Below are 533997 nucleotides of genomic sequence, written 5' to 3' on the forward strand. Positions count from 1 at the left end.
CTCTGTTTCTTGTTGGTGGATCTATGAGGTCTGTCATGTATCCTGGGACTATGCCATATATGATTTTGTGGACTAGAGTGCAGATTTTGAAGATGATCCGTTCTTTGATTAGGAGCCAGTGCAATTTTTCTCGAAGGGATTTGGCACTTTTGAAGCATATTTTGCTGAATATCAACCTGGCTGCTGTATTTTGGGTGGTTTGGAGTTTGTTTGTTTGTTAGTTGTTCTTTGCATCCCGCATAGATTCCATTACAGTAATCTGCATGACTTAGGACCATTGATTGTATTAGGTTTCAAAAGGTTTCCCTTGGGAAGAAAGGTTTTAGCCGTTTGAGCTTCCACATTGCATAGAACATTTTCTTTATTACAGAGTTTACTTGGCTCTCTAGAGTAAGGTTGCGATCGAGTGTGACGCCGAGTATTTTCAAACTGTCTGAGGTAGGGAGGGTGTGTCCTTGGGTAGTTATAGTTGTGGGTTTCTGTTTGTTATGTTGAGAAGTGAGGATGAGGCAGTGTGTTTTTTCAGCGTTCAGTTTCAGTTGGAAATTGGAATGAGTTTTCCCAGGAGTCCATAATGTTCAGGCCATTGTTGATTGGTTATTTCTTTCAGGTCATGTCTGAAGGAGATGTAGATAGTAACATCATCTGCGTAAATGAACGGGTTGAGGCCTCGATTGGATAGGGACTGTACCAGTGGAATCATCATCATGTTGAAGCGTATTGGTGATAGTGGTGATCCTTGAGGTACTCCACATACTGCTTTCCACGGTGGTGATATGTTTGAGTTTGATTTTACTTGATAAGTTCTGGTGGTTAGAAAACCTTTAATCCAATTAAGTACGTTTCCTTCAATCCCGAAGTGGCTGAGTAGTCTTAGTAGTATATTGTGGTTTACCATGTCGAATGCGCTCAACATGTCGAACTGGAGGAGGAGTATGCTTTTACCTATGGCTATCTCCTGCTTGAATTTGGCCAGGAGGGTGACTAGTACAGTTTCGGTACTATGGTGGGAGTGGAATCCTGATTGTGAATTATGTAGTATTGAGAACTTGTCCAGGTATTCCGTGAGCTGTTTAGTCACCAGACTCTCCATCATTTTTACTACTAGTGGGATAGACGCAACTGGGCGGTAGTTGGTGAGATCGTTTGTGCTTTTCTTGGTGTCTTTTGGTATTGGGGTGAGTAGGATGTTGCCATATTCCTCAGGGAAGAGACCTTTTTGTAACAGGAAATTTAGGTGGGATGTGAGGTCTAATATGAAGCGATCAGGGGCAGATTTTAGTAGATAACTGAGACATGTGTCCAGTTTTGCAATGGGTCTTGGCGAATCTGTGAGTCGCTTTTGTAACTGATTCAGTGTTGATGAGATTAAATGTTGTCCAGATACAGTCAGCTGGGTATCCGTCAGAGGTTAGGTCCAGTTCGTAGAAGAAGTTTTCGATGTCGGTGTTGTGATGAGAAAGTGTGCTGCGTACTTTCATTATTTTTTCGTTGAAATAGTTAGCAAGTTTGTCTGCGGGTGGGATGTGTGTGTTGGTTGTGGTGACAGGGGTGGTGTCCAGTAGCTTATTTACAAGTTGAAATAGTTTCTTCATATCTTTGTGATCCGGTCCTAGTTTGGTTTTGTAGTAGGACCTTTTGGTTTGTTTTATTGCATATTTGTATTTTCTATGTATGTGTTTCCATGCGTTGAGTGTATGTTCATCTTTTATTTTTCTCCATGCTCGTTCAAGTTTCCTGGATTGTGTTTTGAGTTTTTTTAGTTCGTCATTGAACCATGGTATTGTATTCTGTCTTTTAGATATTCTTGTTTTTAAGGGTGCTATTTCGTTTAATACGCTGCTACATCTGTCACCCCAGCAGTTAAGATAAAGTTTGGAGTCTGTTCTTATTGTCCATTCGTTGTCGTATATCTTTTGCCAGAATACTTGTGGATCTATTTGCCCTCTTGTAGTATAGGTTGTATGTACTGGTTTGCGGTTTGAACCCTTCTTCCGCCAGTTTAAAGTTAGGTTCAATTTGTAATGGTCGGTCCAAGGTGTTGCTGTCCATTTGATGTCTGTTATTAATAGGTTGTGGTCTGTGGACAATTTATGTGATAGGAGGTCCAATGTGTGACCCTTGATATGGGTCGGTTGCATGTGAGGCCATTTGAGATCCCAGGACTTTAGGAATTCTTTACATTCCCATACGTTGGTGGAGTTGCGGTCTTCTAAGTGAAGGTTAATGTCGCCTAGTATTAGTGTGTTGTTCTAATGAGTGCTTGTTGGGTGTTTCATTAGTATTATGCTAATATTGTATTATATGTCTATAATTTGAATTTCAGTGCTGTTAAATATATATATTTTTATATTGTTTCATGGTAGTTCTATTATTAGGTTTCAATTTGTTGTTTCAAGTTTGCCTCATTTATTATATTTGTTTATATTTGGTCATTTTTACCATTGTTATGCTGTTAACCAAATTGTAACTGTACCTGCTGTTCACCACCTTCATAAAGGCAGTTAATAAATCCCAATAAATAAATAACCGACCAGAAGAAGAAAGTGGTACCTGTCAAAAAACTGTTAATCTAATAAAAAAAAGATATAACCTTATTTTCCTTTCTTTTGCTTTATTTCTGTTTATTACACTTTACATAAACATTTGTGTTGCATATGGCAGTCTCTAAAATAAGTTCTGAACCAAAAGGGCCTATAATGTAGTGCAGGGCATGAAAAGCAGAAGAAATACAGTGCAAAATGATTGAGGATAATTATAAGGCAGTTTATCCAGATAGCATACCCAGAAGAGTCTGGGTTTTTTTTTGTGTGTCTGTGTGTGTATGGGGGGGGGGGGGGGGGGGGAGGTTGTATTCAGACACTTGAGTTTTCTAGAGAGTCTAAAATATTATAAAGGCAATACTGATGCCATGTTTTCCCTGTAGTATATGGAAAACAGTATTGCCCTCCCTGGCAGTTGTATCCTGCCAGAGAATGTACTCCATGGATGACCCCCTAGTATGACTCAGCAAATTTATCAGCCAGGTTTAGAGAAATTAATTACAAGGACAGATGACAAGCAGGAAATGATGATTCTAATTTATTTTATCAATGTAATAGTGCTCTACATCTAATAATTAACATGGAACATAATCAGCTTCTTGCTAACTTATAGTACTCCTACCCGTCTCTAGCATTCTCTCAAACTCCCCCATCTTTATCAGTCTCTTTTAGGGACCTTTTTACTAAAGTGTAGTAAAATTTGGGTTTAGCACATTTTAACACAGGACTTTCCTGCACGCTAAGCCCAGATTTAACACAGCACTTTTAGGGATATTTTTTAAATTTACAGGTCATATGCTAATGTTGTAATTAGCAAGTGAGAGCTGCAAAAAAAAAAACCTAACATGGCAGCACTTACTGCCTCTTATTTAAGAGGTGCTAAGAGCTCCTACATTAAGTCTGAGTTATCCGGTTAGATTGCACTAATCATAATGCGCTAGCTGGATAGCACAGGAACGCCCACTCTCCCAACATGACACATCTCCCTCCAAAAATATATTTTTTAAAACAGTTAAGATGAGGTTAATATACAACAACAGGGAAATTACCACAAAATGATTTAACACATTTCGCAGTATGCCTTTTCTTGCTCACTAGCCCTTTAGTGTAAGGACTCCTTTGCTGTCACCAGCAGGCAACAGCATCTCCAGCCTAATGAGAAACACAACTGTCTTTAAGACATGCAGTTTGTTGATGTTGCAGCTGATGCCTTCTCCTCTTCCCGCTGGACTTTCCAGGTTACTAACTCTGCATCCTTCTCTCAGTACTCCATATGGGGTGCTGACACCTGTTGCTTGCTCCTCTTCAGCTCATGTGGGCTACTGATGCTGCATCCTTCTCACCCATAATCAACATAATCAAGAGCTCAAGTCGCTCACTCCTACCTATCTCTAATATTCTCTCAAATTTCCCCATCTTTATCAATCTTTTATAGTTCACACTACCCTTTGCCTAGATCCATTACCCTAGACCGAGACCTAATATGATCCTCCTGTTCAGCCCTTTGCTGGAACAGTAAGCACTCCAATCCAGTAAAACTGTAGAGACTTCTTGAGGAACACCGTTGAGAGCCTAAGATGAGATCTGTCTACTGGTTCAAAGGACATTTATCCTCATGGAACCAAATCTATTGATCAGATCTGAATTTATAGCTGGGTAGGTGAGAGGCTGATAGTACACTTCCTTTGCCAATCATACTGGGGGGGGGGGGGGGGGGGGGGACTGTGCACTAGGGTTTCCAAGTGATGTGAGACACTGGCTTGCATCTGATTGGGCCGGAAATTCTGGTCCCAACTCAGCTGTTTCTGGGATCAGAAGGTCTCGGGCCTATTCTTCTATGTTTGTGCAGCGCTGCGTACACCTTGTAGCGCTATAGAAATGCTAAATAGTAGTAGTAGTAGTAGTAATCAGGTGAAAGCCAGGTCTGACATCACCTGTAGAGGGGCAGAAGTAAAAGTATAGAAAATACTTAAATAAAAAAAAAACCACTTTCTAAATTTGTACTTTGTTACTAAGTACAAAAGTGCAGCTTAATTGAAACTTGTTACAAGTAAAAAGTATGGTACAAAAAATGTAACTCGTTACAAGTAAAATACTGCCAATTGTACTTAAGTACTGTAACAAAGTACAAGTACTTTGTTACTACTCACCTCTGCCTCCTGGGTCATCCTCCTACTTGGTCACAAGAAGCTCTTGGAATGCTCTTCCTTTAAAGTTGAGAATTTATACACATTTAAGAAAGAGTTAAATACTTATTATTATTATTATTGACATTCCCTGATGACTTAGACTGTGCTGATATGGCTGGACAGTGGCTGCAACAGAAGCTAATTCATGTTTCTCTTTTTAACATTTTAATGTTTTCTTTCTTTTTGAAAATTAATGTTATGCATTGTTCACCACTTGAATTTGTTTGTGTACAAGAGGAGCAGTATATCAAATTCTGAAATAAACACAAAAATCATGTTTAGCTATAGTAACAGTCCCACTGCATATTTTCATATCATGAAACCACTCTGGATTGTTTATGGCATTTAACTTTTCTTCAAGTATCAAGATGGACCTAGAATTTGCAGTAAGAGCAAGCACAACTAACCACGGCTACATCTGCTTTAAATGGCAAGCATCAAACCATGCATCCTAAGTAATCGCTTGTTTTTACTTAAGTTAAACTCAACATCTGTACGGTTTGACATAGAGGTGCCAACTATTTCCCAACTGAGAATCATGTGGTTTTAATGTGGGATTTAATTTCAGGCTCTTGATCCTTGGCTTTGCCTTTTTTTTGCTGTTGTCTTTAATTTGGCTCCATATACACCCATAAATACCAACAAAAAATCTAAACAAGCATGAGTGCGCATTGATCCACCCAAATCTTTATGGCTCTAGAGGGTGACCAAAGTCAAAACCTCAAATAGAAACTGTTGTAAAAACTGATATGGTGAAAATTGTCTTAACTGCTAATTTCCTTTCCTTGAGTCCTGCTAGATCAGCAGATGGAGGCAGAGAAACTGACAAATCAGTGACATCATCACCAGTATAAGAAGTGATGTAGTCTTGGAACTTGCCAGTATTCTATTGACAAAGCAGACATGCCTGTCCCAATGCTATTCCTACACTAAACAAAATAGGATAGCTGATTGGTTAAAACATCATATACTGAAGTTGAGTACTGATAAATCTGTTCATCTTCTTTTCACACACAGACTCCACTACCCCCCTTGTTCCTATTTATATTGCAGGGTGCACAAGTCTGAAAGTCACACCTGTAAAAATTCTAGGAATCTATTAGATCAATCCTTAAATTTTCAACAACACATTTCCAGGATAGTTCACAGTTGTTTCTGCAAATTACAGATGGTGTATTTGGTGAGACACTTACACTAAAACTTATTCTTAGACTCTTAGATTACTGTAATTCTCTTCTAAATTGACTTAAGACTCAATGAGCTGTTAAAAACTGGCTTTCTTCCTGCCGATGTTGAAGGGATCTGGTCTAGATGTAACCTCGCCTTCAAACTACCATCGCAAGGACGTCCAAATCTGAAGGGGGCATATCGGAGGCATGGTGGAGGCGGGACTTGGGTGTTCCTAAGACTTGGACGTCTTTGAGCCATAATGGAAAAAAGTAAAGACGTCCATGACTAAAACTTGAACATTTTCACCTAGACCAGTTTTTATTATGAATAAGGCACAAAAAGGTGTCCGAAATGACCAGATGACCCCTGGAGGGAATTGGGAATGACCTCTCATTACTCCCCCAGTGGTCACTAACCCCCTCCCACCCTCAAAAAACATGACTAAAAATATTACTTGCCAGCCTCAGATGTCATACTCAGGTCCATGACAGCACATGCAGGTCCCTGGAGTAGTTTCATAGTAGGTGCAGTGTACTTCAGACAGGTGGACCCAGGCCCATACCCCCCTTACCTGTTACATTTGCGGAGGAAACAGCGAGTCCTCCAAAACCCACCTGAAACCCTCTGTACCCACATATAGGTGCCCCCCTTCACCCATAAGGGCTATGGTAGTGCTGTATAGTTGGGGGGTAGTGGGTTTTGGGGAGCTCAGCACACAAGGTAAGGGAGCTGTGTACCTGGGAGCATTTTATGACATCCACTGCAGTGCCCCCTAGAGTGCCCGATTGCCATCCTGGCATGTCAGGGGGACCAGTGTACTACAAATGCTGGCTCCTCCCACGTCCAAATGGCTTGCATTTGGACATTTTAGACTTGGACGTCTTTGGTTTCGAAAATCGCCAAAAATCAAAAACGTCCAAATCCAGGGACATCCAAATCTAAGAACATCCATGGTATTTTTCAAAACCAAAGATGGACGTCCATCTTTTTTCAAAAATGACCTTCTCCCCACCTCCGAATTTGGGCATTTTACAAAGATGTCCAAATTTCAACTTAGATGTTTCTTTCGAAAATGCCCCTCATAGGCACTCAAGGATATACCTCAGCACTGACCATTCCAGGCTGGCTGTCAGCAAATAGGGAAATCTCTGACCATGTAGGGAAGAACTGTTTTGAGGCTGGGGCCTTTCTCCTTATCAGATGGGAAGGAATGTGAGGCATCTTGCTTTTACTCGGACTTAGCTCAGAATGCGATTTAGGTTGTAACAAAAAGTAATGCAGTTTACTATTATACTAAGGTTAGCTAAAATTTATTTATTTATTTGTTACATTTGTATCCCACATTTTCCCACCTAATTACAGGCTCAATGTGGTTTACATGGTACCGTAAAGGCGATTGCCAATTCCGGTATGAACAAATACAAAGTGATGTAGTGGTAGAATAGAGTTAATGTGTGACAGACACATTAGGGATTCGTAGAGGGGAAGAGTTAATTTATGTCCAGTACTAGCTTTGGTTTCATTGTGTTGCAGTTGTTCAAGCATTTAAGTTGTGTTGGTGGGGTATGCCTTTTTGAACAGGTTGGTTTTTAGTAATTTCCAGAAGTTTAGGTGGTCATATGTTGTTTTCATGACCTTAGGTAATGCATTCCATAGTTGTGTGCTTATGTAGGAGAAGCTGGATACATAAGTTGATTTGTTTATTTTTTTGTTACATTTGTACCCCGCGCTTTCCCACTCATAGCAGGTTCAATGCGGCTTACATATTATATACAGGTACTTATTTGTACCTGGGGCAATGGAGGGTTAAGTGACTTGCCCAGAGTCACAAGGAGCTGCCTGTGCCTGCAGTGGGAATCGAACCCAGTTCCCCAGGACCAAAGTCCATCACGCTAACCACTAAGCCACTCACTCCTCCTATTTGAGTCCTTTGCAGCTTGGGTAGTGGTACTCCAGGCTTTACGTTTTGTGGTACTATTTCAGGTTCACAGCAATAGCAGGGGGGGGAAATATTTCATTGGCGCTCCTACGTTGGGAGCAACGGATGATCTTTATGTGGAATACAATTGCGCCAGCTGAATTGAATAGGGAAGTAGAGCGGCTGAATGTTTGAAGGGGTGTGGTTTAGTGAAGTTAAAATCAGCTGTGTATGACCAGCGATCCATACGCATGCGCCAGCGTTTTTTCGCTGGAGATTGAATGCTTGTGGACGGTAGAGTTCCTGCCTGTCTTGTATCCAATAATGGTGAACATTCATTGATTGTGAGTAAATGTGTGTTATTGAAAATTCAAGAGATATGTATATAACTATAGAATCTACATATGGTGCTGTTTTATCAATTTACTTTAGGAACCCGACTCCTGATAACGCTCAAGTAGCGAAACACAGACTGTGTAGGGTCTGGGGTGAATTGCGAGTGACAATGGGACTGACTGCACACCAACTTTGAATGTTTTCATAGATTTATATGCTATACTACTACGAAGCTTCTTGATTGAAGGAACTTTTGGGGTTTGCGTAACCTGAATTCAAGAGCAAACTATACGGATTAAACAGGTCGTATGAACAAGGACTTTGATGTATAAATAACCCACCTGGTGCTCTACCTGAATGGGTGGTTTTGGTTTCTGCATGGTGATGACTCATGGAGTAACTTCCATATGAGTATGAAGCGGGGACTGAGTTACGAGCTCCCATACGTGTTGTGAGTGGGAATTATCTCACGGACTGCTTGTTATAAGCATTATCAACAAGTTCTTCAGTGTAGTTAGCGATTCGATGTATTAGTGAGTGTTATTAGGTGTGAAGATATGTGAATGAGTGTGAATGAGCATACATGTGGGGTATTTGACATATGTGTAAAGATTTGGAGATATGATATACAAAATAAAGGGTATTCATAATAGCTGTTAGTGTGATATATACTAATAATATTCAGTGCAGTTAGTAACACTTTTGTTTTTACTCAGGAGTGAACAGTGTTAGTGTACTAATGCTAGAGACACCCATAGGAATATATGGGTGTCTCTAGTGTCAGCGTGTGCCTTAGTACTGCTAATTTTTAGCATGCGCTAAAAATGCTAGCGCGCCTTAGTAAACAGAGCCCTCAGTTTTGTCATTTGCATGTGCTAAGCATGCTGGTTTTAGGGGGGAGGGGGGTGTATCAGGGGCAGAGAATGGGCATGGAAGCAGTATTCAGCTAGCATGCTGGCATTATTGCCATGCTAACAAGTTAGCACATCCATAATGCAAGCGCCCTTAGCACCTTCTATATAGAAATTGGCAAGTGCTCCCATATTAATTTTTGTTAAATAGCCACGCACTAATGCTACCATTAGCGCACTGCCAGAAATCAACTAATACAAAAATGCCTATTTTATGGGCCACGATAGAAATGGGTTTACATAAGTACATAAGTATTGCCACACTGGGACAGACAAAGGTCCATCAAGCCCAGTGTCCTGTTTCCAACAGTGGCCAATCCAGGTCACAAATACCTGGCAAGATCCCATAAAAGTTCAATACATTTTATGCTGCATATCCCAGAAACAACGGTGGATTTTCCCCAAGTCAATTTAATAATGGTCTATGGACTTTTCCTTTGGAAAGCCGTCCAGACATCTTTTATACCACGCTAAGCTAGCTGCGTTTATCATATTCTCTGGTAACGAATTCCAGAGTTTAATTACACGTTGAGTGAAGAAAATTTTTCTCCAATTCGTATTAAATTTACTACTTTGTAACTTCATCGCATGCCCCCTAGTCCTAGTATTTTTGGAAAGAGTAAACAAATGATTCACATCTACATGTTCCACTCCACTCATTATTTTATAGATCTCTGTCATATCTTCCCTCAGCCATCTTTTCTCAAAGCTGAAGAGCCCTAGACGCTTCAGCCTTTCCTCATAGGGAAGTCGTCCCATCCCCTTTATCATTTTCATCACTCTTACCTTTTCTAAGCCCATTTATTTATTTATGGCATTTATATCCCACATTATCTCAAACAGAATTCACGTTCAATATGGCTCACATTATGACAAATTTACTAGCGCAGTTTAGTAAAAGGGCCCCATGATCTTTAAAGGCCATTGAAAGTGTGTGCTTTCAGTCTGCAGTTATTGTCAGCAGTGACAACACACGAGACTTTTATTGATAATGGATTGTAGCTTTCTGAATTTTTTATACACCAGTAATTTCCCCTTGCTAATTTAGAGAGCATTAACGCCATATGGCAAATAATGCACGTTAATAACTTTAGCATATGCTATTACTAAATGACCCTTTTAATAAAAACTTAGAATCAGTTTTCAAGTGTGCAGTTTTGTCCTTGCTTTGACTGTATTTAATTTATCTGATGATCAGCACGTGGAGCTCTGTTCTGGTAATGGCTGCCGAAGCTGATCATACATTTGACATGTTTCTTTGGACTGGATTCTAATCCTAGACTTTGTCTACCACTTTTAGAGATTGTATCCTTTTTTATTAATTATGATTTAACAACCACATTGAAAAAAATATATCACTCAAATCAGTGTATAACAAGCAAAGCTGGATGAGAGCTCATGATGGTATTTCTTTATTTAGTATTTGGATTTGTTTACCATCTTTTAAAAGAAATTCATTCAAGGCAGCAAGAAAAGTTGTACATAGGCAGGGGTCCACAACTGAGCTTGGTTTTCAGAATTTCCACAGTGAATATTGTAAGGTCTCCACAACTGGGAGACTCTTGGAAAGTCTCCTGCACCGGAAGACTCGAGTCCCTCGACCCTTTAGCTGCGCTGTGTGCTGTAATCCACTGCTAAAGAGCACACGGCAATCCACAAGGTCAGATCATTATACTTTATTGTAATCCCTTTCTGTCAACTGCTCCTCCAAAGGTAGTTCCCACCAAAGCATTTCTCAAGAAGCATAGCAGTTCAACAGCATAGTATTCAAAACAAAACAAAAAAACCCAAAAGGTTCTAAAATCTCAGCAGTTCATGTAAGCAGTTATGCAAACAATTCCCCAAACACAGCAGTTCAGAAAGGGTTCAAACTCCCAGCAGTTCATGTATAGCAGTTATGCCCAAAACTACCACTCCTCCTCTCTCCCTTTCAAAATAAATCAACCTAGGGAGAGTGGCAGGGGTCCCTCCCCAACCAGGCCAGCATTATACCCTGACCACCACCCACATGACCCTTCCGTAGTTAACCTGTTCTCTCAGCTCCCCTTGTGGGAAAGCCACCTTTTCCCTTCTTCTACCAGGCTCTCCTCCCGAGCAGCCCTCTCCTGTTTCACCTCCTTTCCTTCCAGTTTAGTCAGAGCAACAATGTCCATCAGCTCCTCTTGCCCTAGTTCCTCCCCCTTTCCTTCCCCTTGCCAGTCCATAGGTTCCCTCCTCTCACCTACCAACACCCATTCTGTTAGAATATCAATGAAATGCTTTGATGTCCCCATGCATACCCCCACCCTCCCACTCTGTCAGACTGTCAAAGTAATGCTTTGATGTTTCTCTCATATATACTATCTGCTACCACATTTGCTTATTTCCGATCTGAGGAAGAAGGGCAACCTTCGAAAGCTAATCAAGAAATGTATTAAGTTATGTCCAATAAAAAAGGTATCATCTTATTTTCTTTTCCATGTTTTATTTTGTTTGATTTCTATTGATAACCTTGGCAGAAAGTGTAGACATTCCTGCTTTACGAAATACACCCTATAAGTCTTCATGACCTCCAAGAGTTCTTTCTGCATAAATCCCTTGAAAGTGTTGGTAAAAAAAGGTCTGCAGTTTTATCTGTGCGGTGATGCAGGGTACCCGAAGGGTCTCGCTGCACCCTACGCCTGGAATAAACTTCCTGAGCCCCTACGTCTTGCCCCTAAGTCTTGCCCCATCCTTGGCCACCTTTAAATCTAGACTGAAAGCCCACCTCTTTAACATTGCTTTTGACTCGTAACCACTTGTAACCACTCACCTCCACCTACCCTCCTCTCTTCCTTCCCGTTCACATTAATTGATTTGATTTGCTTACTTTATTTATTTTTTTTGTCTATTAGATTGTAAGCTCTTTGAGCAGGGACTGTCTTTCTTCTATGTTTGTGCAGCGCTGCGTACGCCTTGTAGCGCTATAGAAATGCTAAATATTAGTAGTAGTTCCGCCCCACACCCATTGCTCAGCTGCTCTCCATTTGCTTGATTGAGCAGGTTCAGCACTCCTTCCCTCATCCTGGCACTCTGGGACAGGGTTTTCCAACTCCCTTCTCTTGCCCTTCTCCTGACCTCCTCTGGGGGCTGTTGGGGATTGAAGTCCCTGTTTCTACCATGGGACCTACTCAGGGGCTGCTGGGAATTGTAGTCTTTTCCTTTTCTCCAATCCCCCAGGGGAAAGGACTCCTTCCTTTCTCTACCCAGTCTCCCTCCCGAGTCTCCTCTATGTGCCTTCATTCTCCCTCCCACCCTCATATTCCTCACAATATGTATGAGATTTATTGGCATGCAATGGAATCAGTGAGAGCAAATAGATCTCATACATATTCATTGTAGAAATCCTGAAACCCAGGTTGGGTTGTGGACCTGGGTTTCAGGTCATATTGATGGCCATTGTTCAGCTCTAGGAGATGTCCTATTTTTGTAAAAGAGGGCTGTTGCTGTTACAAATACAGTAAGGGCACTCCCGTGCTTCTCATTGCCTCAAAACATTTCTATCTATAGCATGATGAATAATAAGGTAGAGTTCAGATGCACTTACATCCAATGATGCTCAACTCGGCCCTGAGAGGCAAGGGGCACTTGAAAAAGATTGTCCATAGATAGTCTGCTGGCTAAGCTGTTTGGGTTGCCAGCTAGCATCAGTCAAGCTATATACAACTGTCACACCCAGTGAAGCCTGGAGGAAAAACAACAGGCTTCCAAAGTTTTTACCTATTTTAGGAAGATGGTTTCAATAATTATGAGGGGGGGGGGGGGAATGATTTTCCTTAATAGAACAGGAAAATCAGGAGGGTTACTGCTATTTATAATTCTGGGAACATTTTCCTAGCCTGATTTACCTGTATTTTTGGTAGTTAAAGGCCTATGCTCTCTCCTTGACCTAAACAAGTTAATGACTAGATAGGGAGTGTATAATGTAAGTATACTGCTCTTCTAATGCAGAGTGTCAACGCCTATGAAGTGTGATGATAAATCTGCCAGGAATGACACTGTAATACCTTAGCAAGACTAAACTCATTATTGAGCTCTGTAAACCATATATGGAATCTGAGCCACTTGTAAGTGTGAAGATTAGCTTTATCTTTCAGTTTACTGCTAACATCCATTGACAGAAGGAGATGCTGACTAGTTGGGGGGAGGGGGGCCCCTGTGCCCAGATTCAGACCTGTGAGTCATTGCTTGAATACTACTGGGCTGCTGCTCTGCGAGGAGGTAGTAACTAGGTGGACAGAGGATGAGAGTCTGGTGACTTTTTTTCTCCCTCTCCCCCCCCCCCCCCCCACCTAGTCCCTCTTCCCAATGATGTACTTTATTTGGCCAATCCTGAGCTCTGCCTCTTTATTAGTTTTTAAGGATTGAAAACAACAGTAGAAGCTGTAAGGAGAGCTCTGGGGGAGGTGGGGGGGACCTCTGGCAGTCCCTACTGGGCTGCAGTTAGTCAGGGTCTAGCCGGGAGGAAGGGTTAAGAATCTAGCATGTGCCATGCATGACAAGGGCAGAAGATGCAGGGGCTGTGAAACATGATGGGATCTTTCTGCCCTGCCTGCAGTGGGACTGTAGCAGTGCAAATGGAGGATGAAAGATGGCGAATTGGGGACTTGAAACACTAGGGTTGAATGTCTCACAGCTGGTGCATTTTCCCACCAGTGGGAACTACAACCATATTGTCTGCCAGCTATATGTCTCCCGCACAGCGTTCCTTGACATTAGGCCAACTTGAGAGGTGGAAGAAGGGAAGGGATGGTGTCTGGGCAGGAGAGCCTTAAACCAGCTTTCCCCTATGGGTGAACCAGCAGTTTTTGTAGCAGCTGTTTCCAAAAAGCCTTGGCATCCCTTTGTGTGCCTGAGCAGTCAGGAAGGAAGCTGCCAGGGAAGAGGACTAGGACCCATAAATGCTGATACCTGCTTTGAGCTCAGATAGAGATGGGCTGGGGGAGGCAGATGATAGGGTATCCCCCCCCCCCCCCCCCCCCCCCCACCAGGCATCCTCTCCCCAGAGGATAGAGAGAAGAAAGAGAAGAATCCCTGGTTTATGTTTAGGCAGAAGGAGCTGTCCTTCTGTATTTGTCAGGTGGTTTCTTCCTTTTTATATTATAAGACTCAGGTGGAGGAGGTTTTGGATTGCAGTCCCATCTTAGAGGGCTTGAGGAAGTCCACCAGGTTCTTTCTCCTCCACAAGTTTATTTGCAGGATGGTCTTGGTAGAATTGAGGTTCCAGAGGTGGTGCTGAGGGGAACCAAGATCATGAGGAAGCTATACTCCCTTCCACAAATGAAGCTGGAGCAGTTGTTTTGCCTGCCCCAAGTGGACGTTCTCTTGACAGCAGTGACTAGGAAGACCACCATCCCAGGGTAGGATGGCATATCCTTGAAGGATTTGCAGGACTGGAAATTGGAGGTAATTCCAAAGCAGGTGTTTGCATCTTCAGTGCTGGGAGTTCAGGTGGCAATCTATGGACAAGTACATGGCCTAGGCTTCTTCAGTGGACACAGCAACTTCTGGAATCTTTAAAGACAGCACATCTGGAATCTGGGGCTGTACATGATACTATACATGATATTGTTCAGATAGGAACCAGGTCAGTGGCCTCTGGTGCTTGCGCCAAAGGAAGCTTTGGCTTCACCACTGGTCATTTAATTCAGCCTCCAAGCATGGTTCTGCAAGCTTAATTTTGGAGGAGATTTTTTTTTGCTTGAGGAAGATGTCAAAAAGGAGAGAAAGAAGTAGGTGTTCAAGGCATTGACATGATGTTATAATTATGGCCTCTAGAAAGCTCCCCTTAGGTTTTTCTGCCTTGGCTGCTTATCAGCAGGGTTCTGAACAGGATTTTCAGGCACTTTTATCTGGTGAATGCAAACAAGAGGCAAAATAACACACAAGTGATCACACAATAGCTCAGCCTGGAGAAACGGGAAAAGCACAACAGATGCCAAAAAAAACCCAGGAAAACACCAGTATGGCAACAGAAAACTTTATTGGAGAAACCAGAAGTGGCCATGTTTCAGCAGACGCCTGTATCAGGGTAACAACTGCTAAAACTAAAAACATAAATGATAAAACCAGTAAATCAAAATCAAGCCAAATTGGTGATAGAACAATACTCAAAGCATTTTTAAAAACTAAGTATTCAAGTACATTATATGGGACTTTATATTACATAAATAAGTACAAGATGGTAAAAACATTGTTTACAAAATGAGATAAAAGCGACTCTAAAATATCAATCAGTGTAAGAAAAACTAAGGAGCCCTTTTACAAAGCAGCGGTAAGCCCAACAGGCTTACTGCACGCTAAAATTGAACTTCCACTGGCGCAATGCGGCCACCAGTGGTAGTTCCGGGTTGAGCACTCACCATTGCCGGTGTTCCTCAGAAATTTTTTTTGTCTAGCGCGGCACTAAACTGGCAGTAATTGGGCATCGCCGCACACTGCCTAGTTATCACTGGGTTACCATGGAAACTCTTACTGCCACCTCAATGGGTGGCGGTAAGTGCTCCCCACCACATGGCCATGCGGTAAGAGTTATCTTACCGCATGGCCATTTTTTGGGAGTGGGGCTTTTTACCCTCTGAGGTAAAAAGGGCCCTGGCACATGGGGAAAACCGCCTCCGTCGCCACCGCAGGGCCCTTTTTCCCGCAGCTTAGTAAAAGGACCCCTTAATGTTAAAATGGAGATTTGCCAAGTAGCAAATCCAGGGAAGTAAAAGAATTAAAACCATCACTAGGGCTCCAATGCTCAGAAGAAAATGCGAGTGCTAGAGGCCATTAGCGCTGGACTAGTGCCCACATTTACACAGCAGGATGATCAGAAGCTGAAAACAAAGAGTGCGGGAAGGAACACTGCAAACAGCATGCAAATATAGGCAGAAACATGTACATTAGGTAATTTCCTATTCCTGTCCAATGATCAGAGAAGAGCGCACTTCACAAGAGTGCTCCTACCGCTGTAATTCCAATGCCAGCTCGGAACTGGCATTATAGTGTCTGGGACATAGAAATTCTACTGAAATTTGCACACAGGCCTGCCAATATTTTAAACTTGTGCTGTTTTTGGTTGATTGATTCTTCGCATGGAAATGTGGTTCTGGTTCCATGATTGCGAGCCTGCACAATGCCTCAGAGACCTCTATCTCACCTTGAAAATATATCATTTGACCGGTTGTCTAGGCCATTGAAAAATGCTGGGACCTCTTTGCTCCGATGCTGCTCGTATGACTCTCCTTTCGGCCATTGCAGACACTGATCAAGTTCAAACTAGTTCTGTGTAAGAAATTCATGGGGGGAAGTGGAGAGAGGGAGGCCAATATTCATGTACTGGGTACACACCCCCCTCCTTACTTCCCAATGCTCAACACTAACAATGTGCTAAATTTGCATGCCATTAGCACTGAGCATTGGGACATTCATTTACCGCAGTGTAACGGCAGTATTTTGAGCATCTGGCCCTTGGTGTTAGGACTATGCTTAGGGAATGAATGGATAAATTCTCAAAAAGTTGCTGAAATTTTGGTGCCGAGATGATATGCACTAAGCATAAATTCTATGTTTAAATCTGTTTATTAACAAAGAACTTCAACAGCATGTACATAAGATTCCGTCAAGATACATCACCCAACATGGGTCGCATCTATCCATCTTTTATCTAGTTTCCATAAATTTTAATACCATTTCCTCCCCAGCTAACCCAGCATCCCTCCCCTCTATCCCTCCGCACCCCTTCCCCCTTCCCTGTCCCTCCCCCTCCTAATCTATTTATCCTCTCATTCCTTCCCCTTCCCTAGTACACCCAGCGTCAGTCACAAATGTCCAACAGAGATAGTCTCTAAGTCATCATCTATTCAATAAACGACTCCGTGCAGCCGGTGTCATAGTGTTCAGAAATGGGCTCCAACAACGCTGCCATCCCTCATCTTTCGCTGACGAGAAGTTTTTAATGGCTACTCGCTCTGTGCGTATCAAGTCAATTATACGTAATCTCCATTGTTGAAGTGTAGGTTGCCTGTTAGTTGTCCATTCCACTAGGATGCATTGTTTTGCGATTATAACTGATTTCCTCAGAAAAACTTTCAACCCCTTTGGGCTAGGAGATGGAAGTTTAAAACATCCAAACAATAGCCTGGCATCCTCTTGCCATGTCACCTGCCATAGTCCAGATATTTGGGCTGCCAATGCCTTTTCAGAATGTCTTTATGCCGACGCAGAACCACATCATGTGGCCTAGCTTTGCTCCTTCCGCCCTGCATTTTGGGCACGACCCCCATGGAGAGGCCCCATGTGGAATGCCCTTCTCGGGGCTATGTACATCCGTAAGGCAAGTTTATTTTGTAGTTCCCAATGAGTCGAGTAGGCCGTGACCCTGCGGATGGACAACTCATCTGCTCTTTCAACTCATCTGCGGTCAACTCTAGTTGCAAGTCTTTTTTCCAAGTTAGGGCTAACTGCACATAGTTTATCTCCGGGAGAGTGTCTTTGATATGATGATGATGAAAGGTCAGAGAAATCCGCACTTGCGCCTCCAGAGAGTAAGCCGCTGACAATTCTTCTTGGACGTCTTCCATTAAATCTGTCCAGGGGAGCGTGTGAATATAATGTTACAACTGGGTATAGTGAAACACATCTTTCGAGGGAATTGAGTATTCTACTTGCAACTCTGAAAAGGATTTAAGTTTCCCCTCCAGTGTCAAGACATGTAAAAGATATACTATCCCTTGTCGCCTCCAGCTCATAAAAGCCGGGTAAAGGCAACCTGGTTGAAACCGTGGATTCTGCGCAATAGAAAGAAATGGTGTCACTTTTGTTGAAAATTGGTGAAGCCAGCAAATCCACTGCCAGGTGGCCTTTGCAGAACTCATTATTCCTGTGATTTTTAGAATGTTTGGTATCTCCCCTCCCGCCGTGTGTAAACAGTTACTAAAATGCACTTCTGGGAGAAGTTGTAATTCCAATTCAGTGTTGGAGAACTCTGATTGGGAGCGGAACCAGTCGTTGATATGTCTCATGCCACTAGCAACAGTAATGTTCTTCATACTGATTAGTCCCAACCCACCATATTCCACCGGTGTATACAAGGTTTGAAGGGGCAGGCGTGCTCTTTTCCCTTTCCAGAGAAATTGTCTTAACATGCTGTGTAGCATTCTCTCCTCCCTGCGTTTTAACACCAAAGGCAACATCTGAAATATATATAGCCACTTGGGGATTATAAACATATTATATACTGCTATTCTACCCAATAAGTTCAGTGGGAGAGATTCCCACCACAGAGCCTCTGTCGTGTGTCTTTCAGTAGTAACCGGATATTCTGCATGTACAGTTGCGTCAAATCTGCTGGTATCAATACTCCCAGATATTTCAACACCCTGTCCGCCCATTGGAAGGGGAACCCCCCCCCCCCCCCCCCGTGTCATGGACCCCTGGGTCCCCTCCTACAGCCATGGCCTGGGACTTGTCAAGGTTCAGTGAGAAGCCGGCCACACGCTTATAATCCTCCAAAATTGTCAATAATGGGCCCACCGATCGCTTTATGTCTGAGATGATTACCAGCAAATCATCTGCATATGCCAAGTTCTTGATATGGTGTCCCACTACCTGCACTCCCTTCACTGCCCCAGTGCTATGTATGTGCCTAAGCAAGGGTTCCAGAGACAGCACAAACAGTAAGGGGGACAGTGGGCATCCCTGTCTATGTCAAACCCAGGTGCCAAGATGCCATTAGCTAGTACCGCCGCAAGTGGACGTTCATATAATGTTTTAATAGCCTTCTGAAACCAACCACTAAACCCCATATGTGTTAACGTTTGAAAAAGGAAGTCCCAGCTGACTCTGTCAAAAGCCTTTTCGGCATCTAAACTTAACAACATAGCGGGACCTCCTTATGCCATCGCCACCAATAGTTTCCTGACGTTTCGGACTGAGTGTTGAGTTCTGACAAAGCCAGCCTGGTCTGGTCCAATCAATCTGGGCAGGATGGGCGCCAGCCGTTCTGCCAGAGTCTTTGCTATCAATTTCGTGTCAACATTCAGCAAAGATATCAGTCTATAAGACTCGGCCAGTTCTTTTAGCTTGTTCGGCTTGGGTATTAGGGTTATAGTTGCAGAATTGGCATAAAGGGGGAATGTACCAACATCTATTACATCTTCAAAATATGCGAGCAATGCCCCTATGGCCCTAGGCGGCAGCATTTTGTAATATTCCCCTGAGAACCCATCGGGCCCGGGAGCTGAGTGCAATTTTAACTTTTTGATCGTGGCTTGTACCTCCCTGAAGGTCAACGGGGCATTCAAGGCCTCCATCTCTAACTCAGTTAAGGTTGGTAAGTCAGCCTGTGCCAGGTATTGTGCAATTTCTTGTGGGCCTCCCACTGCCTCCCGGCTGTATAGGGAAGCAAAATGTGTGCTGAAAATATGTGCAATCTCTGCCGGGTTGTTTGTTGTCTTACCCGATTTATCTTTAAGTGCATCTATCATTCTAGGACCTCACCAGGTTTTTATGACCCGAGCTAACATCCATCCCGGCTTATTACCATATCTGTGCAGCTTATATTTCCTATATATTAAAGAGCGTGTTTCTTTTTTGTGCAACAAGGTATTGAGTGACACTTGGGTTGCCTTTAAGTTTTCTAATGTCTGCACACTAGGGCATTGGATATGTGCTTGCTTGGCTTTTTTCAATTGCTGTTCTAGGAGCAATATACTAGCGGCTGTACATTTTTTCTTTAAGCTAACATAGGCAATAACATCTCCTCTAAGTATGGCCTTAGAGGCAGACCAATACAATTCTAACCTATCTTCCTGTTGGGTATTATTGAGCATATAGTCGCTCCATTTCACCACTATATACTTTTGAAACTGCTGATCTGTATACAAGTATGGTGGAAATCTCCAGTGTGTCCCCCCTTCTTTATCTGTGTTAGCTTCAACCTCAATCCACACTGGGGCGTGATCCGAAATCTCTTCCAGGCCTATCACTGACTTGTGCACTCTATCAAACAAGTTGCGGGTGACAAGTATGTAATCCAGCCGAGCTTGCGTCCCATGGGCCCGGGAGCAATGTGTGTAATCTATGTTGGTCGGGTGAAGGGCTCTCCATGCATCAACCAAGTCTAGTGTTTGTACTATTGTGGATAGGGTATTTTGTCTATATCCCCGGTAATGCATGGAGGCGGGGTTCGAACAATCCGAGTCGGGGTCCATAATGAAGTTTAGATCTCCTACCAGGAACATTGGAGCCCCCCCATGCTGGTAACACAGTTTGAGGATAGATTGGTAGAATTCTGGGTCCGATTTGTTAGGGCCATATACCACCAACAAATGTAGTCCCAACCCCTGAAGCCAGAGCTTAAGAAGTATGTAATGTCCCTGTGTGTCTATAGCTATTAAAGAGGCTCTGTAGGATAGGCCCTTCCTAAATAAAATGGCCACTCCGCCTCTTCTCCCGGCCGAGGGGCTGCCGAAGACTTCACCCACCCAGGTTCTTCTCAATTTGCTATGTTCTATATCAGAAAGGCGGGTCTCTTGCAGACATGCGACATCAGTGCCATGCCTATTCAGAGCCTGCAATATCTTAGCCCGCTTTATGGGTGAGGTTACCCCTCCCACATTCCATGTAATTATGCGCACCGGCATTATCTCAACCGCACAAATTCTATAACAGCAGTTGTGTGTGCAACTGGCATTGTAGAATACTAGCTTAAGTCTGCATTTATGCACCTAACTTTAAGCACAAACACTTACAGCAGCTCACTAGCTGGCGTAAATGCTCTCACATAACTGTAGATAACTCCACAAGCTGAAGGACCAGTACTCAAACAGTAGAATATCTTAATCACAAATATGCATATAACCGAGCAATATATAAACTGTGTCGCTCAGCCTCAGGGGCGTAGCCAGACAACAGATTTTGGGTGGGCCCAGACAAGAAGTGGGTGGGCACCAAGTGTTCTCCCCTTCACCCACCACCAAAAAAAAAAATCTCAGCTGGCGGGAAAACGCTTCTTTCCACCTTAGCAGTCTGCAGTAGGCACGCGCTGAAAACTGAGCATGCACAAGTGCTGGTATCGTGGAGAATAGGGTTTTCATTACCATCAGGGGGAAGTCTTCAGCTGGCGGAGCTTGGGATCCCCACCTGCTACCACTAATACGTGTGCTACTGTTGGGTGGGCCTGATCCCTAATTAGGTGGGCACCGGCCCACCCAGGCCCACCTGTGGCTATGCCACTGGTGTTGCTTGATCATTTAACCACATATTTTTTTCAAAACTTTTTTAAGGGCTCCTCAGAATATATGGCATACTCAAAGCAAAAAGTGCTTCTTTTAATGCTGGGGTAGCCCTTCCTCACTGGTTCCAATTTTTATATAAACACATCTTCTTGTGCAAAACTTAAAGTCAAATATATTTTGCATTAGAATATTTTTCCAGTCACTTATCTTAGAATTGCTGTTCCCAAACTGCTACTGAAGCATTTGTCACTGAAATTGGGCCCGCTGCCAAAGTGGCCAGGTTTCAGTTTCTTCATCAGGGTAGCAGTCCAAGATATAGCAATTCTTTAGTTGCTTGTAAAAAGAATCACTATGATGTATCTCGAATTGCTATCCTGACGAGTAAACTGAAACTGCAAAATAGATATTTTGCAGTTTGATGTGCTGAGAATGCAGATTTGTCCTACCTTTGCAGGTCAGTTGATAAGGTGCTTTATGCTATGTTCAGCTTTTATGTTACCTTTCATGCACCAATGTATTCTGTTAATCATTTAGGGGCCCTTTTACAAAGCCATGGTAGAGCTACCTTGGCGTTGTCGCTCGTCAATCCAGCACTACCACTGTCCCACAGCAGAAGCCGGCGATAGTGCCACCCCCAGCGCATGCCATTTCCAGCATGACCAGAAATATTTTTATTTTTACCGCCAGGTTAGTGCAGGAGCCCTTACCACCTCCTAAATAGAAGGCGGTAAGGACTCCTCCAGGAAATGGCCACATGGCAGGCTTGCACTTACTGCGCAGCCATTTCCTTTAAAAAAAAAACACCACTGCAGTAAAAGGGGCCTCTGCATGCCACAAATCCACGCGCCAATGCTACCGCAGGGCATCTTTTACCACAGCTTTATAAAAGGAGCCTTAATGGCCTTCCTATGGCTACATTTATTTTTATAGCAATAGTTATTTTATTTTATTTTATATATGTTTATTTTGATCACTTTGTTATTTGTGTAATTTTCATTATTTTATAGATTTTTATGCATATTTATTTATTTAGATTTTGCTCACACTGTTGTCAGTAGTAATTCAAGGTGAGTTACATTCAGGTACATTGGGCATATGTGTAACCCCTGACACAGATACTAATACCAAAAAATCCTACAGTCTCTGGTATAAAAGGTAAAATTATGTATCATACCTGATAATTTTCTTTCCATTAATCATAGCTGATCAATCCATAGACTGGTGGGTTGTGTCTATCTACCAGCAGGTGGAGATAGAGAGCAATCCTTTTGCCTCCCTATATGTGGTCATGTGCTGCTGGAAACTCCTCAGTATGTCATTATCAAAGCTCCATCCGCAGGACTCAGCACTTAGAGAATTACACCCACAAGGGACACTCTGCCCAGCTCACCACCGCCGAAACGGGGGAGGGGAATTAACCCAGCTCATCCCCACACAAGTGGGGGAGGGGAATCCGTCCAGCTCATCCCCGCGGAGCGGGGGGGGGACACCACCCCGCCGATGCGGGGGATCTGGCTTATCCTGCAACCGCAACCGTGGGAGGAGCTGACTGACCCTAACACCGCCGAAGCGGGAGGGGTACAAAGCTGCCCTACAGCCGCATGAAGCGGGAGGGAGCGCCGGCAGAATTTAGGTCTCAATCCAGCCCCGTAAAACGGAGGGGAGAGGAATGCAGCAGCTCACTGTAACACAAAATCGTCTCAACTCCTGAAGAATCCAATTGAAAAAACTTGAACACGAAGTCCTCCTGAACAGGAACTGAAGACTAAACTTGAACCTGAAATGCAACCAGAATAAAAACAGTACAGATATCTGGGAGGGGCTATGGATTGATCAGCTATGATTAATGGAAAGAAAATTATCAGGTATGATACATAATTTTATCTCCGTAGAAATAAAAGGTCCAAAATTTCCACAAAAGTTGTGTTTCCACCTGTTTTCCTTTTGTGACATAATTTTATCTTCCATATCATCATGCTGATCAATCCATAGACTGGTGGGATGTACCGAAGCAGTACTCACCCAGGGCGGGGCATAGAAATCCCTGACCGCAACACGGAAGCTCCAAACCGGGCCTCCGCCCGAGCAGCCACAGTCAAGCGGTAATGCCTGGAGAAGGTATGAGCCGATGCCCAAGTTGCCGCCTTGCAAATCTCTTCCAAGGAGACGGACCCGGCCTCTGCCATCGAGGCCGCCTGAGCTCTAGTGGCGTGAGCCTTCAGCCGGATAGGCGGCACCTTCCCCGCGGCCACATAAGCCCCTGCAATGGCTTCCTTGACCCATCTTGCCACTGTAGGCTTAGCAGCCTGCAGACCCTTACGAGGACCTGCAAACAGGACAAACAGATGATCCGACTTCTGGAAATCATTGGTCACTTCCAAGTATCTGATGATGACCCGTCTCACATCTAGATATTTGAGAGCAGAGTACTCCTCTGGGTAGTCCTCCCTACGAAAGGATGGGAGACAGAGCTGCTGATTCACATGGAAGCGAGAAACAATCTTGGGCAGGAAGGAAGGCACTGTGCGAATAGACACTCCTGCCTCAGTGAACTGCAGAAAGGGTTCTCGACATGATAGCGCCTGGAGCTCGGAAACTCTTCTGGCTGAAGTGATAGCCACCAAAAAGACTGCTTTCAACGTCAGGTCTTTCAGAGATGCCCTCGACAAGAGTTCAAAAGGCGGCTTCTGCAAGACTCTTAGCACCAGATTGAGATTCCACGCAGGTACCACTGAGTGCAGAGGAGGGCGCAGGTGATTAACTCCCTTGAGAAAGCGCACCACATCTGGCTACGAAGCCAGGGAAGCACCCTTCAGGCGGCCCCTGAAGCAAGCCAGAGCCGCTACCTGGACTTTAAGGGAACTGATCAACAGGCCTTTCTCCAGACCTTCTTGCAGGAACGCCAACACTGAAGAAATTGGAGCAGTGAAGGGAGAAAGTGAGCCTGCCTCACACCACGATGCAAAGGTACGCCAAACCCTGGCATAAGCAGTAGAAGTAGAGCGCTTCCTCGCTCTCAGCATAGTGGCGATGACCTTGTCTGAGAAGCCCTTCTTCCTCAGACGCTGCCGCTCAATAGCCAGGCCATAAGACCAAAGGGGGAGGGATCCTCCATCACCAGGGGACCCTGATGCAACAGGCCCTGCTCCGCTGGCAGCCGCAGAGGGCCGTCCACTGAGAGCCTGATCAAGTCCGCATACCAGGGACGTCTGGGCCAGTCCGGACCCACCAGGATCACCCGGCCCGGATGCTTTGCCACCCGGTCTAGCACCCTGCCCAACATGGGCCAGGGCGGGAACACGTAGAGAAGCTCCTGTGTCAGCCACTGTTGGAGAAGAGCATTTACTCCCAGAGCTCGAGGGACCGGTCCTCTGCTGAAAAAACGCGGGACTTGGCAATTGGCCGATGACGCCATCAGATCTAGGCTCGGCTGGCCCCAGCGCTTCGTGATGTCCAAGAACACCTGAGCAGATAGCTGCCACTCTCCGGGATCCAAGGTATGGCGACTGAGAAAGTCCGCCTTGACATTCATGACTCCCGCAATGTGGGCCACCGATAGCTGTTCCAGGTTCGCTTCCGCCCACTGGCATAGATTCATGGCCTCCTGGGCTAGAGGGGCGCTCTTGGTACCTCCCTGGCAATTGACATAGGCCACAGCCGTGGCATTGTCCGACAGGACCCGTACTGGCTTCAACGCCAGTATCGGGAGAAACTCCAAAAGGGCCAATCGAATGGCTCTGAGTTCCAGGAGGTTGATAGACCACTTTGCCTCTGCAGGAGACCAGAGCCCCTGCGCTGTCCTTCCCAAGCAGTGGGCTCCCCAGCCCGTCAAATAGGCGTCCATCGTGATGACAACCCACTCCGGGGTCCAAAGAGGCATTCCTGCGGACAGCTTGTCTGTCCTCAGCCACCAGCTCAGCGCCTTGTGCACCGCTGGATCCAAGGGAAGGCGCACAGCGTAATCCTCCGACACTGGAGTCCATCGCTGCAGCAGAGAGTGCTGTAGAGGTCTCATATGGGCCCTGGCCCAGGGCACTACTTCCATCGTGGCCGTCATAGAGCCCAACAGCTGCACATAGTCCCAAGCCCGAAGAAGAGAGGCTACTAGGAACTGGTCCACCTGAGCCTGAAGCTTGACAATCCGATTGTCTGGCAGGAACACTCTGCCCACTTGGGTGTCGAAACGAACTCCCAAATACTCCAGGGACTGAGTCGGGCGCAGCTGGCTTTTCTCCCAGTTGATGATCCACCCCAGGGAGCTCAAAAGAGCAATCACCTGGTCTGTAGCTCTGCCGCACTCTGCATAAGAGGGGGCTCGGATCAACCAGTCGTCCAGATAAGGATGGACTTGTACTCCTTCCTTGCGTAGGAAGGCCGCGATGACCACCATTACTTTGGAGAAGGTCTGCGGAGCAGTAGCCAACCCGAATGGGAGGGCTCTGAACTGGAAGTGTCGGCCCAGGACTGCAAAACGCAGAAAGCGTTGATGAGGAGGCCAGATGGGAATATGCAAGTAAGCTTCCTTGATGTCCAAGGATGCCAGGAACTCCCCTGCCTTCACTGCCGCTATAACAGAGCGGAGAGTCTCCATTCGGAAGTGTCGAACTTTCAAGGCCCGATTGACCCCTTTGAGGTCGAGGATAGGCCGTACAGAACCTCCTTTCTTTGGTACCACAAAGTAAATGGAGTAACGTCCCTTGCCAAGCTGATCTTCTGGCACTGGAACGACCGCACCCAGGTGGATTAGATTGTCCAAAGTCTGCTGCACTGCCACAGCTTTGACCGGAGACTTGCAGGGAGAGAGTACAAACCCGTCTCTTAAGGGTCAGCAGAACTCTAGCTTGTAGCTGTCTCTGATGACTTCCAGCACCCACGCGTCTGAAGTTACCCTGGTCCACTCGCTCAGAAACAAAGATAGGCGTCCTCCAATCTGCTCTGAGCCATGGACCAGGGCCCCGTCATTGGGTACGAGACCCTGGGGGAGGACCGGAGGACGCATCTCCGGGATGGCGGTCTCTGCGAAAGGAATGCTGCTTGGGGGAGAAGTTCCTTTTGAAGGAAGAGGAGGCAGAGGAGCTCGACTTGCCCGTGCGATACCGACAGGCTTCCTGAAACCATCCTTTGGAGGGACCGGGGCGGGCACCACTGGCCCGAGCCCTGACCTCCGGTAACCTCTTGCCTTTAGACGTGCCGAGATCGGTCACAATCTTGTCCAGCTCGACCCCAAAGAGCAGCTTGCCTTTAAAAGGCAACTTAGCCAGGCGAGACTTAGAGGCGTGGTCAGCAGACCAATGCTTCAGCCAAAGCCAGCGCCGTGCAGAGACTGTCTGAGCCATACCTTTTGCCGAGGCTCTTAAGACATCATACAGCAAGTCTGCCAAGTAGGCCAAGCCCGATTCCAGGGCCGGCCAATCAGCCCTCAAGGAAGGATCCGAGGGAGAAGCCCGCTGCACAATCGTCAGGCACGCTCTGGCCACATAGGAGCCGCAAACTGAAGCCTGCAAACTTAAAGCAGCCGCCTCGAAGGATGACTTTAAAGCCACCTCCAATCTTCTGTCTTGGGCGTCCTTTAGGGCCGTGCCACCTTCCACCGGCAACGCCGTTTTCGTAGTCACCGCAGTGATTAAAGAATCCACGGTAGGCCAAAGAAAGGCCTCCCGCTCACCTTCAGGGAGAGGATAGAGGTGGGACATAGCCCTAGCCACTTTAAGGCTCGCTTCTGGGAAATCCCATTGAGCCGAAATCAAGGTGTGCATGGCTTCATGCTCGTGGAAGGTTCTAGGCGGGCGCTTCGTCCCCAGCATAATGGCAGAGCCAGCAGAGGATGAGGGAGAGACGTCCTCCGGAGAGGAAATCTTCAAAATGCTCATGGCCTGCACTAACAGGTTGGGCAAATCCTCTGAGCGAAAAATCCGCGCTGCAGAGGGGTCATCCGCTCCATCCGAGCGGGAATCCGTCTCCTCCAAGGAATCCCCAAAGGACCATTGGGAGAACTCAGATACGCTGCCCTCATCTACATCAGAGGAGACCGAGTCCTCTATCTGGAAATCCACCCGAGGGCGTTTGCTTCCGAAGGCCTCAACCCCTTTATCAGACAGGGGAGCAGGGGCAGCGTTTTGCATAAGAAAAGCCTGATGCAGCAGCAAAATGAACTCAGGGGAGAACCCCCCCGAACTGTGCACTTCTGCAGCTTGGGCCACGGCCCTAGACGCACCCTCAACCGGCGCTCGCAAGAGCGGGGGAGAAACGTGCTGTGCATCCAAAATGGCATCCGGCGCAAAACTCCGAGAAGGAGCCACGCGGGAAGAACGGCGCTTAACTTTGGCCGCTTTCTTACCGTCGCCCGAATCAAGGGCGACCATAGTATTAACGTCTCCCAGCTCGAGGGCGGCCCAAGAAGAAGCCGTCCGAGCAGAGTGGCCGGCCAACATGGAGTGGGCGAGCAGCGGGGGATGGGCGCTTATGGCGGGAAAAACCGCCGACCGGAGGAAGAACCGGGACACTGACCGGACTCCAAACTGATATCCAACAAAGGCGATTCAGGCTTTGAAACCCCCGCATCCCCGCTAGATACACACACGTGGTCCGGGGAGCGAATCTTCGCGCCCTCGCCCTCCGACGCCGTAAGCCACATGGAGACCGAATGGGGAACCCCCTGCCCGCTATAACAAGGTAAAATTACCTGCTTCTCGCTCCGAGCTGTAACGAACTGGTGTCCCAGTGAGCAGCTGCAATAAACGCTGATATAAACGTTGAAATAAACGTCCTTAAAGGACGTCCAAAAAAAATTTTTTTTTTAACGGAGGCAGCGGGAGGGGGGAGAAAAGGAGGGACCTGGCACCACCAGATTTGCACTTGCTCAAGAAGAGCCCTCAACCCCAGGTACTCAACAAAACCTAAGAATTAGGCTTGGAGACCTAGCCAGAGCTGCTGCTGTGTGTGACCACCACCTGCTGAGATAGAGAACATACTGAGGAGTTTCCTGCAGCACATGACCACATATAGGGAGGCAAAAGGATTCTATCTCCACCTGCTGGTAGATGAACACAACCCAACAGTCTATGGATTGATCAGCATGATGATATGGAATGTACAATACTAAATATCCAAACCAGGACACAAGTTGCCGAAACTCAAAAGTTGTTCAAACTCAAATGCACTGCAAAGGCTACCCACACCATATCAAACATATAAATTGCGAGTGACCGTACTCACCCGCAAATGCATAGTAGAGACTTCCCTCTCTGTCCCGCCCCCGCGTCAATACGTGATGACGGGGGCGGGAGAGGGAAACTGCGCGAAGGGGAGGGAGGGAACCGCCGAGGTCGCTACCGCTCCCCCCGAGGTCGCTACCGCTCCCCCCGAGGTCGCCGCTGCTGCTCCCCCCACCCAGAGTTGCTGCCGCTGCCCCCTCCACCCGGCCCGGGCCCTCTCTTTGCTATTGAACTTACAGCGCCGAAAACGCAGCAGGCAGATCAGCTGAGCTCCCGTCGTCCTTCCTTCCCTGCTTGTGTCCTGCCCTCGCCGACGTTACGGCACACGAGGGCGGGACACAGGCAGAGAAGGAAGGCCGACGGGAGCTCAGCTGATCTGCCTGCTGTGGTTTCGGCGCTGTAAGTTCAGTGGCGAACAGAGGGCCCAGCCCGGGTGGAGGGGCAGCAGCGGTGACTCCGGGGGGGGGGGGGGAAGGGGCGGCGGCGACCTTGGGGGGGAGGGGGAGGGAGGGAGGGGAGGGCAGGAGAAATGCTGGACATGGGAGGTATCAGAAGGAGGGGGGCCTTGGAGCTGGGAGGGAGGGGGGCCTTGGAGCTTGGAGGGAGGGACGGAGGGGGGCCTTGGAGCTGGGAGGGGGGAGGGACAGAGGGCCCTTGGAGCTGGGAGGGAGGGACAGAGGGCCTTGGAGCTGGCAGGGAAGGAGGGAGGATGCTGGACATGGGAGGTCAGAAGGAGGGGGGCCTTGGAGCTGGGAGGGAGGGACAGATGGGGACCTTCGAGCTGGCTGGGAGGGACGGAAAGGGGCCCTTGGAGCTGGGAGGGAATGGGGCCTTGGAACTGGGATGGCAGGCAGGGGGCCTTGGAGCTGGGAGAGGGGGCCCTTGGAGCTGGGAGGGAATGGGGCCCTTGGAGCTGGGAGGGAGGGCAGGGGGCCTTGGAGCTGGGGGGGAGGGAGGCCTTGGAGCTGGGGGGGGAGGGACTGGGGCCTTGGAGCTGGGAGAGAGGGACGGAGGGGGGCCTTGGAGCTGGCAGGGAAGGAGGGAGGGCAGGGGGCCTTGCAGCGGTGAGGGGAGGGGACCTTGGAAAACCCCCATACCAATACTCGTCCGTTTTAATGGGCTTAACGGCTAGTTAGTATATATTTCAAAAAATTTTTATGTGAATACCCTCAGAATTTCCACTCATTGCTGCAAGTGATGATATCACTGCCTGGTGGTTCAGCACTTCGTTCATCGGGTAATTCTTTTTGTATATTTTGTGATGCTGATCAGGTGATGTTAATCCTCCATTCACCTGCTATAAAATGTAATATACATATATATATAAACAGTAGCCAATGCTGCTAATATAATCAACGAATTCACATGCACTTATCTTGTAATCCATGAAAGCTCCGTCTTGTGTGAGTCAAAAAATATTCTTCAACAGCCTCCCCCTATAAAGACACCCGACACCACTGGTTTCAAAGATATGAGGTTGAGACAAGGACGGAAGGAAGTCAGTGGCAGCAGGATAATGCTGCCATTATTAGGAAAGGAATGGAAAACAAAAATGAGGACGTTATAATGCCTTTGTATCGTTCCATGGTGCGACCGCACCTCGAATATTGTGTTCAATTCTGGTCACCGCATCTCAAAAAAGATATAATGGAATTAGAAAAGGTGCAGAGAAGGGTGACGAAAATGATAAAGGGGATGGGATGACTTCCCTGTGAGGAAAGCTAAAGCGGCTAGGGCTCTTCAGCTTGGAGAAAAGGCGACTGAGGGGAGATATGATAGAGGTCTATAAAATAATGAGTGGAGTTGAATGGGTAGATGTGAAGTGTCTGTTTACGCTTTCCAAAAATACTAGGACAAGGGGGCATGCGATGAAGCTACAAAGTAGTAAATTTAATATAAATCGGAGAAAGTTTTTCTTCACTCAGCGTATAATTAAACTCTGAAATTCATTGCCAGAGAATGTGGTAAAGGTGGTTAGCTTAGCAGAGTTTAACAAAGGTTTGGATGGCTTCCTAAAGGAAAAGTCCATAGACCATTATTAAATTGGACTTGGGGAAAATCCACTATTTCTGGGATAAGCAGTATAAAATGTTTTGTACTTTTTTGGGATCTTGCTAGGTATTTGTGACCTGGATTGGCCACTGTTGGAAATAGGATGCTGGGCTTGATGGACCTTTGGTCTTTCCCATTATGGCAATACTTATGTACTTATGTAACATACACTTACTTATTCAATATCACAGTTCCTCATGTACAGCCAGAAAACAACATTTTAGGGTGGGCAGTGTCCACAATGAGCTCCTTTTAATGTTGACTAGATAAAAGAGATAAGAGTTTTCAGTTTCGGCACAGTATAAGTCATCACAAGAACAAAATATAAGAAAACCAATGGACTGCATTAGGGGCTTATAGCCCACTTAGTTATGTTTAAACAAAAGCTATCTGCATGAAACAAAGAATTTATTTTTATTGACTTCTAAAACCACTTGTCCCTGAAACATGCTTAAAAACAGAATAATCCATTTGTGTATCTAAAATGTAAACTTCTACATAATTGATGAGGTGAAGATGTGATTCCATGTGCCCCAATGAAAGGAGACTTGAATTTTACTTCCATTTGCTATTCCATCTTTATAACACAAGGGTTCCCAATGTAGATTACAGCAACATTTAAAATGAACCAATCAGGAAACAGGATATCTTTACTGAAATTTGGCTATCTGTATTTGTATAGTAGATGACGGCAAAAAAAGACCTGCACGGTCCATCCAGTCTGCCCAACAAGATAAACTCATATGTGCTACTTTTTGTGTATACCTTACCTTGATTTGTATCTGCCATTTTCAGGGCACAGACCGTAGAAGTCTGCCCAGCACTATCCCCGCCCCCCAACCACCCACCCCGCCTCTGGCACAGACTGTATAAGTCTGCCCAGCACTATCCCCACCTCCCAACCACCAGCCCTGCCTCCCACCACTGGCTAAGCTTCTGGGGATCCCTTCCTTCTGAGCAGGATTCCTTTAAGTTTATCCCACGCATGTTTGAATTCCGTTACCGTTTTCCTCTCCATCACCTCCCCCGGGAGGGCATTCCAAGCATCTACCACTCTCTCCGTCAAAAAATACTTCCTGATATTTTTCTTGAGTCTGCCCCCCTTCAATCTCATTTCATGTCCTCTAGTTCTACCGCCTTCCCATCTCCGGATGCGGATTAATACCTTTCAAATATTTGAACGTCTGTACCATATCACCCCTGTTTCTCCTTTCCTCCAGGGTATACATGTTCAGGTCAACAAGTCTCTCCTCATACGTCTTGCAACGCAAATCCCATACCATTCTCGTAGCTTTTCTTTGCACCGTTTCCATTTTTTTTAACATCCTTTGCAAGATACAGCCTCCATAATTGAACACAATACTCCAGGTGGGGCCTCACCAACGTCTTATACAGGGGTATTAAAACCTCTTTTTCTTCTGCTAGTCACACCTCTCTCTATACAGCCTAGCAATCTTCTAGCTACGGCCACCGCCTTGCCACACTGTTTCGTCGCCTTCAGGTCCTCAGATACTATCACTCCAAGATCCCTCTCCCCGTCCGTACCTATCAGACTCTCACCGCCTAACACATACGTCTCCCGTGGATTTCTACTCCCTAAGTGCATCACTTTGCATTTCTTCGCATTGAATTTTAATTGCCAAACGTTAGACCATTCTTCTAGTTTCCGCAGATCTTTTTTCATGCTTTCCACTCCCTCCGGGATGTCCACTCTGTTGCAAATCTTGGTGTCATCCGCAAAAAGGCAAACTTTACCTTGTAAGCCTTCGGCAATGTCACTCACAAATATATTGAATAGAATCGGCCCCAGCACCATCCCTGAGGCACTCCACTACTCACCTTTCTCTTCTCCGAGTGAACTCCATTTACCACCACTCTCTGGCGTCTGCCCGTCAACTAGTTCCTAATCCAGGTCACCACTTTGGGTCCTATCTTCAGCCCGTCTAGTTTATTCAAGAGCTTCCTGTGTATCAGGGGCGTAGCCAGACACCCAATTTTGGGTGGGCCTGGGCCCAAGATGGGTGGGCAGAAGAACCTCGCCCCATCCCACAGGTGATTTGGTCTCCTTCTCTCGCCTGCATGCCATATGGTCTCTCAAACATCCCCCTCTCCTGCATACCTTTTAAATTGCAGATTTTCACCAGCAGCGAGCAGCAACTAATACACACTGCTCTTGATGGCCCCACAGCCTTCCCTCTGATGCAATTTCCTGTTTCTGCCTAGGCAGAAATACATCAGAGGGAAGGCTGTGGGGCTGGTGCGAGCAGTATGTATGTCACTGCTCACTGCAGGCGAAGATCTCCTATTTACAAGGTATGCAGCAGGGACACTTGTTGGGAGTTTTCGGTTGGTGGGGCTTGGGGATCCTTGCCAGCCACATCATAGGTATGCTGCTACTGGGTGGGCCTGAACCCAAAGTGGGTGGGCCTGGGCCTACCCAAGCCCACCCTTGGCTACGCCACTGCTGTGTATAGAACAGTGTAGAAAAATAAGCACAAAATACAGTCTATAACTGATGTTTCTACCAGCTGCAATAATTGTTTAAGCTGTTTTAGTGATATTCAATTTTTATTTCACCATATTTATACGTTCTGTCGGTTCGTCTGTCCAATTTATATGTACTGTCTTTCGTCTGTCCAATTTAGAGTGTAAGCTCTGTTGAGCAGGGACTGTCTTTTCATGTTAGCGTTGGGTAAGTCTAGTAGCACTATAGAAATGTTTAATAGTAGTAAGAGAAGGAGGAGTGGCCTAGTGGTGAGAGTGGTGGACTTTGGTCTTGAGGAACTGAGTTCGATTCCCGGCACAGGCAGCTCCCTTGTGACTCTGGGCAAGTCACTTAACCCTCCATTGCCCCATGATGTAAGCTGCATTGAGCCTGCCATGAGTGGGAAAGTGCGGGGTACAAATGTAACAAAAAAAAAAAAAAAAAAAGTAGTAGATATGGGAAGCTTTCAAATAAATTAAAAAGCTGTCAAATAAAGAAAAAAATGTCTTCTGCATTTTAAGGCACTGTCTATCCAACTGGATTAGACTTTTTACAGATAGACTACGCATATGCAGTCCGTTATTTCTAATAATCTTTTTGCTATTGTTTTCAATAGCGTTGGCTATTGTTTTGAGTGAACTAAAACGGCTGCAAGCTCCGCCTACTGCCGGCAGGCCCCGCCCACTGGCTTCAGCCCTTACAATGGAATAGATAGGAACACCCCGTCTCCTGTTTTTTTTTCCCAACCTCCTCGATAGCAGCAATATCGCTCGCGAGTACGACTGCAGCTTCTTTCGGCCCTGCCGAAATAAACAAACAAACCAGGAAGTAGCGTCAGAGGGGGCGGGGCCGCAGCAAGGGGAAAGAAGCTGCGTCAGAGGGGGCGGGACACCTGAGAGAAGGCAAGCTGTGGAGCTTGCTGCAGGCAGCTAGCCTTTATGGAATTGTTGTTGCCGGTGTGACCTCAAAGACCTATTTGAAGGTAGGCGAAAGAGGGGGAGGGAGATTGAAAATGAGGGCGAAATGTCGGGGGGGGGAAGGTTGACCGCGGGCGGGGAGGGAAGGGGGAGATATGCTGCACCGGGGGTCCCGGTTCCTTGAATGTGCTTGGTGTGTGCAGGCAGTCAAATGCGTGGGACTTGGTAGTGCTGGTTGCGTTGCTTTCTCCTCTGCTGCCCTTGAGAGAGCCGTAATAATAACACTGTAATTTTTTTCTCAAATGTATTGGTTTAATAAGTGTCTGGGATGGTTTTATGTTAGGAAAGCGGGAGAATGTGACTAGAAGGCCGCTTTTCCTTCGCCTAGAAGATGTAGGTGCTCTTTTTCCAAGCACATAGACTTACAAAGTTGCATAGTCACCTATGTAACTTTGCAAGTCTGTGTGCTTTGAAAATGAGCCGCGTAGTGTTTCTTTTCTTGGATTTACAACCAGTGAAAGAGGTGGAAGGTGGAATCAGAAAGTGATGTATTGCGCAGCTGTGCCTCTTATTCATTATTATTACAGTCTCCGTCCGTATTTGTGGCCTGGTGGGAAGGTAAAGGTTTGTTGAATTTCTTCTCCATTGCAGAGCTTTCTGCGTTCTGTGTCTCAGCCCGAGAAAGTAGAAATACATCATTAGCATAGATCGTATACTGGCAGGGTAATCAGTGCATTTATGAATGTGCTGCAAAATATCATGGCAAATTACTTGCGCAAAATCATTATGCCGTGACTGGTATAAAACTAACTGGCAGAACTAATGTAATCTGAGCTTTATATCCCATCGTGAGATATGGCAACTCTTTCAGCGTAAAAAAAAAATCATTTTTTAACCATTGTGATCACTGTACATTGTTTTGAAAGGCAAACATTTTAAATTTCAGCATGTAATTCATTGGCTTCTAAAATGTGAAATCTCTGCATAAGTGGTCCATCATTTTGAAATATTTGTTACATGCTAATTTAACTCATGCTATATACAAATTGTAGTCGGCTTGTGGAATATTGCTCAGTCCTGCAGAATGGAGGCAGTAATGTTCATCCTACTGTACAGTACACTAGAGTTGACCACAGCAATATTGACAGTACCTGTTGTCTTTTAGGCTTTTACTATAGAGATGGAAGGTAACCATATATGCTATTACCGGATGGAACTGTAAATTATTTTTTAGATCATTGTTTGATATTTTCATTAAACTACCAGCTTATAGCACTGCATTTGCAAACCATAGTTAGCATTCCAGCATAGTTAAATTGCTAGTTGGACCTGTCTGCTGGCATTTGCATTAAATGTGTTCCGCTCCCCTCTTTCTTGTCCTAACATTTGATGTAAAACACTCATTGCTTGTGACGAACTCTGTAGTATTTCATTTTTGAGGAAGCAAAATAGAGTAGGCCCACTTCTATTTGTAATTAAATTTTTGTAGTGCACTTAAATTATACTCAAATTTTGGGTATTATTTTTTTTTCTAAGCCCGAGAGCACTTGCAAAGCGCCTTTACAAAGCAGCACTTCCCATTAGTGGAATACTACTGAGTGTACCTTTTACAAAGGTGCGCTAGCAGTTGTGGTGTGTACTAAAAATAGTCATTCGCTAAACGTTAGAGATGCCCATTATATTCCTATGGGCCTCTCTAGTATGCGCTAAAAACGCTACCGTGCTTTTGTAAAACATCCTCAATGTGAAAAAACCCATTCAATTCTCATGGGCTTTTTCATAATCAGCACATGCTAATTGATAGCGCTGCTTTGTAAAAGGAGCTGTGAGTTTTGTAGTGGGATGATGGAGAGTAGAGTCAATTACCCAAGGTCAGAAGAACGGGCCTGGGGCAAGGCCCCCTGCCACTCCCCCCTCCGTCCGCCACCAGGCCGGGCCCCCTGCATTGAAATCACAGTGCCTCTCACCTCCATGTGAAAGCGCTGCAGGCAGCGGGGCAGCAGATCGCCTCCCTTTGGCCCTCCTTCCCTCCTTGTGTCCTGCCTTCGTGGAAGTTACATCAGACGAGGGCGGGTCACAGGGAGGGAAGGAGGCCCGAAGGGAGGTGATTTGCTGCCCTGCTGCCTGCAGCGCTTTCACACGGAGGTGAGAGGCACTGTGATTTCAATGCAGGAGGCCCGGCCCGGTGGCAGACGGTCGACGACGGAGGGTGGGTGGGACTGCGGCGCTGGGCCCCCCTTGGAGGCCCGGGTAATTTTGTCCCCCCCCCCCCCCTCCCGCGGCCCTACTTAAATACTCTGGTTTTCTCTTTTACAGCTGTTATTTTGGCATGTAAAGCACCTTTGTTTAGGGCTCTATACAACAAACCACATACAAGTATGTGTTCTTGCACCAGAATAGTGTACCTGTGCCTGAGGTAATGGGAGATTGAGTGACTTTCATAGTATATGTAGAAGCAGGTTTTGAACCCAGGTCTTCTGAAGGACCAGTGTTATACAGAACAAAAATTTGGGAAGGAGTCCAAATTCTGTCAGCTGACTGTATTTTAGCCAACTATGATACGAGAGTCCAGGATATTTACTCTGGCCGTTCCCCCTAATGTTGGCCCTGGTCTTCAGGGTCATATTAGTCTGACCACTAGGGTAGTGATTCCCAAATCTGGTCCTGAAGACTCCCCAGCCAGTCAGGTTTTTGGGATATCCACAATGAATATTCATGAGATAGATTTGCATGCAGTGGAGGCAGTGCATGCAAATCTCTCCAGGACCTGGTTTGGGAATCACTGCACTAGGGCCTTAAATGGCTGACTGGTGGAGCTCTGAAATGGTGGTTGAAATTTTAATGCAACATGAGTCTGTATTCTGTGGAACGTGCTCCTGTGCATAGATTTCAGAATGCATACAACAGACCTGTTTATGTATATACTAGTAAAAAAGGCCCGTTTCCGAAACCAATGAAACGGGTGCTAGCATGTGGCTTTTTTTTGTGTGTGTGTATGTGTCACAGAGTTTTTGTGTGTGTGTGTGTGTGTGTGTGAGGGTGGGTTGTGTGTCTTTTTTTTTTTTTTTTTTTTTTTTGTTTTTTGGGTGGGGGGTTGGGGGATGTGCTGTGCTGGCAAAGTGGGATGGATTGGTGTGTGGCTTTGAGGGTGTGTTTCTGTTGTATTGTGTGTGTGTGGTTTTGTCTGTCAAGGAGGTTTGTGGAGGGGTGTCTTTCTGTTGGTGAAATGTAAATGTGGTTGTAGGGGGGTCAGCCTTTGCTGAGTGGTGGATTGTTTTTTCCTGTTTTTTTTTTTTGTGTTGTGCTGAGGCAGCAGTGTTGTTTTAGATGGGCGGAAGGTAGAGGAGCACGTTCTTGGTCTGTCGGTATTTTTTGGTCGTTTCAGGGCTGCTGTAGGGGAACGCTGGAAGTGAAATGTGCTGTGGGAAGCAGCGCCGCCTTTTTCCGTTGGGCTGAGGTTCTGGGCATCCTGGAGGTGGGAGATGGCTTGCCTGAGGACGCGGATGGTTGTTTTAAGTTGGCGGAAGGGAGAGGAGCACGGTCTTGGGCCGTCGGGGGGTGATCCGGTATGTTCTGTCCATTTCAGGCCTGCTGCAGGGGAATGCTGGAACATTTATGCGCTGCGGGAAGCAGCGCCGTCTTTTTCCAGGTGCTTGGGGAATCCCCGAGGTGGGAGATGGCTTGCCTGAGGCTGGGGATGGTTGGGCACGTCCTTGGCTGCTTTAGCAAAAGGGGAAGAGGAAGGGGGTAGGGAGTTACTTGCAGCCGTGTGAGAAACCGGGTATTTGTTTGTTTTGTATTATTAGTTTGCATTTCTGTTGTAGAAAGAGTGGATGCCTTTCGAATGATGGAGGTGGTGTGTCGGTGTGCGGTTGTTTCGTTAGTTTTGCAGCCAGTCTCCAGTGATTCCTAGGCAGGGAAGGAGTAGGGAAATTTGCTGCTGGATGGGTCGTGGGTAATCCTTCCAGCTGGGCTACAGCTTGTCCTGTTCGCCCACGTCCCAGATGGTGAGGGGCACACTGTTCTCCGGCTCCACCGACTCGACGTCTAGCGAACCCAAATATAGTCTGTGCTATAGGCCCTCCGGAACTCTTCATTACCGGCATTAGGCATTGAAAATTTCTTTCCCCCCCCCCCTTCCGGTCTATTTTTGCACATACCCACAACAGGAATATTCTTCTCTCGTTCAAGCGGTGGTTCTGTGCTCTCCGTGCTGCACAGATAATGAGCCATTCTGCTGGTGAATGCTCCTCCCTTATTGCCACGTAGTTTCCTCTGATAGGTCCGTCTTACGTTGCCTAGTGTTGCCTGGGAACGGTTTTGTGATGGTCCTTTGTGTTTCAGAACATTGAGTGTGTTTTTTCTGATTGGTCCATCATGCGAGGGCGGGGCTGAGAGACATGATTAGCGTTGTGGCTTCACCACCATGAATCCATGAACCCTTCAGGGAGTGACTGAGTGACTTCAGAACGTTGAGGGTGAGTTTTATTATAGTAGATATATATTTGACATTTATACCCCACATTTTCCCATACAGTTTCGAGTTCAATGTAACTAACGAGCTAAAAAGTCATTATAAAGTATGAAACAGAATACATAAACCCACAAGTTTCAATAAGGAAAGAATTGCAAATGTATAAAAAAATTCAGTAATAAAGCATAATGGGGAGAATATAGGGGGAGATTAGCACCAGGATCAATTTTTGAGCAGTTTGCAGTTTACTTAAGATACATTCTTTACACCCTGCATAGATGGAATTTACAATAATCAAATTGGGTCAAAACAAGAGATTGGACAAGTAATATGAAAATATCAATTGAAAAAAAAAAAAAGGCCTAATGTGCTTCAGCTTCCTAAGTAATTTAAAAGATTTAGTAACCACTGAGGTTATCTGAGATTCAAAGGTTAAGTTCTGATTAACAACAACCCCTAAAATATTTAGAGTGGACTCCAAAGGTTAAGAAAGACGGTCAATGCTAAAATTGCTGCAGGGATCATGGTCAAACAAATTGATTATTACCAAAAACGTAGTCTTTTCCTGATTTAATTTTAGCCTGAATTCAGAGATCCAGGATTCTGTTAAATCAAGGCCAGTTTTAATCCTATATAGAATTCCTTGGATGTCCCCTCGAAAAGGGATGTAAATAGTGACATCATCCATATAGATAATTGACTCAAGTATATGTGTGTATATGTATATATAATATATAAAATTGGTGCCTTCTTTTCTATCTGATATTGACATTCTTTTCCTGCTCAGTTTTTATTTAGAATTGTAAACTACCTAGATCTGTTAGTCAATATTGGTGGTATAACAATTTCAACAAACATGTCTGAAAGGAAGACTCTAATATCGCTTTAATCAACTTGAACGTCTTTATTGCAGCTTAAGAGAGAATTTTGTGGGCTGAATATTTTCGAATCAGTGTGTTTTAGGACTTTTGCAGAATTTGGCCCTAACAAAATGATGGAGAACCTTCAGTCATTGAAATATAGGTAGCATTTTTATTGAGATGAGGAGATTTTTAATTAACAGGGTGGGACAGGTGGTGAAGAACTGGTTGAAATATTTTGCAGGATAGTTGATAGTCCTCTTGAGCTATTCAGTTTTCCTAGCTACCTCTTCTTTGCTATTTTACTCTTTCTAGTTCTCTCCTGTACTTTAAACCCAAGTTTCTTCCTCATTCATTTGTTATATTGCTTTGTTTTTAAAATGGCACAAAGCACAATAAATAGGTGATTTTTCATCTTAATATGTAACACTTTTAAAATTCATTCACTTCTAATTCGGTAAATGGTGTTATGTTCCTATATTGAGTATCACAGTGCATATTTATTATCATAATTAAGATGTAATGCTGAAGAACATGCACTATTTCCTGCAGGATCTTTTTATGCAGTGGGTCTTGCAGTAAATACTAAGCTTTAACAGTTTTAGTGTGCACTGTTAGTGAATGACCTCTTTGGTAATCTGTAACCATGTATTGTAGAAGTGCCTTTAGGTTAAGGTGCTATTTGTGACTTCTTAGCCAAAGGGCAATGTTGCAACTTTTATTTTGCTTGCTACTCATCAGCCTTCCTGTCAAAACATGTCATGGATGTTTGTGCTTGCACAGTTTAGCCCTCTGCCCATTGTGATAACAGTTTGTTCCTCATGGTCAGCAGCAGATGAATCCAAAACTTATTAGAGATAGAGAGCAGTGAGCTGCACTGTCTTATAGGATGGAATGCGCCTTGATCGGTCAGTATTCTCTGCCTCCAACAGGGGATGGACTGTCTCTCACAAGCTCCTGGTCGCATCTGATGGTGACACCTGTTCTGGGTCTCTCAATTCAGTGGAGCTTTGGGGTGCAAGGCTGAGTGTTGTCGGCTTTAGGGGGTACAGCTGGTGATACTTCCCCCCATAGGCGGTCGGTGGCCCAACTGTTTGGGGAGGCTAAAGGGGGCGGGGTTAGGGGTGGGGCCAGAGGCGGGGCTTACATCCATAATTGTCTGACAACAGAAAAAAATAAGTAAAAATAAGTCACAATACCTTTTATTAAATTTAGATATTAAATAAGTATCATATGTCAAAGAATAAAGTGGTTGCTCAAAGCATGTACTAATCACAATTGCTCAACTGCAAAACACTATGCACAAATTTGTGCAAAAACACACTCATAAACCTTACTGTACCATAACACTGGGCAGACCCTAATAAACCAATATACCACCCATACGGAAAATGCAGACCGTCAACAATATGAAACAAGGGATCATAATATCACAATTCTCATGTAGAGCCACAAAACACCCTTTTAGGGTGGAAAGTGTTCACAATGAGCTCCTTTTATGAACGACTATATGTAGATCCTTCAAGAGGTAGTGTGTCATGATTTAGGCTCTAAAACCCTTTCTGATGATTTGGTGCCATCTCAGTAAGGCCAATACACAATCTCTCCACTGCAAAACACTATACACAAACTTGTGCAAAAGCACACTCATATTGCCTTACCAAACCATAACAGTACTAATTCCAAGGACAGGACGAGCTAAACCTTATGCGTGGAAAGGCAGCATTGTAATTACACGGGGCTCTAAAACTCCAGTGCACAACCTAGTGAAACAAAAAAAAAAAAAACCCCAAAAAGGGCTGAAAATACTACACGCTAGCAGAATACTGCACCTTGATCACACATGAAAAACACATGACACAACAGATATGAAGGCAAAATACTGAACTGGAAAGTTACCTCAAGAAGTCAGAATCAGAATGCAGCAATACTAGAAAAATTGAAATTTACATGCAAAACATCACAGATGCACATTTCCAAAAGCTGACATATTCCAGTTAATAAATTCTGAATAAAATACTTTTTTCTACCTTTGCTGTCTGATCATTTAGTTTTTCTATTCGCTTTGGTCCCAGTGCTTCTGTTTTATGCAGTCTTCTTTCCATTTGATATTTTTTCTCTCACCATGTCCACCATCCTCCTGTGTCCGACCTTATGCGTCCTGTCTACCATCTGTAGCCCTGTCCCTATCCTTCAGTATCCCGATCCAGCTCTTAAATTCAACAGTTTCCCCTCCATCCATATCCAGCATTTCTCCTCACTCCCCTCCATCCATGTGCATATACTTCCCTCCCCTCCATCCATGTCCAGCACATTCCCTCTTTCTCTCCTACCATGCCATCCAGTGTTATCCCTCTTTCTCTCTCCATCCTTCCACCCATTATCCTCTCCCAATCCTTCCGTCCATTGTCTTCCTCTATCTTCCCTTCCTTCTAGACAGTTCTCTCTTGACCCTTTTCCATTCAGCATGTCCTCTCTCACCCCATCCTTCCAGTGTCTTTCCTCTTTCCCTCCCTACCAGTTTCTTCCCTCCTTCCAGCATTTTTCCTCTTTCTCCCTCCTTTCATCCAGCCAGCATTTCTTAGTCTGACAGCTAGGGTGTCCCCCAGTTTCTCCCCAGCAGCTTCTCTCTCTCTCCTGCCCATGGCCCCTCTTTCTCTCCCCATCTCTTTCTGGCTCTCCCCTGCTCTTTTCCATGTCCCCTCTTTCTCTCCCTATTGCTCTCTGGCTCTCCACTGCGCTGGCCATGTCCCCTGGCTCTCCCCTGCTCTCCTTCTCTCTTCTCCTACCGTTTCCAGCCAGTGGCCACGTTATCTTCTCTCCCTCCGGCCCGGGCCTCTTTAGCTGACAGAAGAAGAAAAAGAAACGCTGCTGCAGCCCCGCGCTTCTTTTTCTTCTTATGCTGGCTCCGAGAGAAGTGGCGGCAGCGGATCAGCTGCGTAGATGTCGTTCCTGGCTGCTGCTGCGCTGCTCAATAGAAACGGCGGCAGCAGAAGATTTCTTCAGGAGTCTCGGCAGGGCTGCGGGGAAGGTCAGAGCTGGGCTGGGGAGGCTTAGCCTCCCCAAGCCTCTTATATGGGGTGCCTATGCTTCCCCCACACTTCTCCCCTCTCCAGCCCTTCATCCTTTCTCCTTCCTGAATGAAAAAAAAAATTGGGCATTAATGCTTTAAAGCCCAGAGTCTTGACTGCAAGAGAAATACTGGTTTGGACCAGTATAAAGGGCTTGGTACAGGAGAAGGGTGTGAGTGTACTTACAGCAGCACTGAGTTTGACAGGCAGGTCTCCTGAGGGCTGGCTCTCCTGGGGTGAGTGCATCTTTACATTTTATTTCAACTTTGGTTCAGTCGCAGTTTTATTTTTGTTTCTTTGGAACGGCTGCCGAAGTTGATAAAAGGTGCTCCCGCTGGGAGAAGCGGAGAGCATCATCAGGGCAGTGTCTGTGTGACTGTACAGGCTCTCCTCTGGCAAAGGGGACCAGGTTCAGGGAGGCCTCGTTAGTTTCCCATGTGGGAGAGACATGGGCTTATTCTCCTCATGGGATTGAAAGTGATCTGGCAAACATTTTACAGCTGCGCGATTTTCGGGCGCAGCGCTGCCGACTGCTTCGGAGGGTCTTACAGATGTCAGCTGCTCCAGGGGTTTCTCCAGAGGTGAGGGTGTTCTGACCTTTTTCCCCTCAAGTTCTTTCTACTGCTCCATAATGCCTATATATTGAAGTCCGATAGGGGAACTGATGGTTTCTTTTTAGCTCAGCTTTTGGAGATTTCTGGCTTGCTTCCTGCCTCGGTCTCCCCTGATGGACCCTTCCCCAAAGAGGAGACATTTGCACTCCAGAAGTAAGGTGTATTGCTCCCCTGTCTCCCTCTCAATGTGAGGGAGTCATGTCAGGGCAGTCCCTTTCTGCACAGATGCAGGAGGAATTGAGGAGGGGGAGCTGTTTACAGAGGAATCTGTTGATTCCACTCCGATGTGGGCGTTTCATAAGGAAGAGTTAACGTTCTTTTATACTTAAAGTTCTCCAGGTTCTTAATATTGCTTCTTCTGCTAATCCTAGGCGAGCAGTAGGAGATCGCCTAAGTCGTTTCCAGTGCATGAGGCTATGCAGCAAATTATCACTGCTCAGTGGGTCACCCCGGATGCTACCCTTTGGGTGGCGAAGGCTATGTTGTGTCTTTTCCCATTTCCACACCTGAGGTGGAAAAGCTACGTTTGCCTAAAGTGAATTCGTTGGTGGCAGCAGTCGCCAAAAAAGATTACGTTGCCTGTGGTGAGTTAAGATTTTACTTATATTTCCAGAGTGAGTTAAATGCTGTTCCTAGGCTGGGAGCCAGCGAACAGCATCAAGGCAGTGCACCATGTTTGTTAGGTCCTCTGAAATGGCCTATTTAGTGTTCTCATATTTTTATATACCTTTTTGTTTAGAGAGCTTTGAGTCCCCTCAGTTACTTGACAGAAGGCAGTTACTAAAAAAAAAAAAAAAAACGCCCTGAAAGTTTTCCTCACTTAATTTGTGGAACTTTTTTTGTTGACTCACCAGGGAAATGAGCTGACACAGGGCTATGCTTCTGTTCTGGGCCAGAGGGAGCAGGGAACCGGCGGAGCCGACAGCCGTGTGGCTGCTCCCAGCACCCCAGGAGGTAAGAACAGTGCACCTGGAGGGAGGTGTTTTGAGGTGCTGCACATGGGGGGAGGGGTGCACAGCGGCGATCCGCCTTGGGTGGCAGCCGACCAAGGAACACCACTGCTGTTTAGTGCGTTTATTTGTGACTTCTGAGGCAGGTGGCTGCAACTGCCAAAACACAGCCCCGTGTCTGGTCATTTACCTGGTGCTTCACTAAAGAATTCTGTACTACCTGATTCCCGCAATAATTAAAAAAAAAGTAAGTCTTAATTTAGAGCTTTGAGTCTGAAGTAGCTTTATCACACTTAAAACTAAACTGAGGAACCAGATTGATAACATCCAATTGCACAATAATAAGTACATAAATATTTTCATATTGGGACAGACCAAAGGTCCATCAAGCCCAGCATCTTGTTTCCAACAGTGGCCAATCCAGGTTACAAGTACCTGGCAAGATTCCAAAACAGTATAGTACATTTTATGCTGCTTATCCTAGAAATAAGCACTGGATTTTCCCCAAGTCCATTTTAATAATGGCTTATAGACTTTTCTTTTAGGAAGCTATCCAGAACTTTTTAAAAACCCGCTAAGCTAACTGCTTTTACTACATTCTCTGGCAATAAATTCGAGTTTAATTACATGTTGAGTGAAAAAATATTTTCTCAGATTAGTTTTAAATTTACTATTTTGTAGCTTCATTGCATACCCCCTAGTCCTACTATTTTTGGAAAGAGTAAACAAGCTATTCATGTCTACTCCACTCATTATTTTATAGACCTCTATCATATCTCCCCTCAGCCATCTCTTCTCCAAGCTGAAGAGCCCTAGCTGCTTTAGCCTTTCCTCATAGGGTAGTCGTACCATCCCCTTTATCATTTTTGTCGGCCTTCTCTGTACCTTTTCTGATTCCACTATATTTTTTTGATATGCGGTGACCAGAATTGCACACAATGTTCGAGATGCGGTCGCACCATGGAGCAATACAAAGGCATTATAATATCTTCATTTTTGTTTTCCATTCCTTTCCTAATAATACCTAACATTCTATTTGCTTTCTTAGCTGCCGCTGCACACTGAGTAGAGGTTTTCAACATGTCATCAACAATAACACTTAGATCCCTTTCCTGATTTGTGACTCCTTATGTGGAATCTTGCATTATGTCATCCTCTACTCCTTTCTCATACCTGCTGGATTTCCATAGAAGGAGTTTCCCGTTCCTGCTTTGCACCCACTTTCTTTTTGTTACCAGAACTCTATCTATATTGGCAGTACAGGCATTCCATTTTTCAGCATCTTTACAAAGCAGTTTAGTATAGTCAAGCTTAGTGGTATTGGCTCTATGTTTCTGTGAGAAGTTTTGTATCTTGATTTTTTTTTTTTACGAGGCTAGTGCCCATTTCTCTCCTGACCTCCATGGTAACTATGGAAGAGTGGGAGCATGTTGCCATGCTGGGATTTTCTCCAGGTGCAGTGTTTACAATGCTTTGAGGAGCAGAATAGTTTAGTTTATTCTGGAAGGTGGCTGACTTTCAACCTGAATGTCACAGGTTCAAGGCTGGTTTGTGCATAATATTAAAAGCTGTGGAACTCAACTCTGTTTCAGATGTGGCATATTTTACTTCACTCTCCCATAATGCTTGCCTAAACTACTACTTATCATTTCTAAAGCGCTACTAGACGTACGCAGCGCTGTACACTTGAACATGAAGAGAAAGTCCCTGCTTGACAGAGCTTACAATCTAATTAGGACAAATAGAAAGGACAAACGAGATAGGGGAATATTAAACGGAGGATGATAAAATAAGGGTTCTGAACAAGTGAGTAAGGGTTAAGAGTTAAAAGCAGCCTCAAAAAGGTGGGCTTTTAGCTTAGATTTGAAGATGGCCAGAGATGGAGCTTGACGTACCGGCTCAGGAAGTTTATTCCAGGCATATGGTGCAGCAAGATAAAAGGAACAGAGTCTGGAGTTAGCAGTGGAGGATTAGATTAGCAGTGGAGGGTGCAGATTAGAGAAATTTACCCAGTGAACTGGGGCAGCTAGCACTACGGTACAGTACTAAAGGTTAGCTGTATTGGTTTTCCACAGCAGCTCTGCTCTCTGGTATTGCACATTTGATACTGGCCAAAACTCTTGCATATCGGTTCCAGCCACCACTGTATCAGCAGCACCACTAGTTGTATGTTGTAGTGTCTCTAATTGCTTCTTTTGCACTTTTGCACCTTTTCATTGTATTGAACAGCTAGCAACATTACAGAACTACTTCAATGTAGAATAGCTTAATGCTTAAAGCAACCAGCTGAGAGTGAGCACAGAGATCCAGAGGTTGTTGGTTCAAGTCCCACTGCAGCTTGACATCAGTAGTGCACAATGGTACAAACAGCCATATTATGCTGCACCATCTAGCTCTGTCCCTCAGTCACACTGGTTAGCTCCAATGCGCAACCATGCCAGCCAGTTCTTGACAATCTCAGCAAGAATATAGCTCTGGCTTAGGCACTGGACAGCTGATGTTGCTTCTAAGTCACATTTAGCAAGCTACCTTTTAGAGGTGAAATTTTGTTTAGAGAAGGTCTAGAGAAGTTGGTAAAGACCTAGGAAACTCCAAGTCTCGGAGATTGCCAGAGGACAAGCCTAAAGATTCTTTTAAATCCTCTCAGCCTTGTCTTAGGTTTTGTGAGACCAAGTGCTACAGACCAGGCAAATCTAACTTTCAGGTTCCCACTTCAACAAAAATGAGCCGCATTTCATGCTGACGGAAAAACACTGCGTCAAACTCCAGGTCTATCAATGCCTCCCGCACATCCCAATGATGGGGTCTCGATTCATTCCTCGGGTTTCATAATAGCAGGACACCTCTCCAGGTTCCATGAGGAGTGGACCCAAATTGCCTCTGATCAATGTGTCTTGGAAATATTAAAGCAGGGTTATAAACTGGAGTTCTCCCATTCCATTGCAGATTGTTTCTTGGAATCTTCATGCAAGCTCCAGCCCAAATGTCGAGCAGTTCAATCCCACCTTGCAAGCACTTCTTCATTTAGGCACAGTAGAGACTGTCCCCAGTTGCGATTAGGGAATGGGAAGTTATTCCATTTACTTTGTAGTCCCAAAGAAAGGGGATAATTTCTACATGGCTTTGGACTTCAAGAGAGTCAACAGTGTTAAAGGTTCAACATTTCACAATGGGAACATTGCAGTCTGTAATAGTTTCCGTTCAGCAGGGAGAGTTTCTAACCTCCCTGGATCTCAAGGAAGCATATTTTCATGTTCCTATTTCCCCTCCCCACAGATTTCTGTGATTTGCAATCCTTGGAGAACATTATCAGTTTAACTATGCCATTCAGCCTTTCCACATCACCAAAGACATTTTTTCAAAGTCATGGTAGTAGTGGCTTACTTCCTCCGCAAGGATGGTTTGTAGGTTCATCCTTACCTCGCAACTTGCTGATTTACAACTGTTTTTATCAAGAGACTGCAAATTTCATCCAAGATAGCTACTCTTCAATCCTTAGGATTGGTATTCAATTTCACCAAGAGTCAGTTGTTTCCAACACAAATCTTGAAGTATCTGGGAATGATATTCAACATAGGCTTAGGGAAGGCATTTCTTCCTGTTTCTCATCAGCAAAAGATTTACACCCTACCAGGTCTTGGGGTTTGGGGATTTGTATAAGTTCTGGGTGCAATGTCCTCTATCTTGGACTTGGGCCAAATTCCACAGACTACTTCAGCGGTCCTTTCTCAGCTGTTTGTTTCCAAGCCAAACTCAGCCTCAACTGGTGGATTCAGCACAGCCTTCCTCTGACAGTTCAGAAGTGCTTTCTCTGTCTCTGCAGGCAGTTATCTGCAGCTCATATGCTGGGTGCAATAGATTTTGGATTCCTTCCTGGAGTCCAACAATTAGCCTCCTGCTGAATTTCCGCATGTGGAGATGAAGCTGGCATATTTGACAGATTCCTGGTATGACTTGATTTGGGTGTCAGCCAAACAGATGTCTTTGGTGGTCACAGCCTGTCGTTTGCTGTGATTGCGCCACTGGGCGGCAGATACAGCTTCAAACAGCGGCTGGATAAGCTCTATTTAGGGCAAGCTGCTGTTTGGTGAGATCTTAGTGAAGTTGAATCTGAGTGACTCAATTTTGGCCGGCCTCTGACTCCAGCTTCAAAATAAAAACTTACATTATGTTATCATTGTCCTGTTTTTTTTCCTCCAATTCCTAGTTTTATTGATAAATTGATGATTACTGTGCTGTGTATGAACAATGAATAGTGAGTGAGGGCAGCAGGTGCTTGATGTGTGGAAGTCAGTTTCAACTTTCACATACTGTAATATTTTCAAATGTGTGGTGCTTTTTTGACAGTAAGGGAGCCTCTATCTGCTTTCAGATATGTGCAGTGATAGTTACAGGGTAAAAACAGTCATCAGGTTTACTTAATGATGAGCTGTAACAAACAGTAATCAGTTTGGGTGTGTGTTTGTGTGAGGGGAGTAGAACAGAAAGTAAGGCAGGTTTGACTTCAACTCATTCAGGGAAATGAAGGGCAGATTATCATAAACATGAAATAATTTTCCTCTTGAGAGAATGTTGTGTTTGTTTGATTTTGAGCAGTTGCTCTCATGGAAGTGAGTAATTGAAATCCTGGCCAGAAAAGGGTGCAGTACAGGCAGTTGCTATTTAAACTTCTCCATAAAAATTCTTTAGATTAGTGAGAGACAGATATAGTAACTCCATGCTATGCCAAAATCCCCACAGCAAGTGAACTTCAATCCTGATTTAAAAAAAAAATCATACATATGAAAGTTTCCTTATGAGAATTTTTCCAGTGTGTGATACCTTTCCCTTGTAACACTGAAACTAAGGTTTTTTTTTTTTTTTTTAACAGGTCATTAGCACTAAAAAAACTGACATGTGACCTGTCACTGACTCACTTGTCCGTATTGAAATAGAGTTCTAATGTATGGAAATTTCAGATATGAATAACTGGGAAATGGTGACACAACCCGCCATTGAAGGGGTGATGCCAGATCTAGTGCTTATAAATGGAGAAAGCATGTCTGATGTGTGGGTGGGTGCTCCACTTGGGCAGTAGTGATCGTCACACAACATGGTTTGATATAACAGCTAAAATGGAGTGCAGACACACAAAACTAAAAGGACTGGATTTCAAACATGCTGATTTTTAATAAAATGGGGGGGAGTATCTGAATAAGGAGCTGGGTAAACATAGAAGTGGAAGGACTGAGGTCAATGCTGAAGGGAGCTATAAATATGGCAACAGATCTTTGTGTAAGGTATTTAAACAAAAGCAAGAGAAAAAGGAAACCGATAATGGTTCTCCAAACAAGTGGCTGAAAAATAAAGGCAAAAGAGGTGGTGGTCAAGAAATACAGAATGCAAAACGATGACCACAGAAAAGATTATAAGATGAAACTAAAAGAAGCAAGAGAGAAATATGGCTACCAAAAGTACAGTTGGAAGAAAAAATGGCTAGAGATATAAAGATTCAACAAGACTTTTTTTTTCCCAAGTATGTTGAGGAAAAGAAGGCTAAAAATGGAATTGTGTGACAAAGTTTGATGCTTTCTATGTGGATAGTGATGAAGAAAAAACGGGATGTGCTAAACAAAATTTCTGTTTTGTGTTCAAAGAAGAAAATCCTGGAGAAGGTCCACAATTGGCTGGCAAGGGTATATATGACAAGGGAGTAAATTATTGCACTGTTCACAGAAGAAATTATGAAGTACTTGAAAAACTGGAAATGGACCAAGCCATGGAGCCAGATGGGATGCATCCCAGGATATTGAGGGAGCTCAGAGATCCTGACAGGTGCTCTTCAAGATTTCTTTAATAGATTCTTGAAGATGGGAGAGGTTCCAGGGGGTTTGAGAAGAGCAGATATGATCTTTTTTTTTTTTTTTTTAACTAAAATGGGGGCAGAGACGTGGGAAACTACAGGCCAGTAAGCCTCATTTCAATGGTTGGAAAATAATAAGAGATGCTGCTAAAGGAAAGGATAGTGAGCTTCCTAGAATCCAACAGGGTGCAAAATCTGAGACTACCTGGTTTTACCAAAGAAAAATTGTGCCAACCAAATCTGATTCATTTCTTTGACTGGGTAACCAGGGAATTAAATTGAGGACACGTGCTGAATGTAGTCTGCTTGGATTTCAGCAGAGCCTTTGATACAGTTCCCCATAGGAGGCTTATGAATAAGCAGAGTGGGTTGAAACTAGAACCCAAAGGGTGAAATGAACTGAAAACAGGTTGTCTGACAGGCAGCAGAGGGTAGTGGTAAATGGAATTCTCTTGGAGGAAAGCAAGGTTCAAGGAGTGTTAGATGCATCCAGACTGAATTTGAGACCCATGTAGATGGACTTCACAGTAGGGAATGACACGGGGACAAAATTTGTCTCCGCCCCCCGTGGGCTCTGTCCTCATCTGCAGAAGCCTTGACCGCTTATGATTTTATATTTAAATCTTTTTATTAAAGTATAAAAAGGAACAATATGCTGTAATAACCCTCCTTCCCATCACCACCCTCTACCCTTCCAACCCCAGCAATAGGTGATTTCTACTACACCAAGGAATCCTAATTCACACTGTTAAAATGTCGAGGGATATAAAATACAACCCGTTCTATATGCCCTAGAGGGGAAAAATATGCCTTATAAAGCACTGTTATGTTTTTTTAATCTGTGGATAAATAAGAAGTCATCAACAATCTCAGGATTCAATGTAGCTCTCCTGTCTTCCACAGTCCGTCCTGGAATAGAAGTTGTCTTCTTAGAAGATGTGCTGATAGCAGGATGTATAGGATCCCATATGCAAATTTTGCTAGTTGTGGCCAGTATGTTTGCTTGTTTTTCCAAAAAATCAAAATATCTTTGTAGGCATCACTTAAACATAAATAACAGTCCAATTCATTAACAGGCTTCAAAGTAGAAAATGACATGGGGACAAAGTTTGTCCCGTCCCCATCCCTGTGGTTACTGCGGTTCCTCGTCCTCGTGTCATTCTCTACTTCACAGGTGTTGTAATCAACCCAGGAGAAACTTCCTGGAATTGAGAGGAATAATGGAATTCTCGAAAGGCTTTCAGTTGGCCAACAACATTGTGTTAACTTGGCAGGTGAATATTGCCTAGTAGTAGCCATGTACTGTATTAACATGTGGGAATGAACAGGTTCTTACCTTCCATGCTCGGAGACTGTCAGGATTTGGAACTGGACCATTTCTTATGGGATGACCTTCGGGGGCCAGATGTGGCAGACAAGGACAACTGCCTGGCAGACAAACTAAGTTGTATTTTATAACCTTACAAGTGGTACTTGGATGGAAGAGGTGGCTTACAAGATCTTTTGATTGAGTGGCACCCCCTGGATAGATCTTTTCACCATACCTTAACAGGAAAGTCCCTCAAGTTTGCTCCAAGATAGGGGGACATAGCTGCCTAGCATCAGATGCCATCCTCCTAGACTGGAGACGGGGACTTTTGTATGAATAGCCTCCCATTCCTCTTATAGCAAGAACTCTTCTGAAGTTTAGGTGAGGGTAGGGAACAATGCCCTCGTAGTTCCTTACTTGCTGAGTCAGATATGGAACATTTCCATAAAAGGAGGGAACCAGAAGTCAAGTGAGACGTGTCCAACATTGATGCCACATCCCACTATTGAGTCTGTAACCCTCAGAGTGTGGATGTTGAGAACATAACTTTGACTTCTTGAACCTGTCAGACAGTGTCTCAGAAGTCCTTTCCGCTACCAGGAGGGATTCCACAAAGGAGGTCATACAGTTTCAAATGGAAGAGGTTTGCTATCTGGTGTGAGGGAAAGATCCTTTCTCCTAACCCACATAAACTGCTTGAATACTTTCTGTATCTTAGGTTTAGTGCAACTGTCGCATATCATGTAGGAAGTAAATCCATTTCTGTGCTTCTTTAATTGTTTGCCCTCAGTGAAGCACAAACTCAGCTGATGAAAGATCCTTTGAGCCACCAATACCTGTTGTATATTCCTTCCTATACTTGGCCTGTAATATGGCTCTGTTGGCCCTCAGTATTCCTTGCTTTGCTGTCGTCAGCATATTTTTAGTTTCTTCCTGCAGCTGCATGTAAGCTACAGTGCTTTCTCAGTAAATGAAAAGTACATGTTACATGTCAAGGTGACACTTAGGAAGAACTACTACTACTACTACTACTTAACATTTCTAGGGCGCTACAAGGGTTACGCAGCGCTGTACAAATTAACGAATAAGGACGGTCCCTGCTCAGAAGCGCTTACAATCTAAAAGACGAAATGTCAAGTTGGGGTAGATGAGATTTCCTGAGAAGAGATGAAGTGATTAGGTGCCGAAGGCGACATTGAAGAGGTGGGCTTTGAGCAATGATTTGAAGATGGGTAGGGAGGGGGCCCGGCGTATGGGCTCAGGGAGTTTGTTCCAAGCATGGGGTGAGGCGAGGCAGAAAGGGCGAAGCCTAGAGTTGGCGGTGGTGGAGAAGGGTACTGAAAGGAGGGATTTGTCTTGAGAGCGGAGGTTACGGGTAGGGACGTAAGGGGAGATGAGGGTAGAGAGGTAAGGAGGGGCTGCAGATAGAGTGCATTTGTAGGTGAGTAGGAGAAGCTTGAACTGTATTCAGTATCTGATCGGAAGCCAGTGAAGTGACTTGAGGAGAGGGGTGATATGAGTATATCGGTTAAGGCGGAAGATAAGACGTGCGGCAGAGTTCTGAATGGACTGAAGGGGGGATAGATGGCTAAGTGGGAGGCCGGTGAGGAGTAGGTTGCAGTAGTCAAGGCGAGAGGTAATGAGAGAGTGGGTGAGAGTTCGGGTGGTGTGCTCGGAGAGGAAGGGGCGAATTTTGCTAATGTTATAGAGGAAGAAGCGACAGGTCTTGGCTATCTGCTGGATATGCGCAGAGAAGGAGAGGGAGGAGTCGAAGAGGACACTGAGGTTGCGGGCAGATGAGACGGGGACGATGAGGGTGTTATCAACTGAGATAGAGAGTGAAGGGAGAGGAGAAGTGGGTTTGGGTGGGAAAACAAGTTCAGTCTTGGCCATGTTCAGTTTCAGGTGGCAGTTGGACATCCAGGCAGCAATGTCGGATAAGCAGGCCGATACCTTGGCCTGGGTTTCCGCAGTGATTTCTGGTGTGGAGAGATAAAGCTGGGTGTCGTCAGCATAAAGATGATAGTGGAAACCATGAGAAGAGATCAGGGAGCCTAAGGAAGAGGTGTAGATTGAGAAAAGAAGGGGCCCAAGGACAGAGCCTTGAGGAACTCCAACAGAGAGCGGGATAGGGGAGGAGGACGAACCATGAGAGTGTACTCTGAAGGTACGATGGGAGAGATAGGAGGAGAACCAGGAGAGGACAGAGCCCTGGAACCCAAAGGAGGACAGTGTGTCAAGAAGTAGGTTGTGATTGACAGTGTCGAAAGCGGCGGATAGGTCGAGGAGGATGAGGATGGAGTAGTGACCTTTGGATTTGGCGAGGAACAGGTCATTGCAGACCTTAGATAGTGCCGTTTCTGTCGAGTGTAGGGGGCGAAAGCCGGATTGGAGCGGATCGAGGATGGCATGAGTGGAGAGAAAATCAATGCAGCGGCTGTGAATGGCGCGTTCAAGTATCTTGGAGAGGAAGGGTAGGAGGGAAATGGGGCGGTAGTTGGAGGGACAGGTAGGGTCAAGTGATGGTTTTTTGAGGAGTGGTGTGACCACAGCATGCTTGAAGGTGTCCGGGACAGTTGCAGTGGAGAGAGAGAGGTTGAGGATATGACAGATGGTGGGGGTGATAGTAGGAGTGATGGTGATAAGTAGGTTGGTGGGGATGGGGTCTGAGGAACAGGTGGTGGATTTCGAGATGGAGAGGAGATGGCCGGTTTCCTCTTCGGTGATAGCAGGAAAAGAGGAGAAGGAGGCCTGGGTAGGTTGGTTGAGAGAGTGGGTTATAGGCTGAAGAGGAGGAGAAGGTTTGGTGGTGAATTCGAGGTTGATCTTCTGGACCTTGTCACGGAAGTAGTCGGCCAGAGATTGAGGAGAGAGTGAGGGGGGGATGGGAGCGGAGGGCACTTTGAGGAGGGAATTGAGGGTGGCGAAGAGACGACGTGGGTTAGAGCTGAGGGAGTTAGTTAGTTGAACTGAGGCTATGCGGCCCATATATGGCAGATACACTTGGATATAACCTTGGTGGTGATGAGAGACTGAGGACCCTGCAGATGCCAAGATGCTCCAACGGAAATATGTGTTCAGAGAAGGACACCAGGTGTTTCATAATACGTACATGTTTTCAACATGGTTTTGGCACGCTGGGAGCACGTGTTACTGATAAGGAATTAGCCAATTGCCACAAAGGGTGTGCATGTGAACACGAGTAGAGGATGATACAATGGAGGAAATTGCCATTTTTGTATATTAGTGTATTGTGTAATGGAAGGAAACAGGAATATCCATATATGATCAAAAGTTAGTTTAGGAGAAATCACATGATTTTGGAGAAACAAAACGTACAACAGAATATATGTGATAGATTTTGCTGAGCAGTTTTCTTATTCAGTCTGTGCGTCTGGGTGACAACCTGCTCCAGAGAGAACAATTATTTTGTATTGGCTTAGTGAGATACCAATAAAGATTTTTATTGGTTACGCCTATATCTAAGTCTGATTGCCTCTCTTATTCCAGCCTCTAGGGGCAAGGGACAAGGATTACACACTCTCATCTGAAGTACCTGCCTTGGAAGGTCTTATTTCTGGTGGTGGCCACTTCAGCTTGCACAGTTAGTGAGCTCTAAGCTGTAGTAACTGAAGCCCTGTGTAGTCATCCTGAATTCCATCTTAAGCAGTCTGTCATCCTGCCAATATTTTCTTTTCCTCAGATCTCACCCCCACAAAGGTGAAAGCACATGGCACTCTCTGGATAGCAGGAGAACCATGGTTGTTTGTCTGGAGCAGAGTAAAGCTCTTAAAGTCCACTAGCTTTTTGTTTCTTTTGACCCTAATAAGGAAAAGGACTTGATATACCACCTTTCTGTGGGTTGCCGTCAGTGGTTTACATATATACAGAACTTATTTGGTACCTGGGGCAATGGAGGGTTAAGTGACTTGCTCAGAGTCTCAAGGAGCCACAGTGGGATTCAAACCCAGCCCTCTTAGGATGAGGGCTGTGTCAGCAAATTGTAGAAATTTGCTAAGCAGTTAGTGTGCATTTCCTCCACTTAAGCCTAGGCAGGTTTGACTATTTGGAGACCTGTCACAGCTCATAATGTCAGAGCTATGGTGGTGTTGGTAGCACACTCAAGGTTGGCCTCAAAGGAGGATATTTGCAGAGCTGTGTCATGGATATCTGTTTGTTTGTTTTAATGCAATGCAACAGTAGGTTTGGCCTTTCAGTCCTCCAGAATATTTGGTGCTTAGAATCCACTTATTTGAGATTTATTTACTTGCTTTTTATGTTTCAATCATTTTTATTCAACTGTTGTACAAGAACATGTACATCATAATTGCAAACATCACCTACAGCAGTGATGGCGAACCTTTCAGAGCCCGAGTGCCCAAACAGCGACCCAAAACCTAATTATTTATCGCAAAGTGCCAACAGGTGCCGGTACTCATTATGGGCGGGGTTACCACATATGACTCCACCCCTATGATAGCCACATCCCCTTACACCAGCCATGGCGCATATAAACAGACATCATTGAAACTATTATACTAGTATAGGAGAAAAAAATAACATGATTTTTTTTTCATTATAAATCATTTCTGTAAGCTGTTACAGCTCCAGTATACCCAGTGCAAAATAAGACAGCAGATGTAAATTCTCAAATTGGACATACTCCAAACACTAAAATGAAAATAAAATGATTTTTTCTACCTTTGTTGTCTGGTGATTTTGTTTTTCAGTCAGAATCCTTTTTTTCTTTTTAATTTCACAAATCTTTCGATGACGGTGTGCCCTGATAGATCAGTGTTCTGCTGTTACTGTATTTTTTGTTTTTGTTTTTTCTCTCAGTGGCACTTGCTGACAAGCAGCGTGAGCTGATCACTGAAGGCTGCCCTGGGTTCCTTCCACTCAGCAGGTAGACTCATGGGCATATCTGCTATTCTCTACTCAGCTCCTCCTTGAGGGCAGGACACCCAAGGAGCACAGGCCTAATTAAGAAAGGGCTGAGCATGGCTTCCATAAATTATAATCTCCTACCAATAGGAGAAATTAATTTAAACTAAGAGTACAAATTTCAGCAAGAAAATACTAAAGTACTCCACTTCAATAATTAACTCTTTAATGAAAGACAAATGCGCAATTATCATTCATATACAACACATGGCTCCACAGGAACTCTGCCTATCAAACTTCTCACACCATCATTCATACACATACATCCAAACACATTTTTAATGGCACTTTTACCATCTATTATTAAATAATTTGACTTTCTGTAGTAAATACATCGCAAAAAGACTTGCCCTACTATATGTACCCAATAGCCATCAATCATATACTTTATCAATGTACGCAGCCACCAATAAAGTCAATAGTTCAAAGAATTATATCAGTAACTGATGGTAAACAATCAGCCTTATCCCACTGGAGGCAGATCAATTATTTCAGTCTATGAATGAAACTCAGCTCTCCAGATGAATGAATGTAGTGCCAGGCTTGAAACCAGCTTCCGATGGAAACCACGTCACATAATCATTCCGATTATGCCAACTGCCCATAAATTATACCCCAAGCTCTGCCCATCTCCCAGGTTCCAAATAAAAACAGCTTTAGGAGCAGCGGCAAAAAAAGCAATTATTTTGTAAAAAGTTATTTTCTCGCTTTTTTCTTTCCTGACCCTTTTTTTCTGTAGGATATTTATTTCTCCAATGTTTCTTTTCTTTGCTGCTCTACACATCTTTTGGCAGAGAAAGATCTGTGATAGCAACTGCAATTTGTAACCAGTGAAGCGTCCCATTACTTTTCTGGGCCTCTGGTGGGAACTTTCTGTTTCTTAACGCTGACAACAACTGTTCCGGGTATTCCCCCAGAGCACGTGCATTTTTAGCCACAAGAAAAGCAAGTATTCTGTGGATGTGTTTAGATTGGGGAAGGAAATCAACACACACCTGCTCGGGGATAAAGTGTCGACAGCGGCAGTGAAAGGCGCTGGCTCGGCGCGCCTTCAGCCTTCCCTTCGTACTGTCTCTCAAGCGCTACTTCCGCTCTTGCGGAAACAGGAAATGAGGGTGGGACCAGCGCTTGACAGACAGAACGAAGGGAAGGCTGAAGGCGCACCGAGCCAGCACTTTTCACTGCCGCTGTCGACGCTTTATCCCCGAGCAGGTATGACCTTTAAATTTCAGAGGGGGGGCCCTGGTGCTCGAAGGGAGGGAGGGAGGCCGGCCTGATGCAAGTATGACTTATTCGGAGGGGGGCTGGAAGGGGCTGAGGAGACAGCGCGCGTGCCAACAGAGAGGGCTCTGCGTGCCCTCTCTGGCACTCGTGCCATAGGTTCGCCACCACTGACCTACAGTATTAAATTCCCATCCTCCTTGCTCCCCTCCCGCCCTATCCTCCATTGTAACATTCCCATGCACTCAGTAATCACCTCAAGGAGACATTAATACTCTCAAGAATACGCCTGCATGCCACTGGTTGCAAAGTATTCCAAAAGTTTTCCCAAGTTCGTTGAAACCTTTTCCCTTCCTTTGAGGAAATGTCCTTAATTCCACAGCGCTCTAACTTGAGCAGCTGTATCATGTTTGTGCGCCACATGTTGACAGTTGGTGCCCAAGTCTCTCGCCAACACAGTAGAATAACTTTTTTCCCTATTAAGATCACTTTCTTGAAAAAGCAGCTAAACTCGATGGGGCCTGAGAGGAATATTGATACCTGTTAAACAGAATCAGAGGATTAAGCATGACTCGACATCCCCAAAGATCGTGAACTACTTTCATTAGATGAGACCAAAAACGAGCAATATATGGACATGTCCAAAACATATGGCCCAATGATGCTTGTGTCGAATTACACTTTGGTCACACTCCTGAAGAGCTGATCGTTGCCCGGTAAGCACGGCTTGGAGATGTGTGTAGTCATAGTGCAAATTTATATTGTAATTCACAATATCGTGAGAAAAGTGAGTCTCGCTGTATGTTCAGCACATGTCTCTGGACCAGTTCTGCTGTTATCTTCACATTTAATTCATTGGCCCATTTTGTGCCAGCCTCTTGTAATCCAAATCTTCTGTGTAATCTAGCAAATACCGATGATGATATTTCAGAGGTACCCTGTTAGGGGATCCCAGGGTCAATGCTATGTTCAGAGTGTCCTGTACATCTTCGCTCAGATTACTCCATCCCAGCGAAGTAACATAATGATGTAACTGCATGTATGCGAAGTGGTCTGTGAGCTGAATCTGGAATTCTCGCTGCAGTTCCACCAAGGGTTTGAGCTTTCCCTCCTCAGTGAGAAGCTGACCTAAATAGCGAATTCCCAGTCTTCTCCATCGGGCGAACACTGGGGAACTAGTTCCTTCTGCGAAATCAGAGTTATGAAACAACACCAAAAAAGGTGTAGCAGCTGCTGAAAAATTGTGACGTATGCATAACCACCTCCAGGTTGCCCTCGCCGATAAAAGAAGAGGGTTATGATGTACAGTGGGGGAAATAAGTATTTGATCCCTTGCTGATTTTGTAAGTTTGCCCACTGACAAAGACATGAGCAGCCCATAATTGAAGGGTAGGTTATTGGTAACAGTGAGAGATAGCACATCACAAATTAAATCCGGAAAATCACATTGTGGAAAGTATATGAATTTATTTGCATTCTGCAGAGGGAAATAAGTATTTAATCCCTCTGGCAAACAAGACCTAATACTTGGTGGCAAAACCCTTGTTGGCAAGCACAGCGGTCAGACGTCTTCTGTAGTTGATGATGAGGTTTGCACACATGTCAGGAGGAATTTTGGTCCACTCCTCTTTGCAGATCATCTCTAAATCATTAAGAGTTCTGGGCTGTCGCTTGGCAACTCGCAGCTTCAGCTCCCTCCATAAGTTTTCAATGGGATTAAGGTCTGGTGACTGGCTAGGCCACTCCATGACCCTAATGTGCTTCTTCCTGAGCCACTCCTTTGTTGCCTTGGCTGTATGTTTTGGGTCATTGTCGTGCTGGAAGACCCAGCCACGACCCATTTTTAAGGCCCTGGCGGAGGGAAGGAGGTTGTCACTCAGAATTGTACGGTACATGGCCCCATCCATTCTCCCATTGATGCGGTGAAGTAGTCCTGTGCCCTTAGCAGAGAAACACCCCCAAAACATAACATTTCCACCTCCATGCTTGACAGTGGGGACGGTGTTCTTTGGGTCATAGGCAGCATTTCTCTTCCTCCAAACACGGCGAGTTGAGTTCATGCCAAAGAGCTCAATTTTTGTCTCATCTGACCACAGCACCTTCTCCCAATCACTCTCGGCATCATCCAGGTGTTCACTGGCAAACTTCAGACGGGCCGTCACATGTGCCTTCCGGAGCAGGGGGACCTTGCGGGCACTGCAGGATTGCAATCCGTTATGTCGTAATGTGTTACCAATGGTTTTCGTGGTGACAGTGGTCCCAGCTGCCTTGAGATCATTGACAAGTTCCCCCCTTGTAGTTGTAGGCTGATTTCTAACCTTCCTCATGATCAAGGATACCCCACGAGGTGAGATTTTGCGTGGAGCCCCAGATCTTTGTCGATTGACAGTCATTTTGTACTTCTTCCATTTTCTTACTATGGCACCAACAGTTGTCTCCTTCTCGCCCAGCGTCTTACTGATGGTTTTGTAGCCCATTCCAGCCTTGTGCAGGTGTATGATCTTGTCCCTGACATCCTTAGACAGCTCCTTGCTCTTGGCCATTTTGTAGAGGTTAGAGTCTGACTGATTCACTGAGTCTGTGGACAGGTGTCTTTCATACAGGTGACCATTGCCGACAGCTGTCTGTCATGCAGGTAACGAGTTGATTTGGAGCATCTACCTGGTCTGTAGGGGCCAGATCTCTTACTGGTTGGTGGGGGATCAAATACTTATTTCCCTCTGCAGAATGCAAATAAATTCATATACTTTCCACAATGTGATTTTCCGGATTTAATTTGTGATGTGCTTTCTCTCACTGTTACCAATAACCTACCCTTCAATTATGGGCTGCTCATGTCTTTGTCAGTGGGCAAACTTACAAAATCAGCAAGGGATCAAATACTTATTTCCCCCACTGTAGATGAAAACAGTAACGGAATTCAAACATGCGTGGGATAAGCATAAAGGAATCCTGTTCAGAAGAAAGGGATCCTCAGAAGCTTATCCGAGATTGGGTGGCAGTATAGCGCTGCGTGAGTCTGGTAGCGCTTTGGAAATGTTGAGTAGTAGTAGTAGAGCTGGTGGGGGGAGGCGGGGCTAGTGCTGGGCAGACTTATACGGTCTGTGCCCTGACAATGGCAGATACAAATCAAGGTAAGGTATACACAAAATGTAGCACATATGAGTTTATCTTATTGGGCAGACTGGATGGACCATGTAGGTCTTTTTCTGCCGTCATCTACTATGTTACTAATACCAAGTCAGTTCTCCCTGGGATGGTATGCAGAAGCCAACTGACATGCGCTGTAGGAGAGAGCGAGGCCTCCACATGGGTCGCTGAGAAGGACGTCCCATTCGTCAGCCAGTCTTGTATATGTCTCATGGAACTAGATATGGTCAGATACCTCATATTAAGAAGGCCCAAGCCTCCATGTGCTCTTGGCTTCTGCAAAATTGACACAAGGAGTCTGGGGCGCTTCCCCTGCCAAAGGAAAAATTGTATCTCCCTGTTCAGCAGCCGCTCCTCCCATCTCCTCAAGTACAGAGGGAGCATTTGAAACACATAAAGCCAACGGGGAGCCAACATCATGTTGAACAGCGAGATGCGCCCCAAAAGAGAGAGCGGATGTGCCCTCCAAAGCTGCAGCATCCGTCTAGTTTCGGCCAAGAGGGGGGATACATTCCTGTCATACAATTTGGTCAAATCGCTCGGGATGGTTACCCCTAAATATTTTATATGCTCGGAGGCCCATTGCAGAGGGAATTGCGCACTCCAATTGTTTTTAATGTCTACATTCAGTGGGAGTGCTATCGATTTTGTGAGGTTGTTTGAAACCTGAAAGCTTTCCATAGTCTGCAAGCACCCAGAGACATAAAAGAGAACGCTGTGGATCCTCCATAATTAATAATAAGTCATCTGCATATGCCAGTACCTTAAATGTGCGATCTCTGACTTGCACTCCATGGATTCCCCCGTGATTCCGGATCACCTCTAAGAGTGATTCCAGCGCAAGCAGAAATAACAGGGGGGATAGTGGGCACCCCTGTCTAGTTCCCTTCCCAATAGAGAAATCTTCCATCTTAATTCTGTTTACCAACAAAGCCGCCCGGGGGGGGGGGGGGGGGAGAATACAAGTTCCAATTGCCCTTAGGAACCAGCCTTTCGTCCCCACCCAGCGTAATGTGGAAAACAAAAAAGGCCACAAGACCCAATCAAAGGCCCATTCTGCATCTAAACTCACTATCATGTAGTCAGCTCCTGCCATCTTGCCTTGTAACATTGCCAGGAGGAACTTACACACGTTCACCACTGACTGTCGTCCCCGCACGAATCCTACCTGATCTTCGGCTGTCAGCTGCCGGAGAATAGGTGCCAAACGATCTGCAAATATCCGCGACAACAGTTTTTTATATCTACGTTAATCAGTGAGATGGGTCTATACGATTCTGGGTTTGTAGGCTCTTTTCCGGGCTTGGGAATTAAGCTTATTAGTGCGGTGTTAGCATGTGGAGGGAATGCCCCATCTTCCACTACGGTAGTGTAAAAATCTAACAAGGGGCCCATAATCTGATCTCGTAGCATCTTGTAAAACTCTCCTGTGAACGCGTCTATACCCGGCGCAGAATAAAGTTTCAGCACCTTTATGGCCAGCTGTAGTTCTCGCGCCCTCACAGGTTAATTAAGAGTCTCTATCGCCTCCGGGAGCCTAGTCATTCCCGACGCCTGGAGATATTTTGTAATAGCCTCTTGTGTGTTCTTATCTGACTTGCCCTCTGCGTATAATGCGGCAAAGTGCTGCCTAAAAATTCCTGCTCTTTTGGTTTAATGGTGACACTTCCCTTCCCATTACATATTGCAGATATGAAGTATGACTTTCTCTGGTTTTTAACTATACACGCCAATAGTCCCGCTGCTTTGTCCCCATATTTATAGAAGCGGTGTTTATGATAAAGAAGGGACTTCATCGTTGTTTCATGCAACAGACAATTCTGTGCCACCTTTGTGGCTGTGAGGATGTCGTATAATGGAGGTGTAGGATTCCTACTATAGCATCTATTAAGCACCCTCAATTTGTGCTCGAGATCCACTATCCCCTGTGTGATTTTTACAATTCCATCTGCTCACATAGGCAGTTGTACCGCCTTCGCAGTGGACCAAAAAAGTGTTGGGTCATCAGTGTGCTGGCTATTTGAGGTAGCAAACTCTTGCCACTTTACCTGCAAATATTTTACAAATTCTGGAGACGAGTATAAATAAGCTGGGAAGCACCATCCTGAAGTCTGTTGGAAATAAGGTGTTGGCTCAAGATCTACCCAGACAGGGGCATGATCGGATATTTCCTCCGGCCCTATGTTGGTTGACCAAATCTCCGGAACCAGGCCCTGGGACAGCAATGTAATCGAGACGAGATTGTGTCCGGTGTACTCTAGAAGTGTGCGTAAAATCCTTGACCCCTGGATTCAACAACCTCCATATATCTACCAGATCCAATGCCTGGCTAAAGGATTCTAACACCAAGGATCCTGTCGGACCTCGGGCCTGTGTGGGGCCGGATCTGTCTACACTAGGATCAAATGCCAAATTCATGTCTTCTGCCAGGATCACCTGCAGACTGGGATGTTGTTGACAGCGAGAGAGCAAATGAGAGAAGAAGGTCTTGTCATATGTAACTGGGGCATACACTGCTACTAACAAAAGGTTTCTCCCTTGTAGATTAAGTTGTAAGCCTACATATCGTCCTTCATTGTCTTTAAACGGTAGTTTAGTTTGGCATGCCAGAGACATGTGTAACAAAATGGCAACCCCCCCTCTGCGTCCCGTTGCCTCTGAGCTATAAATCTCTCCCACCTACTGGCGTTTAAATTTCATGTGGTGTTCTGTAGATAGCTTAGTTTCTTGAAGACAGGCTATATCAGCCTTATGTCTTCTCAAGGCTGTCAGGATTTTGGTCCTTTTGATTAGGCGAAGTAATCCCACACACATTCCAAGAGACTATACGAATCGGGCACCCTGTGGGCTTAGCCACGACTCCTAACCGAATGTGGATATAAAAATAACGGTATTCCTGTTTGACTGTCCCGGGCAGGCCAGCTTCCCCCCAGGGAAATCCCCTTTCCCAGCGCATACCAGCAAACCATTGTGAACTTGAAAACTATATATGCTATTACAAATGCAGTCAACTTTATACATACAGAATATCTCCTTGTAGCGAATTTTACAACATCTCTGTTTCCTGTCTTTTCTATTCCCATCACTCCCCCTGCCCCCTCTCCTTCCCCCCCCTTCTTCCTCCTCCCTTACATTCCCTTGCACAGCTCCATCCCATTCCTGACATGGAGATCTGAACCACGTTTATTGCTTGAGGCCACGTGCCCCTGATCAGCCCAGCTTCTGTACTAAATCAACAGGTTGAAATATTACTACAACACATCCCACTTTTTTACAACGTTTACAATGATTACATTAACACCGTCTACTTATCTCAGTCTCCCTGACGGCTTCTCCGCAGCTCCATGGCAAGTCCCGATATAAAGTCCTGAGCTTTTTCTACTGAGTTAAAAGCTTGCCAATAGCCGTTATGATGCACCTTGAGTACCACAGGGTAAAGAAAAAGAAATCTTATTTTTCCCATGTAGTTGTTTGCATAGTGAAGTAAATAATTTTCTTCGCTCTTGCAGAGACGGTGAGTAGTCTTGAAATGTTTTTATTTGGTGTCCTTCAAACTGTGTTGTGTCTCTTTTCAATCACTATCCCCTCAATATTTCCTCTTTATGCATGTAATTGTGTATCTTCACTATGACCACTTGGGGAGTCTGGCAGCCATCTTGCGCTCGTCCCATGCGGTGCGCTCTTTCTAAGCACAGGGGGCCCACCCGGTCTGAGAGCGCAAACTCTTCAGCCAGCCAATTCTCCAGCCTGAGCAGCAAGTTCCTGTCTCCCAATGACTCTGGTAGGCCCATTATCCACAAATTAGCCCTTCGTGAGTGGTTCTCCAGGTCATCTACTTTGGCGAATGATTCCTTCACCCTGGTGTTCATTTTATCCAGGGCCTCTGAAGTCGAGGGGGACGTGTCCTCTGACACTGAAACCCGTTGCTCTAATTCTCCTGTTCTTCTTGTCATGTCTTCTTGCAGGGTCTCAAATTGTGAGATTTGATCTATTAAACATGTAAATTTGGGTTCCAGTGCTTTCTTAATTGCCATTGTCAGCTGAGATACTTGTTCATTTGAGAAGCATGGCCCTCCTGGCGCCATCTTCTCTTTTGTCCTGCTCTCAGCTGTATGAACTTTTTCTTTCTCCTTCTCTTTCTTCCTTTGCCTACCATCATGCCAGGTTTGACTTCTATATATTTGTCCATCCGGCAGGCACTTTTTCCAGGGACGGTCTGTTGATTTAGTTCTTTTTTTTTTTTTGGATCGTCGGGGCCTCAGAGAGCATGAAATCTGTGTCTCACCCTCTCAGTGCCTCACGTGATCTCCTTACTGCCTTTTAAAGAAATTCACTCACAGCAATGTACAGCAAGAATAAGTTCAACATGGGCAACAGACAATTACAGTAGTAAAAATATTCAAATAACAATAGTACACTACTTAAATTATCAACATATCACACACAACGTTTGAATAGACAACATAGGATGTAAGCAAAATAGAACACACAGATAAGATAGAGTAAGAGTAGTTAGAAAAAGTCTAATTTTAAAGAAAGTTGCTTATGGAGTCAGAAAGGCGCATGAATACTATCTCAGGGTAGGAGTGGATAAGCAAGAGCTAAGCTTTTTCTCGATGTAGAACTAGTCTTGCGATGAGCGAAACGTTCAGGAAGTGCATTCCAGAGTGTGGGGGGCTACTCCAGAGTAGGCTCACTGGTGGCTGTCACATTGTGTGATTTTCCTTTGGAGATGATGTGTTTAGGGATACTTCTTGGGAGGACCTTAGTGACTTGGAGGTGTATAGAGTGAGACCCTGTTCTTAAAGTACTTTGGCCCATTTCCTTTAAGGGCTTTGAAGATCAGAGAGAGTTTTTTAAATTTAGCCCTATATTACACTGATAGTCAGTGAAGATTTTGCAGAAATGATGTGATGCGATGATGTCACAACCTTCTATCAGTCTTGCTGCTGCATTCTGAATCAGCTGGAGCTGGTGGAAACCCTTTGTAGTTCACACCATGAGACTTGCCTTCTCAGTGTCTGGAGAGAGGCAGCATAGTTGCCACAAATGATAAACAGCTCTTGAAGGTTGCTTGGATTTGGGTGATCAGTGTAAAGGTTAAGTCTAGCTGTTCCCCATAGTTCTTGACTTGTGATTTTAAGGGAGCATTCCCATTTCAAGAGATTTTGATGCCAGGTATGTGCCCACTAGTGTTAGTGACCCATAGGATCTGAGTTTTGCTTGGGCTCAATCAATTTGTTACTTGAATTGCTGTTAAACAGGTAGACAGTTTATTCAGGGCTGTAGGCAAGTCTGGTTCAATTGGTATAAGTAGTTACAAGCCCCTCCCCCATCTCTTTCTATTCCAGGCTGGCTTCTATGCAAAAAAAAAAAAAAAAAAAAGAATACTCAAAAGGCTTTTTGCCACTAAAAACAATGTTGGTGTTTGCTTGTTGCAGTGTTTATAGAGGGGAATACTGTAAAGTGGGCACTAACATTGAAGTTGAAGGAGGAGCCTAATGGTTAGTGCAATGGCCTGAGAAACAGGAGTTCAATTCCCAGTGCAGCTTCTTGTGACTGGGCAAGCCACTTCACCTTCTGTTGCTCTTGAATAGTGCATGTTTAATAAATGGGCATATACGTAGGCAGAGTCTTGGCAGGACTGCTGACTGTTTTCCTGCTGATCATTTTCTTCCTTTGCACCCAAACATAAATATATAGGTTTTTGCTGTTGACTTTTTTATGTGTTTGGCACTTTAAGATAATCAAATACGACAACCCCTGAATCCTGCTCTTCTTTGACTGCCTATACTGTACCTCAGGATCTTTCCAAAGTTTAGGCCACTGATTCCCAAATGGGGGAACCCTAGCTAGTCAGGTTTTCAGGTTATCCTCAATGAATATGCATGAGATCAGTTTGCATACACAACCTCTCAGATTTTCATACCAAAGAGCAGTGTATGCAAATTGATCTTGTGCATATTCATTGAGGATATCCTGAAAACCCGACTTGCCAGGGTTCCTCCAGGACAGGCTTGGGAATCGCGGCTTTAGGCTACTACTACTAATTTCTGTAGCGCTACTAGATCTATGCAGTGCTGTATACTACAGACCCTGGACAGTGCTTACAGTCTAATCAAGACAGACAAATATGACAGATAAGGGAATTACTTATGGTGGGAATGATAAAACAGACATGAGTACTGAACAAGCGAATAGGTGTTTAAAAAAAAAAAAACAGCCTCAAAAAGGTGAGCTTTTAGCCTGGGTTTGAATACAGTCAGAGCAGGTGCTTTATGTACTGACTCAGTCTATTCCAGGTGTACAGTGCACAAAGATAAAATGGATGGATTCTGGAGTTGGCAGTGGAGGAGAAAGGTACAGATAAGTGGTTTACCTGATGAACGGAGTTCCCGGAGAGGAGCGTAGGGAAAGAGAAGAGTCGAGAGGTACTGAGGCGCTGCAGAGTGAATGCACTTGTAAGTCAAGAGGAGTTTGATCTGAATGTGGAAACGGATAGGAAGTCAATGAAGTGACTTGAGGAGAGGGCTAATATGAGCGTAGCAACACTGGCGGAATATGTCGTGCAGCAGAATTTTGAATGGACGAGAGATGGCTTAGTGGGAGACCTGTGAGAAGCAGGTTGCAGAAGTCCTAAGTGCAAGGGGATAAGAGTGAGGATAAGGGTTTTGGTAGTGTGCTCTCAAAGGATGGGACGAATTTTGATGAAGGAGAAAGAAACAGCTTTTAGCAGTCTTGAATATGTGCAGAGAAAGAGAGAGGAGACAAAGATGACCCCAAGGTTACGAGCTGATGATACAGGGAGGATGAGAGTGCTATCCACAAAGAGCATAGGGGAAGAGGAGAGGTGGGTTTAGGGGGAATAATGATAAGCTTAGTTTTGGCCATGTTCAGTTTCAAATGGCAGTCAGACATACAGGCAGCAATGTCAGACAAGCAGGCTGAGACTTGGGCCTTGATTCCTGCTGAAATTTCTGGTGTGGAGAGGTAGATCTGGGAGTCATCAGCATAAAGGTGATACTGAAAACCATGGAAGGAGATTAGAGCATCAAGGGAATAAGTATAGAAAAAAATCTCTCTCGTGTTTGTCCTTAGAGAGATCGAAGTTACCTGTAGCAGGTGTACTCAGAGGACAGCAGACTGAGTTTTGTTACCCTCCCACCTACCCTAGGAGTTGTATTCCTTCAGCTATGTAATTCTGCTGAGCAACTTGTGCTTGCATATTGGATGGGAAGTCATCCACGCATGTGTGGTGGGCTTCTAGAATTTTCTAGTAGCTATATACACTAGGCAGCGTCCACACCAGGCTCCATTGAATGACATCACCCAGATTGGAGAACACCTGCTACAGGTGAGTAACTGATGTACTACTGTATCTCCCACTCAACCCATTTCTACCCCAGTGGGTTACCTAAGGGCCCGCACTAATGGTGCTTAGTTTATTTATAAATCGTGTGTAGAACAGTATCGGAGGCTTTGCTGAAATCCAAGTATGTCACATCTAGCTCTCTTTCCTGATCCAGATCTGTGGTTACCCAAACAAAGAAATTGTTCACATTTGCCTGGCAAAACCTCCCTCTTATAATACTGCTTTTCCACAGATCCTGTAACTTAGTGCAGTTCCTGAAATCCAACATCATCATCTAGTAAAGATTCCATTAATTTACTCATCATTTAGGTCAGACGAACTAGCTGGTGGTTCCTGACCTTTTCCTTCCATTTTGGTGAAGAGGAACCACATCTTCCTATCTCCTGTCCTCTGAAAACACTCCTGTTTTGTAAAAAAGTATTGAAAAGACAGTGAGCAGACAGAATTTCCACAAGTTCCTCCTTAGATATATCCTGTCTGATTTTGTTGCTTTTGTTTTTATTATAGCTAGCCTCTCAATTACAGTCTTCTGAAAAATGTTTTTATCTACCTCGCTTCCATTTGTGTTGCTGCTTTATTTTCTATGGTTCTGCTCCCAGCCCTTTGAGTGAATATCAAACAAATATTTATGCAATTCTATTTTTTTCCTCAGCCTCTACAGATACCTCCCCTTCACCTTGGAGTCTCTCAGTCACACTTGTACTTCTGTCACTAACCTTATCTTAAAAAAAAAAAAAAAAAATCTTGGTCTTCTATTATGCTGTATTAACTATATTGTTCAGTTTGTTTTTCTTTCCCTCAATACCTTACCAGCTTCTCCTAGCTTTTCCAGATGTTGCTTATCTTCCTTTCTGTGATATGTTGTATTTCACAGATCCTTATCTTTTTAGCTGCTACTTTAGAAAAGTGTAGCAGCCTCTTTTCTTCTTATTTACCATCTCAACATAGTAAGGGCTACCAACCTTTATCTTTTTTTTTCCTTTCCTATTTTGCCCACTGTTCTTCCCCTCTAAATGTTCCCATCCAGCTGATGACTTCTTGAACTTCTCTTCCATCTTAACAAAGTTAGAGGCCCTTTTATTAAGGTGTGGTAGGCTTAATGCGGTCCGACTACAAGATGCACTGTGGCGTCCTGCAGTAGTTTGGCCATTAGCATGCGCTACTCCCGCTATGGGAGGCATGTCTGGGGGCGAGAGTAGGCATAACTGCACTAATTGGGTAGTGTGGGATCCCTTACCACCTCCTAAATAGATGGCAGTTATATCTCCCAGCAGTAATATCCATGTTCTAATGGGGAAATTAGCATGTGGTCAAAAAAAAAACAACCCTCAACTGCGGCCATTTTTGAGCAGTACTAGGAAGTGGCTGGAGCACTCACAACATCAGAAACATGTTCTCCGTTCATAAATACTGTTGGGTACTGCCTCCTCTTGTGTTTGATTGTATTACTTTTTACTGGAACATTTCTCCCTGCAGATAATCCAGTACCTCCCTGCTTGCAGATGATACTGCTGCTGAATGCGTCTAACGGCATTTGGCAAATTAAAATCACCTAACGATATGTCCTCTTTCATAACAATTTTGTGAATGTCTTCCATCTAATCTGCCTGTTTCTTCTGCCTGAGAAGGTCTGTATATCACACCAATGTAAATGGATGTTCTGTTTTCTTTTTACAGATTAATCTATAGTGCTTCTTCCTTAGGGGACAATGTCTTGAAATGGATTATTTTTGTACGTACCATGACATTAATGAAGCTCACTCCTAAGCCAGGGTATGCGGAATATGAATGCCGGTCTCTCATTTACTGTTAAAGCTTGCTGTAGTACTTGCATTGTGCTAAAGAGAGCTTCTTTTTCTGGAATTCATAAGAGAATACATAAGTGTTGCTATACTGGGACAGACCGAAGGTCTGTCAAGCCCAGCATCCTATTTCCAACAGTGGCCGATCCATGTTACAAGTACCTGGCAAGATCCCAAAACAGTAGGATACATTTTATGTTGCTTATCCTAGAAATAAGCAGTGGATTTTCCCCAAATCCATTTTAGTAATGGCTTATGGACTTTTAGAAAGCTATCCAAACCTTTTTTAAAGCCCACTAAGCTAACTGCTTTTATCATATTCTCTGGCAACTAATTCCAGAATTTAATTACACATTGAGGGAAGTAATATTTTCTCAGATTTGTTTTAAATTTACTACTTTGTAGCTTCATTGCATGCCCCCGTTATTCCACTCATTATTTTATAGACCTCTATCATATCTACCTTTAGCCGTCTTTTTTCTAAGCTGAAGAGCCCTAGCTGCTTTAGGCTTTCTTCATAAGGAAGTCGTCCCATCCTGTTTATCATTTTTGTCAACCTTCTCTGTACTTTTTCTAATTCCACTATATCTTTTTTGAGATGCGTCGACCAGAATTGCACACAGTATTCGAAGTGAGGTCGCACCATGGAGCGATACAGAGGCATTATAACATCCTTATTTTTGTTTTCCATTCCTTTCTTAATACCTAACATTCTGTTTGCTTTCTTAGCCACTGCCGCACACTGATCAGAGGGTTTCGACGTATCATCAACAAGGATACCTAGATCCCTGTCTTGGTCGATGACTCCTAATGTGGAACCTTTAATCATGTGGCTATAGTTCAGGTTCCTCTTTCCCACATGCATCACTTTGCTCTTGCTCACATTAAACGCCATCTGCCATTTGGATTCCCAGTCTTGTAAGGTCCTCTTGTAATTTTTTACAATCCTCTTGCGATTTAGCAACTTTGAATATCTTTGTGTCGTCGGCAAATTTAATTACTTCACTAGTTACTTCCATCTCTGGATCATTTATAATTTTTTTACATATATAACCATTATTTCCTTTTTCTCCTCTGTCATTCCTGAATAGATTGCAGCACAATGTAACTATTATCCCAGTCATGGTTCTGTAGTTACCAGGTCCCCATGACCACCACTGATTCAGTCAGTTTCTTCTGTGATCTCTTCTAAATCCAGGGCTTTATTTGCCTTACTGTATATATAGCTTTGTGTAGTTTCCATTTTTATTCCCCATTTTTGTACAATGTTTTAGTTAACTGAGGGCTTTGTCTACCTATCCTTGATGATCCTAGTTAGTAGGTTAGCCATTCTGTTCCAAAGATGCTTTGCCTGCCTTTGATGTGGATGCCATCTCTGCTCAGCAGCCCTTGGAGTATTGTTTTCTTTGTGTGTTTAAAGATTGTGTGTTGGGTAATCCGCCTAGAAATTGGCAGAATATAAATGACTATTAAACTTATCCCATGGTCTAGGAAGCTCATTGACAGTCTATACAGCCATGTGTTTATCTCCAGAATGGTCATGGATTTGAGGGCTCTTATTTTTTTTTCTTACCAGTATGTGAGTATCTTTGCCAGTTGAGAAGCTTGCTGGAACATACATTGCACAGGTTGGATTTACAGAATGCTTTATTTGGTTTCTGTTTTACCAAAAATTGATGAAAAGCAATGTTTGTATGTACCCACTTGTGTGTATGTAAGGGGTGTCCTTTTTATTTAAGTTTTGGATGTTTGGGGAGGCTATTTGAGCTGTATGAGCCTTGAAATGTGTTTAAATATTTCTTCCTTGGCCCTTATATAAGTTTTCAAGTCTCTAAAAATGTGTACAGCACAAAAACAGAAATGATTTTGATATGCTGACCAATCTTAAACACCTGGACAATGACATGAGTATGCATGATTACAAATGAAGTGAGAGAGAGGTGAAAACTACAGTGTAAGCTGTTCTGTGCCACTGCAGTCAGGCTTGTGTGTGCACGTATAGGATAGTAGTTATATGGAAACTTCTAAAAGAATCTGCAGAAGTTAGTTTCAAGAATTTTTTCCCCCCATTTTTACTTTTTGTGCTCTTGAAAGTGAGATACTGTTATTGCTGGCCACAGTTGCCTGTGGTGGAAACAAAACGTTTTAAGCTTTACTGCTCTGCCAGTGCACTGTGAAGGAAGTTTTGCCTTATTTCTTAAATGTCAGACTGCTGCCCTACTAAAAGAGTTGTAAAATCATATTAAACTTTAATAGTAGTAAAACTGCACCAACTCCCAGTACAGCAAAATGGAACAGACTGTTACAACTTTACCATTCTTTGAAGATCTGAAAACCAATGCACAGATTAAATTGAAATCATAGGTGTTGCTTTCATTGTAATAGTTTAACATTAATCTTGATCTCCAAATCTTCTGAACAGACTACTATACCAATGTTATTTGCAGTGGCGTAGCAAGGGGGGCTGCCACCCGGGGCGGTTCGCCGTTGCACCCCCCCCCCCAGTGCAGCACGATGACATCCCCCCCCCCGGCGCATCAACACCTCCCCCCCCGACCCAGTGTCTACCCTCAACTCCGTCCAACCAGCTCCCGCACCCTACCTTTAAAGAAATCTCGGAAGGCAAGGCGCTGCGCCTGCATGTAAAAGAAGTGTGGATCGTCTCATCGGGCCTTCCCTCACTTTGTCTGTCCCGCCCTTGCAGAAATAGGAAGTTGCGTCAGCGGAGGGTGGGACAGACAGAGTGAGGGAAGGCCCGATGAGACGATCCACACTTCTTTTACATGCAGGCACGAGGCGCTGCGCCTCGCCACGGCTTCCGAGATTTCTTTAAAGGTAGGGTGCGGGAGCTGGTTGGACGGAGCTGAGGGTAGGCACTGAGTTTGGGGGTGTTGATGCGCTAAGGGGAGGGGGTGTCATCGTGTTGCACCCGGGGGGGGGGGGGGAGCTGGCAGGGAGCACCCCCCCTTGCTACGCCACTGGTTATTTGGCATGGATGGATATTTACTAAGGATTAGTGGGTCTTAAATTGGAACCCAGATCTTTTATGGCTGAAATATTAATGTCTCAGTGGAGGGAGATTTCCATTCTTTTTTTCAAGAAATTCCCTCTGTGCATTGTATGTCTGGATTGCTGCTTAGGTGGCTTATGCTGACCTCTAGTTGGTGCCTGCAAAAGGCCAGAGTATTTATTTAAAAATTTAACTTTAACAGACTAAATTACACACACCTACACAATCTGAAACTTTTACGGCTTCCACCCCAGGCTGGTGCCATGTTTCCTGGAAGTTTTGGCAAACAGTACTACACAGATACAACCAGCTCCAAATGACACTAGTGTTAGGAATAAGTTTGTTTTTCCTTGCCACAAGGCCAGTGTTTCCTAAATGATTACGCAGACTTCCCAAACTCTTGTCACCTTGAAAATAATCCAAATTTTTTTTTCCTTTACAGTTAACTACCTTGTCTGTGTGCAGAGGGTTCAGAATGTCCAGAATATTGCCAAAGTATAGTATATAACAAGCAGGGATGTATATTCGTTTGAAATGAGGGAAATGTTAACATCATTTCCCATTGTCATTTCATATTATATTTACTGCAAAACAATAGAAAAAACCCTGAAATATTATGGGTTTTTTTTCCTGTGTCATATCTAGTTTGCACTCAAGAAGAATGCACACTTGAAACATTGTACACACTTCACAATATGGCCCCTGAAACAACAACAAAAAAAATTCTTGTAAATGCCATGGGAAACTAAACAAAACAAACATTTTGGGTTGTGCACCCCTGTTAACAAGTGTTTATACTTGAACAATGGAGAAAAAAAGTGAAGCTGTTGCTGATAAATCTAATTGGAAACTCGCTATTATGAATTAAGTGTCTGAAGCTAAACAGTTAACTATTACAGTGGCTTGGTGGGTAGGCATATCCTTGACATTCGGAAGTTGTATTCCTTGGTAAAAAGTTTGAACATCTATTACTGCTGCTGATAATTCTCAGCATGTGTGCCCTTCTTCTCAAGAACTAGCTGATTATTTTGCTAACAAGGTTGCTCAAATTCGTTTCGATCTACTTAAGTCAAATTTAACAACTTTTAGCTGCTCTCTTGGTGAAAATTTCTGGCCATGTCTTGACCAGGGTATCGTGTGGGGTTCATTTCAACCTTTGTCATTGGATGATGTTAGATTACTGTTATTGAAGTGTTCACATTCTCACTGTTCTCTAGATAGTTGCCCTGAATCCCCTTTTTTGTCTATACCATCTGAGGTGGTTCAGTGGTTGATGCTTAGACTCAATGAGGAGTTAGGTTCTCTCCCATTAGATATGGGTAAAATTGTTCTTACACCTTTGTTGAAGGGATCAGGGTTAGTTAAATGAGCGGTTGCAAATTTATCACCAAGTAGCAAGCATACCTCTTTTCACCAAGATGTTGGAAACCTATGTTAATAGGCAATTTCTTGTTAATTGGAAAATTCTTCTATCTTGCATTGGTCACAATTTGGCTTTAGAACTTTATTGTAACTACATATGTTAAACAGCTTTTATGTAATGGTAATCAGGTAATACTACTCCAGTTCAATATATCAGCCGTGTTTGACGTGGTCGATCATATATTGTTGCTGGAACGGTTAAACCAGATAGGAATTCCCTGAACCATTCAAACAGTTCCTACAATTCCTATCTAATGGAAGTTAACTCTGTAAAACAAACTAAACAACTCTCTAAATATTGGTTTCCAGGATTCCAGGTCCCTCAGGGATTCCCGCTTTCTCCTATCTTCAACTTTTTAATGTCTTCCTTTGGTATCATACAATTGGGACTGGGTGAACTTATATTATTTTATCCTGATGACATTATGCTTTTGTTACCAGTACTACCTTTATATCAAGATTTTTGATTGGTTCTTTAACAGCTGGGATGAATGCAATTCAGAATTGGGCCTTGACAAATAGATTAAAGTTAAATGCTCAGAAAGTTTTTGTGGTTTAAGAATCAAGGTGTTGATGCCCCTTCTTCGAGAACATTGTTTAATGACAAGATTTTAGTGGTAGAATCTGAAGCTAGAGCGTTAGGTGTGTTCCTTGATTCTTCATTATCTTTTTCTTTCCATATTAGTCAGTTGTGGAAAAAAAAAGATTTGTTTAAAATGTTAATCCTGCCGCATTTAGATTATTGTAATGTTTTATTTTTTGGTATTATGAAAAAATACCAGGAGAAATTGCAACTAATACATTACACAGCAGTGAGACTGATATTGAATAGATATATTGGTGTTTTGTCATGCCTCATCAAATTGCACTGGCTTTCTATAGTTGAAAGAATCAAGTTTAAAGCTGCTTGTTCAAATTTTTTGATTCTACATCTGATTTGCTGATCAATATTACACCATTACTTATTGGATGATCTGATCAATTGCAAGAACAATTGGTTTTATCTCTGCCTTTTTATAAGAGTTCAGTTTCAGAAGATATTTCATTCTATATTTTCTGTTTTGGAATTTCCTTATGAAATTCACTATCTCTTGTTATTAGGTTGGATAATAATTAGGGCCCTGTTTACTAAGCAGTGTTATAGGTGCTTAACGTTTTTAATGTGCGTTAACCATTTAATGCTTACAATATCCCTTTCCTTGTCATCAAGCAGATGAAGCCATTGCGTATGGGTTGTGTCCATCAACCAGCAGGGGGAGATAGAGAGCACTCAAATTTCACAGTGCCACATGGTCAGCTAGCTCCACTGCCTCTTCAGTATTCTCTATCTCCCCAAGCAGGGTGGTTGCAGCTTGATCAAGCTCTTTAAAAAATCTGCCTGGGGTGGCTCCTGGCTTGCCAGTTGTTAGCCGGTGTGTTAGAGGCTATAGCAGCTTCACTTTAAAGGCACATAGGTTAGCCCTTTCCCTGCCTTACCCATCCCCCCAGTGGATGTGAGCACATTAGTTTCACTTTTCCCTGCTCTTTCCCACTCTATACTTGGTGGATGCAGGCACATTGGTTTGACTTTCCCTGCCTTTCCCACAGTTCTGTACCTCCGGAGTTGATTTGATTGCCTCTTTTGCTGTTTTCTCTACTTTCCTCACAGCGTTAAAAAAAAAAAAAAAAAAAAAAAAAAAAAAAGCAAGAGGTTTTCTTCAGTTTCTACAGCGTGACCTGAGCTTGTATACTCGGTCCAGTGAGGTAAGAGTGTTTTCTGACTCCTCCGGGGAGGGCCCGCGATCGGGACATTTTTGGCGCGAAACCACCATTTTGAATTTTACGCCGTTTTTTCGGCGATGGCTGCAGAGAGTGTTAAGCGCTGTTCCAAGTGTGGCAAGCGCAGATCAGCAGCGGGGCTCTGTAAAACGTGCTGTTCAGGCGTAAGAGCCGGCCCGAGCATGGCGAGCGATGATTCTTCCCGCTTGGTGGAGCTGGCAGCGGGCGCCATTTTGAAAGCACCACATGGCGCGACCCCCGCTGAGGTGGAGGGTCTGCTGACCGGAGGGGGCCCTCGAATTGAGGCTGGCCAAAGAGCTACTAGTCCCGGACTGGAACCGGGTGCCCAGGGCGAGTTTTTCTCCCCTGACTTTGTATTATTGCTTCATAATGCATATATGCTTAAAAGAGCTCAGCCATAGGGGTTTTCTACGGCCCCCCTTACTGCCCCTCCGGTGGATGCAGGCCTGGGATTGCCCTCTGAGGCGTTTTTCCCTGATAGCTGGCCGCAAGAGAAGCGCAGAAGGGTAAATTCCCCTTCAAAGAGTGGCGCACCCCCCTTCCCCCCCCTCCCCCCCCCCCCCCCCCCCCCCCCGTGGTCGGGATGTGGTGACTCTGAGGGGTCTGGCAGGCCCTCGTGGCCAGAGGAACCAGAGGAAGGTGCAGAAGGGCCACTGGATCCAGATGATCCGTCCGCGGTGAGGATTTTCCACCGCGAGGAGCTGCCTGTGTTTATTTCAGATTGTCTTACAGGTCCTCTCTATTGAAGATCCTGGTAGTGGCGTGGCCTCCTCTGGAAATCCGAGGATGGCAAGTACCAAAAAGCCTGCTCGAGCCTTTCCTTTGCATGACTCCATCCAAGAGCTTATTTCAGCTCAGTGGGCTGACCCCGAAGGACCTATGAAAGTTTCCAGGGCTATGGGGCAATTATACCCTCTGAGTGAGGAGCTTTTGGCTCGCTTTGCAATGCCTAAGGTGGTTGCCCTAGTCACAGCTGTGACAAAGAGAACTACCCTTCCTGTTGAAGGAGGTGTTGCCCTGAAGGACATGCAAGACCGTAGACTGGAATCAGCACTTAAACGGTCCTTTGAAATTGCTAGTCTTACTATTCGGGCGTCTGCATGCAGTTGTTATGCTGCTGGAGCCTGCCTGGTATGGTTGCAACAGGCAGTGGAACAGCCCGATGATGAAGCGGAGCTCTTGTCTGAAGTGGCTCCGCGAATGGCGTCGGCCTTGTCCTTTTTGGCTGACACCCTTTCTGATATTGTCAGAGCTTCGGCTAAACAGATGGCTGTAGCAGTGGTGGCTCGCCGTCTTCTGTGGCTACGGCATTGGGCGGCGGACATGGCCTCTAAGCAAAGGTTGGTGAAGTTGCCCTTTCAAGGCCTTCTCCTGTTGGGTGAGGAGTTGGAGAAAATTGTGAAAGGCCTGGGAGATGCTAAACCCCAGCACTTACCTGAGGATAGACCGCGGCCTCCCTCCAAGGGTCAGGCGGTTCACTCCTCTTATAGACCTCGCTTCCGTGAAGCTAGAAGGTACCGCCCTGGGCATTCTGCTGGGTTCACTTCTCATGGCCGGTTTTCAGCAGAGGAACTCCTTTCGCTCGGACAAACGTTCCGCAGCAGCAGGCTCAAGACCTGGAGTTCAAGGGCGACCTTCTCAATGAGGGTGTGCCGGCCCCCTCCTCGATTCCTGTTATAGGAGGACGTCTTTCCCTCTTTCTCGAGGAGTGGGCCAAGATTATCTCAGATCAGTGGGTCTTGGACCTGATCAGAGAAGGATACCGAATAGAATTTGATGCCCCGATAAGAGACGTGTTTGTGGAATCCCGATGCGGTTCTGCCGCCAAACGGGCGGCGGTAGAGGAGACCTTACAAGTCTTGATTCACATTGAGGCGGTTTCCCCCGGTGCCTCCCGCCGATTTCGGCTGCGGCCGCTACTCCATTTACTTTGTGGTGCCGCGAAAAGGTGGGTCTTTTTGCCCTATTCTGGACTTAAAAGAATTAAACTAGTCCCTAAGAGTGCGGCATTTTCACATGGAAACCCTGCGCTCCGTCAGTGCGGCGGTACAGCCAGGAGAGTTTCTCACGTCTCTGGATCTGAAAAGCTTACTTGCACATTCCAATTTGGCCCCCGCACCAGAAGTTTCTGCGGTTTGCGGTGATGGGAAAACGTTTCCAGTTTTGGGCCTTGCCTTTTGGCCTCGCCACAGCTCCCCGAACCTTTTCCAAGGTAATGGTGGTGGTAGCTGCTTTTCTCAGGTGAGAAGGTATCCGGGTTCACCCATACCTAGCCGACTGGCTCATCAGAGCGGACTCCGCAACAGAGAGCCATCAAGCTACAGCCAGAGTGGCCTCAGTACTGCAATCTCTGGGCTGGGTCGTCAATGTAGCCAAAAGTCACCTGACCCCCTCGCAATCTCTAGAATATTTGGGGGCACGGTTCGACACAGACTCGGGATATGTATTCCTACCCGAGCAAAGGCGGTGCAAGCTTCAGAATCAGGTCCGTCTGCTCCTGAGGATGCCCCGCCCGCGAGCTTGGGACATTGTATAGCTGTTGGGATAGATGACGGCCACCTTGGATTTGGTGCCCTGGGCGAGAGAGCACCTGAGACCTCTGCAGTATTCCCTGCTTCAACGATGGTCTCCAGTATCTCAGGATTATCAATGCAGGCTTTCTTGGCTCCCTGCGGCCCGAATCAACATGGAGTGGTGGCTCTCAGACAGCATGCTGCGGCGAGGAATACCGCTGGCGCTCCCCGATTGGTGCCTAGTGGTGACAGATGCCAGCCTGAAGGGCTGGGGCACACATTGCAAGGGGAAGCATGCCCAGGGTCTTTGGACACCCGATGAGTCAGTGGTCCATCAATCGCCTAGAATTGAAAGCGGTGTTTCAGGTGCTTCTGGCCTTTCAAGTGACCCTTGAAGGATTGGCTTTCAGAGTGATGTCGGACAACACGACAACAGTGGCCTACATAAACCGACAAGGTGGCACTCAGTGTCTGGCCGCGCAGGCCAAACAGATTTGCCACTGGGCCGAGCTGCATCTACAGTTTCTGTCGGCAGCTCACATTGCAGGTCAGAGCAACGTGCAAGCCGATTATCTAAGGAGGCATCAAATCGATCCAGCGGAATGGGAACTGGCAGACGACGTATTCCTGCAGATATGTGCCAAATGGGGCAAGCCCGTAATGAATCTTATGGCGACAAGCTCAACTGCCAAAGTCCCGTGCTTTTCAACAGACGGAGAGATCCTCACTCAGCCGGGTTGGATGCCTTGGCTCAACCCTGGCCTCTGGGCCTCTGGTATGTGTTCCTTCCGTGGCCCTTGATAGGGCATGTGCTCATGCGGATTCGGCTTCACCCAGGAGAAGTGGTTCTCCTTGCCCTGGATTGACCCAGGGGGCCTTGGTATGCGGACCTCCGACAGATGCTAGTGGAGGCTCCCCTTCCTTTACCTCTGGTACCGAACCTGTTGTCGCAGGGACCGGTGGCCATGGAGGATGCCTGCCGTTTTGGTCTTACGGCATGGCTATTGAGAGGGCGCAATTGAGAGGCAAAGGCTATTCCAGTAATGTTATTTCCACTCTCCTGCAGGCCCGCAAGTGGTCCACTTCCATGGCTTATGCCATGATCTGGCGCCAGTTTGAGGCTTGGTGTGTTTCAGAAGCGATCACACCCATGCGGGCTCCTGTCTCGCCGATTCTGGACTTTTTGCAGGATGGTGTACAAAAAGGCTTGGCCTATAATTCCCTGCGGGTGCAAGTGGCAGCATTGGCCTCCCTTCATGGTAAGGTTGCAGGAGTGTCTTTAGCTGCTCATCCAGATGTGGCACGGTTTCTTAGAGGGGTGCTTCGGCTCCGTCCTCCCATGCGGGCACCTTGCCAGCTTGGAACCTGGGGCTAGTTTTGAAGGCTCTGCAGGGTTCTCCTTTTGAGCCGCTACGGTGAGCTTCAGAGAAAGATTTGACACTAAAGGCCGTTTCTCTGGTGGCCATTACTTCGGCGAGACGGGTGTCAGAACTCCAGGCGCTGTCCTGTCGAGACCCATTTCTGCAATTTTCAGAGTCCGGGGTCACGGTTCGTACTGTGCCTTCCTTCATGCCTAAGGTGGTTTCAGCGTTTCACCTAATCCAGCCTATTTTTCTATCCTCTTTTGTTAAGGAGGAGTTTCCAGAATCCTTTGGGCAGTTGCACCTGTTGGATGTGCGCAGGACTTTGTTGCAGTATCTGCGAGTTACTAATTCTTTCAGGACCTCTGATTGTTTGTTTTACTATTAGGTTCTTGCAGAGGGTCTCCAGCGTCTAAAGCCACTATTGCCTGCTGGCTCAAAGAAGCTATCTTTTCAGCTTATCTGCTTGCCGGCAGGCCTCCGCCTATAGCCTATAAGGCACATTCTACAAGAGCGATTTCTTCCTCTTGGGCTGAAACTGGAGCACTCTCTCTTCATGAGATTTGCAGTGCAGCAACATGGGCTTCGAAGCTCTCATTTGCCCGACATTACAGGCTGGATGTGGCTGCTAGGAGGGATGCGCATTTTGGAGCACAAGTGCTAGCGCGTGGTGTGACTTGTTCCCACCCTATATAGGGATTGCTTTGATACATCCCATACGTAATGGCTTCATCTGCTTGATGACAAGGAAGGGAAAATTAGGTTCTTACCTTGGTAATTTTCTTTCCTTTAGTCATAACAGATGAAGCCATGAGCCCTCCCTGTATGATTGTCTGTATGATGTGAATCTGTTTCAGGTTCTGTTCTTTTTTCCTGATGTTCTAATCCTTCTTTGGGAGAAAGTTGGAAAACAGTCTTCAGGATTCTTGTTCACTTATAGGAGGATGAGTTCATTCCCTTCAGTTCATGTGTAGGAGGTTGAGTTAATTCCGTCCAGGAGGATGTGTGTATTTCCTCCATAAATACAAAGAGGAGGACGAGTTTATTCCCTCCAGGAGGATGTGTTCATTCCCTCCTTTTGAGTTCATGCCCTTGTTATGGGGCCATCATTCGCTGTGAGGAAAGTTCATGTTATTCCCATTGCGGTTTGTTATACTGAAGAGGCAGTGGAGCTAGCTGACCATGTGGCACTGTGAAATTTGAGTGCTCTCTATCTCCCCCTGCTGGTTGATGGATACAACCCATACGTAATGGCTTTATCTGCTATGACTAAAGGAAAGAAAATTACCAAGGTAAGAACCTAATTTTCCCTTATTCACTTTGCTTTGCAAGGCTGAGCATATGGTTCACAGTGCAGCTCTTGTGTGTGGGAGCAGCAACCATCTTGGGTCAGCTGAAGACTTGGGGGATGATGGCTGTCGCTCCATGTGCTCTGATGCTATAGGGCTTGGCCTGGAGGCTGAAGTGCCTATCAGTCTTTGGGCCAGGGGCTTTTTTTTTGGGGGGGGGGGGGGGGGGTATGCTGGCTAGGGCACTGTGAGCTGGGGAATGTTGGACAGCAATAGCTGCTTTGCTTCTTGGCTGGGAGTTGTCAGCCTTCCCTTGCCTCAAGAGTGTGTTCCTTCTGAGGAAAAGCCTCTATCCTGCAGCACAATCTCATTATGGGGTGAGCTCAGGCATCAAGGCTGTTGGGGGGGGGGGGGGGTGACTCTGGAGCCCTGTGTAAGTAATTCCATGGTCTGCAGGTACACAATCAGGAGTGGTCTAGGAGAAGATTGCTAAAGCCTAACCTGGGTTCTAGGTTGCCATTGTATTAGGTATTCAGTGCTTGTTAGCAGGGTTCTGTTCCTAAAGATTTGCAGGTTCTCACCCTGCCCCTCCCCCTTCCCATGGTTGGCCTGGGGCTGCAGGTCTGTTTTGGCTGGGTTTTTTTTGTTTTGTCTACAGGAACCTTGACCAAGGACAGTAGTAGATTCTCCATGGTGAGAGAGGTCAATGATGGGGGGGGGGGGGGGGGGGGACTCTATTAGGCATTGTTCTTCTGATACACCCAGTTTCAAAGGGTTGCATCTCGCGTAAGTTCAGGGTCCTCCTCCTATGCTAAATAGTAACACAGGTTTCTCTCCTTTTGGGCAGTGATAGTGGTGGTTCCTTGTGTTAAGGCCACCTGTATGAAGCCTAGCATCTCCTGAGAGACCCATTCTGCAGGTTTCAGGATGTGTACGCATCAACCTTTTCATATACGAGCACACAAATCTGGAATGTGCTGCTGCGCAACCTAAAAACGATCTATGATCTAACCAACTTTCGCAAACTACTGAAGACCCATCTCTTTAACAGGACATACCACAAAGATTAACACATGTGAACTCCCCCACATGTATCCAAAATTGTCTTAAAATGTTCTCTTGTTATATTACTATCATGTTTTTCATTATCATGTAACCCAAAATCCTTCTGTAATACCAAATGTCTATTCTCTTCTTATTTCCACTATTCATGATGTATTGTAAGCCACATTGAGCCTGCAAAGAGGTGGGAAAATGTGGGATACAAATGCAATAAATAAATAAATAAATTGGTTGACCATCCTGCTTGGATCTAGCAAGTCAACATTTGATGAAGCTGAATTCCCAGGAACCTAGTGCTACCTCTGCTAGCTGGGAATAAGGGCTTCTCTAGTGAACTCCTCTAATGAACTCTTATAATTTTAGCTTTGAGGGGCCAAGTTAAAGATATAGCCACCCTCTCTGTTGGGGCCATTACTGTGTCTAGTTTCTGGGACTGGTGCATCTAACTGGCTAGGCTTAGTTAGTGGGGAGCCATCCTTAGGGAACCTCTGAGGTGGAAAGTTTGAGTGATCCAATCCTTCTCCTTCTGTAGTCTTCCAGAGCCCTGTATGCAGTAGTCATGTTTTGGCCCATCTGTGATTAAGTCTGATATCCTCTTGTTGTAGCCTTAGTAGCTTCTATGTGTATGCTCTCTACAAGGAAGAGGTCTTAATAGTCCTTGGTATGTTCTTCCAGGGCAGCTCTTTGTGAGTCTTGCATAAGGGAGGTAAGTGGGGCTGTGGTCTCCTTTTGGATCTTACTGTTGGTCTGGCCGGTGCTGAAGAGGTGCACTGCCTCAGTGGTAGTCACCTTTTTTGGGATCCCCTGCACTTGGTGGCTCGAAGTAGTTTCCTCCCCTGAGGCCTTTCGCTTCCCTCCCCTGCTTCTGGTTAGGGTTGAGCTTAATTAGAGGCCATGAGTGATTTGATCCTGCTGATTACTACATTTTTGTGTACAGCTTTGGACTATTCTCTTTTGGGATTCATGTGAAACCTCTGCATTATTGGTGAGGCACTTCTTGGAAGAGTTGCTTTTATCTTCTCTGTAACTTTCTCCTTGTGTGTAACTCTTCTCCTGGGGATCCCTCACCTCTAATCTGTTAATGGTATTCTAGTCCATTTTTGTCCACTTCATCCCCTTCTCTCTGGAGCTCCCAGGGCCCCAGATTCCAGGGCATTATGGGCACGTAATTTAGGGACAAGCCTTCTTTGTTCCAGGTCCCTGTAAGAGGGTTGGTTCTATTCCCAGGTCGGCAGGTGTAGAATTCCCACACATCTAAAGGCTCCAGTTTGAAAATATAGGGCGGTCTCGTACTTCTCATTTTCTTGGTCTTGGGACCTTGAACAGTAGAGAGAAAGCCCACTTTCCTGCTACCAGGATTCCTGCCCTATATTCCCCCTGAGAGGCTGCTGGGCTTTTAATGTGTAGTGGCACATAAGTTTCTTGGTATAGTTCCTTGTGTGATCTGCTCCAGTGGCCTACACATTTAGGAGTTGTCTGATTGCTAACCATTGTTTGATGTAGTCTTCTGGCAGCTGAGTTTCTGCATGGAGAGAGGGAGTAAATGCAGAGGTTCAGGGTTTGTTGGTCTGGTTCTGAGAACTTGAGTGGGTTGCTCTGTTTGAGGAGATCCATGTCCGGCCCTGTGGCTCAAATGCTTCAAAGGGCGTGGTTCTGATAATTCCCTTGACTTTCCAGGATTTTTGACAGAGGCTTTAGTATAGTCCTGTGTGGAATGGTATTTCCTTCATTTCCATGAGTCATGAGATTGAATGTCTTCCAGCTTGGTATTAGAATAAAAGCTATTTTGTTTGATCGCAGACAAGTTAATGAACCTGTCATTGCATCAGATACAAATTTAGATTGTAATCCCCTCCCCACCACCACCACCTCAAGATGGGGGAAATACCTGAATGTAACTCAGAGCTTAAAAAAAGTGTGAGCTAAATCTAAATAAATGAATACATTTGGGTAGGGTGATAGAGGTTGTTAGAAAAAGTTAGAGAACTCTAGTTTGTCTTGGCCCAGCAGCTTCTCCTTCTCCTAGGTTTTTGCTAACAGGCAGTGTTTGGTTTTGGGAGGCCTTCTATGCTTCCCCTGGGGTCTGATTGCATTCCTGTTATGGCATACCCAAACCCTGTTTTTTTTGTTTTTTTTTGTACAGGAGAGACACAACAAGGTATTGCTGGTATTAGCAAGTTTGCCCTATGTTCAGTGATTTTTCAACCCTCTTATTCCTGTGCTATAGGCTTGAGGTTTTGTTTGAGCTTTCCATAGGTCCTCCAGGGTCAATTTCTCCCCTTAGTTTTCTGCATGGTCTGCAGGGTAGTGCTGGTGCTAAAGCCTGGGCCCTTCTCAGTTGCTGAGGCCCGCGTTTCAGAGCTGATTTGTTCTTCAAGCAAGCAGCATAGTTGTGTGCATAGGGTTCAACGGTTGGCCCTTCCCTGAAGGGTAATGCGAGCACTCCATCTGTTTAATCCCAGGACATTGGAGCATATAAAGCTAGTAGCAGGTTTCTCTGTCGAAATGAGTCTTCTAGGTTAGTACATGCTGCTTGGAGAGTTCAAGGAGGTGTCGGGACCTAGTGTTTGTGTTGTACCCAGGATCCTTAGAGCTTTAGCATGTCCTGCTCATCTGGACTGGTCTGGCATAATAAGGAAGGTGAAATTCGTTCATATCTGTTAATTTCCATGAGTCCCTCTAAACTAATCCAGGACCCACCTGGGAAGATTGCAGCTGGACTTTTTCTGTCAGTTGGATTTAAGAGACCTTGCGGGTTCCTACTGTCAAGTCTCCAGGGTCTGCCAGGACTGGAAGCTGCATATTGCCGCTTTATAAGGCTTGTCATGCTGGTGCACGTGAATGCTGCATTTAATGTTGTACTTGAGGCTGCACCTTGATGCTTTGCATTGGTATAGTGCTGTAAGGTTACACTTTGTGACACAGAAAGGTGAAACTTTGCAGTGCAGTGAGGCTGCATGGTATTGTTGGGGTGACGTGGTAGAGCTGCACTATATGCTGCTAGTGTTTTTCTATCTGTGCTGATGTTTCTTGTTACTGTTTTAGCTTTGACTGGGAGAGGTTGATATGTTTCTTGTTCTGTAAGATTGAATTTCAATGCCTTTCAAATTTTGTGGATCGGATTTGCTTTGTCAGTACGATACTTGCAAGTTTCATGGCTACATTACATCTTTATACCGGCGATGACATCACTGAAAACTCAGTGTTCTTTGGCTGTGTGGCAGTAGCGGGACAGAACCTACTTGTTTGGTCTTGACTGATGTAAGAGTATTCAAGGAAAGGAAATTAGCAGGTAGAAACAAATGTCACCATCTTCGTCCTCCCTTGTCTGATTTCAGGGTAGGTCACAGAACTGAGAAAATATTAACCACTCTCTTAAGTGATGTTCATAGATTTCTGGACAGCAGTAGAGCTGCCTTAGTTGTCCTCCTAACTCTCTGCTGCATTTGAGTTAGGGGACCATGGTCTACTCTTCCAGCTCTGAATAATTGGGCTGATAGAATAATACCTTAAATGGTTCACTTCTTTCTTCAGTGGTTGAGCCTTCTCTTTCTTTTGGTTCTACTGTGTTATTGAGTCATCAGTTGCCCCGTAGTATACCTCTGGGTTCAGTACCAGTCCTCTTATTTTTCAATTTCTTAGCTCACTAGCCACCATTGTGTGTGACTGACTTAAATCAGTGCCTTCTGTTATGAAGAAGATTTTCTTTTAGTAATTTATAGTAACATAGTAGATGACGGCAGAAAAAGATCTGCATGGTCCATCCAGTCTGCCCAACAAGATAAACTCATATGTGCTACTTTTTGTGTATACCTTACCTTGATTTGTATCTGCCATTTTCAGGGCACAGACCGTAGAAGTCTGCCCAGCACTAGCCCCACCTCCCAACCACCAGCTCTGCCACCCAATCTCCTTTATGTTTATCCCACGCATGTTTGAATTCCGTTACCGTTTTCATCTCCACCACCACCCGCGGGAGGGCATTCCAAGTATCCACCACTCTCTCCGTGAAAAAATACATCCTGACATTTTTCTTGAGTCTGCCCCCCTTCAATCTCATTTCATGTCCTCTAATTTCCATCTCCGGAAAAGGTTCGTTTGCGGATTAATACCTTTCAAATTTTTGAAGGTCTGTATCATATCACCCCTGTTTCTCCTTTCCTCCAGGGTATACATGTTCAGGTCAGCAAGTCTCTCCTCATACGTCTTGTAACGCAAATCCCATACCATTCTTGTAGCTTTTCTTTGCACCGCTTCAATTCTTTTTACATCCTTAGCAAGATACGGCCTCCAAAACTGAATACAATACTCCAGGTGGGGCCTCACCAACGACTTATACAGGGGCATTAAAACCTCTTTTCTTCTGCTGGTCACACCTCTCTCTATACAGCCTAGCAGCCTTCTCGCTACGGCCACCGCCTTGTCACACTGTTTCATCACCTTCAGATCCTCAAATACTATCACCCCAAGATCCCTCTCCCCGTCCGTACATATCAGACTCTCACCGCCTAACACATACGTCTTCCGTGGATTTCTACTCCCTAAGTGCATCACTTTGCATTTACGTCTATAGCACGTCCATGATTCAATTCTCCGGTCACCCAGTCAAAGAATTCAATGAGATTCGTTTGGCACGATTTACCTTGTTGCCTTCCAGGAAATTCACTATCCTTTCCTTCAGCATCGCTTCCATATCAATCTCTTTCCATCCAGATCTTTCATAATTTAATTTCTCTGCCTTGGTGTTGACGCTGCATTGTTGGAGATTGACTGACTGAAAATTTAAACCCTGCTAAGACTGTTCTTTGCACTGCTTCTTTGATGATGCTGCCCAACACACTTTCTTTAATGCCTTAACTTCATACGTTGATTACTGCAACATTGTGTATGCAGGAACCGGGTGCACTTAACATAAAGTGTCTCTAGTCTATTCAAAATATGGCTGTTAGGATATTATGTCATGCATCTAGATTTTGACCATATTGCCCCTTGTTCCAGCATTACTGGCTTCCTGTATTCTACAACAGTGCTTCTCAACTTAAAATCATATTCCCCCCCCCCCCCCCCCCAAGACAGGAGAGGGCAGCCTGCTGCTTGTTGTCAAATTTTATGTGGCCCTTGAAACCGTGGGAAGTATACACAGAAAACATCATTAATGAGAGTTTTGGCAGTTATAAATACTGCATTTTGCAAATATATTTAGAACACCAACTCTAGTAGTTTTTCCATCATTTTAGTTAAATTTTTACTCATTTGTTTATCATAGGTCAGTGGAGCCTGACATTCATGTGGTCCTCTGTGTATAAATGTTGCCCTCCCTTGCCTTAAACTGAATACATTTCAACTGAGTACCTCTGTGCTCTGATCAGAGATTTTGAAATGGACATTCCAAAAACTAACACATTCTAATCAAGAAATAGAATAACTTTTTCTACCTTTGGTTATTTTATTTTTTCTAATTATGTTGATCTGGCTTCTGCATTCTTCTAGCTTCTCTTAACTCTTGTAATTTTTCTCTCTCCTCTTCCTTTCAGCTTTCTTCAGTTTATTTTTCTGCCTCTGTCCAGATTAAATTCATTCTTGCTATCCAGTCAATTTCCCTCTTTTTTTTTTTTACTGTAAATACCTACAGCTTTCCGTTGTTTTCTCTCACTCTAGCTTTCTTGTTTCCCTTCCTCCTAGTACCTGGTCTTTCAATAACACTGTTCTCTTCCCTCCAGTATTTTCCCTCTTACTCTCCCCATTCCATCATGTCTTCCCTCAGTGTCATTTATTTATTGATGGGATTTATTAACTGGCCCTATGAAGATTCACACAATCTTTGTTTTCTCCTGGCTGCTGCTGCTTTTGCAGACCAGCAACAGCAAAACAACCTAATGCAGTTCTGGTCGTCTTCTTGTTCTGGGGCAGGGGACCGGCAGAGCCGAGAACACCGACCAGCACATGCATGAAGACAGCGGCTCTGGGACTGCTTTAGGTTGTTTTGCCGCTGTTGCTGCTGGTCTGGAAAAACATCAGCCCGAGTAGAGGAGGGAGGAGAGGCCTCTACCAAGTGCCATATACCCCTTGGGGAAAGTATACCATATGTTGAGGACTTCCTCTGTATAGGATACACTTTTAGATTCTAGTCCTGGCTCATAAAGCCTTATATGATGGCACTTTCCTCTGCTTCTCTTCTCTGAATACCTCACATACCCGCTTTGGGCACTTTACTCTTTGCTTGAGTATCAATTGATTCCCCCAGTAGCATTTGCTAGGTAGAGAGAACAAGATAGTGCTTTATAAATTTATGGTAGTTTCCTTTTGGAATGCTCCTATCTCTTTCCCTTCATTCAGAATCTTTATATTTATTTATTTATTTATTTATGTATGTATGACATTTATATCCCACATATTCCCAACATAGCAGGCTCTATGTGGCTAACAATTTATAAAGAATGAATATCAAACAAATGCAAAGGCGGAACAAAGAAGAAGGCACATCTGGGGGGGGGGGGGGGGGGGGAACAACAGGGAAAGCCAAGGAGGGACGGCAGGAAGTTAAGGAACAGCTGAGTTGGTTTTATCACATAGATGAGTCTTGTGGAGTTTCTTAAACAGGGTGTGGTCGGAAGTTTCCCTTAATGCGGATGGCAGGGCATTCCAGTATCGTGGACTCATAAAGCAAAAAGAGGAGGCGAAGAGCAATTTGTACCATACATTCTTGCAGTTAGGATAGTGGAGATGTAGGTACGTTCGGGATGGCTTCTTGGAGTTTTTTGGAGGGCGGTCAATCAGGCTGAACATATAAACTGGAGCATCCCCGTAAATGATCTTGTGGGTTAGAGCACAGACTTTAAATTCGATATGCTCTTTGATCGGTAGCCAGTGGAGCTTCTCTCTTAGAGGTTTCGCTGCTTCAAACCAAGATTTACCAAATAGTAATCTCGCCGCTGTGTTTTGCGCCGTTTGGAGCTTCTTTAGGGTTTGTTCTTTGCAACCGGTGTAAATCCCATTACAGTAGTCAAAATGTATAAAATATACAGTACAGTATAAAATATTTAGGAAGGACCTTAAAACCCACCTGTTTGTACTTGCCTTTAATGGGCCATAGGTGCCTATTGGAGTCCAGCGAGGTACACTAGCCATGCTTGCCTTTCTTTTCTATGCTAATATGCTGTCAATTTTATGGAGGAGTTTCATAATTTTTTAAAAAATTGTAAACCACTTTGGCATTTTATTATTAAACGCTGTATATCAAAATTTGTTAGTATATCAGGGGTTCCCAAGGGGAACCTCAGCCAGTCAGGTTTTCAGAATATCCACAATGAATATGCATGAGGGATTTACACACCAAGGAGGCGGTATATGTAGACTGGTTTCATGAAACAATTCATTGTGAATATCCTGAATACCTGACTGGCTGTCAGGACAAGTTTGGGAATCACTGATATACATACATAAACATGGTAGGTTTCTATTTCAACCAATGCACTGGAGCAGGGATTCTTAATCCAGTCCTCAAGACCATGTAGCCAGTCAGGTGTTCTGGATTTCCACAGTGAATATGCACCGCCCTCTGTTGTATGCAAATCTCTCTTCTTCATATTCATATGGATATCCAGAAAAACTGACAGTCATGGTGTCCTGTATTTGAGATGCTCTAGCCGACTGAGCCCATTATGCTGCCTGTTGCATAAATAAAACAAAAACAAAAAAGAACCATCGCTTCCAAATCTTGTTCTGAAGAGTCTATAACTAGTTAATTTTCAGACTATCCACAATGAATACACATGAAGTAATAGCATATACATAGAATAGAATGGAAACAAAATTTACAAACATTGGACTCACAAATGTCTCCCATGCATCTTTGTTGTGACTGGCAGAAAGGTCCCAAGGCATTTTTGGGACACTGTGCTAACCATAGTAAGGAAGCCACAATTTTATATTCTTGCAGTCGGGGAAAAACATTGTTCTGTAAATAAAATGAGAGTTGAGTGTTTCTGCTTCAGCAAGTTTGGTGTATTATTTAGTGATGGTCTGCAGAAATATTTTAATTGCCTTGCTTGTTTTTTGTTTACAGGTTTCTATTGGCCTCTGGTTGGTGCTGCTTATGTTTTTACATTGCCTGAGTTGGGTGCTGATGCAGCATGTTCTTTCCATCAGGTCTGTGCTTGTTACAGTAACCTAGTGCAACAATAACTATATTTTATATATAACACAGGGGCCGATGAAAGCCTGGCTTCTACCACAAGCGTAATACTTTGCCATGCAGAAAGTTAAATATAGTCTGATTTTATGCACAGACACTTGCAGGTAATGGGGGAAGTATTTATTTATTTATTGCATTTGTATCCCACATTTTCCCACCTATTTGCGGGCTCAGTGTGGCTTACAATACATTGTGAATGATGGAAATACAATTTGTTACAATTCGATTATGGGTTACATTGTGAGGGTTATGGGAAGACAAAGTCAAAATATCATTAGGGGAATAGAACAATGGGAAAATGGTAGGGCGATAGAACAATAGTAAGAAAGTGCAGAAAGGTTTTGTGGTAAGCGCAGGTGTTTTGTGTGCATGCCCAAAAGAAAACGGAACTACCAGCACATGTTGGCGCCTGTTGTTCTGTACCTAAATATGAGCCTCGCAAAACTTTATGTACAAACAACTTTTGCGAGGCTCATATTTAGGTGCAGAACAGGCACCAATGTGTGCTTTCTCTTTTGGTTTTGTTCAGACGTGCACACGTCTGTAATCTCCTGTGTGCCTACCATGCGGGGGCTTCCTTCAGGTTGCAAAAGCAGAAATAAATGGCAGTTAAATCTCAAAAACTGGCATGAAATCCTCTCCGAACCCTTGTGCACTACCCTGGAGCTAGTGAAAAACGTTTCATGGTAACTGCTTGTTAAAAGCTCGTTTCCATAGCATTCCACAGATCAATCCAGAGACTTGTGGGTTATGTCCATCTGCCAGCACGTGGAGATAGGAAACTAGTGCATATAGTACCCTGTGCAGTAGCCACTTTTTCAATATTCTCTCTATTTAACAGGTAGACAGACATACCCTCTGATTTCTGGATTTGGTGCTGATTCCTGGTCTGGTAATCAGTGGAACACTGGGGGTCGAGTTGAGGCAGGCTCGGGATATATCTGGTGGCGCCGGGGTCCCTTCCCATCTTGCTCCATCTCCTTCCTTTAACTCTGTCTGTTTGCTGCACTTAACTCCTGAATTTTAAATAAAGCTAGAATACCAACTTAAAGAAACAACCCCCCCCCCCCCCCAGATCATCTTCTATTTTGAGAGCTGCAGCTGTGGGGGTTGAAGGGTCATAGTTCTTGCCCCTTCCAGCCTTGAGGCTCACTTCTTTGGGGAGTTGGGTTCCTGGAGAGTTCTTGGGCTCTGAGAGCCCTGAATGAAACACCCCGGTAGCTGCCTGGATTTTTCCTGTCTGCGGCACTGTGAGTAAAAGCGCAAGCTAAGTGGGTTCCCCCCCCCCCCCCCCCCCCCCCCCCCCCCCCCCCCCCCCGTTTGCTTGCCGTGTCAGTGCTGGCTAAATCGGCAAAATGATGCTCTTACTATGGGGCCCAGGAATCAGCATCGGTGGAGGTGGGGGGGTGTGGCACTTCTCATCTGGACACTTCCCTCGCCTCCCTTGGGACCATGGGCTTGCCGCCAGAGCAGGCATCTATGTTGGAATTAGTGGCGGGGGACTTGTCGCCGGGTCAGCAGGATACCATGGCAGGCATTTTGAGTTCAATACACAGAACCGACATTCTTATAGCTCAACACTATATACAGTTTGTGGGCATTAAGGTCCAACTCCCTCTTCCATCTGTCTATAAGTTCCCCATAAGTCCTTGATGAAATTATAGTCTGCAGGGCCTTATGAAGGCCAGATACAGATATAGTCAGAAGGAACTTGTGTCAAATTCCCTTAGCCTTGTTCCCAGGCAAATTCCAGAGGGTCTGTGGACTGGAAATAGTGAATGATTAGTAAATATGCAAAGTAATTGCCTGCTCCTGTAGCAATGCACTGTTCAAGTCCGCATAGGGGAGAGGTTTGCCATCATTTTCCAAAATATGCTCAATTGGAGATAACCCTGATCTTGTCCATGAAGCAAAAATTGCACCAATGGGGAGAAGGATACTACAAGTAAGATCCAGACTCCTCAGGCCATCAACACTCTCCAGACATCCCACAAAGGCCTCAGTGAGATACTTCTCAGTGAGCTAGGTAGAGAGTCCGTTTTAGCATGCAGTAAATCGTTCAAATGCCAAGGTTTAAAATAAGCTTTCTCAGATTCTAATAGTGTGAAATCAGGGCTGGTCTTAGGCCGAGGCGGCCACATAGGGCCTCGCGCCTCAACTGTGCCTCCTTTGCTCCATCCCGCTCCCGCACCGGCTTAGTCTTCTTACCCGAAGTTGCAGCGGCGAATTGGTGGGCGGGGCGCCAGTAGTAAAAGCAGCAAGCAGGCAGACTCGACTCCGTCCTTCGCTTCCCTGCTCTTTCTGCGTCCTGCATTCCTCTGATGTCATTTCCTTTCGGACGGGCAGGACGCTAAGAGGGCAGGAAAGCGAAGGAAGTGTCGAGTCTGCCTGCTTGCCATGTTTTACTACTGCCGCCCGCCAGTTCGCCCCTGCAACTTCAGTGAGAGTGGAGTGGAAGTGAGCCAGCCTATCTAGTCCACTGTAAGGAAGGAAGCCATTTGGTAAATCTCTGTTTCCACTCCCCTGCGCAGCCGTCGCCGTTCACTCAAAGCACAGCAAGCAGACCTGTGAGCTGCATCCACGTTGTCGTTCTTTATTGGAGAGAGAGAGAGAGAGATGGGAGATGCTGCGAAGAGGGAGGGGGGAGATGCTGGATAGAATGGGGAAGGGGATGGAAAGAAACAGGATGGGCAGGGGAGAGAGGAGAATTGCTGGATAACAGGGATTGATGGAGGGGACAGGGGAGAGAGGAAATTTGCTGGAGATGGATGGAGGAGAAGGCAGGGGAGAATGGAGAGTTGCTGGACATGGAAGGATGGAGAGGAGGGCAGGGGAGAGAATAGAAATCGCTGGACATGAAGCAGAGAGCAGGGGAAGGAGGAGAATTGCTGGACATGGATGTATGGAGGGGAAGGGGAGAGAGGAAATTTGGATATGGATGGATGGAGAGGGCATCAGAGAGAGGAGAATTGCTGAACATGGATGGATGAATGGAGGGGGCAGGGGAGAGGAAATTTACTGGATATTGGTGGATGGAGGAGAGGGCAGGGGAGAATGGAGAGTTGCTGAACATGGATGGATGGAGGGGAGGGAGGTCAGGAAGGAGATGCACATGGATGGAGGGGAGGGAAGAGAGGCGAAATGCTGGACATGGATGGAGTGGAGGGCAGGGAAGAGAGGAGAAATGTTGGACAAGGATGGAGGGAAGGAAAGACAAAGGAGATGCACATGGATGGAGGGGGAAGGGAGAGAGGAGAAATGCTGGGCATGGATGGAGGGGAGGGTAGACAGGAAGTAGATGGACATGGATGGAGGAGAGTGAGGAGAAATGCTGGATATGGATGGAGGGGAAACTGCTGAGTTTAAGGGCTGGTTTGGAACACGTTGAGGGCAGATACTGAAACTCGAGGAAGGATAGGGACAAGGCTACCGATGGTAGACAGGATGCATAAGGACACAAGAGGATGGTGGACATGGTGAGAGAAAAAATATCAAATGGAACGAAGACACTGCATAAAACAGAAAACACTGGGACCAAAGCGAATAGAAAAACTAAATGATCAGACAACAAAGGTAGAAAAAAGTATTTTATTCAGAATTTATTAATTGGAATATGTCAACTTTTTGAAATGTGCATCTGTGATATTTTGCATTATTTTTGCTTATCAATGGGGTGGAGCTAGGGTGGGGGCGGGGCCCCACCAAATTGGTCTGCACAGGGCCCCGCACCTGCTAAGACCGGCCCTGTGTGAAATTATTACTATCCAAAAGCCATGCTTGAGGAGACAAGCCGGGGTCTGGCAAGCTCAACCTTCTCTGATGCCAGTAACCATATAAACCCTCTAGTTTAATTTTAGCTTTTTTGCTTCCCCAGCAAAAATGTGTTAGTGCATGCTTGCAGCACAACAAATCCTTATGCATTAGGTGTATAGGTATTATTTGCAGTACATAAAGCCAGCAATGAATGTTGTAGTCCACTCTGAAGATAACTGGCCTAGTTGTGGCTTGATGTATAATATTCTCATTCTTGGGTTACTGACCATGAAATAGTTTTTGACCATGTCAGGTTTGGCTTTGTTGGTGAATTGGAAACGCAAAACTTAACTATTGCATTTGGTTGTTTTAGCTTTGATATTTTCGAATACTGAAAAGCTGAAGGGTGCACCAGGGGAGTGGTCAGCTCTGAGCTTTTTTTTTCTTTTCTCTAGATCCATCTGCTGGATATATAACCTATTGTTCTAGACTTATCTGAAAGGAAGTAGGTAAGTTTTTTTTTTTTTTAAATTTCATCATTTTTTATTTTTCATTCTATATGAATAGACAAAGACTAATTGATAATATTAATTGCATGCCTACCTCTAGAGAATGACATGGGCACAGAGTTTCTCAGTCTCCTGCCCTGTCACCTTGGGTTCTGTCTCTGTCCCTGCGGGCTGAGCCCTCATCTGCAAAAGCCTTTAACACTTATGATTTTATATTTAAATCTTTTTATTAAAGTATAAAAAGGAGCAATATGCTGTGCAACGGTTTGTTTCTCTTTTTTATTAGTGATGTCATAACACTGCCATAAGCAATGTTTTGATTAATAAAAATCCAGCATACCCCTCCCCCAACCTTCCCACCCCTGTCTCCATTTAGTATGCACACAGTGTTATATAAGAGCAGTCTAGATACCTTTCCCTGGTACATCAAGAAACTTTAGAGTTATGTGTTCAAGAGCCTGCTTCTGGCTTTGTGCGGTAATGTAAGCCTGAATGGTTTCCATGTAGCTTGGAATGTCCGTCCTTTAGAGTTGTTGAAATCCTGAATGCTTATCTGCTCTAATCGCAGTTGTTCGATAAGATGACTGCGCCATCTCTGATAAGCAGGTGGAGTAGGCTGTATCCAAGAGAAAAGAATTGCTTTCTTGCCAAAAACGTTGAACTGCTATTGCTTGTGAGAAATCAGTGAAAGCCTGGTGATTCTGGTCCATCCACTGTATACTTGTCAAAGAGTAGATTTGGTTCCAATAGCACTTTACAGTTCCACCACAACTGTATAGAATCCAACAGCAACTTCCAAAAACTTTGGACTCTAGGACATGCCCAGAACATGTGTTCCAAAGATGCCGCCGAGAAGTTACATTTTGGGCAGTGGTCCCCAGAGATCATGCAGATTGTAAACACTCTACTTGGAGAAATATGTAAGTGCAAAGCGAATTTATATAACATCTCTTGATGTACTAAACTGGCATCTCGCTTGCTCAATCCATTATGTATGATTTGTATAAGATTGGATTCAATATCACATAAATCAACAGACCATTTTTGGGGTAACTTTTTATAATCTAAGTCTGGTGTCGACTCTTTTAAGTACATGTGATGATGAGATGATGGTACTGTTTGTGCGATCCCAAGATCAGCGCCTCATTCACAGTCTCTTGCACGTCTTCTGTCAGGTCTGTCCATGGTAGAGTGGACACATAATGATGAAGCAGTCTATATGCAAAGGAATCAATTGCTTGTAATTTAAACTCCTGTTGTAATTGTTCAAAAGGTTTTATCTTGCCTTCCTCTGTTAGTACTTGGAATAAGTATTTTAAACTTTGTGCTGCCCATTGTTGAAATTTACTAGATCCTAGACCTGGAGGAAAAGAAGGATTAGCACAAGTTGACATGTATGGGGTCACAGTGGAGGAAAAACCGTGTCATTTGCAGAGCCATCTCCAAGTCCGTTTACCCGCCAAAAGAAGGGGGTTAGCCCACAGGACCCCAGAAGGCTGGAGAGCCTGGGCATGGAAAAAAATAACTAAAATGTATGGATAATAAACCCAGCTCCAAAGCCATGTCTGAAAAATAGTCTGTTTCACGATACCAGTCATTGATGTGATGCGTGCCACTCGCTATGGAAAGGTATCTAATACTGACCAATCCCATGCCTCCATGGTCCCTGGGCTTCTGCAACACATCCATGGAAAGCCGAGATCTCTTGCCCCCTACACAAGAACCTCTGTAGGCTCCTATGTAACAGTTTCTCATCACAGTGACTCAGATAAAGAGGGAGCATTTGAAATACATATAACCATTTAAGAGAGAGCACCATATTAAAAAGGTGGATTCGCCCCCACAAGGATAAAGGTAAATGCATCCACATCTCCAATCGACGTGTTGTGTCAGTGACTAAATCTTTAATATTATGGGATTACAATGACTTGAGGTCCATAGGTATTTTAATTTTGTGTCGGCCCATTGCAATAGGAATTCTCCCTTCCATGTACTTTTAACTTCCGGCAGTTGTGGTAAAGCCTGAGATTTAGTCAGATTCAGAGTAAACCCTGACAAACTCCTATACTCTGCTATTATGGTTAGCAATCTTGGCAAAGAGTCTTGGAGATTAGTTAAAAGAAGAAAGATATCGTCTGCAAATGCTAAGCTTTTAACTTCCAAATTAGAGATGCTAATCTCCGAAATAGCAGATCTGAATTAATTAATGTCAGCAAAGGTTCCAAAGAAAGTACAAACAATAATGGGGAGAGTGGACATCCTTGTATTGTACCTCTCTCAACAAAGAAGGGGGATGTTTGTATTTCATTAACTAAGAGTTTAGCCCTAGGATGTGCATAAAGAGCAGTTACTGCTTGAAAATACCAACCTCTGATTCCTACATATGATAGGAAGGCAAATAAATGGTTCCAGTTTACTGTATCAAATGCCTTTTCTGCATTCAAACTTACAGCCAATGCTGGGAGCTTGTTAGCTCTGCAATGAACCCATGCAGAAAGGATTTTTCGAACATTATGAACAGACTGTCGTCCCTGTTTGAACCCTGCCTGCGCTGGACTTATAAGCTTAGGGAGATAGGCCGCCAGTTGGGTAGCAAGTACTTTGGCCAATATTTTAATGTCCACATTAAGTAATGATATGGGTGTATATGAGTCCACTTACATCTTTAGACTGTTGATGGCAGTTTGAAGTTCTTTGTCCGTCAGTGGTAAATTCAAGGCTTCCTTGGCAGAATCAGAAAGTGTAGACATTGCTGCTTTGCAAAATACACCCTAGAAGTCTTCATGACCTCCAAGAGGTCTTTCTGCATAAATCCCTTGAAAGTGTTGGTAAAAAAGGTCTGCAATTTTATCTGTGCGGTGATGCAGGGTACCCGAAGGGTCCTTCAATGCAGGTATTGCCCTCGACCCTCCCCAGACTCTAATCAAATGGGCCAATTGTTTTGCCACTTTGTTTCCAAACTTGTGTTATAAAATAATAAGCCTCTCATAGTTTTTTCATGTATCAAAGTGTTAAGTGCTGTTTGGGCTATTAAATATTTGTTCATAGACGTCATATTATTAATATGGGCCTTTTTGTTTCTACGTTTTCTAAGTTAATTGTACTTAAGGCCAATATTTTTTTCCGCTTGCAAAGATAAGCAATAATGTCTTCTCTGAGGAATGTCTTGCCGGCATCCCAAAAAAGCTGAGGTTGTCTGTGCTGCCTGTTATTAGTAAGGTAGTCTGGCCATTTTTCTTGTAAATATTTAAGAAATTCTTTATTATGTTTTAAGTGTGTGGGAAATCTCCAAGTTAATGGTGTCCTACAGTATATTGGTGCTTCTAAATCTATCCTGATTTTTTATTCGTGGATTTCCCAGACATCTCGCCTCCAAAAGTGGTCAGAAATTTGTCCATAAACAATAAGAAGTATCGCCAGTACCAGTGTTCCAGGAATGGTAAGTTACTTCAGGCTGTAATAGAGGTGATTCAGGCACAGGAACCTGGGAGAGAGCTGAAACATGTCCTCACTCCTCAATACATCACGCGGTCTCTGCAACTGTTGCTTATAAATCACAAATAGAAAATAATAACAACAATGAGCAACTATAACCCCACCACCACCACCACCCTCTACCCTTCCAACCCCAACAATAGCTGACTTCTACTACCCCAGTGAATCCTAATCCACCCTGTTAAAATGTCCAAGAGTACAAAATAAACCTGTTCTGTATGCTCTAGCGGGGGAGAAATATGCCCTATAAAGCACTGTTTATGATATTTTTGCATCAATAAATCATCAACAATCTCAGGATTCAGTCTAGCTCTCCCATCTTCCACATTCCTTCCTGCAGTAGAAGAGGTCTTCTCAAAAGATGTGCTGGTAGCAAGAATGTACAGGATCCCCCATGCAAATTTTGCCAGTTGTGGCTAGCATATTTTCTTGTTTTTCCAAAAAATAAAAATATCGTCTGCATCACTCAAATAAATAACGGTCCAGTTCATTAACAGGCTTCAAAGTAGAGAACAACACGGGGACAAAGTTTATCCCCATCCCTGGCCCGTGGGCTCTGTCCCAGTCCCTGTGTTGTTCTCTACCTACCTCCTGAAACAGTTTTCATGAAGAAAAGGAAAAAGAACCCTCTGTCTAGCATGCAATATAGAGGCAATGTCGCTTCATTTTTTTTAGTTGTATTTCAGCAGTCACAATACTGGAGGAGTTGAGTGGTTAGACTAGTGAACTGAGAACCAGAAAAGCTAGGGTTCAAATCCCACTGATGCTCCTTGGACAACTCACTTAATCCTTTATTGCCTCAGGCACATACTTAGACTTTAAGCCCTCTGGAGATAGGGAAACACCTAGTGTACCTGACTATAACTCACCTTGACCTATTATTGAAAAGGCGTGATCTAAATACCAAATAAACTAAAAGATGTAGGCGTATTATCCAGAGACTTCTGAATATTGGTGTGAATGTGAACATTGAAAGTGCCCTTGTGAACTAAACATAGTAAACTGAGATTTTAATTAGTAATCCTTTCTAGGATTCATATGCATGGCATTGCGTTTTAGCCTACACAATAATATCTCACATCTCTCTGCTTGGTGCTGCTGCTGTAACAGTACCATTCAAACTGTATTAATTTAAAGCTGCCTAAATAGTAAAGAAGTTCACATAAGCCTGCACTGTATTTGTAAACAATGACTGCTCTGTTACTTCTCTCCCCCGTTTTTGTTGTTAACATATTATATGTTTGGCTGAACAGTTCCATTCACTCCAGTTGTTTCATAGAAGGGGCATTGCATCAGAGTTGTCTGTGTGTTAGCATTTTTTCATGACCAAAAATCTTAGAGCTAATTTTTGCTATGCAAATATTATTTTTCATTTTGATATTATACCTCTTAAATATCTGCTTTGGGAGTGTAATAGACCAACCTATGGCTGAACTCATCTGAATTTCATATTTTTATGTATCAGTCCTTAATAGATTGGGAGACATTGCATGTGAGATAAAAGTATCTGGGATGAAAGATTCCCACAGAGGAAATGTTGCTTCTGATGAGGTCTCTGGCTTTTGTCGGTCATAGGATTTCCTCAGTACTACCTTATGCGAATTAGTAAAAAATTTCAGAAGATTTTCTGCCTATTCAGTTCACTACTGTCACTCCGTCTGAAAACTCTGGGGCTAATGCTCAAAACTCTCATGAACATAAATGTGCAGTTAATGTCGGGTTTACATGTATGTTGTGTGCCAGATACTCAGGGGGCTCGATCGCTAGTGTTATCGTGTGCAGTAAAGATGGCCACAAATTGTATTTAAATGAATATTAATGAGGTCAGTAAGTATACCTTTGCAGTGCACAGATGGGAATGCTAAAATGCACAGAAGGAAATGATGGGCCTATAAGGGTAAAATTTTTCACCAGGGCAGTGTTGAAGGTTTTAAAAAGAGGCTTTCTTGTCAATTTTTCAGATTGATCTACTGGTTTTTTGTCATCTTTCAGAAGCAGAAGGCTCCTGCAAGTTTTAAAGGCAGACGGGAAGTAACAAACATGTGGGTGTGACTGAGTGAAACCTAGGGTAAAAGCACACATCCACGCCTGTTCTGCGCCTAAATGAAAACATAAGAATAGTCATACTAGGCCAGATCAATTCTATCTAGCCCAGTATCCTGCTTCCAACCTGCTTCCAACAGTGGCCAATCCAGGTGACAGGTACTTGTCAGAAACCCAAATAGTAGTAACATTTCATGCTACCAATCCCAGAGCAAGCAGTGGTTTCCCCCATGTCCGTCTTAATAGCAGACTATGGACTTTTCCTCCAGGAATTTTTCCAAACCTTTTTTAAAACCCTGATACGCTAACCACTGTTAACCATATCCTCTGGCAACAAGTTCCAGAGCTTAGCTATTCTTTGAAAAAAAATATTTCCTCCTATCTGTTTTAAAAGTACTTACACGTAATTTAATTGAGTGCCCCCTGGTCTTTATACTTTTTGAAAGGATGAAAAATCGATTCAGTCTTACTCATTCTACATCACTCCTTATGATTGAGGTCTACAAAATCCTATCCCCCCTCAGCCGTCTCTTTTTCAAGCTAAAGAGCCGTAACCTCTTTAGCCTTTCCTCATATGAGAGGCGTTCCATTCCCTTTTTCATTTTGGCATCTCTTCTTTGAACCTTTTCTAATTCTCAATATCTTTTCTGAGATATGGTGACCAGAATTGAACACAAAACTCAAGATGAAGTCACAAAAATTCCATGTGCTAGTAATATTTGTGAGGCTCTTATTTAAGTGCTTCTGAAGAACAAATGCCAGTGTGCTAACACATTTGTTTTTCTGTGCATCCACACAAAAGCCACACTTACTGCAAAATGTTTGTGCACATGCGCTGCGCATGTTCCTCCCTCCACTTTTGGTTTAATAGCATGATTTAACCACATATAAAATTTCAATTTTTTTGTTACTATTGCATTGTTGGCCCATCTGCACACGGCTTTGAGCATTGGCCCTTCAGAGACGTATCCAAGTATGTCCAACTTTATCTATTCCAAGGGTCACCCAGTTATCTCGCTGATAACTATGAGCTTGAAAGAAACTATTTGTTTCACAGTAATCACTTAATATTGGTTTTCCCCTTGCAATTGTGTGTGCCATACTTTTTGCCTCTTCTCATTGTATACTAAATCTTCTACCCTGTTCATTATGTATTCTTTCCGCTTCCAAAGGAAGACAAAACTATGTGAGAAACTAAGAAGCAATCCTCTCTCAAACCCATCAATGCTTTCCTTGAGTTGTCAGTAAATTTTGGCGTTTTATAGACCACCATTTGCTTCTGGGTATTACCGCACTGGAATAGTTCCTGACCTCATTAGCACCCTTTAAAAACATTAGAATGTAGTTTGTGGCCATCTTTGGTGCATATATGTTAGCACCTGTGCTTAAGCCTTCTGAGCATTTAATGCTGCATAAGGTGCACACAAATCCGGCGCTAACCCCTTTTATCACTGATGCTATTTTTGAGCATCGGCCCTTGGGTAGCAGCAGTTTCCCCCTTGTTACTCTCCAGTGAATCCCATTTTCTCCCAAGTCTCTTACTTACTGTGGAGTCATGAACACTGACCTTAAGTTAGAGAGAGACCTGTAGTTCTTTGGATGATCTGGGATGTTTTGTGACTTCTCTAAGTTGTCAGTGCATTCTTGGAGTAATTTTGGCAGGCTGGGAAGGTTCACCATGGTTCTAGTCTTCTCCATGTGGAGATAATGGGTCTCATTGTGGTTCACTGGAGTCCCAGAGCTTTTAGAAATGGCTTTGTAACTCTTTCCAGATGAGATTGTTTAGATTCAACAGGGCCGGCTGCTATCAAGCCTAGCTATGGTCAGTTAAATCTAATAGTCAATTACTTTTAATCAATTGGTTGTGTAACTAAGGGGGCAGTTACTTATTCACATGGGTGATGTTGGTGTTGGATAACTTCCCCCAGTCCACTTTTGGGGGGTCTCAAACGTGGACTGGGGGGGGGCCTGGTTTTTTCTCTTCCTTCCACCCCACCACAATGAAATATTACCTGGTTCAATCAGATTCCCTTTGTCTATTGTATTTTGTTTAAAGATCAGAAACCATTCAGTGCGACATCTTTGCAATAGTAGAGGAAATCAGGAATAGGTATACCTTTTTCATAGTAAATTAGTCCAATAAAAAAGGTACTTTTTTCCCTTTTTTTTTTTTTTGGTTCTAGTTTGTATTTATAATTCTGAGAGAACTGTTGAAAATGAAGGGTAAAGGAGTGAGAAATTGAGTGAAAAAAAGTGCAGTATCTTTATAAGAGTATCATATGCTGTAAGGTAAAAGTATTGTAGTTATGTTCTCAAGGAGGTGTGCTGACTTTGAGAAACACAGGCAGATGAATTTGGAGGGGAAAAAACTTTATACAGTGGGGGAAATAAGTATTTGATCCCTTGCTGATTTTGTAAGTTTGCCCACTGACAAAGACATGAGCAGCCCATAATTGAAGGGTAGGTTATTGGTAACAGTGAGAGATAGCACATCACAAATTAAATCCGGAAAATCACATTGTGGAAAGTATATGAATTTATTTGCATTCTGCAGAGGGAAATAAGTATTTGATCCCCCACCAACCAGTAAGAGATCTGGCCCCTACAGACCAGGTAGATGCTCCAAATCAACTCGTTACCTGCATGACAGACAGCTGTCGGCAATGGTCACCTGTATGAAAGACACCTGTCCACAGACTCAGTGAATCAGTCAGACTCTAACCTCTACAAAATGGCCAAGAGCAAGGAGCTGTCTAAGGATGTCAGGGATAAGATCATACACCTGCACAAGGCTGGAATGGGCTACAAAACCATCAGTAAGACGCTGGGCGAGAAGGAGACAACTGTTGGTGCCATAGTAAGAAAATGGAAGAAGTACAAAATGACTGTCAATCGACAAAGATCTGGGGCTCCACGCAAAATCTCACCTCGTGGGGTATCCTTGATCATGAGGAAGGTTAGAAATCAGCCTACAACTACAAGGGGGGAACTTGTCAATGATCTCAAGGCAGCTGGGACCACTGTCACCACGAAAACCATTGGTAACACATTACGACATAACGGATTGCAATCCTGCAGTGCCCGCAAGGTCCCCCTGCTCCGGAAGGCACATGTGACGGCCCGTCTGAAGTTTGCCAGTGAACACCTGGATGATGCCGAGAGTGATTGGGAGAAGGTGCTGTGGTCAGATGAGACAAAAATTGAGCTCTTTGGCATGAACTCAACTCGCCGTGTTTGGAGGAAGAGAAATGCTGCCTATGACCCAAAGAACACCGTCCCCACTGTCAAGCATGGAGGTGGAAATGTTATGTTTTGGGGGTGTTTCTCTGCTAAGGGCACAGGACTACTTCACCGCATCAATGGGAGAATGGATGGGGCCATGTACCGTACAATTCTGAGTGACAACCTCCTTCCCTCCGCCAGGGCCTTAAAAATGGGTCGTGGCTGGGTCTTCCAGCACGACAATGACCCAAAACATACAGCCAAGGCAACAAAGGAGTGGCTCAGGAAGAAGCACATTAGGGTCATGGAGTGGCCTAGCCAGTCACCAGACCTTAATCCCATTGAAAACTTATGGAGGGAGCTGAAGCTGCGAGTTGCCAAGCGACAGCCCAGAACTCTTAATGATTTAGAGATGATCTGCAAAGAGGAGTGGACCAAAATTCCTCCTGACATGTGTGCAAACCTCATCATCAACTACAGAAGACGTCTGACCGCTGTGCTTGCCAACAAGGGTTTTGCCACCAAGTATTAGGTCTTGTTTGCCAGAGGGATTAAATACTTATTTCCCTCTGCAGAATGCAAATAAATTCATATACTTTCCACAATGTGATTTTCCGGATTTAATTTGTGATGTGCTATCTCTCACTGTTACCAATAACCTACCCTTCAATTATGGGCTGCTCATGTCTTTGTCAGTGGGCAAACTTACAAAATCAGCAAGGGATCAAATACTTATTTCCCCCACTGTATGTGCAATTTAGGGTCAGTGACAAGGGTAAAAGGTTACAAAAACTTTCTCAAGACAATTACTTTTACCTCAAGCTGTGGTTTCAGCTTGGAAGTTTTGCCAGAGATAATCAGGCTTGGAAGTTTTGCCAGGGATAATCAGAAAACCTATTTGTCTTACTAATTGTAATCAAACATTCTTCTTCTGTAGTTGGTTTGTAGCAGGGCTTTATAAAAGTACTTGCTAGAAGTGTTGGAATTTAGAGTCAGTTGACTCAAGATTATTTTTTCTCTGCAAAGCAGAGCTCAAGTCTTCTCTGCAAACTTGTAATCAGTGTTCTATCTTTAGGAACTCTGGTGGTGTAACTTTATCCTGAGGCAGCAGTTGTTTGTGTGGTGTGGTTTTTATTTCTCTACAAAACACATACTTTCTAGATGGAGATTTCTTACATTTTTGTCTTTTCTCTCAACCCTGTAAAAACTGTTTTCCCTGTAGAAACTGTTACTCCACTTGGCTTTTTTTGGCATAAGCATTTGGTTTTCTATCATCCATTTCATCTGCTTATTTTTTGTTGAATAGCAGATCATATGCTCTTCCCCCTGTCCCCTCCCCACACTGTTATAGCACTTGCAAACTGATTTGATACTGAAAAGCAGTTCATATTTTATTCATGACAGTGAAGTGTCAAGGCAAGAAAAACTCTGGCCAGTTTTGAGCACAATCCTATTTAAGGCTGGGTTTTTTTTTTTTTTAACTTATTCTGACTCACACAGTAGTTGTGGTAAATGCGGACCCAAGTGTTGCACAAAGCCTCGTATTCCTGGGATAATCGGGGCTTTAACAAGCAACTTTAGGAATAACTCTGTGTTCCTTAGCGTCCCTCCGGACCGGACCAGGATTGGACTGATGGGTTGTGCTCGCCTACCAGCAGGTGGAGACTGAGAAAAAACTCTGACTCTAGAGAGCCAATAGGAGCCCTGGCCATGTGACCTTAGCCTCAGTATTTTCTCAGTCTCCCAGCAGGTAGGAAGTGAGCCCATTAGTCTCTCTCCTTTTCTCTTTAGATATTACAGATATTTGTGATAATTCTTCTGTGCCTGGAATCTTATTTAGAGGCTTGACAGGGTTTCCTTTCTCTTCTTTCTTTGACAGCCTCGGGGGTGTTAAACTCGGGTGTCTCGAGTCCACCCCCCTTCCTCCCCATCTCCCTGGCTTAGCAGGGAAGGGCCGTCCCTTTCTCTGGAAAGGTGTACCGTCTTTGGGAGAGGCAGCCACTTTTAACAGGTAGCTGCTTTAAAAGAATTAAATCAAATAAAAGGAAATTCAAAGAAGCAGCCTTTCTTTCCCCAGACTTCTAACGAGCAGGCAGGATAGATCATAAGGAATGCCAAGCCAAATGCAAAGCGGAGATAAGGAGGGCAAAAAAGGACTTTGAGAAGAAATTAGCGTTGGAAGCAAAAATACATAGTAAAAACTTTTTTAGATACATTAAAAGCAGGAAACCGGCCAAAGAGTCGGTTGGGCCGCTGGACGAAAATGGTGTTAAAGGGGCGATCAAGGAGGACAAAGCCGTAGCGGAGAAATTAAATGAATTCTTTGCTTCGGTCTTCACCGAGGAGGATTTGGGGGGGACACCGGTGCCGGAAAGAATATTTGAAGCGGGGGAGTCGGAGAAACTAAACAAATTCTCTGTAACCTTGGAGGATGTAATGGGTCAGTTCAGCAAGCTGAAGAGTAGTAAATCACCGGGACCTGATGGTATTCATCCCAGAGTATTAATAGAACTAAAAAATGAACTTGCGGAGCTACTGTTAGAAATATGCAATCTGTCCCTAAAATCGAGTGTAATACCGGAAGACTGGAGGGTAGCCAATGTTACTCCGATTTTAAGAAAGGTTCCAGAGGAGATCCGGGAAATTATAGACCGGTGAGTCTGACGTCGGTGCCGGGCAAGATGGTGGAGGCTATTATTAAGAATAAAATTGCAGAGCATATACAAAAACATGGACTGATGAGACAAAGTCAGCACGGATTTAGTGAAGGGAAGTCTTGCCTCACCAATCTAATGCATTTTTTTGAGGGGGTAAGCAAACATGTGGACAATGGGGAGCCGGTTGATATTGTATATCTGGATTTTCAGAAGGCGTTTGACAAAGTGCCGCACGAAAGACTCCTGAAGAAATTGCAGAGTCATGGAATCGGAGGTAGGGTATTATTATGGATTAAGAACTGGTTGAAAGATAGGAAGCAGAGAGTAGGATTGCGTGGCCAGTATTCTCAGTGGAGGAGGGTAGTTAGTGGGGTCCCGCAGGGGTCTGTGCTGGGTCCGTTGCTTTTTAATGTATTTATAAATGACCTAGAGATGGGAATAACTAGTGAGGTAATTAAATTCGCCGATGACACAAAATTATTCAGGGTCGTCAAGTCGCAGGAGGAATGTGAACGATTACAGGAGGACCTTGCGAGACTGGGAGAATGGGCGTGCAAGTGGCAGATGAAGTTCAATGTTGACAAGTGCAAAGTGATGCATGTGGGTAAGAGGAACCCGAATTATAGCTACGTCTTGCAAGGTTCCGCGTTAGGAGTTACGGATCAAGAAAGGGATCTGGGTGTCGTCGTCGATGATACGCTGAAACCTTCTGCTCAGTGTGCTGCTGCGGCTAGGAAAGCGAATAGAATGTTGGGTGTTATTAGGAAGGGTATGGAGTCCAGGTGTGCGGATGTTATAATGCCGTTGTATCGCTCCATGGTGCGACCGCACCTGGAGTATTGTGTTCAGTACTGGTCTCCGTATCTCAAAAAAGATATAGTAGAATTGGAAAAGGTACAGCGAAGGGCGACGAAAATGATAGTGGGGATGGGACGACTTTCCTATGAAGAGAGGCTGAGAAGGCTAGGGCTTTTCAGCTTGGAGAAGAGACGGCTGAGGGGAGATATGATAGAAGTGTATAAAATAATGAGTGGAATGGATCGGGTGGATGTGAAGCGACTGTTCACGCTATCCAAAAATACTAGGACTAGAGGGCATGAGTTGAAGCTACAGTGTGGTAAATTTAAAACGAATCGGAGAAAATTTTTCTTCACCCAACGTGTAATTAGACTCTGGAATTCATTGCCGGAGAACGTGGTACGGGCGGTTAGCTTGACGGAGTTTAAAAAGGGGTTAGATAGATTCCTAAAGGACAAGTCCATAGACCGCTATTAAATGGACTGGAAAAATTCCTCATTTTTAGGTATAACTTGTCTGGAATGTTTTTACGTTTGGGGAGCGTGCCAGGTGCCCTTGACCTGGATTGGCCACTGTCGGTGACAGGATGCTGGGCTAGATGGACCTTTGGTCTTTCCCAGTATGGCACTACTTATGTACTTATTATGATTGAGGGGTTATAAAAAAAAACAAGAAAATAATTCAGTGTCTGTGACTTTAAACAGCGATTTTTCTCGTCAGATTTAATTTCCTCCATTTTCTTGCGTTTTGGCAGCGGCAGTTTAAAGAAATGAAAAAAAAAAAAGAAAGGTGCGAACTGCATAAGCGCGGCCACCTGTTTTTTCTGATATGGCTTAAAAGTTCAAACAGCTGCTGTCGGTCAGGCGCAGTTCACGCAGCCGGAATGTGTAAATTTTGCTCTCCCTTCAAGGTTTCTTCGGGTCCAGTGCTGCCTCTGTTTTTTTCGGGGCCTTTTTCGCCGGCTGTTGTTTCTTCGCCGTTCCACTGGGCTTCACTTGTTCGGAGGTGTTGGGCGCGCTGTCGACGATCACCACAGGGCCAGTGGTGCGAACGGCGGCCATTTTGTTTCTCCCTCCATCTTATCAGTCGGGGATCTCTCTGCTGAAGGTAAGGCTGCAGTTCATAGAGCAGTTCGGCTCCAAGATGTGTACACTTTTGTATGTGCTGAACGGCGTATTCTAAAATGCTCTTCACATCAGCAGGCAATATTTGATTGAAAGGGGGCTCCTTTCATATATGGATATATAACAAGCTTTTCTTCTTTTAAATTTCTATGTATCACGGGGCTGTTAACACTAGTTTTTTCTGGTGCTCAGTCATTTTTCATTGCCTGGTGGAAAATCTACATCTTATCATAATATCATAATTCATTTCAAGCATTTTCCTCAATAGCTGTAGTATTATACAGTGTTTTAAGAACTTTAGAAACTTTCTCTATAGGCATAGAGTAAATTTCTGTCTTTCTCATTCCCTGGTGAATAGGACTACATTGTCTAAGAGTCAATTGATTGGTACTTTGCAATTCTGACCATAATATCTTAGTTCCTTTCAAGCATTTTACTCCATGCCTATGATGTTATATAGTGTTTTAAGAACTTAACAGACACTCAATGGCTGTAGTGTTATACAGTGTTTTCTTTTTCCGACTTTAAGAAGCCTTCTCTAGAGGCATACAGTATATTGTTCAGATGCCATGGGAATATATCAGCTCTTTCATATTCTCTGAGGGACAGTCCTGTCTACCAAGCTCCCAGTCACTCAGCTGCCTTAGCAGGCATGCTTTATTCATGTCTTCCCTTCTTTTCCAACTGCCTTGAAGCCTCTCATATTTCATTTTAGCTTTCTTCTGGTTTTTACAGGACATATGGTCACTTAGAGAATAAAGTCATCCTTTCACTTAAAGATAGTGGACGGTCCTCAAACCATCTACTCGTGTTTGTCTCTACTCTATCAGTTCAGCATTAGCAGATTATAAACATCCTGGTTTGGTCCAGTATGCCTATACATACCATCTGCTATCTCTTCCTCTTCCTTAGAGACCTGATGTTATATCAAGCTTTCTTGAATTCAGATACAGTCTTGTCTACACTGCCTTCACCAAGTGGCTGTGGCACAACTTCACTTTTTTCGTTACAGGTAATTTCCAAGTTTGTCCTTTTTCATTTTCATTCTATGCGCCTTCACTCCAGAGTGTTCTTTCAATTGGAAGGGGATTCACTCACTTCCTGTGTATTTATACCATAGGTACATAAGTATGGTTATGCTGGGTAAGGCCTAAAGTCCATCAAGTCCAGCATTCATATCTAATGGGCATAGGTACATAAGTTTTGCCATTCTGGGGAAGCTCAAATGTCCACCTTTCTACAGCCAGAACAGCATTAAAGAAAAAAAAAAAAAAAAACCTCTCACGAGAGTATCGAACAGAAATCTCTGCTCCAAAAGCAAGGCTTTGCAATAATTCTGCAAACTAACGCATACAATATTTGCCATGGCTGTTCACCACTAGGAACACCGGGGACCCTGGGCCTAGGTTCGGTGTTTTAACCTGAAACAAGCTCAACATTCATATCTATTGGGTGTGAGTCTGGTACTACTACTACTACTTAACATTTCTAGAGCGCTACTAGGGTTACGCAGCGCTGTACAAATTAACAAAGAAGGACGTTCCCTGCTCAAAGGAGCTTACAATCTACATCTCAGTGAGGGAGGACGCATGACCGTGGTACATGGATTAGTGGTATGTGGATTAGGGAGATCCAAGAAATTACAGGCTGGTGAATCAGACGTTCATACTGGGACAATTTTTTTCTGTCCGGAGCGTACTACCATAGCTGGTGGACTCCTATATTCAGAACTTTCTATATTCAGAACTTACCCAACTATGGAACGCCATAGAGATAGGGTTGGAGTTTGTAGCCCTATTTAACTGGTGTCCTTGGTCACCCTTCCTCTTCTCCTCAGGATCCAGAGAATGGCTAGTTTTTTGCTTATGCATTAACCGGTCATTTTCAGCAGTACTCTCTCTTCCGTTCTTTTATAGATCTAAGAGGATGTTCATTGCGCTCTTAGGGTCATTTCATTCTTACCTAGACGACTGCCTAATTGGAGAAAGTCTTATCAGCAGAGTTCTCAGGTCACGCACCAGGTGTTGCATTTCTTACAGTCTCTGGGTTGGGTGGTGATTGTAGCCAGGCCTCTCATTTGATCTCTCATCAGATATCTCTGATTTTCTCTTTGTTTAGTCAGGTTGGCGCACAGTCTTTTGTCTCCTCTGCAAACATCCCAGTTTATATTTTTCTTGGTGACCTTGGGCCTTCGGCCATTTCCTCGCTCTATTCTGCAGAATGCAATTTTACTTTCTAATGCCCAAGAAGGAATTTTCCTTCATCCTATTACGAATCTCAGGGTCATCAATCGCGCTATTTAAGTGTCATCTAGTTATCTCAAGAACCTTAGTTCTGTCATTGGGATGCTTCGTGCAGTACACTTTTTGGCAGAAGCTTTTTTGTATATACTTTTTTTCTGGGGGACCTCAGCAATTCGTTTTACCTTCGGGTGAATTTTGTTTTCCCTACTGACAAACAAGGCGGAGAGAGCTATGTTGGTCCTTGCCATGGCAATGGGTTATGTCATCCACCAAGGAGGAGTTAAGAGTATACTCTTGAGTTTGTACTCATTTTTTCTTAGTTGTGTCACCCTGCATTTAGGTGAATGGACTCTCATTTTTTCAGCCTTACTTCCTCACTGCGACACTTCAGGGCTATCTCTTTTTGCCTTCAGGCTCACGAACATTTCTTGCTTCTTCCGTTCAGCAACAGTCTTGACGGAGACAGGGACAGATGCCAACGTCCAGCAGGGGTTTTTCAGCCTTCTTTATGCGTTTCTTCCATCATCTCACTAGGTGTTTACGCAGAACCAAGGCACCCTTCTACATCCGGACCCCCAGTCACTCAAACTTATGGCGTGGTTACTGGGTCTGCAACATCTTTGATATTTTCGCAGGAAGTACTTCAAGTTTTAATTGCTTCCAGACAGAAATCTACATTAAAGTCCTATGAATCAAAGTGGCGACGGTTCACTCTGTGGTACTCCTCTCGCCACTTCATTCCACAAACAGTATCCATTTTGCATGTTTTGGCATATCTTCTGCATCTTGCGAAATCTTGTCTGTCTTACTCATCCATTAGAGTTCATTTGGCAGCTCTATCAGTGATGCATGATACTGTTGACAACCGCACGCTTATGCAGCATCCACTGTCAAAGCGGTTTCTTAAAGGAGTCCTGCACCTGTACCTCCCGCTTCGTCCACCAGCTAGGTGAACTAGGTGAACAGACTCTTAAAGTTCTGTTTTCTAGTAGCCATAACTTTTTCTATAAAGTTTTCCTCTTCAAGCAGTGTTTCCCAGTAGCCATTGCAGCAAGTAGATCTATGTGTGGAATACTTCTATGGTTGGTAACTTCTTTTCGGTCTGCTGTAGTTTAAAGTTTTCACCTTTCCCAATCGGTTTTTTCTTATTGGTTTTGTCCTTCTAGCCAGTAGGCTTAAAAGTTTTTCATTGTTTCTAACCCGCTATATCGCGAAGGATCAAGGAAATGAGAATGTCTATTTCTCTTCTCGCTGAGAGGGCAGTTCCACAGCGTATTACAACATATTCCACAACTTCAGAAGCGGGCTCTATTCTTACTACGGCGATTTTTGGTGCTCTCGGTGCACATTGGTAAGTTGGCAACTTAGTCCTAGTTTCATTTTATTTTGCTCATTGGGACACACTACATGTTAGTTGTCGCCAGGTGGCCTATGCAGCATCAACATTTCTCTGCAGTTTTCATAAGGTCCCTCCCTTCAGATTACTGCTTTGGTACTTCCCATCAGTCCAATCCTGGTCCGGTCCGGAGGGACGCTAAGGAAGGAGAAATTAGATCTTACCTGCTAATTTGCTTTCCTTTAGTCCCTCCGGACCGGACCAGGCCCCTCCCATGTTCTGTCTACTCTTTAGCTTCTTTTATTCAGTAGGAAGTGTATTCATTCCTTTACGATTCGTGGAACAATACTATATATATACAGAACTTTACGTGGTCTATACCACTTCTCTGGTGGTTGCTGGTGAGCTCAATTGCTGGAATCTATCTATAAAACCTTAAATACGCCATACCACTTCTCTGGTGAGAGTTGTGGCTGAGCTCAGTTGATGGAATATATATAAAATCTTAAGTTGGCCATACCACTTCTCTGGTGAGAGTTGCTGGTGAGCTATAAGACAAGTGAGCCATACCACTTCTCTGGGGAGAGTTGCGGGTGAGCTATATTATATGTGAGCCATACCACTTCTCTGGGGAGAGTTGCGGGTGAGCTATATTATATGTGAGCCATACCACTTCTCTGGGGAGAGTTGCGGGTGAGCTATATTATATGTGAGCCATACCACTTCTCTGGGGAGAGTTGCTGGTGAGCTATAGTACAAGTGAGCCATACCACTTCTCTAGTGAGAGTTGCTGGTGAGCTGTAATACATATCGGGCCATACCACTTCTCTGGTGAGAGTTGCTGGTGAGCTCTGATACTTGGCATTGCCGAGTGCTTTGTGGCTGCTAGGATTCCATACGGCACAGAAGGTTTTTCTTTCTTTCCTGCTTTGCTATTCAAATACTGAGGCTAAGGTCACATGGCCAGGGCTCCTATTGGCTCTCTAGAGTCAGAGTTTTTTCTCAGTCTCCACCTGCTGGTAGGCGAGCACAACCCATCAGTCCAATCCTGGTCCGGTCCGGAGGGACTAAAGGAAAGCAAATTAGCAGGTAAGATCTAATTTCTCCTTCTTTGAGGGCAGTTGAGCTAGTAGGCCTTAACAGATGGTTGACGACATTTGATAGAGCCCAGGTGAAAAAGTCACTACAGCAGATGTTGGCAAACTGTGGCACACCTGCCACAAGGTGCACGCTAGGAGGTTTTATGTGGCATGCATGATTGCTGTCAGAACAGCCGGGAAGTCAGTAGTGTGTTTCCGGCTGCTGATGCATGAACTGAGCATGTGCAGGGAGTGTAGACGTCAGCAGCTAGAAGCGTCACTATCTTCCCCACTGCTCAGACAGCATGGGGAGCTCAGGCAGATAACAGTGATGAAAATAGTGGGTCAAAAAGCCTAAACAGAATTTGTTAGTTGTCTAACAAATTTTAATGTTCAATCCATCAGCAAACTTTCATAGCACAGCTGATAGGACTTGTCTAATGAACTTTAATGTTCATCCATCATCTAACATTCTTAACATAGCTGATAGGTGCAGTTTAGTTGAAAACAATGTTAGTGTGTGATTTTTGAACCAATGTGGTCTACATTTGGGAAGAAAATCTGATATGTGTCATTGAGAAAGGAAACAGAAGAACAATGCTCCACAAAGAGGTTGACAAACAGCGGAGGCGACCAAAAGAAGACAATTCTCCTTTATTCAGAATCTTCAGTTGACTCAATACAGGCAGTGTTGGCCTGTTGGCATGCATCAGGGGTCTTCTCGTTACAGTGTGAAGCAGTCTGGTTTGACTGTTCTTCAAATCTGGATTCTCCTGTTGTGACATAATTCTTAGCACTTGAGACTCCTGACGCAGGCATTGTTGGTTGAAATATGTCCGTGTTGAGTCCTGTCCTATCCATGTTACGAATGTTGGGTGATGGATTGAACATTAACATTCATTAGACAAGTCCTGTCAGCTGTTCTATGAACGTTTATTGATGGATTGAACATTAAAGTTTGTTAGACATCTAACTTGAAGTGATTCTATTTTGGCTTTTTGACCCACTGTATTTTTATCATTGTTGTTGCCACTGCGAGATGTTATATCTTTCTACGTACCATATCAGAGCTCAGGCAGATAACATCTTCTGCTGGTGGAGTCTCGAATCCCTGCCAACTAAGGTATTAATTTTAATGTGACAGTGAAGGGATGGGGAGGGCAGAGAGGAAATGCGTGGTGGCACACGATTGTTCATTGTAGTTCTAATCTGCAGAAAGTGGCACACTGTACAGTAAGTTGTTGACCCCTGCTCTACAGTTTAGAATATTTAAAAAAACTTTTAGGGAGCACTATTTCAAATGCTCGTACTTTCTGGATCTGCAGAAAAAAAATAGGCTGAGTAGGGCCTGCACAATAACACGCAAAACGGATGCCTCCCTCTGCACTCCTTGTGGCAACTCGACTTTTGTTTTTATTTTTCCATGTTGTGCAGGCTTCTTTATATTTAAATATTCCTAGACAGGTCCAAGATGGCCGCCGATTGAATCAGACGCGAATGTGAGCTCCTGCAATCTTTGACCTTGATTATGCCTAAGAGACGAGGCCACCCCGCTACCGTGTCCTCTCAGCGGCGGAGCCCTGTGGCTCAATCCGGTTCCATCGAATCTTTTATGCAGCGAGCCCCGCTTCCAGTGGTGTTGGTGAGCAGCCCGCTAGCTCAGCCAAGGGTTGATGGAGGCCCCCGGTGGAACTCTGAGCTAGAGGTTACCCTCAGCCCCGACAGAGTTCCTCCCCCGCAGCTGAGTGGAAGCAGCTCCCCGACAGCGGTGTCCCTAGCCCTGCATATGGAAGGAACGCCAGGGCTAATGCAACAAGAGGCAGAATGTGATCTGAGTGGAGCAGAGGGGAGTTTAAGATTTCAAACTCCTCAATTAAGATCCGAAATGGCGATTACAGCACCGGGGGACATAGAAGCTACAAGTACAAGTACTTTGGGAGAAATTCTTACTCAGTGTTTGGAGGTAATGAACACCCAATTTTCAGTTTCTCTTGTTAAACCCTCAGAAGTCACTTTAGACAGTTTATGGTGCTTGATAGCTGACCTGGGTAAAACATTATGCCCTCAGGTACAGAAAATAAGTCAAGATATGACTGTTTTGGAAGCAAAAACTAAAGAAACAGAAGAAGGTTTAAAATCTCTGATCTTAAATGTTCAACCACAAGAGAGAAACCTCCAGCATATTTTTTTTTGTTACATTTGTACCCCGCGCTTGCCCACTCATTGCAGGCTGAATGCGGCTTACATGGGGCAATGGAGGGTTAAGTGACTTGCCCAGAGTCACAAGGAGCTGCCTGTGCCGGGAATCGAACTCAGTTCCTCAGTTCCCCAGGACCAAAGTCCTCCACCCTAACTACTAGGCCACTCCTCCGCCTATGCAATTGCTTCAAAGTAAAATGGTGAAAGATTTAACTAATCTGAGGAGGAAAACAGAATTTCTTGAAAATTACTCAAGAAGTAATAACTTGTGATTTTTTAAAATTTTCCTTAACAATTCGCTGTTTCCCCTCGTGAAATGTTAAAGAATTATATTAAAGAAATGCTGGAGGTTCCGGAAGAGAGTATCCCTCCCTTCACACAAGTGTATTTTCTTCCTGTAAAAAAAGATAGTAACCAACAAATTCAAGCAAATCAGTCATTAGATGTATCTGTGCTTCTAGAATCTACAGATACAGAACAAGTCACAGCAGCCACTTTGTTGGCTACAGTGGCGCTGGCTCCTGATAAAAACTGGATAATGAAGATGTTCTTTAAAAATAAGGGAAAGACTTTTAAAGGTCTAAAAATTCAGATATTCCCGGACATATCAAGAGATGCCAAGAAAAGACGGCAACAATTCCTCCAGATGAAAACTGAAGTGCTACAGATGGGAGCTACTTTTTTCCTAAGATACCCCTGTAAATGTGTGATCAAATACCAATCTTTTAAATATGTTTATTATGAACCCTCTTACCTGGCAGCTTTCATAACATCAAAAAGCTCTAGTTAATGTAATAAGGAATTGGTTCACGTCTGATTATAAATGTGTTAAAAATTTCCTAAATCTCCATTGTTTAGGAATCTTGGACTTCAATTGTGGACTTGAGATTGGTTAAATATAATAGACATTATTCTTTTCTTCTCCTTTTTTTTTCCCCCCCCTTAGCTTAATTTTCTAAGGTAACCAATCTTTTCTGTACAAGTAATGTAATGTCTTGTATAAAAATAGAAATGCTTATAAATAAAAAGAAAAGAAAAATATTCCTTTCCCATTCAAAAACCGTAACTAAGGTAATGATCTGTGTAATTTTCTTTATTTTATTGTTTGTTCACATAGTCATGCTCCTTTTTTGGACTTTGGAATGTTGATCACCTTAAAAAATTGAGTCATTTTAATTATGCTGCAGCTATTTTTTTTCTTTAAATTTACTAGGAAAAAAGTCCCCAGTGACTTTAAAACATGTGGGCAGTTCAGCAAGCCATATTTGGAGAGGACTCATGCAGTTGGTGCTTTTTGTTTTTGGCATTTTGTTTTCTTTATTTTCCTGCAGCTCGTTGACCAACTTAGGCCTAAGCGCTCTAGTCAGGGTATTTTTTTTTTCTTTAGTCTTTCGATCATTGAGTCATTTGATTTCACTTTGGCTGTCCTCCCTGACATGTCCCAAAACTTTCCATTGGTTTTAAGAGGTGCACTTGATGTGCCAGGACAAAACTGCGTGCGCCCAAGAAGCAACAGGGCAGCCAATCTGCAAGATCCAACGTGGAAGCAAACAAAGCAGATCAATAGTAGATACACATTATCTTTATTGTAGAACTTCATAGCAATACCATGCCTGACACAGTACTACTACTACTTATCATTTCTAAAGCACTATTGGAAGGAACACAGCGCTATACACTTGAACATGAAGAGACAGTCCCTGCTCAACAGAGCTTACAATCTAATTAGGACGGACAAACAAGAGATAAGGGAATGTTAAAGTGAGGATGATAAAATAAGGGTTCTGAACAAGTAAATAAGGGTTAGGAGTTAAAAGCTGCATCAAAAAGGTGGGCTTTTAGCTTAGATTTGAAGACAGCCAGAGATGGAGCTTGACGTACCGGCTCAGGAAGTCTATTCCAGGCATATGGTGCAGCAAGATAAAGAACAGAGTCTGGAGTTAGCGGTGAAGGAGAAGGGTGCAGATAAGACAGATTTACCCAGTGAACGGAGTTCCCGGGGAGGAATGTAGGGAGAGATGAGTGAGAGGTACTGAGGAGCTGCAGAGTGAATGCACTTATAGGTCAATAAGAGGAGTTTAAACTGTATGCGGAAACGTATAGGAAGCCAGTGAAGCGACTTGAGGAGAGGGCTAATATGAGCATAATGACACTGGCGGAATATTAGTCGTGCAGCAGAATTTTGAACAGATTGAAGAGGAGAGAGATGGCTAAGTGGGAGACCTGTGAGAGAGTCTTCTCCAGAGGAGTTCTCTTTGCCAGTTTTGTCAGGGAGATGGCTGAGGTCATCCCATTTAAACAGACACTTAAAGATGAGCCCAGGGCAGAAATGTTGGACATCCTTGACTTTGATGCTTCTCGTAAAGAAGCTATGACATTGCATGTTTATAGTTCTTAAGGCTGCTCGTATAAGATTGTGGGAAACCCACCTCTGTACAACCTATTCATAAGAAGGCTGAATCTATGTATGAGAGTTCAGAAGGCTCCTGGATTCAAGAAGCTACAGCTGCCGCTCCATTCCATGGATGTCAGATCTACTCTCAAAAAAGAGTTCCAAGTAGAGAATGACACGGGGATGGGGACCCGCAGTAACTGGGGATGGGGACATAGGGACGGGGGACAAACTTTGTCCCCGTGTCATTTTCCACTTTGAAGCCTGTTAATGAACTGGACTGTTATTTATCTTTGAGTAATGCAGATGATATTTTGATTTTTTGGAAAAAACAAGCAAACATGCTAGCCACAACTAGCAAAATATACATGGGGGATCCTGAACATCCTGCTACTAGCACATCTTCTAAGAAGACATCTTCTATTGCAGGAAGGACTGTGGAAGACAGGAGAGCTAGACTAAATCCTGAGATTGTTGATGACTTCTTATTCATCTACAGATTAAAAAATAACAGTGCTTCATAGCACATATTTCTCCCCTCTAGGGCATACATAAGTATTGCCATACTGGGAAAGACCAAAGGTCCATCGAGCCCAGCATCCTATTTCCAACAGTGGCCAATCCAGGTCACTGGATTGACCACTGTTGGAAATAGGCAAGATCCCAAAAATGTACAAAACATTTTATACTGCTTATCCCAGAAATAGTGGATTTTCCCCAAGTTCATTTAATAACGGTCTATGGACTTTTCCTTTAGGAAGCCGTCCAAACCTTTTGGTTTTATTTTGTACCCCTGGACATTTTATCAGGGTGGATTAGGATTCCTTGGGGTAGTAGAAATTAGTTATTGTTGGGGTTGGAAGGGTAGAGGGTGGTGGTGGTGAGGAAGGTTATTATAATTGCTTGCTGTTATTATTGTTTTCTATTTGTAATTTATACACAACAGTTCCACAGTATATTGTTCCTTTTTATACTTTAATAAAAAGATTTAAATATAAAATCACAATTGTTCAAGGCTTCTGCAGATGAGGACAGAGCCCATGGGGGCGGGGATGGAGACAGGGCCTGCAGGGATGGTGCGAGGACGGAGACAGAATCTGCGGAGATGGGGTGGGGACAGGGACAAACTTTGTCCCTGTTTCATTCTCTAGTGCCAAGTCTCACTCCTCGGTGCCCCTGGGAAGGATGCTCGAACCTGAGATACTTTTGAGAGGAAGGTTTTTCTGAATGCTATGCTAGTTTTCCGCATATATTCCTAACAGCTCTTCATGAGCATGTACTTGAAGTCCTTGATGAATAGTGTGGCAGAATTTGCGGACACTCTACCACCTGAAAAGGCTGCAGAACACCAGTTAGTAGCCAAGCAGCGGGCGTGTTGAAATCACATAACTAGTGCAACCTATTATGCTTTTGATGTGGCATCCAGGGCCTTTGCTATGGAAATAGGAATGCACAGACCCATCTGGTTGTATGCTTTTGACCTAGAATTAGCGGTTCAGGAGCAGCTGACGGACATCCCTTGCCAAGGTGAAAACTATTCTGGTGACAGAATGGAGAAGGTTACTGACCTCGTTTAAAAAATAAAAATGGTGATATCAATTCACTGTACCGGCCTACTCCCACTGCATCCTCTTCTTCCAGGGGGTATTCGGGTGCAGGTAAAAAAAAAAAAGAAAAAAAAAAGACCCTACTATTATCAAAGGCATAGGGGCTCTCCTACCTCTAACCCTTCTGGCCCACAGCTCTGCTCCTCGATCAAAGCAGGGAATGAGCTTTTGACTGGTTCCATGAGAGCATAACCATCCCAGATGACCTACTGTTGGGAGGGAGGCTGAACGTTTTGCATGAAAGTTGGCTCTTTTAACATTAGACTAGTCCGGATAGATTGCACGCTTCGTTGGCAAACACTCCCTCCAAATTGCCCCACCGAGTATCCGAAACACTTCTGTATAGCAAAGAATGCTTTATCATTATTATTATCTGCATTAGAAGTGGTGGTGTCTAGTTCATCACTTGCATCTTCATATTCGTTCTTGTTGTCATGCTGTCTAATTACAGAGAAGGCTTTCACAAAGTTGAAATCATTGTTCTAACAAATTTTCATCTGATGGCTAACTATTTGAATATCTTCAAGAACTGATGCAAGAATGTCAGATGTTTGGAAATGCTTCAGTCTTAAGGACCAGCAGTCTGTTGTGGTAGAAACATGTCTGTTCACCAAGAATTGCAATCAGCTTCAGCGTCATCTCTGCTTCAAAGTGACCCAACTCATCACTATTCTGTTTGGGTGGAGATCAGTAACCAGTTCAACAAATACAGGCAACCCCACTGTTCTCATAGGCTGCATTCCCTGAACAGTACAATTTAAGATGAAATGATCCACTGTTTGTATGACAAGGTTTTAAATAGCAATTTCCAGGTTTTGCTGTTTCATTTGGTTTACTGAGGAATCAGCATTTATGTCTTGCTTTCGCTTTTTACTTTTAACTACAAACACCAGATATAACTGAGTAAAAATTTCTTGTACTTCTTTACTAGTAAAGGTAACAAAACCTTTACACTAACTAATTATATTTAGTTACTATACAATACTGCAACAGAGACATAGTAAAGAGTCCTTCCCTGCTGTGTTCAAAGTGCTCTCACTGTCCTTTTACATGGGCGTTGTCCCCATCCCAGGGATTTTTAACTTGCCTCATCTTAGCCTTCCCCAAACAGCTGAGTCACTGACTACCTATGGGGATAAAACCAAGTCTATAGGGAGAATAAAGCCAAGTCTAGGTCTTCTAACAGTAGAGGTACAGTGACTGAGAATCCAGAGACAGACAAGGCTATTCCCAGCGGGCTTGGTATTTTATATTAACGGGGTGCTCCTCCAAAGGTTATCTCTTCCCACCCACTTTCAGTCACCACTGGAAAGAACATTCTGGAAGCTGTTTGAACCACTTAAGTAAAAGGTTCAGCAGGTACTATTACTGAGAGAGTCACTGGAGGTCTCTGCTGTGCAAATTAGAAAACTGAACCTTGATGCTTTCTACAATAGGATGCAGGTTTCCTTGCTTCCTTTTTGAGTGCTAGAACTCCTGTTCCCTGGAGTTACGAAAAATCATTGGTTCTTTCCTCTGTTTCACCGCTCTCGTTTCCCCCTATATTTGTGTCATAAAGGCAGGATGCTGTGTAATGAATACTTCCTGTTTTGTGGTATATATAGTGACCGGATGAAAACCTGGCTGGCTAGCCGTGACACATTAAGGTTTGTTTCTTTTGTGGCTACAGCTTTGATGCTCTGGAATGGGAGAGAGATGATGTAATATCGCAATTCATATTTAATAGATACCAAAAGCAAGTAAGCATAGAGCTAGCATTCTGTTTTGCTGTGTCAACAAGTATTAAGTTAGTCAAGTTAAAAATAAAAAAGATATTGCCTTAATTAAAAAAAAATGGTTAACTTTTATATCTGTGCATTCAAGTCCCCTTTTTCAAATAGAATTCTGTTCCTTAGGAAAAGGAATTGGGAATCACATTGTACAAGATGATATGCCAATATGATCATCTCTTAACCCCAACATGATATGCCAATCACTTTCTGTGAGAGTCAGTAAAGTCTCACCATCAACTGCTAACGGGTAAAGGCAGGAATAACAAGTTCTGTTTTATTTTTTGGTGGGATATATTGGTAACGGAGCTGCTCCCAACGGGCAGTGTCTGAAGCCAAAATAGTGCTCTTACTTTTCGGTGGGTAGGGGTTTTAGTTATTTATTTCATTTATATCCCATGTTATCCCAATAGATCAGGTTCAATGTGCCTAACAACTTATTGTGATTAACAGTAGAAAATGTGATGCAGGATGTTATACATTAAGTAGTAATAAAATAAATGAGGATTAAGTAATTACAATATGTAATATGGAAACGAATGCTAGACACAAAAAAGGTAACACTTTATAGTCATCCATGTATAATAACAATTAGAATGGAACTGAGAAATTGAATAATTGTACAATTAGGAGTTTAAATTAATTATGATCATCCATGAGAAATTGCTTAAACAGAGAGGCTTTAAGGTATTTCCAGAATATCAAATAATTAGTTTCCCATCTGATGAATTTCGGGAGGGAATTCTACCATTTGGTACAGAGGTAAGATAATCCAGACATGTAGATTGACTTGTAGATCACATTTTTGCAACTGGGATAGTGGAAGGTTAGATATTCTCTTGAGCTAGGGAGAGCATTGTGAAGGGGGGCGATCAAGTAAAGGTTGCATATAATCAGGGGTTAAGCCATTTAGAGTTTTGAAAACAAATGTACATAGTTTGAATGTTGTTCTGGGCTTTGATTGAGAGCTAGTGTAACTTTATAAGCAAAAGAGCTGCACTTTCAAATCTCATAGCCTTGTAGACTAATCTGGCTGTTGTATTTTGACCTGTCTGCAGTTTTTTCAAGGATGATTCCTTACAGCCAGCATAAATGGCATTGCAATAATTGAAGCATGATTGTTTGTACTAAGGTTCTAAGCATATAATTAGGGAAGAGAAGCCTGATTTTTTTCCCACTTTGCTTTTTAAAGATTTTTGAGATGACGACTTGGATGTCGAATAACATGTATGAATCAATTATTACATCAGATATTTTTAGCTGGGACTCCAATGAATTAGTTACCTTATTAGTTGTGAAGTTGACATGGTGGGGGTTAGATAACAGAAATTTTGTTTTCTCTCTATTCAATTTTAGTTTAAAGATGGAGGCCCAATTCTCCATCAGGTCTAGACCAGATTTGATGATAGCACTTCTTCAATAGAATCTTTGAAAGGGATGTAGATTGTTAAGTCATTCACATAAAATTATTATAACTATTGGCATCAAGCACCTTTCCTAAGAGGGACATCATAATATTGAATAATATGGGTGCAAGGGAGATCCCTGTGGGACTCCACAGTCTGGAGCCCATTGGAGGGAGATAGAATTAGGAGTTCCTTAGCATAAGCAGCAGATGAATCCAGGAACTGGTGGGTTGTATCCACCTACCAGCAGGTGGAGATAGAGAACACTGAACCGAAAGCAGTGACACTGGACGGCCAGCTCCTTGTCTCCTCAGTATATCTCTATCTCCAGCAGGTGGTGGACGATATTCTCCCAGCTCCTGAATTCTTGGGGAGTTCCTGGGCTGTTTGGCCAGTTGAGTGTAGGGGTGTTCGGCTGAGGGTGCCAAACTTGAGGACATACTTGTGCTGCAGGTCCCTGTCCTACCCTGTTCCTCCCCCAGCTCTCTGTAATCTTCCTTTCCTAGCTGTCTGTAAAAAAGAAAAAAAAAGTGTCACTCTCCTCACAGCTTTTTGTGAAGACAGCCAAGGAGAAACATAGAATTTATTTTTATTTTCTGTGTAAACTGCCTGCTTGGTACTCAGTTTGCTGCTAGGCTGAGTGGAGGATGGGAACGCCGTTTGGGCTCCCTCAAAGGGTGACCGCCCCATTTTTTGCCTTCCCTGCAGTGCTGGTGAGTGCTTTTCAGCTTCCTTTCTGTTGGAGGGTGCTGCAGCGGGGGTCAGCGAGCGGGCGGTTCGCGATGGCAGCGGTCAAAAGATGTTCCCACTGCGGCTTGCGCTGTTCGGCAGAAGAAGCCTGTTTGGTGCGTTGCTCAGAGGTGGCGGTGGATACATTTTAGCCGGCGGGTGACAGTTCCCGCGCTTTAGACCATGCGGTCTGCGTTTCTTCGGTGGCTTCTGATGCGCCTTTGAAGCCAGCGCCTGTTGTTTCCCCTGAGTCTTCCCGCCTTCCCGGTTCAGCGGGTGTGGGGAGCGTTAGCGCTGGGGCGGATCCTGGGGCTGATTTTAATGAGGGACATCCTTGTGGAGTTGTTTCCAGACTTCATTTTATTACTGCCCCAGGCTTATTTACTTAAAAAAGGGATCCCTGCTGGGCCTTCTCCTAGCTCTCAGCCTGTTTTGGAAACCAGATAGTTCCTTTCTACTCAGGGAGATGTTGGGCCTCTATCTTACTCAGAGGATTTAGCTGCTAAGCACAGACGCTTATCCTCTTTCCCTGAGGGGGGGCTTGTTGCCCCAGTTTCTTCTCCTCCTCCTGTGGTGATGGGATTTGGGGGTTGTTCTAGACCTTCCAAGTTTGAGGATTTGGAGGAGGGGAAGCCCTTGTTTGGAGAGCAGGATGATCCTTCTGCGGTGAGGACTTTTCATTGTGAGGAGCTTACTTCTCTTATTTCTGAAGCCTTAGCTGCAGTAAATATTTCTGATCCTGAGGAACTTGCAGCTGCTTCTGTAAACCCTAAAATGGCTAGTACTAGGAAGCCTTCAAGGGCTTTCCCTATGCATGAGTCCATTCAGGAGCTCATTTCTTCTCAGTGGTCAGACCCTGAAGGTACTTTAAAAGTAGCTAGAGCCATGACTCAGCTCTATCCGGTGTCCCCGGCTACCTTAGAGATCTTTTCCTTGCCTAAGGTAGATGCCTTGGTGACGGTGGTCACTAAGAAGACCACTCTGCTTGTAGAAGGTGGTGTCACCCTTAAGGATATGCAAGACAGTCATCTTGAAGCCTCGCTTAAGCGTTCCTTTGAAGTGGCCACGTTGGCCGTACAGGCTTCTATTTGTAGTTCTTATGCTGCCAGAGCTTCCCTTACAAAAACCTCAGAAAGGTGGTATATCAAGTCCCGTTCCCCTTTCCTGGATTCAACAGTCCTTGGAGCAGGAACAAGATTCAGCTTCGGGAGTCTTGGTTGGTACTCCATTGGAGTCAGCGCTTTGGCTCTTTGGCAGATGCCCTCTATGACTTGATCAGAGCTTCAGCCAAGCAGATGGCTTTGGCTGTTTCTGCTCGTCGTTTACTTTGATTACGTGACTGGGCCGCTGATATGGCTCCTAACAACGTGTCACTAGGCTTCCCTTTCGGGGGAAGTTGCTTTTTGATGAGGATCTGGAAAAGATAGCTAAGGATTTTGGGGATTCGAAGTCCCAGTGTCTTCCTGAGGACAGGTCTCGAGCTGGTCCTAAATCTGGTTCAGCTAGGCCTCGTTTTATGGAGGTTCGGTGTTACCGTCCTGGGCTTAATGTTTCCTTTCAGCGTTCTAGATTCCAGCAGAAGTCTTCCTTTTGGAATGACAAGAGAGCCTCAGGAGCCTCAAATAGGTCTCAAGCTCCCAATAGCCCTTCCCAATGATGGGACACGGGTCCATACCTTGGGCCGTTCCATAGGAGGGCGATTATCTCTCTTTCTCGGGGTGTGGACCAGACCAGTGGGTCTTGGATATTTATTTATTTGTTACATTTGTAGCCCACATTTCCCACCTTTTGCAGGCTCAATGTGGCTTACATATAACCGTTAACAGCGTTAGCCGGTTATGGTTTGAACAAATACATAGTATGAATGAGTACAAAGTGATATTGTAGTATAATGAGGTATATGTATGGTAGGAAACGGTTGGGAGGAACTTGGAGAGGGAAAGGGGGAAGAAGAGTCAGGTAATGTCCGTTACGGTCTTTGGTTATATTGTGTCACAAGTGACCGGTATTTTTATGTTGGGTCGGTGGGGTATGCTCTTCTGAACAAGTCTGTCTTTAGTGCTTTCTGAAAATTTAGGTGGTTGAGCGTGGTTTTTTTTACTGCTTTTGGCAATTTCCATAGTTATGCGCTTAAGTAGGAAAAGCTGGTTGCAAAGGTGAATTTGTGTTTGAGTCCTTTGCTGCTTGGGTAGTGGAGGTTTAGATATGATCGTGCAGATTTTGTGGTGTTTCTGGTTGGCAGGTCAGTGAGGTCTGTCATGTATCCCGGTGACTTGCCGCAAATAATTTTGTGAACAGTCGTGCAGATTTTGAAGGTGATGCGTTCTTTGATTGGTAGCTAGTGCAGTTTTTCTCTGAGTAGTTTGGCGCTATCAAAACGTGTTTTTCCAAATATAAGCCTGGCTGCTGTATTTTGGGCGGTCTGAAGTTTCTTTATGATTTGATCCTTGCATCCCACATAGATTCCATTACAGTAATCTGCGTGGCTTAATACCATGGACTGAACCAGGTTACAAAATATTTCCCTCGGAAAGAATGGTTTTACGCGTTTGAGTTTCCACATTGAGAAAAACATTTTCTTTATGGTGGATTTCACTTGGGTCTCTAGTGATAGGTTACGGTCAATTGTTACTCTGAGAATTTTCAGGCTGTCCGAGACAGGGAGGGTGTATCCTGGGGTGTTAATGTTTGTGGGTTTGTATGTATTGTATTGGGATGAGATGATGAGACAGTGTGTTTTTTCTGTATTGAGTTTTGTTGGAATGCATTTGTCCATGAGTTCATGATGTTTAAGCTTAGTTTGATTTCGTTGGTGATTTCCGCCAGATAATGTTTGTATGGGATGTATAATGTAAAGTCATCAGTGTAGATAAATGGGCTGAGGCCTTGTGTGGATAGGGTCTTGGCTAGTGGGGTCATCATGAGGTTGAAGAGGATTGGTGATAGTGGTGAACCCTGCGGTACTCCGCAGCCTGGTTTCCACAGTGACGGTATGTTTGTTTTTGATTTTACTTGATAAGTTCTTGTTGTTAGAAAGCCCTTAATCCAATTCAGAGTGCCACCACTGATTCCGAAGTATTCTAGGAGTCTTAGCAATATGTTATGGTTGACCATGTTGAATGCACTTGACATGTCAAATTGGAGGAGGAGAATGCTCTTGCCTATTGCTGTTTCCTGCTTGAATTTGGTTAGGAGAGTGAGTAAGTACTGTTTTGGTTCTGTATAGGGGTCAAAATCCTGATTGTGACTCGTAGTATAGTGAATTTGTTTATGTAGTCATTTAGTTGTTTATAAGAGATGGTTACAAGTTAGTTTGCCATTCCCATCGGAGATGGATTTTTGGAGTCTCATTGTGCCACTGTGTCCAAAAAGCAGGCCGTTCTGGCTACGTTACAAACGTTGTTGGATTTCGGAGCAGTGGTGCCTGTTCCTCGAGCCGAGTGGCGCTCAGTCCGTTATTCAGTCTACTTCATTGTTCCTCGAAAAGGAGGCTCTTTCAGGCCCATTCTCGACCTCAGGAAGGTGAACGAGTGTCGAGTTCATCACTTCCGCATGGAGACGGTGAGGTTGGTGATCGCCTCTGTTCAGCCAGGGGAGTTTCTCACAGCTTTGGACTTGAAGGAGGCGTACTTGCATATCCCCATTTGACCTCATCAAAAGTATCTCCGTTTCGCCATCTTAGGGCGCCATTTTCAGTTCTGTGCACTTCTTTTTGGCCTTGCCACGGCGCCTGGTACCTTTTCCAAGGTGATGGTGGTGGTTGCGGTCTCCCTCTGAAAAGAGGGAATCAAAGTTCATCCGTATCTCGACAAATGGTTGATTTGGGCGGATTCTGTTCAGGAAAGCGTCTCGGCCACCTCTTGGGTCCTGGAGTTTCTGGAGTCCTTCGGTTGGGTGATCAAGTTTTCCAAAAGCTCTTTATGCCCCTCCCAGACTTTGGAATATCTGGGAGTTCTGTTCGATACAGCTCGGGGACGCGTTTTTTTTACCAGAAAGCAGAAGGCTCAAACTTTGCTCTCAGATTCACAGCCTGTTGCATTCCCCTTGTCCTCGGGCCTGGGATTACGTTTAGGTTCTGGGGTCGATGATGGCCACTCTAGAAGTTGTTCCTCGGGCAAGAGCTCACATGCGCCCCCTTCAACGTGCCTTGCTGAGTCACTGGTCTCCTGTGTCCCAGGATTATTTTTACCGTCTGGCGTGGCTTCCGTTGGCGAGAGACAGCATGCGGTGGTGACTGTGTGCTGACAACCTTCGGAAGGGGATGCTTTGGCATTCCCTTTCTGGATAATTGTAGTGACAGATGCCAGTCTCTTGGAATGGGGAGCCCATTGGCTTCAACAGGTGGCGCAGACCCAGTGGTCTCTGAGGGAGACGAAGTGGTCCATCAACTGTTTGGAGTTGAGAGCAGTCAGTCTGGCTCTCGGGAAGTTTCAGGATCTGCTAGAGGAACAAGCAGTTCGAGTTCTTTCGGACAACACCACAGCGGTAGCGTATATCAATTGCTAGGGCGGCACTCAGATTGCAGCCTTGGCTTCGGAAGCGACCGATCTTCTGCAGTGGGCGGAGGCTCATCTGCGTTGTCTCTTAGCGGTAGCGGCTCACATTGTGGGACAGAGCAACGTGCAAGTGGACTTTCTCAGCTGTCATCACCTGGATTCGGCGGAGTGGGAGTTGGTGACGGAGGCCTTCAATCAAATTTGTCTGCGGTGGGGCACTCCAGTTATGGATCTGATAGCGACCAGACAAAATGCGAAAGTACAAAAGTTCTTCAGCAGAAGGCGGGAGGCAGAGTCTGCAGGTCTAGACGCCCTGTTGCAGCCTTGGCCAATGGTCGATCTTCTTTATGTCTTCCCGCCTTTGGCCTTCATCGGACGTCTGCTACGTCAGATCAGGCTTCATCAAGGTCTCGTGGTAATGGTAGCTCCAGACTGGCCATGTCGACCATGATATGCGGATCTAGTGCAACTTCTCGAGGAGCCCCCTCTTCGGCTTCAGGTTTTTCCTGGGCTGCTTCATCAGGGTCTGATTCAGATGGAGGAGGTATCCCACTTTGGTCTTACGGCCTGGCCTGGCTCTTGAGAGGGCGAAGTTGAGGAAGAAGGGCTATGACGATTCTGTGATTGCCACCTTGCTTAGGGCTCGTAAGCGTTCCACAACCTCAGCTTATGCCAGGGTTTGGCGTACGTTCGAGGTGTGGTGTGCTGTGCATGCCTGGTCTCCCTTTAAGGCTTCTATTTCACAGATTTTTGGCATTTCTGCAGGAGGGTCTTCAAAGAGGGTTGTCTTTTAACTTTGGGTGCAGGTCGCAGCTCTTGCCTGTTTTTGGGGGCGTCTGGCTGGTGCTTCCCTCGCTGACCATTTGGATGTGGTGCGTTTTTTGAGAGGCTCCCTGCATCTTTGTCCTCCCCTTCGGCTTCCTTGTCCATCTTGGAAGTTGAATTTGGGCCTTAGTGCTTTGCAAATCCCTCTTTTCGAACTGTTTTGTTCCACTTTGGTTAAAGATCTCACGTTGAAGACTGTGTTCCTGGTGGCTATTTCCTCTGCTCAAAGAGTTTCGGAATTGCAGGCTCTGTCATGTCGAGAGCCTTTTCTTCAGTTCTCTGAATCTGGTGTCTCTTTGAGAACGGTTCCTTCTTTTTTGCCCAAGGTGGTGTCTGCTTTTCATTTGAATCAGCCTCTTTTTCTTCCCTCCTTTCGGAGTGCAGATTTTCCTGAAAACTTTGCTCGTTTGCATCTTTTAGATGTTCGTTGTTCTCTGCTCCAGTATCTTCACGTGATTAATGAGTTCCACGTGCCTGATCATCTGTTTGCCAGACCTAGAAAGGGTTGTGCAGCGTCCAAAGCGACCATTTCTCGTTCGATTTCCTCCACGTACCTGGTGAAGGGTGCGGTTCCTCCGGAGGGTTTGCGAGCTCATTCGACTCAGGCTGCTTCTTGGGCGGAGACAGGAGTGGTTTCCTTGGATGACATTTGTTGAGCGGCTACCTGGGCCTCTCGACATTCGTTTGTTAAACACTACAGGTTTGATGTGGAGGCGAGACAGAATGTGCATTTTGGGGCTACGGTGCTCTCTTGGGGAGTGGCGGCTTCCCACCCTATTTAAGGGATTGCTTTTATATATCCCACCAGTTTTTGGATTCATCTGTTGCTTATGCTAAGGAAAGTAAAATTATGTCCTACCTGATAATTTTCTTTCCTTTAGTAGCATCAGATGAATCCAGGATCCCTCCCTTAGTCTTTTGATAGCCAGATTTCTCGCCTTATTTCCTGATCTTTGCAGGGGATCCTTTAACAAACCAAGAGGAATTTCTTTTTATACAAGTTGATGGATTCCGGTGTTTGACTCCTTTGTTTGAGTCATTATTGTTCGAGTTCCAAGTTATTTCCTTGGCTGTTCACTTGTTGTTGTGAGGAGAGTATCTTCTTCTCTTTTTGACGCCTTTCATCTGCTTTGGAATACGATCTATACTGAAGACAAGTAGCTGGGCGTCCAGTGTCACTGCTTTCGGTTCAGGGTGCTCTATCTCCACCTGCTGGTAGGCGGCTAGAACCCACCAGTTCCTGGATTCATCTGCTGCTACTAAAGGAAAGAAAATTATCAGGTAGGACATAATTGTACCATTTGACTTGATATGACCTATATTTTAAAAATCCTTGGAACCAATTTAGAACAGACCCCATGCTCTCTTCACATCATATTATATCCCAACGTAATCATCAAATGTGTGTGTCGCAACATCTAATGTAAAAAGTAAAGTGTGTGCACAGAGAATGGCATTCACTCAAAATATAAATCAAAGGTCCACTATGAAATCCACTGAGTGGAACTGAATGAAAGGGGTCAGTAAGCACAATCAATAAAATGTCTACTAATCTGCAGCAAGCTCAGTCTGGTTCAACAGAGCCACGTTTCTGCACTTCCTTCCTGAGGAACCATTGTCTGTTTGCAATTCAATTTCTGACCGTCGTTGAAAATTCAGTCATTGCACAAATGGGGTTCTATTTTAATTTTTTCTTTCTTGAGTAGGAGGGGCAATGGGAGGATTTCTTTTTGCATTTTTGCAATGCTTTAAAATCTCTTAATATTCTTTCTTGAAGAATGTCCCTGATTAGAAAGCTTGATAAACTGTTGGTGCTGCTAAGAGTTTAATCCAAACCTTTTCGTTCGTTTAAAATGCATCAGTTTCTTTCTGTCTTTTTATAGGTTAACAATGTTTGTGGGCTAGTCTTGGCGATTCACAGCAGATCGTAAGATCTCAGCTGTCTCTCAATTCCCCAAGACCTTTTGCACTTCCACTTCATTTGTAGCATGGAGGAAAGAGTGAATGAGAAGGTGAATCAGGCACACATTCTCTTTGACAAGTTCGTCCAGGCCACAACTTGTAAGGGGACCCTAAAAAGTTTCCAAGAGCTCTGTGACTACCTGGATCTGAAACCCAAAGACTATCGCTCCTTTTACCACAAGCTCAAGTCTAAGCTCAACTATTGGAAGGCCAAAGCTCTCTGGTCCAAGCTTGACAAGAGGAGTTGCCACAAAGACTACAAGAAAGGCAAAGCCTGCTCCAATATTAAGGTGAGTTGCTTTGTTTTAGAGCTTGGCTAAATCAGAGTAAATTTTTATTTATTTATTTTTTAATACTGCTTTGGTCTGGAAATTGACTAAAGTATATATGCTTACAGCAGGGATTCTCAACCCAGTCCTTGGGACATTTAGTCAAGTTTTCAGGATTCCCACAGTAGCCATGAGATAAATTTGCATGTGCTACTTCAATTCTATACTATTCTACCTCATGCAGATTCATTGTGGGAATCCTGAAAACCTGACTGGCTAAGTATGTGCCTTTAGGACTGGGTTGAGAACCCCAGGCTTACTGAAATAGCCACATAGTCTGTTATGTGCCTATAAAATAGGCTCCCAAATCCAGTCCCAATAGCGAAAAAATGCCAACGTACGAGTTTACTATAGATATTTGTATGTAGGTCATCCTCATGTATAAGATGCACCTTAACTTTAAACCTTTAAATAGTGAGAAAATGTGATGGACTTGTTTATAAGTTGCTATCCTCCCCAGGTCTAGTCTCATCTCCCATTCCATACTCTGGTCCCATAGTCAGCATCTTTCCCCATCCCTATCTCCCCCAGGGTCTAGTGTGCCTCTTTACTCCCCAGGTCCTGTGGCGAGCATCCTCCCCTGCCCCCAACCCCAGGGTTCAGCATTTCATCTTCCAGTCTTCCTCCTGTTCCTGAGGCCAGCATGTTCTCCTCCTTCCCTTCCCCATGCAGCTGCTCTCCCCGCACCCCCCCCCCCCCCAGTACCTCTTCCAGTATTTCAGAGGTGCTCTACTCTGGCTCTTCCCCATGCATCTCCTGTCCCTCCCCCATTTACCTGTTCTGGTACTCTAGGGGTGCTCTGTGCTGTTGCAGGCCTCCACTCAGCCCAAATCATGCCCCTTAAAATGCACATGTGCAGATCGTTTAAAGGCAGGCATACATGTTTCATGAGTGTAGTTTATACGCATGTATACAGTTCCACAATTTTATAAAAGCCTTTTTCTATGTGTGAGGCTTTCCATATAGAAAAACCTTTATAGATTTCCCCCTTCCCCCCAGTGAACAGATATGTGCTTTAGAAGTCAAAATAATTATCATTTTAAAAGTTTTGCCTTTTAATATGTACCAACTGAATTTCATATTTGGATGTCCAACATTAGAATCAAAGATGCTTGCTATGAGCTTAGCAAATACTGTGGGGTCTGTATTAAATATGATTTATGTGGTTAAGTGGATAAATCCTTTCCCTTTAAAACTTGAGGTCACTGAATAAATAACTTTTGACCACAGAATCAAATGTCTGGCATGAGATGTGTTCCGTGGATGTGCCACAATGTTATCTACATACCGTTGATATTAAGTGATTACCTGCTAATTTCATTGGTTTTGTTGGACCATATAAATGGATAACTTATCCAATTAACTTCAGTGCAGCATATTCATCTGACCAACTTAATTGGATATTCAGCAAACTAATTTGGTTAACTGGATAACTTCCTGCTGAATATTAGTCTTCGTCATTGGCAAGTTTTAGCTTATTAACATTTACCTTTTGTATGATTTAAGATGTAGGAAGGAAGATAGAAGAATCTAAAACCAAAATAGCGTTAGTACTGATAATTAATGCTGAAGCATCACCAGACATTGGTGGGCCTTATTAGATTAGCTGGAATATTACAGGGGATAATTTCAATATGTTGAAGTAATGTGTGTGTACATTTTCCTTCCTGGTGTTGGTAGTGTCTAATTATAGGTGCAGGACCCTGTGGCCTTCGCACTGCTATTGATCTGGGCTTCCTTGGCGCCAAAGTGGTCATCATTGAGAAGAGAGATGCGTTCTCCAGAAACAATGTGCTGCATTTATGGCCGTTCACCATCACTGACTTGCGGGGACTTGGGGCCAAAAAATTCTATGGAAAGTTTTGTGCAGGAGCGATTGACCACATAAGTAAGTGAAATGATTTACTGACTTCTGCATTTGTGAGGCAGTTGAAGAGATTTAAAAGAGCCATTGGAATGATTAGACTAAAATCTTTGTGAAAGCTAGGAATGTCTTGCAAACAGTGTAGTTGAAACTTACTGACACAATTTGATTGGTTTCTTGGTCTATGCTTAGGAGTCTTCCACCTTGTATCAGTCTCAAGCATGAAAGTTCACAGAATTTGCAATTTATAAATTGATGAATACTGAGTCCCCACAACTTTACACCACTACCATAGCCCTTAGGGATGAAGGGGGGCACCTACATGTGGGTACAGTGGGTTTGTGGTGGGTTTTGGAGGGCTCACATTTACCACCACAAGTATAACAGGTAGAGGGGGGATGGGCCTGGGTTCGCCTGCCTGAAGTGCACTGCAGTACCCACTAAAACTGCTCTAGTGACCTGCATACTGCTGTCGTGGAGCTGGGTATGATATTTGAGGCTGGCATAGAGGCTAGAAAAAATATTTAATATTTGTTTTTTTAGGGTGGGGAGGGGGTTAGTGACCACTGAGGGAGTAAGGGGAGGTCATCCATCATTCCCTCCGGTGGTCATCTGGTCATTTAGAGCACATTTTTGTGGCTTGGTTGACCAAGTGTTTGTCAGGGACGCCCTTCTTTTTTCCATTATCGGCTGAGGACGCCCATGTGTTAAGCACGCCCCAGTCCCGCCTTTGCTATGCTTCCAACACGCCCCCGTGAACTTTGGTCGTCCCCGCGACGGAAATCAATTGAGGATGCCCAAAATCGGCTTTCGATTATGCTGATTTGGGCGATCCTGTGAGAAGGATGCCCATCTCCCGATTTGTGTCGAAAGATGGGCGCCCTTCTCTTTCGAAAATAAGCCTGCTAGAGAGCTAGAATAGGGAAAGATGCTGAACAATAGGAGAGGGAAGGGAATGTGAAATGATGCTGGACTATGAGGTGGGAGGGGAGGACACTGGCTGGGGGAGGGGGCACAGCTCAAAGTTCACATAAGGCATCAAATATCCTTAGGCTGGCTCTGTTTGAATTGAGCTCATACTTTTAAAGGTGAAGTACATTCAGGTACAAGTATTTTTGTGTCCCTGGAGAGCTTACAGTTGTGCTTGATGCAGTGGAGAGTTGAATGACTTACCCAAGGTCACAAAGACCATCAGTGGGGTTATAACCCTGCCTTCACTGTTTCTCAACCTGCTTTTCTAATAGTTGGTGTTTACTCTGCTTCTTAGAAGGCCATTAGCCAGTGTACCTCTGAGAAGATAAAGATTTTTGCGCTTTGGGGTCACCTGGGTCTATGCTTTGGGGCTGCTGGAACCTGCACTACATACATCTGCTCTTCATTGCCATTACTTGGTGGTTGTGATCCCCTGAGTTATATCGCTGGAACAATTTCTCCTCAGTACTTCATTGTCATGAAATGCTCCTTTAGGAAAACATGCTTACCTGATCATATCATAGTGAGCATGCCCCTCACAAACAACTTTTGGCAGTCATGCATCTTAGTGTCAATCCATACTTCTGTGCCTGCAAAATTTTATGCCCTTAAGGTGTCCAAGATTAGGGTGTCCTCGAGGTGCATAATAATTTCAGCCCCTTGAATTACATCATGGTTTCTATACCCTTTAATGCACACCTTCATCTCTGCATTTCTCTATTGGAGGGAAGTCTTGATGGTTTCATTCCAAAGAAAATAACATCTTTGGTCTGATTGTTTTAATTCTACTATGCCTAACAAAATGTTTCCATATTTTATGAGTATAAATTAAAACTTTGCTGAAGCTCATTAAGCTTGTTAAGAAGGTTCATAATGTACTTCTAAGCTCTGATTTCTTTTCCTGTCTAAAAAGCGGCATAAAGCAGCATTTGGACATTTTTCTCACAAAAATGTCCAAATCTGTATTTCTGAAACTTATTTTTTTTTTTAGATATTATTCTGTGCTGTTAAGGGCAGGATTTGGGCATTCCTCGGTTGTTTTTCAGCCTTAATGAAACAAAACCATCCAGGACTAAAACTAAGATGTTTTGAGTAGACCTGTTTTTATAACAAGTAAGGCACTAAAAGGTGCCCTAAATGACCAGATGACCCCCTTCCCATCCCCCCAAAATGTGATTAAAAACGTTACTTACTAGCCTCTAATCCAGCTTTAGATGTTATATTTGGGTCCATTAGAGCAGCATGCAGGTCCCTGGAGTAGTGTAGTGGTGGGTGCAGTGCACTGCAGACAGGTGGACCCAGACCCATACTTCCCTCTACCTTTTACACTTGTGGAAACTGTGAGCTCTCCAAAACTTACCAGAAACCCACTGTACCCACATAGGTGCCCCATAAGGGCTATTATAGTGGTGTAAAGTTAAGGTTAGTGGGTTTGGGGGCTGAGCAGACAAGATAAGGGAGCAACGGTGAGATGTGTACCTGGGAGCATTTATTTAAAGTCCACTGCAGTGCCCCCTAGGGTGCCCCTTTGCTCTCCTGGGATGTCTGTGTGGCCAGTCTACTAAAAATGCTGGCTTCTCCTACATCATCTCAATGGCTTGATTTTTGTGTGTTTTTCACTTGGACATTTGTTTTTTTTGGGGGGAGGAGGGGTTGTTTTGAAAATGGACCAAAAAATAAATGCACAGAGCACAAAAACATCTAGCAAATATCCATTTTCAAAAAAAAGATTTTTCTGTTTTGAAAATAGCTGTATTCCCCACTTGAATTTTGGACGTTTTTAGCAAAAGGTCCAAAGTTGGACTTGGGTGTCATATCGAAAATGCCCTTCTGTGTGTATTTACTACCTAAGCCATCAGGCTGACCCAAAGATGGTCACTTTTGATGGGTTTGGTTGTAATACCTATTTATGCAAGTAATCTTTTTTGCTCAGAGAAGTCCTTAACCCAGATAAATAAAAGATTCTCCTCTACACACATCAGCCAACCATAATGCTTGCAGCATCGATTCGACTTTGCTGTGTCTCTGTTCCTTTAGTCTGAGACACGAAAATATTTGAAGTCATCTTTGACACCACTCTTTCATTTGTAGGTTTCTGCTGTAGTAAAACACTCTTTATAAGCTTCACATTATCCATTCCATAAGGGCCCTTTTACACCCCTCCTGCCTTAACCATCCTTGTATACTTTTTAGTAATCAGCTTTATACAAAGGACTCCACATCAAAGATCTCTGGCACTTGCAATTAATCCAAAACAAAGGCATTAAACTAGTTACTGGTCACAAAAAATTTGATCATGTTGCCCCACTATTAAAAGCAGCACACTGATTCCCATTGACCCATCACATAACCAATAAATTGTTGCTTTTGATATACAAAATCCGTGTTGTAGGTGGACCCAGTATAGCTATCTCGTCTTCTAACCCCTTACTGCCCCTCACGGACGCTTAAGTCCTCTAAATAAAACCAGCTTTTAGTCCCCACCTTTTGAGAAATTAAATCCATAATTGTCTGATAACACACAGAAAAAATAAATAAAAATAAAAGTCACAATACCCTTTGTTAAATTTAGATATTAGATATGTATCATATGTCAAAGAATAAAGTGGTTGCTCAAAGCATATTCTAAGCACAATCGCTCAACTGCAAAACACTATGCACAACTTTGTGCAAAAACACACTCAGAACCTTACTGTACCATAAATATTACATTGGGCAGAACCTAATACACCAATATACCACCCATATGGAAAATGCAGACCGTCAACAATATGAAACAAGGGATCATATCATCACAATTCTCATGTAGAGCCACAAAACACCCTAATTAATGTGGGATAAAATGCCGTAAATAAGTAAATAAATAAATATAAACTTTTAATGTTGAGCACCTGATTCTCAAAGTGGACATATTCCAAACACTATAATGAAAATAAAATGATCTTTTCTACCTTTGTTGTCTGGTGACTTTTTCTGATCATGCTGGTCCAGTATCTGATTCTGCTGCTATCTGTCCTCAGTGCAGGTCAGGAAGTCATCCTCGTTAAATATCTCCCTGGCAACCCGGGACACCTCCAGCCAACCCCCCCCCCCTCCCAGCAGTAAGGTAAACAAACCGTAAACCAATTTCTACAACTGATTCACAAGGCTAGAGGGCTTTCACTGCAGCGCCTGCTGTGAAGATGGAGGTAAATCAACAATTTAAACCCCTCAGAGCACAGCAGGGGAGGCTTAGCCTCTCCAAGCCTCTTATACCGGGCGCCTATGAGTACAGATTAGTGGTGAAGATAAAGTTAACAAGGAACTTAGGTATGTCGAAGAATTTCAGTGAAGTAGAGTATTTTAATTGGCAGCTATTTGCCTGTTCATGAAAAGAAGGATTGAGTTCGGCTTGGTGTTGAAGATCAAGTTAGCAAGGAACTTACTGCCTGACGTGTTTGGTCTGGGGATCTCATGAGTCCTTGTAAAAGAACTTTTTGAAGAAGAAAGCTTTTAATTGTTTACAGAGGTTCAGGTGGTAATTCATGTTTGTTAAGGCTTTAGGGGTGAGTTCCACTGTTGTGTCCAAAAATACGTGAAGCTTGATGAGTAAACTGATATGTATCGCAGTCCCTGGCAGTTGGGGAAGTGGAGTATGAGGTAGTTTATTGATTCTGTGCTGATGTTGCGTGTCAGTAAGGTTATTAGGTTTGCCATGTAGCTGGGAGCAAGACTGAATGTGATTCTGTAGGTTATTGTGCAGAGCTTGAGTTGTCTTGATTGGGAGCCACTGTAAAGCTTGGAGTAGTGGGGTGGCTCTTATGAATCGTGAATTTCTGTAAATCAGCTGTGCTGTGGTTTTTTTCACTGTTTGTAATTTTCTCAGAACCTGTTCTTTGCATCCAGCATAGATTCCATTGCAGTAGTCTAGGTGTGTTAAGGTTAGTGTTTGCACCAGCACGTGGAAGACTTTTCTTGGAAAATAGCATCTAATGTGCCTTATTTTCCACATTGTTCAGAACATTTCCGTTACTGCATTTGTTGACTGTTGTTCGGAAGACAGGCTTCGTTCTAATGTGATCTCGAGGATTTTTTGGCTATCTGCTATCAGGTGGGCGAACGCATTTAGAGTGTTTCTGGAGAATGTGTCCTTACAGTAGGTGGATGTGAGGATTAAGAATTGTTTTTTTTTCTCTCTGTTTAGTTTTAACTTGAATGCAGTTGCCCAGGTTTCTAGAATATCCACTCCTTGGGTTATTTTTGGTTTCGATTTCTGTCGGGTCCTTGTCAAATGGTATGTAGATTGACACATCGTCTGCGTAGACGAATGGGTTGAAGCCATTGTCAGTGTGTTGCTAATGGGTCATAATTATGTTGAAAAGTATGGGTGATATTGGTGAGCCTTGTAGGATTCTGCATTCTGCCATCAGGGTGGGGGGGGGGGGGGGGGAGAGTGTGTTCTCATTTTGACTTGGTAGGACCTGGATGTCAAGAATCCCCTGAACTATCTTTGTACTTCTCCTCCAATGCCGATTTTGTTCATTAGTTTTATCATGATCTGGTGATCTACCATGTCAAAGGCGCTTGACATGCTGAATTGTAGGAGTGTGACTTTTTTTGCCTTTGCTGATTTCCTTTTTTGAAGTTGGTTAGTAGTAGTATTAGCACAGTTTCTGTTCTGTATTGTGGCTGGAATCCTGGTTATGATCACTATTGCCTAGTGACCCCCAACACCCTTACCTCTAGTAGTAGTACCTCTAACATTAAATCTTGTGTTCTGTTGAGAACCAAAGTAACTCTGTTCCTGAATCTGGTGCTCCATAAAGCAGTCATTTTATCTGGAAAATTTACCTGCCTAGCATGTCCTGATTTATGACATTATACAGGTAATACTGGGTAGTTGAAATCAACCATTATTATTGTGCTGCCAGTTTTGTTAGTTTCCCTGTGTTAGGATTTCATTGTCTGTCTTTTCATTCTGACTCCTCTTATGATGTGGCCTAGTTAAGTGCCTCACCACAAAGCTGTGTTGATGGTATTGGTCTTAGAAATCACTTATCCTAGCCTCTTGATGTAGATCGTTGATTTATCAAGATTACCTCTTGTCCTTTGGCATGCCAAAATTCTTTTGAACTAAGGACAAGTTTTAAGCCCCTCCACTGTCTCTGACCTTTCCCCTCTTCACAAAAAACAAAAGCGCCATTAACTTTAATTTTAGAGTTTTGTGCTACATAGTATGCTTGGCTTGATTTGTATTTTGAGGCGTTTCCTTTATATTCCCCATGCATTTTGCTATGATTAGACATATGGAAATATATTCATGCATATATATCATTCTCTATACCTCGGGGTATCCATTACTGGTGTACCAAGTATTTGTATTTGATCCGAATGGTGCCCCGAATGCATTATTTTTATTCGTCTGAATATTGATTTAAATTCGAATAGGAATAACTTGCTAATGTGCTTAATCCTACTGAAATAGGACTTTGCTTCTTTTATTTAGTAAAGCTCAATGCCCATTATTTGTACTTGTATTTGGCCAAATAATATTTTTCACTATTTGTATTTGGCCAAATAGTAACATATGTTATTCGGTATGGCTCAATTTTCCATTGATTTTTAGTTTTGATTCTTAATGCCTTCAGTGTTTTCTGGACTGTTTCTCACAACCTCCTCCCCCTCCCCCCACATTTGTCTTTCTAGCTGGATGTCCAGTGGCTTTGCAGTCTGACAGCCTAGTTTTGTAACACCTCACGTATGGAAATCCATAGAGACTGCTTGTTTTTGACAAAGGTTGAAATAGTGTACCTATAATCAAGACAACCCTCTCCACCCCCACCCCCCACCCTCCCACACACACTCACTCACATTGGGTTTTCTTGTAGCAATCATCGGTAGATTTTAAGGCATAGGGTTGAAAATTCTGTGGCAGAGTTTTCAAGGTTCTCAGATAAGTATGTGCCAAGTTTGCATACATTTTAACATCACTACATAAGCACAGAAATGGACTTTTATGCAAGTCTTTCATAGTGTGCCTAATAGTTAAACTATACAAATGTAAGTATTTTAAAAGAGATAGATGCTAAGACACTTTTGTCTTGAATTTTGATGTATGTTTTTTATTTTCTTTGGAAAATTCTTATATTTGGAATGTAACCACCGCAACCTCGGTGTCATCTTCGACTCCTCCCTCTCCTTCTCTGTGCATATCCAGCAGATAGCCAAGACCTGTCGCTTCTTCCTCTATAACATTAGCCAAATCCGCCCTTTCCTATCTGAGCACACCACCCAAACTCTCATCCACTCTCTCATTACCTCTCGCCTTAACTACTGCAACCTACTCCTCACTGGTCTCCCACTTAGCCACCTAGCCCCCCTTCAGTCCGTCAGAACTCTGCTGCACGTCTTATCTTCCGCCTGAACTGATACACTCATATCACCCCTCTCCTCAAGTCACTTCATTGGCTTCCGATCAGGTACCGCATTCAATTCAAGCTTCTGCTACTAACCTACAAATGTACTCAATCTGCAGCCCCTCCTTACCTCTCAACCCTCATCTCCCCTTAAGTTCCTACCCGTAACCTCCGCTCTCAAGACAAATCCCTCCTTTCAGTACCCTTCTCCACCACCGCCAACTCCAGGCTCCGCCCTTTCTGCCTCACCTCACGCATGGAACAAACTCCCCGAGCCCATACGCCAGGCCCCCTCCCTGCCCATCTTCAAATCTCTGCTTAAATCCCACCTCTTCAAGGTCGCCTTCGGCACCTAACCTCTACACCTCTACCCAGGAAATCTAGACTGCCCAACTTGACATTTCGTTATTTAGATTGTAAGCTCCTTTGAGCAGGGACCGTCCTTCTTTGTTTATTTTGTACAGCGCTGCATAACCCTAGTAGCGCTCTAGAAATGTTTAGTAGTAGTATATTTGGAATGTATAAGTTTATGTATGCTTCAGAAACTGTCCTACTACATTGTGAACAAATTTATAAAGGAAACCTAACGCCAATGTTTAGTAAGCAGCGCTATGGGTACGTTAGTATTTCTAACTCGTGTAAATGGTTTACGTGCATTAAACGCTAATGCACCCATAGAAATGTATAGGCATGGTAGCGTTTAACATGTCTTAAATTTACAGGCGCGTTAAAAACGCTAATTCACCTTAGTAAACATACCTCTTAATGTAGTAACATGAAAGACACCAAATCACCATTCAGTCTGCCCAGTTGGGATTTATCCATTGTTACTAAATGCAGTTATAGGTACATCCCATATGCAACTAGCAGCAACTCTCCTTCCTCTATTGACTTCTATTTGACCTCATAACGTTTCCTACTACTTACCTCTATATCTCAAGCATACCAGAAACTGCTAGTGACCGCCTCCATCACACCTTTACTAGAAAATCATTTGAGATGTTGATGTCTTTATTGGCCTCCTAACAATTGAAGCTTGTTTCTGTCTTACTAAATTTGATAAAAATCCCCACAGTCACAAATATTAGAGAGGCTATAAAAAAAAAAAGCAAAACAAAAAAAAAATCAGGCTTTTGGATTTTTACCATGAATGCACCCCAGCCTTCTGAGAAGCCCAGAGTTGTACCACTGCTATATAGGGTTGTTATTGCTGCTCCATGGCAGTTACCCTAATGTTTTTCTGGAGGCCTAGCATAATCGTACTACTGCTGTTCAGGTTTGTAGTCACCACTTCACATATTAGTCTTTGCCATCTTGGGAAGTACAGTGTAGCAAAGCAGGACTTTTGGGAACCACCATATGTGTGCCTATACTCATTGGCACTGGACTTTTGGGTGCCCAGATGATGGCATCTAAATAAAAGTCCTGCTTTGAAAATGAAGGCCTCTGTTTCCCTCAGTCCATCTTTAAATGACTTATGTGGAGTGCGGAAGTGTATCATTTTGTCTTAAAAAGCCTTTATAGTGCACCAAGAGCATTGCCTTGTTTTTTGTCCTTTGGCAAAAAAAGGGCTTTTGAATCAGCCACCTCCACCTCTCCTTCTGAGATCAGAGTACCGCTCACACAGCTCAACAAAGCAGAAAGAAACACCAACAGCATTGTGGTCCAGAATCAACCGCAAACAAATAAGAGGGCTGTTATCAGTGATTGTGCTGATCTCACTCCATTCAAGAGACTTTTTACCCACAGTGCAATTTTCATAAAACCCCTCCCCCCAGCAGACATGGCAAACTTTAATCCCTTATCGTCTGCAGCCCTTTAAAAGCTAGGGCAATGCTACCTCTTCTCCGATTGCCTCATGGAGTTGAAGAGGTGGGCATGAGGCACAGCAGACCGGTCGCAACGTGTTCTAGTTTGGTAACCTCCAACTCTATCCTTCCTGGAATGCGATTGGCTCTCATGGGGTTCCAGGAAGAGAACACTTCATTGTCTTCCCATTGAGAAGCTGGATAGAGCAGTCTGCATCCCAGTTGGCTGTTGGTGTAAGGGTGGAGGCTTAGTTGCTCTGTGGTGCAGAGAGTGTATGTGCAACGTGGTTGTGTTACTGCTGGGAGATTGCTGGCACTGAACTGAATGGAGCAGCCATGGGCTGAGGTCGTTTTTATACAAGTGGCCCAACTTACAGAAAAATAGAGCCATTAGTGGCAATGGCCCCTCTCTTGGCTTGCCTTGGGTGCTCTGTGGTCCTGCACTGATGAGCTTTCACTGACATAAATGGTTGGTCACTGCTGAGTACCACGAGAGCGGAGCCCAGAGAATAGTGCAAACATGTCATTTTGGGGATTAACATCACATTTTATTTAACGAGAATGCATTTGTTTCAACATTTTTATTGAAGACAGTGCAAATTTAGCATATTCACCATTAAATACACAAAAGTCAAATATAAACTGTATGCAATGAAGCACAAGTGTTTTAAACCATCCTCAAACTTTTATCATTTTTATCCCCGCCCCCCCTTTCTCATTTTTATATTTCAATGTTTTCATTAATATTTAGCACATACGTATCAATAACAAGCTATCCCAACCTCCCCCCCTAGATTACGCAATGTGAGCTCCAGGATGAGTAGTCATATCAACTCCAGTCATTCATAACTTATTAAGAATAATGCATGAGAATGCATTTGAAGGGTAGCAAAAGACACCTAAATTGTAGTCTCAGGCACTCCACAAATGGCAGTACCCAAAAGACATGTACCCCAATGTGGCCATACCACTTCTGTTATGGACTGTAACTACCACAGTGCTTCATTACCATTCTTTTGCCACAAGGGTTTTCTGTTTATCTTTTGCTTTTCTGTTGTGTATTTATTTTCAATTCCTGTGTGAGGATGTGCATTCTAAGCATCCACCCCTTTTGGAGAAAAATATTTCTTGATGTTTCAAGAAAAGGATGATGGATGCCTGGAATGCGTCCTGGAGAAATGGAGATGAAATAAATAAATGTAACAGAATACGCACAAGCATGCAATAAACAGATTGGGCATTAGAACTTGTGTTTCCTCTGAGGTTAAGCAGGGTTGTGACATGTTGACTTTTCAATATGCGGGTGACAGGTTTTTTTTTACATCTTGCTTGCATTCTGTAACTTGAATAAGTGAAAGACTTCATTTTCTAATTTTGTGTTTCATTGCAAATGTTACGATTGTTTCATTGCTCGTCTCTCTTATTCCCCTGTAGGTATTCGTCAGCTTCAACTGATCCTTTTAAAAGTCGCCTTAATCCTAGGAATTGAGATACATGTCAATGTGGAATTTCAGGGGCTCATTGAACCTCCTGAAGACCAGGAAAACGAGAGTAAGGAAATTAACTTGCTTTATTATGCTATTTTGTAAAGTTATTAATGATTTTAAATGCTTAAATATTAGATGACATACTGAAAGATGCCCAGCAATTAGAAACGCAAAGATGTGTATGGGAAATGTTTGATGATGGTAGCATTTAATTTAGTTAAGATTTTGAGAACATTAGCAGCTGTCACATGATCCTGTCCAGTACTATTGTCTTTCCAAACTGTCTACATATTTAACTTTTCTAATGGTACAGAATGTTTTCAAAAAAGTGTGCTATGTTGTCAGACTTCCAATTTAAAATGAATGATGTAAAAACAAAACATTTTTTTCTTTTTATTGGGTACTGAAGAGATTTGGAGGGAGGGAGAGCAAAACACTTTGGAGAGCACACATCTCATAGCTACTGAGAATTGAGAGAAAAATATAAGCACAGTGCCACATCTCTGTTGCAACTTGGAGACAAATAGATTGAGACTAGTGAATTGCAGCTGCATAGGAACCCCGGAGCATACATTTTTGCTTAGTTTTCGGAGAGCTATCCATGTTGGCACTGTCAGATATCACCCACTTGTTTAGTTAATTCATCCTGGTCTGTGAAAAAAAAAGTCAAACCTATGCTTAAATAAATACTAATTGATTTCAACTTGAGTGACACTGACTGTTCAGCCATGGAAAACACAGTAAGTTATTTCAAAAGATGCACTTTGGAATGGAAAATGTCCATCACAGAAAGACATACCATCTTCTCTAGATGCCTGGGATCAGATCATGATGTCCTGATTTGTGTCCATTGCACTTGGATATGACCTAGAGCTCTGTGCTTTGGGAGCTGACAGAATTAAAGCCCTGTATAATCTTCATCAGATATATCTCCAGTGGAGGAGAAGGGAAAAAATAAATAAATTTATCCAAACTCTCCAGAAAAATATTTTCTTAACCTGCTTACAAAAGCTGCAGTAGTTTGTTATTCTTACCTCAGTTGTCAGCTGATTCCATTCAAATGGCCCAGCAATAATTCCAAACCATCTTTGATTTTCGGCTGCCATTGCCTACTGAACAAAATTTCAGTATCCATAATGACATTTAGAGATCCTTTTACTGGGTAAGGACTTTTTTTTTTTTTTAATTCTCTTTTATTGTCAAGCATTGTATACATGTATACAAAAAGCAACAATACTCACTTCTATTGTATTTTTATAATATCACTAGTAAGAAAGGCCCGTTTCGGACAAAAATGAAACGGGCGCTAGCAAGGTTTTGCTCCCCCCCTCCCTCTGTGTGACTGCAGGACCCCTCCCCCTCCTCCCTCTCTGAACTGTGAACCCCCCGCCCTCTGTGCCCCCAAACGTTTTCAGCTGTCACCCCTACACCCCCCCAAGTTGCCAGCACTACCACTCTCCCCCCCCATGTGGCCACCGCTGGCCCCGTCCACCCTCCCCCCCTCCGAGGTGACAGCAGGCACTGATGCACCGTGGCCCCCCTCCTCTCACGTCGCTACAGGGTATACCTGCAGTCCAGGGGCAGTGACGTCAAAGCTGAGAGGAGGAGCAGATGCACAGCTCAGAACCCATGGCTGGCTGCGGGGCTCCGATTCCTTCGTAAAAATATTTTCGCTGGTTACCTTTTTAAATTTGTTTTCTCTATTTGACAGAGACGGGGGTGGGATGCGGCGCGCAGCTGATGTAGGACAGAGGGTGGGTGTGTGCAGTGGCGACCTGCTTTGGGGGGGTGGGAGGGTGTAGTAGTGGGTGTTGCTTTTCACTGCTGCTGCTACCTGCCGGCCGCTGTAACCCGACGTCGACGACGAGGTAACTTTTAACATTCAAAGGGAGGGGGGCCTTGGAGCTGGGTGGGGGGGCCTTGGAGCTGGTGGGTGGGAGGGAGAGAGAGAGAGACAGGCCTTGGAGCAGGGAGGGCCTTGGAGCTGGGTGGGAGCTGGGTGGGGGGCCTTGGAGCTGGTGGGAGGGAGGGAGAGAGAGAGAGAGAGAGAGAGACAGGCCTTGGAGCGGGGAGGGAGGGGGGCCTTGGAGCTGGTGGGTGGGAGGGAGAGAGAGAGAGACCAGCCAGCCGGCCTTGGAGCTGGGTGGGAGGGGGAGCTGGGAGGGGAGCCTTGAAACTGGGAGGGAGCTGGTGAGAGGCCTTGGAGCTGGGAGGGAGGCCGGAAGGGAGGGAGGAAGCTGGGGAGCCCAGCCCTGGAGCTGGGGAGCCCTGGGGATGGCCCGGGAGCTCAGAGGGAGGGGTGGCCGCCCTGGAGCTCAGATGGAGGGGTGGGGGCGGGGCTAGGATGGGGCCCCATCAGATTGGTCTGCATAGGGCCCTGCACTTGCTAAGACCGGCCCTGTGGGCATGAGTCTGTCCTGTGAAGGTTATCTGAGAAAGAATAACTTTTTCCTACTTGTTTTGTGTCCTTTTTGCTAGTTCAGGTGCCTTTTCTTATGTATTAATATCCCTTTGTGAGATTTATGTTCTTTATTGTAACTAAGAGTGGAGGCATAGTCTAATGGTAAGAGTAGGGAAGCGAAATTCAAATCCCATTAGAACTCTTTGATCTTAGGTACAAACAGAGATTGTAAGCCCTCTGTAGAATGAAAAATACCTACTGTACCTGAATGTAACTGGCCTCAAGTTACTACCAAAGAAGGCATGAAATAAATCCAAAATCTGTTCCCTTCCTTTCCCTTCCCTAAGACAGTCTTTGGAGAGCGGGGCACTGACATCAGAAAGAGCTGAGACTGAAACTTGTTCAAACAGATGTGGAACATTGTGAATCAATTTCCAAAAGTATGAAAACCTAGGGGACACTCCGTGAAGTTATAGTACATTTAAAACAAACGAGAGAAATAGGTTTTTCACAACACATTAGTTAAGCTCTGGAACTCATTGCTAGAGGATGTGGTAAAAGCAGTTAGTTTAAAAATAAAGGTTTGGACAAATTCTTGGAGTTAAAATCCATAAACTGTTAGCTGGACTTAGGGAAAGCTACTGTTTATCCTTGTGTGTAAGCAGCATGAAATCTTGATGCTTTTTGGGATTCTGCCAGGTCTTGTGACCTGAATTGGTCACTGTCAAAAACAGGATACTAGGCTAGATGACTACTCTGGGTTTTCCTCCCTCTCTAGCCACTTTCATCCAAGTTCAAAAGATAACCCTCATTTAGTTTGTGCCAAGTTCTGTATGGGGTAATGTCTGAGCAAAAGCTTCCAGGTCTCAAGGAATTGATTAGATTTACTAGGAACGGACATCTTAGTTGAGAGCATTTCCATTTTCTGTAGATAGTGCACCAGAAAGGACCGAATCGCTTATTGAGCAGGCTCAACCTTTCCCGAAAGAAAAAAGAGGAATAGGCTGTGGATCAGCATGGGAAGGGCCTACTCACTGAAGATTGTTGACAAGTTTTCCTTTGACAATGTTTAACACTGTATTTGAGTTTGAAACTGTCATAGCGTATTCTTTTTATATAGCTCTAAACGGTTTACAAATAGATCAATGTTACAAAAGTAATAACAAATCCTCACTAATGAATGGAGCTGAAAATTTGTAATACTTTTTGAAAAAGCCAAAATTTTTAAAGATTGTCAATCTCTGGTAATCTTGTTCTAGCCTAAGAGTGGCAGGTATTGAATTCCAAGATGAAATGACAATAAACTGAAATAGTACTTTGCATAATGATTTGAGCTTTAAAGAATGAGCTGAAGGAACTACAAGTTTTATTTTTGTGACTAGACCTACAAAATTCTTGGTTTCTTCTAAGTGAAACTAAAGAGCTCAAATATTCAGGACAATTTCCACCAATAATTTTATGAACCAAACACAAGATTTTAAAATCTATTCTAGTAATTATAGGAAGCCAATGTAAGGATTTAAGCAGTGCTTATAATCCTGTCAAACTTGGATTTATGAAATAGAATTCTTGCTGCAGTGTTTTGTAGTAGCTGTATCCTCGAAATAGAAGTTTTGGTCAATCCTGAGTATAAATAGTTACAATAATTAATTCTTGAGAAGATTAAAGGATGTGCAATTTTTTGCAAATCTAAAGAGAACATATCTGGCTGAGAATACTTGAGAAGATTAAGGGATGTGTGATTTTTTGCAAATCTAAAGAGAGAAAATATCTGGCAGAGCACTGATGCAGTGTTAATGATTTGAATTTTATTTTCAGGAATTGGATGGAAAGCAGAGGTCTACCCAGCACCACATCCAGTATCGGAGTATGAGTTTGATATTGTCATTGGTGCAGATGGCAGAAGAAACACTTTGGAAGGTGATACTGTTGGGTGCATTGGCATGTGTTTTAGATCAGAGGTTCTCAGCCCAGTCCTCAGGCAATACCTAGTCAGTCAGGATTTTAGGATACTCGCAATGAGTATGCATGAGAGCGATTCGCATGCATTAGTCCATTCTATGCAAATCTATCTGATGCATATTCATTGTGGGTTGAGGGCCCCTGTGTTAGATTAAAAGCACAGTATATGTGTGCTGCAGAATTGATCTCTAAAATCAGTTAAAATGCTATCACTTGGTATGTATTTTATGTACATACCAAGCACTTGGTACACTTTAGAGGGTATAAAGGGCCTAATATTCAAATGGAGTGTTATGTTCACCAGGAGCTGGTGAAACATAGCTCCACTATCCATGGATTTTCTGCTACTACACGGATAGTATTGGCTTGAAAATCCTCTAGCCAACCTGAAAGTAACCATATAGTGAAGAGATGAAGGGAGGAAAGAGCTAGCATAGTGCCATGATATTCAACCACTATCTGGATAAACATTGTGTAGTTTAGGTCTGGTTTTTCAGGACTTAACCATCATGAAATCAGTCAAGCTAATTACTGTTGGGTCAATAGTTAGCCCACAGCAGTCCACAGTTTTTTTTTATACCTATATATTTGGCACCAGGCTGTACCCAAATAGCACTGCTGAATAGCTGGGTATAATACAGCCGCCAGCACTTATCAGGTACCAGCAATATTCAGACTAGTACTCTGGTAACTACCTGGATAAAGTTAAGATAGCCTTTTTGTTTTCCTAACTTTATCCAGATAGGTAACCAGTTAATGGACTGAATATTGCCACCAAGGCTCTTCCTCTGGACCATACCAGCACTGCCTGAATAGTGCCAAAGTGGTATGACTGGATTTTCAATTGCACTATCTGTGTAAATGTCGCTGAAATTCTAGGATAACCTGGTGAACAGGACTTGCTTGGGTCAAAACTGCTTCTATCCAGATACGTCCTGCTGAGTATTGGGCCCTTTGTTCTCATCCCAACTTTCAATCCATCTCCTTCTGGCTTCTAGGTCTAGGATGGTATGTACTCAAGGCCTTATGCATCTGATGCATGCTATGACCATATGGAATGAAGATCAGTATTAGTTGATTCATCTGGGCCTTGCTTCATTTGAAGCTGTTTCTCCAGCCTTGCACTGTAGCATGAAACCTCAATATGGTTTTTAACATGGCTGATCAAATCCCCCTTTTGAAACTCTGGCCTTGGGTATGCTGAACTATCTGATGTGGATGGCCTGTTTATTTTTATAGTGGTTACTTATGTCTGCAGGCTTTGTTTACTTATTCACCTTAGCCTAAATTTCATCATAAGGTGCAGCTGCTCATACAGCCTAAATTTCTAAGTAAGATCTTCTTTCCAAAATTATTCCGAAGGCCACATGTTAATAAAGGTGAAATTTGAATTGCAAGAGAGCCATTGCCATCTCTCTGGAATAGACTAAGGACTATAGAAAGATTGTCCATCTGTTTGGTATTTTTTTGCTCAAACAAGTTTTATATTGCTGTGTTAAAAGTAAAACACTAATTATATCAGATTCTGATTGCATATCCTTTGCTTGCACTTAAGCAGCGTGACTTTGGAAGGGTATGTCAAGACGCATAATGGGTCTGATGCAGAAAGCTACCATGAGCAGAAGGGCACAGTTAATGAGCAGCCTGTGCTTTCATTACTTGTGGCATGATGCTAAAAGGGTTTCTGGGCTGAAGTTAACTTGTGCAGACAGTGCACAGCATATTAAAATGCAATGCAGACAAGTTTATCAGCTGTGCGCTGTCATCTACTGGAAAGAGTTAATGTGAGAAATATATTGCCAGGTCTGAGGTGGTATTATACTAGTTGATGACCTGACCCGACCCAACTCTCATGGCTCTGATAGCTTTCTGCATCAGCCTTATCCTTGGTATCTAGTTCCCCCACAGAGTGTATCTTTACGAGAGGAGTGATGCCCCTGCGTTCCGATCAAGGTGCTGAAATTTTGAAAATGCACCTGGGACACATGGTGGGGGTGGGGGTTACAGACTGTATAAGGAAAAGTTCCCTTATTTGGTAGGGTAGGTAGAGACTACCATATAAGGGAAAAGTCCCCTTATTTGACAGACTGACCATGCTCCTTGTATCCCATGATGTACTATGTGGGGTTGGGTACCACCATTATCAGGAACAGGCATGAATGTTATGTAATTTACTTGCATACGCATTTTATAAACTATGCGCATAAACTGCAACACCATCCACAATCTCCTTCCCAGAACATGTCTACACTTGGGTCACATAAGTGTGTGTTCCGCCTTCTTAGTATGCAGTTTTATTGAAGTATCACCTGGGGTAATTTTTATAAAATGATCCCCCAAAAGTAAAGAAAATTAAAAGGTATAACTCTGAGAAATACATAGTAACATAGTAGATGACGGCAGAAAAAGACCTGCATGGTCCATCCAGTCTGCCCAAGACAAACTCATATGTGTATACCTTACCTTGAATTTGTACCTGTCCTTTTCAGGGCACAGACAATATAAGTCTGCCCAGCAGTATTTCCCGCCTCCCATCACCGGCTCTGGTACAGACCGTGTAAGTCTGCCCTCCCCTATCCTCGCCTCCCAACCACCAACCCCTCTTCCCCCTACCTGCTCCGCCACCCAATTTTAGCTAAGCTTCTGAGGATCCATTCCTTCTGCACAGGATTCCTCTATGCATATCCCACACATGTTTGAACTCCGTTACCGCTTTCATCTCCACCACCTCCCGCGGGAGGGCATTCCAAGCGTCCACCACCCTCTCCGTGAAAAAAATACTTCCTCACATCTTTCCTGAGTCTGCCCCCCTTCAATCTCATTTCATGTCCTCTCGTTCTACCGCCTTCCCACCTCCGGAAAAGATTCGTGCAGACCCCTGGATCTGTCTACTGTGTGATTTTCAGATTTGCTCAGTTCACAGTTTCAATTTATGAATATGTTTCACTTAGAAACAGATGTTTCCTTTTATCAGCAAGTATTGCTCATTTTGTAGGCAAATCTTCTCTCGTCTGAATGCCGGGCCTGATACTGAAGAAACCATATGCAAGACTCAAACTAGAAGTAATATAGAACATGGCAGATTATGGCCTATCCAGTTTGCCTATCCACACCACTTACTATCTCTTCCTTTCACTAAGAGATGCTTTGTGCTTGTGCCACACTTGATTTCAGTTAGTCTTCATCTCCACCACCTCCACTGGGAGCTTGTTCCACATATCCACCACCCTTTCCATAAAGACGTATTTTCTTAGATTAGTCTTGGGTCTTTTCCTTTTTACCTTCTTTCTATTCCCCTTCATTCCAGAGCTTCCTATCAGTTGAAAGAGACTTCACATTTATGCCACACTTATTTAAATGTCTATCATATCTCTCCTTCTCTCTCGCATTTCTTCCAAAGTGTACATATCGAGATCTTTGTATGTCCCCATACACTTTATGATGACCACAGACTGTTTTAGTAGCGGCCTTCTGGTCTGACTCATCTGCTCATATCTTTTTAGAAGGTGTGATCTCCAGAATTGTACACAGTACACTAAATGGGGCTTCACCAGAGACTTGTATAGAGGCAGAATTACCTCCATTTTCTTGCTTGATACTCCCTTCTCTATGCACCCAGGCATCCTTCTGGCTTTTACTGTGGCCTTTTCTACCTGCTGGCCACTATCGCTAACAGGTCCTTTCAGAATTTCCCAAGCAGGGGAAGAGGACCATTTTAGAGTTTACTAAAGTGTGACCTTTTAGTCTGAAATGCTGGAAAAGGGAGAGGTGGGGCGGGTTCCTAGAGGTATGGCAAATTATGTAAATATTTATATACATGTGTGTTTTTTTTCTTTTTTAAGGATTTAGACGAAAAGAGTTTCGTGGCAAGCTGGCAATTGCCATTACAGCCAACTTCATCAATCGCAACACTACTGCTGAAGCCAAAGTGGAGGAGATCAGTGGAGTAGCTTTTATATTTAACCAAAAGTTTTTCCAGGATCTTCGGGAGGCCACAGGTGGTTATTTTTGTGTAGTTGTAAGGGAAAAGATGGGCTAGATTTAGAACTGTAGAAATTATGTACCAGAAGGACCTCAGAGAGAGGGATGGGTGAAGAAAATGGAGTTTACGTACTCACTACTTTCAGGCTTTCCTTTGGGTTTTGGTTTGATTTTTCCCTATAGTAACTTTTATCTTTATGGAATTCAGATTTAAAATGTTGAGGAAATTGTGAAAAACTGCATTAATATCTTTGCCATAGTCCTGTTCTAAAACGAAATGATTAACATGTTTTTATGTAATAAACCAGAAGTTCAATTTGAAAGTAGATCAGGGGGTAAGAGAGAAATTGTGAGATGAATGCTAAAATACTGCTCACTTGCTTCTGCAAATATAATTTAATACCAGTGATTTTTCTTTTTCCTTCAAGGTATTGACTTGGAGAACATTGTGTACTACAAAGATGACACTCATTACTTTGTTATGACTGCCAAGAAACAGAGCCTGCTGGAAAAAGGCGTGATTCTTCGTGTAAGCATTGAGTTGTATTTACAAGAGCATATTTGTCTTATGCGGGTTAGACATAATTGATTACATAATTGATTTTTTATCATGGGTATATGGTAGGTAGAAAACTGTCTGATAATATATAGGAAAAAACCCATCTGTTTAAATAGCTTATTACTGAATTTATCGGCCTGCTTTAATTATGAGCTATTATCTGCTTTATAACAGAAGTAGTATAATTATAATTTCAGCTACTCTCATTCTTGGAGTTTGGGCATCTTCATGAGGCTACATCATTTTTTTTCTCCTTCTGTACATGTTTAGGTAGATTGAAATAGTTTATGCAGTGATAACATGTGAAATAATGTAGCTTTTCATCACTAGCCCAGCCCAGAACCACTGTGCTGTCAGCTAGCAGCTGAAGACAGACCAGTTGTCTGCGAAGTCTGCCCTATAAAGAGCACAATGCAGCACAAGCTCGCCATTATTTCTCTGTCTCCAGCAGATGGTGATGATTGTGCCATGCAGTGCTATTCTGTTCTGTCTAAATCCTGTGCCAGTTGTAGAACCGGTAAACCAAGTGTGGCATGAAGGGAGGAATACAGGATCCAGTGAAGGGAACAGTGGGGATCTGGATCCTTCTTCATTCTCCCCAGAATTGCCGGTTAGCACTGCCCCTCACCTTCCTGGACACCTGTTCAAGCAATGCACCCTTTTGAATTTCGTTTTCTGGCTAGGGTTTTGCAGCACTGTTTTGGATGTTCCATCTTACATCTGATATTACTCATTGATTCTGTTATAGAATTTTTCAGCCATTGGATTGATGACATGGTCACTTTAGATATGATATTGTTTACTTCAATATGTCAAGGTAGTGCATTAAGAGTAGTTTGAAGTATTAAATTGTTGGATGACACTATTTCATGCTGACCTTTTTTACTTGGTGGTGTTTGCATTAAAGAAGAACTTTTTTTCTTTTTCAGAATCAATTATACGTGCAAACTTCAGGTACTGCCATGGGAGCCATATTTGCACCATTGGCCAATTTGTTTGTGGCATTTGAATTTCAATGTATTGTGTTGTCTTCATTTTTGGAATGTATACATATACGGTGGTTCTGTATAGTTGCCTTTTTTTGGTTGGGGTTGGAACTTCAATTAAAAACTTTATTGAGACCTTCAGCAATATAATTTGAAATGTCTTATGGTGTGATACATAAGTTATTTTTGTATGTTTGGGTTTACAGACATGGCGATGAGTTTAACACTTCTGTGCACTCAAAGCCTACTGACTACAGCACATTATTGCGTTATGATAGTTTGCCCTTTTCTGAGTCTTTAAGATTTTGGCACATTTGTTCATCTAGAGAAGAATTTAAATGCTAAGTACCTATATTGTTTCATAAATTCATTTTGTAGGGCTATCCTTCAAGTGTGCTTAAACAGGCATACAAGACAGCATTGGTCAGTGGTCACGACTGGTTGTTGGTGCTGATGTCTCTGTGGTCTCCAGTTGTTTCTCTTTGGCTATGAAGTTATCAGTGATTATTAAAAAAGCATTGGAATGTTATTACAGTACATCCCAACTTTGAGAATGTGTTTCCTTGGAGGAGGGAGATCTCCTAAAAGGAGAGTATCACCCTGGAGAAGTTGGAAGAAATCCTGTAGTCAGGATCAGTCCACCAGAGGATGCAGTATCCTCTCACATCGAAGATGTGTCTCAAGGAGCTTTTGCCCAGGAGGGAAGAGTTAGGATGGCTGTTGTAGTTGGTGATTCAATTATTAGGCATGTAGGTAGCTGGTGGATGTGAGGTTCACCTGGTCACTTGCCTGCCTGGTGCAAAGGTGGCGGACCTCACACGTCACCTAGATAGGATTTTAGATAGTGTGTGCTGGGGAGGAGCCGGCTGTCTTGGTACATGTGTGTACTAATGACATAGGAAAACATGGGAAGGATGGACATACTGCAGATTTAGATGTCCATACACTGACTTTATAAAGTACTAGTAAAACAGGCCCGTTTCTGACATAAATGAAACGGGCGCTAGCAAGGTTTTCCTCGGAGTGTGTATGTTTGAGAGGGTGTGTGTGAGAGTGACTGTGTGAGAGAGAGAGTGAATGTGCGAATGTGTGACAGAGAGAGATGAGACTGGGTGCGATTGTGTCTGTGAGAGAGAGTGAGTGTGTGCCAGGACCCCCCTCCCTTCCTCCCAGTTCGTGTCACCCCTTCCTCCGTGTTCCAGGGTTGTCCCCCCACTTTCTTTTTTTTTTGTTTTCTAGTTTTTGTACATGTGGTGCATTCCCTCCCTCCTCTCCTCTCCTGTTGTCCCCTCCCCCGAGTTCCAGAACCCCTCCCTCCGATTTCCAGACCCCTGGACCCCCCTGCTCGAGCCCCCCTTCCTGCTGCCGACCTTCCCCCACTGCCGTCGCGTACCTGTGCTGGCGGGGGACCCAACCCCCACCAGCCCAAAGTCCTCTTGGCCGTGCGGCGTGGACGAATCATCTGATCAAGTTTTAATCTGTTTGTCTGCGTGCGTCAGACGCATGAGATAGATTTGTATGCACTGCCTCCTTGGTATTGGAAGAGCCCAAAAGCACAGATTTGATTGTTTGGATGATTCAAACATGTAGCATCTTTTAAAGAGTTGCTGCCATGTTTAATTAATGTGCCTAGTACTGCAGGAGGATTGTAGCATGCATTTGCCTCTGGAGCAGTGGTTTCTACCATGAGGCTTTAATTAGGCTGCAATTGGAAAACTTAATTTGCATAGACTCAACTTACAGACCAGTTTTTTGATGTCAGGTTATCTGAGACAAGTAGTGGTTTGGAGCATTTTTGTAATATATAAAAATAATAAAATATCATATTGAATTCTTTTTTTTTTTTGGACCTAAGACTAATTTCCACCCTACAAGTTTGAGGTGTTGGACCCTGAGGTCCTTCTTTTCATTTTGAATATTGGATGATAATTCATTTCTTTGTAGTTGGCGGACCAAAGTGGTTTGGGATTTTTTTGGTTGTAAAGCTTTAACTCTTATTTTTAAGAACAGAAGCATAACATCAAAACGGTAATGGAATTCAAACATTCGTGGGATAATCACAAAGGAATCCTGTTTAGAAGGAATGGATCTATGGAATCCTAGCGGAGATTGGGTGGCAATGCCGGTAATTGGGAAGCAAAACCAGTGCTGGGCAGACTTCTACAGTCTATGCCTTGATCGTAACTGAATAGATATGGATGGGTTGGAGTGTAAATTTTAAGGGGCTTCAACGTTATCTTCAGAACTTTTAGTACAAGAACAGTGCTGGGCAGACTTCCACGGTCTGTGCCCTGAGAATGACAAGGACAAATCAAACTCGGATATACATATAAAGTATCGCATACCTTATAAAATTAGTTTATCTTATTGGGCGGACTGGATGGACCGTTCAGGTTTTTATCTGCTGTCATTTACTATGTTTGTTTTTTTTTTTATATTGTTTTAAGGACTAGCTCACCTTTCGAGTAGTGAAGCCAGAAATCAATGATAAATGTTAATTTTCTCTGTTGCTTATTTCTGTGGTATGAGGTTGGAAAGCAGTTGTAGAATTGTAAATTTGAAATACTATTTGAAAAAAATATATATGTGTGTGTGTTTGTATATATATATATATAATCTTTAAAAAAAAAAACTTTGCTTTTTTACGACGGTGGTTTGATGGATAGGAAATATTAGCAAAATTCAGGAAATGAAACTGTCCCTCTGATTCCCTGGGAATCTAGTTTCTTTTAGTAACTTCCTGTGCATTTTGTTATCTCAATGATAGGATTATGCCGACACGGAGCTGCTGTTATCCCGGGAGAATGTAGATCAGGAAGCTCTACTCAATTATGCAAGGGAGGCTGCCGACTTCTCCACCAATCAACAGCTGCCGTCATTGGACTTTGCCATCAATCACTATGGGCAGCCAGATGTGGCGATGTTTGATTTTACCTGCATGTATGCTTCAGAGAATGCAGCACTGGTGCGAGAAAGGAATGGCCACAGACTGCTGGTGGCATTGGTTGGGGATAGTCTACTGGAGGTCAGTTTAAAACTAATAAGGGAGCTAGAAATCTTTGTACTGTAAATAAACTTAAATGAAAAAGAAATGGTGAATTATTATACTATAGGGAAAATACAATTGTTCTAGGTCTTTTACTTAATATAATGATCTCAAAATGTCAAGTGAGTAGTTAATAGGTGTCATGTGCAGTGCGATTAAGATCAGAAAGTCAACTGCTGCTTGGTGTTACATCTCATCATGTTATAAGATCTGATGAATACAGGAACACTGTTTTCTACATTGCATGTCCTTTATACTGGAATAAGCTGCCTCTTAGAATGAGAAAGATGCAGGACCTGAAGGAGTTTAAAAAAAGAACTTAAAACTCTACTCTTTTTGAAAGTATTTAGTGGGGGTAATGAATGACCTCTTAGCTCCTTTTTAGGATATGTTTTTTTTTTTTTGTTAAATAATGTCAAGAAATTTTCTGTATGTCAGTTAGCAGATGCAGTTTTATTAATGTTCGTTTGTGATCCACTAAGAACTTTGGATTAAGCGGCACAAAAGTTTTTAAATAAATACATTTATTAGTGTTACTTCATGCAAGTTTTAAGTTCATGTCTTGCAGTTGAAACTTCTGGTCTTGGGTGATGATGAGTTGTGAATTTAGGTACTTATTTTCCAGCTAAGTAGAGATTCTTTGAAGATACTAAAAATTAGTGTTTTGTTCTTCCATTATAGGTGCTATTACACCTTTTCTAGTTGAATCAAATATATATGTCTGTGTCCCTCAGAAGTAGTTGGCACAGAAAAGGCCCAATAACAGAGTAAAAGCTACAAGACAAGGCAGGGGAGCAGTGATAAATACTTAGTTTTGCATTGAGGTTTTGGTTAAAACCTGAAGCCTTGCTTAGGCTTTTGTAGAGCATTTTAAAACAACAAAACTGTGTATAACAATTATTACGTTCCTAATTAATGTGTGGTAATTTTCATTGCTTTTTTTTCTTATTTTAAAAGAAATCTGTGCTTTGTCTCTGCACATTTTAACTTCCAAAACATTCAACTTACGGCAACCAAATTGTCTGTTAGCAACTGTTCATTTGACATATCCATGAGGTAGATTAATATGATGTATTGGCCAAGCAATGTGGAATAAATTGCCTAGTGAGCTTAAGGAGAAGTCTCAGGTTTGAAAGGTTTTTTTAGAAAATATCTGAAAGCCTAGTTATTCAGCCAGGCATATGGAGATTAAGATCAGTTAACTTGTTTCTTTGGATTGCAGGTTTTTCTGATACATTTTTTTTTTGTTTTGTTCTTTTTAGTTGATTTGTGGATTGTGTTTATAGTTACTGTTGTGATCCACTTTGTTGATAAAATTGGCAGTGGTTATTAAATATTTTTTCATTTATTATTCTGTCCTTTTATTAATTATTATTTAGGTGAGGTTGTTGCTTGCTTACAAGAATCTCTGACTACTATATTTAGTTGTAGCCAATTGATGCAGCCTGTTTCCAGTTTATCTCCTCTACTATTTGGAAGCCAAATATATTGCTAATTGTGGATGTAAGTCCCCAGTAACTGTTCTTTTTCACAGTTATGGGAGGGGTGGTTACATGAATTTGTTTATAATTATTTTTCTTTTGTATTGCTTGCTATATAGCCCTTTTGGCCAATGGGGACTGGTATTGCCCGTGGTTTTCTGGCCGCCATGGACTCTGCCTGGATGGTACGAAGTTGGTCTCAGGGAACCAGTCCTTTGGAGGTCCTCGCAGAGAGGTATGGTGAAACTAATTAGTGGATTTACCCAATGGAATGCCATAGCTGTTTAAACAAATGTAGCTTTCAAAGAGCACTGAGAATCAATCTCTCTTTCCACATATGTATACACATAAATAACTGGTAATTGCTCTTACCAGCCTCATTCAGAGAGTAAGAAGAAAAAAAGCTCATTCAGAAAACATTGAATAAATTGTTCAGTGCAGCTGCAGAGAATTTATTAATTCAGTGCTAAAATTATCATTTGGAAAAGAGTGAGTTTGAATTGTCTGGCAGTAGTAGTAGTTATATCTGCCTCATACATCAAATGAAATGAACAGGAAATATGTAGTGTGAAATACAGTGCAAACTCTTAGTATAGCTATCGCCGGAACTTGTTAATAGCTAAACTTGTTTAGCCATTGCATAAAACTAGCTGTATGAAGAGCTTTTATAGAAAGTGCTTTTTTAAAGTAGAAGCATGCATTACTGTTAACACTAAACTTGTTCAGGGTAAATGCATGTATGCAGTTTGGAATACTTATGAGTGTGACCATATAGTTTAATTTGTTGCATTTTTGTGTGGTGTTCTGCTGTTCAGCTTGCATTTTTCTAATGTTGTTCTAGTAAACTAATCCTGGCATGCAAAGCCACCGACAGAAACACTAACTGCCCAACTATGCATCATAATATTTAGCCATTCACCTGGAAGCTGGTCAAACGCCCAAGATGATTTCATGGACTTCGTATCAAACATATTCACCAACTATCCAAATGTCTTACTAATAGGAGACATAAACCTGCACCTAGAAAAACAAAACAACACAAACACTAGAACACTAATAAACTTCATAAACCAATGTAATTTCACAGGGCGACTCAACACATACAAAAAAGGACACCTACTGGACATACTAGCCCACAGATTCTCAGTGACCAACAACCACATACTAACAAACTACATACGGGAAGAGGTACCATGGTCAGACCACAGCAATCACCCGAGGATAAGCACTTCATGAGAAAATGGGATGAAGCAAGCGAGAAAACACTGAACAAAATAGCACCACTCAAAACTAAAACAAAAATCAAAAAAACAACCACATCCCTGGTTTAATGACAAACTATTAGACATGAAAGAACTATGTAGAAAACTTGAAAGAGCATGGGCCAAAAACAAAACAGTCACAAACAAAACCATATGGAGAAAAGTCATAAGAACATATACATATACAAACAGCATAAAGAAAGCAAAAGCAGAACACTACAGTACTTATACAAACCTCGACCAGACTAATATGAAAAAAATATTCAAACTCATGAGCACATTACTGAAAACCCAGAACACACTGGCGACAACTGAAAAACCATCAACTGCAGACGAACTGCACAATATTTCAAAAACAAAATAGCAAACACAAGATCAAACCCTGCAAAACCACAAATGTCAGACTACCTTCAAAACTGCAAAACAAACGAAACCCTACCGTGGCAGACAGAATATGGACCACTTTCAAACCACCTCAACCAAACACAGTAAAGACATTACTGACAAAATACATGCATGCATACTGTCTACTAGACAACTGCCCCAATTACATGTTGAAAAACCCACCAAACTCGTTTGAGTACCTCTCCAAACACATCACATACATGTTTGAAAGAGGTCCATTTCCAACAGACAAAGGAGACATAGTGCTTGCACCTATCCCCCAAAACACAGCCAGCAAGACCAGCAATGTCACAAATTTATAGACCAGTAGCCTCAATATCACTACTGACCAAAACGATGGAAGGTCTACTAACACAGCAGCTAACGGAATACTTGACAAAATTCTCAATTCTTCACAACTCCCAATCAGGATTCAGACCACAACACAGCACTGAGACAGTCATAACCACCCTAATAATGAAATTCAGAAGCTCAATATGCCAAGAACAAAACGTATTACTACAATTCTACATGTCAAGTGTGTTCAACTTAGTTCACCACACTACACTAATGACACTGCTCGACAACATGGGAATCAGCAGTGCATTAGCTACCTGGTTCAATGGCTTCCTAAAGACCAGATCCTATATTGTAAAAATGACTAACCAAATGTCAGCCTCATGGGTCACTCTGTTTATCCTGCTTGTATCTAACTCCAAATATACAAATGTGGCCTGCAAACTAACGCTGTCTTGGTTCATATATCTACTGTCTTGGACTACCGGGCCCAGTCCACCACTATGTGAGAATCATGCGATTGGCTCTCCCACCAATGTCCTGACTCACAGAATTATGCTGGAGCCCCGCATAAGCAACCTCTTATCCTGCACAGATCTACCACAGAAACCAATAGAAATTATTTCAAAGCCTAAGAAACATGTGAAAACAGGTTAAAAAAAATCTGAAAAGCAGAGGCCTGACTTGGTGAAAATCAAGCAGACTCAGAACTATAAGAGAGATACAATTCACATTCTATTCTACTGTGTCAATGCCCTCTCAATCTGCAATAAGGCACAAATTCTAAATGTTTGGATAAGCGAATCTCAACCAGGCTGTGTTTTTTTTTTTTCCTTGTTTTTTTTTTTTTTTCGTGGAGACCTGGCTGCAGTCTACTTCTGATCCCTCGATCAACAATTTAAGCCCTTTGGGTTATAAAATCCTATCCTTATCCAGAGAGGATAAAAGAGGAGGAGGGGTGGCAGTGATATATAATATGGGATGCAAGGTAAATTTTGTAGATTCCCTCCGCTCACCCAATCTAGAAATCATGGCCTGTCAAATCAGTGATGAAACACTACAAGATGAGAGAACCTGTATGTCTATTCTACTGCCCGCCAGGCAGTTGGTCTCGAGCAAAGGAGACATTCTATGAATTTGTCCTCAAGAACTCTTTATAATCCCAGTTTTACTTACTTATGGGAGAATTGACGTAGACCTATTCTGGGAGTGGTTCAGGCACTCGCAACTACCTGAACACTGGGAGAACTTTGGATCTGACTGGAGGGAACACAGTGAGAAAATTCTAAATGACATAACCCCTGTAACCTGGAAGACTAAAACTGTAAAATGAAACAGCTGGCTCAATGCCAAACTATTCTCACACTGAAACAGAAATGCAGGCAGAGCAAAAATGGAAAAAGGCCAACATAGGGACAAGACAAGAGTGGAGATAGACTGTTAACGATGATAAAAAATGATAGACAAAAAGAGAAAGCTTGGTACTCAAAACAAATAGGAACAGATGTTTCCGATACAAAATCACTTTTTCACTTAGTCGCTAAACTGACATATACCTCGTCTCAATCCCAACAACATACTGATAAATCCTCATCAGCACAGGAATTTGCAAGTTTCTTCCATAACAAGATTATTAAAATTAGATCTACTTTTACAACTTCAATAGAAGTATGCTTCATAGTGGGTGACGCAAATTTGGCAGCCATAGTGGGAAACAGGATCTGGTCTAAATTCAACCCTCCAAACTTGAAAGACTTCATCGCACAATATCAAAGATACTCCAAATCCTATTGCACGCTGGACCCCTGCCTGCTGCACTTAATGAGATCTCCCCCTACTGAATTCTTGCGCAATTTATTCCTGTGGGTTTAATATGTACTCTCAATTAATTTGCACCCTCAGTGGGTGAAATCATCATTAATCCCTTAATCAAGGACCCCAAGGAATCCAGTGAACTAGCAGCCAACTATAGACCAGTGGCTTCAATCCCACTGTTCACAAAACTAACTGAAGGCCTGGTCTGTCTCCAGCTAAACAATTAAATCCAACCGTTGCTTTAATTAGTCTATTCTTAATAGTCTGCTGCCATCTCAGAGGTAATAGATTGTCCAAGTGCAATTTAAGTATTTCAGATCTCCTCTAAGGTAAAAACTGACAGTCTTACCATGGAAAAATGTAACTTGGGAAACCTGTTGAACTCCTGATGCTTCTGAGGACGATACAGTAACTCCAGTTGCTTGAGTAAAGCCAAAACCTTGCTTACTCCATCGACAATGCAGCTTGACAGCTCTGCTCCTCAGCCACAGCCTCTACAGCAAAAGCTCCAGCCTCATTCTTCCTGAGTGTACCAATGTCCTCAGGTAGAGCTTCTGCTGCCATGGCTGCTCTCCCACGCTGGCTGGCAGGGTTTACCGGCGGTTCTCATAAGTCAGGGGGACAGTGAAACACTGCTGGCCAGAAGCAGGAAAGATTATGCCTCACTCTCTCCAGTGGACCCCTGGACAATGGTCAAGCCGCAAGAAACTCTGTCTTAGTCTGGATATAACTAAGATGTTGAAGAAAGAACTCTAGAAACCGTTGGGGTTCCAACTTTCCCATGGCATTTCTTAGGCTATGTGTGCAGAATCATCACTGAAACCATTTAAGGTTGCTTTGAAAACCTGGCTTTTTACCCTTGCTTTTTTGTCCTGCATAGAGGGGTGACATCCATCTGTCAGGGTTCGCTCTTTCCCCTTGTTCCCTTTCTATTTCTTCCCCTTTTCCATGCATGACGACCTACTTACCTATCTACCCACCTACCTTTTTTCCTCTTAGCTTGACTTTGTTTGAATGTATGAGATTTCTTTCCTATCCAAAATTCTAGTTCTGTTCCTACTACTTATTTGTAATTTTTAGTCTGTACACCACCGTGGTCTGTCAGTAAGAGCGGTATAGAAAGTGAAATAAATGAAAAACAAATGGGATGAGCTGTAGCTTCAGCGTCTCAGCTCTAGGTTGTCATATTGCCTCCAACTCTGTGGAGGAAGATGTATCCAAATTAAGGTATAACTAACCGGTGGAGTAGGGAAGCATTAGACAAGAAAAAGAGTGGAGTACCAGAGTAATAAACTTTATGCATTATTTATGCCATTATTGAGATGGACTTGGGAAAATCCACTGCATATTCTAGGATAAGCAGCATATAATCTGTTCTGCTGTTTTGGGATTTTGCCAGGTACTTGTGACCTGGATTGGCCACTGTTGGAAACAGGATACTGGGCTTGTCTCACCCAGTATGGCAATGCTTATGTTCTTAATGTAGTTTATTGGGAGCCAGTGTTCTAGTTTCAGTAATATAAACTGCTTTGTTTGGCACTCCCATAAAGGTGATATATCAAGTCTAATAAGCATAAACATAAGCTAGCCTTGGCCTTCTATCTGGAATGGACTAAAGCCCATGGAAAGTCCACCCAGCTTTTTGTTTCTTTTGACCTAAGCAGAATGGGGGGGGGGGGGGGGGGCTGCCATTAGCGAATGCATTTTTTCATATTGATAGCAGACTGCATTTCCCTCGATGCCCAGACTAGCCTGACTCTAGAAAGTCATGTCAGAGCTCATAATGTTAGAGCTGTGACCACGTCAGTAGCCCATTTTCTCTGTAGAGAAAATTTGCAGAACTGCAGTATGGTCTTCAGTTCACACATCCATATCATGTTATTGTTTGGAACAGAACTCTTGGTCTAGCCCAGTGGTTCCCAAACCTGGTCCTGGAGGCACCCCATCCAGTCAGGTTTTGAGGATGCCCACAATGAATATTCAGGAAAGAGGTTTGCATACACTGCCTTTACTACATGCAAATTTATCTCATGAACATTCATTGTGGGTATCCTCAAAACCTGACTGGATGAGGTGCCTCCAGGGCCTGGTTTGGGAACCACTGGGCTAGCTAATAAGCTTGGCCAGACAGTCCTCTAGAATTTAGAAAATAAGATTACAACCTTTAGCGTACATTAATGTCTGTTAGCACATACCAAGCTTTAGTAAAACGGCCACTTTGTTTGCAGCTAGTGGTGTTGTCTCGCCTGAGTATACATTTATATTGAAAGCATTTAGGGCCAAGCTGATCTTTCTTATGCCCTCACCCACCAGGTAGGGGACCTACTGGTTCTTTATCCTTGTCCCCGGAGAGGTCAAGAGAAATAAAACACACACACTCAAGATAAATATACACAGATCAAAGGCCTTTGGGAGAGAGAACTAAGGGTCTCTCATAATAGCATTGAGGCCACCCAGAACTGTCTCACAATTCCTCAGGTCCTCTGCTCTTTAAGAATGCATTCATTCATAAATGAACTGGTTACATTACAAATCATGGGACACAAACTTTGAAAAAAATCATTTTCTAGATTATATTCTGCTTACATCTGCAAGTTCAGGGGTTCAGGGTATTAAAAACTGCTAGTGGTTCCAGTAAAAAATTATTATTATTAGCATTTGTATAGCGCTACCAGACGCACGCAGCGCTGAACACCTGATACAAAGAGACAGTCCCTACTCAAAAGAGCTTACAATCTAAATAATACAGACAGACAAGACAGTTACAGGTGAGGGAGTAATGGGAGCTAAAAAGCAGCAGTGAAAAGGTGGGTTTTCAGCATAGATTTGAAAACAGGTAGAGATGGAGCTAGACGTATAGGTCCAGGAAGTCTATTCTAGGCATAAGGTGCCACGAGAGAGAAAATCTAACATTTACATGTTACATCTGAATGCTCAAACATCTGCATATTTCTCTTCCCTATTCCTTTCCAAACATGCGTGTTCTTAGTGACTTCCCAGAATCTGAACAAAACATTCATTACTTCAGCTTGTTGAAACTGTTAATTCAGCAAATGTCGGCAATCTGTAACTAGGTTAAATGCATCTGTCCTGCTCTGTCTTAAAATTATCTCAGTTTCACATTTTTAATGTTTAACTCTTGATATTCCCTTCTGAGCTGGAGGTGCTATCATTTTCATAGTACATCCTTAATATCATCAATATATTAAGAAGTGAGAAGTAATTTGTTTTGAGGTTGGATGTCACTTTTAGGGTGTTGTAATTTTTCTGTGCATTTGTGTATTATGGTTCTTCTAGTGAATGCTGTATTTATATGTAACATAAATTCCCTCTTTCTGTTTTAGGGAGAGTATTTATAGGTTACTGCCTCAGACTACCCCTGAGAATGTGAGTAAAAACTTCAGCCAGTACAGCATTGATCCCACCACAAGGTATCCTAACATCAGCCTCCACTTCTTACGCCCAAACCAGGTAATAATCTGGCAGGAGTACTCCTTCAAATTAATCTGTACAAGGCTTTTAAAAGGGGCCCTTTTAATAAAGCTTAGCTCATGCTAATGGACATCAATCTAAAAGACTCCGGTGATACTGGATCTTCTGATGAAAGCAAAGAAACCAGGGCAAGGATTATAGAGAACGTAAAGCAAAGTAGAGAGAGAAGGAATTCAGCAACAACTTCCCAGACAGTCAATTCAGGAGCGAGCTGTTCTGGGTTAACCATTAACCTTCAGGAAGGGTAAACCTAATTAGCAAAAGTGGAATTATGAAGAGGGATTTCAGAAGAAGCAGAATAGTTTGAGGGGCTGGAACTGAGTACAGCTGGTGTTGGGACAAGTACTGCTGGAGTAGGGCGGAGTCTGGGCACAGTTTCAGTCAAAGAAATAGAAACAGTATCAGCCAGAGTAGAAGACTTAGGAGGGGTAAGCAAGCGTTCACTCGAGGTAAAATTCGTCATACGTCAGAAGGCGGGACTAAGGGCACGAAGTTCACGCGAACTGCAGCAAACAGGGAGGAAAAGCTTGGGCAGCAGGGCTTTAACGCGGCACTTCAACAGCGAGGAGGTATTTAAAAAAGATGGATGGGAGTGGGAGGGGACGGTGTGGGCGAAGGGCAATCGCTGGGCTTGTTTGGGAGCGGGGGAGGGGAGGTAAGCATGGCGCCCTTCTGCCATGCTTGCCCCGAACAACAACCGGCTCGCAAGAGCTGTCAAAATTTAACAAGCGGTTCTTGCGAGCCGGAGCGAGCCAGCTCCAGCACACCACTATATATGTTTTGGACAGAATCTCTACTGTGCCAGTATCAGATTTCTAAATATGTTTTACCCTTGTGCTTGATTAATTGTTAACGTTTTACTTTCCTCTCTAGGTGCGCCATTTGTACAATACATGTGAATTAAAAGATCTTCAGGTAGAAATGCAGAATTTGGTGAACTCAAGGACACCAAAATTGGGACGAAATGGTAAGTACCAGGTTGCAACAAGTGGAACTGAGAGACAGCTTGGTCATTGATTGATCAGATGCAATCTGAGTGACATCCTGGTACCTGATGTTAGAATTTAACAGATGTAGAAATTTCAGAAGATGCTATAGTTGTTTCTTGATGTGTCCTCAAGACACTAGCACTACCATTGATCATTCAAAGTATCAATTTGCCAGTTGCCTTGCCTTGCTTTTGTTTTTGCATAATAATTTTATTTTCTCACAAAAAAGAAAATGGAGCCACTGTTTTAAAAACGTTCCTTCCCAGTCTGGCTATTCAGGCGGTAGTTGTAGTTTCTATATTTCATTGTGAAATCTATATAGAGTTCTGTTAAGGACCATATGCAGAAGCTCCTCAATTATTTATCAACCTGAAAAGGACTTGATAGGAGGAACTTTCAGAAACATTAAACTAAATTTATTACAAAATCATATATATTTTATATAATGTGCATATAAAACCAAAGTCAAACAGCTTAATGAAGTTGAATCGCACACAAAAGAAAAATGTTCATTTCATTTCACTTATTGTTCAGCACGGTTACCTCTGCAGAAGTCTCTACTGTGGACAGTGATTACAACTCCTGGAACACGCTCCATGTCAGGTCTTTTTACACGTGGTGCTTCTAAAGTATACTTTATAAATTGTAACAGAGTTCCATGTACACCATTTTCATACAGAAGTTTAGTATAGTGTTTATGCAGCATATCAAATTATTAGTAGCTATTTATAATTCTTTTCTGAACATTGTGCAGACTTTTTTCACCTAATTATATGTAAATTTGAGTATAATTATTCATCCACATGGGCATTCCCAGATCAATCAATAAAACTCTCAAGAAGGGGTACAGAGCAGAAGAAGAATACTTCATTTTACAGCTCAACATATAAACTCTGGTGTCAAATTAGTGATAGCAACACAAACTCTCTCCACTACCAGACATTATGTAATGTAAGACAAAATTTGCAAATAGACACGTACAAGTTTCCCTTACCATACCAGCACCAAGTTAAGAACATAAACTGCACCAACCCTACCTACAAAAAGTCAGCACTGCAAATGCCCTAGAACTCCAGCACACCTCCCAAGGATCAGGACGTGTGTGTGGTTATGTTAGGGGGGGGGGGGGTCTTTTATTAAGGATACGGGGTGCAGGGGCTTTTTTCCAGCTGGAAAAGATATACCCATTACAGATTCCTACACAAAACCTACACATCAACCAAATCCCTCATCGCTGTTACACAAGGAAAACACAGACCATCATTTAGTTTTTTAAAAAAAGACTGCAAGTTAGAAAAAAATGAAATAGAAAACCAAAGGAACCAGACTGAACAGTGAAACCCCAAAGAAGAAGAAACAGAGATGCATTTCCTTCACTGCAGAACAAAATACAAGAAATGCATATTTTTGAAAGTGGATGTTGTCTTTCTCTAAATATCAAAAAGAAATGTGTTTCTATCCTTGTTTTCTGACCATTTTATTTTTCCATTCGGGTTGTTTCTGGTCACTAGAGGCTTGTCTTGTCATACAAATTTGATTAATTTCTTTGAGTGACCAGAGTTGGATAGAGGGAGAGTGCTAGATGTGGTTTATTTACATTTTTAGAAAGCTTTTGACACGGTTCCGTTTAGATGACTAATTAATAAACTGAGTGCCCTTGGTATGGACCCTAAAATGACTGACTGGGTTAGGAACTGGTTGAGTGGAAGGAGACAGAGGGTAGTGGTAAATGGAGCTCACTCTGAGGAAAAGGATGTTACCAGTAGTGTATTGCAAGGTTTGGTTCTTGGGCCAGTTCTTTATCATTTTTGTAAGCGATACTGCTGAAGGGCTGTCTGGTAAGGTTTGCCTCTTTGGGGATGATGCCAAAATCTGCAATATGAGTAGACCATATGGTCTTTATCTGTCTTCATTTTTCTACGTTACTTTGTCCTGCCTTTGTTTTGCCTATTTTAAATTACCTTGCCTTGGTCAGGTGTGCTACAGAGGTAGATCAAGATCCTTATAGGTTATAGGAAGGTATCTGTTGCTGTTTTTAGCTCCCTCCCTCTCCTCTACCCTCCTTTTGTGTTTTTGGTAGTGCATTTGCTTCACTTTAATGGTTTCTGAATTTGATTCACAGGTCCCATAGAAAGAAAATGCTAAAATCACCCACCCCAATCAGTATCTACAGTACACAATGAAATCTAGATTGGTTTTGACCTTTTTAAGCTCGCTCACTCTGTGGCCACTTTATCAACCATATTCATGCAGTGTATATGATTATATCCCATAATAGGATACTTAACTAGTTGTTTTAGGATACAAATCTGGGCTGTATATTCTAAGGTTTTACTACCTCCTCTACCCCCCTCTTCCTTATAATATTACCTATCCACACATCCCCATTACTCCGCTAAGCTTAGCCTGTTTTTCTCTGCATTATACTTTGTAATTCTACTACTATGTAAGCTGCATTGAACCTGTTATGAGTGGGAAAGTGCGGGGTAAAAATGTAACAAATAAGGTTTTACTATCATATCATATCTTTATTATTGTGCCAGAGATGCTACATGCCTTTATCATCCAATAATGTTTGTTTTTGCATGTCTTCCAGAATCTGTTGCTCGATCCAGTAAGTTGCTTGGCTGGTGCCAAAGGCAGACAGATGGATATAGGGGTGTAAATGTGACAGACCTCACAATGTCATGGAAGAGCGGCCTAGCACTGTGTGCTATTATTCACCAGTATCGTCCTGACCTCATGTAAGTTGACAGGACAAGAAGCTGCATTTTTCTAAATTCACAGAATCTGAACTCCTGCTGTCTTCTTTACAAGTAACCATCTACACTTAGAACCCCTATTCCGATAACAGAGGAGGAAAGCCTTTGTAAATCTGTCTTTAAGACTGACATTACATACAGAGGAATTATATGTAAAAATATGCAATCAACAGCTCTATTAAGTCTTGCCCTCTTTTGTAAAACAATATTTATTTATTGCATTTGTATCCCACATTTCCCCACCTATTTGCAGGCTCAATGTGGCTTACATAATATTGTGATGGCGATCGCCAATTCAATATCTATCCCTATAACTGAAAACTCTTAATGTAATGGAGCTGCCCCATAATATATATATGCTAGATTCCCAGGTACCAAAAAGGGAAAGGAAGCCAGAAGAAACCCCTATGCAAAAAAAACCATATAAAAAGAAGAGTAAGGGTGAACAATAGAGCTCCAGTACAGTGTTTGATTTATAAAATTTATTATAGAAGCACCACATGTAAAAAGACCCAACATAGGACCGTGTTTCAGCGGTAACCTGCCTGCTTCAGGGTTCGTAATCACTGCCCACAGTAATGAGAGACTTCTGCAGAGATAGCTTTGAGTGACTGTTGAGTACAGTTGTTGTAAACAAAATGGATCGCGGAGAACATGATCTCCTAATCGATACTTCCTTCAAGAAGTGTGTTCTCCTACGCTTCTGAAAACAAGTACCGATAGGAGATCACTTTATATGAGATCCGTTTTGAGTCACGTGATGCTATGCACAGGAGCAGCAGCTAGTTGTTTTGCTCCTACCACCCCTCCATGGAATCCATCATTTACGTGTTATAATCTTTGGATTTTCAACCCCCGCGCGTAACCTGGTTTGTTGGAAAGTAAGTTTTACCTCTGGTACCAGTGAGGGGCAATGGATGGCAACTAAAACCCCCCTTAAGGAGAGAGACAAGCAAAGGATAAATGCTGACAAAATGGCAGCGCCTGCCAGCCCATCGAGTTCCACTGTCCGCTCCGCGTGGGTGGTGGAGGTAACCACTGAAGTGATCGGGGCAGTGGAATATATACTGGACAATCGACTGAGCCCTATAGATTCGAAATTAGAGCAACGTCAGGGGAACCTAGATCAAATTGCAGCTGATCTGGCAACATATCGCCATCATACTGGAGAATTGGAGGATAGAATGACAAAGGCAGAAGACTTACGTTCGCGAATGCAGAAAACGATTGTTGTCTATGAAGAGAAACTGGAGGATCTGGAAAACAGATCACGTAGGAACAATTTATGCTTTGTGGGCTTGCCAGAGACGGTGGAAGAGAGACCTTAGGGAGTTCCTGGAGCGTTGGCTGCCACAGCAGCTTCCATTGCCAGCCCACGGGGGCCCGTTGGTGGAGTGGGCCCACAGGATAGGCCTTCTTCAAATGGGCCCGAGACGGTGGAAGAGAGACCTCCGGGAGTTCCTGGAGCGTTGGCTGCCGCAGCAGCTTCCATTGCCAGCCCACGGGGGCCCGTTGGTGGAGCGGGCCCACAGGATAGGCCTTCGTCAAATGGGGTCGATCAGGCCCAGAGTGGTGATCTGCTGTCTTCTCAATTTTGCTCATAAATCTGCTGTACTACAGAGGCAGTTTCTGCGGGGTTCCTGTGGAAGTGGAAGTTGCACCTGCGCCAGCCTCTCATCTACCGAGTACCAAGTTCTTTGAATGCTGTCTCCTCCTCCTCGTTTTAACAGCACAAATGTGGAAAGTCTTCCATTAAGGAAGTGGTAGACATACAAATGATGACAGAATTCAAAAAGGCATGGGATGAACACAGAAGATCTCTAATTAGAAAATGGAAGTTATATAAAACCTAACCTTAAATGGCTGCAGGTGTGTGGATGTGTCAAGTGACGCTTAGATGGCGACTATGGCTGTGATGAACTAGGTCTGATACTGGGCAGACTTGTATGGTCTGTGTGTCATACATGGCAATCTGGTTTAGGATGGGCTGGAAAGGACTTAGACAGCCACTTCAGTGGCTGGAACATGAGGACAGTACTGGGCAGACTTTTATGGTCTGTGTCCCACAAATGAGAACACAAATAGACTGGAGTGGGCTTCGATGGCAACTCCAGCAGTTGGAACAGCCGGATAGACTTCTATGACCTATGTTCCAGAAATACCAAAGAAAGACCATAATTAAGTATACAATATCACACTCGTTGATTTAATCATGAATTGATAATGAGTGTGACTATTGGGCAGGCTGGATGCACTGTTCAAGTCTTTATTTGCCATCACTTACTATGTTACAATTAATCCTCTTTGCTCCCGGGCTGATTGCAGACCTCAGCTCTGACACAGGCATGAGTATCAGATGTCACCTGACCTACTGGCGTGTGCATGTGGCCACCTCTCAGCACACAGTGCCAGTAAATCAGAGACAAATCTTACATATGTACACCAGAGTGTTCCAAGTTTCAACTTCCATTCGTTCCTCGCTTACGGTGCTGTGGCTCAAATCCAGAGAGAGACTGAGGGAACTGACCCAAATTTTCTTTTATGTGCCATTAAATTCTTACAGGGATGTGTGGGGATGGATTAAATTCTGTGGGGAAGGGTTGGGATGGGTTAAATATTTGCGGGGATGGGTAAGATTTGGGGATGTGGGGGAAGGGGAGTAATGTGACATAAGTATGGATGTCATTTGTTGGATGCTGTGAGAGATTACCAAGTTATTTCAACTAAATAGATATGTGTATAATTTGAGAGGGGGCCTTAATAGTTTAAGCTGGGGAAGGTAGAAAATGTTAAAACCTTGCTTTCGTTTAGTATGTTTTTATAACCAATTTACAGGTGGAATTTGTTGGCTAAATCATCAATAAAAATTGTTGAAACATATATGAGATCTATTTTGTTTGACACCTTTGACTTATTGTTCAGCACGGTTACCTCTGCAGAAGTCTCTACTGTGGACAGTGATTACAACTCCTGGAACACGCTCCATGTCAGGTCTTTTTACACGTGGTGCTTCTAAAGTATACTTTATAAATTGTAACAGAGTTCCATGTACACCATTTTCATACAGAAGTTTAGTATAGTGTTTATGCAGCATATCAAATTATTAGTAGCTATTTATAATTCTTTTCTGAACATTGTGCAGACTTTTTTCACCTAAAACCAGGAACTTTAATACAACTGTAGAGTCTAAAATTTATCTTGTATATGTTTCCTGACAAATTAAGGTAAAGAGCCATGCTATTATTTCTAAATGCTTGAATGTATGTAAAATTCAGTAATTTTGTGGAAGGTGAGAAAGTTGTAAGAAATTTAGAAAATAAATTTATATTTGTTACTAAAAGTAAGCTTAAGCTTAGAAATTACTTCCTTTATCTCATCTCATTATTTTTCGTATGAATTCACCTCCCTTGCAGAGATTTTGATTCTCTGGATGAGCACAACATAGAGAAGAATAATCAGCTGGCTTTTGACATTGCGGAAAAAGAGTTTGGCATCTCTCCCATCATGACTGGCAAGGAGATGGCATCAGTAGGGGAGCCAGACAAACTGTCTATGGTGATGTACTTAACCCAGTTCTATGAGATGTTCAAGGACACCACAACACCTGGTGGTAAGAGCCTGGTCCAGTGAATATTTTAAGAACGAGAAAGGAAGTGAGAATCTGATAGAGGGGAAAAGAGACCCATTATAAATCCAGGAATAGTATATAGTATAGTATTTTCTTGCTATATGATTGGTCTTGGCCATACCTGTTTTTGGTGACTGAAGACTTGATAGTGTAAGAATCAGGCTCTAAAGACCAAATGTTAGAGAAACAGAAACAGACTGTGACTGCAGAAAGACAAAAGACCCATCAAATCTGTTTGTTTTCTTTTTATATATAATTTTTGAAAGCCTTTATTGAGTCAGTCATATACAGAAGTCAGCACAAACAAGCACAATATATAACATATCAAAATAAAATGAACCAGGCACAAAACTCATCAAATTAAAAAAAAAAAACAAAAAAACTGAAGTATCCTTTCAGCTTTCAATTGTAAAAAAAGTTTGTTTTTAGATAAAAACACATCCTTTAATTAGCTTTCAAAGGTAACCCTTTTTCAGATCAGAAATAAGCAAATGTTGACAAGTATCAGAATATAAAGTGAAACACAGAGGCATTCCAGTGATAGTCTCACAGGAAAAGTGAGGGGTAGGTTAGGTGAGAAACAGGGAGAGCTGTGTGGATGAGAGACAGAGAGATGTATGGCAGATAGTGACAAAGCAGTACAATTTTATGGTTTATAGTGGGATAGAAAGCCCAGATCTTTAAGTCCTATCATTTTGACTTCAAAGGTCTTACGTTCCTGGATTCAGTGACGTTCCTAGACTCGATGACACCTGGGGCGGCTCGCCGATGCGCCGCCCCCCTCCCCCCCCCCCCGCGAAATGACACCCCTCCCCCCCGGGTGCACGCCGCTGGGGGCGGGGGAGTTGCTGCGGCGCGCGCCTGTGGGCTCCGAGTTCGCTACGCAAAGTTCGCTGGTTCGCTGCAGCTCCCTCTGCCCCGGAACAGGAAGTAACCTGTTCCGGGGCAGAGGGAGGGAGCTGCAACGAACCAGCGAAGTTAGTGTAGCGAACTCGGAGCCCACAGGCGCACGCCATGGCACCCCCCAGCAGCGTGCACCCGGGGCGGACCACCCCCCTCCCCCTTTTTGGTACGCCACTGCCTGGATTGTTTTAAAATTTCCTCTAGTGTTCTTACCATTAGATCACTGATGCAATGTTCTGGTTTTGTAAAGTGCTGGTGACATCCTGGTTGGCATTGGAGTGTTTAATATTGTGAATGTGTAAGTTGTGTCTTTAGCATCCAGCTTGTTTCTCCAATATAGCATTCTTCTTCACACTTTTTACATTGAACAATGTATACCACATTGGAGGATGAGCATGTGAATGATCCCCTTATTCTGAATGTTTTTCCTATGTGAGTGACTAGGATTCTGTGAAGTGTGTTGGCATAGTTTGCAGCTGGGAATATGCGATGTATGCCATTCTCTTCTTTTTGAGCTTCTATTGGGAGTTTCCTTTTCACTAATTTCTGTTTCAAAAGGTGGTTGTTGGAAGGCCAGCACTGGTGGGGCTGAGAATACCCATTTCAGTACTTCATCCTCCTGGACGTAGTGGCTGTAGATCTTTTATGATTCTTCTCAATTTTTCTAGCTCTGGATTGTATGTCACTATAAGAGGGATTCTCACTGTGGGTTTCTTCTCTTTGTACTGTAGTAGGTTTTCTCTAGGTATTTTAAGGGAATAAGCAATATTCTTGGAGATTATTTTGGGATTGTAGCCTTTTTGTTTGAAGGAATCAGTCAGGATCTTGAGTGTTAGTCTCTTGGGTCTTTCCCTGTAGTATGTGTTGTCTGAGAGCTGTCTGTGTCTTTCAGTGTATCTTTGTGTGTCCATAATCACTACAGAGCCACCTTTATCTGCAGGTTTTATGACAACGTTTGGTTATTTTGTAGCTTTTTATGGAAGCTCTTTCTAATGGAGACAGGTTGTACAGAATTTTCTTTTATTTGTTGGAAAGTGTGATTTTTTTTACACTAGGTCTGAAATTTTCAATGTAGTTGTCTAGTTTCACCCTATGTCTGAAACTTTCTATGTAGTTTTCTAGTTTCATCTTCAGGCTTATTCTTGAAAGAGAAGGGCGCCCATCTTCCAACACAAATCGGGAGATGTTTTATCCTCTCAGGGTCGCCCAAATCGGCATAATCGAAAGACGATTTTGGGCGTCCTCAACTGCTTTCCGTCATGGGGACGACCAAAGTTCACGGGGGCTTGTCTGCAGCGTAGCGAAGGCAGGACTAGGGCGTGCTTAAGAGATGGGTGTTCTCGGCCGATAATGGAAAAAGAAGGGCGTCCCTGATGAGCAGTTGGCCGACTTTACTTGGTCCATTTTTTTCTTGCGACCAAGCCTCAAAAAGGTGCCTGAACTGACCAGATGACCACCGGAGGGAATCGGGGATGACCTCCCCTTACTCCCCCAGTGGTCACTAACCCCCTCCCACCCTAAAAAAAAAAAAAAACTTAAATTTTTTTTTTTTTTGCCAGCCTCAAATGTCATACCCAGCTCCATGACAGCAGTATGCAGGTCCCTGGAGCAGTTTTAGTGGGTGCAGTGCACTTCAGGCAGGCGGACCCAGGCCCATCCCCCCTCTTACCTGTTACACTTGTGGTGATAAATGTAAGCCCTTCAAAACCCACCAGAAACCCACTGTACCCACCTCTAGGTGCCCCCCTTCACCCCTTAGGGCTATGGTAGTGGTGTACAGTTGTGGGGAGTGGTTTTTTCTTTTGGGGGGGGGGTTGGGGGACTCAGCACACAAGGTAAGGGAGTTATGCACCTAGGAGCAGTTTGTGAAGTTCACTGCAGTGCCCCCTAGGGTGCCTGGTTGCTGTACGAATGCTGGCTCCTCCCACGACCAGATGGCTTGGATTTGGTTGTTTCTGAGATGGGCGTCTTCGGTTTCCATTATCGCTGAAAACCGGGGACGACTATCTCTACAACGACCTAGATGTTGAGATTTGGGCGTCCCCGACCGTATTATCGAAACGAAAGATGGACGCCCATCTTGTTTTCATAATATGGGTTTCCCCACCCATTCACGGAGCTGTCCCGTTCGATTATGCCCCTCCTTATTTCTTTTCTATGTTTAGAGTTATTTCTATTTATTACCTTTAAAAGTGGACTGACGTGACTACCACACCACTTTACTCTAGATAAGAACAACAATTTTTGAAAAGGTACTCTTCTCCTTAAGTGTCCACAAGCAAGACTAAGACCCCATGACCAAAGCTAACATGCAGAATTACCCACAAAAACCCTACAAATCTACACTCTTATCCCCATCCCTCCCACCCTGTACAAATTCCAAGGATTGAGTGAGCTATAACAAATTGTACAAAAGTAGGATAAAGAAAAAGGTGGGACAATACAATGCAAGAGGAACTATCAACCAAACATAGTAAATGACAGCAGATAAAAGACCTGTACGGTCTATCCAGACTGCCCAACAAGAACTCATATATGGTATGTAATACTTTATATGTATACCCGAGTTTGATTTGTTCTTGCCATTTTCAGGGCACAAACTGTAGAAGTCTGCCCAGCACTGTTCTTGTATTAAAATTTCTAAAGTTAATGTCGAAGCCCCTTAAAATTCACACTCCAGCCCATCCATATCCAATTACAACCAGGGTGCAGACTGTAGAAGTCTGCCCAGCACTGGTTTTGCTTTCCAATTACCGGTGTTGCCACCCAATCTCCGCTAAGATTCCGTGGATCCATTCCTTCTAAACAGGATTCCTTTGTGTCTATCCCACACATGTTTGAATTCTGTTACTGTTTTCATCTCCACCACCTCCCACGGGAGGGCATTCCATATATCCACTACCCTCTCCATGAAAAAATACTTCCTGACATTACTCCTGAGTCTGCCCCACTTCAACCTCAATTCATGTCCTCTAGTTCTACCACCTTCCTGTCTCTGGAAAAGGTTTGATTGCATATTAATACCTTTCAAATATTTGAATGTCTGTATCATGTCACCCCTGTTTCTCCTTTCCTCCAAAGGTATACGTGTTCAGGTCGGCAAGTCTCTCGTACGGTTTGCAATGCAAATCTCATACTATTTTTGTATCTTTTCTGTGCACTGCTTCCAGACTTTTTACATCTTTAGCAAGATATGGCCTCCTAAACTGAACACAATACTCCAAGTAGGGCCTCACCAACGACTTGTAGAGGGACATCAACACCTCCTCTCATCTGCTGGTTATACCCCTCTCTATCAGCCTAGCATCCTTCTGGCCACGGCTGCCACCTTGTTGCATTGTTTCTTCACCTTCAGATTCTTGGACACCATCACCCCAAGGTCTCTCTCCTGAGTCGAGCTTATTAATCTTTCCCCTCCTATCCAGTATCTCTCTTTTGGTTTCTGCATCCCAATCACTCTGCACTTCTTGGTATTAAAATTTAACTCATAAACAACAAAAGCTCAGTACTTCATCCCTTGTTTTAAAATAAATTAAGTGAAATGCAAATGTGCTCAGTTCAAACAAATTCTTACCCTTGCATCCCCAGGGGAATATTTGGTAGAATCAGAAGAGGAACAGTCATTGCACATTTAGGCGTTCCTACATCTCACAAAAAAAGTATGTACATACTCTTCTCCCTCCTTCAATACTATAAAATGTGGGTAAAGGTGAGACGGTCGATAATGTGTAACTGGATTTTCAAAAGGCATTTGTCAAAGTACCTCATGAAAGACTCGAGAGGAAATTGGAGAGACGCGGGATAGGAAGTAGTGTTCTATTCTGGATTAAAAACTGGTTAAAAGATAGAAAACAGAGAGTAATGTTAAATGGTCAGTAGCCTCAATGGAAAAGGGTAGATTTCCGGTTTGTGCTGGGACGGCTGCTTTTTAACATATTTATAAATGATCTAGTGATGGGAATAACTAGTGATGTAATTAAATTTGCTGATGACACAAAGTTATTCCAAGTTGTTAAATTGCAAGAGGATTGTGAAAAATTACAAGAGGACCTTACAAAACTGGGCATCCAAATGGTAGATAACGTTTAATATGAGCAAGTGCAAAGTGATGCATGTGGGAAAGAGGAGCCCGAACTATAGCTATGGATGCAAGGTTCTGCATTAGGAGTCACAGACCAGGAAAGGGATCTAGGTGTTGTCATTGATGATATGTTGAAACCCTCTTCTCAGTGTGGTGGTGGCGGCGGTGGTGGCTAAGAAAGCTAATAGAATGTTAGGTATTATTAGGAAAGGAATCGAAAACAAAAATGAGAACGTTATAATGCCTTTGTATCGCTTCATGGTGCGACCGCACTTCAAATACTATGTGCAATTCTGGTCACTACATCTCAAAAAAGATATAGTGGAATTAGAAAAGGTACAGAGAAGGGCGATGAAGATGATAAAGGGGATGCGACAACTTCCCTATGAGGGAAGGCTAAAGCGGCTAGGTCTCTTCAGCTTGGAGAAAAGACAGCTGAGGGGGGAGATATGATAGAAGTCTATAAAATAATGAATGGAGTAGATCGGGTAGACGTGAATTGTTTGTTTATTCTTTCCAAAAATACTAGGACTAGGGAGCACACAATGAAGCTACAAATTTAAAACAAATTGGAGAAAATATTTCTTCACTCAATGTGTAATTAAACTCTGGAATTCGTTTCCAAAGAATATGGTAAAAGCAGTTAGCAGGATTTAAAAGAAGTTTGGATTAACTTCCTGAAAGAAAAGTCCATAAGCCATTATTAAGATGGACTTGGGAAAAATCCACTGCTCATTGCTAGGATAGACAGGCATAGACAAGCTGTCCCGTTGATTGGTGCGACAACAACCCCTTGAGAAAGCCGAGTGTGCGAAACAGGCACCTGTCAAGCTAAGACAAATTATATTTTTGAATATGCTCACAGCCTCATCCTGGCATTAGATTGTCTCACTGAGTAGCTCTTAATGCGTATGCAACATTAAGCATCACGATACATCAGGCATTGATAAAAGTTAAAGATAAAAAGTATAAAAATTACCTATAAAAACAGTGAAGGAGGTTGGTAGGGTGAGCCGATGATTACAACTGTCGCAAATAAGGTTGTAAAAAGCAAAATTAACTTTAGCGACTTATGAGACTCCCCTGCTAAAACAACACCATGCTGATTGCACACGCTGTATAAATTCTACTCTTATAGTTTGGAGGTTTATCACCATAATTTAGTAGAACTTTGCCACCTGTTATTAGACATTGCTAGGATAAGCAGCATAAAATGTTTTGTACTGTTTTGGGATGTTGCCAGGTACTGGATTGGCCACAAGAGACACCACTCAAGATATTGAACATTCTTTATCACATACCCCCACATTGAACTGTAGTGCTTCCTTGAGAGAATGCCATTATAGAACGATTCAGAGAGCGTTTTTCTCTCATCTTCAGGCCCATAGAGCGGGATATGTTCCATCTTCTCTCTGCCTTAAATGTGGCCTTGCTAAGGGATCCTTTTCACATGCTTTATGGTCTTGCTCTAAGGTACAAATTTGTTTGGATGAGCATTCAGGATTATTTTGCACGTTTGTTATGGAAATCAATTGTGCTTCATCCCTTGGGGTTTTTATTTCGGAGACAGTTTTTGAATCCTTGGGAAAGGGTGAGAGCTTTATGTAAAGCGGCACTTGTGGGGAAAAAGTGTCTCCTGCAGTATTGGACACAAATTGAGTCGTCCTTTCTGGCACTGGCAGAATGCTGTGCATGCCGTGGTGGTTCTGGAAGCTAAGTCCTCACAGGAAGAAACAGTTCTGGTTGATATGGGAAAGATATGTTCAGAGCTTATCCTCCAAGATGAGAAGTATGGTGCTCAATACCTTGGACCTCTAATAGTGCAGTTATGGAGCGTTTTTTTTTTTTTTTTTTTTTTTAGTGGCCAACTCTGGGGGGTGGAAGGATACAAGGGGAAGCATCTAGGGAGTTCATAGGTCTTTAATTGTTAGGTTTTCTGGGTGAATTTTAGCAAGCTTTTCACCCTGGGTGGCTTTTTACTGTTTCTCTCTTGCGTGCTTGTTACTTGTTGTTCATGCTTGGGGTCTGTTGGTAGTTGGGAAGGGTAGTTATCTATATATTGTAATCTTTGAACGTTTTGGCTGTTTCATGTCAGCTGATCCTTGTGGTATCCTCATAACCACAAGATACACTGGAGATACTACATTCCCAATCTTCACTTGCCTTGACCTCCCAGTCAAACATGAAACAAACCTGGGTGCCCAGAGTTCTTCAGAAGATAACGTAATTCAAGGCTCTGATTATCCGGATAATACCCCTCTAGCTGAGACAGATCTAGTTTCCTTTCCCTGGTGTTAGATCATCTAATCCAACTAGGACAACATCTTTCGCCACTGACCCAACAAAATGATATTTACTTCACCGTAATCTCAATAGCTTGTCCCTCATGGCCTGCAAATATAAAGGGCAGATAATCTATTATTATTATTATTTGTTACATTTGTATCCCACATTTTCCCACCTATTTGCAGGCTCAATGTGGCTTACATAATACCGTAAGGCATTTGCCAAGTTCGGTAGGGGACAAGTACAAAAGATGTTATGGTGGGATAGGGAAGATAAGATTCAGTCACGTGGGGTTAAAGGTAGGAGGGTTTGATAATGTCCAATACGATCTTTGACAGTGAGCTGTTGCAGGGTTCAGGCATTTAAGGCATCTTGGACATCTCTGTCCTTGAGGAGGTTAAAGAAATCTAGCTTCCAGGAGACCACCATAAAGAACATCTCAACTACCTCTACCTTTACTGCTACCTACCAAAAAGGAACTGCAGGACACATACATGTACATCATGGAATTGTAAAACACTCTTTGAAGTTTCCATACAATTCAAGGTTAGGTACATTTATTGTTACCTAGTTTCAGTATTCTTACTTTTAGGTTTTTCCTTCAGTTTTTACCTGTTGGTTTTGACTGAAGGTCTTAATAGCTTTTTTATTTTTAAATTATTAGCACATACTATGCAGTCCAAGAGCAGTGGGCAGGGCTGGACATTAGCTGATTCCCACCTTAGTTCTTCTGCAAGACAGCTTACGCAGGCCCTGAGAGGAGGGAGCTTGACTCACTTTGCAGCAGCCATACTTGGTAGCTGAATTTGGAAGCCCATGATTACAGGTCTCTGGTAGGAGTCCCGTTGTGTGGCACTTGGATGGATTCTGTTGCTGTGATGACTAGGCTATTTGAATGGGGAAAAAGGGAAATGAGGAGAAAAAATCCATTAGCTGTGAATGGAGATTGATGGTGCCAAGGTTCCAGCCCAGGTTCAAATTGAATTGGAATCCAAAACGAACAGGAGGACATTTTTTTCTTGTTTTGTGCTGGAACATTGAGTTTGCTTAAGTTCATGGTTTTTATGTGGTGGTTTTAATTATGGATGTTAGTCTGTAATCTGCTTAGTTAAAGCGGACTAGAAACATGATGATAAAATTTTGATCCCACCCTCTGTCTCCCCCGCTCCCCTCCCCCCCCCCCCCCCCAAAAAAAAGATGGGTGGCTACAGAAAAATGTTAGGTGGGCCAAATTGACCTTGGTGACACTGCTGCATAGGAGACCCAGAGTTGCAGCGCAAACTAGCAGCTATCCATAAAGTTCAAAAACAGTGAATTATCTATGCGAGTGTGAAAAAGGATTACAATATTTGGTACACAAGAATTTTCTTTCTTTCTTTAGTGTGTGGGTGGGGGGGGGCTACTCACCCATAAACCAAAAGGCCCACGAGATGCGTTACAGTAGCATAATGTTAGAAAATAAGAATCATACAAACTATTAACAAAAATAAGAAACTAAAGGGTTGCATTTAGTTAACGCTGACCAATAAACAAATATTGAATGTAAGTATGCATTAACCTCAATACGCGATAGCAAAAGGGTACAACAATAAACCAGCAAAAGTATTGTATTTATTTTTATTTATTTCTTATATACTGCCTCCAAGCCTTAAAGTTGTACTAAAGATTCATTAAAAAAAAAAAGTAACCCCTTAGTTTTTTTGCTGTTTTGTCAACGTGAAAATTTTACAGCTTTGTGTTACTACTGTATCTACATTTATGTGCTGAGTAGAATGAGATTATCTTTAAATACAGTGAAGTTAGACTTTTTACATGACCGCTCAACAATTTTCATGCATTCATAGGAACTTAGTAAATGACGGCAGAAAAAGACCTATACATTCTATCCAGTCTGTCCAACAAGATAACCCTATTATGTAAGGTGTGATGTGATACTTCATATGCATAAATGTTCAAAAATCTTTGCACTGTAAAACTACCATTTGAAAACAACAAAAAAAAAAGGGGGGGGGGGGTACCAGCTTACTGTTAATGACGTCACAGTGATTCAGACTTACACCGTTGGAGGCCTATCACAAGTTCCACCCAAAGCTGCAAACAATTGCCAAACTCAAGGGAGCATTGCAGATGATCTGGAACAGTTTGTCACAGGAACCAGTTGACCTCACACACCTCTCCTCCTCCCTTGCTGCGTTTCTTCAATCTTTTTCATCATATTGAGCACCTCCCTCTTTTAATTAATGCTAGGGGTGGAGACTGAGCATTCACAGTGACTGACACACTTTTATTTGTATTGTTTGAGTGGTGTACTGTGTTTTAGCTCAAACATTTTTAACATGCAAAACTCACTAGGTAGTATCGCTAAAATGTCAGAAACATCAACATAGCATATGATAATTAAATGTTTAATAGTAATACGTAAGTATGACGACTAAAAAGTGTGTAGAATTTCTCATTGAAATTCAAAACGGTTGCTGAGAATACGGCAAAAAACTTTAGGGGGTTACTTTTTTTTACCTCACCATGTAGATGCACCCACTAACGTACATTCCACCCCAAGCAAACCCCACAATGGGGGGTGGGGACTAGTCAGGAAGATGTTCCAACGTCTCTCACGCTGTAGGGGTAGAGGCAGAGCATGGAACACTGTACTTTATTGTAATACTGTTGTCTCAGTGCATCTCCACATCTTCAATCAATTAAAAAAAAAAGCCAAACGGTCATAAAAACACTTAAGCATAACATCTGCTCTCAGGGTCAAGTCTTGCTATAACAGCCAGCTGTTAATGATGAAACATGGCTCTGGCAGCAGGAAATTGTGCATTTAAGTGCTTCTGTGACTAGTAGGGATGGGGGTAATTTTATGGATTAGAAGATGCTGGGAGACCTCATTGTAGCACTGTCAAAGGTAAGTACAGTGCTGCCACACTCTGCCTAAAGAGGAAAGCCCCACAGTGCAGAAAGTGCCCATACAATAGGAGGCATAATTCCTGGTGCTGACAAGCTGGATGCTTTTAGAGATTTGAGTGAATGCATTGAGCAAGTGGATGATCATTAAGTCCTTAAAGAACCCATTTTTCCTAGGTTGTACAAAGATTTAAATAAAAGCCAAAGTTCATAAATTTCAGCCAGAACTCTAGCAAGCTATTGTGCTGAGCAGGGATAGTGGACATACTAGTCATAAACTTAGCTTAGTTGTTACACAGGCATACATACAAGATAAATCAAGTCACCCTTGTTCATCAAAGGATGAAGTTCCATAAGCAATTGAAGGTAGATAAAACTGCTTACAATGGATTTGATGTGGGGCAACATGGAAAAACCTTTGTCAGGTTTTCATGTTGTGCCCCAGTGCATCCCACATTTCTTTCTATTCTCAAGGATATTGAATATTGAGTACTTTCTTGTGTGTTTGACCATTTTATTATTATTGCAGAGAATACAGACCTTAATGTAGATGAGAAGGCTGCCCTGATTGTAAGCACCAAGTCTCCTATCTCTTTCCTCAGTAAGCTGGGACAGACTATTTCACGCAAACGCACTCCAAAGGTACAGTATTGCCATTTCAGCCCTCTCCCTTTTGTGTGAACTGGCACATTTTGGAGTTCATGTGTTTTCTTTTTGCATGATCATGTTGGATATTCCTTATTCATTTTGAACATACAGGGTTTGAGATCATTATCATACAAATACCATTATTTGTAGCAGTGTTCTTATCTTAAATCACTGTGTGTACTCTAGTCTGGTAACCTGCAACTGAATGATACACACACAGTTTATCAGGAGCTTTCTTCGCTGTTGGCTTCTTTTGACATTAATATTGTGGCTCTTAGTATTTAGTTTCTCAATATAGAGCTATTTGCAAAAGTGATAATTTCTACTTATTGCAACACTTTTGACCTAGTGTTGATTTTCTAACCAAGAAGGCTTGAAATCACTTGAATCAGTTCATGTCAAGAAACTATATCTGTAAAAGACAAGGGAATAGCACTGCCCTATGACTTGCATTATTTGGAAGCCAGATTCTGTCTTGCCAAGAGGCATAGTAAGACTTCAAAAGAGAATTGTTTTCTAGGCAGGGGATTGCAGCCACTCGAAGCAATTCCCTTACATGGTTTGTAGCCCCGCCCAGCGTATCCCAGGATGCAATGGGCGGGGCTGGGCACTGCCATTTTGCGATGTCGTCCACTGGAAGAGGAGGGAGGCAGGCTGTGTCCCTCCTCCAACTAAAGGTAGGGGCCGGGAGGGGGGTTGTCACTACTTCTACTCACGCTAGACCACCAGGGATCGGTATACGCTGGGGGGGGGGGGGGGGGGGGAGTTGGGGTGGCTTCGCTCGCTGGGTGGGAGGGTGGGAGAGGGTAGGGGGGAATGGAGGGGGGTTGTCACTACTCCTACTCACGCTGGACCACCAGGGATTGGTACAGCAACGCGGGGGGGGGGGGAGGGGAGTTGGGGGTGGACCTCCAGTTGCTCACTGGGTGGGAGAGGGTTTGGCCGGTGGCGGCCACTTGATATTTTCTGTGGGTTCGGGGGGGCTGCAGACCCACCGGATCTCCAGCCCTCCCTGAACGGCGGGGGGGGGGGGGTGTGAGATCGTCGGGGGGACCGGAGGTCCTCCGGACCTCCAGCCCCCATTTTGCCTTGCTCGGGGCAGGGGTAGTCAGGGCTTGGTGGTCCCATGGACCTCCAGCCCCTGTGTTTGACAGGTTTGGGCTTTTGACAGCCCAGACCTGTCAAACAAGTGCGGGAGAATTGTGCTGAGCGCATGCTCAGGTACAATTCTCCCGCACTTCTACCCCTTGATCACAGATAATTTCGCTGCTTAAATTTGCATGCATTATCTCTTATCATCGATGCAGAAAAGCCAGCGCTATTTTTAGAGCGCTGTTTGGATCATGAGGGCCTTAAAGTTTGTAGCACACCTAAAAGGCACAAATCCATTCGCCCAAAAAAATCAAAATCTGTGGCCACAGCACTAGGCCTCTGCTCACCCAGCAGACCCATAACAGTCTTCATTTTCCCAAGGATCCTATTAATGCTGCCCTCATTCAGCATTTTAAGAGGTTTGTTCATGACCCCGCTTCTATCCTCCAATACACTCAGAAGCCACTTCTTCATTGCTGCAGCACTCACCGGTATAGAAACCAGTCACCTGCAGGACAGCCCTTCCTGCTGCTGCAGCAGCAGCTGTGTCGGTGTGTTGCATAGCCTGGTTGAAAGCATCGGTCCTCAGAGGACGTAATGACAATTTGTCAGATGCTCCTTGTGTGGGGTCAGCCTTTTGGAGGGGAAAAGTCAAGATGTGGTATCCTAGGTAAAAGACCATTCGTCTACTAGTAGAGCTTTTTTTCTCAGCTTCAGGATCATAATACAAGGTCAAAGAAAAAAACAAGTCGCTATAGAAGACCTTATCAGTATTTTCAACAATTCTATTCCAGAAGAAGATACCTACCTTATCCAAGACAGTAAATGTCAGTTGGCCTCTATACAAGACCTTCATTTAGTCCTGGCTGCCATGCCATTGCTTATATTTTGACTCATTCCCTGTGGGTGGAAGATTCCAATTTTTTTTTTTTTAATCAATGGCAAGCCATCACAACATCGCTGGCTACCACAAATTATTTTGCAAGGTTACAGGCTAAATGTAATCATCAATTTGCCAAAACGAAGCCCTCTGAAGGCCCATCCCCATGTTGAGGAAGAAATCAACTCCCTTTTCAAGCAAATGCTATGGAAGAGTTGCCCCTTTTGCAGCAGTCAGAGATTCTGCTCAAGGTTTTTTTCTTCTCCCAAATCCATAACCTCAACCATTTCATCAAAAGGGAGAAGTTCAAAATTAACTCCCTAGCCACCATACTTCCCTTATTAAATCAAAATAATTGGCTTGCTGCTCTCAACCTTTAAGGATGCCTATACCCGCAACCGAATTCATTGTAATCAATTATTGGATGTTCTTAAGGTTCATTTTCCTTCACTGCCACTCTGAACCACAAATATTTACAAAGTGAGTGGCTGTAGTGGCTGCAGCCCTTGAAAGAAAGGGCCATTACATCATTTAATAGCCCAATGACTGGCTTATTTCCACTGCTTCACAATTTTCTGCTGTGCACATGGTCAATGGCACCATCAACATCCTTCAGAACCTGAGATTTCTCATCAATGTGGAAAAGTCTACGGAGACTACCACAAATGTCATACAGTTCATTGGTGCATGTTTAGACACCACCGTAGTAGAGGATGACACAGGGACAAAATTTGTCCCCGTCCCCGCAGGCCCTGTCTCTGTCCACGCCCTGCCCCTGCAGGCTCCGCCACGTGCCCGCTCCATTCCCACGGGCTCTGTCCTCATCTGCAGAAGCCTCAAACAATTATGATTTTATATTTAAATCTTTTTCAGTATAAAAAGGAACAATATGCAGTTCAACTATTGTGTATAAATTACAAATAGAAAAAAATAACAGTGAGTAGCTATAATAACCCTCTTCACCACCACCCTCTACCCTTCCAACCCCAACAATAGCTGATTTCTACTACCCCAAGGAATCTTATTTTACTCTGTTAAAATGTCCAGGGGTACAAAATACAACCCATTCTGTATGCTCTAGGGAGGAGAAATATGCCCTATGTAACTGTTATTATTTTTTAATCTGTGGATGAATAAGAAGTTATCAACAATCTCAGGTTTCTGTCTAGCTCTCCTGTCTTCCACAGTCCTTCCTGCAATAGAAGATGTCTTCTTAGAAGATATGCTGGTAGTAGGATGTACAGGATCCCCCATGCAAATTTTGCTAGTTGAGGCCAGCATGTTTGCTTGTTTTTTCCAAAAAATCAAAATATTGTCTGCATCACTCAAACATAAATATAACAGTCCAGTTCATTAACAGGCTTCAAAGTGGAAAATGACACGGGGACAAAGTTTGTCCCCACAGGATCTGTCCCAACCAGGTCCCCGCAAGCTCTGTCCCCATCCCCGCGGTTACTTGGGTCCCCATCCCCGTGTCATTATCTATACCGTAGTAAAGACATTTCTGCCAGTTTGTAGGTCCTTCATTCTATCAGGAACAGAATTTTATGCATGCCATCCATGTTGGCTTGCAATCATCTCCAACTTTTCAGACATAGGTGCCATCTCCAGTGGCATCTAAAGTTGCATTGGAACCAGTGTCTTCAAGCACACAGTAATAGGTTGCCGCAGACAATACTGTACACTTTTCACTGCAGTGGTGGCTCCAGTGTTCCAGTCTCTTCATGGGCTGCCCATTTCAAATGTTCCACCCTCCTTCACTTTACAGAGCAAAAAAAAATAAATAAAAAAGGCTACTATCACACACGCAGCTTATCTGCGTGTATGAAAGCTGTCTGAAGCATGCGCAGAGCAGCCACATTTGGCAATTGGCTTCTCTGTGCATGCTTAGCTTACAGACTGGCTTCCCCCCATGGAGGAAATTGCATGCAAATGAGCTAACAGTGAGCAGCTCATTTGCATGCAATTTCCTTCGTGCATTCCCGGTTTTTTAAAAGTCTGTGAACGGCAACGGGGATTGGTAAAGTAAGAGGGAATTGTGGAGAGTTTAATGCATCTGGACCTAAGTCTGCACAGGATAGCATCACTTGCTTTTGACATCCCTTGGAGTAAAGGCCTGTTTTATTCATTTCCTCCCTTTCCTCTTCTCACCAGGGAACTTCAGAAGTTTTGTACAGATAAAGCTTAGGTAATCCTCATTGCTGCGCCCTGGCCTAGATAAGTTTTGTTTCCAAAACTTAAGTCATTTCATTTCCCATCTGATGCTGCTGGGTCTTTATCCAATGCTTCTGACTGAGGAACACAATCAAGTCTTAAACCTCAATCTCAAGAGCTTATCACTTACAGCTTGGAGAATTTGTGGGACTTAATTGAGCCACTATCTTTAATAGAGCCATTTAAACAGGTTCTTTTAGCATCAAGGAATCCAGCTCCAAGAACATCCTATCAGGCCATGGCATTGCTTTGCCACTGGGCACAATCACAGAGTAAAGACCCAATTTCATGCCCTCCTAAAACAGTCCCTTCCTACCAAGCCCAAGTACTGGAATTAATGGCCTCAATAATGCACCAAGAGCAGACAGGGTGCAGATTTTACAGAATTTTCTAATCCACAATTGGCTGGGTTCTCCAAACTGGAATTACCACTTTCTCTTCAAAGAGTAGAGAGGTGTGGTAGCTGTGTTAGTCCACTTTTAAAGGTAATCAATAGAAATAAAACAAAATGAAATATGGAAAAGAAAATAAGATGATACATTTTTTATTGGACATAATACATTTCTTGATTAGCTTTCGAAGGTTGCCCTTCATCAGATCGGAAATAAGCAAATGTTGGTAGATGACAGTATATATAAGTGAAACATCAAAGCATTTCAGTGACAGTCTACAGGATGGGGGTGGATAGGTGAGAGACAGGAAGAGTCGGGTAGATGAGGGACAGGGAGATATGCATGGAGATAGGAGGATGACAAAGCAGTACAATTTTATGGTTTATAATGGGCTAGAAAACCCATATCTTTAAGTCCTGATTGGTGGGTGTCAAAATATTTAATCATTCTGACTTCAAAGGTCTTACGTTCCTGTATTGTTTTAAAGTTCCCTTTCAGGATTCTTACCATGAAATCACTGGTAACAGTGTTCTGGTTTTGTAAAGTGCTGCCCCACCAAGGTGACATTCTGATTGGTACTAGGTTTGTGGATTTTGGAAACCCTGGCAGACCAATCATATCGGGGATTGGCACACTCACGGAGGAAATATCTGGACTCATAGAGGGGATTCTGAAACCTCTCGTGCACAAAACAAACAGCTTCATAGAATACACCACAGACTTTCTGAATAAATTGAAAAATATCAAGCAATTACCACTCTTCCTGTCTCTCACCTATCCACCCCCATCCTGTTAGACTATCACTGAAATGCTTTGATGTTTCACTTATATATACTGTCATGTACCAACATTTGCTTATTTCCGATCTGACGAAGAAGGGCAACCTTCGAAAGCTAATCAAGAAATGTATTAAGTTATGTCCAATAAAAAAGGTATCTTATTTTCTTTTCCATGTTTTATTTTGTTTTATTTCTATTGATTATCTTCAAAGAGTGAAAGAACTTCTAGTTTGGTGGCCTCAGAAAAAGAACATGTTGAAAAACATTTACAGAATTTATAATGGACATATGCAACAACTGATGCAAGTGTTTAGGGCTTGGGTGGCTTGTTCGGAAGGCACTCAACTCATGAGCTTTCTTCAAGGAGGACAAGAAGTATGCATATGCAAACTGAGGGCTTTGTTTCAGTGAGCCCTGTTAGCTGACACAGCAAAATATCCAAATTAGTAAATAGCAAAGCTCCCATTTCCACGGACATGGTCATTCATGTGGAAGTGAAGCTGGTATTTGATATCCTCTCATTTCAAGAAAGAATCAGAGACAAAATATGGAAGTCAATCAGTTTTGTTTTTGTCATGCATTTGTGCAGTCTCTACATGTATTAACTGCCTCTGTATGTTTTGTCAGCCTCAAATCGGAGAAAATATTTTTTCATGTAGGCCATAACTCAGTTATAGAATCTGTGGTCATGGTAACTCATTTCTTGGGTTCAAGAGAGATTTGGACCAAGTATTATTGTGCTTATCCCTGGACAAGAGCTATAAAAGATCTACTTTTTGCGCTGTGCTGGGACGCTATGAGCCAGACTGGCCCCTTTCGAAGACCAGATTCTGAGCTCAGTGGACTTGGTCTGTTTCAGCATGACTTATCTTAGCTTCTGTGTTTGCCCGCATCTTTAACCTACTTTCCTTAGCCTTTCAAAGATTCCTAATGGTTGGAGCAGTGCTTAGAACCAAGGAAGCCAGGTTTAAATCCCACAGCTGCTCCTTGTGATCTTAACTAGAGCTGTACCGTATAGCATATTTTACTATTCAGCCGAATATGAATAATGAAAAATATTCGGCCAAATACAAGTAATGGGCATTGAGCTTTAACATAACAAATAATAAAAGAAGCAACATGAAATCAGATATCAAGTGTTTATTTCAGTAGGATTTAGCACGGTAGAGCCCCGGATTATTCATATTCAAGTTTAAATCTCTATTTGGCCGAATACAAATGTATTCAGGGCCAAATCAAATACAAATACTCAGTATAGCCCTAATCTTAACCCTCTATTTTCTCAGGTACAAACTTAGATTGTAAACCCACTAAGGACAGGAAAATACCTACTGTACTTGAAGTATAACTACTGTGAACTACTGAGAAAGCCATGAGCTAAATCCAAATCCCTTTACCTTGCATTATGGTCTGTTAAATTATATTGCCATTTGTAAATGTCATCAGACTATAACTTGATGTTTTTAAAAAGCTTATACACAACCAGCCTTCTGTTGTGCCATAATGATTTAATAGAGGCAGGTAAGTGATCATTAGTACACAAGCAAAATCCTCAGTAATTTTTGTAGAGGAGAAGGCTGATGAATTCCAGATTTGCTGATTAAATCATGGGGCAACTTTGTTTTTCCTCTTACAGGACAAAAAAGAAAAGGGTCTGGAAGGTGCAGGAAAGCGACGGAAAACAAGCCAGTCAGAGGATGTAAGTACCAGCTAAAAAAATGTGCAAAGCTGATATATCCAAGCTGAAATAGAAAACTAGTGCTGCCATGAGGGTTCACCCTAGTCTCGCCAGCCATCCTGACAGAGGTGGCTTGCCTCAGAGTTCAACCTGGCTAGGCTGCCCTTATGGGCATACTTGCTGTATGCAGCCTAACATAGCTTTAAGTGAGGCCTCTTCAAACAAACCACCAGTGCACAGTGTTTAACATAAAGATTCATTTTTTTAAGGTTATGATAAACTCATAAGCAAATATATCTCCACCCCTTTCATTCAAGAAAGCAAAGAACTTCACAGTAACATACAATAATCTCTTCTGTATTCCTGGGGTTTTTCTACCCTCAAGAGGTTATACCTCTCACTGCTGTGTACCAGCCTTCCACACAATTACATCAAGCATTGCTGGGTTTTAAACCTTTTCCCCAAACAGCTGACATCACATCCTTTCTGTTTGAACCTTTCCCATCAAGTTACATAAACTGGCTTTGCCTCACAAGAAGATCTGTCCCCTACCTTCCAATCCTAGGCAACCAACCCTTAGCACAGGACAGCTATAGTTAGCTTGGCAGGATCTTTTGGGCTCTCATCTCAGGGATTCTGTAGCCCATAAATTCCTGCCCTCCTCTCTGGAAGTCTGTTCCTTCTCTTGTCTATTTCCTTTAAAAAAAACAACGTCTTTTTTTCAATGCCTCTCCTAATTTAGAGCGCCTGGGGTGTTCCTGTAAGCTAGATCCAAGCCTCTTAATTGCCACAGCTAAGCTTTTCCCAAGCCTGCTCCTACTGACTTCATTCCCTATTTGTTTTGGGGAATTGTTGTTCCCACACTTCAAAGAAAATTCCTGTATTCTGGTTTCCTGGCAACAAAAGCCGTATCATTTGAACCAGCCCTGGCTCCATGATAAAGTGAGCATGCAGTTCCTTATCACAATAGATAACTAGATAAATCATAGTTGATATGTAAAGATATATTAAGAGCCTCTTGTGTTTGTATCCGGCATTATGCTTTCCAGATCTGTTCCTTTAGGGAGAATGTCCTTTGCTTCAGGGTATCTTTATTAGCAGTCACAGAAAAAGACTAAATTCAACATAAGGCAAAGCTCATCTTTCTCCACTGAGTTATTTTTGGGGAGCACTTTTGTAACTCCCTTAGTAGGACAGAAGGGAAAGAGTACCAGAACAAGGTGAAAATTTGTTTTCTTACAACTTCTAGTTGAGGGAAAATCAGAAATTTTTAATTCTAGTGAAGGTAATTTGTATGCGAATTAACAGCTGATGAATTTGTTCAGTGGTTTTTCATTTGCAAAAGTTGGCCTGGGAAAAGTGCTTAAAATGCTTGAAAGAAGTTGGTCATGTAGAATTCTTTTAGTTGTAATGAAAAGGTAATTGTAATTGGACCACTATAAAGATAACTGGATAAGATCTATAATGTTGTGAAGGCTCATGTATAACACTGTATCTTTGGATAATATTTGTGATTTTCCAATAAATTTTATCCAGTCAGAAAGGAAATAAAACTTATTTAATCCACTGTGTTAGGAGGAAGTTCCCTGCAGTTACAGAGAGGAGCGGCCAATGCTTGTGAGTGCCTTGACTGAGAGGAAGATTGATGCTGCTGTGGGAAACCAGAACCGAGTGAAATCAATGGCAACCCAGCTGTTGGCTAAATTTGAAGAGAACGCACCACCCCAGAATGTTGGTCTCCGGAAACAGGTGAGATTCAGTCATTGTACGAGCTGGGTAGGGGCTTTTTATGTAATGTAGAACTTCATGAGACTCGTGATCTTCCCTACAATTTAGTCTTCTAAGGGTGGAGTTAGCACAACAGGCTAATTTTATAACAGGGTGACTAAGCAGAAAAGTTGTATCTATTTTATAAAGGCAAAACATATGTCATGTGCCTTTTTATGAAATTAGCTCCTGAATGTGTCCACACAAAATTGCTTGCTCTAAGGAGGAAAAAGCACAGTCAACCACAGGTGATAATGGAGACAGTTTATTGAAAAGCCAGGAACCAGACACAGCCTGTATTTTGGCACATAATGCCTGCCTCAGGGGTTCTGTCTGAGTTTCCTTGGTCCTTTAACAGAGACAAGGTCACACATTTTTCAAAAGCACCAGAAGTATCTTCTCACTGCCTATAGAAATTAGCTGATCCTGTCCCCACTGTATCCATTCTCTGCCGCCAGGATTTTCAACAAGTATATTGTATAAAAGTATTCTTCATGTACTCTGAGCACCTGCGTGTATGCCCATATACCCTTAAGTCAATTTTATAAGTGCCTGCCTGAGCTAGTAAAATGCTGTTCTGCATGGTCAAGTTACTTATATAATTACCCCCCCCCCCCCCAGAGAGGTAGTAAGCCTTCTTGCAGTCATATTCTGCCTTGCTTTATACTAACTAGCTCGTGAGGTGAGAGATCGAGACTGAAAGATTGTTGAAAGCTCCTTCACAAACAAAGTTCCTTTACTGTTTCCTGCTGTGACAAGCTGATATTAAAGTTGCCAAGAGTTTCATCAGACATGGCTCTTGCATGACTTTCTGCTTTACCTCCAACTGAAAGACTGTTAATGTAGCTTACAGTTCCCTCCTTACATTCTCTTTCTCCACAGTTTCTCAAGCCTAGACAAAAGTCTTAACTGTAATTTTACATTTTTCTTATGCTCAATTTCTAAGACATATCACACACTCCTGGGTAAATTATATTTCACTATAATTACAATATAATCACTATGTTAATAAATATAAATATAAAGAACAATTTATCATTATTATATAAAATTATCTCCCCCAGTTTTTTAAAAACATTTCTTAAAAATGTAACTACATACACTGCAGCACTACCTGAAAAACACAATGTGGAATTAACTTACATTTTATGCAAGTCCTCCTAACCACTAAAAGTCCTCAAGGCTGTGGAGATGTCAGTTATAAACTGTCATTTGCTAACCTTCCAATCATTCAGTGAAACTTGGTGATTCCAATGTCTCAATATTTAAGCTGTTCACTGAAACTTAAATAAATCCAAATCACCCGCACAAAAGGGAGATTGATGTAATCTGTGAGATCTTGATGAATTCTTCCACACCTTTCGTCAAAAGAATTCAGCAGATCGGTTGAGCCCATATAGCATATAACATCCACATCTTTAAGACTCAATGCTCATTGCCTCCAAAATGTTGACCCGACATGGGGCCATGTTTCACTATTGTGCGTCGACAAGGATCGTAACTGAAAATAAAACATAATACACTATGTGTATACAGTGCATATATTCACTTACACAATCCTATTCCCATAATATTCAAATATACATACAACTTACCTTACAACAAAATTCAAAACCTATTAGCATCCACAAGCCGCTGGATAACTCCAAGACTGCACTTTCATGCTATCACTGTTGGAGTCAATTGAAGCAGAATGCCATGTGCAGTACGTATCTCTAAAAAGAGTTCAATGATTGGATAAGTAATGCCTTGCCATTTAAATAATGCTCCAATCCACTTCTTTATTTAATTCCAGTGGACTAACCAACTGCCAGTTATAAATAAATCGCTGTTCTTTACGTTCCAAAATTACTGTGGGGTTACCACCTCTTATATTCTCAAGTTGGTACAAAACTACAAACCGCATATCATTTACATCATGGCCAACTGAGCCCCAGTGGTCCACCAAAGGGGCTTCTACTGTATTAACCCACAGATTACTCAAGTGTTGTGCAATGTGTTTTTATTTTACGTACAGTTTGGCCAATGTATCAAAGACCATAATGGCAACAGATGTTATATATTACTTGCTGGGAGTCACAATCCGTGCTGTCCCTTAAATAAAATTTTGTTTCCTATACTAGCCAGAATCTTCATGGATTGTACTTTCAATGCATATCTACAGTAAGTACACCCATTACATTTATGGTGCCCTAGATTATTCTTACTAATGATCTTAAATATCTTATAACCAGATAATCGTTCACCTATATTCCGACCTCTAGTGTAAGCAAACTGAGGAACTTTGTTTAAACATTAAATGGAGTGAAAGCATTGGCCAGTGCTTACAAATTATCTTCTGCAGATCAACAATACCATTGGTATAAGGCAATACACGTGTCAAATGATTTTCATCTGTTATACCAGTGGGGTGATTCAGCCATTTCCTCTGAACATTATAAACCCACTTATATGCTTTATGTATGATTCTGGAGGGATATTTTTGTAGTGTGAACTGAGATTTCGTAGCTTGATATCCAGCTGTTCCTTTATGAGGTCATAACCTACGTATATGCAGAAATTGTCCCACCAGAATGCTGGAGTATAAAAACAAGAAGACAGTCCACAATATCCACCGTGGAACAAAAGACAAGAAGTGGTCTTTAATAAATCGTATTGATACTCCCAAGGTCCACACTCAGATGCCTGACATGGCCATGTTTTGCCAAAGGTACAGGGGCATACAGTACTATAATAATATAAAAACAAATCAATAAGTGCAACTAGTCACATATAAATAAATAAATGAACAATTAAGGATACAAAAAATATATGTCTGTTTAGCACCATTAGGTGCTAAACAGGTAAAAGTTTAATAAAATGCCAAACTATTGACACTAAAATAGTGCACGAGCACTACAAATTAAAACTATAAAAGTAAACAATAAACACAGAGAATGGCTTACTCAGTTGGTACAAACTTTAACACTCCACCAACATAGGTCTCTGTTAAAAAAAAAAAAAAGAGGAAAATAAAATCTCTTTAAGCCAAACATTTAAACTCAGTTCTGGTCAGATTCCAAGTGAGGGGATCAAACTAAAAAAACATCAAGGAACTTGTAAAAAAAAAACCAAAACGAATAAAGATGGACCTGAGATGTTTATACTTCCATGCTGACCAAAATTGCTGAGAAAAACATAAAGAAAGCTTTCAGAAACAGCAAAAAAAAAAAAAACAACCTTTAAAAAGACTGATTCTATGCGTCCCAGTGATGTCAATGCATTTCTACGTCAGTGAGTAGAGACTTCAATCCATCATCTGCATAAGTCTCTTTCTAAAAAATGCCTGGCATCCATACCATACTTTTTCTCTGCTGCCATTCTGAGTCCTTAGGTTACTACTGCCAAAGATGTGGACTTGCATCCTATATTTGACAATTTCCTTGTTATCATCGCAGAACCACAGGAGTCTCAATTAGTTCTGTAGCCTTCATTGACAACAAAAGAGTAGCAGGCCAGAAGAGAAGTGTCTCACCAATTTTATTCATCACAACATATATGGCTCCTTTTACTAAGCAGTGGTAAGCCCAATGCAGACTTACCACTCTCTACAGGAAGTACTGCTGGGCTACCGCAGCAGCCCTGCAGTACTTCCCACCTCTAGCGTGCTGTCATCTCCAGTGCAACAAAAATTTATTTATTTTTGTAGCACTGGAATTACTCAGCAGTAATCAAGCAGTACCACGCACTGCCCAGTTACTAACGGGTTTACACGGGAGTCCTTACCACCACCTCAAAGAGGAGCGGTACCCCTGAAGTGGCCACTCCACAAGTGCTTTACTTGCTGCCTGGCCATTTCCTGTAGGAAAGCGAGATTTCCCCTTTACCAGCTGCGATAAAAGGGGGCCTCGGCACGTGTGTAAAACATTCGCCAATGCCAATACCAGTACCCTTTTTCTGCAGCTTGGTAAAAGGGACCCTCTATGACAAAAAAAAAACTATATAAATATATCCAGACTGCTTCAAATCAAAAGGTCTCCTTTTACAAAGCCATGGTTGCAGTTTGCTTCGTCACATGTGCTTTGCAGGAATGGCTAGCGCAGCTTTGCAAATGTAGCCCTTAAATGTATTGAATAAGACATAAAAATTCTGTATGTTTAGTTTTATTCTGTTTGATTTCAAGTGGTCTGGAAATATTTTTCTTACTTGTCATTCTTTTTATTATTATTATTATTTTACTAATACATGTTTTCTTATGTGTTACCAGTTTTTTATGCCTCTGATGCAGCCCTTGTATGGGCGAAACATTGCTGTCAGACATTTAGAATTTTAAATCATATGTTGTGGTGAATAAAATTGGTGACAGATACTTCTCTTTTGGTCTGCTACTCTTTCATGCTATCTTAGTTTTCTGCAGGTTGTTTGCCTATTTGTTTTCTTGGATCAACAAAACAAATGCTGGCTGTTATGGTGATAGGCTTCTTTCTGAAGTGGATTAAAATGCCTAATAGGCTGTTGGGTCACGTCAGACCCAGTGATGGTCCTTAACTGGGCTTTTCTGCAATTCAGATTTAGCCTGGTAGATAAGAACCAGCGTTCTTTGTTCCCCATAGAAACAGGGTTGGTTCTACATCTGCTTGGTCAGAAACGGCACTCACCAAAGTCTGTAATGACCTGTTCCTTGCCAAATTCAAAGGTCATTACACCGTCCTTATCCTCCTCGACCTATCTGCCGCATTTGACATTGTCAATCACAATTTACTCCTTGCTACACTGTCTTCATTTGGGTTCCAGGGCTCTGTCCTCTCCTGGTTCTCCTCTTATCTCTCCCACCGTACCTTCAGAGTACATTCTCATGGATCTTCCTCCACCCCCATCCCGCGCTCTGTTGGAGTTTCTCAGGGATCTGTCCTTGGACCCTTTCTTTTTTCAATCTACACCTCTTTCCTGGGCTCGCTGATCTTATCTCATGGCTTCCAATATCATCTCTATGCCGACGACACCCAGCTTTACCTCTCCACACCAGACATCACTGCGGAAACCCAGGCCAAAGTATCTGCCTGTTTATCGGACATTGCTGCCTGGATGTCCAACCGCGACCTGAAACTGAACATGCCCAAGACAGAGCTTATTATCTTTCCACCAAAACCCACATCTCCTCTCCCCCCACTCTCTATCTCAGTCGATGGCACTCTCATCCTCCCCGTCTCATCTGCCTGCAACCTCGGAGTCATCTTCGACTCCTCCCTCTCCTCCGCACATATCCAGCAGATAGCCAAGACCTGTCGCTTCTTTCTCTACAACATCAGCAAAATTCGCCCTTTCCTCTCTGAGCACACCACCCGAACTCTCGTCCACTCTCTTATTACCTCTCACCTTGACTATTGCAACCTACTCCTCACTGGCCTCCCACTTAGCCACCTATCCCCCCTTCAATCCGTTCAGAACTCTGCTGCACGTCTTATTTTCCGCCTGGACCGATATGCTCATATCACCCCTCTCCTCAAGTCACTTCACTGGCTTCCAATCAGGTACCGCATACAGTTCAAACTTCTCCTACTAACCTACAAATGCACTCAATCTGCAGCCCCTCACTACCTCTCTACCCTTATCTCCCCTTACGCTCCTACCCAAAACCTCCGCTCACAGGACAAATCCCTCCTCTCTGCTCCCTTCTCCACCATTGACAACTCCAGGCTCCACCCTTTCTGCCTTGCCTCTCCCTATGCTTGGAACAAACTCCCTGAGCCCATACGCAGAGCCCCCTCCCTGCCCATCTTCAAATCCTTACTCAAAGCCCATCTCTTCAACGTCACCTTCGGCACCTAATCATTTTACCTGTATCCAAGAAATCTAGACTGCCCCAATTGAGTGTCTGCACATGTTGTCCATTAGATTGTAAGCTGACTGCACATGTTGTCTTTTAGATTGTAAGCTCCTTTGAGCAGGGACTGTCCTTCTTTGTTAAACTGTACAGCGCTGCATAACCCTAGTAGCGCTTTAGAAATGTTTAGTAGTAGTAGTAGTCATTGGCAAGCATATCTTTCATGAAGGTCACAAAGTGATGTCTCATCTCTGTCTTCCTTTTCAAAGTTCTTTGTAGTGAAGTGAATTACAAGAGGGCATGATCTCTGTTGCTTAGGAGTTGAGGTCTGGGCATGTGGAAATGGATGTGGAGGGTACCCAGTTATTTGATTCATCTGTAAAGAATTTTCTGTCTGTGATTCTCAGGAATTCTTTCTTTTCCATGGAGAGAGTAGGTTTATCATCTCTCCCTAATTTTCTCCCAAATCTGATAGGGAACTGATCTTGTAGGACATTAAATTATTTCTTTGAGGACAAGCCAGGATACTGATGTAACATAGTAGATGACGGCAGAAAAAGACCTGCACGGTCCATCCAGTCTGCCCAACAAGATAAACTCATATGTGCTACTTTTTGTGTATACCTTACCTTGATTTGTACCTGTCCTTTTCAGGGCACAGACCGTATAAGTCTGCCCAGCACTATCCCCGCCTCCCAACCACCAGCCCCACCTCCCACCACTGGTTCTGGCACAGACCGTATAAGTCTGCCCAGCACTATCCCCGCCTCCCAACCACCAGTCCCGCCTCCCACCACCGGCTCTGATGGAGTCCAACACTGAAACAGTTCTCCACCTTTGCACAAGCTTTTGAAAGCATTCTACCACACATGCACACAGCTTACTTGCTGCTATTGAGCAGAACCTTAAAAGTTTCCCTTTTTCTGTGGAATTGAAAGGTTGCATTTATTCAGCACATTCCTTGCAGCTCACAGTTTGATTTGTTTCACATAGTTTGAGGTTTTGCTGTGTAAGCCCTGTCTCTGTCATGCAGTATCTCTCTTCTCCCGTTAGCTGTCTTAGGTAGGTTTTTCAGGCGTTTTTTTTGACGTTTCCTCTATTTTACAGTATCAGACCAGAGTAGGCCTCGAGTTTTCAATATTGAATTGTTTGTAAAAAAAAAAAACAACATTTTTTTAAATAGCCAAAGCGATGTCGGATACGTCTATTAGCTTAAATAAACACTCTCGGTGCGTCGGGACCGTATTCATTACGGATACACTCCTGGTGCCTGCAATGCCTGAGGTCAACCATGAACCCTCTCAATCTTTTCTGTGTTCACAGATGTCAAAGAAGAATTTTTGATCGTGAGAAGTAGCATAACAAATTTTTGATGCTAAGCCTGGTCCATTGACCTCACCATCAGTGTGTCAATAGAGGCTATCGGGATCAGCCATCCCGAGGAAGGTGTATTCATGGCCCTCATCGGTGCCAAGGGTCAAAAACATCAGGCAGAGGACAGCTCACATCGATACCAAGCTCCTTTGGAGCGCAGCGTTGGGGTCACTAGTGTCCTGATGTGTGGACTGCTCATCCTCCATGGTATCAATAAAGATTCTGGAGTACCCTTGGTGTGGATAATTTACCTTTTTGTGTAGTCACCTCCACTGTTTTGTTTTTCTTTTGATACCTATGGAAGATAGTTCTTTTTTTTTTTTTTTTTTTTTTTTTGCTGTTTGTCTGAAGAAGCGCAATGTATTCCACAGAGCCAAGACCTAGATTTAGATACACACCAAGAGACCCAGGAGAACATGGCCACTCTGACTTCCCCCACCTTTGTCAATGGCAGCCTTCAAAGAGCAGCTCATGAAAAAATTAGAGGATCTCATAGAGCACTTCTTTTCTAGATGCAGAGCTGCAGATTTGATGGTGTCAATGTCAAGACTTAAGATAGTCCAACTGATACTCATGACCCATGTATGCCTGCTGGAAATGCATTAAACTGAGGTCTCAGATGGGCTCAGTTGATCTACATTCCATTGAGAGAGGAAGCTTTCATTGCGTATCGGAGATCCCTTGTGTCTCCACGCCTTCACCCCAGTCCTGACCAGGTAGTCAGTTATTCAAGACAGGCTTCTTCCCCATTCCATTGGCTCTCAAAAGAGCCAAGAGTTTGAAGACTCACTTTTTGATGCCCTCAGAGAGAGAAGAGAAGCAAGGGCCTTGGGATGTTTTGGTAAGGCATATGGGAAAATACATGGTCCGTGCAACCTATTATATTTTTAACATGGCGTCGAAAGCTTCCACTGTGGGGATTAGCGCTCACACAATTGCATGGCTGCAGGCCTCAGACCTCAAGCTAAATGTTGTAGGTAATTACCCAAGATTCTCTTTGGAACAGACATTGTGGTGATAGCTTCTGACCAGATGCCACAGCTACCTGTTGAAATAAGTTGTGTTCACCCTAAGTCTGACCAGTGTGATCACTGATATTCCCTGTCTTACAAGGGTTGAGATGTTGCAAAACTGTAATCACTTCCCTGTTTCTTAATTTTTTAGAGAATGCATGAAATAGAACATTGGACTATATATTAAGTTTTGTAAAGTATACAGCTCTTGGCAAACTGGTATCTACGGTCACTGTTACACAGCTGCATCCTTCTGTTCTATTCTTGTTCGTATATAACTCTTTGTTACTTACAAGGGGACTGAAAGAAATTGACATATGTGATAAAATGCACCAAATATAGCATAGTATAAACCAAACAAAGTAATTTAAATATTCCATAATACAACCCTATTTATTCCCCTCTCCCACTAACATGGCTGTTAAAAGGTGCTTTGTTTATGGTGACAAAATGAGAGGAAAGCAGAATAAGCATTCCTTTAACCTTTTTTAATCTATTAAATTAATTGGAGGTGCTTATATTTGCTGTGAGACTATAGGTATCAGTATACTTAGTATATAGACAAGATTGAATTTTAAGAATCTGATACCAATTTTAGAAGTCTACAAATAAAACCCAATTTTTCGCATAGAAAGCCAGCTATGCAAATTCTGTGCCATGTACATGTATCAAAACATCTATGGGGAAGATCCTTTATATATGTATAAAGTAGGTGTTCCCAGGGTGAGGTTTGCACAAAATGCAGAGTATCAAGCATATAAATGGCAAGTGACCGACTCACCTGCAAATGCTCGGTAGAGACTTCCCTCTCTGTCCCGCCCTCGCATCAAGATGTAATGACGTCAGAGGGCGTAACAGAGAGGGAAACTGAGTCAGACTGTCGGACGCTGCCGCTGGAGCCTGGAAATGAACATTGCGCGCACCAACCTCTACCCCCCCCACCCCATCCCCACCACCGCTCCCGCCCCCTCTGCATCGGGCCCCCTCCACTGGCCTGACAGCGCCTCTCACCTCCATGTGGAAGCGCTGCAGGCAGCAGCAGAGTGATCTGCTGCCTGCAGCGCTTTTACATGGAGGTGAGAGGCGCTGTCAGGTCAGTGCAGGGGACCCGGCACAGAGTGGGGAGGGAGCGGCAGCGAGGAGGGTAGCTGGAAATCTCGTCCAGCTTAACGGCTAGTATGTGCATAATCCATTAGATGTACATGTGTGTAATTTACACCTACTTTGTAGCAGGGCTAAATATATACATCTACTTGCCGCTACTGGTGGCATATGTAAGCAGTGATGGTATGTATATGCTTTTCCTTTCTAAAATTGCTATTTTTTCAGTTATGCTGGCTGAATCCATTTATATGACTGTTTTAAAATCACCTCCTATATGTATTTGATTTTGAAATGCAGACCTCTTTATTTGAATGCAGATTTTGGCTCATGCCATTGTTGTATTTTTTTTTTTTTTTTTAAGTACAGTTGGCAGAACTGTTCCATATAAAGCACTTATAAACTGTAACCTGAGCATTTTTGTTGGAAGATCTAGCTTCATGTGAGTGACAAACATTCTTAAATGATGCTCGATTCCTCAATTCCCTAAAAACTATTTGTGATGGGAGTGCAGTGACTTCCTTGATTTAAGTTGGCCCTGTGGAAAGCCCTGTTGTAACCGCATGAAAGCTTATAAATTTATAAGGAAACAACCCTAAATCTTAGATAGCAGTGCTGTTCTCAAAGTGTTTCCCCTTTTGTTTAGTTTGATTTTGTTTACATTTTCTTTATTATATTATTGACACTAACTGCCCTGCCCCCTTCTTTTTTTGTCCTAAATGTTTCTGCAACTCTATCTTCACCTTTCTTTCTTTTTCATCTGGTTTGCTCTACATTTTTCTTTACATCTCCTGCTTTGTGTAATCCCCCAACTGGCCTCTCCTACCTTATCAGGAATGCATCCTGAACAGGCCTTCCTTCAGACAGCGAGAGCAAGGTCGTCTTGCCCATGTACCTCAGTGGAAACAGGTAAAAATTAAAATAGCAATAGCTGGAGGAGAAGTAGACATATATACTCGTCACTCCTAATGTCTACATACTTGCCAATTTTCTCTTCAAGGTGACTGTTTCATTACCAGCTAATGCGCACAGTAGTCTTTGTAAGTTTCTTCTTGACCAGACGTTATTGTAATTTGTAGTCAGATTAAGAGAATGTTGACCTGATTCCAAGCAATCTGATAGGTTAATCCATGATTAATCTCCACAGAATGTTGTATTTCACCAGTTTGACTTCCAAGTGTTTGTGTAAAATTGCTTTATAAAAACTGTCAAAAAACCAGAAGCATAATTTAGGTAAGTAGTCTATACGACCCTGCGGACAGAAAGCTAAGTTATAGCTTCATCTCTGAAATTGTAATTTAAATTATTTACTTCAACAGAGAGGTGGTTATGCTCAGCCCTTTTCCACCAACAAACAAAATGGATGCACAACCAAAGGGCTGCATGTATAGTAATACAGCATGTTTGTGATTGGCTGTCTTGCCTATTTTAAATGGATTTCTATTTCTTTTAATGTGCCTTGGCCTGTTTTTAATATTGTAAACCATTTTGATGTGCTTCTCAGAAAACAAGAGGTATACTAAATTTTAAACAATATTTCATCAATATTTGTTTTAACGTGTTCATTAAAAACTTTGGTAGCCCAACTATGGGAAGAGAAGGAATAAAATCTTTGGGACCAATATTCAGCCCTTGGCAGTCCCAGATTTTTAAAATGCTGATTTCTGCAGTTAAAATTACACCAGATATTCAAAACTGGTATCTGGATATACTGGTCAGCGGTGAATATCTGGTTTTGGCATACACCAGCGGTGCAATGCAGTAAGCAGCAATATTCAAACCACTGACTGGATAGCCAGCCAGATAGAATAACTTTTTTGCTTTCCTAACTTTGTCCAGCCTGTTATCCATTTAGTGGCTTGTCTATGGCTGCTAACTGGATACATTCCAGCAGTGCACACAAACTTGTCCAAAACAGAGGACTTCTCAGTGGTACTATCTGGTTAGTGCAGCTGGATATCCTTCTCACTGGCACTTATCCAGTTAGCAGCACCAGCTAATCGGATAAATGCCTTTGATCCCTTTGTTTCTCTGTTATGCTGTCCTTAGTGTTAATAGATTCTTGGTGCTAAGTTTTTGTGCCTTCATTGTATCGATTAAAATATCTGTATTATTCTTAACTGGGAACTACTGTAACCAGTTGTCTGTTTTAATAAAGACTATGCTGGTGTGTCCATTACAGGTGTTAATTGCTTCCTCCATCTTTTCTTTCAGCCCCTATCAAAGTACTTCTCTTCCTATATTAGTACAGAGAGGTGAATAATAATGTGTGTTGGAAGAGAGACTGGGGTCCTTCATGTGCTGTAACTGAACGTCTGTTGTGTTTAAGAAGTATAATTTCTTCACTAGCTTTCTGTGGCTGTCTAGAACATGAAATGGAAGGTTTGTGCCTTTGCAGCTTTGCTGTTCTGACTCTAATTAGAACCATCTACTTATGGTTATATGGTACATATTGTTGAGTTAGTTTATATTTTCTGCACTGGAGGGCAGAGGGAATTGTCTCTGTCTCATACCTCAATGGAAGAAGGGTATCTGGACAGAGCTTTTACATTAATCTCTATAATCTCTTTTTAATATTGCTACTGGTCCTATAGAAGCAGTATGATTGCTAAGACTTTATTATTGTATATATTTAATTTTCCTTTTTTTATTAAATGAAGCCCAGAGATCAGGCACGTTGTCGGACCTGCCCTAAAAAGGTGATCATGTTATCTTCTGGGTCATCCAGTTTGCTGTATCCTAGCCAGCAGGTGACTTACTCTGCATGTATTAAGACTTTTCTTGCCTTGCTTGAACAAGGGGCTAGATTGCAGTGATTGTCTTCCCTTTGTATTAGCTGGTAACCTTTAAGAGAAAAAGACTTTTCTGGACTCCTCATTGGGAGGACATTCATCAAAATCATTTGCATTGTGGACTGTAAACTCCAGTACATCTAAATTTAAGCTCTCATATTTATACATAAAGGGAACTCAGCACAGATACCAATTAGTTTCCAAAGAAAATGGTCCATGAGGCAGTATTGAAAACATTTAACTCAACCCCAGAAGGGCAAACAAATGTTTTCCAGTCCCTGAGGCAGTTATTAAAATGAGACTTATACACACTGAAGGAAGAGTGTAGGTGAAGGTTACCTTTTTTTGGAACTGCCAGTAATTGCTCTCCATGAATGTAATGATTGTCAATGGTGATATACAGGACAGATGCACAAGCAATCTATGTCTTCATCCCTATTAGTTTCTACCGAAAGTTAAAGTTCACATAACTAATCTCAAATCTATATATGGCTGAACTGTATATATTGGCATGCCTAGGGTGTTCTTTACTAAGAACAGTTGCATTGAGTCATTGGCTGACTAACTGCTATACAAGCTCACAGTATAAGACAGCAACACTCTGCTCAGGTACTATAGGTTCAGAAGAGAATAAATCACTTCCTTTGGTTACCCATATTGGATTTAAAATACAGACTGCTGGCTGCAAGGCACACTTTATAAAACTGATTTCAACCTCCCCTTTCTCTTCTGTCCCTATTTTTCTTTAAAAATACTTCATCTGCATTTCCCACATTTGTGTTGTGCTTTGTGTTTACATTTTTCCTGGTGATGTTCCTTACTCAGCTGTGAGCAAAAATAGTGCAAGTGGGAGAGAGATGAGTTTGAGAAGCTGAAACTGCATGAATAACTAGAAAGTCTTTTTAACAAGATTTCAGTGAAAACCTGAGAGAGTCCAATCTCTTGTAAATCATGGATTTGATTTCTGGCAAACTACTTCGTCAGTAATTATGAAGTACCAAATCCCTGTTTTATATGTATGATTTATTCACATCTACTGCATGTCCTCGATCCAATTCTAAAATATTTGGATTTCAGCAAAGCCTTTGACATGGTTCCTCATAGAAGGCCCTCAAAATCGACAGACTGAGGTTAGGATCCAAAGTACTGAACTAGATTAGAAACGGTTGGCAGATGCCAGAGGGTGGTAGTTAATGGGAGTTCACTCTGGAGAAAGGAAAGGTGAGTAGTGGAGTGCCTCAAGGATCAGTGCTGGGGGCCGATGCCATTCAATATATTTGTGAGTGACATTGCCAAAGGGTTAGAAGGTAAGGTTTGCCTTTTTGCAGATGATACCAAGATTTGTAATGGTGGACAACATGAAAAGGAATCTGCAAAGGTTAGAAGAATGGTCTAATGTTTGGTACTTAAAATTTAATGCAATGAAGTGGAGTGATGTACTTGAGGAGTAGAAATCCAAGGGAACCTTGCTAGGAGGTGTGAGGTTGATGTACCCAGACAAGGAAAGGGACCTTGGGATGATGAAGGCAACAAAACAATGCAACAAGGCAATGGCTGTAGCCAGACGGATGCTAGGCTGCATAGAGAGAAGCATAACCAGGAGAAGAAAAGAGGTGTTGATGCTCCTGTGCAAGTCATTGGTGAGGCCCCACCTGGGGTATTATGTTCATTTTTGGAGGCTGTATCTTGATAAGGGTATAGAGATTTTAAGTAGTGCAGAGGAAGGTGACAAAAATGATATGGGACTTGCACCAAAAGATGTATGCAAATAGACTGGAAGACCTGAATATGTATGTCCTAGAGGAAAGGAGAGGTAGGAGAGATATGATGTTTAGATACTAGAAAAGTATTAATACAGAAACATTTTTTTCAAGAGAAGGGGAAACAAAACTAGAAGCCATAAATTGGGGTTGTAGGGTGGTAGAATTAGGAGTAATGTCAAGAAATTTGTTATTCACAGTAAGGGATAGTCGATGCCTGGAATGCCCTCCCAAGAGAGGTGGTGCAGACAAAAATGGTGATGGAATTCAAAAAGGTTTGGGATGAACACAGATGATATTTTGATTTGAAAATGGATGGTATAAAAAGCAAAACTTAAATGATGCACGTGTTAATGTGTCGACTGGTGCTATGGCAACTCTAGCTGTGAAGAACTAAGGCCGGTGCCAGGCAGACTTGTACAGCCTGTGACCCATATATGGCAAGACGGCTTCAGATGATGTTACTCCTTAGTCTTTCAGCCTGCAACCTCAATTCATGTCCTTTAGTCCTACTGCTTTCCTGTCTCTGGCAAAAATTTGTAGAGAATCTTAGACATATTTTGTGCAGTTTTTTCCTGGTGCCTGTATTTGTTAGCACAGACATCATCAGTATGCTCTGGTAAGTTTTACCGTTGGAGTCATATTTGGAATTCTTTTGCAATTAAAACAAACTGGACCCTAAATAGAGGGATGACAATTTAATTTGTCATTTCATATCTGTTTAAAAGGGAAAAAAGTAGTTTGCTCCTAGTCCCTTAAAGACACACAATTTATTCTGTAACATAATATAGTGAGAAGGTTCAGTTCATCTGCAGGTTCTGAACAATACAAATTAAAAAAAAAACCCCACAAAGGACACAAGATTAAACCTCATTCCATGCATGATCTTACCCAACAAGATAAACTGGACAGCTAGTAAGCCATAGGTTTAAGAGAATTGTTACTACAGGTCTAAATCCACCAATTTCAGTAACAGTATTGCATCATGCACAGGAGAGGGAATCATTCTGTTCGTTTTCTCCCTCAGTTAAGCTGCAGATACAAGATATTTATGGTGGTTTATGGTTTTTTAGTATTTTCTTAACCACCTTTGCTGAGCACACAATTCAAAACGGCGTAGAACTAAAATTAAAGTTGGGAAAAGAAATACAAAATCAGATAGAACAGAGATCAATCAGACATCCAATCCAATTCTCCTTGGCCTTAGCACTCCTACCCCATAATATTAAGCCATGATGCTTAGAAAAAGAAATAAATTATATATCTATCTATAATCTGTGTGTATACACCAGGGGCGTATCTGCGTGGGGCCACAGGGGCCTGGGCCCCCGCAGATTTCGCCCTGGACCCCCCTACTGCTGCCATGGGTACCTTTGCTGGTGGGGGACCCCAACCCCCACCAGCCGAGGTCCGCTTCCTCCTGCCGCTGCGAGTTTTTTTAAGTTCTTCATCGGGATTCGTCCTCCGTCACTCTGTGCTGCTGTTCAAAGAAGCTGCTAGCTGAATGCAGTTTCGGACTGAGTCTGACGTTGCTGCTGCACGTTGTACATGAGTCTGACGTCCTGCACGTACAACGTGCAGCAGCGACGTCAGACTCAATCCGAAACTGCATTCAGCTAGCAGCTTCTTTGAACAGCAGCACAGAGTGACGGAGGACGAATCCCGATTAACGTAAAAAACCTCGCAGTGGCAGGAGGAAGCGGACTTCGGCTGGTGGGGGTTGGGGTCCCCCATCAGCAAAGGTACCCACGGCGGCGGGGGGGGGGGTCGGAAATGGCAGCGGCGGCTGGGGGGGGGGCTATAATGTGCCCCCTCACTCTGGCTTCAGCCCCCGCTACCGCCGACTTTCAGATACGCCCCTGGTATACACATAAGCACGTAGGAGGAAGAGGTTAAGAGGTCCTCAGTACAGGCATTACCTTGCTGGCCAACACAGGGAATTGATGGCAAGCTGCAGATGCAATTTGGCGTTTTAAAATTTAAAAATATGAATACTACAAATGGATGGCAGGAGTACTTCAGACCTATGAGCTCTTGGAGCAATCCCAACATTCAACCTTATATAAAATCTACTTTAGTTTTTCACCTCTACCATAACTTGTCCATTATGCTCACATCAGAACTATGCCTTATACAGTAAGGGGGTCTTTTACTAAGCCAGTGTAGAAATCAGCTGGTGGGAAATGCCGAGACGCCCATTATATTCCTATGATTGTTTCGGCATTTACCCCCAGCTGATTTCTACCGCAGCTTAGTAAAAAACCCCTTAAACTCTTCTGTTCTATCAAGGACTACTTGCGAATAAAACACAGTCACAAAAACAAAAGAGCTTTAAACAAACCTGGCTAGCTATAGGTGTCTTTATTCTTAAAAATAAGTGATAGAATGGAATGCAAAGGTATGTATGTGTGTATATAGGTATTTTATAAATTCCTTCACTAGATGTTGAAATCGGTTACATCCAAGATCTTTCTCCTCACCGCTACTTTTTCAAGAATGTTCCTTTAACTCTTATAAACTTTAATAACTGGTACTGTTTATTACTTATGTAAGCCACATAGAGCTGATTAATTGTATTCGGATAATGCGGGATACAAATACCAAATAAATACAGATATACACAAACATAAACATATGTCTAATAAAAATGATGTATTTATTCATGTATAGAAGCTCTCATTTTTAGTCATCTAGTGTAGGTATAATGCCCCAGCACAGCACACAATTATACTACATCCGTAAGTTCTTCTGCAGTCCTCCTTTTGCTGCTAGCAGTTAATAAAACAAAAAACAAAACGGGGGATAACTGGCTATCGGTCCCATCCCCCTTCCCCGCCCCAAGAAAATGCTGTTGTCTTAGGGAGGGGACAATCTTTTATTTTATTTTTTTTTAAGTCAACTTAAACCTTGGACCATCAATCCTTAGTGACTGGTATTTGTGTGTAATTTCTATATTTGCAGCCAGGGTATCTATTTCTGTCTTCTTCATCAAACTTTGTGCTTTAATCCTATGCTATCAAAAGTTTGGACCTACTATAGTACCCCCACTCCCCTTTTGACCCACCATTACCACACAAAGTATTTTTCTTCTGTCCTATAAATAATTTTGGCGTTGCTTTCATATCTTTACTGTTTTTAGATTTTTTTATATCACTTTGTTATCTTCATGACGAAAGGCAATTAAATACCAATAAGTTAAATCAAAGTGGTTGTGAATGCTCAGTTCATTCAGAGGCCCTTTTATTAAGCTGTGGTAAAAGCCCTGCGCTATTGGCGGTGGCTATTTTTGTCGTGCACCAGGCCACCTTTTACTGCAGCGGGTCAAATGGCTGAAAAAAGAAATGACCGTGCAGGTAAGTTTGCACTTGCTGCATGACCATTTCAGAGGGTAGCACTTACCGCTACCCATTGAGGTGGCAGTAAGGGCTCCCACGCTAACCTGGTGGTAACTGGGCAGCATGCGACGCTGCCCGATTGCCACTAAGTAACCCCCTGCGGATATATTTTTAAAAATTATTTCCACTAGCACTGGAAATGGCACACGCACTGGGGTTGGACCTGCGATAGTTCCAGGTTGCCATGTGGTAACCCTTTAGTAAAAGGACCCCTCAGAGCGCCACCCGTTATCAGCCAAGACAACCCTTGTCCCTTGTTTAAATTTTTTTTTCACCTATTTAAATTTACTTCTCATGTTATCCTTCTCAGTGCTAAAGACTGGTCAGATTATTCTCTCAACCTTCAACAAGCACAAAATTATCCTCAACTCCAGAATGCAAGAAGCAACATAGAGGGCCCATTGGTAATGTTTAGACTGCAAAGCAATGTAATATGCTCCAACAACAAATTCCAGAACTTTCAGCATGCTACAAGTTTCAAGTTTATTAAAAATTTTCTATCCCATCCATCAAATAGATGTCTGGGTGGTTTACCTACCCCAGCAAGGATGGAAACCCAGTGTGTGCTTGGAAGGTAGTGTAGGGTGGAAGGTGAAAAGCACTACACAGCAGCATTCTCAGACCAGAATAACACATAAATATGCATACTTTCAATTAATTTTTGTCTCCACCACAGTTTTACCATTTGATATTATCCCTCTGTGTCATCTCCACTGTTCAACCAAGGAAACAGAGCCTATATGTTTTTTTTCCCCAAGACCAGGGGTGTACACAAAAAAATGAATAAAAAAATGTTTTATGATTCTAGTGCACACAGCTGCTCTCTTTAGACTTGGAAAATAAAACATTGCCAACAGAGAGAGCCTGTAGCATCTCTCGAAACTTGTAGCATTGCTTAAAGTTTACCCAAAGACTGATTTGGTATATCTTCATCCTGCAGCATGAGAACTTTCCAATGTTTATTAAGACTGTATAAATAACTCCCTCTGTCACCAGCTTTTTAGGTAAGGTCAGGTCCTAAATTGACTTTTTCAAAACAATCACATCGTTTATTTTATTTTAAACTGATTACTTCTTTTTCAGGTTTCTTGACTAGCCTGTGTGCATGACAATAGCTGTAGTTGCTGCTTATTAATTTCGCTTTTCTTTCTGGCTGTTTTCTATGCACAGTAGTTCACTAACATAATGTGAAGAGGGGTGAAGCCATCTGTGGGCTCTATGTTTCTGGAAGTACCTATTGTTGCTAAGACTTTTATTACATTTTGCTACATTTTACCATGCCTCAGAGTCTGGTATTTCCAACATTTTTTAGCACATTTTCTGGGTCTCTTTTGTGGCCGCAGCATATATCTTAGATTGTCTCTGGTGTTAAATATAAATAGCACTTACATTGTCAGGGTTTTTGTACGTAATCAGAGTCCCCAGACTCTGGCAGTGTACTTTCATGATAAGGTTCACAAGATTAAACTTTAATTCTCAACCAGGTCACCTCCACCTCTCCTTCCCTTAGTCCATTCTCTTAACCCTCCAACCCTTGTCTCCTTTTCTTCCTTTTCTGAAATCACTGAAGAGGAAACTACACATCTTCTTTCCTCCTCGAAACTAACTACCTGTTCCTCTGATCCTATTCCCACCCATCTACTTAACACTATCTCTCCTACTGTCATCCCTTTTATCTGTCATATCCTCAATCTTTCACTTTCCACTGCGACTATTCCTGATGCCTTCAAACATGCCGTAGTCACACCACTCCTTAAAAAAACCTTCATTGGACCCTACCTGTCCTTCCAACTATCGTCCCATTTCCCTCCTCTCTTTCCTATCCAAGATACTTGAACGTGTTGTTCACCGTCGTTGCCTTGACTTTCTTTCATCTCAAGCTATTCTTGATCCACTTCAATCTGGCTTTCGCCCCCTTCATTCAACCGAAACAGCGCTTGCTAAAGTCTCCAATGATCTGATCCTTGCCAGATCCAAAGGTCTCTATTCTATCCTCATCCTTCTCAATCTATCTGCTGCTTTTGACACTGTTGATCACAGCCTACTCCTTGATACGCTGTCCTCACTTGGATTTCAGGGCTCTGTTCTTTCCTGGTTTTCTTCTTTTCTCTCCCAGCGTACTTTTAGTGTATACTCTGGTGGATCCTCCTCTACTTCTATCCCACTGTCAGTTGGTGTACCTTAGGGATCTGTCCTGGGACCTCTTCTTTTCCCCATCTATACTTCTTCCCTTGGTTCTCTGATCTTATCCCATGGTTTTCAGTATCATCTTTACGCTGACTCCCCCCCAGATCTACCTCTCCACACCAGAAATCTCAGCAGGAATCCAGGCCAAAGTATCAGCCTGCCTGTCTGACATTGCTGCCTGGATGTCTCACCGCCATCTGAAACTAAACATGACCAAGACTGAGCTTCTTATCTTTCCACCTAACCCAACCTCTCCTCTTCCCCCATTCTCTGTTTCTGTGGATAACACTCTCATCCTTCCTGTCTCATCAGCTCATAACCTTGGAGTCATCTTCAACTCTTCCCTTCCTTCTCTGCACATATTCAGCAGACTGCTAAAACCTGTCATTTCTTTCTCTATAATATCACCAAAATTCGCCCTTTCCTTTCTGAGCACACCACCAGAACCCTCATCCACACTTATCACCTCTCGCTTAGACTATTGCAACCTGCTTCTCACAGATCTCCCACTTAGCCATCTCTCTCCTCTTCAATGTGTTCAAAATTCTGCTGCACGACTAATATTCTGCCAATGTCGCTATGCTCATATTAGCTCTCTCCTCAAGTCACTTCACTGACTCCCTATCCATTTCCGCATACAGTTCAAACTCCTCTTATTGACTTATAAGTGCATTCACTCTGCAGCTCCTCAGTACCTCTCCACTCTCATCTCTCCCTACACTCCTCCCCTGGAACTCCGTTCACTGGGTAAATCTCTCTTATCTGCACCCTTCTCCTCCACCGCTAAGTCCAGACTCCGTTCCTTTTATCTTGCTGCACCATATGCCTGGAATAGACTTCCTGAGCTGGTACGTCAAGCTCCATCTCTGGCCATCTTAAAATCTAAGCTAAAAGCCCACCTTTTTGATGTTGCTTTTAACTCCTAACCCTTATTCACTTGTTCAGAACCCTTATTTTATCATCCTCACTTTAATATTCCCTTATCTCTTATTTGTCCTGTTTGTCTGTCCTAATTAGATTGTAAGCTGTGTCAAGCAAGGACTGTCTTCATGTTCAAGTGTACAGCGCTGCGTACGTCTAGTAGCGCTATAGAAATAAGTAGTAGTAGTAATCTCACTTTGACAGATTGTGAATATAAACACAAACCTCATTCTCATTCTGTTTTTTTTTGTGATTAGTTTTTTTCCTCTTTTAACTTTTACTTTTTGATGGAACAATAGATACCTGTCTTTCAATCATCCTTTTGTGTACCTGGAAATTTTTGTTTATAAAAGTTTAGCCTATACCCTGACTAGAGAATGTTTCTACTCTGTTCATATAGAGTTCCATTTCTCAGACTGTTTCTACGAACAAGCATGAGTGTTTTTGTTAGTCACTTCTATGTAGACTAAGCAGTAAAGAAGCACGTAAAATAACATTTATCAGAATTTTTCTCAGTAGTAGTAAGTCGTCTCTTTTTTTTTTTTTTTGTGCTGCCTACAGACATACGAGTCTGCTGGCATCTACCAAGAAGATAAAAGGGTAAAACCAGCATGATTGTGTGGCATGGATTCTTACTAAACACACCCGAGGATGCACTGGTTTTTCCTTTGTATTTTTAGTAACTTTCCTCATCTGCTCAGTGATTCCACAGAATTAAGTAATAACATGTGTGGTGTGAGCTTTTTTTTCTGGTGATTTGAGCTTAAGTGAAACAATTAGTGTGTACATGTTGTTTCACTGTTTTGCTGTTCAAACAGTTTTGCTTCTTTGTCTTGCTACTGTCCCTTTCCTGTTTGGTTTTGAAGATAAATTTCAGTCTAATCTGGAATCGAAAGAATTTCTCATTATACCAAAAAATCACTAGGAAAACCACCATCGCTTGCATGGCAGCTTCCTGAATTTTCAAGCAAAGAGCACCCATGTCTATTTTCAATTGTCTCCATTACAGAGCTGTATCTTACGCATATTGTGGGGGACTAAATAGTGCACTCTTGTCTTATAAAAGGCTAAAAATGTTAATCTTAAATTCTGAAATTAAATCAATGCACGTATGAAGTCCTACTAAGTAATTCTAGCTGGTAGATTGCTAATTGAACTACTAACATGTCTAAGATCATTAATGTGTGTTGTTTAGCACAGGTCCCATTGTGTAAAATGGAACCTAGTTATTAATAACGCATGTTAATGGCATTAGCACATTAACATGGTAGTGCACATTAATAACTAGCTGTTAATTTTTATGGTGTCATGGGCTGATAAATGGATTATGAATTGACATGCTGTTAAGTTTTGAGTTGTGAACTGAGGGAAGCCAATAATATATTTCGGGATTTGGGGACTGAATATTGATTAAATCATTTTAAACTAACTACTTATGGTTACACAGTGGGAATTGATAGAGGAGTCATATTGTTAGCTGTGTCATAGTAAGGTCCAGCCTTGGGCAGGGGAATAGAAAGCTGTAGTAATCTGTATGTATTTTTGTGCATATTTTCTCTTTGTATCATCACTCTTCATGCAAGAATATGATCAACTCCTACTGAATGCTATTTGTTTCATGATTTATTCAAATTTTTATCATTGCCTCATCCACAGAGGGCCCTCGGCATTCGTTCTGATGACCATGTGCCTGTGAGTGCTTTGGACATTGAGGAGAGGGCATCCCAGTTGTCTGCTCTGTTGGAGCAAAGGCCAGTCAGGTGTAAGGTGACTACTATCTTGTCCACCTCAGTTTTTCTGTTCAAGTATGTCTCGGTTTGAGCTGTCAGAATCCAACATTCATCTGACTCCCATTTTACTGCCTGGTTGGAATGGAGGCATAGTGGCAGTTTTCTGTATCCATGCTTAGTGTGGCAGTGAGGTAATTTTTGCTGTTTACTTTGTTCTCCTGTAAATCTTTCTATTTCTTCCTTTAAATCTCACCTAGACTAGCATGCAGTCACGAGTATTCCCAATTTTTTCCAGAATATTTAATGTTAAGCCATAATCATACAAACTATCTTAAGACTCAGGGCAAGTTGCAGTTTCCCTTTAAGCCCTCTTCAATTTATTTTATTAATTTTATGACAGAAGAGACAACAAGGATATTGGTGTGATGACAGAAGAGACAACAAGGATATTGGTTTTGGGTGTGACTAGTTTCTTGGATTGTGTTGGTCTCAATTCAAGGGTCATTTCTTAGTGGCATTGGGTATAACAATAATACACATTTTAAATAATCCTGTTTAATAGTTTTCTGAAACAGAAAACTCACAACTTGAAGCTAAGCCCCTATTTTGAAGACTTAGCTCTCTTGTCATGACACTTTTCTCACCTGGAAAATGATGTGTTGCAAACTGTAATTTTTGGGACTTAATTTATTAGTTCCAATAATCTGCTTACCTCTATTTTGAGGTAATAGAAGTAAAAGTACAGTAAGGGGTTTGTAGTGACTGATCTTTGGAATTTTTAATTCCTGTGATTCCATAGTAGTGACATAAGAGGTAAGCATTTTGATTGTATATGGGGTTTTTATACATTTTTTTTCTGTTTAAACTTCCATTTCTTTTAATTTTATTTCCTATAGCTTGAGACACAACCTTCTCGTCACTTCTATCTTGACCAGTGGGAGCAGTCTCTCAGTCTTCGCTCCTCTAGTTGCCCCGCTTCCCCCTCGTTCGACTCTCTCCGACAGGTAGCATGACCTTGCATGCTGCACTCAGCTACCACTCTACTGCTGTAAATGAGCACTGAATGTTCTGCAGGAGGTGGCTGGATTTGTGGAGTGTTCCCAATTGTGTGTGTGCGTTGACAATGACAGGAATGGGTTTTTTTTTTTTTTGCTTAAGCTTGAATGAGAAGCTAATATAATGCACAATTATAAAAAGCTGTGTATTTTTATTCTTGTTGAGCAATCGTCTATATTGCTCTGACGACAGGCGAGAGAGCAATACATACAACATGGCTGACTTCACTGACAGAACTTGGAGCAAGAAACACTATTCCAGCTTAGAGTTTCTAGAAGCTTTTGAGTGGTCTCACCACACGTGTGCACCACTTCCCACCTACCACTGTTGTGCAGTACTGCGTCAGTCTTCATCTTTCTGCAGAGTCGGTTGGATGTACATCATGGGAGCTTACAGCAGTCATTATGTTTTTCTGAACAGTTTTTAAGTTTGTAAGTTTTCTTCAAGTCACGTTGCTGTCATTTGGTGATTTTTTTTTCCCCATCGGTGCCTTTTATTTAAGTTTTCAATTCTTTTTAAGGCCTTTTCCAGGCCTCTGACTCCCAGCCAGGATACTTTTCATCAAGTTGTTTGATTTTGCATCAGCTGTTTTTCCAGACTACGTGTCCCAAAAGACAGCCTAAGTGTATTTTAGGGAATGTACCTGGTTCAGCAGGAAAAGTGAACAAGGCTTGTCCAAATAACTGGGACCAAACAAATAATAATAAAATCAAAACAGTTTATTAATATTTCCTTAGAAATGACTCGACACAACGTTGTGTTTTGGCCTGACGGCCTGCATCAGGAGTCTTATATCTTAAGGAAAGACTGATGGTCTAATCTTACATTTAGGTTGAAAAACCGACGGCTTGAAATAGCAACATAAAGTTGGTCTTAAAAAAGACAGTTGTGTCAAAACGTAAGGCACTGAAGTAAGCACTGATACAATAGTGATGCAAATACCAGATAGCAAACAGCTAAGGAAATATTAATAAACTGTTTTGATTTTATTATTAATTATTTGTTTGGTCCCAGTTATTTGGACAAGCCTGGTTCACTTTTACTACTACTTTTATTTCTGTTTGCTGCCCCTTGGGATCTATTGAGTTCTCCACGCACGTGGATCCTCTTTAGCCTGGTTCAGCGGGACCATATCCATAAAGAATATTCATAACTTGTGCCTGGAGTTTGACTATGATACCTCTCATTGTAAACTGTGCTCACAGATGTCCAAAAGAGAGATTTATACTACTACTACTAGCAACATTCTATATCGCTACTAGATGTATGCAGCACTGTACACATTACATGCAGGCACTTTCTCTGGCCCTAGAGGGCTCACAATCTTGGGGCAATGGAGGGTTATGTAACTTGCCCAAAGTCACAAGGAGATGCAGTGGGAATCAAACCCAGGTTGCCAGGATCAAAGCCTGCAGCACTAACCTTTAGGCCACTCCTCCACATCACAAACTACTTTATGCATATAGGGCTGGTGTATCAACTTTAATAAAATTGGCCTTCATGGATTTCTGAGCTGCATCAGATGCTGGAGAAGCATTGGGATCCAGAGTGCCTTCCAAAGAAGAGGAAAGCTTTGTCCTTTTCCTTATCAGCATTGAGACTGCAATGTCAAATGCCAGGTGGAGTTTATGTATCAGAGCATGATGTGAAGGTCACTGGTGTCCTCAGTGCATCTCCAAGATGATCACACTTCCTCCATGGCATCGGAAGGGTGCAACAACCTCTAAGATCCCAGGACCCTGTTTCTGATATTCAGATGACTTGTGAGGATGAGGCTGCCCTGACTGCATTCCCCATGCCTTTGTTGATGACAGCCTTTGAAGAGCAGCTCATGAAGAAGTTTGAGGAGTGGAAGGAATGCTTCTTTGCTTGATGCAGTTCTGTAGATTCAGCATTATTAAGACAGGCGGTAGTCTAGCCAATCGTCAGGGCCTACATAGTGCCTGCAAAGGAGGCATCGACACAGAGGCCCATTCTCCAGCCTATCAGGGGAGAAGCTTCACTGACTAATAGGAGATCATTGGTATCTTGACACCTAAGGCAAAGGCTTGATTACAATTTCAGTAAGTCAAGGCAGACAGAGAACCAGACTTTGCCTCTGGAATAATTTTCTGAGTTGGATATTGAGTATTGCTATGATTCCAACTATAAACCAGATGTATTCTCTGACGAGGGTTCACCTGGGCAGCCATCTGATCCTTTCCCATGTCATGAGAGAAGAAAATCCCCAGCAGAGGAGCACTGACTCATTGATTTTTGTGAGGAAAATGGCTCATGCCATTCCAATTAAGTTAGAGATGGAGGAGGAACTCAGTGGAAACATTGCATTCCACTTTAATTCCTGAACACCCCACACACCCCAGAAGCTTTAACAGTGCCTATTTTCATCATATGTCCTTTAGTGTTCTGTGAATATGGAGACCTCCTTTTGTGTATCACCTGTTAAGGTCAGATCTGTGTGTATAGTTCAGAAAGCTCCTAGATTTAAGAAGCAGCAGCTTTTTCACCATTTCACAGTCATTGAATCTGCTCTCAAAAGGGCCAAAGTTCTAAGACTCCATTACTCAGTGCCCCTAGGGAGAGAAGCTCAGTCATAGGGGTCTTTTGGAGGAAGTTTATTTCCAGAATGCAGTGCTCACATCCCATATAGCTTCTCACTGAGTATGTTCTTGCAAGATACAGTGCACAGTGTGGTGGAATTCACTGACACTTTCCTTCAGTAGACATAGGGAAAGAGTGCAGAAAATTCATTGTCCAAGCAACTTATCTTTTAGTTTTAAACAATTTTATTGATGACCCATCACAGACAATACAATATTCATACGCTATGTTCAAGATACATCAGGAAACAAATGAACAACTTGTAATCACAACATAGAGGTAGCTATCACTTTTCTCTTTAGCTTCCTCCCTCCCTACTCCCAGGCAACTTATCTTTTAAATACAGCATTGAGAGCTGCTGAGACATTCCTGGCTTTGGGCCTCAGACCTAAATTATGATGATACATGCTGTGAAGTGAATCTCTCTGAAAATAAGATGTAGGAAGCTGCTACCTTGATTAAGCAGCATGATGACTCTCTTAAAACCCTCTCCAGGCCTGACCTTTCCAGGAAATGTCAGAGTGGATACCCTACTACTCTAAGGTGTAGGTATCCTCCTCCCTCTTGCTCATCCCAGACAAGATGGGGTTTGGTTTCTCGCTCTTGTTCAAGATGACAGAGGGCTCAGGAGCCTCAACCAGCTCCACAGCCAAAGCTGGGACAGAGTTTTGACTGCCCCCACAAAAACATGGCCATTGTTCCAATGTATGTACTAGACAGCCTGCTAGTAGGAGGGAGGCTTAACTTTTTTGAAACTGCTGTCCCATTATAACGTCTGATCAGTGAGATCTAAAGATTGTCCATCTTGGATATTCAAACTCCCTCCAAATTGTCCACTGAGAGTATCATAGTCAAGCTATCAGAATCGGGATTGTCTAGTGGATTCCAAATGGTAATACCAAGTGGTGTGAATCTGATGATCAAAGCAATCTAGAGGATGTGTAGGGGACTTTAAGAGATGCTAGAAATGAAGGGAGGCTTAAGTAGTAGGCTTTATGAACTAAACACTGAATCATAAAATAGTGTGATAAATAAGAGGCTGTCCTAGCCGGGGCAGGCCACTAGATGGTGCTGTTCCCCTAAAAATGTCCAGGATGTCCAGGTGAGCCACTAGAGGGAGCCATTAGGGGCCAGGATGTGGAGGTTGCTAGGACCGGGGAGAGTCCTGGGATGGCTACAGGTGCAGGCGGTTATGGGCTGGGTCCTGTTTAGCTATTAACCACTTTATACCCCACCTGAGTGGTGAAAGGAAAAAGAGGAGAGCTGGTAGCTGAAGAAAGAGAATCCCCCTGGAAAGAACTGGCTAAACCCTATGGACTTGTGGTGGACTGGGTGCTCAAGGAAGAAAAACAGGCTGGGGTAAGAAGTCCCTAAAGCATTAGTGTTGGACTGTGTAGCCTCAGTACTTAGAGGAACTGTGTGTTCAAAGAAAGGACTGTGAGTCTAAAGAAAGAAAGGACTGGGTGTCCAAGGAAGGAAGGACTGGGGTGTCCAAAGAAGAAGTAGGGCTGTGTGTCCCAGTACTGAGAAGCAGGCGGCAAAGCCTGGGGTTAGAAGTCCCCAAAGTATTGAAGTTAATGCTGAGCCCATGAATCTATGTGGGGAGGCTCAGTGTAAAGAAATGTGAATGTATAAAGTATTTAAGCTAGAAGAGCTGTGCCCAGGGGCTGGAATAAAGAATTGCCTGAATATGCTGTTGGTAAGACCTGTTTAATTTTGCCTCTGGAGAACCAGGTCACCCTGAGCGTGAAAGGATAACATGCTAATCTGCATACAATTTGCATACTGAGAACCAGCTCACCCTGAGTGTGAAAGGGGCCCAGGAGCTTGAGGTTGGATTGCTCAGGGTGCTGGGAAGAGACTGTTTGGAGTCCTGTTCAGAGGCCACAGGCCAGTGAGGCCTGCTGGAGAGTGGGAGCAGAAGCCTCATCTTCACAATAGATACGAAAAGAGAGGGAGCTAATGGAGACATTTAAAGGCTTATGATATGATCACATCTTTTTGCATTACAGAGGAATTGTGCAACTGAGTTGTGAAGAGTTTGGAGACGTTTTAACTGAGAGCTAGTACAGCCTGTGTAAAGTAATCCATCCATAAAATTACAAAAGCATGAATGAGTATGCATCATAGAAAACTCAAGATAGGGACGTACTGTGTGTAACTTCTGCAGTGCATGAAAATCTTGCTTGATCACTTGGGAGATCTGTAGCTGGAAGGATAGTTGGGAGTCGGTGATAATGTCTGAGTAACGGAAGGAAACAACTGGTGATATGCTTAGCCCAAACAGAACAGTGGGGAGAGCTGGTTGTGGCAGAGACCCAGTTATCCAACAGGCTGTAGTCTTGGGGTTGAGAACTAACATGATCTGTCAGCCAGATAGCAGTGTCCAGTAGAGATGTAGGGAAGATAAGTAAAATATTGTTGTCGTAAAAGTAGAAACCAATGTTGAAACTTTTAATTAGAGTAGCCAAAGGGCTTAGGAAAGTATTGGAGAAGAAGAGAAAGAATAGAACCCTGGGATATCCCACAGAGCAAGAAGTAAGAAGAGTAGAAGCAGTGAAGGCAGAAAAGGAACAATCATGGAAAAAAGGAAGAGAAACAGTCAAATGCCATATAATGTAGAAACAGCAGTTACATCAGTGGATAAAGGAGGTAAAGTACCTGAGTTAAGCAGGGCAGTGCTAAATAGGGTGGAGGAGTGGCCTAGTGGTTAGGGTGGTGGACTTTGGTCCTGGGGAACTGAGGAACTGAGTTCGATTCCCACTTCAGGCACAGACAGCTCCTTGTGACTCTGGGCAAGTCACTTAACCCTCCATTGCCCCATGTAAGCCGCATTGAGCCTGCCATGAGTGGGAAAAATGCGGGGTACAAATGTAACAAAAAAAAAAAGATGATTGGGACACACCCAGCTAGTCAGGTTTTCAGGATACCTTCCATGAATATGCATATGATAGATTTGCATACAGTGGAGGTAGTGCATGCAAATGTCTCATGCATATTCATTGTGAATATCCTGTAAACATCTCTGGCTGGGTGTGACCTAAGGACTGGGTTGAGAACCTCTGACTTGGAGATGGCTGAATAAAAGGAAGAAAATTTTGAAGCTGGAGAGCTGAGAAAGGGTAGAAGACAAAATGGATGGTGAGGTGATAAAGTAGAAAATGGGCAATGTGGTCTTGAGATATATAGTGTTTTGAAATTAGGGAATAAGATTGGGATAGCTAGTATCAGGAAAAGAAAGTGTTGTGGAACCATAGGTAATAGAATAAGAGAGGAAGATACAAACCTGTGGAGATATGATGCATGCCGTTAGGCTCGTGCCTGGAAGAATATGCAGATTGAGAGAAGGAAATGACACCATCCTGAATGGCTGCTCAGCCCTTAATCTCTCGCTTTTCCAGCACTATTTAGCTGCAATTGCAAATCATCCTCCTTCTATCCTGCATCATATCGTTGCAGAATTGCCACAACACAAGTCCTTTATGGCAGACAGAGGCAAAAGCTCTGAAACTAAAGCATTGACCAAGATTTTGCGAGCGGCCTCCCACCATGCTTCCTCGACGTGGGAATTAAGCACTAAAACAGACTTTGTTCTTTCTAGACGGGATCAACAGGAAATGGAGAGATCTAAGATGCAACTGAGAAACTTTAAGAAATACTTTTTTGCTTTAAAACAAGATCCCAAGTTAATGCGTGTGGAAGTACTTGATAAAATAGACATGATGCATGCCAGTGTCAAAGAATTGGGTAGCAGAGTAGAGGACTTGGAAACTAGAGCTGATGAACATTCTGAAACACTGGTGGATTTGAAAAATTATGTGACCATTATCCACTCAACATGATGATCTTTATTATGAAATTTAGAAAATCGAGGTCACAGGCTTAACCTGCGCTTCCGTGAAGTGAAGATGCTCTGACCCTAGTTGCACGTTCTGCATACAGTTATTGACAGGAGAAGCATACCTCACTGTCTAAGAGAGAGCGCACACATCGAGCATTGGATCAGCTGCTCAACAATAATCTGTGAGATATCATTGTGCAGTTCACAAGGTGTGCTGACAAAACATCTGTTGCAGTGTGCCAGGCAAACTACAGCACTCAAGTATAATGAGGCATCTATTTATCAGGATGTCTTCCTTCACTTTACAAAAGCAAAAGCAGATTAAGCCTATACTGGAAGTTCTGTGTAAGGACAAGATCCGCTATCATTGGGCCTTTCCTTTTTCCCTGTGCTTCCCGATGGCAGGGAAAATAGCAGTACCTAGACCCTCAAGAAAGCATGGAAAACGCTGAATGGAGCGGGCCTAGTATCGACATTACAAGTCCCTGTTCCAGCTCCGGAAACAGCCCGAGACAAGGTGCAACAATGGAAAATTCCTTTGATCAAGAAAATTTGCTTTTGATTCTTTTTAACTCTCAGCCAAGAATGCAACTTTTCACTTGGTATTCAATGACAGCTTCTCAAGATTTTTACCATAAATATTAATATAATAAATATTATCAACTTTCCAAGGAAGCACCAACTGTTTTTACATGGAGGTGTTGTCCTCAAGCCCTCGTGGCTTTATACAAGAAACACATTTGTGAAGGGAATGTGAGTGCTTGTTATATTATGCCTAATACTCAAAACAAGATTTTGCATCTGACCAGGCAGGTACCAAGAAAAGAGGGGTGGCCGTATTACTACACAGGTCACTCAGATGTCAGGTGGATCATGTGCAGAAAGATTCAAGGGAGGGGGGGAGGGAGATATGTTAGTTTCAATGAAGATATTTTAGCAACTGTTTATGCCACTAATGTGGACCAACAGGCATTTTACCAGTCCCAGTTTTGGGTATCTGGTGATTTTAATGTTACATTGAATCCCCTATTAGATTGGGCCAGCTGAGGATGACTTAAAATTATCAAGGGCCTCGAGAAGCTTTACATCAGAATTGGGGGTGGTGGATTAGTGGTGGAAATGTCACCCTAGGTCATGAGATTATACATTTTTTTCATATACTCATGACACTTATTCCCAAATCGATTACCTCTTTGTAGACAAATCTCTTGCATCCCAATTAGCATGGGCTAACATAGGCAATTTAACAATATTGGATTACGCTCCTTGGGTGGATTTCCCCATTTTTTGAGAACCAACGGGTCACTTACAAGATCCTAAATAATACTTTTTTGCATGGAGCAGAAGTGAGGCAGGTGTATCGGAAACTCTTAAGTGATTATCTAGAATGTAATATGGACAAGGGTATCTCAATAGGAAATAGTCAGCAGTGATGTAACTTCTTTCTAAAGAGAGATGTACAGAAAAAGAGACAGAGAAACTTCCAAATTAATAAGTGGAAGGTGAAAATTCAGGAACTGAATTAACAGTCCACAAGTGCTATTCATATGCTTTGTGAATGCAGGAAGCTCGCCTGCATCTGGATAGTGCTTATACAGAGCAGTTGATCTTTATGCATGGAGTGATGATGTGGAGGAATTGAAAGAAATATCGGTGAACCTGGAAGATGTACTGAGCCAAACCGACAAATTAAAGAGTAGTAAATCACCTGGACCGGATGACATACAACCAAGGATACTCAAAGAACTCAAGCATGAAATTGCTGATCTGCTATTAGTAATATGTAACCTGTCATTAAAATCGTCCATGGTACCTGGAGGGTGGCCAATGTGACACCGATTTTTTTAAAAAGGGTTCTTGGAGTGATGCGGGAAATTATAGACTGGTAAGCCTGACGTCTGTGCCGAGCAAAATAATGGAAACCATTATAAAGAATAAAATTATAGAACACATAGACAAACATGGTTTAATGGGACAGAGTCAGCATGAGTTCAACTGAGGGAAGTCTTGCCTCACCAATTTGCTTAATTTCTTTGAAGGCGTGAATAAACATGTGGATAAAGGTGAGCCAGTTGATGTATCTAGATTTTCAGAAAGCTTTTGATAGTTCCTCATGAGAGACTCCTGAGAAAAATAAAGTCATGGGATAGGAGGCAAGGTTCTGACGTGGGTTAGGAATTGGTTATTGGACAGAAAACAGAGTAGGGTTAAATGGTCATTTCTCTCAATGGAGGAGAGTGAACAGAGGCGTGCCACAGGGATTAGTTCTTGAACCGGTATTATTTAACATATTTATAAATGATATGGAAATCAGAACAACGAGTGAGGCAATCAAATTTGCAGATGATACAAAGCTATCCAAAGTTGTTAAAACACGTGTGGACTGTGAAATATTGCAGGAAGACCTTAGGAAATTGGAAGTCTGGCCGTCCACATCGCAGATGAAATTTAATGTGGACAAATGCAAGGTGATGCACATTGGAAAGAATAATCCGAATCACAGTTACCTGATGCTAGGGTCCACCTTGGGGGTCGGTGCTCAAGAAATAGATCTGGGTGCTAGGAATTATTAGGAAAGGGATGGTGAATAAGACTGAAAATACTATAATGCCCTTGTATCGCTCCATGGTGCATTCGCACCTTTTTATTTTTATTTTATTTTTGTTACATTTGTACCCCGCACTTTCCCACTCATGGCAGGCTCAATGCGGCTTACATGGGGCAATGGAGGGTTAAGTGACTTGCCCAGAGTTACAAGGAGCTGCCTGTGCCTGAAGTGGGAATCGAACTCAGTTCCTCAGTTCCCTAGGACCAAAGTCCACCACCCTAACCACTAGGCCACTCCTCCACCTTGAGTATTGCATTCAGTTCTGGTCACCATATCTCAAAAAAGATATAGTGGAATTAGAAGAGGTTCGAAGAAGAGCAACTAAAATGATAAAGGAGATGGAACTCCTCTCGTATGAGGAAAGACTAAAGAGATTAGGGCTTTTCAGATTGGAAAAGAGACAGATGAGGAGAGATGTGATTGAGGTCTACAAAATCCTGAGTGGTGTAGAGCGAGTAGAAGTAAATCGATTTTTTTTTACTCGTTCCGAAAGTACAAAGACTAGGGGACACTCAAGGAAGTTACATGGAAATACGTTTAAAACAAATAGGAGGAAATATTTTTTTCACTCAATGAATAGTTAAGCCCTGGAACTCTTTGACGGAGGAGGTGGTAACAGCGTTTAGCGTATCAGGGTTTAAAAAAGGTTTGGACAAATTCCTGGAGGAAAAGTCCATAGTCTGCTATTGAGACAGACATGGGAAGCAACTGCTTGCCCTGGGATTAGTAATATGGAGTGTTGCCACAATTTGGGTATGGCTAGTCTTATGTTGTTATATACATGAGACCGAAATTGACAGTGTGTGATAAGAGCAGCAAAATTAGCTCTAGCCTAGCACGTAAACTTAAACTCCAACTGGAAAGAAGTATTTTTATGATGAAGGATGAGGGTGGTGAACTATTAATTAGATCCAACCAGATCAGTTTCAGAATTACTACTAGGAGCTCTATCAGAAAGATTTATTTATTTATTTATTTGCTTGCTGCATTTGCATCCCACATTTTCCCACCTATTTGCAGGCTCAATGTGGCTTACATTATGCCGCTATGGTGATCACCATTAAAAGAATGATAATACAAAGGAGTGGTACAATCAAGATACATGAAATATCACTTAAATTAGATATGAAAGGTAAAAATCAATATAATTTTGTAGCAGGTGCATAAAAAAAGAATAGTGCATATAAAACATTCAATACTGTTAATATGATGAGCGTAATCAGATTGGCGAAACCAGTGTTAATTTGTTCTGATGCATTTTTGGTATTAAGTCTTTGTGAATGGTTCGTGTTATACATCTCTTTGAATAGTTTTGTCTTCAGTAGTTTCCGGAATACCATCAGGTCGTATGTTGTCTTTATAGCATTCGGTAGTGCATTCCATAGTTGTGTGTAAATATAGGAAAAACTGGAAGCATATATCGATTTGTACCTAAGATCTCTACATTTAGAAAAGTTTGTGAAGAGCTTTTTGTATTTCTTGCTGGAAGGTCTAGGAGGTCTAACATATATGATGGGACATCTCCATGTATGATTTTGTAAGCTAGGGTGCAGATCTTAAATGTAATGCGGTCTTTCGGTGGGAGACAGTGTAATTTTTCTCTAAGGGGTTGGGCACTTTCATATTTCGCTCTTCCGAATGAGTCTGGCAGCGGTGTTTTGGGCTGTCTGGAGTCTTTTAATAATTTGTGCTTTGCAACCAGCATAGATAGAATTACAATAGTCCAGATGGCTTAATACCAGTGATTGTACCAAAGTGCAGAATACTTCTCTTGAGAAAAAAAGGTTTCACTCTTTTAAGTTTCCACATTGCATGGAACATCTTCTTTGTTAAGTTTTTCACATGGCTGTCTAGGGTAAGATTCCAATCTATTGTGACTTCCAGGAGTTTTAATGTGTCCGCAACTGGAAGAATGTGGTTTACTGTTTTTACATTGGTGTAATTAGTTTTATTATACTGCGATGAGAGGATAAGGCATTGAGTCTTTCCTGCATTGAGTTTGTTGGAATGTATCCGCCCATGAGTTCATTATATGGAGGCTGTAATTAATTTTATCTAGGATTTCTGATAGGTCATTTTTGAACAGAATATATATCGTCACATCATTGGCGTAGATATATGAATTTAGGGATTGGTTGAATAGTGACTTGGCTAATGGTAACATCATTATATAGTAAAAGATGAGGATCTCTTTGTATATTTAGAGAGTATAGAATTACCTACATTGACTTCAGATCAGCAGGCTCTTTTGGATGCTGAGATAACCCCTAAGGAAATTTTACAAGCCATTAGGGAGCTCACTTAGTGTAAAACTCAAGGGTTAGATGTCCTTATAGGGGAATTCTATAGAGCATTTGCTAAGGGCTGGGCTCCCTTGATGGTGATGGTGGCTAACTCAGTCCAATGAGAAAAACCTCTGCCGATGTCAATGAGGGATGCCTGGCTTGCATTGCCGCGCGATGCCCAGGTACCACTGGGTTAGCGTAGCATCCCTTATCGCCAACTCAGTGGGTGGTGCTAAGGGCTCCCTGTTGCATAGCCATGTGGTAAGAGTTCTTTCACCACATGGCCATGTCTGCCTGGGGTGTTTTTACCTGCTGCAGTAAAAAGGGCCCTGGCATGCAGGAAAAATGGCCCCCACCGCTAGCGCAGGGCCCTTTTTCCCCACAGCTTGTTAAAAGGACCCCTTAATATCTTACATGTTATGCAATCTGGTTTCTGGAAGGAATTTAGTACAGAAACTGTACTTTGTTCTCTGATTGCTTCTGGGAAATCCTTGTTGAGTAGGGGTAGTCAGGTGGTGGTACTTCAATTTGATCTGTTGAGTGCTTTCAGTCTTGTGGACCATGATCTATTGTTGCAGGTCACTCATGACTGGGATTTGACAGAAAATGTTTTGTCCTGGTTTTCTGGCTTTTTAGCTTGTCGATCATATCAAGTTAAAATGAATGAAATTTGGTCCAAGAAATGGTCAGTTCAGTTGGGGTATGCAAGGGTTCACCACTATCTCCAGTCCTGTTTAATGTCTTAATGCATTCCTTAAGAGTAGTGCTGGAACGTTTGGGGGTTAAGTCTCTAATATAGGCAGATTCTATTCTATCTGTTTTATATACCACCCACATTCCACACAGGATTCGTAGCAGTTATCACTCAGATAAGGACCTCAGCATCTGAGGGATGTATAATCAAGAACAAATCCATAAATAATCACATTAATTTTCAAACAAATATGTTTTCAAGGCCTTTCTAAAACATAGGTAGGATAGAATTTGTCTTGGTTCATGAGGCAAAGCATTCCAAATTCTTGTACCCTGAAATGGGAACAATTATAAACATACTTTAAACAAATGATATTACAGTTATGATTCTCATATTTCAAGGCTGGGAAGCTACTTTGATGCAAATGAAAACAGCATAGATACAATAGAATATTGGATAATTGTACACAAACTGAAATGAGAAAAAAAAATCTTGATTGCTTACTCCAGAAAACCATTCTTGGGTTAATTAATATAGACAACCATTTCTTTCTTTTTTTTAAATTATTTATTTATAGTTTCAAAATTACACATCTTCTCTTAGAAGTATACAGTAACAAAGAAAAAAGAACTAGGAAATAATCACATTCTTGGGACAACTACTTGTCTCAATAGTGGAAACATTTTTACCTTAAACATCGACCACAATATTGGAAATACTTAAATGGATCCAAGATATACTTATAATACATAAAGGAAAATAATAACAAATTGTTACATGCTCCGGGTACATTCTCAATCTACCATACAGTGTCCGCATGGAAATCTAAATTTTAACAATAACATTCTCAGCTTCTCTAGCATTAATAAAGTCCTCGAGTTGTTTTGGATCAGAAAATTGGTAATTATTTTGTAAGTAAATAAAACGACAAATACAAGGAAATTTGAGAGTAAATGTTGCCCCTAAATTTAATACTCTTTGGCGTAGAGCCAAAAAAGCTCTGCGCCTAGCCTGAGTTTCTTTAGCTAAATCTGGAAAAATCCTAATTTTTGCACCAAAAAACATCGAGTCCATATGTTTGAAGAATAACTTTAACACCATCTCCCTATCTATCTCAAGTGCAAAAGTCACCACCGCTGTTGTCCTTTGCGTAACAACTTCTAGAGAGGATTCCAAAAAGGATGTTAGGTTCAGTCCTCTATCCACAACCGCCTGTTCTCCTCCAGCTTTAGATGGTATTAATGTCTGGAGGTATATCACTCTTGTAATGGGTGGTAGGGCTTCACCCGGCATCCCCAAAACCTCTCTCAAATATCTTTTAACCATTTCAACCGCAGAAATAACAGGAGATCTGGGGAAATTGACAAGTCTCAAATTAAGTCTCCTCTGCTGGTTTTCAAGATATTCCAACTTCCTTTTAACGAAATTACTGTCCTTAATTGTGGCTTTATTCAAAATCTCCAGATTTGTAATTTTGCTGTCAAATACTTTTATTTCAGACAACTGTTGGGCATTAATTTGCTCCTGAGTTAACAGGGCTTCCGACAATATCTTAATCTCCGCAGCGTTTTTTTTCAAGACTAACTGAAACGAAGAGTGCATTGAAAAAGTTAGATCCCATAGTGATTCAACAGTCACTACAGCTGGTTTCACCGCTATGATATTAAACTCAGGAAGGGGAGTGTTGGAAACCCGCTGTAAATTCTCTTTCATTGTTAAGGAAAAATTTATAAACCCCTGTCCTACCAGGTTTCCTTCACTTCCTCCACGTTCGGCTGGGCTCCTTTCTTCGAGGGTCCCTTCCATTTCAGGCTCCGGGGCTCTCGAATCTCTAGCCTCTCGGGCACTTCCTGGTTGTGGTGGCGCTGCGCGGACGTCGGGGCTCAGGGAAGCCCCGTCTACACTGCTGGCCGAGTTATTGAAAACCGGTCAGGTAGCGGGAGAAGATGTAGCCCGGGGACCCAGCGATACACCGCAGCTTTCCAGGGTCATCTGCCTCGATAAGACGGCACCAGCGGGGGTAACAGGAGCCTCCCTCATTTTGCCACGCCGTTTCCCCATAACTAAGGGAAACCAGCTGCCTTACTCAGCTCAAACTGAGGTAAGTCACGGAGACACGTCTGGAGTAACAACTCAATCCAGCGCCATCTTGGAATCAACCATTTCTATTGGTTTGATTCAGTTGTTTGAATTTTAGGAGTGCAGGTTAATAGCTAACCATGGAATCTCAGAATGAACTTTGAACCAAGAGGTTTAACTTGTCTGCTGAAAAATATTTTGATTTCTCAATTTATTTTAGTAGTTCAAGCATTACTATTCTCAAAATTAGATTGCAGTAATTGTGTTTTTGCAGACTGTGCAAAAACTTTATTGAAAAAGATGCAGACCATCCAGATTACAGTTCAGAAGTTTGACCCAGTGACTCCTTACCTCATTCGCTTTCACTGGTTACCTATGGAGGCCAAGTTTCAATTAAAAATATGCATGATGGTAAGATTATCTGTGGGGTGGCTCCCCGATGTGATAGATCTAATTTACCTCCTTTTAGGGATACTACTTGACAACGCCGGAATCAGATAAAATAAAATTTCATGGCTGTTAAGATTAAATTGTATAAAACTTTTACCTCTTCATTTTCATATTTGGCAGTCTCAGTATGGAATGCATTGCCTCTCAGTAAGATAGTTGAATATTTAGTGTTTAGGAAAGTAGTTAAAACTGTTTTATTTCAGGAGCATCTGTTGTCAGTCTTGATTTGCTTTTAGTATACTGAACGAACTAAAGTATGTTGTAATTTTCAGGATTGTTTTTAGTCCTAGTTCCTCATAGTTCTTATCTGCAGAGCTGAATAGTTATTCTGCGGGCTATAAGAACCAAGTAAGATAAGATAATGAATAGAAACAGAACCAAACAAGAAAGTAGTCCAGTAAAAAAAGGTATCGTCCTAACTGAATACATTTTAAAATTAACTTTCAAAGGCTGTTTGTGGTCTGAAGAAGGGACTTCCTTCGAAAGCTAATCAAAAAATGTATTGTTAGTCCAGTAAATAAGGTGTTATCTTTTTTTTTGTGTGTGCGTGTTTTAGTTCTATTCATTACCTAGAATAAGGTTATAAGTCAGTTACACAGGTAACTGCCAATTAATGCTTGTTAAAACCAAATATGGATACCCCTGGTTGTGCCAATTTAGTATGAATTAACTTAGTTACATGCTTAAATGGTGAAATTCTACATGCCTGACTGCACGTCCGCTATATAGAATGAGGAGGATTATGTATATGCAAATAAAGTTTAATATTTAAATATGAAGTCCAATTATGCATTCTTACAAGATTGATCTGAGAGGGATGACATTGAAGTTATCGTAATTGAGTTTATCAACATCTCAGGAAAGGTGCCTTGAGGTCTTGAAGTTAATTGAGAAGGGTGCAAGGTTGAAGATTCATCTAGTTCTCCTAATATACTTGCACCAGTCTTTGTCATGGGAGCTCACTGCAGAGGGGTTTAAAAGAAATCGCTGGGCTTGGGGTCACAAATACTGGAGGTTGGTAGCTGCAGATGTACCCTATATGGAGTGATGATGTCAGTACTTTGTGTTGCCTGCCTTCATCTGCTGGAAGGAGATCTAGACTAGTCTAACTGGACTCAAGGTATATAATTACTCCTCAGGGAACTTGACAAACCTTTGAACAGTTTGTTAGGAAGAATGGTCTCTTAACATTGAGAAATGTAGGTGTGCAGATTTGGAGACCTTTCTCAACAGAATCTCAGCAGTAATTGGCACCAGTGCTTCCCATCAGGTGTTGACTCAGAAGTATGATGTGTTGATGAGTGGTGAAAAAAAACCCCTCATTTGTCAAGAAATGGGATCTGTAGAAACGGCTTTGGTTAAGGATAATAATTTCCTACATAAAAGATTGGAGTACCTAGAAAACCAGACTAGAAGATTAAACCTCAGGTTTCTTAATTTTCCCAAATCGCCTTTAATTTCCCCTTTGGACATGGTTAAAAAATATATGATTGATATTCTTGGAATGGATAAGGACTCACTGCCTCCCCTTACTCGGGCTTATTACATCAGGAGTGGTGGAAGAAAATCCCCCGATAGCAGGGGAAGGAATGGATCTTACTTCTTTCCTTGAAAGTTCATTGGAGATAATTACTCAGAGGTTGACTCTGCTTGTTACTTTTGTGCTGGAGCCTGATAGGAATGCCGTATTAAGGCTTTCCTTGAGACACTTAGAAAATCTGTTTTTGGGCTCAAAAATTTGTATTTTTCCTGATCTCTCAAGGCCTACACAGATGAGACGGAGGGCCTTTTTGGAACTCCGCCCTAGGGTGGTAGCACTGGGAGCAACTTTTATATTACGTTTTCCTTGTTATTGTAATGTAATGCTTGAGGGTAAACGGTTTCAATTTGTAGACCCAAAACAGTTAAAACAATTTCTAGATGCTAGAGTGGAATTGAATGTTGTGTGCCCTCCCTAAATGCAGGCTGGGGTCTGAACCAGAGGTTGCAACCACTAGTCCTTAATTATTGCTATATGTTTTACTTTAAATTCTAAATTCTTGGATTCCAAAATTTCCTAAACTTGTGGACAGAAAGGCTGTTAATGATATTTCTCTTTATTTTTTATTTTTGCCTTTTGTATAAATGCTGATTGCATATTCACGTATTGTGATGATATATGGAAATATATGAATAAAGAAATAATAAAAAAAAAAAACCCTCATTTGAATGTATGCACGTCTGATGCACTGACACAACAAAGTGCAAAAAAACAAGGAGTTGTAGACTTTCTATAGCCACTGTAGTTGTCCTTCCAGCTCTATATTCTCTGGTAGTGAGATTCTGCTACAATCAAAGTATCAGATCAGTCATTCTTTTGAGTTTTTCCCATTGGTGAGAAACCAAGAAGCTTGACTTCAGATGAAATAAAATCTGTGCCCTAATGACCATGCCCATTTGGACAGAACTGTTGTATATGATTTGGGCTTTTTTTTTTTTTTTAAATCTTTGGCAACATGGTAGAATTTGCTAGCTCTCTAAAAGCTATGGTGCATAAATAGGTTTTGTATGGTGTGATATCTTTCTAAGATATGTTTTAGACCAGTTTACTGTCAGTGGTCAGATGTTGACATATATCAGGAATTTAAATTTGTAGCCCATTCATTGGAGCTGCTTCTTGACATGCTTGAGCTTATCTGACTCCAAAAGACAGGAAACGTTTGTATAGCAGTGTACATTTTCCACCTAATCATGAGCTACGTATGCCTTGTACCGCTATAGAAATGATACATAGTAGTAGTAGATTGGTTTATTATTGTAAAGTACACTTTGATGGGGTAACTTTAGAAGCAGGGCTCTTTATGCAGCTAAAGTTTTGGAGTTTTATTTGCATCTTGAGTTATGTGCTGTACAGGAGTGTTCCCTTTTTAATATAGTTATCTGTTGCACATACTTGCTGAATGAGCTTGAACTGCAAGTTGTCAAGAACAGTGTTGTGACAGCATCAGTTAGGGCTTCAGCTTTTTGTCCTTCTCAAGTTTTTAATTGACTTTCTGATGAACTTAGATAATATACCTACCGTCTTGCTTTCAGTTAGAAATGGTGTTTATGAGAAAACTGAGTAATATCTTAGACTTGCTGCCATTTTTTAAAGCTGCGTAAATGACTGTGCCATCACTGGTAATGCCAACTGAGCATGTTTTTTTACACTGATCACTTTGCTTGGATTGCCTCCAGCTGTGGCATGATGGGATCGGTTTCACCTCAGCACATTTTGTCTTCAAATTTTCTCTCTTCTCCTAATTTGAATTTTTTCTTTCCTCAATTCCTTACTATTCTTCCTCCATGTGATAGAAGTATATAAAGATGTACACAGTCGGCGTGAGTTCTTTGGCTGAGCAGATAACCAGTCAGCTTCAAAGAAAAGACCAGCCAAAGCCCCTTCTAGGCAAGAAGGAATTGGTAAGAGAGCGAGATGGACAGCAATGTAGTAGTTCAAGTTTATCTTTTCGTATGGTTTTTCATCCAGTTCTGCCTAAAATTAGTTTTGGTATGTGGTGACCATAAATTAGGGTACATGCAGAATATTCTTGTATCAGTGACCTTTCATTTTCTGGCTGGTGGGAATGAACAGGGGGCTACTGAATCCTAAACCAATTAGAAGGAAGTGGGATGGACTACATATAAGAATATTCCCCAAACACCTGTGCAATGAGCCACTAACTACATGGAGATTGTTAATATAAGGCTTTCCCAAACATTAAAGGATAATATTAACCAGTGATTAAAGTGATTTCCCCCCCCCCCCCCCCCCCCACGCCCCTCTGTTTTAGCCAGTTGTGAAGCAAGCATCTCAGGTGCAGCATTAGTTTTTCATTTTTAATGTATTATTGTTCACTTTAAGTATCTTCTCAAAGTACTGACACTTGCATCTTTCTGAAAGCATCAAATTAGGTGTTTTGTGAGATTAGGATTTTGCTTTGGAAAAATTAATCAACTCCAAAATATGAAGTAAAAAAAAAAACACTGAAATGCTATACAGTTGACCATAATTGACTTATGTATCCTGTACTGTTTATTGTAAGCCACATTGAACTCAAACTTGTTTGGGATAATGTGGGATATAAATGTCACAAATAAGATGGAAAATTATTTATCATAATGGAGACTTTTACATATTGCTTTAAATAGGATTATATTACACTCCATTCAACTTTATAATTTATGTATGTGTTAGGTTTTTACAACTTTTGTTAATAAAGCATTTTTGAGATGAAATTCTATTAAACTTCATTTGCTTTCAGAGCTTGGTCAGGTATGTTCAAGTAGCATCTCTATTTGTTTTCAGACCAACAGAATGTGATTTAAGGTAGAAAAACTGAAGAAACAGATTATGGAGACAATTTGTTTTTCTTATTAATTGTAGGAAACAAAGACTGGTTTATCTGTAATGGATTTATTTTTTCACATTTGTAACATCTCACTATTCTATAGTGAAAAAACAAAACAAATGAAATGAAAAAACAAAAGGCTGAAGTTGAAGATAATAACAAAAAAATTCTCTGTGAATGTTTGAATTTAAACTGCTTCCAGGATGGCAAGATGCAAACAGGATTCTCTGACATTCTGAATTGTTTGTGCATAACCTAGAATGGAGAACCTCAGCCTCACTATTTATATTGTGACTTTTCTGTCTGGTTTCTGCCTCGTATCGTGGTGAGCCTTATGAACCTCATTCTGTACCTGTTTTTATTTTCTACAGTGTTCATTCAGGAAGGAGTTTCCACAGAATCTTGGAGGAAGTGATGTCTGTTTCTTCTGTCACAAGAGGGTTTATGTGATGGAGAGGCTTAGTGCGGAAGGCAAGTTCTTCCACCGCAGTTGCTTCAAGTGTGATTACTGTGGGACCACCCTTCGCCTGTCTTCATATGCCTATGACCTAGAAGATGGTAAGAGAAAAACCAGTAAAAACCTTAAGGTTAGGGATTTTCTGGCATTTGTGTATGTAAGGTATAGAGAGAGACATCTTAAAACCATGAAAACCTGTTTCACTGTTGTGTTGACGCATTCGGCATCATCCACAAATTAGAATACCTCTTCAAAAGATGGGTTGAATAACTTTATTTATAAAATACAATTGGGTATTTAAATAAGGTACAGTAGCAAAAGTCACATGGGAGTAATTCTATAACAGTGTGCCTATATATAGACATACATTCTATTAAGGAAAGTAGGCCATCTTCAATTTGGTTGGCCACCAACATTCAGTGCTGGTGCCCGTATATGGCACAGCGTTAGTATCAGGGCTTAATTTTGCCCATGGCAGTTGGCTTAAAAAAAACAAAAACAAACTACTGACCAGAGGTTTTTGGGATTTAGCCTGTGCCTTGTTTTGTTCTTGTTTTTTTTTTTTTTCCAGTTGTAGCTCAAGACGTATTTTCACTGTCTAAGAGCCTGAGGCAGTGGAGAGTTAAATAATATACCGAAGGTCACAAGGAGCTGCGGTGGAATTTGAACTGGGCTTCCCTGGTTCTCATCCTTGAAGTTGTTTCAGATCTCTTGGCCTAGTAATTAAAACTAAAAGAACAATTCTGAAATGTGCTAGATTTTAGTGGGAGGAGATATACGGAGAAGGACATCATAGCCATTATTTAACCACAAAACTCACTGACCGGACTCAAATTGCGTGTGCACCAAGTTTGAGTTAGCTATAGTTAGTGGCCTTTTGCTAAGGATTGTTGCTGTGATGCCTGGGCTACACAGGTTAGGGTGAAAACAATTTTTATTGATGAAGTAACATTCTTACAAAACACATTGTAAACGTGCAACAGATGCATGACCAAAACAGCACTGATCTGCTATGCCAAAAATACAAGATTCAAAATTTTGCTCACCAAAGGTGATTTTGTAATAAACTCCCCCACCCAGGAAAAGTAATCAAAATGTGAAAGTCCTGATTGGTTAGAATGAAGGCTCTTAGCACTGTGGCCTCACTAGAACCTGGAAGCTCAAAGAAACAAGAAGGAATTGAGAGGACAAAAAAAGGAGAATGTTATTGGAAAGGATTATGGCTTTCTCGCAAGCTATTATTCCCTGTATGTGAAACAGCATGGTATTTTGCAAATCGATTTGCTGGGAGCTTTACACAGTTGTTTCCAGCAATATATTACATATCATTCAAATATGGTAACAGAACTCAGTTCTGATTGATTTTATTTATTGCTATTTCTATTTGGAGTGGATCCAGAAATTATTAGACTAACTTGGGTTTATTCACCTGTTAAGGCCTGGCCCAGGCACAAGCAAAAAACATTTTGTGTGTGTAGGGGGGGGGGGGGGATACGTTGTTTAATCAGGGTGTCTTCACTTTATTTTCATCTTTCCCTGCAGGATGGTTATTGGAGAGTTAATGTTTTAACTTTTTCCCTCCTCCTCTTAACCAATATATTCATTTTGCATTTCTACAGTGCTGTTTCTCTCAGCTTTTCAATGTGATTTCTTTGTTTCCACACACACTGTGGCATTGTTACTGGATGACGCTACTAAGCCTTACAGCTTTTCACCAATAGTTGGTTGAATGTTCTTGTGGATTTTTTTTGCTTTAAGAACTCTGATGCCCAGCAGTTTGATTAGGATTTATAGATGTATAAGAAAGAGATTTGTGCTGGTGGTGTGAAATGGAGCAGAACTGAAGAAATTTGAGATATCTTTTGTGGTAGATTGGCAACAGTGATCACATAAAGCTCCTTTTTTCCTGCATGCAGGTAAATTTTACTGCAAACCTCACTATTGTTATCGACAATCTGGTTATGCTCAGCGGAAGAGACCAGCAGCAGCTCTTCTGTCAGAAAAGGTATAGTTTTGTTAATTGTCATATTTGGTAGAGAACACTTCAAAAGCTTAGCACAAGCTAAATGCAAAGAAGCTCATTTTATAACTATGGGCTTCTTAGCATATAGCGTGCGCTAAGGTTTAGTAAAAGGGCCCCTTAATATAGAAAAGTTAAAGAATTGCAAGGGGATGGTAACTTAAAACATCAAACATTTCTGTCACTGTGTTCAATATATACTTTTACATAACTGGAATAAAACAGGAGGGGGAAGGTCAGAGGTTAGAGGATCCAACAAGAAATGTAGAGAACCCTTATCTTTTAATGCCACTTCTCCTGTTTAGTTTATGTTGATCAATTATTTAACTTTTCTTTTCTACCTTAGATAAGCAGTGCTGGTAGTCTTTAGTGTATCCTGTTTGTCTTATGGATGGTGCTATGTAGTAATAAAAGATTTTCCTTTTTAAATGTAATTGGTTTAGGCATGGATTCTCATTTGCATGTGTTTATGTTTAATAATGCATTTTCTGAATTGTGGCGATATAGAAAACTGGAGAGAATCCTGTTCACATAGCATGAATCAAAATATCTTCTTATTTGCTGACCTACTTCAATTATTTTTTAATTTGTCTTCTGTTTTCTGATGGAATAAAGGGAGCATCTCTGCTATGTGTGTTATCCATAAGTACAAGAAATCAAAAATATTGAACTTGCTTTCAGATAGTCCAGTAATTTTGATGCTTTCCTTTCATTTCCTGCCTCCTCAATAGATACAGTGCTGTGATAGTTGAGAAAAGGACTTGAAAAGGTGCATTCAAATTGTCCCCTGATTTTTATGACGAGTAAAGGAATAGCCTTTTACAAAAAACCTTTTTGTCTCCAGAGGCTTCTCCTCCAGTTTTTATTAAGATTAATTGTGTTGATTTCTAGAATGTTCCCCTCCCCTCATAAAGTTTTAAAGTAGTGAGCAATATGGAGATCACATGATGTATTGCTAGGGAGAGACGTTTTGCTCTCTCTCTGGGACCCTGAACCCTCTGAGCGTTTTTTCACAGGCATACCAAATTGCTAACTTACCTGCCTACACTTAATAAAGTATTCAAGGCTTATGGACAAATATTTCTTAAGGATTGAGCCAGTAATGGCAGGTAAATCAAACAAAACACACTGCTCAAACAAAAGCAGGAGACAAAATAGCGCAGGCTGATGATTCCAACACTCCTGCCTTCACAGACCACCAACTCTCACAGATTACATTGGCGGTTATGCAAGCAATTGAGCCCCATTTAGAGAAGCTAGCTGAACAACTTACTGCCTTGGGCGCTCTGCTGACAGATACAACTCGAAGAATAGGAGAAGCAGAAAATTGGGTGTCCAAACTTGAAGACTCAGCGGGAGCCTTGGAGAAAGTAGTCGCATTCTTGGAGAAGCAGATGCTAGAGCAAACGGTTCATATCGAGGATATAGAGAACAGATCTCGCTGTGGAAACCTGCGATTTGTGGGCATTCCCAAATCAGTACCAGATCAGGACTTGGGACCCCTACTTGAGCGGTGTCTAGCAGCGGAATTTGTTTTAACAGATAGCATCAAACCACTCTGTCTGTAGCATTCACATCGACTTAGCCACCAACAAGATGTATTTGACACAAAATTTGACATTCCGTCATTACCTCAACAGAGTTGCTCATAGCTCTTATTACTTCGTCTTTCCAACCAACCCCCCACCCCCACCCCAACAGACCCAAATACAACCATAGGAACAACCCACAACTCTCCCACTAAAATAGCAGAAGAGTAGGGAGATCACCTTAGTGCAGGGGTCCATCCACCACCAGAGCAGCATATAAGAACTAATACTATGTCACATACCTTCAACCAAATCAACAGTTGTTTGTTTATAGACCCATTAACAGTTTCAACCTGTTATCCTCTTCTTGTCTAGGTTAATGTGCAGAAAGCATGTAGAATTATAACCTGGAATGTAAGTGGCATCTCCTGTCCTATAAAACGCTCAAAGATTTTAACAACGTTGCAGCATAACGGAGTGGATATAGCTTGCCTTAACTCGCCTGAGTGACGTTGAGCATATAAAACTTAGAAGGCATGGGTGTGAGATTTGTCTTTTGCCTCAACTGGTGGTAGAAGGGGTGGGGTTGCTTGTTAATTTGCAACTCCCTAGCGTGTACATCAGAAACTATACTGAAAGATGACCAGGGTAGGTACATTCTGTTAAAGCTATGGCTGCAAGGTACAGAGCTTTACCTACTAAGGGGGTCTTTTACTAAAGCATAGCTCAAGTTATCTGCAGCAGAGCCCATAGGAATAAAATGGGCCCTGCTGCAGATAACTCGAGCTAAGCTTTGGTAAAAGACCCCCTAAATGTCTATGGCCCCACCCCTTTTGAAGCTAACTTTTGTTAGCCAAATTATTACCTTATCAGCATAAAGAATTTATAATCCTGGGAGATTTGAATGTTATAGCAGACCCTACTATAGATATCACTGCACAAGGTAGCCCCTCACATTCTACTAGGCCAGTGAAGGGGGACACTGGACTTCTTTTGTACATCCTTAGATTTGGTGGATGCATGGAGAGTACTTCACCCTGGAGAAAGGGATTACACTTGCAATTTAGAGCACATGACACCCTCACTAGGCATGAGTATATTTTGGTCACTAATGATGTATTTACAGCTGTAAGTCAGGTAACAATAGGTGCATAAATCATATCAGACCATGCGATGGTCTTTATGGATTTGGAGGGCTCCCATCATTTTGCTGTGCAGCAGGGATGGCGGTTTCTGGCCTGTCTAGCTCATAATGCAGATTTTCAAGCTTACATAAAAGTCCAGGTGGGAGACTTATGGCCTGCAATCAGGGCCGCCAAGAAGGGGGGTCAGGGGGGACAAAATTCCCTGGGCCCGGGCCTCCAAGGGAGGCCCGGCACCACAGTCCCCTCCACCCGCCCCCCTCTGTCCACCACCGGGCCGGGCCCCCCTGAATTCAAATCATAGTGCCTCACCTCGACCTCGCTCTGTGTGAAAGAAGCGCAGCAGCGGTAGTCTGCAGATCGCCTCCCTTCGGGCCTTCCCTCCCTGTGGTCCCGCCCTCGTCTGACGTAACTTGCGCAAGAGCGGGACACAGGGAGGGAAGGCCCGAAGGGAGGCGATCTGCAGACTTGTTGCTGCGCTTCTTTCACACGGAGCGAAGTCGAGGTGAAGCGCTGTGATTTGAATTCAAGGGGGCCCGGTGTTAGGTGGAGGGGGTGGCGACGACAACGACCTCGGGGGCGGGCGGCGGGGGGGCGGCCTTGACCCAGGCCCAGCCCAGTCTCTCAGCAGCCCTGCCTGCAATGCACAGCACTTAGACAGCCCACAATTATTTTGGTGCACAGCAAAAGTTGTAATAAGGGGTAACAATAGCTTATACAGTTGCTAGAAATAAATTGGCAGTTAATATTAAGACGTTAGAAGCGCAATTAAAGAAGGCAAAACAGGCATACATACGCTCCCCTACATGACAAAATAAAGAGTACTTAGCAGTACAGATAACCTTGAATTCCCATCTTTGTGAACGCACTCAACAAAGCCTTCTTTTTAGAAAATTCTGTTTCCATCAATATGGAAACAAAACACGGAAATTATTAGCATGATTAGTGAAAAATACTGGGGGGACTCATACAGTGAGTGCCTTACGGGATAATATCAAGAGATTAGTCAATTGACAAAGTAAAATAGCATTTTCAAACACTAAGGGTCAACAGGTGATAGAGGAGTATTTAGTGAGGGCTAACCTCCACAACTGACAGAGATGGACAAACAGGTACTCAATGGTCCTATTCAGGCTAAGGAACTACAACTAGCAATTAAACAACTGAAGCCTCATTCGGCCCCTGGAACAGATAGGTTTACGGGAGGCTTTTATAGGATCCTGACACTTCAGATTTTAGGTCCCGATCTGTCCTATCACCAGGCAGTGGTGGAGGCGAGTATGTTTCCACCTCATGAAAATCTATCAACGCAATTCCTAAGCCGGATAATCCATCTGATATGGCTGATGCATATTGTCCTATATCCATACTTAATGTAGATATGAAATTATTAGCGAAAATATTTGCTTCGAGGTTGGCTGGATTTATGCCCAAGCTTGTAGATGTGGGACAGGTAGGTTTCATACAGAACCGACAATCGGTATGGAATACTAGGAAACTGTTGATGAGTATGTCACACTGTAGAGTGGCGGGAATTCCAGCCATCTTAGCAAGCTTAGATGCTTTTAAGGCTTTCGACCAGTTGCATTGGCAATACCTCTACAGGGTATTGGCGGGAGTTGGGATAGATGGATAGTATTATAGAGCGATGGTCACTTTATTTACTGGCCCACAAGCACAATTACTGATCAACGGAGTACAAACTCAAGTGTAGCAATAGAGCGGGGTACACGACGGGGATGCCCTCAATCCCCACTGTTGTTTGCGCACTCTGTGGAGCCACTCTTAAGAATGATTAATTCTACATCAGCTATACACGGAATAACAGTGGATGGTTCCATGGTGAAGGCTCTATCATACACAGATGATATAATAGTATTTCTTACCACTCTTCAATATACGCTTTCAAGCCTGCTTTCCCTAGTACAACATTATAGCAGTTTTTCCAGCTGTACTCTCAATTATAGTAAATCCAAAGAGCTGCCCTTATTGCAAGAAGTGAAGGAGCGGTGGAAGGGGGACTTTCCCACGGAGGGGGCTTTAAAGTACCTAGGAGTCCAAATTCCGAAGGATTTATCTGCACTTTATAGTTGCAACATTTTGCCATTATTAGAATGTATAAAACTTAAGCTATACCTATGGGAGAAGTTTCCCCTAACAACATGGGGAAAGATCCATCTGTTTAATATGTTGCTGGCACCAAAGTGGTTGTGTACTTTCCAAATTATCTCCTTATATTTGAAAAGGCAGGAAGAGCACAAACTTAATTATTGCAACTTTATATCTGGTAGGGAGGGGGGGGGAGTGGCCCCTCCTGTCTATTGCGCTAATGCAAACACCAAAGGCACATGGAGGGATGGGCTTATTAAATATTAGATACCTTCACAATTATCCTATCTATCATTCAGCTTGAGCAGTGTGGCAATGGGTCTGCCGCCATCATCATTTCTCAGCATCTGTGTGATAACCCATTCTTCCCGCCTGGTATAGAGAGGAGTGTATTTACACTCTGGGCAAAGGAGGGACTATTATGCTTATTACAGACTCTTACGATAAAGGAAAGTTTAAAGACCTTTGAGACTTTGCGACAGAAATATTGCCTGCCTCCTACACACTATTTTGCCTACCTACAACTGAGACATTATATTGCCTTTCTCACTTGGATGGATTTAACAGAAGATGTACAAGATACGATTTCGGAGGCCTGTACACTTGGAGCACAACTCTTAGTACCTTTGACATTTCACCACCAATATCTGAAAGATACGACACCAGAGCTGAATTACAGACTATTGTCGGTGCTCTGGGAGTCATATTTCTGATGTTCCTTGACTGCATAACAGCTGGAATGCTTTGTTCAAGGAATATATAAATGGCATAAAGCTGAAACATTGAGAGAGATGTTATACAAATTTGCCTTGAAGATGCACATATCCCCGTGTCGAGCATATAAAGCCTCCATCATACAGAGTGTAGCCTGCAAAAAGTGCCACTGGCAGATGGCAACTCTTGGACATATGTTTTGGCACTGTGGAAAAATAGAGCGCTTCTGCCAACTAATAATGACCAACAAAGAAGTATATTGGAACTTATACCTGTGGGTTTTAAACACCTTATTAACTATGCAATGATTTTTGGCATCAAATCATTATTATTGAATTGGCTGGAGGCACATGGCTCTAAGATACAAACTTGGAGGTCTTATACAAATGCAATTGGAGAGGCAGGGCTTTTCTTCTCTGGACAGTAGACCCGGCAAGCGGTTTCAAGAGACTTGGGAACCATTCTGGCATACCCTTTCATGAAGGGCTCACAGTCACTTATTAAACTGTTGAATTATGTTCATTCTAAATATTAGGAGTAAACAGAGTTGCTCATCTATTGGTTAAGAGAAGGGTGGACCCAGATAAGTAAATAGTCAGATAATATGGAAAACACTGCATAAACCCCTCACATAATGCATAAACAAAGGCATAGAGTTCCCAATTTTCAAAAATTGTTCTAAAACAAAGAGTTTTAATAGAAATATGATGTCACTGAGGGGGGGTGTCTGATATGCAGGATGGTCAGATTAGCGAAGATTGGGTAATCAAGACTGTTCTGTAATCAAGTTGCACTGCTACTTTGTTTATCATATATTCTTAACTATAAGTCAATCTCTTGTATAAGTCAAGGGCAGTTTTGGGACTAAAAATGGCCAAAATTGGTGTGACCTGTGTAAAGCTGTGTATATACGGTAACCATTTGATTAACTGATACTGCCAGTTTTGACCCCACCCCCACCCTAACCAATAGGTCTTTCTCCCAGAGACACATAGATACAGAGAGACACTCATCCTACCTAACTCATAACTCACCCACCCAGATCCAGTATATCCTTTCTTCTGCCCCAACCCCATAGACCCAGTATATGGCCTCTCTGTTCTTTTTGGTTGTTCCTAGGTCCTCTCTGTCGCCATGTACCTTCAGTGCTTGGTGTACAAGATCCAGCATGCCCTTTCTGCTGGCCCTACCCCATAGATCCAGCATGGCCTCTCTGCATTTTTTGGTTGCTCCTAGGCCCCCTCTGTCACCGTGTACCTTCAATGCTTGGTGTACACTGCCTGAGTTCAGCTCCAGAGTGTGGCCTCTGACTTAACTTCCTGACTCAGCAGGGTGCGCTCTGGAGCAGAACTCGAGTGGTGTACACTGCAGTGCCAGTACTGTATAGAATGCTTTTGAGTACAGATGGTACATGGCTGGCCAGTACAGGTTGGGGGGGGGGGGGGAGATTGTGATGCTGCTGACAGGCATGTGGGGTGGGGGATGATTACTTCTATTTGTTTTTAATAGCATCTACGGGCATTACCCATACATAAGAGGACCCTTGGTTTTTTGCAGGATTTTGTTGCCTAAATGTCTTGACTTATAGTTGAATATATATACAGCAATTCAACAGATCTGATATGAAAAAGTTATTACCAATGTCTGCCTGTGTAACAGCTTAATACATTATGGTCCTCATTTTTTGCTCTTTGTATACTTTTTTCTATAATTTTAAGAAATTAGCCTAAAAAGGGAAACAGTTCACTTAGGGACCCTTTTACTAAACTTAGCACATGCTAACAGAATTAACACGTGTTAACAGAATTAGCACATGCGCTTCTTAGCATTTAGCATGCATTAAGCTTTAGTAAAAGGGACACTTATATTGTAACTCATAGGCAAAATATCAAATTAAAAAATAAATTACATAATGGAAAAGAAACTATGATACAAAACCATCCTCATTAAATCACTGATCACAGAGAAATATTTTCTTCAGTCCTCAATATGTGGCGATCCAAATCACGACAGCTATCTGTAAAAGGGTTGGCCCCTCTTCCTCCTCGCCCCAAGAACCTAGATAGCACAAAAAAAAAAAAAAAAACCCCTAGGTGCCCTGTTGCAAAATTAACCATGTATCATAGTTCTTAAAAAGCATTTATTTTATTTATCACCTATACACTTTTATATAATAGGCACCCAGAAATATCTCCAGTAGTGTACAGATTTTCAGGGACAAATCTGTACCTGCTCTGAAGATTATTTATTTATTGCATTTGTATCCCACATTTTCCCACCTATTTGCAGGCTCAATGTGGCTTACAGAAGTTTGGTTATGACATAATCATTCCATGATCTCAGATACAATTAGTAATGTACAAAGATTAAGTAAGGGAAGCGAGAAGGAAGGTGTGGATTGGTGAGGTATTTTGTAAGGTATGAAACAGTTTTATAAGCAAAACTGGGCTTGTAGTTTTGTATGGCTATGGGTTCTCTTTGTAGGCTTTGTTGAAGAGATGTGTCTTCAAGGATTTGCGGAAGTTAGTTATTTCGTCAATCGCTTTCAGGGCTGTTGGTAATGCATTCCACAACTGCGTGCTCATGTAAGAGAAGGTGGTGGCGTGTATCAGCTTGTATTTTAATCTTTTACAGCTGGGGAAGTGCAGATTGAGAAATTTGCGGGATGATCTTAGCATGTAGATTGGGCGTCTGCGTGAATTATTTTGTGTAAATGTGTGTTCTGTATTCATGTACTGTACATTTATATTTCATGTAATGAATATGAATTGCATATGTCACCATTTCTTCTATTACCTCGATCTTAGCACATGCTGTATACAAACCATGTCCCTGGGAAAGCCTGCATGTGGTGTATCTAAAAATCTAATTTTATAAGAGCCCAGTTTTGCAAGTTAAAACATGCTTTACATGAGGACAATGCTTTATAAAATTACTCCATCATAAATTGTTCAAAAGTGAGCTCAACAGACCATCTTCTGCCACCGTCAGAAAAAAAGATCCTTCTCTGGGCTTAACCCGCAAAGAGGAGAAAAGCTGTTGGGAGTTATAGAATACGTAATGACTACATGGAAAACAATTATAAGAACTCTTCATCTGCATCTGCCAGTTTGCTCACACAACCCAAGAAGCTGTTTACATTTAACTTGGGTTGCTTTGTTAACATCAGGAAAAACACATTCTTTGACTTAAAATAGATTTGTTTTAGCATGTGAGTCAGATTCAAGTTGTCCAAAGATGGTGACCTCCCTTTCTCTCAGGGTCAGCCTCTTCATCCTTGACTAACAGGAGGAAATAGGTTTTTCAAATGTGTGGAAAATCTTCAGAAATCCTGAAGACCTCCAGCAGATATCTTATGTATAAATTTCATGCTGTAACATAGTTGAGGGTCATAAAGCACAGATTCCGTCTGATAGTATTTTCCAGAACCTCAATCTTATTATAAAGAACTGAATCAAAAATTTGAAATTTTTAAAAAAATAAATCCCCCCAAAAACAAGAGCACGAACATATTGATCAAATGAGTAAAAAGATAAATCAAAAAGTGTAGGGCTGTACATCAATTAAAAATTTTTATCGCATGATTAATTGTACAAAGCACCCCTCTCACATTGCTCCTGTAGAATCCAGTATGTAAATAGCAGATGTGAATTCTCAAAGCTGACATACTTCTATTAGTAAAATACAAATAAAATCATTTATCTTACTTTTGGTCATTTTATGTTTCTAATCATCTGTTTCCCTGACTCTGGTTCTGCTTCCCTGTGCTCTGAACTCTGTTTTCAGGGCCTCTTTTATATTCACTATTTTTTTTTCTCCTCTTTCACTTCCTGCGCTGTATTCATCTTTCACATTCAGCTTTCTTCCATTTTTCTTCCTACTTTTCAAATCAATCTTGTTTCCATCTTTTCCAGTCTCCTTTCCCCTCCTCTCCATGGCTATCAAATCTCTGCCGCCTCACACCACCCCTGTATTCCAGCAACTTTTTTCCTTCTCTCTCCGTGTGTTCGCCAGCATCTCATTCTATCCCTATCCCCCTGGCAACCCTTTGAAATTGCCTGTGCAGAGGATGGTGCAAAGCACATTCAGCTTCGTTCTTGCCAGAGATCTCTCTCTCTCTCTCTCTCTCTCTCTCTCTCTCTCTCTCTCTCTCTCTCTCTCTCTCTCTCTCTCTCTCCTCTCTCTCCTCTCTCTCTCTCTCTCTCTCTCTCTCCTGCATGAAACTTCATCAGAGAAGGCAGGGTGCTAAAGAGGGAGGTCTCCAGCTAGAGAGAAGCAGCGTGTGCTTTACTGCTGTGCATCCCTAATAAATAGATCTAGATGTCCTATCTGTGTCTGTATGTTTTATATTAGAACTGTATTTCAATTGAAATTTTAAATTGCAATTAATTGCTTAATTAAATGTATGCAATTTATTTCCCTTCCACCTCTGCTCCTTTTGACTCTTGTCAAATCACTTAATCTTTCATTGCCCCGGATACAAAATAAGTACCTGTACATATGTTAATCGCTTTGATTGTAACCACAGGCAGTATATCCAATCCCATCCTCCTTTCCTAAAGGACTTGTAATCTCCCTCCTTCCCACTCCCACATCAACATCTCTCTCTTTCTCAACCTTCACTCTATAGGGCGTACACAGATGGCACTCTTTTGGGGTGTAATTGGGAAGTGACAAGTAGTATAATTACAGAAGAATGTGACTCTACCACATTCTGGGATTAGACAATGTAGTGTCAGAAAAGCTATTGTGTTCTCTATTGTCTATAGATCCGATCACATTACCCTAGCCAAGCTTATAATTCAGTCACCTATACCCATAGCACTTCAGAGAATTACAACATGAGTATAGATAGTGCAGATGGGAGAGTGTTCCTCAGAGGGACCTGGTCAGATGGTACAGCAGGGGCTGCACTTCAGATGGAATGCAAAACAGCAACCCTTTGTCAAGGTTTACTGTCCTTTTTATAGAGAAAAGACCAGCTCCAGTTGACTTAGCTCTTAGCTTGGCATGGACCCCACGTGTTCCTTGAATCATCTTTGTTTTCAGATTGTTGTGACTAGGGGCTGCAGTGCTGTTTCACTGGCACCACATTGCAGGAAACATTAACCATGAAGGCAGTGTTTCAGGAAATAAGTTGCTTTCCTGGAGTGCAAATGTGCCACAAACCTGGACAACAGGTCTGGGAATTAATATTGATTTAGAGAATCAAAACATTACTTCACATGCATGATGAAACAGAGCCGTTCTGTCTGTGGAGTGCTTTGTCTCAATAAGCAACATGTTGCATTTTATTTTGACCAGCCATTATATTGGCTCAGTCACCAAGGGACTGTCCAGTGGTCCTTGGCTGGTATGCAGTCCTTGATGATGTTTTTGCTGACTGCACACACATAAGCCTTAGCTGTGGAAAAGGTTAGCCAAAGTCTGTATTTTAATACAATGTTGGTAATGCCAGGAAGGTGCCAAGGATTGCAATCCCATATACCTTTGTTATATAGGAGCATGCAGTGCTGTATATATTGCGTCATGCAGGGGCTCTTTACCCCCACAACTCCCTCTCCTCTTCCCCCAGGTCTATAATCTCTTTCCTGAAGTTCAGTATCTTTCTCTCTCCCATTGTCCAGCACCTCTCCCTCCCTCTCCTCAACCCCCATTAGCAGCAACACAAACTTGGTTAGCAGCACCAAGCTCTTCTCGTGGCTTCTGGAGTTCACTGCCTCAGTCATAGCTTCCATCGGTGATCTCTTCAGTTCACTTTGGGGTTTACAGCTTGCACGTCTCCCCCCCATCCAGGGTTCACTATCAGCACCCCACCCCCCACCCCCAATTTACTTGCTGGTCTTCTTTAAAGATGAGCTGATGGTCCTGGGAGTGGCAGCGTTGCACATATGCTGCCTGTGACCTGCTCCAAAACATTCTCTCTGGTCCATCCCACCTCCTCTGATGACATTTTATGTTTCTACCTGGGTTGGACAGGTCAATGGGAAAGCTTCAGACCAGGCAGCATATTTGCATTCTGCCGCTGGTGACGATCAACACAAGACCACCTTTATGGTAAACTGGCATGGGGGTCGGGTGAGAGGTGATGTTGAAACGTGGACAGGAGGAAAGATGTCAGATTGCACCAAGGACCCACCTCTTTAATAAGGCATACCAATAAGATCAGCAACTATAAATGTAATACATCTCCACCTTAACTATTATCAGCACTGTTTGTTTATATCTGCTTGTTTAAACTTCGATTACGCTATTCTTTATGTAATACTAACTGTTTTCTCCCAATCTATTATCTACCAATCTATTATTACTCCCGGCTCCATTCCTTCTATCTCGCTGCTCCCTATGCCTGGAATAGACTCCCTGAGCCAGTACGTCAGTCTCTGGCTGTCTTCAAGTATAGACTTAAAGCCCACCTCTGCTACTGCTTTTGACTCCTAACCATGACTCTCTTACTCAACACCCTCACTTATCACCCCTCCCTACCACTGCAATTTCCCCACCCCTAGCTGTCTGTTCGTCTGTCCAATTTAGATTGTAAGCTCTGTTGAGCAGGGACTATATTTTCATGTTAATTTGTACAGCGCTGCGCAAGTCTAGTAGCGCTATAGAAATGTTTAATAGTAGTAGTAGTACCAATAACGATAGATAGCTTCTATCTGCTTGTTTAAATTTTGATTACGCTATTCTTTATGTAACACTAACTGTTTTCTCCCAATCTATCATCTACCAATAACAATACATTGTAAGCCACATTGAGCCTGCAAAGTGGTGGGAAAATGTGGGCTACAAATGCAATAAATAAATAAATAAGAGAGCAGAAGAGATGTTTGGAGGAGACACGAGACACTGCAATGTGATTAGTTTTTTTTAATTGCAATTAATGTTTTTTTTAAAAGTGTTTAATGATCTTATGCATTAATCACAGAGTTAACTGTGAAGTGCAGCCCTAAACAAAATTCTAAATTTATTTCTGTGTAGGCCCCTAGTGCACAGAGAGACAACCAATAGTAATTGAGAGGCAAGAAATAGTAAAAACACATGGAATTATAATCCATCATAATTATGTCAGACTCACATAGGCTCTTTCTCACATAGGAGAAAGAAAACTAAAATATATTTAATCCTTGAATAATTTAATTGCAAATCCAAAAGTTGATTCTGTGAACTTTTTTTTAACAATAATATTCTTCAGTGTTGAATCTTGAACAGAAACGTTTGACTCTGTCTCGTTAAGGAGTCTGTTTACTAAAATGTGGTAAGTGCAGATACTGTGCACTAACTGTTGGAGGTATGTCCAGCATGCATTTACCACGCAGAAATTTTCTTTACCTTGTGTTAAGTTTATTTTCGATTAGTGCAGATGCATTTAATGCCTGCCTCCTTGAGGTGTGTTAAGTACAATGCACAAACTCCCCTTTGCAGTCCAGAAATTTGAAGTTCCAGTTTTATGGTAGCCAACTATTTCTCTTCTACTGTGATGGTCTATACTTAAACAGCACTCGCTCCTATTCAGATTACTGATGTATTGGAGCTACAGATATCATTACTGTAGTCCAGCTCACTCCTTCTATATTTCGAAGTTTATGCATCAACAATTAAAACAGTTATGGCCTCTGATGTTCCTGCACCTACTGGACAATAACACCTGAGACTTCCTCTACTCCACTAATTTGTACCATGTGCCACTCCACACTTGCCATCACTCCAGCAGTGTTGTATATCCCCACTTCACTGTGGTGCTCTGTACTGTAAATCAGTGAAACGGGGTGTGCTTGCACTCCATTGTCTCACAATACATACCTTCCAGATAGCACTGCTGTGCTCTTTGTGCCCTTGAACTCTATACAGATTCATCATCCAAACAGAGCAGTACTGCACCTGGACTGCTCTCTCTGCCCCAGGATGTTTTGGGGGAGAGTCGTCCCCTGTACTGAGTCACAAATCGATCAGGTCTAACGACCAGCAGACTAGACTTGAAGGTATAGGTTTTAAGTGTTCCCATATTGGGTTTCTTTTTAATAATAGCAGCTCAGCAAAAGAAGTAAAAAAACCACCAGTTAGGCTACTCCATGAATTTGACATCGCAACATGACTAAATGCCATCTTGGATCTTCCATTCTAGTCTAAATTTGAAAAAAAAAATCATCCTCTAAATACTGGCAGGTCAGTATTCAAAAAGCAGCTACACGTTCAGTGCTGTGCCGAATATATTATTTTTTTTTTAAAGAAATTTGGGATTTTTCTATGTATATGTATAATGCTTTCTTCATGGACAAGCAGGATAGAATAATCTTGTGTCTCATCTCGATGGAGCCTGCTCAGGAATGGAGCTCACGTCAGAATTTTCTTTACTGGTCCCTCTCACGTGGGAGCCCTTCTCAATTCCTTTTAATCATTATAGTTAGGTTTTTCAGCCATTTAAAGCTTCCTTTATTTTCCGTGGCCCATTCGTAAGGTTAAAAGAAGACGTCTTTGAGATATTAGTTACTAAATCTGTTGTAACATCTGTAGTAATGATTAAGTCCAATGACAAAACTTGTTAATAATCCAGATTTTAGAATTATAAGTATGGGAACAGCAATTGCAGTGGACTTTGACTTTCAATAACTGCCAGATACTTAGTTTTAGCAAATAGATCTAGGATTTTTTGTTTGAAGAAGGTGGCAAGAACATTAGGATAGGGGCAAGGATGGAATAGACTATGCAAAAGATGTCAGTGCTGTCACAAGTTTAAATAATTTCTTTGTGGACTTGTCACATTAAGCTATCAGTCTGGAGTGATAGGTTTCCTCAGCAGTTTTGACACTGTCTTATATACAAAAAAGCACAATAGAGGTCTTGATACTTCTCCATGTCGATTCAACTTCTCTATGTCCATTCAGCCTTTCAGGCCTGCCTGATGGTAGGAGTGAAGACAAAAATAGTGATGGAATTCAAAAATGCATGTGATAGACACAAAGGATCCCTAAATAAAAAGAGGGTAGTATAAAAACAAAACTTAACATATCAACATTTATGATGGGCAGGAGTGGTATTTAGATGGTAGTTCTTGCAGTGGGAAAGTGAAGCCAGTGCCAGCCAGACTTCTACGGTCTGTCCCATATATGGCAAGACAGATAAGGATGGTCTTCAGTGGCAGCTCTAGCAGTTGGGAAATGAGTCTAATGCTGGATGGACATCTACAGTCTGTGTCCTGTATGTTGCAAGACAGTTTAGGATGTGCTGGAGAGTGCTTCGATGGCAAGTCCGGTAGTTGGAATGTGAGGACAATGCTGGATAGACTTCTATGGTCTGTGACCTGCAAAAGGCAAGATGGGTCAGGATGGGCTGGAGTGAGTTTCCAGTAGTTGTGAAATAGGGCCAGTGCAGGGCAGACTTCTTTTTTTCTTTTTCCCAAATGGTTTGAACCCTGAAAATGGCAAGGATGGATCAGGATCAAGTATGTGTATTTTTTTATACCACATACATATATGCTTTGAGTGTGGGTTCTGTATCTCTCAGTGGGGGAGGGAAGACATTGTAAAGTGGAACTTAGAGAATAAAATGTTGTGATATTACTGTTGTTTCAATAACAATTTGATAATTGAATGTGACTGTTGACAGACTGGATGGCCAATGCAAATCTTTATCTGTTGTCATTTACCATGTTAAATGTGAAAACCCTTAAGCAAGCCATGATGTTGAAAGCTTAAAGGGCATCTGCTCAAGAGAATAGGTACATATCAAGTGAACCTGGTCATCGATGGTAGGAGGAGGAAGGGTGAAAAGGGAAGCTTGATAGGCACTAGCAACTTTTGCAGGATCCAATGATTTCAAATCCCTGGAATGCTTAGCAAATTTGCTGTTGGAAAAAATTAATAGAATGAAAACTTAACTGATAAAGAAATTATCCATCCAGAACAGAGGTAAAGGAAAGGACCTTGGTATGGAACTGAATCCAAACCCAAGAGAAAAAAAAATCTAGTGTCTGACCTGCTTGCTGTTTGGAGGATCGAATTGAATTCATTGAAGAAAAATCTATGATTCTGTCAAAAGAATGCATTCCTTCTCATGAGAGGTTACCAATGCATCAAAATGAAGATTGAAGTCTTCTAGGGTGCAGATCTTTTAGTAAGAAGCCTGAAGTCTTTTCCACCAAACTGCTGATAGTGAGGGTGGAGAGAGATGAGAAATAAAACATTCCGACAAATCCAGATAATTAAGGAGAGCCTCATAATAGTTCATGTCCAGAGAGGACACATAATGTGTAGGCATTTGTCCTACACTGTGATGCACCCCCCTCCCCCATTGCTTGCTGGACTAATGTTTAGCCAATTAGGTAAAACCCTCTGGAGCAGCTTGGAGAAGCACAGTGTCGTTGCCTGGCTTAAGCCAAGTTTCAGTAAAAACAGAGTAATGATGAATAGTGATAAGGTCAGGGACTAGAGATACTTTCCTTTTTAGGGACATTTATATTAAGCATTCCTTTAGAACAAGGGTCCTCAAATCTGGTCCTCGAAGTCCGCAGCCAACCTGGTTTTCAGGATTTCCACAATGAATATATACAAGATATTTATGTTCACTTCTATTTGCATACAAATAGATCTCATACATATTCATTGTGGAAATCCTGAAAACCAGGCTGGGTTGTGGACCTCAAGGACTGGATTTGAGGACCCCTGCTTTAAAAAGATCACTGAAGGTGAAAGGCTGCTGACTGAAAGGAGCTCCATACCTAATGCATGCAGGGGATAAGGTCACCAGTCTTACTTGACATGGGTGTCACCATTGTGGGGGAGTAATCATAACATTGACTAGTGACCACTGGAATAGGAAAGCCATACAATATGCTAATAGGAAAAATAAGAAACAGAAACCCCAAGGAGACATACATAGCTATAACACTAGAGCTGGGCATAATTTTATTTATTTATTTATGCATGCATGCATGCATTCTTGTATCCCACTATTATCCAATAACAAGTTTCGGTTCAAAGTGGCTTACAATTTACTTTTTGGTGGATTTACAATAGTGTTGTGCAATGTGGAGAGGGCATCTATAGTTCGTGTGGTTATTCGTAGAGATTTTGAAGATTTGAAATGGAAAAGGTAGTGGTAACTTTTGTGTTCAGTTGTAGAGTTTTGGTGGTATTTATTCATATAGTTTTTGAAGAGGTAAATTTGAAAGGAAGGTGACAATATCTTTGTGATTTAGCTGTACAATTTTTTGAAGAGGTAGGTTTTCATTTCTGAATTGGAGGAGATTTGTGGTGCTTCTTATGGTTTTTGGTATCGAGTTCCACTATTTGGAACCCAGGTAGCTAAATCCTGCTGTGTAGATAGTTTTGTAGATGGTGTTTTTGCAGTTGGGTAGATGTAGGAGTAGGTAGTTTCTGTTTTCTGGGCATGTTAAGCATAAATTCGGGTGCTTGCTTTGAAAAAATATCCTTGCCTTGGCTGGTAGCCAATCAATGTAATGTTTCAAGCAGCAGTGTTGCTCTTTCATATTTTGATTTCTTGAAAATCAGTGTTGCTGCCGTGTTTTGGACTGTTTGCAGTGATTTTTTTTTTATTTGTGTGCGATTTTTATGTTTCAATAATGTTTATTGGTGACAATTCCAGATACATACATCCAAAGCTGTGCATTTACTGATAGATAGTTATAACAATACACGCAATAGAAATATTGTTACCTTTTGTCATCCAGTTTTTTAACAAATATAACCCCCCACCTTCCCCCTCTAAATATATTATTCTTCAACTGATTAGTGATAACAAACTTAACCGTGTATTCTTACTCATTGTGCACTGCATTCAAATGTGTTCCTCTCTCTATGTCGTCATAGTTAGGCTTTTATCCCCAAATCCTCCTTAATCCCTCCTTAATCTACCTTTCTACCCCTGATGTCTCACCTTGCATCCAAACCAAAGTTTCAGCGTGCTTGTCTGACATTGCTGTGTGGATGTCTCAACGCCACCTAAAATTAAACATGACCAAAACCGAGCATCTCATTTTTCCCCCCAAACCCACCTCCCCACGCCCCCCTTTTTCTATTTCTATTGATGGCTCTCTCATTCTCCCTTTCTCCTCAGCTCGAAACCTTGGGGTCATCTTTGATTCTTCTCTCTCCTTATCTGCTTTTATCCAGCAGATCGCCAAGACCTGTTGTTTCTTTCTTTACAACATCCGTAAAATCTGCCCCTTTTTTTCCGAGCACTCTACCAAAACCATCATCCACATCCTTGTCACCTCTTGTTTAGACTACTGCAATCTGCTTCTTGCTGGCCTCCCTCTTAGTCACCTCTCCCCTCTCCAATCGGTTCAAATCTCTGCTGCCCGTCTCGTCTTCTGCCAGGGTCGCTTTACTCATACTACCCCTCTCCTCATGTCGCTTCACTGGCTCCCTATCCGTTTTCGCATCCTGTTCAAACTTCTTCTACTAACCTATAAATGTACTCACTCTGCTGCTCCCCAGTATCTCTCCACACTCGTCCTTCCCTACACCCCTTCCCATGTACTCCGCTCCATGGATAAATCCTTCTTATCTGTTCCCTTCTCCACTACTGCCAACTCCAGACTTCGCGCCTTCTGTCTTGCTGAACCCTACGCCTGAAATAAACTTCCTGAGCCCCTACGTCTTGCCCCATCCTTGGCCATCTTTAAATGTAGACTGAAAGCCCACCTCTTTAACATTGCTTTTGACTCGTAACCACTTGTAACCACTCACCTCCACCTACCCTCCTCTCTTTCTTCCTGTACACATTAATTGATTTGATTTGCTTACTTTATTTTTTGTCTATTAGATTGTAAGCTCTTTGAGCAGGGACTGTCTTCTATGTTTGTGCAGCGCTGCGTACGCCTTGCAGCGCTATAGAAATGCTAAATAGTAGTAGTAGTACTTTCCTAGGACCCCTCCCTCCTTTCCCCCCTCTCTTCCCCCCTCTTGTTCCCCCCTCTCCCCCTTCCTTCCCCCCCTCTCGTTTCCCCCCCTTTCCCCCCCAACCTCCCAGGGCTTGTGTTTGTTTGCAGTGATTTTAGTGTGTTTTCCTTGCCCCCTAAGTATGCTGAATTGCAGTAGTCTAGTTGCGATAGTTGCGTTGATTGGACCAGAATTCGGAAAGATTGTCTAGGGAAATAGTCTTTTATTCTTCTGTTTCCATAGTGTTCTGAAGCATTTTGATGATACTGCTGATATTTGGTTGTTCAGTGTTAGGTGTTTGTCGAGAATGATTCCTAGTATTTTAAGTTGTGTTTCGATGTGGTATGTTTGTTGGTTGATTGTGAATTTTTGGTAGGAAGTGGAGTTGTGTGGGCTGGATAGTACTAGGAATTTGGTTTTGTCTCTCTTCAGTTTGAGTTTGAAAGTTGCTGCCCATTCTTCCATGAGGTCCAATCCTTTTTTTGTTTTGTCCTGTATGTTTGTGATATTGTTTTGGAAAGGTATGAAGATGGTAACGTCATCTGCATATATAAATGGGTTGAACCCCATTAATTCCATTTTTTTTTCCGAGTGATGCCGTCATTACATTGAACAATATTGGTGATTTTGGCAATCCCTGAGGTATCCTGGACTCAGAGATCCATGAGGCTGATGTTTGGCTGGACATCTTTACAATGTAGGATCTGGTCTTTAGGAAGCCATTGAACCATGTTGCCACAGCACCACTGATTCCTATGTTTTCGAGCAGTGTCATTAGTGTGGTGTGGTCTACTAGATCAAACGCACTTAACAAGTCAAATTATAGTAGTAATAGGTTTTGTCCTTGGCATATTATGCTTCTGAATTTTATCAGGATGGTTGTTCTCCTTTAACATGCTGCTTCGGCACATGCTGCCATATTATAGCACCACTAAGGCAAAAGATTTTTATGTAAGGTTTTGTTTCCTTGGCGTCATTTTCTTGTATCCAGTGGGGGCGGGGGGCACTTGCACCAGTGGGGGGAGCTGCCATATTATAGCACCACTACGGCAAAAGACTTTTATGTAAGGTTCTGTTTCCTTGGTGTCATTTTCTTGTACCCAGTGGGGGGGGGGGGGGGGGCACTTGCACCAGTGGGGAGAGCTAAGACACCAGCAATATCTGATTTCCCTTTTCCCTCAGCCAAAAATGGAATTTACATCATTTTAATTTGCAAAATATACTGCTTATTTTCTAACATCTGTCTGGCCATTATCTTATTCTCTTCTGTCTCTGATTGCCTTCTCCGGCAGTCTCATCACCACCTTCTGGTTATTGGTCCAGAGCCCTCTCCAAGCTTGATGTACCCTCACTTTCTCCTTCACCTTTTAATATTTTTCGAGCAAACCATTTAATGACCAGGTAGAGTCTTGACATTCTATTCTGACCTAGTGTCTGGACAAGGTTGCTCCTAGAATTTTTTCATCAACGTAGTTCCGCTACTAGAAGCTCTTGATACTCGCCTACCCTACAGCAAATCAAGCGCCAGTATCGCCATGCTGAAATACTATAGAGAAAATCTAAATCTTCTGCTTCTCGCCAGAAATACCGCGAACTACACCGCGACTTTAATTATTGAAAGAGAGAAAAAAGAGGATTCATTGCCAAAAAGCTTCTAACATCCTCTAATCCGTTGAAAGATCTTTTCTCCATTAATAAACAGTTTACATCAAGTCAAACTAATAATACAGTTCTGATGTCACCATCAGTGGAATCACTTTCACAGTTCTTTACTGATAAGATAGATAACATGGCAAGGACCTTTGCAGCTCCATTGATTCCTATGCCACCTTTAAATGATCATCATTCTCAAGTAGGAACAACTTAGTGGTCATATTTTGAAATTCCTACCCTTTTTTCTTTACAAAAAACTATAGCATCAATGAAACCAACTTATTGTGCATTTGATCCCCCTTCCCTCTTCTTGGGTCAGGATACCAGAGTTAAATTTGTTGCCAACATTATCTTTGATTACCATCAGTTTATCAATGGGTCAAGTCCTTGATCTTTGGGAAAAGGCTATAAACCTGTTTTGAAGAAACCATCTCTAGACCCTACTATTCTTAGCCAATATCACCCTGTCTCTGACCTTTGCTTTGTCTATGGTTCTTGTGAAAGCAGTATTCACCCACCTTTTATCCTTTCCAGAAAAAGTATTGGCCTTGCACTCATGACAATCAGGATTTTGAACACATCACAGTACAGAAACCATTTTGACTGCCCTAATTAGTGAGCTTCATTCACATTTTGATTGTCACAGTACTGTACTAGCTATTTCTTTAGCTGTCTCTGCAGCCTTCAGTCTGGTGAATCATTTTCTCCTACTTACACACTTGTCTTCACTGGGTGTCTCCGGTACAGTTTTAACATGGTTCATCTCTTTTCTTTTCTTTTCTTTTTTTTATCTCATCGTTCTTTCAAGGTAGTGTTTTCTGACACTGTTCCTGCACATAAGGTTATACGTAGAGGAGTACCACAGGGTTCAATACTTTCATCGCTTCTCTTCAATCTTTTTCTGAGTCCTCATTCAATATTTTGGGGTTTCAGCTTATTTCTACGCAGATATCATCTTAATTTTGTACCCTACTTCCCCATCTTCACATTCCTATGCTTTTCTTCATGCCTGCCTTGAGTCTGTTGCTGACTGGCTCAAGGAACATCAATTAATGCTGATAAACTGTTGAATGTTGGTTTTCTGGTACACCCTTGTTGTCTCCACTTCCAGTCACTTTTTTTGGGACATTAATCATTTCTGTATCCAGCTTCTGATATTTGGGTGTAATTCTTGACTCTTCTCTATCATCTCTGCCTCAAATATCTCATTTAACCAAGATTAGTTTCATGGTGTTTTGACAATTGAGGGCAATCCGTAATTTATTTGACACCCCAAAGTTCCATGCATTGATTCTTTCTTAATTTACTTCCCAACTAGACCATTGTAATATTTACGCAGGTTTTCTACTTTGCGAAGACTATGGACACTTCAGAATACAGCCATAAGATTACTACGTCAGGCACACTGTTCAGATCATATATCACCTCTGCTGAAGAAATTTCACTGGCTCCCCATGTAGAAGCGAATAACATATAAAGTTTCGCTGCTTGCATTTAAGGTTGTTTGATTTGGTACTCCAGACTATTTGTCTTGTTTCACTATTCCATACTGTCCTCCTAGGACCAGTGCTTTTTTTGTGCCGGTACGCGCCGGTACGGCGTACCGGCACCTTTTTTCCCTAGGGTTCCTGAGTTGCGTTCCTGCCGCCCGTCGAGATCCAGCGCCCCTGCCCCAGCTGCCCGCCCTCTTTCCTTCCCGACAGCCCTGCTTTCCGATCCAAACCTCCCCCCCCCCCCCGCGACGCGTTTCAATCTTTTATTTATTTTTTTTACTTGCAGTCACAGCGCCGGCGTTGTTGAGAGGACCAGGCTCGCCTCCTCATGCTTTCCTTCCCTTCGCTGTTCCGATTCGCTGCCTCTCAGTGTCCCGCCTTCGCGGAAACAGGAAACACATCACAGGAAGGCGGGACACTGAGAGGCAGCGAATCGGAACAGCGAAGGGAAGGAAAGCATGAGGAGGCGAGCCTGGTCCTCTCAACAACGCCGGCGCTGTGACTGCAAGTAAAAAAAATAAATAAAAGATTGAAACGCGTCGCGGGGGGGGGGGGGGGAGGTTTGGACCGGAAAGCAGGGCTGTCGGGAAGCACAGAGGGCGGGCAGCTGGGGCAGGGACACTGGATCTCGACGTCGGGTGGGGAGAAGGTCTGATGTGGGGGTTGGATGAATGGCAGACCCTGGGGATGGGAGAACAGGGCACATGCTGGGCGCTAGGGGTTGAGGAGAGAGAAGGGTATTTTGCTGGGGCTGGGAGAAGGGAGCTGATTTAGGGAGAAGAGTCTGACTCTGTGGCTGGGAGAAAAAGGGACCAAGGACAGACGCTGAGGTTTGGGGCTGAGGGTCTGATGCTGGGGCTGGAGAAGAAGGGGAGGGCAGGGAAGAGAAAATTGCTGGACATGAAGGAGAGGGGAGGGGAGAGAGAGGATAATCAGTGGACATGGATGGCAGGGGAGGACAGGGGGGCAGAGAAGAATGGGTCGCGGATGGCAGGGGAGGATGGAGCAGAGAAGAATGGCTGGTCACAGATGGCAGGGGAGGACAGGGGGCAGAGAAGAATGGGTCGCGGATGGCAGGGGAGGACAGGGGGCAGAGAAGAATGGGTCGCGGATGGCAGGGGAGGACAGGGAGCAGAGAAGAATGGCTGGTCACGGATGGCAGGGGAGGACGGAGCACAGAAGAATGGCTGGTCACGGATGGCAGGGGAGGACGGAGCACAGAAGAATGGTTGGTCACGAATGGCAGGGGAGGACAGGGGGCAGAGAAGAATAGCTGGTCACGGATGGCAGGGGAGGACGGAGCACAGAAGAATGGCTGGTCACGGATGGCAGGGGAGGACAGGGGGCAGAGAAGAATAGCTGGTCGCGGATGGCAGGGGCGGACGGAGCAGAGAAGAATGGCTGGTCACAGATGGCAGGGGAGGACAGGGGGCAGAGAAGAATGGCTGGTCACGGATGGCAGGGGAGGACGGAGCAGAGAAGAATGGCTGGTCACGGATGGCAGGGGAGGACGGAGCACAGAAGAATGGTTGGTCACGGATGGCAGGGGAGGACAGGGGGCAGAGAAGAATAGCTGGTCACGGATGGCAGGGGAGGACGGAGCACAGAAGAATGGCTGGTCACGGATGGCAGGGGAGGACGGAGCACAGAAGAATGGCTGGTCACAGATGGCAGGGGAGGACAGGGGGCAGAGAAGAATAGCTGGTCACGGATGGCAGGGGAGGACGGAGCACAGAAGAATGGCTGGTCACGGATGGCAGGGGAGGACAGGGGGCAGAGAAGAATAGCTGGTCGCGGATGGCAGGGGCGGACGGAGCAGAGAAGAATGGCTGGTCACAGATGGCAGGGGAGGACAGGGGGCAGAGAAGAATGGCTGGTCACGGATGGCAGGGGAGGACGGAGCAGAGAAGAATGGCTGGTCACGGATGGCAGGGGAGGACGGAGCACAGAAGAATGGTTGGTCACGGATGGCAGGGGAGGACAGGGGGCAGAGAAGAATAGCTGGTCACGGATGGCAGGGGAGGACGGAGCACAGAAGAATGGCTGGTCACGGATGGCAGGGGAGGACGGAGCACAGAAGAATGGCTGGTCACAGATGGCAGGGGAGGACAGGGGGCAGAGAAGAATAGCTGGTCACGGATGGCAGGGGAGGACGGAGCACAGAAGAATGGCTGGTCATGGATGGCAGGGGAGGACAGGGGACAGAGGAGAATGGCTGGTCATGGATGGCAGGGGAGGACAGAGGAGAATCGCTGGACATGGGAGGGGAGAGCAGGGGAGAGAGGAGACATGCTGGACATGGATGGAGAGGAGAGCAGGAGATAGAGGAGAATTGCTGGACATGGATGGATGGAGGAGTTGGCGGGGAGAGAGGAGAAATGCACTTGGATGGAGGAGAGGGGAGAGAGAATTATTTCTTTATATGAATACAGGGGAGGGAAGAGAGAGGAGAAATGCTGGACATGGATTGAGCGGAGGAAAGAAAAAAAGAAGATGCACATGGATGGAGATGAGGGAAAGGAAAGAGAGGAGAAAAACTGCACTTGGATGGAGAAAATAGGCAAAAGCTGGATCCATGTTGTACCTCCTCCAGTCAATTCCGCAGAGGAGGATCCAGCTTTTACTTATGGATGTAGGGCAAGAAATGAAGAAGAGGAAAGGAAAGAAATAAATGGAAAGGAAGCTCTAGAAATGGAGTTAAGAGAACAGATAGAGAGCAGCAGAATCAGAGGCTGGGACCAATATGGATAGAAAAACAAAGTCACCAGACAACAAAGGTAGAAAAAATCATTTTATTTCATTTTAGTGTTTACATCTGTTGTCTTATTTTGCACTGGGTATACTGGAGCTGTAGCAGCTTACAGAAATTATTTATAATGAAAAAAATCATGTTATTTTTTTCTCCTATACTAGTATATTTTCAATGATGTCTGTTTATATGCGCCATGGCTGCTATAAGGGGTGTGGCCAATGTGGGTGTGGCTATCATAGGGGTGGAGCCATATGTGGTGACCCCGCCCACAATGAGTACCGGCACCTTTTTTTCTACAAAAAAAGCACTGCCTAGGACCCTTAGGTCAATTAATAACCATAGAATGGTCTTACCTAGCCCAAAATCAGCTCATCCTGAATCCACATGCTATAGTGCTTTTTTTCTTTCTTTCCCCATATACCTGGAATACCCTTCCTTTATCCCTCCGTAGTAATTCCTCTCTCAAGAATTTTAAGATTGAGTTAAAAACATGGCTCTTTCAGCATGCTTTTGGAAGAACTGTCTATCGACACCAGCTACCTACCTACCATTTTGTTTTACTTTTAACTTTGTTTATTTTTACTTTATTGCTTTTTTTATTTTGTTTCCTTATCTTGATTTCACCTCTCCTTTAGTTACTTTTTGGTATGGATGTTAAACTTTACTATTTTTAATGGATTTCCTTTTCTGTTCCTTGTTTTAGCCTGTACACCGCTCTGCTCTGCTAGTCAGAGTGGTATAGCAAGTTTTGGGAATAAAATAAATAATAAATACATTTACCCCTGAGCTGCTATTGGAATCTGAAGGCTGTGGCAGAAGGCAAGAATGCATTTTCAAGTGGTATCATTTTACTGGAAATCGTTGCAATGATTGTGGAGGAATAACTTAAAAACACTTGCAATTGTACATATGTTACACTGAAAATACTGGATACGAATTTCCACCTTATGAATGCAGTGCTCACAAACACTTAACTGGTTTTCGTTATCTTTTCTTAAATATGTTTTGTTTTTTTTTTAATTTTCCAGTCATCCTGATGGGCTTACTAAAAATAGTGTGTATGCTTTGATTTTTACAGGAGAACAAAAGCCCCCGGAAGGATACTATGGCTGCTGAAGAATCTGAACAAGCAAACTCCATAACAGCCTCTGCAGAGAGGACCCCAGGTAGCGCCAGTTCCTTGTTGGGCAGGGTCATGCAGTATTCTCTCCGCCTCCTTGCCAAAATTAAAGGGACAAGCCAGCACGTGCACATCACCATGTCCTCATTCGGGCACCAGGTAGCACAAAATCCCTTGGACTCCTATTTCATGTGTCAGCTGATGGCTGTTGGGCTCCCTTTTCTTTATGTGCAATCTGAGGTGCTCTTTCAGATACTGGGGGAGTTTTATTTACTGCCTACTGATCATTGAGACTGAAGCATCATGAAATTTGTAATTGTCAAATCAGTGAGCTTGCTTTATTTGTTGTGAAAATGAACCATAATGATTGTATTGTAATTATTGGTGGATTAAACCCTACCAGCACCTTCCGTTATTTGTTGTATTTAAAAAATTTGTAACGCATTCTAGACTGCATACAAAATTACATAATTAGTTAAAACATACATACGTAAAAATCAGCTAAATCATAAGGCATAAACATATACATGACCAGAATATGGTGTGGATTTTGTAATGTTTGATCCAGGAAACAAAATTTAACATGTATGAGACTTTACTGGACTATGTGTTATGGAGACTTAATGCTCTAAAGTAGCCATAAGCTCTGGTTTACATGTATTGTCTTGGCAGTTCTTTGGCCCCATCCATCTTCTAGAATTTTGATTTGAGTTTGTCTATTTTTCTTGTTCTGTTTTGCTAATTGTCGTACCCTGCCATGATGCCATGATCATATCTGAGTATGCGGGCTATAAATCATGCAAATAAAGTAAGTAAACCAGTGCTCATAGCTATATTGGTCTCTACAAAATTTGTGTCAGACACAATAATATAATTTCAACAAATGTAGGCCCCTGTTGTAGGCGCATTAACATTTTTAATGCATGTTAACCATGTATGTGCCTACAATATCCCTACAGGCGCCTACATGGTTAGCGTGTGTGCTAAAAACAGAATGCACCTTAGTAAACAGGGCCCATAGTTTGTCAGATAAATACATTGCTCGTACAACTAGTTTAGCTTGTGCTCAAAATCAGTTCTATGTCTTTACAGAAAATTTAGTTCTATGTCTTTACAGGAAATTTAGTTCTAATAACTCAACCTTGAACCACTGCTGAAGAGGTGTGAGGTAAATTTAAAAAAAAATTATGATTAGCAGAAATCAAGAATATTCATATTTTATGCTTGATGAGAACTGAGAAGAGAACCCTGAATAAGATAATTTGCAGTCCTTCACTGCATTCCAATTATGCCCAAACATTCTGCCTTTTTTTTTCACCAGCATGTGTTCTGTTTAGTGCTCTCTTAAAAACTTAAGAGGTGTTTTCATCTTAGTTTTTGGCGGCACTTGTGTTTTGTTCCTGTTTCTAACAATCACATTTCTGTAGCTTTGAGTTAGTTGTGAAGATCATGGCATATCTATTCAACTTACTATTATTGTTAAAGAGAGTGGGCCAAAATTTGTTCTCTGTTTATCACTTAGTGGATGTGATCTGGTTTTGGGTAGAAGTTTATTGGTTTTGGGGGGAGATGGTTCGGTTTATCCATGGACAAGCAGGGGAAAATGCTCCCGCACGTATGGATGACATCACCTCTGACAGATCCTGTTGCACAACTGTTCTTCCAAAGTTCAGAACTGCAGGACGTGGAGCCTCTTGAGCATGCATGGGTTTTCTGCTCTCCCAAATGTTCCTCTGTAACTCTGGTCTTTAAATTCCACCCAGCTCTACAAGATATTTCTGTTCTTCCCTCACAAGAAAAATAAAAGGATGGTAGAACTCCTATGGCTGAAAATACTGTCTGAAAGAAAGCATCTTCCCCAGTGGGCCAAGACTCCACTATCTGCGGGGCTCAATAACAAAAACCAAAAGGCACTATTTGCGTCTACAAGGACTACGTTTCCAGTGCTTGTGGGAGTTACCACTAATGCAGCTAAGTCTGTGGACCTGTGAAGCACTTAGAATGCACTGCTGTCCTCAAGTTCCAGCCATCAGGTGAAGCTCACCACAGGATCTCTACACAATAGTAATGGCCGTGATAACTGCAGCACAGTTTCCACTCCTCTATACCCCAAAGGGCAGTGATCCCTAGCTCCAATGAAATTCATAAAAATCAGTGTCTTAATGATAATATCTCTGGAATACTAGCATTAAACAAGAAATTTTAAAGAGATTAGTAGAGCTTTGATAAGAAGAAGAGGCAGAAAAAAGATTTCAGCTGCTTCCAGCAGAGCTTTTCAGCTGAAATGCATAAAAAGCTAGCATACAGCTATTAAAGACAGTACCTCCTCTCTCTACTTCTAGCAAGAGGCATAAAAGGGGGCAAGATTTACATCTAGGAGTGAGCCCACTGCCTGCTAAATATATTCTTCCCTCCCTATGTCCTTCCATGCAAGATTGTCACCAAAAACGTTTCAACTTTGACATGCCCGTTTTGTCCAGGTAACATCCATTTTTGGACTCCATGTGTCTAACCACTGCTGCAAGATTATGCAAAATTTTCTGCAGGATGTTTCTATCCTGCTTCAAATAAGTCATCTATTGTACCCTTACAAGGAAGTCCTCAGCACTTAAAAACAGATTCATTTTTCAGATCCTACCATCTTCAGTATTCCCCTGTTTAATCCCTAAAGGAATGGGAATCCACAGGGAATTCGTTCCACTGTACCTTTTTCTGAGGATGGAGAGCCATGACAAGAAAATTCTCCTTCCTTACTTGTGATTTTATAAACTTCTCTCATCACCTCTGTCATCTAAGCTAAAGATATCTAACCTTTTCAAAGTTCATAAAGGGGGGGGGGGGGGGTTCCCAGCCTGTTTATTTTTTGTTTCCCTTCTCTGAATCTTTTCTAGTTGCACTATATCCTTTTAGAGATAAAGGTGACCAGAACTTGGTTTATTCTCCCTCTTTCTTTGAATAAACCCTAACATTTTATGTGTTTACTTAACAGCCACAGCACACTGGACTAAAAATTTCAATGCATTATGTACAACGCCTCCAAGATCTTTTTCTTTGGTGCTGACTCCTAACTCAGAACCCAAAATTTTGTACCTATAGTTGGTGCATCACTTTCTATTTGTCTACATTAAATTTAATTTGCTAGTCTCATAAGCTCCTTCTGCAAATCCTCACAATCCTGTCATAATAACTTTGAATAATTTTGTATCATCCACAGATTTGATGACCTTGCTTTCGTCAGTCTTATCTCCAGATCATTTAAGAATGTTAAAACAGCACATGTCCAAGTACAGACCCTTTTCACTGTGAATTATAGGCGTCAGAATGGAGAGAGCCACAGATGCCATGGCACCACCAAAATACTGAACATGCAATCCGGCATTGCCCCCGGATTTCTTAGCGTTGTGCCTGACACCTGCTGCCCTCTAGCACTTCCCTGTCGCAGCTGCTCCTGCTCTTTACCTTTATCAGGCAGCAGACCTAGAAGAGACAGGGTGCAATAGCAGATGGTAGCATATACTACAGTGTAAAACACGAATGTGCACGGCCATGCCCACTGCAGGAACCTCTTCCTTTGGAGGCAGGATGCGTTCTCAGGGCTGGAAGTGTACGTCAAAAGGGCAGGACGCATTAGAGTGCCCTATAGCTCTTGGGGCCAGAAGAGGTTCCTGTGGTAGCCCTGGTCTTGTATATTCCTGTTCTAGAACGTAAACTATCTGCTGTCACTATTGCATGCTGTATGTTTTTGGCTTGCTGCCTGATGAAAGTAAAAAGCATGAGGACTGTGGCAGGGTGGGAGTTGCTGGACTGTACAGGGACTGGGAGATTAGACTTTGGAACTGGAGGGAGGAAGAAGAGAGGATTAAGGATGGATCATGTAGGGTGCATGAGGTCAGGGGACTAAAGAGTCAGAGGGGGATGCTGTATGTGACGAATGAATGGAATAAATGATGATGGCTCGATGATTGCAGGAGCTTCATCTTCTTCTAAATATTGACAAAACTGTCACAAGCTGAATTATAGGGCATGGGGGTCAACCTAGTGCAATACCAACCTTTATTAGGAAAACATATTCCCTCAGTAGATAAATTTAGTTATTTAGGGATTATAGTTGACTCTGAACTGACTTCCAATGACCACAAAGTTAAAAAAAAAAAAAAAAAAAAGTTTCTACACTCTGAGGTTGTTGCGATCAGTTACAATTACAATTTATTCTTATAGTCTGCAACAACCACCAAGTTCTGTGCGGATTACAGCATCAAGAAGATCCAGGCAGTTCCTGAAGAATTGCAGATTATAATAATACAGTACAACAATTAACACGATAAAAATGTCTTGAACAAAAGTGTTTTTAGAGACTTTCTGAATTGACTGTAATTAGTTAAGGTTCTTAATTAGGCCAGCAAAGTATTCCAAACTCGAGCTGCTAAAAATGGGAATGTAGTTGAAAATACAGATTTCAAATAAATATTTCTCGGGCTAAAGTATAATAATAATAAAGGATTCCTAGAAACCTTACCCTTCTAGAATTAGGGAATCCTTAAGCCTTCCAGAATTAGGGAATCCTATTAACTCCTGTATGTAGAGAGGAATATTGCCATATAGGATATTAAAAGTCATTATACAAAGTTTAAACTCCATCCAGGCCTCCACCAGAAGCCAATGTAAATGTGTCAACAAAGGAGTTAGACATTATTTTGACGAGAAAACCATTCACATGTTATGCATTATTCATTTCTAGAATAGACTGTGGTAATGTTAATGCTGAAATTTCAGATTAAAACTTAAAACATTTGCAAATGTTGCAGAATGCTAGATTGCTAGGTCAGGGTTGAAAATTGATCACATTACTCCATATTTCTAAAATTTTATTGGCTTCAAGTATTCTATAGAGTCAAATTTAAGTTGCTAACTTTGGTGCATAAGATATATTACAGTCAGCAACCAAGTTACTTACATTCAGCAACTATTCTGTATACCCATATTAGGGTTCTTAGATCTTTACAGGACCATAGATTAGTAATACCTTCTTTAAAATAAAAATTAAAACAAAATAATAAAAAAATTAAAAAAAAGCTAAGCGGGAATCAACCCGATCTAAAGCCTTTTTTTTATCTGGCACCTTTTCTGTGGAATCATCTCCCAAATTATCTTCATGCAGAAGTGAATTGTAAAAAGTTTAAAATTTTGTTGAAGACTTAAGGAAGCCTTTCTTATTGAGCTAGACGGTGATAATATTATACACTAGCTTCTTTGCAGAGCACAATTTGGATTGGAATGGAATGTATTTGACTCTTGTGAGTATGTGTTAGGTCTTTCTATCAAAACATTGGAGTTCCTTTTATTAGATTTTAATTTATTTTGTATTATGGTTTTGTTTTTATTAGTTTTTGCATGTATTGTAAACCACTTTGTTCTATGTAAGTTAAGCGGTACATTAAATTTTAATACTAATAAACATTCAAATTAGTGTTATTTTCTTTGGGGTGGGATCTGGAGTGAAGCTTAGGGTGAGGTTGGGAATGGAGCTTAGGCCCTCCTCAAACATGAAGTTGTTTCGCTGCCCCTGATGTGGATAACTGTCCATTTAACCATTTTGCAATCCACAAAAGTGCATGGCCTCATATTACATAACTCTCTAGTTTCTTAAGTTGCTTTTCACAAGAGAGTTTGACACATTTATGGGGTGAGTTCCTTCTTGTACACAGATGACATCCAGCTTTTGGTATCTGCTTGAACCCCAAGAGAGAAAAGCCCTTGACAGCATAAAGTATCTTGATGTGGCTGGCCTACCATTCACTTAAGACTAAATCTGGAAAAATCAGAAGCCGTGTGGTTCATTAGGAAAAAAGTCCTGCCTTTTTTCACAGTATATATCTTAAGCACCCTAATTCTTAGAGGAGCTGTGCAGAATATTCTTATTTGAACCGATTCGGCGCGGAATACATTTGTATTCGGCCGAATAGTGATTTGAATACAAATAATACTTGCGCTATAAGTGAATACTCATTTGGTTTTGATCCTGTCTCAACTTCCCTTTGAACTTCCAGTTCCTTTGTTGACTGGCACTGTGGCAGCAATTGGTAAGCTGTTTAAAACCGCATGAGTGTGCCTTACTTGACAACAGTTTCTTTGGCTCTTGCTGCTTCTGCAAGATATGAAACACTTCAGCCACATGACCCATACAGCTGCATAATGCTCTGAGTCAATGAAGGAGAGAGGCAGGACTGGCCCGTTCAACCTTATTGGCACATAGCTTCATGATGTACAAAAGGTTAGCGGGGCAGTCCAGCCTCTCTTCTCTCTCTCCTTTATTGGCTCAGAGCATTGATGTGCAGCTGTGTGGGTCCATTGGCTCAGATTGTTTTCGTTTAGAAGTGTTTAAATGCAATGGATAAAAGAAGTCCGGTATGAACATACTTTACAATTATGGATGAAGGTCTGAGCAAAGCAGTTTGCGACATGTGCAGAGCAAAGTTTTGCATGGTGTCCGTTGGTCTAAAAATTTCATGACCTCCACTTTGTCAAATATATTTTTGTTACCACAATCAAAGATACAAATTCCACCAAATTTACACATTTGTTTATTTATTTGTTACATTTGTATCCCACATTTTCCCACCTATTTGTAGGCTCAATGTGGCTTACATAGTACCGGAGAGGCATTTGCAGACTCCTGTGTAAACAAATACAAAGTGATGTTGAGGTAAGATAAAGTACATGTGACACAGCCACATTAGGGAATCATACAACGGAAAAGTTGTGTTATGTCCATTACATACTTTAGTTTTGTTGTGTTGCAGAGATCAGGCATTTATGGTGGATTGGTAGGGGTATGCCTTTCTAAACAGGTTAGTTTTTAGTTTTTTCCGGAAGTTTAGGTGGTGGTACGTTGTTTTCAAGGCTTTTGGTAAAGCGTTCCACAGTTGTGTGCCTATGTAGGAGAAATTGGAAGCGTAAGTTGATTTGTATTTGAGTCCTTTGCAGCTTGGGTAGTGCAGATTTACATAAGATCGTGTTGATTCAGATGTATTTCTAATTGGTAAGTCGATCAAGACTGTCATGTAACTCGGGGCTTCTCCGTAGATGATTTTGTGAACCAAGGTGCATATTTTGAAGGCGATGCGTTCTTTGATTGGGAGCCAGTGTAGTTTTTCACGGAGGGGTTTTGTGCTTTTGTGGAGGAGTGGCCTAGTGGTTAGGGTGGTGGACTTTGGTCCTGGGGAACTGAGGAACTGAGTTCGATTCCCAGCACAGGCAGCTCTTTGTGACTCTGGGCAAGTCACTTAACCCTCCATTGCCCCATGTAAGCTGCATTGAGCCTGCCATGAGTGGGAAAGCGCGGGGTACAAATGTAACAAAAAAAAAAATCGTGTTCTTCTGAAGATAAGCCTAGCTGCCGTGTTTTGAGCGGTCTGAATTTCTTAATGTTTGTTCTTTGCATCCCGCATAAATTCCATTGCAGTAGTCTACGTGGCTTAGTACCATTGATTGTATCAGGTTGCAAAATGTTTCCCTCGGGAAGAATTGATTAATGCATTTCAGTTTCCACATTGAATGGAACATTTTCTTTGCTGTGGATGTCACTTGGCTCTCTAGTGTTAGGTTGCGGTCGCGTTTTTCCGAAGATAAGCCTAGCTGCCGTGTTTTGACGGTCTGAATTTCTTTAATGTTTGTTCTTTGCATCCCGCATAAATTCCATTGCAGTAGTCTATGTGGCTTAGTACCATTGATTGTATCAGGTTGCGAAATGTTTCCCTCGGGAAGAATTGATTAACGCGGTTCAGTTTCCACATTGAGTGGAACATTTTCTTTGCTGTGGATGTCACTTGGCTCTCTAGTGTTAGGTTGCAGTCCAATGTGACGCCGAGGATTTTTAGGCTGTCTGAGATACGGAGGGTGTAATCTGGGGTGTTGCTAATTGTGGGGTTGTCCGTGCTGTGTTGGGATGAGAGGATAAGACAATGTGTTTTTTCTTTGTTGAGTTTTAGTTGAAATGCATTTGCCCAAGAGTCCATGATGTTCAAACTGATCGTGATTTCGTTGGTGATTTCTGTCAATTCAGATTTGTAAGGAATGTATACATCGTCTGCATAGATAAAGGGGTTAAGGCCTTGGTTGGCTAAGGACTTGGCTAGAGGGGTCATCATTAGGTTGAAGAGGATCGGTGATAGCAGTGATCCTTGTGGTACTTCGCAGTCTGCTTTCCATGGTGATGATATGTTGGAGTTTGATTTTACTTGGTATGTTCTTCTGGTTAGGAAACCCTTGATCCAACTAAGTATGTTTCCACCAATCCCGAACTTGTCTAGTAGTCTTATTAATATATTGTGGTTTACCATGTCGAATGCGCTAGACATGTAGACTGACAATGGGATGGATGCTACTGGACGGTATTTAGTGATTTCATTTGTTTTTTTTCTTGGTGTCTTTTGGTATCGGGGTGAGTAGTAGGTTGCCATTTTCCTTAGGGAAGAGACCTTGCTGTAGCATGTAATTTAGATGGGATGTGAGGTCTACTATGAAGCGGTCAGGGGTGGATTTCATTAGGTAGTTGGGCAAGTATCTAGTTTACAGTGAGTGTTGGAGAACTTGCTGATCGCCGTGCAACTGTATCAACGGTGAGGAGGGCAAAATTTACCCATGTTCGGTCAGCCAGGTATTCTCCAGTGGTTGGGTCCAACTCATTAAGGAAGTTTTCGATGTCAGTGTTGTCCTGAGGTAGCATATTGGGTAGGATTACAATTTTTTCATTGAAATACTTAGCAAGTTTGTCTGCAGATGGGATGTCTGTATTCAATGTGGTGACCAGGGTGGTATCTAGGAGTTTATTCACGAGTTGGTATAGTTTCTTCGTGTCTTTGTAATCTGTCCCTATTTTGGTTTTATAGTATGATCGTTTGGTCTGTCTTATAGTGTATTTGTACTTTCTTAGTGATTGTTTCCATGTGTTGAGTGTGTGTTCATCTTTTGTTTTTTTCCATGCTCGTTCGAGTTTTCTGGATTGTGTTTTTAGCCTTTTCAGTTCATCATTGAACCATAGTATCGAGTTATGCTTACGTGAAGATCTTGTTCTTAAGGGTGCTATTTCATCTAGTATGCATTTGCATCTTTTATCCCATTCCATGTGGTAGTGTATGGAGTCTGTTTGTGCTGTCCATTCATTGTTATATATCTGTTGCCAGAATGTTTTCGGGTCTACTGGACCTCTTGTTCTGTAGGTTGTGTTTTCTTATATTTGGTGTAATCCCTTCTTCCACCAGTGTAAGGATACGTTTAGTTTGTAGTGATCAGTCCAAGGTGTTTCTGTCCATTTAATATCTGTTATTATTAAGTTCTGGTCTGTTGAAAGTTTGTGTGAGATGACATCAAGTGTGTGCCCTTTGATGTGGGTTGCTTGGATTTGTGGCCATGTGAGATCCCATAATTGGAGGAATTCCTTACATTCTCGTGCGTTGGTTGAGTTTGGGTCTTCTAGGTGAAAGTTGATGTCTCCAGTTACTAGTACATTGGAGTTGGTTACACATGTGTTTGAAATGATGCATTTTGATGCATTCCAGGCTGCATCAAAAATATACATATTTAAGTTGACAATTTTTTCAAGAAACACCCCCAATAGCTGCACCCCCCTCTCCCTACCTCATTAAATCCAGATACTTCCATAAACCACTTTGGTTGTTAATCCTATACCAACTGGATAGTCAGAGTATTAAGAAATGCAGAGCGAACTCTGGGTGGATAGGTCTGCAAATATGGAGTCAAAATTGTAACAAAACGTTTTGTAGCTTTTACATCACACTCCCATTGTAAGTAGTTCATGGATAAGATTTTTTTCCAGTACATCAAAGTAGGAGGAGCTGGATTAGTCCATTGTAACAGTATAGAGCATTTGACCATCAAGGCTGCCTTCCACAGAAAAAGTACAATTTTACAAATACCCTCAACAGCACCAGTGATGATGTCCAGAATACACATTTGTGGTGTAGCTTCCCAACTCTTATGATAAACTATACTCAGAAATGTCCAAATCCTGTTCCAGAAGGCATGAATAGGTGGGCAATCCCAAACAACATGGCGATAGGTAGCATCAGGATATCCACATTTCAGACAGGCACCCGTTGTGGGCATACCCATCTTTTTTGCCCTGAAAGGGTAGATATTCGTACATAAAAATTTGTAATGCAGTTCTTGCAGTCGTATATTGCCCGCCAATTTGGGGCTCTCCTTCAAACTCAAAAGTAAACGCTCCAGTGTATATTCTCCAAAATTTTGTGACCATAGAGTTCCTACTCTATTTAATGGGGTTTCCCCTCTAATTTTCTTTACTGTGGCATAATAGCAGCTGATTAAACCTTTATGAACTGCCAGTAATGGCCAACTATCTTCACAGTCCAGTTCAGTGAAATCCACTAGATTGGTTTGTAAACAACCACACAAACATCATGAAGAATTTAAATGTATGTTGGAGATACACGATACTGCACCCTATCAAAAGCCCAATCAGGAAAAATGAAAAACAATAAAGTGTAAAAGATTTGATTACAAAAAAAAAACTGTGGATGATAGATAACCCAGAAGCCCAAAAAATTCACAGAGCTATAGATGAAATGATAGCCATAGATGTCCATCCTTTCTGTATTGTTGAGGACATTGGCTTCCAGAAGTTAGTAGCAGCTTTAAAACCAAAATATAAATTACCATCAAGGAAGTATTTTTCAAAAAAGGTCATCCCATCGTCATATGAACAGATCAGAGATAACATTCAAGCAGGTAAACAAAATATTTCTCACGACTGATTGTTGGACGTCGGAAAACAGAACTGAATCATTTGTATGTCTTACTGCTTACTGGATTAGTGATGATTTTCTGCAACAGTTTGCTGTCTTACATTGTGAGTATTTTCACGGTAGTCACACTGGAGCTTATCTACCGGAAGCTCTGCTGGGAATGCTCACAAAATGGAACATTGAAAAAAAGCTGAGTCCATGTTGTCTTACAAGACAATGGGCCAAACCAATAAAGCTCTGAAAGATGCTGGGGTCCGTAGATTCGGTTGTTTTGCTCGAACAATCCTGTTATGTATTCATGATTCCTTATTCTCACAGTCATCTGATGTCATTAATTTTACATGCTATTTATTTTGAATTGGATCTGCCTCAGCATCAGCTGCTAGCAGATGTGACCAGATGGACCTGAACATTTTATGTTCAAGTGTAGAAACAGAAGGAACTAAATGTGCAGCAGAGGTCTTTCTGTTGAAGCTGTTCAAACAGCTAACTCGTGAAGTAAGCAAGTCGTACACTTTCCGTAGTTTTTCCTGCTGTAAGATCTGTGTTCCTATATCTGAATAACTCGTCTGAATATTTCATTTGTTATGTTATTCAGAGATCAAAATGCTACAAAAAACTGCTCGATTAAAAAAGTCAAGAAATTATTTATAGCCACTGATGGATTTTTTTTATACATGAATATAGTTTAAATCCTACTGAAATGTACACTTGATCTCTGAGTTCACGTTGTTTCTTTCTTTTATTTATGTTAAAACTCAATGCCCATTATTTGTATTTGGCCGAATGATGTTTTTCATTATTCGTATTTGGCTGAATAGTAAAATAAGCTATTCAGTACAGTGCTAATGCTTAGTAAGAACGCTTGCTAATTACCTCGTTTTTGGCCCCCACATCTCTCTAGTCAGAAAAATCTTTTAAGACCTTTAGAAAGTTGATTCAGCCTAGCTCTTCCTCAGGACATAGCAATTCAAACACTTGTTCTTACTTTCTCAATTGTTGTACTCCCTTCTCCTTGGCATAGCATATGACATCCAAACCAGTGCCTATAAAGTTCCTTTATGGCACAAATAAATTCAATTGTGTCACTCCTTGCTTGAAGGAACAGCACTGACTGCCTATCCTGTTGAGGGTAAAATTCAAGATTTGATGCTGGCTTATCATGCCTTGCACCTTGGCCTTCCTAGGTACCTCTTGGATCTATTGATCCCTTACAGTGCTGTGTGTTCTGTCAGATCCTCCAGGAGCAATTTCCTTTCATTCCTCCACCTACTAGGATCATTCTTGAGTAGACATGTATTTCCTTTTGCTACCTAGCCCCGTTGTGGAACTACTTGCCCTATGAGTTAAAAGGCCAAGAACTCCTACCCATCCCATTTATGATCTGGCTATTTTTATTGACCTATGGCAGTGGATGAATCTAGGGTTATTTTAATAGTTGGCTGTTATTTGTCCTCGGTGTTTCCTCTTTTATTTATAAAAGGAATAAGCAGGATACAACCAATTCTCATGTATGGGATGGTGTCATCCAATGGAGCACCACATGTGAAATTTCTTACTGCACTGAGCTACAGAACTTTTGAGCCAGCTCAACTATGCATGGATGCCATCAGCAGGTGGGAGATGGCATCCATATGTAGGCCCACGCTAGTATTTCATTTTTTACGATGCCATTCAGCCAGGTTTTTGTTGCATGTTTTTTCCTTTAAAATTTGAGAAAATTTGTAAAAGTTGCTTCCATTGTAATGCAGTATGCTTCCCAATAGCTTCCTCAGGTTTTTCGATAATTTTGATGTTTCTTTTTATTTTTGGCATCGGCTACTTTTTTTTTTATTTGTCCCAAAAGAGAGCCCCCAGTGGCTTCAAAAAGTGTTCCCAGTGCAACAGGACTATATCCACTACAAAATTTGCCTGCAGTGCTTGGGGCCCACCCAGAAGGATGGTTATACATTCTAGTGTGTCTCCATGCCCCTATACTTGGGGCCCACCCATGGTCCCTTTCATTATATTCTTTGTTCAAATGTCAAAGAAAGGGATTTGTGGCTCTGAAAAACAGTAAGAACATATTTGACATGAATAAGACCAGTCCATCGGCATTGGAAACATCGGTCTCCATGGGTCCTGGAGCTACTTCATATGCTGGAGATACTTTGATATGGAGAGTGTCTTCATCACAGCATTGATAGAGGCCATTTGGATTGGTCATAGTTCGATTCCCACCTGAAGAAGAGGAAGGATTCCTCTTCATTTTTGGTACTAAGAGATTACAATGCTGGACATCAGGCAGAGGCTGGGATGTCTTAACATATGCTTCTTCAGAACATGGTGCCAAGAGTTCTGAGGCACGAAGGTTGCTGGTATCCTACTTGTGTCCTCAACATGAAAAATTCTGATCTTATGTGGCATTGGAGAAGGTGCGCCAGCCTCTATGGATCCAAGACCACACTTCCAATAAACCTAAGCAATTCAAGAGGAAGTGGCCCACTCCTACTGTGATGCCCATGCCTTTGTCAATGGCACTGTTTTAATTGAGGATAGAGTGCTTTGCTTGACATGATGCTGCTGTTGCTTCAACATTTTCTTATTAACAGAAGAAAGTAGTGGGAAAAGACATTTTGATACCGAGGCCTTGAAGAAGCTCAGAGTCAGTCAGCTGCACTTGTGTCAATTCTCAGTGCATCAGGGGAAGAAGCTTCCCTGGCACATTGGGAATCCTCAGTGTCTCAATGCCCTCAGTCAAGGCCCGATCCTGAGATCAGTAGAGTGAGGCAGGCAGAGACTTAAAATTCTCCACTGGAGTGTTTTTATGAGTTTGATTCAAAGTGCTTCTGAGAGTCTGAAGACAAACCAGAGGTCTTCGCTGTAGGTGTCCCCAGATTAACCTTTAGATCCCTCCCCATGTCATGAGAAGCACAAGTAACATAGTATCATAGTAAGTGATGGCATAGACTTGTATGGTCCATCTAGTCTGCCCAATAAGTCCCCACAGTTTCTCAGGGTGATGACTCAGGCCATCCCATTTAAGTCAAAGCTGGAGAAGGAGCCTAGCGCAGAAACCTTGGATATTCTCCAGTTCCTCAACCCACCCAAACAGATGGTGTCCACAGAATCCTGAAGTAGTTTGACAAGTGTGTAGGAGACCCTCCTCTCCACATACACACACACACACCCTCCCACACACCCCACTACTTCCTCCTGTTAATAAGAAAGTCAACTCTATGTATATAGACTAGTTTATTCATAAAAGAAACAGAGGAACCACCAAGGCTAAGTAAAAGAAGGTTAGAGTAACTTGTAAGTAGCGGTGTGGGTTTTTTTTTTTTTTATTGTAACACATCTTCAGTATACATCCAGGAGTGGAGGAGTGGCCTAACGGTTAGTGCAGCAGGCTTTGATACCAGCGTCCTGAATTGATTCACACTGCAGCTCCTTGTGACCTTGGGAAAATCATTTAACTCTCTATTGCCTCAGATGCAAAAACCAAGATTGTGATCCCTCTAGGGACAGAGACAGTACCTGCTTAGAATGTATGATTGTTCTCTGCCTTGAACTTGATGGTTAAGCAGATTATAAATGCCAGAATTAAATGAAATCAACTTAATACAAACAGATAAGGAGCAGATATGGGGTAGAGGGGGAGAGAGAACTATTACGTAGTCACCATTGGAAAGCCATCTCTTTTTAAAACAAGTTTAATCAAAAACAGAACAAGTGGGCACAATCCTCCCATCTTTAAAACATTAGCAAACTGAAGTTTACAAACACTGTCATGTCAGTATTGCATACCGCCTTAGCCCTGCACAGTGGTATCCCCTGGTTTTAAAATGAACTTTTGAATCCTACCAACTCCAAATTGTTTCCTATGTTTTGCAATTGATTCCTGCAGGCTATATATTTCCCACATATGAAGCAACCACTTAGGAGGAGGAGGGCATTCTGACTTCAAAAATGAATTCAAACTTAGCCATGTTTAAGCAGTGCCATAACATTTTCTGGTCTCAGTTGATCCCAAGCCACCTTCAAATGGAAGACAAAAAGCCCTGGCCCCAAGGGGAACGGAACTTCTGTCATCCACTGAACTTTATATTGTATTGCCCTCCAGTGTCCTCAGATTTTAGGTGGTGCAAACAAAGAACAGACTAGACAAAGAGTGTTCGTAACCTAATTTATTCACCACAACATAGAAATAAAAAAACCTAAAAGCTCTTTGCACCATATTGGATCTTATAGATCATCTGCCGCCTTGTTTCCTTGGTCCTGTAATCTTAGGGCAACTCCACTAAATATGAGCCAAAGACCTCTGTCCTCCACACTGTCTCCAGCATCTATTACTCCCTGAAGGAAATGTGCTGGTCTGATCAGAGTAAGATACCAGCAGTACAATACATTATAATTGTTTTCTGAGATGTGTGCTGCCTCTGAGGCTTTCAAATAGGCTTTTCCATTTGCTCACATTGTTTATTATAAAATTGGCAGTTCATCTCTGAAGGAAATGTGCTAACTAGCCTAATTGCAGGTAAGCATAGTAGTGTTCGTGGGGGGGGGGGGGGGGGGGCAGTATTCCCTTTGCAATGTGGAGAATGAAATTGTCCTCATCTGTTAATTTTAGTCCCATTCTCCCTCCCCCTCATCCCCGACTATATTTTAAATATTGGGAATTCTAATCCTGGTGGAAATAGTCCATGCTTCATTATTGGCATCAAAGGGGTAAAGTTATCCAAATTGCCTGGGAACAAGGAATCCCAAAGCTGCAAGGTGTCCAATCCCTGCTCTGTATTTTCAATCTGTAAGATAATTCAGATCCCAGTCTATCATAATTTGCCTCTTCTCCTGCATCTCTGCCATAGCCCATTCTATTTCTGGCCACAGCCGAGCTGCCTGAAAATAAGAGGTTAAGTTACGCAATCGAAGGCCTCTTCAGACCTTCCCTGCATTCAATACATTTTTTTGAAATTCTAGCATTTCTATTATACCAAATAAAAGCTAAGATTATATTTTGAATGGAATGCAGAACTTATATTGTTAAATATTTAAGGGTGTGAGGTGCCCAATGAAAGAGAAAGCTTACCTGCAATCGTTGGTGGACTAAATCTGAGGAAGGTTTATATTTGAGCTCTTGAGTCTTTTCCCTTATTAACCTTGGAGTCCAAAACTGCAGCATAGGCAGAATCATCCAGGGAGGAGATAGAGAAAACGAAGAGTGCAATCCAGGCGTCCTCTACTTCTACTCCCTTTATATCTGGGTTTTGTCTGTATTGTGTAGGCATGCAGCTCCATGAATAAGACCAGCAACAAGGGGGGGAGAGGGCAGCTCTGTCTGGTACCACATATTATAGCAAACATTTCAGAATTACCCCAATTAATTTGGACACAGGCCTTCAGCTGAGAATAGAGTTCCAGGCCCTAGTGCTTAGAATTTGACCCCAGATTTGGCTTTTATTAATACGCATTTCAAGAATCTCAGTGCACTCTGTCAAATGCTTTTTTTGGTGTCCATTGCTAGGAGGCAAGACCTGAGTACCCCTGGCCCTAGCTGATTCAATCAGGTCATGTATCCTCCAGACATTTTCTGCCACTTGTTTGTGAGGCACAAAGCCAACTTGTGGGCAGATGATCGAAAGCCCCACACTGTTCCAAACAGCGCTTTAAAAATGGTTCTGGAACAGCGTGGGACTTTACTGCCCCTTTGATCAGAGATAATAGCATGCAGATTTATCCATGCTATTATCTCTAATCATAGAGTAAAGTGAGGGAGGATTGTGCCTGAGCTCATCCTCCCACACTTGTTTGACAGGTCTGTCAAACACGGGCTGGATATCCATGGAACCACCAGACCCCCGAGTACCCCCACCCTGAGCCAAGCAACACCCCCCTAGCATCCCCTCAAATGTTCTTGGTGGCCCAGTAGGCCGCAAGTCAATCACCCCTCCCTCCTCTTCCATCGATGCTGCCTCGAAAATGGCGGTGCCCTGCCCAGTGCATCCTGCAATGTGCTGGGTGGGGCTTCACAAAATTCTTCCCAGCACATGCCAGGATGCACTGGGCAGGGCTGGTTGCTGCCATTTTCGAGGTGGCACCGATGGAAGAGGAGGGAAGCCACCTCCCTCCTCCAACCAAGGTAGGGGGGGTGGGAAAGGACAGCTAGACCACCAGGTGGGATGTGGGGGTGGGATTGACTCGCGGCCCACTGGGCCACTAGGGACATTTGAAGGGATGTTAGGGGGTTGGGGGGGATGGAGACCCCCCTGGATCTTCAGCCCCCCCCCCCCCCAAACCTAGGTCAGGGGGGACTGAGGGGGGATCGGGTTGGGGTTCCTGCGGAAGGGGGCTGCTGCATTGGGGGTATGGGGGGGTCTGCAAACCCTAATGCCAGCTCCAAGCCAGCGAGCTAATCTTTGGCACACTGGTCGCTGATCATTGGGGAGGTATAGGTTTTGCATGCTACTTGCGCTGAGAGCCCTGTTTTGCATGCATTTGCATGCTAGTTGCATTCAGAGTCCACGAGCATGGTGTTTCACATGCTCAGGGGCCCTGATCATGGGACGGTAGCAAACGCAGGCCACTAGTATGGCACTAACAGCCTCTAGCGCCTGCATTTGCTTCTGATCATTGGCCCATTGATTAGATTGAATGAGCGTAGAAGAACTTCCTTTTGACACTTTAACAAAACTTTTTACATCATTATTTAAGATATAGGCCTATAAGTCTGACATTCTGTCGGATCCTTGTCCACTTTGGGGACCATAGCCACCCATGTCTCTATCATGGAGAGAAGTAATCTCTCACACTCAGCATGGAGTTGAAACCTAATTGCAAATAGGGAACTGATCACAGCAAGTATCTTATAAAACTGTGATGGTAATCCATGAAGACCTGGATCTTTGCCTGTTTTAAGGGATCTTTTGGCCTGCTGGAATCTCCTTCATAGTAATGTCCCTGTCTAGAATTGTAGCTTGGTCCTGCATCAGTGTGGAAAGGCTTGAATGTTCAGATACATCTCAATAGCAGCTCTTTCTATGGTGTGGTCTTTGATGTAAAGTTCAGCTAAAAAGGCTGCAAATCTCACATGAATTTGGGTGAGTGATAAGCATAGAGCTCTCTGTCACTGCTATTCTGTTTACTGCTCTCTGTCTGCTGCCGCTTCAAACAGAATATCAGTATTGTACCTGTTTTATCTCCCCTTTCACAATAATACTGCTTGAATGTTAGTGTGTTAAACTGTAAGTGCTCATCAATCAATAATGACAGATTGTGATGGGCATCAAACACTTGTTTGAGAATCTGGTTCAAGCCTGGCCTCTTGTGCTGTTTTTCTAGTTCAGTCTTGAGCCCCTACCCCTGAATGTCTTGCAGCTTAAATCTTTTATGTCTAGATGCACTTACTAGGAAGCCCCTAGTGACCGCCTTAAATGCATCCCAAACCACAGCCATTGGGATCTCCCCATTCAAGTTCTCATTGAAATATGCATGTGTATCTCTACAAAATTCCTTTACCTAGCTATCTTGCTTTAAAAGAACATTAGAGAAACCATCTCCTGTTGAGGATTGGCAATGTAGGAATTGTACAATAAGCTAGAGATGTGCATAACCTTTTATGTTAGCACCCTGGAATTATTATCATTATGTGAAAACATGCCTCCTATAAGCAATCCTGAGTTCACTCCTTTGTCTATGTGCTGATGAACCATAAAACACGTATCTATAAAAAGAATAATGCATTTATTAAAAACTATTTATGTAGATACAAGCTATCTACAAAAATGAAAAATTGACATAGGAAATAAAGTTCTATGAAAATAAAACTCTCATTTATCGAAAATTAGTCGGTACAAATATGCACTTTACCCTATAGGCTAATGCCTATGCCACCCCTTAGTAATGACAGTTTGACCATACATCCTGCACATGCTACCAGTGTCACTTGGGGGCATCTGAAAAGCAGGGTTTGTGTTGGCGAAAGGCAGGTTGGCCTTCAGGAAAGCAATACTCGCTCTGGAAGGCTCGGATGTTGGGTGAGTTGATAGATCAGATGAGTTTAAGGAGGCTAAGAGCAGAAAAAGTAAGATCCCGTCCAGCTAGAAATGTCCATCTTTTATACTATTTCAGAAAGCAATTGGCTGGAGAAACCACAGGAATGACTGACATCATTAGAGGTGCATTTCTCAGAATTCTGACTTCGAAACAGTCTTTTGTTGTTGTTCTAGATGCATTTCTTAGAGTTCAGGGCTCAGACCCATCTTGTGACATCGGTTCTGGGGACTCGGGCTCCAGTAAGGCTGGCTCAGTCTTCAGGGGTCGTTGGGACCTGAAATTACTTTATATTGCATCAGTTGATACCAGGGCAATGTCCTTAATTACAGTACCAGTCTTAGAAATGTCTCTGTATTGTAAAGCATCAGGCACTGCAGGATTATTAACTTCAAGTATCCCACAGGTGTATTCAGTCCAGTTCTATGATATGGTGACAGGGGCTTATACCTCTATAGAAATATCCACATAGATTGGGGCATGGTCAGCCCATGTGATGCTACCAATCTGCACATCCTGCATCACGCTGCACATTTTAGAGTCTAGGAATAAATAATTCATGTATAGGTCTGGTGCAGAAGAGAACAAAATGTGTAGTCTGTTCAGCGCTATGACTCCTCCAGGCATCAAACAAATCTCTATCATTGATCTTAATCTTCTAGCTGGAGATATAAAATTATTGAAATCCTCTCCTAATATCACCAAGCCTTTAGCAAAGATTGCCATGGCATACTTTCGTCAGAGAGCAACTCGTTCCTTGGGGGCATGGAGACACATTAGAATGTATACTACCTTTCTGATTATAACAAAGACAAAGAAAGCAATAATAAAAGTTGGCTAACAAATAGGCCTGTGATAAACCTATAAAATAGTCAAGCAAACTTCACATAATAAAGATACTTCAAAATATCACATAGACAAATGATACACAAAATGTGAGCTTTATGCTAAAATTCGATTCTCATACAAAAATTTGCCAAATATAAGTTATTTGCACTGACAGTTGAAAATGCCTATTTGAAGTGTCCGTGTATGGAGTAGGTCTGCAAACATCTTCCACCTGACTTAATACTAGATCTTCAGCATGGTCAGTGACACAGCAGTGAGTGTGTGCTTTGCAAATAATTTCTTCAGTTACCAAATGGCCAATGTTTATTAGGAAACATTTTAAGAAAGTCTTCCACTCCACAATGTTTCATTTGTCTCAGGAATTTCTATTATGTGTTCTTAGAAATGTAGAAACAGAGAAAAATGGCAGCAGATAAAGACTATATGGCCCATCCACTCTGCCCATCCATACCATCTACTGTCTCTTCTTCTCCCCAAGAGATCCTAAGTGCTTGTCCCACATTTTCTTGAATTTAGAAACCACCTCGTCTCTACTACCTCCACTGGGAGGTCATTCTATGCATCCACTTTCCTTAAAGAAGTATGTCCTTAGGTTACACCTGAGCCTATCCTTTTTCACCTTCATTCCAATGTCCCTCATTCCAGAGCTTCCTTTCAATTGGAAGAGACTTACCTTCTGACCATTTATCACAGAGGTATTTAAATGCCTTTACCATATCTCCCCTCTGCCACTTTTCTTCCAGAGTATTAGATCTCTGTTCCTTGTTCCTATATGCTTTTTGGAAGGTAAGATAAATGCAGAAATTTTGGCAGTACTAAGCCCTGGTCCAGCCAAACCTCAGGAGTACCACAACAGCCTGAGCCTCCACATGGCCAGCAGCAAAGGGATCTTAGATTCCCTACAGGAAGAATTGTTTCAGCAGTGGGTGACGGAACCGACGCGGGATGGAGCTGTTTTGGACCTGGTGTTTACGAGTGGAGCGTACATTTCTGACGTCAAGGTGGCGGACCATTTGGCATCTAGTGATCATCTTATGGTATGGTTCAATATTAAAACAGAAGAGAGGGCTCATTCGAGATTGAAGGTCCTGGATTTCAAAGGAACTAACTTTACCGAGATGGTAACAAGGAACAGCGGGATGGGAAAAGCTGAAGGATGTAGAACAGCAATGGACAAGACTGAAAGGAGCTATATTAAAGGCAACTAACCTTTATGTTAGAAAATTACATAAAAGTAAGAGGGAAAAAAGGCCTCTCTGGTACTCGAATATAGTAGCTGAAAAGATAAGGGAAAGAAGTGGAGTGGAACAGCTAAATATGAATCTCACTCAACACAATTAAGCTGTGGAATTTGTTGCTAGAGCATGCAGTAGAAGCAGTTGCCATCTGGAATTTGAAAAGGTTTGGATAAGTTATAGACTTTTCTTCCAGGAAATTATTATTAACCAAGTAGATTTAGGGAAAGCCACTGCTTCCCCTGGTACTAAGCAGCATGAAATACATCTACATTTTGGTGCATCTGCAGATACTTGTGACCTGAATTGGCCACTGTTTGAAACAATACTGAGCTTAATGAACTTTTGGTCTGACCCAGACCAGCATTACTTATGTGTTTATGCCTATTATGATTTAAAGCTGCCAGATGAATGATTTGTTGGAGTTCATGGAAGAGGGACCCTTGAACACAACATGTTTGAAATCAGGATTTTATTATTGCCATTGTGATCAAGGTCCTCACTCTCTCTCTTAAAGTTGAGTTGTATGGAGAGCTGTCTTGTCCTATGTATCAGCTAAAACAATATATTTTATAAATGTTGTACTGCTGTTATTCAGGAAACTGTTCCCAGGTAACCCCAGTTTGTCAGGTTATCATATCCACAATGAATATGCGAAAATGTTTGTATGTCTGTTTCATGAGTATTCATTGTGGTGGATGTCCTGATGACAGGTTTGAACGCTGGGTTGGTTTTTTTTTTTGTTATATTTGTACCCCGCGCTTTCCCACTCATTCTTAAATATACATGATATAATATTTTTGGAAAAACAGGGACACTAAATTGTTTTCAACATTTTTAGCATCTTTCATAGATGAAATGTTTTGAAGTATTGTGTGTGGTTTTATTTTAACAAATAGTGAGACATGCAAACCCAAAATAAGAGAAGTGGGAAGGGAGTTTGGAAATACTTCTGTTTCTGGAGAGTTACAGGCATATAGAATTTTTCTAAGGATGAAAACTTGGCTTCACAAGTCAGCTTTATACCTTTCTAAGTTTCCTTCTTGTAGTCCTCATTTTTGGAACTGCTGGTCTTATCAGGAAGATGTACTTTCTCAGAACTATATGCATGGCAATGGGTTTGGCTTGTTTGATTAAGATATTGGTAACCTGGCAGAGGAATCTGAGGAAATATTTGATACAAGGTTTTTACCTGTATAAAGAAATGCTAAGGACAAACAATTTTGAACTGGAACTAATGTGTATGTGTTGGGGGGGGGGGGGGGGGGTCTTGCACTGTGTGCTCTTTTTGGTGTTTTGAGTAAAGTTGCAAGCCAAGAGCATGCTTCAAAAGTATGAAGTGAATTTATATACATTCATACTTGGGTCTAAGGACATGTTATGTGTGGGGTTTTTTCATCACATATGCTGCTGTAATGAGCTACCTGTTTGTCTTACAATTTTGAGCATGAGCATTGAGCTGTTTGGGGTTTTTTGAGGTATCACTGTACACATTCAGGTCTTAAGCTATATTAAACAAGTTTAGGCTATTGTAATGTGATTTAAGCTCATGTAGGGGGGGGGGGGCAATTCTGTTAAGGGCAGCAAAGGTTAGGCACCTAGATAGTGTTAATTCAATAACAGCATCTGGTTGCCCAGATTCCATTATAGAATACTAACTAAGTCAGCATTAGGACAAAACTTATATGCAATTTTCAGCAAAAATAAGGTACCAAAATTTACAGGCTAAATACAGTACTTTAGCATGTAACTTAGTATTTGTTGTTACATGCATAAATGTGGAACCTGCCCAAGCCCTGCCCATGTGTACACCCCCTTGCGGTTACATGCTAAGTGTGTTGCACACCAATGTTACAGAATACCGCTAAGCATGCAGCTAGCACTTGTGTGTGATTCTTGCTACACATGTAAGTGCTAGTATTGTGTAACTTAGGTGTGTAATACTTTCACAGTGGGTATTATGCATCTTTAATTTTTGCTTCTATGAATAAAAGTGTAAAGCTACAGATAGACTTATTGTTACTGTATCCTATTTGTGTGCGAGATATTTTTCAGCATGCAATGAAAGTGATTTTCATTTCCTTCCTGGGGCCATGTTTGTTTAGAGAGAATCTGTAAAACCATCAGGTGGTTTGTGTTCAGAGGTATTGATCAATTTGCCAAGCAATGTGTGATATTGAGGATTTGTGAGCTGCTTGAGTTAAAAAGTATATTAAACATCTAAGTAGCATTTCAGTACCTCTATTTTGACTTAGAGAGACAATAAATGGAGGAGCAGCTGATTTCAGCTGCTTATTAGTATAGTATGAACATGAGCAACAGTGAACAGGGTGGGACAGTAGAAGATGTACTTTAATGTTTGGTCTGTTAGCTTTGGCACTCATCTATTGAGTTGCTTCACTCATCCATTTCCTTCTGTTTTTCTGTTTTGCACTAGCTTTTGATATTCATGTGTGTTAGAAAAACTGTTTCTGATAAGTAGACCTGTAACCTTTGTTTTTTTTATACATTCCTTTTAGGAATTTGTATATGCAGAGCAATTGTTGATTAATGATTTTTGCCATAGGAACAAATTGAACCAAAACAGACTAAAAACATTTTTTTCTTAGACTTATAAATGCTGTATTTGAAAATGTTCCGCAGTGTTCTTCATAGTTGGCACTACATCTGATTACACCCATTTAAAAAAGGCATATTGTTCTCTTTATCAGAGGAGTTTGGTTTTGTGTTAAAATCATCCTAAGAAGTCATCTGATGGGACAGAGATGTTATTCTGGCAATTAACCTGCTAGGATTCTAAAGAGGAAAGGCAACCCCCCCCTCTTCCCCCTCCCCCCAAAAAAGTATATTTCAGAAAAATCACCATTTGCTATATGTAAATAGAGCAGTAATAGTCCTTTCATGAACCTCCTCAAGCACTTCTTTTCCTGAAAAGTGGCCCTCAGTCATCCTTAGATTGATGGTTGTCTACCATGTTAATTTTATTGTTCTTATCAGATTTTAGAATTTCAACCCATCATAGGAAACTGTCCAATGAATTTGATCAAAACTAAAACTATTCAAAAAGGTTTTATTTTTGTTTTGTTTGTTTTGTTAAGAGGAGATATACTGATAGGGAAAGCAAAACTTTGCAGCAGTGTCTGATGAAAACTGCCTTTACAATGAAAATCATGTCTCTGATTCTATCCTTTTGCTTTAGCCATTAATAGCACAGGTTTTAGATATGAGATTGAGTTAACTGCAATTGTGCTGGTGCAGCATTGTTATTTCCTTATCTATCGATGAACTGAAATTGGGAAAAATAACAGGTCACTGTTGGGGGCCATCTTCCTAATTTTTGTTTATTCTTATTTAAATATTTTCTAGACATATTTTCAAGAGGATAATGTGATACTAAAGATATGTTTCAGTGTGGGGGGGGGGTGGGGGGGAGGGGGGGTTGGCTCTCTTTCCTAACTGTATCCATGCCCAGTCATTATCAGTTCAGTTCTTTTCTTTTGCTTAAAGATGGGGAAGGACTAATATACTTTCCATCCAAACTATTTCACTGTCAAAATATTACACTCACTGCCCCCCCCCCCAAAAAAAAATAAAATAAAATTATGAACTATGGCTCAAGCAGCAACCAGTGAGTATTGCTAGATATCATTATCATGTGGGTTCAGTGGTGAGGAAAGAGGGCATATTACATTCTTCCCTGTAGAAAGATTAGAAAGAGAACTGAGAATAAAAAATTGAGTTAACTTTTTAAGTTGCAATACATAGTCATGCTAGGAAACATGGCTGACAGACTAGTTTAGAAATTGTTCACATGTCCATTTGTTTTTAAATTTTCTTCTCTGTTTTTGTACAGGTGTGTGTGTATGTGCATGTTTTGTACTGCCCTGTAAAGTTTACTTTCTGTTGTTGAATCGGTGTGTCTGTCAAAATGTTATTGCCTTTGACTTTTATTTTGAGAGAATAAATTCAAACCCAAATTGTCCTGGTTTCTGAGTTTTTCTTTTCAACCTTTTTCCTTCCTGTTTTCTTCACTTTTCTCCATTTTGGTATACAATTGATTTCTGTCTGCTTTATACTAGATTGTTAAGCATCTGTTTTATTTTAGTGTCCGTGTGCACGTGGATGTTTTTGTGTGTATGTGCACATGCATCTCTGTTCCTTTTATACAGGTTTGAGTCCATGTCCTGCATGTATCTCCTTATATCAATTAAACTGTCAAGCCAATATGGAGTCCAGTAACTTAAGATGGTAATTTTCTTTTCTCCTTCAATAAGAACTGCTACTGCTTACTAAAAAAAAAAAAACAGTAGTTTCTCCTCTGTCAGTACCCTTTGAGCACAGGAAAAGTTGTGATTACATCAGATTGTACGTTGGCTAATACATTTAAACATTTGAGATTTGGAAGCTCTTTAGGTGGTTATTTTAAAAGCCCTATTCTCAATTTGAATGTGCCAGTGTTTACCTCATAAAATGGCAAGTAACAGTTGCTTTTATGTGGGAGATTCAAACAATATAGTCTCTTGACTCCCACAAGTGGCTCCGCTGAGGTCACCAATATGTTTGAAAACCATTCTTTGAAAAATATATTTTTTGAAGATTTGTTTGCATATCACTGTTTAGGTAATTATAAGACTGTTTATAAACCAGTGTTTAGACATGCATATCACATTTACATCTAAATCCTGATTTTAGAAAGCCACGAAACACACATCCAGATTGCGAAAACATTCATATGGCAAGGGGGGTATATTTTAAGTAGGACTAGAGTGGGGCTAAAATATACACATGCATTCCCATTTCAGAAGGGGAATTCACATTTATGTCCCCCGAAGATGAATGTCAGGATTCCACCTGCTCCTATGGACATCTAGGTTATTTAACGGTGCTCGTGTTGTGCAGCACTCTACTAGAGGGATTAGGGGAGGTCATTCCCCACCCCCCCTCAAAAAAAAAAGTGATAATGGCAAATTATCAGGTTCTGTGACAACTTAGGAAAAACAGATGTGAATAAAATGGAAAAGAGATATGTGTCAGCCTGTAGAAGTGTTGACCCTGTTGATGTTTTAGATGTTGACAATTGCAAAATGAGTTCTGCTGCCACATGCAGCCAGCGCATACATGTCAATTCCTACATGTATGTTAGAAAAGGCCCTAGGTCAGCAGATCCTTTTCTAAAATACTAGCACAGAAATTGACACATCCTCATCTGGATGTCTCAATTCCCGTTTGTAAACAATATCACTTGGAAACAGAAAAGAATAATTTACAGTATATCTAATTCATGGAGGAAAAAGCCTCAGATGAAATGATAAGCAACCCTGTTTTCCAGTTGTCCAGTTCGATCACTGGCAAAAAAATCCAACCCTCTATTCTGATGTTTAGAATTACCCTTCTTTACTGGTGCAAAACTTTAATTTTTCTCAACCAACTTATAAACTTTGAAATGCGATCGTAATAGCAGCAAAAACAAAAAGACTCATCATGAAATTCTCAGGTCTTCCTAACGATGGCCAGCATTTTGTGACATTCAGCCACTGCTTCAGGGCTTAAAAACCAAAATTTAACAAAGAAATAAAAAAGCCTTTATAACAAAGTATACTTATTGCTGTAAATAATGTCAAAATTACTTTTCATTTTCACCATCACACCAAATTGTCTTTCTCTTTCCTGATTCACCCAACAGCTGTGAAGAACAACATGGTGCCTTGGCTTTTTCATGATGCCCCGACCAATCTGCTTTCCCTTTGGACCTTGACGTCACACGCAACAGCAAAGACTAATCCTGGAGCATTTCACAAAAAAATTTAGGTTAGTAAAAGTACAACCAATCAGTTGTCAGATTTAAACCTTTCATCATTTGTGATGTATTGCATCATCTGTCCATGTAACAAAATATATAGGGCAGACTTCAAGAAAATTCAGGATTCAAATGAATGAACATGGAGCGTCCTTCAGAGAAGCATAAAAGAAGCTGCAATAGTTGACTGTTTGACATATTTGCATGCTTTTGCTAAACTTTGTTTTGTACTAAATCTTATTCCAGAGAATCCTCGTGGAGGTAATCTTTGCCAACAATTACAAAGGAAGGAGCAATATTGGATTCATATTTTACAGACAGTGCACACTAAGGGTTTAAATCTGACAGATGATTAGTACTACTTTTACTAACCCCATAACTGTGAAATGTTCCAGGATTAGTTGTTGCTGTTGCGAGTGATGCCAAGGATCAAGGGGAAATCAGATTGGTGGGAGCATCATGAAAAGGTTGAGGTACCATCTTGTTCTCCACAACTGTCAGGTGAAGCAAGAGAGGGACAATTTGGTGTGACAGTGAAAGTTAAATGTGATTTTGACATTACTTACAACAATGATTATACCCAGGGATGGCCCAAGACAATCTGCCACCTGAAGCGACGTAAGAGCCGCTGCTGCTAACCCCCCCCCCCCAAGTGAAGAATGAGCCACTGCTGCTGACCAGCTGCCACAGCCACCACCCCCCAACCATAATCTGCCATCTCCCCCTTCCTTCCACAGCCCCCTTCCACAAATGTACCTTTTCTTTCTTGTTTTTCCAAAGGCAGTGGCAACAATTCCTAGAGGCTGCCCTGCCATCAGTTCCGGCCCCTTCTCTCTACTGTGGCCTGCCTTTCTGACATAACTTCCTGTTTCCTCAGAGGCGGGCCGCAGTAGACAAAAGAAGCCAGGACCAGCAGCAGGGCAGCTTCTGGGAATCACTGCTTGCCGCCTTTGGAGAAACAAGAAAGAAAAGGTAAATTGGTGGAAAGGGGTTGGGGAAGTAAGGGCAGGAGGCAATACCACCTCAGAAGAGTGCCGCCTGAGGCTTCCGCTTCAGGTGGCCTAATGGTAGGCCTGCCGCTAACTATACTTCTTTTGTTTTAAAGAAGTTTTTTAAATTTCATTTTTAGATTTTATTCTTAAAGCCCTGAAGCAGTGGTTAAATACCACGAAACGCTAGCCATTGTCAGGAAGACCTGTGAACGTCAAGATCAGTCTTTTTTTTTTTTTTTGCAGCTATTAATGTCACATTTCAAAGTTTATAAGTTGGTTGATAAAACTTAGTTTTACATCAGTAAAGAAGAGATTAATTTTAAACATCAGAATGGAGGTTTTTTGCCAATGACTGAACTGGATAAGCACTGGAAAGAAAGAGTTGCTTATTTAATCTGAGGCTTTTTCCTCCATGAATTAGATCTAAATGTTCCTGTTTCTAAGTGCTATAGTTCTCGGGATAAGTAAGTGGGGAGCTGTAAGTTATTAAGGACTTCTTTTACAAAGCCACACTAGCAATTCCTGCGCAATAAATGAGGAATCCCTTAGGAATTGAACGGGCTTCCTCTAAGTTACTGTGCAGGAATCGCTAGTACTGCTTTGTAAAAGAAGCTCTTAAGTTTTTCACCAACTCCTCTTTTTGTAGTTCTGTTGTCTCTTCCTATTTGTACATTCATTCTAAAATCTACCTTTTAATATATTTCTGATCATAGTGCAGGTTGTATGAAATTTAGTTTAGACAGGTTTTTTTGGTGTTTCACCTGATATACTTGGTGCTGAAATCTCCTATTTATTCACTTATAGGTGCAACAGAATAGCAGTGTGATCTTACCTATCACACTGACTTGGTTCTATTCAAGAAACAGAATTGTTTTAGATTCTTGATATACCGCCTTTTTTGTGTTCCAACCAAATTGATTTACATATTACATACAGGTACTTTCTCTGTCCCTAGTGAGCTTATAACCAGGTAGTGAAGTATGAAGAATAATTTAGACATCAGTGTCTTTGTTGAGATTGACAGCTAGTTTGCTAGTTTTTATGCTTTTTTTATCCAGATAAGGTGTTATGGGCATCTGGTTACTGGCAGTATGCAGAGATTAAAAGAAAACTTTGTATGGATTTTGTTTTTTTTCTTTTTGTACTTTGTTTATTTATGAAATTGGTAACAGCAACACCCCCTCTGTCGATTTCCTCCCCCCCCCCCTTTTTTTTTAAGGAATTGAGCCAATGTAAAATTCTTGTCCAGTCTACAGAGCATCCAGGACCAGTATGCTGCTGAGCAGAAATATTCCGTTCCATATTCACTAAGAACCTCACTCTTGTTTTCCAGTCCTGCAATGAGGGTTCCAGAGGACTCTTCCAGTGAAATGCAACGAGCCCCCATGCCACTGCCAAGCCTAGCCGCTGGATCTTTTGTTGCCAACCAGTTCCCACCCAATTGTAAAGGCCCAGCAAGCAGCTTTGGGGGAGGCAACGCATGTCAGATTCATCACCTTTGACAGTTCCACACAAACTCCTTTCCAGTAATTCTGGATCTTGACACATTCCCACCACATATGTAGAAATGTTCCCCTCACCTCCCCACACCGCAGACATTGATCAGAGACTGAGGGGAACATGGCCTATAGTCTCACGGGAGCATAGTACCATTATGTAACAACCTTGTATGCATTCTCCTGCACTAACATACACACTGAGGCCTTTTTAACTATTCTCAAAATTAGTTATTTCCACCCCCAAGTCATGTTCCCATTTGGCCTTAAAAGAAGGTCTAACACATTCAAGGTCCCTGATATATCTATATAAAACTGAAAGTGTCCTTGGTAACTTCCCCAAGGCCAACCACACATTCTCCCAGTGCTCGGTAACTATCGGATCACTTCTAATCCACCCCTGAGTAGCCATGAAATGGCGCAATTGGAAATAAGGAAAATAATCCCCTCCCGAAAAGGAGTATGTCTTTCAAGGTCTGGAAATCGATCATCTTCCCACGGTGTTGAAATTGCCTGAATCGAACCAGTCCCCACTGTGCCCAGCATCTAAAAGTCCTACCATCCACCCCATCCCTCACTTCCAATTCAAAACCTATAGGGGCCAATGTTGCAATACTGTCCCCCAATTGCCAGCACTTTCTAATCGCCCACCAGACACTCTGCAAATGTCTAGAGAAGGGATTGGCCAAGGAAGCTAATTTCTCCAAACGAGTGGATGTCCACACTAAGTTTCTAAGTTCCAGGGTAGAATAGAAAGCCAATTCTATAACCGTAGCATGTTTCTCCAAATTAAGTTCCCAATCTAATGGAGTAATGTCAGGAAGTATTTTTTCACAGCGAGGGTGATGGATAGGTGGCATGCCCTCCCACGGGAGGTGGTGGAGATGAAAATGGTAATGGAATTCAAACATGCGTGGGATAAACACAAAAAGGAATCTTGTTTTGAAGGAATGGATCCGCGGAATCTTAGTGGAGATTGGTTGGCGACGCCGGTAATTGGGAAATAAACCCGGTGCTGGGCAGACTTCTACGATCTACGCCCTGTTTGTGATTGGATAGGGATGGGCTGGAGTGTAAATTTTAAGGAGCTTCGATGTTAGCTTCATAACTTAATACAAGAAGAATGCTGGGCAGACTTCTACAGTCTGCCCTGAGAATGGCAAGGACCAATCAAACTCGGGTATACATATAAAGTATCACATACCATGTAAAATGAGTTTATCTTGTTGAGCAGACTGGATGGACCATACAGGTCTTTATCTGCCATCATTTACTATGTTACTATGTTAAGAACATCCGCAACTGAGCTGCTAAATAATACCATTGTATACTGGGCTCCCCCCTGCCCCCCTGATTTTGACTACTCCAGAGAACCCTCTGCGCCAGCCTGGGATGTCATCCCTCCCATATAAACAATGAAAAGGCCCGTTACAATTTTTGCAGAACTGCTTGGGGGGAACTCTAAGGAGTATCTGAAACAAAGTAATAGGCAGAGCAAAACATTCATCTTCAACACAGATATACGGTCCCACCATGATAACCACAAAGCTCTTTGAATAATTTTACAGTAGTTCCAAGACATCAGTGTGTCCAAATCTTGAGGTAACATAATCCCCCGGTATCATATTGCTTTGGGTGCCATTTTAAACGGGAAGGAGCCCTTCAACAATGCTGCAACTTGATCAAAAATATTAAGTCGCAGAATCTCAGACTTGTACATGTTAACCTTGAATCTTGCCACAGCACCATAGGCTTTGAATTCCTTAAACACTATAGGAAAGGTGAGCCCAGGATGTCAGATATATAGCAAAATATCGTCGTCAAACAGTTTATTTTATGTTCAACACCCCCCACTTTTATGCCTTCCACATCTGAGTTAGCCCAGATACTGGCTGCTAGAGACTCAATGGACAATGCAAATTTATTTATTTATTATTAAATTTCTACCCCTCATTTTTCCAAGAAAGCTCAGGTTCAATGCGGCTTACATAGCAAATTAAGAAGCATTACAAGACAATATCAATACAAGAATACAACTATTACAAAAAAGTTCTTTTCATATTAACTGATCACAGATCTGAAGAAGTGGGCTTTAAGTAAACTTCTAAATGACATATAATCGACTGAGTGTCTGATATACTTGGGTAATGAGTTCCAGAGTGGTACTTTGGTAAGAAAAATTAGCATAAATAAACACAATAATAAGTTCCCCATTCTATACCATTTCTATTCTTCTATCACCTTCTCCCACTACTCCAACCAGAGTTACACCTAATCACACTGACCACCCTTCAACATCTTCTGTCCTTCTGTGACTGTTCTCTTGTGCTTGACTGCTTAAATATTTTAAATTTAAATGCTTTACTTTTGTCTATTAGATTGTAAGCTCTTTGAGCAGGGACTGTCTTTCTTCTGTGTTTGTACAGCGCTGCGTACACTTTGTAGCGCTCTAGAAATGTTAAATAGTAGTAGTAGTAGTAGTATACCAAAGGTACTGGCATAACTGCCATTAATCCGCAGCCTCGCCTGAGGAAAGCATACATGGCCTGCACCCAGCCCAACACTAGCCATTACATCCTACAGAAAGGGCCAGAACACCCTATCAAATGCCTATTCTGCATCGACTGCCAAAAGCACTTTTGTAAGATCTGAGGATCATGAGACACCTTATGCTGCTTTTCTAGTCATGACTAATGCTCCTGCAACTGGGCAGTGCCTCCACTTGATGAGTACCCCTTGGGTCACTACTTTAAGGGCAACCCAGAGAAATCTCCTTGCTGATTTCTCAGTATCATTAGAGGTTAGGTACTGAGCAATGGTCTGCCTGACATCTTCACAGACTGTCTCATCCTCCAGTAGTGATTCAGTAAATGCCAAAAACACCTATGTTTAGTACCCCCTAACCAAAGACAACCCACACTGGCACATGATCGGTGACCTGGATAGCCTCAATCCCTGCATCCCTCACCCAACCCCACATGTTGCGATGAATCCCTATTAGGTCTGTGCAGGTGTAGATATAATTAGCATGTGAATAAAAGTATAGTCTTTGTATCCCATGTAACAGCCTCCAGCAGTCTACTATCTCTGTCTTAAGAGGTCCAAGAGAGCATTCTTATGCACTTTAGTGTCCCCCACCTTTAGAGTGATCCTACCCTAGCATCTGGGGCTACATTAAAATCTCCTCCCTCCCCAATATAACATCCTCTTGTACCCCCCCCCCCCCCCCAAACTTCTTCTGCATGTCCTTAAAAAAACTTAGCTTTTCCTGAATTGGGATCATACAGATTGACTAAAGTAAGTTCCCTACCCTGATGTAACCCTTTAACAGCTAGACATTGACCATCATGATATTTATAAGTAGCTTGAATCTCAAACTCAAAGCCCTTTCCAAGAAGAATGGCTAGACCTCCCATGCGAAGGTTCCCCCCCCCCCCCCCCCCCCCCATGCTGATGGGTGAAAACCTCTCCCCAGTCCCTGTGGCATAATAATGAACATACCAGGGTCTAAGTTGTATTTCCTACAAGAAGATAATATTCCATTTCAACCTCCCCAGTTCCCTAAACACTCTACTACACTTGCCCGCATTGTTCAAACCATTGACATTTCATGAGCCCATCGTATGATCCCATACTTCCTGTGATATCAAGTCTGGCTTAACCTTCCACCTCCCCTGAAATATGGCAGAGGATACCTCATGCCCCAACTCCCCTCCCCACTTCCCACCCTCTCCCTCCTACAAGAACCTCTGATCCCTACCAAGGAAGTAATAGCATGTCCTTAAGGCACACTCAAAATCTTAAGTGGGCCCCCCTTCCCCCTATAACGCAACCCTCCTTTCAACAAACAACTGGTAAGAATGGAGGCAGCCATAGGCTAGCCCACAGCTGCCACCCCCCAAACATTGGCACAATGTGCCAAACCCACAGTGGAAAAAGAAAGAACAAAAGAAGAAAAAAAAATCCAATTCCAGTTCACAGCGGCTGTTCTCCGGGTATGAATGCCATATCCAATGTCAATGAGAAAAACAGCTTTTCATCAACTAGAAAAAAAAAAAAAAGTGGGACTCAGCTGTAACCACACAGTCCAGTCCAAAAAGGATAAAATAAAGCAAAATGAAGCTGGCTGTTCATCAGACTGACTTATTGGTCTTTTTGCGAGGGCCTTCCACCTTCTGCCATGCTGAGTCCTTCCTAGGCTCTGGTGGGGCCTCCGATGAGGCTGAGTTTTGCAGCCCAGGTCTTTTAAAGGCCAACCAGGCCTCTTCCACTGTCTTGATCCTCTGCGATTTACCCACAACTGTAATCCACAGCCCAAATGGAAAGATCCACCAATTTGTTAGCCCCCTGATCTCAGGAACAAGGTAGCATCTTGAAAGATCTTTTCAGCAGGGTAGCCATGCCAGGTCTTGATAAACTGCAACTTTAATCCCTTTCTAGTCAATCTCTTTGAGCTGCTTTGCTCTACTCAGCACCTTCTCTTTTAATGACAACATCTGCAAAGCAGGTCACAATATCGCAGGGAACACCTGGCCCAGTCCCCGATGATCACACAGCAACTTAAAATCATAGGTCTCACCTTTGGGGGGCCTCTTGCAATATGATCTTCCATATGTCTTGCACCACGGAGACACAATCCTTGTAGACATCCAATTCCAGTATCCCTTTAAATTGAAGATTACATCTGCAGGACTGGTTCTCCAAATCTTCTATCTGGTTCTGCATCTCCTGTACTGCTGCTATCTCCTTTTTTGAATTCTGCCCTCATTGGCTGCACCTCCTCTGAAAGTGTGCTCACCAAGCCTTTGGCCTGATCAATGGGTGGGTACCCAGTTTCCCACTTCTGATCTGATTTTCATTGGTACAGCCTGAACATCTGGTGCACCCCCCTGCAGCTCATTCTTTAGTCCTTGAACCACCGAAGAACTTTACATTTGGAACTATCTGAAGACTCCGCACATCGCTGTTCTGACTCTCGAAGTGTGATTGCTCCCTGCCATTTTCTCTTTATCTCCGGCACCCTGCATCGAGTCATCTCTTTGTCTCATTGCTCTCCTCCGCAAACTGGAATTTTTCCAGCTGCTTCCATGTAGACATCTCAAGACGATTGTCGCTTTTTTCTAGACGAGATTGCAGCGTAGAGTAGCCATTGTGATAGCTTAGCCTCGATGTAGCTCCTCGTTCAAGTGGCTATTTCAGAGGGTGACATCGCTTCCTCCTCAGCTTTCTCTGTGTTTTATATAAACCAAAGCAAAAAGATAAATGTGTGGTTGAAAAGGAGGCTAGAAATGGGGAAGCAAACCAATAAGTATTAGGAGTAATAAGATCACAGAAAAAGTGATAGAAAAGTATATCTTGAAAAGTATAGGGAAGCAGGGAAGGCAGGATAGCAATATACAAGCAATGTTCAAAATAGCAAAGGCAGCAAGTAAGAAGACAAGGCCTTGAGAGAATTGCAAAAGCCAAAAATGCAACTGTGGCGATTGTGAGATAGCGGAGGGAGTACAGAAAGAGACAAAGAAAAAAAGCACATTGAGAGGCAGCTCTGGTTGCAGAAATAATTCCCTTGAAATGATCTATTGTTCACATGGCTGCTGTAGCAAAACAAGGAGAGTTTGATTAGACCTGCAAAACAGTTTTCCTATTTAGGATGTAATGTGTTCATAGATTATTAACTGTTCTGCCTGCCACCTCACATACTGTATGCTAAGCTGCTTTTGGCTTGAAAAAAGCCCTGGATGTGTGAGCAATACAGTAATATCCTTCCTTTGTCCCAGTTACTGCCCAGATAAAACATTTCCTTCCCTATGCTACAACGGCTGGTAAAATTGTGGTTTAAGATAGGGAAGAATTGAAGGAGAAGAGTTACTTTTTAAAAATTACTTCCTAATGCCCAGTTTATTGATATGAATTAGGGGACACTGTTGACTGAAAGATGTGACCAAGGGCCAAAACTGCCACCATATCAAGCTCACTGTGTGATCTTAGGTCTTCTCTGAGCCTAGAGTGTATTGTATGTGTGTATTTATTGGCGTTATTTACTGCTTTTGCGAAAGAAATTTCACCCAAGGCGGTGTACAGCAAGAATAGCCGGGACATTGGTGATATGTGGTTAAGGCAGAAAAAAAAATATTCAAATAACAGTACATACTATAACATAGTTTGCTACTTCCAATGTCAATATAAAATATCTTTGACAGCACAGGAAGTAAGCACACATGGAACATACAGATAAATAGAGTGATGAGAGTTTTGTGTGACTAACTGAAGGAAAACATTACATATGGATTAACCTGACCTAAAGTGGCATTCTGATTCTTTCTAAATGTATTTATTTTTTATTTATTATTGCATTTGTATCCCACATTTTCCCACCTTTTTGCGGGCTCAGTGTGGCTTATAATACATTATGATCATGGAAATACAATTTGTTACAACTTGGTTATGGATTACATTGTGGTGAGTCGTTTGAGTCAAAGTTAAAGTATCGATAAGGAGTATAATCATGGAAAAAGCGCTGAAACATTGGAAGGAAGCAAGGGAGACAAAAGGGGCAATATATAATAACAGGAACACACTTGGTATACATTTTCTGTGAGTAAAGGTATGAGTGTGGTATGATTTCGGGGGATGAGATACAGGAGTGGCTGTAATGATGCTAACTGAACAATGAGTGTGGGCTTTATGTGTTTTGGTTCTTTTAAATTTTCTCAAAAAGATGGGTCCTTCAATAATTTGCGGAAGGTGGTTTGTTCGTAGATCGCTTTCAGGTTGCGTGGTAGTGTGTTCCAGAACTGATTTTCCTTTCCCCTTCCAGTAAGCTTAGTTGACTGTTAATTTTAGAAAGCCTTTATACGTCTCTAACTTCATCAAGGGGAGGATGAGAAGAGAGATGGGTACCTAAGAGCCTACGATTCACCTGAGTTGCTTACAGAGAGGGTAAGCCAAAGGTAGTAAGAATGAAAACAAAGTACAACTGAGGAGAGAGACCTTTTTTTCTCTCCCCACCCACAAAAGATGATTATATAATATATTTGTAAAAAGAAAAAAAAATCAAAATGGAATTGGATGCCACTCTAACATCTACTATTTCTGGGAACTTCAGTAATACCAGTACTGCTGTATTTTTAAGTCTCCGATGAAGAATTTTGTGCCGGCAGCAGGAATGGCTGGATGACTTAGCCAGCTTACTCCTTTTCTCCCTCCATGCAGCAATCAAAAGGAGGAAGTTTGCAGCTGCACATCAGATCTCATTCTCTTCGTCTGCCATCCTGGTCCAGACTGTGCCTTTAACTATGCTGCTATACAGAGACCTGCATGGTTAAAAGGAACCGTCAAGCCCAGGATAGCAAATGAGGAGGACACAGCCTGATAAGCAGCTGTGCACCACATCCTCTTGAACACCATAGGGAGGGCAGTGGCTGGCTGAAGAAAGGTGAATGTGTGTGCCATGGAAGGAGGAGGGTGACTGTAGCAAACTGGATGGATTGTGTGTGCCATGAAGGGCTGGGAGGCAGCTGTAGAAAGCTAGATGGGTTGAGAAGCGGCTGTAGAAAGCTGAATGGGTTGTGTGTGCTATGGAGGGGCATGTGGTGGCTGTAGAAAGCTGCATGAGGGTTGTGCCTAGGATGGTGACCTTGGACAGGTAGAACTGGGGGTTTTCTTGGAGTTAGTGAGAAAGAACCAGGGGCAGTGAATACTGAGGGGTGGGGAGAGAGAATTGTAGAAGGCATTAAGTTACTAGGTGACATCATGGCAGAGGAATAGGTGAACAGAGAGGGGATGGGATAGGGGAAGAAAAATGAGGTATTCACCCTAGAGAAGGGACAGAGTAAAGCTGGGAGTTGATCTCACCAGGAGGTAGAGAAGGGATATAAGCTAAGAGAGAACTGGTGAAGGTGGAATAGTGGTGGAGTCCAACATTATGATTTGGGAATTCTTCCAAAAATTACGAATAGTGTTTGTTCAGTAGTTTACATACTTTTCAACAATTTTGAATTTATTTATAAATTTCAAATTATGACAATCAACAGCCAAACCAAAAAGGAATAAGGAAAATACTATTTCCAAATAACATGAAAATATATATAATTTTCAAATACTGTGTGCAGAATTTACAAAAGTTTTGTGCACCAATTTTAATATTTTTGCATAGAATTCCCTCCAGGAGTATACTACATTTGAGCTGTGTGTCTCTTTAATCATTTTTCACCTATGGTGTTTATCCAGACCAGATTACTTGTCAGAGGAGATATGAGGATTCTAGCAATGGGTTTTTTTTCCCCCACAAATTCATGAATCTCCTCTTTTTTTTTTTTTTTTTTAACTAAAGGGTGGTAGGGCTACCGTACAGCAAAACAGCACCACCGCAGACACACTGAGGCATCCCACGGTATTGCTGCCGATCCCTGCAGTAGAAAATTAGAAATAATTTCTAGCACGCGGGTGGGGATTAGGCATGCCCTGTGAATTTCAGGCAGCGCACGACCATCGCCATGCACTGCCCAGTTACCACAAGGTTAGTATGTGAGCCCTTACCGCCATCTAGATAGATGGTAGTAAGGGCTGAGGTGGGAAATGGTCATGCTCCAATTGTGAAAATTAGTGCATGGCTATTACACAAATTATAATTCTGGCATTTTTTCCATCATGCTAGAAAGTGGCTGGAGCGCACATGCAAACCCCGTGCTAATTACAGCGCTGTCCACTTTCTAGCATGGCTTAGTAAAAGGCCCCCTTAGTTATATTTACTCCTAATAAATCTAATAAATACCTTTTTTTTTTTTTTAAATCGTATCCACATCAAAATTTCAAGATAAGTTAGGGGGTCCAGTAGATCCTCAAATGGCTTTTTATTTTTTTTTGGCAATTTACTAATGCCATCAGTATAGGACCCTTTGCGCCATGCTAAAAGACATTTAATTTCTCAATGTATTTCCTAATGCAGCTTCTAAACCCCATGCTCTTTTCAGATCATTGAATCAGTCTCCCTTCAGGGCTCTACTTCCGCCTTCTTATGATCCCATATCCTTTCACCAATCACATTAGGTACTTTTGGGAGCAAAAAGTGGAAGCCCTGCATTCCTCTTTCGAAGCACCCTCCTCTCAGATCTCCACCCTTGTGTTGGTAAATGGTCAGCATTTTTTCAAACATGCCTCCCCTCAAATTCTCCCTCTTCTCCTCCTAATTCAGCTTAGTCTGTCCACTGCCAAGTTCCCACCTCTTAGAAACATGCTCTAATTACACCTCTCCTTAAAAAACCCACTTTGGACCCAGCTATCCCTGCCAACTACTAGCCAATTTCAAATCTTCTGTTTCTCTCAGTTAGTGGAAAAGATTGTTCATCATCCACCTTACTGACTTTCTTGACTCTTCCTTGATCTTCATCCATATCAGGCTGGTTTCTGTGTATAGGTCATAGCACAGAGACCCTCCTTACATCTCTCCGTGACTCCATCAAAACATCTCTAGACCAACGTTTCTTGGTTGTAGTAGTCTCCCTGGTCTTATCTTCTGCTTTTGACCTGGTTGAACACTCTCTCCTTTTATCACATCTTCACTCTGTCAGTATCGCAGACACTGTATTTCAATGGTTTTGTAGCTCTTTCTGATAGTACATTCCAAGCTTCTCAGCATATTCAGTCTTGCATTTTCTGTTTGATTCTGGTGTTCCTGAGTGCTCTATCCCCAACTCTCTTCAATATCTTTCTCGTCGCACTTCTCACTGCTATTCAGTCCTAATCACTGCTTACCTTTTTGGTATACCGATGACATCCACGTTCTCTAGCTTATCCCCCCTCACAGTCACACATATCTGAGCTCAACTTCTGTCTCTCAATGTTTTCTACCTGGGCTCTGGGATCACCGTCTTTATCGCTCATAAATGTGAAAGCCATTCACGTCCCAAATCCATGCTCCTTCTTGTCCCATTCTTAATCAGTGTACCCGCTGTTTGCTTCTTCTTCTCACACTCATGGCACACGTAATTACTCATCTGGACTATGTAGCTCCTTGTATGCTGGTTTACCTCTTCACTCTTAAAGCGTCTTCAGTAGAGCAATCCACAGCTGTCCACCTTCTTCAGCATGCAGAGCCTTGTGACCATATCACTCCTCTGCTGTATCAAGAACATTGGCTACCTCTTTCAACATGCATTCAGTTTAAAACTCCTAATCTTAGGTGTCAGATTCACCTCCCAACTGGCCCGGATTACTTTTCCACTTCCTCATCCCTGCCACCTACTCGCTCACATCCCCTCACAAATGCTGGTCCTGCTTCAACTTCTCCCTCCCTCTGTAATCAGACTTGAATCCACACGTGCATCAGCGCTGTTATGTTGGTCCCAGATTATGGAATGTACTACCCACCCACCTTCGCTCAGAATCCTCCTACACCAAATTCAAGTTCTCTCTGAAAAATCACCTCTTCTCTCTAGCCTAGTCCTGCTCACGCCTAGCTTTATTTTGCCTTCCCTAGCAACATATCATTGTTTATTGTGCAAACTGCTTGGAAGCCATATTTTGACAGACAGCAGTATATGGAGCCTTGTAAAAATAGATGTTTGTTCTGCATCAAATCCACACCAAGCGTTTGTGATACCTTATGGAGAAGGATCCTAGTGGAAAAGCAGTATTTTTAGACATCTTTTTGATGGAAACAGCACTTATGAGATAACTATCTGTGTATGTAGTTGCGTATTTATGGTCTCCCCATGATAACTGTTGTGTTTGTCATAGACACACCAAATTTTCAAGTGTTGGCTCTCTACCAAGTGCGTTACAAGGATATTGATTATTTTTTTTAATCGATATGTCTAGAGTAAGTCCTGTGTGTCTCCCCAACGTCCATCCACACCCTTGATTCTTTTATCCTAATTCCCAAAGGCAGCAAAGATTTCTAAGATCTCTCTACTAATATGTGTGTCTATATCCTTCCTTACTCAATTTTTTTGTTTTGTGGTGGTTTGTACACCAACCAAATTTTGAGACATGTCAAGAGGAGATGATGATTCTGATGTTTGTTCCCCACCCCCCTACCTCCTCTGGATCCACATATTTGCAGATCATAGTTGAGCATGCATGCATTCATCCCAGAAAGTAGACTGCATTAAATTTAGCTGTAACATCTTGTTTTGTTTTAATCTCAATGGTTTGCTTTTGGGTGCTTAATTTTAAATAGTTAAACAATATATGTTTTTTTTAATTTAGAAAACGATTGTATATTCATGTAAGTGTATTGTGAGAAATGTGCCTACCATGGAAACATCAGTATTCAAAGTTATTTGCTGCAATAGATTATTTCTCAATATGTCTAAAATTAGGCACTAGCTTCATAGCATACCTGATTTTAGTCAATTATGGATAGGTATTCTAGGGAGAGTTTTTAGTTTGCAAGAAGTAATAGCACGCATGCTTGTGATTTTCAATGGATACAATCTAATTTACCCCTAGTTGGCTGCCTGCAGAAATAGGGAGGTGCTGCTGGGTTGGTCAGTACAGCATAATGCTGTCCTCGGTGGATTACAGAAACCAGCAGTAGTGAACTGTGACGCCATATGGGATGCCATCAAGATTCTGGATCTGTCCCTATAGCAAACTGTGAAGATTCTTCAGAGAAGTCTGGAGTTATCACAGCTAAGGTGGAAATACAGGGTGTTTAGATCTACTCTTAGTAACCTTTTGCCCTGGAACTGGACAGAAATTGGTCTTATATATTACTTTAGTCTTTTTCTGATTTCTTTTACAAGTGTATGTTTGAATGTTACGTTGAAATTTTAAAAGAAAAAAAAAAGCTGTAACTTTTTAGAATTGCTGCTTCCAACAGTCAAGAACCTCCTCGTCTCACTCCCCTGACAGTTGAGAATTCCATCCCCTGATCTCCTACCACCAGTGCACCTTTATTTGGCAATTTGACTCCTAGCAAGTTATTCTTGGGACTTCAATGTTCATGTTGATACCCCCACTTGCCCCCACCCTGCTTCTTCAATTTATTCATGTACCCACATGTTCTGCTGACTATAACTTTAGACTTAACTCTCCTATAGGATAGTAGTTCTTTGTCCTTAACTAACTTTCTGAGAAGTTCTGAGAGAAGAGGACATTTCTCTGGTAAGTGAACGCTATTTTGCTTTGTGCTTTGGAACTTAAAGATTGGGGTTTAAAGGAGGAATTTTAGGTTAGTGTTAGGAAAAATAAAAATAAAAAGCAATTTTATCAACTAATCTCCATAGTCTTTTCCACTTAGTTTTAAAAACTTTGTACCACAGCATTAACAGAATCTAACAGGCACTGCAGGATCTAGTTTAGTCTTCCCACCCACAGCATTAACAGATAGAATCTAGCAGGCTTCAGGATCTAGTTTAGTATTGAGGGGGGAATAAAAAAGAGAGAGAAAAGCAAGCATCATTAACTAGTTGCCATAGTGTACAAACCCTTTTCCATAGTTTCAAACTGAAATTTTATCTAGAAAGGTATTTTCCCATAGTTTTAAACTAAAACCTTTTCTAGAGGTAGAAACTAAACAGCCAAAAACTCTTGTTCTAAAAGGCAGTTATTTTCTGTTCCTTGGCTGCTGGAGAGGTAGCTCATCCAGTGACCTCAATTAAGTGTTAATTAAGGTGTGGGGAAGTAGAATACTTGCATAGGTTGCTGAGTCAGCTTCAAAGAGCCTGTTTAGAAAAGACCCCTTAGATTCAAAACTATATAAAGAGGAAAGGTCCCACTGAACTTTCTTTCTGAGAAGTTCTGAGAGAAGAGGACATTTCTCTGGTAAGTGAACGCTATTTTGCTTTGTGCTTTGGGAACTTAAAGATTGGGGTTTAAAGGAGAAATTGTAGGTTAGTGTTAGGCAAAATAAAAATATAAAAAGCAAATTTTATCAACTAATCTCCATAGTCTTTTCCACTTAGTTTTAAAAACTTTGTACCACAGCATTAACAGAATCTAACAGGCACTGCAGGATCTAGTTTAGTCTTCCCACCCACCCCTAGGACAACTCTTCATTTATAGTCAGTTATTGTAATTAGGGTAGCAAGCAAGGAGTGCTCTTACAGAGTTTTAAATACATTTCATTACCATCTAAGAAGGAAACACTAAATAAATCATACATATACTATATAAACTAAAAGACACTTATATTATTTGTCATTGGTGAGGCCCCACCTGGAGTATTGTGTTCAGTTTTGGAGGCCATATCTTGCTAAGGATGTAAAAAAAATTGAAGTGGTGCAAAGAAAAGCTACGAAAATGGTATGGGATTTGCGTTACAAGACATATGAGGAGAGACTTGCGGACCTGAACATGTATACCCTGGAGGAGAGGAAAACAGGGGTGATATGATACAGACATTCAATATTTGAAAGGTATAAATCTGCAAACAAACCTTTTCCGGAGAGGGGAAGGCCGTAAAACGAGATGACATGAAATGAGATTGAAGGGGGACAGACTCAAGAAAAATGTCAGGAAGTATCTTTTCACGGAGAGAATGGTGGATGCTTGGAATGCCCTCCCCGGAGGTGGTGGAGATGAAATGGTAACGGAATTCAAAAATGCGTGGGATAAACATAAAGGAATCCTGTTCGGAAGGAATGGATCCTCAGAAGCTTAGCCGAGATTGGGTGGCAGAGCCGGTGATGGGAGGCGGGGCTGGTGGTTGGGAGGTGGGCCTTGTTCTGGGCAGACTTCTATGGTCTGTGCCCTGAAAATGGCAGAAACAAATAAGGTGAGGTATACACATAATAAAGTAGCACATATGAGTTTAAATTGTTGGGCAGACTAGATGGACCGTGCAGGTCTTTTTCTGCCGTCATCTACTATGTTACTATGTATGTTACTATATTAGGCCAATATCCTTAATACTGTAGCAAGTTTTAAATTAATGAAAAACTCAAAAACACTAAGATGGAGTCAGCAGTCCAGCAGCGAGAAGGGTGCTGTCCAGTCTTTTGCATTGAGTGTCACATGTATGATTGTCTTCCAGTTGGTGAGATGTCATATGTGTGTGCCCAATGCAAGAACTCCTAGCTCTCAGAGAACGTGTCCGTTCTTTTGAGGCTAGAGTAGCAGACTTGGTGGAACTGAGGGGAGACAGGTACATAAGGAGACCTACAGGGATGTTGTAGAGAAGTCCCACCTCCAGTCTGGTAGCCCCTGTGCTACCTTGGAGGAGGGAGGACTCCTGGAAGGAGAGCATCACCCTGGTGAAGTAGGAAGTACTCCTGTAGCCAGGACATGCCCACCAGGGGATGTACTATCCTCTTCACCGAGGATATGTCCAAGTGCTGCATATGATACAGGGTCTGACTCCATTCAGTAAAAGGGCTTCATGATTGCATATAAACGAGAGGAATTTGAAGGATATGCTAGTACCATCTGCCCTGATGAATACCGTACCATCAGTCAAGAAATTACCTAAGGGCCACTATCCCTGTGGTTCATGTTCTGTTTGTAGAGTCAATGTCAAAACACAGACATTTTTTATACCATCATCAGGGAATAAGTTTGATCTTAGAGAATTTTCTAATTGTAAAACAGAAAATGTTGTCTTTGGTGTCCTGTGCCATTGTGGTTTCGCATATAGGAAAAAAGAGGAAACTCAATGTAAGAATTATAGAACATAGAAGTGCACTTAAGAGGAATTTACGAGATAAACCACTAGTAGAACATGCTATGAAATTAGGACATAATTTTGAAGACTTCCGTTTTTGTGCCTTGTTTGTTCATAAGAAGACTTGGAGAGGAGCTGCTGTTGACATGAAGCTGTTGCGTAAAGAACAACAATTAATTTTCGATTTAGGGACACTGCATCCAGAAAGTCTTAATATGGAAACTGATTTATCTGTTTTTTTATGATATGGTTCTACCGGTTTTTTTATGATATGTTCATACCTGTTTGATATGCTCATATATTAGGTTGTTTATGTCCTGTGTGTTTGGTTATTTATTTAGCAAGTTCTGATGATGGTTACAGAGGACCAATGTTTTTTTTTTTGTTTTTTTTTTTTTGGGGGGGGGGGGGGGGGTTCATATGCATGACACAGTTATTGGATTATACTTCAGCTTGTATTTGGGAGAATAAACTTATACCCTATGTTTGGGCTTTATGCAAGCTAGCCAAGTAGATATACTTATCCTTTTTTTTTTAGATTTATTTGAATGAGACTAGTTATATAAATCATGTATTTATTTCATTTATAATTACTTTATTTTCATCATTAACTATACTATGAATAAAATAAGACTAAGAACACTATTGGTTCTAGATATGTAATCAGGGTGACCTGTGACCTTTCACCCAGAGCTTTATTCAAAAGACTCCATTTTTATTTTGGTTCAAAAAAATTTATATTTTCACATTTTTTATTTTTTCATTAATTTACTATACCATGAATAGAATAAGATTAAGAACAATATTGGTTTTAGATATATAATCAGTCTGTCCTTTGACCCGGGGCTTTATTTAAAAGATGCTGTTTCCTCCATAATTGATGCAGTTGCATGATGCCCGTCCACCGGTGCAGTAAGTGCTTGCTTATTTTCAATTCATCTTGCTGGAATGATTCCGTGCTGTACCTGACTTCTTCGTATTTGTTTATAGTGGATTGAGCTAGTTTTGGAGGAATGCATTATGCTGGTTTTTTTGCTCCATTGTGAACCTGCTTTCGTTTTCAGAAAGTGTTGAATTTTTTTTACAATTCTTAGCATATTGTTTTAATTTTGAGAGTGGTCTCAAGAACTAGTTGTGAAGAGTGTACGCCGTTTTGAACTGATTTTATAAGTTATATTTAAACGATAAGCAATAGTTTATTATTATTCCCTCCTTTTAATGTTGAGTATTTTTTCCCGCACGACGCAGTTATGGATTATACTTCAGCTTGTATTTGGGAGAATAAACTTATACCCCATGTTTGGGTGTTTTAAGAAAGCTAGCCAAGTAGGTATACTTATCTTTTTTTCCCATTTACTTTTTAATGATCTCATTGATCTATTATTTTAATTATTTAGTTGGTATGTTTTTTTATTCATGTTTTGATATTTAAGTTTCTTCCTTTTTTTATTCATGTTCGATATCTAAGTATGTCTAGAATATCTTTTTTACAGGTATACATGATTTAAATGTGTTGGACATATTTTGCTAGATTTTAATGTTTGTTGCCATTGTATTGAATTGTCTTCCTTCCAAGAATTTTATTATTATTTTATTATCTATGTTATATATTTTTTATATTATTATTGTCATGATTTATATGTTTATTATTTGTTATTGTAGAACCCCTGATGCAGCCCTAGTGGGCGTTTTTTTAGAATAAAGTTGTATACTATACCTTGATTGATCCGCTTCTGTTTGCTTCCTCATTCATTATGGATATGCCTAAAACCTGACTGGCTAAGTATGTCCTGAGGACTGGATTGAGAACTGCTGCTCTATGCACTGCACAAAAGCAGGTTTTGCTGAATGGCTAGGGGGGATGAATAACTGTGTGATTGATGTGTTATGTATTAGGAGTCATGTTGGGGGAGGGGCTTATACCTGATGGACAGATGATCGAAAGCCTTTGCTGTTCCAAACAGCGCTCTAAAGTTAATGCTGGAACAGCGCAAGGCTTTACCGCCCTTATGATCAGAGATCATAGCATGCAAATTTATGTCCACTATTATCTCTGATCATAGGGTAAAGTGTGGGAGGATTGTGCCTGAGCATGCGCTCAGGCACAATCCTCATACTTGATTGACAGGTCTGGGCTGTCAAAAGTCCAGACCTGTCAAACACAGGGTCTGGAGGTCCATGGGAACACCAGACCCCAAACAGCATGGCTCTGGTGGCCTAGTACTCCCACCCCTTGCCAAGCGACACAAGGGCTGGGGTCCAGCAGACCTCCAGTCCCCCCACCCCCCCCCCCCCCCACACACACAGTTCAGGGGGGACTGGAGATCCGGTGGGTTTCCAGCCCCCCAACCCCCCCCCCATCCCCTCTAATGGAGGCCTGGTGCCGCAAGTCAAATCCTCCCTGACCTGGTGGTCTAGCAGCCCTCTTCCCCCCCCCTACCTTAGTTGGAGGAGGAAGGTGGCCTCCCTCCTCATTCATCAGCGCTGCCTCGAAAATGGCAGTGCCCAGCCCTGCCCAGTGCATACTGGGATGCGCTTGGCGGGGCTTCATACCATATAAGGGTATGGTGTGAAGCCACACCCAGCGCATCCCAAGATGCACTGGGCAGGGCTGGGCGTCGCCATTTTTGAGGCGCACCGATGGAAGAGGCCACCTCCCTCCTCCAATGAAGGTAAGGGATGGGGAAGAGGGCCACTAGACCACCGAGCGGGTGGGGGTTGATTCGCGGTCCACTGAGCCACCAGGCTATTTATTTGAGGGGATGTTAGGGGGGCTGGAGACCCACTGGCTCTCCAGCCCCCGAACTTGTGTTGGGGGGGTCGGGTCAGGGTTCCTGCTTCTGCAGGGGGGGGGGGGGGCTGCTGTATTAGAGAGAATGGGGGCCTGCTAGCATGCAAATGCATGCTGAACAGGGCTCAGGAAAACACACAGCGGGGGTGACACGAAAGATGATGCAGAATAAAAACGTCCAGTGGACTGAAACAGTTCACATCAGAGACTTTATTCACAGTAAAATGGAAGAAATGCTGGACAGGGCTCACCATTCCTCCTAATAGTCTGCAGACCCTAACACCAGCTCCGAGCTGGCATAGGATTTGGCACGCTGCTCGCTGATCATTGGGGAGGAATACATTTAGTATTCATTTGCATGCTACTTGCTCTAAGAGCCTTGTTTTGCGGCATAGGAGGTATACTGGCTGTATATGTCTGTCATTAAAGGTGTGTGCTCTACCATTCTCTGTGATTAAAAGTGAATCCAGCGGTACAACGCATCTCCTGTTTTCTGTTTTATTCCTCCTGCATCTTGATGCTTGTTATTTAAAGTACCATTCTACACCATTCATTACGGGTAGAGAAGTAATCTCCTAGAAGGTGACACTGGCACAATGATTTATGCAATGGGGAATGTAATACTCCATTGCATAAATATTTTTGAGTGAGATGATCTCAACAGTGAAGCATGTTGGAAAGAATGGAAGTGAAGCACAAATCCAAGATGTTTTTATAAACCCGTGTCAGGAGAGAGGAGAGTTATTACTTTGTTATTTAAAAATATTTTTTCCCTGAGATGGATTATTTTGTATCTCAATAATACTGTTTGCCTCTGAAGATTGATTAGATTCATATTATATTTGCTCGTGACTGAGCCCTTTCTGTAACAGAGTGCTAGTTTACTCTTTGGAGCTGCAGCTGCTATATTTCTCATAGACAGAACACTTAAGTGCTGCTGATTTCTGCTCTTAAGGGAGCACTTATTAAAGTGTGCTAAAAGGTCAGGTTTTTACCATGCCTTAGTTTACCACAGGACTGACTAACCTACAGTATCTCAGTATTACAGGTTAGTCCTTCTGCAGTACATGAATAACACAACTTTCAATTTACCTCACAAGTTGTGCTATTCATATTGCCTGGGACCATGAGGCTATATCCTAAAGGGGCTGAACAATCAACAATAAATCACACCCCCCCCCCCCTCCTGAAGAGAACCATAACCTCCCATAAGTCCCCCAGGGCCTACCTTTAGACATCCCTAGGGTGTACAGGGTAGTTGCTTTTTCTCCTACCAGTGCCAAGTTCAAAATGGCATGGCAACCCCTAGCAGTAGTATTGCAATACTATCATAAGTACATAAGCATCGCCATGCTGGGACAGACCAAGGGTCCATCGAGCCCAGCACCCTGTCACCAACAGCGACCAAAAGAACAAGCAATTTGTCCCGCCCATCCTAGAATACTGTATTCCCTCATCCATTCAATAACATTCTATGGCTTTTTCCTCCAGGAAGCCGTCCAACCCTTTTTTGAAGTCCGCTAAGTTACCACCTTTTCCGGCAACGAATTCCAGAGTTTAACTACGCGTTGAGTGAAGAAAAATTTCCTCCGATTCGTTTTAAATTTACCACACTGCAGCTTCATCGCATTCCCCCTTGTCCTAGTATTTTTGGAAAGCATAAACAGACGCTCCACATCGACCCGTTCCATTCGCTAGGGATCAAGTTGCCTTATGCACCTTAATAACTACCCTCCATAATATCACTATTTACTTGCTTTGTAAATCAGTGCTGCTTTATGTGGATTTGTTGACCATGAAAGTCAGATAGCTGAATCCTGGGGAGAGCTGTGAACAATAAGGCAATATGGAACTTACTAAAGTAAAATAGTGGAATATTTTATATCCTATTATTTACATCAATTACAAATCAAAGCATTTACAAATATATAGTTAGTAGATATTAATCCAGAGCAGATTTTAACTACTAAGGGAAACTATCACTGCAGTTGTTACAGAAGTTCATTTCAAAATGCTGGACCAGTATAGGTTAAAGATATCTTAGCAAATCAAGCATTATTTTATCAGTTGACCCCAAAGTAAATGCAGTTCATAAAAGTATTGGATCCAGGATAATTTTTGCATGCCAGCTTAAGACATGATTTTTTTTTTGCTTTTTCCCTTCAGTTGGACATCAAACATATAAACGGCAAGTGACCGTACTCACTTGCAAATGCGCAGTACAGACTTCCCTCTCTGTCCCGCCCTCGCGTCATGACGTCAGAGGGTGGAACAGAGAGGGGAAATGGAGTCAAATTGTCGGCCGCTGCCGCCTGGAAAGGAACATCGCACGAAACAACCTCCACCCTCATCCCCGCCGCCGCTCCCGCTCCCGCCCCGTCCGTATCGGGCCCCCTGCACTGACCTAACAGTGCCTCTCACCTCCGTGTGGAAGCGCTGCAGGGAACTGAGGGCGGGCAGGTGGGGACCTAGGGCTGGGGCTTGAACTGTGAGCCACTGGCAGCTGTAAGCATGGCTTGTGGTGCCCTCCAGAGGTCGGTGCCCCCCTGCCATGCTTGTAGAGCTTACTGGGTTGCGCCAGCCCTGATGTCAGTCTATTTGACCCACAACCATGGGGTTATCCCATGCTTCAAAAGAACTGAAATTCCTGCCTCCTTCATAGATAGAGGGAGGGATTCCCCCTGTATTACACTGTTTCCTACCTGCATAATAATCCCCCGTCCCCAGCAAATGTCTTATAAAAAAGCCTTGCAAACATTTACCCCCGGTTTCCAAATTCAAAAAAATTTTGTTTTAGCACTTGCAGCTGTTGAAGTGCATTGTGGATCTTCAGCAGCTCACAAAAAAACTTTCAAATTAGACTTCTCCTTGTGCCAGCATTCTAAGTGTCTCAAGCATTCTCACAATTGCAATGAGCATGAGCGTTGCTTCTTCCGTCTTTTCTTTCCTGACCCAGTTTAATTAAAATGCCCCTTACCACAACCTTAAGGGCATCGAACAGAATTCCATCACAAACACCACCTGTCATTTTTGGCCATATAGTCTAGTATAGTCAGCTCAATCTTGTCACAGACTGTCATATCAATTAACAGGTTTTCGTTAAGTATCCAAAACGTTCTGGCATTCCTATCCCTGAGCCCCTCTATGGTGAGCCAGACTGGGGCATGATCTGCTGGGCTGATGATCAAAACCTAACACCAAGCATAGAGGCCATTAAGGTCAGATTAGCACCAGTATTATATGCGCAGAATGCTCAGAAGACGCTAGCGCAGGAAACAATGTGCATGCCAAAGTGAGCACAAATTGCATTTAAATGTAGGCAAATGGATGTAAATGAGGTCATTAGCTATTCCCTCCCATTGCTCAGAGAAACCGCACCAAAAAAAACCCTTTCCTAACCCTGGAAACCTACTGCCAGGTCGTATTGAGGGATTAGAAGAGAGGATTTCTCATGATTTTCCTTTTAAAATTTGCTGGTTTTTATTTTATTTGAAATAGGAAAGAAGCCCGTGCAAGTCTCTAAAGACCAGTGGTGAGGAACAAATGTGTGGGAGTCCGAGCAAAACCTAAAGTGGAAGCATGTATTGGTGCCTGTTTTCTGTGTTTAAATATAAGCTTTTCAAGTGAAATACAAATTTGAAAAGCTTGTAGTAGCAGAAAAGCACTGAGATGTGCCTGCACTTCAGGGTTGGAATGGGCATACACATGCTTTTTTGTAGGAAAAAGGTGCCGGTACTCTTATGGGCAGGGTCACCACTATGGCTCCACCCTATGATAGCCACACCCCATTAACCACACCCCCTATACCAGCCATGGCGCATATAAACAGACATCATTGAAAATATTATAGTACTATAGGAGAAAAAATAACGTGATTTTTTTCATGATAAATAATCTCTGTAAGCTCTTACAGCTCCAGTATACCCAGTGCAAATAAGACAGCCAATGTAAATTCTCAAATTGGACATATTACAAACACTAAAATGAAAATAAAATGATTTTTTTACCTTTGTTGTCTGGTGACTGTTTTTCTTTCCATATTGGTCCCAGTCTGTGATTCTGCTTTCCTTTGTTTTCACTTAACTCTTCTGTGCCATTTGTCATTTTTGTCTCCTTTTCTTGCTTTTTCAATATTTTTCAGGCTCTCTCCTGTCCAGATTTAATTCATTCTTACTATCCATTCTTTAATTTCCTCATCTACCTGTGGCTTTCATCTTTTCCTCACCCTTGTTCTCCCCCCATGCCCCTTCCTCTTATTCTTCAGTCTTTCTCTATTCCCCTTTTCCTCCAGCAGCTGCTTTCTCTCCCCATCCTTCCAGTGTTCCCCTATTCTTTCTGCATTCTTCCATCCAGCGTCTTCCCTCTCTCTCTCCCCATCCTTCCATCTGTTTTCCCCCCTCTCTCTCCCCATCCTTCCATCTGTTTTTCCCCCTCTCTCTCCCCCATCCTTCCATCTGTTTTTTCTTTCTCTCCCCTCCTTCCATCTGTTTTCCCCTCTCTCTCCCCATCCTTCCATCTGTTTTTCCCTCTCTCCCCAATCCTTCCATCTGTGTTTTCCCCTCTCCCCATCCCCATCTGTTTTTTCCCTCTCTCTCCCCATCCTTCCCTCTGTTGGTTTCCCTCTCTCCCCAATCCTTCCCTCTGTTGGTTTCCCTCTCTCCCCAATCCTTCCCTCTGTTGGTTTCCCTCTTTTCTCTCTCCCCAATCCTTCCCTCTGTTGGTTTCCCTCTTTCCCTCCTCCCCAATCCTTCCCTCTGTTGGTTTCCCTCTTTCTCTCTCTCCCCAATCCTTCCCTCTGTTGGTTTCCCTCTTTCTCTCTCTCCCCAATCCTTCCCTCTGTTGGTTTCCCTCTCTCCCCAATCCTTCCCTCGGTTGGTTTCCCTCTTTCCCTCTCTCCCCAATCCTTCCCTCTGTTGGTTTCCCTCTTTCCCTCTCTCCCCAATCCTTCCCTCGTTGGTTTCCCTCTCTCCCCAATCCTTCCCTCGGTTGGTTTCCCTCTCTCCCCAATCCTTCCCTCGGTTGGTTTCCCTCTCTCCCCAATCCTTCCCTCGTTGTTTCCCTCTCTCCCCAATCCTTCCCTCGTTGGTTTCCCTCTCTCCCCAATCCTTCCCTCTGTTGGTTTCCCTCTCTCCCCAATCCTTCCCTCTGTTGGTTTCCCTCTTTCCCTCTCTCCCCAATCCTTCCCTCTGTTGTTTCCCCCTTTCCTCTCTCCCCAATCCTTCCCTCTGCTGTTTTCCCTTTCCCCTCTCCCCAATCCTTCCCTCTGTTGGTTTCCCTCTTCCCCAATCCTTCCCTCTGTTGGTTTCCCTCTTTCCCTCTCTCCCCAATCCTTCCCTCTGTTGGTTTCCCTCTTCTCTCTCTCCCAATCCTTCCTCTGTTGGTTTCCCTCTTTCCCTCTCTCCCCATCCTTCCCTCTGTTGGTTTCCCTCTTTCTGTCCCCAATCCTTCCCCCCCCCCCCCCCCCCGACACTCGGGCGAGTCCTGCACTTAGTTTTTTTTTTTTAAGACTCAGAACGTGCGAACGATGCAGCCGGCAGCGATTGAAAGAGGCTGTCTGGGCTGGCGTCTGCATCGGAGCTTCCCTCACCCTCTGCGAGTCCCGCCTTCGTGTTACAACTTCCTGTTTCGCGGGACTCGCAGAGGGTGAGGGAAGCTCCGACGCAGACGCCAGCCCAGACAGCTTCTTTCAATCGCTGCCGGCTGCATCGTTCGCGCGTTCGAGTCTTAAAAAAAAAACTAAGTGCAGGACTCGCCCGAAATGTCGGGGGGGGGGGCGGGCAAAAAAAGGTGCCGGTACGCCGTACCGTTGCGTACCGGCACAACACTGGGCATACAAGCAGAGCTTTGCTTATTTTAAACTCTTGTGCACATTCATCAGGCATATTCCTCCCCCTTGTATAGCATGCATATAATTAGCATGATGTTAACGTTGAGAATTGAAAAGTTCAGCCCTGAGATCTGCATAGGCTCTATGTTTGTATGTAGTACCCTCCCATGTACTCCTGTGACACCATAAAAGGTCTGTCCAGGTGTATGTTCCTTTACCAAATCTAGAAGCGCTTTTCTATGGTTTTGCTGTACTTCTCTCCCCTTCCCCCTGTTAGAATGATCTGATCTACCAAAGCATCTAGAACAATGTTGAAGTTTCAACCCCTAAGACCATAGAAGCAGAGTTCCTCTTAAATCCCAAAGAATTTGCCTTGTTAGATATTTTTGAATAGCAGATTTGCATTTATTTCACTTATGCCCAAGCAGACTTGATTCTTGAAGGCGATATCATAGCTTACAATTTTAGTCATATGGCAGTGTTGGTAGCTCACTTGAGACGGGTCTCCATGGACGAAATTTGCAAAGCTGCAACATGGAAATTTGTTCATATATTTACAATCCTTTACTGTTTGGAAAGGATCACTGACACAACAGTAGGCTTGACACTCAATCCTCCAGAATTTCTTTGAGGATTAAAATCCATCTCCATCTCCCTGGGCCCATTTCTATCTGTTCAGGGCTGCCTCCCATAAAGAAAAGAAAAAACATGAAAATGGTTAGTTGTCAGCAAAAATATGTTGGTGTCTTCCTGTTACAGCACCTTGTTTTTGTGTTTCCCTTTTAAATGTGAAAAACAGGCAGTAACTAGAGAGTCCTACGCCATGGGAACTTGCTGTCCTGCTTGGCCTCAAAAAACCAAGTTACATACCTATAGCAAGCGTTTTCTGTGGACTGCAGGATATAAGTTCTTACTTGCCCACTTACCCATATGAGTGGGAAGTGGCATGCATGCACAGTGAAACAATGCAAAAGCTTCTAGTACATATTAAGCTAGATGTTTTCCCAAGCAGCTCTATCAATGATGTTACCTCATGCTGTGAGGACTTGTATCCTGCTGTCCATTGAGAATATCTGTTAACTGGTAAGTAACTGGTTATTCAAAATAAGAGTCTCGTATACAAGGCAGGATATTTTATAAAAATAAAAGCATCCACCAAGTGCCATTGCCAAGTGCAATATGGTGTAGCTATCCATCCTACTCAAACAGAGACCCCAGAATTAATTAATCACAGTCAGGATTCCGATCCAACCATAGCACTGAAACAGTGCTAACTACTCTCATAACCAAATTTAAACAATTAATTGCAACAGGAAACAATGTGCTACTTCTTCAATTCGATTGTCCAGTGCATTCGACATGGTCAGTCACCAAATACTCTCAAACATTTTAGACTACTTTGGGATTGGAGGAAACGTACTAAGATGGTTTAAAGGCTTCCTAACAACAAGAACTTATCAAGTGACTTCTAAATCAAAACATCAACACCATGGAAACCTGAATGCGGAGTACCACAAGGATCACCTCTCTCACTAACCCTGTTTAACTTAATGATGACACCTTTAGCCAAATCGTTGTCCAACCAAGGACTCAACTCGTACATTTATGCAGACGATGTCACGATATACATCCCATTTAAACAAGACATAACCAAAATCACAAGCAAAATCACACACAGCATCCAAACAATGAACTCATGGGCAGATGCATTCCAACTAAAACTAAACGCAGAAAAAACACAGTGTCTCATCCTGTCCTCACAGTACACCAAACAAACCCAATACCATAAACATCCCAAATTACACCCTCCTGGTCTCAGACAGACTGAAAATTCTGGGAGTCACAATTGACCGAAATCTCACACTCGAGATCATGCAAAAAATACAGCAAAGAAAATGTTCTACTCATGTGAAACTTAAAGAATCAAACCATTCTTCCCAAGGGATGTATTCCGCAGCCTAGTACAATCAATGGTGCTAAGTCTCTAGACTACTGCAATTCCATCTACGCCGGATGCAAAGAACACAATCATTAAGAAGCTCCAAACCGCTCAAACACAGCAGCCAGACTCATATTTGGGAAAACGAAATACGAAAGCGCCAAACGCCTAAGAGAAAAACTACACTGGCTCACATTAAAGGAACGAATTGTGTTCAAAGTGTGCCCCGACCTATATGTCAGACCTTATAGACTTGCCTATCAGGAATGCAAAAAGATCATCGCGCACATTCTCAATCTCCACTACCCCACTGCAAAGGGCTAAAATATAACCACATATGCGACTAGCTTCTCATACATCTGCACGCAGCTATGTAACGCACTACCGAAAGCCATAAAAACAACGCAAGACTTAACCATCTTCCGAAGGCTTTTGAAAACAGATCTTTTCAAGAAGGCATACCATAAACACCCATCCTAAATACCAAACAATAACACTATACATGATCTACACAAAACCGAAATCTTATCACACGACTGATTAACCTCTTTGATATTAATGATCAAGCACTACCACCTTAAACCTTATATCAAACAGGGTCTCTATATAGTCAAGGACCTAATGTAATAAACCAATTTATTACTCAGGAACCTTAATGCAATACCATAATGTATTCTTTACCATGTATGTATACACATGATATATATTATATATATAATATATTATATAATATATATATATATATACACACCATGATCTGGTCCATATATGTTATTTTTCATGTTTACTAAGTATGTATGCACTTAATTAATGTAATACCTTTTGTAATGCTGCTACCCGGAAATGGCAACCGCCATTACAGCAAATGTAAGCCACATTGAGCCTGCAAATTGATGGGAAAATGTGGGATACAAATGCTACAAATAAAAATACATTTAAAAAATGTATGTATATATGTATGTGTATATATATTATATATATATATATATATATATATATATATATATATGCCACATTGAGCCTGCAAATAGGTGGGAAAATGTGGGTACAAATGCAACAAATAAAATATATATATGTGTGTGTGTATATGTATATAGCAGTTGAGGCAGAGTTTTAGCTGTGGAAGTATACAAACTTGTTTATAATTAAGGAAAATTCAGCAACCAAGTTTAATTTTGTTATTAAAAAACTGAACATTTTCCAAACTGAGACTCATTTTCTTGTGAGGCCTGAGCCTTACTGATTTATCAAATATTTTTAAATTATATTTTTATTTGATGTGCCATGATCAAAATGCATAATAAAACACCAATTATGTCATGTATACTTAATTAAATTAGCTTCTTCCTGTTCCTGAATTATTTGGTAAATTGGTTGAATTCATATTTTGAGTCTGGTACTTTTCCATATTAGAAGGAGACATTGTACTTACCCCTATACCAAAGAATTCCAAAATGAGCCTATCTGAAATAAGTAATTCGTCCAGTAGCCTCCATTTCATTATTTATTAAGATAATGGAAGGTATGTAACTGAATTACTTGAGAATTTCTTAACTCAGTAAGACACAATTTTCAGTCTGGTTTCCGGAAGAATTATAGCTCCGAAACTGTAGTAGGCATGTTAGTAGTCCAAGGGAAGACTTTATTGAGTAGAGACCAACTGCAATTATTTTCAATTTGATCTTTGCAGTGTTTTTGACCTGGTTGACCATGAACTATTGTTAATAACGCTTAGTGAATTTGGAATACAGGGTAAAGTTTTCAGTTGGTTTCATGGTTTTCTGTCTAAACATTATTATGCATTGAAAAAGGAGGGTACGGTATCTGGTAAGTAGAAGGGTTGCTGTGGGGGTCCTCAGGGTTCCCCGCCGTCTTCTTCATTGTTTAACTAAATTGGGAAGTTTCATATATGCAGATGATATCAATATTATTGCCTGTACCCAAAGATTAGTCAGAAGCTTAAATGAAGGTACAAAATTGTATCAATTTAATTGAAGAATTGGTAGCATCACATGTCTTAAGTTGAACAGAGTGAAGACAATTTTTTTGGATAGGTCCATCTAATGCTCTTTGAGCTAATCAAAATTTTTGAATTCGTTTCTAAATTTAGTGGTTAAGCTTGACAGTTTCCTCTCAATGAAAGTCCATGTTCACACAGTAGTGAAAAAATCATTCTAATTAAAATCTTAGAACAATTAGAAGATTTTTTTTTACCTGTCTAGATATGGACTTTTTGTGCAAATGATGATCTTGCCTAGACTGGACTATTGTAATATTTTTTTCTGGATGCTCAATGACATTGTTAAAACTACAAATTGTACAGAATATGGCAGTCCATTTAATCTTCAGTTTACCCAAAGATGATTCTGTTACATCTTTGTATCTGAACTTACATTAGCTTCCTTTGGAAGCTCAGGTAAAACTTAAATTATAAACTATTTATTTTTAAAATTCTGTCTAGCGCTGTTCTTTTATATATGATTTTAGTATCGTCCTTCATCGAGATAACGCTATATATAATGTTCATAATGCTTGTTACATTTTCCAGCTCCAAGCAGATTACATCTAAGAAACAATTCTCGCTTTTTTCACCTATCAAGATGTGGCTGTTTGGAATTCTCTACCTTATTCAATTAGATCCTGTAGACACTATCTAATTTTTAGGAAAGAATTAAAAGCTTTCCTATTCTGAAAGTGTGTTTGTACAATTAGATCAAAACTTCATTTACATAGTAACATAGTAGATGACGGCAGAAAAAGACCTGTACGGTCCATCCAGTCTGCCTGTATTTAGTGAATAAAGTGAATATTATGTGTCCTGTCTTTTTGATATGTGTTCTGCCTAGAACTGTTGAGGTATTGGCAGAATATAAGATCCAGATGGAATGGAAAGTATTAAATGAATGCTAATTTTGCATCATTCACAGTATATATATTTTTTATAATTTTAGGTTCTAGTATCAATGGAGTGGAGGAGCCCAATTTACCGAAGAGGCTGAGAGGCACACCAGAACGCATTGAGCTGGAGAATTACCGTGTTTCACTGCAGCGAGAAGAGGAGTTAGAAGAAGTCCCTGAGGAGACGTTGGCAGAGCACAACCTGAGCAGTGTGTTGGACAAAGGAACAGAGCAGGATGTAGGAAGCAGGTTAGCAAATTCTCCCATACTTTACCAACGTGCTCACATCCTGGTGGCAGACACTTGCTTATGGTTTGTATGCCAATAATAGGCCAATAATGTGTTTCACAGTAGCTGGTCAGAATAGCCCCGACAAAAAGGCCCAACAAATCCCCAACAAAAAAAGCCCCTGATATAATAGCCCTCAACAAATGAACCCTGACAAAAAGACCTGCCTCCTAACAAAAGGGCCCCCCCCAAGTATTTTACCTGTTCTGCTCCTGCAACTATATGTATTTCTGAGTCCTGCTGGTGCTTTGAGCTGAGGTATGTCTCACCTTTTCCACCCCAGTTTCAATGCTCACTGTCCATAATGTCTCCCTTCCTCCTGCCTGCCCTGCGCCCTCCACCTACCCCCCCCCCCCTCATCGATCCTCCAATGTTCCTGTGAGCCGCCAGCAGCATCAGCAAGGAAAACAAGCTGCTTCGTTTGGCCCCATAAGTGATCCCTCTGTTGTTTCCTGCCTTGTCTGACACAACAGAGAGCTTCAGCATGTTGATGCTGTCAGCGGCCCACAGGAATGGTGGAGGATCGCCGGGGGGGGGGGGGGCAGGCAGGAGGAGACATGATGGACTGTATTGGGAGGTGAGTGGGAAGGAAGGGTAAGAGATGCATTTCCATACCATAAGAAGGGAAGGAAGGAAGAGATGCCAGAATTCAAGGAAGAGATATTGGGGCAGATGACAGAACATGGGGTTGTGGAGAGATGCTGCACTGGAAAGGGATTGAAGAAAGACAGAGCTCAGATGAGGAAGTGGGGAATAGAGGGGGAGAGAGATGCTGAACCCCCCGAGGGAGGGAGACAGTTTTTACTATACTTCTTATTTTTGTGAAGGGCTATTTTGTTACAGGGACTCTTTTATTACAAGGACCATTTTGTCAAGGGCTATTTTGTCCAGGCTATTATGTTGGGGTGCCATGTTTGCACCTAAGAGACTGATGTCATATGTGGTTTGTCAGGTGCTTTCTATCTCTATTATGTTACAGGGTTTTAAATGAATTAATATAATGGAGCTAATATTTGAATTTTAAAGTTTGCTTCCAGTGTTGCCACTTTGCTTCCAGTGTTGATACTTATTGAAAAAAGAAGTTTTTGATCTTCCTCACTGATCTGCAACTTCCAGTGCGTTTTACTAGTTTCCAAAAGAAAGGAAGCAGCAGAGCCTAAGGATCATGATATGAAGTATCATGGGGGCAGACTAAGGAACAAACATCAGAAATATAGGCACTCATTTTCGAAGCATATGGACGTCCATATGTTGAACATCCAAATACTGATTTCCAATACATAGGGAACACCCTAGTGAGCTAGGCTTTCCAATATGGGCATTCTGGGGGCATGTTGACAGCAATGTCAAGATCTTGACGTCTGGAACACGATAACATATAGCGGGGCTGATATAACAGGGCTGGAAATAAGATGCCTAGTTACTTCCCATGATGCACTGGGTGGGGTCAAGCTGCCATATAAGGGAATTTTAAAGCAGTAATAGTATGCCTGAGGCCTCTGTTCCCTTTTCTGTATTGTTGCAGCATTACTTTATGGCCTTATGCGCAGCCTGTAGGGCACTGCTCAGCCAGTAACATGCTTGTATACCACATGGTAACTGCGTGGCTGACGTGGTGGTAACTTTCTGCATTGGCCCTCTAGTAAGAAACAACTATATATATTAGAGGAGAAAACTGATTTTTTTTATGTTAAACAATTTTATTGAAAAATCAGCACGTTAAACCATAACAATATGTGCCACTTAGCAAATTTCACAGAGAAAAACATGTTGCATAACTCCATGCATTACGGAACAACATCCCAAACTTTTGAATATCCCCCCCCCCATCCCCGAGCTCCCCTTTATCTCCCCACATGTTACTTCAACATATTCTCTATAAAGAAACAAAACAAACAAAATATGCATTTGCCACAAACACCTTACTGTCAAATCAAACTATCTTCAGTAACAGTTCAATAGGTTATCTAACTCAACACCAAGATCTTACCTAACCAGGCTACCCCACCCCCCAGTATCTCCCCTCCCTCCTCCCCCTCCAAGGAACCAAAGGGAGCCATAATTATCCTGGTGGACAGTTCACTTGTCATTAAGGAGTAAGCTACATGCTCTGGGACTTAGGCGTTTGCACATAAGGACCCCCAATTGCCAGAAAAAGGATTATTTTTTTAAGTCAGGAGTGGAAGAAGTAGGACTAAGATAAAATCTTAAGAGGAGAGGAGCTAGTGAGCAGGAGGGGGATAGAAGGAGGAATATTAAGATGAAAGCAATTAAAACGGGGGGAGGGGGGATAGAGGAAATGAAGTTGGATCAAGCACAGATAAAGAAACAGCAACATAGTTTGATTCTGGTGACTTAAGAACAAGAACATAAGAATAGCCATACTGAGTCAGACCAATGTTCCATCTAGCCCAGTATCCTGTTTCTAACAGTGACCAATCCAGGTCACATAAGTACCTAGCAGAAACCCAAATAGCAAGATTCCATGCTACCAATCCCAGGGCAAGCAGTGGTTTCCCCATTCTGTCTCAATAGCAGACTATGGACTTTTCCTCCAGGAACTTGTCCAAACCTTTTTCAAACCCAGGTATTGTAACTGCTGTTACCACATCTTCCGTCTACGAGTTCCAGAGTGCAGCTAATCGTTGAGTAAAAAAATATTTCCTCATATTTGTTATAAAAGTATTTCTATGTAACTTCATTAAGTGTCGCTTAGTCTTTGTACTTTTTGAAAAAGTAAAAATCGATTCACTTGTACTCGTTCTACACTACTCAGGATTTTGTAGACCTCTTCCCTCAGCCACCTCTTTTCCAAGCTGAAGATTCCTAATCTCTTTAGCTTTTCTAATATGAGAGGAGTTCCATCCTCTTTTTCATTTTGGTCGCTCTTCTTTGAACCTTTTCTAATTCCGCTATATCTTGTTTTGGAGTTACTGTGACCAGACTGAACGCAATACTCAAGGTGAGGTCACACCATGGAGTAATACAGAGGCATTATAGTATTCTTGGTCTTATTTACCAATCCTTCCCTGATAATTCCTAGTGTTCTGTTTGCTTTTTTGGCCACACACTGGGCAGAAGATTTCATCATATTGTCTACAATGACACCTAGGTCTTTTTCTTGGGTGCTGGCCCCCAAGATGGACCCTGGCATCAGGTAACTATAATCTGGATTATTCTTCCCAATGTGCATCACTTTGCATTTGTCCACATTAAATTTAACCTGCCATTTGGATGCCCAGTCTTCCAAGTTCCTAAGGTCTTCCTGCAATTCTTTACAGTCTGCATGTGTTTTACCAACCTTGAATAGTTTTGTGTCAAGTGCAAGATTGACAGATTTTGTGTGTCTGAGTGAAGAGTTGACAAGCTGTGAGTGTATATATGTACAGTATATGTACATGAAAGAGAAGGCAGGCTTTGTGTCTGACCGAGGCAGCCTTTGTAAATGAGAGAAGTGCAAAAGCAGAACAGCAGAGGTCACTCAAGCAAGAGCGAGAGAAGTCACATATGTGATAAATGTGGTTGACATTCTCCTCAATACACATTGTAAAAGTCAATGATTCTCTGAGGATTAGCAGGATAAAGACAGCCTTACATGTAGGTGAAGTCATCTGATGGAGCTCATGTGGGAATCCCCTCCAGCTTGTTTACCACAACCTTTTAATAGTTTATTTTATTAAAGTTTTATGAAAAATTTACAAAACACAAAAAAAAACACAACTTCAACAACACAGAGACCCAAGCCCCTCCCCATCTTCAGGAATTCCAGCAAATCACATAGAGGGGCATAATCGAACGCGAACGCCCATGTGTAAAAACGTCCATCTCCGGCGACGGCTCCGCGAAGAGGCGGAGCGAACTGTAAATCGAAACGAGATGGCCGTCCATCTTCGGTTTCGATTATACGGTTCGGCCCGCTGAAATCCCATCATTTGTGTCGACTCTAGAGATAGACCACACAAATGGTGAGATCGCTAGACCTAGAGATGGCCGTCCGCGGTTTCAGCGATAATCGAAACTGCTGCCGGCCATCTCAAAAACGGACCTAATCCAAGCCATTTGGTCGTGGGAGGGGCCAGCATTCGTAGTGCACTGGTCCCCCTGAGATGCCTCTATGCCAGCCTCAAATATCATACCTAGCTCCATGACAGCAGTATGCAGGTCCCTGGAGCAATTTTAGTTTAGTTGGTGCTGCGCGGGACCCATGCAGAGAGCAAAAATCGGAAGAAAAAAAAACCATGCAAGTGCAGTCAGGGACGTCCAAAAAAAAAAACATGCAAGTGCAGTCAGGGACGTCCAAATTAAAATGATAGTAATAGGGGGATTCAAACCAGCCACCTTCTGATTACAAGACTGTGCTCTAACCACTGCACCACTTATTCAGCTATCTAAACCTCCTTCCCTTTCCATTAAGTCCCTCCAAGTTTCTGTCAGCCAATCACAGCTCCTTTAGCTGACACCAGTGTCAGGTAAATGAGCTGTGATTGGCTGACAGAAACTTGAAGAGACTTAATGGAAAAGGAAGGAATGTTTAAGCACCTGAATAAGTAGTGCAGTGGTTAAAGCACAAGTCTTGTAATCAGAAGGTGGCTGGTTTGAATTCCCCTATTACTATCATTTTAATTTGGACGTCCCTGACTGCACTTGCATGTTGTTTTTTTTTTTTGGACGTGCCTGACTGCACTTGCATGTTTTTTTTTCTTCCGATTTTTGCTCTCTGCATGGGTCCCGCGCAGCACCAACTAAACTAAAATTGCTCGGGGGACCTGCATACTGCTGTCATGGAACTAGGTATGGTATTTGAGGCTGACATAGAGGCTGGAATAAATATTTTAAACAGTTTGTTTTTTAGGGTGGGAGGGGTTAGTGACCACTGGGGGAGACAGGGGAGATCATCCCCGATTCCCTCCGGTGGTCATCTGGTCAGTTTGGGCACTTTTTGGAAGCTTGGTCGTGAAAAAAACAGGACCAACTTTGTGTGGGACTAAATGCTTGTCGGGGACGTCTTGCTTCTTTCCATTATCAGGCGCGGAGGTCCATCTGTTAACCACGCCCTGGAACGCCCCTGTCCCGCCTTCGCTACCATTCGGCCACGCCCCCGAGAATTTCGCCCGTCCCCGTGACGGAAAGCAGTTGGGGCCGTCCAAATTCAGCTTTCTAGTAAACCTGTTTTGAGACGGATGTCCATCTCCCGATTTGTGTCAGAAGATGGGTGTCCGTCTCTTTCGAAAATAAGCTGGATAGTACCCAGCATGGCGATGGTAGCGTCTTCTACATAGCCAGTAATGAAAGAATGCACCAGCATACATTAGCATGTATTATAGCATGCTGTTTAATTCTGGCGCTCCCGGTGACTGATGATGAAATGCAGGTAAATGCAGGACACTAGTCCGACGCTAATGACCTCTTGCGCCCGTGTTTTCCTTTGATCATCTGCCCCATTAGATTGTAAGTCCTCCAGGGACAAGAAAAATGCCTACTGTACCTGGATGGTAATTCGCCTTGTGCTACAGCAAACCCTGTCCTTCTCTTCCCCTAAACTGCACCAATTTATTAGAACAGTACATCTGATCCTTCAGATCATGTTATATGAGACATGATCTCTGTTTTCTAAGCTTTTTTAACACAAAACATATTTTCAGAAGAAGCAACGAATGACTCATATATGTTCACTAATTTTGGGAAAATGTGAGCTGAAAGTTTCAGTTTATATTTAAGAGGTGCATGCCTTACCATTTAAATGCAAAAACCAGGAAACACTACACACCAGATTGTATATTTCACATAGGAGGCAGCTTTTACAAGCCATATTAACCAATTTAAATCAGAGGGAATACACTAAGTGCTAGAAAGTTGAAACTTTACTATTTACTATAAATTTTACTCTTATAACAGTGTGAGTTGAGCTGTTTAGAATGTGAGGTTTAAAGCTTTGTTTGTGAAATAGCTTTGTACTTAGACTAAAAAGTACTTTAATTTTCGGATGATTTGCAGTTGTTTTTAGATGTAATGTGATTTCCATTACATAGCTCCCCACTATTCCAGACCTCTAGGATAGTTGTGTTCCTGTGGAGCTCTCCTTTTCCAGCACAACAACCTTAAAAAGAAAATCAAAAAAGGAGAAGGAAGAGATTTTCTGGAGAGTGGGGGACAGAGTATCAGTCTTGAGCCTTTCTCACATGTGGTAAGACTGTGAACTTGGGGTGAGCAGTTGGCAGTCCAACTGAAGTTTGAATCAGAACTGCTTGGAGAGCTGCAAATTCTACTTCGTGCAGTGGAGGGATCCTGACTCACCACTAGGGACATAGGCATCTGAAAAGGGAGAATCACAGGTGCTGTGGCACCCCCAAAAATCTGAGGGAGCAGGAGACGCACCAGGCTCTCCCCGCTCCTACCCAACACCCTGCTGCTGCTGTGGCCACCATTGCTGCTGCTACTGCTGTTTCAGCAGTGGTGGCAAAAACCCGAAAAAGATCGAAGGCCACACTGTTCCTGTTTGTGGCTGCCAGTCCCCCCCCCCCCCCCAGACATCATTTCCTGTTCCAGGGCAGAGCCAGTAGTCTCGAGCGGGGAATAGTGCTGCTCCGTGATATTTCTTAATTTTTTGCCGCCACTGCTTAACAGCAGCAGCAGTGGTGGCCATGGCAGCAGGGTGTTGGGTGGGAGTGGGAGGAGCCTGCTGCACCAGTGGCTGTGGGGGTGTACAGTGGGATGGAGGAGAGAAGGGATAGATGCTGGATGTTGGGGGGGGGGGGGCAAACCTTGAATGTAGGGGGGACTGGCGCTGGAAGAGGGGGAGAGGGGGACAGACCTGGATGGAAGGGAGGTGGCAGACAACTGGATATTGGTGGAAGAGGAGAGAAAACAGATGCTGGATGAGGGAGAGAGGTGGCAGATGCTGATGTAGGAGGGAGAGGTGGCAGACGAGGAGGAGAGGGTGGGAGAGAGGTGGCAGACACTGATTGTAGGAGGGAGAGGAGGGACAGGCGATGGATGAGAGAGTGACGGGGGATAAATGCCAGATGAAAGGAATGAGAGAGGTGGCAGATGCTGGATGTAGGGGGACGAAGAGGGACAGGTGCTGGATGAGGAGGAGAGACAGGACAGATACCAGATGGAAGGAGGAGAGAGTTGACAGACACTGGGTTAGAACTGGTGATAGAGAGAGGTGAAAAAGAGGAAAGACTCTGGATGGAAGTGAGGAGAGAGAAAGGTCAGATGCTGGGTGAATGGGGAGAGAGAGGGGGTACACGGATGGAAAGGGAGAGGGCTGACGCGGGATGGAAAGGGGGAGAGAGGGGGCAGACGCCGGGTGGAAACGGGGGAGGGAGCAGACGCTGGATGGAAAGGGGGGCGAGAAGGGGCAGATGCTGGATGAAGGGTGGAGGAAAAGAGAGAGACTGGATGGAAGTGAAAAGAGAAAAGGGTCAGATCCTGGGTGTAAGGGGGAGATAGATGGGGCAGATGCTGGATGGAAAGGGAGAGAGGGAGGCAGATGCTGGATGAAGGGGAGAAAGAGAGGAGAGACTGGATGGAAGTGAGGAGAGAGAAGGGTCAGATGCTAGATGGAAGGGGGGAGAGGGTTCAGACACTGGATGGAAAGGGGGAGAGGGAGGGACATATGCTGGATTGAAAAAGGGGGGAGAGAGATGGCAGACACTGGAAGGAAAGGGGGAGAGAGAGGGGCCAGATGCTGGATGAAGGGGGGGAGACAAAGAGGAGACTGGAAGTGAGACGAGAGAAGGGTCAGGAAGGATGAAAGGAGGGAGAGAGAGAGGGTAGACACTGGATGGAAAGGGGGGGAGAGAAGGGGCAGATGCTTGATGAAGGGAGGAAAAGAGGAGAGAGACTGGATGGAAGTGAAGAGAGAAAAGGGTCAGATGCTGGGTGTAAGGGGGAGATAGAGGGGACAGATGCTGGATTGAAAGGGAGAGAGGGGGGCAGATGCTGGATGAAGGGGAGAAAAAGAGGAGAGACTGGATGGAAGTGAGGATAGAGAAGGGTCAGATGCTGGATGGAAGGGGGAGAGAGTGTTCAGACACTGGATGGAAAGGGGGAGAGGGAGTGACAGATGCTGGATTGAAAAGGGGGGGAGAGAGATGGCAGACACTGGAAGGAAAGGGGGAGAGGAAGGGGCCAGATGCTGGATGAAGGGGGGAGAAAAAAGGAGAGACTTGGATGGAAGTGAGGCGAGAGAAGGGTCAGAAGATGGATAAAAGGAGAGAGAGCGAGAGGGCAGACACTGCATGGAAAGGAGGAGAGAGAGGGGGCAAGCACTAGATGTAAAGGGGGGAGAGAAGGGACAAGGGCTGGATGGAAAGGGGAGAGAGAGGGGGCAGATGCTGGATGGGGTGCAGGAAGAAAGAGAAAAGAGTTAATGAGAGACTGGGAAATAAGAGGAAGTGAAATAGGAGAGCCAGAGTGAGGGAAAGAAATGGCAAGCTGTAGTAGACACAGGAAAAAGAAAAGGGGGAAGGGAGTGAAAACTGTACATAAATCTGGACAGAGGCAGAAGAATAAAGCTGGAAGGAAACTGAGCAGAAAGGAGAGAAATCTTGGCAAGAGAGTTAAGTACATATATCACTTTGACAAATACGCAACGCCAGTAATTAAACCTCAACTACATAGTATATTCCATGTTGTCTGAATTACTCATGTCACATTATCAAATTAAAATAGTCAATTTTACCATTGTGTTTATCGGACCTCAGTAGCACAATGAGTGCATCATCAGCGATTCATCTGTCAAGAGACATGATTTCTCTCAACTCTTGACACACCATTGGCTCATCACCAATCCAACCACTATCCACCTCAATAGTGTATAATCAAAATTTAATGCTTTAAGCCAACTTTTTCTACCAAACTAATTGGCACTTATCTTTTTTTTTTAATTTATAAAGGTCTTTATTTAGCATTGACAAAATAAATATCCATCCACAAACCAACATAAGTAAATCACAACATAACACAAGTCGTGCTCTAACCTTTCAGCAGCAGCAGCTTAGGAAACAAGAACAGTATTCAATATAGTAATCAATGCTGTAACAAGTACCTAGTGACCCTTAAATTTTTGAACATATTACATTTTGTGAGAATTATATAATCCCTTCCTTCTACCTCCCCCCATCTTACTCTCCACTCCACCCTTCCCCTCTAATCCCCCTCCCACTAAAACCTCCCCTTCCCTCTCCCACCCCATCTCTCTCCAACATTCAGTCAAAATCAAATCACAGAACATAGCCACCCCACCGTTTCAAACCAAACAGACTTTTACAACGGACTCCACACTCGCTCCCAGTTAGCCAAGGTTTTCTTTTTCTCCGCAGTCAAGCGTTCCATTTCACATATATATCAAACTTTGATATCCACCTCACCATCGAAGGAACCTTAGTGGACTTCCAACTCTGCGCCAGATTAATACAGCTGCATGTAAGGTTCCCTGAAGCAGCGTAAATTGGGAATCTGTAAGGCCCGCTGCTCTCATCCCCAGCAAGAAAACTGCAGGGTGCCACTGCACAGGTCTACCCACCCAAACCTGGGTCCGAGACTGAATAGGCTCGGGCCTTAGGACAGGTCCACCAAATATGACCCATAGACCCCGCACCTCCACATCCTCTCCAGCACCTATCTGATGTCGTACTAAATATATGGTGTAGTCGCACCGGAGTTAGATACCACCTATAGAAAATCTTAATAGCGTTCTCTTTCAAAGCAACCGATATGGAAGATTTCAGAAGATTTCTTTCTAAATGCAACCAAGAAGCCTCCGACAAAGTAAAATCCAGTTCTTTTTCCCAGTTCTTCCTATGCAAAGTATAATGCCTGAGCCGCTGCAGCAAATGACCGTATATCGTGGTTATCTTTCCCCTTGTGCTCCTATTATCCACACACATCTCTTCCAATAAAGTAACCTCACGAGTCAAAGCCGCTTTATGAACCCGAAGCTGCAAAAAATGTTTCAGTTGTAAATAAGCATAGTGGTCCCTCCACGGGATCCGATAAGTTTCCATCAACATCTCAAATGAGACCAACTTGCCTTCCTCATATAGTTGTCCCCATAGGTCCAATCCCAACTCCCCCCAGCGCTGTAATACAGTGTTACCAATCCCTGGCTCAAACAAGGGGTGATCCCCCATAGGCGCAAGCCTAGACAACTCTGGCTTCCAAATCGATGTTAAGAAATCCCAGTAATGAAATGTAACCTGCACATTAGGTGGAAACCGCTCTCCTCCCAAACCAAGAGAGACCCATAGTATGCCAGCGCTCTAAATCCCTAACAATTGCCTGCTTTAGAGGCAAATAATTAACTGCGAACAACTCTGACAGCTTCCAAGGAATCTGGACCCCAAGATACCTAATATCCCTTGCAGACCACTTAAATGCAAAACCTTTTTTCAAGGTGTCCATCAACTGAGGTGATATCCTAACTGCCAACCCAATGGATTTACTCACGTTCAACTTGTAACCAGATACAGCCGAGTACGCTTTAATTTCCTGCAATAGGTTTGGGAGAGATACAAGTGGTTTAGTCAAAGACAAAAGGACATCGTCCACAAAAAGCGCAATCTTAAATTCCTGCCCCCTCACCATCACCCCTGTAATATCCACATTACCCCGAATCGCAGCTGCTAGAGGCTCCATTGCCAAGGCAAAGAGAAGAGGCGACAGCAGGCACCCCTGTCTCGTGCCACGCTCCAACTCAAAAAGGCCCGAATGACCCCCATTGATTCTTACAAAGGATTTAGGAGACGTATAAAAGGCTCTGATCCAAGATGTAAAGAATGGGCCCACACCGAATTTATTCAAGACCTTATCAAGGTATCCCCAATGGACCCTATCAAAGGCCTTTTCTGCGTCCAATCCTAACAAGACAATCGGCAGTTCCTTCACTTGGGATACATATAGTAAGTCCAGTGTTATCCTGATATTATTCATGGCCTGCCTATTGGCCACAAATCCCACTTGATCCGGGTGAACCAGTGTGGGAAGCACCTTAGCCAGTCGGTTAGCCAACACTTTTGCCAATATTTTAACATCTGTATTTAAAATAGAAATCGGTCGATAGGATGCGCATATAGTCTTGTCCTTTCCCGGTTTAGGGATAACAGCCAACCAGGCTTCCATCATTGACAACGGCAATTGTGCCCCCTCCCACACTGAATTAATTACCATGACCGAGTAGGGGGCCAATTCCCGTGCATAGGCCTTATAAAACTCATTCGTCAATCCATCTAGTCCAGGAACCTTACCTGCCGGCAATTCTTTAATTACTTTTAATACCTCCCCCACTGTCACCGAGGCATCCAATGCCTCTCTCTAACCCTCCGACAACCCCGGCAACTCTCTTTCTGCTAAGTAAGTATCAATCTCTTCATCCTGTACAGTGGCATCCTGCTTAGACAACGTCTTGTAAAACTGTGCAAACCAATCCCAAATTTGAGGGGAGCTGTTTACTTGACCTCCCCCCATATCTTGCACACGCAATATTTGTCTGTCAGCTCTCATCTGTCTCAATTTGGTCGCCAAAAGTTGCCCAGGCTTATTAGTGCATTCATAGTGAACCTGCTTCAAGCGCGCATGTACAAAGTTCAAACTCTCCTCATGCAATGCAGCCACTTCCAACCTCACAGCCTGAAGCTCCCGGAGAACAGACACCGACCCAGTGGCCTTATATCCATCCTCCAGGGTCCCCAGTCTCTCTATACAGTCTTGCAAACGTACTCTGTTCTCTCTGTTTCGTTTACTAGCACATTTGATAAAATAACCTCTGGTTACAGCTTTGAAGGCGTCCCACACCACACCCAGCTTTGGACCCGACTCAAGGCTCAGCTCAAAATATTCCTTTAGAATGGGGACAAAATTCTTAACAGTTTCAGGGTCATTTAACAAGCAATTATTAAGTGACCAACTCCGATCTTTGACCTCCTCTCTCAACGATGGAACAGTGACCCAAACTGGAGCATGATCTGAAATAGTTATATGCCCAATGAACGAGTCGCCTCCCCCCTCTGACATAGTTTTATCTAGTAGCACACAGTCCAGTTGGTAATGTGATAGATGAACATGAGAATAGAAGGTGTAGTCTCTAGTCCTCGGGTGGCCAGAGCGCCATGCATCATACAGACCCATTGAGTCCACAAAGCTCCCCAATGCCTTGGAAAGTTTATAATCAATTGAAACCGGAGTAACAGATTTATCTATTCCAGGTTGCAAAATGCTGTAGTTCCCTCTGAAGATGAACAAAAAACTGGTCCTGCCTCTCATTTGGGGCATAAACACACCCCAGAGTAAACTCCTTGTGCTCCAAAAGGATGTGCAAGAACAAGTAACGCCCCCCAGAATCTCTCTTCAGGTGCAAAAGCTGCACCTGCACATCCCGATGGAACAAAATGGCCACGCCCCTCTTTTTTGCTCCTTGAGCGTCTGAGGCAAAGAAAGCAGAGGGGTACTGCGAAGAATTTAATAAACCCTCCGCTCTCTTGAGCAGGTGGGTCTCCTGCAGAAAAACAGCCTGAGGCTTAACCAATTTCATTTCTTTAAATAGGGTGTGTTTAAGCCTTTTACATTATAAGTCAAAATTTTAAAATCAGCCATGTACTCTATGCCTAAAATGATGAAGAAACATTGGAGAGAATCCCCCCCTTCTCCCACCCCTCCCCCTTCCCTCAGACAACTCCCCATCCTCGTACTCCCTCTATCAGACATACCCCTCCACTGGACAGAACCCCTAAAACATCCCCTCTCCCCCCTTCTTTTTTTTTAAATGTTTTATTTATAACCATTTAAATTTTTACTTGCTGGAAATACAGAGAAAGTAATATGTAGGACCGTCTCCCCCCCTTCAACTCTCACCCCCCTCTCGACTCTCATACCCCCACCAGTCAGAACCAATGACTCTGAATGGGAAAAAAACAAAGGAAATTCCCCCCTAAGAATAAACGAACCCCCTTCCGTCTAACATTAACCCCTGTCTCTCTACCCCCCCCCCTTCACTATTAATGATATTGCAAACATAGAATCCAACCACACATCAGAACCCCAACAAACCAGCATTAGTTGCAATAACACATCGTCCCGACTGGTGCAGCATGAAGTTGTCCACTCGTCGCTCTCCTCAGTGCTAAACTGCGCAACAAGTAATCAAAACTGGCCAAATATTAAATCAAAAAGAAAAGAGTGTCAAAGTCATTTAGGAGCACGCTGGTTCTTAGCTGTTGAATCAACCTTCCGCCATTTCTGCATCTGTGCCCTCGTGGCAGGCGCCATTACCTGGCAGTACCACCATTGCTGTCAGCCCCGCCTCATGTAGAACTTTCCAGGTCTCCGTCACCTTACGGGCTCGTGTTGATTTCCCATTAACTGTAAATCCCAGGGCAAACGGAAACGGCCATCTGTAGGTGATCTTTTCCTTCACTAGTATTTCCAAAACTGGTTTCATTGCTCGTCTTTGCGTCAACGTGAAGAGCGATGAATCCTGATATACCGTTACTTGCGCATTGTTGTAATCCAGGGTCTGAGCTTGGCGCGCCTTCAGCCACAACTGTTCTTTAAAGGCGTAGGAGGTAAAGCATGCTATGATATCACGCGGGCGGTTATCTCTGGGTTTGCCTAGTGCTCTGTGAGCATGCTCAAGCCCCACTGAGTTCAGATCCGCGGTGTCTCCCATAATCTTGGCGCATAGCATTCGAACCACAGCCGGAACATCCTCCATATTGTTGTTCTCTGGAACCCCCCAAAACCGGAGGTTGTTTCGTCGACCCCAGTTCTCTAAGTCATCTATCTTATAATCCAGCTCCTCCGATTTCTCCATAGTTGTTTCCAAGTGGCGTTTATCCCAGCAAATCGCTCCTCCTGCTCGTCCGCTCTCTCTTCAAGCACCTCCACACGACCTCCCAACTCTCGGAGGTCTACGCTAATAGCATCTACGTGCTCCAATATTTCCTGCTTGGAGGCTTTTATTTTGGAGCGAATTTCTTCGAGACATTTAGCTAACTCCTTCGGGAAGGTCTTCCTCGGCGTTGGACGCCGTAATTCGAGCTGCTAGGAAGCCGATTCAGACCCCGATGATCTTCCCGCCCCTGGAGACACATACCTTGATAAGTCCCATGCCAACTTCCTCGGCGGACCGCATTCTCTGTCTCGCTGTGATATACCAGCGGTTTTACTCATAGCGATCACTCTTTCAAGATTCCCAATTCAAAAACCAGTCTGCACAGGTAGCTTTCACCTGTTTCAGATCCCGATGGCAGCAGATTTGCAATTTATTAATGGGGAAGTTCAGGAGCTAAAAGCTCAGGCAACCATCTAGCCTCGTGACGTCAGTTCCTCCCATGGGCACTTATCTTTTGATGGATTTAAGAAGACAACAAGGAAAGCAGAAACAAGAGAGTGGGACCAACACAATTAGAAAAAGTAAATGGCCAGACAACAAAGTTAGAAAAAATGAATTTTATTTTTAGTTTGTTAAAGCAGTGTGGTAGCTGTGTTAATACATATAGAAAATGAAAATAAGGTAATATCTTTATTGGGCTAATTTTAATACATTTTTGACTGTTTGGAGACCAAATCCTTCTTTCTCATGTCAGAACAGAATATCATAATAGCAGTATATTGTCCTGACCTGAGGAAAAGGTTTTGGCCTCTGAAAGCTATTTGGAAAATGTATTTAGCCCCCTTCCTCCCTAAGCTCCCCATTATATCAACCATACATGAACCCTATTCTAACGCAATAGCATCTTGTATTTGTTCATACCGGAACTGGCGAACGCCATTACGGTACTCTGTAAGCCACATTGAGCCTGCAAATAGGTGGGAAAATCTGGGATAGAAATGTAACAAATAATTTCCATTTTATTTATTAACTTATAGTGTAGTGATTGGAATTGTCAGTTTTTGAAATTTATGGCTGTTATCTTTATATTTGTACAGTACAGGGAGACATACATCACTTTTTCTCTGGAGTTGCACTGTGGCTTCTTGGGGGTTCAGTTTAATATTTGTCTACATATATATTTTTTTAATTTGTGGTTATTTTATACTGCATGAGGGTCTGTCTGTGTTCTGTGTATATGAAACAGACTCGGTTTTCTGTTTATCATTAACTGTGCAGGATGGATCTGTACTAATCTGGCTTCTTTAGTTTTCCAATAGGGCTTATTGATGTTCTAGTACCCATTGCAGTGCTTATAGTGCTGTGTTTTCTTAAGTAGGTGCTTGTTATGTGACTCGTGGAAATTGTGCTGCTATTATGGTATGGTAGACGTGCTCTTTAAGTCCTGAGTGACATTTGTAGTGTTTTGTATTACTTCACAATACGCCTGGTATTGGATTTTGGATTTGAATTTAGATTGTAGCTTTCTCAGTAATAGTTCAAGGCAAGTTACATTAATAGGTATTTTCCTATCCCTGGAGGGCTTGCAGTTTAAGTTTTGTACCTGATTCAGTGGAGGGTTAAGTGATTTGTCCAAGATTTCAAGGAGCAGCAGTGGCCTCCCCGTTTCTTAGCCTGCAGATCTATTAAGTACTGCTAATAAAGGTAGCACATATCTATATTAGCTGTACCTAATCTTTGATAACTCAACCACTTACTAAAGACTAGCTGAGCTGAAGACTATTGGCCATTTGGCAACCTTCCAAAAACATTAATAGGTAAATTATTTTATGGTTGCCAGTAACCTCAGGATTTCTGTTAAGTGCTGCTGAACATCACATGGCCAATGGGAAGGTGCTGGACGGGTGAGCTAGGGCTGACATACCAACTTCAGTACTTAGAGGGAACATTGCTCCAGCTTCCCCTTCTCTCCAGCTTCCCTGCCTCCCGCAACGAGTTTAGTACCTTACCTCCCTCCTCTAGGGTGGGGCGATACTCCAAATGGCACAGCTCCTAAAGTATTGAGGCTGGCAGGTGCGGGCCTTGGGCATGAAATTGGAAGTTTGAAGGGGGATGGAGCAGGCAGGCTTTGAGAATGCACAGATGCTCAAGACCTTCAGTCCACTGGTCTCTATGCTTTTGGTGCTGAGCTAGTATGACTGCCTCGGGGAAGGGAGGTAAGGTGCTAAACATGTCATGGGGGGGCGGGGAGGTGGATAGAAGTGCTGGAGACTAATGGGAAGGGGAGGAGAGAAACTCTGGGCACCATGGTGGGGGGATTCAAAAATAGGGAAGGATACTGGCTGCCATAGGAGGGGGGTGGCTAGGGGATGGTAGGTAAGAGGAGATACTGGAGTGAGGGCAGAGCATGGGTAGGGTTGGGGGTGGAGCTTAGCACCCCCAAACATAAAGGCGTTCTGTTGCCCTTGGCTAGGAACATGTGCTGCACCTTTGACAGTCGGGGTGAATGGTGATCTCATAGAGGCAGTTAAGCAATATTCCCGCTATGGACCCGCTGGCTGGCATTGGGGCATTGCAGTGCGTGGAAGTCGGGAATCCCATGGGATGCAGAGGAAATGGTTGACAGCAGCACATCTTCGGATTTAGCACAGCATCCAAATATGCCAAGGTCTTCAGGCTTTCCGACAGGGCAAGTGCACAAGTTTGATGCAGAAGAGTGCCATTTTGTCATGGCCAACTGGAAGTGAGGAGTAGACTCTATCTGATCAAGCACGGAGCACAGCTGCCATTTTAAGGCCTCAGAGCATTCAGCTGCATCAGGTTCTTTGTTTTCTCTGGAATTTATATTGCTCTTAAATAAGGCCTATTTACTGAAGCAGGGACAGTTGGAGAAGTTCCTACATGGTGCTTCATTTTCTCGCCCCGCTGCCCCTCAATCTCCTAAGAGATCTCATTTAGACCTCCAGGAGTGGGCAAGTGATGCTATCAGCTTCTCTCTCCTTATCTGGTGTGGCCTCAGTCTACAGAAGAGTCATCATTGAAGGAGCTGTTAGAGGAGGGAGAGCTCCCTCCTGAGGGAAGGGGATGATCTGAAAGTACTGAGGTTGTTTCATAAAGAGGAGCTCAGTACTCTTATTTTTAATTATTTTATTTTAGTATTCAGTTTGTGTTGTGTCTTTGGGGGTTAAACATATACTAGGCTAATGTATGTTTTTGAATTTTGTACTTCCTGGTGATTGTCCAGTCTCTTACTATTGTTCCCCGTACAGAACTGCAAGGTAGACTGTGGAATATAAATTGTATTGTTATGTTATTTCTAAGTCACTGGCAGTGCTTTCCATTGATGAACCTTTTGCATTGGTGTCAGGAGTTCCATCTTCGTCGATCATGAGAGGACTTAGAGGTCCTTTTAAGGTCTTCCTGATGCCTCCAGGCATTCAGGATCTGATTACAGCAGAATGGGTCTCACCGGGGTGGGCCTGAGAGTGGGAAGAGCCATGGCTCACCTCTTCTCATTAGTTCTGGAGGAGAAAGAGAAATTACAGTTTCTCAAGGTGGACTCCCAGGTTATGGTGGTGACTAAGAAGACCACCTTGCTGGTGGAAGGGGGCATTGCCCTAAAAGACCTACAGGATTGGAAACTAGAAGGCTGTCTGAAACAAGCCTTTGAAGTGGCCTCTTTGGGCCTTCAAGCGACAGTGTGCAGTTCATTCGTGGTAAGAGCATGCCTGAAGTAGCATTAGTAGTCAGCAACACAAGACAGGAGCCATAACACCCAGCTGGAAGCGGGGTTGGCCTACTTGGTGGATGCTATTTGACATGTTACAGGTTACAGCCTGCGGTATGTTTTTGGCTGTCACGGCACATCAGCAACTCTGGTTGCAGCATTGGGCAGCAGATGCAGCATCAAAGTCAAGTCTAGTTAAACTGCCCTTTTGGGCAAGTGGCTATTTGGAGAAGATCTCAGTAACTTGGTGAAAGAACTGGGGGGGGGGGGGGGGGGGGGGGATAAGCCATAGTGGTTGCCAGAGGATAAGCTGAAAGCCTCCAGTCATCCGTCTTCAGGGGCACTCATTCTTGATCATGTTTGGATTTTTACCTACTGCTGTTCCATTCTGCAGTCCAGTGGCTGTTCTGGGACTGTTCCATGCCAGGATAGGCATGGAAGCTTTTCCACCTACCATTGACATTAGATACTGTGCCTATTTGAAGTGGCAGTGCTAGAAGCACGCACCCATTTGGCGCACTGCCTAAGGTGCAAGCAAAAGAATTAGGTACTAGGTTTTAAGGTTCTGTATGAAGTAATTGTTTTATTTGGCCGTGTTTTATGCTGATATTCCTATAACTAACTTTGGTTTTACTTGGGGATGGAAATAGAAAGGTAACACCCTCCAATATTTAATTTACTCAACCTTTTTTTTTTAGGCTTAACTAGTTCTGGCCGAAATAGTACTTTATGTAATGAAAAAAAAGGAGTTAGACACCAGTTACTGCATATAGAATGTGCGAAGCAACAAGTAGGTGAAAGTGTGCCTATTCCCATAGGTTACATTAGCACCAGGTCACTAGTAAAGACGCTAAGCCAGAACTTACAAAAGATTGGTTGGAGGCTGATTAATTAGGCTTGCTTTTTATTACAGAGACATGGCTGACATCCAATGACAATCCGGTAACTATAGAGAGATCTGTAAAATCTCTACATGAAATAAAAACAGAGGAGGAGGAATAGACATATAAATCTTTTTTTTTTTTAACTAGAACTTATTTCTGAGCATGTATTTCCCTCATTGGAGATATTAGCCTGTAAACTGGGAGACAGTATGTTGCAGGGTAATATTTGTTTTATATTATTTTCTTGACCATCTGGAAATTGGAAGGATGTCCAGGACGTTTTTATGGATTTTATTTCTAATAACTGTATCAAATAATAATAATAATGTAGTCTTACTAGGAGAGATAAATTTGCACTTGGAGAATTTGAATAATGGAGACACACAGATTTTTTTTTTAAGAGTTTCTATCCATGTAGGATTTCTTCTACCCAATGGGTGATAAAGATCACAGATTGGATATTTTGGCTCACAGATTTATTAACTCACAGGAGGCAGGAAAAAGAGATGTCTTGTAGCTACCAGTGCCTTGGTCGGATCATAGTAAGTTACATTTTATTTTGGATTGGACTGATTGGGATGCTGGAAGGAACTGTAGTGTTTTTAAAACTAGAGGAAAGACTGAGGGGGTGCAATTTTGGAATAAGATATGCGAGACGTCTGTACCGTTCCATACTGAGTCAATTACCTTTTTTTATCCCAATGGGATGAGGAGAGTAGCATGATATTGGACAAAATAGCACCAGAAAAGTTGAAACATAGGACTAGAAAGAAAGTACAGCCCTGGTTTAATTTGGAATTATTACAGCTCAAAAGGGAATGTAGAAGATTAGAGAGGAAATATATTAGATGTAAATCCGATGAGAATAAATACAGTGGCACAAAACAGTTCAGCAGTATAAGGAAATGATTTTAAAAGCTAAGATTAAATATTATGACTGCTGTGTAGGTGAAGCCCAATTGAATTTTAATTCTTTTTGTTTGGTCAGTGGTCTGCTAGATGTTCAGGAGCTGACAACAGATATTAGTCTCCTTCGGCCCAAGATCTAGCTGATTATTTTGAGTAGAAAGTAGTAATCATCTGATGAGAATTATCTACTAAAGCAATGGTTATTGGGGATTATTTTAATTCACCCAGAGACAGAGGATTCTCTGTTAATGGATAGATCCTAGTCTTATTTTACATCACCTTCCTTTGACCAAGTTAAATACTTTAACAGGTACTCTGAATCTCATTGTACTTTAGACAAGTGTCCTAGTCATCTAATGAAGCATGCCCCTAACATCTTTATATAAGGCCTGAGGAAATGTATTATCTTTGTTTCAGCAAGGGCAATTTCCAACGGAAAAGGGTGGCATTATTTTAACACCAGTTCAAAAAAAATAAGTTGATCACAAAGGACCAATGGCCTCCTCCCTCTATTGTTAAAGGTGAAGGAGGAAACAACTTACGGAATACTTGTCACATTTCTCTCTATTGCATAGCTCACAATCAGGATTCTGTCCTAATTATAGTATGGAGACTGTTTTGGCAACTTTGATGGCTGAGTTAAGAAAAGAGGTAAGCCCGGGTAGAAGGATTATGATATGTCTTGTGCTTTCGACTTGGTAGATCATGAGTTGCTGTTGAATCTATTTGATAGCATGGGTATCACGTGGTAAGGTTTTAACATGTTTTGAGGGACTCCTACATTGTAGAACCTAGAGAGTAAAGATGTCAGGTACCTTATCGTCTGAGTGGGTCCCAGAATGTGGAGTACCACAAGGTTCTCCCTGCTATTTAATATACTGATGGCCCCATTGGGTTACTTATTGGAATCTAGTGGTTTAAAGGCTTATATTTATACAGACAATGTAACTGCATCCCATTTGCTAATATTATGAATGTGATGGACGAAGCCAAACGTGTGCACTAGGTTTAATGGAATCTTGGGCTATGGCCTTCAAGTTGAAGTTAAATAGGGATAAAATGACATTCTCCGAGGACAAGCAGGCTGCTTGTTCTCACTGATGGGTGACGTCCACGGCAGCCCCTCCAATCGGAATCTTCACTAGCAAAGTCCTTTGCTAGCCCTCGCGCGCCCGCGCGCACCGCGCATGCGCGGCCGCCTTCCCGCCCGAAACCGGCTCGAGCCGGCCAGTCTTCTTTTGTCCGCACTCGGTACTGTCGTGTTTCGCCGTGTCGAGCCCCGGAAAGTCGACCTCGCGCGTCCAAATTTATTTTGACGTATTTTTTTCTTCGGAAAAGTCTTTAAAAGTGTCGGGAAGTGCTCCGGAAACCCCCCCCCCCCCCCGGGTTTCGTGTCAACCCCTTCCCGTACTTCCAGCTTTTTGCCCCGATAAGTTTTCTTTCGTCGTCGGGGTAGGCCTCTTTTCGGCCTCGGTCGAGATTTTCTCCCTTAAAAATTTTTGGTGCTCTTTTTCCGTCATTTCGGATTTTGATTTCGCCGGCGTGATTTTTCCGCCCATGACATCGAAGCCTTCCAGCGGCTTCAAGAAGTGCACCCAGTGCGCCCGGATAATCTCGCTCACTGATCGACACTCGTCGTGTCTTCAGTGTCTGGGGGCCGAGCACCGCCCTCAGAACTGTAGTCTGTGTTCCCTGCTTCAAAGGCGGACTCAGGTAGCGAGATTAGCCCAGTGGAACGTGTTGTTCTCGGGCTCTTCGTCGGCATCGGCACCGGGATCTTCGAGTGCATCGACGTCGTCAGCGTCCAGACCATCTTCCTCGGCCGCCACTGCGTCGAGTGCATCGAGGCATCGGGCCTCTGCATCGGCGCCAAGGTATCGGGCGACTGCATCGACGTCGGTGGTACCGGGACCTCGTCTGCTGATGTCGTCGGACGGTGGTGCATCGTCAGGAGTGCAGGTCCATTCCCCTGCTGGTGGCGGTGAGCCTTCGGGTGGGTCTCCTCCTACCCTGAGGGCTCCTGCGGTACAGCCCCCCCGAGACCGACCTCCTTTGGCCTCGGCCCCGAGGAAGCGACGGCTGGATTCTACGTCCTCCTCGTCGGTGCCGGGGAGCTCCGGTGACATGCTTCGGAAGAAGTCGAATAAGCATCGACACCGGTCGCCTCCCCGCGTCGGCACCGAGAGCTCTGGGTCGCCGAGGGAGTCGGCACCCAGCAGGCATCGGCACCGAGAGGACCGCTCACCCTCTGTTCAGTAGGTGTCGATGCACTCCACTCTGGACAGCCCGGAACAGCCTCCTCGCCCGGAACAGGTTCTGACGTCGACGCCTGCATCGACCTCTTTGCCTTTCTCTGCAGCCGCTCTGAACGAGAGCCTCCGGGCCATTCTCCCAGAGATTCTGGGAGAGCTGTTGTGCCCTACCCCTCCGGTACCGGCGGTGCTTGCGCCTCCGGTACCGTCGAGCGTGGCGCCGGCTGGCCCATCGCCCGGGGTGAGGTCCCCGACGTCGGTACCGCATGCGGTGCCGACTGCGGCCACCTCCCAGGAGGGCTCCCCGACTACGTCGGCGGAGGGAGCTTCGCCGATGCGGGCGAGGGAGTCTACCTCTCGACGCCCCCATCGTGGACGTGGCTCCACCGAGTCGAGCCGGGCGAGGTTGCAGACACAGGTTCGGGAACTTGTGTCTGACACCGATGATGAGGCCTCGTGGGAGGAAGAGGAAGACCCCAGATATTTCTCTGACGAGGAGTCTGAGGGTCTTCCTTCTGATCCCACTCCCTCTCCTGAAAGACAGCTTTCTCCTCCTAAGAGTCTGTCTTTCGCTTCCTTTGTCCGGGAGATGTCTACGGCCATCCCCTTCCCGGTGGTTGTGGAGGACGAGCCCAGGGCTGAAATGTTTGAGCTCCTGGACTATCCTTCTCCACCTAAGGAAGCGTCCACTGTTCCCTTGCACCATGTCCTAAAAAAGACATTGCTTGCGAACTGGACCAAGCCACTAAGTAATCCCCACATTCCCAAGAAGATCGAGTCCCAGTACCGGATCCATGGGGACCCAGAGCTGATGCGCACCCAGTTGCCTCATGACTCTGGAGTTGTGGATTTGGCCCTAAAGAAGGCTAAGAGTTCTAGGGAGCATGCTTCGGCGCCCCCGGGCAAAGACTCTAGAACCTTAGACTCCTTTGGGAGGAAGGCCTACCATTCTTCTATGCTCGTGGCCAAAATCCAGTCTTACCAGCTCTACACGAGCATACACATGCGGAACAATGTGCGGCAGTTGGCGGGCTTGGTTGATGCTCTTCCCCCTGAGCAAGCCAAGCCTTTTCAGGAGGTGGTCAGGCAGCTGAAGGCGTGCAGAAAATTCCTGGCCAGAGGGGTGTATGACACCTTTGATGTTGCGTCCAGGGCCGCTGCTCAAGGTGTGGTGATGCGCAGGCTCTCATGGCTGCGTGCCTCCGACCTGGAGAATAGACTCCAGCAGCGGATTGCGGACTCGCCTTGCCGTGCGGACAATATTTTTATAGAGAAGGTCGAGCAGGTGGTAGAGCATCTCCACCAGCGGGACACCGCATTCGACAAGTTCTCCCGCCGGCAGCCTTCAGCCTCTACCTCTAAAGGTAGAAGATTTTTTGGGGGAAGGAGGACTGTTCCCTACTCTTCTGGCAAGCGTAGATACAATCCCCCTTCTCGACAGCCTGCGGCCCAGGCTAAGCCCCAGCGCGCTCGCTCTCGTCAGCAGCGTGCGCCTCAGCAAGGCCCCGCGGCTCCCCAGCAAAAGCAAGGGGCGAGCTTTTGACTGGCTCCAGCAGAGCATAGCCGACATCCAAGTATCAGTGCCGGGCGACCTGCCGGTCGGGGGGAGGTTGAAAGCTTTTCACCAAAGGTGGCCTCTCATAACCTCCGATCAGTGGGTTCTGCAAATAGTCCGGCAAGGATACACCCTCAATTTGGCCTCAAAACCTCCAAATTGTCCACCGGGAGCTCAATCTTACAGCTTCCAGCACAAGCAGGTACTTGCAGAGGAACTCTCCGCCCTTCTCAGCGCCAATGCGGTCGAGCCCGTGCCATCCGGGCAAGAAGGGCTGGGATTCTATTCCAGGTACTTCCTTGTGGAAAAGAAAACAGGGGGGATGCGTCCCATCCTAGACCTAAGGGCCCTGAACAAATATCTCGTAAAAGAAAAGTTCTGGATGCTTTCCCTGGGCACCCTTCTTCCCATGATTCAGGAAAACGATTGGCTATGCTCTCTGGACTTGAAGGATGCCTACACACATATCCCGATACTGCCAGCTCACAGACAGTATCTGCGATTTCAGCTGGGCACACGTCACTTTCAGTACTCTGTGCTACCCTTTGGGCTCGCCTCTGCGCCCAGGGTGTTCACAAAGTGCTTGGCTGTAGTAGCAGCAGCACTTCGCAGGCTGGGGGTGCACGTGTTCCCATATCTCGACGATTGGCTGGTGAAGAACACGTCCGAGGCAGGAGCCCTGCAGTCCATGCGGATGACTATTCGCCTCCTGGAGCTACTGGGGTTTGTGATAAATTACCCAAAGTCCCATCTTCTCCCAGCACAGAGACTCGAATTCATAGGAGCTCTGCTGGATTCTCGGACGGCTCGCGCCTATCTCCCAGAGGCGAGAGCCAACAACTTGTTGTCCCTCGTCTCGCGGGTGCGAGCGTCCCAGCAGATCACAGCTCGGCAGATGTTGAGATTGCTGGGCCACATGGCCTCCACAGTTCATGTGACTCCCATGGCCCGCCTTCACATGAGATCTGCCCAATGGACCCTAGCTTCTCAGTGGTTTCAGGCTGCTGGGGATCTAGAAGACGTGATCCACCTGTCCACGAGTTTTCTCGAATCCCTGTATTGGTGGACGATTTGGTCCAATTTGACTCTGGGACGTCCTTTCCAAATTCCTCAGCCACAAAAAGTGCTGACAACGGATGCGTCTCTCCTGGGATGGGGAGCTCATGTCGATGGGCTTCACACCCAAGGAAGCTGGTCCCTCCAGGAACGCGATCTACAGATCAATCTTCTGGAGTTGCGAGCGATCTGGAACGCTCTGAAGGCTTTCAGAGATCGGCTGTCCCACCAAATTATCCAAATTCAGACAGACAACCAGGTTGCCATGTACTACGTCAACAAGCAGGGGGGCACCGGATCTCGCCCCCTGTGTCAGGAAGCCGTCAGCATGTGGCTCTGGGCTCGCCGACACGGCATGGTGCTCCAAGCCACATATCTGGCAGGCGTAAACAACAGTCTGGCCGACAGGTTGAGCAGGATTATGCAACCTCACGAGTGGTCGCTCAATTCCCGAGTGGTGCGCCAGATCTTCCAAGCGTGGGGCACCCCCTTGGTGGATCTCTTCGCATCTCGAGCAAACCACAAAGTCCCTCAATTCTGTTCCAGGCTTCAGGCCCCCGGCAGACTGGCATCGGATGCCTTCCTCCTGCATTGGGGGGAGGGCCTGCTGTATGCTTATCCTCCCATTCCTCTGGTGGGGAAGACTTTGTTGAAACTCAAGCAAGACCGAGGCACCATGATTCTGATTGCTCCTTTTTGGCCGCGTCAGATCTGGTTCCCTCTTCTTCTGGAGTTATCCTCCGAAGAACTGTGGAGATTGGAGTGTTTTCCGACCCTCATCACGCAGGACGAAGGGGCTCTTCTGCATCCCAGCCTCCGGTCCCTGGCTCTCACAGCCTGGATGTTGAGAGCGTAGACTTTGCCTCTTTGGGTCTGTCGGAGGGTGTCTCCCGCATCTTGCTTGCTTCCAGGAAAGATTCCACTAAGAGGAGTTACTTCTTTTTATGGAGGAGGTTTGCCGTCTGGTGTGACAGCAAGGCCCTAGATCCTCGCTCTTGTCCTACACAGACCCTGCTTGAATACCTTCTGCACTTGTCTGAGTCTGGTCTTAAGACCAACTCTGTAAGGGTTCACCTTAGTGCGATTAGTGCATACCATTACCGTGTGGAAGGTAAGCCGATCTCAGGACAGCCTTTAGTTGCTCGCTTCATGAGAGGTTTGCTGTTGTCAAAGCCCCCTATCAAGCCTCCTCCAGTGTCATGGGATCTCAATGTCATTCTCACCCAGCTGATGAAACCTCCTTTTGAGCCACTGAACTCCTGCCATCTGAAGTACTTGACCTGGAAGGTCATTTTCTTGGTGGCAGTTACTTCAGCTCGTAGTCAGTGAGCTTCAGGCCCTGGTAGCCCAGGCCCCTTACACCAAATTTCATCATAACAGAGTAGTCCTCCGCACTCACCCTAAGTTCTTGCCAAAGGTCGTGTCGGAGTTCCATCTGAACCAGTCAATTGTCTTGCCAACATTCTTCCCCCGTCCTCATTCCTGCCCTGCTGAACGTCAGCTGCACACATTGGACTGCAAGAGAGCATTGGCCTTCTACCTGGAGCGGACACAGCCCAACAGACAGTCCGCCCAATTGTTTGTTTCTTTTGATCCCAATAGGAGGGGAGCGGCTGTGGGGAAACGCACCATATCCAATTGGCTAGCAGATTGCATTTCCTTCACTTACGCCCAGGCGGGGCTGGCTCTTGAGGGTCATGTCACGGCTCATAATGTTAGAGCCATGGCTGCGTCGGTAGCCCACTTGAAGTCAGCCTCCATTGAAGAAATTTGCAAAGCTGCGACGTGGTCATCTGTCCACACATTCACATCTCATTACTGCCTGCAGCAGGACACCCGACGCGACAGTCGGTTCGGGCAGTCAGTTCTTCAGAACCTGTTTGGGCTTTAGGATCCAACTCCACCCCCCGAGGGCCCTGTTTGTTCTGTTCCAGGCTACACTCTCAGTTAGTTGGTAAATTTTTTAGGTCAATCTCAGTTATGTCCTCGCCGTTGCGAGGCCCAATTGACCATTGTTGTTGTTTTGAGTGAGCCTGGGGGCTAGGGATACCCCATCAGTGAGAACAAGCAGCCTGCTTGTCCTCGGAGAAAGCGAATGCTACATACCTGTAGAAGGTATTCTCCGAGGACAGCAGGCTGATTGTTCTCACAAACCCGCCCGCCTCCCCTTTGGAGTTGTGTCTTCCCTTGTGTTGTCTTGCTACATACTGGACTGGCCGGCTCGAGCCGGTTTCGGGCGGGAAGACGGCCGCGCATGCGCGGTGCGCGCGGGCGCGCAAGGGCTAGCAAAGGACTTTGCTAGTGAAGATTCCGATTGGAGGGGCTGCCGTGGACGTCACCCATCAGTGAGAACAATCAGCCTGCTGTCCTCGGAGAATACCTTCTACAGGTATGTAGCATTCGCTTTTCTGTTAATATCTAATCCATACAAGCGTATTTTATGTAATAAATTTTCTATTGGCCAAAAAGAATATAAATTGGATACTAATATTGGGAGTAATACTCAACCAATATATGTCCTTTGAGACACAAATATCTGTGGTTGTGTCAAAAGTATTTGTCACTCTGGCAGTTAGAAAGATTGAGATCTTTTATTTCAAAGTCTGTGTTTTGTATTGTGATCCAGAGTTTTGTGATGTCCCAAATAGATTATTGTAATGCTGTCTATATTGAATGCAGGGATAATGCCATTAAAAAATTACAAACACAGAACAGTGCTGCACATCTAATATGTAGATCATCATGATATGATCATGTAACTCCCTTGTTGAAGTCCCTACACTGGCTGCCGATCAGAGCAAGGGTGGTTTTTACGAATTGTATCCAAGTTATATGTTATCCTTGGTGGAGATTTCTGTGTGAAATGTCATTGTGCAAGCATGGGATTATCTAGTTCGCCACTTACCTAGTTGTAAGGGATTGGTGTCCAAGTCTGTTCATGTTGCTGGCTTTCAATATAATTCAACTAAATGGTGGAACACTCTATGGATATTTGATGTGAGTCATCCTATGAGAGATTTCATACAAAACTAAAAACTTCTGTTTAAAAAATACTTACTGATAGAAATGTCTTGACTAAGCTAATCTTGTTGTGTCTATTTTTAAATTGTTCCATACTTAATAATGTATTTCTCTAATATATCATTTCCTTTTATCTTTGTGAATTGTATCTATCTGGTAGTATAACTTATGTAAGCCACATAGAACTTGATTTGATATATGGATGTTTGTTGGATATAAATTTAATGAAATGGAATTTCGTAATACCGGCCTGGTCGTCAGCAATATGGTCAGAAGTTCTACTTTTAGGCATGCCTGTTTTCCTTTCGTGCAGACAGGAAGTCCTGCTCTCACCTAGAGCACCCAATGCCTCCAGAGCTTTGCAGTAATATGAGGCTGGTCCACTCTTCTCTTCCTCCGGTGGGAGGAAATCTTCAGGAGTTTTGGGAAGAGTGGGCCAAAATAAGTACATAAGTATTGCCATACTGAGACAGACCAAAGGTCCATCAAGCCCAGAATCCTGTGTCCAACAGTGGCCAATCCAGGTTTCTAGTACCTGGCAAGGTCCCAAAACAGTACAATACATCTCCTTCAAAGATCTTAAGACAGCGTTCTTGCTAGCTGTTGCATCAGCACATAGAGTTTTGGAGCTTCAGGCTCTCTCTTGTCAGGAAGGATCACATTCTTCGCTTTTCAGAGCCATGTGTCTCCTGTGCATGGTTACTTCCTTCCGAAAGTGGTACCAGCATTTCATTTCAACAAATCTGTGGAACTTCCATCCTTTCACAGAGAGGATGAAGAGGCTCAGTATTCTTCCTTTAAGCACATTGAGAAGCTTCGAGTCCATTGGATATCTGGAAGTTACGATTGAGTTTTGCAAATTGGACAGACTGTGCTTTTTGGTAAACAGAGGCTCAGCTTCATGACTTCCAAGCTCACAATTGCTAGATGGATGGAGGAGACCACTGTGTCAGCTTATTTGCTTGCACAGAAGCAGGCTCTTCAGACCTTGTGGACTCATTCTGCAAGGTGTATACCTGGGTGAAGACTAACTTACTATCTCCGGCAGATGTTTGCAAGTTAGTGATATGGTTGATGCTACATATCTTTGCCAACCACTACAAGGTGGACATTGCGGTGTGCTCGGAATCCAGTTTTAGGTCTTCAGTCTTGGGCAGAGATGCCAGAATCCCACCAACTCTAGAGATTGCTTTTGAACATCCCACAGGTTCTGGAATAGTAGAAAGCTATAAAATGGAAGGAGAAATTAGGTCTTACCTGTAATTTTTTCCATTAGTCCTTTCGACTATTCCAGAGACCTGCCTGAGGTTTCTGAGATATTTAGTCAATGCAGAGTAATAGATCAAATAATGACTGTCACCTTGAATTGTGCTTCCTGCATATCTCTTGTTCTCTACAAGTTTTCCAAAGATGAGAAAGGTCCACACGTGCTTGCTCATCTGGTTAGTGTTAGTTTAGCAAGTTGTTTAATGATGTTGTGGGTGTTCTGAGATTCTGCTTACTGCTTCAGTTTTCAGTTCTCTATCACCATCTGCTGGTTGATGGACACAACTATTCCACAGGTTCTGGAATAGTAGGAAAGAAAATGATCAGGAAAGGCGTAATTTCTCCTTACAATGTATATGAAGTAGTTTTACAATCTGTGATGATTTAGGTAGGCCTTTCTCAAGTGTGTTTTTAATAAACCAAAATTAATCAGTAAAAAAATTGCCTATCAAATTTATATTCCATTTTTTGGAAACAGTGATACATTAACACAGTATTTTGGTACAAGATGAAAAGTAGTTTTTTGTTGTTGTAATTCTCTCTGACAGGGAAATGTTTTGCATTATTACCAGGAAAAAAAGTCAAACAAAAATGTAACTTGTGTTCTCCAAACTTGGCTTCTTTCTCAGTTTGAAATGCAAAGTGAAAACATGCTTGCTAAATACAGGCAAATTTCATATTGATCTGTGAGCTGGAGAGGTAGCAAACTGTCGGCTTATTGGTGTTGAGTTGAGTAGGAAAGAGAAGGGGTGGGGAATAGAAAAAAAAAGATTCTATTAAGTATGTGGGTTTGCTTATGCTCTAAAAAGCTTGTCAATTCAAAATGTTTAATACATTCAACTGCTTTGATTTCTAGCCCCCAAGATAAATTTTCAAGTTCCTTGTTTTGTATACATTTTAAACTTTTTGTACAGTTATGTTTAGAAAAAGTGTATCAAACTGTCAGTACGAGAGCTCTTTAATCAAAAGTCCTACAGTACTTTGTGAGTGCATGTTCTGGGTAGGGGCTGATATTTCAGTGACCATTTACTTTCATTTCTTTGATTTCTAATACATTTCTAGTTCATTTTACTGTTAGTGATGTGGACACCTACCTGTTGGAAATGTGCAGATTCTCTAGTTTTCAAGAGAAGGAAACAAATATGTTTTTTCACTGATAAAACTTTGAATGGTAGAAGGTCTAATCAATATATCATTTAGCACGTTGTTAAAGGAAAACAAAGTGCCACCAGTAGATGGTCTAACTTAGGATGTTGCTGATTTTTTTTCTTATGTCTCCCTTACAGCAGTTCAGAGTCTGAGATGGAGGAGGAAGAAGAGGAGGGACAAACACAGCCTCCTTCCTCAGACTTGGGTGGAGTGCCCTGGAAAGAAGCAGTGCGGATCCATGCACTCCTGAAGGGGAAGACTGGAGATGAAATAGAGGATGCAGAAACCCTTGAGGCAGTAATTGGAGATGAGGAGGAGGAAGAAGAGGAGGAGGTGGAGGAGGAGGAAGAGTCCAGTGAAGGTTAGTAGCATCATGTGACCGTTACACATAATCATGTTTGCCTGCAGGTTTACTAACATACATAGTAATGTAGGTAATGACCAAAAAAGGCCAGCCAAAATATTCATTCTGCCCAATTGTCGTATCCACAGTGTTAAGAATATATCTTAGCTGCCAGTAGTAGTGTAACCACCTACAGGATTTCTCCTTATCCAGAACAGTCTTTCGTTATCTTCTCCTTTTGTATTAAACCATCTAAGAGCACTCTCATTCTCAGCTTAGATTCCCCCAGCTCCCACCTCTTATGTTCGGCCAAAAAGCACTGAAATAGTCTAACTAGCCTGTTATACTAACAGTCATTACCCAAGCATCTGGGCTGTTAGTTCATTGGATAGCCTGCCAGGGAGACCTGGGGTAGCCTGCCGGACAGATCTGCATTTCCACTAAGTTTTCTAATTAATCTGGTTTTCACAGTATTTGAAGCCTGTCAGACAGTTCCCGCCTGCTTAAATAGCTTCTGTCGTCATAAAGTAGTGACTAATACCAGTCATCTTGGACCACAGTGTAGCCTGCCAGACAGATCTGGTTATACTACTTGGCATTTCCACTAGGAGAATTGACTGTGATGCAGGAAAAGGCCTGGATTTGTAAGCTATTGTTCCTATGAATTATTGGACACTAAAATAATTCTGTTAAAGATGACAAGCAATTTAATGCTCTCATTTTAAAATGTTTAGCCTTGTTTTGATCGCCACTCATAATATTTATTGCAATGAACTTTTAATACTTAATTGTACCTTCACCAGAATGTGAATTAAAAAACTAGGTCTAGCTCATATTCCTACTGGTAACCAGTTATGTAGTATTTATAAATTGCCATCTCAAAGGGCGCTAGTATTTTTATCCTGTTTCCCCACACCTAAGATAAATTTTATTTAGAGAGTACTTAATATAGCTTAGATGATTATTGTAATAGTTTTTACACAGTTCACAATTTAATAAATGACATACATTAATGGGTTACCTTGCTTTGTGCCACAGTTCTAGTTAAATAGTGGAATCGCATAAGAGTTATACTGACTGCAAACTTTAATGTAAACAGGAGCATGCTATTTCGATAATTTATATCAGGCCTCGGCCCAAGCATCTGTTGTCTTAAGTGAACCATCAGCCTTGGTCCTGCCCATAGTCCAACAATTTCCCTTCTCTTCCTTCCCAGTTCTCCAGCATCTTCCCCTTTCCTACCCCCTCCATTAGTAGCCCAGCTTCTCCCCTTCCCTTACTCTCCCCAAAGTGTCCAACATCTTTCTCCTTTCCACACCCCAGGTGTCCAGCATTTCACTCCTCCCCTCTTCCTTTCCCCCTGCCACTGCTGCCACCTTACCTGTGCAGGAGCCAAGCCTGCATAGAAGAGAGAGGAGGGTGTGGAATACAGCAGGTCTTGAGTATGCACACATGGGATGCTCAAAGGCCTGCTGTTCGCTGCACTGCCATCCTCCAAAGCCTACTGCCCTAGGCAGATGCCTAGTCCACCTAGTGATAGGGCCAACCCTGGATTAAAGAAGTAAACACATACATTGTACTACTCTGCTCATCCATGGAGCTCTAAATGTTCTTTCATCACCCTTCTTTCCTCTATACTACCACTTCAACAGTAACTGCCTCAGCAGCATTCCCTGCAAGGATATTACAGCTCCTAGCTTCAGAGTATAGCTTGATTAGCTTTTAGTAAGGGTTACATATTTGATTCTTTAATACTTCAAAACTTGCCAGGGAAAATATTTCTTTTTTTTTCCTGGGGAAGGCTTTTTTGTTTGTTCGTTTATAGATCATATCGATTCTTTTTAGTGCCTGTTAAAATGATTTAGTACATGAATCCCATGGAGCATGTGCAATAGTCTTAACCTAAACAAGTCGGCCACCACTATTGCTTTAGCTTGCTCATAACATTCTTTTAATTTCCTACATTGATCCTTTTCAACTGAATCTCAGAAACATTTAGAACTGCTTGAATGCTGTTGCCACTTGACTTCTTAATAACCTTCTCATTCTCAGCCCTTCCATGACAGCAGCCTCTTGGTTCATAGGCAGAGCTTTGAACCCTTTGCTCAGTCCTGTATTTGGGGCACACTTTGTGCCATGCCGGCTGCGTAGTGTTAGAGGGGTCTTGGCTCCGGGATGACCCCTCCCAATCCAGTAAATCCGTACAACCCAACTCTCTAAGGGCTTTCCATACTCCTGCAAAGGTGTGGACCTTCTTTGTTTGAGAGCCCAGTGTAAATTGTAATCCAAAGTAGTTAGCCAGTTATCTCCCACAGCTCCTTCCTTCTCTGGAGAGTGGCCCTGGCCAAGTCTTGGTAGATCTGTATTTTGCAGTTGTTCCACACTACGTCCCCCATAATGCGTGCCCTTCCCCACACCTCCTCTTTCACCGAAAAATTATGAAAACAAACTATTATGTCTCAAGGCAAGTTTCCCCTCTGGGGTCCCATACTCCTATGGGCCCTGTCCAGGGACACCAGGTTTTGCGTCAGATCTCCAGTTTGAGCCTCTCTACTTTGCAAGACCAGGGCACAAATCTCTTTTACCAGCTTCGCACAATCTTTATATTGCTCACCCTCTGGTACTCCTTTGAAGCGGAGGTTGTTGCACCGGGACCTATTCTCCAGGTCTTCTAGTGCATTCTGCAATTCTTCCCTCGCACGACTCTCTAGTTTCAGTGCCTCTTGCAGCCTCAGTAGGTCCGCGGTTTGGCTGTCCAGTTTCTCTTCCATTTGCTCTACTCGATGACCTAACTCACGGACCGCTCTCCGCATTTCTGACACTGCTGTTTGAATATTCTCCGTATCGCTCCTATCTCCGTTTTCAACTCCTGAAGCCAGCGCACTATCCAGCTTATAATCGAACGAGAAAAACGCCCAAGTTCCGACCTAAATCGGGAGATGGACGTTTATCTCACAAAAACGAATAAAGCGGTATAATCGAAAGCCGATTTTTGGACGTTTTCAACTGCACTCCGATGCGGACAAAGTTTATGGGGGCGTGTCAGAGGTGTGGCGAAGGCGGAACTGGGGCATGGTTATCTGCCGAACAAAGATGGGCGCATTTCACTGATAATGGGAAGAAAGTATGCGTTTTTAGCTAGAATTTAGGACACTTTTCCTGGACCCTGTTTTTTCACGAATAAGGCCCCAAAAAGTGCCCTAAATGACCAGATGACCACTGGAGGGAATCGGGGATGACCTCCCCTGACTCCCCCAGTGGTCACTAACCCCCTCCCACCACAAAAAAATGATGTTTCACACATTTTTATTTTCACCCTCAAATGTCATACCCACCTCCCTGGCAGCAGTATGCAGGTCACTGGAGGAGTTGTTAGGGGGTGCAGTGGACTTCAGGCAGGTGGACCCAGGCCCATCCCCCCCTACCTGTTACAATTGTGCTGCTTAATGCTTATTAGTCGTCCAACCCCCCCAAACCCACTGTACCCACATGTAGGTGCCCCCCTTCACCCCTTAGGGCTATAGTAATGGTGTAGACTTGTGGGCAGTGGATTTTGAGGGGGATTTGGGGGGCTCAACACACAAGGGAAGGGTGCTATGCACCTGGGAGCTCTTTTACCTTTTGTTTTGTTTTTGTAAAAGTGCCCCCTAGGGTGCCCGGTTGGTGTCCTGGCATGTGAGGGGGACCAGTGCACTACGAATCCTGGCCCCTCCCACGAATAAATGTCTTGGATTTATTCGTTTTTGAGCTGGGCGCTTTCATTTTCTATTATCGCTGAAAAACAAAAACGCCCAGCTCACACATTGTTGAATAAAACATGGGCGTCTATTTTTTTCGAAAATACGGTTCGGTCCGCCCCTTCACTGACCCGTTCTTGGAGATAAACGCCCATGGAGATAGGCGTTTTCGTTCAATTATGCCCCTCCATGTCTCCTTTAGTTAGTTCGCTATCACTCATCGCCTGCTCCTCATGGTCTGGCTCAGAGTCAGTTTCCGGCTCCGCCATTTTGGATCGGGGCACCGCCGCCTTCTTTATCGCACTCGAGCCGCTTAAGCGTTTTTCTGCAGTGAACTGAAATTTAGCTAACTTCTTCTGTGCTGCCATCGCCTCTCAAGTGTTCTGCCGTTATTTAGGAGTGGCTCTCGCCTATTTGGGTGCTTTTGCTTATGATTTTCTTCCCCACTCTTACGGAGCTGAGGAGTCAAGCTTCCATCTCACTCCATGACTTCACTTCCTCCTCCTATGGTCTATGCATACATTCTTATTTCCACAGTGGTTAAGATGCATGATCAAGTTATGCAATGGCTGGCTCCAAATTTTCAGTCCAAACAATCTATGCATTCAACTCTAGTTAAAACTGCATATGTAGTTTTTGAATATCAACCTCAATTCTTAGGAAATATTTGTGCATAAAGCTACTGGACGCTGCTTCTGCTTAGTCATTTCCATCAGCCTGAATCTTAAGTCTTTTAAGCTTTCTTGGAATAAATGTAGCATAAAATTCATAGAAGAAAATGGAGTACAGTGTATTAAGCAAAGCATACCTTTTGTTATAAAGATTTATGAAAACTAATATGATTGCCTTGTTAATCTATTTATTTTGCTGTTTATACCCCACATTTTCCAAACATGCTCGAGTTCAATGTAGCTTACAATAAATAAAACAGGCAAGGTTTACAGTTTCATAAACAAAATTTCAATTAAGAGCAGTGCAGTTTAGCAGAAATAAGATACAAATGAGAGCTAAATAATAAACCATTGATGGCTAGTTACGATCTAAGACACTCCATCAATGGGTAGAAACCTCTCAAAGAGGAAAGTTTTCAGTCTTTTGCGAAATACCAAGTAATCAGGCTGAGCCTTGATTGCCATTGGCAGTGAGTTCCACCACTTAGCACCTTTGTGCCATGCCAGCTGCGTAGTGTTAGAGGGGCCTGTGTTTCTTCTATGTTTGTGCAGCGCTGCGTACGCCTTGTAGCGCTATAGAAATGCTAAATAGAATAGTAGTAGTAGTAGTAGCACCTTGGTATCTAAAGTCTTCTGAGTGAGCCAACGTATAGCACACTTGCAATCTGAAAGGTGAAGTCTAAGGTTGTCCCTAGAACCAGAGGTTATATTGCATAGGGGAATAGTTATTAAGGACTGCATGTACTACAGAGTCATGCCATGTCATATCATGTCAGTCCACTTGAATATATAGAAATAAAGATAAATCATTTTATAAATATATAAAGTGATATTTTTTTTATTGGACTAACCATGTATTTTCGATTAGTGTTGGGGCGCTAAAACCCCTTTAGTAAGGTCAGGGCAGAATCAGAAAAAGATGGCAATATTAGAATTTAGCAAATCATGAAAAGCATTCCAATGATATTCTGAAGTAGAAAAGACTGGGGGAAAGGATAGGGGAAGAGAGTGATAAGTGGGTAGTTAGAAGCAGTGGACTTTTATAGATATGCGTTGGAAAACCCAGGTCTTTGTTAAACCTTTGCTTGTTAGTTTCAAAGCATCTGATCATTTTAACTTCAAAAACATTGTTTTAAAGCTCCCTTTTAGTGCTCTGGTCCCGAAAGTGCTGCCACACAGAGGTGTCACTTTAGTCTGCTGTTTGGCATCTGATCTTATGTCTGTATGAATTGATTCTTTTTTTAATATCTGACCTGTCTCCTCAGCTAAGAAATGACGTATTAAGAAAACTAGAGAATTTAGAATTGAATCAAAAGAAAAAGTAGTTAAGATTAGAAATTGAAAAGTCAATATTTTCAAGAATAAAACTAGCATTTTTTAAAGTAGGAGGATTTGATCATATTATTTAAGTAAAAACACACACACATAATAGTTCTTAATTTTCTTGGAGCCGTGATGTACCTCTTTGTTAAACCATTGGAGTGGGAAATTTAGAAAAGTGTTAAAATATTGATGAGAGGTTACACATAGATGTTATTCTCACCTTCAGAAAGGGTTACAAAGAAGTTTATCTTTGGTTTCTGCTTTTTTTCTTGTTTTTCTCTCTCTGCGTTGTGTGCATTTTTGGGTATGTGGTTCCCTCTGCTGTAGAGGGAGAGTATTGTCCCTGGGAGAGAGAGCTCCAGCAAGGCCTCTGGCTTCAGCGTCTCTCTAATGAAGAAGATACTGGTACATTTAAAGGTATCCCAGTTTTCACCCTTGCTCTTATGTCTCTCCCCCATAGTGGGTCCTGCATAAAGACATATGTGCGCATGCATGTATGTATACAGTTTTATATATTAATACCACTTTTTTGAGCACTGTAACCATTCTAGAAATTGGTATATTTATCAAACCATAATAAGGGCTTGGCTATAAATACCAACTGATTTTGGGCCCTGTTTATGACAATTGAGTTAAAATTGCAGCTGAGTGAAGTGACCTGCATAATTTCTTTTTCCCACAGGGTATAACCCATTATTCTCCCTAGAGAGTTCCCTTCTCTTCCCCCTTCCAAATATGAAAAAGGGTAGCACCAATGGAGAAGTGACTGGGCATTGCTTTTGCCCATAGGAGAGCCTAAAGATTCAGTGGGGTAAGGGGGGAGGGTGGAAGGGAAGAGGACCTGAGGAAGGTCCCATGGAGGGAGGACATTTTTGGTACTCAAGTGGAGAGCATGAGGCTTCCTTCAGAGGTAACTGTCCACTTCCATTAGATCACTGCTATGGTGGTGGTGAAAGGGGAAAAGGAGTATTGGCAGATCCCATTAGTGCATTAGAAATATATAAACTTGAATGAATGGACACCACTTTGGGGAAAAAAAGGACCTCATTATGCACCCATAGCATACATGCTTAAAAGGTCAAAAACAGGATCACTGGTTCTTAAAACAAAAAAAATCATATGCACAAACATTTGTGAATATAACATCTCCTCCTAAAAATGTATTTTTGGGAGAAGGACACGTTATATTCACTAAGTTTGAATGTTTGTGGACATAATTTTATGAGTAATTTTTTTGCACACTGATATCTGAAAATAAGTAGTGCTGTTGGGAGTTTTTAGGATCATCGATTGAGTTTTTGACCTGTTAAGCATGTGAGGTCCTCTTTCACCCATAATGCTGTCCACTTATTCAAGCTTATATATTTCTTTCATTTTTCCTGGTGTTTGTGTTATATGGTAGTGTTTGACTTATTCACCAGCCTCTGTTTTTTGAGGTGCATTAGTCTGACAGTACCCTTTGGAAACATCGGCTATAGTTGAAGTATAGTTTAGTTTCCTTTTCCAAGAGCTAACGTGAGACTCACAAGGTTTATCACAATCTGCGTGAAGCCATTTTAATGTTAATGAATGACTCTGCATGTAAAGCAGTTCAATATTTTATTCTCAATGTCCCCAAAATTTCTACTTTTCTGTAATATAGAAGAAAGTGTTACCAATAATGCACATTAATGTGATATTAACACACATTAAACATAAACGTTGTTTAATGTATGTTAATGTTCTTTAGTAAACATAGGCCTTTATATTTTTTAGGTTTCTTATCTTGCTACACTTCTGAAATTTTAGTGTTTAAGTTGCCATAAACATAATATTACTTGTAAGTATAATCATGTCTAGCTCATGAAAGTAAAGTTACTTTTATCATAGTCTAATGGTTTCAGTGATCTAAGTGCTATGAATATAAAACACTATTGGGTCAATATTCAGCCTCTGCTGTCAGCATTTTATTTTAAATGCTGGCTGCAGCAGCAATCAAAATATATTTGTATATTCCACACCACTATCTAGATAGTGGCCAGTGCCACATATCTGGATAAGGTAGACCACGACGGAGGTTTTCTGGGTAATGGCAATATTCAGTTTACTATCCATATAATTTATTCATTTGTTACATTTGTACCCTACATTTTCCCACCTATTTGCAGGCTCAGTGTGGCTTACATGATACCGGAGAGGTGTTAATAGACTCCGGAGTAAAGCAAATACAGATAATGGTTAAGTTGGGGTAGGGACCACATGAAGGAACATGTGGTGGGGCCGTATAGAGGGTAGCAAGAACAGATGAGATTGTTTGGTGATCAATACGAACTGTGGTGGTGTAGTGTCGCTGATTTCAGGCATTTAAGTTGGGTCGGGGGGGGGGGGTAAGCCTTTTGGAACAGATGGGTTTTTAGATTTTTTCTGAATTGGAGGTGGTCATAGGACAGATAGACAGCTGCACTAAGTTATCAGATAAATTATCTTAATAGTAGGCTGAATATTGCAACTATAAGGATAAGTTTTGGGACAGCCCTGGGTCTTCCCATTCTTCACCTCAGCGTTGACAGCTTAGTGCCAAAGTGGTCTGTAAGGATATTCTGAGGCACTATTCTAGTCAGCAGCACTTATCCGGATAAGTGCTTTTGAATATTGGCCCATATATTAAATGCTTTCTCCTGCCCGTGCTTGTACTAATTTTGTTAAATATTAATGTTGAAGTTTTGGGGAAAAATTGCCTAACACGTTTGCCTTTTAACATCTGAAGATCATGGTTCAAGCATTGCTTGGGTAATATGTGAAATAGGTAGCATTATCTAGATATAATTGCTAACATGCATTTGCCTATATCATAAAATTACTCCAGGCAGGATCTACTTGGCAATGGAATAGGTGCACTAGTAGATCTTTGCAAGGTGAGGTTTGCACAGAGCATGCTCTCTTTGTGCTTGGATTGAGCCTATGCTTTGTTTTGTTAGAATGTAAGCTGCTTCTGCTGTGCTGTACCTGGAGGCTGTTCATGCAAAGGTCAAATAAATGAGCATTCAACTTCATCCAGGAATAAAAGTAATTTTAGAAAACTCAAAAAATTTATTCTGCTGTTTGTTTCCTGGGAATGTGCCACCTTGCTTCAGTCTAATAGTTTCGTTTACTTTTAAGGGCACCCAAAGAAGATGTCAATAAGCATTGCAACTTTTAGAATTTTTTTTTCTTTAGTTTTATGAGTACATGTCATGTTTTTCCTACTTGTACCCTTCTCTCCCTCACTTGCAACAAAAGAAATGAATAAATAACATCAAATGTTTACCTGAAGAAGCTACTGATCCTTGGGGGCATGTCATGGTTTCGATCAGTAACTATTTTTTATTTTATTTATTTGTTACATCTGTATCCCACATTTTCCCACCTATTTGCAGGCTCAATGTGGCTTACACAGTACCGGAGAGGTGTTACAGACTCCGGTGTAAACAAATACAAAGTGATATTGTGGTAAGATGAAGTTCATGTTGCAAAGCCACATTAGGGAATCGTACAACAGAAGAGTTGTGTTATGTCCATTACGTACTTTAGTTTTGTTGTGTTGCAGACATCAGGCATTTATGTTGGATTGGTAGGGTATGCCTTTTTAAACAGGTTAGTTTTTAGTTTTTTCCAGAAGTTTAGGTGGTCGTACGTAGTTTTCAAGGCTTTTGGTAATGCGTTCCACAGTTGTGTGCTTATGTAGGAGAAACTAGATGCGTAAGTTGATTTGTATTTGAGTCCTTTGCAGCTTGGGTAGTGCAGATTTAGGTACGTTCGTGTTGATTCGGATGTGTTTCTAGTTGTTAGGTCAACATCCAGTAGACTACATGCAGGTTTTTTTAACATTAGAGTGAGTGAATGAATGATAAGAAATTGATGCAGTTTGCAATAGTAACTTCTGTTCCCCATATTATTTGAGAGAGAAAATCTTTTTTTTTATTTTTTTTTTATGCTTCTTATATGTGGCAAATGCAAACTGATTAATTGTAGATAACTTTGATGAGGATATCGTATGATTTATTGTGCAGCTGTTCTGGCCTGTTACAATCAGTAGATTAGAAGATAACCTCACGTAGTACTTATTATCAATTCTGTGATGGCGGAGCCACACATGTCATGCATCTCTATCTCATGTTGTCATGACATGAGTCATGTAACCATGTATGTGGCTCATTGTGCTGCTGTTATAAAAAAAAAACAGCCAAAGGCAGTGAATACAACTGTAATAAATGTATTGTTCACTAACCAGAATTAATATGGTTTTGGATTTTTAAATTTAATTATTTGCCTTTTTCCAAATTCAGATCATTATTGCAGGGCATCATTTCCAGCCCTTGCTACCTTTTCCAAAAACATAGCTATGATGAAAGCCTTAAAATGTTTCCTTGTTATGGACTTAACTACAAAACCAGTGTTGATTGATTTAGATGACAACTCAAAAGAGGAATGATTATTATGTCAGCTCTGTTTATTGAAAGAAGAACAGTACAGCTCCAAAAAAGAACAGTAGAACTCAACAGCAGAGCTTGGTTTCTTATAGCACTGATGAGCAATCCTGATTTGTCTTTCAAGGCGGATAATGTCCTGATCCCTGGCTTTCTTTTTGAAATTAGAATAACTGATTATATCTCCCCGCAGTACCACCTTTGCCACTTCCCAAAACAGAACAGGGTTATCCTTCTGCTCAGCTTTATTAAGTTTGTACTTGTGCCAGTAATCGACTAGATAATCCAAAAACCTGACATTGCTATAGAGATCTAAGGGAAAGTTCTACACCATTGGCCTCCTCTCAGCACTAGTATCTACACAATCCACCCATATCCAGGGCTGCCGAGAGACTGGGCCAGGCCCGGGACAAAGCCACCCCCGAGCCCCCCACCCGAGATCACCGGGCCCCCCTCCACCCGCCACCGGGCCCTCTCTCCACCCCCGGGCCCTCTGCACTGACCTTAAACGCCTCACCTTCGAAAGCGCAGCAAGCAGTGGCAGACCACTCCTTCCTTCTGTGTCCCGCCCTTGCAGAAGTTACTTCAGGCCAGGGCGGGACACGGAAGGAAGGAGTGGTCTGCCGCTGCTTGCTGCACTTTCGAAGGTGAGGCGCTTAAATTCAATGCCAGGGAGTGACAGAGGGCGGGCGGGCCAGATTGCGGCAGCGCCAGGCCCCCCTCGGAGGCCTGGGCCTGGGGAATTTTGTCCCCCCTGTCTCCCCCCCCTCTTGGCGGCCCTGCCCATATCCATGGCATGGTCAGAAATTTCACAGGGACCAATCTCCGCCCCTTGAACTAATGGCATGAAGGAGGAAGACAGTAGAATGTAATTGATTTGAGAGTGCATTCTGTGTGCCTGGGACAAGTGGGTATAATCTCTGTCCTTGGGATGTGAGACTCTCCATATGTTTAAAAGGTCTAAAACCTGATATAGGGGTGGAAGGCCTCTGTGGTCATTGAAACATGTGGGGCTACTGGGAGCCAACTTATCAACAGAGGGATCCCAAATCCAACAAGATGGCTTTTTTCTGTTTTGTCAGATCACTCTAGACCAGGGGTTCTCAATCCAGTCCTCAGGACACACCTAGCCAATCAGGCTTTCAGGATACACACAATGAATATGCGAGACATATATCTGCATGCACTATCTCCATTGTATGCAAATTTATCTTATGCATATTCATTGTGGATATCCTGAAAACCTGACTGGCTAGGTGTGTCCCCAGACTAGGTTGAACCCCTGCTCTACACCAAAAGCACCTCTAGATGGCACAAGAATATTATGGGCACCTACACGGTTAGTGCACACTAATGTTTAGCATGTGCTAAAAATGCTAAAACGCCTCTAGTGCAGCTTAGTGTGAACAGGGCCCCAAGTTTGTTTGTTTATAATTTCTAGTACACACCATCTACAATTCTGGGCAGAGTACAAAAAAGTCCATAATCAAATACCATCAATAAACGTATAAAACTCACTTAAATCAACACGACATGACCCAAATTAAGAGACATAAAACAGTATATAGTCTGAGCAACAATAAATATCAGAAACAATCTTATCCTGAGGTAAAAGTGAATATTCGCTGGAACAGTAAGGTCTTTAATGCCTTTTTTAAATCATTCAAATTCCCCATAACTCTCATTTCTTCAGGTAAAGAATTCCACAGATTTGGCCCTGCAATGTAGAAAATCAAGTTTCTGTACACAGCAAGATATACCATTTTAAATGATGGAACATCCATCAGATTGAGGGAAGCAGATCTCAATGACTACGATGGTCGATGCAGATGCAAACTGGAAACAATTACAGGAGAAATTTTGTCAAAACTTTATCGACAAAATTTTAGACTGTATTCTATAGTCAGCCGGAAGCCAGTATAAATGAATAAGCGCAAGGGTAACATGATCAAAACGTCTGAATCTCAGAAGAACTTGAGCAGCAGCATTCTATGCAATTTGCAGTGATCGAAGAGTACTAGTAACAAAGCATTACAATAATCAAAATGAGGAATAATTATACTTTGAATTACCAACTGAAAATTGTCAAAAGTCAAATAATCTCTCAACCGTCTGACATGCTTCATACTTAAGGAAGGGTCAATAATAACACCTAAGAGCGAGTTGTCTTATTAAAAGCTAATTCCACTCCATCTATACAAAAAGAACCAGGGACATCTTTTTAGCCTTTTTCAGCTGGACATCATAGAATTTCTTACATTCCCTACACAGTGACAAGGCCTAAGTAGTTTTATTCTTCCTTCAGAGACATACAGCCCTCTGGTGTTGCTGCTTCAAGCGCCACAACCTGTGAGGGTACCAGGGATGATGACATCAAGTAGAAAAACAAGTAAAATGCAGTGAAGCAAGGAAGTCTAAGACTCAACTGAGGACAGAGTCCCACATAAGAATTTACTGTCTAGAGCCAAGGAATTTTTTTTTCTAAAGTTGTCTGGAAAATTGGTAAAAAGAAGAAAGAAAGCAGAAAAATTTAATCCAGAGTATGACTAGCAATGTGTGTTGCTTCTATCCAGGATTGGATAAATAGAAAATGGCCTACTCTAGGATGAGGTAACCCATCTACATGAAAATTAAAATCACCCAGGATTAGAAAATCTTGGATCTTCGTGGAAGCGTCAGCAATTGTTTGGGAAAGCACATTCCATTCTGTTACTGAGAGAGAAGGTGGACAGTAGAATAGAAGAACATGGAATGGAAAAGGAGAGACAGTATGACTACTAAGACCTCAGGGTACTCAAGAGTAGTACAGAAAATTTCAGTAAAAGATAACCTACTAGAGTGGGATCAAAGCAATACAGTCACCTCTTCTAGAAACCCTGGAGAAGGAAAGTACAGAATAGCTAGGTTGGAGGTGAATACAAAAAGGCATCACTCCATGTTGGAACCAGGTCTCAGTGAGACAAGGAAAATCCACTTGAGTAGCTAGAAGCAGGTCATAGATAAGTGAGATTTTAAACATAAGGACCTACAATTAAGAAGACCACCTAAAAACTGGAAAGGATGTCCTGAAGCAGAATGTGTTGAAGAACAATGAATAAGGTTACTAGCCACTCTCTGCGACTGACATCCGATATACAACTCAGCTTGGTAGGCCATTGACCCCAATGTACCAGAATAGGGTGAAGAGGAGTCCATAAGTGAGACAGGTGAATAGGAAGAGCAGCTTAAAAAAAAGCTGAAAAATTAAAGGAGCATACCATGCCGTGAAGTGCAAGAAAATGCCATAATTTAAAGCCAAAGACAACACACCTCAGAATTCGCCCCAGTGAGCTCACCCAAGGAGTATGACTTGCTCCTTGTATGTATTCCTTAGGCATGCACCCGTGGCACAAACACCGCTAGTATCTCAAAATTTATAATAATTTTTCTGGGTCAGTCTGAGTCTTCAGGGTCACGTGATTGAATTGGCACGCATCCATTTTGGGCCTGAGACCTTACCACCACCCATTGACTTAGTGGTAAGGTCTCACATGTTAACCGGGTGGTAATCGTCAGTGCGCATACACTGCCGATTACCGCCCAGTTAGAACCACGTGGTAGAAAATAAAAAATATTTTCTGCTGCGTGTTTTGGACATGTAAAAAATGGAATTACTGCCCGGGGCACGCGGTAGCTCCAAATTGACGCGCGTTGGACATGCGTAGGCGCCTATGCTCCTTAGTAAAAGGGCCCATCAGTTTCTATTTATGGCCTACTTAAGAATCAGCCCTTCCACATATGGCAAAATTCACTTCTGCAATCTATTTCCAAGAAGTTTGACATGAAACATAATGTCCAACCAGCTACAAGTTTCAACAAAGTCAAACTTCCTTCATTGTGGTTAAAGTAGCTATGAGGAATGCTAAATAGTATAGGAAGAATTCCAGTATGGTTTTGGGTAGAGATCCATGCCTCCTAGACCACTTTGATAAGTGTTTCATAGGACCTTGATTTCAGCCTGCATAGCAGCCCATCTGCTTAATATGTTGCAGTAAATACATACATTCTTTCAAAGAATTCAGGCTTTTTCACCTAAGCTGCCATATTAGCTGCACTCATCTTATACGGACAGTGTAAAATGTCTTCGAAACCTCATCCAAACCTCATCCAGAATTTCTCCTTCCACCATTGCTGCCAGGTACTTAGCTTGGTTACATGCATTGGAACTGCATGAGGATATCCATTCAAAATTAACAGGCTCTTCTTGTACAGGGAATTTCTTTATTATGGGGAGGAGTGTGGTAGCCGTGTTAGTCCACTCTTAAGGTTATCAATAGAAATCAAACAAAATAAAACATGGAAAAGAAAATAAGATGAAACCTTTTTTATTGGACATAACTTAATACATTTCTTGATTAGCTTTCGAAGGTTGCCCTTCGTCGAAGGACAAAGAAGGGCAACCTTCGAAAGCTAATCAAGAAATGTATTAAGTTATGTCCAATAAAAAAGGTATCATCTTATTTTCTTTTCCATGTTTTATTTTGTTTGTTTTCTATTGATAACTTTATTATGGGGATAAATTAAGAGACAACATTATAAAGGATCATTGCTCCCCTGTTCAGCATTTTTCTGCCGTCCTGCCCTCATCTGAGTTGTCTTCAAGGCACACTACTTTAAATCACTATTCTAAAGGGTTTCAATTCAATGAAAAAGAAAAAAAAACTCAGCAGATCCAGTTCATTGTCTTTCTGAAATCTTGTCAACATTAAAGGGCTCAACCAAAGCAGGACATGCCTGTTCTGTCTAAGAAGCAGCTTTTTTTTTTTTTTTTTTACTGCAGTCATGTATTGCATCCTATACCAGTACAAAATATATGACCTGCCCTTCGTCTGGGGTATGGTCAGGTTCAGTTTATCCTGGGTCCTAAGTGTACTTAAGATGGTTTCCTGGTCAGGTTCATCAGCTGATCCCCTGATCAGTCCTCACCTTTCCTGCAGTGATAGTGTGTATGTGCCAGGCCTCTGTGGTGCTGCATCCATATCCTGAACTCTTTCTTCTTTCATAGGAGGGGCTTGCTAATTAATGCCACTCCCCCACTTGGGGAGGAAAAAAAACTGCTCTTGGTTCAGCAAACTTTGGTTATCTCACCTTTAATCCAAAATCAAACCAAAACACACACACAAAATGCTGCCTAGCTTTCCTGGAGCCTAAGCAAAAAGAGTTAGCAGACACTCATCTGCTCACAACCGGGAAGGCTACTCCTTGAAATGCCTCCCCCTCTAACAGCATCTGGTTAAAACAGCTACCTGAACAAGTTGGTCAGTTCCAAAAGGAAACAAAAAGGTGAACCATTCTGCTTTTCCTCTGAGCATATACATTGCTGCTTTATTCTCCCATTTCTATTAATTCTGACTCATACAGTGTAGGATTATTGCCTTCCTCAAATCCAGTAATTCAGGTGCAGTCCCTTCATGATCATCCAGTCTCTCAACTGTGAAAGGTCTCCACCCCTTCCAGGGAGAATCCATTACATATTGATTGACAATCTAGAGATTCTCCAGTTCTTCCTCTCTCTCTCTTTCTTTCTCTCTCTCCCCCCTCAATCCTCCCTGATGTAATCCCCTGCCTGTTGGCTAAAGTGCATGAGTTTCTCCTGATGGGTCAGTGCTGGATAGGGAAGGAGAGAGAGGCCAGGGCAGCACTAGATAGGAAAAGAAAGAGAGGCAAGGGCAGCACTAGATCGGGAAGAACAGAGAGGCAATGGCAGTGCTGCATGCCAAAGGGGAAGAGAAACAGAAAAATTAATGCTGGATAGGGGGTGTGGAGGGCAATACTGCATGGGGGAGCAAGGGAAAGAGACAGAGGCAGTACTGAATAGTGCAGAGGGGAAGGAGAAGTGAGACAGACACAGGTAATGCTTCATGCTGGGGCAAAAAGAGATGAAAAGACAGGTGCAATGCTGGAATGTGATGGAGGTGAGAGATAGAGAAGAGATACTGGATGGCAGAGGGGGGAGATAGAGAGAGACGTATACACACAGTGCTAGATGGTGGTGGAGGGATGGAGAGACTGAAGAGAGATGCTGGATGGACGGTGGTAGAGAGGAACAATTAAAAGACTAGGGCATAAGAGGAAGGAGAATGAGAGAGCCAGTGTGAGGGAAGGAGACAGAAAAGTTATAGGTAGACACTGTAAAGAGGGAGATTGAAGAATGGTTATAAGAATGAGTGAAATCTGAATGGATAGGCAGAGAAAAGTGGAAGAAAGCTGAAAAGAACAGATTGGTATTGGAATTGGATGGAGATATATATATATATATATATATATATATATATATATAGTGGAGGAGGTGAAGGCAGAAGGAGAGAAAAAACAGCAAATGGTCAGGAGATTCTTGGTAGAGGAGCTGAAAGAAGACAGGAAAGCAAGTAACCAGACACAGGGACCAACAGAAAAATTAAATGGCCAGACAACAAAAGTAATAAAAAGAATTTTATTTTAAATTTAGGATTACGTAATGTGGTTGCTGTATTAGTCTACTTTAAAGGTTAATAAATAATAAAAGAAATAACAGAAAATAAGGTGATACCTTTTTTTTGGACTAAATATATTTTTGACTAGTTTTCTAGCTTTTGGAGACTGAAACCACCTCCTTCAGATCAACACAGTAGACTGCTTTATGGTATACTGTCCTGACCTAAGGAAGGAGGTTTTGGCCTTCAAAAACAAGTTGCAGTTTGTCAGTTTTTGAAATTTACATCTGCTATCTTTATATTTTACAAGGTAGAGGGAAACATGCATCACTATTTCTATTTCTCTGGTCTTGCACTTGATATAGAGTCTGGCTTTTTGTGGGTTCAGTTTAGAAGTATGTAGACAAAAAATATTTTAAGTCTGTGGTTACTTATACTGTACTTGGTGAAGTTTGGTTTGTGTACTTTGTATGTGAAAGAGACCAGGTATTCTGTTAGCACTGAATGTCTGCGTGGGATCGATTTGTACTAATCTGGCTTGTTTAGTTTTCGAATCTGTGTATTGATGATCTAGTACCTACTGCATGTTTATGCTGCTGCCTTTTCCTAGAAAGGCTCTTGTTGTGTGGCTCCTGGAAGTTAGTATGGTATGGTAAAATTGCATTATATGCCCTGAGTGACTTCCATAGGTTTGTTTGTTTTTTTTCACTTCATAATATGCCCGGTACTGGATTTTAGATTTGAGATTAGCTCATGCCTTTTTTTAGTTATAGCTCTCAATGCAAGTTACATTCAGGTACAGCAGGTATTTTCCTGTCTCTGGAGGGCTTCCAGTCAGATTGTACCTGGGGCAATTTGGGGGGGGGGGTGGTAAATAACATCCAAAATCTCAAGGAGCGGTAGTGGCATTTGAATCCTGGCTTCCCAGGTTCGCAGCTGCACTATGCTTTAGGTATAGCTACTATAGATAAAGCATATTCCAAACATTATTGATAACTCAACAATAAACTATAGGACAGTAGATCTGAAGCTTGGTGGCCATTTGGTAACCTACCAAAAAAAACTGATGGGCAAATCATTTTATGGTTGCCACAAAATTTCTGTTAAATGTTGCTAAATACCACTGATTATATGGCCAAAAGGAAGATGCTGGACTGGGGATGTAGGGCTGTCTGGGAGCCAAGTGTTAAAGTGTAGGCTTAAGTTCACTTCTGGCCCTGCCCCTGCCCCTTTCCCCACAGTTCCACTTCCTTTTTGCCTACAAATTAAGCCCTGAATAAACCATACAATGTAGATGTGAACGTGAATTTCCAGAGAGAGTTATGCTTCTCTAACAAGATAACAGTGGGTAATGAACACAGGACTAGGCTCATTTAGAGCTATATCAGTTCTCACAGTAAAGGCTTTTCTATTACAGTGGTACTGTAATAAAACTTTAAGAAATCTGAACAAATGTATCTCAAAAATATTTCAAGTCAGTAAGAGTTTTTAGAGGGGGTGTTGTTTATTTTTGTTTGCTGTTCATTCCAAAACAGACTATAGTACATGTAGATTGCCCGGATTGAAACTTTCAAGTAGAAATTAATTTTCACAGAATTACTGTACCTAGAAAAAGCCTTGGTGACTGCTTTTTATTGTTAATTGGGGACGACTACATATTTCTGAAAAAGAATCCTATGCAAACCCAAGAGATTTTGTGAGATTTGCTCATGTAATGTAATCATCCTTCTAGAAGAAAGGTGAAACCAACTTAGTGCTTTCAGGCTTTTACAATACCAGTCACACCATTTTCAGATTTTATCAACCTTTATTCTTGTTTAAAATTCTTTACTCCCAGGTATGTACACAGGAATATCTTTAGCAGGTAGTTACCTACAAGTTGTTTCACATTTTCTGTCCATCGTAGGTAATCCTTAGCAAGTTAATTTTCTTCTTCCTTCTTTTGTATGTTTTGTTTCTCTTTGTATTTCCTTTCCTATTGTGCTTTTCCTATCTCTTTATCCTTGTTCTATATTTTCCCCTCATTCATGCCCATTACCTTGCCTGCCCTACCCTACCCTGTCACCATACGGGGTATGTCAGCGGGGAGCTTGAGGCTTCAGCAAATTATCCATCCAGTTGACCCCTTGGAGATCCAGGCAGATGTGCACTGGTCACACATCCGAGAGAAGGAAGAGAGGGTTTCACCTACAAGATCCTCTCCTTCCACAGGTAATCTCATCCTGATGCTGGTCCCCATAATATCAGATTTAAGGTTCTGTGTAAAATGCTTGCTGCTCATACAGACAACCATATGTGATTAGTTGAGATTTTAATAGCTTTTTCCGCTTGTTTACTGTTACATTGTGGAATTTTCTAGGTATTGAAGATAATTCTAGAAAACGAACACCCCTTCATTCTATAACAGGTTGCCTAAAGTTAGGCACCAATTTGCACACTGAGATTACAAAATATTAGCACGCTTAAATGTTACAGATTTGTGTGTAAGTGCTAGTTGGGTGCTAAATGATATTCTGTAATTTTAGCATTCAACTTGCATAGCACTCAGTTGCAAGGGGTGTGAACGGAGCATGGGCAAATCCCACAACTCTGTGCACATTATGTCATTTATGCATCAACCAGTGTTCCCTCTAAGGAGCAACCTGCGGTGTGCAAAAATTTTTTCGAGTGAGCGCTGAAAATAACTCAACAGCAAAAAAAGAGTGGGGGGGGGGTCCCCCAAGATATCTAAGATGCAAACTTGGTGTTAATTATTTAAAAAATATTTCAAATCTTAATTTCATTGAATATTCAAACAGTTTCTCTTCTGATGTTTTCTGTCTTCTGTAAGCTATAAACTCTATCAACATTAACAATCTGTCCAGAAGTTTCAAACAATTCCATTCTCAGCAAATTTTCCAAATGTTTGGTGTCCAAACAATTTCTAGATAATGTTTTTTATTATTCATTAGATTAAATCCTCTTTCACAGTCAGCACTTGAGGCCTGGAACATACCACAAATGTCCATAAGTACATAAGTATTGCCATACTGGGAAAGACCAAAGGTCCATCAAGCCCAGCATCCTGTTTCCAACAGTGGCCAATCCAGGTCACAAATACTTAGCAAGATCCAAAAAAAGTACAAAACATTTTATCCTGCTTATCCCAGAAATAGTGGATTTTCCCCAAGTCCATTTAATAATGGTCTATGGACTTTTCATTTAGGAAGCCGTCCAAACCTTTTTTTAAACTCCACTAAGCTAACCGCCTTTACCACATTCTTTGGCAATGAATTCCAGAGTTTAATTACACGTTGAATGAAGAAACATTTTCTCCGATTCGTTTTAAATTTACTACATTGTAGCTTCATCGCATGCCCCCTAGTCCTAGTATTTTTGGAAAGCGTAAACAGATGCTTCACATCTACCCGTTCAAGTCCACTCATTATTTTATAGACCTCTATCATATCTCCCCTCAGCCGCCTTTTCTCCAAGCTGAAGAGCCCTAGCTGCTTTAGCCTTTCCTCATAGAGAAGTCGCCCCATCCTCTTTATCATTTTCATCACCCTTCTCTGCACCTTTTCTCAGATGCGGTGACCAGAATTGAACATAATATTCGATGTGCGGTCCACCATGAAGCGATACAAAGGCATTATAACATCCTCATTTTTGTTTTCCATTCCTTTCCTAATAATACTACTACTACTACTTATCACTTCTATAGCGCTACAAGGCATAATAATACCTAACATTCTATTTGCTTTCTTAGCCACAGCAGCACTTGAGCAGAAGGTTTCAACTTATCATCGACGACACCTACAGTGGGGGAAATAAGTATTTGATCCCTTGCTGATTTTGTAAGTGTGCCCACTGACAAAGACATGAGCAGCCCATAATTGAAGGGTAGGTTATTGGTAACAGTGAGAGATAGCACATCACAAATTAAATCCGGAAAATCACATTGTGGAAAGTATATGAATTTATTTGCATTCTACAGAGGGAAATAAGTATTTAATCCCTCTGGCAAACAAGACCTAATACTTGGTGGCAAAACCCTTGTTGGCAAGCACAGCGGTCAGACGTCTTCTGTAGTTGATGATGAGGTTTGCACACATGTCAGGAGGAATTTTGGTCCACTCCTCTTTGCAGATCATCTCTAAATCATTAAGAGTTCTGGGCTGTCGCTTGGCAACTCGCAGCTTCAGCTCCCTCCATAAGTTTTCAATGGGATTAAGGTCTGGTGACTGGCTAGGCCACTCCATGACCCTAATGTGCTTCTTCCTGAGCCACTCCTTTGTTGCCTTGGCTGTATGTTTTGGGTCATTGTCGTGCTGGAAGACCCAGCCACGACCCATTTTTAAGGCCCTGGCGGAGGGAAGGAGGTTGTCACTCAGAATTGTACGGTACATGGCCCCATCCATTCTCCCATTGATGCGGTGAAGTAGTCCTGTGCCCTTAGCAGAGAAACACCCCCAAAACATAACATTTCCACCTCCATGCTTGACAGTGGGGACGGTGTTCTTTGGGTCATAGGCAGCATTTCTCTTCCTCCAAACACGGCGAGTTGAGTTCATGCCAAAGAGCTCAATTTTTGTCTCATCTGACCACAGCACCTTCTCCCAATCACTCTCGGCATCATCCAGGTGTTCACTGGCAAACTTCAGACGGGCCGTCACATGTGCCTTCCGGAGCAGGGGGACCTTGCGGGCACTGCAGGATTGCAATCCGTTATGTCGTAATGTGTTACCAATGGTTTTCGTGGTGACAGTGGTCCCAGCTGCCTTGAGATCATTGACAAGTTCCCCCCTTGTAGTTGTAGGCTGATTTCTAACCTTCCTCATGATCAAGGATACCCCACGAGGTGAGATTTTGCGTGGAGCCCCAGATCTTTGTCGATTGACAGTCATTTTGTACTTCTTCCATTTTCTTACTATGGCACCAACAGTTGTCTCCTTCTCGCCCAGCGTCTTACTGATGGTTTTGTAGCCCATTCCAGCCTTGTGCAGGTGTATGATCTTGTCCCTGACATCCTTAGACAGCTCCTTGCTCTTGGCCATTTTGTAGAGGTTAGAGTCTGACTGATTCACTGAGTCTGTGGACAGGTGTCTTTCATACAGGTGACCATTGCTGACAGCTGTCTGTCATGCAGGTAACGAGTTGATTTGGAGCATCTACCTGGTCTGTAGGGGCCAGATCTCTTACTGGTTGGTGGGGGATCAAATACTTATTTCCCTCTGCAGAATGCAAATAAATTCATATACTTTCCACAATGTGATTTTCCGGATTTAATTTGTGATGTGCTATCTCTCACTGTTACCAATAACCTACCCTTCAATTATGGGCTGCTCATGTCTTTGTCAGTGGGCACACTTACAAAATCAGCAAGGGATCAAATACTTATTTCCCCCACTGTAGATCCCTTTCTTGGTCCGTGACTCCTAACGTGGAACCTTGCATGACGTAGCTATAATTCGGGTTCCTCTTTCCCACATGTAGCACTTTGCACTTGCTCACATTAAACGTCATCTGCCATTTAGACGCCCAGTCTCCCAGTCTTGTAAGGTCCTCTTGTAATTTTTTACAATCCTCCCGCGATTTAATTACTTTGAATAACTTTGTGTCATCAGCAAATTTAATTACCTCACTAGTTACTCCCATCTTTAGGTCATTTATAAATATGTTAAAAAGCAGCAGTCCCAACACAGACCCCTGGGGAACCCCACTAACTACCCTTCTCCATTGAGAAAACTGACCATTTAACCCTACTCTCTGTTTTCTATCTTTTAACCAGTTTTTAATCCACAATAGAACACTACCGCCTATCCCATGACTCTCCAATTTCCTTTGGAGTCTTTCATAAGGTACTTTGTCAGACGCCTTCTGAAAATCCAGATACACAATATCAACCGGCTGTCCTTTATCCACATGTTTGTTCACCCCTTCAAAGAAATGTAGTAGATTGATGAGGCAAGATTTCCCTTCACTCAATCCATGTTGACTTTGTCTCATTAATCCATGCTTTTGAATACGCTCAGTAATTTTGATCTTAATAGTCTCTACCATTTTGCCCGGCACTGACGTCAGACTCATCGGTCTATAATTTCCCAAATCTACTCTGGAACCTTTTTTAAAAATCGGCGTTACATTGGCCACCCTCCAATCTTCCGGTACCACGCTCGATTTTAAGGATAAATTACACATTACTAACAATAGCTCCGCAAGCTCATTTTTCAGTTCTATCAGTACTCTGGGATGAATACCATCCAGTCCAGGAGATTTGCTACTCCAGTTTGTAGAATTGCCCCATTACATCCTCCAGGTTTACAGAGAATTCATTAAGTTTCTCCGACTTGTCAGCTTCGAATACCATTTCCGGCACCGGTATCACTCCCAAATCTTCCTCAGTGAAGACCGAAGCAAAGAATTCATTTAATCTCTCCGCTACGGCTTTGTCTTCCCTGATCGCCCCTTTTACTCCTCGGTCATCTAGCGGTCCAACCGATTCTTTTGCCAGCTTCCTGCTTTTAATATACCTTTAAAAAATTTTACTATGTGTTTTTGCCTCCAACGCAATCTTTTTTTTTTTTGAAGTCCCTCTTAGCCTTCCTTATCAGAGCTTTGCATTTGACTTGACATTCCTTATGCTGTTTCTTATTATTTTCAGTCGGTTCCTTCTTCCATTTTCTGAAGGATTTTCTTTTAGCTCTAATAGCTTCCTTCACCTTACTTTTTAACCACGCCGGCTGTCGTTTGGTCTTCCATCCTCCTTTTTTAATACGCAGAATGTATTTGGCCTGGGCTTCCAGGATGGTGTTTTTAAACAGCATCCACGCCTGATGTAAATTTTTGACCCTCGCAGTCGCTCCTCTAAGTTTTTTTTTCACCGTTCTTCTCATTTTATCATAGTCTCCTTTTTTAAAGTTAAATGCTAACGTATTTGATTTCCTATGTATACTTACTTCAAAGCTAATATCAAATCCGATCATATTATGATCCCTGTTATCAAGCGGCCCCAGCACCATTACCTCCAGCACCAGATCATGCGCTCCGCTAAGGACTAGGTCTAGAATTTTTCCTTCTGTCGTCAGCTCCTGTACCAGCTGCTCCAGAAAGCTGTCCTTGATTTCATCAAGGAATTTTACCTCCCTAGCGTGCCCCGATGATACATTTACCCAGTCGATATCGGGGTAATTGAAATCACCCATTATTATTATTATTGACCACGGAATCCTATTACACATACTCGAATACTTTGGCATTGGAGGAAATGTCCTGAATTGGTTCGAAGGGTTCCTAACCCAACGTTCGTATCAAGTCACATCAAATTCGACCACGTCTAAGGCATGGACACCTGAATGTGGAGTACCACAAGGATCACCTCTCTCACCAACCATCTTCAACCTAATGATGATCCCTCTGGCAAAACTCCTATCAAACCATAACCTCAACCCATATATATACCCTGATGATGTAACAATATACATCCCCTTCAAACAAGACATTAACGAAATCTTCAACGAAATCAATCAAAGCCTACACATCATGAACACATGGGCAGACGCATTTCGTCTGAAATTAAATGCAGAAAAAACTCAATGCCTGATACTCACCTCCCAATACAACACAAAAGAATTCACATCTATAAACACACCAAACCTGAACCTTCAAATCTCAGAAACGCTAAAAATCCTTGGAATCACTATCGACCGCCACCTAACACTTGAAACTCACGCTAACAACACAACTAAAAAGATGTTTTACAGAATGTGGAAACTGAAAAGGATAAGACCATACTTCCCAAGATCCGTCTTTCATAGCCTAGTGCAATCCCTCGTGCTCAGCCACCTGGATTACTGCAACTCACTATACGCAGGTTGTAAAGAACAAACACTGAGGAAACTTCAAACAGCCCAGAATACGGCAGCCAGACTCATCTTTGGAAAGCCAAAATATGAAAGTGCAAAACCATTACGAAAGAAACTGCACTGGCTTCCACTCAAGGAATGCGTCACTTTTAAAGTATGCACATTAGTCCACAAAATCATGGCGAAGCCCCAGCATACATGTCTGAGTTAATAGACTTACCACCCAGAAACGCCAAAAGATCATCCCGAACCTTCCTTAACCTCCACTTCCCCAATTGCAAGGGCTTGAAATACAAAGCGCTACACGCGTCAACCTTTTCTCACATGAGCACGCAGTATTGGAATACACTGCCACGCAACTTAAGAACAATCAACGATCAAGCTTCCTTCCGCAGATTATTGAAGACCCATCTCTTTGAAAAAATTTACGGAAAGAACCAAAATACATAAAGTCCACACTTACTGTTCACTAATGCATCATACATTCACCTCTGAACTCTCATTCCCGTACTATCACATCATTCATACCTTTACTCACAGAAAGATATATACCATATGTCTTCATGCCTTTTTATCGCCCTCTAAGCTCCCATTGTTTCCTTCCAAAGTTTCAATGTTTGTGTTCCATTGTTACATTCCTTAACGACACCTCAATTGTTTCGCATAACTCTGCACAATGTAATCCATAACCAATCTGTAACAAATTGTATTTCCAACATTTAACTCATATTGTAAGCCACACTGAACCCGCAAAAAGGTGGGAAAATGTGGGATACAAATGCAATAAATAAATAAATAATAAATTATTGTGTTGCCCAGTTTGTTTGCATCCCTAATTTCCTTTAACATTTCTGCATCTGTCTGTTCATCCTGGCCAGGCGGATGGTAGTACACTCCTATCACTATCCTTTTCCCCCTTACACATGGAATTTCAATCCACAGTGATTCCAAGAAGTGTTTTGTTTCCTGCAGAATTTTCAATCTATTTGATTCAAGGCTTTCGTTAATATACAGTGCTACACCTCACCAATTTGATCCACCCTATCACTATGATATAATTTGTACCCCGGTATGACAGTGTCCCACTGGTTATCCTCCTTCCACCATGTCTCAGAGATGCCTATTATATCCAATTTTTCATTTAGTGCAATATATTCTAACTCTCCCATCTTATTTCTTAGGCTCCTGGCATTCGCATATAGACATTTCAAAGTATGTTTGTTGTTCCTATTTACATGATGCTTAGTACTTGACAGTATTAATTTGCAATCTTCTGATTTTTATTTTTATTAAAGGACATCTGATCTACTACGGTCTCTTTTGCAACCTCACTATCAGGATACCCTATCTTCCCTGTTTTGGTTATATTTTTGAAAGATACCTTATCCCGAACCATGCGCTTTTGAGTGACTGTCGGCCTTCCCCCCGTTTCTAGTTTAAAAGCTGCTCTGTCTCCTTTTTAAATGCCGATGCCAACAGCCTGGTCCCACCCTGGTTAAGGTGGAGCCCATCCTTTCGGAATAGGCTCCCCCTTCCCCAGAATGTTGCCCAGTTCCTAACAAATCTAAACCCCTCCTCCCTGCACCATCGTCTCATCCACGCATTAAGACTCCGTAGCTCTGCCTGTCTCTTGGGCCCTGCGTGTGGAATGGGTAACATTTCAGAAAATGCTACCCTAGAGGATCTGGATTTAAATTTGGCTTCCGGAACCTCTCTCCCACATTTTCCTGTCATTGGTACCCACATGTACCAAGACAGCTGGCTCCTCCCCAGCATTATCTAAAATCCTATGTAGGTGACGCGTGAGGTCCTCCACCTTCGCACCAGGCAGGCAAGTCACCAGGCGATCCTCACGTCCACCAGCCACCCAGCTATCTATATGCCTAATGATCGAATCACCAACTACAACAGCTGTCCTAACCTTTCTAGAAATGAAAATAACACATTGAAGTGATCCTGTTGTATAACAGATGTGACCATATCTGCAAATGTCTTTAATTTTTCCATGATCAGTATCTTGAACTCTGAATAATGGTTACAAAGATCCTTTTGAAGGGAATTATACTCTTCAATAGAGCACAGTATTTGTTGGCAAGCCTGTTCATCTGCACAAGTCCGAATAAAAAAAATTCCAGGTTTGCAGGTCTAGAGAAACATTCCTTATCAAAACCAGACCAATCTTTCAATTATTCTCCTGGAAACAAGTTGTCCATATATGGTCACATATAGGCTGGATAAAGTGATTATTGACTTTGTTTTAACTGGAAACTGAAATGAAGAGAGCAGATTACGTATTTCTTCCTGGAAATGCATTGTTTCTCCCAGATACTGTGTCCTAAATTTCTTGATTTTTGCTTTGGCAAACTGAAAAGCTTTAGCAGTAGAAAGTACACTTCTTTGCAGAATTTTGCACAAGTCTGCCAGTTCTGCTACAACATTAAGTATCAAGAGAGCAACGTGGTGTTCTGCATTTTGTAATTTATCCAAGCAGAATTTGTGAATAGGATCATTTTTTCTTCAACAGTTTTTCTGCAGTATTCCACCAATACATCATAGTTCCTAAGAGCATTTCCGCAAAATATCTGACCTTGTTTTTCGCTTTAAATGGAATCAGCCTTGAGAGGCGACCAGTCCATTCCCGGGTTCAGTGAGCGAAAATTGACGGGAAGTGAGCGACGCTCCGTGTTTATATTAAGGATCGCTCATTCACTCAGCTTAGAGGGGACACTGGCATCAACATGTAGTATTTGTGTAAATTTTCAGAGAGAAAAATGTTGCTTTGAAAATTGGTCCAGGAAAACTATGCACAAAAATTGGCACCTATTTGTGTGGATATTTTTCTCATGAAAATTACACACACAACTTTTGGAAATCCATATAAGTATGCGTGTAAATGCACCCTTGGTTCCACCCCCACTCCCAAGATTGCCTCCCCAATACGTGCGTATGTGTTGGACAATTTTATAAATGTTTTATTTCGCACATAAAGCCCCCCCACCTTTGAAAAATGTTGCCAGTGAAACATTCTGCCAAGGTTTCATTATTTTTATCTGAGAGCTATAAGTGTTCCATCTTGTGCAATACCTTATGGCTGTACAGTATATATTTTTTTTTAATTTTGAGAAGTCTTTGATCACTATCCCACCTAGATATAAAATGGTATAAAAAATGCTGACCTGTAAGAACTCTACCTCCTCTTCATCGGTACCGCATGCATCAAGAGACTTACAGCCTAAAATACCTAAGAAGCATTGCCATCATTCTCCCTCCAGGCACTCTGTCAACACCTCCCCTGCATCAACATCCTCAATGCACAGGAAGTGCCAATGCCACAGTGACCATTCTCCTTCTCTCCAAGTTCTTTCCCATCAAGCGCCTTTAAGGTCTTAAAGATCTCCTAAGCCTATAAAGACTATAATTCAGGCTGCATCCACACTGCTTTCTCAGCCAGTAGTGATACCAACTGTACAAGAGGAAATCCAGGCTGTGCTCAAAGAGCAGCTCTTAGGGCTACTGCATACACAGTCTATATAGGGTTCTTGCGCCAGCCTCAGCCCAGCCCATGAGTACATCAGAGAGACAGTCACAAGAGAGGACCCACACACTGGCTCAGTATTGGTTATCGGGTGCACCCAAACCAACAGACGCATGCATCCACTTCATACAATTATGAAGAATATCATGATCAAAAACTTGGAAACTCAACTGACAGTTCAAGTTGCTGCAAAGAAAATTGATATAATGTACAGGATACAGAAAGAACTCAGTTACCCCATCAATCTTTAGTTGTGGAATCTGCTTTAAAACATACTCATGGCGTGAGATCTCATTGTTCTGCTCCTCCAGGCAGAGAAGCTAGAACATTAGACTGTTTTGACAGAAAAACATTTCAGGTTTCAATGCTAAGCACACGTCTAATACAAAGTACTCTCTTCTTTGCAGACTTTCTTCATTTTGAAAAGGCTGATAAGTACCTCAAGCTTCACAGTAAACTTCTAGATTGTCATAAATATCTGGTGAGATGGGCCTTTGATGTCTTTTCTCACATTTCTGCCTTGAGAGTGGCAGTACAGCATCTTTCCTTACATAGAGTCTCTGACCTTGAATCTGCTGGCCAGGAGTGTCTAGCAGATGTCTATTGTTATGGAGATAACTTATTTGGTGACAAAGTTGAGGAAGTGGCTGACCTAATTAAAAAGCGTACAGATACTATTAAAACTCTATCTAGGCCACAGACTTCTGCCGCCTCTTTTAGAAGATTTCCAGGAGGGTTTTGATGCTCTAATTATTATACATATGAGCGTTGTTACACTCCCACTCCTCCTGTACCTCAAAGGACTACACCCCAACACTCATCCGCTGTAATAGCAAGGACAAAAATCTCAGACTCCTCCACAGTCTAAACAAAAACCCATGACTCCATACAGAGCATTGCCACCATACAGCTTTCCATGCCAAGCGACCTACCAGTGGGAGACATACATCCTTTTTCAACAAAGGTGGCTGCTCATAACCTCCGACCATTGGGTGTTAGGTATCATACAGCACAGTTACGCTCTACATTGGGAAAAAAGACCTCTCGAGCATCCACCAAGGGAGTCTCATTTCAACTTCCTCCAAATAATAGTACTTTGAGGAGCTCTCTGCCCTCCTCTGGCAGAATGCAGTAGAACAAAACAAAATGGGGGCGGTACGACCAATTCTCGACCTACGAGACTTAAACAAGTTTCTACTCAAAACATTTTGCATGGTTTCCCTGGGAACATTTTTTCCATGATACAACTCAATGACTGGCTTTGTTTTCTAGATTTGAAGAAGGCATACACACACATACCTATTCTCCCTGCACATAGAAATTTCCTCCACTTCCGCTGTGGGACTCTGCATCATCAGTACACAATCTTGCCATTCAGCTTGGCTTCGGCCCTGCAAGTCTTCATTAAGTGCCTGATAGTGGTTGCTGCAATGCTGTGCAGGTGGAGCATAAACGTGTTCCTCTACTTTGATGACTGGTTAATCAAGGCAGCCTCCCGAGAGGCGGCACAGACCTCAATTCAATCCACCATAAGGGTCCGAGAACTTCATGGTTGTGTGATAAATTACCCCAAATCACATCTTCAACCTGTTCAGACCTTACAGTTCATCAGGGCTCTCTTGGACACTACTCAGGGTTGAGCCTTCCTCCCTCAACCAAAAGCAAACATAATGCATCTCTCCACTCAGGTTTCCAAATCTACCCAGGTATTTTCTCATCAGATGCTTTGCCTACTTGGTCATATGGTTTCAATAGTCTGTGTAACACCATTGGCTCGACTCCATTTCCAAATTCCTCAGTGGACACACTCCTCTCAGTGGTGTTGAGCCACGGGATTGCTCTTGGCCCCTATTCAAGTTACTCCACAGCTATGCCACTCTTTACAGTGGTGGATGTTGTCCCAGAATCTCACCAGGAGACTCCTCACTACAGATGTCTCCATGGTAGGTTGGGGTGCTTACCTCAAGGGTCTCACATTTCACTCTCCTGGAATTGCAAGCCGTCTGGATCACCCTCAAAACTTTCCAAGACCACATACTCGCTCAGATAATACTTGTCTGCACAGACAGCCAGGTTGTTATGTATAATCTGAACAAACAATGAGGAACAGATTCTTACCACCTCTGTCCACAAGCAGTTCAGATATGGACTTGGACAGCTTCTTGAAACATCTCTATAAGAGCTGTTTACCTAGCTAGCAAGCAGAATACAGTGGCAGATAAATTGAGCAGAGTCCTTCAGCCTCACAAATGGTCACACAGCATGCATAAGGTCTATCGCTGGGGCTCCTCACTACTGGAATATTTGATGAGCCAGTTTTTTTCTTCTTCTCAGGACAACGATCTTCCCTGCTTTTGTTCCAGACTCTATGATCCCAACCATGTAGCCCCAGATGCCTTTTTGCTCCACGGGGAACAGATCTTCTATACACCTGTCTCCCACTGTCTCTTATAGGGAAAACTTCACAAACTTCATTGAGACCAAGGGACCATGATCCTAATTGCTCCCTAGTAGCCACTTCAGATATGGTTCCCTCTTCTCCTAGATTTATTGTCCAAGTAAACATTGAGATTAGATCCTTTTCCAACACTAATAACACAGAATGAGGGGTCCCTTCTCCACCCAGACGCCCACTCTCTGGCACTGACGGCTTGGTTTTTGACAACATAGACTTGCATTTCTTAAACCTTCCAGAAGGAGTTTCTTGAATGCTATTTGTCTCTAGGGAACATTCTACACAAAAATGTTACTGTTTCCGGTAGAGAAGACTTTCCATCTGGTGTACAGCCAGAACACTCAACCCTGCTAGGTGCTCTCTTCCTACCCTTATGGAATACCTCCTCCATCTTTCCAGTTTTGGTCTTTTTCTTGGTTGCTGACTCCCAAAGTGGATCCTAGCATCAAGTAACTATGATTCAAATTATTCTTCCAAATGTGCATCACTTTGCATTTGTCCACATTAAATTTCATCTGCCATTTGGATGATCAGTCTTCCAATTTCCTAAGGTCTTCCTGCAATTTTTCACAGTCTGCATGTGTTTTAACAACTTTGAATAGTTTTGTATCGTCTGTAAATTTGATCACCTTACTTGTCGTTCCGATTTCCAGATCATTTATAAATAAGTTAAATAATACCAGTCCCAGTTCAGATCCCTGCGGCACTCCACTAATCACCCTCCTTCATTGAGAAAAATAGCCATTTAACTCTGCTCTCTGTTTTCTGTCCAATAACCAATTCTTAATCCACAACAGAACATTGCCTCCTATCCAATAACCCTCTATGGCCCTCTAATTTTCTTAGGAGTCTTTCATGAAGAACTTTGTCAAAAGCTTTCTGAAAATCAAGATATACTACATCAACTGGCTCACCTTTATCGACATGTTTATTCACACCTTCAAAGACATTTTTATGCTGTGTTTTTGTGTTAACATTAGTCCTGTAGTATCTTCTATTGGAGTCCATTCCATAACAGGGGAAAGTATATTTTCCACCCAAGGACAGTTGCTTCTTTTTTGATTCAAAGGATGGCATCATCCAATTCCTTTGATTTGCAAATACAAGGAAGATCTAGAGTGCCTTTACTTTATTTCCTCAAATACTTCTGCATCTCATAAAAGTTGATGTCTGTACTTGTCCAACCTTTCTTCTAGGATGTAAATAAGAGAATGGGGAAACACCACACTTTGTGCTGTTCTTGTACAAGTACTATGGTGAGCAGTAGCAGTAAAGCAGTAGCAGTAAATTTGAAAGACTGATTTCATATCCACATATCCTGGCTTAGGAGTAAGCTTCATTACTGTCATGGTATGCGCAAAACTAACCCTATTTGGATACATTGCCCCCTTCTCCCACCCAAAAGAATGTCAGTGCAAAGTGTGTCAACAGAAAACGAATTCACAATATCAATGTCTCTGGTAACATTCAACAACTTGTGTACACAAACCAGGACTCTTAGCCACCAACTTCAAGAAAGTGCTAGCAAAACAGTTCACACCAGTATAATGTGGCAGATATATAATTTATGTGTATAGAGTACCCTCAGATATAAACCACTGTAACTGCAGTCAATAATGCTGCTAAAAAGTGGCATAGCACTTCTTTCATTAGGTAACTCTAACTATTTTTTGGGAGAGCAACATATGCTCATTTTTTTATGCGTCCCAATCACCACAGTGCTATAAAATCACTTGTTACTTTTAAAATAGTATATACTAGGTGAAAACTGTGCAAAGTGTGTGGCATTAAGACAGCAGCGGAGTTCAGAAAGTCTCAATTGCTGCACAGTAGGCTGGTCATCAAATTTGCTAATACCTATGCCTCAGTGTCATGGATTATGAACCTGAAATTTTGGAGCATTTTTGGAAGTGAAATTATTAGAATATTGTGCTACAGTCCCATATAACATCTTACCAATTATGCATGTTTGAATATTTGCATACTGATAGAAGATGTTTCAAAGTGTTATTATCTGTCTTAAGAGAGGTTACACTAACCACTACTTCCAGGAATCTCCAGGCTGTCGACCCTCCCACCTTATCCTCTAGTATCTCTAATCTCCTCCCTTCCATCTTGTCCTCCGAGTCTGTCGACAAGGCTGTCTCCACTTACAATGCCACTCTCTCCTCTGCTCTGGACTCCCTTGCACCATCCATCTCCCGTCCCACTAGGCATACTAATCCCCAGCCCTGGCTGACCGCTTGCACCCAATACCTTCGCTCCTGCGCCCGATCGGCTGAACGCCTCTGGAGGAAATCTCGCACCCTTACTGTTTCATTCATTACAAATTCATGCAAGCCTCCTTCCAGTCCTCCCTATTCCTCGCCAAACAGGACTATTACACCCAATTGACTAATTCCCTCAGCTCTAACCCTCATCGTCTCTTCGCCACCCTTAACTCCCTCCTCAAAGTGCCCTCCGCTCCCCCCCCCCACTCTCTTCCCACCCAAACCCACTTCTCCCCTCCCTCCACTCTCTATCTCAGTTGATAAGACCCTCAACGTCCCCATCTCGTCTGCCCACAACCTCGGAGTCATCTTCGACTCCTCCCTCTCCTTCTCTGCACATATCCAGCAGATAACCAAGACCTGTCGCCTCTTCCTCTATAACATTAGCAAAATTCGCCCTTTCCTCTCTGAGCACACCACCCGAACCCTCATCCACTCTGTCATTACCTCACGCCTTGACTACTGCAACGTACTCCTCACTGGCCTCCCACTTAGCCATCTATCCCCCCTTCAGTCCGTTCAGAACTCTGCTGCACGTCTTATCTTCCGCCTGAACCGATATACTCATATCACCCCTCTCCTCAAGTCACTTCACTGGCTTCCAATCAGGTACCGCATACAGTTCAAGCTTCTCCTACTAACCTACAAATGCACTCGATCTGCAGCCCCTCCCTACCTCTCTACCCTCATTTCCCCATACGTTCCTACCCATAACCTCCGCTCTCAAGACAAATCCCACCTTTCAGTACCTTTCTCCACCACTGCCAACTCCAGGCTCCGCCCTTTCTGCCTCGCCTCACCCCACACCTGGAATAAACTCCCTAAGCCCATACGCTAGGCCCCCTCCCTGCCCATCTTCAAATCTTTGCTCAAAGCCCACCTCTTCAATGTCGCCTTTGGCACCTAACTATTATACCTCTATAAAGTAAATCTAGGCTGCCCCAACTTGACATTTCGTCCTTTAGATTGTAAGCTCCTTTGAGCAGGGACTGTCCTTCTTTGTTAAACTGTACAGCGCTGCGTAACCCTAGTAGCGCTCTAGAAATGTTAAGTAGTAGTAGTTTAACTGAATTTCAGTCCCTTGTGGGAAAAAAAAACAGTGTCTGAAAAGCGTCTGATTCAGAAGACATAAGATGGTTTTAAGACTTCATCAGGAGTGTCTGCAATAGCCATTGACACTTACAGAACCTGAGAGTTGGTAAGCTTCAGGCATTTTAAGATTTGCAGAAAATCCTTTGTAATGCACAATATTTATTGCAGGTCTCATTTTATTCAGTGGGACCTATTTATTAAAAATGCATGTTAATGATGATTGTGAGCTAATGCAGCAGGACACTTTAGTAAATGTAGCCCCAAGTACTGTATACACAATTAATTTTTCTTTGTAACTACATTTATTGATGATGGTCTTTTTTTTTTTCTCCAACACTCTTTTTCTAGAATGTCTGTAGCCTAAAAATTGTCATTAAAGGGGGATCTTTTATGTTTTGATTTCCAAGCTCTGATCTCCTCATGTCGTTTTCCGCCATAACTCAGTTTTGAATATTTCCATGTGCTACATCATTTCGATGTGTTAGATTCCTTTGACACACCTTATGGATAGGTTCCATGGTGACTTATTATATAACCTTCATGTCTACTTTTAGGACAGTTTGTCTTTCTAAGAGGTTTGCTTTTTGCTTTTTTTTTTTTTTTTTTTTAAATAGTCAAGTGGATTATCGGCTGTACACTGCCTTCTGCTTAATCTCTTCATTAGGCTGTCAATAAATGTTACTAAATAACAAAATCAGATGAACTTTGTCTGTTTTTCTTCAGGTTGTTCTTAAACTCTGCTTAAATAATCTCCCTATAAACTCTTTCTTCGGTGTGTTCTGTTGCATTTTCAGTAAGTTCCACGTTTCCACTACGCAACCTGAACACTTCAAGATACTTTGTCTTGCCTTGAAACATTGTTTTATGTTCGCTAATCCCCACCTGTGAATATAGCAAACATACTCTTGAAAATGAAAATTATATGTAACTATTTTTCTCCGGAGTGGTGCTAGTATGGATTTACATATATTCATGCTACCTCCTTTTTTACACTCACCTAAGTCAGGGGAACTAATTATTGCAACAATAATCAGTTGGCAACTGACAGCTTTCCAAGTCATGGAGCTTTTATTCCTTGAAAACCTTTTGGGGCTGACAGCCATATGAATCCATTAAAATGCCTATAAGAATAACAACATCCTAGTGACAAAAGCCAGTAACTGTCCTGTGGGTCTTTATAACATGACTTGTAGGTTTTAGTCTATAGCTCAACTGGCAGGTGCCAGTGTCAGAGTACAATCCACATCCTAATTAAAGCTCTCTTTCACAGCCTTGGCAGAGAAGAAAGTGAAAACTGAAATAACATTTCCTCATTGTAAATGTACCTCTAAGGCATGTGAAACTTTGTACTTCTGATATTTATATTTTTTAGAACGGCTTCTTTAGGTTTCCAGTAGCCCTTAGTCTAGTTAGTCTGTTTTAGGAATACAGATTCATCATATCATTTTAAAAATTTGGTACATGGAAAAGAATCAATCCAAGTTAGAAAAGTGACAAAGGACTTCATTTTTGAGGTCTTGTGCAGCAATTCTACACATACATAGCAACATTTAGATGTGTAACTTGCATACACCTGTAAATGCTGAGGTAATTCTTTACATATAGAATTGTGGGATGAATAGATTCAAAGGAGGCGTGTTTTGGGTTTTGAAAAAGAATAAACGTACATGTTTCCCATTTTACAGTGGCAGTATACATATATTTTTAAGTTTCTCCATCAGTATTTACATCTTTTCTGACGCAGGGGTATCAGCGACTTGCTGCTTTAGGCCTTGGGTCTCCACCTCAAAAATGATAATAAAGTTAATTCATTCTCCTTAATTGTTTCTTCTTGTATGTGTAGTTTTCTGAAATTCAACACTTGTACATCTATGTCACAAGATCAAATATATATACACACACACACTGCATACAGATTTTATGGGTAGTATACTATATGAGCACTAGCCATTAGATGTCTATTCCCTCTAGAATTCCAAATGTGTATGTGTACACTGAACATGTCAGCATCCTTAGAAGAGTTTTACAGAAGGCTCTGTGTTCAGCTGAGCCTTTTATAAAATACTTGTGGAATTATGAACATCCTGACCTGGGTGTCCCAATTCCTACCTAGACGTTCTGTATAAAATGGGGCTTTAAATAATAAATGAAGAAGAGGGATATATATTATCAAGTTAACGGACATGGAATATATTTTATACTGTGATAAGAGTTAATGGGCATTAAAACATGTAGGAACTTTTATACTCTGAAAGAGAATAAGATGGAAATTACCCATAACTTTCCTTTATGGATAAACTGTAGCCAAAAGCAGCTTTCAAACATAACCTATGATAAGTGCCTCATAACAAAATGACTCATACTTCAATACAATGGAATTTATTTTTTCAACCATGGCTCCCACTGGGCACTTTATATTCATCCTTTTATGTTGCCTTTTATAATCTCTCATTTTATTTTATGAATTCCAGCCATAATTTTGTCTCATCATTAATGTACATTTATTTTTATATATTTTCAAATCCAGCGCCTGAACGTCATTCCTTACGCCATGAGGCAGTGCGGGCTTGGCTGGAGACGGTCTCAGGAGGTAGCTTGTGTTATGTCTATATTAAATATTTCACAATAACTCTTCTGCTTTTTGACTTCAGCTGTGCTGGTCCTGTTCCTATGATGTCGGTACTAGACTGTCACCTGTCACCTCCCACACTGCTGCATGCCTGCCCGCCTGCCCAGCCTCAAAAGTGTTTGTGCATGTCATGCTTACCAGGGAATTCAATGTTGCATGATTGAGAGTTGCATTTCACCATCTTAAGAGCAAACTAAGTGAAGAGCAATATTTTAGAAATGATTAAATTGGGGGAATGATGAGCAGTTTACCATGGTATACACTAGCTATAGTGTTAACAGTGTTAGTGTTAGCTAAAGAAAGACAGTAGGTTCCTTCTAAAGAACTACAGTTTGGGGGTTAAATAAATGCATGGCAAGGTGAAAAAGAGAGAAGAGAGTGAAGATAGGTCAGGAAGAACAACACAGATTGGAAGAGGACGAGAAAGCTAGACCACAAATTGAATATCATAAATTGGTCATCACTAGTCGTTCAGTTTCTTGCATTCAGCTACACAGTGGTATAGTAGCACAAGCATGAAACTTGTGAGCAATAACACCAATCATTTTCAAACATAGTTACTATCAGTTTTACACATCTTTCATAGGTATTCATAATTGTGTCCTTAAAAAAAAATGCTAACAAACCACCTCATGCTTAGATTGATGAGAGCTCCATATACTGGTTCTGAGCTCCTTAAAGGCTTCCATTAAGAAATTTAAATAGCAGAAGGGAAAAGTAGTTTGGAGGGGAATGTGATTGGCTGGTGGTGTGCTAGGAAACTAGCTTAGTGCCTTATCCTATATTTCTGTGAATTTAACATTGAATCATACATTGCCATCGGTCTTGTCATGATTCCCATCCTCCTCTTTTACAAATTTCAGAGCTTGGATAATTGGTTCAGTTAATAGTACGTTTCCAGACACACATTTGACCAACTGATAGTCATTAGCCTGAAACAAAAGGCACAGTTTCCTTGGATCTGTACAAATGATCCATGGTTCATCCATAAAATTAGAAAGCATATACATATATCGGCCTTTTTTGTGTGTCCAACTAGAAATCACTAATAAGTGTTATGACTGTGACTTAAATATTGAGCAACCTTAGCAATTCAGCTCCTTTCCAGTAATAAACCAAAACAATGAATCTTTCAGAGGCCACTCTTTTTGATCAGTAGCATGTGCTGCTATTAAGACCTGGATTTGATTCCCAGGCCTAGTCTCTGGGCTGATTAAGGATGCTGTAAAAGCAATGTTCAGAGCTCCTGGGTGGTTGTCTAAGTTCTAGTGAATTGGTGATACCTAGAATTTACACTTGGGAACCCTAGTGCAAGGTTGTTCGACTAAGAGCTAAGTGAGTTGGGAGAATTTAAAAGGGGGAAAACTGTCAGGTTATAGTGAAGGAGGGCTCATAACACCATAACGTAACTAGAGGATGGTTTGCAGTTGAGATGGAAGTCCAAGAAGCAGAAGGAAACTGTCAAGCACATTAATTTATTTGATTTGCTTACTTTATTTTTTGTCTATTAGATTGTAAGCTCTTTGAGCAGGGACTGTCTTTCTTATATGTTTGTGCAGCGCTGCGTACGCCTTGTAGCGCTATAGAAATGCTAAATAGTAGTAGTAGTAGTAGTAGTCAAGCAAACTGAGTTGATTTGGATTCAAGATTAAATTACACAATATTTCTAAATTCAAACTCAAGGCTAATTACAAGTCAGGCACTGTATTTATTTCCCTTCCGAGAGTACTTAGTCTAAGTTGTACCTGCGGCAATGGAGGTTGAAAGGACTTCTCCACAGTCACAAGGAATGTCAATAGGAGTAATGGCATTTGAACCCTGGTTTCACTGGTTCTCAGCCTACTACTCTAACCACTCTGCTATTAGAAAAGCAAACCTGTGATATAATTGATTTTAACAGTTAAAATATAAAAGTTTTGCTGTATCAAAACTTGTGCTTTTTATATTTGGTTCTGATATACCACTTCAGGTTTCCAAGACAAATTATTATGTGTTGAACTAATAATAGCTAGATCACTTAAGTGGACATGCAATGCTGGTATAGTACAAGTCCCAAATGGAAGAAATATGCTACTATCAAGGGTACCGTAGCCTACTAGTAAGAGGAACCATGACTTCAGGATTTAAATTGTGTGTTGGTTGTAAACTGCCTAGAATAGTAGATAGGTGATATACAAACAAATTAAAGAAAGAATCGATCCTGCTTCTCACACTGACCCTCATGATCTTGCATAAGGCACTCTGGGGCTCATTTTCAAAGCACTTAAACTTACAAAGTTCCATGGGTTACTGTCAGGCTTATTTTCGAAAGAGAAGGGCGCCCATCTTCCGACACAAATCGGGAGATGGGCGTCCTTCTCTTAGTGTTGCCCAAAATAGCATAATCGAAAGCCGATTTTGGGTGTCCTCAACTGCTTCCCGTCGCGGGGACGACCAAAGTTCACGGGGGCGTGTCAGCACCGTAGCGAAGGTGGGACTGGGGCGTGATTAGGAGATGGGCGTCCTCGGCCGATAATGGAAAAAAGAAGGGCATCTCTGACGAGCACTTGGCTGACTTTACTTGGTCCATTTTTTCTTGCGACCGTGAAAAGGTGCCCGAACTGACCAGATGACCACCAGAGGGAATCGGGGATGACCTCCCCTTACTCCCCCAGTGGTCACCAACCCCCTCCCACCCTAAAAAAAAAATTTTAACAGCCTCTATGCCAGCCTGACATGTCATACCCAACTCCATGACAGCAGTATGCAGGTCCCTGGAGCAGTTGTAGTGGGTGCAGTGCACTTCAGCCAGGCGGACCCAAGCCCATCCCCTCCTACCTGTTACACTTGTGGTGGTTAACAGTGGACTAACACGGCTACCACACCTCTCTACTTGTGGTGGTAAATGTGAGCCCTCCAAAACCCACCCGAAACCCACTGTGCCCACATGTAAGTGCCCCCCTTCACCCCTTAGGGCTATGGTAGTGGTGTACAGTTGTGGGGAGTGGGTTTTGGGGGGCTCGGCACCCAAGGTAAGGGAGCTATGCACCTGGGAGCAATAGTGAAGTCCAGTGCAGTGCCCCTAGGGTGCTAGGGTGCCCAGTTGGTGTCCTGGCATGTCAGGGGGACCAGTGCACTACGAATTCTGGCTCCTCCCACGATCAAAGAGCTTGGATTTGGTCATTTTTGAGAGAGGCATCCTCGGTTTCCATTATGGCTGAAAACCGGGGACGACCATCTCTAAGGTCGACCTAAATGTTGAGATTTGGGCATCCCCGACCGTATTATAGGAACAAAAGATGGACGCCCATCTTGTTTCAATAATATGGTTTTCCCTGCCCCTTCGTGGGGCCGTTCTGCGAAGATGCCCTCATGAAAACTTGGGCGCCCCATTCGATTATGCCCCTCCACGTAACTTTGTAAGTCTAGGTGCTTTGAAAATATGCCTCTATATCTCCCATTGTGTTAGGTTCCCAATGAAGTATTAAGGTTTTGGGGCAGGGTTTTACCATACCTGTGTAATTTGATGTGCAATGTCGCTATATAAATATGGAACTAAAATATTAAGTAACAATTGAAAGCATCAAGATGAAGATTAACCATGGCCTCCCTCTATTTAACCAAAGTCTGTTTTAGAAGATGTGAAGCTCAAAAAATATAAGTGGTGATGGGCTATTCAACTGAGAGTTTGTCAAGCTCAAAGCTAGGCGTATTGTAGCTCTAGGGTACTTAAGAAAGCGCTATTTCTAACTCCTGTGAGATTTTGGTTAGTTTAAAACCATCCTGTTCTAATGTATTTGGAGACTTTTTTTTTCTTAAGAAAGGGACAGCGTACTATATATATCAGGAGTTATTTAGATGAATGTACAGAATAAAGTAATTGCTTTGAGAGAAGCATGAAAGGAAGACAAAATATGGGCTGGTGTGCTTCTATTGCAAAAATTGCTAAAAAAGTAATTAATAGACACTGCTTCCCTAACAGGCATTTGCAGAAAGCTTGAGAGAAACAGCAGTAGAAGAATAGTTCACATGTAGTCTGTGCAAAGAGGCATGCTGCTGGCTGATTATTGTTAAATACTTTTTTTTTTCTTTTGGCTAAGTCTTTGGCTCCTCCAGCTCTTTTATACTCCTAGTATACTTCAAAAGCTGCTGTGTGAAGGCTTGTAGCACCTTGCTTTGTATTTGAACCTCTTTACGAGTAATGTTATAACTGCCTGCACTGGTAAAAACATGAGCATATTATTGTAGGAAAAATACTTGTATGAATTTACATCTATTTGTGCAGATACATTTTCTGACTAAAAATACTGTGTATAATTTTGAAAAGTTCAACAGTATTTATGCACATTGTTTCAAACTCTGCCCCCAGGAACACTTCTTCATTATAGCAGGTAAAATATGTGCAAAATGGCAACACATACATACTTCTATCTGCATATAAGCAGTTTTATAAAAGTCCATCTCTGGGGGTAAAGAACTGGTGTATTCACAGGAATGGCTTTGGAAATTATCTTCAGGTTATATAGTTTTTCGTCCTATATATGTTGCTCCCTCTACTGAGAAAAATTACTGTGTGAAGGAAATCCTTTGTAGTTGTGTGAAGCTCAGCCCTTTTTGAAATCTAGAAAATGTTGAATATAAAATGTATTTATTTTTTGCCATGACTCTGAAGATTTGTTTTGTTCATATTTTTTTAGTCTCCTCTTATGCAAATGCAGTTGAACCCATTCCATCAGAGAGAAGAGAGCATAGACTTTAGTTCAAGTATTTGCTGTTAGTGAAAAAAAAATGAGGGTATTCCTTCCCATCCTAGACCTAAGGGTGCTGAATGAATATTTTTTTGAGAGAGAAATTCAAGATGGTTTCCCTAGGGCCCTCTATTACCCTTTCTCCAAAAGGGAGGCTGGTTATTTTATTTATTTATTTATTTAATTTGTTGTTTATAAGTACATAAGTATTGCCATACTGGGAAAGACCAAAGGTCAATCAATCCCAGCATCCTGTTTCCAACAGTGGCCAAACCAGGTCACAAATACCTGGCAAGATCCCAGGTATTATGTTCTCTGGATATAAGGGGATGGCTTACACCAGGGGCGTATCTGCGTGGGGCCTCAGGGGCCTGGGCCCCCGCAGATTTTGCCCTGGACCCCCCTACCGCCATCAACCCTCCCCCGCTGCCGTTCTTACTTTTGCTGGCGGGGGACCCCAACCCCCGCCAGCCGAGGTCTGCTTCCACCTGCCGCTGCCTTCAAAACTTCTTCTTCAGCCGGCGGGGGACCCCAAACCCCCGCCAGCCGCCCCGCGCTGTTTAAAATTCATCTTCGGCCTCCGTGGCCGTGCTGCTGGATAGGCGGCGCTGTTGAAATCCACTTCGGAGTCTGACGTCGCAGCACGTACAACGTACAACGACGTCAGACTCCGAAGTGGATTTCAACAGCGCCGCCTATCCCAGCAGCACGGCCACGGAGGCCGAAGATGAATTTTAAACAGCGCGGGGCGGCTGGCGGGGGTTTGGGGTCCCCCGCCGGCTGAAGAAGAAGTTTTGAAGGCAGCGGCAGGTGGAAGCACTCGGCTGGCGGGGGTTGGGGTCCCCCGCCAGCAAAAGTAAGAACGGCAGCGGGGGAGGGTTGGCGGCGGGAGGGGGGTGGAGAGACTAAGTCATTGGTGGCGGTGGGGGCTCGGCGGTGGGGGCGGCGGCGGCGGCGGCGGCGGCGGCGGCGGGGGGGGGGGGGCGCTAAAATGTGCCCCCTCTCTCTGGCTCTGGCCCCCCCTACCGCCGGAGTCCAGATACGCCCCTGGCTTACACCAATATAGAGATCCATCACAGGAGGTATCTCAGATTCATTATAGGAAAACAACAACTACCAATGTCACATACTGCCTTTTTGATGCAAAATAAAACATATCCCAGACATACTGCTCCAAAACATATTAAAATAATCACCCGTGACCCACATTTCACCCACCTGTTTTATTGTCTCCTCTTTCCTCTTTTTGAATTTTAGTTCCCTTCTCTTTTCTTGCCTTATTAGCAAAAGTGGTATATCAAATGCCAATTAAAAAAAATACTAAAAACAATAATCAAAACAATATAAATCATAAATAGACAAAATAAATATAAACTTTTAATGCATAATGCAAACATAAAAATTATTTGCGATCTAGGAATAACATCATATGCACTAACAATGATAAAACCACCAACTAAAAGTACAAATATATAATCATGCAATCGGAATCATAAATAATCATAAGTAATAGCTAAATGTAAGGACAAGTCTACGCAGTGCATTATTCCATTAACAGCTTTATGGGTGTATCATGTGAACATTATCATTAATTGTTAAAACAGGCATCAATAGTGCATAAAGGAGCATGCCATATGTTTGTCAAGCATGAGTCCAAGGCCCTTTTACTAAGCTGCATAGGCGCATACGCGCGTCCTAGGAGCCTGAATTTTGAACTACCACCCGGTTACCGCATGGCCCAGGCAGTAATTTCTTTTTTTACGCGCATCCGCTACGTGCGCCAGAAAATTTTCCAGTGCACAGCGCTAACCGGGTGGTAATTGGCATTGTACAAGCGCTGATGATTACCGCCTGGTTAATGCATGAGACCTTACTGCTAAGTCATTGGATGGCGGTAAGGTCTAAGACCCAAAATGGATGTACGCCAATTTTTATTTTGCCACATGTCCATTTTCGACCTACAAAAAGGCCTTTTTTTGCAGGTGCACTGAAAAATGGACCTGCACACATCCAATACACATGTCTACACCAGCGCAGGCCATTTTTCGGCGCACCTTTAGTGAAAGGACCCCTTATCTTGTTTAAAAAATGATTGACATATCCAGAAATGGAAAGGCTAAAGGTATCGCTCACAAAGACGTTAAAAAGAGCTGGCCCTAGGACCGATCCCTGCGGTACTCCATTTACCACTACCCTCTGTCTCCTACCATTCAACTAATTTTTAACCCAATCAGTTACTCTAGGCCCCATACCGAGGGCACTCAATTTATTTGTTAGTCACCTGTGTGGAACCGTGTCAACGGCTTTGCCGAAATCCAAGTATACCACATCAAGCGCCCTTCCCACATCCAACTGTTTGGTCACCCAGTCGAAGAAGACAGATTCGTTTGACACAACCTACCACTAGTGAAGCCATGCTGCCTCGGGTCCCACATTCCATTTAGTTCAAGAAATCTCACAATCCTCCTCTTTAGAAGCGTTTCCATCAGCTTACTCACCACCGAGGTCAGACTGACAGGTCTGTAATTCCCAACCTCCTCCTTACTTCCACTCTTGTGCAAAGGAACCACATCCGCCCTTCTCCAGTCCACCGGGACCACTCCAGTTTCTAAGGAAGCATTGAAGAGGTCCATCAGCGGAGCCGACAGAACTTCTCCAAGTACATAAGTAATGCCACACTGGGAAAAGACCAAGGGTCCATCGAGCCCAGCATCCTGTCCACGACAGCAGCCAATCCAGGCCAAGGGCACCTGGCAAGCTTCCCAAACGTACAAACATTCTATACATGTTGTTCTGGAATTGTGGATTTTTCCCAAGTCCATTTAGTAGTGGTTTATGGACTTGTCCTTTAGGAAACCGTCTAACCCCTTTTTAAACTCTGCCAAGCTAACCGCCTTCACATTCTCCGGCAACGAATTCCAGAGTTTAATTATGCGTTGGGTGAAGAAACATTTTCTCCGATTTGTTTTAAATTTACTACACTGTAGTTTCATCGCATGCCCCCTAGTCCTAGTATTTTTGGAAAGCATGAACAGACATTTCACATCCACCTGTTCCACTCCACTCATTATTTTATATACCTCTATCATGTCTCCCCTCAGCCGTCTTCTCCAAGCTGTAAAGCCCTAGCCTCCTTAGTCTTTCTTCATAGGGAAGTCGTCCCATCCCCGCTATCATTTTAGTCGCCCTTCGCTGCACCTTTTCCAATTCTATTATATCTTTCTTGAGATGCGGCGACCAGAATTGAACACAATAGTCAAGGTGCGGTCGCACCATGGAGCAATACAACGGCATTATAACATCTTCACACCTGTTTTCCATACCTTTCCTAATAATACCCAACATTCTATTCACTTTCCTAGCCGCAGCAGCACACTGAGCAGAAGGTTTCAGTGTATTATCGACGACGACTCCCAGATCCCTTTCTTGGTCAGTAACTCCTAACGTGGAACCTTGCATGTTAATGTTGATAAGGCCTAAATGATACTTATGGAATAAAACTTTAATACACATTATGCAAGCTCAAAAATGAGACATTGATTTTGTAGCTTATGGTAATGTCAACCTATTTATAATTTATTCTACCGTATATATGTATAGGGTACTGTACTTTACCAGGCTATTGCAAAGAACACAATATCTGCCTAACTGCCTGAGATTTTTCTCAAAACTTTGAAGACTGTTTTTTCTGTCAGATGAAAATTAGCTATTTTTCTAGTATGGTCTTACAGATTTATTTTGAAATTTGTTTATTATTTTGCTTGAGATTAAATACATCTTACAAGTTCTTCTAATTCTCCAATTCTGTTCTAATCTATAATATATAAAGGCCTGGTTTAAGAACAGTGATCATTCCCAGTCTCAATACAGTATTCTGTATAATAACAAACTTTAAATTTATCTCATCAGAACTTCCTCACCCCACCCTCCACTCTATCCCCATCTCCATCCCCCCTCCCCATCTCCCGCCCTCAACCCTTTGTTTAGTAAGGTCTATTCTTCTTGAATATAGCATTGACCATTTCTCACATATTTAAGATACGTCCTCTACCCCCTGGGGGGATTGTCTGCCAAAACGGGGTCCACAGTCGATAGAAGTCTTTGTCTGTGAATCTCCGTTCTCCTCTATAGTCTGCTAGTCTCTTTTCGAATTTCATGTAATCCATTAACAATCCACGCCACTGCTGCAGGGTTGGCTCTTTGTTTGTAATCCACTCTGTGAGAATAAGTTTTTTCGCTGTCATTACGGCTCTATGAGTAAATCCCTTGAAGCCTGCTAAAGTTGGTCGAACTATCCTTGGTCTTCCGAACAACAACAGCGGCCCTTTCTTCCATGTGGCGCCCCACATACTGGATGTCGTTTGTATTACTCTGGTCCAAACTCTTTGTATTTTTGAGCAAGACCAGAACATGTGCCCTAGCGTCGCGCCCTGCATCCCGCACTTGGGGCATGCACCGTCTGGAGAGACTCCCATATGGAAAGCCCTCCTTGGTGGAATGTAAGCTCTTAATGCAAATTTGTATTCCATTTCACAATATTGGACCATCTTTGATGATTTTTGCGTCGAATAAATGTATTCCTGTAGTATTTGAGGCGTTAAGGTCATTAGCAGTTCCTCCGTCCATGCCTGGGCCTGTGTCACATAGTCTATTTCTTCTGTCATGTCTCTTAAATGTCTATGATGCATTGTCAAAGACACTCTACCCTGTGCCCTTAATGAAAAGGCTGAGGAAATCTCCTCCTGCACATCTTCTGTGAGGCATTCCCAGGGCAAGCTGTTTATATAATGTCTCAATTGCCAGTAGTGGAATCTATCACTTTGATCAAATGTAAACTGGGCCTGAAGCTCCATGAACGGCCTGGTTCTTCCCTCTGACGTCAAAACCTGGGTCTTACAGATTTAAATATGTAAAATATGCTTACAGCTATAATATAACACTATGATTGATATGCCTATCTGTCTACAGATGTCTTTTTCCCAGTTTGGTAGTTTAAGAATTACCAAACTGGGAAAAAGACATATAGTGACTGCAAACTTGATGAGTTTTATTTTTACCATATCCTACAATATCTATTTTGAGACACCCACAAGATAACAACACCAGTTGGCTCTTGAAAAGGTTTTTGTCAAAATCTGTTGCCTTTTTTGCTTACCATTATTGTTAAAATGAAATGCAATTGGTGATCAGTGTAAGCAGAGAGATGGCTGTATTCCATTTTTATTATGTGCAGAAGTGTTTATATACCAAGTTATTCTTTAGGCAGAAAGCACAATTTTCACCTGCACCCAAAAGTGAGAAAAATGTAATGCTTAAGAAGTTTGTGTTCAGCATGAAGAAAGTTGTTCAAGAAAAGAACAATACCTGCTGAAAGGAAAAGGCATGTGCTATGTAGTTTTTAATTGAAATGTCTGTGCATTCATAATTCTCTTCCTCTAATTCCCTCACTGTCCCCCTCCCTTGCTGCATTCCAGCTGCTTATGAGGATAATGAAGCAGATGATGAAGTAGGTACTGGACCTGCAGAAGCAGAGGATGAAACGGGCGATGATGGAGATACCTGTGCTGATTTGGCTGATGGTAGGCCTGGGCTAAAATAACAATATAGAAACACATAGGGGAAGCATAGGAGTATTGTATATAAAAGGGGGAAAGAGCCATGTGACAAACCAATAAATGCTGCTAGGTGAAGTGCTATAAACAGTATTGCCATTGATTCTGAAATAGTTCACTCCCAGACCCTGTTGGATGTTTAGCCATGTAACAATTGGGGAAACCAAGCCATATAATTCAAAGACCTACAAAAATGTGCTGAATTTTAGAGGGAGAAAATATTTTTAAAATTTTGTTGTAGAAAAAGGGACCCAACAATAGTACTAGCTACTCTAATCACCTGTCTCCTGTATTGTTGTTAAAAAGCATAGCAAAAGATCATTTTTAAAGACTGTTCTTTGATAAAAACTATCAACAGTGAAAACACCCAATCGTGGCCATGATTTCAGAACTGCTCTTAAATTCCAATTTTCTACCAGATTCTAATGAGATTCTTTAGTTCAAATACTTTCCAAAACCACTATGCAAAATAAACAGTTATACTAAGGGAAGGGATTCATCAAGGTGCAGTAAAAGGTCGCCCTTCACTGCATCTCTAATTCCCTGCAGGGCTCAGCAACCTGTGGGATCCCAGTACTTCTGGTTGCTGAATCCTGCCTTACAAGAAAAACACTGCTTGCAAGCCACCATGCAAGCAGCATTATTTCCACTGCCTGGGAACATCAAGTCCTTCCTACACCCCCAGGAGCTACCTGTGAAACAGCATTGGTGGTCCAAGGGTCTTTGGCAGGAGCGAGGCCCAGTTGCCCTGCTCAGTCCAGCTCCTTTCTGCAAATGGCGCCCCTAGCGGTAGTCTCGCATGACGCTAGGAATTATGTTTTCTTGTAAGGGTTATTTTACCATGGTTTCTGGACCCTAATGTGACTTGTAAATTTGATAGGGTCTCTTCATTATTCAAATGCTTGCGCTGCCTTCCAGTAATGGCCTGGATTGAGTTTAAAGTACTTTGCATTTCTTTTAAGATTCTATATGGTCTTAGTTCATATTATCTAGTGTCTTATTTACAGTTAAAATTTCTATTCCATTCAGTTCATAATGTTGCCACCGCTACTAGGGAAACTCTTAAGTTCTGTAGCGCCAGATCTTTGGAATCCCTTTCTGTGTAAGCTAAGATTAGCTTCACCAAATGAACTCATCCAAAAGTTTTTAAATTAGTCTTCAAAATAAATATTTTATTGTGCTCAAACATTGGGATGGCATTGCTGCTGCTGCTGCTACTACTATTTTTATAGCGCTACTAGACATACTCAGTGCAGTCCACATTATATGCAGGTACTTTCTCTGTCCGTAATGGGCTCGCATTTCATTACTAACTAACCCGCGGTGACTTAAAAATTGCCACGGTTTGTTAAATCAAGCGGTGTTAAGGGCCCTTTCAGGCTAAATAGTATGTACATTAAAGACTTAACACTGCTTAATGAATCCCTCCCCCCCTCCTTAATGAAACATTCCCAAAGAATCTCAAAATAGGCTGCGGTCTTGAATATTTTTAATGGATTTCCAGCCTTCAGCTTCTTTTTCAAACAACATCTCAGATGACACACAAAAAGTGTGTATGAAACACTCACAGATTGATTATTGAAGGACCAGAGTACATATAGGCCCCGATGCTCAAAACTCCGGTGCTGTATTATACAGCACACCAGAACAACTCCCTAATGAGAGGCAAATACAGGCGCACTCATAGCATTGAGCATTAGGGAGTTTGGCAGGAGGATAGTGTCTGGGCATGTACACAAGAGCATGCTGTGGCTCTAACCCCATCCCTCTTAAATTTAAAAAAATAAACCTGGCTCTGGTGGTCCAGTGGACCAAAGAACCCCCCATCCCCTCAAAAGGCTTAAAGTTCTAGTGGTCTGGTGGAGCCCAGAGCCCCCATTCCTCCAAAAACTTAAAGCCCTGGTGGTCCGTTGGACTCTAGACCAAAAAAACAAAATAAAATTCTAGTGGTCCTAATAGGCCCCACCTAGTGCATTCCAGGATGCACATGGCAGGATGCCGTCATTTTGATGACACGCCCAGCATGAGGAGGGACTAGGAGGTTGGGTGGCCACTTCTAGGCCACTGGGGGTAGTCTTTGGGGGAGGGAGTTCTGGCCAGGGGTCCAAGGTTTTATCTTTTTTCAGGAGTGGGGGGTCTGAGGTCCACCAGACCACCGAGGCTTTAATACTTTGGGGGGTATGGGGTCCATACATTTCTCCTGCTCAACTCCACTGTTTGGCTTCTTCAGAAACCCTAAGCAAGCTGGCATAAGGTTTTCCTCAGTAAGGATGCACTATTTAACCTCACTGTTTTCTGAGCATGGGGTGGAGTAGGGAATGACCTAATTTTAATGTAATTTTAATACTACTTGTTGTAACTGTGAAGAAACAGTGTTTTGGATCTGTAAAATGTATTGGATATTTTCCTGCCTTGATTATGTCCTGAAGTGTATTTCTCCTATTTGACCAGCAGCTGGTGTTTCTTTGCTGTAAAGCTGTTACAGGGAACTGAATGTTCTTTTTCTTTAACACAAGCAGGAAGCAAGTAACAGTATACTTTTAAATCTTGTTGGCTGGGCTCTGATTGGCCCAGGAGCTAATTTCCTTTAGAGTATACTGATTGTGCCTCCAGTCTTAACCAGGGAGAAGAGAGAGACAGATCTCTTTTCTGAAGCTCTGTGAATTATATGTCCTGATCTCCCCAGGTAATTTTTAGGAAGTAACAAATGTTACTTTTGAGGAAGTAACAAATGTTTAGTTAGTGTTATAATTGATCCATATTTCAGTTACCTGTTATTGGTTGCTGATTTCATATTTTTGTTCATCATTCAATTTTTAAGAGAATAAACATAATTTTGTTTGCTCTGCCTGTCTGGACTGATAAAGAATCCTCTAAGTGGCCACGGGGTAACCCCAGGCGTTTCATGACAGTAACCCTTGGTGTGCTTGTTTTTCCCAATGGTAGGGTGCTCTGAGCATGGTTCGCCAGCAAACTAATCTGGCGCTGATGGCCTCTAGTGCCTGTGTTTTCTTCTGAGCATCAGGCCTAAGTGTGTGTTTTGTTTTGTTTTGCATTTACCGCACATTAGGTACCAAAACTTGTGTGAAATAATTGCAACGGATGTGCAGTTACTGTTGGTGGGGGGTCCAGAATGCCCTCTGCGGTTACCACACAAACTAGTTCCCTACTGTGCATTAATGCCAAACATGATTAGCAAAGATGTACCTAACACCACCTCTTGAGGTTGCTTCAAGTGCACCGAGACTAACTAAACATTTGACAGCATGTGCTAAAACTCACATTAATTGCTTTGTGAATTTTGATGAAAGGACCCCTTAATTTGGTTTCAAAGACAGAAATTGTTTTCTGTGTAGAAAACAATGATGTGGAAAAAAAGTACTCCTCAGAGCACACCTACTCAACAGGCATGTGCTGGCTTGCACTGCACATACCTTGAAGCGTGACTTAAAATTTTAGAAGAACCTTTTATGGTCCCTGCATCTCAAAAGAACCCTCCCACCTAACACCTTCATGTATCATCTGACTTCCCCTCCCCTCCCCCCCACCAACAACTTCAGGGTCAACTCCTGACATCTCAACACATTTTCTCCCATCCCCACTCCCTAGACCTCTAACATCCTTTAGTTCACTCCCTGGGTCCCACATCTCGACCTTAAAAAAAAAAAATAAATAAAACACACACACACACAAAAAAAACCCACATACCCTAGACGTTACCCAACCCCCTGGATCCCATCTTCAACCCCCTGGAGCCCCCCCCCCCCCCCCCCGGATCTTACTAAGTGTTTTCCTAGTGTCAAGCAAGAATGATTCCCAGTTGCTCATTTTGTATTGGTGTCCTGGATCAAAATGGTGTCTGTGATCCCCTAGCAGTGTGCCCTGTATTTGCTCCCCCCACCCCATATAAGGCAACAATCCATAGGTAGATTTCTGTTTGAATTTCAGAGGTCAGAACACACTGTGATGATGATGAGTATAAGTTGCCGTGCCGTCTGTAGCACCTTTCTTGTTTTGTATCTATAAACCATCTCTAATATTTAATGATTTACTACATATGCTGAAATTCATATAAAAATATCATAACCATGTGCAAATTTCTGTATCAAAGGAGGAAGTATGACCTCATGAAATATTCACATATTGCTGTGATTTTGTTTTATTATATTTGCTCCCACAACGTTTTCGGTCTGCTCTCTCTTACAAATATACACAGATGGTCTTAGACATTCTCATTCAAGTGATCAATGTTAACGCGCACCTAATCTTAGTGAAACTTTCTCATGCACAACCAATAGAGAATTGCTCTCACTTGTATTATTTTACACTCTTAAGAGATGCACCAATTGTACTAGTTAATTTATTTTTCCCAGAAATTCCCCTCTGACATTGTTAGTGATTAGATGCTTATCACAAGATTAATCAAAATAATGACCACCTCGTTAGACAGGAAAAGTCATGAAGTAGTTAAAACAATAAGACTTCCTTATCAGAAATCCAGATTCTCACCAGAATCATTAAATATATGTTCTTTACTAGTTATAATCCTCCTAATTTAGGGTAGGTATAAATAAACGTACAGAGAACTCTTAGGGCAATATTTAAACTTTATGGTTGGTCTTTCTTTTAAACACCAGCTATGATGTTTAAAGTTACGCCCAGATATTCAGCACTGGCCAAATTCCGTATATCAGTGCTAGATATCCAGGTGCAGTGTTGACCACCGCCAACATCCAGATAATGACAATTATCAGCATCATTGTCCAGGTAACGTAAGACAGCTTTTTTCCTGATTATCTAGACAGTTATCCAGATACCAATGCTGAATATATGAAGTCTCTAGAGGAATCCAGGCAGCACTCCCAGACCGCCTTGGCACTGGGGCATTCTGTAGTGATTTTCAGTTGCATTATTCAGGTGCTGCTACCCAAATAAATAGGCCCTCTAGTTTCTGGAAAAGATCTCCTTCTATGGAAAACTCATTTTGAAACTGGGGTCCTCTAGCTTTATAATTGCATCTATTAAAGAATAACTCGGTGTGGTGTTTGCATCTCACTATTCTCTTTTGCTTTTCTCTATCATCCACATTATCTATGGAAAGATGATATTCCATCTGATGCAGAAGCGGAGGAGCAATTACATCACTTAGAGATAGAGGAACAGGATCTCAAACTGAATGATGATAAACTGGAAGAACTAGGTAAATATGGATGTTACTTGCATAACGAGTGAATTAACAATAAAACATAGCAGTGGTAATCCATGAAGTATTTTATGACGAAGGGGCTTAGAATTAATGCCTTTGCTTATGCAGTTTTATTGCTAGAACTGCATGTATGATATAGATATTGCTGTTACCGTATATACTCATCTATACAGGGTCTTCTTACCTGTGGTTCATTCTCATGAGTGCCATAGCACTCTTACTAGCTTCATGCAACTACAGTGAACAGACTCTGGGCTCTTGCTTGAGAGGGTACAACTAGTGCTATATATGTCCCTAGTGTAGGAAGAACTCTTAATTAATGTTCAAATTAAAGAGGAGAGGTTTGGAGGGAGGTTTACAAATGAGACTGGTGAATGATAAAAATAAATAGTAGTTATTGTTTAAAATCTGTAAGTGTTCTGGCTGGTTGAAAGGTTTTTTTTTTTTTTCTGAGCTTGTACACTGAGAGGAGGGCATTCCTGCAGGGAAGTGTACATAATTATCAGGTGACCCTGGAGACAGCTACAGCTAAAAGCCATTTGATTGATTGTTGGCTCAAGCAGTAAGTTCAAAAAGGAAGTTTAGCTGAGGCGGTGTTGAAAAAGTTGGTAAGTGAAATTCTGATTGCTTTCCTTTTTTGTTTTTTATAAAAGGAAAACAGGAGTGTGTGTGGGTGCTGAGACATACTGAGTCCTGAATCAAACATTCTCCTTGGATAGGAAGGGTTTGTGATTTGTGAAAATTGCTTTAGTGAACTTTCCAAAGTTTAGAGGGAGAGACTTATCAGTGAGGGATAAATATATAATCCTCACATACTGAGAGCTGATGATTTGGGCTGTTTCCTTGTGGCGTTGACTGTTGATCCTGTTGAAATTTGTAAAGCTGTGAGCTATGGGAAAGAGGTGGGTTTAAGAAAGACAGGTGAGAGAGGAGGAAGAGAAAGAGGAAGCAATGTTGGACTTGGAGGTTGGGGGGAGAGGTAGAGAGGGAGCAATATGGGATCCAGCCTCGACTTATACATGGGTTACAGCATTTTTGGCCATTTTTAGCCCTAAAACTGCCCTCGACTTATACATGAGATCAACTTATAGTTGAGTATATATGGTACATTTCTAAACACAGATTCAAACTACTACCTTACAAGCAGATGATCAAAAGCCCCACGCTGTTCCAAACAGTGCTCTAAAAATGGCACTGGAATAGCCGGGGCTTTAGCGCACCTATGATCAGAGATAATTGTATGCAAATTTAAGCACCCTCCCACACTTGTTTGACAGGTCTGGGCTGTCAAAAGCCCAGACCTGTCAAACACAGGGGCTGGAGGTCCATGGGACCACCAGACCCCAACTACCCCTGCCCCGAGCAAGGCAAAATGGGGGCTGGTGGTCCGGTGGACCTCCAGTCCCCCCGACACAGGTTCAGTCCGGTGGACCTCCAGTCCCCCCCCCCCCAGCATTCGTAAGAAGTCCCTGGTGGCCCAGGTTCTGGGGGGGGGGGGGGCTGGAGATCCTGGGATGCGCTGGGTGGGGTTTCACACAGGATACACTGGGCAGGGCTGGGTGCCGCCATTTTGCAGGTAGCGCTGAAGGAAGAGGAGGGAGGCCACCTCCCTGCTCCAACCTAAGATAGGGGGGTGGGGAGATTGACCGCAGCCCACTGGGCCACCAGAGACTTCTTACCAATGCTGGGGGGGGGGGGTTGGGGGGGGGTAGTGCTATATAAATGCTAGTAGTAGTAGAGACCCACCGGATCTCCATCCCCCCCCCCCCCCTTGAACCTGTGTTGGGGGAGGAGACATTGGTCGGGTAGTCGTTTCCTGTGGTGGGTTGCTGAATTGGGGGGGGAATGGGTACCTGCTAGCATGCAAATGCATGCTGAACAGAGCTCACCATTCCTCCCCAATGGTCTGCAAACCCTAATCCAGCTCCGAGCTGGCATAGGGTTTGCCGCAGCCAGCAAGCCAATCTTTGGCGCGCTGGTCATTAGGGATGGATAGGTTTAGCATGCATTTGAATTCTACTTGCGCCAACAACATGCTGGTTGCATTAAGAGCCCACCAGCGCATTATTTCACAAGCTTGGGGGCTCTCATAAGGCGGCAGCAAACACAGGTGCTAGTATGGCGCTAACAGCCTCTAGTGCCTGCGTTTGCTTCTGATCATCGTCCCATTTGTTTTTTCAGGCTTGCCTTTGATTATTAAATGTATGTCAATGTGTTGCCATCTTTTTTTTAGCTGCCCAGATTAGTTGCTCACATGGCGTTTGTTAATTACGTGGCTTGCTTTGTAAAATAATTTGTGTACCGATAACAGTTGCAATATTTTTAGCAGTTTGTTTATATGGTACTTGGAAATGTACACCATGTCGAAGGCATACACCATCAACCTAACCCCCCCCCCCCCCCCCCAACACGCCTTAGTTCAGTATGGTCCTTTCATCAGTTTTAGATATTAATTCAAAGAGTCTTTCCATCTCAGCAATTTAAATGCATTTTGTCATATATGTACATCCAAGTTCATTTTCTTATGCTGTTCTAGGCCCATCCAAAATTGTAAGTCCAGTCCAGTCAACTGCAGAGATCACCATTCCAATGCCTCCAGTCCAGAGTCCAAAGACACAGCAGATAGAGGTATGAAAGCATCCAGTAAACTACCATCTTCGTGGTACATGATACAATTTACATATAAGAGGAATCATTTTCTTCTTGCCAGCAACTAAAAGACCAAGAATTTAGTTATCTGTTTATAAATTCCTTAGTATATATTTAAAAGCATTTAATAAACCATAAATTCGAAGCTGTGTACAAGCAAAACATAAGATCATAAATATAACAGTATGAAAGGTAATATAATCATAAAGATAACTTTAAAAATTATCAAATTTAACATGAAACAAATTCAGTAATGGTCATCAATAGCTATAGTTGTACTTAGTTTGCACAGAAAAATACAATAATCCAGTAAAAGACTTAAAAATTATAAAAAGTAACCAAATGACTGTTCAAAAAGCATGACCTTTAAATGAAAATAAAAATATAGCAGGCATGTTAAATGCACTAATAACAATGTATAGTTTATTGGCAGTACAAATTATAGATTTTACGTAATTGTAGAATTTTTATTAGCAAAAAAAGAATATAAATGTCATATAGATAGGAAGAATGCCATAAGACATGTAAGAGCACAGTAATAAAACACGAAAAGTAGCTGGGCTACATGTGAGCATGCATATCAAAATTAATGTATGCTCACAAGTAGTCCAGCAGCCACATATTACAAAAACAGTAGGAAGAAATTATAAAATCAAGAACTGAAAAAATATATAATCAAGGGAAAGCTATCCCTGCAGGATGCAACTTCAAGCAGTAGATATCTGATTTAGGGTCTCTTTTATATCAAGCCGCGCAGCAATGCCGATAAAGCTCATTCAAAGTGAGTGGGCTTTGTCGGCATTGCCGCACCGGGGACCACTTGTGTGGTTTGATAAGAAGCCCGTAATCATCATAACAACCCAAAAACAAGCTCTCATTTAAAAAAAAGAGTCCTTAGATGATGCATTGATTCAAAGCTTAGTATGTATGTTACATAGAAGTGCCAGAAAAATCTTGTCTATATTGAATCAAATGTCATTTTCTCAGAACTTGTTTCAGTTTACCTTTTATGCTACTGTGAGATTTCTGTGAGTACTAAGTAGCTGTGATAAAATGGGCCTGCATTTTCAGACTTTTCTTATAAACATTAGATATCATTTGTTTGCCAGATATTGAATTGTACAGTGTAACTGTTTGAATCAATATGAATTAGTTTGATATCAAAGTGGTTTTCAATAAAAGCATGTGATAGGATAGATACTCGATAGCTTGCTATATTAGCAGTGCCTCCAGTGTTTTCCTGTAGAAGATGAGAAATTAATTCTGTAGCCTATTCTTGGATTCTTTCAGTGGTCGATAAATATTCTGCTTTCGTTTTCTAGTTTCCATCTCCACAGAGTACAGAAGAGATCCTTTTGTCTCACATGCAGAAATCTCCACAAGAAAGGTCCTTCCCTGACCATAACCACCTAGAAAAGGAACCCGAAGACAGAGTTTCAGCAGATAACATCAAAAGCCTTACTATACCAGTTTCTCCAGTTCATTTCCAACCATTACCTTTGTCAGAAGCCATTATTCCTAAATCACCAGTACAGTCTCAGCAAGTGACAACTCCTTCAGACTCTCACTCACCTACTGCCCCACAGCCTATTTGTTCTCAGCCTTTGCCTTCCACTGAGACACCTGTGCCTGCTGCAACCAGTTCCCCAGTTTGTTTGCAGCCTGTTCCAACAATGACCTCCACTCCTCTAGTCAAACTCACCATTAAAAGCCAAAATAGTGAAATCGACAAGCTCACAAGCCCCCTAGCAGAAGAATCTCTGAAACGTAATGACCTTATTGAAGAATTCTGGATGAAGAGTGCTGAAATTCGCAGGAGTCTTGGACTTACTCCAATAGACAGAAGTAAAGCATTAGAAATGAACTTTTCACTAGCTTCCCCTGAACCGACATCTTTAAATTCATGTACAACTAAGGATGTCTTGAAGGAATACAGGGTGAGTCATGTGAGACCTCAGCCTGCCCCAAGAAAGCTAAATACACCCAAGCTTGAAGGTGAGCATCTTTCTCTCTTGACTCTAAAATCACCATCAGAAAAAGAACTGAAAAGCTCTGATGGTGAGAAGAAAGATTTATCCAGCAGCTCAGGCTTAGGACTCAATGGTAGCTTCTCCAATATCAAAACAATAGCCAGCGAGAGTTTCAATACTTCAGACTCTACTATGTTGACACCTCCATCAAGTCCTCCACCCCCACCTCCTCAGAATGAAGAACCAGCAACTCTGAGAAGGAAAAAGAATCAGTCCTCCTGGCAGAAAGAGGGAGAGTCCAATCTGACATCAGCACTGGTACAACCACACCATATTTGTGAAGTGAGTGGCAGCACCAAAGAGCCAATAAAGGAATCCAAACAGGAAGTGCGAAAGTCATTCATAGAGAGTGTGGATGAGATTCCTTTTGCTGATGATGTTGAAGACACATATGATGACAGGACAGAAGACTCAAGCCTTCATGAGAAGTTTTATACACCCCCTACTAGTAGGCCAAAAGCAGAGAAGCCGCCTCATTTAGCCCTAACCAAGGAAAATGGAGAGCTACCATCGTTTGAATGGGTTCACCAAAAGAAAACAATGTTGCCTCACATTTCTCCAGAAGCCAGGGAATTGGCAGAGGAAAGGATGAGAGCCAGGGAGAAATCTGTAAAGAGCCAAGCCTTGCGTGATGCTATGGCCCAACATATAAGTAAAATGAAAGAGCTAGAAGCTACTGCTGCAGCCACAGTGTCCGCTAAGGAATTAAGGACACCGCGTCTAAAATCTTCCAGGCACTTGAAAGCCAAACACTTACTTTACGAGTCTCCTAAACCTTCAGTTCTTAGTCTATCAGATCTCCCCACTCTGAAACATGAAGCTGCTGAAGAAAGAGTCTCTTCTCCCCCTGCAGAGAGTTCTGTCACCTCCTCTGAAGGATCCACTGGTAAAAGTAAGAAAAGGACTTCACTGTTCTCCCCTCGAAAGAACAAAAAAGAGAAGAAGTCTAAGAATGATAACAAGCTTTCAGATAAGGCTGGCCATATATCTGAGGAAGTAACTAAACCAAAATCTCTGTGGAAATCTGTTTTCTCTGGATATAAAAAAGACAAAAAGAAGAAGCAAGATGACAGATCTAATGCTAGTACTCCCTCAAGCAGTACAACAGTGGACTCCGGGAAAAACAAGAGTTCACCAGTAGTCAAACCAGGTAAAGTATGTACTGTACAAAAGAGTGCTACAAAATGTCTTCCCAGTTCACTGCTGTTTATGAAATTGTATGCAAAAGTTCATGCACCCCTGGTTAAATTGTATGTTTCAATGAATCCTCACATTAACAGACCCTAACACAGCCTCTACATGATGCAAAGTTAAATACAGCTTATTTTTGTAATTTTTAATGCTAAATCATTATTTACCGATTTTGACAGATGGCATATTCAAATGTTTGAACACCCTTCTATTTTATTCATTGCTTCTTTTTTTTTTAATTTGTTAAAGGCCCAGAAAGCTGATTGATTGATTTATTAGACTTTCAGATAGTGTGGTAAAAACAATTCTGTGGTTGAACAAATACACTGACTTTTCCAACCTCATAGGTTGTAATTCTGTTATTTCAGCGATCATAGGCTCCTGTGTGAACTGTTTGAGCATTTGAAAAAGGAAGATAATTCACTTTTACAAAGCAGGGGAAGGCTATAAAAAAATTTTTTTGAAATGCTTCCGGCTAGGAATTTCAGCTGTTAGAAACATTGTTAAGAAGCAAATATTACAAGGAATTGTTGGTATCAAGGTATTATTTGAAAGACCAAGAGAAATCACTGGTAGAACGCCCCAAAAATTGATCATATCTATAAAACAATCTATAAAACAGAACTCATGGATCACTGCAGACCACTGGCTGAAATGTTTAGCTGACACAAGGGTAGTTGTCACAGTGCATAGTTGCTGACATGATATAATGATCTGCATGGGACAATTTGCCAGAAACAGACTTTTTCTAAGATTTCATCACAAAAATCATGGTCCAAAGGTATGCAAAAGAAAACCTTGAATAACTTAAAGCTGTTTGTAACAAAGTGCTTAGTGAAACGAAAATTTGACCTGCTTGGCAACAACCACACAAGATATGTTTGTAGAAAGGGTAAAGCTTTAGAAGAAGGGACCACCTCGTTAACTGTTAAGAATGGGAATGCATCTAGTGTGCTTTGGAGTTTTGCAGGCACCGGTGGCACAGCATATGTTATGCAGAGCAGACCAAAGATAAGAGCAAACACAGTGTCATTAAAATCAGATGCCTATGGTTTTTCTGACATAGGAGAAGGAGACTGTCCATGTGTTTCAGCTGTGGCTGTCGCTGGAATATTTACTTTGCTGCTATAGATTTCTACTTTCAGCTGCTATCAGGTATATGTGCCTTTAGGGTGGAAAGTTAAGTCCCTGACGCAGCCTCTGGGAGGCGAAATGTGACTATGTCGAGCATCTGATTTTAATAAAGATGTGCTTGCTCTTTTATCTTTGGTCTGCTCTTTTGGTTGGAGGACTCTTTGAATGTTGATTTCAGCCTCTGTTGTCCATGCTGTGTTATGCAGAGGGAAGGAAAAATGGATCCAACTAAATATTAGCTCCCAATTCCATGCACAGGACCCAAGAAACAGAGCTCCTAAATCTCAATGTGTGGTTGAGGCGATGGTGCAGGGATGAGGGATTTAAATTTGTTAGGAACTGTGCAACATTCTGGAAAAGGGAGAGCCTATTCCGAAAGGATGGACTTCACCTTAACCGGGATGGAGCCAGGCTGCTGGCCCTAACATTTAAAAAGGAGATAGAGCAGCTTTTGAACTAAAATGGGGAGGCGGGAGCTGACAGTTGCCCAGGGGCGCATTGTTCGGTGCTTTTGAAACGATATTTAGGGAATCCCAATAGAGAGGTTTCAACAATGGTGAAAGAAAGCCAGGAGTCTTTAAGGGGAGAGCAGAGTAAAGGATGCACATTATCCCTATCAACTTCTAAGCAGCTTGTAGATGCAAGGAAAAAACACAATTTGAAGTGTCTGTATACAAATGCTAGAAGCCTAAATTCCATGTGTGAAGGGAGGGAGTATTCTTGTGGAATTGTACTACTGTCCGCCAAGACAGAATGAGCTGACAGATGATGAAATGTTTACAGAAATTAGGAAAACTGGCAAATTGGGCAACATATAATGGTTGATTTCAATTACCCCGATATTGACTGGATAAATGTTGCACCATGGAGTGCTAGGAAATCTAAATTACTTTAAAGGTTATTCAGTTTTTTTCTTTGTTTATATCATTCTTAAGTTTACATATGGATTTGAATGTTTCTGCTCTATGTTTCTGAATGCAAGATGGAATGCTTGTAAATTGTTAAATTTTTCAGTAATAAAAAAAGAAAGTTAAATTACTAGACATAATAAATGACTTCTTCCTGGAGCAGCTGGTCCAGGAACTGACAAGGGGGAAACTACTTTAGATCTAGTCCTTAATGGAATGCAAGGTGTGATACGAGAGGTAACAGTATTGGGTTTGCTGGGAAGCAGTGATCATCTCATGATGAAATTTGAGTTAATATCTGCAGTGAAGTTGCAAAGGAAATCTACTATATTAGCATTTGATTTTCGAAAGGGTGACTGTGATAAAATGAGGAAAATGGTTAAAAAGAAGCTAAAAGAATTGGCTGCAAAGATTAGGACTTTAAATCAGGCATGGATGTTGTTTAAAAATACCAAGAAGAAAATAAGCAACATACGCACTGGCAAGTTAGATGAAAGCATTGAAAAGAAGGCTAAAAGAGAATATGAAGAGAGGATGCACAGGCAAAAACTCAAAGTAATAACTTTTTCAGGTACATCAGAAGCAGAAAGTGTGTGAGGGAATCCATGGGACCACTATATCATGACGGAGCAAAAGGGGCACTCGGAGGACAAGGCTGTAGTGAAGGGACTGAATGAATTCTTTGGTTTGATCTTTAAGGAAGAAGATGTAAGAGATCTACCTGTACCAGAAATGATTTTCAAGGGTGATGATACAGAGGAACTGAAAGAAATCTCGGTGGAACTGTACTTAGCTAAATCGATAAATTAAAGAGTAGTAAATCACCTGGACCAGATGGCATGCACCCTAGGGTACTGAAAAATCTAAAACATAAAATTGCTGATCTGCTGTTAGTGATCTGTAATTGTCATTAAAATCATCCATAGTACCTGAAGATTGGAGGGTGACCAATGTAATGTCAATTTTTAAAAAGTGTTTCAGGGTGATCCATAAAATTACAGACTAGTAAGCACGACTTCAGTGCTGGGCAAAATGGTGGAAACCATTATAAAGAATAAAATTACAGAACACATAGATAAATATGGTTTAATGGGACAGAGTCAGCATGGGTTCAGCCAAAGGAAGTCTTGCCTTGTCAATTTGCTTCATTTCTTTAAAGGCGTGAATAAACGTGGATAAAGGTCAGCCGATTAATGTAGTGTATCTAGATTTTCAGAAAGCTTTTGACAAAGTTCCTCATGAGAGATTCCTGAGAATATTAAAAAGTGATGGGATAGAAGGCAATGTCCTTCTGTTCTTTAGGTATTGGTTATGGGATAGAAAACCGAGGATAGGATTAAATAGGCATTTTTCTCTGGAGGAGGGTGAATAGTGGTGTGCTATTTAACTTATTTATAAATGATCTGGAAATCAGAACAAGACGTGAGGTGATTAAATTTGCAGATGATACAAAACTATTCAAAGTTGTTAAACACATGCAAACTCTGAAAAATTGCAGGAAGACCTTAGGAAATTGGAAGACTGGGCATACAAATGGCAGATGAAATTTAATGTGAACAAATGCAATGTGATGCACATTGGGAAGAATAATCCAAATCATAGTTACCTGATGCTAGGATCCACCTTGGGAGTTAGCACCCAAGAAAAGATTCAGGAGTCCTTGTAGATAATATGCTGAAATTTGCCCAGTATGCAGCGGCAGCCAAAAGAGCAAACAGGATGCTAGGAATTATTAGGAAAGGGATGGCAAATAAGACCAAGAATAGTGCCATTGTATCACTCCATGGTGTGACCTCACATTGATTTAGGTTGCCTTATCTATTTATTTATTTAAAGCATTTATATCCCACATTTTCCCATCCATGGGCAGGCCCAATGTGGCTAACAGTAATCTACAAAAATCATTACAACAGTTCTACAACAGTCAACAACATGGAAGTGAAAGAGACAAGGGAGTAATAGCAAAGATGGGGAAGTGTGGAAAGAGAAAGTTAATTCAATAGATAGAGATGCGGGGCGGGTCTGGAGCATAAGCTTTTCCAAATAAGAAGGTCTTAAGATATTTTTTGAAGGTCGGATGATCAGGGGTAATTTTTACAAATTTAGGTAGACCATTCCACATTTGTGTGCTAATAAAGGAAAAGGTGGAGGCGTTGGTGGTTTTATACTTGAGGCCACTATTTATTTATTTTTTTTTTTTTATTACATTTGTACCCCGCGCTTTCCCACTCATGGCAGGCTCAATGCGGCTTACATGGGGCAATGGAGGGTTAAGTGACTTGCCCAGAGTCACAAGGAGCTGCCTGTGCCTGAAGTGGGAATCAAACTCAGTTCCTCAGTTCCCCAGAACCAAAGTCCACCACCCTAAGCACTAGGCCACTCCTCCACTATAGACTGGGTAATGCAGATTTAAGTACAAGCGAGCAGATCTGTGTGAGTTTCGATGTGGTAAGCTGACAAGAGGGTCCATATACGCAGGGGCTTCACCATAGAGGATCTTATGCACCAGAGCGCAAATTTTAAATGTGATTCGGTCCTTGACCGGGAGCCAGTGCAGTTTCTCACGTAGTGGTCTCGAACTTTCAAACCTCGATTTACCATAGATAAGCCTGGCTGCTGTAGTCTGGGCAGTTTGTAGTTTCTTCAGAAGCATGTCTTTGCACCCTGCATATATCCCATTACAGTAATCAAGGCGGCTAAGGACTAGTGACTGAATGAGACTACGAAATATGTCCCTAGGGAAATAAGATATAACAGAATTAGAAAGGTTCAAAGAAGAGTGGCCAAAATGATAAAGGCAATGGAACTCCTCTCATATGAGGAAAAGTTTAAGAGTTTTGGGGTCTTCAGCTTGGAAAGGAGATGGCTGAGGGGAGATATGATTGAGGCCTACTAAATCTTAAGTGGTGTAGAACAAGTAGAAGTGAATTAATTTTTTACCCTATACTACTATATCTGCCCTTTGTTTCTCATCATCTTCCTCTATTTCCCTCTCTATTCCTTTTGAACCCAGCTTCCCCTTCCATAATGTCTTCTTGGGCTGTAAAGTTATTATTTGTACATAAGTATTGCCATACTGGGACAGACCGAAGGACCATCAAGCCCAGCTTCCTGTTTCCAACAATGGCCAATCTAGGTCACAAGTACCGGGCAAGATCCCAAAACAGTACAAAACATTTTATGCTGCTTATCCTAGAAATATGCAGTGGATTTTTCCCAAGACCATTTTAATAATGGTCTATGGACTTTTCCTTTAGGAAGCCATCCAAACCTTTTTTAAATCCCGTCAACTAACTGTTTTTACTACATTCTCTGGCAATGAATTCCAGAGTTTAATTACACATTGTGTGATGATATATTTTCTCCAATTTGTTTTAAATTTACGACTTTGTAGCTTCATCGTGTGTCCCCTAGTCCTTGTATTTTTGGAAATTAGTAAACAAGCTATTCGCGTCTACCCATTCCACAGCACTCATTATTTTATATACCTCATCATATCTCCCTCAGCTGTCTTTTCTCCAAGTTGAAGGTCCCTAGCTGCTTTAGCCTTTCCTCATAGGAAAATCGTCCCATCCACTTTATCATTTTTGTCACCCTTCTCTGTACCTTTTCTAATTCCACTATATCTTTTTTGAGATGTGGTGACCAGAATTGCACACAATATTCGAGGTGCGGTCTCACCATGGAGCGATACAAAGGCATTATAATGTCCTCATTTTTGTTTTCCATTCCTTTCGTAATAATACCTAATATTCTATTTGCTTTCTTAGCCTCCACCACACACTGAGCAGAGGGTTTCAATGTATCATCAATGATGACGCCTAGATTCCTTTCCTGGTCGGTGACTCCTAATATGGAATCTTGCATTACATAGCTATAATTTGGGTTCCTCTTTCCCACATGCATCACTTTGCGCATTCTCACATTAAATATCATCTGCCATTTAGGCAGTGGAGGAGTGGCCTAGTGGTTAGAGCGCCGGTCTTGAAATCCAGAGGTTGCTGGTTCAAACCCCACTGCTGCTTCTTGTGATTTTGGGCAAGTCACCTGTATACCTGAATGTGAGCCCTCCCGGGATAGAGAAATATCCAGTGTACCTGAATGTAACTCACCTTGAGCTACTACTGAAAAAGGTGTGAGCAAAATCCAAAAATAAAAAATCTAGATGCCCAGTCTCGTAAAGTCCTCTTGTAATTTTTCACATTCCTCTTGCGATTTAACAACTTTGAATATTTATTTATTTATTTATTTGTTGCATTTGTATCCCACATTATCCCACTTATTTGCAGGCTCAATGTGGCTTACAATATTCCACATGGCCATTGCCATAACAGAGTAAAGATACAATACTAATTAGTTAAGAACATGAGTAACATAGTGGGAAAAAAGCATTAGGTATAAAAAGATCATATACGGAGTAACAGTTGAAGCATTAATGCACTAAAGTTCAAATAATTGATCATTGTGGTGTTCTCTGTTGAAGAGGTAGGTCTTCAGTGATTTCCGAAAGTTGATTAGGTCGCTCATTATTTGACTTGCCATTCCTTATGCTGTTTCTTATTATTTTCAGTCGGATCCTTCCATTTTCTGAAGGATTTTCTTTTAGCTCTAATAGCTTCCTTCACCTCACTTTTTAACCATGCCGGCTTTTGTTTGGTCTTTCATCCTCCTGTTTTAATATACAGAATATATTTGGCCTGGGCTTCCAGGATGGTATTTTGGACAGCATCCATGGCTGATGTAAATTTTTGACCTTTGCAGCTGCTCCTCTTAAGTTTTGGGGTTTTTTCACCATTCTCATTTTATTGTAGTCTCATTTTTGAAAGTTAAATGCTAACGTATTGGATTTCCTGTGTGTACTTACTCCAAAGCCGATATCAAATCTGATCATATTATGATCACTGTTATCAAGCAGCCCCAGCACCGTTACCTCCCGCACCAGATCATGCGCTCCACTAAGGACTAGGTCTAGAATTTTTCTTCCTCTTGTCAGCTCCTGTACCAGCTGTTCTATAAATCAAACCTTGATTTCGTCAAGGAATTTTACCTCTCTAGCATGCCCTGATGTTATATTTACCCAGTCAATATCAGGGTAATTGAAATTACCCATTATTATTGTGCTGCCCAGTTTGTTAGCCTCCCTAATTTCTGATAACATTTCTACAACCGTCTGTTCATCCTGGCCAGGTGGACAGTAGTACACACCTATGACTATCCTTGTCCCCTTTACACATGGAATTTCAATCCATACGGATTCCAAGATATATTTTGTTTCCTGCAGAACTTTCAGTCTATTTGATTCAAGGTCTTCCTTAACATACAATGCTACTTCAAACCACCCTATCACTATGATATAATTTGTATCCTGGTATGACAGTGTCCCACTGGTTATCCTCCTTCCACCAGGTCTCAGAGATGCCTATTATATCTAATTGTTCATTTAGTGCAATATATTCTAACTCTCCCATCTTATTTCTTAGGCTTCTGGCTTTCGCATATAGACATTTCAAACTGTTTGTTGTTCCTATTTACATCTTGCTCAGTAGCTGACAATGTTAATTTGCAATCTTTTGTCTGATTTTTATTTAAGGACACCTGATCTTCTATGGTCTCTTTTGCAGCCTTGCTAGCGGGATAACCTATCTTCCCTATTTTGGTGATATCTTTAAAATATACCTTGTTCTGAACCATGTGTTATTGAACGACTGTTAACCTTCCCCCTGGTTCTAGTTTAAAAGCTGCTCTATCTCCTTTTTAAATATTCATGCCAGCAGCCTGGTCCCACCCCCTGGTTAAGGTGGAGCCCATCCTTCCGAAATAGGCTCCCCCTTCCCCAGAATGTTGCCCTATTCTTTACAGATCTAAAACCATCCTCCCTGTACCATCGCTTCATCCACACATTGAGATTCCGGAGCTCTGCATGTCTATTGGGCCCTGCGCATGGAACAGGTAGCACTTAGGAAAATGTGGGAGACAGGTTTGGAAGCTAAATTTTGGCTCTTAGGTAGAAAGCTCAAATACAGAACCTGTAGGGTAGCATTTTCCGATGTCATTGGTACCCACATGTACCAAGACAGCCGGCTCCTCCCCAGCACTATCTAAAATCCTATCTAGGTGAGACGTGAGGTCCGCCACCTTCGCACCAAGCAGGAAAGTGGCCAGGCGATCCTCACATCCACCAGCTATCTACATGCCTAATAATCGAATTACCCACTACAACAGCCATCCTAACCCTTCCCTCCTGGACTGTAGCTCCTGGAGACACGTCCTCTGTGCAAGAGGATATTGCATTCCCTGATGTGCTGGTCCTGGCTACAAGATTACGTGCAGCTGCACCAGGGTGATGCTCTCCTTTTAGAAGACCTCCCTCCTCCAAGGCAGCACAGGGGCTGCCAGATTGGAGGTGAGACTTCTCTACAACATCCCTGTAGGCCTCCTCTATGTACCTCTCTGTCTCCCTCAGCTCCTCCAAGTCTGCAACTCTAGACTTAAGAGAACGGATTCTTTCTCTGAGAGCTAGGAGCTCTTTGCATCGAGCACACACAGGTGACCTCTCTCCAACTGGGAGATAATCATACATATGACACTCAATGCAAAATACTGGATAGCACCCCTCTTGCTGCTGGACTACTGTCTGCATCTTAGTATTATAGAGTTGTTTAATTAAAACTTCTTAAGGTACTAGGGATATCAGATGCAGATAAAGGGCCTTAAGATTATATGATGTAATTTGTAATTTATTTAGTGTTTGCGTCTCAGAAACTAATTCACGTGCTCATCTTCCAATGTGGTATATATCATTCAGTGTAAAAAATGCAACAAAGGCTGCTACATTGGAGAAACAAGTCAGATGCTAAAGAAGAGATTTACTTTACATAGACACCATATGAAAAATGTTAGTACCAATAAAGATGTCATGCCTGTGGGGCAGCACTTTACAAAACCAGAACAATGTACCAGTGATTTCATGGTAAGAATCCTAAAAGGGAACTTACAGGAACGTAAAACCTTTGAAGTCAGAATGATTAAATATTTTGACACCCACCAGACACCAGATCTTAACAAAGATCTGGGTTTTCTAGCCCATTATAAACTATAAAAATACTGCTTTGACACCCTCCTGTCTCCATGCATATTTCCCTGTCTCTCACCTACCCACCCCCATCCTGTTAGACTGTCACTGAAATGCTTTGATGTTTCACTTATATATACTGTCATCTATCAACATTTGCTTATTTCCGATCTGACAAAGAAGGGCAACCTTCGAAAGCTATTCAAGAAATGTATTAAGTTATGTCCAATAAAAAAGGTATCTTATTTTCTTTTCCATGTTTTATTTCTATTGATTACTTTTAAAAGTGGACTAACACAGCTACCACACCTCTCTACAGAAACTAATTAAATGTAATTAAAATTGTAATGAAAACTCCCCTTTTGTCCTAATTAGAATAATTGACTATAAATGAAGAGTGGAGCTAGGGGTGGGTGAGAATGAGGACCAAACTAGGCCCTACTGTGCCTTCTAGAGACTATCTGTTAATTCTGTGGTAGAAAATTCAAGTTTTAAAACTATGGGGAAAAGGGTATGGAGACTAGCTAATAAAGTTTGCAGGATTTTTACTGGTTTACCCTCTTTCTGGCTGCTCTGCCTTGGGAAAAACAATTTCGCAAGTGAACTTGGAAACTGACCAGCATGCAGCTCAGAAAGCCGTCCTTTGCCACCACAGGTTCATACCTTACACCACATACCACATAGCCTCTCCCATCAGCTCCCCATGTGTCACATTCCCTTAAGATTGGTCTTTTAAATTGTTGGTCTCTCCGCTCTAAAACTTCTTTAATCCATTACCTTATTGTCTCCTCCAGATTTGACATCCTATGCGTCACTGAAACTTGGCTGCAAAATGTTGTGGACAGCTATTTATTTGAATGTTTATCTGACGGTTGTAATGTTTTCTCTCCAAACTGAGCATCTAAAAAAGGAGACAGACGTGCCATTCTCTATGCCACTAATCTCCATCTGGTAGAATTAAAGGCCAAATTTTCTTACCCAGAAGTTCTTCTGGCGAGGCTCGCAGGACTTGATCCTCTTACTGTGTTATTTGTCCCCCCTCCCTGACCTCTTCTTCCTGGGAGGCCTGTTGACAGATGCTGTCTGAAATATCGGTTTGTTATCCCAAGGTACTCAACATGGGTGACTTCAATATTCATGTTGATGACCCACTTGACTTTTGATCCAGAGGCTTCTTTTCTCTACTGTACAATTTACAACTCTCTTAGAAAATTAATTTCCCAACACATCAAAAGGGCCATTCCCTAGATCTTGTCATGCTCCCTTCCAACTCCTCCTTAATGCTCAGATCCCTTCTCTCTACACCTGCACCTTGGTCAGATCATTTCCTTCTTCACTTTTCCATCAGTACCCTGTACTGTATCTCAGCGCCCTTCAAACCACCTTCAGGCAAGTCTGGACGCCTAAATCAAATGGACCCCACATCCATTTCTCTATCCCTGTTCGCTTTCCCTTCCGCTTTTACTACCCTAAATCTTGAAAATTAGGTTAACTGCTTTCATGCTGTTCTCATCTCTCTTCTTGACCAAGTAGCTCCTACTAAGGTGATTAGGCCTGCCCAATCCAGTCGCAGACAAGCCTGGTATAGTAGTCTTCGTTTACTTTAAAAAAAACAGCTTCACAGATGCAAACACATTTGGAAGAAAACTAAATCTAAATCAGACTTCCTCCTCTACAAAATAAGACTATGAGACTACAATTTTAATTTTTGCAAAGCCAAGTCCTCATATTTCGCAGATCGCATAAAGAGGGCCCCCAATCCAACCAAAGAACTTGACTCCATCTTTCATACTTGACATCTCCTCCAGCGAATGTGGCTTCCATCCCATCTGTTCCAACTGCAGACTGTCTATCTTAATACTTTCTTTCCAAAGTCCTGTTGAGTTCCACTTGGTCTTCTGCTCCTCTTCAGCTGCCTACCTTCCCCTTTTCTGAATCCCAAATCCTGCCTGGTACTACTTCATGGTTGTCTTTTCAACTCTAGACATCGCACTCTTTCTCTTCTGCTCTTTCTGTTGCTAGATCTACCTATTGTTAGCTAGATCCATTCCCTTCTTGGATTAAGCAGCTTGATCCCCAACTCCACCCTCAAATACTATCTTTAATAAACAACAGCCTCTCCTCAGATCAATTTCCTCTTCGTTGAAAGTCAGCAATTGTTAATCCCATTCTAAAAAAAACCCCTGCCTTAACCCACTCATTCCTGCACATTACCGTCCACTCTTTAACCTGTGTTTTCTTTCTAAAGTCCTAGAAAACCTTTTCTTTATCCAACTATCCACTTTTGCCCTGAAGAATTTTGCTCTTCACCCTAGGCAGTCTGGCTTCAGGTCTCACTTCAGTACTGAAACCATTCTAACTGCAGTGGTAAACGAAATTGACACTCACTGGGACAGACAACGTGGTTCTTGTAGTCTCTCGTGACCTTTCAGCCACCTTTGATCTTGTTGATCACCCCCTCTTACTATCCTGCATAAGTTCCCTAGGCATATCAGGTTCCGTCTTGTTAGGGTTCTCATCATTTCTTTGAGATTGCACTTGTACTGTGGTCACCTCATCATCTAAGGCGTCCCCCTGATCTTTACCCTGTGTTGTTCCACAAGGTTCAATTCTTTCTCCTCTCCTTTTCAATGTATTCCTTAGTCCCTTAGCAACCCTGATACATTCTATGGGCATCTATTTTCACTTCTATGCAGATGACATCCTTCTTCTCTACCCCACAAATCCTTTCGCCCCTTCACTAGGATCACTCCAAGACTGTCTTCAAACTATTTCTGTCTGGCTTTCCGACCATATACTTGTCCTCATCAGCAAGAAAACAGTAACATGCTGGTTTACAGGCAGCCTTCGTACCCCACTAACTCCACTGAAAATTTTCAGGACCACTTTCCAACCAATAGACTCTTTCAGATATCTGGAGGTTATCCTTGACTCACAATTATTTACCCTCCAGATCTCAAGCGTATACAGAACAGGTATTTTCATTCTTCACCAGCTCTCTGCGCAGGTCAACATTATTTCAACTGCGAAACTTTCCATTCCTTAATTCTGTCATTGCTCACCATAAGGTTAGAGTACTTGTAACAACATCTATCTATGTTGTACCCTGGCCTCTTTTAAGGGGGGAGGCAACCAAAGCAGATAAGTCAGTAATACAAATCAATCTTTATTATAGAGTAAACATCCCAATAAAAAGGTACAGTCATTACAGAGCACAGCCATCCGTTTACTTTGTCATGCACACCGTTCGGATCATGTTTCTCCTTTGCTTGAAAAGTACCACTGGTTACCAATCCATCAGCTTATACTCTTTAAACTTCTATTCCTTATTTTCCAGTCCCTCTGACTTAGTTTACCTCTTTACCTCACCGCCTTCACTATTTCATATTCCCCAGCATATCTACTACGCTCAATCAATGGTCAGCGATTGGTTCTACCAGGCCCAAAATCTTCTCAACTGAAATCTACCCATCATTTTACTTTTTATTTCACTGCACCATTCCATTGGAATTCTCTCTCACTACACATTCACACCAAAACCTCTCTGAAAACATTTAAATCTAAACTAAAGGCTTGGCTGTTTACTGATGCCTTTTCTGTTCAGTAGGTCCTTACAGCATTTTCATTACTACTCACTGCCTGCAGCCCCTCTTCTCATCCTCTGCTCTACCCCTCTACATCTCGATCTCTGTGTTCTATCCACTTTCCTGTAAAACATTGTAGTTTCTTTCCTTTTCTTGAATTTAGTAGTATTTTATTTTAAACTGCTGAGATCTGCCAGTTACTCAATGCAATATAGCAAATTCAAATAAACTATAACCAACCCTTTCAAAGAGTACAAAGACTGAGGGACACTCAATGAAGTCACATGGAAATACTTGTAAAACAAATAGGAGGAAATATTTTTTCGCTCAACAAATAGTTAAGCTCTGGAACTCATTGCTGGACGATGTGGTAACATCGGTTAGCATATCTGGGTTTAAAAAAGGGTTGGACAAGTTCCTGGAAAAAAAGGTCCATAGTCTGCTATTGAGATAGACATGGGGAAGCCACTGCTTACCCTGGGATTGTTAGCATGGAATGTTACTACTTATTTGGATTTCTGCCAGGTACTTGTGACCTGGATTGGCCACTGTTGGAAGCAGGATAATGGGGTAGATGGACCATTGGTTTGGCCCAGTATGGGCTGTTCTTATGTTCTTAATTGATAGTGGATGAGCCAGGACTTGTGAGTATGTTCTAGTCTTGTCTCTACATTAGAAGTGGTACATAATCCTTTCATTTTTGTTTCTTACTACCCTCCTCCTAGTAATTATCATTATTAAGGGCCCTCAATATAGAAGAAGGAATCAGTAGAATGAGATGAAATTAAGCACAGCATCAAAGCAATAATAATTCTCTTTATCTACCATAGTAGGATTCCTAAATGTAAACTTTCATCTCAACAATGGGCTTTCCTTTAAAATTTTAATCAAATTTGTGTTAACGCAATTGCTTCTGCTTTTTTCCAAGATTTGCAGCTTCGCAAGCACCTTAGTTTTTCAGAAGACTCTGACCTTTCCAGCGATGATGTATTGGAACGTTGTTCCCAGAAGTCCAAGCGAGAGGTAGGTAGACTGCACTGAAAAACAGTTTTTCTTTTTAGATACAGATTGAATAATGTTTCTCTAAGATACAAGGTTTATTTAAAAGAATGGAGCAGCTGCTTTATTTTTATGATCATGGGCTTTGTGTTTAATGTTAGGTAATGTTTTTATTATATGAAAAAGCCAATCTAAGAATTAAGACAAACCAATGTTGTTCCATAGTGCTCAAGAGACATATATAGTAATAAACTTAGTACAAGGACCACAACTAAGTCTTAAGCAGCAAATGGAAAGGTTTTCAGTTAAAGGACATTTTTCAATTGTGGTACAGCTCCCGGGGCAATATATTTTTAACGTGAGGCCTCTAATAGTGAAAGATGTTGTTATACTACCTGTTGAAAGAAAAACAGGAAATAAACAGGACTTTTTTTCTGGAGCTCTGTTATTGATAGAAAATAGCTGAGGTTGAGACTGTACTGAAGATGGAAATAATCAAAACAAACTGATACTTAAAAATCAACGTTGTCTGGTGAAAAAAATAAGGTTTTTATTCCAAGATTTAGTTTTTCTTTGTCCTTTTGAGAGGTATGATTGGTTCAGTATCTAATAAAATTATCTACTCCTTTCTGATCTGAATCTCTCTTTTCATTTGCAGAGCAAGCCTTGTAATTGTAATCTTAATTTCATTTGCTTCTGTCTTTTTTTTCCTTCTCACCCTCTATGTCAACTGCTATTGCAATTTTTTTTATCGTAGTTGAAATCTGTTCATTAATAACTTCCACAGTAGAAGACTGCTCAACTATTCCAGCAACAGATATGAAAACATTTTCCTTTACACTTTTATCCTTTTCCCTCAAGACCCAGCCCCATCCATTTGCTAGCTTCTTCTTAAGGAGTCTATACTCTTATAACCCCCCAAGCCTCATAGCACTTGACTGTCCTCCTTCCTACTCCATACTGCCTTACTCCCTTCCTCACCCAGATATCCTCTCAGCCCAGACCATATGTTCTCCGTCCATCCCCATCAATATATTCAAAACCATACTACGTGCCCTTGGGTTAAAGTTTGAATATAGTCTCCCCACACCAAAAAAAGCTTTTTTCCCTTTGGGAAATCTTTTTGCTTCTAGATGCTGTAAGGATCGTTAAATGATGGAACTTATTCCTCAAAAACTAGAAGGCAGGTGTTTCCTCTTGTTTCCTATATTGGAGCATACATACTTTCCCCACCACACATGACTAAACCAGTACCCTCTCTACCTTTCCTTTTACTCCTAGTATCTCCACCTTGAGCTATGTTCACCCACATGGCGAAATATTGTACTATCCTTCCAGTAAACGTGGATTAGTGAACAGTTCCATAGTGCGTGTATGAATGTGCCCTCCCTTTTATGTTTTATACATTATATAGTTTGTGTCCTGCTGTTTAAAAGCCCGAATGTGAAAAATATGCTCAGTGTATAATGTAGTATTGCTATTCACGCAGGTCCATGTCATGGACCATGCAATTGTTTGTATTGTAATATATGATTAAAGGTGACATATCAAAATAAAGCATGAATAAAAACTAAACATTTTGACCACAGAGTGCCACTGTCCCATGGTAGCAGGTATTGTATGTTTCTGCCACCAGTAAAGCAATGTACCTTGTAGCAACAGTGGGTTTATTTTTTTTTTCTTTGCAGCCCACATTTCACAAAGGAAAACAATCCTTGCACTCTGTGGATTCAAAGAAAAAGCTCTGGCCTTATGCTTGGAGTGGACTAAAGCCCTTAGAAAGTCTATCCAGCTTTGTGTTTCTTTTTTTGTTACATTTGTACCCCGCGCTTTCCCACTCATGGCAGGCTCAATGCGGCTTTCATATTATATACAGGTACTTATTTGTACATGGGGCAATGGAGGGTTAAGTGACTTGCCCAGAGTCACAAGGAGCTGCCTGTGCCTGAAGTGGGAATTGAACTCAGTTCCTCAGTTCCCTAGGACCAGAGTCCACCACCCTAACCACTAGGCCACTCCTCCACTCCAACAAATTTGATATTGCCAGTCTATATCAATGCGCCTGTATGGCACCTCTTCTGTAAAGGAAAGTGCCTATGTTCCTTTAAAGAATAATACCGTATATCAAGAGAATGTGGTTAAAGTTCTCTACCGGTGGTATCTTACCCCGGTGCGGCTTCACCACATGTTTTCTGCAGTCTCACCACTGTGTTGGCGTGGATGTGGTCAAGGGGGACGATGGGGCACCTTTGGTGGGTTTGTATTAAAATTAGGGCCTTTTGGAAAGCAATTCAATATAGATTGCAGAGGTGGATCCAAAGACCAATTAAGTGGTCTCCTGAGTTTTTTATAGTCTCAAAAAAGCCCCCAGGTCTTTCTAAGTCGCAGGCATTGCTGGTCAGGCAAGCAGTGGTGGTGGCGAGAGTGGTAATTGCTGGGCATTGGAAATCTAGGTGGGATTCCCCCTTTGTTGAAATGGCTAATAGACTTTGGTTCCTTTGTGAGATGGAGAGACTTCGAGCAGTTTGGAGCCATACGGAGGCGAAATGGGAGGCGATTTGGGAGCCCTTTCTGAAGCACTGCACATATTAGGGTGGGGGGAGACTTAGTGGACTTAGTTTGGGTAGGGGGTGGGGGGAGGTAGGGGTTTTTCGGAGGTATAAATAAAAAACTTATAACTAATACGAGCTTTAAGTGGAATTTGAATTTCTGGTGTGGTTATTCTGTGTAGCTGTACTTACACGGACTTTGACTAGACGTTAAACTGTTAGTGTGCTATTGTGAGTTGTAAGTGTTTGTCGATAGTGCATTTTTTTTTGTAAAGTAATTTTGATATGTACAATAAAGACTCGTTATAAATTAAAAAAAAAAGAATAATACCGTAACAGGTGGCATACTTGCCTGTAATTTAGGTGTGAACACTTAACCAGCCATCGTGCCTGCACCTAAATGCTAAAGATGTGCATGAGACTGACAGTATCCTGTAAGTTAGGTGCTTAAGTGTGAGCCTGCCCATGCTCCACCAAGACCTACTTGTAAAAGGCATACTGTGTAAGACATGCACACTTTTACAGAATAGCACTTAGAATCCCACAATGTCCAATTGGATGGCAAATTGCATTTCTTTCACTTATGCCCAGGCAAGCTTGGCTATGGAAAGGCATGCCAAGATTCATAGTGTCAGAACCATTGCAGTATTACTGAAACACCCGAGGCCAACCTCCACTGAAGGCTGAGACCCTTTCTATGCAGAAATGCTTTTGAAAAGTGCCCTCTCGGTAGCCTGATTTTAGGGTGCATGATTACAGGCTTTCTCTCTTCTCTCATTAAATTACAATGACAGGTATGTTCCTTTGACTTCATTTTCCTTATATCATGCATTACTACTTCCTTAAATGCATTGATTATAGGATTCACTGCATCAGAGAAATTGGTCCCATGATAAGCATTGATTGAAACTATTGGAATTTTAGGATTCATGTGTGATTTTAGTTAATATTCTACCACCATTTTTGTGTTTTTAAGATTTCATTTGATACAGTCATTTTTATGACAGTTTCTCTCGTTCTTAAGTCAGCCTTCTTTCTGCAATACACTAAAGTGGTTATTTTAGAAGTGTCTCCACATGTAAGTAGTGACATATGTGTAGGTTGTATACATGTGTAAATACTGACTCCAGAAAGCCACATATATTCACAGTTTCATAGAGGCTTTTAACACCTGAAAACCAGAAAGATTGTTAAATTGTGCATGGTACCTTTATTACTATCATTTTCATACAACATTCAAGTTAGCACTTTTACCTTACGATCCTTTTTATCTCTTGCTGTAAAAAGCAAATCACTTATTACCCAAACAGCTCTCTTTCAGTCCACACATCTCCTCCTTGGTTAAATCTTGTTTTAATTTCTCCATTACATCCGCTCTTTACGGAGCTACCTTGATGATGTTTCCTGTTCCACCTTATTATACTCCCTACTTCCTACTCATTTTGATTGCTGTAACATCATTTTCTCTGATCTCCCAAAGAGTCTCCTTAAACGTCTCCAAGCGGTCCAGAACACCTCCTTTAGTTCAGACCATGTTTCTCCTTATTTATTGCAACACCATTGCCTTCCCATCCCTTTCCACATTCAGTTCAAGATCCTCACTTTAACTCATAATGCTCTTCGTATTGGAATTCCCCGTGCCCCCCCCCCAATCTTGCTACCCTCATTACCCCTTACAGCCCCTCCCAGGCCTTACACTCAGTCCTCGCTCACCATCTTTTACTCCCCATAGTTCACTGTTCCTGCCTGGAGTTGACCCACCATTATACTTTTTTCTGCATGGCCCTAACTCTGTGGAATGCTCTCCCCTTTGAACTTTAAATTGAGCAGTCCTACCCCTCCTTCAGGACCTCCTTAAAACCCCACTTATTTGCGTTAGCTTTCTCAACAAAGTGGTTCAGCCAAGGGAAGACTGGCCTCACCAGTTTGATTCATTTCTCTGAAGGCATGACTAAACGTGGATAAAGGTGAGCTGGTTGATGTGTCTAGATTTTCAGAAAGATTTTGACAAAGTTCCTCATAAATCAATAGAAAAGTAAGTCATCTTGGGACAGTTTAAAAATCTTTCTTTAAAAAATGTATTTTTCCATCTGGATCTCCCCCCCCCCCCCCCCCTCACCTTCAGTCCTTTCTCCTTTTTTTATCTTTTGTTTTCACATTTCCTTTCCATCTCAGTTAGATCTTAAAGTAGATGCAAGTGTTGCCTAATGCATACCAGATAAACAGCTTTGCAGTATGTGGCTGCTTGTATTATTTCATATGAGTATGTTTACACATAATAGCTACACAAGAATTATCATGCCAAATATGGACAGGTGAAATATAGCCTCATAAGAGTCAGCAAGTGGAAATGGGCTGGCTTTGTTATGCTTTATCATTAAGTTTGTTATGTCCATTATCATGCAGTTCTGTGTTAATATTTGCATTAAAAAATTAATCCATCTGTGCTTAACTTCATTTTATTAATTGTTTCAGTGTGTAATTGTTTTTGTTTTTTTTTCTTTTTCTAAATCATTTTATTGAAAGTTGATATATGTACCACATGTCTTGACATTCAAGAGATCATACTCAAAGGTAGTATGTTATTTCCATTATGTGGGCCAATGATGCATGCAACAGCATTAACCCAATCAAATGCCACCCTGGCTTCAAATTTTCTGCCACATTTATACTAACAAGCCCTAGTTGCATGGATGGGATTTAGCAAACTCTGGCAGAAGGAATCTTTCTCTCTGAGATCTCTTCCCACCTCAGGTTGCATGCAGCAGTACATTTTTCTAAGGCTAGAATGGTGACTATGGTCCTGAAAGCTAACTATGGTCATTGTCTCTTAAGTATTTTTAGTCTGATGAACTATGGTATTGAGGTAAAATAAAATAACTGGTTGCCTATATGAAAGTCCAAAAAGGCACCTATTTTATAAAGGCTACATAGCACCCAGAACCATCCTCAATATTATACAAATGTAAAAGGAATAGATTTGTATGTACATACATGTACATGCATGTACTCTTATAACTTACAAACTTCATGCATACATCACTGCTCAGCCCCTGGTTTGCCCAAACTATGCCCCCTGGAGCTATCTGTCTGTAGGTCATGCAAAAGTAGACGCACTTTTTCAATGCCTCTTCTTTGTTTGGGTGTATACCATACACGGTTATATAAAAGCCCATTTTGTATATAAGCCATGTTTTACACACGGAAAATGCATTATAAAATCATCCTCAAAATGTACATAAAAAACTAAATTCTGGCTTAAAACATTAAGAGCCCTGTTTACTAAGCCATGCTAAAGGCATGCTAGCGTTTTTAGCACGTGCTAAATACTAGAGACACCCGTAGGAATATATGGGTGTCTCTAGCGTTTAGCACGCACTAAAAATGCTAGCGCACCTTACTAAACAGGGCCCTAAGATTTTAAAATGCATAGCAAATATATAATAGTCCCTATAATTAACACTGAATTTATAAGATGAGGTGAAATGTCTAATAGTTGCTGCCTACTTTCATCCCTAGTCATTTTGTTCATTACAAAGTAAGTTGTGATCTTTTACCATGTACAGATACAAGGATTCTCAGTTAAATATTGCATACATTATAATGAATTTAAGTCCTCATGCTATCAACAGCATTGCAAGGACTTAAGTAAGAGCTCTTTGAGTCAGCGGGGCCAGATAGGGCTTGATATGTATACTAGTGAAGTGTTAAATGTGTAACTTGATTATTCACTTTTGATCCTAAATGGATCACAGAGTGTAATAACTATAATATATAGCCATCAATACAGTCTCTTGTAATATAGAGTTCTACTGAAAAAAAAATTGTACAGTCATCAATAAACATATATAAAACTAGTATTACTGAATAAAAAAAAAGTTTTGAAGTTTTCTTCCTAAAATCTCTGTAATTTGCTTCAGAGCAAACAACCAATGAGAGAAACAATAGACAGGAATAATATAAAAGAAAAAGTATCAAATGAGAATACAATGTAGCTGCTTTGAGGCCTGTTTACTAATTTGTGGTGAAGTTTTAGCAGTTATTGCAAGTTAATGACCAAATTTGATACATAGGAACTACAGAACCTCTAGTTGAAATGAGCTGTTTAGTTAATACAGAGAGAACGTTCTTTATACATTTTAACTACATGGCAGATATTGCAGTTCAGTTAGCTACATCTATTTAGGGGGTGGTAACAGGTGGGGGGAAGAGGGGTTGGTGGTTGGGAGGCTAGGATAGGGGAGGGCAGACTTATACGGTCTGTACCAGAGCCGGTGATGGGAGACGGGACTAGTGGTTGGGAGGTGGGAAATACTGCTGGGCAGACTTATACGGTCTGTGCCCTGAAAAAGACAGGTACAAATTCAAGATATGAGTTTATCTTGGGCAGACTAGATGGACCATGCAGGTCTTTTTCTGCCATCATCTACTATGTTACTATGTGTTGACAGTTAATGCACGGTAGCTAGCTCAGTCTTAACTGTAAGGCGCATTCCTCATCCCCTTCCACATAAGGATGTTGCTATAGAAATTAGTACATGTTAACTGCTAACTGTTAGCACTAACTTAACTGCTAACACTGCATAATAAATAGGCTCCTAATGCAAAAAATAACACAGGGAGATATGTAAGTTATTAAGTTGTAAGATATGTTGCTGTTTTAAGAAAGAAAAGTAGCTGTTTTTGAAATCACCATACGGTCTCTCATATTTTCCCTCATCATTTTATCTCTGTCCTGATGAATCCATAGTGTGCCACTTGCCGTAAGCATTGACATTTATGTTTGGTAGTGTTGGTGATAATTATCTTTATAACTGGACTCAGTGAGAAAGAGACCATGGCAGAACCTTTCTTTAATCATCAAACTACAAGTAATTGCTGATGAAGTGGACAAATCTGACATGGGGGTAGAGCTTTCAGGAAATTTCAGGGCTTGTCTTAATCATAGTCACAAATTTTTTCTTTTATCTAATGTCATTAATGCCACGAAGGAAAATGTGAAAAAGCTTCCTTTGCCTTCCTCCCTTCACTCTATTCTTTGGGTATATCCAAGGGGCATCCTCTCTCTTTCTTTAGCACATCTGCATATGGATAGAGGCTTATAAATATTCACATTTTACTGGTCCAAAAGTAGTATTCACCATTGTATGGGTTCCTCAGAGAAAGCTGAAGTCTCTAGGTTTGAGTTGACTCTGCAGTGGAAACATACGTATAGTATACTACATAATTTGCATTTTCAGCTATTCTGGGTGTTGGGAGGTTTTCAGTTGAATGTCATTTGTCCATCATGTTGATGCTGTACATTGAAGTGTTTTAATTTCTCTTGCCTAGAAAGCCTATACAGAAGAAGAACTTAATGCCAAGCTAACCAGGAGAGTGCAGAAAGCTGCTCGAAGACAGGCCAAGCAAGAGGAACTAAAGAGATTACACAGAGCCCAGGTTGGTAGTATTTTCATTTCTCAAGAGTGGTAAATAAGGAAATTGTGCATAAGCTTTTGTTGTCTGTCTTCATCAATAGTTATGGAAAATATTCCTTAAAGATAATATATCAAATATTCCACAGACTGTCAGTGTTCTCAAAAGGAAACTTGGTTACTCATAGAAGTTTCTACCTTCTGAACACCTCACTTGACAAAATCCTTTTTTATTAGTTGATATTCATTTGTTGAAAACTTCACCATATGTGTGTGAATTATCCACTTTCAATATCAGTCACTATTCTGCAGGGACAGGTGTTATCCCATCCTACCAGCAGGTGGATGTAAAGACTGAACTGTATCAGTGATATTACCAGTAATATTCTGTGGTGCACCCTGGAAGAGTCCAGTATCTACCTGTGGTAGGTTGTGCTGTTTGGTGCTCTGTCCCTGGCCTAGCTGCCCACTGTACTGGCCGCAGCCACACAGCATGGTAGAGCCTAAGGGCCGCTCCCAGGGTTCCGGTCTCAGGACAAAACCTGGTTGAGCATGGAGTTTGGCTCTGCTTTCCCCAGTAGCACTACTTATTTCCACTGTGTGAGGCTTTGTCCCATGGGACCTCACTTGAGGGATACGAGTCTCCATCCCCCCACCCCTCCTGTCCATACACCTTGTTTGGGTGTAAACATCACCCCCCCCCCCCCCCCCCCGGGTTCCCCCTGCCGCCCCAGGTTTAAATTATTTTTTATAGGCCTGGTCTGCCCTTTTTAACCTATTGAGGGAATTGGGCTTCTTTTTGCTTCTTCTGCAGCTTTAAGAGTGAAAAAAAAGCTTTCAACATAGAGAGGGACATCCCTTCTACTTGCATGCAAGGGATTTTCCTGCTTTAGCACGTGGAAGAGCAAGGAGAAATGGCGGAGATGCCAGGACCTCAGGTTGAGGCAGGCCCCAATCATCCTGTAGGTCCCAGCACATCTGCCATATGGTGTAACATTCCATCGTGCAGACATTATGAAACCTGTAAAAACCGGCAGCTTTGCACAGCTGGTTCTCTGTATCCTCAATGTGATGGGCTGTTCCTGACTTTGCAAATAGCCCGGGGGGGATGGTTGGCGGGTGTTGGATCTGCTCTGCCTGATCCCTCAGCCAGTACTTCAGGGCGCACAGTTCCAGTGTCTGTAGCGGGAACGGCAGCCATTTTGTCCTCGGCTATACTTTCCTCTGACCAGAATGGGTCTCCCTTCACATCTAGGAGTGGGTATGGGGTCCTTCCCCACCCCCTTCCCCGGCTCCAGCAATTAGCCCATTTGGGTAAACAGGCCATGCAATTTGTTGCTGGGTCCTTGCCACTGGTGGGGTCCCGTTCTGGTATCCAAGCAATGCAGAGCCAATTTTGGGCCCAAGAGGGGTCCTTGGCTTCTTAGGAGGCCGGGGAAGATTCAAAGCCCCCCCCCTCCTCAGACTATCACTGCTCAGCAGATTCAGAGGGCCCTCTTCCCCAGAAAGCAGAGGAGGAGAGTGGTTCCATATGGTGTGGCTGTTTAAGAGAGAGGAGCTCCCTCATCTCATTGACAAGGTCACTGAGAGCCTATCTATGCTCTGTCTGTCTGTGGTAGATCCTGGTGAGGGGGATCTGTTGCTAGAGAAGCCTGGTGGACCTCCTCAAGCATGTTTCCCTCCACAATGCCATCGTCAAGATGATGATGGTGGAGTGGAAGTCCCTGAATGGACTCCTCCCTTCCTCAGCGACCCACTGCTCTTGAGGGGCACTCTAAAGGGACAGGTTGTTTCCATCCTGTCCAGCATCCGGCCACCCAGTCTGGGGGTCAGAGCAGGTCCTTCTCTCTGGTCCTTTTGAGGTTCCAAGTGTCCCAGCCCCTGTACAGCCTTCCCAATGAGGGTGCGCCAGGTACCTCAGTCCTGATGGGAGGCAGGTTGTCTGTCTTCCATGATGAGTGTTGCTTGGAGGTGGTTGAGCGAGGGTACTCCTTGGAGTTCACCCATCCAATTCCAGACACCTTTCTGGCTTCCCCACCTATGACCCCTGAAGAAGGCCTTTTTGGCCGAAACACAGACCATATAGGGTCCCAATAAACGTTTTTGGTGCACTTACTATCTGTTGTTTCAGTCTGGTCCTTTTGAGTTTCTTCCGCTTGTTTTGTTGTTTTTGTGCGTCAGCCCAAAAGCACCAGACTGCCGCTCTTACTCTTGGGGATGGTGGCACCTGTTCCACCAGCAGAGCATGGCCTGAGATGCTACTCCATTTATTTCATGGTCCCAAAAAAGGGCAGCGCCTTCCGTCCCATCCAGGATCTCAAAGAGATGAATGCTTGTCTGAAGGTCCAGCATTTTGAGATGGAAAAACTGCACTTGGTCATTGCTTCTGTGCAGCTGGGAGAGTTCCTGACCTCTTTGGACCTCATGGAGGCTAATCTACATATTCCCATCACCTGTCTGCACAATATGCTAGGCCAGAATTATCAGTTTCAAGCCTTGCCTTTTGGACTGGCTACTATACCCAGCACCTTTTCCAAGGTAATGGTGGTGGTGGCAGCATTCTTCTGTTGTCAGGACATAAGGGTCCATCCCTACCTGGACAATTGGCCAATTTGGTGCGAGATACCAGCATGGTGACATCTCAGCTCATTGCCCTTCTGGAGTCGCTGGGCTGAGTGGTGAACTGGTCCAAGAGTTATCTGGTGCCTTTGCAGACCCTGGAATATCTGGGGGTTCACTTTGACATGGCCCAGGGAATGGTCTTTCTTCCGGAGGAGTGAGCTGTGAGGATCTGGTTGCAGGTGTGCCGGTTGTGAAAGTTCCTGATCCCCTCTTTGTGGGATTATTTGCAACTCCTGGGTTCTATGGCTGCAACGTTGGAGGTGGTGCTTGGGTGAGGGTCCACATGCAGACTCTACAGTACTGTCCTGGTGGGCGCCGGTCTCGCACAATTTCCACTTCCCTTTACCGCTTCTGTCCAAGGTGAGGCTTACTCTGGCATGGTGGGATGGTTCGGTGCACCTACTCAGGGGGGTCTCTCTGGATCCTCAGTGGATTCTGGATACCCTAGATGTGAGTTCATTGCCTGTGTTGGGTGGTACAGGGTTCCTGGTTAGTCCAGGAGGCTTCCTGGTCCTTCAGTCATTTGGAGACCTAGGCAGTTCACCTAGCCCTGCGGGAGTTTTTGCTGCTGATAAGTGGGTAGGCGGTCAGAGTGATGTCGGACAATGCCACAGCAGTTGTGTATATCAACAGGCAGGGAGGCACCAGGAGTTGGGCTGTGGCCCTGGAGGTGGCCTCGCTCTGCTGGTGGGCAGAGATCCACCTGCAGGCCCTTTTGGCAGTCCACATTGCAGGCAAGACAGTGTACAGGTATACTTTCTCAGTCGATCTCTCCAGGACAGTGGGAACTGAGTCACCAGGCTTTTCAGCTGGTGGTGGACTGTTGAGAGCCTACGCTGTTCAACTTGTTGGCGTCTCGTGCCAATGTGAAGACAGAGCACTTCTTCAGCCAGCAGAGAGACCCGGCCTTCAAGGGGATAGATGCCCTGGTTGAGCCTTGGCTAGTGGAGGGGCTACTCTGTCTTCCCCCAGTGGGTTCTTATTGGTCGGCTTTTGCGCAGGATAGCGTGTCATCTGTATCTGGTGCTCCTACTGGCCCCAGAAGGGGCATGGTGTGCAGATCTGCGGCACCTTATGGTGGGGGATCTGTTGCTACTCCCCAGAGGGTGGTGTCTGCTCTGGCAAGAGCCAGTAGAAATGGAAGATCCAGATCCCTTTTGGCTTATGGGCTGGCCATTGAAAGGAGACAACTAGAGAAGTGAGGTGAAGATTTTCTCCTTCAGTAGTCTCTAGACTGCTTCATTCCAGGAAGTCCTCCATATCCCTGCCCTATGTCTGGGTTTGGCATGTTTTTGATCCCTGGTGTAGGGAATGGGCCCTTTCTCCTTGGAGGTCCCTGTCATTTTGATTTTTTTGCAGCAAGTCCTGGATTAGGGGCTGGCCTTGTGTTCTCTTAGGGTTCAAGTGGCTGCCGTGGCCAGTTTTCGGGAAAAGGAGTGGGATGTCTCTGTCAGAGGCTCCTTTTGAGCCCCTTCACTCAGCTTCGACCAAAGATTTGATTTTCAAGACAATGTTCCTAGTGGCTATCACTTCTGCTAGGAGAGTCTGATGTACTGCAGATTAGTGACGCGTGCAGTAAATTAAAATACACTGTTTTACCACAGCTTTGTAACTACCACTAATAATCTATCTTGAAAAAGAAAAGAAAGAATATTTTTAAGGCAATTACAATTAGTTCTGACAAAGTCTTTGGGCATCCAGATGGGTGATGGACATTGGTGCTTTGATATCATCTCGCTAAGGACTCCACATCTAGTATTGCTATAAAGTTGCTCTTTGGGCTGGGAGACATATATCCAATAATAGCAATATCATATATCCTGAGTCCTTCACATAAGAGAGAATGAATGATGTAAAAGGCTTCAATGCTGGCTCTAATATCGAGCCTATATTAACCATAATTGGATAACTCAGTGAGTATGTCAGGGCCTTGCAAATATAAGCACTAAAAGAAAACTGGAGTGTGAGAGACACATTCAGTCAAAAACTATGCATCTTTCTGAGTAATGTACAAATGTGTGTTTTTACTGCTCTCAGTTGATAATGAAATGGCTCTTCTTTCTGCTATTTTACATTTTTAGTCTTGATATTGTAAACTGATTTGATTATGATTTTATTTATTGTAATGCAGTGCCTTGGTATTCCTTTTTTCAAAAAGTGGTATATCAAGAAAATTAAACTAACTTGTGCCTGACCCAAGGACAATATAGTGCAGAAATTGTTGAAGAAAAAAACACCTTCCATTCTACAAGACTTAACAATGTTATTGAATGAATAGGTTACAGGTGATGTGTAGACTGGACTGATACAAGTCAAGCAGGATTATTGTTATACAAAACTGAGTGAAAGCTTAGGCCTCTGTTAATTTCTTTAACAAATAGTGACTGATAAGTCATCTTGTCTGTGGGTTCTCTGATTGGTTGTATTTGCAACCATTGATAGATTAAGCATACCGGTTTATCCCTTGAGAATGCCTTTTTCATTTGTTTCCTTTAAATACTAACATAGTTAATGACAGCAGGTAAAGACCCAGCATGGTCCATTTGGTCTGCCTAGAAAGGTGGCCAGGATTGCATTTGCCACTCCTTGCAGGTTACCTCCTCTTTTTTTTTTTTTTTTTCAATTAGTTGTGAGTCATTTGTTTTACTTCGAGCAGATATTCCATCCTCATCCCATTTAAGGATCCTTTGAGTGTATCTCGCATCTTTTTCAATTCCATCACTGTTTTCATCCCCACCATGTCCCACTGAAGAACATTCCAGGCAACCACCACCCTCTCTGTGAAAAATATTTTCTGATGGTGCTTTTCAGTTCCCCACCTTTGCAGTTTCATTTCATGTCCTTTAGTTCTGTAGTCTCTCTTAAGGTTTGTTTGGTCAAACACTGGTTGTCTATTTCTGCTAGGAGGTGGTTCAAACTCGCTTACTGACCTTTACAACTATTTAGCCAGGACATCCGCTTCATTTGTTCTGTTTACTGATTCTATATGCATACCACTCAAATCCTTAAACAAGAATTTACTTGTGGTACATTCATTTAGATGTGTGTTTTGATACCGTTAGGACTACTATCTTCTCCGTAACAGCTCCAAATTCTTGGACTACCCTACCTGAACAGTTATGTCTTGAATCCTCCTTGACTAAATTCAAGAAAGGTCTCAAAACATTCTTTTTTCGATCTGCTTTTGACTAAATGTGGGTAGCACCTTGGAAAAGAGACAGCTAAGGGGAGTTATGATAAAAGTCTATAAAATACTGAGTGGAGTGGAATGGGTAGATCTAAATTGCTTGTTTACTGTTTCCCAAAATACTTGGACTAGGGGGCATGCAACGAAGCTATTAAGTAGTAAAATTTAAAACAAACCGGAGAAAATATTTCTTCACTCAATGTGTAAATAAACTGTGGCATTTGTTGCCAGAGAATGTGGTAAAAGCAGTTAGCTTATCAGGGTTTTAAAAAGTTTTGGATAATTTCCTAAAAGAAATGTCCAGAAGCCATTATCAGGATGGACTTGGGAAAATCAACTGCTTATTTCTAGGATAAGCAGCATAAAATCTGTTTTACTCTTTTGGGATCTGCTGTAAATTTCAATCAGCAAGATATGAAATCTTGGATGCTAGAGAACTGCAGAAAAAGAGAAGAGTGGGAATAGAGACCAGGGTTTCCAGAGACAGGAACGCAAACAATCTTGAGTAAAACAGTGTTTGTTGGAAATCAAAGCGACTCAACACAACGCTGTGTTTCGGCCAGAAGGCCTGCATCAGGAGTCTGCGTGCTGGTGTCAGAAAGTACAAACTTAGGAGACACAGTGGTTAGCTGTGATGGTCTTTAAAAAGACCATTACGTATAATTGCTGCTGAATACTAGGACAAGAAGCCTTATTCAACGCTGCAGAGAACTGCAGGCCACATATCGACCTGCTTGATTGGGTAAAAGATAAAATGTTATTTCTTCTGTTTCCCTTGGAGAATAGTTGCTGATATTGTCTTCTTCCTCTTGTTGCTTCTGGACAGATAATCCAACGGCAGCTAGAACAAGTGGAGGAGAAACAGCGCCAGCTGGAAGAGAGGGGGGTTGCTGTTGAAAAGGCCCTACGTGGGGAAGCAGGTATTTTCAACTTTTTATTTTCTTAGCATTTAAAATTTGCAGATTACTTACATTATTTAGCTTTTCAATTTATTTAACTGAAAGCAGAAGGCATTTTAAGTGGTATCAAATTTATAAATAAAATCTTGATTTCCACTTTTCTTAAGTTTTTTTTCTCTCTTGCCCGCTCTCCCCACAGTAGTAGTGAAATGGTTTGATAATGCTCTGCTGCATTATCCACTGCATTATTGTTAAAGGTGGTGTCAAATACCCAGCCATTGTTGCAGTATGACCGGCTGAACAAGTAAGCATTTTAAAAATCATGTTAACCAAAATAATGTTTAAAAGTGAAACTTGCAGGGATTTCAGTTACCAAAGAGTAATTCCTCACAAGAGATCATCACAGAACTTGCCACATCAGCAATGCTCATTAACTGTATTGTCTAGATACCTATACCGTAGTTAAAATTAAGTAAGGTAGTGTGTTCATATGTCATATAAGCAACTACACGAATGCACTTGGTTTAGCACATGTGTGAGCACAATGCTACATTGCCAAATTATATAGATATAGATTTTTTTTTTACTTTTTATTTAGTGAAATTATCAATATAAATACAAGACTTACATTCTTGTAACAAAATGACATTTTAGCAAGGCAATAAAATTGCTTGAAAAATAGCACAGGAAATAATTAATCTGTCTTAAATCCACCACTAAACCGGGACAAGGCATATATCAGGAATAATACATTTGAAAGGAAAATGAAAGAGATAAATTCATCCAATACTAATTACTGAGTAGAAGTGGAACCACTCAGAGGTAGACAGGAGACAACAGGAGGTGACAGAGTCCAAAAGGTTTTTTTTAGTTGTCCAGGATCAAAAATATATATTTAACAGAATTATACTTAATGACACATGGGTAGTTCAACCAAAAGAGGGCACCCAACTGTAATACACACGGCCTCGGGACCAAAAATTGCTGATGACATTTCTGGGTTACCTTTTCAACATCAAGAAAAGGCCGGACTTTACAACCTAAAAAAGTAGAATCACGATGGCGGAAGAATAGCTTTAAGACCCAACCACGATCTGGGTCTAATACAAAGGACACAATTAAAGCTGCAGGTTTAACTTCAGTCACATCCGCTTCAATGACTTGAGTAAAATTTAACAAATCATATAAGACATCTTAATTAGTAACTGCATCTGCTGGTTGATCCATTTCTTTCTTTGAAAAAGATGGAATAAAATATATCTTAGATATTGGTGGATACAAATTTTCTGGAATTGTCAAAATTTCCACCAAATATTTCTTTAAGGTAATCAGAGGACTTTCAGCCTAAACTTTAGGAAAATGTATAAAACGCAAAGTCTTGTGTCTTAAGGTATTATCCAAATTCTCTATTTTGTGGTGTAGCTGAATATTATCTTTTAGTAATAAATAATACTGTTCATTAATCTTAGCTTCCAAAGTCTCCACTCTTTTTTCTGCAACAATAGCTTTCTGTTCCAATGTAGAGACCCAGTTATAGTCCTCTGAAAATTGTTGAGTAACCATTAAGAGCTGTTGAGATAAAGGACAGTTCCATCCCAACCATTGCATCCCACAAAGTATTCAGTGTAATGCTTTTGTGGAAAAGAAGACTTACTGAATGCCTCCTATAGATGTGAACGCTCTCCCTATGTAGTCACAGCTGCTTCCAAATCCCCTCCGGGACTATTGCCTCCAGTTTTCCCACCTATAAAATATTTGTTTTACCTGAATTAATCTTTAAGTCATTCAGTAACATCCTCTGGGAAATCCTATCAAACACGCTAATCATCTGATTGATAGTTTCCTGAAAATTTAACCTCACTGGAAATAAAGTAATGTCATCCGCATAGGAGAAATATGTTATTCCAAAAGAATGAAGTAACTGATGTAATTCACTTAGATAAACATTAAAAAGAATAAGGGATAATAGAGAGCCCTTTGGGAATTCCCAATCCATACTCCATGCTTTAACAGAGTTGTTCCAGAAAACCTGCAATGTACGATGTTTTAAAAATCCTGAAAACCAACTTAAAACTTTACCTGACAGTCCTACCTAGGGCAATCTTGTCTAAAGAATTTCTGGTTGACCAAATCAGAGGCCGCAGACAAGTCCACTTGCATGACCATTTTCAACAAACCCTTATCCACATTATTTCTCAGTTCTGTCTTCAGTGCCAAAAGCACTGTTTCAGTGCTGAAACTGGGCCGTAAATCTTACTGTCTGTTATCCAATATTTGATATTGAGAAAGATAGTTCTGTAATTGCCTCCCTGCCACTGCTTCTACCATCTTAGCCAAAAATGGGATATTTGCCACGAACCAATAATTTGAACAAGGATTTGTGTCAAGCTTTACTCCCTTCAATAACAGAGTTACAAAATATATCCCAATTGAGCCGGCATATTCCCTTCCCTTAAAAATTGATTAACTAAATCAGTAAAGATAATAATAAAATGTGTGGGGAGGTTTTTCAAAATATAAACTAGACATTGGCCCAATTTACAGGAACCTTTGTCAAATTTCGAACATAATTCCTCAGTCAATCTTTGATCTACTGATTAGAATGACCTCCAGAACTGGTCAACTGAAATACCATCTCAGGTTGTGACTCCTCAGATAAATCTATAAATCCTCCTACCTAAACCCCCAAGACCTGTCTTTCCTTGTTGAATTTCCTGAAAAAATTGACCGTGTGAAAATATATTGAAAAAAATTAGATTTGGCATAAGACCAAAGATGGATGAACAATCTGGGAATAAACAGTGTATGTCAGTGGTTTCCAAGCCTGATCCTGGAGGCACCCCAGCCAGTCAGATTTTCGGGATATCCCCAATGAATATATATGAGAGAGATTTGCATGTAGTAGAGGCAGTGCTTGCAGATGTCTCATGAATATTCATTGTGGATGTCCCAAAAACCTGACTGGCTGGGGTGCCTCCAGGACCAGGTTTGGGAACCACTCGTGTATGTCTTTTATTGTTGTCATGTTCTTTCTTAAAATTCATGCTTGTTGGAGTCATTGTTCATTTGTTCATCCTCTGTTCAGATTTATGTACAGCATTTTCTTTAAACAAGCTTTTGTAGTTGGCCCTTCAACTATAATTTACTTTACCTTTAATGAGGGGCTAAATAAGATAAATTTAAACACGTCAAGCACATTTTGCTAGAGGAAAGAAAAGCATAACTCAAGAGGAGAGGTAAAGCAACCTCCAGATATATTAACATTCACATCCTGGACCCATCATTCTAATTTGGGACAGGCAGTACACAGATAACATCTGCAATCTTTGAGAGGGAAGGAACTGCAAAGTCTGCTCATACAATACCTGATCAGATTTTGAGGAATTAAGCAGCCCTAACTAATTTCCTAGGCCACCTTGGCTCAAGAGCTCTATATAAGAGGTGGCAGAGAACCCATTTACAGAAAGCCCTCTGAGATCATCTGTCATATCCATGGAAATGGAGCTACCTCTGACTCCCTACTTCGAAAAGCCATCTGATCAGAATAGTTGGGCCCATGAACCCTGAGACAGTTGACATAGGGATACCTGGGAATTTCTGAATTTTGATCATCCTGAAATTGCAATTAATTATCTGGGGGGGGGGGGGGAGAGGGAAGAATGTGGATCAGCTTTCTTTTCCACCTCCTCTCCATACATTAATTCATATATACATTTTGTCTTCTTCCAGGGATGACCCAAGCATTCTTCCCCTTCTCCTTTTCCACTATAAATTGTTCACAGTTCCCTGACTTGTGCTCTAGGATGTATCATTTTAACTTCATCCATACTGCCATCAGCTGAGTCCTGAAATTACAAGAGAGTTACAGGCTGGACTATTTTGCTCCAGCCCGTCCTGTTTTTCCCCACACGAGGCCTGTTGTCATAGAAGAGAAGGGTGTGAGGATGCAGTGAACACACAAAAGCAGACAATTGTCCTGCTTCTTTCTTCCTGTGTGTCTTCACATGCTGCCTCATCCTCTGCCTCACTCCCTGACCTGCTCCAGCCTCACCTCCTGCCCATCTGTGGGAACAGGAAGGAAGTAGGTAAAGCTTGAGCAGAAAACAATTCTCTTCCTTATCCAGCCCCACCCCACCTCCATTGAGGCTGCCTGTACCCTGCAGGCAGCCTCAATAGGGGAAGGGATAGAGCAGGTGATTGCTTTGTCCAGAGCTTTCTAGTATGTTCCTGGAAAACCAACAATTGGTACAAATTCTTGAAATCTAGAGCGTTCCCAGAAAGGTATGGAAAGCATAGTTGAGTTTGACTGCCAACTATGGAAACATTCCTAATGACACTACAATAGAAACAGTGTCATGAGGGATAAATTGAAAAAAATTAAAGGGAGCACAGGTAGTCTGAATAATTGCTTGTTCTAGATGATTTGTGAATACTTTTTAACATTGTTTATTTAAGTAGTATTGATCTGTGTGGAGATTTTAACATTTAGGGGTCAATATTTAAACTATAGGCTAGGCTTGAAGGCCTTGCAGGTGTGGACCTGGAAGCTGATTTTCAAAAGAGTTTCTAATTTAAAACTGAAACCAGTGGAATATATATAGGTTCTTTGTACCTCCATACTTTATGTCTGCTCTGTAGCAGGTGCAGAATATACACAAGAATTTCACTTGACATCACCCTTTTTCCTATGACTAAAAGTACAGTGCTGTGAAAACGTTTTATATTACCTTGTCATAAAATGAATTTTCTAGGATTGTGTGCTAGTATGGCAAATTCTTTTCCAGAATTCCAAGACAATACACATGCTTACTATCAAAATTCAATTATGCATTCTTTCTGACTATAAATTTCTATCAGAATGTCAACTAAGATTGTATTTGCTCAGGGGGGTGAGAGCTTGTCTTGACTGCTGTGCCATATAAAACAAATGTGTGTATCAAAAGATGTTAATCTAGGAATTTTTATTTGTTGTATTGGCCCTGAATAGGGCCATTTGGAACAATTCTGGCTTCTTATACTTATTGGCCAACCCTTGTTCTTTATCTGTCAGCATCTCTCTGGCATGGAGTTGCACCAGCTTCAGGAATTGTTCCTGAGTGGTGACAGTTCCAGGCAGCAAGAGACTCAATAAGTTCCCTTTTGTTCACTGGCTGTCTCTTAGCTATTTCCAGTGACACCTTATGCTGTAAAAACTCATTTGAATTGAGACCTGGAGACTCTGCTGGCAATTCAATTGTATGCACTTGAATCTTTTCTTCCAGTCTACCACTGTTTTTGTTTAATGGCATGGAGCATTGTCATCCTCGAAGAAGTCATCTCCAGGAAACAACTGCTGAGCTGATGCATGCACTTGGTGAGGATTTCAATGTATTTGTGTGCATTGACTATCCCATCAATAATGTGAAGTTGAACTCCACTGGCTGCCATGCATCCCCAGATTAATACTTTTGTTGGATGCTTAATCAAGAAATTCAAGCACTCTGGTTTATATTCTTCTCCTGGGAACGTTCTGTCAAATGTTTTTTCATCATTTCCAAGGATGTAGAAAGCTCCTTCTTCACTAAATAGCACTTTCTCCCATTTCTTCTTGCTCCAACTGGAGTATTTCTTTTCCTCAATCGAAATTCCAAGCATCTTCTCCTTCCAGTTGACGTGAAAATATCAATCGAGCAGATGTGAGCTTCTTGTTGCATAAGGATATCCTGAGCAACACACAATCCTCTCTTCCCACAGTGATATCTGCCCTTCAAGCTGCCAGACTCCTTATGCTTTTGTATGATTCTTATGTCTATACTTTGCTACAAAGTTTGGATATAATCAGTCTCCCAATCTCTCAACTCCCTTCTCATGCAAAATTACCACACAAACTCGTTTTCCTGAGGCAAATGCAGCTGGCACTTTGAATTTATTATCTTTGAACCACTTTCCAGACTAGCCAACAAGAATGAAATGTTTTGGTATTTCCTACCAAAGTTTATACTGTCTGAACTGTGTGATTGGCTAAATGTTCTGCATTTCTGTGGAAGATAAGATAACCCTATTATTTGATTGGTCCATTTCAGTCTTAGTTTGGTTCAGAATCCATGCATTCTACAAACTCTACAATACGTCTGATATTACATATATAAAGTAAGATTTCATAAAACCACTCAAAATGAATGTAATATTAATTTCTGAATGAAATGATTTATACTACCTATATGTTTCTGTGACATATCTTGACTGTGAGCTAACTAAACATGTAAATGTGAAGTTTTGCTTAGGTGATGCAAAACTTGTTCACAGCACTGCATGTCTGATAAACAGTGTGCAGGCTTTTACCCGCTTTGGAGAGAAGGGCAGCTTTTAAATATGCTTTATTTTCAGGTTTTACATAGAGAAAGACCAGCTTACATATATAAAATGTGCCAAAACTTACCCCCTTAATGCTTTTGTGCTGAAGACAAGACATTTTATTTCATTTATTTTAATTTAATAGTCATAATCCCCATTTCTAGGAGCTAGAATAGGCCCACCTGAAGTGGTATATAACAGTGGCGTAGCCAAGGGTGGGCTGGGGTGGGCCCAGGCCCACCCACTTTAGGCTCAGGCCCACCAAGTAGCAGCACACCTATAATGTGGCTGGCAGGGACCCCAAGCCCCACCAGCCAAAAACTCCCAACAACTGTTTGCTGCCGGTGAAAATCTGCTATTTAAAAGGTATATGGGGGAGAGGGGAGGTTTGAAAGACCATATGGCATGCAGGCGAGAGAGGGAGAAACCAAATCACTTGTAGGACAAAGCGGAGTTATGCCCACCCACCTTGGGTCCAGGCCCACCCAAACTTGGATGTCTGGCTACGCCCCTGGTATATAATACTGCCTTTATTGAACGTTACTTAGTAATGTTAATAAGTGAACATTTCAAGGGGGAAAAATTAAACTTTATTCTTGAGAAGAGCAAATTGGTAAATTATATATTATAATTGTAACCTTTGATTCCAGATTTCAGCATAACATCACTACAAAAAGAACCCTCGGGACTGGTGCCAAGAGTGTTAGACACCCTAGACAAACCTTCAGACTTTGTCCCCTATTAATTTTAGGCCTACAGGCTACACTCTCTCCATCCCAGATTTTGATAATTAACAATCTTGGTGACTCCTACCACCAACCTAGCAGAAAAATTCTTTAGAAAAAAACACAATGAAAGAAGGTAGGATAGTTTTTATAATCTGTTTGCATAAGTTAATACGGATTTGCCTGGGTAAGAGGGTGTTTTGGAAAACGCCCATTCTAAGATCCTAAAGATGTGCATAGTTCAAACGAAAAGTATGCTTGTACTTTTCCTTTAAGGATTTGTACAAAATCATGGGGACACCCCCATTAACTTTACACTAAAATGTACAGTTTGAAAATTATCTACTCCCATACTTTTAAATAATCAACTTTGTTTCATTGATAAATAGAGAGATGCTGGTAATTTTTATAAAGCGTTTTCTACATTTAAACGGCTCTTATAAATTGAACTTGGATATACATGTGCAAAAAGTAGGCATTCTGAGAGTGCATACTTTTATGGAAACCATCCATAAGTGTCACAGCTGCATAGTTTCAACAGAATTGCTATCTATGTATATACTTTGTAAGATATGCATGGATGAAATTTTTTAATTTATTTTTTTATTTTATTTATCACTTTTATCTTTTTTACAAGATTCACTTGCAAAAAGGAAATACAGAGAGAGAATGTATACAAACAGAAACCAATAGAAAATTATCTCATAGAAATTATTTAACCACAATCAAATCTCTTCCTTAGACCACAAATACCTAAATGAGGGGGACTGTTTTACAGATGAGGAGATCCAAAATACAAGAAGAAAAAGAAAATATTTTATATGGCCTGTCCTTAATTCCCACTTTAATCTATACTTAATCAGTTGTTCTGTCTCTCATTCCTTCGGTCTGTTAGAAAGCTTTTTCATGTCCAGAAATGTTCAAAGTTGTTCTGGTTCAAAGAAAACATATTTATTCCCCAAGAATCGTATTAGGCATTTACATGGATATGCCAGTAAAAATGTTGGACCCAACGCCTTCGTCTCTTCTCTAAGAACTAGAAACTGTTTCCTTCTATCCTGTGTTGTCTTTGTAACATCTGGAAAAACCCAAATTCTCTGTCCACAAAATGTTTTTAGGGAATTCTTAAAAAGTATAACTTTATTACTGAGTTTAAATCTTGCTCGAATATAAACGAGACAATTAGGGTTCGTCGTTGAGTCACATCAGACAGTGATTCTTCCAGTAGCGCTGATATATCTAGAATTTCTAACAGGGGTTCTTGATTTAAAGGCACATTCCCTAGACCTTTAGGCTGTACCCCAATCTGTGAAGATATTGGTAGATAATAGGTCTTATTAAGCAGAGGAATAGCCGTAGAAGGATATTGTAAAACTTCCAGCAAATATTTTTTTAAGAAATCAGTTGAGCTTATTCCTTTAGCCATAGGGAAATTTAAAATCCTTAAATTCAATCGCCTGTTATAGTTCTCAGTTTGCTCTATTTTTCTATAAGTCAAAATTTTATCTTTTATTAATAGTTCAGTACTAGATTTTAAATCAACTTCTTGTTGCATAGATGATATTTGATTCAAGTCCTATTTAACTTTTTCCAATGAAGTAGTTAAAGTTTCAACTTTACGAGAAGAGCCGTTTCCTGGGCTGATTTTGAAACTGCCATTGTTAAAGCCTGTATAGCTCTCAAAATAGACTCCAGTGTAATCTCTGTGGGAGCTTCAAGCTCCACAATCACTTCTCCCGCGGTCTGGGCTGGTGCACTGCCGAACAAGGCCCCACCATCATCGACTCCCGATTCAGCTGGGCCCTCTGCACTCCGCCCAAAGAACACAGGACACGGAGGAGGATTAAGATCCGGAGGTGATAAGGATGTCTCTATCCACAACAGAGCCGACGCTCCTTCTTCAGCTCTCAGCTCGGGATCAACCGTTCCGGTAGGTGGGACACTCGTCTCATAGCGACCAATCGTCTGCTGGATTGGGGACGATGTTCTGGCCAGCGGCAGTTGGCCTTTCACCGCCTCCTTCCTTTTAGTATGAGGCATCGAAATAGGAAATTCAACAATAGAAATGCCAGCAAACAACTCCAATCGGGCAGCAAACGTGCTCAGGAATGCTGATGTGAAGATCATATAAATGTAAGCATAATCCTTCCATTTGCCTACTTTTTACTTGCATATGTGGCCAATCAGTTTTATAAAAGCCCTTTTCTGCTTGTGAAACGGGCTTCACATGTGGACAAAGCTTTTTAAATTACCCTCATAGAGTACACACAGAAATTTACACCTTTGGAGCAGATGTAAATTTATGCTTGAGCATTGGTGAACTACAAGGGGTCCTTGTATAAACCTAATTTCTAAAGGCACACAGTCACCTATGTTGTTTTTTATGAAACAGATACCTTTTTGGACTTTTCACTTAGGCAACATGTTATAAAATTAGCCCCTCATAAATGTGTTTCAGAAATCATGTCACAGTTTCTCATATATGTATCTATGATTTTTGTATGTAGTCTGAAATAAACTCAGACTATATAAAATGTATAAATTAAAAAAAAATTCATATTGAATTGACAGTCTCTGAAATGACTGGTTTCTCATGCTAATCACCAGACATGTTGTGAAGTAACACAAAACCCTGTAAATAAGTCACTCAAAACCTATATTGCAAATCTGCAATACCAGAATAGCCCTAGCTCCCATTATTCAGACAGCAGTAGCCTTACATGTGAAAAGGTAGCAATGTGATCCTACACTGGGCCCTTGAACAGTAGGGAAGAGGAGTAGTTGAAGAAATGGGCAAGAACCAGAATAAAAAAAGATGGGGATCTTATTTTGGGGACTCAAAGATATGGGAACCCCAAACCCAAAGCCCTTGTGTGCCCACAGTACTGATTCAAAGATCCATACTCCTGGGTGCTCCAAGTCTAAGACCCGTGCAGCTTCCGCTCATCCACTCCCATCCCCATTCATCTAACTGGGTGGTTAGATTTTTTGTTTTAACCATTGAAGTTAGGAGACATAAAGCTTACTTCAAAATTTAAAATGACTTCCATTTTTATGCAGTTTTTTAAAAACTTCAAATTTAGTACACAGTTTTAATTATTGTGCATTATGCATCTCATGCTGTATTACATCTGAAATAAGTTTTTTAAAAAAAAGTTAACATGTTAAAAACTGCAATAAAATCTTTAACACAGGTGTTATTTTGAAAAGTCATCTTTATTCAAGTTTCATAATGCAATATGTATACAGCAACAAATAAACTGAACACAATACAATGCCCAGAAAGCAATTCCCCACCCCTTCCCACCTTCAGCTGATAGTGACGGTACTCAATCTGGAGAAAGGTAGCATAGGAATACATAGTCCAATTCTCACATGGAAGTTGGCAGCCATGTTCAACCGATTAGCATTGTAATGTATTCAGTAAACCACTGCACAATCAGGGAGTCCAAAATGTGGTCCATGTCTGAATAAAGTGAGTAATCTTTTTACGACTTCCTCCCAACATGGCCAGTCATTCCATATGAAGTAAATGATGCATTTGGTTCCTCTACAACTATAAGGATGAGTGTTCACGTTAAATCCATTGCAGCAGTATGCTACATTTCACAATTAGGCAAGACTTCCAAACAAACAATACTTGTTCTTCACTATTCAGTTCCAAGTCATCATCCAAATCCAATAAATGCAGTTTCTCTAAACAGGTCATCATATGATTAAGGAATTGGTCCAAATGACCCCATAATGTTACCTAAAACTGAGCAATTTATGGACAAGGCCACCAACAGTGGTGAAACATTCTGCAGATCTAGTCCATACTTTATAACACTCGGCTAGGACTCACATAAAGCCGATATATTACTTTATAAAACAATTCTTTAAACAGTACACACTCAGTCAAATCCTACTGTTCCCAATACACCCTCCTGAAATTCTTCAGGAGTATATTCAGTAGCTAAATCACAGGCCCGTTTCTGAATGGTGTGTTGAATAGGGTTATTATGGCATTTATCCATGTATGCTGTATAGTATACACTAATAAGACCCTTTTCAACTGTTTCTTGGGGCCAATATTTGTTGAAATGTTGTGTTAGTCCATACTGTAGTATAATTATTTACTAGACCCGCCTACATAGCGGAAAGCCTGTAGATATAAATAACGATCAGAAGTACTCAATTGGTAACTAGCTTGTAGGGTAGCATTTGAACATTTCCATCCTGTTGCAATTGTTCTATAGTTTTAATTCTCTTCTCTTCCCATGATTGAAAGCCTGTTCTACTTAATCCCAGGAGAAAGTCCCCATTGCCCGGTAATGGTAGATAAGGAGAGTATGTAAAAGGTAATCCAAACCATTTCCTACTTAATTTCCACTCCCACATTGCTGAAGCAACCAAAGTATTATGGGAAAGTTTCAATGTAGAAGCATATTTGGCATGGAGTATGTAAGATAACCTATAAGGACGTACCATCTGGGATTCCCATGCTAAATTATAGTATGTGCTTGTACCCAAAACCCAATCATGTTTTGGTTTTTATTAGCCTAACCATGTTATAAATCTTAATATCTGGAAGACCTAAGCCTACCTCTTATTTGGGCACCTTTAACAATGTTAAGCGCGTATGTGGGTTATTTTTGCTTTCCATAAAAATTTAGCTAACAGCTTATTCCATAATCTCAAATCTTTATTGGAAACATTAATATGAAGGTGATGTAAACCAGGGGCGTATCTGAACTGCGGCGGTAGGGGGGGCCAGGGCCAGAGAGGGGGGGCACATTATAGCCCCCCCCCCCCCGCCGCCGCCGCCACCGCCATTGCCGATCCCCCTCCCCCCAGCCGCTGCCATTGCTAACCCTCCCCCTCCGTTGCTCGCCTACCTTCGCTGGCGGGGGACCCCAACCCCCGCCAGCCGAGGTCCGCGTCCTCCTGCCGCTGCCGGCTGCCTTTGGTCCTTTCATTCTTCCATTGAAGCTGGCGCCGACGAAAAAGTTTCTTTTGAATCTGACGTCGCTGCACGTTGCACGTTGTACGTGCAGGACGTCAGACTCAGAAACAATTTCTGAGTCTGACGTCCTGCACGTACAACGTGCAGCGACGTCAGACTCAAAAGAAACTTTCGTCGGCGCCAGCTTCAATGGAAGAATTAAAGGACCAAAGGCAGCCGGCAGCGGCAGGAGGACGCGGACCTCGGCTGGCGGGGGTTGGGGTCCCCCGCCAGCGAAGGTAGGCGAGCAACGGAGGGGGAGGGTTGGCAGCGGTAGGGGGGTCCAGGGCGAAATCTGCGGGGGCCCAGGCCCCTGAGGCCCCACGCAGATACGCCCCTGATGTAAACATAGAGCCATTTTGGTAAGCGTACCATCTTGATTAATTGTATTCTTTACATAAGTGACAAAGGCATATCTTACAGTGTTCAAGCAACATTTTCATCTCTTCTAATAATGGCTTAATATTTAAATCATATAATTGGTTAAGTTGTCTAGGAATTATAATTCCTAAATATTTAAATTGACCCTTTGCCCACTGCAAGGAAAAGAGGCCTGGCCATTGATCTTCTTTTCAACTTTTAATCTTAACATTATAGATTTGGTAATATTAATCCTCAAACCAGTAAATTGACTAATCAAAATGAGCCAATACTCTAGGTAGAATGCATAGGGGATTTATTAAAAAGAGGAGAAGGTCATCCACAAGTAAGGCATTTTAAATTTATATGAACCTATTTGAATACTTTCAACATCCATATCTTGATGTAATTTCCTAACTAGCGATTCTGTACACAGAACAAATAGGGACGGAGATACTGGACGTCCCTGGCGCACGCCACGCTCAATTGGAAAGGGGATAGATAATACTCCATTAACAAGCATTTGAGCCCTTAGAGCCACATAGAATAACTGTATCCACTTTAAGATAATCTAATGGAGTTTTCTATACTTTTGAAGTTCCCGTTGGGATTCACAGTGGCTTACATATTAAAGAAATCCACAACAATAATGGAGAGAATACAACCATCTAAAATATTCAGTTCTTCATAGAATAACTTCCTAAAATTATGTATTCTAAAGCATATCAAGTAAATATGTTTTCAACTGCTTCCTAAGAGAAATGAAAGAAGTTACAAATCTTAAATCTTGAGGAAGTGCATTCCAAAGTCATGCTGCAACACATGGAGGCGAAGCTGCCACTATAGATTTGAAGCGAAAATGTTTGAGAGTGGGAAAACCCAATTTACGCGTTCTTATAAAACCCAATGATCTACCCATGATACCAAGTGACTGTAAGACAACCCAAAGATAGGGCCATGCCACAGTATCTTATTTTTTCTCAATGTCTAGGCTTACTAATGCAGCGTCAGTTTTATAATGATGCATTTCAACAATTGCCACAATGGTACTTCTAATATTGGGGCCACTATTACTGCCCTGTACATAACACAGATTTTCAAAGTCGTCGTATTATGTTGGTTGGTAAGACAAAAATAGGCAGCTCTGGTCCTTGAATACCACAAGTAGGTCAGATTTTCAGGATAGCTACAGTGAATATCCATGATATGCATTTGCATACAATGAAGATAGACTCTCTCATATATATTCAGTATGGCTATCGTAAACACACAACTGAGTTTGATATTTAAGGATCAGAGTTGCCTGTTCTAAGGGCTCAGTTAAACCTCTGGAGGTTTGAAATTCCACTAGATAAATGGTGGCCCAAAAACAGGTTTTCCTAAATATATGCCACTGTAAAAGGGGATAGATACTGTACTTGTCTGCTATCTGGTGTGTTTTGAAATATTCCTTAATAAAAATATATTCTAAGTATACAGGAGGCAAAGCCAGTCTGTACTCTCCTTTGTTGGTCATTGGCCCTGCTTCTATAGCTTAAAGGTTTACTGCCCACCTTAAATATGTGACTTTTGCTTGCCTTCCTGCCTGGGGCTGCAGCCCCAGAACATGAATAAGTCTGAGTGGCCTGCATTTTGCCTGTGCTGCTCCCATTATTTTCTGTGAGGTGTAGAATTAAAATTTTATTTTCTTTTGCTCCCATAGCAAATCCTAACTGACCTGAACCACCTATTTCCTTGTAATTGATCCAATTCAATTGGAATAGCCTAGGAAAAAGTATCAGGAAAGAGTTGGGAAAAGTCCCATTTTTGAGCATTTTTCCTCACTATTAAAGAAACAAGCTTTTCTTTTCCCCTAGTCTAGCTAGCTAAGATAGATCAGTGGCACTGAAAGGACATCTACTCTTGGTTTTGATTCCGCTTCCTATTTCTTAGTCTTCACTTTTTCACTTTCCAATCTGTTCTTCTTTGTTCTGTTTATGTTTCAATCGTGGATTCTTTTCAAACTGTGATGCCTTTTATTGGAGCAACATAAGCACTGTGTGTAAAATTTATCTTTTTCTTACAAATAATCTTTTCATTATTATATAGTTTGGATATCTGTACCTAATTTGAGGAGAGCAGTCTCTTTTCTCTCTCTCTCTCTCTCTCTCTCTCTCTCTCTCTCTCTCTCTCTCTCCTTTTCTGCAGAATGTAGGATTGGTTCTTTACAAGGGAATGGGACTTCTTATACCACTTTTCTGTGTTTTTTTGCAACTATATTCAAAGTGGTTTACATAGTATATACAGGTACTTATTTGGACCTGGGACAATGGAGGGTTAAGTGACTTGCCCAGAGTCGCAAGGAGCTGCACAGGAAATTGAACCCGATTTCCCAGGATCAAAGTCCACTGCACTAACCACTAGGCTACTCCTCCACTCCAAGGTACCCATTCTCCAGCACACCCGCCGAAGATCCCTTTCTTATGGAATTTTAGTTTAAAAGGATTTTATATGTTCAGGACACTTCAGAGAGGAGGTATATCAAAGTAAAAATCCCCCCTTTCACACACAGTCATTCAGATTGTAACTTAAGATAATATTCTATATTGTATACAGATTTGTCCTTTTTTAATTTTATGAGCAAATAAAAATAGATATTGAGTCAAAGCATAAAATCCAGCTCTGTGGGTGCTTGAGCACACTCAATATTGAATGAATTCCTTGAATGTGTCCAGGGAGAGGTAATTTCCTTTGAGTTTAGCACCCCCAATGGTTTTGAAAAGTTGACTCCTATGATTCAAAAAATCTTTTACACTATACTTTGACTATAGGTCTGTGTCCTTTTCCATGCTATCCCTGTCTATTACTGTCATGTGTTTCTTCTCTCTTTTGGCTTTCTCATTTTGGGGGTGGGTGTTTGATGCAATAACTTTCTCTAATGATTCCTTGTAGACTATTGGGGAGAATCTTATTACAGTGACATCATCGACTTGCACCTGGGTGGTATGTATAGCAGAAGACAATACTGCTACTAATTCTGCTACCCTTTTCCTTTCCCTGTCCCATCTCTTCCTATCCCTTCACTTATAAATAACAAGAAGAAAACCTCAGAATCAACTGACATAGATATTTGCAGGGTTCCTCTGCTAAAGTTCAATTAATATAAAGTATTTTGTTTGTATTACAGCACTCCCCTTGACTTTTCTATGATTTAAATTTTTTGGGAGAAAACTTTAGTTTTAAGTTTTTATTAACACATGAAATTATCTTGTACAGGATAAATGATATAGCTGCTTGCCTTATCAGCAGTGTGTTTATCCTGTTGAAATTTTATAGGTGGCTTTCTAAGCCTGCAATTCTTTAAAAGTTTCCTATAAATATGCAGTGTTGGGAAGAAACCCTGCCTCTTGCACCAACACACAAGTAATGTCACTAGAAAGAATCAATCAGAACAGAAGTCAGATTATTTCTATGATTCTTCAGATCCATTTGCAAAACTTACTCTGAGTCCTTGTCAAGAATATCTTTCAATGTAATATATTTATAGTGGGGAGTGAATATGAGCTCAAACTTGTTTAAAGCATACATTGTCTTGTGTATGCTTTGTATGCTGACAAATTAAATTTCCCATTCTCTGCCTGATTTGATTTATTAGTAGGTTTTTTTCTTTCATTGGAAATCAAACACGTAATAATAATATATTTAATAATATAGTTTGTCTATATCCCAGTCTGCCTTCCTTTCTTAAATAAAAGAAAGGAATTTCTTCCTATCACGCTATTCCTACAGCAATATTAATTCTTTGTCTACTAATTTAGGACTTCCCAACCAGGGGTACCTGGTATCTAGAGAATTAGAATATGAAGCCTTATGTACCAAACAGAATACAGATCATTGTTGTAAGGAAATGGGGCCTGAATGGCATTGGTTGGGAAGTTCCCTTCACTAACTAGGCTGTCTCGGGATTTCTTTAGAGAAGCAACCGTGTAAATCTGTACTTGCCAATCTGTAGATACATATGTTGAGTTCACATTTTCTATGACGTGAGATTATGATGTTATTTTTGACTAGTTTAAAAAGGGAAGGGAAGAAGAAAAATGTAAATCCTTTAAAACGCTGCTGGCATTTAGCCTGTGGCTACCCCAAACGGATTAAATTACATGCTAAGTTTATAGCAGCTTTATTCCCCTTCCTTGTATATATTTCTTATAACTTGATTCTTATGTGTGTGTCCCACACTTTAAAGAAGGGCATCATTGAGTATGCTGAAATTTTGATCTCACTGGCAAGTTAAGCTTTGCACATCAGTATTGTTTGAAAGTGTTTGAGTCTTGTCTTTCTAGTAAATGTTGTGATAATTATTCCATGCACTTGTGAGACTGTGTTCTCACATGTATGTGAGCTGCAACTGGCTTCATGTGATGTATGTGAGCTGCAACTGGCTTCATGTGGAACTTGCACATTACAGTTCTCAGGCCCTTTGCTTTTCCCATGATCGCTTATCGATTCTTTTTCTCCTAAGTGGGATTTGTACCATAAATTTGGGTTCTTTTTAATAATGTTAAAATCTGTAAAATTGTGTTCACCATTTTTGAAGTTTTCTATTAATTTTTCATTTGTATAGTTTTAAGTATTGCATATGAAGATGGAAAAACTCTATGCTGCTGAATGCAAGCAACAGCAGAAGTATATTTAAGTTGAAGCTTTTCTTGAGATATTAATGTTTAAACAAATTTTGAATATCAAGAAGGTATCTATATCCAGAAAGGTTACACTTTGAATAGGGCTGCAAGATAATCGCAGTTAACTCTGCAATTAATGTATTAGTAATTGTGATTTTAAAAAATTAATCATGTTGCTGCATCTCCTGTCTCCTCAAAACAACTCTTCTCTCTTCCACTCCCAACCCCTACCTCGGCCCGATCCAGCAATTCAGCATCAACCCCCTCACCCCTACCTTAAAGGACTTCTTGCCTGCAGCCTGGTCTGAAGCTTTCTCTGATGTGCCCATACAGAAACAAGAAATGATGTCAGAGGAGATGGGAAGGGTCAAAGGGAAAGCTTCAGAGCAGGCCACAGGCAGTGTAGGTGCAACATTAACACTGCCAGGCACCAACATAAGACTGCCTTTAAGGTAAACCAGCTGTGGGGGGATTGAGAGGGGGATCAGGTGTTGAACCCTGGGGAAGGGAGAGGAGTGAGCTGCAGATCCATCACCGATGGAAGCTATGGCCAAGGCAGAGAGCTCCAGCAGCCATGAGAAGAGCTTGATGCTGCTCACCACCAAGTTTGTGTCTTTGCTCATGGGGGTGGAAGGGAGGGAGGGAGGGAAGAGAGAGAGAGTGGACCCCCAGGAAAGAAAGAGAGATAATGGACCTGGGGAAGAGGAGCAGAAGGGAAGGAAGAGAAAAGGAGAGATGTTGGATCTGGGGGTGAGAGGGAGGGGAGATTATCAGCCCTTTTTGGAAAGGTCGGAGGATTGGTTTTATATACTGCCTTTTTGTGGTTACAGTCAAAGCTGTTTACATATTATATACAGATATTTATTTTGGACCTGGGGCAATGGTGAGTTAAGTGGCTTCCCAGAGTCACAAGGAGATGCAGTGGAAAATAAGTTTGAAACTTTGTGACACAAATGATTGTGAATGTCCTTTCTTGTCAAAGAATTATTTCCAAATCCATGTAGGAACTACTACTAGGACAGGGCTTTCCCAAACCTCATCTAGTAGTTTTTCAGGATGTCTGCAGTAAATATTTTCGAGATCAGTTTGCATATGGGGGGGGGGCGATATTCAGACCACGGGATGAAGCCCAGCAAACTCTCATGGCCAGCGGTCAGCCCAGATATTCAATGCCAAGTCTTTTCCAGTGACTGGCATTGTCTATCTGGTTTATTTTTGACCAGTTTAACTTAACCAGCTAAATTAATATTCAGAGATAGGAGATTAAGTTTAAGCATGCCAATGATATCCCAGATATTTATGTGGCCCGATGTGGCCACTTACAATAGCCGGCTATGCGCTGAATATTTGGAGATAGCTGGCTATATCTGCTAGCCCTAACTGGGAATATCCAGCGGGGGATAGCAGGTTATCCTCCGCTGGATATCACTGGTTAGCCGGTTAAGTGCCATTTAACCAGCCAGGTGCTGTTCCTGGCTGGTTAAATGGTTTTGAATATCAGAGGGACTGAGTTTCTAGTGTATGCTAATTTATCTTATGCATACTCATTATGAGTATCCTGAGAATGCAACTAATGGCGAGGTCACCAATATAGATTACGGAATCTTGTAGTATAGCATCAAGGAGATCAGGATAAAGATGAATTATGAGAGCTGTTTAAATATTTTGACACTGGGGACTGCACAGCAGGAGGGATCCAAGATGGCGGCGTAGTGGATTACTGCTGCAGACGCATCCAGATACACTCTAACTCACTGCTGGGAATGGCTTCTGAACTCCTTGTATAATGTTTTGTACATTTTTGGGATCTTGCCGGGTATTTGTGACCTGGATTGGCCACTGTTGGAAACAGGATCTGGGCTCGATGAACCTTTGGTCTTTCCCAGTATGGCAATACTTGTGTACTTATGGGGAAAAGGAGAGGAAAGGTGCGAGATTATCCCTCGACCCCCACCGGGACCCACCTTCTACAGCAGTCAACTTTGGAGCAGTTTGGGCTGATGGCTGGACCCAGACAGGCTTCCTCCCCTGCTATTGGAGCCGGCGTGTCTGTGTTGGCCAGCAGTGTCAATGGGGTTTCTTTGAGCCCCATCCTGCGTGTGGCTCCCCCACAGCCAGGAGGGAACGGTATGGAGGCAAGTCTTGCAGCTCGGTTTCCAAGTGAGGAATAGCTTGGTGGAAGACCAAGTTGCAGCACAAACTTTGCCTCTACAGATAGTGAGTACTTTGAACCAGATTCTTAACGCTCCCCCTCCTATTCTCTCTTTGTGGGCATCAGTAAAACCTGCCATAGTGACAATGGAGTCACTCTGGGACCTGACATTTAATTTACGCTCTTTTTTACAATCATTGATATCTAAAAATACTGCTGAAATTAAGGTATTGTCTGAAGCAGTCCTTACTCAGGCACAGGCAACTGCCCAACAATCTTCTGAAGTGAAACTTCTAGATAAAAAGATACATACACTGGAATCTTTGGGACAAGTCTCAATTAGGGAGAGAAATTGTACCTTTCGTCGATTGGAATATTTGGAGAACCAATCTAGGAGACCTAATTTGAGACTAACCAACTTTCCTAGGTCACCTTTAATAACACCAATAGATATGGTAAAGAAATATTTGGTTGAAATTTTAGGAATGTCAGGTGACTCACTGCCTCCTATGGTTTGGGCACAATACTTACAGAGTAATATAAAATCTGCTGGGTGAATTCCTCATGCCCAAATAGGAAGCAGTATGAACCTTACATCTTTCTTAGAATCCTCACTAGAAGTTATTACTCAGAGAACCACCGTGATGGTCTCATTTGCCTTGGAGATGGATCAAGATACTGTTCTGAGACTTTCCTTTAGACATCTAGACTCTCTGTTTTTGGGATCTAAAATAAGAATTTATCCTGATTTGTCTAGAGAAATGCAGAAAAGGCGCAAGGACTTTTTGGCTTTGCGCCCAAGGGCTTTGGCTTTAGGGGCTAATTTTGTACTTAAATTTCCTTGTATATGTCGAGTATTGTTTCAATCCAAGCAATTTCAATTTTTTGTTTTTTTGTAAGAGCTCCCCTTTACCTTCTCTGTCTCCCTTCAAAAATATTAATTTAATACACTTGGATAAAATTAGGTTTTGAATGTGGGAAAAACTGCATTTTATATATTTGTGTGGAATTCTGCTGCTAAAAGAAAGGAAATTGGTGTAATATTTGTTCTGCTATGTGGCTTCTATGTTTTCTGTGTTCTGATTGCTGTTCTATTAAATGTCCTTCACATTGTTTTGTTTTTTTGTTTTTGTTTGTCTATAGCTAGGGGAGTAAGGGGTTATGCCTTAATCCTGCCAGAGGTCATTTGGTCATACAGGATCCTTAGTCGTGATTGAAACAGGTCTAGCCAAAAAGTCTTAATTTTGGCCTTAGATGTTTTCATTTTCTTCTATTATTGCAGAAAAGCGGCTATCTTTTTGTGCCACTCATGTCCTGCCCAAAATGCGCCCCCTTGAAGATTGGATACACTGTGTAGCAAAATGTCAAAAATCGCAACTTGGACTTTTTTGTTTTGTTTTGAAAATGAACCCCACAAACGTTGCATCCCAGGGCAATACAAAACATTTAGCAAATGGCTTTGCTTTTTTTTTAACCTCTATTTTAATCTTTTAACTTTTTATTTTTCTTTTCAGAAGTTATTAAAGTCTTATTTTTTTAGAAAATTCTTGTTGTCCAATAAAATTTATGAAATTGATATATTATTGTTTTTAGTTTGTTTTATTGTATTATCCTGATTGAATATGGAATCAGACTCTTCAAGTATTATCCTTTGAGGGGAAAAAGCGAGTTATAAAAACCTAACATAAAGTAAAGTAAAAGCACTACACAGAAAAGGAACATAATACGTACACCATTAGCAAATACAATATAAAGGGCATCAAATCACAAAAAGTAATTTAAATAAAAAGAATATTGTACCACCCAAATCTTCTATAAATAACTCTGGCTCATGTTTCAGTGGTTATACTCTCTGGTAGTGGGGACAGATACTGAGCCATTTAAGCACCTGGCTTTGTAACTCTGTTACTCTATTTTCCACTCTATATATATTCCCGGAGTTGATACTCTCCTCTCTGGAACCTGTAAGCCACATTGAGCCTACTGCTATGCGGGAAAATGTGGGATACAAATGTAATAAATAAATAAATAAAATGGTAGGCATAGACATTTTGCAGCCTTAAACGTTTAGAGCTGCTCACAGTTTCAGAAACTTGGATGTAAGAAATAGCAACGTTTATAACCCTCCCAACTAGAAAGGCCTGTACCAGCTCCAGTTGATTCAGAATTTCAGAAGCAAGACTCATAGAAGGTTGCAAGCGACGTGACCACATCACACCATTTTTGCAAAAACTTCATTGGCTACTAGTACAATACAGGGCTAAATGTAAAACTCTGTCTGATCTTCAAGACCCTGAAAGGAAATGGCCCTGAGTACCTTAAAAATAGGATGATCCTCCACACACCATCAAGGATACTGAGGTCCTCCCAAGGACTTTCACTAACCACACCCTCTCCAAAATACATTACATGATGTGATACCCACAAGCGAGCCTTCTCTGGAGTAGCCCCCACACTCTGGAATTCACTGCCTGAAAGGCTGTGCTTAACACAAGACTATCTCTACTTGGCTCTTCAACCAGGCCTTTAATGGACGAAGTCACACACAAAAGGAGTGACTTGGGCTGCACATACTGCAGCAAGACATGTTTATCCACTCCTACCCTAGCTAAGCTAATATTTAACCATCTCTCTGACATCGTGTGAAACTTTTTTTTAATTAGTCACCTTACTTTCTAACTCTTCCTACTTTCTTACCCTTCTATATGTTACATCTTTGCTTTACCCTTCACTATCACCTATAATGTTCTATTACATATTGTGTTGGCATTGTAAATAGTATACCATGCCATACTTTGTATTGTTTTTGAATATTTTCACTGCTGTAATTGCCTATTTCTCATGTTTAATCTATTCTTACTGTACACAGCCTTGAGTGAATTCCTTCAAAAAAGGCAGTAAATAAATCCTAATAAATAAATAAAATAAGTTTTTGTAAGGCATATTAAAATGGCATGTGTACCATTTTACAATCTCTGGTGGAAGCTGCATGGGATGGTTTGTACTGGCGCCAAAGCAGCAGTTCTTGCCTAAACTACACAAAAGACATGGGTTGGGATCTGCCATGGTGACACTGTTCCAGTGCCCCAGACAGTACAAGGGGCTGTGGGCAGAATGATGAACATGCTGAGAACCAGACAGGATCACAGAAGGGACCCACTGCACCCCAGGGGGGGGGGGGTGTAAGGGCAGGGGATAAGTGAAGGGCAAAGAGGTATTTGGCATAGTAATAGAAGTGTGGGGAAAGTAGCAAGTGTGGAGACAGAGGAGTTTCAGATGACACACCTGGGTAGACAAAAATAGCAATCATGCTCACAGACTCTCCAACACAAACAGTCACAGGGAAGTACTGAGGTGGCACTTATTCATGATTTAAAGGTGGTCCAAGTCCCGATTTAGATCTTGCGTTGCCTGTATGTCAACGTGCTATCCAGAATTGAGGATGGATATAGAGAATGCCACACCACCCAAGACATGCCCTGTACCACCCTGACACACCTCCACCAGCCCTAGACATTTTTGTGACTTCTGTTTTGTCCTGCCTTTTTGTAAAATTCTGGCTTATATGTTTTGGCCACAAAAACAAGTAAGTGTCGGGATTAGGTCGTTTAAAGCATGAATAGAGCTTTTAAAATGACCGGCTTTGTGTTGATGGTTGCAATAGCTAAAAAATAAAATATTATAACACAAGTGGTACATGCTATACTTGCAGGAGTATGTTTGTATTTGTTTGCACGTGCAATGGGAACAACCATTTTAAAAAAAACTGAACAGAGAAAACTGGCAACTTACAAGTGCAAGTTACATATGGATGCCTACCATTTTGCAATCCTATACATGTACATGCCGCTAATTAACAGAGGCTGCAGTCTCTGAATTCATTTATGTTCTATACATGCCATACCTTGTCATCTTTAATATTAATCTCTAAAACCTTCTTGATCTTATCCTGGGGTTTTTTCTGTAGTGCTAAAGGAATTTCATTTTTTTGCTATTTCTTTTGGTCAAAAAGCACACAAGAGCATTTTGTGTCTGTCTGTCATAGTTGTTCTGTGATGCTCCCTGGTGAAGCTGAGACTCTTCAAGAAGTAACCCCCAGAAAAACCTGGTCATGTTAAGAAAATCAGGCATAGTCAAGCTTGAAAGCCATAATACACAGAAAGTAAACACACCATATTCTGAAAATACATTTCAAATGCAAGGAAGACATTTTGAAATACAAGTTTATCCAAGTGAAACTGAGCTCAAGGATGGGAAATTATGGGAAAGAGAGCCCAACAGTGTCCTTCATCCAGTTGAGATTCTTCAATTCACATGTAGGGAGCCAGTTACTAATAGTTAACACATGTTATCTACTGCAGGGCCCATTTTATTCCTAGGGAACCCAAGACAGATTACATGTGCTAACCATTAGTAAATGAACACTTAATTGGAAGAAAGGAATAATTGGAATTTATTTATTTATCCTTATTTAACCTGAGCAATGCTTACAAATTAGGAAAGACTTATTTGTAGATTGAGCATTCCACCTGATGTCTTTGGGTGTTTTTACTTTTTCTCTGTACAGGTGACTGAATCCAAAGACTTTTTGCCTCTTGTCAGTGTGAATAAAGGGCATCAAATGTTATATAAGCAATGATCTCTGATAGCTTAATTAACTGTAGATATTACTTTATTGAAAAGGGGATTATTGCAATTATTGATCAAAATGTTTTTTAATGATAGTGTTGGATGATAATTAAATATTTTGAGCAGTCTAGTTTGTGAAATATTTGTAGGAATTTAGTATCCTGTATTCTAAGCAATTCAGTTGTGTTAAGATCAATGAAACATTTCATTTAACTTGATATTATAAATATGTCTTATGTTTCAGAACTGATTTTATGTCTATATGTGTGGTTTAAGGAAGATTCAATACAAAGATGTTCCTTATTAAAAAGAAATATATATATTTGTCCAGACATGACTGCACAAGTTTCTTATAAATACTGTATAAATGTTTTGGTTTTTGTTCATTGATTTATTTAACTATTGAGCGCGAATTGTCTGGAAGTTTCTTTGTTTCACACTACAGTCCAATTGTTTTTGTTTCCCACATATTCTTTCCTAGGCATAAACCTTGTACTCAGACTTTCTAAAATCTTACCCTGAAATAAAATGCAAATAATCTAATCCACACCTGTAGGTTCCCATGATCAGACACACACAGCCATATTTCTTCTGACATGTATGTTCATATAGATTCAAATTTCTCATTTCCCTCAATGCCTCAGTCTGCTCATCTTATTTCTATACTAACGATGGACTCTTGTTAGATATGCTTCCTTGTTTCTGCTTTTCCATTTCTTGCTTTGTTTTTTCCTTTCTTTTCTTCTTGTTGTTTCCTTCTCACTCTTATATGCTTTTGTCCTTTGCTTGTCTTTTTCTTTCAACCCAACTCTTCCTCTCCATTTCCCTCTCCGTCCTTCCCTGTCCTTTCTTTACCCTTCATTTTGATCCCTTTGAAGTTGAGTCCAATGCTGGAACACCACGTCGTAGACCTCTCTCCTTCTGCCCTTGCTGTACCCATGAAGGTAATGTAACCTCAAACAAACCTTCCCCATGCCAGTTGAGTTGTCATAGCAACGATGTTGTAGGCTATTGACAAAAGAAGCCCACCAAGTCCCAATGGCTGCTGCTTCTATCTTTCTTTTTTGGACATTCAGCATCCTCGTTAACAAGATCATACAAAATGTATGAATATGTGGTGATTTTTATAAGGTACAGTATCCTTTTTTCCTGCTGAAAGTGGGGTGGGAAAAACAAATATTAGACCAAGGGGGCATTATTTTATAGTAATGGGACCCTTAGTTCACTTTCAGCCTTTGCTCTGTCCTAAAGGGGGAATATTTTTGCCCAGCACTTGATTTTATTTGTAGATTAAAGGAATACTGTGTCTTTGCGAAGACCATTTCAAAACATCATTTGACATAATATAATCTTCATGATGCTTGTTGAGTGCATTTTGAGTTTGACCAATCAGTCTGCAGTGACAGAGGAGAATTGCCATTATAGAGGCATGGGGGTGAAGGTGGAATGTAAGCACATTTAACCAAACTAACCATTTGTTCTGCTTTTGACAGTATGCTGGGCTGGTTTTATTTTTACCCTTCCCCTCCCAGATTCTTCTGCTTATTGGCTGTAGCTCTTTGCTTAGGTCACTAACAGCTTGATTGACTGTTCTCTCTTCTTGTTTTGGTTGTTTCTGTTCTCTGCATTTTATATGGAAAAGAAAAACATCCCAACCACTGGAAAGGAGAAACCTTCCAGTATTTATGGCTATACCGCATTTAGTCATTTTGCATGTTTTAAAAGGCTCATTTCTCATTTGGCACATTGTGCAGAGATGCTCAGAAACCAGATGCTTGAAAGGAATGTATGGAAGTAGGACAGTTACTAGAGGAGATCATTCAAGGATCAAATCTAAACCTCTTATTTGAGGAACAAATAAATGAATGAATCTATTGTTGCCATATCTTTCCCCTAAGTATTGCTTCCCCAGGTCTGTTCGAAGAAGACAGAATTGAGGGTTGCATAAGGAGTTAGACCCAAATCATAGATTGTCTAAGGGAAAAAAACGCTTTAGCATTACTATTTTGTTAAGTAGCAGAGATTATTTGAACATGATAGAGAAGATGTTGCTTAAGAATAAGAATTGTTAAATTTAGGGCTTCTTTTACAAAACCGTGCTAGCAATTCCCATGCATAAATGAGAGGAAGCTCATAGGAATTGAATGGGCTTCCTCTCATTTTCCACACAGGAATCACTAGCGTACTTTGTAAAAGAAACCCTTAATGACTCTGACTTAGCCAATTTAATCTGACATCTCTTGTAGCATAAGGGATAGCCCTCAGGGCACCTATTCATTTATTATAGGAGTATATTTTATAACTTCGTTATTTAAATAATTGTGTTGAAAGTTATTTGAGCAAACATTGCCTCACTTTGAATAGTGAAGAGCTGTAAATACTGTTCCCGTATACAGGCTGACATAATACACAGACTAGGGGGTAAGATGTAACAGTCAAGCAGTCGAGCCCCTTAAAGTTTCCTAATGATTTTGAAAGGCATATAAGATTTTTCAGTTATTGTAGTACTAAAACCAGTGTAAATACATTAGATCTTTTAATTGCCACTATTTCAGGAATGTAGTTAATATGAATTTTTAAATTATATTTTATGTAAATCACAAAGCATGATCAAATGCATCTGAGTTTCCAGTCACAATGCTGTGTTGGCAATGTGACATATCATTTTCCAAATTTAATTATAAAATAAATGAAAATGTGGCTTGATAGAACTGTTAGGGAGGATATAAAATTTTCACTTGAAACTGAAAGTTTGATATTTTAACTACACTGACTTTATTTTATGCCAGATTGAAATTCCTGAGTGAATGGGATGTATGCAAATATGTGATCTTCAAGAAAAAGAAAAAAAAACTGTCACTATTTTTGCAAGGTTATGTGCAATGGGTTTTGATCCAGAATTGAGTCAGGTTTTTTTTTTCATTTTATAATTTGATTGAAATTTTTATAGCACTAAAATTTGTAAAGTATAGACTTGTATAGTTATAATTCTTTGCTGTTTGAAGGGTCCCCTTTAATAAGGTGTGTTAATGATTGGTTTGGTCTAAATGCAGCCTGTTATATACCAATGGACTGCATGACAGTTAGCGCACCTTAGTAAAAGGGACACCTAAGTGATCATAGATAAGGTATTGATGTTCTCATATCATCTGTCCATTGGTACACTGGTACCTGAAAAAAGCCCCTATAGAGCAATGGCCCCCAACTTGTTTTAGTGACTCCATAGCCAGTTTTATTTTCAGGATATCCAGACTGAATATACATGAGAGAGATGTATGTACACTGGAGATTTACTAAACTGTAGTAAAAAATATTTTAAATAAATACATTTGTAGTTATTGTGCATTAATTGTAAAAATTAATACATGGTAATTGCAGAGCCTCTACAATAACTGGTAAGGGCATTCCCATCATCTTCCAATAAATGCAGAGAAAAAAAGATTTGCTGGATATTAACTGTATTTCAGAAAATATAGATCTATGTTATCTGTTGCAGTAACAGTTAATGTGTAGTAAGTTACCATGTGTGAACTGCAAGGTGCAAGCCATGCCTATTTCCCACCCCTTTCTACACTGTGCATATTAAAGGTAATTCTTTAAAGGAGGGCCTATTTTAAGGTTCCAAGAATGCATATACGTTCATATGTGAGGAAATGCCAATATTCTAGCTACATACTATTCTATTAAACAGTGTCTAATTGTAATGACGCATAGTTTGAAGGTGGGATACACATGGGTGGAGTGTGGGTCAAGCAGACAGTTAAATGTGTAAATTATAGAATACTATAAATTAAAACGTTTTTTAGCGATCTAGGCACATGCACTTACACTGACTCTATGGCTGATGTATGTGGTCATGTCTAAAACATGTGTGTATTTGCCCTGCTACACTAGTATTCTTATAAAGAAAAGTAGGGGTCTGCTTTATAGAATAGTCTGATCCCTAGTTCAAGTACCTCGAGGATACAACTAGGGGTCATCTGTACCATTTTGGAACCCAAAGCCAGATAGTGCAAGAGCAGAGGGAGACCATTCCCACCCTGTGCCAAATGAGGACTAGGGATTACCTGGGAGAAGGGTTGCTTTGGGAAACTGATGGGGCATTGTGTTGGGGGAGGGTTGAAAAATTGGATGTGGAGAAAAGGAAGATGAGGGGTTCAGATTTGGGGATGAGGAGGGAACAGGATGGAGGTGGAATTGGATATTGCAATCAAGAGGGGGACGGGTAGCACTGCCGCAGGTGCCTTGCATTTGACATTGTTTGCCCCACCTGCGCTATCTGCCCAGGCTTGTAATGTGTTGTCCCTGCTGCGTCTGCTCTGTCTAGTAATTGCAGGGCAGATGCTGGATATGCCGCCTGTATTTACCACACAGGCTTTTTTCACTTACCACATATTAATTTTTTACTTAACATGTGGTATGCAAAAACTTACTACACTTTAATAAAAGTTCCCCTAAATATCAAGTCACTGCAGTGACCATTACTTCAGCTGTGCATTAAAAACACATGCTAATTTGCACACAAAGGGAGCAATTCTATAACTGGGCACTTCCTTATAGGTACCCTGAGGGTGCAAGGTAGGATCCTATTCTATAAAGGAACCTAGGCACCATTATAGAATGCTGTCATAACCCAGTATTAACGTGGCTAACATTTAGGCACCCACAGTTATACCAGCCATAGAGCTAGCATAAATGTGAACCTCTAAATGAAGCAGGTAGCCCCCCCTCCTCCCACCCTATAAGTTACAGTAGTCCCACCCATGCTCTGCCCCTGTGTATATCCCCTTTGGAAATATAAGCTGTTTAGGCAGGTTTTTGCAGAATAGGTAGAATTTTTGCATTTATGCGTGTGTGCACATACACACATATATGTCATTATACATTTATGCCGGTAACAGGCATGTAAATATGAGCCTAAGTTATAGAATTGCCTTTTAAGAAGGGACCTATTTTTAGGTGCTAGGAATGTACCTATTTGGCTCCTATTCTGTATGGAAAAGTAGGTACCTGTAGGAAACTAGCATAATGGGTAGAAAATTGTGTCTATATATTAGGTATGATCACTTAAACTAGCCATTGAGCTGGTGTAAATGCTCGCACCTTCGATTAAGACATATGCTTAATTGTAGTACTTTATAATATACATTCATAAATGTGCACCCTGCTGATACTCCACCCATGTGAACCGCCACCTGCTAATGTATGAGGTCAAATATTAGCATGTACTTAGCACACCGCTGGAAAATGGTCATTTACACATACATTTATCAACACGCTTGCATACATGACTTGAATACTAGCATTTACACATGTTCTTGCCACCTAAATCAAGGTGATTCCTTATAGAATTACCCCTTAAATGCTTAATACACTTTAGTAAAAGGGCTTCTTAATCTATGCAACCATATTTCATGTATACTCATTGTGAATATCCTGAAAGAAAACACCTATTTTTGTGGTCTGACATCCTGGATTTATTCAAATAAGACAGGTTGTGTATCAATACTGTAAATGCAATACTCCCCTAAAATATATGTGTAGTTTCAATCTGTATTATATATAAAGAACATGGTAATTTAGAAGTCATTTTTTTAAATGTTTACACCAATAAGTTTTCATATGAAATTGCACATATCCTGTTATATTTTTTACAGTGATTTATCTAACAGTACCATTTTAATAAGAAACTGTAAGAACACAGTAATCTTCACGAATTCCTGATGTGAGGCTGGATTCAGGGAGTGTTTGTTCACATTTTTGTACCTCTGAAAAAAAATATATTGGTAAGAACTTCCACCAGAACTACGGAAAGGGAGCTTAGTTTTTCTTATCAAGCTAACATCATTCCAATTGTCTATTAACCAATATCCACACAGGCTTCTTAACATTTGGTGCAATACAATGAAACCATACTAATCTTAAGCCATAGCAGCTGAATTTAGCAAAACTAAATTTGATAGAAAAATAGATTTGGTATCATCTTTAAAAAAAAATGAAAGGGTTCTAAATCAACTATGAACAAAAGTAATTTATCAGACCTGGCAGGAATCATTTGAGTAAAATAAAAAGGCACAGAGTAGCAGATGTAAGCTTTAACATGTGCAAGGACAAATGTCTTATGTTTTTATCCACACCAAAAGGATGTGGTAAAGACTATATGAGGGAATGAAGTATGGATTTGGAAAGTAGGGAGAAAAGGAGAAAGAATTCCTCAGGAAATACATTATTAAAACAGGGATTTCTGCAGTACTGTGCCACTTTTTTTTCTTTTCTTTTCTTTTCTTTTTTGCGTGTTTTAAGCAGGCTGGACTGAGCTCTGAGTTCTAGGCAACATTTGTTCAGCTTCCATTGCATATTTACCATTCTTGATCCAGCTGAGTGTTTGAGGATTGACTTTCCTATGGGAGGCTAAATATCTTCTCTCTTGACAGGCATGGGAAAGAAGGACGACCCAAAGCTGATGCAAGAATGGTTCAAGCTGGTGCAAGAAAAGAATGCCCTTGTGCGCTATGAGTCTGAGCTTATGATATTGTGAGTGATTGGTCTTTAAAGCTGACACCATACAGAAATTGCATGGGTGGCAACAGCCAAGAGTGTTCCTTTCCGGTTAGCTTGTGGGTGCTTTTAACAAATGCCCAAAGGGTTTCAGATACATTTTTAAAGATAACATATAACGATGATGTCTCTTAGGAATCAAAATGAATGCTTTCCTGCTCAAAGGAATATACACAAGCAAACAGAACTCTTAACCCTTTGTGCAAAGCATGGTTATATGCTCTATTCAAAAAAAATTGAAATGCTAACCTTAAGGGTTTAGTTTTGATTTTGACACTCAACCAGCGAACCCCTCTAATGTGGATTACAATAATAACTCTGTATATAATAAGAAACAATTAAATATCAATATAAACATTTTGAAACATGATACATAATAGATTTAAAACCCAAATAAAAACAGTGATAAAATATAAAACATAAAAATTGTGCAGTATATCTGTATATCCAAAATAAAGAGAACCACACACCTATGAGTCATAGCAAGACAAAAAAAAAAGGTGGCGTGACCACAAAAAAAAGTCTGTTCCATAAACGTACCATCAAAAGTCTTTATTAACAAATGCACAGTTCACTGTTTGTGTGGATGGACCTAAGTTCACAAATTACAGATCCCAATGTGCATGATGTATAAATGGACCCAACACGGGCCGTGTTTCGGCATTCACGCCTTCATCAGGAGTCTGCATAAAACCAATATTTAACCTAAAATTGTAAATATATCTACATTTATAAATATAGATGATCAGACTAAAATAGTGGTAAGCTGTAACATTTACGAATGCAACAAACACATGTTTAATAGAGGAGAACTAACAATTATGTAAGTGAGGGACAAACAACCACAAGGAGAGTGACTAAAGGAGAGGTGAGTGGAAACCCTTATGATCAAAGTGAACAAATATGATACTAAAATGTTGTGCAATAAAACAAAGGGCTGTGATGCAAAAATAACCTAAAACAATATCGTACAAAAACCGGTACTTGTGAGATGACTTAAAAATAGCCCGTCACAGGAAACATTGATGACAATAAACCGCAACAATGTGCAAATGCCTAAAAAACAAGAGAGATTTAAACCTCGCTTTTTGATGCTGGGCAATGCCATATAGTAATACATTGCTAAAAAAAAGGGGGGGGGGGCACATGATATGCCATCAACCTCCATTACACATAAACACATATTAAAACAAAGATGACATTAAATTGATTCATAAATCCCTTACTTTTGGCCAACCGCACATTCTGTCCCAGTATTTGCTTTCTTAATCTCCTACCCAATCATTGAGCTCTGCAGATCAACTTCTCCTTGTTGTGCCTGCCCTTCACGCTATAGATATCCCCAACTACTCCCTCCCCATTTCGCACAGCTTAAAACTACTCGGAGTCACAATTGATCGGAATCTGGCCCTGAAAACGCAAGTAAATTGCACCACAAAGAAAATGTTCTACTCTATGTGGAAACTTAAACGTATAAAACCTTTCTTTCCTCGAGATGTTTTTCGTAAATTAATACAATCTATGGTAATAAGCCATTTAGATTACTGCAATGGAATCTATGCAGGATGCAAAGAACATCTAATCAAGAAACTTCAGACCACCCAGAACACAGCAGCGAGGCTGATCTTTGGAAAATCAAAATTCGAATCTGCCAAGCCCCTTCATGAAAAATTACACTGGCTTCCCATTAAGGAACATATCGCCTTTAAGGTCTGTACCTTGATTCATAGGATTATTTACGGAGAAGTTCCTGAATACATACTAGATCTGGTTGATTTGCCACCCAGAAACAGTTCCAGTTTCTCACGATCCTACCTAAATTTACATTATCCAGACAGCAGCGGCCTAAAATACAAATCTACCTACGCATCCAACTTCTCCTTCATAGGCACACAACTTTGGAATGCACTACCCAAAATCTTAAAATCAACTCAGAATCATCTAAATTTCAGAAAATTATTGAAGACCACCTTGTTCAAGAAGGCTTACCTTCCAGACTCAACCTAAATTACCTCTTGGTTTCAACAAAATTCATTGACCCTTTTATCTTGTATTATCTTATTATCTTTGCTGTTTTATATGATACCTATTTGATTACTATCTACTATTACATTGTTTAATTGTACTTTTCTGAACTGTAGCCTACCTACGGTTATGTGTAAGCCACATTGAGCCTACAACTAGTGGGAAAATGTGAGGTATAAATGTATTAAATAAATAAATATCCTTGGCCACTCTTTGGAAAACGATGTTTTCAGTGGCAGGACCAGTTCTTTGGAATACTCTCCCTATTGAGTTGCGGCAATTCCAGTCCCATGGGGAATTCAAAATTGCCCTTTAAATGTATTTTTTTTAGGTGAGTGTATGGTTTTATCATATGGTTTTTTTTTTTGCTGAAAGTCCCTTTTGTTTCCCCCCAGGAGCACTGTGATTGAATTCTTAGCCTGCCTCCCCTTCCCTTTCTTTTTCTGTCTCCCTTTAGCCCTTTCCCTTTCTTAACTTTTACTCTTCTGTTTACACTTTTACCTTTTTCTATGTATATTGTATTTATTTCTTACTCTGGACCTCTTTTTGTTAAAGATTATTGTGAACTGCTGTGTTAGCCTGTGCCTACTGCGGTATATCAAATAAAGGAAAACTAATACATTAAAACTCCATTGGGTATCTTAGAGTTCAACTTTAGGGACAGACACTCTCCTCCCCAAAAAGGTGGACTAATAATAATGATAAGGGGCACCAAACTATCAAATGAGGGAAAAACAAAGGTACAATTCAATCTCCAAACGAGGGAAAAACAAAGGTACCATTCAATCTCCAAACGAGGGAAAAACAAAGGTACCATTCAATCACATATTATAGGTTGCTAAAAAAGCCATATTATATTGCACTGCACCACTGAAATAAAACCAAAAGGGATGGAGTAGTTGAGTCCAAGAGAGTTAAACTAAAATATAATGCTCGCATTTGCATACTCTGTAATGCTTAACAAGGCAAAAACAAAATTGGTGACTTACACTATGCCGCTGTCACAAAATCAAAAGGACAGCATCTCAGGAAGTCAAGCTATCCGCTCTCCAAAAGCTAATATAAATAGCATGGGAACACGCTCCCCCTAAACAACATCTGATGTCAAATAGACATCAGTGGTTGCTATGACAACATTGCCGATGTGAAGTGGGCACTAATGGTAGACAAACTGCATAAAAATGTGTGTTCCACAATTATTTAAAAATATAAGAAGTCGGTCCGGTGGGGACTCAAGACTTCTGTTAAGAGAAAGTAAACAATTGTGCTTAGTAACATAAATACTAATAGAAGGAGTTAAGATGTCAAGGTGCAGCTTGTACTGCAGAAACAGTGGATGATGGCATAATCCCATATTTAAAAAAATGTGTAAACACCTCTGTGCCCAGAAATAAAAAACATACTCCAAGAAAATAAAATATAAACCAAGTGTGTGTCTGGTAACAAAATAATGGAGCCTTAGATGCATGACACAAATAAAGTATTTCACCAGACTTTAGAAATGTAAATGGAGTAGTGTATATGAACATGTGAATGAATGTTAGAAAAACTAAAAACAAATGTAAAAATAAAAATGTATCACCCCTGTTTTAAAAGAGAACCTCCTACAGCCTTCTTATTAAGAAGCTTTGATGACTTAACAGCAGTTGGGATTAATATTAAAAGTGAAAAACATAAAAACTATAGAAGTGGTGGTCACAACATGGGCACCAGCCTGGTGACAATGTGAAGATGTTTATAAAAAAAAGTGTATGTAAATATGGAATAAAAACAATTAGACCAATATATGAACAGCAGCAATTAATAACTGAATAGATAATTACATAAAAACTGTAAATAGCAAATTTATGAATAATTATTATTATTATTTGTTACATTTGTATCCCACATTTTCCCACCTATTTGCAGGCTCAATGTGGCTTACATTGTACCGTAGAGGCGTTTGCCATCTCCGGTAGAGAAAAAAATACATGGAGTTGATGTGGTCGGATAAGATTCATGTGTTAGAGACACATTGGGGAATCGTAGAGAGGAAGAGTTATGCATAGTCTATTACAAATTTTGGTTTCATTGTGTTGCAGGGTTTAGGCACTTAAGTTGGGTCGATGGGGTATGCCTTTTTGAACAGGTTGGTTTTTAGTGATTTCCGGAAGTTTAGGTGGTCGTACATTGTTTTCACGTCTTTTGGTAGTGCGTTCCACAGTTGTGTGCTTTTGTAGGAGAAACTGGATGCATAAGTTGATTTGTATTTGAATCCTTTGCAGCTTGGGTAGTGGAGATTTAGGTATGTTCATGATGATCCGATTGTGTTTCTTGTTGGTGGGTCTATGAGGTCTGTCATGTAGCCCGGGGCTTCGCCGTAGATAATTTTATGGGCCAGGATGCCAGTTTTGAAAGCAATACGTTCTTTGATTGGTAGCCAGTGTAGTTTTTCTCGGAGGGGATGGCACTTTAGAATCGCGTTTTTCCATATATAAGCCTGGCTGCTGTGTTTTTAGTGGTCTGAAGTTTCATTATGAGTTGTTCTTTGCATCCTGCGTAGATTCCATTGCAGTAGTCTGCATGGCTTAGTACCATTGATTGTATCAAGCTACGAAATGTTTCCCTCGGGAAGAATGGTTTCATGCGTTTGAGTTTCCACATTGAATGGAACACTTTCTTAGTTGTAGAGTTAACTTGGCTCTCAAGTGTAAGGTTACGGTCGATAGTAACGCTAAGAATTTTCAGGCTGTCTGAGATAGGGAGGGTGTGTAGTCTGGGCTGTTTATATTAGTGGGTTTGTTCGTATTGTATTGATATGAGTGGATGAGACAGTGTGTTTTATCTGTATTGAGTTTTAGTTGGAATGCATTTGCCCATGAGTTCATGATGTTTAGGCTGAGCTTGATTTCATTGGTGATTTCTGTCAGGTCATGTTTGTAAGGTATGTATATTGTGACGTCGTCTGCATAGATGAATGGGTTGAGGCCTTGGTTGGACAAGGACTTGGCTAGTGGAGTCATCATTAGGTTGAAGAGGATCGGTGATAGTGGTGACCCCTGAGGTACTCCGCAGTCGGCTTTCCACGGTGATGATATGTTTGAATTTGATTTCACTTGGTATGTCCTGGTGGATAGGAAACCCTTGATCCAACTAAGTATGTTTCCACCAATACCGAAGTAATCTAGTAGTAGTATATTATGGTTTACCATGTCGAATGCACTAGACATGTCGAATTGAAGGAGAAGTATGTTTTTACCTGTTGCTATTTCCTGCTTGAATTTGGCCAGGAGTGTAATGAGTACTGTTTCAGTGCTATGGAGGGGGCACAATAGCAATGAAAACAAAAAAATAATAGGAGCTGAATGTTAATCAAGAATAGCAACAAACAAACTACATTCAGATACAGATTAGACAACATGGAGGCAGGAAAATACTTGGAGAAAAGACCTCAATATACCTTGAAAGTAAAGCCAAAACCACAAGGGAAACGTCAACGGTTAGAAAAGCTCCAAGGAAAACAACCCCAGCCATAGTGGTTAAATAACATGCTGCTGCTTCAATTACAAATAATTTTCTTACATAAAATATAACTGCAAAAATCAAAAATAGCCTTGATATTCAATGTTCACTGAGCTTTTTATAATGGTGTGCAACTCAAAGATTCCTTCACCCTCCACTTTGTATATTGAATAGAAATTTCTCACATACAGGTTCAAAATGGTGCAACACTGTCCCTAGTGAGATAAAAAGTATTACCAACTATCTCATATTTTGTAAATTTCTCAAGGCATTCTTTATCAACAAATGTTTTGCATTGTTAAACAATGAACTAAACAGTAAATGTTATGATACATTATTAGTTTGCTCAATTCAAAAATGTTAATGTTTTCTTCATGCTTGTAACAGTGTATTGTACACATTTCTAGTCTTAACTATTGTAATCCACATAGAACTGAATAACTTACATTCGGATCATGTGGAATATAAGCACCAATAAATAAATAGAGGAAATGGCCGGCACAGCAATGGCAGAGCCAGCACCCTCCAGCGCGTCTCAGCACTGCCACGGAGGATCCTCACAGCAATTCCCGACAGCAGCCCTGTTTTGCTACTGCTGCTTCAGGAGAATCTTATCGCTTCAAACCAAATGCTGCCTAGTTTACAATAGCAATGAAACCAAATTTTACATATAGGATATGTGATATAGTAAATGCATGGTAAAACCAATAAAAATGATCAAATACCATTGATCCTCGTGGGACATAGGGATTCTGTAGAAAACCCGAAAGAACACAGCCAACCATTCTATTATAGAAACAACAGCAGAAGAACATCACTAGACCCACAGGATACTGTGCTTGAAGAACCTTCGATCTGGCCTAGTATGGAATGCTTATGTTCTTATGCATATGATTAGGCTGTAATCAGAGTAAAAAAATGTTCTTTAGTAACCAGCCCTATTTACTATATATAAACATATTAATACAGTCAGACCTGATTTTTAAATGCTTAATTTTGGATTAGAATCCGATAACAAAACGTTCTATTATATATTATTGGATACTTGTTAGATATAATATGTGGAGGGGCATAATTGAACGAAAACGTCTATCTCCATGGGCGTTTATCTCCGAGAACGGGTCCGTGAAGGGGCGGACCGAACCGTATTTTCGAAAAAAATAGACGTCCATGTTTTATTCGACAATTTGTGAGCTGGGCGTTTTTGTTTTTCAGTGATAATGGAAAATGAAAGCACCCAGCTCAAAAACGAATAAATCCAAGGCATTTGTTCGTGGGAGGGGCCAGGAGTCGTAGTGCACTGGTCCCCCTCACATGCCAGGACACCAATTGGGCACCCTAGGGGGCACTTTTACAAAAACAAAAAAAAAGGTAAAAGAGCTCCCAGGTGCATAGCACCCTTCCCTTGTGTGTTGAGCCCCCCAAATCCCCCCTCAAAACCCACTGCCCACAGGTCTACACCATTACTATAGCCCTAAGGGGTGAAGGGGGGCACCTATATGTGGGTACAGTGGGTTTGGGGGGGTTGGACGACTAAGCATTAAGCAGCACAATTGTAACAGGTAGGGGGGGGATGGGCCTGGGTCCACTTGCCTGAAGTCCACTGCACCCCCTAACAACTGTTCCATGGACCTGCATACTGCTGCTAGGGAGGTGGGTATGACATTTGAGGGTGAAAATAAAAAGTTGTGAAACATCATTTTTTGTGGTGGGAGGGGGATAGTGACCACTGGGGGAGTCAGGGGAGGTCGTCCCCGATTCCCTCTGGGGGTAATCTGGTCATTTAGGGCACTTTTTGGGGCCTTATTCGTGAAAAAACAGGGTCCAGGAAAAGTGCCCTAAATTCTAGCTACAAACGCATACTTTTTTTCCATTATCGGCGAAAGGTGCCCATCTCTCCTCGGCCGATAACCACGCCCCAGTTCCACCTTCGCCACGCCCCCATCAACTTTGTACACTTCTGCGATGGAGTGCAGTTGAAAACGTCCAAAATCGGCTTTCCATTATACCGATTTATTCGTTTTTGTGAGATAAACATCTATCTCCCGATTTGGGTCGAAATCTAGGCGTTTTTCTCTTTCAATTATAAGGTGGATAGTATATCTCAATGCCTAGATTGGTCAGGCTTAACTTAACTTTAAAATATTGTTAACTATCTCACACACACGCCCCTGCCCCTCCTGGATTATCATGTTTTTGGGATCACACTAATAACACCACACCTTTTTGCTGTACTGAGCATGCTACCAGGATATTATGGGGCTCATTTTCAAAGCACTTAGATTTACAAATAGTTTTCTGGGATTGCCAAAAAAAGTTGGGCCAATTAAGTCTGTATGTGGTTTCCAGCGTTCTTTAAGCATATCCTTGGAACTGAATGAAAAATTGTCTGTATTGCCACAGTATTTAATTCTTTTCTCATTATCACATCTATACTCTGTTCATAACCTTAGAGGCATGTTGGGTATTGATTTTCTGGTGTGAAAGCACTGGGTTTTTGGTAGGTTGATGCACCTCCAAGCATTTGAATTAACCAAAGATGATAATGTAGATGAGGTTTTCAGGCAACATTAGTCTCTGCTCCTTATATTGTAACAATATGTCATGTTTATCTCTCATTGCTGGATAAGAAAATAATCTATAGAATGCAAATGGAAAATCACTTTCCCACAATTATGGAAATTTCAGTAATGTCTCTAATATAAAAAAGTTTCTGGAAAGGGGAAGAACGGACATGCTGTAACATTGGTCATAGACTTGATATAAGCTTCCAGAGACTTCTATGGATTAACAGAATTTTAAGAAGGAAGAATCTCTGAATTGTGTTCTGGGACTGGTTTATTTTCATTGCATGTGTGCATGCCTTATGCATGATGTCTCCTAACTTCCAAGGAAACTGTAAATCCACTTTTGCACCTTTTTATTTTGCAGTGCTCGAGAGCTGGAACTAGAAGATAGACAGAGCCGACTGCAACAGGAGCTTCGTGAGCGTATGGCAGTGGAGGGTAAGGCCAAAGAGAACAATCCTAACGATATAAACTAAAAGTAGACAACTCCTGAAATTGAGTGCCATAAATCAGTTGCACTTTAATAATATAATGACTATACATACGTTTACAGAGGCCTAGGTTAATATTACTCATTCTCACTGGCCATTCAGAAGTCAGATTTGCCTGTGTGTGAAAACTTATTGAGTATTATGTGATGTTATATAATGGCTCCTGATACGCACTCTCTACAGATCATCTTAAGACTGAGGAGGAGTTGACTGATGAGAAAAGAATCTTGAATGAAATGCTAGAGGTGGTTGAACAGAGAGATGCTTTGGTGGCCCTTCTTGAGGAACAGCGGTTACGGGAGAAAGAGGAGGACAAAGATCTGGAAGCTGTCATGCTATCCAAAGGCTTCAACTTGAATTGGTCCTGAACTTTGACACCTGTTCTTCCACATTGATTAACCCCTGCTATATATGTCACAGCCACCCACAGCAAAGGATAATGAGAGTGTATAGTTACAAATGATCAGACTTTTACGAAGCCTAGCCGAGTGATTTAATTCACTTGAGTCCTAGCTGAGAATATTCAATATTCTTGAAAATCTTGCAGAAGTGACAAGGGGGCAATGAGGTATTGTGAAAGATAACAGAAGAGCAATCTATTTTCTTCGTTTTATACAAGCTTTCACGTGCATTAGCTGCCTTTGGCAGATTTCCTATAAGCCTTTAAGGCACTGCTTAAATGGACCATGATGCATGGATATACCGAAGCATGGAAGTGTGTTAAACATGCTTTAAATCTTCTACACTGATTTTTTTTTTTAATCAATGCTGCCTTTCAGAGACCCTAATTGTGACTACAGGAGGTAAGGACAAGCTCTCCCTATGATCATCTCCAGAGTGTGATATTGTTTTTGGAGAGGAGGAGGAGCTATATCCTCAGAACTACACACTAAATATATCATATGTTATGAAAAGGATTTCTATTTTTTTTTTCTTATGGTGACTTTTTGACACTGGAAAATGCCTCTTCTGTGACAATGGTAATTTTTTTTTTAAGTCGCCAGGCTGCTACCCTAAAAATGGGTTTTTAGTCTTTTTTTCACACAATAACAAAAGAACTGATGATGAAATATTGTTTGCAAATGGGTTCTGAAACTATTTAACATTTGTGTTTTTTGTGTACACATTGTACTAGATCTAGTCAGGCATTTTGACCACCTCTTGTAACTTAACTTATTGTTTTAATACTTGAAAGGAGAGTAATATTTACATATAAAAAGAAAGAAAATAAAAAAAGCTTCTTGACTGATGGAGCTTTTGTTGTTGGTCACCAAATATGTCTGAGATATAAGACTGATATTACCTGTATCTATTTATTAGTGGTATTAGTAGTGTTATTGTTGGCGTTATAAAACTAATGCATTTTCATATGCAAAAACTCAAGATGCTACTTTCAAATCAGAGCTCTAGATTATTTTCAGAGCAGAGTTGCAAGTATTCTTCACTGAAACATTGGAATACTTTTTCTAGCGCCTAAATAACTCTGGTACAGAGGTGGAGTTATTCTTGAAACTTTGTTGTGTAGGCAGTAAACCTTTTCCTTATGTACGTTTCTTTTATCCCTTTCTTGGATTCACACACCAGCAATCAACAATCATCTCTGTGTACTTAAGAGCTGCAGAAACATATCCACCAGTGAGCTGAAATTTTATTAAAATAGAACTTGTTGGGATCCTTTTTTTCCCCCTGTATATCTATGCTTTCTCCACTCCCCTCTGCCACATGGCATGTTTGGGTGACGCAAGACCCCTCACTGACTGGAGGCAAGTTCCTCAGTGTCACTTTTTACAGCAATCACCTTCATTCTTGTCCTGCAGTGGAAGCACATTATCAGCACTGCTCACCCAAACTCCCCTAGCTGTCAAACATAAGTGCCCATCCTCTCTCTCCTCACTCTCTAGGAGTACAGGACTACAACCAAGGCACGGAAACCGCCCAGATAAAGCTGTGTAATTGCTGATTACTAGTGTCTCTTATAAATGTCAAGAGGAACCGCATTAGAAGAAATCACTTCAGTGTATTTAAAGGGGAGTTGCAACCTTTTTTCCTTCTGAATATATTTACACTCCAGGGCCATCCTGAGGCCTGTGTGAATGGTACAGCTGCACAGAGGCAGAGGCACAAAATTTGCTCCCGCCACTGTTGTTGCCCCTTGCTTGGCTGCGGCGCAGTGAGTGAGGTGAGGGCGCTAAGGGTGAGCTTCCAGCTCAGGTTGCTCCTGTTAAGCTCACTGCCTTTGTGTGTCTAAAATTCATATTTTAATATTAAAAATACTAGTACCAAATTTCAGTTCCTCGAGTACATTTTTTTTCATACTATCAACATTGTTTTCTGTGCATCTTAACAGTATACAACAAAGTTGAATTAACACCTGACTGAAACATTTAAGCAGTTGTTCAGGCTTCAAGTCACAGTGACTTCAGTCTGCAGAGAACATTTTTGATAGCACGTCTTCAAATTGTATCCTGTGGGGATATTTTAAATGACATCCTGGTTCTATTTGGTTTATTTTATTTATTCATAATTGCTCTTCCGCCTAACATTTTTATTTTAAAAAATCCCAAAAATGCGTCATAAATACATTAAAAAACAGTTAATATCCTACAAGAAGGAAATGCAGTATCATATAAACACTTGAATAAAAGGAAAGAAAATAACCCAACATCATGTAAATGCTTGAGTTAAAAAAAACAAATTCATTTTTCTAAAACACAAATACTCCCATTCCATACCTTTATCTAAAAGTAGAAAGTATTCCATAAAACAGGCTCGGTCACAAGATGCCAGATTCCATGTAAGCAGATGCCTTATCTCATGCAGTGCTGGAACCTGCAAAACTAATCCTGAGATCCTCAATAACAGATGCTACATATGGTGGTTCGTTAAATATAATTTTAAAAAGTGAGGACAGCTCAAGGAGGATGTCAGGAAGTCTTTAATGTAACAGCTAAAAAAAAAAAATGGCCCGACACGGTGTTGATGTCATAGATGCGCTGTACCGTCACGGTGTACAGCAGTACAGTATTTTCTCAGCTTACGGAAGCCAAACAGCCACACTCCTCTTGGTTAAGCTATCAGCCAAGCACAAGAGATGTAATAGACCCCTGATGCAGGCCTTGGAGTCGAAACACGGCCGTGTCGGGTCTGTTTTTTTAGCTGTTACATTAAAGACTTCCTGACATCCTCCTTGAGCTGTCCTCACTGTTTTTGTTTATTGCCTTCATTGCACGTGAGGATTTCCTCCTCCTCTTGGTTCGTTAAATACAATCATCAAAACTTCAAACTTATTGCTCCATTGAATTAGGGAGCCAATGAAAATCAAATAAAACAGGTATAACACGCTCATACTTGGGGGCACCAGACAATAATATTACTGCTGTGTGCTTCAGTATTTGAAGGCGTTGCACTGTATTTCCTGGTAAACCCTGATAAACCATGTTTCTATAATCTATTGTACTCATCACCAGCACATGAATTACAGTTGCCACAGTATTCCAATCAAAATGTGGACACAACCATCTTCTGTGATTGTTCTACCATTGAAATTTTTTTTTTTAAGTCAGCCTCTCATCTAGCCGTACTCCGAAACCTTTAGTGTCAGGCTTTAGACTAGTCTCCTTATCAATTTGGGGCTTACAGACAAACGGTTTTCCCTCACAACTAAACCAAATGTCCTGTATTTTACCAACATTCAGTTTCAAATGATGAGATTCTAACCAAACCTGTATGTCCTGCAAGCATATATCCAGTGTCTTCATTGCTATGTCTAGATCCCCCTCAACGCCGCATAATCGTCAGCATAAATATGACATTTCACATTGTGACATGCAATGATTTATTCCAGTGGGGCAAAGTATAGAATCATTAGTATTTTTTATACCAGCTGGTCACTGTTTCCAAAATTATGCTATAGCTCCCCTTCCTTAACCTCCTTTGTAATTCTTGGGTAATCTTCAACAGTTTTTTTTATTATTATTTTAAACTCCATGTAAAATGGTTGAACATAAAGTAGAATAGCAATGAAATGATCTAAGAATTCACATTTTACTCTGTCTCCAGTTAAATGTGAGTGGAAAGAATACGTTGATTTATTGAAATAACATTAACAGATGGAGCAGAATTCTATGGATGGGAGATTAGTAACTCACTTTGGGGCTCATGTATTAACCACTAAAAATGGTTTTGCAAAATTTAAGGCACCCTTATACTAAACCATGGTCTGATTTGTAGTTACCATGGCTTAACTCAGGATTTTACCACACCAAAAATGCAACTTTTTTTTTTATTTTTTTTATTTGCAAGAAGTCTTTATTGTACAGCGAAACTGAACATTAACAGCAAAAAAAATTAGAAAGAGTGGTACACAAGATAGTCAATCAATAAGCAATGTTTCGTTACTAACACAGAACGTCGGTGAGTCCACCTAACAATATAGTAATCAGCAGTTTCAGCTCTGCTTCAAGAGCAGTACAGAACTTCAGTCCAAAAATGCAACTTTAACATGGCACCTATTGTGAGAGTTCCCACTGTTTTTTATTGTAGGTCATGCATTAACATTCAGATTAATGCATGGTACCTGCTCCCAGTTAATGCGAACGTACTTAGCACTCCTATTCAAGAGGCATTAAGTGGTTCCACAGTAACTCTGTGCTAGGCAGTTAGTGCATGGTAAGTTCAGTGCATTAATTGCCTACTCTCTGCCCATGCCATGCCCCCCTGACACACAAAGTTCTTAATGTCTGGTTTACCATGCACTAAATGCAAAAATACCACAAAATCCCCAGACCACAGCGGCTAATGGGCCAGAAAAGCTCCCTCTCTGTTGCAGTGCAAGGGGAGAATATAAATCTGACCCCCCTCCTTTCTGAGGACACCACACCTCTTAAGGTCAGCCAGGTATGATCTCTCTCCCTTGCCTTACCCCTCACCCCCCCCCCCCCTCCATGACTCCTCACCCCATGGAATTTTGGGGCTGATGGAGGTAAGATCAATCCCCACTCACTTTTGCCCAAATAGCTGCCTCTTCAAAAATGGCATTTCTCGGTTCTTAGCCATAGTCTGGTAGTACTATCATTAGGAGTCTACGTGCCCAATAAGGCCAACCTTCAGATTAATTGAATTAAGAGATAGGGTTTCCTTGGAAGAGGGGGTTTAGAATTCTGTGTCCCATGGTAGAGGAAAGCAGAACCCTTCAGCTATATTAACTGAGGGGTTCAGTGACCTCCCAGAGGTGGTCTGTCTTTTTTATTTTGTTTTGTTTTTGCTGCAATAGCAGCTCGAGAGAAAAAAACCCCATATCTTCAGTAGTGTAGCTTTTTGTTTGTTTTTTACAGAACAAATGCCTGCAAAAGCTTTTTGCATGCTCATTTTTCCAAGTTTTGCCATTAAATAGCTGTTTGGTGTGGTTTTGTATCGCAACAGTTCATTAATGACAAATTCAAATATTTAAGTGAAACTTTGCACAAAATGTACTGCCATAAAGTGTACTTTCGTGAAGTGATATCACAAACTTGAGCTGCAAACAGCGCAAAATGCCTAAAATTTGCAGTAAAAAAGAGAGAAAATAATCCAACATCATGTAAATGCTTTGGTCTAAAAAAAAAATCATTTTTCTATGCATTTTGCACAATTTGAGTGAAGCATGATTCCACTTTAAACTTTAGTAAATAAGGCTGTTTGTACATTTCTCCTGGAAGTGTAAATGCGCATTGTGGAACATACTTTTCTGTTTGTATAAATGAAAGGGGTACTCCAGGAAAATTTATTATATAGAGGAAGGAGAAAGTGTTTTATTTGGAGGAACACCATGGAAAACCTACCCCTTATGGACAAGAAACTGAGTGGTAATTTTATAACTGTGCATCTATTAACATTTCTAACAATGCACATATTTCATAAATGGACATAAGTGCCTATATATCTTTTATAAAATAGACTCCCAGAACCTGGTCCAGTAATGCACAAATTTATATGTGCTCTGAAGTACGAGTAGATAAATGTATACACTGTAGTTTTATCTATTTAAAAATTTGTATGCTGCTCTGTCTTAGTCTAAGTGGGTTCCAATAATACACACACAAAATAGAGTAAAGCAATGCAAATAAAACAAATATTAAAACAGCTGTATTGTAATACAAATCATTGCTCAAGCCCATAACCAACTTAGAAAATATTAAATACAAAATGCCATAACAATGATATCACACAACAGTTGCAAACTCCTGATGAAATAAAGCTCTCAGCTGCTTTTGAAAGAGAAGAGGCTGGATCAAAAGGTGCAAGTGCTTGAATCTCAGTATTCGGGCAGTTGCATTCTTGATACGCTGAAGCTCACGCAGTGTGGAATAAGGAAAATCCAAATACCATATAGACATTTTCTGTGAATATAAAAGATTTCAATCTATTTACCACTCAATGTTGGAAAGAAACTTTCTTTAAAACAGACCTTATTTGAGCTTTCATATTTAATCAGGAGTTAAGAATCACTAACAATTATGTAGAAAGAGGGGGGTAACCCAATTATCAATCAAGGAAGTAGGTAAACTCTCTGAGGCAACTCTCCCTAAAAACAAAACCTCGAATTTCTGGTGCTTCATCCAAGTATTCACAGTACAAATGCGTAGAATTGTATGTATATTAAGAACACTATACATTGCAACTCCAAGTGCAAATTTAAGGTAGGAACTATTGAGGGGGCATGCAGGTCCCTTGCAGGTCCTGTATTAAAATGTCCATTAACACATGGTACCCAGATCACAATTAGTACAGACGCACTTTAATACCTCCTGTCTAGGAGGCCCTAAGGGGGCTTGTGCTTACTGCACAATTGTCGGCACTTATGTGCTATACTCTAACTGCAATATACACTCCAAGTCCATTCTATACCCATACCCAACCTAGTTCCCGCCCCCTAAACACAAAATGCCCCTAATGCATAAATTAGCGTGAGTTAACATGTTTGTGAGGTAGCTGTTAATGTGTTAATTTGCACATTAAGAGCCTCTTTTTCTAAACCACACTAGCAATTCCCATGTGGCAAATGAGAGGAAGCCCATTCAATTCCTATGGGATTCCTCTCATTTGCTGTGCCAGGAATCGCTAGCACAGTTTAGTAAAAGAGGTCCTAAGTGCCTATTGCACTTTAGTAAAAGGACCTCATGTGTATTTATGCACGGTGCATAGACAGGCATTCTCAGGGATAGTAAGTAGGCAGAGTTGTATGTGCATATTTGTAAAATACACACGGGCATACATGAGTACACACACAAATTTACACCTTTGGAGCAAGTGTAAATTTATGTGAGAACATATATACACTGCTGAGGTTGGTTCTGGGTACCTATTTTATAAAGGTTCATAGATGACTTTGGACCAAATCCATGGCATTTGGTCTGACAAAACGTATTTTCAAAATGAAAGATGGACGCCCATCTTTTTCAAAAATACGGTCTGTCCCGCCTCTTCACGTACCCGTTTTCGGACATAGACGCCCATGGAGATGGGCGTTCGCGTTCGATTATGCCCCTCTTTGTTGCCCTTCTAAATTAGGCACTTCTTCCCAAATTTGACATTGGCACCCTTTATAAAATTAGCATTGAAATTAAAAAAAAAATTGCCCCATAGGCACAATCTTACAAAAAAGGTGTCAGGGAAGAAGCAACCCTCAAGATGCTAATTATTATAACTAAATCATAAAAGCTCATAATAAATCAAATTGGTGAGAAAAACCTCAGATTGCTCACAAAAAAAACAACTAACCCCATATATTCAACATTGGGGTAACAAAAAAAAAAACTTGCTCTGTTGCCTCCAACCCATACCATAGTGCAGAGGAAAAATGCCAGAAAATAATTTCTAAAAATGTTCAGTAATGTTCAATAATATTTAAAGCATTTACTTAACTTGACAACTCCAAAAAAATGTCCATAAATTTCAAACTGGTGTCTCTTGTAGCAAGTAATCCCTACAGGGGCACATTCTGTTTCACTTAGCGATGCTTCAGGGGAAAAAAATAACATTCCACTCTGCAATATAGTCTCGGCTCAAGATGGCCGTATACTTACTAAAGATGCTCTAATTTCAAGGCTTCTCTCATCACATGACTACATACACCATCATATGATGAACCAACTAACCAGTCACATCATCCTTCTTAGTCATGTGATACCATCATAAACGACAGCACTCCCATTCTATTTAACACTATTTCCGTACAATGTAATCAAAAGAACGCTGCCCATTCAAACCTTGGGGTACCACTGTATCAAAATAGAAAATCAGACTTTGTTTTTGCTGTCATAATATTCTGCGTATATTCCCCCAATGTTTGGACTGCGGTATTTGTTCTAGAACTATACAATGTAAATCCTCCAAATGAATGTCCCACCTCCAAACATTGCGGGACCAGAGGAGCTGACAATTTACTAGTCTTCAAGCATGAGCAGTGTTCTAAAAATCTCACTTTCAGGGGGCGTAAAGTTTGACCCATAAAATTCATTTTACAAGGGCACTGCAATAAATAGATAACATTAGATGAAAAACACGTAGTTCTGCTTCTTAGAATGTTTTGTTTCCAGTGCATTCATCGTTATCCCACACATTGAACAATGTCCACAATATTGATGGTCCCCTTGACAAACACTACAACTTTTATGAGCATTCCAAACATCATTATGACTGTCACCCAAATTCTAATTTCTCTGAAAAGAAAAAATCGTTCGTTGGTCAGACATTTCTAGAAGAAGTCTCAGTAATGAAAGATACGATTCACTCAAGTGTCTCAAATCAACCTTGCTGTGATATTTCATGATAAAGGGTAATGCTGAATCCTTCTATTCATTGGTAGAAAAGCTATATAAAGTTCTGGTCACCGCTCTAGTGACCAACTTTTTTGGATATCCACGATCTTAACATTTTTTTTACTTAATTCAGTCTTATGCTGATACTCCTCCTCATTCTCACATATGCAACAGTACCTTGAAAATTGAATACTGGACTGCGAATGATGAAGATGCATGTTTGAATAATGTAAGCATATTCCTGTCCGCCGGTTTACTAAACACGATAATTGTAATGCATCTGTCTGTGACATTCAGTTCAACATTCAAAAAGGTGACCTTTGAAGGACGGAAAATCACCTCAAACTTAATGGTGTTAGGGCACGAATTTAAATATTTCATAAAGCTTTCTAATTCTTCCATGGTGCTATGCCAGATTATAAAAATGTCATCAATGTAACATACCCAACAGTTGATACAGGAAAAAAATCTTGAAGGATAGTCCCACTTTTTCTCAAATGCCACCATGAACAGGATATATATATATATATATATCACCCTTGCACTGTATTTGTTATTTAAAATTTTCAATAGGTGAGTAGTCCGGTTTTGAAAATTTTTATTGAAACATCTTCAACTAATCATTAGAAAATCTTTAAACATGTTCACTCATATAATCTTCATTAAATTTCAACATATATGAGACCCATGCCAACATAGGCCATATTTTGCCATGCTGAGTCAGGGCTAGGGTCTAAAATACAAATGAAATATACAATATCAGGATAACAAATTGATTGTCCTATAATGACTGATACATTGAGACATTAAAACAGCATCCAAATTCTATATAATCCTTTCAAAAGGAGTTGTCTTGTATATACGAACAGACATCTGTGAGAAAATGGTGTAAAAACTTATCCACATATTTACTAGTCCCTTTCCTGCAGAGAATCTCCCTGACAGACGCAATCTGGTGCCCGGGTAGATTTGTTTAAGTTCTTATGTATTTTTTGGCAGTGTATAGAATATCAAAATCTTTAAATATTTATAGGCAAGATATTTATGTTCACTTTCTTTAATAAATCCTATCTTCTTACCCTCAGATACCAATTTTTCAATTTGAGTATAAATGTAATCAGAAGGATAATAATAATGATAATTCCACATGGTTTGAATGGACCAATAGAAAGGGATGCCTTTTTCTGATTGGTTATTAGCTATTCAGTGTAATAAAGTTTGTTGAAAGCAAAAAAAAAAAAAAGCATCCTATTCCAAATGCTTGCAAACTTGTAGCTCTGAGAGTTGACGAAAATTCTCTTGCATATACGTCTCCCTGAGTACCGCAACTATGGCCCCCCCCCCCTTCCTTTGTCTGCCCTACGAATGACTGTTGAATCGTCCACCTTTAACGTCTTTAAAGCTGTCCATTCCATCTTAGTCAAATTTCTCTTGCCTTTATAACATGTCCGTAAGCACATTCCACATCTTTTAATACTGCCAGTTTAAAAGTCTGTAAGATGGAATGTAACGGACTTGGAGGAATCCAAGAAGAGTGTTCCCATACTCTAGAACAGAGATTCTCAACCTGTTACACACCTAGCCAGTCAGGGTTTCAGGCTAGCCACAATAACTTTGCATGCAATGGAAGTAGGGTATGCAAATTTATCTCATGCATATTCATTGTGGCTATCCTGAAAATCTGACTGGCTAGGTGTGTCCTGAGAACTAGGTTGAGAACCTCTGCTCTAGGATGTCTACTTCCATAAAGAATTCTCCCCAAAATATGTCTGTAACTGGACTTGGCGTATAAATTGCTACAACTCCAATTGAAACTGGAGTGAGTCATAATCACTGATAGCGACATAGGACAATCCCTTAGAGAGCAGGGATGCTTCCGCATCTGTTAGTTCTCCATCAAATTCACCACCGCTAATTGCATCTCGACCGCAACCGTGCTGTGCTGACAGTCTGGATCCATGACCCCTTTTCCCTCAATTACGTCCTAGTCCCCTCTGACGCCTGGAGTCCCCCTCCAGATGGTCCTCTGATCCTTTTCCACCAGTCTCATTGTTTCCACTTGGGTCTCCTGAAGAGAAGTTGGAACCAAGTTTTCTAAGAGCCAGTCTTCTTCACTTGCATCTGGTCTTTCCTCATCCATAAATAAACATACCCCTCTGTATATAATCTTTGATCTCTCTGGGAATTTTTTTCAACTTCTGTGCTCTTAATCTTTTCTAGATTTGTCACCCTTAAAGTTGATTTCAGATCACTTTTCTTCATATTCAGGTTTATCCTCCAAAGGTTGAAGTAGTTCATTAAACCATTATTTCTCCTGGTCAATTTTAATCTGTAAAGTCTTAATAACAATATGAAATCCAGGAAACAGCGATTAAGAATTCTGTTCCATTGATCTATAAGTACAGCATCATCCTCAAACATTTGTGGGGCACGATTGATCTGCAGAATTCTTTTGTGGCATTTTTCCTCTGCACTATGCTGTGGGTGGAGGCAGCCGAGCAAATTCTGTGTGAAAATTGGGGAGTTGTTTTTTTTTTTTAACCTGTGATGTGGAAGCTCTTATTTATCCTGATGTTGAATGCATGGAGTTAGTTGTTTTGAGTGAGCAATCTGAGGTTGTTCTCCCCAATTTGATTTATTATGAGTTTTTTTATGATTTAATTGTTATAACTAGTGTCTTGCAAGTTACTTCATCCCTGACACAAAGCTTTTGTGCCTTTTCTGCTGTAGCAACACTTAAGTAGAACAAATATACATATTCGATTCCTTCAGAAAAAGTACCAAACAACAGTACATATGGCATGAAAAATCCAACAAACATTGATTTTTTTTTTATTCTCAAAAAATCCTAATTGGCTGGAAAATAAATTCCTAAATTTAAGAAATTCTACCACATCGCTTCAGTGTTCAAAATCAGATAGCTGAATAGAAGCCCAAAACTTGATGCTCTTTATTCAGTAGCAGAGAGATTCTGCCCTTTGATTTTGGAATGAGATGAATACAAAAATATTTTTAAATACTGTGATCATTAACCTAATTTGAAATTGTTTGATGTCATCATAAAATAGGCATGTTGCACTAGAAGTGAAACTATCTCAATTTGCAGTTGGCATACAGCATCATTTATTTTAAACATTTTAATTCTGTCTATTGTTTTCTGTCTGCCTGACAGGGGCGTAGCCAGACAACAGATTTTAGGTGGGCCTAGGCAAGAAGTGGGTGGGCACCAAGTGTTCTCCACACCACCACCACCAAAAAATATCTAAGCTGGCAGGAAAACGCTTCTTTCCACCTTGGCAGTCTGCAGAAGGCATGCGCTGAAAACTGAGCATGTGCAGGTTCCAGTATCGTTGAGAGTAGCATTTTTGTTACCATTAGGCAGAAGTCTTCAGCTGACGGAGCTTTGGATCCCCACCAGCTACCGCTAAATGTGTGCTACTGTTGGGTGGGCCTGAGCCCTAAGTGGGTGGGCACCGGCCCACCCAGGCCCACCTGTGGCTACGCCACTGTCTGCCATAGACAAAACATGGGCTGCATTACACTGTAATAGTTTGAGTACATTCATATCACTGACCTTTGGCTGTGTCATTGTTTTACTACCAACATTTCATGTATTTACATAAGAAAAAGCAGAATGGGTGTGAAAAATGCAGGATGATATCCTAGACCAGGGGTTCTCATCCCAGGCTTCGGACACACCAAGCCAGTCAGATTTTCAGGATACTCACAGTGAATATACATGAGAGAGACTTGCAAGCCCTACCTCCATTGTATGCAAATCTATCTCATGTATATCCATTCTGGGTATGCTGTCCTAGACAGTTGTTCGCACTGCATGCACTGCATATGGGGTCAGAACTGAGTATAGTTTATAGAAAATGTATTCATGTTACATGACTGTGGTGGACTGTTGTAAATAGAATTTTATAATGAGCCCTCAGTACAGGACCTGAACCATTTTTACTTAAACCAACCATACTACCTAAGTTTTTAAAAGATTATCAACTTACCGATTTCTTAATTCTATTGCTTTACTTTTATTTCTCAGTCTCCTTTCAATCAGTGCCCTGTTATCCTTAATGTCTTACATTTTTACATCTCTGTAAAATAAAAGGTGCTATGTACCATTATATAATGGCCACATCCCTCATCAGTAGTTGGTACAATGTTCATGTAGTACTTAGATCACTTTGCAGTTTATGGGCTGCCCTCATCATATCTGCATGTCAGCGATGTGCTCTATTTGCATTCATAATGGTGAGAGTGACTAAGCAGGATGATCTTTCAGCCACTTTATTTCACCTCAGTACAGGGCCGGCTCAACCTATGGACTAGGTGAGGCACTGGCTGAGGGCACTTGTGATAAAGGACGCCAAAATCCCAGTCTACCTTCAGACTCCTAGAGGGGATAAATGCTGGACTGGGATTTTGGCACCCTTTATCATCAGTGCCCTGATCCAATGCCTCGCCTGGTCCAGCAGGAGGGAAGACAGAGAGAGGGAGATACTGGATCACAGGTGGAGACACTAGATTGCGGGTTGGGGGGGGGAGCACTACAGTCCCTTGAGCCAGCCCTGCTTCAGCATGAAATATTCCGACTAGTAAAGGAAATGTTAATTTAAAAGTATACTGCTATTCTTTAAATAATCTAACATCATATCTCTAGTGTTAAACCTGTCTACTGGAACCTATATGTTGGGAATGCCTAGTATTTTGATTTCATTGCTATTTCTGTTGGAATGATTCTCTGTTAAAATTAAGGTTCAGATCTTAGGGATATTGACTTATATGGGTGCCTATTTATTAATCTGTGTTAGCTGCTAATGCTTCAATTAACGCATGCTAGTAGTTAATGCAGTGCCTTAGCAGTTAACACGCAGTAATGTCTGCATTAACAGCTAACACAGAACAGGTTAGAGAACTGATGGGGACTATGCTTTACAGTTAACATGGAGGATGACATGGTGCAGTTAATTTCACTTCACCAGGTGTAGTTAACTGCACTGTTACCTGCAGCATAGTTAACATATGGTAAAGATCTTTTCTCTGCATTAGCAATGTGACACGATGCTGGGAACACTCCAATAATTGGGGAGAGGTTTCAATCATTAAATAGTTGGACTTTCTCCTTATGTCTGCCATGTTAGTAGCAGCACAACGAGCTGAAAAGGAACAGTATAGAGCCTTAGGTCCTGGTGACTGAGGGAGAAATCATCCCATCTGTTGTCAAATCTGGGCTCTTAAGGGACACATGCAGTAGGTAGGGAGAATGTAAAGATAAGAAAGGAAAACCGAAGAGAAATCCTTATAGTATCCAGATGTGTTTTTGCTTTTCAGCTTAACATTAAATTTGCAGCTTGAAGAGGAAAATTATGAAACAAGTTAGCCTTGCTTCCCTACATAACTAAGTTTATTCTCCTTCTCCAGTATATATCTGCATTTCGTACCAAACATATTCTGTTATATCACAGTTGCTGTTTAAATCACACAGTTTAATAAACCACATAATATGTAAGAGGAGAATTGGGTAGCGATGTATAAAATACTTCTGCTTTTGGAGTTCTTTTGTAAACATACCAATATCAATTGGGAACATTTTTTAAATGTACTAGACTGCATGACCTAGAGCATCTACCTAGTACCTTTCAGTAGGTCATTATAATACCGGAATCAGTCTATTCCTGGACTAGGTTCAGATGTTTTTGTTGTTTTCTGAAAAACAATGTTTACATTGGGCACAGGTCTCTTCAAATGTTAACATAACTTATGATATGTATAATGAGCGAAGTATGATCTGGATTTTATAAAACAGGAGTTTGAATATGCTGATAAAGCCACTCAAGGAATCTGAATGTCATACATAGGGGAGGGCACGATGGCTGATCTCCATGCAATGAAACTGGTTAATGTTCTAGAACTGTAGAACCCGCAAAGTTGCAGTTGTCATAGGAATGTGTGAGGTGTATAAAGTTGTAGATCTCTAAATTTCAAATGCCATTCTGATCATGGCATTGCAGTAATTTAAAAATAAAGTAAATATGATGTGATATAAAATCCATGTAAAGGGTTTACTTTAACACCATCATTTCACGATGGGACAGAACTCTTAACTTATATTAAGACTGTATAAGACTTTTATAGTTTATTGTGAGTGTTGAGTGTTACAGGAAAGACTGTATTAACAAATGTTTTTCCTAAATTTGGATTTGCATACTTGGTGTTGGTTTTAGCATTTCAAGTGGCCAACTGAACTAAAATAAAGTCATCTAATTATTGTTTTTCCGAGTGCCTTTTACATTGTTTATAATGTTTCAGTATTCCTTCTACTGTTCTATTCAGTACTGTTTCTGATTAACACTATCCAATTGTATTACTTACTGTAACAGGTAACATGAAGAACTACATTGTCAGATCATCATTTTTAAATGGGTATGATGTTACATAAAATAGTCGAGATAGGCATTAGTCTTTTTATTTCTTAGACAATATAGTACAAGACTGCATCAAAATCCTTTCATGGACCTGGCCTAGTAGAGAATCGCAGGTTCAATTCATGAGTCAGATTTTCTACTTTTCAAGTCAGCTACTACTGGGAGAAAGTCATGGGTCTTGCTCATCTGCTGGCCAGATTTAAGGCTCTTGATTGCGGAGTTCTGAAAGGATTCTTGTGCATAGCCATTAGCTGAGGACAGTCTCTACAATGATCAGAATAATTCCTGGGGTGGAGGGATATGTTTGCTTAAAAAAAAAAAAAAAGTTATACTACCCTTCACAGGTAGTTTTGAATGAAAATTCATAGCACCTGGATTGTAGCCATGGCCCCAACTGAGCTCAGTTCAGAAAACGAAGATTCCATGCATCTTTAACAGAAAAAAAAAAATCAGTGCAATTAGTATGTCATTCACCAATTTCCAATGTCACGGCAGCTGTAACTGTACCTAATAACACTACAATGTGCCGTAGGTAACAAACATTTTAGCTAACAGTTGAATGTACAGTAAAAAAAAAAAAGTGGCTGTGTTTCCCAGGGCATTTTTTTTCATGCATCATGATGTCAGGATATGCAAATTGATACACTTCCTTGATGTTGAAAGCATAAACAAAATATACCCAGGATCTAGGGTCTACTTATTAAGGTGTAACACATGGTAATTTGTTGTTAGGGAATAGGCCCCAATAATGGGATATCCTATATAATAATACTCACCTCCAACGTTCTATCTGCCTGGGACCGTGGCTCCTGTGGTCTGCTAGGCACCATCAGTGACCTGATCCCCCTCATGCCCCTCCCACTGAGTTCCAGACTCCGCCCTCCCTCCGATTTCAACACCCCCCCCCTCCGCGTTACGGACCCCTGGACCCCCCTGCCGCGACCCTGTCAACCCCCCTTCCCGGCGAAAACACTCCCCCGCCGTCGTCGTGTACCTGTGCTAACGGGGGACCCCGACAGCCGAAGTCCTATTCTCGGCTGCGCGGTGTTGCTTCAAGAATGATCATCTGTTCAAGTTTCTGTGCGTGCGTCTGACGTCAGACGCACGCATAGAAACTTGAATAGATGATCATTCAACAAGCAATGCCAGCACAGACGACAACAGAACTTCAGCTGTCGGGGGCTGGGGTCCCCCATCAGCACAAGTACACGACGGCGGCAGGGGAGTGTTTTCGTCGGGAAGGGGGGGGTCGACAGGGTCACGGAGGGGGGTCCAGGGGTCCGTAACGCGGAAGGGGGGTGTTGAAATCAGAGGGAGGGCGGAGTCTGGAACTCAGTGGGAGGGGCATGAGGGGGCATTGAACTGGGTGGGTGGCCTTGAACTAGGTGGGAGGGGGGTCTGGAACTTGGAGGGGACAGAACGAGACAGCGAGGGAGGGTGGGGGATTGCCTTGCTAGCGCCCGTTTCATTTCATAACGAAACGGACCTTTTTTCCTAGTATAGTAAATAATTCATGTAACTGGATTCCATACCTTAGTAAATAAATCCTTAGGAGTCCAACCTGATTTTATGCATAATAATACAAACTTACATAGGAGAACAACATCTGGAATGCCCTTGCTCCCACAATCTGTGATTGCTGGTATAGGAGCATGCTTAATATAGAAAGATGTGCTTATCAGTCTACGTACACCACTTTGTAAGGACCATTTGGCCTATAAAGTAGATATGTAAATCAAATTAAAACAAATCTACGATACTTGTATTACACTGCTATTAGTCTGTTTTATACCATTATTTGTTGTATTTTCCTACTACAAGGATAGAAAGGTGAATAAACTGGCCAGAGTAGACAAGAGTAGATAAATTGAGTCTTATGCAAGTGGCTTAAATGTTAAGAAAGAAATTATTTACTATGACTATCTTTGCATAATATTTACTTTTATCATTATCTCATATATAAATACTGCTTTAACATAGTAACTACAGTTTAGGTATACCACAATCCGTTTTTTATTCTGATAATATCAAAAACTATCCTCTTGATGACTAAATATAAGTGCTTTATCGCATTTTACCCAGTTTTCCTATTATCCAGCTTGCCTGAGGATATAAACCCATAAGATACTTATGAGGAATATAGCGAAAAGAATACAGAGGAAAAACTACAGGAGAACAAGGACAGTAATACACCACGAAGTTGCTTCAAGATAAGTGGTTTATGGATCAGCGTTGATCAGCATTGAACTAATAGAGTCTAAAATAACCTTATGGGTTAAACTTGTGAAATGACTGAATTCTTTATAAGATAAATGACGAACTGTTTATCTATAATGTTAAAGATCCATAAAGAGAAGGGAATAAGATTTATATGATTCAGTGGAGAGGAAGCAATTTCATTAGTAATCCAATGTAAAGAATATCTCTGTATTGCACTATAGTGGTAAACTGTGACAGTTGTGGTGTATAATATGAATGGGAATATATGAATGATATGATAATAGGAAAACTGGGTAAAATGCGATAAAGCATTTATGTTTAGTCATCAAGAGTATAGTTTTTGATATTCTCAGAATAAAAAAACGGATTGTGGTATACCTAAATTGTAGTTACTGTGTTAAAGGAGTATATTGGTAGTAACTAGATTGAAAATTTCAGATCTCATAAAAGTAAAGGGAGATATATAAATACTGAGGACATAAATGCAGTTATTTTTGCAAACAATTCTGAAGACAGTGTTTAATGAATCAGCCAGGAAAGGTTTCTCTTTTCAAGGTTTATTGAATTAAATTTTGTTCCAGGGGAACAAAATAACTTAGCAGAGGAAGCTAGAGAAGTTGCCAGGTCAAATAGGTAAGGGCTAAATGTCATTCTATTAAATTTATATGCTGCCTTTCGTAAACAAAGAATAACCCAAATATTTATTGAAAGAAAATGTTGTTATAAACACATCATAATAAAGGCATTAATAAAATACATAAAATGCATTAACAATAATTGAGCTATAACTCAATCTGTCTAGGGCAGGGGTTCTCAACCCAGTCCTTGGGACACCCAACCAGTCAGGTTTTCAGGATATCCACAATGAATATGTATGAGATACATTTGCATGCATTGCCCTCATTGTATGCAGATCTGACTGGTGAGGTATGTCTCAAGGACTGGGAAAAGAATTAAGGACAGCCATTTTCAGAACACTATCACAAATATGGAACAATCTGATTGGCTTAAGTAGTCTGGATTTTTTTAATAACTTAAATGCCTGTAACCTGCAACACAACGAAACCAAAGCTCATAGTGGACATATAATAACTCTTCCTCTCCACGATTCCCTAATGTGTCTGTATAATCAAACTCAAACATTTCATCACTGTGGAAAGCCGACTGCGGAGTACCTCAAGGATCACCACTTTCATCAATCCTCTTCAACCTACTAATGACACCATTAGCCAAGTCCTTATCCAACCATGGCCTCAACCCATTCATCTATGCAGATGACGTCACAATATACATACCTTACAAACATGACCTGACAGAAATCACCAATGAAATCAAACTCAGCCTAAACATCATGAACTCATGGGCTAATACATTTCAGCTAAAAATACAGATAAAACACACTGCCTCATCCTCTCTTCACAATACCATACGAACAAACCCACAAATATAAACACCCCAGACTACACCCTCCTTATCTCAGACAGCCTGAAAGTCCTCGGTGTTACAATTGACTGTAACCTTACACTTGAGAGCCAAGTTAAATCTACAGCTATGAAAATGTTCCACTCAATGTGGAAACTCAAACGTGTGAAACCATTCTTCCCGAGGGAAACATTTCGCAGCCTGATACAATCAATGGTACTAAGTCATGCAGATTACTGCAATGGAATCTACGCGGGATGCAAAGAACAACTCATAAAGAAACTTCAGACCGCTCAAAATAAAGCAGCCAGGCTGATATTCGGAAAAGCGTGATTCGAAAGCACCAAACCCCTCAGATAAAAATTACACTGGCTACCAATCAAAGAACATATCGCTTTCAAAATCTGCACTTTGGTCCATAAAATCATCTACGGCGAAGCCCCAGGATACATGACAGACCTCATAGACCTACCAATAAGAAACACAATCAGATCAACACGAACATACTTAAATCTCCACTACCCAAGCTGCAAAGGACTCAAATATAAATCAACCTATGCATCCAGCTTCTCCTACATAAGCACACAACTGTGGAACACACTACCAAAAGCCGTGAAAACAATGTACGACCACCTGAACTTCTGGAAATCACTAAAAACCAACCTGTTCAAAAAGGCATTCCCAATCGACCCTACCTAAGTGCCTAAACCTTGCAACACAACAAAACCAAAGTTTTGTAATAGACTCTACACAACTCTTCCCTTCTACGATTCCCCAATGTGTCTATAACACATGAACCTGGGCAAGTCACTTACCCTCCATTGTCCCATGTAAGCCACATTGAGCCTGCCATGAGTGGGAAAGCGCGGGGTACAAATGTAACCAAAAAAAAAACCTTATTCAACCACAACTCTTTGTATTTGTTTCTCTACCGGAGATGGCGAACGCCTCCACAGTATAATGTAAGCCACATTGAGCCTACAAATAGGTGGGGAAATGTGGGATACAAATGTAACAAATAAATACATAAAATAAACTGCATACAAATAATTGCAATTTTTCCTACAGATTTTCCTGCAGTGTTCCATGTCATCTTCTCTGTTTGTTTTAAATAATGTAATACTTGATGATATGACCAATAAGCTATGTCATACATTTCTAGGAGTCCTGGGGTTTTTTTGTAATATAATTTTTAGGGCTGCATTTAGATGAAAATTTTAATCATGCAATTAAAGGTATGTTATTTTTTCCCACTGCAGCTCCTTGTGACTCTGGGCAAGTCACTTAATCTCCATTGCCCAAAGTCACAAGGAGCTGCAGTGGAAAAAATAAATAGCACACCTTTAATTGCGTGATTAATCACTATTACAAATTTTAATTAAAAAGCAGCCCTAAATATATTAAAGACTAAAAAGTAATGTAAAGATAAGAAATACAAATTACAAATGAAAGAATTAAAACAGCATGCAGAATAGTTATAAACAGCCTTACAATTTTCACAGTCTACTTCAGAAATGCAGCCTTAATAATTTTTATTGAAAATACAACACAACAATGAAATGGATATAAAGAGCAGTAAAACATTTTTGGTTTTCCAAATATCATCCTGACCCCCCCCCCCCCCCTACACACACAAACACGCATACAACCCCTACCCTACCCTTTGCCCCTCCTCCCCTGAAAAGAAACTATGATTTGCAGACTTGGTGGACTCTTATCCAAGTCTGAAAGTATTTCAGAGCTTGAGGGCCAAATATAAAATGGTAATACCATCAGCAATTCAAAATCCAGCTATGTGCTCTATCCAGCTCCCGTATCTGTTGAAACTTCCTCCAATGGGCAGGATGATTCCAACCAACCTTGTGATGTTCCATGATCTTACAGCATATAGCAGATTCAACTGTTGTTCTACTGAGGGGAATAGCACTTAGCCATTGTAAAACATTGAACTAGCCACTAGAAACATTTAATGCACTGCTTGCCCTGGGACCGGTAGCATGGAATGTCGCTACTAATTGGGTTTCTTCACTGTTGGAAGCAGGATACTGAGCTAGATGGACCATTGGTCTGACCCAGTATGGCTATTATGTTCTTATGTATTCGGTTTTGGCACAACAGTGTCATAACAGTCAAAAAGGAAAGTTTTTTGGTAGAAGGGGGGAGATGAGTGCCAACAATTTGTTGAACATTTTGGAGACCTCACCCTAGAAGTACTGGGACAAGGACAAGACTGGGACTTGTGTTCTAAATTTACTTCCTGATGCAAACATTTTAAGCATTGATTGCTTTGTGCCAAGCATCAACTTGCTTTTGAAAGTTTAATGGTGGCAGGTCAGCTGTCATAACTTTAAAATAAAAGGACACTCTCAGGGTGCTGTTCCCCCCCCCCCCCCAAAAAAAAAATACACACACACACAAACAAAAGCTTCCTCCACTATCTCAGTTGTATCATCAGTTAAGGCCGCAGCAAATAGCAAAGAGAGAGAATGTCGCATTTATAGATATGCCAAACAGTTCCCACAATGTGGCATTTGTCACATAATTTAGGGGAAAAAAAGGCTAGGAATGCTGGTTAAAATTTCAGTGATTTTGTTGTTTCCTTGTTACAGAAGTATTTTACTTTGTAAACAAGGAATATAAGATCACGAGAGAAAAATTATTCAGCTACCAAACATGATTCATATCCTGCAGCACAGGGTAAGCATACGTGTCTTTCAGCACAATGGTAGAATAATACAGATTCCAAAATTATGTGAATGCATTTTACTTGCTTGCCAATTTGGAAGAAAAACCCCCCCACATGTGTTTAGGATTTTAGCTCACCAAAGCCTGCACCAGGGAATACAAAACATTTCTCCTATGAATAGCAAGACAGAAAAGGAGTTTGAGGACTCTTCAAGCATCAGTCATACTGCAAAAATGTAAGATTTATCTCAGCTGAAGTAACTGGTTTTGTTTGACATTTTTCAGTGAGTTTGTGTATTGACACTTGATAAGACTGCCTTTCGGGCAGTTTACATAAAAACACAAAGAAAAAAACACCAATTAATGGGAAAGAGCCAGCAAAGAAGGGGATGGGAGGTGAAGGCCATAGCACAATCAGAGAGAGACACAAGGTTTTGTCCTCCATATGTTTACAGTTCCAAGTGCTACATTGAAGGAAGATACATTTTCAGACCAGATTGGAATTTTCTGTAGGAGGGCTCTATACAAAGTGCGAGAGGAAGAGATTTCAAAAGAGTCAGGGCATCATAGGAAAAAAACAAGTGAATATGGAAGACAATGTATAACCAAATCATAGCCTCAGACAGATCATAGGGCCCTGGATGGGAGCGTATGGTGTGATCAGAGATGCCAGGTAAAGTAGGTTACAGGAGTGGCATGCCTTATGTGCTAGAATTAAGATTTTAAATTGGACACTCTAGATGGTGCTGGTGGTAACAAATTAGTAGAAGAGTGATATAGTTGATTTTTTGTGTCTGATACAAATTCCTTATTGAAGTATTTTTGGCTGATAGTTCTCCCTTGCTCAAATAACTACAGAGGCATGTGTAGTTATATTACAATAGTTAAGCCATGATGTAATTAATGCATAGAGGAGAATCACCTGGGCAGATTCATCAAGGTAGTGACAGACTACATAAGTACCATAGGGCTATGAAACGACTTCACAAAGGTAGCTACCTGCAGATCAAAGGATAATTGAAAATCAATGTAAATACCTTGAATGAATCCACCAACGCAATTGGTGTACCAAGAAATGTTAGAGAGAAGGATGTGAGGTACAACTGATGTTCTGGGAGGGAATACTCCATAAATGCCTTATATGCAAAAATTGGCCTACTGGTATACTGTTTTTCAATGAACTAGGATGGTAGCTTTTTGAAAAACAGTACACCGGTAGGCCAATTTTTGCATATAAGGCGTTTGTTCCAAGAAGGAAGATTTTTATAGTCAAGCTCAAGAAATGAGCAATAGATTTACACAAAGAGAGGGTATCCACATTCAGTGATTCATAAAGCAATGAAGAGGGCATATAATGCACATAGATCTTGGTTGATTAATCCTCGAGAAAAAATAAATACTGATGAGAATGACGTGTTTTACCTTATGTACATCTTACCAATCAAATTAAACAAATTATATGCAAACATTGGCCGGTTAGGACTTCATCATATGTTTAAATCTACTCCTAAGTTTGCATATACTAGGGGTCCTAATTTGGGAGAAAAACTCAGAAAAAAACAATAAGAGGATTGAGGGTTATTCCAGGTGTGAAAGATGCATATATTGCCAATATGCAATGGTAGCAAACAGCATCAAAATACCAAATCAAATGAAAGAAAATATTTTTTATTTGAGGTCTAAAACAAATTGTGAGTCTTCATTTATTATATATGACATTAACTGCCCTTGTGGCTTATGGTTTATTGGTCAGACTGTGAAAAAGATCAAACATCATTTAGCACAGCGTTTGAGCAATATAAGATTACAAAAAATGAAAGCGCCATTGATTGCTCACTAGGTGTGTGCTCAACACAAGTTAAATGATTTGAAGTTTGTAGTGTTCAGTTTGATGCTGATTTAGGTGGTAATATTTTACAGACTAATGGTCTCATTTTCGAAAGAGAAGGAAGCCCATCTTTTGACATAAACTGGAAGATGGACGTCTTCCCAGGGTCGTCCAAATCGGTATAATTGAAACCCGATTTTGGATGTCCCCAACTGCTTCCTATCGCAGGGATGTCCAAAGTTCAAGGGGGCGTGTTGGAGGCTTCGCGAAGGTGGGACTTGGGCATGCCTAACACTTGGTTGTCCTTGACCCATAATCGAAAAAAAACAAGGACATCCCTGATGAACACTTGGATGGCTTTACCTGGTTGTGTTTTTCTTATGACCAAGGCACAAAAAGATGCCTGAAATGACCAGATGACCACCATAGAGAATCGGGGATGACCTCCCCTTACTCCCCCAGTGGTCAGTAACCCCCTCCCACCCTCAAAAAATATCATTAAAAATTTTGATTGCCAGCCTCAGATGTCATACTCAGGTCCATTATAGCAGTATGCAGGTCCCTGGAGCAGTTTTAGTGGGTGCAGTGCACTTCAGGCAGGCGGACCCAGGCCCATACCCTGGGTGGAGGAAACAGCGAGCCCTCCAAAACCCACTACAACCCACTGTACCTACATATAGGTGTCCCCCTTCAGCCGTCAGGGCTATGGTAGTGGTGTACAATCGTGGGTAGTGGGTTTTGGGGGGGCTGAGCACACAAGGTAAGGGAGCTATGTACCTGGGAGCAATTTATGAAGTGCACTGCAGTGTCCCCTTGGGTGCCCGGTTGGTGTTCTGGCATGTCAGGGGGACCAGTGCACTACAAATGCTGCTGGCTCCTCCCATGACCAAATGGCTTACATTTGGTCATTTCTGAGATGGACGTCCTTGGTTTTGAAAATCGCTGAAAATCAGAAACGTCCATGTCTAGGGACAACTAAATTTCAGGATTTGGACGTCCCTGACCGTATTATCAAAACAAAAGGTGGACGTCCATCTTGTTTTGAAAATACAGGTTTCCCCACCCCTGGATCGGGACGTTTTGCGAGGACGTCCTAATCAAAACTTGGACATCCCTTTCAAAAATGCCCCTCTTTGTTTAATAAAGAACAAAGAATGATTTATGAATGGAGAACAGTGGTTCCATTGAGGTTTAAATAAAAAAGTTGAGTGGTTGTGAATTACCACGTGACATATTCTATCAGGGTCAAATAGCATTAGAGGAAGCTAATGTGAATGCACCGGCATCTGAGTAAGTTAGACACCATTTTCTCCTGGCTCCAAAGGAGGTCTGCTCTGATTATGCATGTCGAACAATAAGTCGATATTCTTTAGGTATGCTTAAATTTAAGGAGTATAAGGGTTTAATTTTAAGTTGGAAATGTATGTGATTTTCATAATGTTAATCTGCACTTTGTATTGAATGCCTGACGATGCTTAACAAAATGCAGTGACTGTGTCGGGTTTCATGAAGGAGGGAGTGACTGCATAACAAAGAAATCAGAGTAGAGCAAGGACATTGGGAACAATAAACAGATAAGATCATATTGAAGCAATATTGTTCACCCGAACAAGTGATAAAGGAAGCAGTTCTATGATATAGCAGTACCATCGTCAGTTAGATTTTACAAGAAAGTTGTATGGACACATTGACTTATTGTTTATAAGTGACTGGTGTTACCATAGGAGGATCATTGTACATAACTAATGCCTTATATATTAGGAGATACGAGAAGCTGTCTCCTATAATAGTACAAATACTTATTAAGCCTGGATTGTGAAATTTTAGTGATAGAGGGATTATTAGTAAATTATTGTATTGCTAGGTTTATATGAATGTGAGGAGTACATGGTTAGTATTGTGGGAAGGGATTTTTTTATGTATATTTGAGATATTGAATAAAGAGATCCATATTCATTTGGGATATCCTGAAAACCCAACTTGCTAGTTGTACCCGAGGACAGATTTGAGAATCACTGCTCTAAGCAGCTGCCTGGTTAGCCTAATGCTTTCACCAGCCATGATTAATGGCCTCAAGAATACAGTGACAACCCTTTGTGTCATCCTAGAATGCCATCTAACATTGACTACTACTACATCTCCTCTGTAGTCACGAGATCCTTTTTCCTCCCTGGAATGTGCATGCTTCAACCATATCTTGGAGTCTTAGAGACATTCAGATCCTATTACATACCTTTATATTGAGCTGATTGAACTATTATCATGCTCTGTGCCATGGTCTAATTCTCCATTCTTGGGTTGTTATTCACAATACTGCAATAAATTTGCTTTGTCACACCAGTGAACTTGACCATGTAACTCCTCTAACAACTTCTTACCCCTAGCTACCAATTTCACTTTTTGATACTGCTTTTAATTCCTAACACTTACTCACTTGTTCAGTACCCTTATTTTATCATCCCCACCTTAGTAATTCCCTTATCTCTTATTAGTCTGTCCTAATTAGATTGTAAGCTCTGTCGAGCAGGTATTATTTTATATTCATACTAGTAAAAAAGCCCCGTTTCTGATGCAAATGAAATGGGGGCTAGCAATGTTTTCTTCTGTGTGCATGTGGGAGTGTGTGTGTCCCTGCCCTCTGCCCTCTCTTCCCTCTCTCCCCTCCCCCCTCTGAGTCCTTCACTGTTACAGAGCCAGCGATTTGATTTCGTGCTCTGCTGTTTTCCTTCACTGACTGTGTTACAGAGAGGGCGGGGCAGACACTCATAGGGAAACCGGATATCTCGCCCCCTTCACACTTCCGGCTGGAGGCTTCATAGAACGTTGGTGTTGCTTTTTATATAGAGAGATATACATATATTTACATTCATTGTATGAGCACCATATTATGTTTTCATAAGTTTTCTATGTCCCTTTATTTCCATTGTTTCCACATTTCTCGGTATATGTCTAGCACTGGTCATGTAGTATAAGAATGTTCTTTGAACCCTTTTACAATCTTCATTTATTGTATCATTTGTTTGAGTGTCACTTTAATTTGTGTATACTGCACAAGTGTTTTTAAGTTTGTAAGTTTTCATGTTTTATTTATTTGTTAATGTAAAACCTAAGGTTTTATATATTTTTTTTTGTTACATTTGTACCCCACGCTTTCCCACTCATGGCAGGCTCAATGTGGCTTACATGGGGCAATGGAGGGTTAAGTGACTTGCCCAGAGTCACAAGGAGCTGCCTGTGCCTGAAGTGGGAATCGAACTCAGTTCCTCAGTTCCCCAGGACCAAAGTCCACCACCCCAACCACTAGTTTTTTAGTTTGCATTTTATTACTTAATGTTTATATATATTTTATGCTTTATTTCATTTAGATATATTGACCCCTGAGGCAGGCCTTAGTGCTGAAACATGGCCGTGTCGGGTTGTTTTTATGCTTGTCTGATTTAAAATTCTTTTGTATATCCTCCTTGATTTCTCACTTTTTTCTCCTGCCCCCACTTAATTTCCTGGCTATTCTCTCACATTTAGCTACATAGCCCCCTTCTTGTGGGATACTTTACCCTTATATCTAAGATCAGAACCAAACTTGTTTTCCTTTTTAATCCAGTCTGAAAATGTTCTTATCTCCAAGTCTTTGGCACATTATTTGTGCCCCATGTTCTCCCAGTTTGGCCATCTAATTGTCCTCCATGATTGGATTATACCTGACCAGATTCGCTCATCTGCTTCTACTGATTATCTCCCGTTTGTATTCTGCTTATATTTAGTCTTCTAAGTGAAGATTGCTGTCTTGTCTCAGAATTTATGATTTTCTCACCTTTCTACACTCTAACTTTTCATCTTTTGTAACTTTGTCCTCTTGTTTTTATTCCCTTCACGCTTTAATAGTGCTTTGTAAACTGCCCTGATACAAACCAGGAAAAGGTGGCATAGAAAATAAGATAAATTTCACCTACATTAAGGACTCGTTCCTCACCTATTTTACCAGCCCAGCAAGTTTCTTGCTTGCAGTAGTATCAAGGTTTTCAGTTGCTTCTGTAGAGGTTAAAGTTCTAAAACCAAAAGACAAATATTACTGGAAAAGCTCAAGTCAAAGTTTTATTATAATATAATTGGTACCATGTGTAACACTGAAAGTGTGCTTATTAAAAGTAAATGAAATGTGGCCTTAAAACAGTAAATTTACTCAGCACAGGAATGGCAGGGCCTCCTGGAGGTTTAGATGCTGTGGCTGTCTCTTTGTGAAATTTGACTGTTTGGAGGTTGAATTAAAGCTTCCATCATTTCTGTTTTAATCAAATAGATAAAGCAACGGGAATGAATAATTGTATTGCTTTGGGGAGAGAGAGAGAGAGAGAAGCAAGCATGTTCTTTCTGAAATAACCAGGGGAATTATGTTCTCATTGCTTTCTCTTTCCAATTTAACAATGTGAAGATGTGGTACTTTCTTCCCTTCTACTAAAGGGATTTTCCAATTTTGTGTCTATAAAGCAGGGGTTCTCATCCCAGTCTTCAGGATACACCCAGCCAGTCATGTTTTCAGGATGTCCACAATGAATATGCCCTACATCCATGCTGTGCAAATCGATCATATTCATATTGATTGTGGATTTCCTCAACAGCTGACTGGCTAGGTGTACCTTGAGCTGAGTTGAGAACCCATGTTATAGGGAAAATCATGTTCATTTTCAGTGTCAGGTTGTGTTAGATAAATAATGTACTTGAAGTGGGTTGAGTTAGGAGTCCCTTTTGAAAGTTGCTGTAATTTGGTGGGGGGGGGGGGGGTGTTATCCCCTAAAATATTGTGCCTGACACCATTTAAACTAACTTCCTCTTCCTCCTCCATCCTCCCTTTAGAGTACTCACATGTTTTGTTGGTGATTAGTCAGGTATCTGCCCCTTTAAAAAGTCTGTAGCCCATTGTTTTTCTTTCTTGATTGCTGCATATCAGCATGCAGAAGTAAGTGGTGGAAGCAACCAGCCTAGAATGGCAGTGGTGGGGAAGGAACCATTGGAGGGGAGGGAGATTAGCCAATGAGAGACATTAATCATAGGGGTACAGAGGAGAGCCCCACCACGCTGTGATGATGAAGAATCACACTGCCTCCAAGTCACAACTGCAAGCCACATGTGAAAGGTTAGACTGGAGTGGGGAATCAGAGACAGGAGGGTGGACTTGCTTGGGTAAAGGAATTTGCTTACTATGTTTTGTTCTTAAATCATAACATCACTGACAGCAGACATGAGTTACACATGCAGCATGTATCAAGAAGTCAGTCCATATTAAATTTATATTATAAGACCTTGTGCCCCAAGATTTGTCACGTGTCCCACACAAATGTTGAAGCGAGTTCAAGTCAGTGCTGTACTTCCTTCCAAATACTGAAAAATGCCTTCACAGTAAACCACAGAGTAATTCAGACTTTGCTCAAGTTCTCACCTGACTGGTATTGTGTGAAGAAGGGGAAAAAACAAGGAAGCACAGTCCTCCCTGGCACAGTAAGGTAAACATTCCTAATGCAAAACTCCCCATGATCTATTTTCCTTAGAAGGGAAATTTAATTACTTCTGAATAGTAATCTTTGGGGGGGGGGGGGGGGGCAGGGCTGCTCCTACCAATGAGTGATTGTGGCTTTCACATAGGGCTAGGATTACCGTATTTGCAGAGACAAAAAAAAAAGGACACAAAAAATAGATGGTTGCTACCTTTGCTAAAGAAATATTTAATTGTAGCAAATGTGGAAATGGATTTTAGTTCATGAACACACATTAAAGAGTGACTAACTTACAATATAACAGTAGCAGAGATGCCAAGTTACTCAGGCTGGAGATTTTGGGACAATCCTAGATTTCTAACCATTCGTCCTGGTGCATTATAGGACTTGTAGCACTGATTTCAATGGGCAGAATCAGACTACAAATCCCACACTGCTTTGGGGAAACCAGGGCTGTCCTAAATCTGCAAAAGTAAAAAAGTTATTGCCTTATATAAAACTTTTTGAGTAAAAGTACTGCAACTACAATGTTAACATTTTTATCCCAACAACTTTATTGCTCTTCAATTCAATCTACTTTTGCTTCTTGTGAAGTTACATTTTTGAAAATGACTGTCACTCATGCAAGTGCACAGCTGCAACATTACTGATGCCTTCTTACTGGGTCTGTAGTTATTGATCAAGGGAATCCCTGTCTGCAATAGTTGACTTTCTTATATCAAAGAATGCTTTACCATTGTCATTATCATCTACATTAGAAGTAGTGCTACATAATTTGTCACTTGCATCTTCATTATCATTGTCATGCTGTCCAATGCAGGGCTGCCCGGGGGGGGGGGGGGGGCAAGATTCCCTGGGCCTGGCCTCCAGGGAGGGTCCAGCGCCAGTGATCAAAACAGACTGCTTCGCCGGCCACAGGTCCTTCTTCCTGCTGTGTCCTGCCTATGTGGAAACAGGAAGTTACTTCACAGGAGGCGGGATACGGCAGTTTTGGAGGCTGTATCTTGCTAAGGATGTAAAATGAATTGAAGCGGTGCAAAGAAAAGCTACGAGAATGGTATGGGATTTGTGTTACAAGACGTATGAGGAGAGACTTGCTGACCTGAACATGTATACCCCAGAGGAAAGGAGAAACGGGTGATATGATACAGACGTTCAAATATTTGAAAGGTATTAATCCGCAAACGAACCTTTTCCGGAGCTGGGAAGGCGGTAGAACTGGAGGACATAAAATTAGATTGAAGGGGGGGGGGGGGGCAGACTCAAGAAAAATGTCAGAAAGTATTTTTTCACGGAGAGAGTGGTGGATGCTTGGAATGCCCTCCCGCAGGCGGTGGTAGAGATGAAAACTGTAACGTAATTCAAAAATGCGTGGGATAAACATAAAGGAATCCAGTTGGGAAGGAATGGATCCTCAGAAGCTTAGCAGAGATTGGGTGGCAGAGCCGGTGGAGGGTGGGGGGGGGGGAGGCGGGGCTAGTGCTGGGCAGACTTCTACAGTCTGTGTCGTGAAAATGGCAGATACTAATCAAGGTCAGGTATACACAAAAAGTAGCACATATGAGTTATCTTGTTGGGCAGACTGGAAGGACCGTCCATCAAGCCCAGTATCGTTCCCAGCAGTGGCCATTCCAGGTCACAAATACCTGGCAGAATCTCTAAAGATAGAAAGATTCCATGCTGCTCACTTCCACAGATAAGCGATGGCTTTCCCCAAGTCTTCCTTAATAAGGGTTTATACACTTTTCTAACATGAACTTGTCCAGACCTTTTTTGAAACACAGCTACATGGACTGCTTTTACCATTTGGGGCCCTTTTACTAAGGTGTGGTGAAAATGGGCTGCGCTAGTGTAGGTGCGTGTTTTGGGTGCGTGTTAAAAAGGCCTTTTTTATTTTTGCCGAAAATGGACGTGCGGCCAAATAAAAATTGGCGCACATCCATTTTGGGTCTGAGACCTTACTGCTAGCCATTGACTTAGCGATAAGGTCTCACGCGTGAGCCATGCGGTAATCATCTCGTGTAGAATGACTATTACCGCCCGGTTTCTGCCGTACACCAGAAAATACAAATTATCTTCTGGCACGTGTAGTGGACATGGGTGCGCATAGGTGCTTACGTGGCTTAGTAAGAGGGCCCCTTAGTGAGTAACTTCATGGTGTGACCTCTAATCTTTGTACTTTTTAGAAAGAGTAAACAATTGATTTGAATTTACCCAACTGAGAGACAAGAAATCGCAAATGGACATGAGACCCTGGCAACCAAGTTAAGAGAAGACAGAAGAAAACAAGATTGGGGAGAAAAATGCACGGGCAACAAAGATTTAAAAGCCCAATAAATAAATAAATAAAATAAAAAAGGCATTCTATTTTGAATTTCTTAATTAGAATATATTAGCTTTGGAAAATGTGCCTCTCTGATATCTTTGTATGCATTTCTCTTTCTCTTTAACTTTCTCCAGTCTTGTGCTTCGTGTGGAATCTGGCTTCCTGGCGTTTCCAGTTCAGTTTTTGTTTGTAATCTGTTTGTGACCAAGAGGTGATATTCTGTTAGTGTTATTTTCTACGTAGAAATCTGTAACAGTCTGGCTTGATCTGTTTTCCCACTAGGAGGTGCATTGGGGTTCTAGAGCCTGGTGTAATAATTGTAGTGCTGCCTTCATAGGGTTGGTGCTGTATGAGTCCTGGCAGTTAGTACTGTTATGGTATGGCAAGTTTCCTAGGTTCTACATGTGGTTTATTGTATTTGTTAATGTGCCTTGCAGTGGAGGAAAGCTGTGTTGTTGATGACGTAAGATGCTCAATAATGTGTTTTACGGGATTACTCTAGGGGAAAAGGGTTGTTGTGATCAGTGCTTTAGTAATCAAATTGTTGGGTGAGGGATCCACGGGTTTCAACTCTGATTCTATTTAGCAATTTCTCTGCCCACTTCTCACAGGTACCATCCACTGCCTGCCATTCTCTCTCTCTCTCTCTTGCAGCTTGATTCCAGCTGACAACAGAAAAATGGAGTTAATGGCATCAGTGGCATAGCCAAGGGTGGGCCAGGCCCACCCACTTTGGGCTTAGGCCCACCCAGTAGCAGCACACCTATGCTGGTTCCCTAGCCCCACCAGCTGAAAATTCCCAACAACTGTCCCTCCTGCATACCTTGTAAATAGCAGATGGCATGTAGGTGAGACAAGGAGAGACCAAATCACCTGTGGGACAGGGAGGGGTTCTTCTGCCCACCCATCTTGAGTCCAGGCCCACCCAAAGTTGGGTGTCTGGCTACGCCCCTGAGTGACATGATGGGCTAGGCAGTCTTGAATTCACTTTTCCTTCTGCCAGCATTTCAATTTGACTTGGCCATATTACCTTCTGTTTGAGATTGGCATGGAGCTATTAAGAATGCTTTGAGTGGACACAGTAGTGGTATATAATTCTGCTGTGTTCTATATTTGCAGATTCTTGTTAATTTTTTTATGCTAGTTTTTTTTATTAAGGTGGTTAATAAAGCCTTGGAAGCAAGCAAGCAAGCAAGGCTGCCATCTTGAGTTTATTCACAAAAGTCATTGACAAAGCCTCAGAAGCAGGCAGAATTGTCAAAACAAACCTTAGCCCGGGTTTGTGGGTGTACTTGAACCCTCATTAGGTTGCAGAATTCTTCAGCTGTACAGCACAGTTTCAGATAAGTAATAATAAAGCTGAAATTCATTCAACTGCTGAAGTAGACTACATTTTTTACTGTTAATGGAAGGGAATTATATCGGCTAATAACATTTTTAAAGATAGTTGACACTGATATATAGACTGAGGAACAAGGGAAGATTGTTTCACATGGATGACAGTGTTTTAATTGAACATTTTTTTACACTAATACAGGTGTTTATATGAAGGATAAATGATTGAAATTGTACATATAAGTCTGGGCGATTTGAAAATGATATCCTAATAAGTTCAGTTACTTTTCTATATAAAAATAGTTTCTGATGCCCAATTTCATTCCAAATTCTTGCTGTTCTAAAATCTATTTGGTGTAATTGGACAGGTTGCTGATGGCAAGTCCAACCTGTAATATTTCATCGACTGATTTTTTTGGGTTTGTTAATTATGCCGTTTGTTTTGTTTTTATTTATTGAACTATTTGGTGCCATGGAGACCATTGAACTGCAGTTTCTTTTCAGCAATCTGCACTCAACCAGGAAACTGTATTTCTTTCAGATTCATTTTTATGCGGGTTCCCAGAAATTACATGCTCTTTAGCAATCTGTGCTGTGTATGAAGCTGTTTTGAGAGGAAGGTGGGTAGACAGCTGCCCATGTTGTGGCATGGTCAGCTCTGTTGCTGCCTGTCAGAGGAAGAACCAGAGCCAGTGATTGTATGAGGAACTTGATCATCTGCTCTGATGAGAAGCCAAGTAATGGCTTAAGAATGCTTGAGGAACAGTATGAACCTGATGCAGACATAATCAGGATATCAGGGCACTGTTAAACCCCAGCCTGAAGTGCTGTGAGGAATCTTTTGACTGACTGAAACGCATCTTGGCATCTCACCTTTTCTTTTTAATGTTTTCTACAGTGCAATTGGAGCCATATGCTGCAGAACTATAGATGAACCTAGGTAAATTTAAACTAGCTTTGGGAAAATGTTTCAGAATACAATAGAGGAATGGTGGGAAAATGTGTGCAGGACATGTTGTGTGTCATCAACTGGTGTAGGAGTTGAATATCAGGATAGCACTGCTCTTATTTATATATCTTCAACTGTGATAATCCAGTTTTGCTTGTTTCTTCTGCTGCTAGTCAAGAGTTCCCCTCACGCCTGACAACCTCTTCCTCCCTGTTGTCTGCTAAGCAGCTTAGGAAGAGCTTGAGCTTTCCCTGTCATTATATTCTATATTTTATATGCAGTATTACGATGTATTTTTCTTTTGAGCAACTAAAATGGAAAAGACCTTTATTTAAATTCCTCCCTCACTGCCTGGCCCAAATGTATACATGTATTGTATGTGCAGTTCAGAGCCTAACCTGAGAAATGCAAGGCGCAGTGCCCCATAGGTGCACGGAGCCGTAAATAACATGGCGCCGTGTACCGACGGGCATGCACGCCGAGGCCAGCGGGAAGCGAGCGGGGCGAGGGAAGGGGCAGGACCCTGTCGCCAAAGGCTTCCCGCTGGCAAGCAGGAGGAGCTACAGGGGGGGTTAAAAGCCCATGAGGAGGGCCAGGGCGACCTCTTCCTGTGGCCAGGGCAAGCGGACTGCACCCAGCCCCCACCTCCCCAGTATAAACATGATGTATGCACGGATAAATTGTTGCAGCTTTGGCAGGGTACCCAAGCCGGATGGTATTAGCTAGGCAGCTGGCAGCTGCGATTACAATACGGCCCCTTTGCTAAGCGGCGGGGGGCTCTGTTCAAGATTAGCCAGTCTTGCTAGGGTGGCAGACTTGGCTTGGGGGGTATTGAGCCAGATGCTGTAGCGGCTTGGGTATGCCCAGGGTTAAGATATGTTTTTGTATGTAAAATAAAGCTGCGGCCAAGTTGTGCCAAGTCAACAAATACTACGTGTGAAGTATTGAGTTATGGTGGTTAATGCAGTTAATGGGGGCCTGAGGGGTCTCGGCTGCCTATGTTATTAGCCTAAGGATCCATGGCCTACCCAGAGGCCTCTGGGAGATGATGCAAGCAGCTCTGACATTACAACTCCCCCTCCCTGCTATGATCCCTGGTGATGTCTTCTATCCTTTTGGGCATAGTTTACATGTCTTAAGAACCAGTGCTCAGGAGAACAATAGAAGCCAGATCACTGTCTTCATAAACTGAACCTTCAAAGGAATTCACACCTCTTTGGTAATCAGGAGATATCAGAATCAGACCAAATTGCTGGGAGGACGGGGGGGGGGGGGGGGGGGGGGGGGGGGGGGGGGGGGAAACACACACACACACACACACACACACACACACACACACACACACACACACACACACTCACACACACACACACACACACACACACACACACACACACACACACACACTCACACACACACACACTCACACTCACACTCACACTCACACTCTCACACACTCACACACTCACACACTCACACACTCACTCACTCTCACTCACTCACTCACACTCTCTGTGGAGGAGGGGAATAGTATGAAGGACAAGAGAGATGGGGGCAGCACAGAGAAGTGCATATCTGAAATATTACAGAATATATAGCAGGCTTGATTGTATAATAGGGCCCATATTTTATAAAGGCAACATGCAACAAAGAAAAAAAAAAGCATAACAGGACCTTCAAGACTGGAAGAAATGAGTGTCCTTTTATTCATAAAGACCCGACACAGGCTATGTTTCAGTGTAACAACGCCTGCCTGTCCACTGATGACTATAAACAACAGTCAAAGATATCAAAGAAGAAATTATTAGATCAAGGATACCCAAAAAATGCATATAAGAAAGCCCTATATAATGATCGTGATTTACTATGTACTTGGAAACAAAGAGCTGAAGATGATGTCACTACTTGTGTGTTGCAATACGGAGGTGGGAGCAGACAGGTGGCTAGGATTTTGAGGAAGCATTGGGGTGTTCTTAGAAATCTCCCTATTTTTGGAGCCAAGAGAATACGATTAACGTTTAAACATGGAAAGAATTTGAAAGAAATGCTAGCTCCCACGTCTTTAAACACTTTTTTTTTTTATATCACTTGATCGACAAGGAGGTCACACTGTTTGTCATAATTGCTCTGTAAAGTCTCTTGGACAATCAAGAAGTTTATGAATCCTTGAGAATGTAAGGAATACACATTAAGACATCTTACTACCGGTGATACAGATTTTGTTATATACATTATGCAATGCCCATATCCAAAAATATATGTTGGGCAAACCTCCAGGAAATTTAAAATGCGACTAATCGAACATCGCAGTGCTTTGCACAGAGAATTAAGACAGCCACCATTGGTGGAACACTGTATGACTTTTAAACATACTTTTGATGATTTGAAATGCTCTGCTATAGACCAAGTGATCAATTTATTTATTTTATTTATTTGTAGCATTTGTATCCCACATTTTCCCACCAATTTGCAGGCTCAATGTGGCTTACATTTGACGTAATGGCGGTTGACATTTCCGGTTAACAGAATTACAAATGATATTGTGTTTAGGTGCATACATGGTAACATACATGGAACATAACATATATGGAACAGTTCATGGTATATATATATATATATATATATATATATATATATGGATCCTAAGGAGCTTAGCCGAGATTGGGTGGCAGAGCCGGTGGCGGGAGGCAGGGATAGTGTTGGGCAGACTTATACGGTCTGTGCCAGAGCCGGTGGTGGGAGGCGGGGCTGGTGGTTGGGAGGCGGGGATAGTGCTGGGCAGACTTATACGGTCTGTGCCCTGAAGAGGACAGGTACAAATCAAAGTAGGGTATACACAAAAAGTAGCACATATGAGTTAGTCTTGTTGGGCAGACTGGATGGACCATGCAGGTCTTTTTCTGCCGTCATTTACTATGTTACTATGTATATATATATATATATAATACCATGTGCATACATACATGATAAGGAAGAGTTCATTAAGGTATTGCATGAAGGTTACTGTGTAATAATTGGATTGTAACGTACATTGTATCAAACACCATTCATCAGCAACTGATTCATCAATGATTGCAGAGGTGGAGATTGACACAGCTGCTACGTAGAGAACAGTGGTGGATTTTTTAAATTAAATGCTTTACAACCAAGAGGTTTGAACTCTTGTATTGAATGGAACCATTTCTATTAAAACCACATCTAATTCTTTGAACTTTTATGCAGCCATTTTCATTTGTTCTGAGTAAGTGATTGATGATTTTGAGGACATATAATGATATGCCATGTAGTAATATTTGATTGGACCAACTGGATTTAAATACCGTATTCTGCGGTCAAACTAATATTTTGAAAAAGTGCTCAGTATGTGGTACTTGAGCCTGAAAGCAGTGAGTAATTTTTCCAGCTTCTGTAAAAGATTAATTTGAAGTTTGCTGATGATGATTTAGGGTCCTGTTTGCTATGGCACGTTAGCGTTTTTAATGCGCCTACAGTTAGCGTGTGCGCTGTGTAGGCACCTATAGGGATATTGTAGGCATGTACACAGTTAACGCTCATTAAAAACGCTAACATGCAGCTTAGTAAACAGGGCCCTATATGTTTTATTTTCTCTACACCTTGTTGTAACAAGGTCTGATATCTTCCTCAAGCAGAGATTTCTTGTGCTGCAAAATGGTGGCAAGCGTCGGGGTGACCTAAGCAGAGTTATAAAGCTAAGTAGTAGATTTTATTTTAAAAAATGATGAAAAATGAACAGTGACAAATGAAAAATGAAATAAAATTGGAGTTTTTTAAAGCCAATGATTGATAGTACAGGTAAAAATTAAGAAATTCATATGTACCTGCATATCTGAGGCTTTTTCTTCCAAGAATAGTTTAAGTATTATAATTCAGTGGACATAAGTTTTTCAAGAATTACGACAGCTTGCATAAGAAGGTCTGTTGAAATATTGACCACTGGTACAGTGAAGTTGTTTCTGTAATGATATTTACTTCACTCCTCTTTGGAGATTTGTGATATATAAAATACACATGTACATCATAAGAATTTTATTTTCAAGTTCTGAAAAAGACACCTGCATTTACAAAAGCTTCGAAAGCATGTTTCTAATAAACCTTGGAGCTGGGACCCGTTCACCACCAAGCCCCCCCCCCCCATCTTCCCCCCCTTCCCCTTCACCGTAATAACTCTCTTGAAACCATTGTTGGGAAAACTTAGGCCGCAGCTTACTTTATTAACAATTCAAATTAGTTAACTTGTACAACTTATCATCCCCCCCTCACCCGAGCTACGTGGGTCCGGCCATGCCATAAGCCTGGACCCCCCCCCCCCCCCCCCCATCCGCCGATCGCCCTGTCAGCAAATCGGCACTCTCGTCTAAGCCCCGCCCTCGCAGCAGGGGCCGACTCTGTGTGGACCTCCACACTTGTCTCCCGGGTCACCCGACCCGCCTTCCATGCTCCGGCTCAGCCCCCCCATGAGCCATGTCTTTTGTAGCTCGGGTTTTCGTTCTTTATTTTTGCCGCTGCGACATCACCTGCTCAACCTGAAAAACAAAAAAAAAACACACACATCCTCCTACAGCACATCCCCCTCCCCCCTGTCACCTGAGGGCGGGTGGGTGGGAAACAGCCTCCGCGGATCACCAGCACCCTGGTATCCGACGTCTCACTCCTCCCTTTATGTCCTCGCCCAGCCCCGCCCCCTTCCACCTTCCCAGCCAATCAGCAGCATGCCCTGCCCCAGAACCAGAGTGCATTCTTTGTCCTAGCCAATCTGAGCTGACTGCTCTCCTGCATGACCCCTCTCCCTCCCAGCATGCCCATCTCTGGCTCGAACGGGCCCAGCCCACGTTTAACTGGGCCCTTCGAGACCAGCTCTCGGGCCTCTCATAAACCTTGGAGCTGGGACCCGTTCACCACCAAGCCCCCCCCCCCACCCCATCTTCCCCCCCCCTTCCCCTTCACCGTAATAACTCTCTTGAAACCATTGTTGGGAAAACTTAGGCCGCAGCTTACTTTATTAACAATTCAAATTAGTTAACTTGTACAACTTATCATCCCCCCCTCACCCGAGCTACGTGGGTCCGGCCATGCCATAAGCCTGGACCCCACCCCCCCCCCATCTGCCGATCGCCCTGTCAGCAAATCGGCACTCTCGTCTAAGCCCCGCCCTCGCAGCAGGGGCCGACTCTGTGTGGACCTCCACACTTGTCTCCCGGGTCACCCGACCCGCCTTCCATGCTGCGGCTCAGCCCCCCCATGAGCCATGTCTTTTGTAGCTCGGGTTTTCTTCTTTATTTTTGCCACAAGAGGAGGGTCTTGCACCTGCAAGACTCTCCTCTCCCCCCAAAGAAGCTGCGGCCTACCTCATTGTTGACCCCAAATGAACTCTAAACACTCTTGTATGTCCAACAAAAACAAATCTAGCCCCCATCAGACAAATGGACTCGATCCCTGGCAAATAGCCCCGCACACGATGTATCCACCCAATCGTGCTTTATTTGATACCCCCCCTGGCTGTAACCCAAAGACCCACCTGCCGATTTATCTTGCTTAGCCCGCGCCGCCATTTGCGGGCTGGCAGGCAAGCAGGCCTGGGTATTATATCTGACCAAACCAGTTTGGTATCCGGATACCACATCATGACCAGGCGCAAGTCATCCTTCACCATGTCGATCAGTCTCTTGCCTGTCAAACTATCCACATCGTTGCCTCCCAAATGAATCAGCAATATCCGCGGAGATCGCTGTCTTCCTCGCACCCGATACAGCAAGGACACCAGCTGCCTCCACCTCATTCCGCGCTCGCCCCACCACGATATGCGGAGGCCCCGCGTTGCCAATCCCAGATGGAGTCCACCCGGGCGCCTGGCTGCCCGAGCACCGGCCCAATGCACAAAGGAATGTCCCACAATCCATACAGCTTCCGCGACTCCTCCATCTACAAGGGGAAGTAACCAACACAAAGAGTCCCCACTCCGTGTCAACTGACAGCAGACCAGAGAACCTCACCACCCCGCGCCCCTACGCACCACCCTTACCCCTTTTATGTGGGCCTAATATACCCCCGATATGCTCCCGAACGCCCAACGTCCTATGCGACAAATATCGGCCGCTCCAAGCCCAGCCTGATGTGCACTGGTCGCCGCTCCTATCCGGAACGAATGGGTACCAAACTGCCGAGGATCTTCCCCCGCCGCCGTAAGACTCTGGCGCAATACTGCCGCAAATTGGTACCTCGTCAAGACCTGCCCGTCCGCGTGCACCAACAAGGATGACGGCCCCGCTGGCCGGACCTCGAGGTACGCCGCCACCAATGCTACCGGACGATAGTCAACGCCCGGCACCCCTCTCAACACGATTGTACTGCCCACTCCTCTCTGATCCGTTTTTGACCGCAGCAATCTGATATGTAACTGCCCGTCTTGAATGGATGCATTCTCCCGTAATAGACCTAAACACTCCGTCACCGACCGGCGTCTTTCAACTAACTCCCCCACTCGGAACGCCCCACAGAATGCCAGCGCATAAGCCTCGCGAAAAAGCCTCGCTTCGAAATCCGACCGCGCCACCTGGAACACCGCGTGTAACACACGCACTAATAACCCATGTGTAATTGGCCGCCTTGTGTCCCCCACCGGTGGCACGACCCTCCCCCATCCCTTCAATGCGCTCCCCACCAGAAACTGCGATTCAGGAACCCCCCACCCATATGCCTTACTGAAAAAATAAAAACCCGCTAAATGCCTTCGGACCGCACTGCGCGAAGTACCCGACCCTCGGGCACTCGCAACATAAGCTGCTAACAATTCATCAGATGCCCGCCCATCCTCCCAACCCTGGCTGTGTAGGAAACCAGTCACTTTGTCGAAGCCACATACGTATGCTGTCCATGTAGCTGGAGCAACTGAAGACTTCAACAACTGCCACACCTTGGGTCTCCGAGTCGCCAAAGTTGTTCCGGCATTCACTGCCCTTCCTGATCCGCCCCCGGTGCTAATGTTCTGAATGTCTGCAATTGAAAACGGGACAGCGCATCAGCTATCCGGTTATCCACTCCTGGAACATGCCTCGCCCGCAAATGAACATTTAGTCGCAAACAGCGCAGCACTAATTCCCTCATTAACGAGTTAACTAATAAACAACGCGCCGACTGCTTATTCACCACCTCCACTACCCCTAGATTGTCACACCAGACTACAACGCTTTTGTTCCGTAGTCGCTCTGGCCACAACTCGCAGACTACTACAAATGGAAACAACTCCAGAAATGTGATATTTTTTGTAATCCCAGACGCGACCCACCAACCCGGCCATGGGGCCGCGCACCACGCACCCGCACAGTACACTCCGAAACCATGACCCCCCGCTGCATCTGTAAACAGTTCCAAATCCACATGCGCCACAACTGGACTCTGTAAAACCAACGTGCCATTGAACTCAGCAAGGAATTCCAACCACATACGCAAGTATCTGCGCACCCCCGCGGACAAACGGATGTGGTGATGCGGCTGTGATACTTGAGCCGTTGCCGCCCCCAGGCGCCTCAAAAAGGCGCGTCCCATCGGAAGCACCCGACAGGCAAAATTCAGGCTTCCCACCAACGACTGAATGGCCTCGAGCGTGGCCTTTTTTGCATGCAACACCCCTATGATCTGCTCCTCTAGCTGCTCGACTTTCCCTTGCGGTAACCGCATCACCATTTGTTCCGTGTCAATCTCAATCCCCAGAAATGTGAGGACTGAAGTTGGGCCCTCTGTCTTGTCCGCGGCCAAGGGAATACCGAACTCCACAGCCACTGCCATAAAGGCAGCCAGCAACTGGCCACACGCCCCCCCGTCCGCTGCTCCTATAAACAGGAAATCGTCTAAATAATGGACCAGTGTGTCCAACCCTGCCTTCTGAGCTGTCACCCAATGGACGAAGGAACTAAAGCGCTCGAAATATGCACAAGACACTGAACACCCCATTGGCATACAGCGGTCATAGTAGAAGGCCCCCTCGAAATGGAAACCGAGCAAAGGGAATGCCGTCGGGTGCACCGGCAATAAACGAAAGGCCGCCTCAATATCAACCTTCGCCAGCTGGGCGCCCTCTCCGCACTGTCGAACCAACCGCACCGCGCAATCAAATGAAGTGTATTGGACCGAACAGCAATCTTTTGGGATACCCGCGTTCACCGACTTGCCCTACGGATACGAGAGGTTATGTATGAGGCGAAACTTCCCAGGCGCTTTCTTAGGGATCACTGCTAGCGGGGAAATCATGAATGGGGAAAAGTGGGGGTTCTGAAACGGCCCCGCAATTCTCCCTAAACTCAGCTCCTCATCCAGCTTTTGCCGTACCACCTCCTTCAATTTCGTTTCAGACGCCGAATTCTGCACCCAATTGGACTCTACCCTCCCCTGATAAGGAATCCGAAACCCCTCCCTAAAACCACCCTCCAGCAATTGAGCCGCTGACCGCACCGGATATCGATGGAGCCATGGCAGCATCGCATCGACTTGCACCGGCGTGGGGGCCCGTCCCGCCCACTTACTTGGCAAGGGTTGTGCCCCCTGCTCCCTTCTTGGTACATTTAATGGACGGGTGCCCCTGTCCACACATGGAACAGGCGTGCCTGAATTTACAATCGGGGAATAGACATGCTGCTCTATTGAACCGCCAGCATACATCTGCTGTTGAAGCCGTCCCCGTCCCGCCAGCGCCCCCCTCTCCTCTCCCCGCGACCCGAAAGGGCCGACTACTCGAGGCCTGCTGAATACCCCCCCTTCCCACTCCCCCGGCCACCGCACCATGAGGGGCCATGTGCATTAGCCACAGGTTTATGTCCTGTGTCCCCCACGTCATGTGGAGGTTTTCTTCCATCTTATCTCTAAAGGCTTCGTCATAATTTAACCAAGCCCAACCCCCGAAACGCTGGAACGCATCTAAAACTGAATCTGCATACGCCAGTAATAAGCCATACTGGCCCTGGTCCCGCTGCCCCCATACACTAGCCAAACGTAAAAATGCCCGCATCCAATTAACTATTGTTTTCGCTACCTTACGCTCCTTATCGGCCTCTACTTTCTTACCTTGCTTTTTTCCGCGCCTAGGCTTCCTACCTTCCAACAACCGGAATACGTCTATACACTTCCGGCGCCGAATTTTTCGCCGTAACGCCCGTGGGACCTGTTCCCATAGTTCCGACAACGCCACTAGCGCTGGCGTCCCTCTCTCTCCTACCCCTGGCATCCCTGCTGCAACTCTCCCCGCCTCTTGTCTCTCAGGCCTAGAAGTGGAGGAAGAGGACGAAGAAGTCGTAGATGTGTCAGACGACGAGGATGAGGACCTATCCCTTTTCCCCTTCCCCTTACGCCTGCGCCGCCCTCGCCTCCCCCGCTCTCCCCATGCGCACTCACTGTTACCACATCCAGATGGCCCCGCCGTGGGGAGCGCTGGCCCATCTCCTGCTGCTGGGCCACTGCCCGCCAAGCATGGCGCCTGGTCCGTGGTCACAGTACGCTCCGCTGGCCTCGCTTGACCTCCCGTCTCGGTCTCCAGCTGTTCCGCTCGTGTGGTCCCAAACTGGTCCGTCTCCTGTCCTGGGCGCCTCGGTGCTGGCACTCCAACCGCGTGGACCTCTCCTTGCACCTGTAAAGACAAATTGGGAGGAGCAGCAGGGACAGCCCACCGTGTGCCCCATCCGGGGTCCCGGACCCCCACCCCAGGACATCCTGAGCTCGGCCATCCCTCCATCCAGCCCGGAGCTCCGCCCCAAGGGACTGCCCACTGGCCTGCTACTTGTTCCGACCACAAAGGCATCCCAAACGCGGGCCAAGCACCCCAGGGGTACTGGCCCCACCCCATCCTATCCCCATTTACGCCCCGAGGGGGGCATTCACCAAAGCCGCCTGCAGCAAGACCAGTTGCTGAGGCTGGGCCACCCGGGGCTGCCCTCCATGACAAATCTGGGCCGCTCTCCCGCTCCGGTGCTTGCTGGCTCCCCCCATCGTCCAAGTCCTCCAACCCCTCCCGTCCCCTTCTCCCACTAGTGCCCGCCCTCCTACCAGTGCCAGCCCCTGCTCCCCTCTCTCTTCCCTCCGGGCCGCCCTGTGCTTCCTCCTCAGGCCCAAACCCCTGCCCCAGAGCACCCCCCAACCTGCCTGCACTAAGATGTTGAGTTTTCTTCTGCCTCTTCTTCCCTGCCACAGCTGCATCAGCAGCTATGGCTGTTCTAGCAATCTCCTTTGATCTGCGGGGGCCTACAGGCTCTCCTCCCTCCCTCCCCCCCCCTCCCGCACTCACTTCCTCCGGACTCCTCCCGATAGAGTCACTAGCACAGAAAGACACCTCCGCTCCTCCAGTTTCTTCTCCTGACTCTCTTCCATCCGCCATGCTGGAGAATCAGGGCCCTGCACAAAAACGCCTCAGAAAACCGCCAAAAAACAGCCTCCGCGGATCACCAGCACCCTGGTATCCGACGTCTCACTCCTCCCTTTATGTCCTCGCCCAGCCCCGCCCCTTCCACCTTCCCAGCCAATCAGCAGCCTGCCCTGCCCCAGAACCAGAGTGCATTCTTTGTCCTAGCCAATCTGAGCTGACTGCTCTCCTGCATGACCCCTCTCCCTCCCAGCATGCCCATCTCTGGCTCGAACGGGCCCAGCCCGCGTTTAACTGGGCCCTTCGAGACCAGCTCTCGGGCCTCTCATTAGAGGGGCGCCTATCCTCAAAATTCAAGGTGCTTTATTATCTACCCAGATGTATCAGCAATAAGTTTAAGACCCCAGGGAAAGTGTGAGCTAGCTTGTCCTGCTTGGGTTTCACAAACTCTTGAATTATTTTTTTTTAAGTAATTGTAACACACAGTCATTGTCTGGTCATGACAGATTTTTATCACAGTATTTTGGCACATCTATGGCTATGAGTAATATAAATGGGATATCATTATGTAATAAGTAATCTAACCATGCCTGCTTTTAATTTTTCAATTGCTTTAGCAAACAGCAACAAATGTGTTCATTTTGTAATTTGGAGGAAAGACTTTGAATTGAATTTCAGTTGTTTGTTTGCAGCAGATGTGCTGTACGAATGTAATCAGTTTGCTGTCAGATTCTGGATATCCATTTTACTTAGTTCATTAAGCTGAAAGAAGACCAGATGTTGGTTAAGTGCAACTATCTTCAGACCACCTAACAGCACTTTATCAGTCCAGTGTAATAACACACACTAATACCCTAATGCCTGTTATTACACTGGGCCGTTATGTGAAAATCCAGACGAAGGTGAAAATACTATGCATCCATAACCAAGCCTACAGTTGCAAAACTAGTGGGGAAAGCATTCATAGCTTTGCTGATGGCATTCTTTCCAATGCCTCTGCATGTAAATGTGTGCCGGGGGGGGGGGGGTGTTACATGCTTGTGTGTCTCTGTACATGTGCGTTGCATGTGTGTGCTTTCTGTGTGTCTGTGATCAGAAGAGGAGATGAGAGGGGAAGGCAGTTAGGTGCAATTCGTTAATCACAATATTACACTGAATCTGTATGTATACTGCAACTGTTGGAGCTGCTTCTCCCATAGAAATGTATGAGGGGTGTCACCTGATGCTATCTGGCTGAACTGCCATCTGCTAAACTATCTCCGGGGCTCTCCTTTATTAAAATCATGTTTCCTACTATCACACGCAACCCGACCCTGATTGCAGCACAACATCTGCTGCCCTTTGATGACTTTCTTGCAATGTAACACCAGGGACATGACCCAAAAGAAAACCAAAATGCAGGATGACATGATGGCTGATGAACCAACAAGTCTTACATCACTGCAGTTATGGAAAACCAGAGTAGAAGAAATAACTTACGATTCATTAGTCTACCTGACTCCATCAAAGATTATGAGCTGTGCGATACGCTGGAAGAATGGCTTCCCAAAGTCCTGGGCCCAGATGCTACAAGTAAGCCTCCTATGAAGAATGCGCGTAGCGCATGGGTTAGAAACGAGAGGGAAACCAAAAATCCAGGCTGGTCATTGCTAGGTTTTTTAAACTATGCTGACGTGTTATTTTTTATTTTCAATTTTGTTTATTAATTTCCATGGCATAATATAACATCATACAAAGTATTGCAAAACACTCTAACAATATATGGAGAACTTCGTTATTTCAACTTCTAATTCGTAAACCCTAATACCAGACTACTTCCCTAATCTCTATGTGGTGTCAGACTTGAGTATGTCCTTAGTCCCACTCTTAACGAAGTAAGCTTATACTTCTTACAAACATTTCACCCCTCTATCCCTTTCCTATGCTGACGTGTTAATGCAATATCACAAACACCATACATTGAAATTTGGGGACTACAGTACCCTATAATTTCCAGAACTTTTCAGCACAGGTGTATGAAGGAAGACGGGCCATGGCTCCTTTGTGCAGTGAGCTTTAAAAATGGCAAATCAAGTTTCAGCTCATGCACACATTCAGCATGCAAATAAAGTTTTATATATAGATACTTTGAAAGGTCTGGAGTAATTTGTACACAAACTACCTCCACTACCAAATGGCACAGAAGGCAACAGGCCACGTAGAGATTCTTCCTTGATGATATGGAGTTAATGCAGAACTCTCTAGACCTTGGATCACTAATGGGCCTTTACTGGCTTTATGCTGCTCCAGATGTAAATGAGTAAGGTTTTTGTATTGTTTTTTTTTACAATTTTCACCTCAGATTAAAATATGGTCATTATGGAGCAACACCAGACTGATTAGCGTGATTTAGTTTCATCTTTAGTAAAACACATGGGTGAAAGAAAATAATCATCAGGATGATCCAAAAACACTTTATTGGCAGATAATTAATTCACAGCCCCAAAACTCACAGGACTCAACAGTCAGACCACAAGCTGTAGAGTACAAAGAAAGTAGTGAAAGTGTCAGCAATGCCTTGTGTAGAGCAGAAGCGAAACTTTGAGGCACTCAAATGGCTTTAACTTAAGTGCATCACAGTTTCACTCCCACTCTACACAAGGCAATTGCTCACTGCTGTTTTTTGTACTCTACGGCTTGTGGTCTGACTGACCGCTTTATATGTTGGTTTCAGACTAATTAAGGAGCTTGCAAGGCACTTTTTTAGGTTACACTCTTTTAAATCTTATGGTCTACAAATTGACTTCTGATGAAAGCTGGAGAGCTGAAACATGACAAATGTTGAGTCCAGACATCGTGTCACCTTGATAGGATTTTAGATAGAGATGGGGAGGGGAGTTTTCAGAAGTCGAAGTTCCAAAGAATACCATGGTGCAGATACCTTGCATTTATGTTTCAATGGGTGAGATGGAGCAACTTCATCTAAAGCAGTGGCAAGAGATGAATTTAATCCTGGACTCTATTCACTATCAGTAGAGGAAAACTGGGAAGGTGAAGGTAGATGATTAAGTAGAGAAGAGAGATTCTCATCAGTAAGTAGTCGCTGGTGAGGTGGTGGCCAGGGAGACAGAGGTAAGGGAGGAGCCAATGACAGTTGAAAGGTGAGGACAGCATGATCAGTCCAGGATAACCATTTTGAAGAGATCAGAGAGGGGCAAAGAGGGGAAGAGGAATGAGAAAAGATGAAGTCCAAAGTGATGCCTTGCACCCAGAATGAGTAGGGACTGAGACATGCTGAACAAGCCCAAGGTGTTTAGCAAGCAAGTGAAAGGGCTGAACGGCATCACTAATGGGAAGGAAATTCACCTAGAGGGGGAGGGGGGAGAGAAAAGAACGCTAACTTCTGACAAAAATTCAGAAAGTTCTGTCATAGATGAAGATGAAGGAGGAGGAGGAGGGTGGTAGATGAGAGCAATGTAGAAAGAAAAAGTGGAACTAGTAAACTGAAGAATGCCAACATCAGAGAAAGAGAGAGAGGAATAAAGGAACAGAAAGAGATCCGGAGAGGAGTAGAGGAACGTCACGCTCCCTCCCCTACGATCAGGGCAAGGGAAATGTGTATAGGAGAAACCTGAGGGAGAAGCTTCAAGGAGGGAAGCTGAATCACCAGGGCGAAGCCAAGTCTCAGTGACACAAATAATATCCAAATGGTGTAAATGAATGAGACCAGCAATTAGGGAGCCTTTGGAGCTAATTTTCAAAAGAGAGAAACATCCAAAAAGTGTCATAAAGCACCATTTGGATGTTTTTCTTCTAAAAATGTCCAAATTGGTATTTTTGAAACCTATTTTGCAGACATTTATCTATGCAATTCATCTGCAGTGTGTTAAAATCACAAGGGGGGGGGGGTGTTGGGGGTGTTTTGAAGGCGGGATTAGGGTATGCCTAATACTTGGATGTTTTATAGCCATAATGGAACTAAACAGGACTAAAACTAGTTTTGGTCTACACCTGTTTTCAGAACAAATAAGGTACAAAAAGGTGCCCTAAATGACCAGATGTCCACTGGAGGGAATCAAGGGTGACCTCCCCCAAATACCTCCCCCAGCGGTCACTGACCCCCTCCCACCCCCTAAAAATGTGAATAAAAATATGACTTACCAGCTTCTATGACAGCTGCAGATGTTAAAGTTAGGTCTATTAGAACAGCATGCAGGTCCCTGGAGCAGTGGTCGGTGCGGTAAACAGTGGGGGACCCATATCCCTATCTCCCTCTACCTGTCACATAGAAGTATCCGAGAGCAGGGAAATGTTGGCCCAAGAAAACCGGTATACATAAGTACATAAGTATTGCCATACTGGGACAGACCAAAGGTCCATCAAGCCCAGCATCCTGTTTCCAACAGTGGCCAATCCAGCAAAGGAAAATGAAAAGGAATAAACCAGATAGATACCAGAGACAGGGATTGAAGACACCCAAAGAGGTGTCAAATATAAATTTGCAGCTCATTCCCACAAATAGAGATAGGGTATGGCGCATGACAGGTAATTTATATCTCGACCCCAACTTTTATACACTTTTGAGAGATAAATGGCAGGACTACATGGTCTTAAATGAATCCTCTGAAATTGGTCTGGTCCTTCTATGGGATGTGGCAAAAGCTGTTATGCGTGGACATAATTTGGCCTACTCAGCCTTCCAGAAGAAAAAGACAAAGATTTAATGGACTTTCATATTTCATAGCTAAAAGCAGAGGTGCTTGCTGAAATGAAGGAAGTGAAGGCTAAAACAAATAAATTATTACAAGAAAGAGCTGAACATTCCATACACTTTCAACAATACAGTTTTTATTCCTGGGGTAACAAAACAGGTCAACTCTTAGCACATTTAACAAGTCCAAATAAAACTAAACACATTCTTACTAACAATAAAGGTAGGGATGGGATAGTTTATACCTCCCACTCTGCAACAGCAGACCAGTTCATGAATTTCTATAACACACTATCGGCCAGATTCTATATATGGCACATGTAGATCAATGCACATGCCTAATCTATGTGCATGCCTTAATTGGTTAACACTTGGTGTTAATTGGCCGATAATGACCAATTATCAACACTAATATGGCACAATTGGAATTTACATGCTCACTTTGCTAGGCATATTCTGTAAAGCAGTGTGCATAAATTTCAACGCGCGCAGCCAATAAGAGGGCACAGTCATGGGTGGACTGTGGGCGTGCCAGACCTATCAATCACATCTACACACGTGGTTACAAAATTCGTGCCAGCACTTGTAGATGTAGGCGCGGACATTTACACCAGCTTTTCACTGGCGTAAATTGATGTGCCTAAATTTAGGCACATCCTCCCTGCCCAGGCGGATTCTATACACCAAGTCTGAATTTAGGTGCGTCTTATAGAATATGCCTAGGCGTCTCTATGGGACACACCTAGATTCTAGGCACCATATATAGAATCTAGCCCTATATGTTGAACAACCAGGAGACCTAGTGGCCAGAGATAATTTTTTTTTAGAATATAGATATCCCCTCGGATGTCAGCCCAGTCCACAGCCTTATGTGCCACCAGTATCACAGGAGGAAATCTGGCTGGCCATCAAAAAGCTGAAATTGGCTAAAAACACCTGGGCCAGATGGTTTAGGGTCAGAGTTGTATAAAATTTTGTATGACACCATTGTTAATCCCTTGCAACAGATGTTTATGGATTTGTTGTCAGATTCAGTTCATGACCCTATGCACAACCGGACACATTTATTTATGTTTAAAGAACTTTATTGAAGATATTCAACCAACAACAAAGAAACGATACAACATCATGCAATTACATAGCTGAATGCCCATTTTCCAACAGAAACCCCCACCGCCCACCTCACCCATAAACACAAATCAAAACCATGTGCTGATCTAAACAGACCAATATATACTGAGCTAAGAATTTATGATCCTGCTTCGAGCTACTGAAGTCAGAGAATCCCAAAACAGAGACCATATCTGGCAAAATGTTTCCCCTTTAGAGGAGGATAAGTCACCGATCCCCCTGCGCTCCAGTGCACAAAAAAGAATCATAGCCAAACGCCACTGCATCAAAGTAGGCACCACTGTGGTTATCCAATGATGCAGAATGGCCTTTTTAGCAATGAGAACTGCATATAGTCACTCACCAGAGGTGTAAAACATGGGCACACACTCGCCTCCAAAACAATATATGGAGGGACAAAACCAAAACATGTGACTCAGATCCACAGGGGAACCAGAACACTTCAAACATACATGTCTGGCCTGAAAGAGGCCCTAAAAGCTTTATGGGGAGATACATACATCCTCATAAGAAATTTGTAATGAATTTCTCTGAACAAAGAACTTTCGGTCAGTTTTGAAATTCCCAGGAGGCAAGTATTCAATTTATGCCCCTAGAGAGTTATAGACAGCTCTCTACCCCATTTACTAGCTTAAATTTCATAATCATATTCCACAAGATTGTCACATAAACCAATATTTAAGTGGAATCAGTAGCTGTGCATCCAGCCCAAAAATAGTAAGAAAGTTTTCCCATACCATAGATGTTAATGAAATAGAGGGGAGAGACACAATATAATGATGTACCTGCAGAAAGGAGAATAAATCCCTCATGGTCAACCCATATTCTATTTGCAAGCTGTCAAACAACTTGAGAACCCCATCCTCTGAATATAAATGATGTATATACACTATCCCCTTGGCCACCCATGTTGCAAAATTCTGAGAGGTAAAACCCACCGGAAAATCCACATTACCCTGCAGGGGCAACAAAGGAGAAGACACTGCAGAGAGACCATAGGCCCCACAGACCCAATGCCAGGCTCGCCGCAAGGGTAAACGAAAAACTGCAAAGGAGGCGGGCGTGTGCACCCTTCCCGGTTGTCAGGTTCTCTGGTTCAGAGCCTGCGGGACTGGGCTCTGGAGCAAACGTGAGCCCTTGGGCTGCTGACGAGGAGCGACAGCAGCAGGCAAAACCCACCAACCAACACTGGGTAAACACACCGGCAGGGACTGCAGGCACTGCCCAGCGAACCGGAACACATGGACTGGAATCCCCCGGACTGGAGGACACAGGACTGGAACACTGGACTGCAATCCCCCGGACTGGAACACACACCGGACCGGAATACACTGGACTGGAGCACACCGGACCGGAACACACTGGACTGGAGCACACTGGACTGGTCCGTACAGCTTCACCTGCACTTAGCTACTAAGCCCCCCAGAAGTTGAGCTCCTGAGTTCGAGTAGCCGACAGGACTTACTGGATACCGGATGACATAGGGACCAGGACTGGAAACAGAAGTGCTCCTAAACCTAAACTGATCTACGTGCTCCCAATCCCTAAACCAGCAGGAGTGTTCCTAACAGTAAACTGACAAAAGGACTTCCTCAGCCCTATACTAAACAGGAGCTCCTAATCCCTGCTCAAGAAAGGGACTTCCTCAGCCCTAGACTAACAGAGCAGGGAACTAAACACAAAGCTAACACAGGTGCCACTAAGCACCAAGCTACAAGCAGAGCTTTTACACTAATAAGCTAAACACAGAACTAACCAGCTACCTAAGCACTGCTCTAGCAAGCTAGATACAACTAACAAGGTGCTTCCTAAGCACTACTCTGGCAAGCAACCAGAAGAGCTCCTAGCACTAAAAGGGAAGACAGGGGAGGCACAAGGAAAAGCAGGGAAGCTAACACATAAGCCAAAAGTGATTCTAAATCACCAAACACCAACAGCAAAGACTGCAATGCTCCCAATAGCACAAACACCAGAAGTACTTCTAACAGCAAACTCTGCAGTGTTTCTAACAACACCAAACCCTGAAGTACTTCTAACAGCAACAGAGCTTCCAAAGCCCTACACACAGCAATGCTTCCAAAACCAAGAGGGAAAAGCAGGGGAACCAAAGGAAAAGCAGGAAAGCTAAACACACAGTCACCAGTGCACACTGCACTAACACTAACCTGGACCTTAGCAAAAGCAAGCAGGGAAACTAGACACAACGTCAGAAGTGCACACTGCACCACCCTACCTAAAACAAACACCACTGTTGCAAAGGCCCTGAAGGAAAGAACCCACTTCCTTATCAAGGCCCTCCCTGATGATGTCACACTCCCTAGACCTAGGCAAAAGCACACTGACCCAGAGAGGCCCAACCCACACCAATGCAAAACCGTGAAACACTTGAAGCCAGTACACCCAAAGAGAGTTAGAGCAACTCAGACTACACCCACAGCTGCAGTGAAGAGACAATTAGAGCCTTGCTGCTGGAAGCTGCCAGCACAGAGAGACAGAGCCAGCTCAGAAAGGTCAGAGAAAAGAAACAGAAGCCAGCTAAGAAGCTGACCCCCAGGAAAGAGGTAAGTTTGAGAGGGGTTCAGACCCCAATCATAACAGCACCTCCCCCTCAAGGCTCCCGTGTCCCCACAGGAGCTCCAGGTCTCAAAAGACAATTTAGGTCTCCATGGGTAGCTGTGATGAAATCTCCCAATGGGTTTCACAACATAAATCTGGGCGGCTGGGCAGGACGTAACAAGTACATCTGGAACTAGGAAACCAGAATGGCTTTGGCCGCCACGAGGCTCTTTAGAACGGCTGCTAGGCAGGATCAGAGTCTTGGATGCAACAAGTGGAGTCCTATTCAACAGGAACCATCTCTTGAAGGAGTCCACAACTTCCTTGACTTCCTGGCACTCCACTGTAGCAGCCAGAACTGGGCTAGAGCCTACACCCATCCTGGAATCTAAAGCCGGACAGGAACTCGAACAGGACTTCAGACTGGACCTTGCCTCTTGGCTGGAGCTGGAACTCAGGAGGAGTTCAACATCTTGGTTGAAGTGGGAACTCAGAATAGACTCAGCATCTTGCCTGAGACTGCAATCTGATCCGGCCTCAGCATCTTGGCCGGAACTGCCACTCAATTCTGACTCAGCCTCTTGGCTGGACTTGGCTGGACTCAGCGTAGACTCAGCATCTCGGCTGGCACGGGAACTCGCTCCAGACTCAGCATCTTGGCCGGAACTGCAACTTGACCCGGACTCAGCCTCTGGACCGGGACTGCAACTTGACCCAGACTCAGCATCTTGCCTGGGACTGGAAATCCAACTTGACCCGGACTCAGCATCTTGGCTACGACTGCAACTTGACCCGGACTCAGCATCTTGCCTGGAACTGGAACTCCAACTCTCACCGGACTCAACATCTTGACCGGAGTTGCAACTTGACCCGGACTCAGCATCTTGCCTGGAACTGGAACTCCAACTTGGCCCGGACTCGGCATCTTGGCCGGGACTGCAACTGGACCCAGACTCAGCATCTTGCCTGGGTCTGGAACTCCATTCTGATTCGGCATCTCGGCTGAACTCTGCACTCGGTGCAGACTCAGCACTCATCGTGGACACGTCATCTTGGCTGGGCTCTGCACTCAGTGTAGACTCAGCACTCATCGTGGACTCAGTATCTCGGCTGGTCTCTGCACTCGGTGCAGACTCAGCACTCATCATGGACTCATCACTCGGTGTAGACTCAAAATCCCGGCGGGGACTGCAACTCGATCCAGACTCAGCATCTTGACTGGAACTGCAACTCAATCCAGACTCAGCATCTTGACTGGAACTGCAACTCGATCCAGACTCAGCATCTTGGCTGCCACTGCTGCAACTCGATCCAGACTCAGCATCTTGACTGGAACTGCAACTCGATCCAGACTCAGCATCTTGGCTGCCACTGCTGCAACTCGATCCAGACTCAGCATCTTGACTGGAACTGCAACTCGATCCAGACTCAGCATCTTGGCTGCCACTGCTGCAACTCGATCCAGACTCAGCATCTTGACTGGAACTACAACTCAATCCAGACTCAGCATCTTGACTGGAACTGCAACTCGATCCAGACGCAGCATCTTGACTGGAACTACCACTCGATCCAGACTCAGCATCTTGACTGCCAATGCTGCAACTCGATCCAGACTCAGCATCTTGACTGGAACTGCAACTCAATCCAGACTCAGCATCTTGACTGGAACTCCTACTCGATCCAGACTCAGCATCTTGGCTGCCACTGCTGCAACTCGGAGTGGACACAGCATCACGGCTGGCCTCAGCACTCGGTGTAGACTCAGCCCACAGCGTGGACTCGGCAGCTCGGCCAGGACTGCAACTTGACCTGGACTCAGCATCTTGGCTGCCACTGCTGCAACTCGCTCCGGACTCAGCATCTTGGCAGGCAAAGCCCTTCAGGCTGGACTCAGAAGTTTGGCGGGAAAAATCAGGCAGCCACCTTCTTTCAGCTTGGGCTTCCGGAGTATCCCGCAGGGCTGGATCCGAGAGAAGCTGGAAGCGATAAAAGAAGAGCTTGGTAGAAGGGTCAATAGCAGAAACTGGGTTCTCTTCGAACCCAAGCCAGGAGACACGCCTTCTCTCCGCTGCAGCTTCAGGAGTATTCTTCAAGGTTGGATCAGACAAAAGTGCAACCCGGTAATCCTGGAGTGTCAGAAACGGATCCAGATCAAAAATGGGGTTGGAACTGGGATCCAAACTGGTATTAGGAGGCTCAGTAGACAGCGCCACTTGAACTGGATGCAGAGACTTGGCTTGAAGCGCTGCTTGGACTGGAATCGGAGACTCGGTCGAAAGCATCCCTCGGACTGGACTCGGAGACTCGAATGGAAGCGCCACCTGAACTGGCATCGGAGGCTCGGTCAGAAGCGTCCCTCGGACTGGACTCTGAAGCTTGGCTGGACGTGCTGCTCGGACTGGATTCAGAGGCTTGTCTGGGCGCGCTGCTTGAACGGGACTGGAACCCTGCTGGGCCCAGAGCATGGAATTCCCAAGACGTCTCCTCTCAGCGACAGCTTCAGGAGTATCCCACAAAGCTGGATTCAAGACCAGGCTGCGGCGATATTCAGCGAGCGTGAGAAAAGGGTCCATATCTGAAATTGGGTTTTCAGTGATTCCAAGCCACCGGACACGTTTTCTCTCAGCTGCCGCTTCAGGGGTCTTCTTCAAAACAGGATGAGACAAAAGTTTCCCACGATACTGACGAAGAGTCATAGAAGGATCAAGAACAATGATGGAGCTGGACCCCAGCTGGGTCAGCTGGGCGGGGGTTCTTGCCGGGCTCATGGCCTTTGCAATCTGTCAGGTTCTCTGGTTCAGAGCCTGCGGGACTGGGCTCTGGAGCAAACGTGAGCCCTTGGGCTGCTGACGAGGAGCGACAGCAGCAGGCAAAACCCACCAACCAACACTGGGTAAACACACCGGCAGGGACTGCAGGCACTGCCCAGCGAACCGGAACACATGGACTGGAATCCCCCGGACTGGAGGACACAGGACTGGAACACTGGACTGCAATCCCCCGGACTGGAACACACACCGGACCGGAATACACTGGACTGGAGCACACCGGACCGGAACACACTGGACTGGAGCACACTGGACTGGTCCGTACAGCTTCACCTGCACTTAGCTACTAAGCCCCCCAGAAGTTGAGCTCCTGAGTTCGAGTAGCCGACAGGACTTACTGGATACCGGATGACATAGGGACCAGGACTGGAAACAGAAGTGCTCCTAAACCTAAACTGATCTACGTGCTCCCAATCCCTAAACCAGCAGGAGTGTTCCTAACAGTAAACTGACAAAAGGACTTCCTCAGCCCTATACTAAACAGGAGCTCCTAATCCCTGCTCAAGAAAGGGACTTCCTCAGCCCTAGACTAACAGAGCAGGGAACTAAACACAAAGCTAACACAGGTGCCACTAAGCACCAAGCTACAAGCAGAGCTTTTACACTAATAAGCTAAACACAGAACTAACCAGCTACCTAAGCACTGCTCTAGCAAGCTAGATACAACTAACAAGGTGCTTCCTAAGCACTACTCTGGCAAGCAACCAGAAGAGCTCCTAGCACTAAAAGGGAAGACAGGGGAGGCACAAGGAAAAGCAGGGAAGCTAACACATAAGCCAAAAGTGATTCTAAATCACCAAACACCAACAGCAAAGACTGCAATGCTCCCAATAGCACAAACACCAGAAGTACTTCTAACAGCAAACTCTGCAGTGTTTCTAACAACACCAAACCCTGAAGTACTTCTAACAGCAACAGAGCTTCCAAAGCCCTACACACAGCAATGCTTCCAAAACCAAGAGGGAAAAGCAGGGGAACCAAAGGAAAAGCAGGAAAGCTAAACACACAGTCACCAGTGCACACTGCACTAACACTAACCTGGACCTTAGCAAAAGCAAGCAGGGAAACTAGACACAACGTCAGAAGTGCACACTGCACCACCCTACCTAAAACAAACACCACTGTTGCAAAGGCCCTGAAGGAAAGAACCCACTTCCTTATCAAGGCCCTCCTGATGATGTCACACTCCCTAGACCTAGGCAAAAGCACACTGACCCAGAGAGGCCCAACCCACACCAATGCAAAACCGTGAAACACTTGAAGCCAGTACACCCAAAGAGAGTTAGAGCAACTCAGACTACACCCACAGCTGCAGTGAAGAGACAATTAGAGCCTTGCTGCTGGAAGCTGCCAGCACAGAGAGACAGAGCCAGCTCAGAAAGGTCAGAGAAAAGAAACAGAAGCCAGCTAAGAAGCTGACCCCCAGGAAAGAGGTAAGTTTGAGAGGGGTTCAGACCCCAATCATAACACCGGTGATGCATGAAGCCAATAACTAAAGTGAAGAGGGAAGAGCAATCCCGTCTCCACAGCAGTGCAAGAAAAATAAGAGGTGTTACAAAACCAGTCTGTAAGATGGCTCATACATCTAGCCACTGAAAAAAGTTTGACATTCAGAAACCCTATCCCACCTTTAAGCCAGGGAAGACTTGAGAGACTAGCAACCTAGAACGCTTGCCTTGCCAAATATATCGTGTAAGACGTTGGATCAAAAACCGCTCATCAGAGTGCTTAAGAAGTAAAGGTAACACTTGCAACACGTACATCCATTTCAGAACCACTATCATATTATACAAGGTGATTCAACCCAAGATACACAGAGGCAGCGACTGCCACACCTGAAAAGTGTGTCTATTGAAAGAACATAGAGGATCAAGATTGGACTTGTATAAATGAGAAAGATCAGGTGGGATGAGAACATCCAAATATTTAAGTGTACCTGATACCCAGGAGAGAGGAAATTCACCCACCCAAGACTCCCTGATCGTAGACTGAATTGGGAGGGCCACTGATTTATGTAGATTTAATGTAAACCCTGAAAAATAACTGAATTCATCTACTAAACTAAGTAAGCAAGACAAAGATTGCTGCGGCCATGTCAAACCTACTATAATATCATCCATGAATGCTAAGGTTTTCACCGAAAGAGGGCAAAGTAATACCCGTAATATCAGCATCAAGCTGAAGGGTGCGCAGAAAGGGTTCCAGATAAAGGAGAAACAGTAAAGGTGATAATGGGCAACCTTGCCATATACCCCTGCCCACAGAAAACAGAGATGTTTGCATACCATTAATGACTAAGGATGCTTTGGGTTTCGAATAGAGCGCCTTAATGGCATGGAGAAACCAGCCCTTGATGCCCACATAAACTAATACTGGAAAAAGATAATCCCAACGCACCTTATCAAAGGTTTTCTCAGCGTCCAAATTCATGAGAAGCAAGGGTTCCTTTGTACTATGACTTTGAGAGAGAGCCAGGCAAACCTTAAGTACATTAATCGAGGATTGGCGGCCGCAGACAAAACCCACCTGATAATCCCCAACTAGGGATGGAATATGATGAGCTAAATGAGCCGCCAATATCCTAGATAAAATATTCAAATCAACATTAATGAGACATATCGGCCTGAATGAGAATGGACGATCCAAAGGCTTCCCTGGCTTGGGAAGTAACATAATCAAGGCTTCATTAGTAACTTTGGGGAAGGATCCAGATGTTATAGAAGCATCGAAAAAAAGAGGACAGTGGTCCACAGATTTGTAAAAAACATGATGTTATAATATTCTACAGAAAACCCATCAGGTCCCGCTGCTGTGCCCCCCTTAAGAGTTTTAATTACCGCTGGATCTCTTTCGCTCTAAGGGGTGCATTAAGCTGGGCCTTAGCCTCTAGGTAATCCAGAATGGAGGGACAAGACAGTGACTCGGGTGTTGAATATAAGGAGGCATAGTAATTGTGAAAGAGTTTTGAAATATCCGCTGAATGATGTATAAGGGTACCATCGGGGGCAAGCAGAGAAGAAATAAAACAATTACCAGCCCATGACTTTGTGACTTTCGCTAACAACTTGCCAGTCTTATTACCAAACCTATGGAAAGCAAAGGAGCGGTTGAAGAACTGCTTTTTAGTACGTTCATGAATTAATGAATTCAATGCTGCAAGGGCAGACAACATGGAGAGGGAAGGCGACGCAAGATACGCATGTTTCGCCGCCTTATACTTACATTCAAGTTGAATAATTCCCTATGAAATCATATGCGAGCGAGCACACATATACGAAATAATATCCCCCCTAAGAACTACCTTGGACGCCTCCCAGTACAATTGGGGCTCTGACTCATGACACGCATTAGCTTCAGCAAAAAGAGATAATTTCTGATGCAGATAGTCCTGAAAGTGGGTATCTTCAAATATATAGGAGGGAAATCTAAAATGGCCCCTACGAAGCCGCGAGGAACCTAAATCCATGTCCATCCAAATTAAGGTATGATCAGAAACCTTCATAGGACCGATCTCAGCATGAGTAAGCTGTGGGAAGAGAATAGTGTCCACAAGAATATAATCAAGATGGGACCGAGCACCGTGGGCACGTGAAAGGTGAGTATAATCCTGGGCGTCTGGATTTAGTAGATGCCAAGGATCCACCAAGTGCATTGTTTTACAGAGATAAGAGAGACCCCTCCCTCTCCCCATTGACAAACCGGTCTGAGAAGAGGAGCAGTCCTGATGACCATCCATGACCTGATTAAAGTCTTCCAAAATGATCCAGGGAGCTGTGCAGTGCTGAATGCCCAACCGAACCACATGCTGAAAACAAGCATGATCATAAACATTAGGACCATACATGTTAAGTAAAAAGACCTCCTGGCCCATAATATTCAAATGAAGCAAGAGATATCTCCCATTCCCATCAAGAGCTACCAAACAAGCCTGACACTGCAAGTTTTTGTTAATGAGGATAGCGTCTCCCCCCCCCCCCCCCGTCTCCCCTGAGCTGAAGAAAAGAAACAATCACCAACCCATCTTTGACGCAATTTCAAATGTTTAGCATCTGACAGCTTGGTTTCTTGAAGACAGGCTAACGTTGTAATGCAGAAAGAATCTTAGTTCATTTTACGGGGGACGTAATCCCTGATACATTCCAGGAAACTAAACAAGGGATTAAGGAGTTAGTCAGGATCTCAGGCCCATACATTGTTACAGAAAACTAAAACGGTAAAACAAGGGACTCCTGGGTGCCCAGCCCTCACCCAGAAGCCACTCTTCCAGTAGAAGCCCCCAAAGGGAAGTAAACAGGTCCCAGCAGAGATCAACCCTTCATTTACCCAAATAATCATTCGGGTCAGCACTACTAGCCACATAATAAACACCTCAAACTGAACCCCCCTCCCCCCACCCAAGCCCATCACCCCCAATCCCCTCTCCCCCCCCAACCAAACCAACTAGGCTTGACCCACTCCATAGCCATGAAGTGGGTCAATGCACATTGAGAAGCTTCAAGGAAGATTACAGAGCCTCTTTGTCCTCTCTGCGAAAGGATGTAAGCTCTATAGATTGACTGAGATGAAATACTACTACCACTTTCAGAAGAAAAGAAAGAATTGTGCACAGGAAGATCCTTGCTTCCAAAAAGTGGAGAAAGGGATCCCAACGAAAGAGCCAGAAGGTACAAAACCCTAGGTTCCGACACAACAGCCTCCAAGAATACAGTCCTTAGCATAAGAAAGGAAGCCTTCTGTAGTGGCTCCAAAGGAGGCTTCTGAAGAGCCCAAAGGACTAAATTAAGGTTCTACTCTCGATACACCTTGTGAAAGGGAGGCCGCAAGTGGCCTGCTCCTCGAAAGAATCGAACGATATCCGGGT

At 42.3% G+C, this 533997-nt stretch overlaps 1 protein-coding gene across 3 annotated transcripts; it reads left to right on the forward strand.

The window, feature by feature from the left end:
- Positions 1 to 33962: 33962 nt before the first annotated feature.
- Positions 33963 to 475330, forward strand: MICAL3 (microtubule associated monooxygenase, calponin and LIM domain containing 3). 3 transcript variants are annotated; one of them, XM_030213784.1, is made up of 45 exons: positions 33963 to 34042; positions 90088 to 90170; positions 94425 to 94478; positions 95047 to 95398; positions 129782 to 130150; positions 131870 to 132077; positions 142663 to 142779; positions 146935 to 147036; positions 150921 to 151076; positions 151488 to 151588; positions 155372 to 155629; positions 157251 to 157366; positions 164234 to 164360; positions 165255 to 165348; positions 167967 to 168114; positions 171546 to 171742; positions 182467 to 182579; positions 189579 to 189641; positions 191196 to 191369; positions 201513 to 201587; positions 203339 to 203428; positions 212295 to 212333; positions 213390 to 213500; positions 214360 to 214467; positions 232411 to 232518; positions 233819 to 234005; positions 235821 to 235909; positions 261297 to 261384; positions 318633 to 318828; positions 348658 to 348881; positions 354922 to 355011; positions 385215 to 385277; positions 395518 to 395622; positions 400757 to 400855; positions 403398 to 403489; positions 404833 to 406690; positions 420358 to 420452; positions 425504 to 425551; positions 428309 to 428416; positions 435027 to 435120; positions 450433 to 450483; positions 459822 to 459887; positions 465378 to 465477; positions 473959 to 474032; positions 474269 to 475330. In XM_030213784.1, exons 5-45 carry the CDS (start codon positions 129887 to 129889, stop codon positions 474451 to 474453), a joined length of 6681 nt encoding a protein of 2226 aa, XP_030069644.1. In that variant the 5' UTR covers positions 33963 to 34042; positions 90088 to 90170; positions 94425 to 94478; positions 95047 to 95398; positions 129782 to 129886; the 3' UTR covers positions 474454 to 475330. The 3 variants fall into 3 exon arrangements, with proteins under 3 accessions (XP_030069644.1, XP_030069646.1, XP_030069645.1); XM_030213786.1 differs by lacking the exons at positions 95047 to 95398; positions 201513 to 201587; positions 203339 to 203428; ... (4 more) ...; positions 450433 to 450483; positions 459822 to 459887; XM_030213785.1 differs by lacking the exons at positions 95047 to 95398; positions 157251 to 157366; positions 164234 to 164360; ... (30 more) ...; positions 473959 to 474032; positions 474269 to 475330 and adding an exon at positions 157030 to 157115.
- Positions 475331 to 533997: the final 58667 nt, after the last annotated feature.

Source organism: Microcaecilia unicolor, chromosome 9 (assembly GCF_901765095.1).
Source record: "Microcaecilia unicolor chromosome 9, aMicUni1.1, whole genome shotgun sequence".
Classification (NCBI taxonomy): Eukaryota; Metazoa; Chordata; class Amphibia; order Gymnophiona; family Siphonopidae; genus Microcaecilia; species Microcaecilia unicolor.

Bases quoted from the DNA above. Each gene is read 5' to 3' on its own strand.
- MICAL3 (XM_030213784.1), top strand. From the start codon at position 129,887: ATGGAGGAAAGAGTGAATGAGAAGGTGAATCAGGCACACATTCTCTTT. The intron at 213,501-214,359 runs GTGACTACTATC...TATTTCCTATAG, and splicing joins AAAGGCCAGTCAGGTGTAAG to CTTGAGACACAACCTTCTCG. The intron at 235,910-261,296 runs GTATAGTTTTGT...TGATTTTTACAG, and splicing joins CAGCTCTTCTGTCAGAAAAG to GAGAACAAAAGCCCCCGGAA.